This window comes from Lissotriton helveticus, chromosome 9, assembly GCF_964261635.1.
Source record: "Lissotriton helveticus chromosome 9, aLisHel1.1, whole genome shotgun sequence".
In the NCBI taxonomy this organism is placed as follows: Eukaryota; Metazoa; Chordata; class Amphibia; order Caudata; family Salamandridae; genus Lissotriton; species Lissotriton helveticus.
In genome coordinates, this window is record NC_136070.1 from 1217246161 (window position 1) to 1217822876 (window position 576716).

Here is a 576716-nt window from a genome sequence, read left to right on the forward strand (position 1 = left end):
CTGGGAGAGTGGAGGGGTTCCGCCCGGGGCTCGACCAGAGTGTCATTCAACGGGGTCTTGTCTGCTATCCCGCCTCCGGGTGAGGCATGTACCCCGAAAGGTTCCCCATGCGTTACTCCTTGTGCTTCTAGCCAATTTGTGATACTTCAGAGCACTTACTTGCCTCAGCGCTCGCCGCCCCAGCGAGGGGGTGTCTCTTTCTCTCTGGAGCACCGGCTCTCTTTCAGGGTGCTCGCGTTAATGCAGGTTTTTCTCCAATATGGCGTCCCACGGCAAGCTATGGCGCAGCCCGTCCCCGGACACTCGCACCAGGCCAGTCCTTCCGCGGGTCCGCAGCGCTGCCTCACAGCCCCCGGCGGCCGCCTCCACTCACTTTTGTCCCGTCGGGTTCTCAGGGAGTCCAAACCTCACTCTTCGAGGCGGGCCGCCAGGGGAGCGGCCGCCGAGACCAAGGTCAGGCCGGCCAGAGTGCACCTCCGCCGGGGGCAGCAAGTACGCAAGGCCGGTGCTTCCACGCAGTCACAGGCCCAATGACGCCGGAGCAGGACACTGCAGTATTCGGCTTACAATACTCGCCGGAGTTGGATCTAGCGATGCCGCTTGGGTTCCGGTGCCAGTTCCGCTACTTCGGGTGGGCGGTGTGTCGGATTCATGTGCCGGATTTCATTGAAGGCCGATATGCCTTGGGGAGCTCCCTCTTCACGCTGCCGCCATGCTCGGCTGCTAGCCACGCCCTCCTCCTAGTAGGTTGATTTTTTAACTGAATTTTATGGTGAGGAGAATCCTCATCCCATCCTACATAATTTTTATATAATGCAGGTGCTTGGGCCACTGCCCATTTTCTAGCATATGTGTATTTTTTATGAACTGGAATGTGATTTGAGAAGGCAGGCATAATCATTTCTTCGCCATGTGGGCACTCCCTGACAAACTCTGGTGGCCAGTCTTTCTCTGCTAGCAGGATATCATAGCCTTTAGATAGGTTCTCCCAAAAGAGACCTTTTATTTTCCTAGTTTTTTCCCCTTCTGTACGTAATGTTATTTCATATAATTTATGGGGCACACTAACTCTGGTTATTGCAGTTTCCACCTGAATGTATTCATTCGTGTCCACTGTCTCCAGAAGATTCATAAGGATCTTGCGAGCTATGGTCACTTCTGCTGCACTGTCTAGCATTGTCTGGGCCCATTCTCCGTTCTTGAGTTGTGTCCTCAGAATCCTCGGCATGTTTTATTTTAATACTGGCTACCTTCTTTTTTGGAAATTGTAATTTTTTACTTTGATGAGCAGGTTCCTTGTCTTTGGACTTGACACGCTCTTCTTTGTGTTCTGACCGTCCTCTTCTTTCCGATTTCTGTGAGGAAGTCTGAAAAGATCGAGAGGGACGTGTATCATTATCTTGACATCTGTCAGGTTTTCTTAAATCATCCCTATTTCTAAGGTTGTATCTTTTTTCAGAGGGCTTCTGTCCCCCCGTTCTGGAGATCTATTTCTCCGTTGGGGAGACCTTCCTCTGGACTGGAACTGTTTTTCTCTGGGAGTTGTTTGTTTATTACCCTCCCACTTCTTTTTTGGAGTAATGAGGTTATTCTTAATAAAGCTTGTTTCAAGATTTTCAGTTAGTTGTGGTTTTAGTGGTTTCCCACCCAAACTATCTCTGCCTAATTCTTCATAGGATTTTTCAATTATTCTGGCAAGTTCAAAAGGATGTTCTGCTATATCTATTTCTTTCAATTTGTGGCGGATCGCCACAGATGCTGCTTCTCCTCTTATGTTTGCTAATAGTATAGCCGAGACTTGCTTAAAGTCTTTCAGTAATTTCATACCTAGATTTAAAGCAGGCTCTGGACCGTATTCATTTTAAATCTGTCTTAGTACGTCTGGTATAACCGCCATAGACGGAACACCATGTGTTTTTGTGTATATCGAAGCAAAGACTGTGCCCCAAGTGTCACAGTCCTCCACATGTGGTGCGATCCCCATTGGTAGACAGATTGTCAGAATTCTGTGTTTTTTTTGAGCTACACAGAACGGAATTTGTTCCCGTTTTGTAGGTAATTTGCCAATGACTGATTGTATAGTCTGTGGTGTAATTTTATTGGTGTTCCCCTGGTGAGGGGTGTGCTGTGGAATTCTTATTGCTGGTTGGACTGTTAAAGTCCGCATGACATATTGGACCAATTGTCTATGTATTTTAATTAGTTGTTTTAGGTGAACTAAAAGTTCTCCGTTTGACATTTTTTCAATGTCAGGATGTGGTGTATAGCCGGCTAGAACCGGCCATGTGGCTCCTGGTCTACCTAGTGGACCGAGCCTGGTGAAGTGATTTTGATGTTACTGGCGACTTGCCTTCTCCCGTATATGTCAACACTGATACACCAAGACCAAGCGGGGTTCATTCCCACCAGGAACATGGCATTGAATGTCAGACAACTACTAAACGTGTTAGAAACCAGATCCCACTCAGAAGATGAGGCAACTGTATTTGCGGTGGATATTGAAAAGGCCTTTGATAGCCTTGAATGGACTTACCTCTTCGAGGTAATGAGGAAATTTGGACTGGGGCCTGAATTCATTAAATGGACGGCTCTTCTTTATGAAGACACCACTGCCCGGGTTAAGATGGGCAGATTGATTTCTGAAGCCTGCAGAATAAACGGGGAACGAGACAGGGATGTCCGTTGTCGCCCCTGTTGTTTGCCCTGGCCATGGAACTGATGGCGGCCAGGGTTTGCACAGGCCAATATTATCAAGGCCTAGAGGTGACTGTACAAATCCACCATATTGCTCTATAGGCAGATGACTTATTGTTATTCCTTGCAGATGCGGGAGAAGCGCTCAGAGGAGCTAAGGAACTCCTACACAGTCGGTGACGAATAGCGTGCCTGAAAGTGAACTGAGCAAAGTCATGCCTTTTCCCTGTCAGAGCGGATAGGGTGGGTCCACGGGAGATTGAAGATGTGAAGTGGGAGAATCACTGCTTGACGTATTTGGGCACCCTGATATATCACACTCAGGGAGATTTGTTGAAGGGAAACATGGGGAGAGCCCTGAGAGGAGTTAAGAGTAGTTTTTATTTCTGGGGGACCCTGCCTTTGTCAGTGGCGGGTAGAGTTGCCCTCCTGAAGATGGTTACGCTGCTGAGGCTATTGTATTACTACACAGTGTTGCCGGTTTGGATTCCGAGCTCAAATGTTTAACCAACTTAAATCATTGGTGGCCACGTTTATATGGGGAACCAATAGGTGGAGAGTAGCACTTACCACCCTTATGAGACCAAGAGCAGAGGGAGGACTAGCTGTCCCCGATTTTGAGAATTATTATCTAGCAGCATAATTACAGTTTTTTTTTTTTTAATAATTTTTATTTGCAGGATGACATATCTCATACATTACAGTACAACACAGTTCAAATTAGTATATGCTCTAGTGGTACATGGTAGCCATACTGTAAAGTTCTCAGATTTCCATTTCTTATTTTTATACTTTCACACTACCCCAACCTCTACCCGCCCAACTCCCCCCACCCAACTCCCCTCCCCAGGCACTTCTATAAAGGCTCAATACGTCATCTATACATGGTGGTAAACTTCGCTTCCATCTCCTAGTTGCTTCAAGTTACCGTCACAAATCCCTTTGGCGCCCTATAAGATATAAGCCAGCTTGGCCGAATGTTATCCTGATTTGTGCACCCGTGTCTTCGCTCGAGCAGCTATCCCTCAACATTTCGGGCGCGTTAGGAGGTCAAGTAAGTGGTATCTCCAAGGCATTCTATCCCTTCAGTCATCCACACACGAGCTCCCAGTGGTAGTGTCCACATCCGCCATCTCAAACGATATCATTATAGTGTTCCATTCAAGTGATATAGGCACCCTTCTCAAGCCCTTCCTCTCTTCAGTCTGCAATGCCATACCTTCAGCCTTTCCCCACCTCACTACTTCCGCTTTCCACATATCTGGGTCAGGCGGCCTGTTCGACTTCCACCTCATGGTGATGGTACGCTTGGCCATCAGCAGTGCGAGGTCAATAAACCTCGTGGCCACGCTTTTCTTACGTTCAGTGGGTCCCAGGCCCAGCAAGCTAGTGGGTAAGGTGTCGTACTGTCTGTTGGGGGACACTCTGTGTAGTGCAGCGTGTATTGTGGCCCAAAAATACCCCAGTCTCGGGCAATCCCATAACATGTGTATCAACCTCGCGTCTTCCACTCCACACCGAGGGCAGGAGTCTGGCGTGGCGGGGAACATCACATGTATTCGGTGAGGCGTGAGGTACGCGCGGTGTAGGATCATAAGTTGAATTAATTTAAACTTTGGATTCCTCGAAACTTTCTTGGGGAACTTAAGAACACGCTCCCACTCTGCATCTCGAAAAGCTCTGCCTACGTCCCTCTCCCACTCTTCGCGCAGCGGCTGCAGTGATACCGCCCTCCCAGTCCGGATACCGCTCGTGATCCATTTTGTTAAGTGGCGCCCTGCACCCATCAGGTATAGCATCGTGTGTAGCGGGTTGACATTTGGTTCGTTGCCTGCCAGCGCCCAAGTCCGAGTGATATAATCTCGCACCCCTCCGTAGAGCAAGAACATCCCTCTAGGTGCGTTGTGTGCTGCGCAGAAGTCCGCAAAGGGCATCAGTGAATAAATCGCCCACCTGCGTCACCCCGGCATCCGTCCACGTGGTGAGCGCCCTCTTAGATAGCAATCCCGTCCCCAGTGGGATCCCCAGCAATGGTATCGTGGGGGCATAGGAAGAGGTGGAGGACGTGTATTTCGCAGCCCTCCTCCAGCAGGCGATGGCCATCTTGAGCAAGGGGGGGAATGCCCAGGGACCGCCGCGTTGGGCAACAGAAGAGTGTGTATTGCACCCCTCCCCCTGTCTTCCTCGGACATGCCTATTTCATGCAGGTTGCGGCCCGCTAGCCAGTAAGCCAGCCACTGCAATTGGCACGCATAGTAATATGCCAATAAGTCCGGTACTCCCAACCCCCCAGCCGCCGTAGGCAGTTGCAATTTCGCCAGGCTTATGCGGCGTCTGCCCCTCCCCCAGATCAGCTCCGTTAGTATGGTATTCAGGGTTCGAAATACAGCAACTGGGACCTTAAAGGGCAAGTTCCTAAAATAGTATAGCAGCATAATTACAGTTGCTCACAAAGTGGGTTGCAGGTAAACTCAGAGGGACAGGAGATCAGAGAGAGGGGGCCCCTAGCCTAGGACTGTTATCGCGAGTAGTACTGACACTCCCTATACTGGAACGTGATATCCCCACCGAACTGAAAACAGCACGTAAGTGTTGAAATACGAGCCTGCGATGACACAAAATTAAATACCACTATGCACCAGAGATCCCACTAGTAATGTGTGAAGTGCTGCCTCATCTTCGGGAACAATAGGAAGTACATGGAGGAGACGTCTTTATACATACAGCCCTTACAGCAGCAATAAAGACACACTGGAGGGAGAGACTCGCAGAACCGCAGATTTCGACTGGGTGCCAATATCTGGTTACTGCGGCTGGCACCTTTAAGGCAGTCACCTGCATTTATACGCGACTTACATATGAAACACTCTCTCCTCTGAATAAGATACATCAGCAATGAGAGATGATCTGGGCAAACCTATAGCGGATAAGGTATGGGGAGAGGATGGAAAAAGCATGGAAAAGCACTGGGAATGCAAGATTTAAATTAGTAAATTTGTATGTGTTGCACATGGCTTACCTTACCCCTGGCAAGATTAACAAATATTTTAATATGCAAACACCGACCTGCTCACGCCGTAACATGATAGCAGCAGAATTTATACACATGTTTTGGAGTTGCCTGAGTTTTGGGAGGCGGTGACCACGGTTCTGGCAGATGTTACTGACAAATGCTAAATGCCGTGAAAACGGAAATTTTGCTATTTGGCAGGGCCAATAAAATCTAGACTGAAGAATGGTGGCCATCATCCCTAGGCCCTTGCCCAGCTCCAAAAAATTCAGCAAGGAATTTGGGAATCATCATCGATGATAAACTGACCCTGTCCCAACACATAAATAAAGTGGTTCATACCAGCATTGGGCTAATGAGAAGCCTTAGAAAAATCTTCAAGTGGATTCCACTCGCTTCCCGGAAACCCCTCATCCAAGGCCTCATAATCAGTCGCCTTGATTACGGGAACGCACTATTGGCTGATGTAAATGAAGTCCTCTTAACTAAACTTCAGACCCTGCAAAACTCTGCCGCTAGGCTGATTCTTGACCTCCCTCCCCGCACCCCTTCAGCTCCGTGCCTCAGGACTCTTCATTGGCTCCCAATAAGAAAGCGCATTACATTTAAGATCTACTGCCTAGTGCACAAGTCCATCAATGGACAGGGACCACAGTACCTTCAGAGAAAGCTCCAGGGCTACTGCACGGGAAGGACTTTACGTTCATCTAATAAACACCTTTTAAAAGTCCCAAAGGTCAGGACTGTCAGAAATGGGGACAGAAGTTTCTCCAAAATAGGCCCCACCACCTGGAATTCCTTACCATTATCTCTTAGAACAGATCCTAACCACAAAACTGAATCTTAAGACCTGGTTATTTTAAATCTGTTAACTGCCCCCTGTCTCTCTAACTTTTTAGATTCAGCAAGCGCTCTGAGACCGAACGGTGACATATGCGCTATACAGAAATAATTACATAACATAACAAAGAGATAGCAACTACTCCCGGGTTTTGCCTCTTACACTGGTTCCCCCACACAACCAGAAATAAAGTGACAAGTAAGTTCCAAGATCTTGACCTGGTATTGGCCAAAAGAGATATTACCAGTCACTGGAAATTGAGGGGTGGTCCTAACATACTCGGGTGTAATAAAGAATGTATAAAATGGGCAGACTGTGAGGGGTTGTCAAATTGCAAATAGCTAAGAAGACGGGGAGTGAAAAGACGCTGGAGACAGCTAGAGCATGGGCAGCGTTAGTAGAAGCGCTAAAATACTTGGAGAATGATAGAGATGAGGACCCAGTAGAGGGGGCCCCTGAGGACTACGGTTGAACCCTTTACCCTAGACTCTGCTAAATGGCAGGTAAAGAAGTTGACATGCAGCCGTTGTATCCCCTACATATGACAAGACACTAGTATTGATCAATAATAGTAGTTATTTGACCGAAGAATAGGATATAACCAAATCAGTTAGGTAGGGGGTTAGATATATGTGGCACGCCTGGGAGGGAGGTTCGGGTGGGTGGGGGAATAGTTCGGGTTACTTTACACTTTATAATAATGAGCAATGGGCATATGGTTTAAAAAGAAGCGATTCTGTTGCACTGCTTTCAAATTCGTTCGTAGCACCTTTTAAGGGATAAGGGAAACAGGGATGTTGGATTATTGTACAGTTGTACTAGATTACAGCATATATATATATCCGAAGTACACAATAGATCCTAATTCAATGTACGTAAAATATAATGTGATGTAAGCTTTTGAATATTTGAAACATGAATGAAATTTGTTTTTAAAAAAAAGAAAATAGAGCCTAACCTCCCTCCCCTTGCTAAGAAGCAGTATCATTATTTATTAGAAGATCTCTGGGCTTTGTCAGCAGATACGATGCCAGATACCTTAGCCTATAGATGGTAGATCTGCCTCATAGGTGCTGTCTCGCCCTTCTCCCTGGGTCCTCTCCAAGTGTGCTACCTATTTGTGTATTCCAATAAAACCAAAGTACGTTGTCCCAAACAATAGCTGCATCTGTATGTTTTGTCTAACGGCTAAGGCCTGGCCAGAACAAAATAACAAGGGGCATTCTTGTTCGACTTTGCTCACAATGTTCAGTCAAAATCTCAGAAACATGCAGAGAGTGAACACAGCGATGAGTTCTCATGTAAAAAGAGCCACAGAAGTTATTGGAAAATTGTGTAGTAATGTGCGCAAAGCAGCAGGCAAGCTGCAGCGTGCTCATGGTAGCTTAGTGTCAGGGGAAATGATTTCTCCTGATTTATTTTTCAAAGTCTCCCTCATTCCAATCTTCGGTGTTTATGGGGTAAAGTGTGTGTGTTATCATCCTCATTGCCCAGTTACTTAACGTGGACGGTCGCAGTACTTCTGGTAAAAAAGCTGTTTACAATTCCTACACTATCACCAGGACAGCACTGCTTGGAGACCACTCATAGAACGTAAAAGACAGAGAGGATATTACGTTTCTCTTCTATGTTTATGCCGTCACAATGGACGCGAGCATCTCCTTGCACGCGCGCGCTGCTGCTGAAGGCAGGCATTCACCCTATCCAAGATGGCGCCCTAGCGATGAGCGTCGTCGTTCAGGGCAGCTGCACCGCGGATGGGGCGGCGCCATGTAAATAAGGAAAGCCGGTTGACTGTTAGGAAGAACAGCAGCAGTCAGATCCCGGGCGTCGCTGCTGCCATGAGGGCCGTGCCCACCTGGATAGACAAGGTCCATGACCGGGACAAACAGGAACAGTGGTAAGTGATGCTCAGTCTCGGTGTGAGCGAGCACGAAGCGCTGGAGGGATGCCTGGGTAGCAACGGCCGTAACCAAGGTAAACTCCCGTCGTGCCTGGAGGAACCAGTGATATGAAGCTCGTTAAAACGGCTATAGTTTCTGGCTAGGCTTGCTACCTTTCCTAATGAAAAATACTGGCAATTTGTTATTGTTTTAAGTCTGCAAAGCTCTGGACGTGACAGTAAATAGGATTGTAAACAAACCCGTAGATATCCATTCGTAACATGACTTGTCTGTCTTTGTTTATTGTAATTATTCGCCATGGATCATTAACGTGGCTCCAGAACACATTTAAAAGTGCTTTCTGTTTATATTAGATGTTTTAAGTATGTACAGATAAAGGCTAAATATACCGGGTAGTCATGGTTTTGTTTATTTTTGTACTTGCCGGGACATCAAAATACCCGTGGTGCCAATAGAAAATCGGTCAGGTAGCTGTTTTATTTCTAGCTGATCCTTCAAGCCTGCTGTGGGAGGATAGGGGTGGCCAACCTATAAGGCTTTGGAGTTAACCTGGGGGTAAAGTCGGAGCACGGCCAGGCATAGTGAAGACGATAGCTAAGTGCAGTTTTCCTTTATTCGTTTTGACACCAAAGTACGTTTGATTTGTACAGTGCTCCTGTATAACCAACAAACCCCTCCCAAGAGGCAAGTTGTCCTCCCCCTCCCCTACTTCAACCGCGTCCATCTTACCTTTCAAATCACACCACTGACAACGTGCTTTGGTGCCTTAAAAGGTTGCAGTTTATTTAACATAATGAAATAATTCCAGTTATTAAAATTGAATGAAAGTAATTTAATAAAGATAATATTGCAGTACAACTGATTGCTTGGAAGCTAACATTCTAAAGCAGTGTTCTATGGAATGAGAATGGACAACAAAAGATAACAAATGATTACAATATGGATATAGAAAATATAACATAATTCCCTTGTATAAAAGAAATAAGACAAGTATGAAATAAAGTATAAACGTAAATGCAAAGAACCTATCTAACATAATCTACTAGTTTAACAGGTACACATCTTGAACGTGTAGAATCCTTGAACCTATTGGCCACAGAATCATTATGTACACATGTGGTATCAGAACCACTTGGTTGAACATCATGAGAAGTATTTGGAACAATCAAATTGCGATCCAAATGATCATTATTAGCATTTGGTGGTATAATCTTGGCCCTAACACCTTCAGGACACTTAGAAACACGTCTGATATTCCACAACTTACCATCTTGAGTTATGAGAGAGTTTTTGAAAATCTTAGTGATCTTAATGGGTCTAGAGAATTTACTCATACATTTACCAAGTAAACCTGGTTTCTTAATTCTCACCCATTCTCCTACTCTAAAGTTATGTTGCTTAGTGTTCCACTTCTTGTCATACCATACCTTGTACTTAATCTTTTCCTTTACTTTTAATCTGGTATCAAATCTATTATAATCATTCCTCATGTTATCTTTACATTTTTCTTTAAGCCACCATGGACGAATCTTTGAAGCTGGATCTCTGCCTTTCAAGAGACGGAATGGACTAACCTCTTGTCCCAGGGCCGGGGGATTACCTAAGCTGAGGTCTGTCTCTACTGGGCTGGTTAGGGGAGGGGACACTGAGAGAGAAACCGACTCCTTGAGTAATGATTTTAACAAGGGTTTTATTTTTATATAACACCGTCTTTGTCTGCTGGTTATGCGCTCTCTGGCAAACGCTGCGGGATCAAAGGGCGGCTTCCTCGTTGAATCCAGCTTGCTTCGAAGGGTACTTCACACGCGATGGCTCTCCGTCTCCCGTGCGTGGAAAGAAGGAAGAGAGAGACCTTGTCAGATCGCTGAAATGGAACCAAACAATTCAGAGGGCCGGGGGTGAGGGAAACCAGTGACTTGTGCGGTTTTATACACACTGTGAGGGGGGTGAGCGTGTAGTGATGGGATTCAAGGAAGGGAGCTATACAAGGGGGCTATACAGTCACTCCGAAGGATGGACTCGGCGTCCCACCCAACCCACCACTCGGCCCCGTACCTGTTGGAGCCACGCCCCTCCCGTGGGAGCGTGGCGGGGCGAATTGTGTAAACGGTGGCCTCCTGGCTTCTCGTCCTCTTCTCCAGCTCCGCTCTCCGACTCGATTCCGATCTCCGTCTCTCCGCTCCGTACTCGATACGCCTTCCTCCACCAGGGAAACGCCGTCCGCTGCTTCCGGGGTTGGATGCCTTTTTGAAGTCCCCTCCTGCCTGTAGAGGGGCGGGGTTACGGCCTCCCCTGCCTCAGAGTTAAAGGAGCCGCTGCACTCCGTCTCCGTCGGCCAGTAGGACTCCGGCTCTTCGATCCAGGGGGGGTCAGGCGGCTGTTGGAAAGCAAACGGAGCTGGTAACAGGGGAGTGTAAGACCACCAGTCAGTATGTCTTTGTCCAAACACCCCCGCCCCGTCACACCTCTGTAATAGAATGTGGCGTAATTCTGTACATCCACAATCTTTCTCTTAGCGAATTTTTCCAATCCTCTCCTTAATCACTTCAGAAATATACCCCTTCAATACTCGATTGAAACGTGACCCTTTTCATGTGGTGCATACAACGATGTGGTGAAATGTTTTATATTGTGACATTTAAGATATTCCTCCATATCATTAGAAATAAGTTGAACCCCATTATCAGTAACCATAATTTAGGGACAACCTTCCCTTGCAAAAACTTCCTTAAAACAATCCAACACTTTATCAGTGGTAGCTGATGGCACCAACTTAACTTCTGGCCATTTAGAGTGGTAATCCGCTAACACTAAAACATAGCGTGAATCCAATGGCAAATTCAGAAATGGACCAGATATATCAAATGCCAGCTTCTTCCAAGGTTCCTCTGGCCAATCCACACTCTTAAGAGGAGGAACATTGACTTTAAGCATTTTATCACTTGAACTGCAAACCTCACATTCTCTCACTAGACGATCTGCTATGTGATCCATTCCTGGCCACCAAAAGTAACTTCTTATTAAGCGTTTCATTGCAGACATGCCTGGATGGGAATTATGAGCTAACTTAAGAATTGTCTCTCGCACCCCAAAAGGCGGTACACATTTTCCACTCTTATAAATGAAATCCCCAACCAACTTTATCTCCTCTGACACCTTGAAAATGGGCATAAGTTCTTCAGGAATATTATTTTTCTTAGGGCAGCCTTCCACCATATACCTCTTGACCAATTGCCATAACAAATCATTTTTTTCACTGTCTTTCCATCTTTCCTCTGAAATATCTGAAAAAGCTCCAATTACCACATCCTGAATTGTGGTGACCATATCTAAATCATCATTTTTTAAAAATTTTTATAGATTGTAACTCACACGGATAACGTGACATAAAGTCAGCCGTTACGTTTTCTTTTCCTGGAACAAATTCAGTTTTGAAACAATATTCTTGTAATCTTGAAGTTAACCTGGCAATTCTTGCGGTAAAATTCCAACCTCCGCCGGGTGAAATAATATTCACCAAGGGTTTATGATCTGTCCTCAAGGTAAAACTGCTTCCTCAAATATAGTTTCTATAAGGCTCTATTGCCCAAACACATGCAAGTAACTCTTTCTCTATAACAGCATAACGCCTTTCAGTTTCATTTAAAGTTCTTGAAGCAAAACATACATTCCATTCTTCATTTCCATATTTTTGCGACAACACCCCACCATTTCCATATAGGCCGCCATCTACAGTGATAATACAATGTTTCTTCATGCAAAATGGTCTTAAAGTGGGCACGTTAAAAATATCCTGTTTGATGTCAGAAAATGTATGTTGTTGCTTTTCCGTCCATTCAAACACAGCATTCTGTCTTAACATCAAAGGCTCCATTTTTGTAGCAAAATTGGTCACAAACCTAGAATAATATTCACACATGCCTGCAAAAGATAGTAATTGCTCTTTGTTCTTAGGAGCAGGAGCATTCAGTATACCTTCAACATTATATTTCTTGGGTACAACCCCGTCACCTGTGAGAGTATGACCTAAATATTCTACACTTTTTCTTAAACATTTTGCATTTGTGAGCTTTCAGAGTCAAACCATTTTTTTAACCTGTAACCTACTTCTGACAAATGTTTGAGATGATCCTGATCATTTGCTGAAAATATTAAAATGTCGTCCTGAAAGCCTTTGACGATATTATCAATGTCACTGAAAATGTTGAACATGATTCTCTGAAATACTGATGCAGCTGAGGCCAAACCAAAGGGCATTCTTGTGTATTAATATAGCCCCTGTGGAGTTATAAATGCTGTTAACATTTTCGAATCCTCTGTCAATGGAACCTGATGGTACGCCGATCTCATGTCTAATGTAGAAAAAACCTTGGCATCCTCTAACATAGAAACTACCTCATTTATGTTGGGTAACAGGTGACGTTCCTCCCCTCGTCGGCATTGAAAGAATTCCAGTTATTAAAATTGAATTAAAGTAATTTAATGAAGATAATATTGCAGCACAGCAATAGGAACATCAGCCCTCCAGAGCAAGTCAGTACAACTGATTGCTTGGAAGCTAACATTCTAAAGCTGTGTTCTATGGAATGAGAATGGACAACAAAAGATAACAAATGAATACAATATGGATATAGAAAATATAACACACAACATGGTTATACATTTTGCAAATTCATGGTCATTTCAATTGTCATTTAGAACATCCATGTTAACATCCTTAATTGTCTTTGCAATTATCTCTGTACATTCTTGGTCATTAAGTGGTCTCAGTCAACTCAATTTCTAGGGAGGTTGGCTCACCTGTCTGGCCTCTGATTTCTGGGTTTAGGCTTCAACTTGCTACCGAGTTGGTGGGTGTCCTTCAGGACCTATCCAGGATGCAAGTGCCGTTCCGCTTGCCCTGGCCCCGTTCTTGGGCCATCCCTCTTCCTACAGGTCCCTACCGTGTGGCATCCCAAGGTCCCTGTGTGAGTATCTACTCTCTCCTGCCTGAGGCCGAGTCCTTACATCTCGCTCTCTAGGTAGCCCTGCCGTGAGGCAACCCAAGGGCCCTGCAAGAGCATCACATCTAATCTTTCTATGGCGGTATGCCGTCCTTGGCTCCCTCAGTGCCCCTGCTGTGAGGCACCCCATGTACACTGTGTGAGCCTTCCATCTACCTCCTAGTAATTTATCTTTTTCTACCTTTCTTGGTTTCCTTCTGCCACGCTTCCTACGGTTTCACGATCGGAGGTTGCTACCCCTGCCCTGCTACCCCCTTTGTCTTGTTATGCAAAACCCGTCTGTTCTACCACCCCTACAATGTTCAGTAGGACCATGTCCATCCCCACCCAGGTCCGGTGCACCCCGTCCTCCAAATAATAGCCTGGGGACCTCAAATTTATGAAACTGTGTCTTATGAAACCCCAGCCATTGGCCCTACATATCTTTGCCATGGTGATATTGAGTTTTCTTCTGGATTTTTCCACCGCCCCCAGATCCATGGCCCTTCTCCAGGTTCTCCGCACTATTATTTCTGAAAAAATTACTTCAGCTGGGCGGATCAGTTGTACCATAGCTGTTAAGCTTTCCTGCATATTTTCTAGGAGGCCCCTCCTCCCCAATGCTGCCAAGTCGTTACCTACCGGGTGGACCACCACCGCATCTGGTCTGCCACCTTGCCCCATTGCTTCCCGCACCACAAGGAGCAGTTGGTCCCATTTCATTCCCGAATGCCCCAGCCAAACTATGTTGGTGTCCCGCAGCCATATACAGCCAAATTCGCGCCTGGCCACTGCCCAGCGTTGCGCCCACTTCACGTAGGAATGACCCACGATCCATAACTTCTTGCGTTGCTCGATTGTACCTAGATGGAGGTGGGGGGAGGGAGAAACCAGACACAGTACATCGCTGGGTATATGTAACGTTAAAACGCGCCGGATGCCCAGCGTCCTATCGATTCCTTCTATCTTCTGCGAGGGGAAGGGTTTGTGTAATTCTCAGGCCTTGTGCCCCTTCTTATACCCCCTCGCTGCTCACTAGCTCATCCCCAAATTGGGGGAGCCGTAGCTTGCCATGGGGTGACCAACCCTGGTCACCCCATTTCGTGGGCTATGTAAATGGGCGGGGCCTCCGGGCGGCGTTAGTCCCGGGCCCCCATTGGGGTCTGGTTTTGCCTTCCCCGGCCCGGGCTCCAAATTGACGCCCCAAGCAGTAATTACATGAAACTACACACTTATATGTAAGTGAAGATCTACATCTGATGCAGATGAAACCCAAAAACATTTCCACTTAAGAGTGGTGCAGTTGGTCTCGTAGGTTGCTGAGCCGTAACATTTTTGTGGGCGAGAGTGAGGAGCTGCTCATTGACTCGTTATGAAATAATACATTTTCTTGTATAGCATCAGCTCTGTAAATTGGGAAAAAATACTGTAAAACCGACAGATTAAATAGTATGTAGTGGTAGCAGAAAAGGGGTTTCTTAGGCCCTTTTTGAGAGGAGGGATGAGGCTACTGGACCTCATATGCAAAAATAGTAGTGTCCTGTTCCACTTTGTGACCATGGGTAAGTCTGGAGTGGACCCTAGGAAACCATAAAATCACAGTGTTGGCATTCACCATCACAGAGTGTGGCATAGTGATGTCATGGCCTAGTAATGGAGACTGGACAATTCTCAAAGTCGAGGGACATGGAGGGTCATCGTGATGTCAGAGGCGGTATATGGTGGTGACCTCTCAGTATCTTTACCATTCCTGTTCGGGGGAAGTTTTTAAGGAGTACAAATGTCATTATTATATCATCTCGTGTGATGGTGCCAACATTGATAATGCAGTATCCTGTCCCGACCCACTCAAAAATGGTTTAAGCACTAGGGGTTATCTGCAACACCTCTTTAACATCACCACAAAAAATCCCTTCTGGCTTCGAGTCCTACGCAGTGTCGTCCCTCTACTGGAGTTCTTAATAACTTCACACTTTTGCTAATAAGGGACGGCTTAAGGGTATAGGCAAGTAGGGCTCTCTCATTTGGTCAAGCCCATTAGACTGGGCATTCACAGGCAACACTCTTATTTATCTTGACGTAAGTAACCAGGCCCAAATCTTGGCGTTGGCTCACCATCCTGTGATCTGGGCAATTCACTTGATTTACCGGTGCCTGTAAAAATTATAGTGATCTTGTGTAATCAGACTGGCACTCATGTCAAGTGCTTCAATGCCTTTGGTGCGAGCTATACAAAATAGGTGAAAATGCACAATGATGTAAAACATCAACATTATTTTTTGGGAGAAAAAAACCCTTCCCAAGCAAAAGGTGACCATTCAAGATGAACATGAAGAAATGAGAGAAATGAAAGTACAATTTTAGTGTCGGTGTTGACTTACCCACCCTGTGATTCTGGGCAAATCACTTAAAGTGAAATGCCGGCTCATGTAATGGGTACAAGCTGTAAGGGGCCACTGGCACGCTATTCCCTGGACAACTTTTGCTCTGAATTGAAGGGTGTTAACTGTTGATAAAGTTGTAGATCATAAGTCCTGACCGGGGTTAAGCTGTACTGATCATATGGATAGCTAGGACACAGGGACTCCCTCAGTCTGTACTCTGAATTACTGTACTAATGTCCGGATACCAAACAGCATAAAGGCAAAAAATAACCAGAAAGAGCCTCAATGTCCTCAAAGTCTCTTGAAATACAAATGTTTTTATCCTACAATGGCAAAGTTTTCAAGTGAATGTATTGTGTTTATTTAATTTGACTTATGTAAATATATCTAAACCTATAATGAGTTCAAATGTGCATTGTCTATTTAAATAAATGTGGAAAAATACTAACTGCAGCGTCTTCTTTTGCTTGCAACAAAACAAATGTGGATGAATACAGATAAAATGTCCAAAAAATAAATATATACAGATGGAAATGTAAAATAAAAGTAATACCATAAAACCCATGTGGTGGGTTAGAATGGAATCCAAGATACTTCTTATTCTCAAGTAGATTTTATTGAAAGTACTTCACCCACGAAAGGAGGGTCTCTCAGACTTGGAGTTCGGTAAGCAACTGAAGCAGCTCACCGAACTCCAACTCCAAGAAGATTCCCCACACTCAAAACAATACATTCTTATTATATAACAAACATTCCACATTACACGTGAAACATTCTCAAAACAATTACATCACCACTACAACCAGGAGCCCTAATTTTTAATATACTATAAACCTCACTACTACAAAAATTCAGGTAATTAGTTAATTAGTGTCAGCACATTACATCAGGATATTGTTGTAAACGAAAGATGCAGAGACGCGAAGTAGGAATAAACTCTCAATTTATTCCAAGTGACAATGTAGGAAAAACCCGACCAGCAGCGCCGGGAATCAAACTGCCTCTAACGGCTTTGTAAGAGAACGCTCAGCTTGGGGCACAGAACATGTGAGCACGAGCACAGCGCGAGCTACAAGCTTGAGCAGTAAATGTAGATAAAGTGCACATAACACATCTCCTTTCCTTTAACATTAAAATAACAAAAATAAACATAAAATATGTGTAAATACATACAATACAATAATTACTATCCACTCCTTTCCTAAACATTTAAACAACATCTTTTAAATATGCAGGTGAATTTCTTTTACGAATAGGTCTACTCTCCTTATTGTCAACAAACCTTTGAAGATCTGACTGTAACAAGTTAAAATTCGGTTGTTTATCTTTCTTTTGATATATTGCCACCCTGCGGAGATTCCAAGTTTGACCATTTTGTAACCTAACATAGTTAACAGTTGCTGATTTAACCTGAAAAGGCCCCCCGAATTTGTTAAACATTCTATGATTTCCACCAGGTTTCACTTTAACCAGGTCACCTTCAGATATGTTTGTTTTGCTATAGCTACTTATATTGTGATCCATCCCTACATCTGCCTTCTGCAACCATGTTGGAACCAACTTTGTACCAGCTGATCTCCATCTCATAAGTTCAAAGGGCGTCTGTCATTTTCTGATGTATTGTGGTTCGATAAGCCCAAAGCATTTCCTTTATTTCTTTTTGAACAGAGCGATTCGAAGCCAAAGCAAGTTGCATAGTACCCTTGACCAATCTATTCACCCTCTCACAAAGGCCATTGCTTTGTGGGTTGTATAATGAAGTACGCAAATGTTTTAAACCTACATGATCAAAATAATTTTCCATCTCCCTGGACGTAAGTTGTCTCCCATTATCTGATAAAATCATAGCGGGAATCCCTCCTCATCTGAAAATCTAGGTAAGTACTTTAACAGTGGATTGTGTATTAATACTTCTCATGAATGCAACTTCTACCCACTTTGAAGTCGAATCCACCAACACTATGGCAAACTTTTCACTGTCCTGTAGTTCATGAAATGGATCTATAAAATCAATGCAGACTTTTTTCCATACACCTTCCTCAGACACTACTCGTCCAAATGAGTGAGTACTTGTACCTACTTGTAACCTATTCCCTGCAAAGTTCACATTGCTCCACCCACGATTTAACCTGGGAATCTATGCCCGGCCACCAAAAATTCTCTTTGAGACGTCTGGCAGTGAGCGTTTGGCCCAAATGACCTTCATGAGCCAAGGCAATGATACGAGGTCTAAGAGATTCCGGTGGTATGTATTTTTCGCCTCTCACTAAAATGAAATCTCCTTGCATCGAGATTTCATCTTGCATTTGGACGTAAGCTCTAAGACTAGATGGCACTGTGCTTTGTCTAGACACACCCTCCTTACACATCTTAATTAAATTCCCCATGATTTGGTCTTTATTCATGGCCTCCATCCCATCTTCGTCGCCACAAAATGTTGTAAACGAAAGATGCAGAGACGTGAAGTAGGAATAAACTCTCAATTTATTCCAAGTGACAACGTAGGAAAAACCTGACCAGCAGCGACAGGAATCAAACTGCCTCTAACGGCTTTGTAAGAGAACGCTCAGCTCGGGGCACAGAACATGTGAGCACAAGTCCCAGCGCGAGCTACAAGCTTGAGCAGTAAATGTGGATAAAGTGAACATAACAGATATAGTCTGGAAGATTCACTGAGAAATTACCGGATCCCTGTTCTGGCTTGAGAATAACTGCTAGATGCGGATTTGAGTTGGTTCTCAATCTTTCAATGACTGTTTAGTTCCCCGGTAAACTGAATGGCCTCTACTACCAGGATATTGATAGGCAGGTTAAATTAATGACTGGGAAAACTACCCATTTGATAAATTAAGCAAGTGGTATTGAAATCTAGGTCTTATGTTACTGAAGTATGTAACTTAGTTGCTAAACTACTTCTCCCAAGTGACGCTAAGTATCCTTCCAAAGATGCCAACTCTGAACCTTTAGCGCTAATTATAGAAGTTTTATTTATTTGAAAAAAAAGAATTAGGAGGCACCATAAAAACGGATCTACTAGCACACTGGCTTTTCAACCACCATATTTCTTAAATGCTAGAGAGAATAGTTAACCTAATTTATATTTATAGTCTTCATAGTGTAGAATGCTGTACAAATATACAGAAATTCCACCAAAACAAGTCCAACTCAAACATGTTTTGCTGGTTAGAAGGATTCCTTGTCATTGTTTTCAATGTAATTGAATGTCAGGTCAAAGTAGGATGAGTAAACAGCTACCAATTTATGTAAAGCATATGACCCAATTTTCTAAGGTTAACTCTGGCATAGATATCTCAAAAGTTGGAAAGGATACACCAGACAGTCTCTCTCTCTCTCAAATTATTATAGCGTAATCAATTAGGATCAAGAATATTTAGAATAAAAAATATATGATATGTCTCCAAAGGGCAGAGGTTCCCCTCCAACAAGTTTGAAAAGCACATCATAGCATTTAATACATATGGTAGATGAAATAAGTCCTATGCTAATAAAATCTTTAATGGTGTCTGGCATTTTGGTGAATTGGGGAGATCGATGACACGAAAGAACTTTGCCTGTCCCATGGTACTTAGCATTTTGTTTATGTTTGGGACAGGGTACCTTTCGACCCAGATGCTTTCATTGAGACCCAGCAGGTCCACGCATAGAGAAATCCCTTCTCCGTTGGCCTAGGATGCGAACGCAATGGGTGCCAGACACTCGGACGTGTCATCGGGTTGTATGATAGCCATTCCGTATAACCTGTCCAATTCCTTTTCTAGCGGTTCCTTCATCAAATGTGGCACCGTGTGTAACTTGTGCACAGTGGGTCTGGCATTAGGTTTGAATTTGATCTTGTGCTGGAAATCATGAAGAAGGTGTAATTTTGCATCAAACAATTTGGGGAACTCCTTGCTTATGCTGGTCCCGGATAGGATGACATCCGTCAAAAGCAAGGTCTTGGTTGTTGGGATCAAGGATTTTCCCTAACTCTTTCTGATGTTGCCATCCCAATAGGTTAGACCCTGTTTACACAATGTAGACCTTCCCCACTGTGCTCCTCCCCTTGAACTCAATGTGCATTTCTATCATCCCAACCAGGGGTATGGGCTCCTTGATATAGCCTGTGGGTGAGCTATCTGGCTTCATGAATGTGATACTCCCCTGCCTGTCCATGCTCGCAAACTCAGTATGGTGAAGAACAGGAATCCTCATACATGGTGACAGCCTTACTATTGAGCAGTACTTCACGTTTGGGATAGATTAAGTCCCTTCATGTGTTTTACTTGGAAGACATATTTTTTTTCATCAGGAGTGACACATTTAACTTCTTTAACACAAATCCCTTCTTTACCACCCCCTCTCTGTTGTTGGGGTTCACTTCTTTGCACTCCCTAGCGAAATGCCCCCTTCTATTGCTCTTCTTACACGTCACACTCTTGTCTGGGCATTGGATATTGTTTGCTAAATGATTGCTGTTGCCACACCTGTAACATCTAAGTTTCCTTTCCATGTATTTGCATTTTGTTATGCATCCTTTCTTTCCCCTTTACTTTGCAAATTTCTCCTTCATCTTCACTCTCCTGTACCCTAGCTACTAGATCCATAGGCGCTTTCATCTCTTTTATGCACTTGGCAGTGTGCTCCTCAGACTGGGCAATGGCCACTGCCTCTCGAGGGTGGGGTTCTTAGCTAACAGTTTTTCCTGGATACGCATGTTGTTCGGGCAACGTACTAGCTGGTCCCTTATAAGAGAATCCGTGAGGTTACCAAAATTGCACAGTTTGCTTAGACCCCTCAAACCTGCAATGTAATTGGTTACTGTCTCTTGCTTCCCTTGCGACCTACAGAAGAACCTGTGGCGTTCTAACACCACATTTAGTTTGTCTCCAAAATGGGTCTCCAACTTGAGCATTTTACTGGCAAATATGTCCATGGCCTCAGCTTCCCCTCTTCCCCTCTTCCCTTCTTTCTCTGGTTCAGGCAATGTCTCATAAATGTTTCACCCATACACCCACAAATTGTGTAAAAGCATATGCTGTTTACGCAATGGGGAGAAACGTCCCCCCCCCCCATGGGAATCAAGTATGACTCTAACAACTTTACCCAGTCCTTCCAGTGTATTTCCGGCTCCCCAATTTCATTAGGAAATGATGGGGTTGACTTGTGCTTGCCGCAGCCATCATAGTGCTGTACAAAAAGAGATGGGCCCTGCCCAAGGTCCTTAATATGGCAAGAGCAAAACTAGTAGAGGAGGCCGGCTCAAAAGGTCGAATTGGAACCCTAACAGTTACTTTGGCCGACACTTCATCCAACCAACGCAGCTAGGACATAACCCAGGGTGCATCCAAAGAGAAAAGGGCTGGAAGATTGCACGCCAGTGCGCACAAGCAGCTAGTACGCCTGGGGTACTACGCACTGCTTACATGTCACTACACGAGGTAGCGATGAAATGCTCTGAGCAGATGGGCTTAAGCGCATAAGAACAGGAAGTCTCACCTCAAATATGTCCTGGAGGCGCTAACACACGGGGACTGCAGAAAGTGTCCCGAAGGCTCAGAATGTGTATTTCAGTGGTTGAGGATGCGAGGCCTTACTCCACCGAAGCTGTACACTGTAATTCTTCACCTTGGGCTGTATGGAACACTCTCTAACCATTGAATGGCCCGTGCCAGAATCCGTTACTCTCCGGCGTGAATAGCAGTAAATCGCCCACCCTAACTGCTAGGCGGGGACCTCAGGCTGGAAGCGACTCCGCCTGACACATGTGCATAGAGAAGAAATGCCCCAGTGTGCGCACATACGGGGAGCAGCGTCTTCAGCGCTCGCCGGCAGGAAACTCACGCTGAAGGGAACAGAAAAGTTCCTTGGAATGCGATGTAACTCGCTGAGGCACAACATCAGGGCAAAACTCGACGCCCAGTTTCACATAATCAAGGGACAGAGCTTACTCTGTAGATACTAAAATCAGTTTGTGTCCTGGAGTAATTTCCTACAATCAAGTTCCCTGATATGTATCCATATGACAGATAGGATTGTCTATTGTGTTCTCTCCTTTTTCTTCCCTCTGTATGATTTTCCATGTACTGTGGGTTTTTAATTTAAAGATTTTTATTGTATGTTGATAATGTGCATGTTGTTGCATTTATAATGTACTGTTTTTAACTTTGTGAAATGTTTTTAACAAAGAAATAAAGAAGAATGATATAATTCATTATTTAGTTTCGAAATTCCATTTCTAATATATTGGCTAAATGTATGTGATACGGTAGTTTGTGTCCCCATGGGATTATATTTTTTCACAAAACTCGACAGGAACATGCTGGTAGTACCAGATGTGGCTCGTAGGAGGAGTTCCAGTCAGCTGCTAATAACCTTCCACCAGGAACCTGTGGCAAAAGGAAGTGAGTCTGGCACTGGGGGAGTTCCAACGCACAGCTGCAAGGGACTGGCAGCCCAACAGGAACCACCCAAGTGCTACCAGCAGTTGGCCAAGGACTCCTCCAATAGTCCCAAAGGTGGAATCACCAGTCAAACACCACAGATGTCTGCTCTCCGTGACTGCTACGGAGCGAGGGTCCTTTAGAACGATCTTGGAAGCAGGAAACAAGGAGATCTCTGTAGAAATGAACTCTCGTCTGGACCCCTGATGTTAGCCCACCGAGACTGCTCCAGAGTGAAGATCCTGGCACACATTCAGAGGAGCAGGGAACACAGCATGAAAGTGAGAGACGGGTCCAGCACCAGTAAGTTCCAGTTCCCAGCTGCGAAGGAGCCAACGCGAGACAATTGGACTCTAAACACACACACCGTCCCCTCGGAAACACTCACAGGAGCAGGTGAACAAGAGGATCTTCAGGCAACACTTGTACTCTGTGTGTCCACTGCTTTTCCACTGTAACCACCTGCCACAGACTGAGAGAGAACACAAAGGGAAGATGGCTAAACTGCCCCCTATGCAGTGGATCGTCGCCAGTGTTGAAAAGTGATCACCAGACTCAAGAGCATCACCAACATTCTAAGGCAGACTCCAGGGGGAGAGTCCACTGGGCATAATAGGGAAGAGGTGGGCAGGGTTATATATACCAAGGGGGAAGGAAAGGGAAAGAGAGAGAGATTACAACAGATGGTTATATATTATTGAGGGCTTTTTCATTATTTGGAAGAGAAATAAAAAAGAGCTTCAGTTAACTATCTGGACTAGAACTTTAAATAATTGAACATCAATTTGACAGTGCCAGCCAGTCAAAGTGAAATAGATCAAATTAGGCATCAGTATTTACTAAAATATGCAGCAAATAAAGACAAATCATGCGACGTAATGCAGCATATTCTGTGGTCCTATTACCTCATTATTTTGGCTTTTGTTCACACATTAACACTTTCTGGGGAAAGGTTTCACCTCATTAGTACCACTGAGGACATGCTTGACAGTTAAAAAAGAAAAAGTGCTACGGTGTGGTCAGCATTGACCACATCATAGCTGATTTATTTTGTTTACTTTCAGTCAAGTTGCACAGTGGCTGCGCTGCTATGCAACATGGCTACAATAGTGTTAAAAGCCAATACATCTAGCATTGGCGAGACCGATTGGCTTGGCCAATGCTTAGTAATGTTTTTGAAAGGGGCGATTTTTTTATTTTTGGGGATTTTTTGTTTGTTTTACCCCAGTAGCCGCACCCTCACTGACTCCTTCCCTCTCCCCACCCCCATCGTGCAGGCCCATCTGAGCGCCCCTCGTCCACAAGCCAGACTGCAATTTTGCCCCCCCACCACTGAGAAAAGGTTTGTGGGTACCCATGACTTAGAGACTGAAATACAGAAATGAACAACAGGAAGGTGACCAGTCAACCTATGAGAAGGGCCTTCCACCACATGGCAACAGTAACTTTTGGTCCGTCTGAGCTCAAAACTATTTTTTGTTGTTGAAATTTGCAGATTATGCATGAAGACTGCAAACCTACGTAGAGTGCCTTTATTCTAGTTCCGTGACAATAATGCAACTAAAGTCTAACTTTTGGCCCTTGATTTAATTGATCGCTCCTCAAATACAACATCTTAGATGGAACTGCTACACTATAGGGTCGCAGAAATGATTTACATCTTGAACCAATTCTTCCCATGTTTATTTTGCTCAGAGTTCTTTTTAATAGAGTGCTACATGTTTCCTAATGGTTACTGCAGAGTGGTAGATGGAATATAGCGAATGAAATCCAAGAATCTGTAGGTGTGTGTTCCTGTGTTTAATTGTTTGAGTTGAAAGTTTGCTTCTCACACTGTATTATCATTCCACTTGAATTCTTTCTACTGTTTTTCAATTTTTAAATTTTTTTTAAATAGCATCTATGACCTGGCCTTTAAGCCTGATGGGACCCAACTGATTGTTGCGGCTGGAAACAGAGTGCTGGTAAGAACTCCACAGTGACCCTTTATTTACATTGGAGTACTTTGCTGTTACTTGTCTTACATTTGAGCACAATTTGTTGAATCCACCTCTATATTGCAGTACCTTTTATATATAAAGTTTAATTTGTGGATTGAGACAAAGTTACACCCTATTGTCAGATTAGTCACTTGCGGGACATATGTCGCAAATTTGCTACCAACTTTATTATTATTTTTTAAACGTGGGGGAAAAAAGCCTTACAGCTCTGCTGATTGTTGTAGGTATTTTTGGAACTGACTGGAAACTGGAGGTAGATTTTATTAGTAGTGCTATTGACCGACCTAACAAGTTATCACTTCATTACCCAAGTACCCTCACACAGCGGGTTGATGTGTGTATTTGTGTGATTACTCACACAATCCTTTACATTTCTGTGCATCAACAGGACTTGTAACCCATTGGCCATGACAATTATTGTCGAGGTAATCAGAATTATACCGCACTTAGTATGAGAAGATCAGATCCAGCTATTATCATACAAGATGGAGCCCTTTTGTTAAGGCTCCATGGCCCGGTATCGTAATACTTTATACATTCCCTGGTAAAAAGATCATTCAGGAGCAAAACTGTATCCACATTGGAGACTGACACATGGCACTTGATATGTGGATGTTCTTTTGCTCTTAGTCGTCCCCCATTTATTTACCAGCCCCTTAAAGTTCTCAGTACTACTATCCGGTATCCAGCTGTCTGAGAAGTCCTCTAACTTCCTTGGTACCGGTACTCTGCACTGCCTGCCAATGGTACCTGGATCTCACTGCCCACCTGGTGAGGTTCTGGTGTGGATAGTGAGGCTGCTATTTACTTCCCTCTGCTACATGGGGAACCATGCAATGCGATGGCTGTTGAAGTGGAGGCGAGTGTGGCCTACCCTCCGCCCCATGCTGTTCAGTACCCAATGACTTTATCGAAGGTGAGGACACATTTGCGTGATTATTTCACTCCCACCACAGCTGCTCCAGGCCTTAAGTGGACTTCCTACTACCCCAGAACCTGCTGATGTTGCTCAGACCCTTTTGACCCTGCTTGCCCCAGCCTATCACCGATGAGTGCCCCCTGAGCTGCTTACTCCTTCGTGTCACTACTGATCCCGACTAACCATGAACGCAATGATGGCACTGTAACCTTGTGCTCCTTGCTACCTAAGCTGCCATTGGGTAGAGACTTGGGGGCATACGTATGAAAATCCCCGTTGGCGATTCTCAAATAGCGTTTTTTTTTTTTGAGAATCGCTATTTGAGAATTGCAAAAAGGGATGTATGTAAAAAATCACAATTTTTTAGCGATTTCTTAGTTTTCCTCAATTGCGATTAGCAAATTGCAAAATCGCAATTAAGGAATACTTTACCATTCATTTCTATGGGCCAGGAGGCCCATAGGAATGAATGTGAAGTCATTCTTAATTTGCGATTCGCAATTTGAGAATCGCAAATTGAGAATAATTTCAAGGGTGTCATAAGGACACCCTGATGGACCCCTGAAATGAACATGTGTGCTCATATGGCGCACATACATGCCCTAAGGGCATGTATGTGCGCCATATGGCACCTTCACAAATGCCAAAAAGTGCATTTGTGAAAGAAATCGCAAATTACCATCAACTTGAAGTTGGTGGTAATTTGCGATTTCTTAAGGAGAAATCGCAAAAATGGAATGCTTGTTGCATAGCATTTAAGGAATTGCAATTTGCGATTCCTTAATTTTGCGATGCGATTCCCCTACTACATACCGTTTTGCGAATTTTTTGTCGCAAACGCTGCTTGTTTGCAAATTGCAGCGTTTGCGAGTAAAAATTCCGTTGATACATCTGCCCCTTACTGATGTAGCTGCGGCTGTGGATGGATGACTTCCTTTGTTGGGGATAGGTGAGTGATTCCGCTAATGTTTGCTTTGGGGATAATGCTTTTAGTGTGCAAATAGGACACTGATGGTGCTGGGTGACCGAGATGAGTGCTCATTCAATGATCCATAGTCTCCCTTAGGCTCTCTATTGATATCGCCATTTTTCACCTAACCTGGCATAAGAAACTGAAGTCTTCCACTGTCGACTCTCCCTGGCCTGACACCCATAGATAAAAGTCTTCTTGCAACACATGGCCTCTAGTAACTAAAATAACAAGCATTTGCAATGCAATAGGTCTCGCATTTACACGAGTTTGAGCTTTTGACATTGCAAATGACAATGCCTTTTATTTATGTTTTTCAACCAGATAAATAAAAGGCATTGCCATTTACAATGCCAATAGCTTAAACTCTCGTAAATGCGAGACCTATTCCATTGCAAATGCTTGTTAGAAAAAAGGTTTTAAAACTCCCAATAGAATTATATGGTTACTTCATTCAAGGTTTACTCTATTTACTTAAGTCAAACTAATCCAGTCTGCCACCTACAGTTATAAATATACCAACTCACTACGTGGAGAGGGCCGGCAACAATTATATGCCTGCTGTTGGATTTGTTCTGCGGCCTCAAAAAACACGGACATATTGTAACAATGAGGCTTTCTTCTATTTCTTTCGGACGTTTAAAAGTTGGTCTGGATAGGCAGGGTACAATACTCCACTTCACTATTGTAAGTCATTTTACCATTACCCTAATATGACTTCACGTGCATCACATGGGGTCGGCACCGTACTGGGGTTCTCCCCTTTCTTGCAAGTGTGCCAGGTGAAACACCAAGGGATTATTAACACCTGATAGTTAATGTTAAATGGAGATGGTGGGAAATGAAAGATGGAGAGACAGGTGAGGCAGAGGGAGAGAGAGTAAATGAAAAATCAATGCGAGCCTTAGAAATGGAACACATGCAATTAATATGACTGCATAGAGGGAAGAGAAGTGAGGCAAAGTAGGGGCAAAGAAAATGAGAAACAGAGAAATAAGAAAGAAGAACTAGTAGCAATTATTTGTAGGATAGCTCGAGATTAAGGCATGGATTGGAGAACCAGTGGGTCGGAAGAAGTCTGGTGTGATAGCTTCCTGCCCTAATGACAACATATACACACAGTAACACATATTTTCTAATTATTTTCTTTGGTACTAAAAGTGCAGGGCCGGTTGATGGCTTCATAAGTCAAGTGCTCATTATTGACATCGGGGGTAAATTGGAAGTTACAAGCTCAAATTATGGCAGGGCAAATTAGCCTTTCATTTTCATCAGGCCGACAATTTGAATACATTAAAAATGGAGAACAATGCCCTTTGCAGACTGATGAATCATGATACCAACTGCCCTCCCCCTGGGATATAAACATGTAGTTCCTGTGTGTGAAATTCCCACTGTGCTTTCTCTGAAACATTACACTTGTGACTTCCCCACAGCCGCCCCTTAAATGCAAATTGCTGTATTCCCAGGAAACAAGCACTCCCCCAGCGTAATCCTACTTGGGGTTACCTGCCCTTTGCTAGCACCAACTCTTAAACATGCGTGGCACTGCCCTCCCCCCAACTACAAACCCTGTACCGTGCATGGTCGTTTTAATCACTACCGAACGTAACAACCCGTCCACCCCGCCCATAATGCAGGGCAAGTCCAGAACACTGCACTGTGCATGACATACCCCCTGTCACCCCAGTCTTATCACTATAACCACGGCTAGAAAAACACAATACAAAATACTGATACATAGATGGAATCCAGAATCACAAAAGTGATAGAATACATTACGGTACAAAAAAGACTATGTGTGAATAGTAACCCGGACTTATCGCGGTTTCTATCCTCATAAATAAGCCTTATGAGTCGGAGTCGTACAATGAGGTATTCGATATGTCCCGCGGTAACCACGCCAACTGTCGAAAGATGCAACACACGTGGGATAGGAAGCCAGATGGTTCAGAGCAACCGCTGAGATTGGAAAAAGTTTAGAAATGGTCCGACCGAAGTCATGTGCCAGATCACATGTGTCCATCTGCCACTAGGGATCGTAGTTTGATTCCAAAGCTAGTTAGTCCACGTCTAGAAAAAAAGCGAAAATGCCCATAACCTCAGCCACAGACAGAAGATGTTGCAGTGTTCAGGGAGCACGTTGCACATAAATTGTCTTAGCTCTTTTTACCTTATGTGACGTTTAAAACTCGTCACCCCAATAAAACCCCCATCTACTCTTTTTACCTTATGTGTCGTTTAAAACTCGTCACCCCAATAAAACCCCCATTTACCACACCGCAGTCACAAATAATCAATGCATACAGCTTATGACTTTCCCAAAAACAGCTTCCACGAAAATGAGAGGTAACAACTCAAAACGTCCTAAGCTAATTACACCCCCAGGAATTCCACGGTATTATGAATTTTGCGCTAAAAAATCACCGTTTAGATACAATTCTAGATATCAGTGGCTTGCAATTGCATCAAACGCCATTTGTCGCTGGGTAACTGCAGTTCTGCAAAACCTCACTAACTCCAGCACAACACAGTTCTGCGCCCGGTGTGTCATTTTCTTCTGCATTGCAGCAATTGGCATTAACACCTCATTACAAAAAACCCCCTAAAAAAACGATGTCCGAGTGAAAACGGCGCCCCCCCCCCCCACCTCCCCCCGTGCCCGAGCCCCGCTCCCCTACCTGCAGGACGAGGATGCCGCCGGAGAGCTGCGCAGTCCATCCCAGGAGCCACGCTTTCTTCCCTCGCGGAGAGTCAACACACACGGGCTGGCAGCAGGAAGCAGTGTGTTTTCCAGCTGTTAATGGGTTTGGTCAGGTGATCAGTGACCTTGGCAGAACAGCAATTAGAGGACTTTTTTTTTACAGCAAAGTAGGCGAATGGGGACGGTTTAGGAAATCATTTTCTGCAAAACCGTGCTCCGCGTTCATCACACGCCTCTAAACAAGCTCTTTCCATTGCGCAAAGGAAGCCGCTTGTTTATATTTGCATAGTGCTTTCAGTTTAGCACGATGCACAACGAAATACGTGGCTGCCTTTGCCAAAGCCAAATGAAAACAAGGAAAACAAGCTGGAGGTGGGCTCGGGCGCAGCACGTCTTCCGGAGACATGCACTCTGGAGTTAACGCGCACAAGCTGTTCCACTGTGAAGCGCGTTCACAGACTACAATCGGCTCGTGCCCAGACCAGAATCGGCTCGTGCACAGCTCTGTCTCCCTTGGGAGTAAACACGGCGACTATAAGTCTCGTTGGCGGCAGAGCTTTGCGCTGCAACGCCAGCGAGACCTAAAAAGTGGCAAATAAGCTATAATTTCTACATTCTAGAAGATCAATCTTATCCCAGAAGCAAGATTGTCTCCTAAGGCCAAAGCAATGCTGCTGAAACTTTCCAAGACCCAGTGTTGATGTGCAGATCCTTACTGGTAAGGTACAACCCCTCCCTCCGCTCCTTCCTTGGAGGTTTATAGTGCTGCAATCAGCGATTTACTTTTACCTGACTCATGGCCTTTGACTGGTACCCAGTTGTGACCATAGCCAGCGCTAGGAGAATCTGCCTCATTCTGACTATGTTGCTCTTTGGATTACTTATGGGGCAAGGCCTCTCCCTGTCTCTCTTACACCATAAAATCCTTTCTTCCAGAAGTTTCTCTTAATCTGGACCCAATTGTTATGAAAACATTTACCCCCTGAACTTATTTAAGAAGGCACCTAGAGCCTTTAAACACGAGATCACGGTGGAATGCTGTGCATAGACCATAACCACCGCGCCAGAAATACCCTACTTCGTATGTTTTCCCCACTTAACTTGTCGAGCTGGATACATACCTTTGAAAGCACTGAAAATCAGATGCACTTCGAGGCTAACTACAGACAAAGACTCCCTGCCACTCCCTCAAACACTTAATCAAGACCTACTTCTCCATCTGTTTACTACAATGGAAAGTTCATGGTTCGAGCCTCTGACAGTAACTTGAAAAACTCTTCAAACCTTTCCTGTTGCTAGTCCAAGCTACTAGCCGTTCGCCTTCCCCTGCGGTCAGTCACAACTTTAACATTGAGGGAAAGTAAGCACCAAACTGCGTGACACGCCATGTCTGGGAACACATGGAGAGAAATATTGCCTTTCAGCGGGAAACGGTATAGTCCAAAGCTCTGTTTTTAATATAAAAGCAGGGCCTTCGGTGGTCATATCACTGAAAATCCAAGATTTGAAAAAAATATTATTGTCTACGGGTGCTCGTGGAAGACAATTTCTATGGACTGAAATCAAGAGAATGCTAAAGTGATTCTGGTATTTTACTGACCTCTTCTGGTCGTTTTCCATCAAGAAAGTCAAATAGAGGAAGTTGTCAGAAAAAAAAAAAGTCACTCGTCAGAAAGCAATTCTGGTATTTTACTGACCTCTGCTGGTCGTTTTCTATCGAGACAGTTAAATTGAGGCAGTTGAACAGAAAAAAAAGTCCCCAAGCGGCAGCAGACAAGTCCTAGGACTGATCTCCAGAGCCCACAAAGTACATTCACATATAAGTATATACTAAAGTATAAACAAGAGGTCTTGAATGCTCGACCTAAAACTGGTGCCCAAGTCCTTCAATTCACCAGTCTCTCATGCAGAGGTCAAATGGATTAACACTTCCCATGAGCCACAGAACATTCCTATTTGGATGGTTGGCCCTTGCATCAGTTTCCCTAGCAGTGGTGTACACTGTAGCAATCTTATTGAAATACCTCTAGATTACACTCTTTGCATATCTTTGTCTGCCACCAGCCTACTTTGCAAGCTCCACAGTTGCAGATCGACAGTGCCACACAGGACTGAGATGGCTGACTTTATCATAGATTTGTGTCCCCTCCTTCTTTCTAATGCCTTACACTAGACATTGCTTCTTCAGCCACTAAATCAATCCGAATCAACATCATCTACCACCTGCCCAATAATAACAAAACATTTCCTAAACACTGCATTGACTTTATCACTTCACAACTTAAGCTGTCCCCCATCTTTGTATATTCCTCAATGTCTTTTCCTCCACTGGGGTGACTCCATTGAGAAATTAACACTCTCCTCCTTCCTCACTGATGACAACTTAACTCTATATTCCTGACAGGTATGTATATCAAACGAGCTACTTTAGATCAGAAAGATCTCATCCACACCTCAAACTCTATACCTGTCAATTAGTCAGACAATTATCAAAGATTTTAAGCTGTCCTCTCCAAATATTTGATTAGTGGTCAACCTAAAAGACCTAAAATCTTGATCAGAGACTTGAAAATGGGGGCGTGGCTTGGACGGCAATGTGGATGGTTGCCTAAGTCCGGAGCTCCGCCACATCCCTGGGATACTAGCGAGTCAAACAGCGAATTAAGGAAGACATGAACGGAGAGAAAACCAACCAAGTGCGTTGGAAGATGTCGGGCGGGTACTGATAGAGGCGCGGGGAGCGCAGAGACAGCGATCGCCGAAAAAACCGAAGAAAGTGGCCAGTCGGATGAAAGAAAGCTGCAAAACCAAGATGGCTGTTCGGAGCTGAGCACCGCAAGTGCCACCATCTCCTCCGCAGATCTGGCGTGGAGTAACACAAAAGGTAATAGAAGCGGCACTGCGGAGACTACAACAGCGACCCCCGGTGTACCCCACCCCGCGCCTCGGCACACCATCCCTGAGACGATCATCCACGCCCAAATCGACTGCCCCGGGTAGGGAGCAACAGAAACCGAACCATAAGGGCGCCGCCATCTTAGCTGCCGAGATGGCTGATCGGAGCTGAGCACCGCAAGCGCCACCATCTGCCCCGCAGATCTGATGTGGAGTAACACAAAAGGTAATAGAAGCTGCACTGCGGAGACTACAACAGCGACCCCCGGTGTACCCCACCCCGCGCCCCGGCACATTATCCTCGATACCATCAACCACGCCCAAATCGACTGCCCTCGGAAGGGCGCATCAGAAACCAAAACCACAAGGGCACCGCCATCTTAGCTGCCGAGACAATAGCCACAGACTGGTCTAGCGGTAGGGTGCGAGCAGGCGAAAACAAGACTGGGAAAACCGTGGGTACCATCGCACTCTGCGAGGAAAGAGGTGCCGACCGGGGGAGAAAGGCGGCAAATTAGGCAGCACGGAACCGCAAAGATTAACTTGAGGACCCTGCAGACCCAGCGAGGCGTGGTGCCGTCGACAACAAGGCAAGGCAGCGAGACAAGCCCGGACAAACCTCCCCAACGGTGATGCCAAAAACTGTACAAAATACGGCGCACTTGTGCGGAGATACAACGAGAAGACAGCAGGAGAAAGGGCCACCGGCATAAAGGATTTGTGCGTCGGAGCCAACAGAGCAATAAGTTAACGACGAGAGAGATGGAGTAGGGGCAACAAGGGAAGGTGAACTGGTGTTACGTGGAGACCCCCCCCTGATCTAATCCCGGAAACTATTTGCGCTGCTGAGGCGCCGAGCACAGACCGTCCGGGTGATCGAGGACAGGGGAACGAAACTGGGAGAGTAAGTGGCCATCTTAACCAACGGTGTTGGATCTAGCCCTGATCTCTTGACTGGGTGAGAGTACTCTGCTTAATTCAGAGACTCTGTCCATCACCACCCCTTGTTGTAAATAATTTTGTCCACCCTAAGCGTGGAAGGGTATACTCAGATGTGAGTCCCTTGCTCATTGCACCATCAGGATTCAAGCAAGCCGGGTCGAAGACGGCTGTAATGCCAGAAACCGGTCCCCGGAAGCTTGTTTCCTTCCCAGTGTAAGAATTGGCTTTTGTAGTCTGGTCTGCCCTGTTCCCATGATGCACTGGGCCAGGGACAGACTAATTTGCATACAGCCAGGTTCTGAAACTGGGATGGTGCAATGAGCTAAAAAACGGTGTTGGATCTAGCCCTGATCTCTTGACTGGGTGAGAGTACTCTGCTTAATTCAGAGACTCTGTCCATCACCACCCCTTGTTGTAAATCATCTTAACCAACGTGGCGGCAAGATCCGAAACAGAAAGCCTTTCAGACTGAGAACACTGAGGCGGGACTCACGTGAGTGAGAGGGGACAGAAGCAGCCAGGGAAGCTGGGTCACAAGAGGAAGGAAACCTAGAGGACTATAAGGATCAGTCTGCAAAACAACCCATATTAAACGCCTACCCCCAATTTAGGTCGATAAGCTGAACACAAGGAGAACTGAAGAGCAGTGGAGAACAATTAAAGAGCAGAGGTGGGCCAGGTTAAAGTGAGGACGCAGCACGCGAGGATAACACCAGGTCCCTCACAGCGGCAGAGGCTCACTCCACAAAAATTCGGGCCCATAACTCAGACAACGGAGAGAGAAACTCAAGACAGGCTAACGCTACCCGCTATCTAAATAAAAAAGGGAAAAAAAGAAGAAAAGGTGGCCGATGTTAGAGCTACTAACAAGATACCCAAAATTGCAACGGGGACCACAGCGGTACCCCAAACGGAAGTTACCGAAGCACAAAGAAAGCCCTGTGCAGCAAACACCCAAGACCAAGCCCGATTCCTCACGCTCAGAGCAATCACAACCGCTCGGCCACCAGCCCACATCCAAAAACAGTAGTAGAAGATTCGAGCTCCTCCAACAGAAACGCGGGCTCGCAACAATGGCGGGCAATGAGGTAAAGATTGTGCAGCACCCAAAGAAAACCAAACCAGAGGTACACGCTGAATCGCCAAGCAAACATAAACCAGACATCAATAGCACACTGGACATGATACTCAAAAAGCTAGCGGAAGTCCACGACCTGGCTAGATCGACTAAGCAAACCACGGATGCAATTTAACTTGAACTGGCTGCCGTCAGAGCTGACATACACGCAGCAAACAACAAATTGACCCTAGTGTAACAACGGGTCAGCGATATAGAAGATGGAGACCTCCGCACAAACCAAACTGTCATGGCACTAACCAGGACTACAGAAAAACTCCTTAAGCACACAGCAGAGCTAGATGATCGCAATAGAAAAGGTAATATAAGGATTCTAGGAGTACCAGAGGGAGAGGAAGACAAAGTGGGCTCATGCCTGACTTTGATCCAGGACCTAATCCCGAAGCTCACGAATCTCAAGTTTGATAACCCGTTTGAACGGGACAAGGCTTACAGGGTACCTGCCATCAAAACAAGAAACCGATCAGGACTGAGACCAATAATATGCAAGCCTCTAAGGTCACATCATACGGAAGCCATCTTCGGTGTAGCAAGAAAAAGCCATAATCTGCAATGGAACGGCCACAAGATAGTACTCACACAGGACTACTAAAAACCTACTGTGGACACAAGAAGAGGCTTTCTGACACAACGAGATAAGCTAAGGAAGGAGGGCATCCTTTTCTCCTTCGTGGGGCCTAAAAGGTTCAAAATTGCAGACAAACACACTTCTTCGAAAATCCTGGAGATCTATCCAGATACCTAAACGGCCCAACACAGCAGGAAATGGTAACAACAAACTCAGTCAAGTAAAAGAAGGGCTTCGCCGAAGCAACAAGTGGAATAAAGACTCCATCACCATCGAATCAACCAGAATCAATGTATTATGCAATGCCAGATCCTATTCTACCTCAGACGGACCAAAGCTACCTCATGCACCCCAGTGCATCCTAACACAAGGGGTTACACCCAGAGAACTAATAGAACGAGCACAGTAAGACTTCATGAACAGAATATATACCCGCGGACAACAAGACTTACCTCACGAGACAGACAGGCCAAAGGATCTAACATAAGGGCACGTAAACCAGTGCAGCGGAATCAAATGGAGATCCAACCTAACCGGGCGGACAATGATGGGAAGCAGAACCAAGAGAGACTAAAAGACTTCCTTATATCCTTTCTAGATACGCCAAAGAGGGCAGGGGGAATAACCCGATGAGTAGACAATTAAGTACTTAATTCTATATGCAAAGTCTAATGTTAAAGCTACACTACTATAACGAAATAGTATATATAGCCCAGGGAGGGGGCAAGGGGATCTTGCCGTCGCACGTCCACAGTACGAGGGCTTAGGGCAGAGGGGGAGGGAAGGGAGGGGGGACGGGGAGGGGAGTCTATCTTGTTAGTAATGTATGTCTGTATGGTTTAGTCCACGTCAACGTCCATGTGAAGTCTTTGTGTAGTCCTTCCAGTGCAATTGGGTTAGATAGGTCAACTATTCTGACAAGCTCAACTAGACCCAAAGAGTCCTTGAAGCTCTACTACCAGCCTAACTCCCAATCTGAAACAAGGGAAACACAAGAAGGTTGAGGGGCGAGAAGGAAGGCGAGGCCCACACACTGTAAGCCATGACACAGTATAACAATACAGCCACTCAGCAGAATAACAACACACCCTTATCAGCAGACCTGAAGATAGTTTCCCTAAACGTAAAGGGCCTAAATGATCCCGTCCAGGGAAGGAAAGTACTAGATTACCTAGCGAAGACCAAAGGAGATGTTATATTACTACAGGAAACCAAACTCTCCACAGAAGACTCGACCAAACTTAGGGCAAGATGGATAGGAGAAGTAGCATGCTCCCCAGCAATAGGGAAGAAGCGAGGAGTTATCACACTGGTAAACAGAAACTCAAAGTTAACCATTGAAAACCAACAGCATGACGAAGAAGGGAGACTGCTAATAACACACTTGAGGGGGGATGGTACGATAATGGTAGCTAACATATACGCCCCAAACACAGACGACACAGCATACTGGGAGGGGGATCTCAAGGAGGCTGGAAGCAAACTCCCCAAATGATATGACAATACTGGCAGGAGACTTCAACTTAGCATTAGACTACACCCTGGACAGGCAGTCGCTAGCCATGCCCTGCCTCCAGCCTCACACAACACCCTAAAGAACATTTGCAATAGATTCAATCTAAAAGACCCATGGAGACTCCCAACACCCCGTCACCAGAGATTACACTTTCTACTCAACACCACATATCTCATACAGTAGAATAGACTACATTCTCATCTCAGGCTCACACACACACTTAATAGAGCACACTGATATAGCGGCAAGAACAATATCAGACCACTCGTGCATCAGCCTACAGCTAGCAGGGCGCCACAACGAAAACCCCACCCGCAGATGGCGGTTCAACAATGTAGTCACGACAAGAAGATAAAAATAAGATCGAGCAAGCCATCAAGGACTACATTATAGACAACGATACACCAGACATAGACCCCAGAACCCTATGGGACCCGCTCAAAGCGACAATTAGAGGGACACTTATAGATATCAAATCCAGGTGAGACAAGGCAGCAAAGGCACACCTAGACCAATTAGGATACATTAAGCGCCTAGAAGCAACACACATCAGCGATACCAAGAACACCAACGCCCTATATGAACTCGGAAGTAAAAAGTATCAATACAACAAAATCCTGAGTGAAAGAGCAGGTCTGTGGATTAAAAAAATACAAGCAAATCAATCTATGCAAGGCAAACAAGGCGGGGAAAAATCCTAGCGTCCTACCTTAAACACAAACCGAGACAACACACCATCTCCTCCATCACAGACTCGAGCAACAACACACACACACACCACAAAGACATACTACGCACGTTCAAGGACTTCTATCAAGGCCTTTACAAAAGAGACGAGACCCTAGACCAGGAGGGATGCGAGGCATACCTAGAAAAACTAAACCTACCCAAGATTTCAAGCGAGGAGGCACGATCACTAGGACAAGAAATAAAAGCCAAGGAGATAGAAATGGCGGTCAAGTCCCTTAAGGACAACAAAGCCCCAGGGCCAGACGGATACACGGCATCCTTCTATAAAACCTTCCAAACCCACCTACTCCCAAAAATGAAAAAAGTCTTTAACCACTGCGAGAAAGAGGGGGCGATAACACAATCCATGATGGAAGCAAATATAATAGTCATACCCAAGGAAGGCAAGGACGCACAGCGCCCCCAAAACTACAGACCCATCTCACTTATCAACACAGACTGCAAGATTTATGCCAAAATCCTAGCCACAAGACTAAACAACGTTCTAGCTCAGCTGATTAACAACACACAAGTAGGCTTTCTGAAATCACGCATGTCCCATGATCACACAAGACTCCTTTGCCACGTCCTAGATCTCCCAAATCTAACAACGCAGCGGTAGCAATCACGCTAGATGCAGAGAAAGCCTTTGACAGGGTATCCTGGCACTTCCTAGAACAGTCTATGCGAACATACAACGTGGGAGAAAGCTACATTAGGAAAGTAATGGCAATGTATAAATCACCCAAAGCACAGATAGCTATTAATGGTACAATCTCACATCAATTCAATCTCCTGCGGGGGACAAGGCAAGGTTGCCCGCTATCCTCCGCCCTGTTCCTCCTGGCACTCGAGCCCCTGATTAAAGATGTCATAACCAACAGGAGGATAATGGGAATTACCATAAATGAGACCACAGCCAAAATTGCAGCGTATGCAGATGACATACTCACAGTAACAGCATCCCGGAAAACACGATCACTGCCCTTATGGAAACTATAGCGCGTTACTCAGCCCACTCCGGATACAAGCTAAACAGGGACAAGTCTGAATGCATGCCACTCAACATACACACATCCAGAGAGGTAATAGGCGACTCGGGATTAGCCTGGCAACCCGGGCTCGTCAGATACCTGGGGATCCAATTCGGGAAGAACCTGAAAGTCACTCTCGAACACAACGAGAAACTAACCCTAGCGAAGATCAAAAAGCTACTAGAAACCTGGTCACCCAAATTCATCACGTGGTGGGGAAGAATAGACACTGTAAAAATGATGGTCACTCCAGTGGTCAATTACCTGGCCGGCATGCTCCCCCTCACACTCTCGGACGAGTTTCACCGCAAGATAGAACAAATGATAAACAAGTTCCTCTGGCGAGACAAGAAACCTAGAATAAGCCTACAAAAACTAAAACTAGAGAAGGGACTAGGAGGTCTAAACATGGCGGATTTCAGGACATTCCAGAAAGCTTTTATAGCTAGACAGGGGATGTACTGGATCCTCCCTAACCAGATATACACGCCAACCTGGCTCAACCTTGAGAAGGCCATCGTAACAATAGGGACCCAATACCTCTCCTGACCGCGAACAAACAAGCACAATTGAACAAACCCATACTTAAAAACACAAGAAATGCGCTACTCAAGGTAGACTAGAATCTCGAACACAGTATTAAAAACTCGAACTGGGAAACGCTATGGGGTAACGCCAAGATAAAATATAGAGGGAAACCCCTAGACATAGACTCCTGGAAAAGGATAGGATTCTCGATCCCAGCCCAACTGGAAGACGGGGGCAACCCTACTCTTTTAACACCCTAAAAACAAGACATAACCTACCGGACATAGAACTTTACAGCTTCCTCAAAATCAAAACAGCCCTAGCAAAATCAAAGATAACAAGACACAAACCCTTGATTATTCAATACATGGAGAACTTAAACAAAGTGGGCCACCTGGCATCCCAACTATACAAACCTCTCCGACCCAAGTCTTCAAAGCTTATCAACAAAACTAGCAAGTACTGGGAATCACAACTTGACTCCACACTCACCGAGCTGGAGATGCATACCCTCTGGGCCTCACCGTCGAAAAACATGATATCCCCGACGTTAGCACAGACAAAATTCTGGCTACTGCACAAGACATACTGGACTCCAGCGCGCTTAGCATTGATGGGATTGAGGGAGAACGACCGCTGCTGTAATTGTGATTTAGAGAAAGGTGATTTGGCGCATCTTATCTTTCACTGTGTTAAGGTTAAAAAATTCTGGAAAAGAGTATTTGCATTCATAAATGAGACACTAGGTTGCACGCTAAAAGAGGAGTTCGCCACACTCACCACTGCACTCATACTGGCGAACGTAAACACACAACAAAACAGATACCTCTTAGACTTTTTATTAACGGTAGCAGCCAAAACAGTGCTCTCCAAATGGAAAGACACAGCCAAAGTCACATTTAAAAACCGTCACCAACGCCCTCATCAGCAGCAGACTCGACTACGGCAACGCCCTAAATGCCGGTGCCCCGTCCAAGCTCGTCAGCAGACTTCAAAGAATCCAGAACACCTCTGCACACCTCATCCTCGACGTCCCCCGCCGAGACCACATCACCCCCCACCTGAGAGACCTGCACTGGCTCCCCGTCGACAGAAGAATCACCTTCAAACTCCTGACCCACGCACACAAGGCACTCCACAATACCGGCCCATAATACCTCAACAACCGACTATCATTCTACGTACCCAACACGAAACTCCGCTCCGCCGACCTCTCACTGGCCGCCGTCCCACGCATCCACAGAACCACCTCTGGGGGCAGGTCCTTCTCCCACCGCGCCGCCAAGACATGGAACTCCCTCCCCCTCCTCCTACGACTGACAGAAGACCCACAGACCTTCAGGAGACTACTCAAGACCTGGCTCTTCAATCACTAGCTGCAACCACCCCCCCTCCCCCCCCCCCAGCACCTTGAGACCCTCGCGGGTATGTAGTGCGCTTTATAAATTCTCTGATTGATTGATTTGCTTTAAAGGGTGGCTGAACTGGGTGACCTACCTTAGGGGAGCGGACATGACAGCGCTAAGAAACTCGCCTTGGAAGAACCCCAACAGAGGAATGTGGTCACCCCTGGACAAATTCCTAGGCACCTACGAACCCCCATGAACCAAAAAAGAGAAGTAAAGAAACAACTGGTATTACCCAAGGGACCCACAGAAAGAGCGGTTAAAACAGATCAGAGGAGTTGAATAGAAAGGGGGTGGGACAGACACCAAACCCGATCACCCATAACAGGCTGAAGTTCACCCCCAGAACGTATACTAGCACCTACATGTTCCGTGTTAATTGTCGCACTGCCGAAACCTAGAGCAAGCCATAGAAGCAAGGAAGCGTTGTAATGTGTAATGTGTAACAAAAATCTAAGTAACCCAGCGGCCTAGCACCAAAGGCTGGGGGCCTTGTAACATTAAAGACTGCGAAGTTTACATGTTATATGTCATATGATGTATATGTAAAAAAACGTCAATAACAATATTTAAAAAAAAAAAAGAGACTTAAAAACCATCAATTCCAACGGCTTGGAGGCATGCCTGACATATAGACCACCCCTTTCTATACAATATGAAGGCCTAAACCTAGCAACCTACTTTTTGAATACCCCTATAATGGGTATTTTGGATGATGTAGATCCCTGAATGTGAAGTGAGTCAGAAGTAAAAACTCACACTCCTGGTATTCGAAAGCTCTCAATAAAGAAAGTGCCACAGAATTATTGAATGTTCCTAGCGGCATAATGATTCTATGATTAAATTTGAAGTTGTTTGTTACTCTAGTTGCGCATACAAAAAACATGTCACCATATCGGACTCTATCAGGTCCCAAATGGATCTTGATAAAAGACGTTTTGAGGTTGTCTAAGCTGCCATAAAACCCAGAACTATGTAAAACCTGAGTCGGGTCGGGGACAATCGATATTTGCCCGGCGGTATTGCCTCTGTGACCCTCTAATTATTTAATCAATGAAGAGGCAGGCGCTGGAGACTGGAAAGCAGGAAACAAGGTTTTTATTCTCTCCGGAGGAGAACACGGCAAAACGGACAGCAGGTATCGTTCTGAGGTACTCTACCTTACGTCTGAGGCCTGGCCCCTTATATACAGGGTTTTGCGGTTTTTATTATAGTTTACATACTCATGACAAAGCTTTGATGTATGGAAAGACATTCCCGGAATCCCCCCTCCGGGCCCGTTCCCACACACATTTACAGTAGAGGTCCCCACCCTAGTCACAACAGGTGATGAGTATCGCGCAGCTGGATATTCCGTCAAATCATGGAATGCGGGGTTCGATCGGATCTCATGGGGTGGGGGCTTTGATCAACCCGGGGATCCTTTGATGGGGGAAGCTTTCTATTGTACGGGGAGGGGCAGGGAATAGTATCGGCAGAGCTGGGTGCCGGTCTGGGAACGAGGAAGACAAACGGGCACACGGGGAAAAAGGGGGTTTGCATCAAAGGGCCGGGGATCATGAAAGGGGAGAAGGGAGGTGTTGCGCTGGGAACAGGATGAGGGCCTGAGGCAGAGCAGCGCTGAAGAGGGGTTTATGATTCAGGGCAGGTGCAAGCAGGGGGTTGGTCAGCGTGCAGGCTTGGTGAGGGCGAAGGGCGATGTCAGCGGCATGCAAAAGGGTTTGTTCTGCTCAGGGCATCTTAAAATGGCGGGTGCGCCCGACAAAAGTGTGGCATCAGGGGAAGAGGCAAGATGGCGCAGATAATGTTCACCAAACCGTACTCATTTTCAACAGTCCTCCCTTTAACATATTCAAGACATCTTGCTGGTTCATTTTCTACTCGGTTCTATTGTGGTGGGCATGAGAAAGAAAGCAGTAGGAACCCTAGATGAAAGAGTTGTAAACAATACATTTTAAGATTTCTAGTTTTTGGAGGCGGACCTATTGATAAACTTTGATAAACTTGTTTAGCAGGAAAATCATAGAAATGCAATACAAAAACGATTCTGTAGCGAGAGCAGCGAGTACATTTCATAATGTGAACTGATAGGTTATTACATATATCAGATTCGGATTGGAGCATAATCAATACAATGGCGGCTGGGAGAGAAATGAGGCGCAGCAGAAACGGTGATTGAGGATGTCAAAATGTCCGCAGTTAACGAGTTCTCAGTATTCTTTGTTGTCTTTCGTTGGCGCTGTGGAGCACCGGCGGTGGAGCTACAGGTCCAGCTCTATTCTAGGTCTCGCGTTGCAGGGCACGACCTTTCCCTCGCACTCCTGGTCGGAAAAGTCCTTTTCGCCCTGTGTCCTTTGAGGTGATTGTCAAAAAGTTCAGATGGAAGAAGGGTGCATGTGAGCAGTCCTTTCGGGTAGGTTGGGGGAAAGAGGGGGATGGAGCAGGGCCAGATCGGGTACAGACTAGGGGGGACGGAGAATTTCAGATAGGCAGGCTCATGACCGAATTCAGAGAGCGGGGACTTGTCGGCAAACACTGGACATCGAGCAGGGGCATCAGGTCGGCCCCTTCTTCTCATTTTGTCGAAAACAGTGCCTTGTCCTGCAGCTCTTTTCTGTCGTGGTCTCGCCTTGGCCAATGACGCAGGTGTTCCATAGTCTGCAGTCAGGCCTCGTGCTCCCACATCCGGTCCTTCTCTCTCCCGACAGCCGTACCCTTAAATGAGTTTGAAAAGACAGTCTTTAGAGAATTTGCAGAGGAAGGTAATCACAAAAGTCTATTTCTCTCCCAGCAGAAATGAAAACGTCCGTTATATTAGGGTTCACAACTAACATATAAATGACCGATGACGGGCCTGTTGGATTTACTATGACTTTCCTTCACAATTACTTATTACAGTTACGACAGTTTATCTGATGGAGACCCACCTTCGTAAGACGAGCCTGACAAAGAAATGCCGTTCTCTAGGGTTTTATATTTACCAAGGGTACTGTGTGCTATCGACATGGTACTAAACAGGTATTATGCTGAGGGACGAACATAGGCTAAACATTTCTTTTTTTTTTTATCAATGCGTCCTGCTTTTCAACTAAACATTTTTCACTTTTGACAGGGTTTATTTCAACGATTTCTTCACTTTGGTCTAGTCCCTTAACCTTGTAAAACATCATTCTGGTTCCTAAGTAGCCTCCTACGGCCGGATTACTTAATTAGAAAAGACAGGGGTTTTATGGGAAACAACTAGGGACATAGAAAACTTGTGGTAAGGGCGTAAATCGACCCATCTCTCACAACCGGGAATGAGGGACAGTTTCATAACTCCCGTCCGGAGCAGCTGATATGGGGACAGGGGCGTTCATGGAACATGAGGATGTTTTGATCATTTTTACTGTTTGGGTATTGCGACAATTCGGGGCGGGGAAGGTCGCGTATTCTGAGGCCCTTTATTATAACACAGGAGCCGCTGACTTGTAGTTCCCTTATTGCGGGTCAGATTAGGGAACTTCAGTCGTCTTACCTGTCCTTTCCCTTACGGCCCAACCTCGGTTTCATCGACTTTTAGCAGGAAAGGAGAGGTAATGACACGGTCTCAGGGTGATGGTACTAAAGGCAGGTTTTTGTGCAAATACTGACGGTATTTGAAGCCAATTGGGTGGTGTGCTAGGGGTGGCTGTTTGCCAATTTCGGTGCTAGTCCTTTAGGAGAGTGAGAGTGAGAGTGAGAGTGAGAGTGAGAGTGAGAGTGAGAGTGAGAGTGAGAGTGAGAGTGAGAGTGAGAGTGAGAGTGAGTGTGTGTGTGTGTGTGTGTGTGTGTGTGTGGGGGGGGAGGAGGAGGGGGGCGGGGAGGGAGGGAGGGAGGGAGGGAGGGAGGGAGGGAGGGAGGGAGGGAGGGAGGGAGGGAGAGAGGGAGAGAGGGAGAGAGGGAGAGAGGGAGAGAGGGAGAGAGGGAGAGAGGGAGAGAGGGAGAGAGGGAGAGAGGGAGAGAGGGAGAGAGGGAGAGAGGGAGAGAGGGAGAGAGGGAGAGAGGGAGAGAGGGAGAGAGAGAGAGAGAGAGAGAGAGAGAGAGAGAGAGAGAGAGAGAGAGAGAGAGAGAGAGAGAGAGAGAGAGAGAGAGAGAGAGAGAGAGAAAAAGAAAGAAAGAAAGAAAATAGGCTCGACAGTACACGTGCAACGTAGGGAGCGGCCGTGTATTTAAGATAGGCTATTCAGCGCATTTCTCGGCACAAGGCATTGCGGGTCGGGGTTAGTATTTTGAATACATGCGGTTCGGGACGGACGAGCATTAGGTCGGGTACGGGGGGCATGCATTGACAAAGAGGAAAAGGGGGGCACCATCGTGTCGCCCTCCCGGCATTCTTGGTCCATTGACCAGTTGAGTCAGCGCTTCAGTCACACACAAACGTTCTCTCATAGTTTCATTCACACGCGACTTGTGTCCATTCACGCATCATGGATTAAGGGTGATCATTATTCATCGAGTCATCCTATTTGCTGGTTCGTCTGTTACATTAGTAGTTCGTGGGTGTGCTTAGGTGCCACCTTGCGACGCTAGTCTGCTTCGTGTAGTAGACATGGCAAGGCTTCAGATCTTTGCCACACCTCGGCTGCAATCTCTGATGTAACCTGCAGAGGGAGGAAAAAAAGGGGGGGGGGAACAGCATTCGCGCATATTCAAATACATGGATTCGAGAGTCCTTTACTTACCTCTTACTCGTCTTTCCTCCTCGGGGTAGAGTCCCCGGGGATATGGTTTCTGGAGTCGGGGGGGGCAGTGTGTCCATATAGGTCGCGCGCGGGGAAACGAAAAAGGAAACCAGAGGTGCCTAGTGCGAGGTATCTAGTCGAAAGATGTATCTCACTATCGGTATCCTTAAACCTCCTTCAGCGCTGTGACGGTCTAAGGTTCTTCGGTTCTTGGGTCAGCTCTGTTCCCTAATACCTTTGAACGTCGTACTTTGTGATATTTACATTGTTTTATTTTACCCTTCTTTTACATTCCCTCATTTATACCGTTCGTTTTACCCATCCTTGGAAGTCGAGGTCTTCCTCCATGCGAGAGTTCATGAGTCAGTCGCGTACTTTGAAGGCAGGGTGTCGTGTTGTCGATCCGATCCGTCCTCCAGGGCTGGGTAGCCATCTTCTTAATAACCTTAAAGAGAGAGCATAGTAGGGTGCACAGAAAAGAACTCTCCCACCGATCCCACATTTTCTTTAAAATAAAGCATGCAATACCCGTTCATAGTTTCGAAAACCTTTATTTTGCAAAATCATAGTACGTGGATTTATAAGGGTGCAGTCGTAATTGGCCGGACACGGCAATGGCTAAAGTGCGTACAATGGGGGGTGTTGTTTTGCAGAAATAAGAACATTAGAAAGTTTTTTTATCAATTCCTTTGTAGCAAACTAAAACGTCTATCAGTTGGCCGGGGGTTCGGGGGCGTTTATTTCATAACTTAGAAGCATAGTCGGACTAGTTGCAATCAGATTCCTACATGCATACCGTGTGCGTGCGTCATAAATGAGGTTATACATTAGTTATAAAAATATAATACATCGTACATTGGTAATCAACATTTTTAACGGGATCCTTTCACAATGTTCGTCGAGCGAGCTCTCCTTGTCTTTTCTAGCCAAGTGTACAAAGGATCATATAAGTCTCAGAACATCAAGTTTATATTGGTGCGAATGAACACCACGAGGTGTTCGTAAGTTCCTATTGATACCAGCGCCATTTTGGGCGGGGCCGGTTCAGTCCGGAAGTAGCATCAGGGGGAAATGTTTCCCATAACTGGCAGTTGGACCAGAGTCCTTTTTGGCAGTTCAAGAATTCATGCTAACAGAAGGAGTGGCAATGTCATGCCTGTTTCGTTAGTGATCAAGGCGGTCGTCCCTTACCGGAAGCCTGCAGGGGCCGAAGGCTCCGGCGGGGACCTTTGTAGAATCTTCAAGGCTGCGGAGATGCTGTCGGAGGTGGGGGCTCGTGCCCCAGTGGGCAAGTGTCCGAGTTATATTGCTGGTCAAAGTTACTCTAGCGGCCGAGGCCCGCCTTCCAGCGGACCCAGACGCCATTTTGAGGCCCTACAGGGGCCACTCTCGTCGAGTTTGCAAGAGTGGAAGAGACCCTTCGGAGTGAAAGGAAGAGAGCTCTGTTTTGTGAAAGCGGGACGTTCGGCTGGGGTGCAGCTGTGATGCCCCCACCTGGGGGGGCGAGGGAGACTCGTTCGCGCCGTCTCCTTCTCCCGGTGCACTCCATGCTGCTCTTTTTCATCAGCCCGCACGAAGGTCTCTCCACATCCGGTGTTCCCCAAGTCTTGTGCTCAATGCTGTGGGAGTATGGCCATCTGTGGCGCACACTCGGTGCCGCACAAGTATCGGTGCAGTCATTGCATATTCGGTGCTCCGAAAATATGGGCACCATTGCACGTTCGGTGCTGCGCAAGTATTGGGGCACCATCGCCTGGCTGGGGGTGTTCGGCGTTGGGCCGGGGGGCTGGGAGACCTCCTATCCGTGGAGGTGGGAGAGGCTCGTCCGCGTCGCCTCTCCCTCCCAGCCCGACTTGGACAAATTGTTGCGGAGGTACGTGCAGGGCATCCCGCCGTCCAGAGCTGCTGCGGCGGTTACGGAAGGGAAAAGAAAGAGGTGTCTCGTTCTTCTCTGGACATGTGGCGGGACTACCTAAGACTATCCAGGCCCGTTGCGGCTGGCCGAGGAGACATGTGGCGGGACTACCTGTAACTGCCCAGGCCGCTGGCCCCATCCTCTCCTCCGGCTCCCCAATACGTTAAGATTTCCTGACCAAGAGTTGGCAGCAGGGCCCGCCTTATATGGGTTGCCGCCGGTTGGGCGTGGCCGTAACCCTACCCTACTTTGGAAGGTTCCAGAAGGTGGGGGGGCCAATGTTCTATTGACTTTCATGTTCTACAGTTTACCGTTCTTGTTTTTCTAGCGTTATTGTGTTTTTCCTTGCTTGTTATGTTAAAATAAAAGTTCGTTTTTATCAGTGGCTTACTGATTTCGTTTCCCATTTCTTTCCTTCCAGGTTGTTTCATGCTAACATTTCTATTAACATAGTTGATGTAACATGGAAGCACGTGCAGGGGGATGACGCAGATTTACGTACACATAAACTCAGACGGGGGGTAGTAGAAAAGTATGACACACAAGAACCAAAGACAAACATAAAACAGTGATTATTTGGCCAAAATTATCTTTTTCCGTCTGTTAATTTAGAGCTAGGCTGGGTTCCCGTTTTTATATTGTCCGACCTAGGAAAACTCGAACATGTCGCTGAAATCGTTCTGGCGGAACCTGTGCCATCGGGCATAATCAAACGTGGTGGTTCTATCTGGTCTGTCCGTGCGAGTCGGATTTTTCTTTGTCTCGCGCTTTTTCTCATTCTGCCGGCCTGTCATTCCTGTCGGCCCTTTGCCCTTACTCACGCTCAGTAGAGTCGGGCAATGGGCTTTCCAGTGTCCGACATATCTACAAAAAGCGCATTGGTCTTGCCCTAAGTCTGGCCGTCTTTTGCGTAGTGCCGGGGGATAACTTTTGGGTCGTGGTGCCCCGGGGTTGTCCTGTCGGTATATTTCTCTACCTGGTTTGTCCTCGTCTTTTCTCTGTCGTTGCATAGCCTCTCTGCGCCACATACCGAGACTGTCGAGCATAATAGGCGTTGTCTTATTATTGCGAAGGGCTATTTCCAATGTTTCTATTTTATCAAGGTCAAAGGATCCTGCCAGTGGCCACTGTTTGTCTTGACTTTCTTTGGTATACCTGTGCCACAATTTATTATAGGCTATGGTAACTAATCCATAGTTTATGAACATGTCCTTATTAGGGGTGCCTTCTAGTGGAGCTATATGGTCCACCTCTAATACACGGTCCGGGCTGAACTAATTATCAATCAGTGGGGAGAAGACAGACATGACGGCTCGTAACGAGGGACAAAAGTCAGCACTGCCTATCTTATCACTGGGTGCAAAGACTAGACAGAATATTCCTATTCTACGTTGTTTGCAGGCAGTGAATACCTCATGAACAAAAAGTAACCAATAACGAGGAACAATCAAACAATCAATAAATAAATAAGATAGAGTAAGATCAATGGGGAGAGTAAGTAGGGCGCAAAAGTCTGCGTCCTCTACCCTTTCACTATCCGCAAAGAGGAATCTGTTGTTTCCGGTTTGCAGACAGAGAATCTCCAGAAGACAATCTGCGAACAGTAGTTCGGGGTCAAAGAACCCAGTTAATCAGTGAGGGAGAGGGAGTCTCCCAAAAACCGTTAGGAAATAATAGAGTCAGTGGGGGAGAAAAATAGGCGCGACGGTTGCGTTACCTATCCTTCACTGTTTGCAGAAGGGAAAGGGCCTACTGTTTCTCCGCGTGCAGACAGTGAATCTCCAAATAAGTTAACAAAGAGTAATACTAGTATTTTTTTTTTTGTAAACAATCAAGCAATCAATTATTTTCGCAATCCGTCGTGTTTACACGACCTTACCCGGACCGTATGGACAGTTTCTTGTCTTCCGAATCCAGCGCCCGTTCGTCCTCTTTTTCTCGTATTTCTCACGGCACTCCTAATGGTCCCCAGTCAGGACCGTAGATCACTCGAGAGAGGTCTGTTCGGAACTAGTGAAGTTCGGATGATCGGCTGCCAGACGAGGGTCTATTGGGCAAGAGCTCTCCCGATCGTTGCAGTCGTTCACTCTGTCGTCGGGACCTCTCCCACTGGATCCACGAGTCGCTGATGGGCCCCACGCTTGGGACGCCAATTGTAAAACCTGAGTCGGGTCGGGGACAATCGATATTTGCCCGGCGGTATTGCCTCTGTGACCCTCTAATTATTTAATCAATGAAGAGGCAGGCGCTGGAGACTGGAAAGCAGGAAACAAGGTTTTTATTCTCTCCGGAGGAGAACACGGCAAAACGGACAGCAGGTATCGTTCTGAGGTGCTCTACCTTACGTCTGAGGCCTGGCCCCTTATATACAGGGTTTTGCGGTTTTTATTATAGTTTACATACTCATGACAAAGCTTTGATGTACGGAAAGACATTCCCGGAATCCCCCCTCCGGGCCCGTTCCCACACACATTTACAGTAGAGGTCCCCACCCTAGTCACAACAGGTGATGAGTATCGCGCAGCTGGATATTCCGTCAAATCATGGAATGCGGGGTTCGATCGGATCTCATGGGGTGGGGGCTTTGATCAACCCGGGGATCCTTTGATGGGGGAAGCTTTCTATTGTACGGGGAGGGGCAGGGAATAGTATCGGCAGAGCTGGGTGCCGGTCTGGGAACGAGGAAGACAAACGGGCACACGGGGAAAAAGGGGGTTTGCATCAAAGGGCCGGGGATCATGAAAGGGGAGAAGGGAGGTGTTGCGCTGGGAACAGGATGAGGGCCTGAGGCAGAGCAGCGCTGAAGAGGGGTTTATGATTCAGGGCAGGTGCAAGCAGGGGGTTGGTCAGCGTGCAGGCTTGGTGAGGGCGAAGGGCGATGTCAGAGGTCAGCGGCATGCAAAAGGGTTTGTTCTGCTCAGGGCATCTTAAAATGGCGGGTGCGCCCGACAAAAGTGTGGCATCAGGGGAAGAGGCAAGATGGCGCAGATAATGTTCACCAAACCGTACTAATTTTCAACAACTACATTGAAAACTCCTGAACCAGATAAGTGCAAAGTTTGTGCCTGCTTCTTTGACTCCAGGATCAAAAACACTGAAGCACTACTTACCTCTGTGTCCACCAATCAATGCAGAACCCTCATCGGGACATCATAAAATAACTGGTCCGTATTCAGGGGCGTATCTCAGTCTGAGCATTGCAACATTATTACTAAGTTCAATCCTTCTAATCTCTCCTGTGACTCTATATCCACTTAAGTGACTAAATAGATGCAGGATGTTCTCTCACATAACTTGGTCAGCCTCAATAATCCATCCTTGCAAGAGAGCATTTTCTTGACTTTGACTGCCTGAAAATGTATCAAATAGTCCCATTTAAAAAAAAAAAAAGAAACTAACTGTGGGTGCTGAGGATCTCAACAATTGTTGGCCTATCTTCTCCCTTCCCTAACCAAAATCATTGAAAGCTGAGTCCATGTGCTACTAAACAAATTCTAGATGGATGACCAAGTGCTTGATGATTTCCAGTATGGTTGCAGTAACAGTCGGAGTATAGAGGCTTCCATCCTACAAATAACCAATGATACACTCTGAATCATGGATGGGGAAGAATCATCTGTTCTTATGCTTCTTGATCGCTCAGTGGCTTTCAATACCATCCACCACAAAATCTTCATACGCACCCTAAGAGACCACATAGGTTTTGGCGAACAGCACTGAATTTGTTCATTTCTTAAAAAGCACCACCTAGGTTTTGCCGAACAGTACTGAATTTGTTCATTTCTTAAAAAGCATTCACAACTGGTGAAAGAGCACCAACCCATGTCTCATATTGTTGCTTACTCCCAAGAGGTTTCCCCAACGCACTGCACTTGCTCCCATTTTAATCGGTCTCTACTGTGCGCCTCTGTGCACCCTCATAAACGGTTCTAGAATATCATACCACTAACACACGGATTACACTCAGCTTTACCTGAAAGTTTCATCCTCTGCTGTCATGTCCTATCCATTAAGTACAATTTTCAATTGTGGCTTACAACACACCATCTCAAACTTAATCCAACCCCCCCCCCCTTCCGCAAGTCGTTGTAACGACCTGCGGGGTAATGGTATTGCGTTGTTACAACGTGGTCGTTATAAAGACCGCGTTGTAACAACATGCGGGGTGACGGATGTCGGGTGACTGATGTTTACCCCATAATATACATTCTTAATAGGCCTCCACTCACAGGATGGTGGTCTACATTTCTTCAAACTTGACAATAACCATTTTTCCATGACACCTATAAAATGGGCAAAAAACAATCAAACATTTACAAAGCCTTTTCGACCTACTGGGCTACAACCATTTTTTATTGCTGATGAGCAGCATCAGCAAAAAACAGAAAGAAAAAGTGTGATGACAGATGCACGGGGACTCATCATGACAATTTGACCGCTGAGCGTGAAGACATGAAGTGATGCATGCACATGCGAATGGCATGCCTTGTGCACCATTTTCATTTATTTCTTTATATTTTTTGTTTCAAGATGGCGGACTTCAATTGGAGGGGTGGATTAAAAAACAAATATATTTAAAGGTGCACAAAGAACATTTGAAGAACGGGGAGGTCAATAACCATATTAAAAAAAAAAAGAGAGACTTGAAAACCATCAATTCGAACGGCTTGGAGGCGTGCCTGACATATAGACTACCCCTTTCTATACAATATGAAGACCTAAACCTAGCAACCTACTTTTTGAATACCCCTATAATGGGTATTTTTGATGATGTAGATCCCTGAATGTGAAGTGAGTCAGGAGTAAAAACTCACACTCCCGATATTCGAAAGCTCTCAATAAAGAAAGATAGTGCCACAGAATTATTGAATGTTCCTAGCGGCATAATGATTCTATTAATAAACTTGAAGTCGTTTGTTACTCTAGTTGCGCATACAAAAAACATGTCACCATATCGGACTCTATCAGGTCCCAAATTGATCTTGATAAAAGACGTTTTGAGGTTGTCTAAGCTGCCATAAAACCCAGAACTACTTGGAAAACTCCTAAACCAGATGATAAGTGCAAAGTTTGTGCCTGCTTCTTTGACTCCAGGATCAAAAACACTGAAGCACTACTTACCTCCTGTGTCCACCAATCAATGCAGTACCCTCATCAGGAAATCATAAAATAACTGGTCTGCATTCAGTATCTCAGTCTAAGCATTGCAACATCATTACTAAGTTCAATCCTTCTAATCTCTTCTGTGACTCTATATCCACTTAAGTGACTAAAGAGATACAGGATGTTCTCTCACATAACTTGGTCAGCCTCAATAATCCATCCTTGCAAGAGTATTTTCCTGAGTGCCTGAAAATGTATCAAATAGTCCCATTTAAAAAAAAAAAAGAAACTAACTGTGGGTGCTGAGGATCTCAACAATTGTTGGCCTATCTTCTCCCTTTCCTAACCAAAATCATTGAAAGCTGAGTCCATGTGCTACTAAACAAATTCTTGATGGACTACCAAGTGCTTGATGATTTCCAGTATGGTTGCAGTAACAGTCGGAGTATAGAGGCTTCCATCCTACAAATAACCAATGATACACTCGGAATCATGGATGGGGAAGAATCATCTGTTCTTATGCTTCTTGATCGCTCAGTGGCTTTCAATACCATCCACCACAAAATCCTCATACGCACCCTAAGAGACCACCTAGGTTTTGGCGAACAGTACTGAATTTGTTCATTTCTTAATAAGCATTCACAACTGGTGAAAGAGCACCAACCCATGTCTCATACTGTTGCTTACTCCCAAGAGGTTTCCCCAACGCACTGCACTTGCTCCCATTTTAATCGGTCTCTACTGTGCGCCTCTGTGCACCCTCATAAAAGGCTCTAGAATATCATACCACTAACACACGGATGACACTGAGCTTTACCTGAAAGTTTCATCCTCTGCTGTCATGTCCTATCCACTATGTACAATATTCAATTGTGGCTGACAACACACCATCTCAAAGCCAGCCGACACGTGTTTCGTCGCAAGAAATCACAATATTTCCGCGACTCATCAGGGCTGGGGAGGATACAAAAAATTGGATGGAGTATACAGTGATACTACATGACTTACTGTAATGGTGACTTTGAATAGTGTGATGGTGAAGGGTGAACCATAGCAGTGGGAAGTAAAATGATAATATATTCTGTGGATGCACACAACACCACCCTCAAGCCAAGACAAATTAAACATGCTGAGTGTGGACAGGATGGTGTGCCGTCAGTGTCTTGTAACGTGACATAAATAAATTAATTTAAAATTAAAAAAAATACTTCAAAGACACAACCTATTGGTGACGGATAGATGAATGAGTCATAGAAATTTAGTTGGATCCTAGAAGGTCGTAAGTAAAAAATGGGGTCAAATGGAAACCTTAGTTGGGAGTATGAAGAAGTGCATCCTACCTGTAGGTGGATGGTATACTACTACAGGTCTGTGTTTCCAAATTTGGAAGAAAGAAACAAAAAGGGGAGGGAAGGGGAAAGAGAGATAAAAAACCACATGAGTCACTGGATATTGTGACGTGAATTGTAGTGGGGATCAAAATTGCGTGAGAGTTAATGTCCCGGATGGGGGAAAAAAGGGAAAAAGAGAAAATCTCACTGCGGTGCCGGTGATAATTCCAACCCGGCTCCGCTCCAGACCGGGTAGTGATGGAGATACGAAAAGGATGTACCAGTATGAATCTTGAATGTTTTTTTTATCTCTCTTTCCCCTTCCCTCCCCTTTTTGTTTCTTTCTTCCAAATTTGGAAACACAGACCTGTAGTAGTATACCATCCACCTACAGGTAGGATGCACTTCTTCATACTCCCAACTAAGGTTTCCATTTGACCCCATTTTTTACTTACGACCTTCTAGGATCCAACTAAATTTCTATGACTCATTCATCTATCCGTCACCAATAGGTTGTGTCTTTGAAGTATTTTTTTAAATTTTAAATTAATTTATTTATGTCACGTTACAAGACACTGACGGCACACCATCCTGTCCACACTCAGCATGTTTAATTTGTCTTGGCTTGAGGGTGGTGTCGTGTGCATCCACAGAATATATTATCATTTTACTTCCCACTGCTATGGTTCACCCTTCACCATCACACTATTCAAAGTCACCATTACAGTAAGTCATGTAGTATCACTGTATACTCCATCCAATTTTTTGTATCCTCCCCAGCCCTGATGAGTCGCGGAAATATTGTGATTTCTTGCGACGAAACACGTGTCGGCTGGCTTTTGCATGAACAATAAAGAAGGAACTTTCCTATGATGGACTACTTCTCCGTTTATGAACTTTGAATCACATGTCCATTGAGACATCACCTGTTCTTGAATTTCTCTATAAGTGTGCAGCGGAACTTTGCTTTTTTGTTACTTAATGTGTCCTCCAAACACATTGTGAGGGGTTACAGGGATTTGCCTCTTATCTGTATGCACCAAGCATTCATTGTACGTTAACCGAGTAGTGCGCCCAGAATTTCCCTCACGTCTGAAACCCTGTTCTTTTGAATCAACACACCATCTCAAACTTAATCCAACACCTCCCCCCCTACCCCCCTTCTGCAAGTCGTTGTAACGACTTGCGGGGTAATGGTATTGCGTTTTTACAACGCGGTCGTTGTAAAGACCGCGCTGTAACAACATGCGGGGCGACGGATGTCGGTGACTGATGTTTACCCCATAATATACAATCATAATTGCCTCCACGCACAGGATGGTGGTCTACATTTCTTCAAACTTGACAATAACCATTTTTCCTTGGCACCTGTAAAATGGGCAAAAAACAATCAAATATTGACAAAGCCTTTTCGACCTACTGGGCTTTAACCATTTTTTATTGCTGATGAGCAGCATCAGCAAAAAACAGAAAGAAAAAAGTGTGATGACAGATGCACGCGGACTCATCATGACAATTTGACCGCTGAGTGTGAAGACATGAAGTGATGCATGCGAATGGCATGCCTTGTGCACCATTTTCCTTAATTTTTTTATATTTTTTGTTTCAAGATGGAGGGGTGGATTAAAAAAATATATATATTTAAAGGTGCACAAAGAACATTTGAAGAACGGGGTGGTCAAACCGCAAATGGCATCCGCTGGGTCCTCTAAAAAAAATAAGAAATATTTTTTTTTTAAGGACTGCAACGAGAGAGGTTTAGAGTTGGTGGGAGAGGAGTGAACATGAGCAAAGTGAGACAAAAATACATTACAACTTGCCACAACATTATTTTGTTGTAAAATCCCTATGCAAAATTGAATTCTTAATAATCCTAAAACGTCCAGTTTGGAATATTTGAGGTAAAAGTTCATTGTAGTCCTTTAATTCATTCATACAATAAGCATTTCCCATTTTTGATGACCGCAGTAAATTAATATCTCAATATTACGCCGGTCAAAATAGTTGTTCTTAAACTAACTTTTTTTTTTTTTACCACTGTAGTCGTTATTTCAGTTCTGTCCATAGACTATACAGTCCTAAACTTATAGTCGTGACATTTACAGTGACTCTTACATGTGAACCAATGGAAGTTTTAAGGCCTCCTCACAACCTGTTGTACCATCATATAAAGCTTTGTCCTTGAGTTTGGACCAAAGATGAATGCAAAAAAAAGGTTTTAAATCAGCATTTCTGTTTTTTCTGGTTACATTAGGTTCTGTCCTTTAAAATTACCAAAGTAGCAGATTTTGTCACTCCATGTAGCCACCAAATATAATTATTTTGGGTCATTATCAGTGAATTTAAAATTACCATACCTCGTAATTCAACACCATAAAGTCTACTTGTAACCACTTTTGCTTGACTCATGTTAGAATGGCAGAATGTAGGCCTGCTCCTAACATGCTGTTCTTTGAATCTAACACCAGTGACATTTTATGCTTTCTGCATTGGCAGAAAGTGCCTTGATGGCGGTTCCTCTCAATGGGTGAAATGTCCACTGGCCCTACAGACATTCTCAAAATTTTGGGCGTCAGGACCTCCACCAGGGTAAAGGAGTAATTTACTCAATTTCCCTGGAGGAGGATGACCCGACAACCAAATCCTGAATCAGGCCCTGAGACCCCACTCGATATTTTGATGTACTTTGTGACCTACAGTGAAATGTGAGAGTTAAAAAACACAAAATGCATGAAATTTGTTCAGTCTTGAAGACCAGCTTGGGATACAGAGCTCAGTCTAAGGACTACCACTTTGTGTTTTATTAGCTTTTACCAGATATCTATTGCCCCATTTACACCACTGGCCTCTCAAACAATTCATAGCCTTTACAAACTGTTATTTATATTATGAACTACCCATATCTTAGGAGAGAGGGGGACATGTGCATTTGATATTTTGATGTACCTTGTGAAGTAGTATGAAAGTTGTTCAGTCCTGAAGACCAGCTCATATTAAGGGCTGCCACTTTGTGTTTGCTTAGCTTTTACTACATATTTAATGTCCATTTACACCACTAGCATCTCAAACACTACATAACCTTTACTAGCTGTTATTTATGAACACCCTGCATTTTAGGAGAGTGTGTGAAAAGTGCATTTGTATATGATTCCTTTACACCCATGGCAATTCTTTTAACCTCGCCAACTCAGACTTTACCCGTGTCTTTTGATCCTCTTTTGTTTCAACAAACAAAACTCTTTTCAGTAAGCTTTTGGAAGGAAAGGTCTTTTACTGTATTGTCACCCCCAAATATTTTGACTGATGCTGCTGTTTTGCTCATTGCACTGAGGCCTGCCTACCAGACCTTAGTGTCCTCTCCCTAAACTGTGTATATTACATTGACCTACTCCCAATTGGCATAGACTAACTTACCAATTGGTCCCTAATTTATGGTACTCTGGGTACCCAGGGCATGAAAGGTTGATGGTCAGACCAGGGATTGTAGCATTAATTGTGCCACCATGGGTATGACAAAGGTAAACTGAGTCTCCTAGATTGCCTTTTCAGACTGGAAGAGCAGTTTCAAGTGGTGGCCTCGGCTTTGCCATCAAAAACAATGGTAAAGCCGAACCTTCCCTTGCAATAAGTGTAAGTCACCCTTGTGACAGGCTTACCGATTCCCAAGGCATGGTGCAGCGTATTTCATGGGCAGAACAAGTATTTTTTATGTTCTGTCAGTTAAAACATGAAACTGTCATTTTCCGCCCAATTGGCGAGTACAGAGTTATACTGGTCTGTGTTAACTCTTGAACGGAGCGACCAAAGTTGAAAATCTAAGGTATCAAATTACTAGTTACATTAAACCCGATTTGGTTCTCAAGCCGTAATTCATGTATCTTGTTGCAGTGTGCAACTTTAACAAAGTTGCCATTTTGTTGCTTTTAGTCTCCTCTGCCCTTAATGGTTGCAAACCTGGGAGTTTGTCTCCGAGACAGCCTTCTGTCCTCCTGGGTAGACATTCTAAGGACTCCCAGAAAAGCTTACAATAGAAGCCTGTACTGGAGAGAGGTATTATCTCCCTCATGCAGGAAGCCATGTAGGCGTTAGATCAAAAGGGAAGCTTTAAAGGAGAAGCTGCTTTTGAAGTGAAAATGGGAAACCCTTGGGAGAGAGGCTGCTCTATTGTCTAGGTAGGCAGGCTGACACTAGGGATAGGGAAGGGAAAACCAATTGCCAAGCTGGTTTTTCAATGGCTTGTAGCTCCTTTGGTAGGTACACCCTGTGGTTGGGTTAGGGAGTTCTGGATGCTGAGAGAGGTGTAATGCCGTATTGGAAGTGGGCAGAATAGTGCACCTTGGGATACCCAGATGCCACACTGTGCAGGAAGTGGTCATCAGAAGGGAGTGAACTTGGTAGCCCATTGGCTACCAACCGCATCCTATCTTGAGGGTATTTTCTGGGCATAAAAGGCAAGCCAAATGCAGCTCCCGACTGGACTGGAAGGACTGCCCTGCTGCATCGAGAAACCGGCAAAGAGAGGCTGCACCAAGGTGGGCTGCACCTGTTGCACCTGCTGGCAAGCAAAGGAGAAGGGACTGTGCCTGTTGTGTCCTACTTGTAGAGAAGCAATAACTTCAGGGGTCAGTTGGCTGACCTCCTGTTCATAGCACAGGCCACAACAGCTGAAGAAGCCTGCTTTGGGGAGTTGGTAGCCCAAATCTTCTAGCCGCCTTTTTTTTGTTGCTATGCAGCACCAAAGACGAGGACCCTACACTCAATGTTCCGCCCGAGTCCGCTGCAGCCAGGAGAGACGTTGGAGTGCAGCTTAGTCGCCCAGAAGTCGAGTTACCCTCCAAGAAAGAATTCCAGTGTGACTGCAATGCCAGGCAACATGTAACTCAGTGGCAACTGGACTTCTGCCACAACCAAGAGGACTTTGAGGGATATCGATCCCTATGGCCAGGACTGCCTCACCAAGTTCGTGGACCAAGGAGTAGTTGAAGAGAGACCCCCTTCGACCGCTTCGCATCCACGGCAGCCTTGAGCATATTCAGCATCCTTTATCCCATGCATCCGGATTGCTTCGATGGGAACCTACTGCAAGTTTATGAAAGTGCCTGGAACTCACCGAAGACTGCTCCTACCTTTGAGGTAACTGTTTCTGAAGACCTTGGAGGTCCACCTGCCAGAGTTGGTCACCTGAAGTGACTCAAAGCAACCACATTGATACTTATCTAAAGTTTTCTTTTAAAAAAATGTGTAAAATGTGTTGAATTTGACAATTCTTGTTCGCAGTTAAGTAAAAAGTGCATATTTACTATTCCTTCTAAATTCTGTATCCCCATAACCCTCCAGTGGATCTTTTTCTTTTTAGTGTAGAAAAATACATATAATATATTTGTATAAATTGGTTTTGGATTTCACGAGTGTCTCATGTAGTTCTTCTTCAGTTATTTTGGTGCTGTTTAAATGCTTAACATTTGTTCCTTTGTGTAAGCCTGACTGCTCAAAGACACAGCTATCCCGGGTTGAGCTAAGGGTTTGACAAGCGAAACCTACTGGTCCTAAAGGAGTTGCTATGTATATTACAAGGTGATGCAGCACAACAAAACCATATAATACTCCCCATTTCCTCATAGCTTTCTGCTGGCTCATCTTTGGACTCTTCCCGTTTGGGTTTAGGAAAGCTTTTGTTGTCTGTATAGATTTGCTCGTGTTCACCATGGTCTGTGATTCCCTAAATATCCAGTGATTACAGAGGCATTATAACTGCTGAGATAAAACCACTGTTAGAGACACTTTCCTTGGCTCCTTGATCTTTCCAGTAAGGGAATTTGCTGGCCAAGCTTAAATGGATTTTATGTGGCTAAGTTGCCTAACTATGCAGTGGTCGAACAGGTGCTAGATCTAGAATTTACAGGATAGAATGAATCCTTGTCATCATGGCTTTTCCTGGCAAAGCAACCTCTGTTAATCCTTACACATTCTAAATTAATATCCTGTGCCACGTGTACAGAGTAGGTAATGAACAGCCAAATATAAGCTAGGCTTTCAGGATGACCTCTAGTTTATTTGTATGCAAATGTATGTATGTGGAAATTATGAAAATCTGGTTTGGTACTAACACTCGTAGGTCAACGTTGAATGCTTTTTCCTTAAGACTTTATTAGTATTCACATCCTTACTTTTGAAGCACTGTTGGCTATTTCAGGGCTGTATGCTGGACTCCCGTAGATCTAGACTTCCACAGATTACTTACAAAAACTCCTTTCAGTTCCTCACTGGATCCTTTAAATGTTCTTACACCATCCTCCACCACTGGTGTCACGTAGTTGTGTTTGGCATTGGCAGTAATGCCTTTCGGCTCCACTGGAAATTAAAGGCTGACTTTATAAAAGGGTCACACAAAGTCCGTTCCTTTTTTCCCTGCGTCCGAAGGACGCAGATCTAGAACTGTTGGATTATCTTTAATCTTGGATTATCTGAAATGTTTGACAAAATGTAACCTCCAAAGTAGTTTAGTTTCAAACCCTGCCACACATGTAGAAGGCATATGCCGCTAATAGAACCTTGTTAGACCTGTCAGCCCTAGGGTGGTCTTTTCCTGTGTTTTTTTTGCCCTTGCCTCATTTTTCCCACCATCTTTTTGTTGGCCCGTAGGTCTTCGGGCACCTTTTTCATGGCTAATCCATGTTAGGGTGCAGGTGCTCTCTACTTCAAACATGGCTGCCACTGGCCCCTGCTACTGCAGCGTGGTCTTTTTAGTGTAGCACCCTAGTTGCCAGGAGCAGGCTGGATCCCCATACAATGTTGCAATGCCAGCCACCCATCCCCTGTCCATAGGTAGAGTGGGGAAGCTCCTGGAACCTTCCAGAAGAAAGGCGGAGCTGATTTTTGTCGCCTTAGAGAGGTGGTCACCTGACCTGGGCATATATAAGCAAGGGAGGGAACTTTTTCTAGTCAGTTGGGGCATCACTGACCTGGGGAACCCACGCAGGAGTTTTAGGCGGGAGGGCCTAGTTAGGAACCTATGCTACTGGGAGTGACAGGAATTAGGTGCTGCCTCTTAAGCTGGGTGAGGTGTCCTAGACTAGCCCCCTGATCTGGCCCAGCGTAGGGAACCCCAGGGTCCATCTGCAGTGACTGAGGAAAGTTCATCAAGCCTCTAACTCACCATCCCCCCTCTTCAACTTCAAGAAACAAACATCTAAGGGCGCAGAACCATCCAAGCGCCAAAAAGTCTACTTTTCTGTGACCAGAGACTGCTGGGGGATCGACCAGGTACTGGACTGTGCTGCCCTGCACACCCCCCTGCCTGCAGTGGGCCCTCCTTGCCCTACTTGTCTCCCCCTGACTGAATTGCTCTGCTGTCCCTGCTGGACTGTGAACACTAGCGCTATATTCAATTCCTCTTGCCAGCACTGTCTGCTGACTGACCAAGCGCTATACTCTGTGGCCCTGCCAGCGCTGAGAAGCCTCACCCCCAAGCGCTGGATTGCCCAAGACCACGCGCTCTCCTGTGCCACTTGATTTGATCCCCACGTGTAGCGCTGCGGCGCCTGGTTATTACCTCTACGACGCGCTATTGATACCCCCCACTCACCGCCGCAGCCCGGAGCTGTGTGAAGCCGTCTGAGGCACCTGAGGAGGCCTGGCGTTCATCGCGGCGTTCGCGCCGCCCACGCGACACCCCTGAGGCGCGGCTGCCCTGCCGTCGCGTGGTGACCTGCGCCAGCTTCTATTGCCCCCCTCGGCGGCCCCCATGTGTGAGGAGAGGGCCGCCGCGTCCCGCGCATCAGGCCGCCGTAGGCCCGAAGCCAAGCTGTCCCTTTCCACGTGACCGGGGAGCTCCTCCGCCCGGGCGCCGCGCTGCCATTGGCCCAGGCAGGCGCGCCCTCGAGGCGGGCTACGCGGTTGGATGGAGCCGCCCCCGCCCGATCTGCATTGGCCCCGACCGGAGCTCTATCTGTGGGCCCTGAGGCGGCCCGTAAACATCGCGGAGGGGGCCGTGGAGCCTAAGTGCCCCCTCCTTTCAGCCTGCACGTCGGTCTCGCCTCGGCCCCGGTGCCCAGTAGCCACACCTGCACCGCGCCGGGCCGAGGGAGGCCCTGGGAGGGTCAAACACCCCTCCCCTTTACCGGCGACTACGCAAGGGCCCCGGAGGGCCGAACAACACAAGGTAACCCCCGGGGAGGAGGGCGGTAGGCCGGAGAAGGCCCCGAGGTCGCCCCTTCCCCGGGGAGAACTGAGACTGGGCCCTGTTGGCCCCCGCCCTTCATGTGCCTCGATAATTGGGAGGTTTGAGGGGAACAGATACTTTCCCTACTGAATTGTTCTACCTGCCAGTTTAGGCCTGGAGCCTGTCCATGGAACTGTGGGCTTATACTTAGTGATCAGATCACCCTCCGCAGCGACTGTTGGTGTTTAATGGGCTGTCTTGTTCATGCCTATTAATGGAATGGTGATTTACTTCACTGTACTGAATTTCTTGCAGGGGCGGGCTTCTACAGTTCCTGATGGGGCAGAATTCTGATACTTGTTGATTCATTTCAGTACTATTTTGATGATCTGAGTTCTGGTGTTGAACTGTTGATATTTACAAGAGGAAATCTTTATGATTGCTTCCTACAGGTTAACCCATGGTTTATGAAACTACCTTCCAGCCTGCTGAATAGTTTTACGTGACAGGCTGTGTATTTGGAGTTTTCTGCTGTACTGAAAGTACTTAAGGAAATGTTTTACCCTTTTATAGGAAATGCATTTTGAAAGGCGTTCATGAAATGTTTTAATGTGGTATTTTAAAGTAATGCTGATGATTTGCTAATGCATTATTTGCTTGATCTAAAGCCTACATAAAAGATCTTGATTTTCAAACACAACTAATGGTGTGGTCTCCATTATTGCGCCCACTTCATGTCTCATTGGATGCGTGTGTTGAGTAGCTGCTTTACACGCAAGTCCCTGGCTGCCTTCCTGCTCGAGCCAAGCTACCCCCACGAAGAACTGGTGGTCCCAGTTCTTACAAACCTCATGCTTCTTGTCATTGTGACTGCGATTAGTTGCTTTTTGTTAGACTTGGTATGTTAGCTTAGTGTGGTGATGTCTGCATATGTGAACTTTTGGGGAGGAGTGGCAACCAAAGTGGGAACTTGCTAAGAAAAGAGGTGTTGACAGCAACTCTTGTAGACATAATTGGTAGATCACATGAAAACTATGGTAAATTGCAATCAAATTTTTTTTTTCCAGTTAAAATAGTGCCCAATATGAAGAGATGTTGCTTTGATTAAGATTTTGTTTTACCTTTTGTAACTTTCCAGGTCTATGACACTTCGGATGGAACCTTAATACAGCCACTTAAGGGCCATAAGGACACAGTTTACTGTGTGGCATATTCTAAAGATGGTAAGTGGCATGCTGCTTTTACAAGCAACTTTACTATGTATGTTTGAAGGATTACTTGAACTAGCCTTGGAGACTGGTGATTAGGCGTAAAGACGAACTAAATGTATATGGTTGCTTGGACGGGATGAGTGGGACTAATCTAATTGGCATTATATGAAAAGCATGATTAAACATGTGAAGGGAAGATGCAACTCATACTTTTACAATTCAGCGTCAAGGAGAGGAATGCCACAATTGGCTGTTTTCAGCTAGGCTCTCCCTTGCACCAACAACAGATTGTGGTCTTCTAATTTTTAGATTATAATGTTCACATCAACATTGATCATGAAAAGCAGACTGAGGCATCCTCAGATCTATTTTGCTTTTTAATTAGCGTGGTCAGTAGGGTTATTATAACATCCCTTAATTCTAGATAGTTTTTTTTCTTATTCAGCATTTAACTATGTACCTTTTAAAAGCGGTCACCTAAAAGTTATGAAATTCCTCATCAAATCCAGTTGAGATCATTTCCTCCTGGGGTTTTATCAATGCTATTCATTGCTCAATTTGCTTAATAATTTGGATGCCAAATGCGGCCTTTTCCTCAGTTGAACTTAATGGTGAAAATGTTCTTCACTAAAGTTGCTTGTTTGTACTTTCTGTACATCCTGATTTTATGTATGTGCAACACCTTAAAAAAATGTTTTACATTTCGGTTTGCAACTGCTTGATGATACGTGTGCAAAAGCCTTGATTTAAATTTAATGTTTTGACGTTTCTACTTCTTTCTCCTAGAGACAAGCATGGTCAGAATCTGTCATGTTTATCCCTGGTGTTCGTTTATAGTCTTTTGTCCCAATCCACCTAAAGCGTTTCTATGTCCCCTCTCTTGTCAGCCAATGTTATCTCTTTTTTTTTATACCTGACTGTCCACTTTTCCAGTTGACCAAATGTACTTGTCCTGGAGAGCAAACACCTCTTTTCCCTTCATTAGAGACTTTTCACACTATCTCTTTTTCATTAATCCCTTGTTTATCTGAAAGTCACGCTTTGCCACTTTGAATGATTGTATCCTTCTCCCAAATTTAAAAGTAACATGTTTAATAAGCAACCGTTTTATAATGATGATGCAGTTTATTAGCACAATGTTCTAGTTCTGAGGAAACTTTGCCAGACATTGCAGCTTCAAACGCATGCACCTAATGATCAATTTTAAATATGATTCTGCACCCCCACTTTCAGCCACTGAATCTCTTCGCATCAGGAGCATAGTTCTTGCCCCCAAGGCTGTTGACCAATAGCACTCCAGCATTTTAGGTAGTTTGGAGTTTGAGGATACATTTTATATTTTTGTAAGCCTCAAGCCTAAAGAATTGTCATAGAACATTTTTGACTTCACCATATATAAAACCATCATGGATTTTAATTGGATATGAAGGGGGAGATTACTTGCCTCAAAGAAAGAGATACAAAACATATTTCAGGGGCATAATCTGCTTGGAGGTTTCATAGAAGTTTTTATCCAAATGACCTCTTTCACTTTGTGTGGCTATGTGATACTTCAGCTTTCTTCCAGGAACAAATATAATTAATGTGTCAGTTGGAACCAACTGCTGTGCCTTCAAGCCTCAGTATCTTCCAAGCAAAATCATATATTTTCAGATGGACTGGTGGCTGCTCATAACATAAGTGATACAAGATCCATGATTGAACGATGCAAGGAAGATTTTGAATCAAGCTCCACAGTAGGTCTCTTGGTTTCAGTTTTCCAGAAGGTTTAGTAGGTATGTTTTTACACACAGGCATTCTCCATCTTTATTTACCTGAATGTAATGGAAGGGTCAGAGACAAGCCCTCTTTTGCCTCCTTGTAAACCTGTACCCTTTTCAATATATGGTTGGATGGTTAGCTGTGTGCTTGCTTATCGCAAGTGCTTGTGTGGGCAGCTCACTCTTTCAACAATCTTGATAGGTTCTCTAATTTATTTCTATATGTATGGTGGTGTCCATATCTCTCTAGCTCCCTGCTTTACTCTCTGCCGTTTTCTTCACTCATTTGCGTTTTCTTGTGGTGGCAGTTGTTGATTTTTTCTCCTTTGTGTCTTTGTTCCGCTGATATTGTGTCTTTGTTACTAAGACACCAAAGAAAGCTATTTTTTTTTTAGGTCAATACCTGTCCCAAAGCTAGCAATGCACTATCTGGACATTTTTCACCCATGTCTCCCTGCTTGACACTGCACTGAAAACGCGCAGTGCCAATGCATTACAGGACAATCCTGTGGTGACTTGTCCACAGTGAAGTCACGGGTGTGTTTCTAAATGCCATTATTCAATGTTTGACTTTTTAAAAAAAATCTAGTTTGCATACCTTTTAAGTCCTTTATGAAACTCAACTTCCCAACTTGTCCTCTGACCTGCCCCTGCGCACCCTCTTCCTGTGTTCCATCTGGGATAAGTCTGGTGGTGGAATCAGTACATGAAAATGCAAAACCTTTTGTAACGGATTTGCCTTAAGAGACATTTTCTTTTATTTCTATTTCAGTATCTTAGTCTTGAGTATACTCTGAATTTACAGCTGAGCATATTCTGGCATTGAGTGACGCATAGATTTATCCAATATAATTCAGGTTGGTGTTTAGGAATTCAGATTAGATGCTGTGTTTCCTGGACCCAAAGCCACTCTCTAGTCCCCGTGAAAGGGCTGCTACACAGCCTGTTGACTCTAGAAAGTGTATTTACATGTTACAACCATAAATCCATTTTCCAGACTAATGTTTCGCCTAGAGAATGGTTTCAGTTGCCTGTTGTCAAAAGACCTTTTGTGGACCATACCAACATGTTACAATGGGCGTAGAACATGCCCATCGGTTACTATTGGTTAGCTTTCTTGTCACTTTGATTTTTCTCACTTATCCAATATCTTTCATTCGGCTTGTCATTCTAGTGGAGCATTACCACTGTACCATCCTTTCATTGTTCATGAGAGTGCTTGTGTTTTCTAGCTGTCTCCCTCGTGTGCTGCTTCCCTCCCGCAAATACCACCCAGTGCTCTCAGTGTTGCTCCCCGTACCTCGCAGCCTGTCTGTCATAGCACAGCAACACATTTTTGTTTGGGTATGACTGAAGAGCAGATTTTAAGGGTTGTTTTTGTTTTATGTCATGCATTCCATGTATTGCATGAATGCATAGACCTTGGCATACCAAGGTTTTATGAATGAGAGTCTGGGTGCTACACTTACTCCATTAGCGTTTGAGGTAGATGGTATACTCTGCCTCTTCTCATGGATGCACATTAATCTGCTCCCTGGGCAACTGCAGAGAACCAAATGGATGGAGTATGATTCATTTCTAGGTCCTGGGTAAGTAAATTAGGTCTTGGCAAGCTTTTACCTTTAAATTCCAACATAGTATTTTAAAAAATAAAGTAGGGCATTTAAAAAGATTTCAAATATTGAATTCGATGTACAGTCTGGAAATACCTTAATGTATGTGTTTGCTCTTCCTCCAGTATTTTGAAGTATTTTTTCTTTAACTTTTTTAACCAGTGCTGTACAAAGAAGCATTGGAAAAGCTAATAACTTGTCACTCATAAATGTGAGACCTATTGACTTTACCAGTGCTTGTTCTTCTTGTGGTTGTAGGTTATTCTAGCCTTCATTTTCTTCTCTTGACTCTGACTTTGTTGCACGCCTCTGTACATGTCCATGTGATGTAAGCAAGTAGTCACTGGCATCTCAATGGCTGTCCTCATGTGCTGCCTGACATAATAATTAAGAGATTTTGAATATTCTTTTGGCTTTTTCAGGGAGGCGTTTTGCATCTGGCTCTGCTGATAAGAGTGTCATTATTTGGACTTCGCAGCTCGAGGGTATCCTGAAGTACACGTGAGTGACTTCTTTCTCTAGCATGACTATCATCCAGGAAGTGACTAGATTCTCACTTCGCAGGGGGCAGCGTTGTACAATGCATTTAGTATCAACGTTTACTAGGGGCAGGCTTGTGGTGATAATTTATACAATGAGTGATTATTGCAAGTCTTACCCTGAACACAATACTTTGTACTCTTGACAATGTGCTGATACATCTAGCAGAGATTAAAAAGAAAGAGCATCTTGTTTTTAAATGTCTGTGGTTATTCATATTGCCAGAGAAATGGCTACTATCAAATGCATGACATTATATTGAACACCTATAATTTAGCCATATAAAAAATAAAATAAAATATCAGGTCAAGGAAAATAAACCGAAGTAAAAGACATGGAAATAGGATATTTTGGCCGTCATTACAAATGGTAGTATTCTCTGGGTAGAAATAGATCACTCACCATCATAAGTAACCTAGAATTACTGGATCAGTGAATTCTGGACCCAATAATTCCGATCCTGGCGATACCGGACATGGTTTTGACCATATGCAAATGTAAATCTTGTAAAACCTCTGTTGGAGCAAGGCCTCTGGGTTGGAGCGCACCCTTTTGGCTTCATGACTCGTGCAGCACACCCAGAGATTTCATACTTCATTTACCCGAGTCTGGCTCAGCTGTTCCCCATACACCACCCGCCACTTAGTTTCCATCCCTCTAGCAACAATGCCAGGTGTGGTTAAACACCCGGCTGCATACAGTGATCTAAGCCAGTGGCTATTGGCCGGGTCAGACAAAGCCCTCACCCACTCCAACAAATTTGCAGGTAGAGTGTACTGCCTTCCTCCCCCAAAAGGACCATCCCTTCTCTGGAGATGCCCTCTTGCTCCCATCAGCTCTCTCCACCCAAAAAGACAGCCTCAGGCCAAAGGCAGCAACAGGGGCTCCGTGTAAACCCTCACCCACCACAGAGAGCACAACACAGTGGGGGCAGGATATAGGGCTCACTCCTTTGACCTTACTCAACCCTGCCAGGGGCATTTAACCCTCACCGTCTCGCCTCTCTGCTTCAAGCAAGAAAATGTACGCAGATGGGACCCTGAAATCAACACGGAGGAAAAACACCGGTAATCCCAGATCTGTACAGTTTTTCCCCATTGTGGGGATTTACGTGTGGGGATACCGTCTGGAATCGGAGATTCCAGCCTCCCTCTGTGACTGCACTACAATTTGAAATACTTATAATGTGGGCTTAAGGAGATAGCTTCAAAAGGATTACCGGAGTCTATAAAAAATATTTATCGGACTTTTCATTTTAGACATACTGAATAAAATTCAGGTTTAGCTATGCAGATCCTTTCAGTTCTCAGTAAAGTGTTCTCCTTCTGTAGCATATACTTTCTAGTGAGGCTTGCTTTTCAGCTCATTTGCCAGTTCACTGTCCCAGTGGTAGATGTACATTTTTCTTTCTTGCTTCTCCGGTTTCGAAGAATGTTTTTCTCCCACTGCTACAATTAATAGGATGCACACACACTGCAATGCTTACCCTGGACACACTACCCAGTGCTGTGATTTTTAATATGAAACTGAACAGATCACTCCTTCAATAAGCACAACACCCCCTGCTACAGTTTTTAACGATAAGGGCATCCCAACATGAAACTCATTGCACCGATTTTTTTAAAATTGTTTTGTTGGACAAAATTACCCCTACCTTTAATACTCTGAATATACACTGCTACAATTCATGTGTCTGAACTGTTAAGACTGTTAGAATTCCTACCTTTTTTATTGTTGGTATTTATAGAGTATATGATCCCTCGCCCTGGAAGCAGCAGGTCACTGTAAAGCACATTTGACTGTGTAGTATTGCAGAGAACAAAAGGTGATGGGTGAATTACCTAAATTGAATTCAGCAATTGATAATTACTGTAGGCGTCATCCCATTCTCTTTTTGCTCACTGTGCCAATACAGTGACCAAAAATATACAGATCAGCCCTCCCCAAAGTGGACAGTCCAGCCCAAACTACCAGGCCACGTCCCCCTTTCACAGAAATGCAAGCAACTGCTTGCCATTTTGGCCTTATGATGCCTCCTAAGTGACAAGCAGCTTGAGTCCTGTGACAAAATGATTTACAGGACCCACGTTTGGGCTTACCTTTCCAAATGGTGTAACTCACTGAAAATGATGGATGGAGTGCTTTAAATATTGTAGAGACTATTATGGTGACTTAGTATTAAATGTGAGCTGTCATTATAGATTGAAGAATACTAGAATTTGGGTTTGGATTATAGGTGTAGCATGCAGGGATAAACATAATGGCTAGGGAGATCAGGATGCATTTGCGACTTCCTGTACTCATTGTTTCTTGCACAACATGGTCTTGTTGTGGCTAGTCATCGGTTACCTGGTTTCTCTGTCAGTTTCAGGTGTCTCCCTGATCATCTATTGTTGTTTAGGTCCCCTTTAGTGGCACGTTTTCTGAAAGATCCGCTTTATCTGTTCCCTTCCGCTCTGTTGATTGCTCAGTGGAATTGGAATCTTGTGTTGCCATTATGGCATCTCTTTTTGAACCTATGCAGAGTTGTCTAATTCGAATTCTTATTTTGAAGAAAGTGTTGTTGGTAGCACTAACCTCAACTCATGGGGGTCTGATAACTTCAGGTCCTCTCAGTTAATCCCCTTTTTAAAGCTCTACCGTGACAAGTTGGTTTTGCAGATCTGCCCCACCTTTTTGCCATATGTAATTTCAGCCTTGCGTCTGGTCCATTCCCTGACTGCTCTGACTTTCCTCTCTCGTCCTTATCTTGTTAAGGGAGAGGAGCAGTTTCATAAACTGGATGCCAGGCATGTGGTTTTATACTACATCAACCATACTCAACAGGACAGGGTGGATGCTGAATTGTTGTTTGCTTTTGTCAGTCAAGGAAGGCAAGATGATGGTCAAATGCACCATTTTGTGCTGGGTCTTCCTATGTAGCAATATCTGCTATGCCTTGGCTAAGAAAGATCCCATGGGTGGCATTTATGCTCACTGCCCCAGGGCTCCAGCAGCTGCTTCCACTCGAACCACAGGCGTCCTGGTGGCTGGCATTTGCCAGGCAGCCATGTAGTCAATTGTGCATAAATTTGCTAAACATTACTACATCATTGCCCAAGTGGACAGTAACGGATACTTTATCGGGTTTCTCAGGGAGCTCGGAGCTCCATAATAAATCAAATAGACCCAATAAAGTAGATATTTTTATTTATTTATTTATTTATTTATTTTTATTTGTTTAGTTTGTATAGCGCAAACAGCTACCCAACAAAGGGTTTCCCGGCGCTTGTGATTCAGAGAGGGGAGTTTGGACAGCTGACTTAGATGTTGAACAGCCAGGTTTTAATGGCTTTTCTGAAACTGATATAATTAACCTCAGAGCGCAAAGCCTGTGGCATAGAGTTCCACAGGGAAGGGCCAAGGTAGGCAAAGGATCTGCCTCCCATGCGTGATAGTCTTATTTTAGGCACAGCAAATTTGTTCGCTGTTGCGGATCTCAGCGTCCTGGAAGGACGGTAGTGTTGTACCAGATTTAGCAGGTATTTAGGGGCTTTATTTGCTGAGATTTTATGCATAAAGCATAGTGATTTAAATTTAATTCTGCTCTCAATTTTCAACCAGTGCAAATCTCGTATGAGTTTGGTAGTAGGTGCATGGATAGGAATTTTACCTAACAATCTTGCAGCAACATTCTGCACGGTTTGTAGTTTGCGGACTGTGGCTTTGTTGGCTCCCAAGTAAAGTATATTGGCATAATCCAATCTGGATGTTATGAGGGCGTTAATGACAGTTCTTTTGGTGTGATCTGGTAGCATCCAGCAGATTTTCTTTAGCCACTTCAAGATGACAAAGCAGGTGGCTGATGTTTTGATGGCCTGCTGGTGCATGCTAAGAGTGTCATCTACCACAAAGCCAAGGTTACGGGCCTGGTTAGTTGGAATAGGAGGAGAGCCCATTTCTGGGGGCCAGTGTTGGGGTCCCCAGAGTTCTTTATTTTTTCCTAGGATTATGAGTTCGGTTTTTTCACCGTTTAATTTTAAGAAATTATTTTTCATCCATCCAGCAATTTTTGTAAGCCCAGTTCTCAAAATAGAGGGATCGTTATTGTCTGTTGGCGGAAGGGAAAAGAGAAGCTGAGAGTCATCAGCATAGGAGAACATTATCAGTCCAGTATCCTTAGCTATTTTAGCAAGAGGGCTCATGTATAAATTAAAAAGTAGTGGGCTTAGAATTGAACCCTGGGGGACACCATGTTTAAAGGTATAGGTATCTGAGTATGTAGAGTTTGAAAAGATTTGGAAAGTTCTATTTTCAGGGATGTGATCCAATTTAAAGCAGGGCCACAGATGCCCATTGAGCGAAGGGTTTTTATTAGTACCGCATGTGAAACAGTGTCAAATGCGGCACTGAGGTCTAAAAGCACCAGTGCCACTGTTTCACCCTTGTCTATCATTTGACGAATATTCTCAGTTACGCCTAGGAGAGTGGTTTCTGTTGAAAAACCTGCTCGGAAGCCAGATTGATGGGGAGGTAACAAGTCATGTGTTGTTATATAATTTGAGAGACAGCGGTGGACATGTTTCTCTAGAATTTTTGCAAATATAGGTAAGAGAGAAATTGGTCGAAAGTTTGCGGGTACCTTCGGGTCAGCATTAGCTTTTTTTAGGAGGGGATGGATCATGGCTTGTTTCCACTCGGGTGGAACACTTTCTTGCAAGGATTTATTTAGAAGGTCTGTGACAGTGGATAAGGCTTTCCTGCTAAGTAGTTTTAAGATGGAACATGGTAGCGGGTCTTTTGGCGAACCTGATTTAATCGTGCTTAGAAGTTCGGTGACAGTGTCAACGTTGAGTGTAGGCCAAACACTCAGAGAAGGGGTAGTGATTTTATCTGAAAGGGTGGCAGAATTGGTCTCTTCACTATCTGATCTATTAGCATCACTACCATCATAATGATTTTCCTCATGATTGTCCTGATTGAGTTGGATGGTCTGATAAATTTTATCAACTTTGTCGACAAAAAATGCGGCAAGTTGATTACATTGGGTTTTATTTAAATCAGGTGGGGTTGGTGAGGTATTAGAGCCAGCTAACTCTTTAACTGTTTTGAACAGTGTTTTAGCTTGATTTAAAGCAGCAGTAATTTTTGAGCAGACAAAGTTGGTTTTTGCTCTGCTGCACAGCTTTTGGTATTGATTTAGTTGATTTTTGTATTCATTCTTAGCTTCAACGGAGTAGGATTTTCTCCATTGACGCTCAGCATTCTTACATTTGGTTTTTTCATGCTTTAAAGCGTCATTAAACCACGGAGCAGGTGGACGTTGGTTAATGCCTTTTAGCTTAGTCTGAGGAAGACAGGAGTCAATGGCTGTTAAGAGCCATGATTGAATAGAGATGGATAAATGTTGAACTCCTGAAGTAGTGTATGGTATCGTATCTTCTAGCAGGGTATTAAGAATATTAATATCTAGTTTTTTCCATTTTCTCACCATGGTGGGCAGTGCCATAGGGGAGATATTGGATGTTGGCGTTTGAAAGGAAAATTTGATGGGAAAATGGTCGGACCAAGGAATGGGTAAGGCTGGGAAGGTGTTTAAATTCTGAATATTAGAAAAGATTGGGTCCAGTAAGTGACCTGCAGTGTGGGTTGGGCCAGAATTCTTAAGACTTAAATTGAGGGATAGGAGGTCATCAATAAGTTCCGTGGCCTTAGAGCAGTGCTCGTTATCCAAATGAAGATTTAGATCACCGATGACTGTAAAATTTGTAGTATTCATAATAAACGGGCCTAGAAGTTCCAAAATATTATTTAGCCAATTTGAAGCAGCACCAGGTGGACGGTAGATAAGCGCGCCGGAAAAGGTAAAATTGGGTGAGAGTATGATTTTAAAGGTGGCGCCTTCACATCCTGGACATGGGAAGTTTATAAACTCACAGGTATATACTTTTTTAAAAATAACAGCTATGCCTCCTCCAGTTTTATTAATTCTGTCAAGGCGTATAATCGCATATGAGTCCGGGAGGGCCATAGCCACGTCTGGTCCGGAGCTTGCATGAAGCCAAGTTTCAGTGATGAATAGTGCATCAGGGGCTTCATCCAATAGAAAATTGAAAATTTCTATTTTATGTCTTGGCAGAGAGCGACAGTTCAGACTGAAGAAGGTGAATACTTTAGAGTTAGATGTAACACATGTAGCATTGGTTAGGGTCTCAAGCCTTTTGATTTTAGTGGCATACGTAGTTAGTGAGCAGCCATAACAGATGTTATGGTGTCTATTTAAGTCGATCAGACAGCAGTCTGGTTGTCTAGGCGTTCTTAAGGCGAAAAGCTGTTTTGCACTATATTTTATATAAGGGGAAGCAATGGTATCGCTAATTGTCTGGCTACTAACACATACCGATAAAATTGGTTGGGAAGTGGGTGTCATGGCCGCTGGGCGCGTCCGAGGCGCGGACGGGCGCAGACGGGCTGACTCAGGCGTGACTCCGGCGCTGATGTAGGCGCGTCCACGAATCGCGTCCGCTATAGTGGAGAGTATACGTTTCCTTAAATAGTGGTGGCTAGAGCGCTGTTAGGCTCACGCCCCTACCCAAGATGTCCGCCGTATTTTTAAGAGCTTGCAGGTGAGATCGGTAATCAGCCCGAAAATCGGCTGTCACCGACTAAATGCAGGTTCACGCTATGTTTAGTGCAAAGGTTAAGCTAGTGCAAGTGGGAAAGTGAATTAAAACACGCCGTTTTAAAAATGCTCGTATTCAGCAATCAATCACAGTAAATGTGCAGTCTAGCTACCTCTCGGCTATTTCGCCTCAAGAGGGGTCCAAAAGGTTACAATATGCAAAGATATCCAAACTAATGCTTATTGTTTTAAGAAAGAAAGGACTTCAACCCTTTAACCACCCAAAGCTACTCAATACTACACAATACTATGGGGAAAAAAGAAATGTTGGTGCCTATGGGTGTTATGTTGGCATGTGCTGCGCCTACCCCACTCACACACTGGCCCTAGGTTCCGATGAGCAGCGCCGAATGCATAGGCAAGGCAGTGCCTGCGCAATCCGCAAGGAGCAGCGGTGCACCCGCAGGCAATTGCGGAGTACCTTCACCCTGGACGCCGGATTATGTTTGGTTTCGCACCCAGTCAGCTTGCTCCTCATGGTCACTTGAAACCAGCATTCCAGAGATGTAGTTGGTAAGTGCCGTCTTTCAGGGTCCTTACTTTTGGTAGTTCTAGCCCACGCCTGGGCCATTTGGACCACAGGTGTAGCCCCAAAAGTGCATTCAACACTTGGGCAGTTGCAACCCTGCACAGTCTCGTCCCAAAATTGTAGATGCAGCTTCCACATGGACCAACCAGTTTTTGGCAGATGCAGCTTGGCACGAGCCAGTCATTAATTCACGGATGCAGCCCCACACTGGCTGATCAGGATTGAGCAAATGCAGCCCTGTGAAGGCTGATCATGATTTGATAGATGCAGCCCAGCACTGGCCTAAAGACAGCATGCAGTCACATAGTTGCGAAGTCATGTTTCCTGCCTGTAACTGTTTCCAGCAGTCTCTTCTTCTGGGTGTCAAACAACCACTTGGTATGCACTGAACCTTGCTCAGTTTAGGATAGTGTCTGATTCTGCAAGTTAGGCAGGTTCCTTCCCTCTTTCATCAGGCAGGTAGGTGTCTAGACATTTCAGAGCAGGTACACCGCTTCTCCAGCAAGCGATCCAGACTTTGTGATGTCCTTTCTCTTCAGGGAGGCTAGTTGTTTAGTAACAACAGCTCTAGTTGCACAGCAGCCTTGTGAGTACTCTATGGAGCACTCACTTCTTTAACCTTAGAGGGCTTGGAACTGTAAGTGAAGTTATGGGCCCCAGTTATTTGGAATCGCACTTTTATAACCAAGTGGGAGACGGGAGTCGTAGATACCCTATCTCAAAACGTATAACCGGTTTACGGTGATTCTTCTTTCAAGTATCCTTTCCAGGTTGTTCTCCAGGCACGTAATTTGCTTAGAGAGATGTTTCTCACAGCACGGGGGTCTCTATCCTGGACCAAGTCACATAATTTTTTTTGTTTAAATCTGTTTTTATTGATTTAAAATTTTCCCATCTTCATCAAAGACAAAATGCATCATACAAAGCCGACCATACATTCAACCATTTAGCAATAGCAAATAAACATTTTGGCTGAATATAAATAGAACGAACGTACATGTTGATGACATTATTGACCTCGTTAGAAGCTGAACCTCGACAGTATAAAAGCCATCGTACATTAGTGACATGGTTCCATTAATGTAGTGTACAGAGTCTTCTCAGATCCTTCAGCGTATTTAAGTGCACAGATGTTACAGATAAAAACACGAAAGCAAAACTCAAAACCAGTAACAGCAGCATAGTCCGACTTTTGGATGTACACTCCTCACCATGTTCCCCCCGCTGGAACAACTCACGTCATAGGCACAAAGAGGAATTAGAACAGGTAAGTAATCATCTTTATTGCTCAGTTAATTAAAACCATTGCAATTGTTAGCAAGTAAAACCATTAGTTAAATACAGTTAATGTGTAAAAATATAAAATAGGAATGACTACATATAAAAGTAATAATTAGTACAGGAATTTGTATTTGTTTCGGTCTAAGCGTAGAAGAAAAAGGTGAGGCACTTATATACCGCCTTGCTATTTAGCCTTCAGGAGGCGGTCCAATACTTATAACGAGTGATTGATCCCTTGTCAATGTCCGTTTGGGTTTCACTTCGTAAGTTGGCGTCAGCTTGTTTCTGCCCTCTGTCATTTTTGTTTCTTTTCTGCTTTCTCCAAGAATTTGACAACGTGACTTGCTAGCTGGGTGTTCATCCCATCAAAGCAGGCCTTTACCGCCTGCCGGCGTGTTCTTATTCCCAGCCTGTTGAGGTGCTGTTTTAGATGGTATCTACGTTCTATGTCCAGTCCTTTGCATGTACATAGTAGATGCATGATGTCTTCTTTTTCCTTCCCACAGACTCGGCAATTGATTGTTTCTTGGGGCCTTTTCCATGGAGGGAGATGGTTTTGTACGGGAAGTTGGCCCAGCCGTAGGCGTAGAAACTTCTCCTTTGTGCGCCTGGTAAAGCCAACTCCTAAGTAGCTTTGGCAGAGGCTGCTTGTGTAGCTTTGAATAACTGTCCAACCGTGGGCCCGGGTTGCTAGACTTGCTTTGTCCTCAATTAATGACATAGATCTAACTGATTTGTTAACTAACTGTTTAAAGGTATTATGTGTTCCACCGATCTTCCAGGCTTCTTGTAGGCACAAGGAGTTTATGGAGTGCTTGAGATATATCGCAGCCGCACTGTTGCTCTTTCTTTCCATAGATGGTGATTTAGGCTTGTGGCATCTCCTCTCTGGATCTTGTGCCATCTTTTGGCGTAGGCACCCATTCGCTCAAATGTTTGATTTCTCAGGCCAAATTCCAGCCTGATTTGCGCCTGAGAGGTGTAATTGGGCAGGCTGAAAATTATTCTCATGGCCTTCGCGATGGTGCTGTTCAGTTGCTGGGCGTCCCTTCCTCTGAGGCATTCGCTACCGTAGGTTAGGGCCGGTGTTAATTTTGCCTGAAGTACTTGAAGCAGGGGGGTGAAGCTTCGGCCAACTGCCTTTGTTTTAAGGCTCCTTAGCGCGATCCCTACGCTAATTCCCCTCCGTTTTATTGCTTCCTTTTGCTGGTGGAATGAGCCCTTTCTGTCGAGGATTACCCCCAGGTACCTGTACTCCTCCACTGTTTCCAGTGTGGTCCCTCCCATGTGCCAGTGAAATCCAGCTGATGATGTTTTTGCATTGATCCTCATTGTTTTAGTTTTTAATAGGTTGATGCTTAAGCTATTATCTGATGAGTACTTATACGTAGTGGTAATCAGATGTTGTAACCCTATCGGTGTTCTACTAATTAGGACAATGTCGTCAGCGTACATTAAGTTAGAAAGAGTGAGACCGCCTATGATAGGAGCATGAGAGTTAGTTTTGTCCAGCTGCTGGGCAAGGTCGGACATAAAGATGTTAAATAATGTTGGCGCTAGGACGCAGCCTTGTTTTAGCCCTTTCGTGGTCTTTATTTTCCTTGAGAGGAGGTCACCTGGCCCTAGCTTGACTTGGACCCATGTGTCCGTGTGTAGTAAGATCAGCTGGGTGAGCAGGCCTGATGGAATGTTCCTTTTTTCCAGCTTTGACCATAGTAAGTTTCTGTTAACGGTGTCAAACGCTGAGGTGAAATCGATAAAGCATACATACAGGGGTAGATTTGCTGCTTTTGTGGCGTCGATAAGGAGTGAAAGAGCTAACATGTTTGATGTTGTACCCATTTGTTTACGGAATCCAGTCTGGGTGATAGGAATTACTGCATTTTCTTCCGTCCAATCTAGGAGATTCTCTAATAGGAGGCCGGTTCCATTAATGTAGTGTACAGAGTCTTCTCAGATCCTTCAGCGTAGTTAAGTGCACAGATGTTACAGATAAAAACACGAAAGCAAAACTCAAAACCAGTAACGGCAGCATAGTCCGACTTTTGGATGTACACTCCTCACCATGTTCCCCCCGCTGGAACAACTCACGTCATAGGCACAAAGAGGAATTAGATTTCTGCATGTGACTGCAATCTGCCTAAATTGAACGAGTACATCAAATAAAGGCTTCTTCACCTTTTACAACCTAGTCTGCTGTCCCACCCCTACCGGTAACCAAATGACAATGCAAGGGGGGACTAATTAGGAGCTCCTTGCTTACCAAAGGTTCATGTGCTATTATAGTTTTTATGCTCTGTCCCTGTCCGCAAGCTTTCATTGGGTGCGGAAAAGTATCAAGTACCGACGTGAAGATTGGCATCAATTGTACGCCTATCCTCTCTCCCTGGCAAAGTCACTGTTGGGCTTGCATGGCTCCACCTAGTGGCGCTGGATTGCTGCTGCTGTGGAAAAGCTTTTCCCTGACCAGTGTAAGATAAGGGGGATGTTCCCTGAGAGGAATCTCCGGTAAGATTAAGTATTTCAGGTCTTGAGTAATCTACGCGCCCACGCCCTATAGCGAGTCGGGGTTTTTCAGGACAAGCTATGTTCAGGGTCTATTTGCTCGGTCTGGGCAAATGGCTCGAGCTAGTAAAGAACAGTTGTTATCCAGTAATATGGGTGTCTTTCATAGATTCACATGCCTGAATCATTCCCCGTCGTCGAGACGGGAGTCCTTGGTACATAGAAAAGTAATGTCCTATAGACATACATAGAGAAAAGTAGGCCTAAGGCCCTTGCCTTAGTAGCCTATCTATGTCCTTTTGTAAAAAGGACCAAATTCCAGAAGGTAGCCAATCAGCTACCACCTCCCTCTAGAACCTTCCTGTCAGGAGCCTCAGTCTCTCAGATTTTCTACCAAACGTTGTGCTAGGGAGTCTTCACCTGAGTTCTCCTCAGGTTTCCTAGTTTTATCTCTTTTCCTCACAGAAATTGGATATTTCCTTCAAAACTCAACTATGGCTGATCGACAGAAGAAAGGTCTCTTCAGGGCTTGCTCATCTTGTGGTAAGAAGAGACTCCACGTCGATGACAAGCATGAAACTTGCCTATACTGTCTTTATCCAGATCATTCTCCCAAGGAATGTCGAATTTGTAGAACATTCTCTACAAAGACACTTGAAGACAGAGAAGGAAGGCTCCTCCTCTGGTTGAACAGACTGAAAACCAGAGACGACCTGGTATCTTCAGAGGACGGTGAGATGGCTTCAGTTTCCTCAAAATTATCCTTGAAGAGGCCAAGGGTTGCTTTCCCTATCCCTACAGACGTTCCTCCTAAAAAGGCTGCCATAAAGTCTTCAGAGGCAAGATCTACCACGTCTGACAAGGAGGCTCCTGCCTTCAGGAAGCCTGCGCAGTCGTCGACCACGATTTCGTCGACGCTTCCCTCAGCGCTGAGGAAAAACATCTCTACAGTCTATGTTTCTACATCGACGACGACGGTGTCGGCGTCGTCAGCCTCATCATCGACGACGACGACTACTCCATCATCGACGGCGGGTAAGCCTGTGTCGTCGATTATTCTCATAAAAAAGCACTCAACGTTGCTTAAGATTCCGTCGACGATGACGACGACAGCGTCGACGACTAAGCCAAAACCGTCGACGCCTGCACCGCCGACGAAGACCCCCTCGACGACCGGCGTGTCGTCGACGAAGACCTCGACGACGGTAAAACCATCGTCGTCGACGAAGACATCGTCGTCGGGCGTCCCATCGACGACGAAGACACCGTCGATGAGCGCACCGTCGACGACAAAGACACAGTCGACGGGACCGTCGACGAAGATACCGTCGACTAAGGTACCGCCGACGACCTCACCATCGGCAATCGGAATTCAGTCGACAACGACACCGTCGATGAAGCCATCGACGACAACACGGTCGACGCTATGGAAACAATCAGACTTGATTCCACCCAAAAAGAGTACAAAAAATCCAATTACACCGGATTTAACGTCTCCAAGCAGGGTTCAAAAGTTACCCCCATCTTGTCTACTGCAAGACGACGAATCGGACGATGACCAGTACGGTCAGGCCACCAGTCCCTCAGATCTCATAGTAAAGTGCCAAAGCACGGATGAAGATGGCGATGATGTAGTGTTTACAGAGGAGACTGTACATTCACAGGTACAGACGCAGGTCACGCCTATGGTATGCCTTCCAGTATCTATAGTCTCAGACCTACAGTACTTGATACAAGACTACAAGAAGCGATTTCCTGAATTGCCAACGGCCCCGTCAATGGAGAAATCTCCAGTGTCATCTGGGCCGACCTCATCTCCAAGCCTGAGACCGTCACCTTTGGTGATCCGTCGAGAGAGAGAAACAGTACAACCTATCCCGTCTTCTGACGACGAGGGCGAGGAACCAGAAGAAGGGGAAGTAAGGGACAACCTGTCCGACCACAGGGCTGATGAAGACTACATCGCTCCATCTCCAGCCACAGACATTCATTGGAATTCAATTCAATTCCCCGATAACTCCTCCTCGCAAGCTCCAACGAGCGCTTGGCACGTTAGTTTAAAAACCAGTCCTGAGCCCACTACTTCAGACTCGCCGCCGGCGGACATTGGCGGATTCCACAATTTAGTGGCGAGAGCGTACGATTACTCCTTCAAGAGATCGCTTCAATGTTAAAGAAAGGAGCAATAGAACGAGTACCACAATTCTGTGTCCTCCCATTCGGCCTCAAATCGGCACCTCGAATTTTCACCAAGTGCCTCTCCCCTGTGGCAGCTTTACTACGACAGCATGGACACCAAGTCTTACCCTACCTGGACGACTGGCTGGTGAAAGCACCATCTCTAACAGGCGCAGCAGAGTCTTCCAACGCCTGTCTCAAAATTTTCCAGCAACTGGGCTTGACGCTCAATCATGAGAAGTCTACCTTACAGACCTCCAGAGTTCTTACCTTTCTTGGGGCAACTTTGAATACGGAATGTTCAAAAGCATTCCCATCTCAAGAGAGGAAGCACAAGCTGATTACTCTGGCCACCGCAGTGGCTTCAAAGAAAACCCTACTGGTCCGTACTTCAAGTCCCTCCTGGGGATGATGTTCTTGTGTATCCTGCTTATCCCGCACTGTCGGCTCAGGATGCGCCCCCTGCAAGAGGCCTTGACTAGGCAGCGGACTCAGAGCACAGGCTCTTTCGAGGATCACATCGTGATTACTCAACAAATAACCAAGGCCTGCTCTGGTGGAGGACGCCCAGGAACCTTTCGCAAGGACTGCCATTCCTGCTACCTGCAACTCCACACGTAATAACTACAGATGCCTCTCTAGAGGGATGGGGAGCGGTCCTTCAAGAATTACAGATCAGCGGCAAGTGGACGGACCAGGAACGGCAGCTACATATCAACCTCCTAGAACTGAGGGCAGTTTTCCTATCTCTGCAGGCCTTCCTCCCTCGCATCACAAACTCCCCAGTGCTTGTCAGAACAGACAACACCACGACAATGCACTACTTGAACAAGCAGGGAGGGACGCGTTCGCTAACACGATCTCGCGAATCGCAGAAAAATTGGAACTGGCTAGTGCTCCACAATATCACACTGACAGCAGAGTATGTCCCAGGCAAGGACAACGTCATAGCAGATGCTCTAAGCAGACAGAGATCCCTGTCCCACGAATGGGAACTCGAACAGGAAGTGCTGAATCGCATATTCTCGGAATGGGGGAGTCCGCAGATCGACCTCTTTGCCACCAGGGAGAACGCCAAATGCCGCAACTTCGCAAGTTGGCATCCCCAGTTGCGGTCCCTCGGAAATGCATTTTCCATCGCCTGGCGCAACGTGTTTGCGTACGCATTTCCGCCATTTCCCCTCATACCAAGAGTCCTTCGGAAAATGAAAGCGGAGCGCTGCACCCTGATTCTGATTGCCCCGTTCTGGCCGAGGCAGCATTGGTTCACGGACCTCCATCGCCTCTCAGTCCAACCGCCAATCCGTTTGGGCCAACATCCATCCCTACTCACGATGTCCAAAGGCCAGGTACTGCACCCGAATCTGAAATCTCTCAGATTATCGGCATGGCTCCTGAGTACCGAGAATTCTACCAACTAGACATTCCACAGGACTGCAAAGATGTCCTCGCGAAAGCAAGAGCGGACAGCACAAACAAGACCTATTCCTTAAAATGGAAACGCTTTTGCATTTGGTGTAAGGACAAAGGTCTCCATCCTTTCCGGGTTACTCCAGAGCAGTTATTGCCATATCTGTTACACCTGGCACAATCGGGACTTGCGCATGCCTCTATCAGAGTTCATCTGGCAGCAATTTCCCGTTTTACGAGAACGTCAAAAGGGCCCGCTCTCTGGTCCCACCGGTTAATAAAGCAATTCCTTAAGGGGCTCTATAGATCCTTCCCTCGACCAAGAAGAGTTCCACCAACTTGGCATCTCAATGTGGTACTCAACCAATTGATGAAACACCCTTTCGAACCAATCCATAGGGCGGATCTCAAATATATCTCATGGAAGACGGCCCTTCTATTGGCTCTGACCTCAGCTAGAAGGGTCAGCGAACTACAGGCTCTTTCCATACAAGATCCATTCATGCAGTTCAAAGAAGATAGAGTGATTCTAAGAACGAATCCTCGATTTATTCCTACGGTCCCGTCGGACTTCCATTTAAATGAACCCTTAGTCCTCCGATCATTCTTCCCAAATCCCAGAACTGCAGCTGAAAGATCCCTGCATTCCTTGGACCTGAAGAGGTGTCTTAAGTTTTACCTTGACAAAACAAAACATTTCAGGAAAACGAATCGGCTTTTCATCGCTTTCAGCAGACCAAGAAAGGGCATGCCACTTTCCAAACAAAGCATTTCACGATGGATATCTTCTGCAATTGCCTTTTGCCATGACAAAGCCGGAAGGCCATTACAATCCAAAGTACGAGCTCATTCTACAAGAGCTGTGTCCACATCAGCCGCGCTATTTGCTGGCGTGCCAATACTGGACATTTGCAGGGCAGCGACCTGGAAGTCGCCACACACCTTTACCAGGCACTACTGCCTGGATACGGAACTGATGCAGGATGCAGCTGTGGGCCAGGCTGTGCTTCGCCACCTATTCCAGTGAGGTGAGCCTTCCTCCTTCCCACCATCCTTCTCTGGTCAATCAATCAATCAATCATAACACTTGTATAGCGCACTACTCACCCGGAAGGGTCTCAAGGCGCTTGGGGGAAGGGGTCCGCTACTGCTCGAACAGCCAGGTCTTGAGTTGTCTCCTGAAGGCGAGATGGTCCTGGGTCAGCCAAAGGTGGATGGGGAGGGAGTTCCATGTCTTGGCCGCCAGGTAGGAGAAGGATCTGCCTCCGGCGGTGGCTCTTCGGATGCGTGGTACGGCGGCGAGGGCGAGGCTAGTAGACCGTAGCTGGAGGGTGGGCGTGTAGAAGATCAGGCGGTCGTTGAGGTACTTGGGGCCCAGGTCGTGGAGAGACTTTTGTGCGTGGGTGAGGAGCCTGAACGTGATCCTCTTGTTGACGGGGAGCCTGTGCAGGTCCCTCAGGTGGCCGGAGATGTGGCTGCGTCGGGGGATGTCCAGGATGAGTCGGCGGAGGCGTTCTGGATTCGTTGGAGTCTTTTCTGTAGCTTGGCTGTGGTTCCGGCATAGAGGGTGTTTCCGTAGTCCAGTCGGCTGGTGACGTGGGCCTGGGTGACCGTCTTCCTGGTTTCGGTCGGGATCCATCGGAAGATCTTGCGAAGCATGCGTAGGGTGTGAAAGCATGATGAGGAGACGGCGTTGACTTGTCTGGTCATCGAGAGGGAGGAGTCCAGGAAGAAGCCCAGGTTGCGTGCGTGGTCTGTTGGCTTGGGAGTGATGCCCAGGGCTGGGGGCCTCCAGGAGTCGTCCCAGGCGGAGGGCGATGGTCCCAGGATGAGGACTTCCGTCTTGTCTGAGTTCAGTTTCAGGCGGCTGTTCTTCATCCACTCGGCGACGTCTTTTATCCCTTCGTGTAGGCTGGTTCTGGCGGTGTCGGGGTCTCTGGTGAGGGAGAGGATCAGCTGGGTGTCGTCAGCGTAGGAGATGATGTTGAGTTGGCGTGCGATGGCTGCGAGAGGTCTCATGTAGACGTTGAAGAGGGTGGGGCTGAGTGATGATCCTTGCGGTACGCCGCAGATGACTTCGGTGGCCTCGGATCGAAACGGGGGGAAGCGGGACTCTCTGTGTCCTTCCGGCGAGGAACGAGATGATCCACTCCAGTGCCTTCTCTTGGATGCCGATGTTGCTGAGGCGTTGAACTAGGGTGCGATGTGAACTAGGGTGCGATGGCAGACAGTGTCGAACGCTGCAGAGAGGTCCAGGAGGATGAGTGCCGCTGTTTCCCCGTTGTCGAGCAGGGCTCGGATGTCGTCGGTGGCTGCGATGAGGGCGGTCTCGGTGCTGTGGTTGGCTCTGAAACCGGACTGCGAGGGGTCGAGGGATCCGTTCGTCTCGAGGAAGGCGGCAAGCTGTCTGTTGACGATCTTCTCGATGACTTTGGCAGGAAAAGGGAGGAGCGAGATGGGGCGGAAGTTTTTGAGGTCGGTGGGGGTCCGCTGTTGGTTTCTTCAGTAGGGCGCTGAGCTCGGCATGCTTCCAGCTCTCCGGGAGGGTGGCGGTGTTGAAGGAGGTGTTGATGATGTTCCGGAGTTGGGGTGCGATGATGGAGTCGGCCTAGTTGAAGACGTGGTGAGGCCAGGGGTCGGTTGGAGATCCGGAGTGGATGGTGTTCATCGTGCGGGCTGTGTCTTCGGTGGTCACCGTGGTCCAGCTGCAGAGGGTGGCGGTGGGGGGCGTTGGTTCGACGGTTGGGTGCGTGGATGGTGCGCCGAAGCTGTTGTGGATGTCGGCGATCTTGCGGTGGAAGAACGAGGCGAGAGAGTCGCAGAGATCTTGTGAGGGAGTGATGTCGTTGTTGCCGGTGCTGGGGTTGGAGAACTCCTTGATGATGCTGAAGAGTTCCTTGCTGTTGTGGGCGTTGTTGTCCAGTCGTTCCTTCAGTGATTTCTTCTTGGTGGTGCGGATGAGCTGGTGGTGCTTGCGGGTGGCGTGTTTGAGGCGGTCATGTTGTCAGTGGTCTGGTCGAGGAGCCAGGCTTTCTCGAGGGTGCGGCAGGTTTTCTTGGAGTCCTTGAGTTCGTCGGTGAACCAGGAGGCCTTCTTGCTTCTGGGTCTACTGGGAGGGTTTTTCAGTGGTGCGAGGTCGTCAGGCGGTCAGCCACTTCGTAAAGATGCGGGCTGCTTCGTTGGGGTCTGTTGTGCTGGCGGGTGGGTTCTGGCTGAGGGAGGTGGTGAGCTTGGTCGGTGGTGATCTTGCTCCAGCTCCTGTGAGGAACCTGTTGCGGGTGGTGGTGGGTAGTGGTTCTTCTGAAGCTGAAATGGATGCAGCTGTGGTCGGTCCGGTGGAGTGGCCGAAGGTGATGTGCTTGCTGGATGAGAAGACGGGATCAAGCGTGTGGCCGGCGTAGTGGGTGGGGGTGTTGACCAGTTGCTTGAGTCCGAGGTTGTCCAGCAGGGCGGCGGTGTTGCGGTCCTTGTTGTTCTCCAGGTGGAAGTTGAGGTCCCCCTAGGAGGATGTAGTCTACGGAGCGGAGGGCGTGTGGGCTGATGAAGTCCGTGATGTCTTCGCTGAATTGTGTGCGTGGTCCCGGGGGGTCTGTAGATGAGGGTGCCTCCGAGGGTCGTCTTTGGGTCGGTGTGAATCTGGAAGTGGAGGTACTCTGTGGCGGCGAAGGTGTCGTTGGAGTCGGTCGTGATGGACGATGGCGATGCCTCCTCCGGTCTGGTTGACGCGGTCCCTCCTGATGATCTTGTACCCGTCCGGGTCCCGCACTGGTATGCACATTTATTCCCTTACTTCTTGTTACTTGTTGATGGTTCTTAGTCGCATGATATGTATTATCTCAGACTGCTTATGCTGTTCCATCAGAAATGTGCATAATGTAATGCTTGCTACTCTGATTCAGGCATGTGAATCTATGAAAGACACCCATAATACTGGATAAGAAATGTGTTACTTACCTGTAACAGCAGTTATCCAGTATTGGTTTCTTTCATAGATTCACATGCAACCCTCCCGCCTCCCCTGGAAGGTCTCACCTCTCTCGCTCTCTAACATGTATTACGCCTACCTAGCTTGGTGCGTACGAAAATCTGAGAGACTGAGGCTCCTGACAGGAAGGTTCTAGAGGGAGGTGGTAGCTGATTGGCTACCTTCTGGAATTTGGTCCTTTTTACAAAAGGACATAGATAGGCTACTAAGACAAGGCCCTTAGGCCTACTTTTCTCTATGTATGTCTATAGGACATTACTTTTCTATGTACCGGGGACTCCCGTCTCGACGACGGGGAATGATTCAGGCATGTGAATCTATGAAAGAGACCAATACTGGATAACTGCTGTTACACGTAAGTAACGCATTTCTTCCGTTCATTCAGAAAGAGAATGAGAAATAAAGATGCATTTACATCTTGTTTTTATGGTCTTATTTGCTGTGTGTTAGAAGACAGGGGTCAAATGTCAGCATTTGTTTTCTAATAAATTGCTGTTTATTTTATGCTGGTGACTGGTGTTTACTTTTCTTTCTCTGAATGCAAAGCTAGAGGATTTTGTAAAGTGAACTGTCTGACAATTGTGATCGGCACACAACATTTAAATAGCTTGTAAATAAATTGTACAAATAGTTCAAAATATATTCCAATAGTTAAGAAAGCATTTCTTTTGTAATCCTGAAGTGAGATGGAAACAAATCTTTTTATAGGATCAAAACAAATGGTGATATGCAATTATAAATATTTGCCAAATTTCAATTTCCACATATTTTCTGCGCTACATAGTATTATCAGTAAAACTGCAGGTGAGGAGGAAAGGTTGTGCCCATTTGAATGGAAAATGTCTGTCTGTAAATGACAGTGCGCTATCATATCATGCTTTCGTGATATGTTTTTAAAATGAGAGTTTTTAAATACGAACTGAGAAAAATCCCTGCCCTATAACAATTCTTTTAGTGAACTGAGAGGCAAGGCAGAGGTGTTGTGTATCCTGTATGTGTGTTAACCTTTATTATACATGAAGCAAATGTTTAGTCTAATAAATCAAAGAATAATTTGTTGTACAGCAGATATTCTGAACTCACATATTTGCAGATATTTTCATATGTCATAATAAAGAAATAAAATATTTACCTAGGATCGCACAATTTGAGACGAATTTATAGGTAAAGCGCACAACAGTTAGGGAGAGTAGATTATTCAAATCACTAAACCTGCAGGTCTGGTAACATTTCTCTGATTTTTCAAGGCCTGTATCTGCAGAAATATTGTTGCATAAGGTAAGTAACTTTTACATCACAAGTATTTTCTGTGCAATTGCTGTTAAACAACTTCGGTCTTCTTAAAAACACTGACGTAGTGTGTAGCTAGATTTCAGTCAGTTGTCATACACTATAACACTTTATTTCACTTACATTTTTCTGTTCGTAGTAAGATTCATTTAGGCTGTGTGTAACTGTGTGTTTTTACTACTCAGTCACAACGACTCCATACAGTGTGTCGCATACAATCCTGTATCCTTCCAGCTGGCTTCCTGCTCCAGCAGTGATTTTGGTAGGTATTTTTGCAATCTAGGTTTTCTTACTTTGTGCATTCAGAGGTGGTGTTTGCTAACTTGCCAGAATGTATTGTGTTTCTTTAATGTTTTTTCAGAGACACCTGATTGAAAAAGAAACATATTTTTTCATTCACACACAATGAAGCAGTTTTACAGGAACACTCAAATCCCCTAAGGGAATGTTGCATTTAAGCAGTGTATCTACTGACTCTTGTGTGACACATTGTGTTCTTATTGGTTGATAATGCAGAGATCTATGTGCCTGCCAACTATAGTGTTATGTAGTGAATGCATGCGAACCTTTGGTGCTACTGTGCATACATTGCTATGTGTTGTAATTGTGCCTACACAGAAAGATGGTTTCTTTTAACTTCAAGGACTTCATTTACTGTGGATTATGACCATGCCACAGGTAGTCAAAGAGATATCACAGGGTGCAAACCTTAGTAGTCTGACTTTAATCAAGTTTTCTATTATTTACTTCCAGCCATGGCTGATGATGGAAACGTGACATTGGCAAGATCAATAGGGCTGGATATGTTTGCGTATTTGTACCCGAGGACACTTTCTGTGCACCTCCGGAATCTGTGGCTCTGGGCTAGAAGACCTTTTCGGAGTTATTCCCCTACTTTAAGATCGGTGCTACTTGCAGGCGACATGGCACCTTTCCAATCCCCCCCCAACATTTACCAGTACTAGAGCAATTGAGAAACACTACGAGTTCCTGTAAATTACGAGAATGTACTGCTCGATGCAGGACACAGCACCTCTGGCTATACCCAAAGCTCAGGTGTACTGGAATGAGGAGCTTGATGGACAGGTGACAGACAAAAAGTGGAAATTCTGCTGCGGCCAGCTCCAGCTACTCTCGTCCAATTATAAACTAAGCTTGATCCACTTTAAATACTTGCACAGGTTCTTCAGAACCCCACCCAATTATGCCGCATGGGATTGAGACCAGATGAGGGATGCTGAAGGTGTGGCCAGGCCTCTGCTAGTTTTACACATATATCCTGGAACTGCTCATTGCTTCAATTTCGACTGCCATCTTTAAGACAATCCATGACATACTAGGGATACCCAGCGAACCTAAACCAGACATTGGTCTTTTGAGTTCTGTGTAAGACACTAAAGCCAAGCATCATAAGTTGCATGCTCTATTACTTTTGATGGCCAAACGCAGAGTATCCATTGATTGGGGGGGACAAAAAAGTCCCCATAGTTCAGGCTTGGATTCAGGACGTCACTTTCGCCCACACTCACCTCTCGACTTTCTGGGAACTAGTGCCCGCAGCCTCCTTGCCAAAAGATGCATGAGGCCCCTTACTGGATTGTCAAAAAACACTCCCGGCAGATACGCCACCCTCTCCTTATCGAGGTTCATCTCATACTTCCAAGTAACCGGAACAACATGCAGATAAACACCCCAACTGGGTTTACTCTATTTTAGGGTTGATGTACCTAGAGTCTGATCGGTCTATTACAGTAAGATTGAATGAACAGCTGCCAAGTAAGTATATTAATATGATGCACCTTCCATGAATACTAGTCAGCTGCCTACTGTCTTAAACTCGATAATGTGTGCTGGGTCCTAAGCCTCCTGTCTGTTTTCTTTGGCAGTTCTTCTTATTTTGCTTTTATTGTTTTTGTTTGATTGTTAACACATTTGAGTCACAGAAGCTGTATGATTCCCTAATCCTGATGCAGCACGCTGAATGTATATTGTTATTATAAATGCCAATAAACCAAATAAAAAAAAAAATGGTTTGATAATGTAGTTCTATAAATTAAATTCTCATTAACATGAGAAAAAATTATAAGGTATTTTAGCCTGAGTTTTGTTTTGCCTGAAAAATATTGCCCACCGCCTTTGTATGATTTGTAACCTTTGTGGTTATTTATCCACATGATCTGGTTGTTTTGAATATTCAGCCGGCCACTTAAATTGAGAGCCTTTTAACTCCTTATTATTATCACATTCTATTGCTTTGTGGCATGTCCGGGGGTGGGGGCTACTGTTCACAATTTGACAGTTTTGTGTGTACCATGTATGGAGCCTTGTCTCCTAATGTGACTTGTGCTGTGTGTGACGGTTTGTCCAAACCTACAAAAAGTAATAAAATGATTTTTTCCATTTGGAAAATTATCTCCATTACCTTTTGAATCACTGTTGCCAGTTGTTAAAAGATCTTGTTGTGTGGGAATATAACGTGTTTTCACCATGTATTTAGGTATTGATTTTTTTTTCCTGTGTGTCTTTTCATTTTGCTACTTTAGTACTTTTGCTCAAAGTCCTTTACTTGGGCACTTCAGAGTAAAATTTGCAGAATTTTAACTTTGACTGGTGGGTGGTGATGAGGCGTGTTGATTGGCAGGCAACTAAATGCTGTGCTATAAAGTTCATGTCACGAATGCCACTTACTTACACAGCTGATCATGAAATAGTTCTTTTTTGCGTACATGCTAAGCATTTGCAATGATAAAATATTGCAGAATCCTATTATTAGACTCACTCATTCACTGTATTTTCTCACCATTTCTTTTTATTCCACTCTTCCCCTAAAATGTCTGATAGTTGAGATGTACAGCTAGTGTAATGACAATGAATGTGATGGCAATCATATTAAATTGTGCAATATGTTATGCTTCTGCTGCTATCCAAAGCCCAAACTTTTTTTAAACCTGTAGTGCATTCAGTTTATAGATGTAACACGTTTTGTGTTTACGTTGCATATATGTTCATGCATACATTTTAGCAAGTACACAAAACTGCAAAGTCCCACAGTTACATATTTCTTTTTTGAAGTTCTCCCATAACTCTACAACAATGATTAACCAGTGCTGCAACATCTCCATCTGCACAACTGCTCCACATTCTCATGAGACTCCCGTGTTTTCCTGATCGACTGTTTTGTATGCTTCTCCGCAGCAGCACATCGGGTCGAAAGCTAATAATTATAGTACAGCTACAATGCAGCATTCCTAAGAGTCATCCCCCTGTTCAGCCCCCCAATCCTATTATGGTATAGGTCATTCTTCAGAGTTCATACCGTGATATTATAGTTTCATAAATCTAGCTGTCGTTGCAGGGCTGATTCGGACAATTTAATTAATTATTGTTATGTGTGTTGAAGTGCCAGCCCATGACAATTTGCCACGGGTGACTTATGGCACAGTATTCCATCTTTACATGGTGCTCTGTGTGATGTCCAGGTTGAGCACCCCTTTCATGGAGGAGGTTAGAGTCACCTGTGACTATTGTGTACCTAACTAGGTTATTTCTGGCAGTCTCGGTTTCTTAAAGAAGGCCTAATATTTTAATGGAATTCTGCATGGTACCATAGTACTTAAGAGGTCTTAAGGATTCTACGTTCTGCTATGCTTTTCCGGGTAAATGCAGCAATCCTATTAAAATATCTGAGCTCTGGCATACTCCACTACATAGGTCAATATAACCTTTTCAATTTACCCCTTTAAAAAAACAATACATTGAAAGGGCTCTATATTTTAATGTTTGTTTTTAAAAGTATTTTATTGACACTAAAGGAAAATGAGCATTGGCAGAGCCATTATGTCTGGCCCCGACAAACTAGTGCAGTAGTTGTTTTCTTGTTTTGCAAAAATAAAAAGTAAACAAGCAGCCACGTAAATCTTGCCACCACATGCTTATAAGAAACATTTTAAATTTAGAAAATACAAATGTGGGCATTTTCCTTGTGTTGTTGATTTTAAAAACAAAACGAAATGTTAAACCTTTCAATTGTGCAATGCATTTTATTTTCATTCATTGTGAAGGAGACAAGAATAAATCAACACCTAATGAAGCACTCAAAGCACAGCTAGCTACAGCCTCACATAACACTTTTAACAGCAACTTTAAACAGGAGACAGAAAATAAAACCCCCTCTAGCTGGGCTCCCGAGGCACAGGTAAAATAAATACCCATGATATAAAGATAATGTAAAAAATGAAAACACTTTGAACCAGCTTTTGTCACTGAAGAAAACAATTGTTAGGGTAATGTGAACAATTTGCCAATATTTTTTGTTTTTTAAAGATGCCTTGTGTAAATGTTTTAAAGAGAATTGACATACGAAGTATTAAGGTAATTCTTTTGCATTTCCAGGTTTATGGTCTCGAGAGCAAAAATCAGTCGTGAAACAAAAGACTAACAATAAAATCACATGCTGCAGGTAAGATTTTAGTTTGGATAGGTGTGATTGTATTCTGATCTTTCAGAAAAACAGACCGGCTTGTGACCTGTTTATAGACAATTGGTTCATTTGTTTGTTTGTATTTGGTGTTTTTATGTATAACTGTTTTGTCAACAGCTGTTCATTACAGTGCAATTTAATGCAACTTTGTTGGTCGAACCAAGGATGAAAAATAGATTAATAAAAAAGCAAAGAAATTACTCTTTAATATTATTTATTTCCACAAGTGCCAAAGCAAACACCTACCCCCTCTTTAGGACGCAGATTTGAAGACAGAAGAGAAAGATATATTTTGAAAGCATATTCTTTCATCCAAAAGATTTTAGGCTCAATATAGTAAAAGCATTTTATTGAAAACAAAGTTCACTAAAGTAAAAAATAAAATGGAATATTTCTATTGCAGATTATTTGTGGAATGCACTTCATTGGGTTGTCAAACTCTGTGATGTTAGAACCTAAGAAAAACAACCTGCCTGTAGCCTACTAGATTTTAGGTGCAATTAAAGGTATGTAATACCAGTGTAGAAAAAAAGGGCTTTATGATGATGCGCTATACTTGATTGGCATTTCTCTTCAAGCCACAGTCCAAAACCCTCAACCATAAGAGAGGTTGAACTAGAGAGATCAGGGGATCTGGGTTTGTGCCCTCCAAAATATGACAAGAAATGCCACAAGCGAACCCCGATCAATCAGTACTGTGCCTGAGGTAGGACTATGTGTCCATGGGTTGGGTACAGTATCTGTGTGTCCTGTGTGCTGGTTCAAGGTAAAGTTAACATCTCACAAAATAATTTGATGATACCTCAAACTCCTACTTCATCCTCGCGCTTCCTCATTAACCAAAATGGTTATAATGGTGAATGACCTTTCTTAACGAAAACAGTTTGTAGCTCTCCCTTGGATAGGAGAGAAATCAGGAATCCCAATAAGTGAGGTTTAAAAATCTCCGGGTATCTCTAAAAAAGTGTCTATTCCTTGAGTACCAAGAAGATGATTAAAAAAAGTTGTATAGTGTGCTGAAGGAGGACTAGTACTCCTGCACCACAGTGGTCAATATGTTTCTGCCAAGTGGCCCCAAATTGGGTCTGTGGTATTCATCAGGACCTGCATCTCTGCGGTGTATAGACCGTATCCATACTTCATACAACCCAATCATAAAGAATTCTTGCTGATGAAGGGCAATAATGCTTTCGATAGGGAACTCTAACTCTGGGGACAGAACTCCGTTGGAGGTAGTTCCAGAGACCCCCTTGTAGTCACATATTCGTCAAACAATGATCCCCTCCTTGTACCTATTGAAAAGTACATTCTCCAAATCTCTTTAAGCACCAGGACAAAGCAGGTCAATGGATATGTGGCAATCTTGACTGGACAATCCTTTTGTCGAGTAAAAGAACACACTGCATCTGTGACTTCCTTTAATCCCTTTATATTCGTGTATCAAGCAGCAAAATCTTCCAAATCGAAGCGCTCATTTCTGCTGGATACATCTACCGTAGATTCCTCACCTTTTGAATATTCCAGTGCATCAGCATTTCACGGAAACCCATCTTTACAGCTCTCTCACGTCGACGAGGATGTCATAATGCCACGACTCCGTACGCGACTGCATGTGACGTCATTGGAGCCATAAGAGGCCCTTATCGGTGTGCTGATGTCAGTTCTCTAATTTTCCACACCTTTGCTGTGTATGTTTTTTTCTGCTCCCCGTAGTTTAGGAGTTTTATCTTTTATAGGTTGCAGCGTTGATGTAAGGACAATGTCTCCGCTGAGAAAGTCTGGTTTCATGCCCTGCAGGAAATGTGAAGGTCAAATCACGATAACTGACCCTCACAACGACTGCCTTTGGTGTCTAAGTTCGGATGACAATGTTCACTCCTGTTCTTTATGCCAGAAGATGAACCCAAAGGCGTTGAAGGAGATGGAGGCAAAGCTCTTTATTGCCAAGGCAAGACATCACAAAAGAGGGGGCTCTGAAGTCTCGCCCTCTATCGGAGTCGCTGTCTCCCCACTCTTCGAAGTCGTCCAAAATAAAGCACAAGCAGTGTCCTAGTTTTCGACGTCGCTCTTGGAGGGATGTTTCCTTCAAGTCAGTGTCCCCAGCTACGAGGGTCCATGGTGAAAGAGGTGTGATTTTTCCTACTTCATCTCCAGTGGTGGCTCTAGCTTCGCCTTCGAGTCTGAGAGCGGTGACTCTGCCTGGCAGTCCTGAGCCGGAGCCCGTACCAGATCTCGTTCTTCCTCTGCCTGCACCTTGGTCTGTGCCTCCTAGACAGGAGCAGGATTATCCGGCATTCCAGATATGTCGACTTACCTGAATGCTATATATAGCATTTTTGCAAGGGCTGTGACTCCATCTGGTGTGCTTGTGGGCCCACTTGCTTATTCTTTGGGAGGTTTCCCAGTACACTACCAGCAAGTGACGTTCCTGCCATTTATGCCGATGACTCAGTTGAACTGGCCTCTACCAATGCCAAGAAAAGTGATGCTGTCACCAGTAGAAAGGTGCAACAGGAATCCCTGGCACCGGTTGTGCCCTCTTTCGGGTCGACTGGATCCGAGTCGGTGCTGCATGAATCTGTTCCAGTTCTTCAACCATCTGAGCCGGCTCTGTTGCCAATGTCGCCGGTGCCACTTTCACCGGCGCCAGTTTTGAAATTGAGGTCCAGAGACTTTTGAAGGAGGGGCACTACTTTTTTTTGGATGAAATCAGGATCTGGAGGAAGGAGAGAGAGTTTGAAGGCTTGGAGGTGGTAAGTTGCTTTAATACTTCTCCACAGTGGGAGTTGTTGTCCCCAAAAGTTGTTGCTCCACCAGAGGTCACGTCCTATCATTCTGTGATCAGAAAAGCAACAGTAATGCTGAAATTTCATTTGCCTTCTACAGAACTAAAATCAAATTTGTTGACAGAGGTGCTTCATTCTTCCACGTCGTCAACCGAGCCTTTGTGACCTTTTAATGAGGCCCTTACTGAGTTTATACTTGATATGTGGCAGAAGCCTGCGTCGCCAGCGGTAGTCTCTAGATCTATTGCAAAACGGTATAAGCATGCTTCAGTTGACTCGTTGTTCTTGTCCACGCATCCTACACCCGAGAGTTTGGTGGTACAAGCGTCCTGCTCTTCAAAGTTGACACCCGGTTCTTTTCCTATGACTTCGGATGACACAGTCTAAAAGGATGGAGCAATCCACAAAGAAGGTTTTCTCCTCTGGTAGCATGGCTCTGAAGTCTACCAGTTACATCCATGTATTGTTGTAGTCAGCCAAGGAGGTGGTTCAGAGATTGCAATGTGATCTTCAGGGACATTTTTCAGAGTTGCTGAATACACAGCCAGGCTGCTGCCTGCCAGGTAATTCAGTCTGGCCTGGACACGGTGGACTCTGTTACGAGGGCGATGAGGTCTTCTATTGCCATAAGGAGACATGCTTGTCTGTAGGGTCTGGCTTCTTGCCAGTTGTTCAAGCAACATTGTTTGGGTTTGCCGTTTGTTGGTTCACAGCTTTTTGGCGCTAAAGATGATTCTGCCACAGAGACGTTTAAGCACAGTAAAGTGACAGCAAGATCATTGGGCCCTCCGATTCAGCCTAAAGACTACAGATGTTTTTGCTGGTACCAGAGGTTTGGCCAGAACGTAGCCTTTTGTGGAAGAAGCCAGATTCAGCAGAAGCAACAGACTCCAACTCGCTGTATAGGAGTATAGGAGTTATAGAGGGTGGGGTAGGGGTAGACAACTTGGAGCTGCTCATCAACTGGCCTCCTCCTCTTCATCTTTTTGCTCCCCGGGCAATGTTGCAGGAAAGCAGCCCTAGCTTTACCATCTTGGAGCATGCTTGCCCAGTGGGAGGATGGTTGGCCTATTTTCCGCCTCAATGAAGATCTGTGACAACTGATCTCTGGGTTTTGGATATTGTAGAAAATTGGTACGCCCTACCCTTTAAAGAGTTTCCTCCACCCTTTTCCCTAACAAGATTTTTGTTCAGAAGGGCATCTTCTGCTGCTCCCACAGGAGGTACACAAATCTACTTCAAAAGGGCACAGTGGTTCCAGAGCAGGAACGGGGTCAGGTATGCTATTCCCAGTCCTTCCTGATTCCCAAAAAAGGATGTTGGTTTGCGTCCCATCCTCGACCTCCAGATTTTGAACTGCTTCTTCAAACAGGAAAAGTTCAAAATGCTGACCCTTGCACAGGTGCTTCTTGCGCTGAGGAAAGAGGACTAGATGGTTTTGTTTTATTTGCAGTATGTGTACTTTCACATACCCATTCTCAAATCGCACAGGTAGTACCTCAGTTTTACGGCGAGGTCTCAGCTTTATCAGTTTGCGGTCCTTCCGTTTGGTCTTCCTTCCGCACCTCGAGTCTTCACGAAGATGATGGCAGTGGTCGCACCGCATCCCAAAAGGTGGGGAATGTCGGTATTCCCTTACCTGAATGATTGACTGATCATAGCCAAGACCCCAGAGTTGGTTTTGCATCATTTGCAGGTGAAAATAAATGAAATGAAAAACGGCATTTGATAAAGCGCACAGCTACTCAAGCTAGAGTGTCCTGGCGCATGGATAGCGAGAGGAACAAGAGACGATGAGGCCAGTTATTGATTAAAAAGCCATGTTTTTAGATTCTTCCTAAAGGAAAGTAAGTGGCTGTTAAGCCTCAAAGTCTCAGGAAGGCTATTCCAAAGTCTAGCACCCAGAAAGCTGAAAGATCTACCACCAGTACATGCAAGATGTGTTTTGGGCACGATAGCCAGGTTTGTGTTAGAAGAAAGCAGGGCTCTGGAAGTAGAGTAATGATTGACTCGTTTAGTAAAGTACCCGGCTCCAACCTTGTGGAAGGCTTTGGAAAAGATAATTAAAGCCTTAAAGTCAATCCGCTCTTTAATGCGGAGCAAGTGTAAGAATTTGAGAATCAGGGTCATACTAGCTCTAGGTCTTGATCTCACAATGGCTCTGGCTGCAGTGATTTGCTCCACTTTTAAACGCTGGGTCAAGGATTTGGAAAGACCAAGGTACAGGCAGTTGACATAATCAAGCTTTGACGTTACAAGAGCCTGCACCACAATCCTTCTGCTCTCAACCGGTAGAGGCGGCAACATTCTTTTTTTACCAATCGGAGAGTACCGAAGCTAGCACCAGTTAGCTTTTGGATCTGAGAGTGCATCAACAATGTTTTGTCTATAATTATACCCAGGTTTTTTACATTCTCTTTCTCAGCGGACGGGGGCGGCAGATCCTTGGGCCACCAGGAAATCCAGTTAGGTGTTTCTAGATTACCAAAGAAGATAACTTCTGTTTTGTCCGGATTGCACTTTAGCTGATTAACCCTCAGCCAGGTGAAAACCTTTGAGAGGCAGGAATTGATCATTGCCCCATCAAAATGAGATCCTTTGTGGCCCCCTCTTCCTCTACCATGGTTACCAAAAGAGAAAGATAAATATTGAAGAGGGTAGGGCTGAGAATGGAACCCTGAGGGACACCAACATTTTTTTTTTTTTTTTTTTAAAACCTTTATTGAACAATGAAAGCTCACAAATACTGGCCTACAACCCCACGGGCTGGCCAGAACAGAATGGTCGAATAACCAGCATACAAAAAGAAGAACTGCACAGGATATAACATCAGGAGCACTGGTGAAGCAATAAAAACCATCGAGCGTTCAGCAAGAGCAGGATAATAAAGGTTAATTTTCTAGCACGGGGAGGGGACCAAAGGAATAACGGGCCGTCTATGAGAATACAAGGGAGGGACCGCGGCAAGCCGCCATTTTATAAACACAACGTAAGAAAATGACTCCATATAATCAAATCTAGCAAAGGACAGAAACAGAATCAGACCTTCAAATAGCGACAGTGGCAACAGTCAATCGCGCTCACTCACCTCCGCCCCTACCCGAACAAAGAAGACGTGATCAAAAAGCCCCATCACAAAGACTATGCAATACGCACCCCAACGGAAAAGGGGACCTCCATAAAGGAGGAAGGGAAAGAGGGAGAAAATGACAACAAAAGGAACACCCGCCAGACCATGCACCCCCAGGGGAAAAAACAGGACAATAAAACCGGCATGCGATGTAACAGAAACACGATACCAGAATAGGCAGCGAACCACAATCAGCCACGCACCGGAAGAAGGACAGAAAACCCCCGGGGGAGACACGAGGTGACAGAGTCCCGAAAAAGTGAATACACAAGAGCCATAGAACAAAAAAAGGGGAAAATAAGGGGGGAAAAAGACCCCCGACACAAACAGACCCCCCCCACCCACCCCTAAGCCCACCCTGCACCCCTGCAGAAGGCTACGGCCTACCCCCCCCGCAGCGTGCCTGTCGCCCTAAATAGAACCCGAAATACAGTGGAGCAAGAAAAGTTGGAATTAAAAGACAAAAAAAAAAAAGGGGGGGGGGGGAAGGAAGGGAAGGATAGAAGGGAGTAAAGACATACAAACATACACACGGGGAGGGCCAAAGACAGGAGTAAACGCACCCATCCACCCGCCCGGGTTAAAGGTCCAAGTCCTCGGGAAGCCAAAGAGTATCAGGCCAAAGTCCAGGAACACTAACCAATTACACAGAACCATATCAGGACACAGAGATCTTCCAAACCGTTCATGAGCTACCGCATATAAGAGTCAGTTTTCATCAGCCCTGACCCTTTTTATCCAAAGCAGTAAGGGTCCGATCCAACGAGGACCCTGCCAGAAAGAACAGAAGGCAGGCAGCAGGAGAGTACAACGGGAGTCCAAAAAAGTCACAGGAAGAAAAGCACGGAAGATCCAGGAAAAGCATAGAATGTAGCAAACGATGCAGGCACAGTTCCAAGGATATATCCATAAAAACCGACCCATCCGGGCCGGCACAGGAGACGTCATCGGGCAGTGGTGATTGAGAGGGACCAGGAGAATCATGAAAGTCCGGCAAAACAAAATCCAGCTCCCGGGCCAAGGGCAGAGGAGGCAGCACAGGAGGAGAAGGCGCCATCAGGTTGCGTACCTCCGGGGCGGCAGCCGGGGCCGAGTCCGCCAGGAGAGTACCAGCCACACCCCGCGATATCAATGCCTCATCCGGTCGTGGGGGCCCGGGAGGCCCGCAGTGAGGAACCGTCTCCAGAGCCAGGAGTGGCGCGGCCACCGAGAGCCGCCAGGATAGCAGGATGTTCAAGATCCCCTTAAGTGCAGGAAAACCTTCACAGTATCCGACACCCGGGCCTTGCGGCGGGCCCCCAGTGCTCGTCCGGGCCCGGCCCAAACAAATGGGGTTGGTCGCCATCTTGAGAGCCCGAACAGGCCGCGCGGCCAACAACCTCCGCCGGGGCGGCAGTCAAGCAGATGAAGTCCCGCCGACAGGCAGAAGAACACCCCGGACAGGAAGGGGGGCCATCAGAAGAAGGGGATTCACCGGCCCCCCAATGTCGCCAGTCCCGTTTTCCGAGTCCGGCGGCAAAGAACAAAATGGCCGGACCGGAGAACAAAGGGGGAGGAAGCTGAACACACGAGGAACCCCAATAAGGAAGGGCAGCGTCACCATCCAAGGCTGCCGCCACACAGGAGTTTCTCAGCCAGGAACCTCCGGCTCACACGAACAGCGGCCCTCCAATCACCTCCAGCGCGCCCCGAAGGGCAAGCCCGCAGGCTGCATCCGGCCCAGGAGCCGGGACGAAGAACCAGGCCAGTCCGCTCTCGAGTCCCGGGAATGGTCGGGGGCACTGCACCGGACCCACAGCAGCCAGGACAACCGGAACAAGTGGTAAGTGCCTGCAGTGCGTCGTAGCAGTACCACACAGCAAGGAGGGCTTCCCGGGGCAGGATAAATGCAGGATAAATGTGAAAAACACAGGCGGGCGAACGGAGCCGAGCTAAAGCGCGGCCATCTCGGTCGCGAGCTAGGCTCCTCCCCGACACCAACATTAATGGTGGGAACCGGAGAAGAGAACGGTGGAAGCCAGATGTCCTGGGATCTGTTTCCCGGATAGGAGGACAACCATTTGAGGGCAGTCCCACCCAGGCCAATATTTTTAAGTCTGTTTAAAAGCCTGTCATGTTGGACGGTATTGAAGGCTGTTGACAGATCAAGTAATATCAGAACGACCTTTCCTCCCTCATCTAGCTTGTCCCTAATGAATTCTGTCACTTCCAACAATGCAGACTCGGTCCTAAAATTTGCCCTAAAGCCAGACTGGAATTCATGAAGAAGCTTCCCGTCTTCAATGTGAGTTTGCAAAACTTTGTTTACATGCTTCTCAAGTGCTTTAGACAGGGACGGAAGCAAGGAAATCAGCCTATAATTGGCAGGATCCAATGGGTCAGCGTTCGTCTTCCTTATCCAAGGGTTAATCTTTGCGTGCTTCCACAGTTTAGGCATTATGCCTGTGGAAAGAGAAGTATTAAACAGCTGACGTACAGTCAGATTAATTGTAGAGACTACTAAAGACAGGATATTAGCTGGACAGGGGTCAGTAGGGGAACCTGACTTAATGCTTTGAAGGAGGAGCAGTTGACAACGCAGTTTTGCTGTCAACCATCCCAAATCGTACCTAGAGCGCTCTCAGTGCACACTGTTCGTAGGGGCAGTACTGGACACTGTGGTGAAACGGGCCTACACGCCCCCTCAGAGGATTCTGGACATGCTAGCTATGATTCCAAAGTTTCAGAAGGGAGCTATGGTTCCAGCCCTTAATGTCTTACGCCTGCTAGGTCTGATAGCCTCCTGTATTCTGTTGGTCACCCAAAAGTGCCCTCCAAGTACGCCCTACATGAGGGCCCACCAGTGGTGCCCACGCAGGCAGTGGTTTAAACACAACTGAGATGTCAAAGAGTCGGTCAAGATCTCCAGAGACGCTGCTGTGGCTATTCAGTAGAGGGGTGTATCTGGCAATCTGTCTAAAGGGAAGCAGTTTCACCCTCTACCACCGGTGGCCACAGTGATAATGGATGCCTCCACTTTAGGGTAGGGAGCTCGTCGTGGGTTCTGGAGATCAAAGGTCTTTGGTCTCCAGAGTAAAGATTGTTGCATATCAATCTCCTAGAACTGTGGGCGATACGTCTGGCTCTCAAGGCCTTTCTCCCTTACCTTGGTGGTCAGTCTGTTTGAGTCTTAAGACAGTACTACCTAGATGTAAGACATAAACAAACAGGGAGGAGTAGGATCCTATTATCTGTGCAGAGAGGCTCAGCAACTCTGGTTCTAGGCTCAGGACCACAGGATCTGCATCATGGCAAATCAGTTGGCCGGAGTTCTAAACAGGAGTGTGGACAGCCTCAGTCGGCACTTTTCTGCCGATCACGAGTAGCATTTCCATTTGAAAGTGGTAAAACACATTATCTGGGTATTGGGGGACCCTTCAGATAGACCAATTTGCCACTCAGGAGAACACACACTGCCTGTCATTCTGCAGCCTTCAGTGTCTGTTGCAGGGAGCTTTGGGGGATGCGTTTCAATTGGTCTGTGGCTCCCAGCTGTTTTATGCCCCCCCCCCATACCTTTGATTCCTCAGGTTCTGAGGAAGGTTTGCCAAGACCGGACCCAAGTTGTATTAATAGCTCTGGATTGGCTGCAAAGGGTATGGTATACAGACCTTCTTCACCTTTCTCTGTGTCCTATGCTCCATCTCCCTCACAGGGTAGACCTCCTCTTGCAGGGGCAGGTTCTACACCCTCACCTCCAGAGCTTGCACCAACATGTCTGAACTGAGTTATTTTTCCCTTCCTCCTGGTGTTAAGGTTAAGGTTAATGTTAATTGGGAATTGTAGAGCGCATAATCACCGGCAGGTCTCTAGGCGCTAAAAGAGTAGCTATGGCCCACCCCAGTGAGTGACTGTTGGTCCCAGGTCAAAGCGTGCGTTATGTCCAGGCCTCTGTAAAGAGGAGGGTCTTCAGTTTTTTTCTCAAGGGGAGAAGGGCTTTTTCTGTTCGAAGGTTTCCTGGTAGCTTATTCCACAACTGCAGGATCAAGACCGAGAAGGCTCGACCCCCTGCCTCGGATGACCGGAGGGTATGTCCTCGGACGTATCTCCCCAGGCGCTCTTTGATGTATCCTGGTGCCTGTCCATGAAGGGCCTTGTGGGCAATGCAGAGGCCCTTCAACCTGGCTCGCTCTTTGACTTGGAGCCAATGTAGCTGGTGCCACAGAGGTGTTGCCCGTGGCCGTCTAGGGAGCTTGAAGATCGGCCTGGCTGCATCATTCATCGCTACTTGCAGCCTATCTAACAGCTTTTCAGGTAGTCCAATATATAACACATTGCCATAATCTAGGCGGGACACAATCAGTTAGGTCACCACTGTCCGCAGGGTGGAAAATGAGAGGAGGGGTCATCATTTCCTCAACTGTCTCAGCAGGCCCACGCAGGTCCCAACCACGGAGGACACTTGATTAGACAATGTGAGTTTGTCGTCTATTTTAATGCCTAGGCTTTTTACGACTGGAGCTGGAGTAGGTGTGGCGCCCAGCTCCGGTGGCAAGAAGAGGCCGGTCCACGGGTTGCATGCTGTGGTGATGGGTAGGACCTCCGTTTTGTCCGGATTACCTTTAAGTGAGTTAGCTGTCATTCAGTTGACCACATATCTTAGGATATTTAGCACATGTGCATGGGTTTGTGAGGTATTGTCAGTTTGAAGAATTAGTTGTGTGTCATCTGCATAGTTGAAGACCTGGCAGTCCATACGGGTCAGGGCCCCCACCAAAGGTCTGAGATAGATATTGAACAGGAGCAGAGATAGTGCCGACCCACAGGTTAATATCCCTTTATTGGACACACGGTGACCCATCTGGATCCTTTGAGTCCGATCTATCAAGAAGGATCCATTGACATACCATCCCACTAATGCCCATGTCCCTGATTCGTGCCAGGAGTTGGCTGTGGTTTCCTTGTTGAACGCAGCAGAGAGGTCTAATAGGACCAAGGCACACAGCTTCTTGCGTGAGCCTGAGTTCATCCAGCACCAACAGAATCACCAGCTCTGTGCTGTGGTGGGCCCTGAATCCTGCCTGCGAACCTCGAGTAGCTGATGTTTCTCTATAAATAAGGACAGGATTTTAAGGACATGCTGTTCCACTATTTTAGCCAAGAACGGAAGTTGGGAAATGGGCCTATAGTTCTTCAGGTTAGGGGCGTCTGCCCCCGCCTTTTTCAATAGGGGGATTACTCTGGCTTTCTTGAACTTACTGGGGATCCTCCCAGTTTCCAGCGATAGATTGATCAGAACGAGGATCTCTTCCTCAATCACTGGTAGAGCCATCTTGAATATCCTTGGTAGGTATAGGTCCGCTGGTGAGCCTGACTTAATTCGAGCCGTAATGTGGGACACGGAGTCATGGGGTCAGTTTCTGCCCCCTAAGTTCCTCCGTGAACCAGAAGGTTCCCTTGCCCTTATTCTTCACTCTCGAGCCGTTGCCACCCTATTGATGGCTGCTCTCAACTGGTTGATTTTTTTTATTTTTATTTAGTGTATTTTATATAGCGCACGGCTACCCCAACGGGGTGTCCCGGCGCTTCTGAGAGTGTAAATAAATCTTACTCCTGAGGGGTTTAGCAAAAGAGGAATGTTTTTAGTGCCTTACGGAAAGGAAGCTCGTCCTGGATCATCCGGATGTCAAGAGGGAGTTTGTGGATTCACTCTTCTCCTCGAGACCCTCCGGCTGTAATCTCATCGGCGAGTTGCCTTGCAGAGCCTCCCCTAGGCTGCCTGCCTCAATTTTGCTCCATCTTCGTGTCATTCTCCTTTCTGGATTGGGTTGCATGGGGTGCCTATCTTGGGGGATCTGGAACCTGATCAGGTAGTGGTCCGACCAACTACATGACCTGCTATTCGTTGGTTTGGCCAGTGACTGAGGAGACCAAATGCGGTCTAGGGTGTGTCCCTTCTCATGGGAGGGGAATCCACGAGCTGCTTCAGCCCTAGTGTGGCCATGGTTACCCTAACTGCCTGGCCTGTGATTCTCTGGGTATCTGGTCCCAGTGACAGTTGAAGTCCCCCCCCACTACCAGGAGTTGCTGGTACTGGGAGTGTAAGTCGTGATTATTTCAGTGAGAAGGTCGTTAAACCGGGAGGTCGATCAAGGGGGACGATAAACCACCATTATTGCCAGGCATGAGGGCTTGGAGCATACTTTTGCCAATAAAATTTCGGTGCTCTCTAGGTTCTCTCCGGCAAGTTTTTCTATTGCTAGCTGTTTGTTATAGAGCAGGGCTACCCCCTTCCCCTTTTCCCATCCTGCCTAATATGCCATAGGGCATTGTACTCTTAAGGGTAGTCCTGCTACAATGTCTGGACCTGTGCCTTCATCAAGCCTGGTTTCTGTGACTACCAGGATGTCAGGGGCCTCCTCCTGAAGGATGTGGTGGATGTGGTATCTGCCAGAAGACTCTCCACCAAATCGGTTTATGCTGACAGATAGGCAAGGTTTGTAAAGTGGTGTGAAGAAACTTCTTTTGGCTCTATAAAAGCCCATTTATCTGTCATTTTATGCTTGGAACTGTCTCCAGCGCTGCAAGGTTGTGCGGTTGCAAGGTTTAAATGATATTTGTCTGCCTTTTGGCTTTCCTCTGCTTACTGAACCAACCTTCCATTTTTAAGTCCCCTATATTGTTAAGGTTTATTAAGGAACTTACTAACAAGTCCCCCCCCCCCCGCCACTCTGTTTATTATGCCTCAATGGGATCTTAATTTGGTGCCAACCTTCCTTAGGAGTACTCTGTTTGAACCCTTACATAGTTGTCCTTTATGGTTGCTTACTTTCAAAAAAAAATTCTGGTCTCCATAACATCGGCGAAACATGTTAATGAATTGCAGGCATTAACTGTGAAACCTCCTTTCACGACTTTCTATGCAGATAAGTTAGTACCAGGGCTCGTTTCATGCCAAAGGTGGTTACTCCATTTCACTTGAGTCTATCACCCTTCCTACCCTCCTACGCAACCATCTAAACAAGAGGAGAGACTTCATTGTTTGCACCCTAGAACGTCCGTGAGCTTTTATGTGGACAGAACTTGTGATCTCTGGCCGTTTGTTGGCTATGTGGGCAAGATGAGTGGTAAAACCAGGAACCACCTGATGGTATTAGAGATCATTTGACTAGAGCTAAATCTTCTACTTCCTTTGGCTAGAGGTGTCTCTGTGCTTGACATTTGTAAAGCTGCAATTTTGGCCTCCATCCACACTTTTGCGAAGTGCTATTGTTTAGACTCTGAAACGAAGAGGGACGGTCATTTTGTTCGCTCAGTATTGCAGTATTTTTTGGTAGAGGCAGACAGGCACCCACCTCCGAGTGCGGGGCTGCTTGGGGATTCTTTTAAAAAAGTGAGGAATCCACAGGCAGGTAGATGCATCCATCAGAAGAACAAGTTACTTACCTTCGGTAATGATTTTTCTGGTGCATACAGTGTCTGTGGATTCCTCACTGGCCCCCCTCCTCCTCATTGTTTGTCTGCATATGCCAAAAAACAAAGGTATTTGTATGTTGCTTATTCTGTATTTGTTTATATTTCTGAAAGTATACCGTGTGTGTGTGTGTGTGTGGTTGTTTGTGTCTACATATATGGTTTGTATATATTTAAGTCTTTTATTTGAGGCCCAAGGGTACTGTTGGTTTCACCCGTTTGCCTCGAAGGCACAAACAAAATGGGTGGAAACTGACATCAGCATGCTGATGAGGGATTCTTATGGCTCCAGTGACGCCATGCTGAGTTGCGTCTGGAGCTGTGGCATTATGATGTCCTCTTCAGCGTGGGGGGAGCTGTAAAGAAAAGTTGCTGACTCTTTGGGATATTCATAAGGTGAGGAATCCACAGGTAGACACTGTATCCACCAGAAAAAGCGTTACTGAAGGTAAGTAACTTGTTCTTTTGTGCCATAAAGTATTTTGTTAGTACTCCTGCATCTTCAGTTGCCAGGACCTAGAGGCGTTTGCATTGTACAAAGATGCCTACTCCTGCCAATGCCCGAAAGTAGGTGAGGTATTGTTTGATGTAGGCAGGGATTGGCAAAAGAGTAGGACAAAAACAGGCTCCATGTATCAATCACAAAATAAATGCGATGGTGAACATGGTAATGCTACACTGGGTAGCCAGTCCTATACTAGATATAGCCTTCATATCAAACCCAAATGGGAAATTCCTTACTGCAGTGTACCAATTAGATTGAATGAGGAAGCTCACCCACTGTTCATGGCATGCTTCATCTTAGACAACCTCACACCACCCTGGTAAGATGATACTACCAGGACGTACTGAACCTAAATTAAAGGGAGGTCTTGATAAATATAAATGAACAGGAATGGATCCATAATAACTAAAAATACCTTAACCCCTTCCCTGCCCTGCGAATTCCGCAGCGGTGCGGGTGGAGATGGGGGGTGGGCGTGGCGCTACGTTACTTATGAAGGCTCCACGCCGTCATGAGTCACCGGTGGCGTTTGCTCATGATGGCGTGGAGCCGTCATGACCCCGCCCACTCATTAATTCACCCGCACAGGCAGGGAATTAGTGCTGCGTGGGTGCAGCGGCATGATGGCTCCACGCTGTCATGAGTACATGCCGCCCGTGACTCATGACGGCGTCGAGCGGTCGTGAGCACCGAAAGGGTTAAGGTAAACCCAGGATAATACCTTTAATAATGGGTACCTCCGGTACAGTTAAAATGAAAAAAAGGGATGGGGCAGTGAAAAGGTATAATGACCCACCATCTGTACTAGGTCAACATATTTCTGCCTGCGCTCATGCAGATATCGGTCAGGGGCTTTTGGCATGGCTAAGGGGGTCTCTACCTGAACTCCTTACCCTAACTTGAGCAACGTTTAAGTGTATCTTTGTCAAAAGGTGGTTCCCTAACTTTGGAAACGAAAGCATCATGGTCTATTCACATATGGCACCCTCTGTAGTCAGACATTCGTCAAGAGGTATATCGGTAAAATACCTACTTGGCCTCCAGAGAACCAGTTGCTCGTGTCAAACACAGGCCACCGGAACTAATGCCCATTGCTCCTCCTCAAGGTGTATCCCAATTTTCAATATAGTAATGGAAATTATAAGTGACTTTAGTAAACCAAGCATATAGGCATGTATGGCAAAGGACACTGGTGGCATGATGTCACACTGAGTCAAGTCTTGTATAGAAGATTGGAGATTAATTCTCTGAGTTATACAGGTGATTCTTTTGTGACCAGCTTACAACCCTTCCATGGTCACCACAGGTGATCTACCCATGGATGGAAATCACAGTGGAGAAAGTTCAAAGGGACAGCGTAGACATTCCAAATCTCCTGCTAACCACAGAAATTGAAATTATTAAATGAAGGGCTCCTCTGGAAGGAAATTGTTAATTTCTAGTGAAACATGCAGTCTTTTATGTGATTTTGTATTCAGACGTCACAATGTTTTTTCCTATCAGCTGGACAAATGATGGACAGTATCTGGCGATGGGCATGTTCAATGGTGTCGTAAGCATCAGGAACAAAAATGGAGATGAAAAGGTGAGAATTGAACGACCCGGTGGAAACTTATCTCCGATCTGGTCCATAAGCTGGAACCCATCTAAGTGAGTATTATTAGTGTTCAGAATACCATTAATGAAGTTTACAAATACTTAGTACCCTGCATTACCCTGTCGGAATTTTAATTAGAATGGACAGTGGGAATGATAGTGTAATCATTTAGTATACAATAAACTGGAAAAAACAAATACTAAACTCACCCTTGTCTACGTTGTATACTTCTATCGCTGTTTATTTTGTGAAGGGGAAAACAAACATTCATAAACCTAGATTTTAAAAGCCATATATCTGATACACAACTAATTATAACTTGCAATTCGTATGCTGACCTGTATCATATTTATACTTGCCATGCTGAAAAATAAGGGTAATGATAAGCAATCATGAACACAATTAATAAAAGACAGTGATTTGATAAAGATTACTTATGAGCACTTTATTATTGATCAATATTAACAATACATTCTGAGTTGTTTGGAAAAAAAGTGTAAAACAAAATTATTATATGAATTAAAGTGGCATACACATAGCTTTGAGGCGAGCAAGTGCTATTTGAAGATTAGTACCTTTGAACCATACACCAGCAAATATTAGTTTAGCTGTATTAACTCATTCATTTGATATACAATTACCCATATTTTTCTTTTCAAATTTTGCAAATTCAAAAGTAATTGCGAAGGACTATTTTTTGGTGTGATTGTATAGAAATACAAAACACTAAGGAACACAAACAAAATAAGATTTATTTAGACCCATAACTATACATTTAGTGTAGAGAGAAATATACAAGCACATTTCAGTTATTCTTTACTTCTTTCCTCACTTTAATTTACTTAGTACCTGCGTTCCCTTAATCATGAAATCCGCTTTAAAAGCAAATCATTTGACAAAATTCGATTATTTGGAGCATGATTTCCCCTTTATTAAAATAGGTTTTGGGCCACCTTTGCTATAAGATGCAGAATCGAATGGTCAAATCATTTCAATAGCACCTTTAAAATACCATCTACAGCTCCTTTGCCAGCACAGCTCCTTTGCCAGCATCAATAACTCAACAAAAAACTTGGGCAAGTCCTTTGAAAAGCTGCCATCATACCACACTTCAAAATGTCCTGCCTTTAAGACTTGATCAACTTGTTACAATTACAGACCTCTGCCATTCTGTTGTAAATACACTGTTGTGTATAGTAATTCCCCGAATGTTTTACAGAGAGGTTAAAAAAACCGCCAGCCATGGTTCACAGGAGCTCCATTTCAAAGAAGAAGGGAATTAGACAACACCAAAATTGCCTGACAAGATTTACTCAACTTATACTCCTGCTTGCTAGGAGCCGAAGTATGACCATTGACCTGGAAAGCTTCTGAAGTGGAAAATTGGATAAAATATGTAAAAGAATGGGCACTTGCTAGAAAGGTTAAACTGGGATTAAGCAGGTTGAATGAAAAACTACCAGAAGATCTAGAGACCTGGCAAGAATTATCCAGAGAGAATATGAAGCCAAGTCCTGTGCACACGTATAGGGATAGTGGTTCAAGTGTACCAAGTAAATTCTAAATAAATGTCAAACATTCTTTGTCGCCGAAATTATAGAGGTCGACATCAGGTGTATCCTAACCAAGGAATTTTTTATGTTAATCCAGATCAATACAGAAAGAACAAACCAGCCGACACGTGTTTCGTCACAACGTGGTACAATTGTGATTCTTTAGGGCTGGGAAGGACACAAAAACAAAATAAAATAATAATAATGGTAATAGAAGCCACAACTGAGGCGCCTAACAGAAAACATAAGATTACTGCGCAATTATAACCGGAAAGTGAAACACCCGAGATCACGTGGAAACCCTACGCTGTGAAAAGTACACAATCTTGGTGACTTCACACTACATAGAGACCTCAATGGTTGTGTGGTAGTGGTGTGGACACTATAAAAGAAAAAAGGAAAACAACAAGACGTGTTTTGTGGAATGGTGTCCTAAGTTAGTTGGGATAGGAACAATGGAAACTGCATTCACACATGATCATTGTGCGGAAAATGGAACTAACAAAATTAATCTGTTCCCTTTTCAACCAGCTATTTGGATTATTGCAAAAAGATAAGCAAAACACAAACGGTCGGCTAGGTGAAAGCAGTGTTCTCTCCAGTAATAGAATTACATTTAGCATAGCATCAGCACCCCTTGGCCAACATGTGTTTCTGTATAGTATACTGCAGCTGGCAGTATGCAGCCACTTGTTCTAAAGTGTTTTACAGAGCACATCCCTTAGTGGTGTGCATCTTGGGGAGCATCCTACCTAATATTTATTAACTTATGTGGCAGACCCCATTTGGGGGTCCATAGAGTGATTAGGGGCTTCTGTGCAACAATCGTGTTGGTTCAAAATGTTTGCTACGGGTGCCCGTTGTCAATCCTGTGGCTTCACAAACTAGGCCAAGTACACCCTTTCCACACTCGACTGTCACTGTTGCAAGGGTGAGCAGTCAAAGGTTTCGGAGTAGGTAGTGTTGAGGACTAGAGTTCAGAATTCAGGAGTCAACCAACACACATAATAAATTATTGCCCAGCTGTGTACTTATTTTTTTGTTAAAAACAATACTTTAATCTCACAGCTAAACAAAGTACTACACACATCAATGGGGTTACAGTTGCAGGGGTCTGACCTCCCCTGTGTGTCCTGGTGAAGCAATTCTTCAACTACGGTGCCATCTCCGAGATATAGGAAGTGCTTCAATGTGAGGTGTAAACTTAGGCAAAAGCACTGGGATAGGCATGAATTGGGCACAGTTGCAGAGAGATTCAAGACAGACACTTACATACAAGTGATAAACAACTTCAGGATAAATGTATCTTGACGCAAAAAAACAGGTGAGTAATAAAAAATTCCCAAATATGAAAATAAAATGTATAAAATCCAGGGCTCAATAACCATAATAAATGTCCAGAGAATAGAAAACAGGCAAACAATATGCTCCAAATACAAATCAGCCTCTTCTTTTTTTGTGTCTAACTGCGGTCATTAAAAATCTAGCGACATTAAAACAGACAAATTAATTAGATAACATTTGTAGAAAAATAAAAGCGGGTCTAGCCTGAGTGAACTGTCTCCCTTTCAATAAAGGTAAAATAAATTGTCTTCGAGGGACACAATGAAGGTTGCAATACAGCACAAAGTGGAAAGTGTCCTGATCTGAAAAGTTGTCACAAATACATGGATTTAGGCTAATGACTATTCAACCCTATACGATGTGTGAAAAACCAGTGCAACTGGTTAAGCCTAAAATGAGTCAACATAAATCGATGCTGAGGGTTAGCAACGGAAGTAAAGTATAGTTCTGCATGCCCAAAAGTAGAAAGCATAACATGCGTGCGAACAGAAGGTTTTGCCAATTTTGTACACCCCCTAGTAACCTGCGCTCTAGCACAGAAACTTTTTTTGCCCAAAACCAAGTCCCCCTTGTAATGATCTCAGGGTGGGTATAAAATCAGGGCTGCCCATCTCTTGGCAAATAGAGCTAATGTAGTTAAGCCACAGTATAGATTTGGCCTTGTCCAATAGCATACAATCCCTTAGGATAATCCTATTGAGCTTCAGATTAGGATTGGACCATATCGAGAACCACCATAATAAAAGCCATATTGCCAATAAATCTGAAATGTAGCCCACTCCTAATTCTTCATGAACCACAAAGGAGGCAGTGGATTAGGGCACTGCCAAAAGGCATCTTAAAAACGTATACTCAATTATTTGCTAATAGTGCATTTTTTATAGGCACAGATGTCGCTCCCATATGAAGCCAAAGAGATGCATTTCGATTGCTAAATTTGGATAAGAGCCTTAATTGGTTTAGCCCCTAAGTGACTAGCAAAATAGAAGACTGAGGCCACTGACTTGGCAAAAACATTTCTTTTATTTTGTAAAAGTGGTGCCCATGAGCCCTTCTCATCAAAAAGAACCCCTAAGTAAGGGAAGGTGCTCACCGTGGTAATTTCAATTCCAGCCAGATTGTAAGCTCTCCTCCTCCTAACTCCTACCCACCACCAATATGTGTGATTTTTTAAAAATTGATGCGTAGATCCAGCTTATTCATAAATGAAACAAAAGCATTTAACAACCTTTTGGACCGCATTGTCAGCATACAGGAGAGTCTGAATATCAAAAGCAACTAAACGAAAAATATCCTGCCTGGCTGCACAGAAAGTCTCCCCAAATTAATATATATAAACGGTAAATAAAACAGGAGCCAAGATACAGCCCTGCCTTTCTCCACACTGCTCTTTAAAAGGGAATGTAGTCTTGGCATCTTGATCATATCTAATACTGGCCTCCAAGTCAAAGTGCAAATGAAACAAAAAAGAGCTTTCTTGATCTAAACCCATTTTTTCCACAATTGACCAAAGTTTCTTCCTGTTTACCATATCGAAGACCGAAGAAAGGTCCATTAAAGCCATATATAAATGTCGTTGTTTGGCATTGGTATATTTATCCATAACCAGCTGTAGATTAAGACATTGGTCCAAAGTACTTCTGTCTGTCCTAAAGCCGTATTGTAGGTCACTCCGGATCTGATTTTCCTCCAGCCAATCAAGTAGCCTTGTAAGAATGACTCGTCCCAAAATCGTAACTGTCAAGTCTACTAAAGAAATAGGATGATAACAACGCGGATCATTTCTTTCACCCTTCCTAAATATTGGTTTAATTGTGGATTTGGCCTGTGATTGAGGATACCATCCTTCACAGCGGCATTCAAAGCTTTAGTCAAGAGTTTAGCCCATTTGTCACTTCTGTAGTTCATTAAGCCCTAAGAGTTTGCATGATTAAGACATGATCTTTCAGTCTTTGTGAGTTCTGGAACAGCAATACCTGCTTAAAGGAGATGAGGCCTATATAGAGCTGGATGGTGTTGTCAAAGAACTTGCACCATCGACATCTGCTCCAGTGATGCAGGACAATGGGCATCAGTTTCACTCTTAATTTGGCCTCTGGAGTTGAACAACACAGCAGACCTGCTCAGCCGGTGCTAGCCTCTGGCAGCTGCAGTACGCAGCCACCACAGCTTCAAGTTAACAACCTAGGACATGGACAATTGGCCAATGTTAACAAAATGGGGGTGTAAACTTGGCTGGTAAAATGTCAGGATACCAGTTTAACATAAAGTTGTGTCACTCAGGGAAGAGGCAAATCCCCAGATACTATGCAGGGGACATTTGTGTACAAACCTTACGATTAGTGACATGATTGGCACCAATTATTATCATTATTTGCAAAATTATAGAAGAACAACGTTTACCATATGCACCACTTCAAGGTTTATTAGTACCACCTTTATCAGCAGAGGAGTCAAGCCCCTAAGGCACTTCAGAAGCCACAACAGAGACAGCCATACCAACAGTTTAGAATGACATGAGGTAGAGGCTGCTGCTGGACAACAAGTATGTGGAGGCTCAAAATGAATTAATTATTTCCCCTTCCACACTATGCTACTCTAGTAAGAGGTGGCATCGTACAATATATAAAAGACTGGCAGGAGATCCGAGAAGACAAACGGGTGCTAAATATATATTGACAAATTGGCCATACAGCTAAGTTCTAATAATCTCCCCCTGCTATTATACCAAAGAAGTTAGCTTTCTACCATTAGGCAAGGCTGTCAACATCTTTGTACAAACAAAAACCCCATTTTATGGTCTTGTTTTCCCTAAAAGGAAAGGGGATTCATTTTGTTCCTGGGCAAGCCCCCAATTGTCTTTGCTTTTATTGCCAGATATCGCCTTCTCCCATTTCAGGCAGGTGTTTATTCCCAGTTTTCTCTAACATAGCATGTAAGTCAGTACACATCTCATCTTGTTACGGTCAGCATTGTATTCAATGTATCTTGAGCAGGTGTTCACTTGCGCTTTACACAGGCCTTTTTTACACACCTCCGTGTAGATCATTCTAATAAAGCTCAGGTATCTCTTTGAAACTAGATCTTGCTTTTGTTAGCACCCAGAGCACTGTGTTTTAATTCCAAATGGCTGCACCCTGTATATATTTTCTTTATTGTGCCTTAGAAATTGCATATAAACTCTGGAGTGAATATGCTGAATTGACAGGGTTCGCGGTTTCTCCTCAAGACTATTTAGAAAAGCTAAGAACCTGGAGAAGTTAAATATATTTTTTCAAATAAACTGCCTAAAAACCTCATCGAGTACTCCTAGAATAACCCTACATTAATGCATCAACTACTTTGCCTCAGAATATCTGGCGCTCACCTCCTTGCTATTTCATGCTGGAAGGGGGTGGAGGCATATATTTATTTCTCTGCTTTATAGGATACATCTATTTCTCTCCTTTACACGGTTCAGAAACTCCGTGGCCTACTTGCAGTGATCAGAAATTAAACTACAGGGGGTACACCTCTGACAGCTACGCGGTTCTAAATTCATAACATTTTCTTCTGTCACTTAAGTCTGGTTCTTTTAGCTGATTTGAGTACTTGCTTTTCTTAATTCATGAGCTGGCGACCCACAGACAGGACAGTGCCCTCACAGTCTTTTCATTGTAGGTGATGACACTTTATCTTTCTATACAGTGTCCCTACACACAGAGTAGAAGGGGCAAGTGTCATTCATAAATCTATTACCTGAACTGGCACTAAGTCTAGGTAATATAAGGTGTCCTTTATCATGAGTATAAGGTGTTGGCATTACAAAGGGACTCAAAGGTGGACAATCTTGGGACCATGATGGGACTTTATCTTTGTCAGCAGACAAGAAGTAAAGTAACCTGGTACTAAGTGCATGTTTTTTTTTGCTGTAGATGTTCAGTTTTAACAATTGGGGGTAGAAAGAACGCATTTCTGGGCGTACATTTACATAACGTTTAATTCTCACATGTTTTCAGTTTTTCTAATTTTAAATGCTTGATTTTCCAGAGCAACTACTTGTATTTTTAATTTTCGTTATTGTAGAACAGCTACTGACACGTGGGCATCTAATGGAATGCTTCTGTTCTGTTTAAGTTTCTTCGATAAGGCCTACACATCAACATGTGTGAGAACAACATTTGTTACTCTTTTGTAGAGATGAACACAATGACATCTTGGCTGTGGCAGACTGGGGACAAAAGCTGTCCTTTTACCAGCTCAGTGGCAAGCAGGTATAAGTTAAAACCTAATGTTTTCATTGCATTATTAACAAATACATCATAACTTCAGTTTCTGAAGGTGCTAAGCATTAAAAAAAGACTTCAGATGTATAAAAAAAATCTTCAAACTGTTTTAGAGGGCAGCATCCACAGTATGTGATTTGTTTTCTATCTTTTAAAATTACTTTTTGGTCTGTTAGCTGCTTGTTTGTGTCAAGCCTTGGCTTGAAACCCGGCCCTTCGTATCTTACGCCTCATCTTACCATGATACCTAATATTTGGGGTGGGACTGTCACATAGAACAACTAATAAAACTACAGTATTGCTCTTTTGTTGAGAACAACTCTTAGCCATCAGTCCTGTGCCCTGACAAGAACACTGTGCAAAGTCAAATAAACTGTTACTTTGTTTCAGACATTTGTGCCGTTTTGTGAGGAATTTTAATAACTGTATCTGTAAAAAAGGGCAAGTCTACTGTTAACTTCCAATAAAGATGGATATTCCTTTTTAGGTGAATATGCGCCAGATGTGTGACCACCCAATTTGCGCCTCGCAAATTGCATTGCAAATTGTGATGTACAACAGTGTCAGAGACACTGTTAGTGATTCATAATTGGGTCACAAAATGCAAGGCTCATGAATAATAATGTGCCACTTGCAATTTGCAACCCCATTAGGAATGGTAGGCCTTCCCAGGTATGGTGGCCTGCTGGGCTCACCAGACCACCATGTCTGGGACTGCTTTTAGGTAAAGCAGTTTTTTTTGTTGCCGCCCATTTTCCTTAAAGAAAAATGGGATGCTTTAAAAAAAAAAAAAAATGAAACGTTTACATTTAATTTTTTTAAGGGCAGGTAGTGGTGCCTGGGACCACTGCCTGCCCTTAAAAAATATTTTCAGAGCCAGTCACAAAGGGGAAGGGGTTTCAGGACCACAGCAGGGGTTTCCATATAGAGGTTGAATCGGGCAAGAGACAGTATTGATCGATGATAAATATTTTTTCAGAGAATGGTGAGAATTCTTCGCTTAGTTGAGTCAATAATTGGGTGTTGAGGGAAAGAGATTTGTTTGATGATATTGAAAAAGTCTTCAGGTCTATTTCCTAGACCAGTCAATTTGGGCTTGGAAGAAGGAGGATTTTTCTTTGAAGATGCTTTTTTTTATATTTGGCTTTCAGCTTGGAGAATTGAGAGATTGGTTAATGGGAGCTGTTGCCTCCAGTTTCTTTCAGCCAATCAGAGTTCATCACTCTCTTTGTTAAGGTTTTTATTAAACCAGGATCTTGAAGGGATATTTCTTGATTTTTTTGAGTTGCAGAGGGTTGACTGTGTCAAGGAGCCCAGCTATTTTTGTGTTGTGGTGGTAAGGTCATTGGCAGAGGTGAGGTCGGCTGGAGGTGTAATTTGGGAACTGACTACTCCTTATAACTCTTCCTGGGGGATTTCGATGTATGATCCTCACCCATTGCTTGGGAGGGATAGTTTGGGGGTGAGCGTCTGGTTGGATGGCATTCAGATCTAAAATAATTAGCTGGTGATCTGTCCAGTCGGTGGGCAGGATAGAGTGGAGGGATATGGTGTTATGCCCAGAGATGATTGCTTCAAGGTTAGAACCCATATTGTGAGTTTGTGTATTTCAGTGTTGGGTAAGATCGTTCGCTTCGGAGGGTGGATAGGGCTTGTACGATAGGATCTTTGGCCTTATTCAGGTGCAGGTTTGGGTCTCCTAGAATAATGTCTGTGCTGCCGTTTAGGGAGTTTTGCATTATTAAGTCTGTTAAGTCTTCGAGGAATAATTGTTTTTCACCTGGAGAGTGAATGATGACATGAAATTTGATGGGATTTGGGCCTTTTTGGGCGAGCTGAATTCCTAAATATTGAAAGCTAGGATATTGGGTTGGTACTATGGAAGGGAGATAAGCACAGATCTTTTTAGTGCAGATGGCTAATCCCCGCCAATGCAATCCTTCAGGTCGCAACAAATGATTGAGAAGCCTGGAGGGGTGAGAAAATCGATGAAAGGGGATGAGTGGTTGTTCAGCCAGGTTTCGGTTAGAAAAGAGATGTCAATTTTGAATTGTAGAATAGTTGCAGCTATGTCAGTAGCATGCTTGACTGCTGATCAACAGTTTAGTAGCATGCAGCAAAGCTTAGGTAATGATCTCTGGCTGGGTTGGATGGTAGTTAGTTGGGCAGGCGGCATGGGAGGGTGAGTGGTGGTCAGAGTTCCTCTCATACCAAGGATAACCTAAATCTTGAGGTGGCAGGGGTGGCTAGGAGCATTGTCATATTTGTTGCTCTGCATTTTGGCTTCCCGCTGCGACATTCCAGTCATGGTGCGTCTAGATTTGAGGTGGCGATGAGTGTAGGGTATAGTTTGCTTGGGGTGGAGGATGGGGGGCAGAGTGTATATTTGTGGCACGATCAGTGCTTGCCATGGAAGCGTGATGTTGGGGCAAGGTGTCGCTAATCTTTTTGTGCAAACGTAGTAACACAATTTCATTCAGGATAGTGTTGATTTTGAGTTCTAGACGGGGTATTAAAGGGATTGGTGGAGAGGCAGTTGGGTCTGTGGTGGGAAGTGGCGTATGATGGGGCTCATCGGAGTCTGGGGTGGAGGCTAATGTAGTATCCAGCCTGCTGTGGATGGAGGACTGTGAGGATTCGGTGTGATAGATAAGTCAAACTGGGCAGGGGAGGTGTGCCATGGACAGGTGGAAAGTAATTCAGGAGGCGAAATTGAAGTTTCAGGGCGTCTGGTAATGGAAGAGGCTGTAGGGGGGTGGAGTGGAGACTGTTCTGGGGACTGGGAGTAGAAGATTCAGCTAGTGGAGGAGGTGGTGCAGGGTGAGTTCTCTGGGAGAGGGTAAGTGGTTGGGCGTGGGAGTGGGTGTAATGGAGACACAGAGAGCAGGGAAGTGTTGATCAAAAATGGATAGGTTTTGTTCAGAGGCTTGTATGTTCCCACTTGTGGGAATGGTTATGGACAGTTCTCTGCTAAAGTTCTGGGATGGGGAGATAGAGAGTTTAGATCCATAAGGGACGTTGGTAGTATTTGTTGCGTGCAGGTATGGTAGGAAGTTCTCTCTCCATTTTCTTGGTTTCTTAGTGTAGAAGATTAATTCCGTTTTATGGCCTATACCTGTTTGACTGTAAAATATGTCTGTCATTAGTGTCTCTGAAGGCTCTTTGAGGATTTTGTGTTGAAATTGATATGATACTCAGGAGTTTTTTCCGGGATAGCCAAAGTTAGGTTTTATGAGAAGCATTCAGAGTTGTGATTAGTGGTCAAGAGCTCCAACGACCGAGATGGCTGCCTGTTTCCGCAATGGCATGAATAGGGGAGGTCACCACTAAGGTCTGGTGGGAACCCTGTGAAGAAAAGGGGGCCCTGAAAATAGAAACATTCCGGTGGGCCTGTTGGTCTTTCGAGGTTCTTTGTGGTCACAGTATCTAGGAGCTGGGGGTTTATAGGCAAACCTGCCGGGGAGCCCTGTGAATTCAAGGGCATATACATGTACTGATCTTTATTCTCATCTTCCATGTCTAGATTGGGAAGGATCGTGTACTGAACTCTGATCCATGCTGCGTCAGTTACTTTTCCAAAGGCGAGTACATTATCATGGGTGGCTCAGATAAGCAGGTGTCCCTTTACACGAAGGATGGTGTACGCCTGGGAACCATTGGTGAGCAGAGCTCCTGGGTGTGGACATGCAAAGTCAAACCGGACTCCAACTATGTGGTAAGTGGAAATGCTGCATTCACAGGGCATTAAGTAGAAGATTCTCTTGAAGTGAAGAAGTCTCTAGTGACTACTTAGTGTGCATCACAGGCTGTTTGGTGTACATAACTTCGAGTAGCCTCACAAGACAGTGATTTGAAAGTGCAAATTTTATTTTAGTCCTGTAAAATCACAAAACATTTAGTATGCGCTGTTATACCCAACTTGCTGCTGATTTGCTAAGAACTTAAAAAAAATCTCTTGGGTGCTGAAGGTTATGAAGCTAGCCTCAAATCTTTTGTTAAGATCATTTAAGATACTTTGGCATTGATGCTATAGAGAGGTGAATTCATCTTCTGTTTAAAAAACATGCCCTGATAATGCAAACTGTTCTATTTTTTCTTCTAATGTTATAACCTATTCTGCTCTTGATCTCTCCCACATACTGCTAGTCCATGATTTGAACATCTGTTTTGAGTACCCTTGGATTACTAACCTCTCATTTCTATCTTCTCACAAGTTCTGTTTACCTGACCAGACTCCCCCCACATAACAAGGGCCCTCACCTAGATTTTGGATTTATTAGTGATATACATCTGCATGTAACCCAGACTTTTTCAGGCCACTGGTCTGATCACTCCTATACCTTCTATCCACTCCTTTCACTCTTATTTTTGTTCTTAAATTCAAGCTACCTTTTCAGAAACTTGCTGCACATTTCATCTAGTTAAAAAAGTTCCTCAGTCACTTTGGAGACTGGCTTTGTAGACCTATTTTCCATCGTTATGTAGCACTTTCCATGAAGGACTGAAGTCTGAAATTAACTGAAAGGTAGCATCTACCATCTATTACAGAAAATCTTTCTTGCTAAAAGAAGCATCTGTCTGAAGAGATTAGGTCCGTTATCAATGGGGCTAGTTTCGGTCTTCCAAAACATTCCCTTTCCCTTATTCCAAGACTCAAAAAGACTAAAGGATGTGCCACACCATTTACAACCCTGTAGATCTTGGAAATCCACAATTGTTGTTCCCATAAAGAACTAGGATCTTACCATCTCCCTTTTTGCTGTCCATATTCAAAATAAGGCTGCCCTGTTTAATATAACATTCCATGCCAGCATTTCCATCTAAAGAGCCCTCCATTGACTTAGCCTCAGTGATATCCGTGTTAGTCAAAAGCTTGCTTAGGTTCGCAATCTTTCCTTGTGACTTGAAATCTACCCTATTACCTCTCCTTTCCACCCTGAAGAAACTAAAGCTTGACTTCACCACTTTAACAACTATCGTTGCCTTTTTTGGTGCTCAATGTTTAAATACCAAGGGCAACCCTATCTGCCCACATGGCCCCGGGTAGGTATCTATTAATATAACAATTGTCCGATGAGACTCATTCAAAAGTGGTACCTTCTTATGTGTCTTAGAAGGAACGCAGAGGTACTCATCGGACCAAAACGTAAATTACAAAGAAAACAAAACACAGGAGTGATGTAGATTGCAGCTTGTAAGGTTTTGACGCCAATCAACTGTAACAATCAACAAAATAATTGATCATAGTGCAGACGATGCAATTCTCCAATGGTTATCTTGTATACAAAGAACATCGATAAAAGAAAATGTACATTTCCCAATGGTTATATGCATTGATTGATAACACTCATAACAGGCTTTGCATAGGTCAGTATGGAATCCTGTAGGAAGCTGGCTCTTTATGTGATATATCAAGAATCTGATATATCCTGTAAAGAGTCCAGGGATTCCCTTATGAGTGCACAGGGGCTTGACATGCAATCCCAAAGTGCTCTATTCCAGGGTAGTGAGGTCGAGCAGCCTTAGGCTTAACACAGAGGAGTGCAAGACATTTAAAAATACACACAATGATCAATAAATGACACACACGACTCAAGAAGGAGATCCACACCAATTTATAAAAATGGCAAGTATCTGTTAAATACGTGTAGGCATCGGAGAAAAATCATACAGGTAAGTACATTTTTAAATATAAATTCGTTTCACTTTAAAAAGTGGACACGCTGCAATCTCCGAGTTCTGCAATGTTATCCTATGGAAAGAAGAACAAGTTCTGCAAACAGGTATAGTACAACGACTTACAAGACCAATCTCCAGGATTTAAAGGGAGTTGTGGGCAAGGTCCAAGGCAGCACCAGCTGCACACCACCAGCCGGCTGGGTGCAAAACCGCTTCGGCAGCCCACTGTATTTCAAAGAAGATCGGTCACTGCAAAAAGTGTCTGCATGTTCTGCCTAGGAGGCAAGTCGGGCTAAACCAGCAAGTGGTCTCAGGCCTTGCGATGCTCGGGGATGGGGGACACCTTTGGTCCTCTTCTCCAAGGCCCAGGGGCGATGGGTGTAGGAGTGTCCTTAGGTGTTGGGTTTTTCCTTACTGAAGCAGTTGTGGTTGAGGGGTCCTGCGTACAGAGGCTGCAGGTGACATTGAGGAGTCCTGGAGGGGTAAAACCACGATTGACTCGAGCTTTGATGGATCTGGGGGACCTTGTTGACACCGGTGACCCACTTAAACTCGGGCTGTAGGTGATGATGCAGCGGTGGCTACGGGTGTCGTGCTTTGGCGATTCCGGAGGTCTCAGAGTCTTCTCTTTTGGAGTTTCTTCAGAACAGGTCTGCCATTCACAGGAGGTCTTGTGTCTTTTTCTAAGGCAGGCTGGCCTTCCCAGGTCTACAGCTGCAGGACGAGTCGACTTTGGCCAAGTTTTCGACAAGGAATTTAGACACGCCTGCAGAGCTGGTACCAGGTCACCTGCTTCTTCTTTCCTCTCTGCTTTTTTGGTTCTTCGGTGTCCTTTCTCTTCTTAGGTCATCAGGATCTGCTTCTCTGGTGCCAGGGGCTCCACTAAATACTGAATTTAGGGGTGTTAGAGGAGTATGGGATAGTAGCCAATGGGTCACTACGCCCCTATATGACCACTTCCTGTGGGACCTGGGCTAACCCTGACCCAGAATTCCTATTTATGCCATCACAAAGATGGCTACTTCTGGAAAATCATGTCCACCTCACAGTGGCCCACCTTAGGGGTGGTACTGTGCTGGAAGTGGCATGCCTACCTGACTAGCTAATTTTCCCACCTATTCAGGTGCCAAGGGAGCCCTAGACAAAAAGGTTGGCTTTCTCTCCTGCGAGGGGGAGCCCGATTCGCTTTACAAAGACGGCATACCTTTGAGGCTTGCCACTCAAGAAAGGCTAATCAGCAGGTTATCCTGTGGGAGGAGGTGTTCCATCCTCTTCCTGGACAGACTTTTGTTCTGGGTCTCCTGAGAGTAGAGGTTATCATCCTAGGAGGTCAGAACAGTAGCTCTGGTGGTAGGCTAGCAGAAACCAGTCAACAAGTACACTAAAGGCTGGTAGGTTTTCATGGGGCATCTCTAAGCTACCCTCTGGGTGTATGTATTGGTAAATCCAACATTGGCATGAATGTGGGTTTATCAGTATGAGATGTTTGATACCAAATATCCCTATTTTCAGTGAACCATCGTGTAGCTGGGAACTCGTTTTAACAAGTACCCAGCACATGTTTTAAAATGGTTTCCCGGTCCACTTGCACTGGCAGTAATAGAACTGACGAGCACAGGGGCATATCTGCTCATGCAGGTATGGCCTCACATGTAATACTCAGCACCCTGCCATACGGCTGTCAGGCCTGCTGTCAGGGTGACTTAAAAATATCACATGCAGTTTTTGGGGACATGGCACGCAGGGATGTGTGACATGTTGTGTTTTCACTTTTGTCTTTACCAAGACAATCAACCCGCTATAGCAGCCCCGCATGTGCTTGGTGAGGGGTCCCTTAGGGTTGCACAATTCATGCTGCTACCCTTAAGGACCTTCTTTAGTACCTCAGGACCTAGATATGGGGACCATTGATGTTTGTAAGCAGCCTTATCATAGTCCTGCGGCGTAGACCATGGTCCGATTGAAACGGCGTCACTCTCTTTTGAATCATGGAGGGATGGCTGCCCCTTGGATACTTACGCTTGTTTGATTACAGATTGGGGGCTCTGTTTGGACACTACGGTTTACCAAACGGTCACGCATTTGGAACTGAACTTTTCAGGTTGATGACTTTCGTATAGCATTATAGTGATCGGATACACATTTAGCCCTTAAAAAGTCAGGGTAGACGAAACACATGTCGGCTTCTTCTTGTTGGAATATAACATGTACAGAACCTGTCTATGAATTAAAGAGGAATAATTTATCATCATCTACGACTAAATTGGACTTCCTTATCAAGGACTAGAAAGAAACTGCAGTGTGTGTGCTTTGGTGCCACTGTTTGTTTATGAAAAATGTGCTTAAGTGTTGGGCCTTAGAGTTAATTGGGCTAAATCTTGTTTATTCCCTTTTTCGAAACCACTACACCAGACCCTGCTCAGCAGATCAGCCAGCTGGCTGGCCTAGCAGTCCATCAAATTCCGTTATCTGGGAATCTGAATTTATCACACATCAGTAGATCTTTTGGACTGGAACCTGGCCCACGCACAGACCACGCTACGTGCTCAAATGTTGTTCTGGCAGACTCTGTCACTGACAGCGTCCGCCTGAATAGTCTTTACAAAGATGGACATGTTGTCGCGCATGTTATACTATTATGCTAATTTACATTTATATGTCACGAAGCCCTATTTCCGCACTATGGACAGTTGGAGGGCGACCTCATATGTCATGCGACACGACGCAGGGTGGATCTCGCCAAGCTCTATCTACGAACAGATTAGGGAGGACTGTCAGGACCGAATTTTGAACAGTATTATCTGGCCTCACAGTTGCAATGGGTGGCCTCTTGGTTCACAGGTTGCCAACTGGAAGACACTGCCTGCAACTCCCCCTTGTGGGACCTTGAGTGCATCCTGCACCTATTCCACCCTATCTCCTGGGAGTCATTGCCTCACCCTCTACTAATGTGACTCATGCGTTGATGCTTCCGCAGGAGAATTCCTGCTTCAAGCTGATTCAGTATTTTATATTACACAGGGCTTACCCCACTCCCCACAAAATGAACAAATACTTCTACCGCACTGATGCCCTCTGCCCTTGCTGCCCTACCACAGATGCAGCCTTCCTACACATGTTCTGGATGTGCCTGTAACTCCCCCAATGCTGGCAAGGCATTACAACCCACCTGGCACACTGCTTGGGCCACACCCCTTTGCAAACCAAGGAGATCTGCTTACAGGGATTGATACTCAAAGCAAAGAAACACAAAGCAGTGATGCGCTTTATAGACCTGGCCCTCGTTCTGGCCAAACGCCTGATCACTCATAGGGTCAAGTTGTCTCAACCACCCCCTCTTTCTGCCTGGGCACTCTCAATTGAGGCCTGGGCTCAAGCTGAGAACACAGCCTTGCATAGAGCGGATACAAAAGGCCTACGTAAATACCCCCTCTCTGGTACTTGGGACATGTTGCTAGTGGAACTGCGTGCAGGTCTGAACATGGACAAACATCAACCCTAGCCTACCACCACTGCTTCTTCTCTGCCGAATACTGGTTATACCTTACAGACACAACTCACCAGGGGCACCCTGGACTAGATCTGCTCCCCGGATAATGCTTATCTACATGTTCAGTTGTCACATCGTTTCTCCTGATATGTACTACGGGTGCAGGCACGTTTTTAGTAACTTTAGCTTTGAATAGTTTATTGTTAAATTGTTATTGAGGCTTCAATTACATGTGGTGGCTATATTACAGCCAACCTGCCCAGATCGCACAGTAGCTAATTGCTAAGAGAGGATTATGCACAACGCACTGTGATCTGTCTGTCCGATGTAAATATGAGCCAGATGTTTTACGAATGTACAAACTGCAATGTATGCTGATCAATGTAACAATTTTTAAAAAGCCAAATGACGATAAAAAAATAAAATAAACAGCCTTCCTCCAATCGTTGTAGACTTTGACTTGCTTCTCTTGCACTCAGCTTTTCTGTGGCAGAGTAGCACAACCCCACCTGCCTTTTTTCTTGCTGTTTTTTTTAGGTTTCGCCCTGGGCGTTGCAACTGCGTAGCAGTTGCTCCGCCCACGGCGAAATCTCATGATCCTACATATGGGCTTTGGTTCCGCCTCTGTCTCCCATTGGCTAGCTCCATAAATGGAGGCTAGCCATTGGGAGACAGAGGCTGTCAATCACGCTTTCTTGTGAAAACGCGATTCGGGGGCGTTTCTGGGTCTTTTTTTAAACCCCGCCCCTTGTTGCCGTGTGTCCCGGGCCGCGCTGTGATTGGCTGCCGGCCCGGGACACCCCTGTGACGTCATTTCCCGGGCCGCGCTGTGATTGGTTGCCGGCCCGGGAAACCTCAATTCCATGACGGCGATAGCAAGTTCCTTCCTTCATCATAACTCTCTTTATTGTGTTAATGCCTTCTAATAAAGTTGGGCTGTCTTATAATTATACTACAAAGGATTTGGCCGCAAAGAAATGTAAAATTAGTTTCTAATGCTATATAATTTGAGCACAGTTTGCCCGTCATACTTCTTGTTCACCCTGTAGTCTTCGCTATTTTTTCGTGCTTTCTTCTTTCGATCTTCCTACCAGACAGAAAAAGGTCCCATGCCCGTGTTTTGTTCCTTTAGTCGTTATTCGTTTCCCTCTTGTTTTTTTACTGTGGTAACGGTAGTAGTAGTGGGAGGCGAACAACCTGCCCTGTCAGTGCGGTAAGCAGACTCGCCGACTCCCAGTTAAGGAGCTCTCGGCAAGCGCCTTGCAAACCAGCTACAACACCGGACTTTCCGGCTCCTTATCCGTACTCGGAGGATGGGGGACCGCACCCGCCTTGGCTGAGGAGGCCTCAGCGTTCCCTGTCAGGAGGATCGCACGCGAGCCCCGGGCCCGCGGTGAAACCGCCTTCGCAGCCCCAGGGCCCACCTACGCCGAGCCATGTCCTCAGCCCGCTTCGACTCGTCGGACCGCTCGAGCTGGTACTTCGGGCCGGTGTCCCGCAACGAGGCTCAGGCGCGGCTGCAGGGGCAGCGGCACGGCGTCTTCCTGGTGCGGGACTCGTCCACGTGCCCCGGAGACTATGTGCTGTCCGTGTCCGAGAACTCGCGCGTCTCCCACTACATCATCAACTCGCTGCTGCCTTCGAGGCGCTTCAAGATCGGCGACCAGGAGTTCGACAACCTGCCGGCGCTGCTCGAGTTCTACAAGATCCACTACCTGGACACCACCACGCTGACCGAGCCGGCCGCCAGGTAACACCCGGGCTGGGAGGGGGTGTGGGCAGGTAGCGTTTGGGTTCTGGAAAGGGCTGACATGTTGGCGGGGTCCGCACCAGGGCAGCCAGTCTTAATCGTGATGGCATTTAAATAGCACGTACTACCCCCTGACGAGGCGTTATCAGGTGACCCATTGTCACCAACGAAACAGTGTTCAACCACTGAGCGTTGGTTCGTTTGGATCAGTAGAACGGGCCCAGGACTACTGCTCCCAGAATGCATTGTGTAAGACAGTCCAGGGCAGGAGCTGTGTTCTCGGTGGCTGTCATCTGGTAGCCTTAGATAAGTTAGGTTTAAGTGTGTGCTAGGAGAGTGAGTCTGTTACCATGGCCCAATCAGATAGCCTGGCCATTGCAAGGAGGATCTCACGCCCTCCATTGCTTAGGTTAGAGGATTCGCAAAAGAACTTGGATTTACAAGTTCGGGCAGCCTTGGGAATCTATCACTTTTCGAGAGGTGCGCATTTGTTACTAAGTTGCTGTATACGCAGCGCTTGGAAGATATTGCCATAGACTGAACCATTGCTACAGTCTCAGAAGGCAAGCAGCACTATCCCATACGTAGTTACTTCGAGTCAGGTGATAAGCCATGTTTTACTGATCCGTAGTAGACCTGAAGGGTGTGTAGGCAGTCTCCCGAGCGCAGGGACGTGTCCTTCGACGAATCTGGCGTCAGGCCACGGCCGGTGTCTTTCTGTCAAGAGCTCAGAGCCAGCCAGTTTTTTTTTTCTTCAAATTTAAACATCACTCAAAGGAACAAGCCAACCCTACAGAGCTGTTCTTACATAAACTAGTCACTGGAAGAGATGGATGAATGCGAGCCACCAGTGTAGTGGGCAGAGGGCGTCTATCTAACCTGGGGGCTAACTCCACATGGACGGTTCTAGGATTCAAGGTGCTTTAAGTTCTAACACATCTAAAATGGACGGTGTCTACTAGCTTGCATTCCTTTCGAACCATTCACTGATGCAAAGTTTAAGATGATAACCTTTTTTAACTGTTATTGATTTTAACCTTGCTTTCACCTTGTTGATATCGCTTCGTGTGGGCTTCACTGGTCCAAGAGCAATTGCAATAAATTACACAATTTACTTATACGCTACCCGTCAATATCTGTTTAATTGTTTCATCCTATTTTTTAAAATAAATTATCGTCGTAATAACTCGCTTGATAAACGTCTGTTTATACTTGATGAAACTAAATGTCTTCCTCTCCGTGTTCATGGCGCACAATAGAGCGAGAGTGGCCTCCTCTGCAGCACTGCACACTGTCTCCTCCTCTGCAGCACTGCACACTGTCTCCTCCTCTGCAGCACTGCACATTGTGGCCTCCTCTGCAGCACTGCACAGTCTTCTCCTCTGCAGCACTGCACACTGTGGTCTCCTCTGCAGCACTGCATATTCACCCTCACTGCAGAAATGTGTGTGTGTGTGTGGCTGGCTCTGGGTGTGTGTGTGGCTGGCTCTGGGTGTGTGTGTGGCTGGCTCTGGGTGTGTTTGTGTGGTGTACTAGTAATTGCTGTCTGCTGATCTCGTCCGTAGGGTACAATAGGTCTCACATTTGCGAGAGATTAGGCTAATGGCAATGTAAATGACAATGCCATTTATTTATCGGTTTTCAAAACCAACACATAAATACAAATTTTGTCATTTACAATGCCAATAGCTCAAACGTTTCCAAAGGCGAAACCATTGCATTGTAAATGCTTGTTTCTTCTTTTTTTCTATCGTTGATTCCAGCATCAATAGATAATGCCAAAATTGCCTGATTCCAAGCCAGTCACATTATTGCATAGACAGTTAGTAGCATCTGATCCACACAAGAACTGGTTTCCCTGTTTGTGGAACAGCCAGCCAGTACACATCTGCTCCCTTTGTGCTACTATTGTGACTTAGTTACTCATGAAACGTTTATGCAGAGCTGTGATGGCGATATTCCACAGAACGTTTTGGATTATTTTATTGATTCTTTTGCACCATAAGAATGGAGAGGTATGTTGTCAGCTCAGTGACTGGGCTAGCCTCCAGCATCTTTGAACCTCATTGCTGTACTGTTCTGTCAAGGGATCCTCCTCTTTGGTATGGAAGTTATCTACTTGATGGATGTTCAATGTTTGCAAGTAACCTCTGGGAGGGTGAATGCACAGTCTCACATGACCATCTTTCTCCTGGTCCCAAATAACTTGTTTTATGCTCTGTGAATTGACAATTAACTCTTAGTTGTAGACCTTCTTTCTAGAGCAAATCCTCCTCTGTGGAGACTTTCACTATTGGGCATACTATGGCCAGATGGCTGTCTACCTTTAGTATGGTCTTTTTTTTTAAACTGGAACTTTATTGGATTTTCTGAAGGAAACAAAGAAAGAAAATAAGGAAAACGACACATAGACCAAGTGGCATCTAAGTGCAATCCGAACCCAAAGTTAGGAATACCAGATAAATTGTTATAAGGTATGTAGGAGTATCAATCCTTTTACATATAGATGAAGACATCATGTGTTACAGTGGTGGAAAATTTGGTCCAATGTTGCAGATAACTAAAGCACCAGTGCAGAAATCATATAACATGTGTAACTATTAGAGCGGTATATCAACAAACCCCCCACCAACCAACGGGTGCACTCCCAGTAGCAAACAGTAAAGAAAGAGAAAGGAGGGGGGAATTGTTATATTCTATATTGTGCATCAATGGTAGATGTCATGAGGTGTAGACACTAGTGTGTGATGTCTGGGAAATAGGCAGGTATGTTCGGATATTGCTACCTTTAGTGTGGTCTTGTAAAGTAACTTGACAAGTCTTGTTAAGCTAAGGCTGTCTGCCCTTTGTGTAGTCTTGTAGCACTGTCACACTCTGTCGGGGCACAATGCCCCAATCAATTATTACATAATAGCGAGGAACACTCTCACTGTGGGCATAGTGACTCCAGTTATGTTTTGTATAGTGGGGTAGAGCAAGCCTCACACTTTGGGTGTGCCTTTGGAGACCAATACCCCAATGTTGTCTGTATAGGTTTCATGGGAGGGAGCTGATTGCATCTTGTCATGAATTTGACAAACTATAGGGACCAGGAGTCTAGAATGTTTTCCCAGATTGCTCAGTCACCCTCCCATTTACAATTGAGAAATTAATACTTACTGTTATTTGAGCAATTACTAGCTTGGCCGTCAAAATTGAAGAAGAGTATGGCAACTGTTTTTGCTTTTCTGTACACCAGTGGCCAGTCAGCTCCAAAAAAGGTGCAAGTGGCTTTGTCTTCATCATAATGCCCAAGACTATTCCACTACTCTGCCATCAGATTTATCACTGCGTTACCCAGGACACCTCAAGAAGACTTTAGCTCATGCCCCATTTCCCCGCTACAGATCCTGTAGTCTTGAGAGTGGCTATTCCACCTCACCAGTAGTGCCCTCACACCCGAAAGCTGTTAAGTCACCTGGACCAGCAGGAGAGTTTTACTTACATACACTTCTGGTAATGTACACCTTTCAGGTAGCACAAAAACACTTGGCTGCACTATTGATGTTTATATACATCATGAAAGAGTGTCTGTACGACGCCCTTTTGATGTGCATATACATCATGGCTGCCAATAGGGTAAAATTCCCATGTGGCTTTTTTTTCTTTTTTGTTTGTCCCCCTTTCCCTGTGGAGGATAAACTCCTTTCTTTTGTGGAGGTGGTGAAGGAGAATTTGCAAGTGCTCAACCCTTTTTGAGTACCAACAGATTCCAAAATGAGCCTGCCCAGTGCTCGCTTCTGAGTCCTCTCTTAATATGTATGTGACATCTCTAGTATGTCAAACTCACATAGATGGCTCCAAAGACATTCCCCAGCCCTTCCCAGGTCACTCCAAGGATTGCGCCGGTGTGCTTGGTGGCCAGCACCTCCCTATCCATGCGGACTAGCTCAAGCCATTTTTTTCTAGAGGGGGGTGGATGTGAGAGCCAGAAAGGAGAAGCTTGTAAATTACTTCTCTTCCATTATCACCTACTCCAAGGTCAAGCTGAGATGCAGTAGAGAAGGAAACACCTACCTGCCTGGCCAAGACCGAAAAGTCTTAATGACTGGAGACTAAGATGGTCTATTTTTTCATCTCTACAGGCACACAGTGGTCTTAAAGCACTTGGGATTCATGAATGTAGTCATTGTTCACAAAGAATATGCTATAAAATTGCCACAGCTGTCACCAATGACACTTCCTGCTCCGTTGTGACCATCTCTATATGCTGTATGTGGTCCCTGGATATCTGTACGTTTTTTAGTACCCACAAAAGCTATTTGACTTGACTAGAAATTCTGGCAGATCTTTTGGGCTATATAAGTAATCCTGCCGCTTGAGAAGTTAAAGCTCTTTGCCTTCTGTTTGATTTTTTTTCCTTCAAGAATAGGGCCAGACACTGTCCCACTGTGGGATTTTCTGATCTGAAATAGTCATTCTTCGCCCTGAAAAATCTAAATGCAAACTATGGGTCCGAGACTTTCAGAAGTTCACCTCACTGGTTGTGTTTGGTGGACTTGTACTAAGGATGCTTTTGCATCCCTATGCACCACTGGTAATATTTTTGTTGGTATTGGAGATAAGCTTCACTAATATACAAGATGCCCTTAATTCTCCTCTCAGCCCGCTATTGCGGTATTATTATAGTCCATTGAGAACCTCTCAGGTCATTGCCTTGTCCATCCAAGTCCTTATCCTGCAGACCCTTTTCAGGCTGGTCTCCTCTGTGAACTTTTCAAAACCCTCATTGGTACTAACCAAAAGGATTAGGTCCTTTAGATCACCTTGAGCACAGGCGTAGCAAAAGATTACCTTTCACAGTAGCGCATAAAGACAATAGCAAAGACTGTTTCTTCCTTGAGCACATCACAATGAAGTCCTGGTCATTTCAGATGGTCCTAGACCTTTAGGCTCAATGCATTGTGTGGTTTTCCGTTGCATCTGCCCAGGTGCAATTGCTCTCTGCCTTCCTTTACCTCCTTTACCTTGTGGAGCTCTGGGGTCAGGAGCTCAGGCCATCTGTTTAGGAGCAGGATAATGGTGCCTTTATAGCGACCCTTTTGCTTATAGTCCTACTGTTACGCAAACACCTTAAACTAGTCCTTCTAAAACCAGTCAGCAGGTTATACAGTAAGACTCTTTTATGAGTTAACTAGAACGTGTGTGCATGTCGTTGGGGAAATTAAACATGTTCTACTATGTATGCACAAGCAGCATGGGCTGCTCTTCGATTTTTAGGAGCGGTTTGTGGTTCTGCCAAGTAAAGATAGTGCCTTCAGCTACAATTGTCACCATGATATCTTTATTTTTTGGTATGTATCAGTCTAAGAGTAAATGGGGACAAGAGCTAAGTTTAGCTCTTTATGGTACTCTGTCAGCCAAACTGGCTGTACATTTACAAAAACCTAGAGTACCTCCTATGGTACAGTTACGGTCTGAGCTATGACATATATCCTAATTTGTTTGCAGTGGGTTTGGGCTAATGGTAGGCTTTCACGTGGATAGAAACTCTAAAACAGTCTAGCAGAAGTAGGAATGTCAGGGGCTCTGCTTCAGTAACTAACAGAGAGAGGTGTACTCTACAGAGAGACCAGGGAATTTGGGAGAGGGAGTTTTAGTATGTGTAAGAGAGCACCTGGAAGGGGAAGGGCAGGCAGAAGCTAAAAACTGGAGTAGGTTGGAGCAGACTGGCGTCTTAATAGAGGAACTGAGGAATGCTTGCAAAAGAAAAAAATGAAACACTTATAAACACTGTACAACCAGCACTGGAAAGGCAATGGGAAAGTACAAAGCAGAAGAAAAATTGAGTCTTATTGATAGGTTGCATTCTCTATGGAAATTGTTCTGTATGTAGTACAAGCGAGATCACAAAACGGCTAGGAGCAGGTATTCTTCCAGTGTTTTGGGAGACACTCTGCTATTCTTATCGAAGAAGAGGATTTGGTGGATATCTGTACCTGGGCATTGCCCTCTCAGAACTCATTGTCACCCTCTGGTAACGCTAACTAAGATTTGAACTCAGACACAAAGGACGGCAAAGGAACCGAGCAAGAGGAAAAAGATTAGGAAAGAGGATCCAGCAAAAGAATGACTCTAGTAACATGGAATTGTGTGAAAGTAGCAATAAAGAAACACCAGACGGACCAGCCTAACTAGCTAATTGGGAAAACAATACAGACGCAGGAATCTATTAAAGGCGAGTAAAGAGCTGTAGCAAGAAACGCAGAACGAACCAGGACCTCTGCAATACAGAGTAAGGAATGTGGAATACAAAGAAGAACAAGATTAGATGTGTGCAGATCCAACAAGATCAAAGGGCTAAAGGACAAGGGATCTGCATACAAATAGGGCTGAAAGTACATAGAGTGAACAATGAATTCTGAAATACTAGGCTAAGAGTCTGCAATAAAAACAAACCGGGCAGCTAAAGCATCAAGGAACCGGGAACATGAATAAAATACTGGATGTCAAGAATATGCAATTCACATGGGAACAAGGAACACAGCCTTCAAATGGAGAAGCAGGTGTGTCCAGGACGTCAGTTGATAAGATGGTTGCAAGAACACTGCAAAAATATGACAGCTCAGGTAAAAGCACAGGTGCAGGTAGAGAGCCAGGAGCGAATAAGTAGCCAGGTGTTTGAAATTGGCTCTGCCAACAGAGCGAAGGTTGCACTGGGACTTGGACAGTCAATGACTACAGAATCCAGAAGGCAGAAGAAGGGAGACTGGGAAATGAGTAATTGGGTGTGAATCAGAGCTGAGACCGTGGAAAGTCCAGAAAGCATGCACTTGTGGTTCACTCAATCCATAGGGACTAGGAATCATTATAATAAACAAGTCTACCGATGAACCTACATGGACCAGAATGCATTTGTATGGAAACCAGGTTAGAGTGAAAAATGAAGGCAGATGTGAAGTTTGTCATGGAGTGTTCTATTGTAAACTGGCCAAGTGGCACTGTGGCAGGACCCTACAGGGTCCTTGAATGCCACCTGATATCAGGGTGGCAAAATCCTGATAGCTGGGCTGCAGGAATTGGCCTTCTGACAGCTGTCTGTACTCTACATTAGTATATATTTAAATTTCAGTGAGTGCATGATGGATGCCGAAGGGCTTGGGATAGTCTGAAATAGAGACTGTTTGTGGTGGGTTCTTATACGTTTTAATCTCACTGTTGTATCTTGGCTCCCTTTCTCTACCCCTGGATAGTATATTTGTTTTCACCTCTCACCCCTGCAATTTTCTTTGTGTTCTTTTCCTCCATATTTTAGCCTGGAAAAGTGGTAGTTTGCAAGCTTTGTTTTATCTTTGAATACTCACCATGCATGCGCCTTTTGAAATTGTGTGTGAGGTATGCTGTATGCAGAACCCTGAGTTCTTTCTTTTTCTGTTCACAGGTGGTTGGCTGTCAGGATGGGACGATCGCCTTTTATCAGCTGATTTTCAGCACTGTCCATGGCCTGTATAAGGATCGGTATGCCTACAGGGACAATATGACTGATGTCATTGTGCAGCACCTCATCACCGAGCAGAAAGGTAAGCGTGTTCCATTTAGACAGGCTCTCTCTCGTTCATGAGAAAATTCCAAATAAATTCTTGCAATACTTCTCTTTTTTTATCCAGTAAGGATCAAGTGTCGCGAGTTGGTGAAGAAGATAGCCATCTACAAGAACCGTCTGGCAATTCAGATGCCGGAGAAGATTCTGATCTATGAGCTGTACTCAGACGACACCTCTGACATGCACTACCGCATCAAAGAGAAGATCATGAAGAGGTTTGAGTGCAACCTGCTGGTTGTGTGTTCACAGAATATCATTCTCTGCCAGGTACTGCTCCCTGCCTCTGGAAAATGTAACCATGGTGTTGAAACAGACCTTTGTATGTTGGTAATGTGCAAACATGTCTGCAGAATATATGGCATGCACCCATACCTGCGCCTATGCTCATCCTTTTTGCCTTTGAATAATGCATTTTAGAAGTTGCTTCTTCAAGTGTCTCTTTTTTTCTCCCATGCTTTGACATCTTCAGGGGGTTCTGGGATTCAGGGAATGCACATCTTATGTGTCTTGTTTTCAGTAATGTCTGGGGTCACCTGGTTGGGGAATCAGGGAGAGGGTAATCTAGCACCAAGGATGAAACTCTTTCAATGTGATGTCGCTAATTTTATATGGTTGTGATGTCTTTCTATACAGCACAGAGGTGATACCAAACCAAAATGGTAGCCTGAACTGACCTTTTGCTTGCAGTTGCTTTCTGATTTTCAGAATGCACCATTCCCAGTTTATCACCTGTTGGTACCCTGAGCATGCAGAGATGCCATGCATGCCTAATACCCCCAGGCTCAGGAGACCCAGAGGAACAAAGCTGCAGATTAACCTTGGCAGTGATAAGTTACGGCATGATACAGATTGGAGGAAATGACTGTGTTTTGGAAAGAAATCACTAACAATCGGATAAAGGTTCAGCATGTGCTACTGATCAGCCAGTGAGGGCAAGGGAGGGGAGGCTTATACCATTAGAATCCTTGGGTATTACATAATTAGAAAAGATATGTTTTTCATGCATCTCAATGGAACCAAGTTTGATATCGGTCATCAAATGAACAGAACTCCATAAACAGTGATCCTGCCACAATTGAGCTAATATTACATAACTGATTATGCTGATTGTATTACTTAGGAAAACCCACACATATTTAGTATTGCCAGACTCTAACATTAAGGGTACAGCAACATTTGTTTTGTTATCAACCCTGGTTTTATGTTAGTCCTTTTGAGAAATGCAACAAAATATTGAGCCAATTTGTTACAAAAATGAAAATATCGCCACATTTTTTGTCCTATCGCCAGGCTGCAATAAGATTGTAAATGTTGATTTTCTTCCCCAACTCCCGACTTTTGATGCGTTTTTTGCATGAATACATAGTTTGTGTGGATTCACTAAGACATCACAGAGATACAGCTGTTTAAGAAACCTAACAAACATTTTTGACTAAAGCTCAAGCAGAAAGGTGTCCATACACTGGTAATGAAAGGATTCAGAGATATTTGAGAAATCCATTATACCCACTTGTTAGGAGTGCCTTTCCTGTGAATTTAATATGAGCTTTTCACATTTAATCAGCCAGCCTATTGAATTTATGAATTAGTTATACCTTAAACTTCTATTTTGAAGAAGGGTTTTCCTGATGGCTGTTACCTAGAATAGTGACTAAACTCCAGCTGTCATGTTTACACACATATATATTGCATTATTACTTTCTAATGAGATCCGAGGTTGAGAACTCGTCGTTTCTTCCTATGGAAAGTAATTCCTGATTTCCATACATCAATGTTTTTTATTGCTTTCTTGACACTGTGCCATAAATATGCCCTTTGTAACTTTTCCAGGAGAAGAGGCTGCAGTGCCTGTCGTTTAGTGGAGTGAAGGAAAGAGAGTGGATGATGGAGTCTCTTATTCGCTATATTAAGGTCATTGGAGGGCCAACCGGAAGAGAAGGCCTTTTGGTGGGCTTAAAGAATGGCCAGGTATCGTTTGTATCTTGGTGCTTCATTGTCTTAGCGATGAGACTGTATTAATTGGAAAGTACCTCTTAATATAATTGGTTTTATGGAGAACTGCTTACTGTCATTGCTTTTCACCTACAGTTTGTACATATATAGCCACTGTAGAAGAATGTTCTATTTGGTTGACAAGAATATTTTGAACAGAAATACAGTACACCCTGATGATATCAGTATATTTAAAATGGATGATTGAGAGTGAATGATGTCGGATGAGACCAACTGTACAACATGTAGAATTTTCAATATTAACAGTGCGAGCAGTTATGAATTGGGCGGGGGGGGGGGGCACTAGGGTCCGAGATGGTGGTAGACAGATATCATTTCATGACCCCATGAATGCAGATAGAGAAGCTGAATCTCTCCTGTTTAAGAGCTTACAGGTCCCAAAGCTGAGGACTTACTAGGTTGTTTTTTTTAAATCTCTTTATTGTGTTCAATAATAACAGCTCCAGTACAACATAACAGCAACTTTACAACATCGGCCAAAGAAAGCCCCCGCCACCCTTCTCAGGAGCCCCTCTAACACAGCTGTCATACTGATTAGGCATTACAATTTACATTCCCGCGATACCCCCAAATAAATCTAATGGTACATGAGGACTTACTAAGTAAAAGGAAAATAAATCAGGGCAGAGCAGGGAGTCTTAGGAATTACTGGAGATGTTGATTGGCAGACTGAAAATCTCTGGCCCAAGTGTAACCGGAGGCTGCCAGCAAATATGTGGACAGCTTTGAAGAAAAGTGAGAGAATATGTTATTACCCCCCACTACACCTCAGCCAATCAGTAGACATTTTCAAACTTCGCACAGCTCAGGAATCCCTCGATCCCTACAACACCTGACCTGTGGAGGGTTGTGACCACTGTGCTTGCCTCTGCACAAAGTGTTCTCAGCCCTGAGATTCCTCTTTGCCTCTTTTGGCTTCTAACCACAGCATGTAATCTCATGAACTATTGGCTTGTGAAATTTTCTTAACACTGTACTTTAACCTTGAGTCTCCAGACCTGAAGAGGTTTATGTAAGCTTTCCTTAAACTGATGTGACTTATCGCCTATAAAGGTTTTGAAAAGGTGTGCATATGCACTGTTACTCCTCATCTGTGCAGGTTTACAAATACTGTCCCTATTCTGCGGAATGCTGAAGTAGTGGGACTTCTGACCCGAGGAGGTTACAGATCATTGCTCTTTGTAGGAGTTGGGCAAGTAAAGAAAAACCAATCTCTGCCAGGGTCCTGAAGCATTACATAACTTCAACCGCTAAAGAAACACTATGAATTTTCAGTATAAGGCTTTAACATTAGAGTGGCAATTTGATGCACCTTATTTTGTTTTTTATATGTCCTCATTCGCCATCTAATTGGAGATGCTTTACACAGAACCTCTCTGTATACTTGTTCTGAGCGCCCTACAGAACCAGAGAGATAAAGTATAACAAGTGTAAAGGATTAATCATTGGACCAATGTCTCTATTGATCCAAATTACCAAGCCAAGCCTCACATGGACCCCAAAAATCTATTCTATTATCCCTATTGTTAATGAGTGTTTTTTCCCTCCAATTTAACTCTATCCAATGTCATCATATATTTAAAAATAACCCAGTCTAAAAAGGTTGGGGAGTATCCTTTATCCACTTTTTAGGTCTCGCCTGTCGATGCGCATGCGCATCGAGCTTGCGAGCCTATTGCGGCTCAAACAACCTTTAACTACGATGCAAGGAATCGTGGCGATTCCTTGCAGTGCCCGTGACTTTTAAGCTCAATGCGCATGTGCATTGAGCTTAAAAGCGCGTGCACAGCCGCCCGCATTCCTCCGACACCTTTGAAGTGAAGCTTAGCTTCACTTCAAAGGCCCGGCTTCTTCACACCCACATGCCGCTCTCGCTCTCCCCGCTCCGCCCCCTCCCCTGCCCTGCCCGGCCCGGCTTCTTCACACCCACATGCCGCTCTCGCTCTCCCCGCTCCGCCCCCTCCCCTGCCCGGCCCGGCTTCTTCACACCCACATGCCGCTCTCGCTCTCCCCGCTCCGCCCCCTCCCCTGCCCGCCGTGTGACCTCGGCTTACACTCACCCCTCCTTTCTCCCCTTTAGGCTCTCAAGAATGTCATCATATGGTGGTCGAAAAGGGGTATTCACGAGCGGTCATGAACCTTGGCCGCCCTGGCTGATCATTGCCCGCAGTCAGGCCTCCTCTGTTCTCTCTATCCAGCAGTCTGATTCCTTCAGTGCCGTCTGCTCTCGTCAGTGCTGTCTGCTCTCCCTGCTCGAACCTCCACCAGAGCCACTTCTGTTTCTTGCATGCAGAGTGTCACTTCAGTGGACTGTCTCCGATGCACGGTTGCAGGTAGCAGTGCTACTTTGCCCATCCCGCCTGTCTCTTTTACTGGCTCACGAGCTACACCACTCGCAGCAGAGCATCCTTGAGCCGACCCTTAGGACTGCACATGTCTCAGGCTAATGAAAAGCTACAAGAACCCCCTTAATCACCAGCACATGCCCTATGAGCAGTGTGATCCTGGTGCATCACTAGTGAGCGCTGCGCCACCAGTGCTTCACTCTTGCTCTTTAATTTACTGTGAGCCCAAGCACTTATGCTGATATCTTCTCTCTCTCTCGCTCTCCTGCCCCCCCACCCCCCCACCCCCTCCCGCGCCGCAGTTACGTGTTCTCTTCCCTCGCCACGTTGACTGTCTCCTTCGCCACTGGAGCCCTGGGCATGTGGATGCCACTTTCCCTGTACTGGGCACAGGTCGTGCAGAAGACCATTGAGCCGTGCCACCATGGGCCCTGCAGCATCAAGGACAGGTGAGTAGCTATTGAGTGCATTCACTCCTGGCCACAGAGCCAGGGTTATACCATCATCTCAGGGCGGGGGGTCTAGCCTCCACAGGGCCCACGCGGCATTCATCCTTGGGTGGTTGGTGTCATGAGGGCTCAAGGTAAAAGCTCTAGCCTTGAACAGGGTAAGAGGTTCTAGCCTCAACTGGACAGACGTGGCCTTTCATTTTTTTGGTGGCTAGTGATTCTAGTCTTGACCAGGTCGACACGGCCTTTCATCCTTTTGAGGTTGGGGACTGGAGGGCCTTCTGGTAATCTATAACTTTACAAAAAGTATTAATAAAGGACATGTTTAGTCTGTTCACTACCGTGCAAGTGGCCACGTCTTTCTTCACAAAATGCCCAATACTGCGACCAGAGAGTTTTAATATTCAATATGGTTTTACTTGTTCTTGTGAGAGATTTTGCAGTCAAAGTTAACAATCTGCACAAACCCGTCATTCATGTTAATTCCAGAGAATCCTATACTGATTTGTATTTTAAAAAGCAGTTAAATAAATAAAAACGTAAGTAAATATGTATTGAACTTAGTGCATCAAAACATTCAGCATTTGTATAAACCTGCTACGGCCTGCCAGTGTCTGCAGCGCAGACTACAGGATAAACAGTGTGGTATGAAAGTATGGTGCACAGCGTTGCACATTTTTCTCGACTTCGGAAGGATGAGTCCCAATCTCATTTGTGCAAAGTGTTGTAATGGGATTATTGGAGAGTTAGAGAAACGTGCTCACAAGTTAAATTTTTATGCAAATCATCTGAGTAAATAAACAATAGCATGGTGCCGTTTGCTTCCTTGACTTGATCTGGTTTTTATTTTTATTTTGCTATTATTCTCACAAAGGCTAAGGTCTGCCTACTTTAGTATTAAGTGCTATACGTCGCATAAGCAACAGCTAACCATTCACTCAACCACGCAACGCCACTCACCCACGCAACGCCACTCACCCACGCAACGCCACTCACCCACGCAACGCCACTCACCCACGCAACGCCACTCAGCCACGCAACGCCACTCACACACGCAACGCCACTCACACACGCAACGCCACTCACACACGCAACGCCACTCACACACGCAACGCCACTCACACACGCAACGCCACTCACACACGCAACGCCACTCACACACGCAACGCCACACACACATGCAACGCCACACACACATGCAACGCCACACACACATGCAACGCCACACACACATGCAACGCCACTCACACATGCAACGCCACTCACACATGCAACGCCACTCACACATGCAACGCCACTCACACATGCAACGCCACTCACACATGCAACGCCACTCACACATGCAACGCCACTCACACATGCAACGCCACTCACACATGCAACGCCACTCACACATGCAACGCCACTCACACATGCAACGCCACTCACACATGCAACGCCACTCACACATGCAACGCCACTCACACATGCAACGCCACTCAACAACGCAACGCCACTCAACCACGCAACGCCACTCAACCACGCAACGCCACTCAACCACGCAACGCCACTCAACCACGCAACGCCACTCAACCACGCAACGGCACTCAACCACGCAACGCCACTCAACCACGCAACGCCACTCAACAACGCCACTCAACCACGCAACGCCACACACACGCAACGCCACTCACCCACGCAATGCCACTCACCCACGCAACGCCACTCACCCACGCAACGCCACTCAGCCACGCAACGCCACTCAGCCACGCAACGCCACTCAGCCACGCAACGCCACTCAGCCATGCAACGCCACTCAGCCACGCAACGCCACTCATACACGCAACGCCACTCATCCACGCAACGCCACTCATCCACGCAACGCCACTCATCCACGCAACGCCACTCATCCACGCAACGCCACTCATCCACGCAACGCCACTCATCCATTTCCAAAACGAAAAATTTAAAACTCTTCTATTGCGAGACCTATTGCATTTTCAATGCTTGTTACAAATGTGTCTTCTTGCAAGCAAGATCAAATATAAACATAGTTTGTTTTCCCATCTGGAAAGCAGCTTATACTCTGGTAACAGACCAAAAAACACTAAGAGTGTGCTTACCTGAATATTTAGACCCAAAATGTCTTCCATACCTTTATTTATCTCTGGCCAAAAATGCCAAAGCTTGGGACAATTAAAAAACATATGAGTGTCATCCGCTTCAGCAAGGAGGCACTTTGGGCGCTTAGGCGCTGGACCCTTTGAGAACGTCTCGAGCTTATGGGGAGACAAGTACCAGTGAAGCTTTCTGATGAACTGGTGAAGAGATTAACTTGGGAGGGGGAAAGGCTGGTCTTACAGATACCTGTGGTTATGTGTCTTTTGCAACAAAAGGGATGTGGGTACCCCTGCTTCTTTGTCACCTCCAGAGGCTTACAAGCATGCTTCCTGTTTGGCGCTCTGATACTAGAGGTCACTAGAAGGTTGCACTGCAACCCGAGTGGCTTCTTAGTCCAGAGATAAGCGTTGTTGCAAATCTTCTACCCTGTAACATCATTAAGGCCCAATCCATCTTCCAAAGTAAGAAATAAAGCTGCACTTGCTGTTTCTTCTGTCTGCACATGTTCCAGTAGAGTTAGGCAAGACATCCTTCTTGATGCTGATATCCTTGAATCTTTAAAATTGGAGTTCTTTGGTCATTTCTGAACTCCGGTCATCGACCTGCTCCTGCAGTGACATCCTTCTTCTGAATGAAACTCTGTTATTTCCACTATTCACAAAAATAGTTTTGACTTTCCCTCAATTGTTTTCAGATCCTGAAGATCTTTGTGGATAATCTCTTTGCTATCACCCTGCTGAAGCAGGCTACGTCTGTGCGGTGCCTGGACATGAGTTCGTCTCGCAACAAACTGGCAGTGGTGGATGAACACAGTACTTGCCTGGTGTATGACATACGCACTAAGGACCTTCTTTTCCAGGTAAGGCATTTAACCTCCAGTTGACCCTCATCTCCCTTAGTATGAAAGTGATAAAGATACATGAGAGTAGTGCTTACAATTTAAACAAACTGCTCCTTGGGGCCTGCTTGATTTGACTGTGTGAGTGTGCTAGCTTTGACATCCGTCAGGTACCATGTGAGAGTCCTGTTTATGCAATTGGTTATACTGAGTGGGAGTGCTAGGTACGACTGTATACACTTGTGTGTGAGATTGCTGTGTGCGCCAGTACTCATGCTTTTATAGTTTTATTCACAACAGCAACAAAACATACCACCAGTCCATGTATTACATTTACAATATCAAATGAGTAGTTTGAAGGACAGGGTGTCAGGGTATTTCTGTTTCAGCAGCAGCGTCATGGCTTTGTGACCTAACTTCTCCCCGGACCCTCTCTTCTACAATCTGAGCGTTCCTCTGCCCCTGCGTGCTCATGCTTGATCATGGTGAAACTGGATTGGGTGTGATTGTGTTCATGCTGGATTCTGATCCTTTTGGAGATTGCTAAGCTTGGAGCAAGTCCAACTTGTAAGAGAGAGCTGGGTATAGAGTTCTGTGCTGGAGAAATGGCAGCACTACTCACTTCAGTGATATAACTATGATCACTTAAGTGAGTGATTCAGGAGTGATCTATGGAATATGTCCTGGTGGTCTTTAGAGTGTATGGAAGCTGAGCAAAATGATAATTTGACCATGAATGGTTGATTTATGAGATAGTTGGGCTCCAGATTCCTACGGTCCTAATAGTTTCTGTTCAGTGGCCTGAGGTGGTGTGCACTCCGCACACAGTCTGTTTCACCCCTTAACTTCCAGGCAGACTCTAAGACCTGTTTTGTTTACATTTTGCCTCATCCGGTTTAAAATATTTGGGAATTTGTACATGGTAAATACCTTGCATGTTGGACACGTTTATTTCTCCTGTCCTATGATCATAACCATTCAGTCTGCTGTAAAATTTGACTTTGAAGTCCAGTATACCTCCTAGTATAGGGGTACCCTCATTTTCAGATAGCCAATATTGCCATGTAGTTTACTTCATGCATTATTCTATATGTTCCCATTGTAAGTCATGAGTCTGCATTCTAAGTCCACAGGATTTGCACATGCATAATCGTGGGGTTTGCACACCAGATGAAATGAGGAGTTCACAAATACAGACAGGAGTTCTGCACATGCTCAAGCCCAGGGGTCTATGCAGGTGCAACTGCACAACAATATGTACACCCGGTCATGAGCATATATAAATATGTAATTGTAAATAAGGTGATTTTGTATTTAATCTATGCGATGTTTCCATATATTGAGGAAATTGCCTGTGGAAAACCCCTGACCAATTTTTAACCCACTGCGTGTTTTGCTGCAATTATCTAATTAACTGTTTACCGATGTATAGCATCAGTATAATATTGTAGACATTACTTGCATCACCAGTAAATGTAAGTGTTTGCGTTACTAAGTACTAGAAGTCTTATACCCTATAGTAAAATTAAAAATAGCAACGCTTTGAAGAGATATTTTTGATGTGACCAAGTACGCGGGTCAGTCTTTATCTAGTCCCAAGGAATTATGAGACTGCCCTGTAACTCCGCAACTTCAAACAATCCTTAGTATAATGGAAATAATAAGTGAGTGGGTAACCCCATTTCTTGTGTTTAATACTATTTTCCTTTCTTCTTTTTCTCTCACAATTAAATAATGCTGTGCCTATTAGGAGCCCAATGCAAACAGCGTTGCTTGGAACACTCAGTGCGAAGATATGCTGTGCTTCTCTGGCGGTGGTTACCTCAACATCAAGGCTAGCAATTTTCCTGTGCATCAGCAGAAGCTTCAAGGCTTTGTGGTGGGGTACAATGGCTCCAAGATCTTTTGTCTGCATGTTTACTCCATGTCCGCTGTTGAAGTGCCACAGGTAAACCCCTTTGTCAGATTTGTCTCCTAAGTACTTTCTCTTTTGTAATTCTTGCTTATCTTCATAATACACACCTGTGGTGGTAATTGACATAAATACTCACACACAGGTAACTTAAATAAAAAAAATTTTTTTCCATCTTGTCTTCTATGTGAATAAACGTTATTCTTTTAGATCCTATCCATTTTTTGAGACTGACCAAGATTTAGAGGGCCGGTTGGTATAGTACATCTTGAACATTAGTTGCAAGCAGTCTTATTTCTTTCAATATAATCCTTGTATGTGAACCCCTTCTACAGTGGCCCACAGCCTTCAGGTTTAAGACTCCCAGACAGAACATCAGTTCCCACAGGAAAAAAACTCAATCTAGAACCAATCTTTCTGTTATTATTCAAGTTCACAGTTAACCCTCCCAGCACTTGTTTTGTCTTTCTTTTTGATACCCCAAATTAGACTGTGCTCTTGATTTTGCATAGAAGCAGTTTATTTAAATGTGAGCAGTTGCTGCACAGAATGCTTCCCTTCCGTTTGTTGCCCATGCTACAGGTCTGCTTTTTATATTGAAGATGTGGGGGTTTATTGTACAGCCCTTTGCATCAGCATATGTCTCTCCATTAGGCTTGTGACCCTAGAATAAGAGGGCCCCTGCTTTAACCCACACTGCAGTGTAGTGATTTGTTCTTCAAGCGAATCTAATTTCTTGTTAAAGCACATAGAGGAAATTATTAGGATTTTGTAATTCTTCACAGGATTGCAGCGAATTCCACACCTTTATCAGAAAGCTGCTAGTTGTGGGCTATTGTTGTGGTTGAATGGGGATTTAAAGCCCCTCACTGTTATATGTAAAATCTTCAAATCTCTCAGAAAATTTACACTGATATGCAGCTAAGATACATTTATCTAACTTTATACTAGACCTGTATATGTCAAGTATGTCTTATACTTTCAATTACAATGCAAACAGAGCACTGTCCGCCCCACTGGAATGGCTGTCCATTCCCGCATCGCTTCCTGTCAGAGTCCCAGCAACTAGTCTTTCTGCTGCTTTCCCCAGTACTTCACCTACGTTCACTTTGTTTCTTTGCAGGAATGCCTCGGGATATGCACAATTTTTCTGTGCTACAGAGAACAATTGACTCCTGCCCTGGCCCCTGCTTTGGTAGACATCCCTGTGCACCATTTTAAAACATATCGGCGTGGTGTGCCAGAGGACATGTAGCTTCCTCTTCTTGAGAAGTGCATGAATCACTAGGTCTGCACTCCGCAGATGTTTCCTTAATTTCCTTCCAGTACGCCCTCCTTTGGCTGCCCTAGTAGCCTCAATCTCGGAGCCAATTCCAAAGTGCATTGTTTTTGGGACCTGCCTAGCTCTGCACCTCTCTGGTGTGCTTTTGTGCTTTAGTTTGCTGCATGCACTTTGTGCTCTGATATCTTCCCAACTTCAGCTACATACCCTGTTATCTTCTTGCATGTTGGCATTGGTTCTGATAGTCTCTTTTCTTCTCTTTGTCTTTTTTGGTTTTGATGTTCCACTATTTGCCATTTTCTGTTTTGATGTTCCTCTGCAGTCTACTTTATACTGTGATATTCCCATGTATTTGACTTTTGCTCTGATGTTTTCCTCTCTTACTCTTTCTTATCCCCTAGTGTTATTACTCTAATTTCTGGTGCTTTAGATTGCGAAGCCGCCTAGACTTCTGTCTGCCACATTGTGCTGCAATACTCTCTCATACAGACCAGACAACAGTGCTTAGAATATTATTAAACCCAAAATAACACTTCATGCATTTTCTTCGTTACACATTATATGTTCTGTAACTGCACAGTTTTGCACTGCACATTTATTGTAGAAATTGCTCCGGTTCTCGGTGTCCTCTTCATTTTAAATGTATATGCAATAGCTTGCATGTATGTGTTTGCATGAGCTGTGTACGAACTGTATCAGGCCAAAACGTGCTAATGGTACTTCATGCTGTGTTTCTCAGAGTTTAAAGAAATTAAAGAAAAATGCCACCGATGTAGTTGAAGACTACTACCATCATAGTGCCAAGCTTGATATTATTTCAAAAGAGGCAACTCCTGTGTAATCTCTATGGGACCCACTCTCTCAAAATGAGAAGCAAGATGAGTTCACAGGCTACATCTAAGAAGCTCTGCCCTTGGCTCCCATACCTAGAATACACTTTTACCTTCTTACCTAAATCTGGTTTTGAATCTACCGTTGTTTTCACAATGGCTTCCACCAGCTGACTACCTTCACTAAGTGAGACAGACCTGCTGAACGCCTTTTTTACCTTTATCATGCCATATGGCATGAAAGATTAGTTTACACTCTTAACTTCTGTAGGACATTCCCTGCACAACCTCAGGCCCCACTGTTGCCGCAAATCCCTGCACTACCCACAGCAGCCCAGTGCTACAACCATTACTGCCTTCACAAGCTAGTGATATGTGTTGTCCTTTGGAGATACGAGCTTCCTCTCTCTCTCCTTTGCCTTGCCGGCTGGAGAGTCTTGCACTGACTGATACAGACAAGGGACTTGGGAGAATGGCTGAGGTAAAGGTATGTTTGCTTCTGGAAAAAATAAACAAATCTATTAGTTCTCCCCTTCTAAGAAAGGAGTATTGGTGCTACCTTCTTGTGCCAGCCGTAGGTTTCCTCTTTCCACGGAGGACATCGCTCTGAAAGATGTGAAAATATGGCACACACCCCACTTTGTTCTGAGATGATCTCCATAAAGATGTGTAGCTAATAAAAAAAGTGTAACCTTGTTAAAATCAATGGTTCCCAATACAGGTCAGATCCCCTCTTGACCACTGGTCCCTTACATCTTCACTGGAAGGAAGCAGACTCCTTGGTACAGGTATCTTAAGTTAGGGGCTCCAAAGATCTTCCTTCTATGCAGTCATTGTGATCCCAATTTTTCCCATGATTAGCTTGAGCCAGTTCCATAACACTACCATGCAAAACAAGAAACAAGACACTGTGGCTCCCCGTTTCCTAGTAGATAGAGGATGCCTTGGTTGCCATTATTGTAAATGCCATTCTGCAAGACTGGAGACAGAATGAGAAATGTAGAAATCCATGCTATATGTTGCCAATGACTTTTGTTTGTTGGAGCTCTGTGGGCACTTGAGTAGAGACACTGAAAAATATTATTTTCCACTTTGCTTTGAGGCATTATGGCCTTCAGCACCTATGTGGGTTCTCTGGCCTGTCTGAAAATGAAATGTTTGAAGAACAATATGTCTCTTCTTTGGGACCATTTTTTAGTACTGCCTGTGAATAAAATATGTATAATAGACTCTAGGCTCTCTTGGTGAATTCAGAAATTGACCCTCCACTAGTGTCAATCCATCTGGCCATCATTCCACAGACTACGGTTACAAGACTCCTCTGTATTTGATTCGGTGCAGTGAGACCAGTTAATGAATCTCTACATAAATTGTCTGAAGTTCAAAAACAAGGTAAATGTTTAGACATCCTCACAGACATCAAGGTATCTTGGTCCACTTGAGTATACATAGAGGCACACAATACCATTTCCTGTGCCAGGTAGCTTTTCAACAATGAAAGTGGGTGCCACAAAATGAAATTTTTCCTCTGGAGGGGAAAAGGACTATACAAGTGGGCACCCCATATAGATTGTACCATGGTCTTATAAGTAGCAGATGAACGGGTTTGCTCTCCGGTCAGTCTCCCATCACATTGGGGTTTTCTCCAATAGACGTGTTTGCAACAAGGGACAGATTCCAATGCTCTCAGTATGCCCCTTGTCGGTGAGCATTCTCTAGTTAATGAGCTCCTGGATAGTTCCGGAAAATTACACTATGCCTGTCACCAACTCCAATGATTCAAAAACTCTCCAGAAACCTGAAGATTCCAACAGCTTAAAGATGATCCTCATAGTTCTTTTCTAGCCAAGAGAGATTTGGTTTTCGGATCTTAACTTGCTTTCCAATAAAAAATGATGTGGAACATTCGCAGGTTCTGCATCTCGCAGGTGTAAATGATTCATAGGTGAAAATGATTCATTAATTCTTCATCTCCAATTACCATTGCAGGCATCAAATGATTCATGAATCCTGGTAGACTCCTGTAAATATTGTCTCATCCATCGATGTTTGTTAGTAGACTCCGAATAATTATTTTCTCCATGACAATTTATGCACATATGATGCACTTGGTGGGTATTTGTATTCTTGAACTAAAGACTCTGCTCACTAGTGACTTACCAATTTAGTTTCTGTATCTTTAATGCACAAATAATTTGAAATGTTAGCATCTTCTGAAGATGATCTCATGACATTGAATACATTGTTTAGCTATGGTTACTTGGACAAATAATTGGAGATCTTCAAGATTTTTATTTAGGAGATAAGGTGGTTCTGAGACCAGGCAGATATATTTATTTCTGTGGTTTTGAAAGTTTTTCCTTATATAAAATCAAATAAAGAATTCTCTGTGCCTTTCATTTTTTTATTTAAAGAGTTTTATATAGCGCTGGCAAGACCAGGGGGTATCAGAGCGCTTTACAGACCTAACACTGTTAGAGAGCATAGATTACAAAATACAGGGTCAAGTCACAGTAGTTTTTGGGGAGGAACATACAGTAAATAATATAAAGAGTTTAGTTGTGAGCTATATGTTAGAGTCTGCAGGGTTGAAGTGAAGATCTTTTAATTGTCTTTTAAAGCTCATAAAGGATGGGTTTGTCCGATATGAACTGGGAGGAAGTTCCAGATTTTGGGGGCATTGCCCCAAAAAAGAGCACGCAGGGGCTTTTCTTTTTCCTTTACTTTGGTGGGATCAGAAGCTTTTTAGATGGTGCTTCTTAGATTTCTTGTCTGGCCTGCCTTTGATAGTTTAGATGCAAGGTAAGTTGGTTTCCTATGTGGAGGACTTTGTGTGAGGCATGCCGTTTTGAAACTGCAACGGGCTTTGATAGGAAGCCACCTAAGATTTTTCAGGGAGGGGGAGATGTGATTGTATCCTTTTTCTCTCGTGACCATCCTTGCTGCCGCTTTTAGTGTGGCTCTTAAGGGGGCTAGGTGCGACTTTGTGGTGCCACTGACGGTGTCGTTCCCACAGTCCAGTCTAGACAATGCCATTGCTTGCATGGCGGTTTTTAGATTGTTCGAGGGTCGGAAGGACTTGATTTTGTGTAGGACTTTTAGGTTGTAGGATGCACTCTTTGCTGTGTTCTTTGTGTTTGCTTATGCTCAGGCTTGGTTCTAGGGTGATCCGCAAAGATTTGATTGATTCATATAGCGTCCATTTGCAGTTCAGAGTGTGGATGGCGGTTATCCACTCTTGGACCTGGGAGGTCTGTCCATTGCTCAATGGAAGCAGGATTTCCCTCTTATCTCGGTTGAGTTTCAGGTGGTTGTGTGAGAGCCAGTTTTGGACTTTTATGAGAGTGGTATTTAATCGTGGTAAACTCTCCAGTGAGCATACTTTTAGGTACAGCTGGGTGTTGTCTGCATAGAGGTGGTAGAGGATGTTTGCTTGTTTGAGTTTGATGGTAAGTGGTTCCATGTATATGTTGGAAGAGTGTCAGTGAGAGGACTGAGCCTTGGGGGACACCCCTGGTTATGGAGGAAATATCTGAGGTCAGGTTGTTTCTTTTTATTTGTCGGGAGCGGTTATGAAGATATGGGGTGAACCGTTTTAAGACCGGGCCGTCCGCTCCAATTAGTTTTTAGAGGGATACTAGAAGCAGCTTGTGATCAACCATGTTGAAGGCTACTGATAGATGCAGCCTACTCACCCTCCTAGCCCTATCAGTTTACAGCAACTTGTGTATGTCATCTGCTATGTTCAGTAGTACTATTTCTGTGCTATATCCTTTTCTAAAGCCCGATTCCAGTGAGTCAAAAAGATTGTTCGAGTCAATGTGTTGGTTGAGTTGGGAGAAAACGCCTTTCTCCAGTATTTTAGCCAGGAAGGAAAAGTTGGAGACCCGTCTGAAGTTGTTGAGGTCAGCACGTGGTTTCTTTAGCAAGGGAGTGACTTGTCCTAGTTTAAGGGAGTTGGACATTAACCCATTGCTCAGGGAGCTGTTTTATCATTGTTCAGAGAGGTGCAAGGGCGTGGTTGAGGCTCTTTGCTAGGGAATTCGCATCATCTTTGAGATGTCCTCCTCCATGAACAAGTTGCACTTTCTTCAGCTCCTGTGAGTTGAGGAAGATCCTGGGTTTCTATTGCATCCAGAGGGCTCATGGTAATTGGGCACCCCTCAAGAGTTCAGCAAGGGTGAGTGGATCCCCTCCATTCTAAGTGGCAGGTTTCTGGTGGATGGCAGAGTAGTTGTCTAACGAGAGTTCGATTTTATCGTTGAAGAATTTTGCGACTTTGTCACAGTCTTCGGAGATATGGGGATTCTGTTTTGCTGGTTTCAAAGTTTGATGTTTAATGATGTTAAACAGTTCTTAGAGGTGGCTTTTTTTTTTTTTTTGCTTTATCTAGCTCTCTGAGGAAGAATACAGCTTTTTCTTTACCATGTGGTTTTTATATTTTCTGCATTCCACTCTGGAGCAGTTGAATGTGAGTTTAGCACGGTTTTGCTCTTCGGAGTCTTTCTGCCACTCTCAGTTGTCTTCTTTTCTGTGTTGAGGTATTTGTTGAACCAGGATCTCAAGGGAGTAACTCTAATTTTTAGGTCTCGTGGCGTTTACCGCGCGAAAGCGCGGTTTCGCCAGAGACCTATTGTCAGCGGCTCAGCTTCCCAGGAGACAAGAGCTGGCCACGCGCATGGGATCGAAGCTGTGGCCATCTCCTGTCTCCTGGGAAGCGCAAACATACACAGGCACACCTCCCCCTGCTTACGTATGCGCACACACAGAGACACACACACACGAGCGCACGTGCATGCACATATACAGACTCCCCCCCTCCCGACCCCCCGTCGTCGCACACAGAGACACACACACACACACGAGCGCACATACACGCACGCACACATACAGAGACACCCCCCCGCCGTCGCACACATACACATACACACACACAGACGCGCGCACACATACACACACGAGCGCACCGACACCCCCCCTGCCGCCCCCCTTACAACTAAGGCCCACTTACCGCCACTCCGGACTTCTGCAGCCTCCGCGGGGCTCTCCCTCAGGCATGGGAGCCCCGCGTCACCACTGCTCCTCGGGCCAGGCACCCCGTGGGCGCGGGCTTCGCGCACAAGACGGAAGTCCCGCCCCCACGATAGGTTTCGTTTTTATGAGTGCGCATGCACGTCTTGTTTTATAAGCAATTGGAATCAACTGAACAGGACACTGCTGTTTCCAGACACCTAAAGCAGGCAGCGCCACGCGCCCATCTAAAGGTTTGCGCCCTGGGCCTGCCCATAGCGCGCCCATTTGATAAACCACCCCCTATGCACAGGCACATGGTTACAGGATTACTTATACACGGGCACGTTTTCCTTCATGCAAAGGGCTGGACAGATCTTTGTGCTCAGACTACACAGATAACAAAGGTGATACCACTCTTAGAAACGGGGTGGGAGGGGTTACTTACTTCTGAAAGATGAAATATTGATAACCTGCAGGCTAAAATTACCCGGTGCCTGCAATGATTGTTCCACCCACTAAGCTCCTTGAGAATGAAGTAGCAAACTGCTAGAGACAATGAACATCTAATAATCTAATAAAATATTTTTGCGTGGCATGTTTTAGGTGGACCTTTCAGTATACTCCTGCGAACGCGATGCTGTGAAAAATCGTAAATGAATCTGAAAGGGGACGGAGAGTGCCATTTTTGGATGGCAGATGGTGTGAAACTTCGCTTTAGCGCTGATAACACTCCCTCTCCCGAAAGATGAAAGGCTGGGTCAGCTCTGTCAGTTAAACTTTGGCATATCTGTCTAGCAGGATCTCGGCTTCAGTGAGCTATTTATAGCACGAGTTTAGTGAGAGGGGGTACATTTCTGGTGGTGTATTAACTGACTACCACAGAGGAATATGTGCTATTTCTGAATGGCTGAGGTCTTTCCAGAGCGCCGCGAGTCCTGCAGGGCGCTGTAACCCCCTCCCCCTCCCGGAGGAGGTGTGCGTGCTCGCCAGGAAGGGCAGGCCCGGGACGCTCCTGGCGGACTCGGTACATCCACCGCCTAGTGCTCAGCCCTCAATTGTACAGGTGGACGAGCGGGGCCCGCTGCCAAATTCTTTCGGTTCTCAGGGAGTGGTGGGAGTGAATTCTTAACCGCTCCTAAAAAGGCTTAGCTTCCCTCACACACACACACAGCAGTGACAATCTGGGGATAGTCGAGTCGCCCTTCCACAACTTTACCGACGCGTCTTTTCCACACCAGGGAGGCTGCGTCGTGGTTCCGTCCCCTGTCCCTGGACCGCAGCGGGAGCAGAGGCGAGGACGCGCCCGGAAGCAGAGGCTGGTAGGCGCTCTTTGTATGCTCGCTGTCTGGGACGAGGCGCTCTTCCATCAGCAGGCTGGGGGTTCGGGGGACAATTTCATATTAAAAGCCTTTTGATTAATTGAGCAGCCGCGCAGCTATCCTAGGAATCGTACAGTCGGAACAGGTAAAATGTAAATACCTTCACAGCAGCGCCTCTGCGTTCTGAGGTCACCAACCTATAGTGTAGTGCACAATCTCTAAGCAGCACCTTGAAGCCCGTCGCCAAACGTTGTGGTGAAAATTCTAGTTGATAAAATACAAATAATGTTTATTGTTTTCAGTTGGCATTTTTATGTCACTTGTAGACATTATGATTTTTTACTTGTGGAACATATAGTGAAATGTCCAAAGAGACACATATAGTGAAAGGTGTTCTGGGAACAGTTTGGTACTGGTAGATCTACACAGGGAGATTTGTACACCGTATGGAGACCTTTAGCACTCCACTTCCCACAAAAACACCCCTATGCACTTTCAGGCTGTACAGAAGGTTTAGGTTGGACACATCACACACAGGCTCTCTGACATTTTGTAATTTGGACTATCGCTGTTTATATACCCTGAGTACATCACAGTGACTTCATTAGATGGGGCACATTTTACCTATTGCTCCTCATTAGTTTGGTTTCAAATTTGAAAACTATGTGTGGCATGAGTGACTATGAAGTATGTACAATAAAGTTGGGCGTGCTTAGAAATATTATGGGAAGTCATTAGTCCCTTTAAAGTCCAGGAAGATTCTGATCGGTTTTACCAGAACACAGTAGCCTTACAGACCCTTAATCTATGAAAAAGTATCAATGAAAATATCTATGAAAATATTTTTATGTCCTGAAGAAGGTTGACTACAACACAACTTTTAGTCTACCGAAACCTGTTGCAATGTGTTTTTGGAAAACTGAGCATTACTTTGTAAGACACAATGGTTTAATTTTGGACGCTGGATTAGGGATGTAACAGTAATATTAATGTTTTTAACTTTTATATTTGTACATTTGTGTGTGGGGGTGCACAGTTTTGCTAATTAAAAAATATATCATATTAAATGTGCGTTATTAATAAACAATTAATGCATTTTTTCTGTTGTGTGCTACAAATACTTTATGTTTAAGATGAATGTTCTACAGTTATGCAGGGTTTTTTAACACCTTGCGTGCGGCGCCGATTTCCCCCCGGTGCTGGACATTCCATAACTGGGTGTGGTCGTGACGGAACCATTCCGTCATCCGCACAGCTCAACCGTGAGGCATGACGGAATGGTTCCGTCACAAGCATAGAAGGGGTTAAGTTGATTATTTGTTACTTGAGTTTTGGTCCTTTAATTTAATTAAACATGGGCTCTCCTACAGTATTCATTTTATGGGTTGTTGACTTGACCACGTAAACATTTTTGTGGTAACTGTATTGAAAACTGTAGAAAGTATTGGTCAATTTACGTAAACACATTTGTGTTGGTGGTATTCGTAGTTGCCAGTAGTACATTGCACAGTCTTGAAGTTAGAAATCCATTGTAACATGTACTGTATTTTAATTTGCTGCATTTACAAACAGTGTGGTGAAGACCGTCACATCATCATTCACTGCACCCCATACTTCTTTTCCAGCTTTTAAAAAAGTTTTTAAAGAGGCAGGAAATGCACAGCACACAAGATGGTGATTTGCTCAGGATCACAGTGTTCTGGAGAAGTGGGGAAGCCAGGCCTAGATACGCCTAGATAGCATGTCTCAAAGTTCCAGAATCACAAATGTAGCCCATAAAAGACCATACTTCCTCCCACGCAGGTAGATTGGCATTGCGGTAAGGGCAGACTTTACAAAGGGGTCGCATTTTAAGTTGAGTAATTAGTATTATTTCTTGATAGAAGAGGGAGCTTTACTTTGGATGATAAGATTTCATTTCTATTAAAATCTGATCGGTTTTTGTTGCAGCGACAAACCTACAAAAAAATTATTTGCAATGAGGAAGGGGGTACACAATGGGTAGCTGTGTAATACAGTCCAATATTCCCATTAAGAAGTTCTGATGACATCATAAACTATGAGGCCAAAGGCCGAACCCTTTGTAAATGTCACCAGAAAAATGAAATGGTAATTCAGGACCATATTACACATATTACTTGTTACATATTTTTGCTATTACATGTTTAACTTAGGCCACGGTCTCAGCTTGAAAAAGCTGTTTTCTAAATACAGCTTTCCATGGTCTCTGACCAGAATCCTAATGTTTAGCTTTATTGATCTTTTATGAATACATTGTGAAAAAAAACATGGACAATGCGTAAGGTCAGTGGACTTATGTGATTCTGTGGTCAAAGCCCGTACTGTATAAGTATGAATATACCACATTTTCATATAATTTGCAAATTTCACAAAAATGTTCTTAGCTCCAATGGATACAAATACCAGAGAATGTGCAGCATAATTTGCTTCTTTTCTGCATAACTTGAAGAAGCTTGCCACCAAATTTGGTCCTCTATGCCATATACTCCTAGAAGACCTGGCAATTGATTTGGAGCTGTCACTTTGCTGTTGGAATCCATACTTTACACTGACCTGTTTAAAACTCCTCTTTTTTGTGTTGCTAATAACTTTGACGCCGTTTGGCAAAGCTTCTTTAAACTTTTCGAAAAAGTGCTTTTTAGGTCTCGCCTTAGCGAAAGCGCGTTCTCGCTGCGAGAACTATAGCTGTCGGCTCAGCCGACAACGAGTGGAGACAAGAGCTGGCCACGTGCGCAGCATTGTCTATGGCACAGTCGGATTCCGATGCGCGCCTTTGGATTGGGTCGCGCCCGTGAGCTCTTCTGTAGACAGCCGTGCGGCTGGTAAGTTTGGTTTTCGCTACTACAGCCGCGCGGCTGGTTTAGGTCTCGTCTTAGCGAAAGCGCGTTCTCGCTGCGAGAACTATAGCTGTCGGTTCAGCCGACAACGAGTGGAGACAAGAGCTGGCCACGCGTGCAGCATTGTCTATGGCACAGTCGGATTCCGACACGCGCCTTTGGATTGGGTCGCGCGCGTGAGCTTGTCTGTAGACAGCTGTGCGGCTGGTAAGTTTCGTTTTCGCTACTACAGCCGCACGGCTGGTAAGTTTCGTTTTTGCTACTGAGTCCAGTCATCTCTGGCACACAGCCGTCTCTGCCACAAAGGCACCTCAGCCACGGAGACACCGACCCTTCTGACCCACAGCCATGCGTGGCATGCATAGACGCTCTCTGAGATACAGACCCCTCTAGCGCACAGACCTCTGCCACGCAGCCTTCTCCCACATACAGTGCTTTGCAGTCCACAGCGAAGGCGCCCTATTAGCTGTGGACACCACACCACACTACAGTTATTCGTTATGTTTTACCCCCACCATTCACTGGCACTGGAAGTAAGCGCCTGAAAGCGGCGCACAGCAACTTAATTTACGTAAATTTTTTCCATTGACTTTCGTTACATGAAAGTGTGCCGTTTCATGAAATTGTGCCATTACACCACATGTATTGTGCGCCGTTTGCGGAACAAAAATGTACTGGAAATGCACAGTAACCACAGCGCAAACGACAGCTGTTGCGTTTTTTTTTTTTTGGCACAACCTTTTTTTTTTTTACCTCTACGCATTTTGCGTGAAAATTTCATGCTAAAATACTGGCGAAATGGCAGTTTTGTATTTGCACAACTATGCAAAAGCAAAATTATTTGAGGTTAGCTAAATTACAAGAATTTCGCGCACTCCTACTCTTCTGGTGTCCAGAAGCAGAGCGTGTCCAGGGTGCGCATAGACCACTCATCTTAAGTAGATTCCTTTTGCTAGTCGCTGCTGCCTGGAAGGAGTGAAGGGGTGCTCCTACGCATCCTATGGAGGGGAGGCTGGCTGCGCCGGTGGCGGCCGCAGGACGGGCGTGGTGAGCGGGTGCGCCGTCTCCGCCTCGTACAGGTGCCGTGTCCCCTGGTGTTCTCATACTTCACGCCGCTGTACTGAACCGAAGGAAAATGCACCGCCGCCCAAATTTGGCAGTTCTGGGGGCAATCACCACAGCTGGACCTCTACAATCCGATGGGCCCCTTCATCTTGCAACGCGGTCGCCTCTTTGGTCTTTAAATACGGGCTCCCACTACTCCACAGGGCCTACAGTCGCTGGCAGCTTTCCGCGATAATGACCTGTCATCAATAGCCGCCCGGAGCAGGGAAAATACGGCCCAGCGCCGGAGCAATGGACCCACATGTCCGACTCCATGCGCTGCTTGTCTCGCCCCGATACCCTCTATTTTGGGAATAATGTGATCTCCTGTATTTCTTGACGCCCCCTTATCCCTTCCCGGCAGTCCCAATATTGTGCCTCCTCCAGTTTATCCTATGGTGTTTGTTTGCCACCATGAAAGGCTCACCTAGCACAGAAGGATGAGAAGCTGACTCAACCCAGTCGGGATTAAAACTCGTGGCATGCAGTTGTGATAATCAGATGTTGAAAACGTGATGGTATTGACACCTTAGGATTTCCCCCATTTTTTAAATTCATTTCGTGTAAATACCCACAAAAAAGTCAGTTTATACTGATTTTTTTTTTTTTGCTGCACAAAAGTACACGAAAATGCCTGCGCACTCTCGCAGAAGATCTGAACAGCGTCTTTCAGCACACGGGTGACATTTTTACCAGATAGACAGATGTCAAGGAGGCAGGCCGTAGCCACAAAAGTGGTTCCCATTGCCCAATGTCGGAAATATGTTAAGAAAGCAGAAGGGGTCGTTGTTTTTAATTTTTTTATTTACATGCTTAATAATGGCTGCCGCGCTTAATGAGACTTGCAGCTCACCCAACTCGAAACAAGCATTTCCAATGCAATAGATCTCGCACTTATGCAAGTTTGATCTGTTGTCATTGTAAATGACAATGCCTTTTATTTATGTATTGGTTTTTACATTTTAAATAAAAAGCATGGACAATTACAATGCCAATAGCTTACATTTGTCATTCCTTTCCTCCACATATTGTTGTCACTTAGCGCCCCAAGGCGGATTTAGGACTTATGCACGCTATATTAGGACACCACGTAACATCATATTGTCCCTTCTCGCCATGCTATGCACCACCAAGCCCAGGTGTTCATTTATACACCAATTCAAAGTTTGAAAAAAATTGATGCAACGCATTGTCATACACAATGCCAATAACTCAAACTTTAATGCTGTGAGACCTATTGCATTGTAAATGCTTGTTTTAAGTTTCTGGGGAGCTAGTTGGTCTAGGATGGATGTAATTGTTGAGTTATAGTGGGATGTCAGATCGTCAGCTGAGAGGTTGTCTGTTGGGGGAGGGGTAGTAGAGACATCATTCTACCTTCCAGGCTAAACTGACTTATGTTGCGGGACCATTGTATGGGTTTCTGAGTGTAAATTGCGAATAGGAGGAATTTCCGTGTGGTTGACTTTAAAGCTGCAATGTCTTTAGGAGAAGCTTCCTCCAGTGCTGCTTTCTGTGCACACTTTGCTAGCGTGTTATAAAGTAAGTAAGACCTAAGGCTACCAGTATCGTAATAAAGATATTTTTCTTGTTTCCTCCTTTCTGTTCTGTATATCTGTTTTCGAATTTTCAACCCCACTGGACCTCTTCAGTCGGCCCCAATGTACCAGTACTTGGAGCGGAAAATGTTCAAAGAAGCCTATCAGATAGCTTGCCTGGGGGTCACGGACACAGACTGGAAAGAACTGGCAATGGAGGCATTGGAAGGTTTGGATTTTGAGACTGCAAAAAAGGTATAAACTTTATGAATGGATGTTTTAAATGTTGTCTGATACTGGTTCTAACCCAGGCCTACTGATGTTGCAATTAGTCATTATGTTAAAAAACATTTCATAGTCACATTTAGCTCTTTTTCATTTCTCTGACCTTTTGCATGTAAAAAAATAAATAGAATTGAGTTAATGTGTATGCATAAATTGAGAAACCAAATATTCTATGAAGTAACCCGCAATTCTGCCTCCTGTCCAGTGCTTCGGAATAGCTGGTGCGGCATCTGTCATTGAGCCTGATAGATTATAAATATGTCAGGCACTAGTCTGTTTATAATTCTCCCATTTTTCCTATTGATGGGTTTGTCTGTGTTTCCTTTTAAATCCACTCATCAGTAGTGACTGTTCTTTGTTTGGGTACCCACTGGTAAAGTGACATGGTATTTAATAAACAGCAGCAGTGATGGAAAAGCACTGGAAATGCAATGCAAATTGCTAGGAGAAATGAAAACTGATTTTAAGTGGGCTTTTTTTGTCTTGAAAATATGCTCGGCTTCCAAGATGGGGCTTTGTAAATCTAGCCCTAAGGGTTTCGTGGCTGCCAAACATACCATACCTCCACTGCAATTCCATGTGGCAATCTCTATGAATAACAATAGATTTATCATGATTGGTTGCATGGACTGCCCATACTTTGATGTACCCTCAAGCTGATATGGCTCAGGGGAATGAGTTAAGATGTAAGCTTGTCCCAAAGGCCATGGTTCCTATTTGGAATCTACTGAAGTTGACAATAGGTTTAGCAATCAAAGTAACCTCCCCAGAGATAATGAACAGGAGAATTTCATGTCTTGTAAATAGGTTGTTGGGACTGACATTGTTTGGCTGTGATAGGTCTCACTTAACCCACTGGTTCTCACAGACAATTGGGGGAAACATTGTTTTAGGGTTAGAATTCTGCCACCCCTTTGAAATTTGATATCTTTAGATGGTTGACTGTCTTTAGCCAGCAAGACACATCCCAAGGATCAGGCGAGGGTTGCAGGCCCGCAACATCAAGTGAGTCAGTGGACACTGAAGGCTCACCAAGAGGCACAGTCCTTCTTTGGCCCCAGTGGTTCGTCAAGCATATATCTGCTGTAACAAATGTAATTGGGTTAAGTCACAGCTATGTGACTTCAGGCTCAATTTCTTGACTCGTCATCTAGGTAGATCACATTTGGGCAGGTCCTATTCTTGACCTCTAGGTCAGGCTAACCATTATTATTTCATTCTGACGGATACGTCTGACCACTGACTTCTCACCTTTTAGACTATCCTAAGGTGCCAGACTGGATATGCAAAAAAACAAACAAAGTAATAATGGTTCTGTCCAAGTTGTGTCCTGATATCTCTTATTGGTGGAGCTTCTAAGTAGGAAGAAGCCACTTGATCTTTAATGTTTTTGGACCTCTTAAAGGCAAACATAGGTACTTCAGGTATGCCAATTTCTGGGCCCACCAAATCCCAATATTTTCTTATGATGTTGTTTATATCATTACTTTTTGTGTTGAATGTGGTCACACATATCATGCGCTCCTTTTGTGAATTTCTTTGCTGAATATCGAGGAGCGTTTCCCTGGGCCTGTACCATGCATTACTTTTTGTGTTGAATGTGGTCACACATATCATGCGCTCCTTTTGTGAATTTCTTTGCTGAATCCTCTACTTTGGCGTGAACAAACTATTCAAAATCCTGTAGGATCCAAGATTGAATTGATGTGTCTACAGGATGATTGTATATGTATAGTTGTTTAACCCAAAAGTATATGAAGTAACACATTTTACTTGTTGTTTTTAGTATTACTCTAGCACAAAGTTTTCGTGCCATATATGTTTTAAATGTTCGTTAGGGACAGTTATTGAAGTAATTTGTTTTCACATGTGAAAGTATTTGAGTAAAATTTGCTTTCATTTTTCTTTATGGTCAGTGTGTTTTGTTTGTGAATGTATTAGTACACCTGTCTTGATATCCTGGTTAGGTACGAGACTTAAGAAAGGAAACGTTGAAATACTAAATCAGTGTGTATTTCTGTCCGACAGAACCATTATTACTTTGTTTATTACCCACCCAGGTTCTGAGGGTTACAGGGTCACCCCATTACATGCATTGACTGGATATGCAAGCATTACTCCCTTGTGCCGGTAGGTGGTGGCCTTAGCAGGGACTGTCTCAAACAGATGTCTAAAACAGATTCCCATGAGGTCTGCCTCTGTTTTTTGGTCCGGCACTTGACTCCAAGTCATGTGAGGCAGGCACCGTTATGAACCTAGAGGTGACCCGGGAATGCAAAGCCGTGGACCAAGTCTTCCAATAAGCTGAAATTTAATTGGAAGCACAAGAAGACAAATTGAAGTTGAAGGAGGATTTGTACAAGTCCCGCCACTCTCAGCATAAGAAGTCGCAAGAATCTCAGGGGGCCTCCTGGTCTTGCTCTCGGTCCCCCGGTGAAGAGCTGATTCTGCAACTGATCCCAATGTATCCAAAGTTTTTGTGTTCATCGAATACATCACAACAGATTGAGGCCATGTGGTGAATTTTCAACACCCTCTGATTCCCTCTGGCGCACCTTTGGGCTCTAAGGATCCATGAAAGCCTCCAATTGAGATACCCCAGAGGGGTCAACCCTCAGTGCCTTCTGTGCATCCAGAATCTGTTTCAGGTTCCTCTCTGATGACAAAACTGACTTTTATTCAGGCACCAAAATTCAATCTGGTCCTTGTGACACTGACACTGATACCGATGCTGCTAGTGGCAAACAAGAGAGACTCCTTGGCAAGACCCCAAAAATCTCTTTAAGCTTCCCCATTGATCACACCAAAGACCACAAGGTGGATAATCACTTTATTGTGGGGTTCTCTGGGGGGGGGGGGGGGTAGAAAGGCAGTGCAGAATAGACTCTGTCAAGGCTGGATAGACCTCTGCATTAAGACCTGCTACACACTGCCCAAAAAACAGCCCTGGAGGATGTGAGAAACTATTCCGCCAGGGCTAAGGCTGCTAACTTTGCAATGGCATGCGGAGTACCTGTCCTGGACATCTATCATGCTTCGACGTAGGTGTCCGTGCACACATTCATGAACCACTACTGCCTTGACAGCTACGTCTGACATGAAGGACATTTTGGCTGTTTGATCCTGCAGCATTTGTTGGCCTGACCCCTCTCCACAGACCATCCACCTTCGAAGGTACTGCTTTGGTACCTGTTATAAAGGTGAGAAGTATCCATCAGGTGAACACGTTACTAACCCTCTGTAACACTCGTTATGGTGGATACGCTATCTAACCCCAGATTCTTCACTCCCTCCCACCTTCCCTTTCTGAGGAGAGGCCTCTTTTAACCTTTTTTAACCGTTTAAAAATTTCCTAATTTAGAGCCCTGCACTCTGATTACGACAATTGTTTTTTGCACTGCATCTGAGGGTGTGGAAAGAGTCAAACAAGAAATGGACGTTGGCACGCAGAGGTGGTACTTATATGCTGCTTGACTTTGTCACTTCCAGGGTAAAATTGAGCCAGCATGAAGCTACACTGCTGCAGGAGCACTGTTTAAGAAAATTCTGGATCCAGTCTGGTGTAGGGCTATTCTAAAGGTGAGGAATCTATGGTGTGGCGCAGCAGCCAGGGTGACTGACTCCGGACCACAGGGTTCACGGTTCGATCCTCTGCTCCAGCGGCAGGTTAGCCCAGCACCATGTGACTCTGGGCAATAGCTTGCTTAATCTTCCCGATGGCCCCCAGCGCCGGGACACCTCTCCGGAGGTAGCTGTGTGCTTTACAAATGCTGGCATTTTTTTTTTAGATGGGAGTATCCACCAGAAAGAGTATTACCGAAGGTAAGTAACTTTTTATTCGAGGCACTTCCACTGCTCATTGCACTAAAGTGAGCTTCATATATAAATGTTTTTATTTTTAAGAAGAAATAGCTCAAGAAGTACAAAGTGCCACTGATAATCAAAGGGTGGACTAGATCAGGACCTAGGCACAATTTGATCCTGACTGTGATGGAGTGCGGGTTGGATACAACAACCAGGTTTATCCTGGACAAATGATTTTACCTTGTAACATAGCCCTTTAAGTACCAATCCAACACAAGAGTACACTTCTAAAGCTCCCAAGGACCTTAGGGGACTCAAAGGGTTACAGGTAAAGACTAAACAGCAGCGTCAAGTCCATGTCCAGTTTCCACTGGTCAGATGGGCAGTTGCAGAAAAAGGTCTCTTGTAGCTTTAACAGGAGGTTAGCCTTTATAGCTTTAACAGGAGGTTCGCCTTTAGACCTTTGGAGTCTACGTCTTTGTCCTGTGTACAAGATGGAGAGTAGCTCCAGTCTTCTAGGCTCTTCTCTGGTCTCAGACAGCAGGTTCAGCCCTTTCCTTTTCTGGTCATTCAGAGGCCCAGGAGTGTTTTGAAGTGGGCACCTGAAAATGCCACATTTATGCCCGGCATGAGCTAGTGGGTGGGAATGACCCCTTGTGCTTGCCGTAGCCAATGTGGGCTAACCTAACACGTTGGTCTTTTTCAAGATAGTGAACTTCTCCAATCAAAAAACTTGGGCGCTGAGGGTGTTCGTGGGGAGTATACTATGATAATTCTAGTGTCCTCCCACATCCAACACCAAAACCCAGGTAGAGGCAGTCTTTTGAAAGAAACTCTGAGACAAAAGTCTGGTAGAACAAAGCTGAGTTTTCCAGTAGCCAATATATATCAATGCAAAGTGCTACAGTCTCCTTTGCCTCGCCGACTAAGACAGCTTCTTTATTGGAAAGACGGGGCTCTTCATTAGCTGCTCTTTCCCCGCTGAAGTTGCCTGAACAGCTACTGGACTCTGAAGAAGATGAAGAGCAATCAGATGTGGATGACAGATTCCGCGCTGCTAGAAGTCCATCTGAGCTGCTTATAAAATATCAGGACGAGGATCAGGAAGAAGAGCAGTTCCTTGAGCCTACAGGTCAGGCTCCTGCCATGGTGCCTACGGCACAGATGCCATTAGCTCTCCTCAACAACTTGCAGTATATGTTGGAGGACTACTATCGCCGATTTCCGCCATCTGAATCGGCAGTCGCTTCCTTCGACGCCCATGCCGCAAGTCTCTGTATCAACGCTCAGATCTCCAAGACAATCTTCTCCAACACCAGCATCCGAAATGCGATCTACAATTCCACCTTCTCCGGTGCCATCCCACCATTCCCAGGAGGCTGTCACCACTGATGAGGACTGGGAAGAAGGAGAAGTTGATAAGTCTGTACTGTCGGAGTGGGATGAATATCAAATACAAACCCCATCACCATCTGCTCCACCTGCTGCGGACTCTCCGCCTGTAGATATTGGAGGTTTCCATCTCACAATGGATGGATTCGCCTTTGGTGTGCCCGTGCTGTGGCCTCCATTAAGTAGGGCCTTGGAGAGTGGGAGGAGTGCGGGGAGGCGGTGGGAGGCGCACAGAAGGCGGTGGATGGGCTCAGCAAAAATTAGAACATTTGGTGAGGGGAGCAGGAAAGTCTGTCTGGAGCGGCAAGGTTCTCAGCTGAGCAAGTCGGGGGGCACAAACTGACAGAAGAGACCAAGCTGCAAAATGGAGCAGTACGAGGAGCCAAAGTTGCAAAGAGGGTCAGTTGCGAGGAACAAAGGATGCAAAAAGAGACAGGGACAGATAGAACAGATGGCATACAGACACACAGAGTAATGACAGAGTCCGGGGCAGAACGAGCAGCTTACAGGGAAAATGGCAGGAGACTGACACAAGTCAGAAGGGCAAGCTAAGTTCGCACTGAAGCAGAAGAGAGATGCTTGGCCACCTAATCCATCCATTTCTTGATAGATTTTGTGTTGTGTATCTCTTATCAATTCGCTAATAATCCTATACCAGGGAAACCCAGTACCCATTTCATTATGGATGCATTGCTGCCTGGCTAGGGAGCATTCCTTTATCAAACATACATGCCAGCCGCTTGGAAATCAGCGCACAATTATTGTCTGGAATCTGATACGAAAGCGGACTCTGGTATAGGTCAAACTACACTGAAAATCTTTTTGGTTAAGTCCTTAATGGCATTTACTCTAATTTGCCTTATGTTTTTAGAGTTTGTGCCCCTTATACCAAAGGGTTACGAGGGGAGAAGTTTGTTTTAGCTTGCTTTATCAGTACCAATAAAAATCCTAGGATGCAGAGGAAATGGTTGCTAACCTGTGATCCTAGTGCCAGTTTGTTGGAATCTTCGTTTATACCCTAAAGGACTCTCCCTCCTCCCTGCCTTTATATATTGGTCTACACCTCAGAAATGTTTGTAGTTCCCACTTATGGCTTTAAAAATAACTGATTATGTGAGGCTACAGTATGTATTGGTTCATCATGGGTACTGGAAGCCCTTTGAAACTTCTAGGGAAAGGATGCTTTTTAAACTCCTGTTGTAAGCCTCTCACACTGGACTTTTCCTCATTACGCAAACATGTTAGCTGCTAATTTTGTGGGAGCTGCATTGTAGTTTTGAGAGAGTTCATTGGCATTGCACACAGTGAAAAGTTTGGAAAATGTTTGCATTTTGTAGGCTTTTGAGAATGTGGGGTCTGTGAACGCAGCAGGGAATTATTGTAACGTTTACAAATTCACTCAAGATTTCTCTTTATGTAGAACAAGGACTATATCAACTAGATAGGTAGGAGAATTCCAAAGGATTCTCTCCTTTACTACTGTCAATCCCTTTTATGCAGCAAAAAGTAAGGAAAACTCTGTTATCCATAGATCGTCTGGAATGGACAAAAAAACAACCCTTGCTCATTCCTATTTTATGCATAAGCACACTGTGCAAAGCAATTTTGCACCCTCACCACTGTATTTTTTAGTATCATTCACATCTGTTATTCACAGCTCTTTGAAATGAAAAGAACAGTGGTATTAAATGCTACATAAAAACAAGTTATGTATGGAGTGGTATTTTAAAGTCAAACCTAGCTACAAAGCAACAGAACGCTCTACAGGAGGGTTCAAGCTAGATATATGTGGACACTGGGGGGGGGGGGGTGGTACTGGGTAGGGTTCAGATGAGACTGGCAAGGGTGTGGTGGGGTCTGTTAACGAGGTCCCATCATCTGGGGGAGTTACACCTGTGGATATTATTTTTTCTCACTTACATGCTATGCCCTTAGTGTTTTTCCTCCTTTTTGGCAATATAAACTGTGCAGATGTCTTCTTCAAAATTTCCAACGAGGAACACGGAATGCTCTATGTGGGAGCCAAATCGGATCTGTTGATCTTTGCTTAAATTAGGATTCTGCCTTAGATTTACTTCCTTTTCCGGTTTTCCCCACTTTCATTTTTTTGGGCAGAACCCCTTCGCCGCATGTAAAAAAGCTTTCACAATATACCAGCTTTGTTAAACCGCTCATTCGTAACCAAACAAGTAACGTTGCTTTACCAGCAAGGTCTACCACTCCATTCCTTTCAAATTAGTTTAAATGGATGGTCATGCAGTTGAAAGTTGCATTAGCGAAGTGTAAATGCAGTTTGCATATGCTGAAATAACTGATCATTTGATGTATTTTCGTTTTATGCCTCATTTCCCTCTGCTTTTAATAGTTGACGACGTGTAGTACATGTTTTTAATGGACTTTAAATGTCTAATGCTCTTTCTCTTCCTCCTTTGCAGGCTTTCACCCGAGTGCGAGATCTTCGGTACCTAGAACTGATCAATGCTACAGAGGTACAAGGGCACAATTAGCATATGGTTGTCAGACTTGAACGTGTGTGTTACCACTGGCCTTGGACGTCTCCCTGCTTGTACCATGCAACAATTTATTTCCTTTTGTTTGATTTCTGGGTGTCCAGTGGATGTTCAGGAGCACTTGATCGATACCAGAATGTAACAATAACCACTGACTATGTAAGAAAGATCCATTCAGTTGCATTTGTTGTACATTTCTGTTCATTGGATACCCTGAGATTCTGACAACAGACCAAGGCTTCTTGGACCTATTTTGTACTAGACCTCGATCTTACAGGCTCTTTCCTTATACTTTGTTCATCTCATTTTTTTTTTTTTACTTCTGTGTACTATATTATCTTAGTCTTAGTTGCAATTCCACTATCATGCATCCACTGGTTCTCTACAGGACTGTGGAGCAGGAGCACGTTTGTCTCTATTGATTGAGTTAGTCGGTCACTTGAATAGTTTTCACTGTAAATCAATTTGCCCCTTCGCCCCATCAACTGATATCAAAGTGCAGAAACACACTGGCCATAATCTGCAGAGATGGATTTAATTTAGAAGGTGTCTTAATTGAAAGGCCATTGTAATTCTCATGTAATGTAGTTCAGAACCAAAGAGGCAGGGATACATCTGTGTCTTCTATACAAACCTAGTTAATGGTTCAATGATTCATTTCTGACAAATGATCGGGACATTTGGTTGCTGATGAAAGATTCCGTTAACCATATGGTTCAACGCATTCTTATAAAGGTATTCTTACAGGGATGTCAGTTGAAAAGCATCCAAAACCCATTTTGTTTGTTCCTGTAAAAAGCTGTTTGCCAGAGATGTAGAAAATAAATCCAAAAGGCCCCTTGATGGCTTGACTACTGCCTGATCCTTAGGTCATTGTATAGCACACGTCTGACGTTGGTGTGCGATCTTAGTCCCTCATCATGAGAGACCCAGTGTTTGATGTAATATTTATCGCGCCTGAGAATTAACTATACTGTGAAGTTCATTAATTACTGGGTACAATAAATAACAGCAATTGTTAGTTTTACCCCATAAATGGTGAAAACTCTTGGATTTTACTGGTTTCCGCATCAACATCTACATGTCTGGTATGTAACAGGCTTCCCCTCGCCACTGATGAATGTCGTCTGGTTTGACCTGCTGAAGTTTATCCAGAGGATGTGGTTTTTATTCCACCTGATATTCACCGAGTGCATTAAAGTGTGCAGACCTCATTATTCTGATATGTGCGTTAACAGGACTTTACACACATATCAGATTTTTTTAGCCATTCATGATGAGGGCCTTAATGCCTGTGAACCGTTCCGGGTGGATCACTCTGCTTTGCTGGTCTGTGTGCGTTACTGCACATAAGTGGGCTGTCCTCTGGTGCGCGGCTGCCCAGCTATCGCAGGCTTAGGGACCAATCCTGTAGTGATGGAGTAAGCTCTGTGCAAACCTGATGACATGCAAGGAATGCTGTCACATGAGTGCAGTTGGACATGAGGTACATTCTCTAAAAGTGCGTAGTGCTGTTGTGGGTAAAGAAGGCCTAGGACAGGAGGGTGTGCTGATGGAAGTAGCATATTGCCAATTGTTCGCCCACAGGGTGCTTTTGGGAATGATTTGGAAAGAATGAAGAGTTTCGATCAGGATTTAGGACAAGCCATTTGCGCAGCAGCGTCTCCTTTCCTTCATAGCAGCATCTACTGATGCTTCCCGTATTTTTACTCCTTGATCCCTCTTCTCAGAAATAGCTTTATTTTCACTGTTGGAACCATACCGATAATCTGTGCTTCTTGTTGCTGGTGTCTTTCATGGAGGAGGCTTTAATCTCTGAGGGCTTCTTCTCTGGGTGGCATTATCTGGTGCTCCTTTACTCAAACTGACGGCTGGTGGAATAGCTTAGGCTTTATCCCATTTTTAGTGTACGGTGAGCTATCCAGTAATAACCGCATTCCCGTCCAACCCTTCATCCTGGTTTGAATTGAATTGTGTACTGCCCCCTTCCTCAAAAAGTCTTTCTTGTTCTTATTGTATATATTTATCCCCTTATATGTTATGAAACTGAAATGTTACTTCTTATGCCACCTGGTGTCTGTTTCCTTGGGATCCCAACCTGGGCACCAGGCAAAGTATGTGGAGGGTGATATCATGCAGGGACCTGTATTCCTGCATCTACAAGAACACAAGATCTTTCCTATTTGTCGATGGGAATATGAACATTCCTTAGCAATAAACACAACCTCCGGTACAAAACATAACCCAGTGCATTAAAACAGTGGTGCCCAGTGTGTAGCTGGTGAACAGCACATTGCTTTTGGTTTTAATGAATCTGTACGTGTTTTTCTGATGCTGCACAGCACATACATTTTTTGTATGTACTATTTATTTTGGAACCTTTCCAGGACCCTTTCAGTGGTTCTTCTAGCAACTGTTTTGCTCTGCTTTTTAAGGCGCAGATACAATAGGCCAGGTTCATGGGTCTCAACACAATGTGGCTGCAACCTCTGTAGTGGTGGGTTATGAGCTCTCAAAAGATGTGAGATGCGGGACACAGTAATACTATTTTTCTCTCTTGAGACAATCATGAATGTGTGATGGTTTAGCTAAAAGAGTACCACTTGTACAAACCTCTTGCATATTACCTTCAAGGTGTGTTACTCAATTATTTTTGGTTCCCTTTATTATGATCCACTGATTTAATATCTGAGGTGAATTCCATGTGAGGATCTAGTAAGCTTAGGCACAGTTAGCCCAAGTATATCAAGCATTCTGCTTACTGCAGCATTAGGAAATGTTCTAAGTGTGCATATTCGAAGCTTTATAGAAACTGCAGCATGTGCTAGATAGTGCAGTATGAATTAAAACAAATACTGAGTCTTGTGTTTTGTTTACTGATCCAACTTGGATTGGTAAGCAAAAAGAAAATAGAAACGCCTTTGTCATTTTGTAAAGGGTACATGCTTGGTTTGTGCGTCTACAAAATGAAACTGCCAGTAGGCCCCAAATGCAAGACTTTTGGCTTTGCCATTGCTCGTTTTAAAAAGAGCCTCTGGCTTTTAGAAGTGGTAGATTAACAATTTAGAAATTACCAGTATTTTTTCCTTGCAGGAGCGGAAGAAGCGAGGAGACACCAACAATGACCTCTTCCTGGCCGACGTGTATGCTTACCAGGGGAAGTTCCACGAGGCCGCCAAGCTTTACAAAAAGAGCGGGCATGAGAGCCGTGCCCTGGACATGTATACAGATCTGCGCATGTTTGAGTATGCCAAGGTACTATGCTCATGGACACTGTTGCTCAAAGTAGAGGGGAGAGAGTGAGTGAGAAGGAAACAGCTGGCAATAGTAATGAGGAAAGGCAAGAAAAGAGCACGAGAAAAAAAAGGCAGTGCAACAAGAGAAAGAAGTAAAAAAGAGATTGGGATGGGTGCATATAAGGGAGACCGGAAAAAGGAGGTAAGAGAGGAGACGGAATACGAAGAAAGAGGGACAGAGCAAGACCATGGGCACAAGAATAAGTGAGTAGGCACAGTGAAAAATACATAGTCTAGTAAAGAGTAACATTTAAAACCTTATTGAAATCGAAGTACTAATAAATAACTAGTTTTAGATAGGGAATGCCTCTGTGTTGAGGTGTTACTCAATGTACCTTCTGGATGCTCTGCACAATTTTCTTGACTCCTACCTTGTTTCCATGCAAAGAGGTGTGAAGGCATTTTCCAGCAGGTTTCATCATCAAATAAGCCATTTGTTTTACTTGGTGCAAACAAAGCTAGAGAGCAGAAGGTCGTCACACACATTGATCCAGGCAGAGACCAGATTAACCATAGATTAGGGACCCCGGTGGTTCTGTCGTTGGAGGGGTGAGATATTAATTGATGAGATGGGTTTTCCGCTCATTTTTGACATGCAGGCACATTGGAGTGAAGCATATCCAAGAATAATGTTGGGTTCAAGAGGTTTTTTTTCTGGTCTCTTCATTTTCTTTCTTGTTTGGTAACCTCAAGACTGCGTTGTTGAATTGACCACCATTCTGTTGATTTCTGCCAGATGAGGTCCTGTTTTAGAAGTTACTGCTTTGTAGATGACACAAAAGTTCTTCAAGGTCATCTGTGTGGGAAGAGAGAGCCAGTGAAGTATTTTTGAGGCAGAGATAGATGTCTACCCATAAAGGATTGGAATTGCTGCTTGTGATATGTGTGTACTAGAAAATGCAATTTGTGAATAGGACCCATTAGTTCGAACTATCATTTTACTTATTTCATCACCTTTTAAAACTCAATGTGTTTTCTTTTTTGCATATTCTTTTATTTACACCCTAGGGCCATCTTTAAACGCCTCCGTGAACCTTAAATGTGAAAATGCAGACAAAGTATGACAGAGGAAGTGTTGTTGCATATTCACAGATCCGGGAATAGTGGGATTTTATCCTTGTAAAAGGATATACTCCCAGAAATTTCACTAGTATGATGGAATAAGTGTGTGCAATTCTTCTCTAAGGGGTGTGTTTGTGGGTTTAGTAAGAAGGATCTCATTTGTCTAAATGCAAATCGTGGTAAACAACCTCAGATTCATAAAGGTACGGGAATTTACAAATTCTTTGTTTTTCTTGAATTGATTTGATTTGATTTGATTTATCCATTTGTAGAGCGCGCGAATGCCCAAGGACGTCTTGGCGCTGTGAGATACCTCTGGCTCTTGAAGATGTTGATTAGGGCTATGCGGAGAAAAGCCACGTTTTAACTTCCTTTCTGAAAGATTTCAAAGATGGGCTATTTTTTATATCTAGCGGTAGTTGGTTCCAGATTCTTGTCGTGTGCACCAGGAAACTTCTTCCACCGCAGTTAGCTCTCTTGAATCTTGGGACACTGATTGTTTTCTTTTGGCTGGACCTAAGAGTTCTATTTGGCTCATATAGTTTTAAATGGGATTTTAGAAATTGTGATCCAGTTCCATTAATTGCTTTATATGCTAAGCATAGTGATTTGAATTGTATTCTTTTTTCAATTGGCAGCCAATGTAGATTTTTTAGTTTGTGGCTGATTTTTTCAAATTTTGGTATCCCTAGTATCAGCCTGGCTGCTGCATTCTGCAGGCGTTGGAGTTTGAGTAGGATTTTCTTCCTGGCTCCGGCATATAGGCCGTTCCCGTAGTCCAGTCGGGACAAGGCTAATGCTGTCACCACTGTCTTACGTGAGTCATACGGTAGGTAAGGTAGGATTTTCTTAATCATTTTCAGGATGTACCAAAATGATGATGCCAGTTTACTGGCTTGGGCATCAAAGGAAAGATTGATATCTAGCGTGATTCCCAGGTTTTTCACCTTTTCTGTTGGTTCTGGACATCCTCCTAGTTCTTTTGGCCACCATGAATGGGACCATATTTTTGTGTCCCCTCCTAATATCATGACTTCACTTTTATCCCCATTTAATTTTAGGCAGTTTGTTCTCATCCATTGGCTGATTTGTACCATGCAGATATGAAATTTTTCTGCTGTGTTCTTTACGTCTTTATTTATTGAGACCACGATTTGGGTATCGTCAGCGTAGGATATTGGGGTGAAGCCACAGTTCCTTATTATTTGTGCAAGGGGAGTAACGTACAGATTAAAAAGGGTGGGGCTCATCGAGGAGCCCTGTGGGACTCCACATGGTAGGTTAAATTGATTGGATTTTGCTTCTCCCGATTCTACTGAGAAGGTTCTATTCTCTAAATAGGAGGCAGTGAGTGCACAAGCTAATTCATGTAATTGTACTGTTTTCAGGCGTGTTATGAGGATCTCATGGCAGACTGTATCGAAGGCCGCCGATAAATCAAGTAGTATCAAGGCGGCCTTCGATCCGTTGTCCAGTACTTGCCTGAGTTCTTCCACTGCTGTGAAAAGCGCAGTCTCTGTTCCGTGCCCTTCACGAAAACCGAACTGTGAGTGATCCAGCCAGTTGCCGTCCAGCAAGTATCGGGATAATTGTTTATTTAATAGTTTCGCTAAAACTTTAGCGGCAAAAGGGATCCTGGCTATTGGTCTATAGTTGTTCGGGTTTTCGCAGTCCAAGTTAGGTTTTTTTAGAAGTGGCCTGATCGATATCGTTTTCCATTCATCGGGAAAGATGTTGGTTTTAATAATTTGGGAAAAAAGGTTTTCTAGTACTATGTTCAGCTGTTTGGAGCAGATGTGCATTATTTTGGATGGACAGGGGTCCATTGGGCTACCTGAGTTAATATTGTGGATCTCTTTTTGGATCTGTTCTGCTGTCGGGGGAGTGAAAAGGAACAGTGTAGTTTGATCTGGGGCTTACTCACTGGGGTTGTTGTCTGTAAATTGTCCCTTTTAGATGTTTCAGTGCTATGGTTTTTAAAGGAGTCATATACTGATGAAACTTTGCTGACAAAAAATTCTCCTAGCACGTTGCAGAAGTCTGAAGATAATGCTTCTGGGTTATTGTTCTCAAATTTTGATAATTTTTTAACAGTGTCAAAAAGGGTTTTACTTGAATTTTTAGATTCGTTGATTTTATGGATAAAGTATTTACTTTTTTCTGTTATGATTAGTTTTTTATAACATGCTAATGTAGCTTTGTATTCTTGTTTGAGGTGAGTGTCATAATTAGTTCTCCACTTTTTTTCCGCTCTTCTACACGTCTGCTTCTGGATTTTTAGTGCTTCTGAGAACCATGGCTGTGAAGGGGTTTTTCTTTTCAGAGTGGCTTTCTTTCGTGGGACATTTAGCTCAACTGCATTCTCCAACCACTCGTTAAATTGTTTGCAGGCTGTATTACAATTTTCGTGAAATACGGGGTATGATGATTGGAGTGTTTCAATGAATTCCTGGTTATCCACATTAGACCATTCGTGGTAAGTTGTTTGTTTGATGTGTTCCATAGGTCTTCCAGTATCCTCTTTAATTTCTAAATAAAAACTGATTAATTTGTGGTCTGACCACGGAATAGGGATAGTATCTGTTTTTGTTAGACTTTCACATGATGTGAAAATACCGTCCAATGTGTGACCAGCATCATGGGTATCTGTGAGAAGTTGGCCTGATGTGCAGTGCTCACTATTCTAGTGATCACTATATATCAGTCCAAACAACCCTTATTGATGATTGGTTGTAAGTCAACCTTATAGACCAGCTATCCTAGTAGCATGGATACGAGCAGTCTAAGGCTAAGACTCTAGAGGGCGTGTTAAGCCAGCTGTTTTACCATCACATTACCCCTTGAACAACCAGTGAAAGGACACCACACAAGTTGTTATGAAAATAAACAGTGTATTTATTTATAACAAGACTACCCTGGCTCTTTATGAGACAGGGAGCTAAGCACACAACAAAACTCTTACGAAAATACTTAAGTTAGCACGTTATACACAAATGCCCGAGGGGCACGAAAAACCATATACTTTAAAAGTGGAATGCGAATTACTAGCAGGTAAGTAACAGTTCTAATAGGCTTTGGAATCGCTAGGACTGGACTAGGGAATCGTTAGATTACTACTAGGAGGCCCAGGGGACTCGGGTGCAAAGTGTGCACTCTCACGCGGGATGCGGGACAAAGTCTATGGAAGCTAGAATTCACAAAGTTAGTGTTCACGGGCGAACCCGACCTGGTAGGAAGAAAACGACAGTGGATCCTGACCCTTGGATAGTGAGGCTATGCTGGGACACCGGAGTGCCGAAGTTACCTAGCCCAGGGGCTGCAGCTGCATAGGTCTGAAAAGACGTCGGGGATCTCGTTGCCGGACCAGGAGCCTGGAAGGAAGAAGTTGCTGGCAGGCGACCAGTGAAGGAAAGTTCGATGGATCCAAGCCTGGATCAAGGAAGAAGAAAACCTGAAAGCAGAGGGGACCAAGTTCTTGAATCACTAGCCAGTGATTAAGTGGGCACCAGGATGGCACCGGGCGAAGTCACCGCAGTCAGGTGAGTGGGCGCTGCTGGGCTCTGCAGTCTCTCGGACCAGGAGGCGTTGTCGGCGACCAGGATGGAGGTGCGAGCTGTCCCACGAAGGTTCTTGCTGTCGACGTCGCTGGACCCAGGATTGGGCAACAAGTCTTGGCAAATGCAAGGCCCACGCGGTGGACCTAAAATGGCGTCTTGAGTGGACCAGGAGGGTCCAGGGTACTTCTCCGATGGAGGAAAGCAAGGGCCAGTCTGGAGCAACCAGACCAGCAGCAGAAATGTCGTCGGGCGTCGTCAGGAAGGCCACAAGCCAGCGGGCTAGTAGCCAAACAACGCGGTGAGCAGCAAAAAGCAGAAGGGCCCCACGCAGATCGTGGAGATGCTGGGGGGCTGCTCTTCGGTGCTGGAGCTGCTCAGGGTGGGGGCTTCTCGGACCCCAAAGCACTCACCAGGAATTCACTCGGCGGGCTTGCTGGAAAGAAGTCGTGCAGTCTTGAAGATGGCCGGTCCCTCGAGGTCTCGTCACACCCACGAATCTCAGCGTGACTGATGATGCAGGTAGAGGTCAGAGGTGCCAGGGAAGCCGGTTCTCGTCGAGCTGGGCAGTCGGATTCCGGAGGAAGGACTTGCAGCAGACCGCAGTGTTCTTAGATGGTGCCTGCGGGTGCAGGGTGACTACTCCTTAGTCACAAGGGAGAAATCTTAGGAAGAAGTCTTGAGTTCCTTTCGCAGAAAGTAGTTTCAGGATTCAAAGATGATCTGATTTGGAAGGGGGCCAGTCTCTACCTTTATCCTGTAAAAAGGGGCTGGCACGCGACTAAGTCCTGCCCTATGGGTGGGACTAGGAGGGGGGTGGTTACACCCACTTCCTTGGCGGGCTTTTCCCCAGCACAGGGTCTGGAGTGACCCTGGAACTGGTTCCAGCCAGCCTATGCACAGTGAGCACCGGGGTGCCACGTGCAGTCACCTTCCTCTAAAGCCCTGCCTACCTACAATACACAAAACCCTGTCTGGGACGGTGCTGGCACCGCCCCTGGCAGGAAACCCTTTGTCCTTATCTCCTGCTCTGGGAGGACTCCCAGCAGCAGGAGGGCAGACTTGTGTCTCGGTGGCAGCATCCATTTTGTGGATGCTAAGGCTCTGTCTGACTTTTAACCGGGTTATAGGTTACATGCATGTCGTGTCCCTCTAGAAGGGTGGAATGCTAACCCCGTCGCCAGAATTGGCGAGGGGTTAGTATTCCAATTCGTATGACACCTTACTCGACATGTTTTGATAAAGCGATACCAGAGTTGGCATATAACCGCGAGGATTATAATGCACTTAAGAGTATATGGTATGCGATATCATGGAAACGGCTAAGGGATAGATCCCGAAAGCCGCAGACAGGCTCAGCTCATGCCAGAGCATCATCTCACACGATTCCAAGCACTCTGCCTTCAGGATTGTTAAGGCCTGCCATAGGAGTGACTGATAGGAGATCTGTGTGTCCATTTTAGGGTTAGATATAGGTATACTATATCTAAAGCAAAGGGTGATTACACCACCTTGCCCCAGCTGTCGTGCAGCCAGTTGTGTCAGATTTGGATGGCCAGCCAGGGGTGGCATAATACATGCTGCAGCCCCTGGTAGGCCCTGGGTACACCTATGCCCTGGGTACCTAAGGTACACTGTACAGGGACTGATAAGGTGACTCAGTATCCAATTTAGATATGTACCTAAGGTACATGGAATCCATTTTACAGAGAGAGCAGTAGGCCTGGGGTCCTGAATAGCAGGGCCCCAGGTCAACTAAGTCAGAAAACCAGCAAAACACCAGGCAAAAAGTTGGGGGCAACCATAGTCAGGGATCAACCTTCCTACATAACCCCCCCCCAAACGAAAGGAGATAAGGCTATCCTTGTCCAGGTAAGCCTATATTGCCTAAGTGGCCATTTAAGGAAGTACCAGCACTGGCATGGTTACCCCCTATGTCATGGTCCACTAAGCAATCCCTCACCCTAAGGGTGTCTGAGGGTCTCCACCATAGGGAATCTCTACCTGTGGTGTGTTTTGTCAAAGAAAAAGGCTGGTGCTGAAATGGAGTACTGAAGTGAGGCTCCACTAATTTTGGGCTCAGCTTCCTCCAATCATTTTCCACCATAGAGGCCTTTCTTTCCAAGACTGAGTTGTTTTGGGCTCTCAGGGTCAACCTCTGGCTACCTACAGCTGGAGGTTGGGTCCCTCTGTGTGGCTTACTGGAGGGACAGGTCAGGTCTGGGGCCCTCAGGTCCCAAGTTTGGCTGTGCCCAACAGTGTCCATCTGTGGGAGGTCCCTACCTAATTTTAAGGGGGATCCCTCAGGAGTATGTTTTATTTTCACTTGGCTAGGACTACTAGCTTCAGTGCCCTTAATCTGCTGATTGGGGAATTCTTTTGGACAGGGGGCCCTTTGGGGTCCAACACTGGCCTCCCTGACCTCTACAGCCCTGGGCTGACTGAGGCAGGGTAGAGAGGGGCAGGTTACCTGCTCCAGACTGGGTCCCACCTTGGAAGGGTCCACTGGCATCAGGGGTTCTGCCAGGCTAGGCCTGACTACCTCTGTGGCAGTTTCTTCACAAGGGGTCAGATCAGTTCCCTGAGGAGGCTGATCCTTTCCTAAAGTCTGGTGGGAGGGAGATTTCTCTTCCTCCTCAATACTCTCTGTCTGAGTGGAGTGATCCATAGTTTCAGGCTTCACAACACTGTCATCTGTCTGAGTTTGAGCTGTGGCCATCACAACTCTCCCAACCTTTTCAGGAGGGGGCTCAGTTTGGGTGTGGGCTGTTACCATGACAGCCTTGACAACCTGTTCTGGGAAGGAAGTTGTCTTAGATTGGGTTGTGACTGGCACAACCCTCCTGACCTGTTCAGGGAGGATATCTTGGACTGGGGCTGTGGCTACCACTGCCCCACTAACCTTACCATGGATGTTTACCATTCTAGAATGGGTTTCTTGCTCTACTTCAGCCCAGGCTGAGAGCTCTAAATCATTCCCCAGTAGGCAATCTACAGGCAAGTTTGGTGACACTGCCACTCTCTTGTGGCCAGTGACACCTCCCCAGCTGAGATTGACCACTGCCATGGGATGATCTCTCTGTACTCCATCAATATTGGTCACCTGGTATGTGGCACCAGGTAAAAGTTGCCTTGAGGGGACTAGACTCTCAGTCACCATAGTGATGCTAGCCCCTGTGTCTCTATAGGCCTCAACTTTTATACCATTGATGAGGGGCTCCTGTCTGTACTTGCCCAAAGTGTTGGGACAAGTTGTGAAGTTGGCAAACCCCATGCCAGTCTCACAGACAAGAGTATCTAAGTCAGGGGACCTGGTTAGGCCAGAGTCCCCAGGAACTCCCAAAGTAAATGCACCCAAATTCTTGGGGGCACTCCCACCACCTGGGGGATTACTACTAGTAGTAACAGGAGGTTTGGGAATGTTACTTGGGGGTATGTTTTCCTTATTGTTATTCTTTGGGCAACTGCTGTCAGTTTTTAAATGACCCACCTGTTTACAGGGATAACAATAAGGTTTCTTCTGGTTGTTGGAAGGATTCTGGGACCCACCCCCCTCAGAGGATTTTTGGGGCCCTGATGTGGTTTGATCTGGAGATTTATTCCCACCCTTCTCTTGAGGCTTGGTTGATTCCTTTTTCTGGTCACCACCTTGGTTCTTGGGCCTAATCCTGGTTCTGACCCATTTGTCTGCCCTCTTACCCAATTCTTGTGGAGAGGTCAGATCAGAGTCTACCAGGTGCTGGTGTAATAACTGGTTCTGACAATTATTTAAGACTTGCTCTCTCATAATAAGATTATACAATCCTGTGAAGTCAGTAACCTTGCTACCCAGTAGCCAGCCTTCTAAAGCCTTAGTGGCACAATCAACAAAGTCAGACCAGTCCTGAGACTGAGTTTTCTGGGTGTCTCTGAACAGCAACCTGTACTGCTCAGTGGTTAAACCAAACCCATCAACCAGTGCATTTTTCAGGACCTGGTAATTGTTAGCATCCTCAACTCTAGTAGTGAGGAGCTTATCTCTACCTTTGCCATCAAAGGAGAGCCACAGTATAGCTGCCCACTGACTCTGGGGAATGCCCTGCACAGTGCAGGCCCTCTCCAAAGCAGCCATCCATTTCTGGATATCATCCCCTTGCTTAAAGGGGGGCACTATTTTAGTCAGGTGTTTAGTATCTAAACCCTTCTCTCTATCTCTTGGGAGATTGCTGCCACCAGTGGGTGCTAACCCACTTATCTGCTGCTCTCTAGCAAAGGCAAGCTTCTCTTTGGCCAGGGCAAGTTCTTCCCTTTCAATCCTCAGTTCAGCTTGTCTCATCCTAGCTTCATGCTCCCTTCTCTGAGGGGAAGTGAATCTCCTCTGTGGAGGATTCCTTCTCCCCTGAGAAGAGGCATTAGAGTGCAGAGATCTATTGGAGTCCCTAGAAAGAGATCTATCTCTCCTAACTCCAAGGTTAGGCCCACTTCGGGTTAGTACTGGGGGGCCCCCAGATCCTAGCCCAAGTAAGTCTAAGTTGGTCCTAGTTAGCCTTCTGACTACCTCAAGACCTTTGTCTACCTCATCCCCAGAGAGTACCTCTTGATCCTCCTCCTCAACTGCTGAATCAGTGTTGGGGAGGTCTGGATCCCCAGAGGTTCCCTCTAAGGCTGGCATGTTCTCATGTAACTGAGAAAGCTTTCTGGCATCATATGTCTCTAAGAGACCTATCAGAAAGGGAATGGTGGGGTTAGACCCCTGCTTCAGTTTCCTGGAGACACAGATTTGTCTCATCTCCTGGAAACTGAGAGCTGCATATCTTGAAGTGACCTGTGGAGGGTCAACACTGACCAGGGGAGTCTCAGTAGATTCTCCCTGGGTAGACATGCTTTTCTAGTGAGGTGTAAGTGGTGCACTTACCTACACTATATGTTTGCCTACTGATCCCTTGCTAGAGTTGTAGTTTAGGGTGTGCTAGGCCCTAGGAGCTACAACAGCTGGTTCAGTAGAACTCAGAGTATTCTAAGCTAAGTTATATGTACCTTTAGTACTTATGTGATCTTTCACAAGATATTCTTAGGATATGTGTGGTAAAAACAACAGCAAGCTCAAATCCCACCCGCTGCCACCAATGTGAGAAGTTGGCCTGATGTGCAGTGCTCACTATTCTAGTGATCACTATATATCAGTCCAAACAACCCTTATTGATGATTGGTTGTAAGTCAACCTTATAGACCAGCTATCCTAGTAGCATGGATACGAGCAGTCTAAGGCTAAGACTCTAGAGGGCGTGTTAAGCCAGCTGTTTTACCATCACATTACCCCTTGAACACCCAGTGAAAGGACACCACACAAGTTGTTATGAAAATAAACAGTGTATTTATTTATAACAAGACTACCCTGGCTCTTTATGAGACAGGGAGCTAAGCACACAACAAAACTCTTACGAAAATACTTAAGTTAGCACGTTATACACAAATGCCCGAGGGGCACGAAAAACCATATACTTTAAAAGTGGAATGCGAATTACTAGCAGGTAAGTAACAGTTCTAATAGGCTTTGGAATCGCTAGGACTGGACTAGGGAATCGTTAGATTACTACTAGGAGGCCCAGGGGACTCGGGTGCAAAGTGTGCACTCTCACGCGGGATGCGGGACAAAGTCTATGGAAGCTAGAATTCACAAAGTTAGTGTTCACGGGCGAACCCGACCTGGTAGGAAGAAAACGACAGTGGATCCTGACCCTTGGATAGTGAGGCTATGCTGGGACACCGGAGTGCCGAAGTTACCTAGCCCAGGGGCTGCAGCTGCATAGGTCTGAAAAGACGTCGGGGATCTCGTTGCCGGACCAGGAGCCTGGAAGGAAGAAGTTGCTGGCAGGCGACCAGTGAAGGAAAGTTCGATGGATCCAAGCCTGGATCAAGGAAGAAGAAAACCTGAAAGCAGAGGGGACCAAGTTCTTGAATCACTAGCCAGTGATTAAGTGGGCACCAGGATGGCACCGGGCGAAGTCACCGCAGTCAGGTGAGTGGGCGCTGCTGGGCTCTGCAGTCTCTCGGACCAGGAGGCGTTGTCGGCGACCAGGATGGAGGTGCGAGCTGTCCCACGAAGGTTCTTGCTGTCGACGTCGATGGACCCAGGATTGGGCAACAAGTCTTGGCAAATGCAAGGCCCACGCGGTGGACCTAAAATGGCGTCTTGAGTGGACCAGGAGGGTCCAGGGTACTTCTCCGATGGAGGAAAGCAAGGGCCAGTCTGGAGCAACCAGACCAGCAGCAGAAATGTCGTCGGGCGTCGTCAGGAAGGCCACAAGCCAGCGGGCTAGTAGCCAAACAACGCGGTGAGCAGCAAAAAGCAGAAGGGCCCCACGCAGATCGTGGAGATGCTGGGGGGCTGCTCTTCGGTGCTGGAGCTGCTCAGGGTGGGGGCTTCTCGGACCCCAAAGCACTCACCAGGAATTCACTCGGCGGGCTTGCTGGAAAGAAGTCGTGCAGTCTTGAAGATGGCCGGTCCCTCGAGGTCTCGTCACACCCACGAATCTCAGCGTGACTGATGATGCAGGTAGAGGTCAGAGGTGCCAGGGAAGCCGGTTCTCGTCGAGCTGGGCAGTCGGATTCCGGAGGAAGGACTTGCAGCAGACCGCAGTGTTCTTAGATGGTGCCTGCGGGTGCAGGGTGACTACTCCTTAGTCACAAGGGAGAAATCTTAGGAAGAAGTCTTGAGTTCCTTTCGCAGAAAGTAGTTTCAGGATTCAAAGATGATCTGATTTGGAAGGGGGCCAGTCTCTACCTTTATCCTGTAAAAAGGGGCTGGCACGCGACTAAGTCCTGCCCTATGGGTGGGACTAGGAGGGGGGTGGTTACACCCACTTCCTTGGCGGGCTTTTCCCCAGCACAGGGTCTGGAGTGACCCTGGAACTGGTTCCAGCCAGCCTATGCACAGTGAGCACCGGGGTGCCACGTGCAGTCACCTTCCTCTAAAGCCCTGCCTACCTACAATACACAAAACCCTGTCTGGGACGGTGCTGGCACCGCCCCTGGCAGGAAACCCTTTGTCCTTATCTCCTGCTCTGGGAGGACTCCCAGCAGCAGGAGGGCAGACTTGTGTCTCGGTGGCAGCATCCATTTTGTGGATGCTAAGGCTCTGTCTGACTTTTAACCGGGTTATAGGTTACATGCATGTCGTGTCCCTCTAGAAGGGTGGAATGCTAACCCCGTCGCCAGAATTGGCGAGGGGTTAGTATTCCAATTCGTATGACACCTTACTCGACATGTTTTGATAAAGCGATACCAGAGTTGGCATATAACCGCGAGGATTATAATGCACTTAAGAGTATATGGTATGCGATATCATGGAAACGGCTAAGGGATAGATCCCGAAAGCCGCAGACAGGCTCAGCTCATGCCAGAGCACCATCTCACACGATTCCAAGCACTCTGCCTTCAGGATTGTTAAGGCCTGCCATAGGAGTGACTGATAGGAGATCTGTGTGTCCATTTTAGGGTTAGATATAGGTATACTATATCTAAAGCAAAGGGTGATTACACCACCTTGCCCCAGCTGTCGTGCAGCCAGTTGTGTCAGATTTGGATGGCCAGCCAGGGGTGGCATAATACATGCTGCAGCCCCTGGTAGGCCCTGGGTACACCTATGCCCTGGGTACCTAAGGTACACTGTACAGGGACTGATAAGGTGACTCAGTATCCAATTTAGATATGTACCTAAGGTACATGGAATCCATTTTACAGAGAGAGCAGTAGGCCTGGGGTCCTGAATAGCAGGGCCCCAGGTCAACTAAGTCAGAAAACCAGCAAAACACCAGGCAAAAAGTTGGGGGCAACCATAGTCAGGGATCAACCTTCCTACAGTATCCATGTGTACTTTTTGTTTTAGATCAAAATTTGACATTGCATCAATAAATGGGGCTACCTTCGGGTCGGAGATTTTTTCTAAATGTAGGTTAAAATCTCCTAAGACTGTGTAGTCTGGACTAGTCACACTGGATTCGAGAAACGGGCTTAACAGCTCAATCAATGGCGTGTTTGCACTGGGTGGTCTATATATTAGTAGTCCATTGAATGTATATTTGTTAGTGATTTTTATTTGGAATGTTAAGGTTTCGCAGTCTAGGGTACTTCCTTTATCTGAAGTTTTAATTTTATAGTCTTTTTTTTGCTATAATTGCCAATCCTCCCCCGCGTTTTATTTTTCTATCAGCTCTGGAGAAGGAGTAACCCTACTGAATAGCCAGGGTCAGATCAGCATCTGAAGCTTCATCTGCCCATGTTTCGGTAACAAATAGTATATCAATATTATGATTATCTATTAATTCCGCTGTTTGTATGTTGTGTTTGACTAAGGACCTAACATTGAGCAAGGCGATTTTCAAACTGTAATTTCTGTATTTTGGTATTCTAGTGTTGGCCTTCTTGTCTAAGGGAGCAGGAAAGCGTTTTGCCGGGTGATTGGAGCACCTTCATAATTGATGTGGGTACAAGGGAAGGGGTTTCCCCAAGAGGCTAAATAGAAATTGATAATTGACATTAGCATTACTTTTTCTATACAGGAAAACCTCTACATTTCCGTGTGCATAAATAGATATGAATATGCATACCCATTGAGCTGTGCAAGAGTCATGGCTTTCCATTGGTAGCCCTGTAAAAAAATGTGCTTAAAACGTAGGCACAAAAGGGTCTGCGACTAAATGTCTAACTTTCAAAGGGTACCTTTGTGAATCTGACCCTTATTCATTTTGCCTTCTTCTGATCTTCTCTCTTGCGCTGCGTTAGGTCACTTCTCTTTTGCTTTTTGTCATCCGCTCCCTATTCTCAGTAGTTTCTCCTTAGTTGTGCACATTCTATCCTATATCTGTTTTTATTGAATGAAGCACAGCCTGTTTACTTGTGACCTCTATTCTTTGTATTACTGGATACTCACTGTTGGTTCTGCCAATGCATGGAAGAGTTCTAATGCTTCCCCTACTCTTCTGTGAGATTAGGAAATCGGAAAGATGAATGCCATTGCTCATACGATGTATTTGTCTGGTTTGTTGACACTTGGGATTAGTTAGAAATCAAGTCTGTTCTTGGCATGCTCTAATGTACTGACCATTTGCCAGAGGCAAAATATTTAAGTTGTTTGACTTGTGTTCAATGCACTCGCCATAGATCTTCAGGTTCGAGGCATGTGGGCTGCTAAATTCATATCTTAGCATTAGATCGCCGCCTAGTGTTGGGTCCGGATGATCGCACATTGTTGTCCTGGAAGAGTCTTCGAAGTATCCTGAGATAGGTGGCTCCTCCCCTGGACTACAGTGCGCATGGGCATCGGCTCCATCCCCAGATTGTTTTTTTCCGCCATTGGGTTCGGATGTGGTCTCGACGTCTCTCTGTCGAAACCGAGTAAAACTATCTTTTAGCGGCCAAAAGGCCTCGTTTTTTGCGTCGGTATTGTCTGCGCACGGTCTCGAGTCTTCCGTCTCATGGAGCCGGAATAAGCGGAGTCTTGTTTCGCTTTTCGAACTTTGAGGCCTTCTCATCGCGACTCGACTGCAAAACTTTTCAGACATGGAGCGGAGCCCGTTTAAATACTGCCCGCTTTGTGGGTCCAAGTACCCACACATCGATCTACACCCCGTTTGTAACAAATGCCTTTCGCCTGACCACGACGACGGCAAGTGCAAGGCCTGTGCACAGTTCCGGTCTAAGAAGACTCTCAAGCTTCGGCGCGCGGTGCGCATGGAAGCTAGACAAGCGGCCCCGGATCCGGAAAACATCTTCGGCGACCAAGATGAAGAGGACCAGGGTCATCATCTTCAGATCTCCCCACCCGAGACGGAGGTCGAGGCGGATCCGGTAGACGACGACGGTGTCGTGGGTCAAGGCCTTGAATACGTTGACGAGGTAGGAGACGACGATGAGATTTATGGGGCCGCGGCAGACAGCTCGATGGACGAGCTCTGCCCCGAAGGTTTCGAGGATACCGACCGGGTCACGGGATCGCCTGTAGGCCTTACCCACGACCCCATGCCGCAAGCCACAGCCCCGCCTTCTGGCCCGGCCACAGACTTACTTGCTGAGCAGACTGTATCGAAACCGAAAGCATCGGGATCGACTCCATCTAAAATGGCCGACCCGAAAACGAAACCGAAACTTAAGGACTCGAGCGTCCCTAAGATGGCTGCCGTGCCAGCGAAAACGACTGTACCCGCTAATCCATCGACTCCGTCGACCTCCGGTCCGCAGAAGTCGAAGAAGTCCGTCGATTCCGCTGCTGCTCGTTCGAAATCGACGCCTGAGGAGGGGTCCTCTACAAAAGATGGTCGGCACGGATCAGCATCGGCGCCGCCGTCCAAGCCCGCAAAGGCCGGCTCCACGGAGTCTACGCAAACGAAGACTGGCACGTCTGCGCACCGGTCCCAGGATTCGGGGTCGGTGACAGCGGGTTCCGCGTCGAAAGCCCACAAGGCCCACCAAGACGTCGGATCCGAAGGAAAGGTCAAGACATCCTCGTCGGCTCCAAAACCAACTGAGAGTGAGGCATCCCTCGTCGCCGCATCACTACAGCGAATTAGGGAGAAGGCCTCTGCTCCGTCGGCTCCGATTTCGTCGCCGAAGGCACAAACTGACAATCCAGCGAAGCCTTCTGGTAAACTTCTCTTTGTTTTGCCGCCAAAGGAGGCGCCGAAAGCCTTTTCCACAAAATCGGCACCGAAGAAGACGGTTTCTTCAACGGCTGGCCCACTTCCACGTCGGGTTCTCGAATCAGAGGATGATTCAGAGCAGTTCATCGACGCAGACACAGGCAAATTGACCCTCTATAAGAGGAAAATAACTTCAGAGTCAGTGGACTCATATGTCATCCCACTGAAAAAGAAAAGGGTGCCCCTTGATGCTTCAGGCCTCACAGAACCAATCCTGCCTCCTCCAAGACGGAGCCCTACTCCCTCACCAGAACACTCTGCAGGTGAGGGGTATGATGAGGATGAACAATACAATTTCCCTATCAATGAACCAGATGCACAACCGGATTCATATGATGACACTGGTGACCAGGGCACCCAAAGTGTGGGGCAGGACCCGCAGCTTTTTAATGCACGTGCATCCCCCACTGAGGATTCAGCAGGTTTTCATGCGCTACTTGAGAGGGCAGCGGCCAATCATGATGTGGACATGCATGCTGACCCGATAGAAGAAGACTTCCTTTTCGACACATTCTCAGTCTCTGAAAGGACAGTAAAAACGCTGCCTATGCTTAAGGGAGTCCTCAAGCATGCAGGGGATATCTTTAAGGAGCCTACCAGGGCACGAGTGGTCAATCCACGCATTGAGAAGAAGTACAGACCTGCACCTGCAGACCCCGCATACATTCGGGGACAGTTGCCACTGGACTCTCTTGTGGTCGCCAATGCCAGGAAACGTGCCAACTCCCAAACAACGGGTGAAGCTCCTCCCCCGGATAAGGAGTCCAAAGTGCTAGAGGCAGGGGGCAAAAGAGTAGCTGCGCAGGCCGCAAACTTTTGGCGCATTGCCAATACACAGGCACTCTTAGCACGTTACGATAGGGCGCATTACGACACCCTAGAACAGGTTATACAACACCTGCCTCCAAAGTTCCAAGAAGGCACCAAACTGCTTATTGAGGAAGGGAAGCTAATCTCAAACGCAGCCATCAAGTGTGCACTTGACGCCGCAGACACAGCTGCTAGAGCTATCAACACTAGCGTTATGCTGAGACGACAGGCGTGGCTCCGCATCTCGGGGTTTAAACCAGATATACAGACAACCATTCTTAATCAGCCAGTCAATCCTGATAGTCTGTTTGGTCCAGATGTTGACACCACCCTAGAAAAAATAAAAAAAGACACGGAAACTGCTAAGTCCATGGGGGCCCTCCAGTCGCAACAGTTTCGTGGCAACAATTTTCGTCGCTCAGGTACACGTGGAGTCACCAGAGGACAAATGGGTCAACAGTCTCAGTTCTCAAAAGGTGGAGCACAAACCTCGTTCCAAAAGCAGAACAAGGGAGGTTACAGAAATAACAGCAACAGAGGTCGCGGCAGAGGAAACAACAGCTCCCGCTCCTCTACCCCAAGCAAACAGTGACTCTCCGTCACTGCCCCCCGACCACTTAACACCTGTCGGGGGGAGACTGCAGCAGTTCCTGCCCGTCTGGAGACACATCACCACAGACAGGTGGGTGCGACAACTAGTCCAGTATGGTTATTGCCTAGAGTTGAAATCCACTCCACCCAACATCCCGCCAAGGCAAAGGCCTATGTCCGCAGAGCACTTGCTCTTATTGCAGCAGGAAGTGGTGGTGATGCTGCAAAAAGGAGCAATCGAGCTCGTGCCGGTGAGAGAGGAAGGCACAGGGGTGTACTCCCTGTACTTCCTTATTCCAAAAAAGGACGGATCTCTCAGACCCATTCTAGATCTACGCCCCCTCAACCTGTACATACTGTCAGAACATTTCCACATGCTCACACTGCAGCAGATTCTTCCCTTGCTAAACCAAGGGGACTTCTTAGCAACCTTAGATCTCAAGGATGCTTATTTCCACATTCCACTACACCCGTCCCACAGGAAATACCTCAGGTTCACTATTCAAGGCAAGCATTACCAGTTCAAGGTCTTACCCTTTGGAGTCACCACAGCCCCAAGGGTGTTTACCAAGTGTCTGGCGACGGTAGCAGCGCACCTCAGGAGGCAGAACATCCATGTCTACCCCAACCTCGACGACTGGCTCGTGCAAGCCAAGTCGGAACGACAGTGCGCCGCGGACATGTCAACTACAATTCACCTTCTTCACGATCTGGGTTTCTCGCTGAACTACCCAAAGTCGCATCTACAACCAGCACATGTCCGGCAGTTCCTAGGTGCGACGATCAACACCCTGACGGCCATGGCTCAGCCAAACCAGGTCAGGATAGACAGCATGCAGTCTCTGATCCAAAAGTTCAAACCACAACACTCGCTTCCGGCGAGAGTATTCATGCAGTTGATAGGCATGATGGCCTCCTGCATCTTCATAGTCCCTCACGCACGGTTACATATGCGCCCGCTTCAGGAGTGCTTAGCGAATCAGTGGACACAGGCTCAGGGGCAATTGACAGAACTAGTGTTGGTTACCAGTCGGGCATACGACTCTCTGCATTGGTGGAATCCACACAACCTTTGCAAGGGCCGACTGTTCCAAGAGCCTGTGCCGCAGATTATCCTGACAACGGACGCATCTCTCCAGGGATGGGGAGCTCATCTGCTCACTTACACAGTGCAGGGACTATGGACGACGCGGCAGCAAAAGTTGCACATCAACTATCTAGAACTGATGGCAATCTTCATGGCGATCAAGTCCTTCATTGTACATCTGTGCAACAAGGTAGTGTTAGTCCGGACGGACAACATGACTGCGATGTACTACATTCAAAAGCAGGGAGGCACCCACTCGCCACAGCTGTCTCATCTGGCTCAGAGCATGTGGAAGTGGGCCATTCAGAGGAACATTTTCCTCATGGCAGAACACCTCCCAAGGAAGGACAACCAGATGGCGGATCTGCTCAGCAGGTACAGCCATCAAATGCACGAGTGGGAGATACACCCATCTGTCCTCCACCCGTACTTCCAGCAGTGGGGTCATCCGGAGATAGACCTGTTTGCCACAAAAGAAAACGCAAAATGCCAACACTTTGCCGCCAGGTTCCCTCACCCACAGTCGCAGGGGAATGCGATATGGATGAACTGGTCAGGCAAATTTGCGTACGCTTTTCCGCCAGCCCCTCTGATACCGCTGGTCGCAAGAAAGCTAAGGCAACACGCGATGACTCTCATCCTAGTTGCTCCAACGTGGGCGCGCCAGGCTTGGTACACCACGTTCCTCGAACTCTCAGTGGTGCCGCATCAAAGACTGCGCCTCACGCCCAGTCTTTTGACGCAGAACCATGGAGAAATTCAGCATCCAGATCCGCAACAGCTCAACCTGGCGATCTGGCTCCTGAAGTCCTAGAGTTTGGATACCTTAACCTACCTCCAGAATGCATGAACATCATCAAGGAGGCAAGGAAGCCAACTACCAGAGCATGCTATGCTGCGAAATGGAAGCGTTTTGTCATTTACTGTACAGCCAATGACATCAACCCGCTAGATGCATCTATCCCCAACATCATTTGCTATCTGTTGCATCTTTACAAGTGCAATCTAGCGTACACTTCCATTCGGATACATCTATCCGCCATAGCGGCTTATCTTCAAAACAGGCAGCATCTCTCTGTCTTCAGAGTGCCCGCCATTAAAGCCTTCCTTGAAGGTCTGAAACGAGTCATTCCCCCAAGAACACCGCCAGCTCCGGTGTGGAACCTCAATGTCGTTCTCACCAGACTGATGGGACCGCCATTTGAGCCACTGCACTCGTGTGAACTCCAGTTCCTTACGTGGAAAGTGGCTTTCCTGGTAGCTATTACGTCTCTGAGGCGTGTCAGTGAGCTGCAGGCGCTCACAATCCAAGAGCCTTTCATTCAAATTCATCCAAATAGGGTACTGCTACGCACTAACCCCAAATTCCTTCCGAAGGTGGTGTCACAGTTTCATCTAAACCAAACTATTGACTTGCCAGCATTCTTTCAAAACCCGCAAACGGTGGCAGAAAGAATGCTCCATACCTTAGATGTACGGAGGGCGTTGATGTACTACATAGACAGAACACAACCCTTTAGAAAGACAAAACAACTTTTTGTTGCCTTCGCACCACAACACAAAGGCAACCCTATTTCCAAAGCAGGGATAGCCAGATGGATTGTTAAGTGCATCCAGATATGTTATCAAAAGGCCAAGCGCACTTTAACAATACCCCCAAGGGCGCACTCCACACGCAAACTGGGGGCATCCATGGCTTTCCTAGGGAACATTCCTTTAGAGGATATTTGCAGAGCAGCCACGTGGGTTACACCACACACCTTTACAAAACACTACTGTGTTGATGTGCATTCCAAGCAGCAAGCTGCTGTAGGACAGGCTGTTCTCAAAACACTTTTTCAGGTTTCTGCAGCTGGCACGGGCAACCGCCGCTGATGGAGGGACTGCTATGTATTCTATGCTAAGATATGAATTTAGCAGCCCACATGCCTCGAACTGAATATGCTACTTACCAGTATGCATCTGTTCTTGGCATGTAGGGCTGCTAACATTCATATCGCCCGCCCTCCTCCCCGGTGCCTGTCGCAGCTGCAGATATACTATTGTATTTATTCATTAGCATGGACATCCTTTACACTTTTCACTCCATCTCCTGCCACAATGGCGAAAAACAATCTGGGGATGGAGCCGATGCCCATGCGCACTGTAGTCCAGGGGAGGAGCCACCTATCTCAGGATACTTCGAAGACTCTTCCAGGACAACAATGTGCGATCATCCGGACCCAACACTAGGCGGCGATCTAATGCTAAGATATGAATGTTAGCAGCCCTACATGCCAAGAACAGATGCATACTGGTAAGTAGCATATTCATTTTTTAATTTTCGAATTTTCTTCAAGCTTTCTTGAGATTTTGCACCGTCAGGCTGCCACTCAAATTTTCAGGCTTTAAGCTTTATTGTCTGTTTAAGTGCACTATGTCTTTTTCGCATGCTCTTTATGCTGGAAATGATGCATGGAGCCTGCCCATGATTCTGGTGCCATCGTAGTCTTCTTTCCAGATAAACACATGCTACATTCGAGTCAAAGTATGAAGGTCATGCTTCTTCCTTCAGAAATCAGGTGAGAGATTTAATAGGAGATGATCACGTCCACGTGTGGATGACGCTGAAGCCTAACACGAGTTTGTTGATATCCTTCTCTTGTCCTCTTTGCCTCCTATCCAGCCCAGGAGGGCTCACCAAGGTATGGTGGTCATTGCAGTCAAGGTGTTCACATCTTCCATGCATCTTGGATTGGCTTATAAAGCCTGAGCCCCCTGAAAAAACAATGGCTCAGTACTGGATACAACTTCAGGAGAAAGTGTCAAGCGTTTTCCATGTACTGGCTATTCGCGGGCCCCAAGATAGTAATCTCTTGGTGCGAAGGACTTTTTTGGATTTTTTTGTTGTCTCTCACACTAGATAGCAAATTACATTATTTTAAAAGAGCCTTGGCTCTCCATGGAATCAATACTGAGTATCAATGTGAAGAGGTGGAGGTCCTCGTACAACCTCTTATAGGAGAACTTTTCATGCCGTCTTGGCCTGACACTACTGTAATCATATATGCATCCCTCCTTAGATGGGGCATCATTTGGAGGGTATATCCTTCCATGGACCGAGAACTGTGCAAGAGAAACATCACATCTTTTGTATAGTCCTTGCTGCATTCCTCGCAGTTCCAGAATGAACAGTGTATGCATACACAGTGGCTATGCATCATAGCTGCATTGGTTTGAATCCAATGAGCTTTCACCTGTGTATCAGCAGTGGAAGGTGAACACTGGTGAATGCGGTCAGCAAGTTGGCATTGTCCACTCAAAAATAGAAGCTGTGTCTTGAGGATCTGCACTTCATATTTATTCACTAGGGTACTCTGTGGAGAATTTCTTGTCTGTATTCTTGGAAGTGAAGCTGTGGCAACCTTTGGACCAACATGTTTGCCAAAATGCGTTCCCAATAACTCTTAGTTTGGCCTAGTATTCTTGTATTGAGGTATTATGCCAGGTGACGTTAGTATCATTAGTAGACCTTGTTCAGTGTATCCCCAAAAGGATCACTATGGTTCTGGTCAGACCTACCAGGGAAAGGCTTTAATAGATGTGTGTTTTCACTGAAGTCCGCATTAACATTTTGGTTGGGCAATATGCAGGTATAGTTTCTGACGAGCGTGGGGAATGCCTAGCCTGCATTCTAATCTTGGCCTAATCAGATTTGACCAGTTCCAAGCTGTTGAATTCCCCGTTGGCCCTCATTTTGATGCCAGCTAGAAAGTAGACGTCATTGTGCTCACAGTGTTAAGAGATTGGATATGGGTCGGCTTTCCTGTTTTGAGGATTGGGATTGTCTGAAGAACCCCTACTTGTGTTGTGGTTGGTGGCAGAATTTGTCAGTGCACCTCTGCTTCTTAAAGGTATATTGGCAGGTGTTTGTCTAAATGCTGCAGTATGGACGATTCTACTGGGTGCTGGGCAGCTGCTGTCAAGTTTAGTAAGACCAGAGAAAGGGGTTTGATGCTTGCAGAGGGCTTAAATTCTTAGCAATCCCCTCCCTGCAGCACCAATAGTTTGTGTTTCAAGAGTGCCACCCAGCAATCATTGAGCTTACTCATATGGGCCATATAGTAATGTGGAAGTCATGACTTTAGGAAGCTGGCTGTTTATATAGTGGACCAGAAAGAGGTACACTGTATAAAGAGGCACAAATGAGACCCCCAAATGCTCTCTTCAGTGATAGTGTGGGCGAGCAGTTGGGCATATCAGTGAATAGTGCAAAAGATGTATTGCATACACAAAGGCAGCACATTTAGACACACACTCAATAAAGAAATCAATTTATAAAAACAACGCATACTTGTATACAAATTTACCAAGATCATCGAAATTGGGTAAGTACTTTTCAAGTTATGAATTTTTACAGTCTTCAAAAATGAATACTGCATTTTCTAAATCTGTAATGTTCTCCTATGGAGGAAAAACATGTATTGCATTTGGGCACTTAGCAGTGCTCTACGGGACTGTTCTTCAGGACTTAACCTGTGTATGGGGCGAGGTCCAAGGCCACACCAACAGGTCCCCTCAAAAGGCTCTGGGGATGTAGAGGTGTCCCACGCCGTTGGGTGTCCTATTCACTTCAGTAGGAGAACGGTCCGGTTACAAAGAGATTGCAAGCAGGGACAGGGGTACCAGTCCGGGGGGTACCGCCAGGGGGACTCGACCCTTGATACCCTTCGACACTTCGGACACTGTTGGTCCACTTCTCCTCTGGCTGTGAGGCTTGGGTGCAGTGGTGCCTCTTGGCGTCGGGATTTTATGCTGGAGTCACTCGCGGTTGGAGGGGGCCTTCAGAAAGAGACTGCAGGCGGCGACTAGAAGTCCAGTCTGGGGAAACCGAAGGATGGACTTTGCTCTAGTGCTAATGGTGAACCTGTTGGCACTGCTGCCTCCCTTGAACTCGGGCTCTGTGGTGCGAGTTCAGAGGTGCTTTGAGGCATCGGATGGCGGCAGACTCACTCTTGGTCTTTGTTTCTGCTGCAGAGGGGCTAACAGAACAGCTGGGCCACTTTCGATGTGGGTCTCACTGTCCCTGAAGTCCCTCGACGTGCAGGTCAGAGTTCCTCTACTTTGGTGTCCTGACTGTACACAACAAGCCTTGGCTGCCCCAAGGAGTCAGATACCCCAGGTTTTGGTGTTGTGCTTCTCTGGTAGGCCCTGGTGTCCCCACACTTGCGGGGAGGATGGATCTGGCCTGTAGGAGTACTGTTACCTTTTCCAAGGGTGGCTGCTGCGTCAGTAGTCCCTGTAGGTGGCAGGTCAGTGTACCAGGGCTTGCTTCTTTGGTGCCTGCGGCTGCAGGGAAGTAGCTCCTCTACTCCTAGGTAGTCCCTGTGGCGATTTGTGAAGCACTGGCAGACCTCCAGGTTTCTTGAGAGCTGCACAGCGGCAGGACGAATCAGTTGCTCAATGAGGGTCAGTCTACAGCTGGCAGGCCGGCATGGTTGGCGCCAAGTCAGTCGTACTCTTCGGTTCTCGGGTCAGCAATCATCTTCTTTGTCCACTTCTTTGTGGTCTGTAGAAATCTGAAGTCCCCCTAAATACTCCATTCAGATAGATACATCTGCCGTGTGGATTCCTCACCTTGTGAATATCCCCCTTGCGTCAGCAACGTTCGGAATTTTTCTTCGTAGCACGCCGGCGTGGATGACGTCATAGGAGCACGGCATCGCGCACGACTCCGTCTGACGTCACCGACTCCTTATTAGACCCACGTCGGCGTGATGACGTCGTTCCCTTTTTTCCGCGTCGTCAACGCTAACGGTTTCTGGGATCTTCTGCGATACTTAGTATCTTCTTCTGTTTAGTGTTACTATTTCATCTGTTGAGTGTTCCTTCTTCGTCGAAAATGTCGTTGAGGAAGACAGGGTTCAAACAGTGTGGGTCATGCGCTCGCATGATGTCGATCACCGATCCACATGGTGATTGTTTATGGTGTCTTGGATCAGACCACGACGTTACGAACTGTCGATCCTGCTTTAAAATGAACCCTAAGGCTTTATGTGAACGTGAAGCTAAACTTCTTCTAGCGAAGGTAAAAGGAAGAGAAGCTGATAGATCTTCGAGGTCGACGTCCAGACGCTCGAAGTCGAGACAGAAGTCGCGATCGAAGTCGAGGTCTGCTTCGAGGTCGAAGTCCAGGGAAAGGTCAAGATCCGGATCCAAATCGGCTTCAGGTCATGCTTCTGGCTCTTCAAAAAAGAAGCACAAGAGAAGAAAACATAGCTCGAGACATCACTCTGGTAAAGATTCTTCAGATTCCAAGAAAAAGTCTCGAAGACATCATAAGGACTTTGTATCTCCTTCTCCTTTGCAATCTCTTCGAGGTTCCCCGACGCCGGAACAAGAACCTGATACGGAATCGCACCATTCTTCGGATCATGAGGTAGAAGAAGAAGTTCCTCAGACTCCGACTCCAGAAGTCCCTGTAAACCAGGATGAACCGATGTCGGAGCAACCTCCTTCGGAACAACCAACTGGTTTGTATCCTCCCTGTGAGAAGTTGGCCTGATGTGCAGTGCTCACTATTCTAGTGATCACTATATATCAGTCCAAACAACCCTTATTGATGATTGGTTGTAAGTCAACCTTATAGACCAGCTATCCTAGTAGCATGGATACGAGCAGTCTAAGGCTAAGACTCTAGAGGGCGTGTTAAGCCAGCTGTTTTACCATCACATTACCCCTTGAACACCCAGTGAAAGGACACCACACAAGTTGTTATGAAAATAAACAGTGTATTTATTTATAACAAGACTACCCTGGCTCTTTATGAGACAGGGAGCTAAGCACACAACAAAACTCTTACGAAAATACTTTTAAGTTAGCACGTTACACAAATGCCCGAGGGGCACGAAAAACCATATACGCTAAAAGTGGAATGCGAATTACTAGCAGGTAAGTAACAGTTCTAATAGGCTTTGGAATCGCTAGGACTGGACTAGGGAATCGTTAGATTACTACTAGGAGGCCCAGGGGACTCGGGTGCAGAGTGTGCACTCTCACGCGGGATGCGGGACAAAGTCTATGGAAGCTAGAATTCACAAAGTTAGTGTTCACGGGCGAACCCGACCTGGTAGGGAGAAAACGACAGTGGATCCTGACCCTTGGATAGTGAGGCTATGCTGGGACACCGGAGTGCCGAAGTTACCTAGCCCAGGGGCTGCAGCTGCATAGGTCTGAAAAGACGTCGGGGATCTCGTTGCCGGACCAGGAGCCTGGAAGGAAGAAGTTGCTGGCAGGCGACCAGTGAAGAAAAGTTCGATGGATCCAAGCCTGGATCAAGGAAGAAGAAAACCTGAAAGCAGAGGGGACCAAGTTCTTGAATCACTAGCCAGTGATTAAGTGGGCACCAGGATGGCACCGGGCGAAGTCACCGCAGTCAGGTGAGTGGGCGCTGCTGGGCTCTGCAGTCTCTCGGACCAGGAGGCGTTGTCGGCGACCAGGATGGAGGTGCGAGCTGTCCCACGATGGATGAAGTCGTTGGCGTCGAAGTTACCCAGGATTGGGCAACAAGCCTTGGCTAATTCAAGCCCACGCGGTGGACTCAAAATGGCGTCTTGAGTGGACCAGGAGGGTCCGGGGTGCTCCTCTTCTGGAAGGGAGCAAGGGCCAGTCTGGAGCAACCAGACCAGTAGCAGAAATGTCGTCGGGCGTCGTCAGGAAGGCCACAAGCCAGCGGGCTAGTAGCCAAACAACGCGGTGAGCAGCAAAAAGCAGAAGGGCCCCACGCAGATCGTGGAGATGCTGGGGGGCTGCTCTTCGGTGCTGGAGCTGCTCAGGGTGGGGGCTTCTCGGACCCCAAAGCACTCACCAGGAATTCACTCGGCGGGCTTGCTGGAAAGAAGTCGTGCAGTCTTGAAGATGGCCGGTCCCTCGAGGTCTCGTCACACCCACGAATCTCAGCGTGACTGATGATGCAGGTAGAGGTCAGAGGTGCCAGGGAAGCCGGTTCTCGTCGAGCTGGGCAGTCTTGATCCGGAGGAGAGACTTGCAGCAGACCGCAGTGTTCTTAAGATGGTGCCTGCGGATGCAGGGTGACTACTCCTTAGTCACAAGGGAGAAATCTTAGGAAGAAGTCTTGAGTTCCTTTCGTGGAAAGTAGTTTCAGGATTCAACGATGATCTCATCTGGAAGGGGGCCAGTCTCTACCTTTATCCTGTAAAAAGGGGCTGGCACGCGACTAAGTCCTGCCCTATGGGTGGGACTAGGAGGGGGGTGGTTACACCCACTTCCTTGGCGGGCTTTTCCCCAGCACAGGGTCTGGAGTGACCCTGGAACTGGTTCCAGCCAGCCTATGCACAGTGAGCACCGGGGTGCCACGTGCAGTCACCTTCCTCTAAAGCCCTGCCTACCTACAATACACAAAACCCTGTCTGGGACGGTGCTGGCACCGCCCCTGGCAGGAAACCCTTTGTCCTTATCTCCTGCTCTGGGAGGACTCCCAGCAGCAGGAGGGCAGACTTGTGTCTCGGTGGCAGCATCCATTTTGTGGATGCTAAGGCTCTGTCTGACTTTAACCGGGGTTAGGGGTTACATACATGTCGTGTCCCTCTAGAAGGGTGGAATGCTAACCCCGTCGCCAGAATTGGCGAGGGGTTAGTATTCCAATTCGTATGACACCTTACTCGACATGTTTTGATAAAGCGATACCAGAGTTGGCACATAACCGCGAGGATTATAATGCACTTAAGAGTATATGGTATGCGATATCATGGAAACGGCTAAGGGATGGATCCCGAAAGCCGCAGACAGGCTCAGCTCATGCCAGAGCACCATCTCACACGATTCCAAGCACTCTGCCTTCAGGATTGTTAAGGCCTGCCATAGGAGTGACTGATAGGAGATCTGTGTGTCCATTTTAGGGTTAGATATAGGTATACTATATCTAAAGCAAAGGGTGATTACACCACCTTGCCCCAGCTGTCAAGCAGCCAGTTGTGTCAGATTTGGATGGCCAGCCAGGGGTGGCATAATACATGCTGCAGCCCCTGGTAGGCCCTGGGTACACCTATGCCCTGGGTACCTAAGGTACACTGTACAGGGACTGGTAAGGTGACTCAGTATCCAATTTAGATATGTACCTAAGGTACATGGAATCCATTTTACAGAGAGAGCAGTAGGCCTGGGGTCCTGAATAGCAGGGCCCCAGGTCAACTAAGTCAGAAAACCAGCAAAACACCAGGCAAAAAGTTGGGGGCAACCATAGTCAGGGGTCAACCTTCCTACACTCCCTTTCCTGGTCCGGGACAAGACCCCTCGCATTTTCTTAATGCGATGTTTGGAGTCTATACTAGAGCAATGTATCCCACTGGTGCACCAGTTGGTCCCGTGGGTCCATTGTCTTTCAACTTGGGCATTCCTCAATCTTACGCCCCGGCTCCCTTTATGCCGTTTATGCCGACGCCTTTTACACCTTGGCTCGGTACGGCTCCACCGAGATCGTCGACTCCGCATACGGCTTCGCCGACTCCGGATCGACCTCGTGAGTCTAATCGAGGTACCACGCCGATTCGTGAATCTCGTCCTCCTGCTGCCCCGGCTCCTCGCTCGACGCCGGATCTGACTCCATCGGAGTCGTTACCGGATCCATCGACTTCGATTCGTATAGAATGGTCGAGGCGCAGAGCTCAACGCCTCTTGGAAGAAAAGGAGTTCGAAGATCCTGAAGTGGAGGAAGGTGAACTTCTGGATCAAGGAGACTGTTTTGAAGACCTTCATAGTGCCAGTGGCCTAGAACTTTCTCCGGAATGGGGTTTGCCATCAGTTTCTGACACACCGTCAAAGGACGTGGCACGTTACCACACCGTGATCAGAAAGGCTGCAGATCTACTTAATCTGACATTACCTACTGTTGAATACAAACCTAATATTCTTACAGAGGTTTTACATTCACCCTCATCCATTATAGAACCTACACTTCCATTCACTGAGGCTTTAACTGAGCCAATAATGGAAGTTTGGAAGAAACTTTTGACTGCTCCTGCGGTTTCCAGATCTGTGGTGAGACGTTACAGAGTGGCACCTGGTGACCCCGAGTTCCTCTCTTCACATCCTTCTCCTGAGAGCTTGGTGGTACAGGCCGCTTGTTCCAACAGATCGGCAGGTTCATTTCCTCAGGTACCAGCGGACAAGGACTCAAAGAAATTGGACCAATCTGCTAAAAAGATTTTCTCATCAAGTAGCATGGCTCTAAAATCTACTAATGCTACTTGTCTATTAGGGAGATATGTACATGCTTTGATGGACTCTGTGAAGCAACTGTCATCTAAGCTTCCTAAGGATGATAGGAAAAACTTTAATGAAGTGGTCTCCGACACTCAAGCTGCAGCCCGCTTAGTCATTCAGAGTGGCATGAACACGGCAGACTCTGTTGCCAGAATTATGGGTTCTACTGTTGCCACCAGAAGGGCTGCATGGCTAAAATCTTCTGAATTTTCAGCGGACGTTCAATCCACTTTAATGGACTTACCTTTTGATGGGACAGGCCTCTTTGGGAAGAAGGCGGATGTGGCTTTGGAGAGATTCAAAGATAGCCGGGCTACAGCAAGATCTTTGGGTCTTCAAGCTAGAGGTTCTGCCACTAGGAAGTTTAGAGGATTTGGTAGATCCACTTTTCGTTCCTTTAAGCAAGGCCAGCAACAACAACAACAGCAACAACAGAACCCTTTGTATAAATCTTAGAGGCAAACAAAGGGGACGTACTCGTGGACGCCAAGCTTCCTCCTCCTCAACTTCCTCCTCTAATTCCCACCCCCACCTACAACAGCAAAGCAGCCCCTAGATCCGCCAATCTGGATCATACGGGTCCAGTAGGGGGTCGGCTTACTCATTTTCTACGGGATTGGGAATCGGTTACATCAGATCTTTGGGTTCTCAATCTCGTAGAAAATGGGTATGCACTTCCTTTCCAGGAGTTCCCTACCAATTACCCTCCTTGTCAAGGTTATTGTTCGGAGGACCACCTGCTTCTCCTGCAGGAAGAAGTCCTGGCACTGTTCAGAAAGGGTGCGATAGAGGTGGTTCCGGAGCAGGAGAGGGGTCAGGGGTGCTACTCCCGGTATTTCCTGATACCCAAGAAGGATGGCAGGCTTCGGCCAATCCTGGACCTCAGGATTTTGAACCTCTATCTCAAACAGGAGAAGTTCAAAATGCTCACACTTGCACAGGTTCTTCAAGCGCTGATGGAAGAAGACTGGATGGTGTCGATCGACTTGCAGGATGCGTATTTTCACATCCCCATTCTGAAGTCGCACAGAAAGTATCTCCGTTTTACGGTGGGATCGCAACACTACCAGTTTGCGGTCCTTCCTTTTGGGCGTACTACTGCGCCTCGAGTTTTCACCAAGGTGATGGCAGTGGTGGCTGCGCATCTCAGGAGGTCGGGGATACCTGTATTCCCGTATCTGGGCGACTGGCTGATCAAAGCGAAGTCGCCAGAGAAGGTGCTCCATCATCTGCAAGAGACAACTCATTTGTTGCACAGGTTGGGTTTTTCGATAAATGTACCCAAGTCTCACCTGGTGCCCTCCCAGCGCAACCTGTTCATAGGTGAGGTACTGGACACTACTGTATGTCGTGCATTCCCTCCACCTCAAAGGATTCACGACATACAGGAAATGATTCCTTTATTTTACAATGGAGCGGCCGTTCCAGTCCTCAAGGTTCTTCGCCTGCTCAGTCTGATGGCTTCTTGCATTCTGTTGGTCAACCATGCACGCTGGCACATGAGGGCACTCCAGTGGTGCCTCCGCAGGCAGTGGTATCAGCACAACGGAGATCTCAGGGAGTCTGTGAGGAGCTCCAGAGAAGCTGCAGCGGATCTGTCTTGGTGGAATGTGGAAGGCAATCTGTCGCAAGGAAAGCCTTTTCAACTTCCTCCATCGGTGGCCACGGTAATAACGGATGCATCCACTCTCGGGTGGGGTGCTCATCTGGGGGACCTGGAGGTCAAGGGTCTTTGGTCTCCAGAGGAAAGGTTGCTTCACATCAACCTTTTGGAATTGCGGGCGATACGTCTGGCACTCAAGGCCTTCCTCCCTTCCCTTCGCGGTCAGTCGGTTCAGGTCCTGACGGACAACACGACCGCGATGTGGTACATCAACAAGCAGGGAGGGGTAGGGTCGCAGTGTCTCTGCAGAGAGGCTCTGCGTCTCTGGTCCTGGGTTCAGGACCATCAGATTTGTCTGATGGCAAATCATCTGGCCAGAGTCCTGAACGTTCGTGCAGACAGTCTCAGTCGGCAGTTCTCTGCCGACCACGAGTGGAGGCTTCACCCAGAGGTAGTTCACGACATCTTTCAGATGTGGGGGACTCCTCAGGTGGACCTGTTCGCCACTTGCGAGAATGCTCACTGCCTGTCATTCTGCAGTCTCCAGTATCCGATGCAAGGAGCCTTGGGGGACGCGTTTCAGTTGAGTTGGAACTCGCAACTCCTTTACGCGTTTCCTCTCATACCCTTGATTCCTCGGGTTCTGAGGAAGATTCGCCAAGACCGGGCCCAAGTCATATTGATCGCCCCGGATTGGCCAAGAAGGGTGTGGTACACGGACCTTCTCCATCTCTCCTCTCACCCGCCGCTCCGTCTCCCTCACAGGGCAGACCTCCTCTCTCAGATGGAGGGGCAGGTTCTACACCCCCACCTCCAGACATTACACCTTCATGCCTGGAGATTGAATGGGGCAACTTGAATTCTTTTTCTCTCCCTCACAATGTGGTGGATGTCATTCTTTCTGCCAGGCGTGACTCCACTAAGTCCATCTATTCGTATAGGTGGTCTAAATGTGTTTCTTGGTGTAGGGAGAGGGATGTTGACCCTTTGAAGGCTCATTTGTCTGATATTTTGCAGTTTGCTCTTTCTCTGGCGCAACAAGGTTTTGCTGTTGCCACGGTCAAGGGGTACCTTTCAGCCTTATCGGCATTTCTCTGTTTGCCGGATCAGCCCTCTCTTTTTAAGTCTCCTGTGGTTTTAAGATTTTTGAAGGGTCTCACTAATAAGTTCCCTCCTTCTCCGTTTGTTGTTTCTCATTGGGATTTGAATCTTGTGTTAACCTATTTGATGGGTTCTCCTTTCGAACCCTTGCACAAGTGTCCCATGAGGATTCTTTCTTTTAAAACGGTCTTCTTGGTTGCAATTACCTCGGCAAGGAGGGTAAGTGAGCTTCAGGCTCTTAGTTCCAAGCCCCCATTCTTGTCCATTCATGCTGAAAGAATGGTTCTCAGGACCAGGGCTGCTTTTCTGCCTAAGGTGGTAACTCCCTTCCATTTAGGACAATCCATTACCCTTCCTACTTTTTATCCTCCCCCCACCCTTCCAAGGAGGAGGAGAGACTTCATCGCTTGGACCCAAAGAGAGCAGTCAGTTTCTATTTCGATAGAACTAAAGACTATCGTGTTGATGATCAGCTCTTCGTGGGTTTTGCTGGCTGTAAGAAGGACAGAGCGGTGCACAAGCGCACACTTTCCAGGTGGATAATCCTGTGCATCAAGATTTGCTACTCCCTGGCGGGTAAGGACCCTCCTGAGGGTATTAGAGCACATTCAACTAGAGCAAAGTCTGCAACATCTGCTTTGTCTAGAGGTGTTCCTGTTGAGGACATTTGCAGAGCCGCGACTTGGGCCTCCCTCCACACTTTCGCGAAGCACTACTGCTTGGATACTGAGGTGAGGAGGGACGGCCACTTCGCGCGTTCTGTCCTCCAAGATTTCCTGGTATAGCGGAGTGGACACCCTCCTCCGGGAGTTGGGACTGCTGTGGGACTCTATTCACAAGGTGAGGAATCCACACGGCAGATGTATCTATCAGAAGAACAAGTTACTTACCTTCGGTAACGCTTTTTCTGGTAGATACAATATCTGCCTGTAGATTCCTCACATGCCCACCCACCTCCCCATTGTCCACTCTGCTATACCTGGTTTTATATATATTTTCTGATTTTGATTCTTTTGCTATGCACTTTGTGTGTGGTTTTGATTTGTATGTACTGTGTACATTGTATATGTATATTTACTGTCGTTGGTCCGTCCGGGTGCCTCGAAGGCACGGAAAAAAGGGCGGAACTGACGTCATCACGCCGACGTGGGTCTAATAAGGAGTCGGTGACGTCAGACAGAGTCGCGCGCAATGCCGTGCTCCTATGACGTCGTCCACGCCGGTGTGCTACGAAGAAAAATTCCGAACGTTGCTGACGCAAGGGGGATATTCACAAGGTGAGGAATCCACAGGCAGATATTGTATCTACCAGAAAAAGCGTTACCGAAGGTAAGTAACTTGTTCTTTAGGGGTGTTAAGAGGCGTGAGGGGTAGTAGCCAATGGTCTCCTTAACCCTGGGGTTACTACACCCCCTAGATGACTACTTCCTTTGGGGAGTGGTCATCACCCTATCCCAGAATTCCACCAGACACAATATGGTGGAATTACTAAAGTTGTGTTTACGTCAGACATGGTTCCTCTAGAGATGTTCCCAGCCTGATAGTGCAACACACCTCTTACATAACTAATTGGCTCAGGGCAGGGGGGGGATTAGCATCCGCTCCTGTGAAGAAAGCCAGATTCCCATACCAAAGGCGGGGGCTCTTTGGAGCTCCCTGCCTTTGGAATGTTAATTTTACCAGCCTTCCTGGAGGAGGCTGTGATAGCACCTCTCTCCAGAGCAAGCATAGTTCCTGACCTCCTGATCTAAGGCTTTCACCCCTAGGGTCACAAACTCATCTGTGGTGGTGGACTGGACTGAACCAGTCAGTGAGTACACTAGAGAGGTACCCTCTGGATGCATGTATTAATAAATCCATCACTGGAATCAGTTGGAGTTTATTAATACGAACTGTTTGATACCAAACATCATATGTTTCAGTGAAGCCATTATGTTGCTGGGGAACTCATTTTGACCAGTGCCCAGAAAATACCTTAAGATGGCTTTCCTGTTAATTTGTACTGACAGTAATAGAACTGGCCAGCACAGGGGCATATCTACTCATGCAGGGATGTCCTCACATGTAATATAATGCACCCTGCCTTAGGACTGTAAGGCCTGCTGTAGGGGTGACTTACAAATATTTCATGCAGTGTTTTGGGGGCCGTGGCACACAAGTGTGTGTCATGTTGTGTTTTCAATTTTTAGAGCAGCTTGTCAAGCAGCCTGCAGTGGCAGTTTGTATGGGTTTGGTGCTGGGTCCCTTGGAGTGGCACAACCTATGCTGCAGCTCCTAGGGACTCTCTCTCATACCTATGCCCTAGGTACTAAAGGTAACACTTACTAGGGACTTACAGAGGTGCTAGAGGTCTTGTCACTTGGGGATCAAGTGAACGGTTGTCGTGTTTTGGGGGAAGGAACACTGGCACTGGAGACCTGTTTAGAAGGAACCCAGTGCACTTCAGTCAAAATTGCATCAAATACCAGGCAAAAAGTAGGTGGACTACTGCAACAAAAACCCAGTTTCCTACTATGACCAAACATCCACCTAGTTATATTGGTTTATTGGTCAGAAAGTGCGTTCAGACACTGTAACTAACATGGATCGGCTCACCTGAGCCTAGTTGACATAAAACCAGCCTTGGGGAACTGAATAGATGCTCTGGCTCCATTACACAAACCTACTAAGAATTACTGATGTTACTTGCAGTCCTTTGTTAGCCTAGGTCCATGTTAAAAGGGTCTTGGCTGAAGGCTTCACTTATTAGAAGAGAGAAGCTTGTGGGACAGGCATTCCAACCCATGCCAGTGCTGATCGAAGTCCTGTCGGATAATTTGTTTGTTATCTAGTGTAAAATGGGGTGGTGGTTTGAGCCCATTTCAATGTATTTGGTAGCTACTGTGAAGTGAATAAATGAGTTTCCCATTATTGTTCATTTGGCAGCTTTTGTGAAATAAGTTGGTAGTTTGTGTGCATTTCAGTTTATCAGCCAGTGTGAAGCACCCAGTTTTCAGTTTATAGAGGTCTGCTCCACCGAAACCACCTGGGCATCCCATCAGAGAGCCAAGGTCTGAAAGAGCTTGCAGTCCTGAGCTTCCCTTCGCTCTGCAGGGTATCAGCTTGGCTGGGTCTCTCTTGTCACGCAGCAGCAGCACAAGGAGGGTTGTTCCATTGATAGAGATCGCAGGTCACCCGACCAATACTTCACCACTTAGGTTTCGGGCCCATATATTTCATTTCACCATATACATTGATCAGATGACCATACAATCTACTACCAATAATTGTGAGTCCCTTCCTGCTATTTCTAGTGTACCCGACTTACCATCCACCGATACGGGTACCTATGACCACGATGGGTCAGGGAGCTAGCTGTAAAAGGAAAGGCAGTAAAAATACAAAACCCAACATAAAAATGATTTCAATGTATTCTCAAATGACCACGGACAACTGGGAAGTTTTAAGATTCTTTATCTAAATTCAGTTTGGAAAATCATAACGTTTACAGAAAAACTCAGTCAATAATCAGAAATTTACTATGGAAACAGTTTTAATGAATATGAATGGGAAATTAGGAATCCTAAAAGCTATAGTAAGGGTGTAATGTGAAACACGATATAACTCTAGTAAAGTACTTCAGTTACCACATCAGGAAATTGCAAACTGCAATGTAGAAAATGATTTCTAAAAGGTAGGGTAACATAGGAACACGCTATGAAAGTAAATGCAAATAACTTTATGATATGCAATGGTTGCGGAAAAGCATGGAAAATTATCATATGCAAAGGTATGTCTTTATTGAAGCAAAGACAGAAAAATAGAAAGGTGCAGTTCAGAGTTTTCGGCAAGATATTTACCTAGACTGGTGTGAAAACCAACCCTGGCCACGGGTCAGTTAAGGACAGGAAATACCCCAAGGAATAGCAGTCATCAATGGGACAGCAGGTGCAGAAGGGACATCTCAGGACAGGACAGGAAACCCAGATTAGGATCAGGACAGGACCACCAGGATACGACCAGCACCCGCAGTTCGGAAGCAACGCCTGCGCTCCACCCTCTCTGCAGTTATCAGTCAGAACCCCGATTGGGTTAACGAACTCCCCAGCAAAGTGCTCCGCCAGCACTTAAGGTTTAGTAAACCTTAGTCTATGGTCAAATTCGGACAGAGTGCTCCGCAGCGCTCTGTATATTCAGTCACCTATTGAGTGCGTTGGGTCAGTGACAGGTCAGCTATTCGAACAAGTCGGACAATTTCTCTAGCTAAACCTAGGCTAGATATACTCTTTTGGGTCAGTGTACTACCCCCCAAATGTTGCAAAGTGTCAGAATCCCCAATTTCGATTGGTCCTAAGGTAGGATTTGGTTAACACACCAATCAGAACAGACTATTGTAAAACTTATTTTGCATGTTAAGGTACCGCCTAGCAAGATTGGGGTTCCCATGAGAAGTCGCACGGAATACAATAGGAAAAAATTTCATTGTATCAGTTTGAGGACAGTTTACTCCATCTTGCTGGGTCAGAGGTGGCGTTCACATGAGCATCTTGACTGTGGCTGCCAGCTGGCTGAGTTCCACCGTTCAAGGCTACGGCTGCCTGGGCTGCGCGGTCATGCGCAGAAAGGACCCTCAAGATGGCTCTCGACCCAGTTGGACCCCCCGTTTACCATGGTACATGAAAAGCAAGCAAAAACAAATTAAAACATAGAAATAAATGAATAAACTACATAACATGAGTGTGTACTTGTGAATTATCATTATAAAATATACTATGCAATTATTTATTAGTGCAACAGACAGAATCACAAAAGCAACGGTGCAAGCTTCACCTCGCTATTAGAAAGCGTGGCCATTTTATTGGCTGTTACGCATGCGCACCCTTTCCCTCCAAATGTGACTGCGTCGTGTCACATGATTATGCCTAACGCATGCGCAGAATAAAATTTCGAGCAGCTTCCATGTTTTAAAGACAAGGGTTATTCGTATTAGTGAAACACATAGGCAAGCATCACTATGATACACACGCACATTAAAAATACATAAATTTAGTAAAACAAACAATTGGAATTACGGGATTATAACAAATTTTCGAGGTTCTTGACTCGAGCAAGTCGCGATGCGAAATCTTGCTCTATCAATCCCCTCTTTGATGATATTTACTATCATCACAAAACAAATGGAACCAGATGCCAACTTTCTTTCACACCTTGTACATTTCTATCTCTTCCAACAGGCGATTCAGTTTCTCTTTCTCATTTTTGGTAGGGTGAGAATTTTTCACCTTTTTATAAATCTGATTATTCATTTCTTCCAATTCAAGCTCATCCGCACTCCGTTTCACTCCTCTCGCATTCACTTGGTATTTCTTTGTGTGTTTGCGACATTTGCAACAGACGAATATGAGAAATAGGATAAGACCTATCACTCCAATTGGCATCAGTACCTTAAACAATAAGCTTTTACCTAAGCTAGCAAACCAATGACCTACATTGGAGAGACCATCAACCAGTCTCTTCCATGCATTGTCAACCTCGAGTGGTTTGAGTTCCTTTTCCAAATTAGTAATGTTTTTCACATATCTTTTAAGCTGTACACTTTTGTCCGGAATGTAAGTGCAACAATGTTGCGCCTTCAACATCCGGCAGACTCCGCCCTCTTTTGCTAATAAGGTGTCAAGAGCAAGTCTGTTCTGCAAAACCATTGATCTGATCGCAACCATTTCAGTATTGACCAGCAGAAATCCATGAGCCGTGTCCGTAGACAACACATCCACTATTGTGGATAATTTGCAAATTCTGTGAGTGTTCAGAACCACTCCCACTCCAGGTATCAGTGCACTAAAAATACTACCCATTATTTCACCTACACTTTCTCTTTTACTACGCGCTAAGCCATTAGTGTTTTCGTTGCTTCCAGCAATTTCATTCACGTGGTATATTTTCGGGAAAACAATGCCAAAATAGCAGCTTCCATACCAGTGATCCGGCAATTTGAAATAAGCCTTGTTTCCACATACATAATAAATTCCGGGAAACACAGGTTCTGACCCATTTTTGAAACCCCAACCTCCAATTACCTTGTAATTGTGTTCACATTGACTGGAACCAATGAAAATATTATTATAATAACTAGTCTTCTCGCGATGAAGACAGAGTTTCCCTTTCTTTTCGAAATCCAGCAACAAAGCAGGCCCTGCCCCGCCATTTGAGGTGCTTTCCATGTCCTCAGCCCATTTTGGGGTTTTCTGTCTTTTGTCATTTGCCTTTCTTTGGAAACTCTCTCTTCTCTTCTCTGCCATGTTCAAAAATATTTTTTCTTGTTCATGTAATGAACAGGTCAAGTTGTCTCTGTGTGCTTCATTTAAGTCTATGGTACCTATAGTCAGAAAGTATTCTCCCATATAACGTGTAACGTCACTTTTAGTATGTACAGGGTTCAGGTTTCCATGTATAGGAAGTTCAGAAAAGATCACGTCATTGTTAGAGTAATAGTACTGTAACGGTCCTCTTTTGTAAAATAAGCTAGCTAAAATGCTACAGGAAATTTCATATGTCAGGGGTAAGTGATGATAAGTCACGCCCTCAGCTACAGAAGTAGGCAGCTTCATACAGACATAGCAGTCCTCTATCTCCATAGTTTCTACATAATGTACTAACAGGTTTGCGAACACATTTAAATGAGTCTGGTTTTTAACTCCGTGGTAATGTAGTCCTTCCTCATCTGGTGCTTCTAAGTCTCGTTTTGTTTGTCTGAGTGCTTTTTCACGTCTTTCTACACTTCGTGTTGTCAGTTCTTCAGTGTCAGTAATTTGGGTAGGGTCAATATTAGTATTTTTGCTTACCATAAAGGGAATGAAAACTGTTAGTCCTATCCAAACTAATATTACTATAACTAAACTACATATACATACCTTGCAGCATGTTTTGCAACAACTGCGGCTAGGTCTACCACTCACGTTTGAATCAGACATTTTGGCTCAGAAGAAGTTTTCAACCCCTCTTTGTGCCCTTGCCCAGGTACCTTTATGCTGAGCAATTTCACGGTGGTTTGTCCTCTTCCTCTGCAGAGTAATCAGTAATCAGTTCCCTGTCGCTTTCGTCAGTAATATCAAGATCCTCTACATTTTCCAGAATTGGATATGTCCATTCAGGATCCTGGTATTTCTCATTCAGTCTTTTTATTCGATCACTCCTTCTTTTGGAGCTTTCTCCAGCTTGCTCTGCTATTCGTATGCTTTTTCTTCTGTCAGCAAGTTTCTCTTCTACTGTTTTTATTCTCAATCTTAGTCTCTTAATGTATCTTGGTTCGATATTTTTCTTTTTCTTGAGTCTTTTAGTTGGCACTGTATTTTGGCTTTCTTCTAATGCTCTTTTATTTTCGTTTGTTTGTGGCACTTCTGTCTCTGTCTCTTCCCTTCCTGTCTTACTAGTCCCAGGTCTTGTATCTATTTCTTCTGCCTGGTTACTAAACTGGCCTGGTTCAGGTGAAATTGTGTTTTGGCTTTCAAACGTCTCTGTTTCTATGTCCTGAACACGTTCTTCTAGCTCTGCCTGATCCTGTTCGAGCACTTCGATCCCTTGATTTTCTTCTGCTCGAACTATTACACTATTTCTAGTCTGTCCCTTTTCAATTTCAGGAGTCAGTGGAGGAGTATCGATCACTTGTTCTGTCCCTGTCTGACCTCCTTCTTCGTCCTCGGATTTGATGTGAATCTCAATGATCTGAGGGTCTTCGCCTGTGCCTATCTCGACCTCTCTATTCCACTCTCTATCTTCGTAGATTCGCTCTCTTGTTCTGATTGGGTCTTCAATGTAATCGATTATAGGTATCCTATCATCTTGGCTGGTGCTCGGTTGCTCGTCATCAGCTACTTCCGGACCAACGTCTGCAGGACCCTCAGCTGGACTGGCGCTCGGCTGTTTGTCATCAGCTACTTCAGAACCGACATCTGCAGACCCCTCAGCTGGACAACCTTCAGCTCCAGGCTCCTTGTCTGGAATTACCTTTTGAGTATGGCTGGCATGGATCCACCTGGGAATGCCTGCACACTTCACTGCTGTCGTGGTCACCAGTATTACTTGGCGTTTTTCTCCCCACCTCGGTGCAAGGCAACTCGAACGAGTGTGCTTCTTTATTCTAACCCAGTCACCTGGAACCAATTTGTGAACTGGAGTTGTCGGGTTGGCGACTGCGTCTTCCCCAATCTGGCGAGAGATAGATTGCACTTGGTCACCCAGTTTCCTGCAGTACGCAAGTACCAAATCATCAGAAATGCTTAACAGTTTGTTTCCTGGTACCCATGCTTGTCTCATCACTCTTCCCATCAAAATTTCATGGGGGCTCAGACCTGTTCTCCGATCTGGAATACTTCGGAGTCCCATCAGAACAAGAGGCAAGGCAGTAATCCAATTCATTCCAGTTGAGTCACACATTTTGGCCAACCTCGATTTAATAGTGCCATTTATCTGCTCTACCACTCCAGAAGCTTCTGGACGATGTGCACAGTGCAACTTTTGTGTGATTCCAAACGCTTTACAGAGTTGGTCCATCACCTCATTCTGAAAATGTCCGCCTCTATCTGATTCAATAGTGACTGGCACCCCGAACCTAGGTATCAATTCTCGTAGTAACAATTTGGCTACTGTTAAGGCATCACTCTGTGGGACAGGGTAAGCTTCCACCCATTTTGAAAATAGGCAGACTACTACAAGGACATATCTTTTTCCCTCGCAGCGTGGCATGGTGATGAAGTCAATTTGTATCCTTACAAAGGGACCCCCTGACTTTCCAATTTTTCCCAGTTCAACTACTGTTCTCTTGCCAGCGTTGAACTGTTGACAAGTCATGCACCTCTGGCACAAGGATTCTGCTACCTTCCTGAATTTCGGGTTATACCAGGTCTGTTGAAATACCAGAACCATGGCATCCCTACCAATGTGTGATCCTTCATGTATCAGTCTGGCTATAGGGGCAAGCAGGTTCCTAGGTAACACAGGCATACCATCTGGGCCCACAATGACACCATCCTCACGTCTTGGTCGACAACCAAGTCCCTTCCACTTCTCTTTCTCTTCCCAGGGCACAGCATGCTGCCATTCTCTCACTTCATCCCAGGTAGGCACCTCTTCAAACACCATAAGTTGGCAGCTGTTTCCAGTCCCACCCAGTCTGATATTCATCGACATGCGATCCATAGCACATTGTTTTGCTACCCGATCAGCAAAATCATTACCCAATGACACGGGGTCAAGGCCCTTTTTATGAGCAACACATTTGACCACTGCCAATTCTTTTGGTAATTGGATTGCCTCTAGAAGGTCTTGGATAACTTTTCCATTTCGAATGGGGGTACCTGATGAAGTCAGGAATTCTCTTTGTAGCCATAATTGGCCAAAGTCATGCACAAACCCATAACAGTACTGGCTGTCAGTATACACTGTTATCCTTTTGTCTTTTCCCAATTTGCAAGCTCTTATCAAGGCAATTAGTTCGGCTACTTGTGCAGACTTTATTCCAAATAAACAGGATGCCTCTTTAACTTTGTCTAACGCAACCACAGCGTAGGCAGCACTTAGGCCTACAAGTTCGTGTCTCATGCATGAACCATCCACAAACCATTCCTCATCATGTACAGGCAAGGGTGTTTCTTTAATGTCTGGGCGGGGTTTAGTACTGAATTCTGTCAGGTCAATGCAGTCATGCTCGTTCTCTCCCTGGTCTTCTAAAACCATTGAGTCAGGGAGTAGAGTGGCTGGGTTCAGTATATTACACCGAGTGATGGCTACATTTGCAGCACCCACGAGAATCCTCTCGTATTTAGTCAGCCGACTAGGGGTGAGATACTGAGTCTTGGTTCTGGTTAGTAAAATCACAACTGCGTGTGGAACATACACAGTTACAGGATGTCCCATGACAATAGATTCACTCCGTTCTAAACTTGTGCATGTTGCAGCCACTGCTTTCAAACATCCAGGTAATCCAGCAGCCACTGGATCCAACGTGGCAGAGAAATATGCCACGGGGCGTCTAGTCAAGCCATGTTCCTGAGTTAGGACCGACAATGCACAATTGTCTCGTGTGTCACAGAATAAAGCAAACTCCTTGGAATAATCTGGCATTCCCAAAGCAGGGGCTGTACACAGTCAATCCCGTAATTTAGTAAATGCTGTTAAGCTTTCATCATCCCATTCCACATGGTCCGGTGCTCCTTTCTTTGTCATTTTTATTAAAGGCTTTGCATGGACTGCGAATCCCACAATCCATTGCCTGCAGTAACCTACAACTCCAAGGAACATTCTGATTTCTTTCTGAGTACGGGGTAACTGCATCTTTTGAATTATTCTGACTCTCTCTGAGGTGACTTTTCTGATTCCTTTTTCTATCTGGTGCCCCAGATATTTCACTGATTTTGAACAGAACTGCAATTTCTCAGGGGCCACTTTGTGTCCCTTTTCACTTAGGTGATTCAGTAGGGCAATAGTGTCAATCACGCAATCCCTATGACTTTTGGACGCCACCAATAGGTCGTCAATGTATTGTACCAAAACAGATTTTCTAGGTAAGACTAAAGATTCAAGGCATTTTTTCAAGATCTGATTAAAGATAGAGGGGCTCTCTGTGTACCCCTGGGGGACCCTGTTCCAAACGTACACGTGACTGTTGAAAGCAAATGAGAAAATAAATTTGCTATCTGGGTGCAGTGGGATCGAAAAGAATGCATGACATAGGTCAATCACAGTGAACCATTCAGCATCCCAGGGAATCTGATACAGAATCACAGCTGGGTTTGGGACAATAGGACAGCAAGGAACCACAATTTTGTTTACCTTTCTCAGGTCTTGCACTACTCTGTACTTGCCACTAGGTTTCTTGATTCCAATTATTGGGGAATTACACGGGCTACTCATCACTTCTTGTATGATGTTTGCTTCTAGCAATTTCTGTATTTCAATGGCAACTCCTGCTCTCACTTCGGCACTCATTCTGTAAGGCTTATTATTGGGTTAGGCTGCATTTTCTTTTATGGCTATTTGTATTGGGTCTACATTGGCCATTAATCCTACATCCTTTCCTGTAAAGTCCCATACTTCTGGCTTTACTGTCTGTTGGAGTTCTTCAGGTAAGTCTTGTATAGTCATTCGCTTAATTTCTGAGTCCGGTCTGACTAACATTAGCTTGTAAATACCATCTTCGTCTGGGGTTTGAATCTCAACGCCCTTTGGTGTGCAAAAGATAGTGCAGTTCATTTTGCACAGCAAATCACGTCCCAGTAAGTTCACTGGACTGGTATCACAGACGACAAATCTGTGCATTTCTTTGAAGTTCCCTATTGATATCTCCATGGGCTCGGTAACGGGGGTACTAATCAATTGATTAGATACACCCACTACTTGGATTGCTTCTCTCGAGAGGGGTAGGTTTGGAACGTCTGCTGTTCTCACAGTAGAACGGGTAGCACCAGTGTCCAATAGAAAGGTGACATCATTTCCATCAACCTTTCCTTCAATGTATGGCCCGGACTGGTCTACCGGCAAGGAGGCGCCAAGTACACACTCCTTGTCCTCCCCTCTCAGGCCCAGTCAGTACTCGTCGTCACAGAAAAAAGTGTCATTCAATAAATATTGCGAAGTTGCTGCATTTCTGTTCTCAGTGCCCCCCCAGATCTCTATATCATCTCCCTGCGGTGATTTTCCCTTAAAAGTTGGCTTTGGCGCTCGGGGTATTTGAATCGTTTTTACCTGCTGCTGGGTCTTTCTTGGCTTTTCATTCTGCGTCTGTGGAGTTAAATCAGGGGTTTGGGTATTATCGGACTGTAAATACGGACACTCGTCTCTCCAATGTCCAATTTCCCCGCACTGGTGGCAGGGAAATTTCTTTTTGGCTTCCTCTCTGCTCATTTTTGCTCTGGGCTTTCCTCCACCCCCACCCCCAGGGCCTTGGTTCTGAGTAGTTTTGTTTAACTTATTCAATTGTTTTTCCTGCTGTTCTGCAAGCTTTACTTGAGCCCACATCACTTTCTCCTTCAGGGCCTTTTTCTTTTCTGCCATTTCGTCCTCACAGTACTTTGCGTACCGTAGGACCTCGTCCATTTTCTTGGACTGCCAACAGATTTTGTTATCTTTTATCCACTGACAAATTTCTGGTCTTAAACCGTTTACAAACCTGTAAATGAAATGCGTCATGTCCTTCATTTCGATGTTATCTATACCACTGTACGTTTTGAACACCTGCAACAGCCTTTCATAAAAGGAATGCACAGTCTCGTCCCTTTCCTGCGTGGTTCTATCTATCTTGGTCCAATCAGTTTCCTTTGCGGGCACTTTTAGCTTCAGATGCTGAATTACCTGATCATATTTTTTCATCACTTCCTTAGAGGGTTCTCCTGTTGCTGAGTCCCTCGGGTATTCCTCACTAGGCCAACCTATGGCGATTTTACACTCAGACCACAGATCTACAGGGACCACTATGTCGAAGAACCCATCCAGGTCCTTCCACAAGCATTTTTGCACTTTTACAAATCTTTCTACTTGCCGGTACCAATCGACGGGCTTTTCTCGTAATTTCGGGAAGTCATTGGTAAAGGACACAATATCCTGTCTGGACCATGGAACATGTACATATTTTCCACCTGGCACTTCGCGCATAGGGCATAACTGTTCTGGTTTATCTACTTCCTTTAGAACGAATTCGGGAGTTACCTGCTTAGACCTGGCCTCATCTTTTTTCCTAGCCCATCTGGCTTTCCATCTTTCTACGTCTCCCCATTTCTGTAACACTGTCAATAGTTCCTTGACCTGTGCCTTTTTCCCTGATATATTCAGGTTTTCCAAATCTTTGTCTGAAAATTCTGCTCTGTATGGTTTCTGCAAGGGTTTCGATTTTGAAATATCTATTCCCATGCTAGCAGCAGTATCTGTCAATTTTTCATGAAGTACTCGGGCATTTCGGGTAAGACTTTTGCAAATAAACAACAGCTCTTCTTCAGAGTAGGTATTTAATCTGTCTAATCCTACATTTCCTGCCATAAGTTCTTCTATTTCTACTCTCAGTTTGTAGAGGTCTAAAGGTTTCGTCTGCGAAGTTTGTTTCTCTAATTCTTGGCTCCATCTTTCGATTTCCTCAGGTGTAACCAAAGTGACACTTCTAGTACCCGAAGTCGATTCCATTTGAATTTCCCTCGTATTGAAAGGATTATGTCTTTTCTGCATTCTTTTCCCTGTATTTCTTTTGGGCAGATCCATTAATGAGACTTCAGACTCGCCCTCGCTTGTCTGTTCATCTACTATTAAGGGTTCTGGTCTTGGCTGGGCTATGACTGGGGTAATGACTGGAGGGTTTGGACTCTCATGCCGATCCCCATACAATGGAACCACGGGTCCGATTGTTACTGGGATTGTCAATGCCTCAGGACTGGTATTTAACTGGGAAATTTTCTGAATTATCTCAGCTCTCTGCTTTGCTAGAATTTCTCGCTCCTTTTCTTCCAATAATCTCTCTACGGATTTGTCATGTAACACCTGCGGGGTCAGAGTGGGAGCATAACTCGGGGCAGTGGGATGAGTCTCACTAGGTCCTTCACCATAATTAGGTCTTGGGAACAAACTTCCTGTACCTAGGGACCTTGGTTCTCTTTCATATAAAGGCTGAAAAAACGGCATTCCTGAACCTGATGGTCTCGCCTCACCCTCGTAGGGAGGTCTCGGGGAAAAATCGCTTTCACAGGAGTATCTTGCTTCTCCACTAGCTGGTATACTTGGATAGATATCTCTGGTATCTACAGGACCTAAGCTCTCGGTATAAGGAGGTATGGGGCAACCCCCTCCTGCACTGGCCGATCGGGCCTCATCCTGAAGATGAAGTCTTCGGGAATTATCCCCCTCACTGGAAGGTCTATTTCTTTCATTATAAGGAGGCGGACTTCTCATAAACAGGTCATCTAATAATTCATCATCCGACTCTCCAATAGGTACCCAATGTTTGCACTTTTCTGTTTTCTTCTCCCCCCCAGGAGGACCACATGCTGGCAACATGGGAAACAGTCCTTCTACAATCATATTCTGTCTCCACTGTTTCATCTTTTTGGCTCGGGCTTCCAGCTTCAATTTTGGATAAAATTTGGTTAACCCTTTATCCATTCGGGGCTTATCTCTCTCAAAAGCCTCAATCTCCCATTCCTCTAGTGCTTCATACTGTGTTAACCTAGGTCTGGGATGTAAGTCATTCATTCGGGTTCTCAGATTGAATAGAATCCTACTGTTAAAGGTACCCTCTAACGGAAAAGCCAATACTCCGTCATCTTTCGTGTATTCCGCCCAATTCTCCAACCATACACATGTGTTGTACCCTTTATCGAACATCATGAAAGATGCGGGAGTGTTGGGTGGCGGTATGACAACACCTTCTCTAGTTTTAATCGGTTTGTCTCTTTTGAAATAATTTTTCACTTTGTTTACAAGAGACACTTTTCTCTTATTTCCGTACATAATGTCGTTTTTAACGCCTTTCCACTGATCGTTCTCAAATCCCATATGCCGTGGATCAGGTCTGGTATGCGGTCTATACGAATGCCACATACGATTTTTACGAGTGACTTTGTTTACAAAACCACTTCCAATCCAAGTGCGTCTATTAATTTCGTGCGGCCAATGAAATGCACAAATTCAAATAATTTCAACCAATGGGTGCGCGGCCTTTTCGTGAGACAGTTCTCACGCTCCGGCGCTCACCCCTCCTTTACAATTCCAGCTCCGCTACAAACCCGCTGTGACTACCAATCCCAGCGCGGCACAGAGTGACGTCAGAGCAGCTTCGTGCCTGACTCCCTCCTTTACAAGGTAACGGAAACTTTCTTTCTTTCTAAAGTGCTAGTGTTCGGTTATTTAACAACGAATACACATTCGCCACTGTGCTCAAGTGTCTAGACAGGAAAGAGTTTTGTTTCACTGCAAGTAAACTACTTCCATTTACTTTTCACACTCTACGGGTAGATCTCTTCCGCCTACCCTTCACACTAGCATTGGGGCACCTGCTACTTCCCTAGACTCATCCACTTTTCCGGGATATATCCAAGTCTAAAGTTTCACCAGCGAGCCCTTTTTGCTTTCACTCAAGCTCCGATGAACCTGCTACTTTTCCGGTGTGACCCTCACTAGGTTATGCCACAATAGGAATTTTGCCAATGAACCTCGTTACTAACATTTATTCAATCATACATTCAGAAAAAAACCCTAGTTAGTGCTTCCAGTTCTGCCTAACCTGCACCAACTTTCCTTGAAAGCCAGTGACCTCAAAGCAAGTGGATTCTATTCACCACTCGCTATTCAATTCCCCGGGGATTTCCGACAACATAGATAGCGTTTTACATACGAATGGATTAGCACATATAACAGTATAATAACAAGAACAACGATTTTAAAACATTTCATAATTTTTCAAAGCAAACACTTCAAGTGAGTGATCAAATCACTCGAATTTTCTACTCTCATTAGCAGCATCCAACTTAGTTAATCTTAACTAGTCCTACCTAGCCTTTAGCTATTCCCTAACCATCCTCGATGCTACCAGAAAATTACTGATAGAGATCGCAGGTCACCCGACCAATACTTCACCACTTAGGTTTCGGGCCCATATATTTCATTTCACCATATACATTGATCAGATGACCATACAATCTACTACCAATAATTGTGAGTCCCTTCCTGCTATTTCTAGTGTACCCGACTTACCATCCACCGATACGGGTACCTATGACCACGATGGGTCAGGGAGCTAGCTGTAAAAGGAAAGGCAGTAAAAATACAAAACCCAACATAAAAATGATTTCAATGTATTATCAAATGACCACGGACAACTGGGAAGTTTTAAGATTCTTTATCTAAATTCAGTTTGGAAAATCATAACGTTTACAGAAAAACTCAGTCAATAATCAGAAATTTACTATGGAAACAGTTTTAATGAATATGAATGGGAAATTAGGAATCCTAAAAGCTATAGTAAGGGTGTAATGTGAAACACGATATAACTCTAGTAAAGTACTTCAGTTACCACATCAGGAAATTGCAAACTGCAATGTAGAAAATGATTTCTAAAAGGTAGGGTAACATAGGAACACGCTATGAAAGTAAATGCAAATAACTTTATGATATGCAATGGTTGCGGAAAAGCATGGAAAATTATCATATGCAAAGGTATGTCTTTATTGAAGCAAAGACGGAAAAATAGAAAGGTGCAGTTCAGAGTTTTCAGCAAGATATTTACCTAGACTGGTGTGAAAACCAACCCTGGCCACGGGTCAGTTAAGGACAGGAAATACCCCAAGGAATAGCAGTCATCAATGGGACAGCAGGTGCAGAAGGGACACCTCAGGACAGGAAACCCAGATTAGGATCAGGACAGGACCACCAGGATACGACCAGCACCCGCAGTTCGGAAGCAACGCCTGCGCTCCACCCTCTCTGCAGTTATCAGTCAGAACCCCGATTGGGTTAACGAACTCCCCAGCAAAGTGCTCCGCCAGCACTTAAGGTTTAGTAAACCTTAGTCTATGGTCAAATTCGGACAGAGTGCTCCGCAGCGCTCTGTATATTCAGTCACCTATTGAGTGCGTTGGGTCAGTGACAGGTCAGCTATTCGGACAAGTCGGACAATTTCTCTAGCTAAACCTAGGCTAGATATACTCTTTTGGGTCAGTGTACCACCCCCCAAATGTTGCAAAGTGTCAGAATCCCCAATTTCGATTGGTCCTAAGGTAGGATTTGGTTAACACACCAATCAGAACAGACTATTGTAAGACTTATTTTGCATGTTAAGGTACCGCCTAGCAAGATTGGGGTTCCCATGAGAAGTCGCACGGAATACAATAGGAAAAAATGTCATTGTATCAGTTTGAGGACAGTTTACTCCAACTTGCTGGGTCAGAGGTGGCGTTCACATGAGCATCTTGACTGTGGCTGCCAGCTGGCTGAGTTCCACCGTTCAAGGCTACGGCTGCCTGGGCTGCGCGGTCATGCGCAGAAAGGACCCTCAAGATGGCTCCCGACCCAGTTGGACCCCCCGTTTACCATGGTACATGAAAAGCAAGCGAAAACAAATTAAAACATAGAAATAAATGAATAAACTACATAACATGAGTGTGTACTTGTGAATTATCATTATAAAATATACTATGCAATTATTTATTAGTGCAACAGACAGAATCACAAAAGCAACGGTGCAAGCTTCACCTCGCTATTAGAAAGCGCGGCCATTTTATTGGCTGTTACGCATGCGCACCCTTTCCCTCCAAATGTGACTGCCTCGTGTCACATGATTATGCCTAACGCATGCGCAGAATAAAATTTCGAGCAGCTTCCATATTTTAAAGACAAGGGTTATTCGTATTAGTGAAACACATAGGCAAGCATCACTATGATACACACGCACATTAAAAATACATAAATTTAGTAAAACAAACAATTGGAATTACGGGATTATAACAAATTTTCGAGGTTCTTGACTCGAGCAAGTCGCGATGCGAAATCTTGCTCTATCACCATTGCTGAAGATGTCACTCTCTAGAGTCTAGAATTGGTTAAGAAGCACGAGACACTTTGACGCGGGACCTTAGGGAGGGGACATCAGTATGTGGAATTGGGTAGCTGGGGGGTGTGAGAAGGAAGTTGTGTTGTCTGCACCAGGGTGGAGCCAGGGCTATCTGAGCAGGTCAGATAGCCCTGGCAACAAGGCGACAAGTTCTGTAGCCGAGCCTTTCCAGGGGAGTATGTGCCTCATGCAGTGTGCATATTTTTGAGATGAGCTCATGGTGCAGGTGGAAGGCAAACATCTGTCTTTGCGATATCCCATGAGCTATGCAGTAAAACACTGCAGTGCTGAGGCAGTGGTATTGTCCGTCATCATGAACCTAGCATCTTTCTGTCTGCGAAATGGTACAATGATAGACTACAGGCAATCGGAAGCACTGAGCACTCAATGCTGTTGTGTTATTTCCTTCCTCAGGAGTTCCTCAAGTCTGGAGACCCCAAGGATACAAAGATGCTGATCACCAAGCAGGCTGACTGGGCTAAGAACATAAAGGAGCCAAAGGCTGCGGCAGAGATGTACTTGTCTGCTGGGGAGCACATGAAAGCCATCGAGCTCAGCGGTGACCATGGATGGGTCGATATGTACGTATACCTTTGTAATGTATGTGATCTCAAATGTGTTCACATGTCATCCCCTAGTCTGTAAAGGCCCTCGCCTGCTAAACAAACTCTGAGGCAGATCTCAAAGCACTTGGGGCTTGTGCCACAAAACAACATCTGAAATCTGCACCTGTAGTTTTATAATTTGGCATGGGTGCAGATTTCTGGAGATAGGGAATTCACCAAGCTTTCCCAGAATATGCGGAGAAAACCTGTGGATCCCCAATTAAAACTATGTGGAGAACTTTTCTCATGCCCTATAGGCTATAGCACATAGTTTGCATTTATGCATGTGTAAGTCCATTTGAATTTGTGGAATTGCACTTTTTAAAAATATTATCCATGAGGATAAATATGTTCCCCAGTATCCTTATCTGATTTAAGTCTAGTGCCATTTTAAGGCCATTTCCCACCATGTAGTAAGGTTTACTCAAACATAATATCACAACAGTGTTGCAAATTAATTTACTAGTGCAAATTCAAGTTTAGTGAATTCCTTGCTCCTGAAAAGTGTGAATTAGGCCCTTAGACTCATGCAGGGTGCCTTGCTATGGATAGAGATGTGGTTTGAGAAGCTGAGCACAGTAAATGTTGCCCATGGTTAGGCATTTGGTGGTGGTTCATTGTCTTCACAATCCGCTCTATACTCTGACTTACAAATTAATACTTAATATTGAGGGCTTACAACTATCTTTGGTAACATTTGCATACAGAGCACAATTGGAATTTAAAATGAAAGCTTAGTAGCACAAGCTACATACAAGCATTAGGTCTCACCTTTCGGAATTATTGGCTTTGCTAACGATTTTGGTAATGCAGAATATCATCGCCAAAGCTATGGCGCATGGCTAGTGAATATTAAAATATCTTTTGCTGCCTCCGCCCATGTAATTTTGTAGACGTGCTAACCAGGCATGGGAGGCCTACAAAGGATGCATCTTAATTTTTTCCCTCCTTAGTTACCACCCTGCATTGGATCGGTAACTAAGGCTGTACTCACTTTACCCACTGTAAGATCACAATGTTTCGCAACAAATAGCACATGCGGTCTATTAGGATAGACTTTAAAAAATGGACAGCCGGGGTTGGCTAGCTAACTAGATTTAAATGTTTTGACTGGGTCCAAGTAGACAGTCTGTATGGTCTTAACATATGGAACCTTTAAACTAATAAGAATAAAGCAATTTGTTAGATCCTTTCTGATTGGATGCTAGCAGACATTCAAAACAGCTGCATGTGAACTGCCCTCAAATCCCGAAGTCTGGTCATTTTTCAGTGTTCCATGGAGCATTCGGACTTAGCTACTAAAGTTTTCCACATTTTAACCCATTTACTCCGATGCGTGACTGTGAAAATTACACCTTGTGCATATCACAGGCAAAGAAAGTGCACCCAACTTTATTTACGTATAGAAGTATATGGGTATTTCTGTAGAACTTTCTGGCTTGGTAACAATTGGGGAACTGTTCATAACATGTATAGATCTTGAATCACGGTAACCCTGCTATTCATAGTGTGGAGGAGAAAAAAAGTTCTACGCTGAGATGGTGCAGTCAGAATTACAAGATACTTTGATTAAGGACATATACAGGGTTGGATTTTCAGGGGTTATTACAGGTCAGGAAAGGGAAAGGTGACTGTGTTGCAATAACATACCTGCCAACACACACTATGCTGCATTGTGGCACGCGATATCATCTCTATTCAAACGGTCTCCCAATGTGGAACCAATATCACATTTATATAGAACGCGTATCTTTATCCGAAGGTGTCAGAGCGCTGTACTGTAGAACCAGTATCATTACATAAGGACTTTCGAGTAAATGAATTACATAACACATGCAAAACAGATACATGCATCTAAACAGAAAAAGAAAATGCTACAATGGTGTGTACAAGAGATTTGTAATTTAAACTAACAGCGTAGACATAATCTGCCACATTAGCAGGAAGTCAGCACTGGGAGTATGGAAATAGCATATTCAAATTATATAGCATTATATTAAGATATTGACAATATTATAATAAACCAGAGTACCGGTTAATGGTGCCTGTGTCATGTTGTTCACTGCATTGTCCTTTTTTAGGTTGAGCATTCGAGACCTCTGGTATATACTTTAGTATATACTTATATGTGTATGTACTTTGTGGGCTCCGTAGATCAGCCCTAGGACTTGTCTGCTTCCGCCTAGGGACTTTTTGTTCTGTTCAACTGCCTCTATTTAGCTGTCTTGATGGAAAACGACCAGTAGAGGTCTTTAAAATACCAGCATTGCTTTCTGTTTGTTCAACTGTCTCTATTTAACTGTCTTGATAGAAAACGACCAGTAGAGGTCATTGAAATACTAAAATCACTTTCTGCTGAAGGACTTTTTTTTCTGGCAACTGCCTCTATTTAGCTCTCTTGATAGAAAACGACAAACATAGGTCAGAAAATTACCAGAATCACTTTAGCATTCTCTAGATTCCAACCCATTGAAATTGTCTTCTACGAGCACACGTAGACAATAAGAGATCCACCTGTCCATTGCTCCCAGAAGTGCCACCTTTGAGTTGGGGTTCTGGGCGTCTGAAGTGCTTGCACGATGTGATTGTGGACAAGGTGCCAGTATATCGTTGCAATCCCACATTATATGGTAAAAGGAAGCCTCTCCATATCCAGCAGTTAGAGGGTCTCACTTTTCCATTTCCCATAGTCTAGTGGGACTAAAATAAGTCCTGTGTAGGTAATTAAATTGAATCGCCCTAAGATTTGATGGGGAGGCTAATCGTTGGGCGCAACCAGAGAGTCATAGTCATCCAGTTCCCCAAGATCACCCTCCCATGCTGTGGACACCCCACCCATCCGATCTGGAGCATTCCAAAGTAGGGACTTATTGAGCCTTGATCAATCCCTGGGCCTGAAGGCTCCAAGAATAGTTTAGTCTCCAATGGTTTGTAATGTGGAGAATTTTCCAATTTATCTTAATGAGATAATGCGTGGCATAGTTGAAGTTATTGGAAGAACTGAGATTTTTGTAGACAGAAGTCTGATTCCTGATGGATTTTTATGTAAACCAGGATCTTATTTTTCTGCTTGTCCTACAAAACCCTGTTACCGGAGCTTAAACTTTCTTAAACAATTCAGAATATTAACCTGTAACCTGTATTTTGAAGTGTGTGCTGTTGCATCTTTTGCCACTATGAGGATCCTTCTAGTCCTGACAATCAGTCATGTAATATTTCAGTTGCACAGTGTGTACTTTAGTTGGAGTGTTACACTTCCCATAGGATCAAATGCTACCATAGAGTGTGCCAAAGCGGTGTTGGTGAACTTCTAACATCATCACTTTGGCTAGAAGTCTGCAAAGCACCCGCTTGGCTCACTGTTCACTCTTTCTACAAATACTCATACATTGAAAGTAACTCTATATTGGTTGCTAAGTTTCGTCAGGCCTTGTAATTAATGAATGAATGAATTATACTCTTATAAAGCATGCTGCCACTCACAAGGATCGTCCTGGCGCTGCAAGTTTAAATCAGAAAACCCAAATAGTAGGGAAATAGCAGAAAGAGCGAATAAGGCTGGCTAGATGAGGGAGTGACCGAGTGCATTGGGGGCCAGGTGTTGAAATGCTTTTTGAAAAGGACTTCCGAGTCTGTGAAATGCAGACGAATGGGGAGCTGATGCCATGCCCTGGATCCTAGTACCGAGAAGCATTTGTCACCTCAGGTTTTAAGTCTGAAAGAGGGGGTTCTTTGAGTTGTAAAGTGCTTGAATCTGGCCGTCAAGTTTTTGGAACTGATCACTTTGAATGCTCTGAAGACAAGTAAAAGTATCTTAAAAAGCATTCTTTTATGTACCATGGCCAATGCAAAGTCTTTAGAGCAGCGGAAGCAGAACTTCGTCTAGGGAGTTTCAGCACAAGTCTGGCTAACACATGTTACACCATCTGAAGTTTGTGAAGTATATATTTTGAGGATCCTGCATATAAACTGTTACAGTAATCAAGTCTGTAGGTAATAAGAGCAAAAGCAATTGAATGTTTTTGCTAGGTCACTTGAACATTATCATTAGTCAGCAGCCTATCTAGAGACATAGGTACTTGGAAAATATCCCATTAGTGTAGAGCGTAGGAGACTGGACGCAGGAGTAGGTACAACTAACTTACCTTAGTGACTTTTGTGGCCTAACACAAAATGATGGGGCTTCCTGCAGAATGTGATGAGGGGCCCAGAGTCTCCCATATCTTACAGATATTCATTGATCGTGGGCTGAATGGGGACCCCATTGAAGGATTGGGGCTCTCAGGAGGATTGCCTCCCGCACCTCAGGGGCTGCAGGGGCCTTTATTACGCTCCTGCTTATAACCCTGAGCCCCTGTTCTAAACAACTAGATCACCATCCCCACTCTCTCTTAACCAAGTATTGGTTTAGACAGAGGGAAACTGGCCAATAAATAGACTTCTGCAGTGTTATTAGAGCGCGGTCTAGCGTAGCAACGTGGGGTGTGTAAATGAAATAGCTTCCTGTAGTGAATCTATGTACTTGCACTACCTAAGCTCATTGTGTACATAATGTATCGAAGTAAAGGTCACATCCCTCTGTCAGTGCACCAGGCCTATAGAAAACATTACCTGCCTCCGCTTTTCTGATATCCATACTAATATTATAAAGAGAGAGCTCAAACCTTTGAGGCGGGTAATCTCAGTAACCACAGCACCAATCACAACACCCAATACAGCGTTGGAAAGGGCAGCTGTAGCAGAAGGACATAGGCTATGCAGACGGCCACCATATATATTTTTCTTTTTGCAGAGTTTTATATAGCGCGAACTTGACCCGAACTGAATCAGGTATCAGAGCGCTTTATATAGCACCAGTTACGTTACATGAGGACACACGTTCATTTTTGTTAGGCACGGGGAGATTAAGTGATTTGCCCAGAATCACAGGATGTTTGGCGTCGTTACCAAGACTCGAACCCAGATTCCGAGGTCGAGCGCCTTAGCCGTTAGGTCAACTCCTCTATACATTTAAAAGGTAAAAGAACTGTGCCAGCAAAGTAGTCCCTTGTGGGCGTGTCTGCGTTGTGCTGTGGGCGTGGGCTGGGGGCGTGACTACTGCTGGGGGCGTGTGGTACGGCCATCACATCGTGGGCGTGTGCTGGGGGCGTAACATATGCTGGGGGCGTGTGTCCGCCCTTCATGCCATGTGAGTCCTACATATAAGCGCCAATTACGTTGCTGTGCAGCATCAAGGGGCACGCTGGGGCGTGAGAAACGCTGGGGGCGTGTGCTACGTTCCGCCCTTCATGCCATGTGGGTCGTACATTAATCAGAAGATCGTCTGCTGTGGCCGTGTGCTGGGGGCGTGACAACGCATTCACCTGGAGGCCTGGTAAGTAACGTTACTGTAGCCTCTCCTGCGTGCTGTTATTGAACTCTCTCATTCAACGAAATTACACGCACCTGCTACCATTAACCAGGGCTCTAGCCGAGCTCAGGCGGCGGATCAGTACACTAATTACAAGCGCCTGATAACATCAACCAGGGCTGCAGCTGGGCCTCAAGCGGGGGGAACATGCGCCTGCTAACATCAAACAGGCCTGCATCTGGGCCTCAAGCGCGGGAACACGCAAATGAGCGTGTCTGCGGGGACAATTACTGCAGCCTCTCCTACTCGCTGTCACTCAACTCTCTCATTAAACGGATTTACCCGCGGCTGATAACTCTCTCATTCAACGACATTACATGTGCCTACTAACATCAACCAGGGCTGTAGCCGGGCTCAGGCGGCGGATCACTACACCAATTACACGCGCCTGCTAACATCAACCAGGGCTGCAGCTGGGCCTTCTCCGTCCCTATTCTAATGAAACAAAAATTGTTGTCTACCGCGTGATTTTAAATACACACATTACACACATTCTATTTCATACCTGGACAACGTTGGGGTGGGCTGCTAGTATTGCATAAACAGCTGTACCCTATGTGCAAGGATTCAAAGCCTCATGTAACAGCAGCAGTACAACCTGCACAGTGTGTGGATACATTGCATGGCTGCAGCAGGACCTCTTGGACTAGGTGAATGGGCATCATGTGACGTCAGAAGGTCTACTGGAAGTATGCTGTCCTCTAGCTTCAGTTTATTTACCTGCTAGCCCGAAACCTGGGCCTGTTTTTACTCTTTCCGGAGTTAGTGTTATGATGAGCAAGACACAGAAGTGCAGGAGCAGTTTCCAGGCAATACGTGTGGGTCGCTGCTGCTTGCCGGGAGTTTGGCTGCTTTGTAAGTGGACGCCTACGCTGCAGTCATCACATTAGAAAGCAGCTCCGCCATGGACCAGTACGAACCCTGTGGTAACGAGGTGAAAAAGTGCCAGCTCTGAGTGACTCTAGCTGATGAGATTAGGGAAGTCTTGGACAGCGATGAAGCCATTGGATATCCAGACCCGAGGCGAACCAATTGGATGTCCAGAGACACGAGGCGAAGCCATTGGATAGCCAGAGACCAACCAACAGTGGGGATGAGATGATGCTTAAGAAACGCGGTTTTTGGAGAGCTCCTGGGCGGCCCATAGAAGAGCTCCCAGCTCAATCAGGGTTCCGGGCTGCCTACAGCACCGAGACTGCTCTGGTGGAGGTGTCGGAGGCGATTCGGGAGTGCCTTGATGGTGGCGGCAGAGCGGTTCTGATTTTACTAGACCTCTCTACCGCCTTCGATACGGTGTCCCATGGGCTTCTCCTTACCAGACTGTCTGCCATCGGCATTGCTGGACCGGCTCTTGACTGGCTGACGTCATTTTTGAATGAGAGGACGCAACAGGTCTGGATGCCACCGCATGCCTCTCTCCCTAGGAAACTTACTACTGGAGTTCCGCAGGGGTCTACCCTAAGTCCCTTGCTTTGTAATGTTTACCTGACTCCTCTGATCTACCTGGCCGAACATCTGGGAGCAAAAATTATGGCTTACGCCTATGATACGCAACTTTTGTTCACCTGGCCAGGGGGCAACTTGGATACATCGGCAGTGCAGCACTGCCTCACTTCGGTCTTTCGTTGGCTAGCACTTGCTCATCTCAAGTGCAACAAAGAGAAGTCCGAGGTTCTTTTTTATGGATCCTTCCCCGACAACTTTAAAGACCTTCTATGGCCACTGGACATTCCTTGCCCCAAGTCCATGGGTGGCCCAGCTAAGAATTTGGGGGTCGGGTTAGGAAGTGACCTGAAGTTTGAGGACCATATTAAGAGACTTGCGGGTGTTTGTTTTGGAACTCTCTAAACCTTGCGTAAATTCTTTCCCCTTCTCCCGAGAGCGGCCAAGGAGACAGTGTCGCGTGCCCTCATTCTCTCCAGGCTTGATTATGCGAACGCCCTGTTCAGTGGCTTACCATCTTATCTGATCAAACGGCTGCAGGTGATTCAGAACGCGGCTGTGAGACTTCTGTTCAATTTGCCCAGGAGGTCTAGCATCCGCCCTTACCTGCGCAGCCTCCACTGGCTTCCGGTGGCACAGCGGATCATGTTTAAAGTATAGGTTCTTTCTTTCCGAGCGGTCCATCAGCTCGGGCCACTGTACTTGAGTAAACAGTTTTCTTTGTATGTCCCCAATCGCTGTCTCCGATCTGCTAACCAATGCAGGATGGTTATGCCCAGATTTAAGCTCACTAGGCTGGGTGGCCAGGCTATCTCCGTGAAGGCTGCCAGAGCCTGGAATGCACTTCCTTTCCACCTCCGTGCAGCCCAGTCTATTACCTGTTTCAAGAAAGGTCTAAAAACCCATTTTTTCAATGTGACCTCTTAATCTTGCTGAATTCCCCTTCCCCTCTCTTCCCATCTGCTCACTGCTCATCTCTCCCTCGCGCCAGGATGCTAGTTAGTAACAGAGCGCGTTATAAAACAATTTATAACATATAACATAACTTATAACATAACAGAGACCAGTTTGTTAACGGGAGCAGGGTTCCGAATCCGAATCCTGAGGCATCCTAGAAGCATCTAGTAGCAGGATGCTACTAGGTTGTGGGATTAAGTGTGATCACTTCGAAAATTCCATGTGTGGCACAGACTTGTTTACAGACGTTTAGAGTGAGCTGCATCACCAGTATCATTTTCAGGTCGAGGACCGTAGGCTGCGCTTGCGCAGTCTCGGTCAGAGATTTTTAGGTCGAGGACCGTAGGCTGCGCTTGCGCAGTCTCGTCAGAGATTTAATGATTCTTAGTATGGGGGCTTGAACCCGCCCCTCTTCTCCATTGGCTGGCTTCCTAAACGGAGGCCAGCCATTGGAAGAGAGGGGCGTCACTCGGTTCAAGCCCCGTCTTTTTCAGATTCGGGGGCTTGTTTTTCTCTTCTTTCTTGTTTTCGTTCTCTCCTCTTCCCATTGGCTGGAATTTTACCTTCCAGCCAATTGGAAAAGGAGAGAAAGAAAACCACGCCCCCGAATCGGAAAATGACCGTGCTTTCTCTGAGGCATTTCTTCCTCGCCTCGGAGAAACATGGTCGTACTGCTTAGTTTCGTGCTGCTCTCACAGAGATTCTCCCTCCATACCAGCTGCTGCTACCATACTCCACCGCAGGCCCTTTGTGCTCCTCAGCTCCTGCTCAGGGCTTCCCGGATTCTTGCCCTTGGGACTTCAGCTTCTGCCATCTGTGTGTGGCCAGGAGCGAAGCGCGGCGGCCGCCATTGTCTCTCCGTCTCACCTAGCTGTTGCCGATTTTAATGCTTCGCCCCCTCAGGCTTCTAAGGGGTGGGGGGAGGGGCATAGTCTCGGCGCGGAACGGGCGCTCCTGCTGGCCCGACTGCCGAACCTTCTTCAGGGTCTGCCTGTGGTTGCAAGGAATTGCGGTGAAACAACGATATTATTTTTATGGTTTATATAGCGCCTAAACCCCGAAAGTGTAACTAAGCTTTAAAACCGGACAGAGTTGTGGTAGCTTGCATACGATCCAGAGCCTGTGGGTGGCCTGAACTGAAGAATGTCTCGGTGAAAGTGGGCCTGACATCAGGCCTGCCAGCACGCCCCTCCAAGGGCAGCAGCGCTCTGTGTGAAAGGCGTGCGTCTTGTGCACAGCAGGCATGTCCGGCTGCACCCCTAGGTGGGGAGGACACACCTTAGTCAGGGAGGGGCGACGGACTCCCTGTTACCGAGACAACACGGAGCAGAGTCACCAGTGAATAAAAGGTAACCAGCCTCTGCTCAAATTCAAGTCTAACTGTTTCTAGGGAGACTGGCGGCTACCTGGAAAGGCTCCCGGAACTGGTGCTCCACAGGACGCCCTCTGCCTGACTTCCTGCCCGCCACCCTGCGTTCGCGGATTGGCAGCTCGGCTGGGCACTGTGCACACCCACTCCCTGACACAATGCCTGCTGCTGTGCAGGTGTACTTTGTGTAGAGAGCATGTGCGTTGTTCACACTTACGGATTTGCTGCCTTGTGCCATGCAAGTCGTAGGTGTGAAGTAGTCGTTATCCCTCTGTCCTTTGAGCATTAACACATATGGATCAATTGTTAGAGATGTTTTTTTATGTAGGAACCTACTCCTTTTCTTAAGGGGACGATTTTTTTCATGTGAGATTGTTTACGTGTACTGATAAGGGCTATATAGTGAGGACTGGGCACTTTAACTTCCTCTGAGGAAAGTTTTTTTTTACATTTCTGGTGTTTATGGCAAGTGATCCCCTACTTTTGGCGTGCGCTCCGGCATCTCGGGGCATCCTCTGTGCGACTCTACGACCCCCGGGGTCTGCCTGCGACCAGTAGGTTCTAACCACTGCTGGTACCCCTCATGTACTTTTAATGTTAGTGGACCATGCTGAATTAATTTAGTGTGTGTATTTAGTTTTTCCCCCTCTAACAAACCTGCCCTGCTTCCCACTCACATTGGACTATTCAGTCTTGTGTTTGTTTAAACTTGCCTTCACATTTACCATGTTCCATAATTGCTGAGAATTGATTCGGTGATCTTCTTTAGTCACCCCGCACCCCCTAAGCTTTTATTTGATTTATTTTATGCGTTTTTATATAGTGCGGACTTCAGAGCGCTTCATTGGCCACTGCGCGCGTTAGCTATTCATAAATCTGACTTCCTTTCCATCCTCGTCGGGACTGTAATGCTTTTGTTGTGTTGTCGGGCCCCTATTGCCAGTTGTGTGCAGTCGAACTTTCCTTCAGTTAGTTGCTGCGCGGAGCTGTGCGCGATGCGGGGAATGTGCTGCCTGGGGATACAGGAAATGAGGCCAGAAGTTGCAAGGCATGGGAGTTTAGCTCCGCCCTCGAGGCTCTGCGGACAGTGCACGGCGAGGATTGTTTTAGCATGTGTTGTGTACATTAGGCTACAGCAGGCATAGCGCCGCAGTCTACTGGTGGGGAGCTTCTTGTGACACAATAACGCCGGGTGAGTGACCTATGGATGTACACGTCGTCTAGCTGGATGTTCAAGATGGCCGGTGAGTGGTCCCACTGCTAAGAGTCCGGCTTTCCCATAACCTGACAGGGGCTCACACCGGCCGAGGCGACTGAGGTATTTTGGGAGCATGGGTTAGAAAGGGACAGTGCGGGCTTTAACCTCTGTTAATTGCATGCCATTTGGACAGACAGTCCAGATCTGCGTTGGTTGTCCAGGGAAGAGACTTACATTGCTCCAGCAACATTAAGTGCACAAGAATGTTGCACACAGGACAGTGGCAATCAACAGCCTGAGAAGAAACAGTTCTTGGGGGTGGAGGCAACCGTAATATCACAAGAAAGGGACATGCACGACTGTAACCGGTTGTAACAGTATGAGCCACGGCAGCTATTATTGTAAACGGGTTCAGTAGCTCGAGAAAGAGGCAGGCATATCTGCAGCAGCTTTAATAGTCCGTTTAGATGAGCAGATGGGTATTTAGTGGCACAAGTAGAGAACAGCACACCAAAGCCCCGGGAGGTAGAAGAAAGCGTTTTTGGACTGGGAAAAACTCCTGTATGCTGAGATAAAAATAAATTCCAGGTGGGTGAAAAAGTAATCTCTAAGTGCGAAGATAACATTCGCCTGGTCTGGTTAAAGGGGCGCAGCATTGATCATACTTAAAAGCAAAGGTAGCAATTGTTTCAAGTGTTTTGGTTTGAAATGGCTGTTTGAATGAGTAAGACTTACATTTTTTAAAAATCCCAAATAAATCTGCTTCCTTAGTTTAGTGATACCGGGTTGCATGGTTTAGGGTCTGCAACTGAAAGGCTTGTCACTTTCGTTGTTGCGTTCTCGTGTTATTGTGTGTATCTTGTCTTATGTTTGCACATATGTATGCGTGGTTTGAATTTCTTTTATGCAAAAATGTGCACGTGCATTTTACATTTAACGCTTCTAAAGGCATTTCAGAAAACTGTTTCGATTGCTGTTTATTTTTGATTTGTTCTTTTATATTGTGACTTCAAATGTGTTGGAACATTTATTTCAGACAGTTGTTTCAGTTCGAATCTATGATCAATGTTTCCAATGAGGGCACATGCTACATATTTTCAAGGAAATTACTATGCCATTTTACAACTTTTTTGTGGTCCAAATCTATTCAGTAGCAGAGGGCTTTACATATGTCCAAATTACATGAAAGATACAGAAAAAGGTCATATGTACTGAATATAGACTTGCTTGAACTGCGAAACATCCAACGTGTACAGAATATACAAAAAAGGTCCAAAGATAGCGAAGCCCACCAAAAATGAAAATCTTTTGGTCTTGAAAGTTTATTGTTGTAGAAAGAAATGTTCTGTGGACAATGGAGGACACTCGGGAACTTAAAGCGACCCTGAGCGTAGGGCCTCCATAGGGCAAACCCACATCGGTGACCATAGAACAGCACCAAAAGCTAAGTCCCTGCTCAGTGGGGCATCGCCCTAAAGTTAACTGTTGTGCAGCACCTGCTTTAGAGATGGCTCCCGGTATGGCGCTGTGTGTGTGTGTGTGTGTGTGGCTCTGTGTGTGTGGCTCTGTGTGTGTGGCTCTGTGTGTGTGTGTGGATCTGTGTGTGTTGGGCTCTGTCTGTCTGTGTGTGTGGCTCTGTCTGTCTGTGTGTGTGGCTCTGTCTGTCTGTGTGTGTGGCTCTGTCTCTGTGTGTGTGGCTCTGTCTCTGTGTGTGTGGCTCTGTCTGTGTGTGGCTCTGTGTGTGTGTGTGTAGGTGGCTCTATGTGGGTGGCTCTGTGTGTGGGGGTGGCTCTATGTGAATGCCTCTGTGTGGGTGGCTCTGTATGTGTGTGTGGGTGGCTTTGTGTGTGTGGCTCTGTGTGGGTGCAAATGCAATAGGTCTCGGATTTGCATTAGAGATGGCTCCCGGTATGGCGCTGTGTGTGTGTGTGTGGCTCTGTGTGTGTGTGTGTGGCTCTGTGTGTGTGTGTGTGTGTGGCTCTGTGTGTGTGTGTGGCTCTGTGTGTGTGTGGCTCTGTGTGTGTGTGGCTCTGTGTGTGTGTGGCTCTGTGTGTGTGTGGCTCTGTGTGTGTGTGACTCTGTGTGTGTGTGGCTCTGTGTGTGTGTGTCTCTGTGTGTGTGTGTGTGTGTGTGTGTCTGTGTGTGTCTGTGTGGCTCTGTGTGTGTTGGGCTCTGTGTGTGTTGGGCTCTGTTTGTCTGTGTGTGTGGTTCTGTCTGTGTGTGTGGCTCTGTCTGTGTGTGTGGCTCTGTCTGTGTGTGTGGCTCTGTCTGTGTGTGTGGCTCTGTCTGTGTGTGTGGCTCTGTCTGTGTGTGTGGCTCTGTCTGTGTGTGTGGCTCTGTCTGTGTGTGTGGCTCTGTCTGTCTGTGTGGCTCTGTCTGTGTGTGTGTGGCTCTGTCTGTGTGTGTGTGTGTGTGTGGCTCTGTCTGTGTGTGTGTGTGTGTGTGTGGCTCTGTCTGTGTGTGTGTGTGTGGCTCTGTCTGTGTGTGTGTGTGTGTGGCTCTGTCTGTGTGTGTGTGTGTGTGGCTCTGTCTGTCTGTGTGTGTGTGTGTGTGGGTGTGGCTCTGTCTGTCTGTGTGTGTGTGTGTGGGTGTGGCTCTGTCTGTGTGTGTGTGTGTGTGGGTGTGGCTCTGTCTGTCAGTGTGTGGGTGTGGCTCTGTCTGTGTGTGTGTGGCTCTGTATGTGTGTGTGGCTCTGTGTGGGTGCAAATGCAATAGGTCTCGCATTTGCATTAGAGATGGCTCCCGGTATGGCTCTGTGTTTGTGTGTGGCTCTGTGTTTGTGTGTGGCTCTGTGTTTGTGTGTGGCTCTGTGTTTGTGTGTGGCTCTGTGTTTGTGTGTGGCTCTGTGTTTGTGTGTGGCTCTGTGTGTGTGTGGCTCTGTGTGTGTGGATCTGTGTGTGTTGGGCTCTGTTTGTGCGTGTGGCTCTGTCTGTCTGTGCGTGTGGCTCTGTCTGTGTGTGTGGCTCTGTCGGTGTGTGGCTCTGTCTGTGTGTGTGTGTGGCTCTGTCTGTCTGTCTGTGTGTGTGGCTCTGTCTGTCTGTGTGTGTGGCTCTGTCTGTGAGTCTGTGGCTCTGTCTGTGTGTGTGGCTCTGTCTGTGTGTGTGTGTGGCTCTGTGTGTGTGTGTGGCTCTGTGTGTGTGTGTGGCTGTCTGTGTGTGTGTGTGGCTCTGTATGTGTGTGTGGGTGGCTTTGTGTGTGTGGCTCTGTGTGGGTGCAAATGCAATAGGTCTCGCATTTGCGAGCGATTAAGCTATTGGCATTGTAAATGACAATGCCATTTATTTATGTTTTAAAAACCAAAACATAAATAGAAATACTGTCATGAGAAATTCCAATAGCTCTAACTTTAACAATGCAGAGACCATTGCATTGTACAGCCTTCTACCGCAACCACTCTACCACTCTCTCCACCAACACTCTACCACTCTCTCTGCCACCACTCTATCCGCCACCTCTATCCGCCACCACCCTATCTGCCACCACCCTATCCACCACTCTATGCACCACCACCCTATCCACCACTCTATGCACCACCACTCTATGCACCACCACTCTATGCACCACCACTCTATGCACCACCACTCTATGCACCACCACTCTAGCGCCACCACTCTAGCACCACCACTCCAACCCCACCCTCCAACCCCACCCTCCAACCCCACCCTCCAACCCCACCCTCCTAATCCACCCTCCTAATCCACCCTCCTTATCGACCCTCCAACTCCACACTCCAACTCCACCCTCAAAATCCACCATCCAAATCCACAATCCAAGTACTACTACACCCTCCAAATCCACCCTCCAACTACACTCTCCAACTCCACCCTCCAACTCCACCCTCCAACTCACTCTACTAAATAGCATCTAATGTATAGTACTTACTGTAATACTGTACTACACACTCTGCTACACTCTCTACTACTCAACATTACTCACTCATAATTAGTCACTATACTACTCACTCTTTACTACTGAAACTAAAAATACACTTTGTATTTGTAAGGGTGTGGCTGTGCATGTAAATGTGTGTGGCTCTAGGACTCTTTACTACTCACTCTCTCACTATTTAATACTCTTTCACTTTTTACTACTCGCTCTCTAACACTCTCTTTACTAATAACTCTCTCCTACTCACTATCAACTACTCACTCTACTACTCTACTACTTACTCTGTGTGTGGGTGCTAATGCAATAGGTCTCGCATATGCAAGCGATTAAGCTATTGGCAATATAAATGACAATGCCATTTATTTATGATTTTAAAAAAACAAATGTCATGAGCAATGCCAATAGCTCTACCTTTAATAATGCCGAGACCATTGCATTGTAAATGCTTGTTTTAGGGGGGTGGGGGGTTGTGAAAGGCTGGTAACTTTGGCCTATTGCTTTGTTTTAAAGGAAAGCCCATAGAGAAGAACAAGATGGAGGCGTGCTTGTCCTTCCTTTGTTTTGTCGGTACAAAGATGAGATTGTTGCCTTCGTGATTAACTTGAGTACATTACATAAGAAGAGATTTTCCATTCTCAATATTTAGATTGGAGGCGTTGAACTGCCCCACAAAGATATTTAAAGGGACAAAATGGTAATGCTTTCAGAGATGGTGAGGATCAAAGTGACCGAGTTCATCAGTGCGGAAACGCCTTTGGAGAGTGAGGGGACTATTTTTGTTGTTATATTGTCGGAGTTCCAAGAAATGTGGAACATGAGAGAGAAAGGGAGGGAGGCGTTGCAGGCCTCAGCTGTATGTGCTCCAGCGTTGAACATCAATTAGAGGACTGCTGGGATGAAAAAGCAATTAAGTATTTGTGAGGGCAAACTCTATGAAAGGCTGTGACAGTAAAAATAAATGTGGCTCAGTAAACCATGTTAGTTGAATCGAGCCTGCCAATAAACATTCATTACTTATTTATTGATACAGTACCACGGTCAAATGCCATATTATTACCTTAATACAGCCCAACTAACTGGCTAAATCCTTTTATCTACTTCTCTTATTCTGTGTTATGGTCAATTTACTAGGAAAAGAAGTTGATCCATTTTAATGAGGCCTTTTTAATGAGATGTGGTTCTGGTTAAATCCCTTTGCTTGTAACATTCTACACATTACAGGGCGCATGGCGTAAACCACATCTGCAGATCTGCTGTTGGTGATATGCTATTTATTACCATTATAAAGGGAGGGCGAGGCACATCAGGGCGCACTTGAGGTTCCGTCCACCATGGATACAACATCAGGCTGCAGTGACTTTTGGGGTGTTCAGTACTCCCACACATTTACAAGAACCCATGAGACTTCTGAAGTCCCTTCCCTGGGCCCTGAAGTCCTGGTTTATTGAAATAAGTTAGCTAGTTGCTGCCCGCTGCGCCACATATTTTCCTCTGAGCACTGATATGTTATTCCTCCCCCCTCCCCCCCCCCCCCCAAAGTTTAATTTCAGTGAATTCTGGTGACATGGTTTGTGGAACTCCATGAAGGGGCGAGCCATTGGGCGTTGCGACTTCGCACGACTGTAACCTGTATATATACTATGTATAGGTATAGTTAAGCCTCGTTAGGGACACCAAATCTCGTCACCAAACCCTGGAGGCCAAGATCACCACCCTTCCATACCAAAAAAAGAAAGTTGACACTCCCTGTATCACCTAATGCCTAAAGTTAGGAAGAAATCTTAAAATACATACATTTTCCACACTCATAGTAAGAGTCCTGCTCCTACCCCACATGTAATAAACATTGGAAACTTCTGCTTCACTAAAAAATCCTTTCATTCTTGTGTTCACCATTGCTTAGCTTCGCTGCTTCGACCAGTGTTTTGTAGGCCAAAGGACAACCAACCTCTTCTCAGCTATGCATTCCTAAGGGCAACCGGTGCACACTGGAGCGCTTCACAGGCACACAGGTGTAAGAAGCGCTATGTATGGAATGCAACCCACCCACATCCCAGAAGTGAGCTTTAAGCCTCGCAGGGAGCATTGAAAACGCTAAATAAAAATATATAATAATCTTCTCTTTGCTTTTGTTCCCTTGCTCAGGCTGATTGATGTGGCCCGGAAGCTGGACAAGGCCGAGCGCGAGCCGCTGTCCAAGTGCGCGCATTACTTTAAGAAGCTGGGGCACCATGGGTACGCGGCCGAGACGTACATGAAGATCGGGGACATGAAAGCGCTGGTGCAGCTGCACGTGGAAACACAGCACTGGGACGAGGTGAGTGCCGTCTTCATACACTGAGTCCAAGGCAGTCATTAGTATGTGCATTCAATGCGCCTGCGCAAGGCCGTCCGGCAGATGCGAATTTAGTACGCATGCGCAAGACCCTCAAAGTATGCATTCAGTGTGCCCCGGACCGGGGTAAAAGTTAACGAAATAATTCTGTGTATTTAAAACCATAATGTCAGGCTAAAGTAAACCTATCTGTAGCAGTTGTAATGATGAGCTGTATACTGCTGGTGAATTTACATGAACTGTTCTAGATCTAGCCACAAGGTGGCGGAATAAGGCAACGCATTTGAACATGAGAGCTAGAATGCCTAAACCAATGTTTGAGTTGTTAATTGTAACAAGCTTCAGGCGCATCACAATAGTAAGTATGCCTCTAAAATATAATTTTTGTCGGTGATATTCTTCCCTTGATCAACAAATGTAGCGCCTTCTGAAAATCCACAGGGAATCCAGGCCCCTTCACCTCCCTCGCCATGTTGAGTGTATATTGGCCCTCCTCTTCAGGGGTGGCCTGCAACTCCGGATATTTACTACTGTCAGTTGTCCACACCAACCCCAAATCAACTCTGAGGCAGAGCCAGCCAAGTTTTTAGATATCCCTATTCGTCCTTCTTTTCCATTGGAACGTTTTCCATGGCTCACCATGTATACCATTGCAAAGCCAAGAATAGATTATGATTATTTTCTTCTATGAAAAAAACTCTAAACCTGTGTAAATGCATTTTGTTAAATTGTATCAAAGTAACTCGCATAATTTACACAGTACACATTTGGCGCTATCACCGGTGTGTTTTTTTCTACTGTACATAAGCGCAGGGCTTGTGTCCACTGTAAAAAGAAAAAAAAAATCACATTTGGGTAGAATTTGGTAACCTGAGCTGCACTGGACGTTTGTTTTCTCTGTTTTGGAATGGCAAAGCGACGGGCTTTTTAAACCCCTCGTGGCATCACCACAGTATGACAGTCCCGATAGTGTCAGGAATAGCACTGTGCTGAATACCCTCAGCTGCAGGGCTTTAAGTGGGAATAAAACCTGGGGGTGCTCTAAAAGGGGCGTGACAAAATTCTTAAAGGGGTGTGGCCTATCTGAGTGGGGACGTGGTGTAAATCAAGATAACTAGCATTGTGTGCTTAAGAAAATCATGAAGTCGTATCCAGCAAAGGATACTAAAATAGGCAAAAAAAGTATATTTATTAAGTATAAGCCATAAAATACGAAACACTTTAAAGAAACATGTTCTATTTCCAAACTTAGAATTTAAAAACCATCTTCACCAAAGGAAATGTTATTAAATTCTGAGTTTCAGGCATAGGCGCAACTAGAGGCAAATTTCGGGGGGGGGGGGGGGGGGGCGCTAAGAAAAAATTTCTGGGGGGCTGAATCTTTAAGCAATAGTCAGAGTGGAGCAGTAGGGGCTCTTAGAAGGGTTGAGACAACAACAATTCTTCATTAATATGCAAATGGTCTTTCAAAGACCTGTGAAGTGCTCGGGTGCGACTGTGTGTGTGCCCGGGTAGCGTCTCATCCCGGGCTGCCACACACGACGGGGGGGGCTGAAGCCCTTTGAGTCCAATGGGTGTTGAGCGCCTGAGTTCAGGGATACCAGATTCCATGTGTCTATCTCGCCGTTATGGGAAGATATGCAGGTAAACATGTCACAAAGCATTCCCCATGTTATCCTATGGGCAAGATAGCCTTTCAATAGTGAAAAACGAAATTGGAAGTATTTCACTATCAAGACATGTTACCCACACTAGTAACACCAAACAAAAACCGGGACGTCTGCTCACCCTACTTTTGACCTTTGAGGCCCGAAAATAGAGCCCCCTAGAGCCCCCTTTCGAGGCCCTCAAAAAAAAACTTGGGGGGCTCAGCCCCCCACAGACCCCCCCACTTAAAGCCCTGCTCAGCTGGCCTCTCTACGTACCCTTCTTCGCGGACACTACTCACCGTCCCTGAATGTGCATAGCTCAGGTGTTATCTATGCACTTGAGTGGGCACACCTCATTCAACCCTCACACCTCCGTACCCTTTTTTTGAGTCTATGGAAAGGCTTGACCGACTGTCCTACGGACGATGGGCATAGACAGAACGGCATATGGATCGTGGATCTATTGATATAAGAGGCCTGCATCCGTGTGGGAGAACCACCCATATCCCGGATCTGGTGCTGCTGTTGAGTCAGATAGGAGATCCGGGCCGTCCTCTGTGCACGCTGCTGACATTGTACCAGTAAATGAGCCGGCACATCGCGAGCTGTGCGGCAAGGATTGTAAGGGATCGGCACGCACCACAAGGATAGCTGCAGCAAAGCAGCAACCCCCAGAGCTGTCTATACAATTTACAAACCTGTGACTTGCACTTTAGACACTGTGCTTTGCAGCAGGCACATTAACACTCTATGCTAGTTTTTGGTGGGTCATACCTGTGATTAGACTGGAGACATTTGTTTCCAGCAGGTGCATTAACCACCAGTTGTCCTACCGTTATTATACCTTGAAACTCCTTGGCTATAAAACGACCTGGGCAGAACGTGTCTTAACTTGTAAGATATTTTGAAATGCAATCTGTTTATGGTCAATTAGATAAGGAAGTCCAGATATACTATAGAATGTATCCTTGTTCTGAATTTTTTTGGGCAGAGCTTTTTTTTGCTTTTTAAATCTGCCATTTTACTTTCAGATTGCAACCCTGTTGCCTCCGACCCTCTATGCGTATCTTGCTGCTACCTCTAGACCACCAATTTGTGGGATTCCAGGGTATTTGTTTCCTTTTCCAGCACGAAGCCAATAAGCCTGGCTTCTCTTCGTTAGTCTGAGCTCAGACCTCCATTCCCCTTCCCATCTCGCAGTTGCCCCAGACACCACCAGAAGCACACTTGAGCCATTCTGTACCAAAATGTCAGTCAGTGCCATATTCTGATTGGCCACTGGGTGCCACTGTTTCGCCACACTGTGTCTAATAAATGCTTCTTAGTGCCAACACCACGGCGAAAAGTGCTTCTAGCGCCGGAACCCAGACTCGCAGCGCTAAATGGTGTGAAATGATATTGTTTTTATGGCCCTTTAGAAAGGAGTCGAGTGACGCGGCGTAGGTTGAGTGGAAGTTTGCACCACAGGTGCGGCGTAAGACTGCAGATCGACCACCCTGTGCGGGATACACATCCTCCGAGTGTTGAGCAAGTCACACCTCGATGTCCGACACTTAAGTTTAAAGTGGACGTTGGCCTCTACAGGCCATCAGTAGGGGGCAGCATCGGAGTGACAGAGGCGTCCCCGGCGCTGTGCACCTCCCACAGCAGCCGCATCTGGCGGCCTCCGGACGGACCTGTAACCCCCACCCCCACCCTCCTCATGACGCAAATGCAATGTTGTGAACATAAGCCCCACTGATCGTATTTGGGAATTAAGGCCGAGCTCTTACTCTCGGTAAACGACACGCCTTGTGCTGGTTTGTGTGCTAGGGTAGGGAAAGCAAACCCAGGAGGTTTGGGGGCCGAGGAGTCGGTGGTAGGGTGGTGTGTGCGGACGAAGGAGGGTCTTTCAGTTATAATCCCGTGGCAGTGGCCGAGCACCAGGGAGTCTGTCTCTACAGCATTAAGCATCAGCCCTCTTTCTCTGTTGACTACCCCTTCCTGAATGTCGCCGACATACAGATGAACCGAGCTTGTCTGCGATAGAGTAGATCCAATCAGCTTCCTTCATTACCCCATAGGCCAGTGGTTTCCAAACTTTTTTGACCCATGGCTCCCTTGACCAATTTGGCAGTTGACCGTGGCTCCCCGCCATTTTTTTACCGGTGGGTCAGGCAGCACACTATGCTAAGCACAGATGTTTAGCTTGTGTTTTAAGCCACGCCCTTTATTACATCGGCCACGCCCCCTTGAGATCCCCCCCAGTGTTTTTCATCCCACTTAAAGCCCTGCATTTACATTGATAGAGATCGTGGGTCACCCAACCAAAAATTTCACCATATAGATTTCGGGCCCATAGATTTCAAATCACCATATACATTAATCAGGCGACCTCACAAATCTACCATCAGCAACCCTGATTCCTTCTTATTTATTCTAGCGTACCCGACTTACCAATCCACCGTTACGGGTACCTATGACCACAATGGATCAGGGAGCTAGCTGTGAAAAAAAGTAGACAAAATACAAAACCCAACTTTAAATACCTTTGATATTCCTAAAATGACCACGGACAACTGAGAAGTTTTAAAGGTTTTATCTAGAAATCAGTTTCTGAGAGCATTAGGCTTACAGTTAAAAGGCAATCGATAATCACGATAACAAAAAGAACATAACCATACAAGGAAAGTGTAAGGGCAATCATTTAAATTTTTGTAAATAGTGCGACAGGGAACACGCTAAGTAGACTTAAAACTGAAGCTCAAGAATAGACATCAATAAATGAGCAAACTTATTGCATGTACTAGAATTATACTATTGGGACGTACTTCATGAAAATGAGTGGAAAATTAGGAATCCTATACATCTATCGGAAGGGTGAGAAGTGGAACACGCTATAATTCTAATATTATTATTTCAAGAATAGAATTCAGGAGAAACTATGAACCACATCTAAATTCATAAACAGTATGGAGAGAATTGTGCTCTAAAATTCAATTCAATTCAATTCTATTAATTTATATAGCGCGCTACATACCCAGAGGGTCTCAAGGCGCTTGAAGAGGGTGGGGAATTACTTGTCGAATATCCAGGTTTTAAGTTGCTTTCTGAATGCTAGGTGGTTCTGAGTGAGGCGAAGGTGAATGGGAAGTGAGTTCCAGGTTTTAGCCGCCAGGTAGGAGAAGGATCTTCCTCCCATGGTGGTTTTGTTGATGCGAGGGACAGCAGCAAGGGCTTGGTTGGAAGAGCGTAGCTGGCGGGAGGGGATGTAGAAGGAAAGTCGTGTGTTGAGGCATTCGGGTCCAAGTTCGTAAAGTGCTTTGTGTGCGTGGGTGAGGAGGCGGAATGTTATCCTCTTATTGACGGGGAGCCAGTGGAGGTTTTTCAGGTGACCAGAGATGTGGTCTTTACGCGGGATGTCTAGTATGAGTCTGGCTGATGCGTTCTGGATGCGTTGGAGTTTTTTCTGAAGTTTTGCGGTGGTACCGGCGTATAGGGTGTTTCCGTAGTCCAGGCGGCTTGTAACCAGTGCGTGGGTGACCGTTTTTCTAGTTTCGGTGGGGATCCAGCGAAATGTTTTTTTGAGCATGCGAAGAATGTTGAAGCAAGATGATGAAACGGCGTTGACTTGTTTGGTCATCGAAAGTGAGGAGTCCAGGATGACGCCCAGGTTCCGTGCGTGGTCCGTCGGGATGGGTGCTTTTCCAAGGGCCTCTGGCCACCAAGAGTCGTCCCAGGCGGAGGGGGAGGTACCTAAGATAAGGACTTCTGTTTTGTCTGAATTCAGTTTCAGACGGCTGTGCTTCATCCACTCGGCTACTTCTTTCATTCCTTCATGTAAGTTGGTTTTGGCGGTGTTAGGGTCTTTGGTGAGTGAGAGGATCAGTTGAGTGTCATCAGCGTAGGAGATGATGTTGAGGTTGTGTTGGCGTGCGATGGCCGCGAGGGGACTCATGTATACGTTGAAGAGGGTGGGGCTGAGTGAAGATCCTTGTGACACGCCGCAAATGACTTCAGCGGCCTCTGACTTGAATGGTGGGAGGCGGACTCTCTGAGTTCTTCCGGCAAGGAACGAGGTGATCCATTCCAGTGCATTTCCTTGGATTCCGATGTTTCTGAGGCGTTGTAGCAGGGTGCTATGACAGACTGTGTCGAATGCTGCGGAGAGGTCGAGGAGGATGAGGGCGACTGTGTCTCCATTGTCCAGTAGAGTTCGAATGTCGTCTGTTGCTGCGATGAGTGCAGTCTCAGTGCTGCGTTTGGCTCGGAAGCCGGACTGTGAGGAGTCGAGGGATTTGTTGGTTTCGAGGAAGGCGGCGAGCTGGTTGTTGACAGCTTTCTCGATGACTTTGGCCGGGAATGGAAGGAGCGAGATGGGGCGGTAGTTTTTGAGTACGGTGGGGTCAGTTGTGGGTTTTTTCAGAAGGGCGCTGAGTTCGGCGTGTTTCCAGCTTTCCGGGAAGGTGGCGGAGTTGAGGGAGCAGTTTGACGTCTCGGAGGTGTGGTGCTATGATGGAGTCTGCTTTGTTGAAGATGTGGTGAGGGCATGGGTCTGTGGGGGATCCTGAGTGGATGGAGTTCATCAGGCGGATGGTGTCCTCAGTGGAGATTGTGTTCCAGTCATTAAGGGTGTTCAAGGGGGGTGAAGGTACGGCAGAAGGTTGGGTGGGTTGGTCTCCGGGTTGGTTGTCGAAGCTGTTGTGGATGTCTGCGATTTTGTCGTGGAAGAACGAAGCTAGGGAGTCGCAAAGGGTTTGAGAGGCAGTGATGTCGTTGGAGTTGGCAGTGGGGTTGGTAAACTCTTTGATGATGTTGAATAATTCCTTGCTGTTGTGGGCGTTGTTGTCTAGTCGGTCTTTGAATGCAGCTTTCTTGGCAGTCCGGATCAGTTGGTGGTGTATGCGGGTGGCGTTTTTGAAGGCGTCCCTGGTGCTGGTGTTTGGGTCTTTTTTCCAGGCCTTCTCAAGGGAGCGACAGAGTTTCTTGGATTTCTTAAGATCGTCGTTGAACCAGGGGGGCGTTTTTGCTGCCTAGTTTGATTTGACGTTTTTTCAAAGGTGCTAGGTTGTCGGCGCTGTTGGTTAGCCATTGAGTGAGGTTAATGGCTGCTTGGTTGGGGTTCGATGAGTGAGCAGGGGGGTTTTGAAGAAGCGATGAGGAGATCTGGTCGATGGTGATTTTGTTCCAGTTTCTTCGCAGAGTAGGTTGAGGATGGTTGTGGGTTGTGGTCTTTTTGTAGACAAAGTGAACGCAGCTGTGGTCCGTCCAATGGAGAGCTGTGGTGTGACTGAAGGAGATATGTTTGCTGGAGGTGAAGATAGGGTCGAGTATGTGACCTGCGTAGTGTGTGGGGGTATTAACAAGTTGTTTGAGTCCGAGGTTGGCGAGATTGTCCAGAAGGGTGGTGGTGTTGCTGTCGTTGCTCTTTTCCAGGTGAAAATTGAGGTCGCCCAATAGAATGTAGTCCTCGGAGGGGAGGGCGTGTGGGGTGATAAAGTCAGTGATGTCTTCACTGAATTGTGCACGGGGTCCTGGTGGCCTGTAGAGGAGGGTGCCTCTGAGTGTGGTTTTGGGGTCGGTGTGGATCTGGAAGTGAAGGTGTTCGGCGCTAGCGAGGTTGACGTCTGAGCTGGTTGAGATGCGGATGGAATTCTTATGGACGATAGCGATGCCTCCTCCTGTTTGGTAGGTGCGGTCTTTTCGGATGATCTTGTAGCCTTCCGGGATGGCAATGGTGATGTCTGGGGCTGAGGAGGCGTTCATCCAAGTTTCTGTTAGGAAGGCGACGTCCGGAGAGATGGTGTCTAGTAGATTCCAAAGGTCGATGGCGTGTCTGTGGACCGAGCGGGTGTTGATTAGGATGCATTTTAGGTGGTTGGTGTCAGATCTCTGATTGGTGTTAGTGGATGAGGAGTTGGTCTTGGTGCCGTCATACTTGCAGGAGTTGCATGTGAATGGTCCATGGGTGTGTCCAGGTGCGGCTTGGGTGCAGTTGGGCAGTCGGCCGCGGTTTAGGGCTAAGAGGGTGGAGGCGTCGTATGTAATGCGGGTGGGGTAGGTGATACGGGGGCCAGGGGGTCTGGCGCTGGGCGCGGTCTTGGCGCGGACGGGTGTAGACGGGCTTACCTTTGGCGCACCTTCGGCGCGACCACAGCGCATTGGTTCGTCTGACTTAAGTGGAAAGTGGAGGGGGCGGAGCGTGGGAGGGGCAGCTGGGAGGCGGGAGCGAGGTGGGGGGAAGGTGTGTGTGGACGGCCAAACAAACGAGATCAAAATGGCAGCAACAAAACAAATGCTGCAGGGTAGGACAGGGTAATGCCGCTTGTGGGGTGGGAATAATGCAGCAGAGGTTTGCGAAAATAAAGCGCAATGGAGGGCTCACGAGCGCTAGGATGATTGGCACTATTTTCAAAGCTTTATTTTCAAATTTTAAAAGGTAGGGTAACATAGGAACATGCTATGAAAAATGCAATGGTCATTCATATAGTAGATTGCGAAAAACATGGAAATTATAACATGTGCAAAGGTATGTCTTTATTGAAGCAAAGACAGAAAATAGAAAGGTGCAGTATAGAGTTCTCAGCCCTATCTATATATTTACCTAGAATGGTGTGAAAACCAACCCTGGCCACTGATCAGTCAAGGACAGGAAATACCCCAAGGAATAGCAGTCATCAATGGGACAGCAGGTGCAGAATGGACACCCCAGGACAGGACAGGAAACCCAGATTAGGATCAGGACAGGACCACCAAGGCACGACCAGCACCCGCAGTTTGGAAGCAACGCCTGCGCTCCACCCTCTCTGCAGCTATCAGTCAGAACCCCGATTGGGTTAGCGAACTCCCCAGCAAAGTGCTCCGCCAGCACTTAAGGTTTAGTAAAACCCTTAAAGTCTATGGTCAATTTCGGACAGAGTGCTCCGCAGCACCCTGTAAATTCAGTCACCTATTGAGTGCGTTGGGTCAGTGACAGGTCAGCTATTCAGACAAGTCGGACAATTTCTCTAGCTGAACCTAGGCTAGATATACTGTTTTGGGGTCAGTGTACCACCCCCCAATGTTGCAAAGTGTCAGAATCCACAATTTCGATTGGTCCCAAAGTAGGCTAGGTTAACACACCAATCAGAACAGACTATTGTAAGCCCAAATTTACATTCTAGGGATCCGCCTAGCAGGATTGGGGTTCCCACGAAAAGTTTCACAGAATACAATGAAGAATTACAATTGTTACAAACGAAGAACAAATTCTGCTCCATCCTCCTAGGTCAGAGGTGGCTTTCGCAGGAGCATCTTGACTGTGGCTGCCAGCTGGCTGAGTTCCACTGTTCAAGGACATTTCTCCCTGGCTGCGTGTCATGCGCAGAAGGGACCGTCAGAATGGTTCTCGTCACAGTCAGACCCCCCAGTTATCGTGGTACATGAAAAGTAAGCGAAAACAAATTAAAACAGAGAAATAAATGAATATACTACACATCATGATTGTATACTTATGGTTTTATCACTATAAAAATATACTATGCGGGTTTATATTAGTGCAATACACAATAACACGAGAGCATCTGCACGAGCTTCACCAAGTTAATACATAAGCAGCCATCTTGTGGCTATTACGCATGCGAACCCTTTCCCTCCAGAATTACAACTACGTCACGTCACGTGAGTGTGACTAACGCATGCGCAGAAGCAATATTCCAAACGGCGGCCATTTTAAGGACACAGATTAATCGTATTAGTAAAACACATAGGCAAGCATCACTAAGATACACGCGCATTCAAAAATAATGGAAAATTAGTACAACATACAATTTTGTTACCGGGTTATAACAGATTCGAGGTTCATGACTCAAGCAAGTCGCGAAATATGCGAAATCTTGCTCTATCAATCCCCTCTTTGATGATATTTACTATCATCACAAATAAAAAATGGAACCAGATGCCAACTTTTCTCACACTTTATGCATCTCAATCTCTTCCAACAAGCGATTCAATTTCACTTTCACATCTTTGCTAGGGTGAGAAATTTTCACCTTTTTGTAAATTTGATTATTCATTTCTTCCAATTCAAGCTCATCCACACTCCGTTTCACACCCTTTCTATCCACCGTGTATTTCTTTGTGTTTTTGCGACATTTGCAACAGATGAATATGAGGAGAATGATGAGACCTATCACTCCAATTGGCATCAGCACCTTAAACAATAAACTTCTACCTAAATTAGCAAACCAATGACCTACATTGGAGAGACCATCAGCAAGTCTCTTCCAGGCACTGTCAACCTCCAGTGGTTTGAGTTCCTTTTCCAAATTAGTAATGTTTTTCACATATCTTTTAATCTGTACACTTTTGTCCGGTATGTAAGTGCAACAATGTTGCGCCTTCAGGATCCGGCAGACTCCGCCCTCTTTTGCTAATAAGGTGTCCAGCGCAAGTCTGTTCTGCAAAACCATTGATCTGATCGCAACCATTTCAGTGTTGACCAGCAAGAATCCATGAGCTGTGTCAGTAGACAGCACATCCACTATTGTGGACAATTTGCCAGTCAGTCAGTCAAAAGGCTTTATTTCGATAAAAAGAAATTATCATAAAAGCAACATAAAAACACAATACACATTTTAAAAAGAATCAATAAAACACACATAAGATACTTTCCAGATTTGGCTAGCAGTTCATAAAAAGAGTAAATTTTCTAAGAATGAATTAAACAGTTAATTTTAGCCTTTTAAGACGGATGGACCAAGCCCATGATAAAAATTTAGCTAAAACACAAGCATAGGTAGGACGGCTGTCAGACATTAAAATCCTGATTGCGGTCACATGGCTGGTAGTACCTAGCTGCCGACATAAATTTTTAAGCCAAACCCTCCTTGGAATTGCATACTCTGAGCATTCAAACAAGAAATGCGCCATTGTCTCTGGTTTTTTTGAGCACGCAGGGCAGAGCTCTATGGTTTGTGCGTGTGATTTCCAGCTTGAGGTAAAAGAATAGAGGGGAAGGGTTCCTGCTCTAAATTTGAAATATAGAGCCCTATCAAAGGGTTTTTCTATAATGTCAAGATACGCTTCCCGTTTAGGTTGGTCTTTGAATTTCAAGAAGTCCTCACTTAGCCTGCCAATGGTAGTACTGGTATTTCTTTTAGTGGAGATCCAATCCCAGTAAAGTTTCTTCAACGTAAACTTCGGCGGAGAAGATCTATTTATCCACGCTTCATTTAGGCCCAGGTTAGCTAGCAGCAACTTCATGTCTCTTAACCATTTGATTTTATGCCACCCAGGTAATGACATGATTTCTGCGAGGCCTTGGGCATATTTACTGAGTTCCTCCACACGCCACAGCCGCGCCCATAGCAAGAGTGGCCGAAATTTCGCGAGCTCATCAATTTGGCGACATCCTAGGTCCAACATTAGTGGGACCGTAGGAGTTCCCTGTGGTAGAGACATAATCGCTCTACAAATTTTTTTCTCAGATCTTGATAGAGCATCAGAGATGGATGACCCCCAGAGTTCGGCCCCATAAAGAGCAGAACTAACACCTTTAGCCGAGTAAATCTCTAGAACAGTAGCTATAGGTCTTATTTTACAGGAGCGTTGTTCTTTCAAAATAGCTCCTGTAATTCTCTTGTGGGTTAAAAGCATTTTATCCAGATGTGGTGTCCAGTCCATTTTGTGGGAGAGACGTATCCCAAGATAATCAAAGACTTCAACCCTTTCCAGCGGTTCAGCATTCAAGATAGGAGGGCGTACTGGTTTTTTAGGGGGATTCAATACCAAAAATTTTGTCTTACTTGTGTTGATTGTCAGGCCACGTTCTGCACAGAAAGATTGAAAATTATTAAGAAGTCTTTGGAGTCCAATTGGGGTCTTAGATATCAAAAGCGTATCGTCCGCGAAGAGGAGGGTTGGTATGCGTTCGCCAGCCAGGGATGGTTCATCTGAAGGTTGTTTTCGAAGATGCTCAACCACCCCATTGATATAAAGAGAAAAGAGGGTGGGAGCCAGGACACATCCCTGGCGCACACCTCTCTCAACCGGGATACTATCAGTTTTTTCCCCCATCTGGTCCCCACCTAATCTGGGCAAAGCTGTTTTCGTGTAGCCTAACAAGCAACACAAGCAAGTAATGGGGTAGCCCCATGTCGGCCAGTACAGTCCATAAGGTCTCCCTGGGTACAAGGTCAAAGGCAGTCTTTAAATCGATGAACGCGAGATAAAGACTGCCCTTGCCTACGACCACAACCTTCCAATAGACCATCATGAGCCTAAAGGCTTGCTCAATTGTCCCAGTTCCTACTCTAAAGCCCGCCTGGTAGTCTGTAAGGATTTTGTTTTCTTCTACCCAATTTAGGATTCTTAGCAGTAGAACCTTACCAGCTACTTTTTGGCTAACATCCAGCAGGCTAATTGGCCTATAATTTGACGGGTCATCCCTAGGGCCTTTTTTAAAAATAGGGACCACCTCCGCCCCTTTCCACGAGGAGGGGACAGGGGCGCCCCTACACATAGCAACAAGTAGGGAATGGATGAGTTTTCCCCACTTTGAGGTGTCAGATCTTAGCAGGTCACCAGGTATACCATCCTGGCCAGCCGCTTTCTGTGGAATGATGGTGCCAATTGCATATTCAACCTCCTTGATAGTAAAATCAAAATCACTAGGCTGAATATTCCAGGTTAGAGGGAGCAATGTTGTACCCATAGTCCCCCCTTGGGAAGCGCTTGACAGCAATTGGTCTTCTTGGCGGGTATATAGCTTAGAAAAATGTTTAACCCACACCTGACTGGGAATGTTACAGGTTATCAAGTCCCTATCAGGCCTGTTCCGAACTCTAATTGCATTCCAGAAGCATTTTGGGTCCTTCTTTAGACTAGCTTCTTTAAGAGTAAGCCAGTAGGCCTCGTCCCACTCCTTTTTGGCTAGACCCAGTATTCTCTTATATTCCTTCCTGGCTAGCTGTATTTGAAGTTGGGATTTGCCTTTAACGGCTTCAATTAGTCGGGACTTAGCTTTCCTGCAGGCTCCTGTGAACCAAGCATGCATTCCCTTGGATTTAATCTGAGGCCTACTCCTTCCATTGTTTCCCTTGGCCCAAAAGGCTTCCCCTATAGACTTAACTGTAGCCTCAAAAATAGATGTTACTCTACCTGATGCCACAGCCAAATCGATAGAGCCAAGTTCGGTTTGTGAGGCCACAAGAACCGCCTCTATGTTACCAAGTTTGTCAGGGTTATTAGCAACTTTATCCCACTTTAGGCGTCTTCCACAAGAGGATACAATGATCTTATGCAAGCTTTTCGGGGGTACTGGCAGTGCTACATTAGACCAGGGATTCTTAATAGTTAAAGAAAGCGAATTATGGTCGCTCTCGACAGTTGGTATGACTGTCATATCATCAACCCAATTCCAGGACCCCGAGTCCAATAGGATGTAGTCAATCCTTGAGGTATGACCAACCCTATTGAACGTCGGGGCACCCATCCGATCAGAAGATGTGCGGCCATTTACGGCTCTGAGTCCAAACTCTAAGGTCAGTGCATTTAACTGCACCGCACTGCGAGTCCAGCGTCTAATCGGAGGGATGGAGAGTGAAGGAATACCCCATCTACTATCTTCTTCGCTCAGTTCAGGGATACCATCTAAGGGGAGTGGCTCATAGGTGCAGTTGAGATCACCTGCTACTAGGGTATGATCAACTTCTTTGCAATCCCTAAGCTGGGCCTCAAGGTCCGATATTACGGTTGAGGTACTCCCATTTTTTATGCCTCTAACATAAACATTGTAGAGAGCTAGAGACAAAGTTTTACACGGATTACATAAAACAATCCCCAGAATATCAGGGTTGTTTGTCTGTGTAGATGTTATTCTACAATTTAGGGAAATGCTTACCCAAATGATGAGGCCCCCCGATGGTCGCCCCCTCCCATTTAAGGGTTTTACAGCTGGAATAAAAAAGGTGACAAACCCAACCCGGTGGAGTGGTTCTACACTCCAGGTCTCCTGAAACACACAAATCTTGTGTGCTTCAACCACGTCGCTCCACTCAGGTAGGTCTAATTTCCTTTGAATACCTGCAAGATTCCAGCTAAGGATTTTTATTCTCTCCTTGCTGGTTTCTCCTCTGTTACCACCAGTGTCTCCAGAGCTAAAAGATTCTATGCATTCTCTCTGGGGACTGGAGGATGGCGCCTTAGTCAAGCTATTAGTTGTCGCAATTGGAGAGTTAGGGCATGGTAAGTGTAGCTTAACATCTAAACCCTCCTCCTCACCCCTTTTGGTGGAAAAATACATGGGGAGAGCTTCATTAGGAGTATGTCAATCCACCCCTTCCAGCGCACTGAATCTATTCCAGTGGGCAAACTGGGATACAAAAGGATCAAAGGGAGGAGGTGGACCTTGCCATGAATGCTGCCACTGATGGGCAGTGTGATGTGGGGCGTGTGTATACCCTCTATTTATTGGGAAAGTAAATTGAGGGGGAAATTGCCTTGGGGGCATGGGAAGGAAGAAGGACATAGGAAGAGGGTGTATTTGAGAAGCCGGCCCACTGTTAGGTGAGTTGCAAATGTAGTTCACTACCTCAATATTCCTAAAATTGATGGTTATGACATCGCCTGCTATAGACTTGGTGTTTCTACCTACCCAGTCCCCTCTTCTAACTGCGTGTATTTCGCCACATAGATTATTGGGCAGAGGTTTGTGGATGTCAAGCCACTGGGCACATTTATTCTTCAATTCGGCCAGAGTTTCTTTTTTCCCCTCCTTTAGTGGTGGCACCCCCGTCAGTACGACCACAAAGGGTGAGACTTCCGGCGGCAAATTAATTGACTTGAAGCGAGGCGGTCTAGGCTTAGGGTCATCGGGCTTGCTGAGAGAAGTAGCTGGTGTCGTAGCGGCTGGTAGATTTTTAGGCCCATTGACAGGTTGGTTGGGCACTCTTTTAGAACCAGCGGGTGATTTGGACTTTGTAGTAGAGGCTGCACCCCTAGAAGTTGGTGGGGGTGCAGAAGCCTTTCCCTCCATATGGGCCAAATGGCGCGTTACTGATTCTACATTATCCGGTATGGTTTTAGCATTTGCATTTGGATCCTTTGGTGGGTTGCTATTAACAGTATTCGTTGAGGCTGGTTCTTTGGCATTTCCTTGCGGCAAAGTTGACACATTTCCACTTGCCTTATTAGACCATTTAGTATTGATAAAAGATGTTAGCCTATCAATTTTGGACATTAAAGGCTTGATTTGGGCCGATATTGAGGCTTCAAGGTCAGATTTTAAGTCTGCTACCATATTTTCGACCCAACATGGTATGCCTGATGTTGAGTTAGGAACTGAAGACACAAGATTGGGATTCCTGATGTTGGTTTTGGATTTTTTCTTGGTCTTGGACATATTCCTAGGTTCTGGCACTACACGAATGCGTCCTTTCCCTGAATCCCGAGGACAACTCCCTATAATAGACTCTGGCTTCTCAGGTGTTTGACAAGCTTCAAGGTCTGGGGTGGCCTCTAGATCAACAAATGATGAATCAGACTCCAGCTGAGAGACTGATAGATCTACTAAGTTTGGTACAGTAAGTGTACCAGCGGCCAGTTGAGGTAATGGAAGAGAACGATTAATTACAATTTGCTGGGGAGGCAAACTCACAGTTGATAAGGGACCCAGAGACGAGCGTTTAGCGTTCATAAGTTCCAATGACACTCTTCGCTCCAATAGAGTGATACTCTGGTCAATTGTCTCGTTGACTCGAGATATAAATTGGTCAATGGGCCCAGTAATTTGTGCTACAGCCAGCGCAGATTTAGTTTTGCTTCTGGTTCTTCCAGGCATTACGGACATATGTACGGACTTATAAGTTAGCTGTAAGTGTAGTGCAGAGGAACCAAGGGGGGTGGCCCGGTCCGGTCTCTGCCGGTCACTAACGGGCAACAACGGGCCCGCCCTTGGCCCGGGCTTCGCCCTGGGCTACGCCCCGCGCGCGTCCCGCGATGCGCGGTGGAATCCTTGCTTAAAAATGCGGGAGGTGAGAGGGGGCGGGCACTGGGAGGGGGCGCGGGCCACACGGGAAGAGGCAACAGCTGGTGGAATTAACGCTGTACCTCGCAGTCTCGGGGCCGCGCCTCTCGCCTCCTCTGCGGCCTCGCCGGTGTTGGTCTCTTCCTCTCCCTGGGCACAGCGGGTCAAAACGGTGAGAGCTACTCCTGTAGCGGACAGACAGCAAAGCGCTTGGCAAACTGGCAAACCTCTAGGCGAGCGGCACCCGCGAAGCGGGGGCCGCGAGAGGTTATGTGCTCCTTGCTGGGGGCGGGCACTGGGAAGGGGCGCGGCCCACACGGGAAGAGGCAACAGCTGGTGGAATTAACGCTGTACCTCGCAGTCCCGGGGCCGCGCCTCTCGCCTCCTCTGCGGCCTCGCCGGTGTTGGTCTCTTCCTCTCCCTGGGCACAGCGGGTCAAAACGGTGAGAGCTACTCCTGTAGCGGACAGACAGCAAAGCGCTTGGCAAACTGGAAAACCTCTAGGCGAGCGGCACCCCGGACAATTTGCAAATTCTGTGTGTGTTCAGAACCACTCCCACTCCAGGTATCAGTGCACTAAAAATACTACCCATTATTTCACCTACGCTTTCTCTTCTACTACGCACTAAGCCATTAGTGTTTTCATTGCTTCCAGCAATTTCTTTCTCATGGTATATTTTCGGGAAAACAATGCCAAAGTAGCAGCTTCCATACCAGTGATCCGGCAATTTGAAATAAGCCTTGTTTCCACATATATAATAGATTCCGGGAAACACAGGTTCTGACTCATTTTTGAAACCCCAACCTCCATTTACCTTGTAATTGTGTTCACATTGACTGGAACCAATGAAAATGTTATTATAATAACTAGTCTTCTCGCGATGAAGACAAAGTTTCCCTTTCCTTTCGAAATCCAGCAACAAAGCAGGACCACTCCCACCATTTGAGGTGCCTTCCATGTTTTCAGCCCATTTAGGAGTTTTCTGTCTTTTATCATTTGCCTTTCTTTGGAAACTCTCCCTTCTTTTCTCTGCCATGTTTAAAAACATTTTTTCTTATTCATGTAATGAACAGGTCAAGTTATCTCTGTGTGCTTCATTTAAGTCTATAGTACCTATTGTCAGAAAGTATTCTCCCATATAACGTGTAACGTCACTTTTAGTATGTACAGGATTCAAATTTCCACGTATGGGAAGTTCAGAAAATATCACGTCTGAGTTAGAATAATAGTACTGTAACGGTCCTCTTTTGTAAAATAAACTAGCTAAAATGCTACAGGAAATTCCATGGGTCAAAGGTAGGTGATAAGTCACGCCTTCAGCTACAGAAGTAGGTAGCTTCATGCAGACATAGCAGTCTTCTATTTCCATAGTTTCTACGTAGTGCACTAAAAGATTAGCGAAAACATTTAACTGTGTCTGGTTTCTAACTCCATGATAATGTAGTCCTTCCTCATCTGATGCTTCTAAGTCTTGTTTTGTTTGTCTGAGTGCCTTTTCACGTCTTTCTACACTTCGTGTTGTCAGTTCTTCAGTGTCAGTAGTCACAGTCTGAGTAGGGTCATATTAGTATTTTTGCTTACCATATAAGGAATGAAAACTGTTAGTCCTATCCAAATTATTATCACTATAACTATGCTACATATACATACTCGGCAGCATGTTTTGCAACAACTGCGTCTAGGCCTTCCATTCACATTTGAATCAGACATTTTAGTTCAGAACAAGATTTCTCAACCCCTCTTTGTAACTTTGCACAGTTAGCTTACTCTGCGCAACTTCAGGTTAATTCGTCTTCCTCTTCTGTAGACTGATCAGCAATCGGTTCTCCGCCACTTTCGTCAGTTATATCAAGATCCTCAAAATCTTCCAAAATGAAAAATGTCCATTCAGGATCTTGGTATTTTTCGTTCAGTCTTTTTATTCGATCACTCCTTCTTTTGGAGCTTTCTCCAGTTTGTTCTGCAATTCGAGGACTTTTCCTTCTTTCTGCAAGTTTTTCTTCTACTGTTTTTATTCTCAGTCTTTTAATGTATCTTGGTTCAATATGTTTCTTTTTCTTGAGTCTTTTAGTTGGCACTGTGATTTGGCTTCTAATACTCTTTTATTTTCATTTGTTTGTGGCACTTCTGTTTCTCTTTCTTCCCTTCCTGTCTGACTAGTTCCAGGTCTTGTATCTGTTTCTTCTGCCTGGTTACTAAGCTGGCCTGGTTCAGGTGAATTTTGGGTTTGGCTTTCGAGTGTCTCTGTTTCTGTGTCCTGAACACGTTCTTCTAATTCTATCTGATCCTGTTCAAGCACTTCGATCTCTTGATTTTCTTCTGCTCGAACGTTTACACTAGTTCTAGTCTGTCTCTTTTCAATTTCAGGAGTTAGTGGAGGAGTATCGATCACTTGTTCTCTCCCTGTCTGACCTTCCTCTTCTTCCTCAGATTTGACGTGAATCTCAATGATCTGAGGGTCTTCGCCTGTGCCTATCTCTTCCTCTCTATTCCACTCTCTATCCTCTTGGGTTCGCTCTCTTGTTCTAATTGGGTCTTCAGTTAGGTCGATTATGGGTATCCAATCATCTTGGCTGGTGCTCGGCTGTTCGTCATCAGCTACTTCAGGACCAGCGTCTGCAGACCCCTCAGCTGGACAACCTTCAGCTCCAGGTTACTCGTCTGGAACTACTTTCTGTGTATGGCTGGCATGGATCCACTTGGGAACGCCTGCACACTTCACTGCTGTCGTGGTCACCAGTATTATCTGGCGCTTTTCTCCCCACCTCGGTGCAAGGCAACTTGAATGAGTATGCTTCTTGATTCTAACCCAGTCACCAGGAACCAACTTGTGAACTGGAGTTGTCGGGTTGGCGACGGCGTCTTCCCCAATCTGGCGAGAGATAGAACGCACTTGGTCACCCAGTTGCTTGCAGTACTCAAGTACCAAATCATCAGTAATGCTTAACAGTTTGTATCCTGGTACCCATGCTTGTCTCATCTCTCTTCCCATCAGGATCTCATGGGGGCTTAGGCCTGTTTTTCGGTCTGGAATACTTCTGAGTCCCATCAGTACAAGAGGCAAGGCAGTTATCCAGTTCATGCCAGTAGAGTCACACATTTTTGCTAATCTCGATTTTATAGTGCCATTTATTTGCTCTACTACTCCAGAAGCCTCTGGACGATATGCACAGTGCAGATTTTGTGTGATTCCAAATGCTTTACAGAGCTGATCGATTACCTCATTCTGAAAATGTTTTCCTCTATCTGATTCAATAGTGACTGGAACCCCGAACCTAGGTATTAGTTCTCGTAGTAACATTTTGGCTACGGTTATGGCATCATTCTGTGTGTCAGGGTAAGCTTCCACCCATTTTGAAAACAGGCAGACAATGACAAGGACATACCTTTTGCCCTCACAACGAGGCATGGTAATGAAGTCAATCTGTATTCTCACAAAGGGACCCCCTGATTTTCCAATTTTCCCCAGTTCAACTACTGTTCTTTTACCAGCGTTGAACTGCTGACATGTTAAGCACCTCTGGCAGAGTGATTCTGCTACCTTCCTGAACTTCGGATTATACCAGGTCTGCTGAAACACCAGAACCATGGCATCCCTACCAGTGTGTGAATTTCCATGTATCAATCTGGCCATAGAGGCAAGCAGGTGTCTAGGTAACACAGGCATACCATTTGGGCCCACAATGACACCATCCTCACTTCTTGGTCGACAACCAAGTTTTCTCCACCTTTCTTGCTCTTTCAATGGCGTAGCATGCTGCCAATCTCTCACCTCATCCCAGGTAGGCACTTCTTCAAACACCATAAGTTGGCTGCTGTTTCCAGTCCCTCCCAGTTTGATATTTATGGACATGCGATCTTTAGCACACTGTTTTGCCACTTGATCAGCAAAATCATTTCCCAAAGATACAACGTCAAGGCCTTTTTTATGGGCAACACATTTGACCACTGCTAATTCTTTTGGTAATTGGATTGCTTCCAGTAAATTTTGTACAACCCTTCCATTCCGAATGGGGGTACCTGATGAAGTCAGGAATTCTCTTTGTAGCCATAATTGGCCAAAGTCATGCACAACCCCATAACAGTACTGACTGTCAGTATACACTGTTTTCTTTTGTCTTTTCCCAATTTGCAAGCTCTTATCAATGCTATCAATTTGGCTACTTGTGCAGACTTTACTCCAAATAAACATGATGCTTCTTTAATGCTGTCTAAAGAGACTACAGCATAAGCAGCGCTTAGGCCTACAAGTTCGTGTCTCATACATGAGCCATCCACAAAGAACTCCTCATCATGTACAGGCAAAGGTGTTTCCTTAATGTCTGGGCGGGGTTTAGTACTGAATTCTGTCAGGTCAATGCAGTCATGCTCGTTCTCTCCTTCATCTTCTACAATCATTGAGTCAGGGAGTAGGGTGGCTGGGTTCAGGATATTACACCGAGTAATAACTACATTTGCAGCACCCACGAGAATCCTCTCGTATTTAGTCAGCCGACTAGGGGTGAGATACTGAGTCTTGGTTCGGGTCAGTAAAATTACAACTGCATGTGGAACATACACAGTTACAGGATGTCCCATTACAATGGATTCACTCTGCTCTAAGCTCGTGCAAGTGGCAGCTACCGCTTTCAGACACCCAGGTAATCCAGCAGCCACTGGATACAAAGTGGCAGAAAAATATGCCACTGGGCGCCTAATCAACCCATGCTCCTGGGTTAAGACTGACAATGCACAATTGTCTTGTGTGTCACAGAACAGGGCAAACTCCTTAGAATAGTCAGGCATCCCTAAAGCAGGGGCTGTACACAGACAATCTCGTAATTTGGTAAATGCTGTTAAGCTTTCATAATCCATTCAACTGGGTCCTTTGCTCCTTTCTTTGTCATTTTTATCAAAGGCTTTGCTAGGACTGCGAATCCCACAATCCATTGCCTGCAGTAACCTACAACCCCAAGGAACATTCTGATCTCTTTCTGAGTACGGGGTAACTGCATCTTTTGAATTATTCTGACTCTCTCTGAAGTGACTTTTCTGATGCCTTTTTCTATCTGGTGCTCCAGATATTTTACTGATTTTGAACAGAACTGCAATTTTTCAGGGGCCACTTTATGTCCCTTTTCACCTAGGTGATTCAGTAAGGCAATGGTATCAATCACACACTCTCTATGACTTTTAGACGCCACCAAGAGGTCGTCAATATACTGCACCAAAACAGAGTTTCCAGGTAAAACTAAGGATTCAAGACACTTTTTCAGGATCTGATTAAAGATAGAGGGACTTTCGGTGTACCCTTGGGGGACCCTGTTCCAAACATACACATGACTATTGAAAGCAAATGAGAAAAGAAATTTGCTGTCTGGATGCAATGGGATCGAAAAGAATGCATGACATAGGTCTATCACAGTGAACCACTCAGCATCCCAAGGAATCTGATACAGGATCACTGCGGGGTTCGGGACAATAGGACAGCAAGGAACAACGATCTTGTTTACCTTTCTCAGGTCCTGTACTACTCTGTACTTGCCACTAGGTTTCTTGATTCCAACTATGGGGGAATTACACGGGCTGCTCATCACTTCTTGTATGATGTTTGCTTCTAGCAATTTCTGTATTTCAATGGCAACTCCTGCTCTCACTTCGGCACTCATTCTGTAAGGCTTGGTATTGGGGTAAACTGCATTTTCTTTCATGGCTATTTGTATGGGATCTACATTTGCCATTAATCCTACATCCTTTCCAGTAAAGTCCCATACTTCTGGTTTCACTGTCTGTTGAAGTTCTTCGGGTAAGTCTTGTATAGTCATTCGTTTAATTTCTGAGTCAGGTCTGATTAACATTAACTTGTAGATGCCATCTTCGTCTGGGGTCTGAATTTCGACGCCCTTTGGTGTGCAAAAGATAGTACAGTTCATTTTGCACAACAAATCACGTCCCAGTAAGTTTACTGGACTAGTGTCACAAACGACAAATCTATGCATTTCTTTAAAGTTCCCTATTGTGATCTCCATGGGCTCAGTAACTGGGGTACTAATCAATTGATTGAATACACCTACTACCTGGATCGCTTCTCCCGAGAGGGGTAGGTTTGGAACGTCCGCTGTTCTCACAGTAGAACGGGTAGCACCAGTGTCCAATAGAAAGGTGACATCATTTCCATCAACCTTTCCTTCAATGTATGGCCCTGACTGGTCTACCGGCAAGGAGGCGCCAAGTACACACTCCTCGTCCTCCCCTCTCAGGCCCCGTCAGTATTGGTCGTCACAGAGAAAAGTGTCATTTAATAAATACTGCGAAGTTGCTGCATTTCTGTTCTCATTGCCTCCCCAGATTTCTATGTCGTCACCCTGCGGTGATTTTCCCCTAATATTCGGTTTTGGCGCTCGGGGCACTTGGATTGTTTTTACCTTCTTGGTTTTTCATTCTGCGTCTGTGGAATTAAATCAGGGATTTGGGTATTATCATGCTGTAAATATGGACACTCATCTCGCCAATGTCCAATTTCCCCGCACTGGTGGCAGGGAAATTTCTTTTTAGCTTCTTCTCTGCTCATTTTTACTTTGGGCTTTCCCCCACCCCCAGGGCCTTGATTTTGGGTACTCTTACTCAATTTACTTAATTGCTTTTCCTGTTGTTCTGCGAGCTTTACTTGTGCCCACATCACCTTTTCCTTGAGTGCTTTTTTCTTATCTGCCATCTCGTCCTCACAGTATTTTGCATACAGTAGGACCTCATCTATTTTCTTAGACTGCCAACATATTTTATTATCTTTGATCCACTGACAAATTTCGGGTCTTAAACCGTTTACAAACCTGTAAATGAAGTGAGTCATATCCTTCATCTCGATGTTATCTATGCCGCTGTATGTTTTAAACACCTGTAACAGTCTTTCATAAAAGGAGTGCACAGTCTCGTCCCTTTCCTGCGTGGTTCTATCTATTTTTGTCCAATCAGTTTCCTTTGCGGGCACTTTTAGCTTCAAATGTTGAATTACTTGTTCATATTTTCTCATCACTTCTTTAGAGGGTTCCCCTGTTCTAGAGTCCCTCGGGTACTCCTCACTAGGCCAAGCTATGGCTATTTTACACTCGGTCCATAAGTCTACCGGAACCACAATATCAAAGAACCCATCCAAATCTTTCCACAGGCAATTTTGAACCTTTACAAACCTTTCCACCTGCCTGTACCAGTCTACAGGCTTCTCTCGTAATTTTGGGAAATAATTTGTAAAGGACACAATATCCTGTCTGGACCATGGAACATGTACGTATTTTCCACCTGGCACTTCACGCATAGGACATAACTGTTCTGGTTTATCAGCTTCCTTTAGAACGAATTGAGGAGTCACTTGTTTAGATCTAGCCTCCTCTTTCTTTTTGGCCCACCTGGCTTTCCACCTGTCCACCTCTCCCCATTTCTGTAATACTGTCAATAACTCTTTGATCTGTGCCTTCTTCCCTGACATGTTCAGGTTTTCCAGATCCTTGTCTGAGAAATCTGCTCTGTACAGTTTTTGTAAAGGTTTTGATTTCGAGATATCTATTCCCATACTAGCTGCAGTGTCAGTTAGTTTTTCATGGAGTACTCTGGCATTTCGAGTAAGGCTCTTGCAGATAAACAGCTCTTCTTCCGAGTAGGTATTTAGTCTGTCTAATCCTACATTTCCTGCCATAAGTTCCTCTATTTCTACTCTCAGTTTGTAGAGATCTAGAGGTTTCGACTGTGACACTCTTAGTGCCCGAAGTTGATTCCATTTGAATCTCCCTCGCATTGAAAGGATTATGTCTTTTCTGCATCCTTTTTCCTGGTTCCCTAATGGGCAGATCCATTAGTGAAACTTCAGACTCACATTCACTTGTTAAGTCATCTATAATTAAGGGCTCTGATCTCGGTTGGGCTACAACTGGGGTAATAACTGGAGTTCTTGGACTTCCCTGTCGATCTCCATACAATGGAACCACTGGTCCAATAGTAACCGGGATTGTTAAAGACTCAGGACTTGCATTTAACTGAGAAATCCTCTGAATTATTTCAGCTCTCTGCTTAACTAGTGCCTCTCGTTCTCTTTCCTCCAATATCCTTTCGACTGAATTGTCATGTAATACTTGTGGGGTTAAAGTTGGAGCACAACTCGGGGCAGTGGGAGGTGTCTCTCTGGGTCCTTCACCATAACTAGGTCTTGGGGGCAAAGTACCTGTGCCTAGGGATCTTGGTTCTTCCTCATATGGTGGGTTTAGGAACGGCATTCCTGAACTGGATGGTCTTGCCTCACCTTCGTAGGCAGATCTAGAGCAGAAGTCTCTTTCACGGGAGTATCTTGCGTCCCCACTAGCTGGCATTCTTGGATAAATATCCCTTGCATCTACGGGACCTAAACTCTCGGTATAGGGAGGTATGAAGCAACCCCCTCCCACACTGGCAGATCTGGCCTCTTCCTGGAGAGGAGGTCTTCGAGAATTATCCCCCTCACTGGAAGGTCTATTTCTTTCATTGTAAGGAGGCGGACTCCTCATAAACAGGTCATCTAATAATTCATCATCCGACTCTCCAATAGGCACCCAATATTTGCACTTTTCTGTCTTCTTTTCCCCCCCAGGAGGACCACCCACTGGCATCATTGGAAACAGTCCTTCTACTATCATATTCTGTCTCCACTGTTTCATCTTTTTGTCACGGGTCTCTTGTTTTAGTTTCGGATAAAATTTAGTCAACCATTTATCCATCCGGGGCTTATCCCTTTCAAAAGCTTTGATCTCCCATTCCTCTAAAGCTTCGTACTGCGTTAATCTAGGTCTGGGATGTAAGTCATTCATTCGGGTTCTCAAATTAAATAGAATTCTGCCATTAAATGTACCTTCTAAGGGAAAAGCCAATACTCCGTCATCTTTCGTGTACTCCACCCAATTTTCCAACCATACACACGAGTGGTACCCTTTATCAAACATCATGAAAGATGCAGGAGTATTCGGTGGCGGAATGACAACACCTTCTCTGGTTCTAATCGGTTTGTCCTTTTTGAAATAATTCTTTACTTTGTTTACAAGAGATAATTTTCTCTTGTTTCCGTACATAATGTCAGTTTTATGACCTTTCCACTGATCGTTTTCAAACCCTAAATGTCGCGGATCAGGTCTAGTATGCGGTCTGTACGAATGCCACATACGATTTCTTCGAGTGACTCTGTTTACAAAATCACCCCCAATCCAAGTGCGTCTCTTATTTTCGTGCGACCAATGAAATGCACGAATTCAAATAATTTCGACCAATGGGTGCGCGGCCTTTTTCGTGAGATAGTTTCTCACGCTTCGGCACTCACCCCTCCTTTACAATTCCAGCTCCGCTACTCACCCGCTGCGTCTACCAATCCCAGCGCGACACGGAGTGACGTCAGAGCAGCCTCGCAACTGACTCCCTCCTTCACAAGGTAACGGAAACTTTATTTCTTTCTAAAGTGCTAGTGCTTGGTTATTTAACAACGAATACACATTCGCCACTGTACTCAAGTGTCTAGACAGAAAAGATTTGTTTCACTGCAAGTAAACTACTTCCATTTACTTTTCACACACTACGGATAGATCTCTTCTGCCTACCCTTCACTCAAGCATTAGGGAACCCGTTACTTCCTTAGACTCATCCACTTTTCTGGGATATATTCTAAGTCCAACGTTTCACCAGCGAACCCCTTTGCTATCACTCAAGCTCCGACGAACCTGCTACTCCTTCCACTGTGACTCTTACTAGGTTAGATCACGAGAGAAGTTTTGCCAATGATCTCGTAGCAATCATTTATTCAAACATATATTCAGAAAAAACCCTAGTTAGTGCTTCCAGTTTTACCTAACCTGCACTAACCTTCCTGGAGTAAGTGACCTCAAAGCAAGCGGATTCTCTTCACCACTCGCTATTTAATTCCCCGGGGATTCCCAACAAACATGTAACAGTAACTTTACGAGTGGGTTAATACATATATCAGTACAATAATAAGAAAAACAATATAAAACATTTCATAATTTTCCAAAGCAAAGCATTTCACGTGAGTGATCAGTTCACCTAAAATCTTTACTCTTTTAGCAGCAAAAGTTCTTTCTCAACTAGCAGCATCCAACTTATCTAGCTTAACTAGTCCTACCTAACTTTAACTAGTCCCTAACCATAGCTCTGCTACCAGAAAATTACTGATAGAGATCGTGGGTCACCCGACCAAAAATTTCACCATATAGATTTCGGGCCCATAGATTTCAAATCACCATATACATTAATCAGGCGACCTCACAAATCTACCATCAGCAACCCTGATTCCTTCTTATTTATTCTAGCGTACCCGACTTACCAATCCACCGTTACGGGTACCTATGACCACAATGGATCAGGGAGCTAGCTGTGAAGAAAAGTAGACAAAATACAAAACCCAACTTTAAATACCTTTGATATTCATAAAATGACCACGGACAACTGAGAAGTTTTAAAGGTTTTATCTAGAAATCAGTTTCTGAGAGCATTAGGCTTACAGTTAAAAGGCAATCGATAATCACGATAACAAAAAGAACATAACCATACAAGGAAAGTGTAAAGGCAATCATTTAAATTTTTGTAAATAGTGCGACAGGGAACACGCTAAGTAGACTTAAAACGGAAACTCAAGAATAGACATCAATAAATGAGCAAACTTATTGCATGTACTAGAATTATACTATTGGGACGTACTTCATGAAAATGAGTGGAAAATTAGGAATCCTATACATCTACCGGAAGGGTGAGAAGTGGAACACGCTATAATTCTAATATTATTATTTCAAGAATAGAATTCAGGAGAAACTATGAACCACATCTAAATTCATAAACAGTATGGAGAGAATTGTGCTCTAAAAGGTAGGGTAACATAGGAACATGCTATGAAAAATGCAATGGTCATTCATATAGTAGATTGCGAAAAACATGGAAATTATAACATGTGCAAAGGTATGTCTTTATTGAAGCAAAGACAGAAAATAGAAAGGTGCAGTATAGAGTTCTCAGCCCTATCTATATATTTACCTAGAATGGTGTGAAAACCAACCCTGGCCACGGATCAGTCAAGGACAGGAAATACCCCAAGGAATAGCAGTCATCAATGGGACAGAAGGTGCAGAATGGACACCCCAGGACAGGACAGGAAACCCAGATTAGGATCAGGACAGGATCCCAAGGCACGACCAGCACCCGCAGTTTGGAAGCAACGCCTGCGCTCCACCCTCTCTGCAGCTATCAGTCAGAACCCCGATTGGGTTAGCGAACTCCCCAGCAAAGTGCTCCGCCAGCACTTAAGGTTTAGTAAAACCCTTAAAGTCTATGGTCAATTTCGGACAGAGTGCTCCGCAGCACCCTGTAAATTCAGTCACCTATTGAGTGCGTTGGGTCAGTGACAGGTCAGCTATTCAGACAAGTCGGACAATTTCTCTAGCTGAACCTAGGCTAGATATACTGTTTTGGGGTCAGTGTACCACCCCCCAATGTTGCAAAGTGTCAGAATCCACAATTTCGATTGGTCCCAAAGTAGGCTAGGTTAACACACCAATCAGAACAGACTATTGTAAGCCCAAATTTACATTCTAGGGATCCGCCTAGCAGGATTGGGGTTCCCACGAAAAGTTTCACAGAATACAATGAAGAATTACAATTGTTACAAACGAAAAATTCTGCTCCATCCTCCTAGGTCAGAGGTGGCTTTCGCAGGAGCATCTTGACTGTGGCTGCCAGCTGGCTGAGTTCCACTGTTCAAGGACATTTCTCCCTGGCTGCGTGTCATGCGCAGAAGGGACCGTCAGAATGGTTCTCGTCACAGTCAGACCCCCCAGTTATCGTGGTACATGAAAAGTAAGCGAAAACAAATTAAAACATAGAAATAAATGAATATACTACACATCATGATTGTATACTTATGGTTTTATCACTATAAAAATATACTATGCGGGTTTATATTAGTGCAATACACAATAACACGAGAGCATCTGCACGAGCTTCACCACGTTAATACATAAGCAGCCATCTTGTGGCTATTACGCATGCGCACCCTTTCCCTCCAGAATTACAACTACGTCACATCACGTGAGTGTGACTAACGCATGCGCAGAAGCAATATTCCAAACGGCGGCCATTTTAAGGACACAGATTAATCGTATTAGTAAAACACATAGGCAAGCATCACTAAGATACACGCGCATTCAAAAATAAAGGAAAATTAGTACAACATACAATTTTGTTACCGGGTTATAACAGATTCGAGGTTCATGACTCAAGCAAGTCGCGAAATATGCGAAATCTTGCTCTATCAACATAAATAATATAGGTGTAATGTGCATGCTCGTCTTGGAATCGGGGCACTCTATATTTCGTTAGTGAATACAAGAGCACTGAATTTTGAGCTGTTTTAGTTGTTCTTCTTTGTAAATTTAAAGATTTTTGTCTTTTTCCTCTAAATACTGTAAGGAATCACTGTTTACAAGTTACTAACAAACTCACTTTCGAAAACTTCACTTACTATTAAATGGACACACACAGCAGCACTCTACATTTCCTGAAATTGTTAATTATGAGTTTAACTTCCCCCGTCATTCTACATTTCTGTGGCCAAACATGCGTTTTTTTTTACCAATCCAAATATTGGAAAGTAGTATGAACCCCCAAACCTACAAAAGAATTCGTAATGCAAAATACAGACAGAGTCTAGCAGAGACACTCAGAGATGCGACCATGGCGTTGACGTGTTTGTACACCCTTTCGAGTTGTAGCAGCAAAAAGAGATCGTAAATCTATCTGTGAGGCAGGCATTAAGGTGGACAAATGTTTTAATTTCTCCTATTAAAACTTTACATTTGTGCTATATTGTAGAGCACCCGTCCCCTGTTTGAAAAGTTTAATGTGTTTTTAAGCGTTTTATTTTTACTGGATGGGTACGTTTCTAGTATAAAACATATGCTGTACATTATGCTGTACATCGTGCATGGGGTTTAGCGATTCTCAAACAGCGCCAGTGCTGGGAATGAGACCACAAGTGTGATATATTTTCAGATATGAAGCCCTGCTTTCTCCCCGAGCACAACACAGTGCTGCAACTATGTTTCTTGCACTGCATTGCGCTATAAAATAGCCTGCAGCGATCGATTTACAGGCACCACGGAGGGCCAGATTGTGAAGCGTGTTGAAGGTGGCATTTCTTTCAAACCCCCCACATTCTGTGCGGCGCCGCGGCGCCCTTGGCCTCGCATCACGGCGCACCGGGGTGCCGCGGCGCACACTTTGGGAACCACTGCCATAGGCCGAAGGGAGTGCTCAGGATGAGGGGTTAAAGTAGGACACCACATGGGAACAGAGCAGAAGTCCAGTTTCTGCTTCTGCAACCTCTCCTCCACAACCTAGGGTGTTTCACGGCCGTCCAGGGGACCTTGGCCGCGGGTTCAAGGCCACGGTGCCCTAGCAGTGTGGCTGTCTGTGCCTAAGTTCACAGACCGGTCTAGTATGATTAGAAGGGAAATGAATCCTCTCCCAGCCGGGAGCAGGGCATTGTCTCACTGTGTGGGTAGTTCAAGCCTCGTCTGAGCCTTTCCTTCGGTGGGTTGGCATCAGTGGCCCATAGGGTCCGACTGAGATACAAAATTGGCCTATGCACCAAAACTAAAGTGGCATAATTAGTGCATAAGATAGCTAAAAACAATGTGGCCCATGTCTTCAATTCGGGGCAGTTTTGAAGTTGTAAAAATAAGCTGTATAGGTGGTTTGCACGGTATTGGAGACTGCATCCTTTTGTGCTTGGTGTAGGCAATGTTTGTGGTAATATCAGGGAAATGAACCGTAAAAACCGACCCAGCAGACCATAAACCGGGCCCACAAACCGCCCAAAAAACAGCCCACACACTGACCTGTCAAACCAGCCCTGATTATCCTACAGCCCAGTGAAACCCTGTACTCAATGTCATAAATAAATCTCAGGAAATGATTTTTAAGAGGGGCACAAACTGGAAAGGGGTACAAAAGGGGGTGGTGATGGACGGAGCATCTGAATCAATCAAACACTCACACCCAGTCAAAAGATCTGGGTTAAATAATCCGTCACCGTTCTTTAGCCCACTCTGCCACCCCAGTTTAGACATGGCTATATGCAAATCAGTCTGACCCTGTGCCTCATGGGAACAGTTCAGCCCGAACTGCCAAGCCATGTCTTCCCTGGACCGGAAACAAGCTTCCGAGGACCGGTTTCTGGCATTCCAGCCGTCTTCAGCCCGGCTTGCTTGAATCCAGTGGCAAAGTGAGCAAGGGACTCGCGTCTGAGCATACCCTGCCACACTTATGGCGGCCAAAAGCGGTACAAAAGGGGCTGGCGATGGACGGAGCATCTGAATCAATCAAACACTCAGACCCAGTCAAAAGATCTGTGTTTAATCCATCACCGTTCTTTAGCCCACTCTGCCACCCCAGTTCAGACATGGCTATATGCAAATCAGTCTGACCCTGTGCCTCATGGGAACAGTCCAGCCCGAACTGCCAAGCCATGTCTTCTCTGGACCGGAAACAAGCTTCCGAGGACCGGTTTCTGGCATTCCAGCCGTCTTCAGCCCGGCTTGCTTGAATCCAGTGGCAAAGTGAGCAAGGGACTCACGTCTGAGCATACCCTGCCACACTTATGGCGGCCAAAAGCGGTACAAAAGGGGGTGATGATGGACGGAGCATCTGAATCAATCAAACACTCACACCCAGTCAAAAGATCTGGGTTAAATCCATCACCGTTCTTTAGCCCACTCTGCCACCCCAGTTCAGACATGGCTATAAGCAAATCAGTCTGACCCTGTGCCTCATGGGAACAGTCCAGCCCGAACTGCCAAGCCATGTCTTCCCTGGACCGGAAACAAGCTTCCGAGGACCGGTTTCTGGCATTCCAGCCGTCTTCAGCCCGGCTTGCTTGAATCCAGTGGGAAAGTGAGCAAGGGACCCACGTCTGAGCATACCCTGCCACACTTATGGCGGCCAAAAGCGGTACAAAAGGGGGTGATGATGGACGGAGCATCTGAATCAATCAAACACTCACACCCAGTCAAAAGATCTGGGTTAAATCCATCACCGTTCTTTAGCCCACTCTGCCACCCCAGTTCAGACATGGCTATATGGAAATCAGTCTGACCCTGTGCCTCATGGGAACAGTCCAGCCCGAACTGCCAAGCCATGTCTTCCCTGGACCGGAAACAAGCTTCCGAGGACCGGTTTCTGGCATTCCAGCCGTCTTCAGCCCGGCTTGCTTGAATCCAGTGGCAAAGTGAGCAAGGGACTCACGTCTGAGCATACCCTGCCACACTTATGGCGGCCAAAAGCGGTACAAAAGGGGGTGGTGATGAACGGAGCATCTGAATCAATCAAACACTCACACCCAGTCAAAAGATCTGGGTTAATTCCATCACCGTTCTTTAGCCCACTCTGCCACCCCAGTTCAGACACGGCTATATGCAAATCAGTCTGACCCTGTGCCTCATGGGAACAGTCCAGCCCGAACTGCCAAGCCATGTCTTCTCTGGACCGGAAACAAGCTTCCAAGGACTGGTTTCTGGCATTCCAGCCGTCTCAGCCCGGCTTGCTTGAATCCAGTGGCAAAGTGAGCAAGGGACTCACGTCTGAGCATACCCTGCCACACTTATGGCGGCCAAAAGCGGTACAAAAGGGGGTGGTGATGGACGGAGCATCTGAATCAATCAAACACTCACACCCAGTCAAAAGATCTGGGTTAAATCCATCACCGTTCTTTAGCCCACTCTGCCACCCCAGTTCAGACATGGCTATATGCAAATCGGTCTGACCCTGTGCCTCATGGGAACAGTCCAGCCCGAACTGCCAAGCCATGTTTTCCCTCGACCGGAAACAAGCTTCAGAGGACCGGTTTCTGGCATTCCAGCCGTCTTCAGCCCGGCTTGCTTGAATCCAGTGGCAAATTTAGCAAGGGACTCACGTCTGAGCATACCCTGCCACACTTATGGCGGCCAAAAGCGGTACAAAAGGGGGTGGTGATGGACTGAGCATCTGAATCAATCAAACACTCACACCCAGTCAAAAGATCTGGGTTAAATCCATCACCGTTCTTTAGCCCACTCTGCCACCCCAGTTCAGACATGGCTATATGGAAATCAGTCTGACCCTGTGCCTCATGGGAACAGTCCAGCCCGAACTGCCAAGCCATGTCTTCCCTGGACCGGAAACAAGCTTCCGAGGACCGGTTTCTGGCATTCCAGCCGTCTTCAGCCCGGCTTGCTTGAATCCAGTGGCAAATTTAGCAAGGGACTCACGTCTGAGCATACCCTGCCACACTTATGGCGGCCAAAAGCGGTACAAAAGGGGGTGGTGATGAACGGAGCATCTGAATCAATCAAACACTCACACCCAGTCAAAAGATCTGGGTTAAATCCATCACCGTTCTTTAGCCCACTCTGCCACCCCAGTTCAAACATGGCTATATGCAAATCAGTCTGACCCTGTGCCTCATGGGAACAGTCCAGCCCGAACTGCCAAGCCATGTCTTCCCTGGACCGGAAACAAGCTTCCGAGGACCGGTTTCTGGCATTCCAGCCGTCTGCTTGATTCCGGTCCAGGAAAGACATGGCTTGGACGTTCGGGCTGGACTGTTCCCATGAGGCACAGGGTCAAGGCTGATTTGCATATGGCTATGTCTGACCTGGGGTGGTGTGGAGTGCAAAAAAAACGATGCATTTAGGCCCAGATCTCTGTACTGGGGTGAATGTATGACATTGTTCAGCATTCTGTCCATCAATTGTTGTTTTTACAAACTGGAAAGTGACATGAAGGGGACAATAAAAATGAGTGCTAACAGGCATTGGTAAAGCCAATAGGCCCGCCTTGTTTTATGTGTATGTGTTTGTTGTTGATGTATTGGTGACAGGGTGCTCTGTGTCATGGCACCCAGACTCTGGAACAATGTTCCCCGTCCGCGTAGGAGTGAATCAGTATTGACTTTTTCTTCATTAAAACCAGTATTTGGATGAGTGGACCGATGAATGGCCTTTGAATTAGTTGCCTTAGACATGATATTCTTAGTGCCAAGGTATTCTTAGTGCCAAGGTAGCTTCCGGTGAGCACAGGCTTTGAAAATACCATAAATACCTACATGTGTTCGGATGCACGGACGCTCAAGCACAACATGCTACTTTGCTTGCTTTAGGCCACGCCCATAATTACATAGGACACACCTCTTCTAAAGGTTTCCCAGTTACATTTCCTTGGCCAAGCCCCATTTTGGGACCCCCAAGTTTTCTCATCCAACTTAAAGCAATGAGCTCACAATTTCTTCTGGTTTCTACCCTACAGCCCTTCCTCTTCCTGTAGACTTGAGAAGGCAGCCAAAGCCCCGTTTTCTTTTTTTCTGGTTTTAAAGTGTCCTTTGCTTTGCCTAACAGACATGGTGATGGAGCACAGGTGGGGCTGGAGAGGGTGGAAGGGGGATGGTCAGTTTAGGAATTCAGCTATAGTTGGGACTAAGTGGCCTCATCATGGTGACCCCACTGGCCGGCATCCAAGAGCCCCACTGGAGGTGGTTAATGTGCTTTCTGTATTGCACTAAAACTGGACTTCCTCATCCATGGTAGAATGCCTACTGCCTCCTCAACAGGCTGTGGGGAGAGTGCTGGTGTTTCGTAGGAGAGATACAAGCCTGGAGCCGGCCTTTGTTTCCATTCATAAGAAACCAAATCATCTAACCATCACCAGGTAGAATCCTCTCCCTTCCAAGCAAAATAAGTTCTTCTCTTCCACATAGGTATTTTTTAGTTGTTTGAGTTTACATTTGGGTTTTATGGAGACTGTGAGTCAGATGGTATCACTTGCAACACTCTATTGCATGCATTACAAAATGGCAGTTCCATTTACAGGGTAGGGTCATTGGAGGTGCCCCAGAGCTGCACCTCAGAGAACCTTTTACAGTTTAACTCTGTCTGGTTTCTGTCTAAAATACAGATTCACTCTAGAACCTTACCTGTATATAAAATATTGACACAAACTAATTGTTAGGAAGAACAGTGTCCTCCTCAAAATCAATAAGAATAGTGTTGGGGCCTGTGAAATGCACTCTTTTCATTCTGAATAGTTACCATAACCTATCACTTAGTTGAAAAGAACATGGATACACCGACCACCGAAGGCATCACTAGTTAGATGCTAATGGTAGCCTGATGACTGGTCCTGATGAGACCTCGATATTGGGTTTAAACGTCAAAATAAATCCATTGATTTCATGTGGTTGCCGCTCTAAAAGAATACCTGTGAATTGTCTTAAATACTCTATTGGAGTATCACTGTTAGGAAACCAGAGACAGTATTGTAATCTTCCCTTTGCATGTAATTTGTGTTGCCACATATATCTTGTACCTATGTAAGTATAATGAAAACACGAGCAACAGAGAAAACTGAGGCTGCAGTGAATCTTGTCTGCATCATTGATTGGTTCATAAATGCATGTTTTAACTTGACTTTGTTACCGTTGTACTCTAGGATACGGTCCCCAGTGAAAGAGTCCCACTAGACCATTGTCTTTACTAAGTGTCTATACCCTGGTCCTGGTGGGGTCTTTGTCCAGCATATATAAACGGTTTTTCCCATTGTCGTTTTGTACTTAAAGTTTGTTGTTTAGTAGTGCGTACCTTAACAAATAACTGTTACAGTCCCATAGTATCAAGAAAAGAAACTACATAAAGTTTCAGAGGCACAGATCTTAGCTAAGGACACATACTAGGGAGAGGACAATTTTGAGAACGCCTTTGCACCCTACTCATGCCACCAAAAACCTATGAATGATGTCACACTGAGCAGAGATACACTGAGTAATGGCCCATGGTCCTGTTGGACTGCTTCACCTGCATGTGTGTCCGTAAGACTAGGGAAGCCAGAGAAGAGTTTCCAAGGCTCGAGTGACATGATCGCGGAAACACACCCCAAAGATGAGGTGAGCAGTAGGGTGAACACTGATGAAGAACCTGGTCGGCAACACTGGAGAAGCAGCAAATGGAAGTAGAGTAGGCCATTGATAACACGAAGAGCATTTAATGAGACTTGCAAGACGAATATTCATGCAGCGAAATGCCTTTAGATCCTTAGAAAGCTTTTGAAGGTCAATTTCTTTTATACTGGTCTTCAAATAAATGTTCCTATACTGACCATGTATGTACTTTTGGAAAAATGACTACATCAGCTGTTAGTTCCAGATTGACTAAAATGTTTGTGTATTTGTTATTCTGTCAAGAGACACCCCCAATCCAGAGGAGGGCTACACTCTAACATCTCTAGGCAGGGTAGACTAATCTATTAATCTTCATGAAATGGTGTGTGTGTGTTATGTTGTAGTGGTTACATGATTACCACTAATATCTCCTCTTGCAGGCCTTCACCTTAGTGGAGAAGCATCCAGAGTTTAAAGATGATGTCTATGTGCCCTATGCGCAGTGGTTGGCGGAGAATGACCGGTTTGAGGAAGCCCAGAAAGGTGAGATGCTGTGTTTCTGGTCCATGTGCCATCTCCTTTCAAACTGAGTTTTTGAATTTGAAAACCGAATAATACGCCTGGGTGTTGTGTAAAATTGTTCTCACAGATAAGGGGGGCGTGGTATGTTATTAGTCAAGCGGGTGCAGTGGCACCAGGGCGTAGGGGAATGGGGAGACCGCTGCAGGTGCGATGTTTCAAAGAATGGATAAATGAAGTTGATACTTTTGATCACTGTACTTGTTTGGGAGTATGAATGTATGCATGATTTAAAGGCTGTGCCTACTGTGCTTTCAGTGACTGAATTGGTCTCCCTATGTGGGTGCGTAGTTAGGTCCTTGACATCTCCTTGTACCAGGACCACGGTTTTGGCCCCATTAAGGCAGAAGTGGCTTATTTCATGCAGTAGTAAATTTGTTCCAGGCAATCTTTAATGATGGCCACGATTCCTGTTTTAGTTTCCAGGTGGCAATGGATCGGAGCTCTCTCCCTTTACATCGGAAGTGGTACATGTGCTGCCTATTAACCCGCTACACAGCATCAAAAGTATATGTTGAATGACTAGGGTGAGGTGGATGAACCCTTGGGTATGCACCATAAAAACCTGTAGCCATTCATATCTCTTGTGTGAGTTTAGAGCAAATAATTGGTCTGCTGTAGTGCAGTGCCAGACATTTTGCTTGTTTGACCAGAATAATATTGTGTACCCTGTAATAACCTGCAGAGAGGTGAAGGAGCGTCAATGCAATGTTGTTGGGACTAGAACGTCCCTTGCAATGTTTGGCGAATGTCACTCCTGCTAATAGTTACCTATAGACTGATTGAGCAACATGAAAAAGCCAGCTGGGCTGGACATGGTCCCATGTCAGGAATGCATATGTGAAGTGTGCGCTCAATCTACCACTCCTCTATGGATATGCGCACGTTAGAGAATCTCCTATTTCCCTTTAGGCCATGACGCCTCTTCCTTTGGTCACTTCGATGGTGACTGTTATCTGACCTGCGTTCTAATCCAGGCTCCATAAGTCAGTACCTTCTTGCACATAGAATACACCTTCTTGCAAGAAGAAATACTTTATCTACCTAAACAAACAGTCTTTAAAAATGTTTGATTCTAAATGCTATGCAGCCAGGCTTGACACTCGCATCGTGTTCAGTGGTTACCTTTCTGACATCAAGGAGTTGTAGTCCACACAATTGTTGAGTGTCCTAACCATAGCCCTAAAAATACTGAGGTGGTGCACAAAGTACATGACTCATCTTGGTTCTCTGTAAGAGATCCTGTTCTCCGCTACTTTTCATTTGTCGCTTGCCCATCTGATTAGGCTCATGTGTCCTGTTGGCACCGATGGTGTGTTCCTGACATCAAGATCATGGTACCTTTTCATCCTTGTATGCAAGCCTGTGTTTATATGTTGTGATCATAACCGGACAGCAACAGAGTGATGCACATCAGTGGCAGTTAGTAGGTGAATCAAGTGTTGGTTTGCACCCTTACATTACATTTTGCTTTTATACAATTTTATGGCACATAAAAATCAAGTGATTTTTACCTAGAATAACATAATGTTTTGCTTATGTGTTAAAACTGGGATTAGAACTGAGGAGTATAGGTTTACAAAAAGTGACCTAGTCACTGGGCCATTGCCTTTAATTAAACTCTCCAGAGGTTGTACAATAAGTAAGTTTATACAGTCAATTTCTAAGAAATACGTGGATCAGTCTTCCAACTTATCAGCAACATTACAAGATGCTGTGGATGAAGCTGCTTGAAAAAACCTTAGACCTGTAAAATTCTTTGTGCATTTTCAGCTATGATAATTTCGTTGGTGTGGTATGTTGGCGATTGCAAATAAAAGAACTATTCAGATGACCCAGTCTGAGTTTATGCCTGCTGCGCGCTTAAGATTTGGCTAGGTCTTTATGACTGGCCGTGCTGCATAGCCTATACAGAGAGGAGGGATGATTAGAATATTTAGGGGTTGGACCGATAGTTATAAACTGTTGAGATGAACAATTTTTTGAAGAGGCGAGTTTGCAGCTGTAGGTGGTATCTTACATATGAATCACGTCTTCCCATATATTTTTCTTAAAGATTTTTATCCACAAGGCTGTTCTGTTGATGATGGTCTGCTTTCTGATCCAAAGCTTGACTTGATTTTTGGATTAGAGTAATCAGTGGAGGAACAAAATGTTGCTTTGCACATAACATCCTGATCTATAACCTTCTCTCCTTTCCTCAATATGTCCTCATTATTGTATCGCTCGCAAGATTGAATTTTGTTCTGAGGAGTGCATGGCAAAGTATGTTCACATGAGCATTTTTTACAGTACATAGGTGTGGGAAGCAATTGTTTATATATATATATGTTTTTTAGGATTTTATATAGCGCGAACTAGACCTGAAAATATTTGGTATCAGAGCGCTTTACATAGCACCAGTTTCTGTACTTGAGTACACATTCATTTTTGTTAGGCATAGGTGGATTAAGTGATTTGCCCAGAATCACAGGATGTTGAGCGTTGTTGCCGAGACTCGAACCCGGTTCCCCAGCTTCAACGTTGACTGCTTTAGCCATAAGGCAACATCCTCTCCCCTAGCCATGTCATAAGATTTTATTCACATTTTGATTTCACTTGACTAACAGCTTCAATGTTGACTCCTGAATGGGTTTTCTTTGCAGCTTTTCACAAGGCCGGTAGACAGGACGAAGCAGTCAAGGTTCTGGAGCAGCTCACTCACAACGCTGTCGTGGAAAGCAGATTCAATGATGCTGCCTATTACTATTGGATGTTGTCGATGCAGTGTCTTGACATAGCACAAGGTAGGCATGGTTAAGAGATGGGCCAGATCTGCAGGGCATGGAGGACTTCTTCCGTTCAATGTACATAACCCAACAAAAGTTTGACCACCAATTTAAAATTTCCTATTTTACAGTCATTTTTTTAAAATTGAGAATTTACATAAACCATACAATGTTTCCAGTTCAAGAACCAACAGTTGTAACGCTATTAAGATTATGCTTGGCATAGCTCTCGATGGATCAGCCAGTTTTCTGGGAGGGGGTGTGGAGTAGGAACATTAAAGGGCAAAGCTCCTAGTAGGGGCCGCAAGTGTTTGTAATGATGGATGGTAAATACAATTGATGGTAGCCTTTGAGAATATTACTTTGCACAAATATTGGTGAGAGGGTAAAATAAGGAGTCTGGTGTGTTTGAGAGAATGTCAGGAGCTTTGTGTACATGTCAACTTTTGTAGTGTCTTGGGTTTGTTGAGTACCAGATCAGTGAAACAGAGGAAAGGTCAAGAATCAAGATGGGGTAGTCATTCTGAATTCCTTGTAGCATTCAAGGGGTCCTGAAGAAACTGATCAGTAGTTTGGCAGATATTTGGCAATGCATTCATTGTAGTAGTGTGGTGTATTTTGGTTTGTCAGCCTACGTGAGAGCAGGTGCAGCGTATATGGTGTTTTTGTAATCTTTAGAAAGGGGCCAGATCAGATGAAATAATGTTATATGATCATTGATTTTCTATACCATTTGCACGCTGGATGTGACACGTGATGGCTCAGTCGTACATTCATCCAGTGTAAGGATGGTCTCACAGTGATATACCTTTTGAAATCCATTTCAGTCAATGCATTGGTGATCTTAATTCCTTTATTGTTCCAGCTGGGTGCTCCTCTGTGCAGGTAAAGTTTGATTGCCAATTGTTTGTGTGTCTGTTTCCAGAGTATTAGCATGGCCTTTATGACGTTGTTGTTAGATTGTACCGCCGAGGACAAAGTATATACCTTCTATTTGATCTGATAGTTAGGCTGCTGCAAAGAGTGGTGCAATTGCCAATACAAATTGCAGTAGCCACAGTAGACATCACTGAAATTTGCCTCTACTGCTTGGGAATATGCGTAAGAGAAGCCCTATGCAGTTTACTTGCGCAGTCGGGTTTTAATACAGCCATTTGACCTTGGCTTAGGCCCAACCTCCCCTTTGTTCTGAAGAGAAACCCTCACTCCACACAGAGGCTTTTTCCTCATCCAATGATACCATTCCTGCTTTGCTCGGGTAGTCGTGGGTCTGCCATATCAAATGGGTAAGCGTTTACAAGTCGTTACAGGAGGATAACACGGCACATATTCCACTTGTGAATCTATTTTAGTGGCTCATATATTAGGTAGGGGATAATCTTGCATAGTCTGATGGCTATAATTTTGGCTAAAATTTTGATATCTATATTAAAGAAATTGGGTGGTAGCTACTACATTCTAGATTATCTTTTCCCTCATTTGGTATAAGTGAGATAATCCCTTTATTGGAGTGTTGTAAGGAGCCCATGCATTCTGCTTTATTAAAAGCTGCATATAGTATGAGGACTAGATATTCCTTGCCAATCTCTTAGGATTCCTCTGGGAAGCCATCTTAACCAGGGATTTGGACATTGGTAGGAATGTGATTGTTTCTGATATTTTGTCTAGCATGATTTTACTTTCCCGGAGATGTCTGACTTTCGAGGATAAGGATGGAAGTTTCAAATATCTAAAGAAATAGTCTTCCATCGTGGCCTGATCGGATTTTTAGTACTGAATAGGGTTCCATAATATCTGTCAAACACCTCAGAAATTTTGAGTGAGTTCATTATTAACTTGACTGAGTTATATCGCATGCGTGGTCTGTATTAGGGTGAATTCTATTTTGGCACAAGGGTAAGAGTGTTGGATGTGCATTGTAGCTTCTGATTGGCATTTGAATGATGTCTTGAGGTTCAAGCTTTCTGCTTTGCACGGTTAAATGGTCTTAGCGGAATCAGCCATCATGTATCTCTCCTTACTGCTGGCCTACAGAACTGGCACTGATGAAACAGAGGCTTACTTGGCCATCCTGTGACTCCATATATGGGATTGTAATGATGTTTTAGCTTCAGGTTGTCGTTATTTTGTGACCTGCGTTCTCCATAAGACCAGTGGAAGGGTATATGAATTAAGAGTAGTCCCAATTGCATTATGTAGTGGTCTGACAGTTCCCCTTTTAGTTCCATATGCGATCACGTTTCTATTTTTAAAAAATCACTGACCTTGTGAATTATTTTATCACTCTGTTTGCCATATGATTGTTTCATACCACCTGTCATTTTTTGATGAGGACAATAATATATATTTTATATTGTTGATGGTTGCATTCAGCACTTAGTTTATTTAAGTGGGATTTTAACTTTGTATATGTCAATAGCTCTTCCCTCAGATGGCCCAGTTTTCGTTTGCAAGACATTTTGTTTACTTATAAGAGGCTTAGAGCCCACCGATTGCTTACCCTTTTAGTTCCATATGCGATCACGTTTCTATTTTTAAAAAATCACTGACCTTGTGAATTATTTTATCACTCTGTTTGCCATATGATTTTCATACCACCAGTCATTTTTTGATGAGGACAATAATATATATTTTATATTGTTGATGGTTGCATTCAGCACTTAGTTTATTTAAGTGAGATTTTAACTTTGTATATGTCAATAGCTCTTCCCTCAGATGGCCCAGTTTTCGTTTGCAAGACATTTTGTTTACTTATAAGAGGCTTAGAGCCCACCGATTGCTTACCATTGGTTGGCTATATTGTCAATCTAATTTTCTGGCTTCATTTTCTGTTCCAATGTTTTCCCCGGCCCTGTAGCATGGACCAAGTACTGCTTCCTCTTTTTTGGGAGTGTCCTTTCTCTGTTTTCGCTTTCTGTCTCGGCCTATTTTTTTCTTTTCTTCTAAATGTTCTGCTTACTCGTGTATGTGTTTTAGGTGTCTTGCTCCTGGTTTTCGCTCCACACTGTTTCTTTCACCGGATAATTTACCATGTTTATTCCCTTTTATTTTTCAACCTCTCCCCTTCTACTCTACACAGCAACGTCAGCAGGCCACAGGTTGTTGAGTAAAAATAGTTCAATGACTTTGTGGTCACATTATTAAGTAATTTCTCACTTAGTTTGTAACACAGTTTTTTTTGGTACACTTTTCATGATGCAAAAAAACCCAAAAACAGGGTATATTAGAAATTTGTTTGTTTGCAGTTTTACGGGTTGGATAGGATATTCTAGTGTAAAAAGAACATTATATTGGAAAGCACATTGTTGCTTGTTTCACTGCTCCTGTTGCACTTCTTCCCATTGCTTAATATGTGCTTTGTAACAAGGTGTACTATGCCATACTGTACAATGACAAGTCATGCCATACCATACAATGACAGGCCATACCATAACATAGTGGACAATGACCGGGCATACCATACAATGAAAGGACATACTATATTATACTGTTACAGACCATACCATACAGACCATACCATACAGACCATACCATACCATACCATACCATACAAAGACTGGCTATACCATGCTATACTATACAACGACAGGCCATACCATGCTATATCATATCTTAATATAAAACGACAGATGATGCCATAGGATACATAGACATGTTATACCATACTATTCAATTACAGCCCATACCATACCACACCTTACCATACCAAACTCCACAATCTATACAATCATGAGCAGTACCATACCATATTATATCATACAGGTCCATGCAGTGTCAACCTATACAGTAACAGGCCATACCGTTCCATTCTAAACAATGGAATGCCATATCTTTTCATATACTATATTACACAATGGCATACCATTCCATACAATATAATTACAGGCCATACCATAAAATGTTAGGCCATACCAAAACATACTATACAATGACAGGGTATACTATACCTTACTATACAATGGGAAATCAAACCATACTATACTATGATAAGCCATACCATATACACTGACAGGCCGTGCCATACTATAAAATGCCATCCCATACCAAACTATTTAATGGCACGCCATACTTTACAGTGACAGGCCTTACCATACAATCATGCACAAAGGCTGGCCATACCATACTATTCAATGACAGGCCTTCCCATACCACACCATATTATACAATGAAAGGCCATATCATAGTCCTACCAAACTATACTAGACTATGACAAGCCATACCATACCATACATTTACATGCCACGCTATATTGCACAATGCCAGGCCATACCAAACTGTACCATGACAGGCCATGCCATGCAATACTATACCGTAACAGGCCATACCACACTATACAATGACAAGCCATACTAAACCATACAATAACAGACCAAACCATACCATACAATGACAAACTATACCATACAATGAGAAACAATACCACACAAAACAGGCCATACTATACTATGCAATAGTATGCCATCCCATACCTTACTGTAGAATGCCAGGCCATTCCCTAGTTATACCATATCATACTACACAATGACAGACCATATAGTACTATACAATACTAGGCCTTACCATACTATATAGTGTCAAACCATAGCATACTATACAATGACAGGCTATACAATATTGCACTATACATTGACATACCATTCTAAACAATGAAAGGCCATGCCTTACCATACAATACTGAAGAATGACAGGCCATACTATAGCATTCCATACTGTACAACGACAGTCCATCCCAGGCCATAGCATTCAATGATGGGCCATGCTATACAATGACAGGCCATGTCATACTATACAAGGACAGGCCATACCATATCGTACAATACAATGAAATACAGTAACCAGCGCATACCATACTATTCAATGATAGGACATACCCTACCCTACCCTACCATACCATACCATAGTATAAAATGGCATGCTATACAGTACCATTTTATACTACAGTAGCTCTACCGTCCCATAAAATGAAAGGACATACCATACTGTACAGTGACGGGTGATCACATACTATGTCATACCATGCAATGGCAAACTACAATACAATGAGAGGCCATACGATACGCTACCATACTATAAAATGAAAGGCCACACCGTACCATACAAGGACATGCTGTACCAATTCATACTATGCAAAGACAGGCTATACCATACTATATTCCTTTCTCACCAGCTTTGGTATATTTGGTTCCTACAAAAAATGTGCACAAGTCATTAGAGTAACTAGAATGTGTACGCAGATTTCTAGATTGAAGCCACACCCCCTCCGGTTTGTGATTGGCATTTCAACCACTTGTATCTGACTTGAGAGAGACCTCTATTAATTAATTGTGCAACTACAGTTGAGGAATGTTTCTACACCCCTACTCAACATGTGAGAGAAAAGTCCAATGCCTGCCAACAGCATCAGCATGCAGAAACAACTAACCAACTAAATATAAACACTCAAATAAGTTATCTATATCTAAGCACACATGTAATTACCAGTGAATAAAAGTTCCTGTATATAGTAGGTAGGGTGTGATCACAAAAGGTAATGAAAATCGAGAAATTTATGGAAATTTGTCATTTTGACTCATTATAATGGACCAGCTTTGGAAAATAATTAGTCCTATGGAAAACAATTACGAATGATTTGATTTAAAAAAAGTGTGTGTGCAAATTTATATATTAAAGCCACACAGCCTCAGCTTGGTGCAGGTCTTTGAACAAGTTGCATCTGACTTGAGTGTGACACCTTACTTGAGTGTGACACCAGTAGAACTGCAGCTTTATAAAAATATTTCTGTGCTTTTGCATTTGACTTGAGAGGGGCACATAGTAACCATTAGTGAAATTGCGGCTTTATATAAGAATTTTAATGCTTTTGCATTTGACTCAAGAGGGACACCTAGTAGCAACTTTGGGAACAGCACCTTCATGAAAGAATATCTGTGCTTTTTTAGGTTTCGACTGCAAAAAGCTGCGCAAGCAGCTTTTGCGCAGGAGAAATCTAATGAGAACTGTAGTGTGGGTTTGGGTCGGCCCTCGTCATTCATTGGCTGGCTCCATAAATGGAGCATAGCCATTGGACGAGGGGCCTGTCCGTCAATGCCGGACCAGATTCGGGGGCGTTCCCGAGATTCTTTGGCTTTTGCCGACGTCACGCGACGTCAGCCGAAAGCCGGGAACGCCCCCGAATCTGGTCCGGCATTGCCGGCACCTGATTTTCGAGTATTTTGTCCCTGGCAGGTGCCCACCCTGCCAGGGACCTTGCCGCTGTTGTGGTACCCCGAGCGAGTGCCCACCTCGCTTAATATTTAGATTTAAGGCCGGTGCCCACCCGGCATTGCTCCGTGTATTCACCGCCGCGGCCCCGAGTGAGAAGAGGAAGCAGCGCCCGCCTTCAAGCCCGGGCCGCGCTGGGATTGGCCCAGCCGGTCGAGCCCCCTTCCGCGTCATCGCAGGAGGAGGAGGAGAGAGCCGGAAGGAGGAAGCAGCCTGCATCGACCGTCCCGAGGCTCCCGAGCACAGGAGGAGCCCCGGGGAAAGAGAACGTCCCTCCGCGGCCCCGGAGGGTCCCGAGGAGCGGGAGCTCTCCTCCAGCAGCCGCCGGACCCGGTGAGTGCCTGCAAGGGGAGAGGGGCGTCGGGACACATTGTCGGTGTCCGCCCCTCCCCCCGTAGTGCGATCTCGCACCCATTATACTGTAAGCTGCAGAGAGCTCAAACCAGAGACCCGGATGTACGCGTCGCTTCGCTTTTAATGCACCACTTCACTTCTGATGCACCGAGTCGCTTCTCCTGCACCACTGCCTCCCCGAGCACCACTTAATTTCTCATGCTCCTCTTCCGGGCACCCTTTCGCTTGTTTAAATAGCAGCCTAATAATGCTCCTTGAACAATTAACACCGGTTTTAAACAGCAGCCTAATAATGCTCCTTGAACAATTAACACCCGTCTGCCACGTTTCATGATATTCAAATGTGTGGTCCGCTCTTACCACCTCTGTGCCCAGCGTGTGTCATCGTCAGCACATACACACGCGTGTTAGACACCTGCTAGTGACACGGATCCTCAGAGGCACGTGAACGCCTATGAGACCTATAACTCCCCCTCCCCCCCCACACACTTCGGCCATAGTTTCTTACAGATCTGTCGAGGTAAATACGTAAATCCTCAAGAACAACAAATCGCCGACACTAGGGACATGTTTGGGAGGAAGGCACACTCTAAACACGTCAGCTGCGGTCACTGTCAGTTAATTCATGTGACATTCCTACGTGTGACTGCATTCGGGGATCTCCTTTCCCAAAGCCAGCCTCTGGGTAATTGGTTAATTAGAGGTCATAACGGTGAGGAAATGGCCTCCAGAGGGCATCTGATTGAATCTACGAGTTAATGAGCAGCTAATAACCCAGGAACAGCGAAGCAAAGAAAAGAAGGAAAACGGCCACCACAGTGGTGACGCGAGGCGTTTAAAGAGAGAGTGCACTGGCAGCCGGGACAGGAACTTGGGGAGTAGCTTGGCTTAGTAACGGCATCTCAAGTTGGTGATGGTGGGCTGGGGGTGGGCTGGGGGTGGGCTGGGGGCGGGTTGGGGGCGGGTTGGGGGGGGCAGGGGGGGTTAGCCCATTCTGCTGCCTCACCGCAGTCATTCCGCTGTGAAATAAAATGCCTGCAACCCGTGGGCATACTCCTGACTAGCTACACAGGTGCCTAGATCGTGCAGGGCAGGTGGGGTACACATTGCCATGCGCATCACTATTCCATGGTAAACGCTTCTTGCAAACTTTTTGTACCTCAATACAAACAAGCATTTACAATGCAACGGTTTCGACTTTGGAAAAGTTAGAGCTATTGGCAATGTAAAGGACAATGCCATTTATTTATCTGTTTTCAAAACCAACACATAAATACAAATGTTGTCATTTACCATGCCAATAGCTCAAACTTTTCCAAAGGCGAAACCGTTGCATTGTAAATGCTTGTCATTAGGTTTCGACTGCAAAAAGCTGCGCAAGCAGCTTTTGCGCAGGAGAAATCTAATGAGAACTGTAGTGTGGGTTTGGGTCGGCCCTCGTCATTCATTGGCTGGCTCCATAAATGGAGCATAGCCATTGGACGAGGGGCCTGTCCGTCAATGCCGGACCAGATTCGGGGGCGTTCCCGAGATTCTTTGGCTTTTGCCGACGTCACGTGACGTCAGCCGAAAGCCGGGAACGCCCCCGAATCTGGTCCGGCATTGCCGGCACCTGATTTTCGAGTATTTTGTCCGCTGGCAGGTGCCCACCCTGCCAGGGACCTTGCCGCTGTTGTGGTACCCCGAGCGAGTGCCCACCTCGCTTAATATTTAGATTTAAGGCCGGTGCCCACCCGGCATTGCTCCGTGTATTCACCGCCGCAGCCCCGAGTGAGAGGAGGAAGCAGCGCCCGCCTTCAAGCCCTGGCCGCGCTGGGATTGGCCCAGCCGGTCGAGCCCCCTTCCGCGTCATCGCAGGAGGAGGAGGAGAGAGCCGGAAGGAGGAAGCAGCCTGCATCGACCGTCCCGAGGCTCCCGAGCACAGGAGGAGCCCCGGGGAAAGAGAACGTCCCTCCGCGGCCCCGGAGAGTCCCGAGGAGCGGGAGCTCTCCTCCAGCAGCCGCCGGACCCGGTGAGTGCCTGCAAGGGGAGAGGGGCGTCGGGACACATTGTCGGTGTCCGCCCCTCCCCCCGTAGTGCGATCTCGCACCCAGAGAGCAGAGAGCTCAAACCAGAGACCCGGATGTACGCGTCGCTTCGCTTTTAATGCACCACTTCACTTCTGATGCACCGAGTCGCTTCTCCTGCACCACTGCCTCCCCGAGCACCACTTAATTTCTCATGCTCCCCTTCCGGGCACCCTTTCGCTTGTTTAAATAGCAGCCTAATAATGCTCCTTGAACAATTAACACCCGTCTGCCACGTTTCATGATATTCAAATGTGTGGTCCGCTCTTACCACCTCTGTGCCCAGCGTGTGTCATCGTCAGCACATACACACGCGTGTTAGACACCTGCTAGTGACACGGATCCTCAGAGGCACGTGAACGCCTATGAGACCTATAACTCCCCCTCCCCCCCCCCCACACTTCGGCCATAGTTTCTTACAGATCTGTCGAGGTAAATACGTAAATCCTCAAGAACAACAAATCGCCGACACTAGGGACATGTTTGGGAGGAAGGCACACTCTAAACACGTCAGCTGCGGTCACTGTCAGTTAATTCATGTGACATTCCTACGTGTGACTGCATTCGGGGATCTCCTTTCCCAAAGCCAGCCTCTGGGTAATTGGTTAATTAGAGGTCATAACGGTGAGGAAATGGCCTCCAGAGGGCATCTGATTGAATCTACGAGTTAATGAGCAGCTAATAACCCAGGAACAGCGAAGCAAAGAAAAGAAGGAAAACGGCCACCACAGTGGTGACGCGAGGCGTTTAAAGAGAGAGTGCACTGGCAGCCGGGACAGGAACTTGGGGAGTAGCTTGGCTTAGTAACGGCATCTCAAGTTGGTGATGGTGGGCTGGGGGTGGGCTGGGGGTGGGCTGGGGGCGGGTTGGGGGGGGGCAGGGGGGGTTAGCCCATTCTGCTGCCTCACCGCAGTCATTCCGCTGTGAAATAAAATGCCTGCAACCCGTGGGCATACTCCTGACTAGCTACACAGGTGCCTAGATCGTGCAGGGCAGGTGGGGTACACATTGCCATGCGCATCACTATTCCATGGTAAACGCTTCTTGCAAACTTTTTGTACCTCAATACAAACAAGCATTTACAATGCAACGGTTTCGACTTTGGAAAAGTTAGAGCTATTGGCAATGTAAAGGACAATGCCATTTATTTATCTGTTTTCAAAACCAACACATAAATACAAATGTTGTCATTTACCATGCCAATAGCTCAAACTTTTCCAAAGGCGAAACCGTTGCATTGTAAATGCTTGTTTGACTTGTTAGAGACTTCTAGTTATGACTAGTGGAATTGCAGCTTCATGAAGGAATTTTAATGCTTTTGTGTTTGACTTTTGAGGGTCACCTATGAACGACTAGTGGAACTGCATCTTCATGAAAGTATTTCAGTGCTTTTGCATCTGGCCCACGAGTGATCTCCTGTAAAGCCTTGAGAAACTGTAGCTTTGGAGAAGAGAAAGAAGAAAAGGACTTCACCAAATATCTTTACTGGCTTGCATTTTGCCTCTTCCTACCACAGCCCATAGCAGTGGCCATTTTACTGGGGCTTAAATCTAGTGCTTCGAAAAAATGTTTCCCAGCAATACAGTTGAATGATCTTCTAGTACCTAGGTTGTCTTCACAAAGTGTTTGATAGTATTCAAGACATTTATTGAACGTTGCTATATTGATTCATCAGCTTATACCAGCATTGGCATATTCACTTATCCTATTGAAATGAAGCACAATTTAGTAGAGTAACAAAAGTGGATATGTAAATTTTTATGTTGAAGCCACACCCCTCAACTCTGTGAAGGTCCTTTGAAGCAGTTGCATCTCTCTCAATCGAGTCACTTAGTAACAGTGTGAGTTACTGCAGCTTTGTGACAGACTTGTTAAGCAGTTGCTTCTTTCTTGAGAGGGACAGCTAGTAAAGATTCAAAGGGCTGCAGTCTTGTTGAAGAGTTTATCCTGTTTCTTCTGACTTAAGAAGGATATCTTGTAATTACTTGAGGTTTTGTACCTGTGTAAAAGGACAGACCGATTGGCTTTACACACGTTATTGTTGACCTCTTTTTCTGTGAGAAGGTTCCCCCTGCAAGTCCTTCCCTATTTTTCTTAGCCAAAGACCTGGATATTTGCAGTATTTCCATCCTTTTTTTATTAGGTCAAGCCTAGTGCAGGGCGCATGCACTGCTCTAGGAGAGGGCCCCTTGGAATCACTCCAGACTTTTCAGTAAACTTGTGCGTGTGGCTTTAGATTTTCCACACATTGTATTGGTCTTTGCGTGTGGCTTTAGAAAATGAAAGCACGCAATTGGCCAAAGGCGGGTGCATGCACCACCTTTTTCAGTGAATGTTTACTCCCACAGCTTTCGGGAGTGAGCAGCAGCGCGCAGGGTGTCAGCTGCATTCCTTTGTGGATCATTAAACACAGTGCGGTCACGCGCAGCTGGAACCGGACAACTTTTCTCCCATGCCCCCTTCCAGTTCCATATGTGACCCTCCAGTACTCTCCATGCCACCCCCCCACTCCTTCGTGATCTCTGTATGCACCGTTAACTTGCCTGTCCCTCTTATTTCATATATATTGTACCCCCTCCACACAAGCTTCCCCTTTGCTGCTCTTGACATGCACCCGTACGGTCCCTGCGCACCTCCCCACCTACTGTGCACGACTGCAGTCCTTGCTTTCGCTGCCCTCCATTCTGACTCCCCCGCAGCCCTCCGCCCGCTCTGCGCACAGCTGGCCCCTCTCAGCCTGAGAATGGCTGCATATATCACTTTTTAATTGAACATTATCACTCAGTGGCCTTCACAGTGGGTTTAAGTTTCAAGTGTACAATTTGTTTCCTCCATGGGACATGAAGGAGGCTGTTTCCCTCCGTCGGACCAGGCTGCTAAACGTGGACCAGCCAACAGCGACGTGTGCCGCCATGTATTGTGCCGTTTTTAATTCGCTTAATCTTTCCTTGACTGGAAGGAATTCAGAGCCGCAGTTCAGAGTATAAAAAGTCAATTGAATGTCGAAGAGCTGCTATCCTTGAATTAAACAATGAAAAGTAATACTTTGAATAGGTGTCTGTACGTCATTTGCCGCCTCCACTTCCAGAGTGTACAAAGGTCCCTTTACCTAGGGTTTGTAAACCCCTTCTTTTCAAATTTAAAGTGCATCATTAGAAAATCTAAATATTGAGGTAAAGATTTAAACCTTTTATGCAGTGTCACAGTATCTTTTCATGTTTCACAGAGGGACATAAATGATGCTCCCCAATCCTCTCAGAATAGGTTCTATCAAATGCTTACCTTTGTAATGTAAGAGTAGCAGTTTAAAACAGACATGCTGTGCATGATTCAATTAGTAATTATATTTTTAAACCTTTTTTATTATAGAGACCTAGCTCTCTGGTGATTGTAAACCCATTTTTTTGAATAACCTGTCCTTCCTAACTATGCATTTATTTTTGTTTTGTCAGGACCAGACAGCAAAGTATAACAATGGTGTAGCAGTAATGTATCAATGGGCATTATGATATGCCATAGCATTTGCAATCAGTTTAGTAGGGCAGATAGTCTGTGTGTAGAATTAGATAGATTGAAGCATGGTCTGTATCATTATCTACCTCACTCTGCGATTAACCATGGTTAGAAAAGCTAATTTCTGAGATCCAATTACATTCTTCCTAGTATTGTGTCTTGGGGACTCTAGTTATGGGGTAAGCACATTCAGAACGCTAATACCAAAGGATTACTCAATTCAATGTTCTCTGTAGAATTGATCAAGCTAGTCTTTAGATATGCACATAAAGTTGGCTACAGACAACCTCGTATTTACAAAGTCATGCTCGATTAATGGCTGTTTTCCACTTGAAATGTAGTGGGCTGACCATTCTTTTAATCCCTTTAAATTTCAAATGAAACCATGAACTGTAGTACTTAACTCAGTGTTGAAGATAGTTAATGCACATAATAGAGAATGGACGGTAAATAATATAGAAAAATGTACCAATCTTTTTGTGCTCTCATATGACGATGATTTCATTCATTGGAATAAATCAAAACCCACTGATCTGGGTGACCTTTTTTATAATCATCCAAAGACTTCTCTGGATTTCTTGTGCCCATTGAGATCTAAAAAATGTAACTTAAGCCATGCATATTGGGAATGGTATACCCCAGAATTGCAACAAGAAAAGTCTGTAATACGTAAGTTCGAAAAGAATTGGCGTAAATGCTGTGATCGCCAAACTAGAGCTATTTTTTGTCGCATGTTAAGTCGATGCAAATTGCTAATTGGAGCACTTGTTTGGAGCACCACCTCTCTCTGCTCTGGCGGTGTGAAAATGCCAGGATGCAGAAAGGCTCTGGATCCCACACAGCCACTCTGGGTCACGTCACCATGCTGCATCCACTCTGATGCACTTGGAGTGCAGTAAAGGAGAGAATATATTCTCCAGACTCTCCTTAGTTGATGTTCCAGCGGGGATCAAGGATGGCTCAGTTGACCATGTTGGACTTCGGGCCTTTACAGGGGTCCAATCAAGGCGTTCAAAGGTAGCTGTAATCCGTTCTCTGCTTCAAGAAATAAACACACACGAGAGTAGCCCCTGCTTTTAGCCAGTGATACGGTCCAGTTCACATCACCTCCAGGCCGCTAGTATAGATTTTCAGCCCGGATTTTGCCTTGGGAGCTTCTTTAGAGAGCGGCCATGTTTAGACTGGCCAAATCCCGCGTCAATGGTCCTGTTAAAAACACCTTTGCACAACTTAACAGACTAGTTTTTCTGAAAGTACCTATACTCTTGACCAGTAACACACACTAAATGTTTAGGACAAATCTGTAGTTGCAAGACAGGTTGGAGCGTACGTCTGGCTATCCGGCTCTGGATCTAACAAGTAGTTTGAAATACCCAGATCATACGGTTAGAAATAACTAAAATCTTGATGAGCAACTACTTAGGATTATGGAGAACTGTAGTAAAGGATGAATGCAAGTGAGTTCCTTGTGAAGATTAAGCTTCTCTTCCCACACTTTGCAGAGTGGAATCTGGTACGAAGAAGGAACTGTTTTTAACCTTCCAGTTAGTCTTCTAGGCCAGTCAAGCATCACTCAGCTGGGCAATTGTTGTGAGAGATTCCTTGCTTTTCACTAAAGCAAACCAGCCACAGTTCTTCTGGATTTGAGTTTTACAACAAATTGAATGTTTCACTCTTCAATTACGGTAGGTACAAGGATGTGATTTACTGGATTTGTGCTGCAGACCTACATCTGTCTAAAGAAAGTTACCTTGTTTTTAGAAAAAAAACCATAGTGCCTAATAAAGCCAGCTGACAAAAGTAATTCTAGGTGACCAGACATAATGGCTGATTTCTCTCCCCAGAAAAAGAGCAAAAGAAGACTGAAATGCTCCAGAAGTTTCACCACTTCCAGCACCTGGCAGAACTCTATCACGTTTATCATTCCATCCAGAGATACACGGTAAGATCTGCATGCATCCAACGTTCCCTTTCTCAAACTTGCTCTAAGCTAGTTTGTCTTCAGCTTCTAAAATATAAGTATACATGTGAAGATATGTGTGGTTATTATGGTAAATTAAAGTGGATAGTTTGTTACTAACTCTTTCGTCACGCCTTTACTCTTCTTGCGCAAAAAGGTTGTGGTTTATTTCAAATAATGTATGGCTTATAGGCTTAGTTGGCAGTTCTCAAGGTGCACCTAATTATATATAGAGTCATAGAAGACTGTGTTGTATTGAATATATTTTTTTTCCTTTTTGCTGCTGTACTATATCTCTAGAGGAAAGTGTGCACAAGTAGATTGTATCTGGATATATACAACTGAAATATAAAAAGGATCCTGACCTAACCTTTCAATTAATAATGAAAGTATGTTTCTGGCACACATTTTGATTGTAAAAGTATACCAAAGACACCAACAGCTGTGGGGCTGTCGAGAATGGTGAGTTTTATATAAGAAACCGACCCTGCAGCATATGTTGTTAGTTACTCTTTCAGAAGACCCTCAACCTCCATCTTGTCTATGCCCGATTCACAACCCAGGACACACCCTCGACCCCATCTTCACGGCGAGCAACAGATCACCTTCAGCCACCGCACTCCAGTCACGTGAACGGACCGCTCCATCATACATTTCCACATCGACGCACCCCAGTCCAGCAAACCGAAGCCAGCAAGCAACTTCACACGCAACTGGAATCAGATAAAATGTTCATGTAATGGATGGCAGGATTTGATAGGAGCCCTCTGTAGCAATGGAGATTATGCAGTCCTTTTTAACAATATCCCAGCACCTAGTATTACTGCAGTTTCAACCCTGCTTCGGCGTGTTCCTCATCTCCCCCAGTATCCAGCCCTGCAAGATATAATCTAGATACTCTTTTTTCAAAATATAAGAATAATAGAATGGTGTTGTATGACACTATCAATATTATTGACCAGAAGGTGGTTTAGAAAAAAGTTAAGGCTGTGGGAACTATCTGTTTATAGTCTATAAATATGTTGGCTGATGGAGGACTTTAGCAATAATGTACTCTGAGAGCTGAAATATTGTCATCAAGGAATATGCTGAGTTTAACTGTTGTAAATATGGATAACTGATCCAGCAGCTTTGCGTCGCCAGGTAATAACTTTTCATTGTATTGTAAAACCAATTATATATAGATAAGTGGGAATACTTATACACACACTAAATATATTCGAATTGATTTATGTCTGTGATTGTGCATGGAGGTCAATATTCAGAATTGATATGAAAAGTATTTTGTATGTATAATATGCTTTTTTAATAATAATAGAGATTAATGTATTTTGTGACTGTTACTATTTTGTAGTTTTGTAAAAGCAATACACATATATTGCAAAGACTCTCTTGGTTAGTGACTTCTGCAAGATTCATGAGTTACACCTGTGAAAACATAGGTTTATTGTGGCTAGGTTATTATTTTAAAGAATAAAATCAACAAGGTCTGTTAAATAACCCTTTACAAAATTAAGAAAATTTAAAGCAGGATAATAATCCGGATTCTGCACCAGCCACAGCACCGAACACACCCTGATTGCAGCCACAGACTACATCTGATCCCTCCTCGACCAAGGAGAAATGGTGGCCCTGATCCTCCTCAACCTCTCAGCAGTGTTCGACACAGTATCACACCATACCCTGATCAAAGGGCTTCACAACATTGGAATCTAAGGAGACGCCCTCAAGTGGATCACCTCTTTCATCACAGGTAGAACACTAAGAATCCACCTTCCGCCCTTCACCTCGGAACCCAATAACACCATCTGCGGCGTCCCTCAAGGTTCATCCTTTAGTCCTACCCTGTTCAACAAATACGTGACTCCCTTGGCCAGAGTCATCAGGTCGGATTGACTAACCATCATATCCTACGTTGACGATATCCAGCTCCTCCTCTCATTATCAGAAGACCCCTCCACCATGCTGACTAACTTCTGTAGGCTCATGATGAACATCACCAACTGGATGAGAGACAACTGCCTACAACTCAACACCGACAAGACAAGAGTGCTGATCTTCGGGAACAACACCTCCTCATGGAACGATGCCTAGTGCCCCCCGCCCCTGAACTAGAACCCTCACCCGCTCTGACTGAAAACACCCACAATCTCCAAAATTAGAGAGTCTCCCAGGGACCAGAAAGGACTGGGTAACAAGAACTATGTCAAAAAATTTCCTTTCTGTGTATTAATCTTTCAGTTGGTGACCATGAGGCCTACACACTTAAATCAATTATTATCACTTTTTGATTATAATTTTTGGTTACCAATAGTACGCCACACATGAATGTCATTCTTTATAACTCTCAAAGTTTTATTTTTTATAAAAGGTTTTTATGAAAAGAAAGAGAAACATATTACATCGGTAAACCTTGTGGATACACCTACAATTATAAAAAGTGTGCTCTGTTACAATCTTAACCACTTTCTAACAAATCCAAATTACGGTATCTAATGCAGAGTCACACCACAGTTAAAATCTTTATGTAATCAAATTAAATACATGATACAAACAATTTATACATAATAAAAAGTCCCATTGTCGACGCGTTTCGGTGCGTAGAAGTACATTTGTGGCACCTTCCTCAGGACAGACGAAATATTAAAAACCAATGATTTAAACTTCTTTCTAAAAAAGACAAAAATGAATATAATCAGTACTTTATTTCTATAGAGAGTTTTTAGACTAACTGTGGGCCAATCTAGTGGTGTTCATTATTGGTATATTGAATGCCCTTACTTGAAGTATAGGGTTTACGGTCCTTGTATTAACTTTTCAGGACTTCTTCGCTTTTCGTTTGGCGTTCGCATAAACTCGCTCACACCGTAAAATTTTTCTTTCAATGGCTTTCTATGGAGGGAAAGCATGGAATTATACACCATACTGGAACAAGGTATTGGCTAGTTTATCCCTATCTCGTATATTACTTACTCATAGGGTTTTAGATGACCCCTTAAAAAGGATGTCTTATCAAAGCAGAAGCCTTTTTCCAAATAGGGTCCGTATGTATTCTGTAATTTTACTGCGCCTATAAAGAGTGCACAGTTACTTGGGGTTTTTTTTATCATCATTTACAGATGCTTATTATGCATGGGATCAATCACACCTATACATACCGATAGCTTTTGTCACTATTGCCGGCACCCAGGCTGTTCTTGCTCGCACCCACTCACATAGTGTATTTATACCTGTGCTCAAGTGACATAGACTTATATTAGAGTTCAATGTCTTGTTTATTCCATTTATACCCTGACACAGGATGTGGTGTACATACCTAGTTGGGGTGAAGATTTCTTTAATCGCCCGAGATGCAGCTGTTAGTTTTCTTTGGCCGCTACTGGTTTAACCGTTTGGTGGAGATTTGTTTTCAATTCAATCTTTTCCAACCTGAACAGTAAATACAGCATATTTTAGTAGGGTACTAAATAAGTCGATTTATGTTGCTTTATCTCACTCGCATGATTGCACTATATCGCAGCAACCGATACAGGTCGCTACTGCTGGGGCTTTTACCAAGTCTAGGGCTCCTTTACATGGTACTCGTTTTTATCAAAGTTAAATGCTATATTAGCACTATTTGCCCAAAAACGCTTACTATTGTAATGGTCATACATTAGTCTAGGATCAGCGATCTACGTCCCAGGGGCAGAGGTTCACACTCCTTATTCAAACCCCACCGCTGCCTGACTCCCAGGGACAGAGTGCTCACCTTCTAATTACGGGCGTTCGGCGGACCTTCTTCCGACGGCTTCCTGCTTCCGGCTGCTTCTGATAGCATCGGTCAGAGGCGCCGGCCTTATATACCTATTCCTATGTTTAATTGGTCCCAATTATTCAATTATGGGGCATATCCGGCGCCATATTTGTAGTTTTCGCGACTATGGACATGATTGGAAACTACCGAACTCTCGGTTATTTATTTATCCGCATTTTATGGTTCGTTAACGGGACCCAAAATAAGGCATTCGTTTTCCTTAATTTGTATAAATCACAGAGTTAATAATACTCTCAAAGTGTGGCTCGCGCTTACTACTTGTTGTGTTCTAACATCCCGGCACCCGTGTGTCAGCGCCATTTTAGTCGTTTTTAGTGATTATTCTTTATGAACTACAGGGCTGCGTGTTCGAGCCCCCTATTCTCCTGAAATTTATTGCTATTATTCACTTCTTTACTTTTGCGTGCTAACTTCGCACTCGATGTTTATATTTATTTTCGGAGTTTAGCACGGGCCCTTGCCCTTGTATTGAGGCTGTTTTCTAAAGTAAGCATCGTCCTCTAGGGACTCCATGGTTACCGGTTCGAGTCGTGAGCTCGCTATGTTTCCCCAATCACCCTTTAGTTAATCATCCATATTTCAACATAATTGCACATTGTATGTGGGAAAAGTGGTAATAAACCTTTGTATGTACATTTAAACATTCCCTTTTCATTAAAGTTACCCAGATATCGATATTTTTAGAAACAAAAATTTTTTTCTTTTACACAGCCAGGTTTAATTACAGTGTTTCTAGCAACAATGTCTCATTTACTTGTAGTCCCGAATATGCATACACCCCACTACTGTCTTTCCAGGTCGAGATGATGGTAACTTGTATTCCAAAGTCAGTTTTTAATGTTTAACACAGACTTAATCCTGACCATATGGTTTCAAGAGACAGATCTACTTCAATTACCCAGTTCGTTAAAACAAATCCAGTGATCAATCCTGTTCAGACAAATAGTCAATACATAGAATATTACAGCATGTTTATCACATTCTACAGGTATTGCACAAATTTCATAGGGGAGGGATATGTCAACATATATCATATTATCTAATCATTCTATCCCACTCCTCCCGGCAGTTTAGTCCGTGATAGTATGACTTGAATTTAGACATATAAAATTGTTCCCTTTGTTTTCGTTTTTTATTGAGGTCTCCTCCTCTCGCTGAAATCTTAATCTTTTCCAAAATGAACCACTTAATTTCATCAAAGTTGTGTTTTTCCGCTATCCAGTGCTCTACCAATGGGGCGTTCTTTTTTTGATTTCTGATCGCGGAGCGATGTTCTGTGAGACGTAGGCGCATTTCGCGCCCTGTCTCACCAATATAACATTTGTTGCATGGACACAACAATAGGTACACTACATTTGTAGTGCGACAATTGACGTGTTCATTCATCCAGTGGGTTATTCCCTGCACCTCCAACTTGTCAGTCTTAATGATATTCTTGCAATGTGTGCAGGAACCACAGGGCAAATTTCCCCTAATGGGATTATTGGTCACAACGTCTCTTTGTCCTCCTCTTTTTGACTCTTTAAAAGTATGTACTAGGTGATTTCTTATGGTCTTGTTTCTCCTGTACGCATAAACTGGTTTTGTCATAGGTGTTATTCCTGCTTTGTTTAGTATGGTCCAGTTTTTGTTTATAAGATTCTTTACTTTATTGCTGAAACCATTATAGTCAGTAACCATAATATTTTTTTCTTCATTGCTGTGCTTTTGTTTAGATGATACCTCAAACAGACTGTCGCGGTTGTAGTACTTCGCACGCTTATATGCTTGTTTTATTAAGCGTTTGGGATAGCCTCTTTGGGCGAGCTTGGTTTTTAAGTTGGCAGCATGTTTTTCATAGCTCGTTCTATCACTACAATTCCGCCTTATTCTTAGGAACTGACTAAAAGGTATCCCATCTTTTTGACATCTAGGATGGTAGCTTTTATGGTGAAGGAGCGTGTTTCGGTCAGTTGGCTTTACAAACAAGTCCACATTGAGGACTCCTTCTTTTTCATGGATTTTAATATCAAGGAAGTCTACTGCCACTTGGCTTTTGTTTGAGGTAAACTTAAGGTTAGGATCCCCACAGTTTATCCATTCTAAAAAGGTGTCTAAATCCTTTTCCTCGCCCTCCCAAATAAAGAAAATGTCATCTATGAAACGTGACCAGCACTTCACATTCTCGTAAAACGGACACATTTCATTGTAGATATGTTGGGTCTCGAAATTACCTACATATAGGCATGCCAGGCTGGGAGCACATGTGGCTCCCATACTGGTGCCCTTGATCTGACAATAATAGTCCTGTTTAAATAAAAAGATATTGTTTTTTAAGATTATCTCTATACATTCTATTATGAATGTATTTTGCGAAGTTAAGTCACCATTTTCATCACTTAGAATGCCCTTCATCATCTTAACAGTATCTTCTTGCGGGATGTTTGTATACAACGCTTCGATATCAAGGCACACCAGCCATTGTGTGTCTTTATTGAACTCTCTCCCTTCTATTTTTGAGATCATGTGGGTAGTATCTTTTATATACGAGGGTAATTTCGTGACCAAAGGTTGAATGAAGTGGTCTACGTATTTACTGAGGGGCTCAGTCAAAGATTCTATTCCCGACACTATCGGGCGCATTGGAGGATCTTCCAAATTTTTATGCACCTTAGGCAACCCGTATAGTGCCGGGATTTTGGGATTTTCATTTATCAGGAATCTGTATTCCTCCTCACAAATGATATTGTCTTCTTTTGCAAAGTTTACCACATCATGAACTTTTTTCTTAAGATTGTTCCATTCCCTCACATTGCTAGATTTGTAATGTGACTCATTATTTAAAAGTATTAGCATTCTACTTTCATAATCTTCTGTGTCTAAAACCACTATGCTGCCCCCCTTATCTCCAGGTTTTATCGTTATTTCATCGCAGGAAGCTAGGGATTTTAATGCATCCCTTTCCTCTTTTGATAAGTTATTTTCAGTCCATGCCTGTGTGTCTAATAGCTTTTCTAGGCCAATGGTCACCGCTTTTTCGAAAGTATCTACCTCTGGTCCTACCATCCCGATATTGGGAGTCCATGTGGACAAAGGTTTTAGGCCAGATTTGTTGGTGGTTTCTCTATCTTCCTTGCCCATGAAAAACTTCCTGAGTCTAATTTTTCTAAATAAGTCCCTTACATCCCTTTCGATATTAAATCTACAGCCTATTGTGCTAGGGGCAAAACCCAAACCCTTTTCTAAGACACTAGTTTCATGTTTACTTAATACTTTATTTGAAAGGTTAATTATTGGGGCTTTTAAAACTTCACCCTCCATTTTCTGTTCCTGATTGGGGAATATGGGGTTTTCTCCTATTAGTCCCATTCCTTTTGGCTGCGAGTCCGCATGTATGGTCTCCTTGTCATTCCCCCTGCTTGTTGATTGCCCTGACGTCCCCTCCCCCGGGCTCTGAAGCCACGTTGTTGTCGCCTCTGTGGCTGACCTAAAAAAACTGGTTGGTATTCTCTGTTTGTCTGGCCTCCTTGTCTCTCCTCGGTTCTATTTCTAGGGTCCTGATGGTTTTCCCCTTCTGATTCAGAGCTGTTATAGGAGGTATCAGAGAATGTTACATTCTTTTTATGATACCGGTTCCTGTTGTAGTTAAAGTGTTTACCATTATATTCTGTGGGTGCTGGTTGCTCATAATAGTCTTTTTGGATATATGGGTACACAGTTTCGATTTTATAATTAGCTATATCTTTCCGCAGCTTATTTGTTTTTTTGTTTATCATGTACTCCTGGTATCCATTAATATCCTCCTTTATCTCGTCTAGTTTTTTCTTGGCGTCCTCCAACGCTGTACTATCATTTAGTTGTTTTTCAAGGGTCTCGATTTCCTCCCTCTCTATTATGATTATAGCTTGGGCGGTCTCTATTATGAGCAACATCTAGTCGCGACTGCATCTATTCGCGATTAGTGTCCAGCTCTCCTTGAACTTCTCATTATTAACGAACAATCCCGGTTCGTTCCTAATTTGAAGTCCTATTGGTATAATCCCTTTCCTACAATACTGAATTATAAACTCAGAATGTAATTCTGTTCTTATCATCTTTTTCTTTAGGTTCCAGAGTTTATTCCACCTCTCATCATCATTTTTAGTAAGTGTCATGGAATTTATTGTTTTAGATGAATCCCCTATCAGTTGTTTGAATTGGTCTTCTGAAAAACCAAACGTACGTAAAGTATCCATTTTTTATATTGCAGCGCCCACTCTCCAGCCGAAAGGCTGTAGAACAATCTCCAAAATTAGAGAGTCTCCCAGGGACCAGAAAGGACTGGGTAACAAGAACTATGTCAAAAAATTTCCTTTCTGTGTATTAATCTTTCAGTTGGTGACCATGACGCCTACACACTTAAATCAATTATTATCACTTTTTGATTATAATTTTTGGTTACCAATAGTACGCCACACATGAATGTCATTCTTTATAACTCTCAAAGTTTTATTTTTTATAAAAGGTTTTTATGAAAAGAAAGAGAAACATATTACATCGGTAAACCTTGTGGATACACCTACAATTATAAAAAGTGTGCTCTGTTACAATCTTAACCACTTTCTAACAAATCCAAATTACGGTATCTAATGCAGAGTCACACCACAGTTAAAATCTTTATGTAATCAAATTAAATACATGATACAAACAATTTATACATAATAAAAAGTCCCATTGTCGACGCGTTTCGGTGCGTAGAAGTACATTTGTGGCACCTTCCTCAGGACAGACGAAATATTAAAAACCAATGATTTAAACTTCTTTCTAAAAAAGACAAAAATGAATATAATCAGTACTTTATTTCTATAGAGAGTTTTTAGACTAACTGTGGGCCAATCTAGTGGTGTTCATTATTGGTATATTGAATGCCCTTACTTGAAGTATAGGGTTTACGGTCCTTGTATTAACTTTTCAGGACTTCTTCGCTTTTCGTTTGGCGTTCGCATAAACTCGCTCACACCGTAAAATTTTTCTTTCAATGGCTTTCTATGGAGGGAAAGCATGGAATTATACACCATACTGGAACAAGGTATTGGCTAGTTTATCCCTATCTCGTATATTACTTACTCATAGGGTTTTAGATGACCCCTTAAAAAGGATGTCTTATCAAAGCAGAAGCCTTTTTCCAAATAGGGTCCGTATGTATTCTGTAATTTTACTGCGCCTATAAAGAGTGCACAGTTACTTGGGGTTTTTTTTATCATCATTTACAGATGCTTATTATGCATGGGATCAATCACACCTATACATACCGATCGCTTTTGTCACTATTGCCGGCACCCAGGCTGTTCTTGCTCGCACCCACTCACATAGTGTATTTATACCTGTGCTCAAGTGACATAGACTTATATTAGAGTTCAATGTCTTGTTTATTCCATTTATACCCTGACACAGGATGTGGTGTACATACCTAGTTGGGGTGAAGATTTCTTTAATCGCCCGAGATGCAGCTGTTAGTTTTCTTTGGCCGCTACTGGTTTAACCGTTTGGTGGAGATTTTTTTCAATTCAATCTTTTCCAACCTGAACAGTAAGTACAGCATATTTTAGTAGGGTACTAAATAAGTCGATTTATGTTGCTTTATCTCACTCGCATGATTGCACTATATCGCAGCAACCGATACAGGTCGCTACTGCTGGGGCTTTTACCAAGTCTAGGGCTCCTTTACATGGTACTCGTTTTTATCAAAGTTAAATGCTATATTAGCACTATTTGCCCAAAAACGCTTACTATTGTAATGGTCATACATTAGTCTAGGATCAGCGATCTACGTCCCAGGGGCAGAGGTTCACACTCCTTATTCAAACCCCACCGCTGCCTGAGTCCCAGGGACAGAGTGCTCACCTTCTAATTACGGGCGTTCGGCGGACCTTCTTCCGACGGCTTCCTGCTTCCGGCTGCTTCTGATAGCATCGGTCAGAGGCGCCGGCCTTATATACCTATTCCTATGTTTAATTGGTCCCAATTATTCAATTATGGGGCATATCCGGCGCCATATTTGTAGTTTTCGCGACTATGGACATGATTGGAAACTACCGAACTCTCGGTTATTTATTTATCCGCATTTTATGGTTCGTTAACGGGACCCAAAATAAGGCATTCGTTTTCCTTAATTTGTATAAATCACAGAGTTAATAATACTCTCAAAGTGTGGCTCGCGCTTACTACTTGTTGTGTTCTAACATCGCGGCACCCGTGTGTCAGCGCCATTTTAGTAGTTTTTAGTGATTATTCTTTATGAACTACAGGGCTGCGTGTTCGAGCCCCCTATTCTCCTGAAATTTATTGCTATTATTCACTTCTTTACTTTTGCGTGCTAACTTCGCACTCGATGTTTATATTTATTTTTGGAGTTTAGCACGGGCCCTTGCCCTTGTATTGAGGCTGTTTTCTAAAGTAAGCATCGTCCTCTAGGGACTCCATGGTTACCGGTTCGAGTCGTGAGCTCGCTATGTTTCCCCAATCACCCTTTAGTTAATCATCCATATTTCAACATAATTGCACATTGTATGTGGGAAAAGTGGTAATAAACCTTTGTATGTACATTTAAACATTCCCTTTTCATTAAAGTTACCCAGATATCGATATTTTTAGAAACAAAAAATTTTTTCTTTTCTTTTACACAGCCAGGTTTAATTACAGTGTTTCTAGCAACAATGTCTCATTTACTTGTAGTCCCGAATATGCATACACCCCACTACTGTCTTTCCAGGTCTTTATTTGGGAGGGCGAGGAAAAGGATTTAGACACCTTTTTAGAATGGATAAACTGTGGGGATCCTAACCTTAAGTTTACCTCAAACAAAAGCCAAGTGGCAGTAGACTTCCTTGATATTAAAATCCATGAAAAAGAAGGAGTCCTCAATGTGGACTTGTTTGTAAAGCCAACTGACCGAAACACGCTCCTTCACCATAAAAGCTACCATCCTAGATGTCAAAAAGATGGGATACCTTTTAGTCAGTTCCTAAGAATAAGGCGGAATTGTAGTGATAGAACGAGCTATGAAAAACATGCTGCCAACTTAAAAACCAAGCTCGCCCAAAGAGGCTATCCCAAACGCTTAATAAAACAAGCATATAAGCGTGCGAAGTACTACAACCGCGACAGTCTGTTTGAGGTATCATCTAAACAAAAGCACAGCAATGAAGAAAACATTATTATGGTTACTGACTATAATGGTTTCAGCAATAAAGTAAAGAATCTTATAAACAAAAACTGGACCATACTAAACAAAGCAGGAATAACACCTATGACAAAACCAGTTTATGCGTACAGGAGAAACAAGACCATAAGAAATCACCTAGTACATACTTTTAAAGAGTCAAAAAGAGGAGGACAAAGAGACGTTGTGACCAATAATCCCATTAGGGGAAATTTGCCCTGTGGTTCCTGCACACATTGCAAGAATATCATTAAGACTGACAAGTTGGAGGTGCAGGGAATAACCCACTGGATGAATGAACACGTCAATTGTCGCACTACAAATGTAGTGTACCTATTGTTGTGTCCATGCAACAAATGTTATATTGGTGAGACAGGGCGCGAAATGCGCCTACGTCTCACAGAACATCGCTCCGCGATCAGAAATCAAAAAAAGAACGCCCCATTGGTAGAGCACTGGATAGCGGAAAAACACAACTTTGATGAAATTAAGTGGTTCATTTTGGAAAAGATTAAGATTTCAGCGAGAGGAGGTGACCTCAATAAAAAACGAAAACAAAGGGAACAATTTTATATGTCTAAATTCAAGTCATACTATCACAGACTAAACTGCCGGGAGGAGTGGGATAGAATGATTAGATAATATGATATATGTTGACATATCCCTCCCCTATGAAATTTGTGCAATACCTGTAGAATGTGATAAACATGCTGTAATATTCTATGTATTGACTATTTGTCTGAACAGGATTGATCACTGGATTTGTTTTAATGAACTGGGTAATTGAAGTAGATCTGTCTCTTGAAACCATATGGTCAGGATTAAGTCTGTGTTAAACATTAAAAACTGACTTTGGAATACAAGTTACCATCATCTCGACCTGGAAAGACAGTAGTGGGGTGTATGCATATTCGGGACTACAAGTAAATGAGACATTGTTGCTAGAAACACTGTAATTAAACCTGGCTGTGTAAAAGAAAAAAAATTTTGTTTCTAAAAATATCGATATCTGGGTAACTTTAATGAAAAGGGAATGTTTAAATGTACATACAAAGGTTTATTACCACTTTTCCCACATACAATGTGCAATTATGTTGAAATATGGATGATTAACTAAAGGGTGATTGGGGAAACATAGCGAGCTCACGACTCGAACCGGTAACCATGGAGTCCCTAGAGGACGATGCTTACTTTAGAAAACAGCCTCAATACAAGGGCAAGGGCCCGTGCTAAACTCCGAAAATAAATATAAACATCGAGTGCGAAGTTAGCACGCAAAAGTAAAGAAGTGAATAATAGCAATAAATTTCAGGATGATAGGGGGCTCGAACACGCAGCCCTGTAGTTCATAAAGAATAATCACTAAAAACTACTAAAATGGCGCTGACACACGGGTGCCGCGATGTTAGAACACAACAAGTAGTAAGCGCGAGCCACACTTTGAGAGTATTATTAACTCTGTGATTTATACAAATTAAGGAAAACGAATGCCTTATTTTGGGTCCCGTTAACGAACCATAAAATGCGGATAAATAAATAACCGAGAGTTCGGTAGTTTCCAATCATGTCCATAGTCGCGAAAACTACAAATATGGCGCCGGATATGCCCCATAATTGAATAATTGGGACCAATTAAACATAGGAATAGGTATATAAGGCCGGCGCCTCTGACCGATGCTATCAGAAGCAGCCGGAAGCAGGAAGCCGTCGGAAGAAGGTCCGCCGAACGCCCGTAATTAGAAGGTGAGCACTCTGTCCCTGGGAGTCAGGCAGCGGTGGGGTTTGAATAAGGAGTGTGAACCTCTGCCCCTGGGACGTAGATCGCTGATCCTAGACTAATGTATGACCATTACAATAGTAAGCGTTTTTGGGCAAATAGTGCTAATATAGCATTTAACTTTGATAAAAACGAGTACCATGTAAAGGAGCCCTAGACTTGGTAAAAGCCCCAGCAGTAGTGACCTGTATCGGTTGCTGCGATATAGTGCAATCATGCGAGTGAGATAAAGCAACATAAATCGACTTATTTAGTACCCTACTAAAATATGCTGTATTTACTGTTCAGGTTGGAAAAGATTGAATTGAAAACAAATCTCCACCAAACGGTTAAACCAGTAGCGGCCAAAGAAAACTAACAGCTGCATCTCGGGCGATTAAAGAAATCTTCACCCCAACTAGGTATGTACACCACATCCTGTGTCAGGGTATAAATGGAATAAACAAGACATTGAACTCTAATATAAGTCTATGTCACTTGAGCACAGGTATAAATACACTATGTGAGTGGGTGCGAGCAAGAACAGCCTGGGTGCCGGCAATAGTGACAAAAGCTATCGGTATGTATAGGTGTGATTGATCCCATGCATAATAAGCATCTGTAAATGATGATAAAAAAAAACCCAAGTAACTGTGCACTCTTTATAGGCGCAGTAAAATTACAGAATACATACGGACCCTATTTGGAAAAAGGCTTCTGCTTTGATAAGACATCCTTTTTAAGGGGCTTCATTTTTGACAACTCTTTGTCCGGAAATGCCCAAGTTAACAAAGTGGTAGGGGCCTGTTTCTCTAAACTTCGCATGATCAGAAAAATCTTCCCCTTCCTCCCTCTATCCTCACGCAAAACTGTAGTCCAGGCCCTTATCATCACCCATCTAGACTATGCTAATAGTCTATATGCAGGTGCCCCGCACTATCTTATTGATCGCCTGCAAATAGTCCAAAATGCGGCAGCCCGGCTCATCGGTAACATCCCTGCCCGTACTTCAGTCAGAGCCTACCGAGAAGAACTTCATTGGCTTCCCATTTCACGACGCATTGACTTTAAAATTCTGATCCTGACATTTCGGGCTATCCATGGTACTGGCCCACTTTATCTGAAAAAGCGTCTCAAGATCTCTGTTTCAGCCAGACATCTCAGATCCAATAACCTTCGTCTTCTGTTGGTTCCTAGATTCAGGCTTTCTCGGACTGGCGGCAGATCTTTCACCGTCACTGCCGCCAAACTCTGGAATAGCCTCCCCCTTGACCTCAGGTTCTGTGAATCTGAGCCAGCCTTTCGCCGCAAACTCAAGACCTGGCTGTTCACTAGGCGGTAGGACTTGGACTGTTAACTCCTCACCGTTTCCCATTTTCTCTGTGAGATATGATCTTGGTTACTCTTCATGGGGACAGTTATGTAATCTTAGCGCCGGGACACCTCCTTCGGAGGTAGCTGCGCGCTCTATAAGCTCCATAAATAAATAAGTAAGTAATATACGAGATAGGGATAAACTAGCCAATACCTTGTTCCAGTATGGTGTATAATTCCATGCTTTCCCTCCATAGAAAGCCATTGAAAGAAAAATTTTACGGTGTGAGCGAGTTTATGCGAACGCCAAACGAAAAGCGAAGAAGTCCTGAAAAGTTAATACAAGGACCGTAAACCCTATACTTCAAGTAAGGGCATTCAATATACCAATAATGAACACCACTAGATTGGCCCACAGTTAGTCTAAAAACTCTCTATAGAAATAAAGTACTGATTATATTCATTTTTGTCTTTTTTAGAAAGAAGTTTAAATCATTGGTTTTTAATATTTCGTCTGTCCTGAGGAAGGTGCCACAAATGTACTTCTACGCACCGAAACGCGTCGACAATGGGACTTTTTATTATGTATAAATTGTTTGTATCATGTATTTAATTTGATTACATAAAGATTTTAACTGTGGTGTGACTCTGCATTAGATACCGTAATTTGGATTTGTTAGAAAGTGGTTAAGATTGTAACAGAGCACACTTTTTATAATTGTAGGTGTATCCACAAGGTTTACCGATGTAATATGTTTCTCTTTCTTTTCATAAAAACCTTTTATAAAAAATAAAACTTTGAGAGTTATAAAGAATGACATTCATGTGTGGCGTACTATTGGTAACCAAAAATTATAATCAAAAAGTGATAATAATTGATTTAAGTGTGTAGGCCTCATGGTCACCAACTGAAAGATTAATACACAGAAAGGAAATTTTTTGAAAACACCCACAACCTTAGCATCATCCTAGACAGTAAGCTCACTATGAAAAGACAGGTCATTGTAGTCTCATCCACCTTTTTCCTCACCCTTCACATGCTCATCAAGATTTTTCAATTGGCTCCCCATCAACACCGGACGCACCGTCATGCAAGCCCTGGTCACTAGCTGACTGGACTATGGCATTACACTCAACCTAGGAATCACCTCGTACCTCCTCAAGAGACTGGAAACAGTACAGAACTCAGTGGACAGACTCATCCTAGAACCCCTAAATGGACCCACATCATCCCTCAACTCAAGAAGCTCCACTGGCTCTCCATTCAGAAGAGATGCCAGTTCAATATGCTGATCCTCACCTTCAAAGCCTTCCACAACCAGGGGCCAGCATACATCAACTACCGCTGAACTTCCACCTTCCGTCCAGACCCCTGCGCTCTGCCTCGCCCACACACCCCGCATCCGCCGAAGCAACAGTGGAGGATGCCCTTTCTCCTATCTCTTTGCGAAATCCTGTAATGTCCTCCCTCTTCACCTACATACCTCATAATTTCTGCTGAAATTCAGAAAAGGACTCGGGATCTGGATGTCAGCAGAGCTCTCTGCAGCAGTACTCTCAGCTACAGGATACCCCCATGGGTGATTAGCCCTGTTTACAAATCACGATTGATTGGTTTGTTGATTGATTGAATAATCAAGAGTCGTAGCACAAGCTATCCAGAACTACAGCTCCAGACGTAGCTTTCTAGGTAAGGTGTGGTTCCCACACCATACCAAGAGAGGGCAAGAAGGGAGGTTGTGTAGACATGAATAGATGACCACTGTTGAAGGCCTGAGTGCTAGGGAGCCTTTGGGGCCTACTGAAGTTGCTGAGTTGCCGCAGGGCATGGTGGACTCAGAAAAGGACACAGTAAAACAATTTAAATCCTACCCCTGCTGGACCAATGTCAGGGCACTATATAGCCTAATGAAGAAGAGCAGCCATTATGTTAAACTACCTGACCACAATGCATTTGTATAACATTCAGTGACCTCTTATTTACATTTTTGTTTATAAATGGCATCACTCTTGTGACATCAGTTTAGTCAGACTTGATCACTAGCATCAGTAACCTCCAGTATTTCTCTGCTCTGGTGTTTTTGCCTCCCTGTGGACCTAAGATGAAGGCTGAACCAATAGGATGGAATAACCCCCAATGGTGTGGAATTTAATAAATTATGCACTTGTCCATTGGACAGGTTGCTTCTTAAATCTACTTGTCCTGTAACAAAATCCACTTGTCCCTTTGGTGTCATGTAGTGCGGCGAGAAGTTATGGCAGCAATCTCATTATATAAGAGCTCTGATAATAGCTTGTCTGATTATGCCAGGGCTCATATTATAGTATGGTCCGAATTCTAGCAATTCCCTTATTATGCCACTTTTCCACAGATCTGCATACTGGGATTGAAGGCAGCGGCAAGCAATAGTTCCAGGGTTACTAACTTGCATGTTTTAGGGGTTTTAAACAGCTCTTCTCTAATCTTCTCCCATACTGATCATACTGAGAGAGGTTGGAAATGTACTCTTTGACAAGGGCAGAAGTAAAACTTTTTTCAGGGTTGGAAAAAAGGTGGTTGGAGGAAAAGTGAACTTGTAAACGCTTAATAGATTTTCGGATGAGCAAATCTACACATGCGTATTTGCTCGTGCTAAAATGGAGTTCACAAATATTTTGCAGGAGTAAGATTTTTCAGGCCTGCTTCCGTAAATACGTGTGAATTCATGAAAGCCATAAATCGGCACTAATACAAATGCATACAACATGGATGCACCTTTATGACTTTCATTAAGAACTGGGCATCGAATTAGGTCTGCTGCTTATCGAAAGTGTATCTCTTTCTCTATAGGCTGGCTTCACTGTGTCAGCATTCTGCTCTTTCTCAAACATATCAGCACACAAAGTGTTGTTCACTGACAGGAACTGCTGTTGTAATGTGTGCTTTTTGAGACCAAAAAATACTTTTTGTATTTTGCCATGTTTGTTACAAAGGCAAGCGCCCGGCAGCTCCTACACCAAAAAAGTTTAACAAAAACCATGTTTTGACAGAACCAAATGGTTGACCACAAATGTCAGACCACAAATGTCAGACCTATTTGGCTTTGACAATACTTGTTTATTTCCCTGTTTCGCATAATCTTGTAGAAACAGGTTACTCTGATTTTCATAATGAATAATTTTTGGGAAATGCTAGGATGTATTAACACATTTTAGTAACTGATGTTTCAAAGAAATGGTACCTAAAATTTCACAGTACTTTAGCAAAACATTTTTTTCTGAGTTGCATTTCTTTGTGAATATTTTATTTTGAAAGCAAAGAATCATCAGTCTTGCTTTCAAGCTTCTGCAAATATTTGCATATTACCAGAGAGCATTCTGGGAGCAAATGCGTAGCTTCATATTGTAAAACTTTGCAAACATGTGTATACATTTTTATACTGGAACCATCGTCCGTATTATAGTCCAAGCTTACAACATTTCCTCTGAGCGCTCACCCTAATAATAAAAGCTTTGTGTATATGGGTCATTGAAACAAGTTCAAATAGCATTGACATAGGGACATAAATATTACCTTAGCAGCAGACAATTTGCTTCCCTGATCCATAATGTGTTACTGTAAACTGGCAGCCAAAGGGCTTGGGCTGCAGGGGGTTGGGCCTACTTGTACTAAGGACAAAATAAACACAAAAACCTGTTGTCCTTGACCCCAAACAATATGTCCTGGGCATCGGGCTATTGGAATTCCACACCCGTGAACCCCTAACAGCACACAGTTTTGACCTGAGTGGCTATAAGGATGTGGAGCCAAGGGTGCTTTCTGATCTCGGTTGGATCCTGTCTTCTGGTCCCCCTTTATATACTGGCAAATCCATACTTGTGTTCCCCAGGGAGCCAAGTACTAGATTTCCAGTTTTAGACTACTTGGTATTACCTATTCTAAGCTTATGCTATATCCCACTCTCGTTCGACCATTGAAAGCTTCCCTCTAAACTGTATTCATTGTCTCCCCATAACTGAATTTCTGTGTTCTGGTATATCGCTTGAGCTTTCTTCAGTATTTTGAATAGCAGGCAAATGGTTATTGAGTTGTTCAAGGGCTACTTTCTTCACTGATGTCTGCAGCCTGGATCTCTTTCAAACAAGTATATTTGCAAAATCAGTTAACAGTGAAAGACAACATTCTACAAAGCAGAATGGATAAATGGAACACTACTTTTTCACGGTACATGCATATGGATGCTCATTCAGCTGTTATTTTCTCACCTGGCATGTACATTTCAAGTTCTTAGGAAAAATATAAATCTTTCAAACAACTAAACCAGTTCTTTTTCTCTTCTAGTCTTATTTTCCTTCTTTTTATATACTTGTTGTTAAGCTTTGAGGCTTAAATTTGATTACCTGATTACAGCTGTATTGAAAGCAAGGCTCCATTGTGAAGTTGGTTCATGTATTTTATTTTCTATTGACTACTGTTTTCTAAACCAGGCACAACTCCCCTACAGAATACACTAATCCTGATCTGGTCATTAGGAGCTCTCCAGATACCCTTTGGTAAACTCCTAGCCAATTTCTGGGCTGACCATTAAAATGTGCTTTTCTTTGATTTCTCTTTTGCCTGACTCTTAAGAGCAAGTTTTTTTGAAAACTCTTTTGCTGATGTTACTGTTGAAAGGGAAAAAAAGAGTGACTCCAAAGACTGAGCAAAGGTCTTTGTACCAATGCACTAAGCAAGATTTTTGACCACTGAGTTCTTTTTGCCTTAGGTTATGTCCAACCAATGTATCCTAATAGTGCTGTTTACTTGGTCTCCTGTATGGGTCTCATAAAGCTGTAAATTCTGCTGTATAACAGTGCAACTTTTATACTCTGTGCTTATACATTATTTTGGTCTCATCCGAATGTTTGGGATGTCACTGCTTTCAGTGTTAGAATGTGGGAGAATCTGTTATTCATTCTTACTGAGATATTACTGACATGCAGATGTTTGGAGTTCTACTTCAGTACATCATTATTCCACCAATACTACAGCTGGTTTGTTGTCTTATCTCTGAACACAGTAGCCATCTCCTTTTGTAAAGGGAATATGCTGTGGTGTTCACAATAATTATACAAAGCAACAGATATACTACTAGTTATCTAGTAAGTGCAGACTGTGTCTGATGAAATGTGATGCTGATAAAGTTGGTTTCAGTCGTGCACTATACTCCTCACACTCAATAACCATTCACTATCAAATAATTTGGGGAGAAAGTCCCTGGCCATACAGCAGACTAAACCATCTATTCTGCTTCCGAAGCTCGTGCGGGGAATGTTGTTCCATGGTCCAACTTATCTCCTTTAAGTAGCTTTCTACATTGAGGATCCATTTTATGAGCCAAGAGCTTTGTCAGTCTAGAAAAAAAATGCTTCATTCCAATAAACAAAGATTGCTTCTTCGCCTCTCCTATTTTTTAAAGGTAGAGTAGCTATGCGCATGTGTGAGATCCTAGATCTCACACATGGTTGGAGGCATTCTAACTTTTATGAATTCAGAGAGAATACCCATTGGTCAGAACTACAATTGCAATTAGGGAGCTTTTCCTTCATCTAAATTGTATCCTCTCTGATATTCATAAAAAGTGTAACATAGCAGCGCGTTTGCAAGATGCCGGATCTCACACCTGTTTTGAGATAGTCTACCCTTTTTAAACACAGGAATGCCCATGGTAAAGAACTAGGTTTACAAGTAAGTAACTTTTTCTGTTTTGTTTCCAGAGTCCCAATGCTGGTATTCTCATATTGGGTCAAATAAAAATGTAAATTACGTACTATTGCAACACTGTAAATGTGGTAGTCCGAAATCCAAGGTTATCATTGATATATTTGTCAGACTAACTAAAGCCTATACCAAATGTGTAGAATGGCGAACCTTACCCACTGGTATTTCTGTTTGCAGTTCTGAAGGTAATTTGAAAAAGTTACATTTTTAGTTTTTTATGATTGTCAAAATCATTTGGATTTAGAGACTCTGCTACCCTGAATGTTCACATCTATACTGAATATATGTACTGTAAAGAAAACTCTTATGAAACGGCCCTGCCAAAGTTATGTTTCATTTATGCACTTGCGATATATGAGAAGCCACTAAAGTTCTTTTGCTTGTGAAAAGAGCAGCTTTTTTGAATTCCTTCAATGCCAAATGTATAACATCCATTAAATTATTCCATATGAGAGAACATTTCAAACATTTTCATGTTTTTTTGTATTTCAGGATGAGCCTTTCAGTTCCCATTTGCCTGAAACACTTTTTAACATCTCTCGGTTTCTGCTGCACAGTCTGACCAAAGAAACGCCATTGGGGATCTCTAAAGTGTATCCTTTGTCCTGGGATGTTTGATGGGTCATGTATTAGGTGCTCATCAAATCTCTTTTGCTTGTTTTCTATGCAAACTACGTTATGGTCATCTATTCTAAAAGGCACTAAGCACCATAGAAGGCTGTCATCAATAGATTGTCTATTCCAGTCAACTAGCATTTATTTAAATTTGAACTTAACACACCCAGTGCACAATGAAAAGCCTTCATCAGTAATGATACTTTAGACATTCTCAATACAAAGAGCTAGCATGTATGCTAGTGTGCAATACATATTGTGCACCTCCCCAAAATCTGCTTAAATCATTGTCTACTTTTCTTAATAGTGATATTTAATACCTGTTCATGTTTCTACTTCAGTGTACAATACATAATGCACTTCTCCACAAACTGCATCACATACACTCTTCACAACATGCAGCACACCTAAATCTCTCTGTTCTCTTTTATAGAATGTTACCCTGGGATATAGGTTCTTGTAACTGATCATTGACAGCGGAAACATGTTGCTGCACTATCTCACCCAAACTTGCCCCTTGCCCCCCCTTTTTTTTAAGCGTATGAATGTATAAAAGGGGGGTCAAATATAGGCGAAATAGTGCTCTATTGAGTTTTCCTTTTGGTGGTGCGATCTCCATGGCATGACCATGCCGTTAAACACTGTCCAGCCACTCCCTCACTGGAAGAGAAGAGCCCTTGCCCTAACATATATATATATATATATATATATATGTAGATCGTAAGGGTTTGTTTATGGTTTAGGGTGGGTGTGAGTTATTTGGGTGGCAACTGTATTTTTAGGGTTTAGAGTGGGTGTGCGTTTTTGGGTGGCATGGGTATTTTTAGGTTTTTGGGCGGTGTGTTTTTGGGTGGTGGTAAGGGTATTCTTTGGGGTTTATGGTGTGTGTAGGTCTTTGGGTAGTGCAAGGGTATTTTTTAGGTTTAGGGTGGGTCTGGGTTTTTAGGTGGCAATGGTATTTTTAGGGTTTAGGGTGAATGTGGGGTTTTGGGTGGTGGCAATGGTATTTTTAGGATTTAAGGTGGGTATGGGTTTCTGGGCGGCAAGGGTATTTACACAGATTGCAACCAGCCAATCAAAGCATTCCTGCTGACACGCGCATTTGCGATTTGTCAAGACAGTTGTGGCCACCATTTTATGTAACTGGACACGGTCCCAGGGTTGTCAGAATGAATGAGGAAAGAAATAGAAGGGGTCAGTGTAGAAGTACCCTGACCCCATGGCTGGAATATAGGGTCTCCCGGGGAGCCATGTGTATAATATGGTGATTTTTGTTTTTTTTCTCATCCACAAGCGATATTCTTGAAGTCGTTGATGCTCAGCAGGCTCCCTTCCACGGTGTAACATTGCAACAAATTTTCAAATATCACCTAAAAATGGTTAAAAAAAATACATTTGTAGACTAACTCGGACACTAATGCACTTACTGAGAGACCCACTCAAACTCTTACACCCAATCACAGACCCACCAAGAGGCTCATGCATTCTCTTGCAGACCCACTGAGAGACTCACAGACCCATTCAGACCTTCATGCACTCTCTCATAGACCCACTGAGACACTCATGCACACACTCACAGACCCACTGAAACACTTGTGCAACCACCCACCCACTCACAGAGCTACTCAGACACTCACACACCTGCTCACAGACCCATTCTAACACTTATGCACCCAATCACTGACCCACTCACTCTCATGTACCCTCTCATGCACCCACTGACATACCCCCTGAGTCACCCAGATACCCACTCACAGACATATTTGGACACTTGCGCACTCACTCACAGACTGAGCCAGACACTCAGGCACTCATTCACAGACCCACACAGACATTTATGCATCCACTCACAGACCTATTTACACATTTATGCACCCACTCACAGACCAAGGGTACACACTCATGCACCCCCTCAGAGACCCACTCAGATACTCATTCACCCACTCAGAGACCTACTCAGAAGCGCATGGACCTAATCACATGCCCACTGAGACACGTGCACCCACTCGCAGACACACTCAGACTCATGCTCTCACTTACAGACCCACTCAGACACTCATGAACTCACTCGGAGATCCACTCTGACACAAACCACTCATAGACCCGCTCAGACACTCATGCACCCAGTTGCTCACCTACTCATTCTCACGCATCCACTCACAGACCCATTCAGACACTCACATACCCACTGAGACACTCACACACTCACTCACGGGCCCACTCAGACACTCGCACACCCAGTCACAGAATTATTCAGAAACACACATACCCACACAGACTCACCCACTCACAGACCCACTGACTCACTCACCCACAGACCCATTCAGACACTCGTGCACCCATCATAGACCCATTCAAACACTGACACAACCCCTCACAGTCACTCAGAGGCTCATGCATCTGCTTGCAGACCCACTCAGATACTTATTCACCCCCTCAGACACCCACACACCCACTCACAGACCCCCTGAGACACTCATGCACCCACACACTCACAGACCCACTCAGACACCCACGCACCCGCTTTCAGACCCATTCTAACACTTAACACCCAATCACAGACCCACTCACTCTCATGTACCCACTCAGACACTCATGCACCCAGTCATAGACCCACTGAGACACATTCACCCACTCACATACCAACTGAGACACTAGCACACCCACTGAGACACACACACCCACTCACAGACACATTCAGACACTCACAGACTGAGCCAAACAGTCATTCGCCCACACACAGACCAACTCAGACACTCACACACCTAGTCAATCACCCACTCAGAGACTCTAGAAACTTTAGAAAATCACTGAAGAAACAAAGGTTACTGGGATGTTATAGTTGGGAAATAGAATTTTAAAAAACGTAGAAATTCACTGAAAGAAACAAAGGTTACAGGGATGTCTTAGTTAGGCTTATGTTTCACTCATACAAAACCATTGAAATTCAGCAGTTCTAGTTACCTATGATAACTTTAACTTATGCCCCCACGATGCTCTGCTTATGACCTCACATATGACATCACTCATGACATGGTCAGTGACATCACTGTTGATATCTCAAATGACATCACTGATGACATCATCCACAGAACCCCTCACCTACCCACTAACACTCTCATACAATCTATCAAACACCCATATAACCACTCACATACTTATTCACAGACCATAGAACTACTTATACACTCGCTCACTCATACAGCCACTCATAGAACCAGTCACTCAGCCATACAGCCACTCACTCACCCATTCAGCTACTAACAGATCTACTCACTCACCCATACAGCCACTCACACATCCCTTCACTCATCCACAAAACAACTTACATACCCATTCACACATCCATACAAGCACTCACATGCCCACTCACTCACCTCTACAACCACGCATATACACATTGACTGTGCAATACAGGTACTCACACCCTCTCACTTACCCATACACCCACACAAACAGCTACTCACTCACCCATACACCCACTTGAACTCCTAGTCACTCACCCATAAAGCTACTCACACAGGCACTCAGTCACTGATACAGCCATTAACCCACCCATACAGCTACTCACATAACGCCTCACTCATCCATACAGCCACTCACAAAGCCACAAACTCACCCATGCAATAGCTGACACACCCACTCACTGATATAGCCACTCATACACCCACTTACTCAGCCATACATCCAGTCACACAGCCACTCACCCACCCATACAGCCACTCACACAGCCATTCACCCATGCATACAGCAACTAACACACTCACTCACCCATACAGCCACTCACACATCCCTTCACTCATCCACAAAACAACTTACATACCCATTCACACATCCATACAAGCACTCACATGCCCACTCACTCACCTCTACAACCACGCATATACACATTGACTGTGCAATACAGGTACTCACACCCTCTCACTTACCCATACACCCACACAAACGGCTACTCACTCACCCATACACTCACTTGAACTCCTAGTCACTCACCCATAAAGCTACTCACACAGGCACTCAGTCACTGATACAGCCATTAACCCACCCATACAGCTACTCACATAACGCCTCACTCATCCATACAGCCACTCACAAAGCCACAAACTCACCCATGCAATAGCTGACACACCCACTCACTGATATAGCCACTCATACACCCACTTACTCAGCCATACATCCAGTCACACAGCCACTCACCCACCCATACAGCCACTCACACAGCCATTCCCCCATGCATACAGCAACTAACACACTCACCAATACAGCCAATCACATAAGCACTCACTTATACAGGTACTTACACACCCACATATTTACCCATACAACCACTCACACACCTCTACAGCTACACATCTACTCACCCACCCATACAGCAACTCACACACTCGCTCAGCAATACAACCACTCACACAGGCACTCACTCTCCCATACATCTACTCACACCCACACTTATTCACCCATACATCCACTGAAACACACCTAATCACACACCCATACAGCCACTCATACACAGACATTTCCAAGCAAAGTGAGTTCTCAGGCCTCTCATACATACCTGACCGGACTGTAATCGAGTTGCGGTTTGCGCGGAATCCTCACATTTTGACCTTGCACGTTTTGTAAAGACATGCTTTGTTTATACCCCCCAACATTTTGCATTGTCTGACGCCACTCCACTTTTTGAAATAGCTGTTAAATCTTTCGCATATAGAGTATTCAGAGGAGGTGGTTGGGTTTGAAAATGTAGAAAAGTACCTTTGGTAACACTGGCTTTGGTGGATTCTCCCTTTCCTCCAGCAAATTATTTATGCCCTTCTCAGCTTTTGGATCTACTAAGTCAGTCTACTGCTGGACATGTATGGAAACAGGAGGGGCCATACACAGTGGTGTCAATTGTGCCTTTGCTTGATATCTTGCAAGTTCAATACCTTGAGATATGAGTTGCACACCCAGTAGGATGAGAACATGAAAATACTTCTCCCTGTCCCTGGTCAAATAGAAGATAAAGATGTGTTAGAAGGAACAAAGAATCCATCAGAACCAGTGGAATTGTTAATTCTTCTTCATCCTCTATTCTTTTAACCATTAATTCTTCCTATTTTTTCTCCACACCGTAGCTTTTTTTCCCATGCTTTGTGCTTTACAGCTTATCATTTACTTCTGCATGTCCATTATCTGATGTTTGTGCACCTCGTCTTCTGAATATCCCACAATGATCATTTTTTTACTAAGTAGCACTTCTGGATTGTCTCCTTCACTGTATCCCACACCAGTGCTGGCTTATCTTTTTCTTTGCTCCATTCCTTTTTTGTTACTTGTTCAGTTACTTCACTGTTGAGAAGTTAAACACTCATTCGCCACCTTTTCCTTGATACATTTGGCCTCTTTTCACTCTTTTCACTCATTTTCAGTTATCTTCTCTTTTTCAATAAAACACTTCAATAATAGTGCTCTATTATTCACTTTACTGCTTGGATACAGCGTGTAGAAGATGAAATATGTTGTTCTGTCAAATTTACTCTAAAGCATTAGTTCCTAACGTGCATTTAGCCTCCTATGTGCCTATTTCTGCCTTAACCTTATTTCAGGAATGCCCTCTATGCTCTAGCTAAGCAAAGCAAGGCTCTGGGTGCGTATAAACTCGCCCGACATGCCTACGAGAAGTTACAGGGTCTGCGGATGCCATCACGGTTCCAGGATTCCATCGAGCTTGGAAGCCTGACTATCCGATCCAAACCATTTCATGACAGTGAGGCAAGTATAACTTGATTTCTGACGTTCTCTTAACCCATAATTGCTTTTCAGGGCATTTGAAGAGCTAGATTACCCTATTTGACGGCCACATTTAAAGGTTGCTGCATTGGTAGTGGTCAAGCCACCTTATTGCCCATGCTTGCCGACAACATGTCTTGTCCTTGTGCTGGCAAGAGTTCATTCACAAAGTGGACGCTTTGAATCTTTTCACGCCAAGATTTCTCTAGCTGTGTAGGTATGAATTAACATTTATATATTGAGCTTTCCCAGGGAACAAATGAGTGCTGTAGAGAGGAGTAAAAAGACATAGGTGTTCTGCACAGACTGAAAAGGGAATAAGTTGAGATTGTGTGCAATAAAAGTGGATTTCTGTTCTTTAGCCCATAGCAGAAAGAGCTGGTAAGGGTTCTTATTAATGACGTATGAGCTATTCCTTGAAGAGATTGGTATTCAGTTCCTTTTTCATTTGAAAGAATGAAGATGTAAGCATGGTGCGAGGGAATGTTGCTCCAGATCCTTTCTGTGTAGAGGAATTTGACCTCTTGTCTGAACTTTTTCCATTTATTGGTTTTACGCCTGGTGTGATGAGATGTTACTGCAGATCATCGCTGCAAAGAGGAAGACTTATTGTCCTACAGATTTCTATTCCTTGGTTTCAGGTGTAGTGTGATGGGCTGTTGCTTCAGATCCTCACCGCATAGAGAAAGACAACTTCTTGTCTTACCTTTTTCACAATTTCGGGTTTCAGGCATATTGGTCCCATGTGTTTAGTTGGCCATCTTAGTTGTGTTTTATTATTCAGTGATATCCAAGAGTGACAATGCAACTTAAATTAGTTGTAGTAGTCAGAGAAAACATTGGAATGAAGTGTTGAATAAATCACAGAAACAGGTGTATATGCTTGTGTATGTTATATTGAAATTAAACATATATAAGAAATAAAGGGGTTAAAGGAATATTATTGCATAGTACATTCACAGTGTGTTTGTTTACAAGAGTATTAACCTGGACATGTTTAGACATTTGGCAATGTACTCCTAGCCGCCTAGATCCGAGCCTGAGGCTTATTCTCATGGGCTAGGCCTCGAGGAAGACTAGGAGGGGGCCACTAGACTCTTTAGAATATCAGCCCTATGAAGAAGAACAGAGTATGGAGCGGTGTGAGAAACTGGGTGAGGCCAGCAGCCTTGATACTTCTCCAGATGCTTTCTCGCCCTACTGTAGGAGGGAGCTTCCTTTCCGGTGATGATGCGGAGGGCGGCTGAGGTCCTTGGCCTTCAGTTTGTGATGTATTCCTATAGGTTCTGTATCGATCCCCCTATTCCTGACCCTATTCTGGTTAACAAGTTAACTAGCAGCCATCCCATGAGGCAGAAAACCCCCATGATGCAGGAACCGTTATCTGATAAAGCCACACTACGGCACAGGAACGTGTTATCTGATTAGGTCATAACGCTTGCCATCTAATTAGACAAGCGATATTCCTCCAGCCCCTGATAAGGCATACGGAGTTCTCAAAACAAATCAAACCTATGACAGACCTGGGAAAAACCCTGCGGCCATTGTTTTGATTTCACCGAGAACTTCAGCAAAAGAATGTGCTAACGACCAGGTCGTATGACATCCTTATTGACGTATCTATGTCCATCCTTACGTCAATCTCGGCACCTTAAAGGTATAAATATTACCGATATTGCCCTATGCAAACACACGCGGTGGTGACGAGATCGGAGCAGCCAGACTTGCCGAAGCCCAGAGCAGAGCAGACCCCGCTGGCGCAGCCCCGCCTTCCTGACGCGCTGAGAACGAGACACTGCTTTTCTCCTGCCGAGAAAATCCAGCTCCGGCGCTTCCGGGTAGCCCTCGCAGGCCGCCTGGAATATCGAGACCAGAGACGAGAGATACCATCCCTCATTCATCCTAGATTCCAGGTACAGAACTGAATAACCCCTCACAGAGAATTCTCTAGTCAGTCACTTGGCAAACCAAACTTAACTTAAACTGTAACTTTCTATTCCCGCCCACGTATTAGGCTTAGGTCAGGTACACGGGGTAGGCGTAGTTAGAAACACCAGTTGAGTACGATTAGTCAAATGTATATGTGTATGTATTCATTTTATTCATTTTAAACCATCATATGGCTTAGAAACCATATCAATGTTTTTACAGTATTATTTTATACTTCTGCTTTTATTGTATGCACTTTACTTAACCATAAGTATTGCAATAATATCGATCCATTTCTCTTGTATGAGAAAAGAGACTGATCAATAAATAACATCTTTTATTGAACACGCCCGTCTCTTCCTTTCTCTACAATCTGGTGAGACTAAGAATGCACGTACTGACTGAGTAAAACAAGTCGTCTTTTGTTTTCACACGACTCTAGAGATACACTCTTGATTAGGGGAGAGCAAAGTTGTCATGTTCTATGGTTGTCAGAAACTAAATCCCTTCTTGTCTATCCAGGGAGGTTCAACTCCTCCTTGCCTATTCGAGAAAGTTTCTAGTGAACTCTGAGCTAGCTGGCAAAACCCAAAACTTTAAGTCTAATATCGACAGTAGTAGACCTAGTTAACGTCTGGTCTAGGCCTATACTATTGAAGGTATTATTCCAATGCGCAGAGCCTATTGGGATAATAGGAACTACACTACATGGCGCCCAACGCGTTTGGAAGGGCGATAAAACTAACGTAAGACATTTAGAGTAACTCAGTCGTGCTTTTTCACTCAGACCCCCTTTTCCCATAATACTCCAAAGACGTCTGGAGTGGGTAAAAGGTAATATCCGCCAGACCTCGCAGGAGGAAACTCCTATGTATGGTTCTTGGTTTAGTCAACGTTGAAGGATACACTGTTCCAAAATATTGTGCATCTAATCTTTGTTTCCATAAGAAACCTGATCTGCAAACAAACTAAATAACCTTCCTGTCGGTAAAATGGGAGACAGTGATGAAGAAAGAGAGACAGGATAGCAACTGAACTCGCAGCAGCTGATAATGCACTGCAAGACACAGACCCGGATATAATACTCATCCCGGTCATCAAGAGGAAATCTATAACTTTAAAACTTATAGAAAATGGACTGACACCTAGAGGTGGCACAGTCATATTCGTGATTGAGGCACACGAATATCGGCAGACAGAGGTATATTATTCATGGATACATTTTCCAGCAGCAAATGCTGTAACAAAGTACTTCCACTATTACAAAACAGAGGACCCTCCTAATGAGTACACTCCTTTCGAGGAGGTGGAAGTACCACTTAAATTTCAAGAGCATCTGCTCTTATTTAATGGCGCCCTAAAACATAATAATCACATCACCAGGCTCGGTCCACTAGGTAGACCAGGAGCAACGTGGCCGGTCCTAGCCGGATACACACCACATCCAGACATCGAAAGAATGCCTGCACCAGAGCTTTTAATACAGCTAAAACAATGAATAAAATTACATAGACAATTAGTCCAATATGTGATGCGGACTTCAACAATTCAACCAGCAATTAAAATTCCACAGCTGACCCCTCACCAGGGGAACACAAATAAAATTACACCACAGAACATACAATCCTGCCTAGGTAAAGTACCAGCTAAACGGGAACAAATACCATTCTGGTTAGCACAAAAAATCACCCAAATAGAGGCGGTGTTTCCAGACACCACCCCGTTAGAAAAACACAGGATTCTGACTATCTGTCTTCCAATGGGAATCGCACCACACGTGGAGGACTGTGACACTTGGGGTACAGTCTTTGCGTCCATCTACACAAAAACGCACGGTGTTCCATCCATTTCGGTAATACCAGATGTGCTAAAACAAATTCAAGACGAATACGGTCCAGAACCCGCTTTAACTCTTGGTATGAAATTACTAAAAGACTTCAAGCAGGTCTCGGCTATATTATTAGCCAACATAAAGGGAGAAGCAGCAAACGTGGCGATCCGCCAGAGGTTAAAAGAGACAGATATAGCAGACCAACCAGCTGAAATTGCCAGAATTATAGAAAAATCCTATGAGGAACTAGGTAGAGATAGTTTAGGTGGAATACCAGTAAAACCGCAACTGATTGAAAGTCCTGAAAAAATATTTTTTAATAATAATTCAACATCACAAAAGAAGAGCTGGGATGGAAACAAACAATCCAATCCTAAAGAAAAGAAATTCCAGTCCAGAGGAAGGTCTCCTCGGCGAAGAGAAAAATCTCCGAACCAGGGACACAGGTCACCCCAAAGTGACCCCTCTGGGAAAAGATATAACCTTAGAAATAGGGATAATATAAAGAAGCCTGATAGATATCAAGATTTTGATACACGTCCCTCTCAATCTTTTCAGACTTCCTCGCAGAAATCGGAAAGAAGAGGACGATCAGAACAAAGAGAAGAGCACGCCAAGTCCAAAGACAAGGAACCTGCTCATCTAAAAAAGAAACTACAATTTCCAAAAAAGAAGGTAGCCAGTATCAAGGTAGTTAACAATGCCGAGAATACTGAGGACACAACTGAAAAACGGAGAATGGGCTCAGACAATGCTAGACAGCGCAGCAGAAGTGAGCATAGCTCGCAAAGTCCTTATGAATCTTCTGGAGACAGTGGACACGAATGAATATCTTCAAGTGGAAACTGCAGACACCAGAGTTAGCAAACCTCACAAAATATATGAAATAACTTTACGTATAGAAGGGGATAAGACTAGAAAAATAAGGGGACTATTTTGGGATAATCTCTCCAAGGGCTATGACATCCTTCTAGCTGAAAAAGACTGGCCACCAGAGTTTGCCAGGGAGTGCCCTCATGGCGAAGAAATAATTATGCCTGCCTTCTCAAATCATATCCCAATTCATAAAAAATACACACTTGCCAGAAAGTGGGCAGTAGCTCAAGCTCCTGCTTTATATAAAAATCATGTAGGATGGGATGAGGACTCTCCTCCTCACAAAATCCAGTTAAAATCACAACCTACTGCACAAAGGCAGTACCCAATTAAGCAAGAAGCTAAAAAACAGGTAAAAGAAATCCTAGATCAACTAGAATACCAGGGGGTGATTGAAACTTGCACCTCACAAATGAACAACCCTTTGTTTCCGGTCTCCAAACCAGACAATTCATATCGTCTAGTTTTGGATTACCGACACCTTAACTCATGTTGCAAAACCTTTGCAGTACAAAACTCGCACAGTGCTGCACTAATGAATAGCATAGTGCGCAAAAAATACAAAACAACATTAGACATCTCTAATGGATTCTTTTGTCAAAACATAGCACCAGAGAGCAGATATTTGTCTGCATTCTCAATAAATGGCACTCAAAAACAATTCTGTCAGTTAGCCCAGGGGTACAAGAATAGCCCAGGGGTATTCTCAGCGAGAGTAACAGAATTACTACAAACATATGATGACGAAGCATTATCTTATGTCGACGACATATACTTAACAGATGATGACTTGGATACTCACTTGAAGAGGGTGAACACCATAATACTTGGGTTCGCAGCAGAGGGTTACAAATTCAACTTTAAAAAATCTAGAATTGCCCATCTAACAGTCCTGTTCTTAGGATACGAATTATCAAGTGAAGGCAAAAGCCTGGCAGACAATTTTCTAGAGAAATGTGCCGTACTCCAAGCACCTAGAACACTAAAAAATCTACAGTCAATTCTAGGCTTCCTAAATTTCGGAAGAACATACATTGTAAATTACGCAGAAAGGGTCAAACGCCTTTATGATCTAATAAAACCAGATTTTAAAAGAACCAATTGGACTCAAATACACACAGAAATTTTGAGATCCTTACAAACAGACATGTTAATTAAAACAAAATTGGAAACACGTGATAACACACGCAATCTTGTGATTCGAGTCATCCCAGGAAGATGCGGATTCACATACCTGACCTCTAATGAGGGAGAAAAGGTACCAATTGCATTCAAATCACACTTGTACACAGAAGCTGAAAAGAAATTCAGCATTAAAGAAAACATTGTTCATGCAGTTGAAACCGCAATAGCTAGAGAAAAAGATCAAGCGGACGGTAGACACATCACAGTCAGAACAGCGGAATCAGCCTTTGAGGCATTAACAACACCGTGTAATTTACCAACAACAACATTGAATCCGGAATGGATACAATGGGTGAATTCAATTACAACGGACAAAGTATACTACTACTTTGATCCAGAACTAAAAGAATTGAAAAATCTAGAATACGAAAGAACATTCCCTCTGCCTATCGACATTCTGCCCTTACGACAATACGCTTGTGTAATCTATACAGACGGACATGCTCAACCCTCCGTTTGGGGAGAACAAGCATACAACCCCACATGTGAGATTACAAAAGAAGTGTGGCGCGGAGGTAAACTAAGACCTCTATTAACAAAAACACACTCAGTAGAAACTAATTCAGAACAACAGACTGAAATAATAGCATTGAAAATGGCGCTAGATAATGCAGATCGCGAATTCCCGACACTTATAGTGTCTGATTCGTATTACTGCGTCAAATCATATAACAACGATTTGCAGACATGGATTCAAAACGGTTACAAAGATGACACAGGTGCAACAATAAAGCAAAAACTGCTTTGGGAACAAATAGCTCTTTTACAAAAAGAACTACCAAAGACTCACGTGACACACTCACTGAGTCATCAGCGTGATGGCGTTCACGTTGCAGGGAATTCATTGGCTGAGACAGCCACAGTGGTAGCAACTAAATCGGCTTCCATAGCTCGAAATAAGCGTACAGTGAAGTATATTGACGGTGAAACAGTGCTGGCGGTGAAAACGTCATCAAAAGGCGACTGCTCAGCGCTACCGATCAACTATCCACTCAATTATACATACATAATCGATGCAAACTCCGTCCCTTTTGCTCGAATCCCTGGAGTGGGGGATAGAGTGATTCCAAACATGGACAGGAGAAACTTGTTAATAGCAGACGCACATATGGGCGAGGGTCTCAGACACCTCAAACTAAAAGATTCTCTGGAAGAATTACAATCAAGGTACTGGTGGCCAGGCATGAGCCTGCATCATACCATTTTTGTAAAGAACTGCCCAAACTGTAACAGAAATCGCAGTGGTGAGAGAAACGGTGTAATACCGTGTCGTTTCACTCCAGAAAAGATCAACAGTAAAAAGCAAAGCGTCCGATTAACATATACAGGCTAGTTTCCACTTATAATGTAGATCACCAGCACTCGGCTGACGTCTGGACTGTTATACAAAGATCTGCGAGTCTAAATGGCATATACGCTAAGAGCATGCTACGTTTGACCATTGTTTTCAATCTGGCCCTCCAGCCTGAGGGGAAACATGGCCAAATGAGCATAGCACAGCGGGACTCTTCTCACTTCCTTCCTGAGGGATACGGGATGGTGTAAAGAAAAAACCAAGGCATAAAGCTATCTATAACAGAAAGGATATTAGGTTCGGGAGCTGGGTGGGTCAAACATCTAATAAGTGTCCAACGTAGTCTAAATAACTTGCCAAGAAATTCTCTGAAGGGATTCAGTCCGTACGAATTATTGTTTGGAACTAGGATGTTAGTCTTAGATCTTGACAGTCAGACTTCAGTGGTGAAGGAAAAAAGCTTTGATATCAAAGATCGTTTGGCTATTTTACAGGACTTAAACAAAACAAGAAAAGACCTGAGCAACATAAAGTTGAAACAGCAGCCAACAACCACTGAAGAACCACCACCTGTCCCAGCAAGACCTGTCTGGATTCCAAAAGTCGGGGATCTAGTCAGAGAAAAGATCGCGGTAAAGAAGGAATTTGGGCCTTCTTACAGAAAAGCAGTTCCTGTCTTGTCTGTCAACGGGACAAGATCAGTTGTACTACCGCCGCTTGCTGGTAAAAAGGAGAACCGAGTTGTATCCATCGACCTGGTAAAACCACAACATGTGGCCGATAACAAATAGTAGGCCAAGTGGACTCCCGAGAAGTAGTAGAACACCAAGATTTACTACTAACACAGAGGTTCAATCTAAGAGGCTAATCACATTCGAAACGCCTACAGAACTTCAACAAGGACTATGCAACAATGCAATGGAACTTAGACCTCTGAAAACCCAAATAAAAACATTTAGCAGAGACACACCAATCTATAATGAAGTAACAAACGACTATGCAAGAAACAGTAGTCCTGAAGCAATTGGAACACTTGACAGACCTGCATCCGGCTACTTCATAAACTTCGATGATTCCTCTGAAGACCTAAGTGAATCAAAAACACAGCCATCAACAAAAACCTTTAAAGATAAAGTTAAAGTACTTTTGAAACAACTGAAAGAAACATATCTGATTTCTCCATGGGTTGAATTTTGGGTGGGATTTGGTGCATTTATCCTCATACTTTGGCTCATCATGATACTAACTTTGGGACGCTTTATTGAGGGAAAATATGCTAAAATGGACACAGCAAGTCAGAAAATCAACTTGATCCTCAAACCACACACATCTTCACACGTCGAGAAAAGAGAACTTTCTTCAGTCAACTTCACAGCCAATCCTATACCGGGTGGGGTAGCATGGGACAAAACTGACTACGAAATTTATGGTCCGGTTGAAATCCTGAAATATCCACACCAAATTAAGATCTCGTTGAGTGACTTTGTAAAACCAAGCTCATTTGCTGATGATTGGGACTTTGAAAGTATAAATAATATGATGTCTGACTTAGTAATGTCTGCTAAATTTACCAAACATGATTATTTGCAGGGTTCGACAAATTATGATAGTATGTACTGTTATAACCACTATGGTAACCATTTTCTACATAGATCAGCACAACCTAGAAATGTTTTAAATTATAATCAATGGGAACATTGTGCAACCCCTCCAAAAGGAAGCTCAAGAACCGTATATGACAAATATTCATACTTTTCAGGTTTTAACACAAGTAATGCCGAAACATTTTATTTCAAAATGTCAAATAAGACAGGGACAAAGACCATGATAACAAACACGAAATTGATATATTCAGACTCATTCTTTGAACAAATGAATACTTTTGGTTTTGATTATTGGGACAAAAATGTTGAAGTAAAAAGTGTTTGGGGTACAAAAGAATGGCAAGTACAGGGTATAGAATCTTTGTTTAGAGCCTGCATGATCCCAGAACAAATTATATTTTTAAATGACACTGTTCAACAAACTGCCTGCCTTGGCTTAGCCAAAATCAAAGACTTAAATAAACCGTCTATTCCAAAACCAACAATGAACAGCAATAGCTCCACAGATGAAGAGATAGACGTAAATTATGTATTAAACCAAAACAGAACACATCCTGATTGGAAACAGTGGTTGATCTGGCCCAAAGATACTAATAACTGTCAAAACAGATTCCTGAACAAAACACAGGGGTTCAAAATGACCAGGCCAGACCCTAGATATTCCCAAAGACAACACCCAGGAATAATAACCACCTACAGTGTGGGCAAATTATGCCTTCAGTGGCTACAAACTTCCACACTGGCAGAAATTAAGCAACACCTAACTTTACTTACTGATGGTGCTGACTTGCGTGATTTCATTATGGGATCGCGCAAACAGCGTCAGAAACCATTCATAGCAGCCTCTGTATATGCAGCATACAACGAGGCCTGGAAGGTGACTCAAATTGAGACAGCAGAAAGAATACGGGAAATTGACCGTATTAATTTGGAAAAATCACTTTCTGTAGTGGACAATGGGTTAATGACTCTGTCCTCCAGAATTTTTTCTCTGGACAGCATTGTGTCTTCAGCAATCGACATAATATCGCAAGACTTACTGTTGTTACAACACGGTCAGTCTCAATTGCGTTCTATTGTACAGCTTGGCTGGACGTTACAAAATCTGCGTTCAGGCTATGTGCCTTGGCGTTTAATCAACACAACGTCACTATTCAATATCTTTAACCTTACTGATAAACAAATCAGTATGGCCCAGAAGGGTGCTGATTATACAATCCTGAGCATTGAGAAACTTGAGAGATTACCAGTGACAATGTCAGAACGACCTGTCAGTGAATGGATAATACATGGGATAATTAATATTCCAATATCAACCTTCAGGTTTCAATACTGCCAAAAATATATACAGGCTGGCATGTACGAAAAATTGGGAAAGGGGTACATTAAAACAACATGGAACTTGCCCTATTCACATGCATGTGTCAGTAATAAAGGACAGAAAGTGTTTCTTAGTGGCAATAATTGTGCAATGTCACTAAGCGGTACACTTCTGTGTAATGGAATTAGTTTGCATGGAGCCTGTGAAGGGAACTCAAATAACCTTTCATGTCACCAGCTAGGCGCACCTGCAACAGAGATAGAACCATTCTTTCAAAGACTCTATAATGGGAGTTACATTCTAATTGTAGATCGCAGATGCTGTAGTCTTATGCCCGGGACTCCTTATCTCGTAACTACGACTGCGAAGGTCAAGTGCTGTGGACGCTTATTGTTCCCCAGCTCCCTTCCAGACAGGGAGGCAAGGGCATGGCCCAACTTGAAAATTACTTCTATTCGAATAGATACTTTGAGCAGAATGAAAACAGTGCTTCTTCAGACGCCGACCAGATTCACGTCATCAAAAGAAACGTATGATCTCCTAGTCGCAAGGACGACTGCAGAGATTCATTCCTTATTATCAACTAATTCCCCCATACATTTCGCAGAAATCCTGAATGAAATCTTAAATATTTCTGATACCAGTGGAGTCTCAAAAGTATTTAAGACAGTATTTTCGATGGCATTAACACCATTCAAAGCCATACTGGGTATTTTTCCAGATTTCGTCCATTCGATTTTTGGCGGACTTCCCCTCATTTTGGGACTAATTGCAGGAATCCTATTCTTAGTCCTCATATTTCGTTATGGCAAACCATGTCACAGACAAAACACCTGCGACAAGGGAAGAAACAATCCTAGCCATTGGATACCGGGACCGGATATCAAAAATCCTGGGACTATCCCGGCTTAGAGACCTGAACATGACTTGGTTTCTTTCATTTCGACCCATGTGGCATCGATGTGTTTTACCTGTATTGCGGTGCTTGCTATGCGGAGAAGAATGCGTGTTAGACACCTGTCTGACTCTACAATCGGATGCGCCAATGGATGCAGAAACATTGTTGAGTCCAATAAAGGCTCATACTTTGTGCTGCCCTCACTGGCTACCAATCCTGATGACGGCATTCGTGGAAGCTTCACCACTACGATTAAGGGGTAGTGAAGTTCAAGATGAAAGCAGCATTGATCAGGTACGACCTTCTGTCAGCAATTCTAATCAAAACGTCAATGGAGACAATCATGCGCACGAATGCATGGTTACACCTTTTTCCGAGTTAGTGGAACTCTCCCAGGAAGCTGTTGACAACTTTTTCGAGAGTCTAAATGATATGATGTTCTCACCAGAGCAGAAATAGAGACTTTTGAGCAAGCTCGCACACGGCGTTCCCTGAATTTGTCCTTCAACTAGAATAGCAAAATACCATGAACAATTTTCCCTCCAGTTCACGGACAGCAATTTTTTCAGCAGCCCCAAAATATTTTTTACATATTTTTCGGGACACTTATCTTCTGCTTAAAGTAAGAACTATTCTTAGAGAACTAAAATTTCTATTTTTAGATACTTTATAGACGTTAGCTGCCCGCTGGTATGTTCATAATTATTTTATTCTGTGATGGAATGGTCTCGAAACTTTTTTCTGTATTAAGAGCCATTTCATGTGTAAATTCTCATATACAAATTAGTGATAATGTATAGATATGCGTGATTACTTTAGCATTATTCTACAGCTTGAGTGCATATATTACATGTGACTGTTTTTTCCGTATATTTGATAAATTCAAAATGCATTTATGTATTTTGGGGTGGTAAGGTATACACGATACTCTACAGTATGTTTTACTATGCATAGATTCGTAAATATGTCCATAGTTAGCGTGGAGTGGGTGTGATGTATTCCTATAGGTTCTGTATCGATCCCCCTATTCCTGACCCTATTCTGGTTAACAAGTTAACTAGCAGCCATCCCATGAGGCAGAAACCCCCCATGATGCAGGAACCGTTATCTGATAAAGCCACACTACGGCACAGGAACGTGTTATCTGATTAGGTCATAACGCTTGCCATCTAATTAGACAAGCGATATTCCTCCAGCCCCTGATAAGGCATACGGAGTTCTCAAAACAAATCAAACCTATGACAGACCTGGGAAAAACCCTGCGGCCATTGTTTTGATTTCACCGAGAACTTCAGCAAAAGAATGTGCTAACGACCAGGTCGTATGACATCCTTATTGACGTATCTATGTCCATCCTTACGTCAATCTCGGCACCTTAAAGGTATAAATATTACCGATATTGCCCTATGCAAACACACGCGGTGGTGACGAGATCGGAGCAGCCAGACTTGCCGAAGCCCAGAGCAGAGCAGACCCCGCTGGCGCAGCCCCGCCTTCCTGACGCGCTGAGAACGAGACGCTGCTTTTCTCCTGCCGAGAAAATCCAGCTCCGGCGCTTCCGGGTAGCCCTCGCAGGCCGCCTGGAATATCGAGACCAGAGACGAGAGATACCATCCCTCATTCATCCTAGATTCCAGGTACAGAACTGAATAACCCCTCACAGAGAATTCTCTAGTCAGTCACTTGGCAAACCAAACTTAACTTAAACTGTAACTTTCTATTCCCGCCCACGTATTAGGCTTAGGTCAGGTACACGGGGTAGGCGTAGTTAGAAACACCAGTTGAGTACGATTAGTCAAATGTATATGTGTATGTATTCATTTTATTCATTTTAAACCATCATATGGCTTAGAAACCATATCAATGTTTTTACAGTATTATTTTATACTTCTGCTTTTATTGTATGCACTTTACTTAACTATAAGTATTGCAATAATATCGATCCATTTCTCTTGTATGAGAAAAGAGACTGATCAATAAATAACATCTTTTATTGAACACGCCCGTCTCTTCCTTTCTCTACAATCTGGTGAGACTAAGAATGCACGTACTGACTGAGTAAAACAAGTCGTCTTTTGTTTTCACACGACTCTAGAGATACACTCTTGATTAGGGGAGAGCAAAGTTGTCATGTTCTATGGTTGTCAGAAACTAAATCCCTTCTTGTCTATCCAGGGAGGTTCAACTCCTCCTTGCCTATTCGAGAAAGTTTCTAGTGAACTCTGAGCTAGCTGGCAAAACCCAAAACTTTAAGTCTAATATCGACAGTAGTAGACCTAGTTAACGTCTGGTCTAGGCCTATACTATTGAAGGTATTATTCCAATGCGCAGAGCCTATTGGGATAATAGGAACTACACTACAAGTTATCCTCAGTGGCTGGGAAGACTAATCTCTTGACTGATGTACTACAACTGGGAGTCTCCACATCGGAACCCTTACTCCCATTCGACGATGCCCTCACTGACATCCTTTCTGCGTACCTGGTCCAAACCCAGCACAGGGGCTCCTAAAAATGGGATGATTGCCCGCAGCCCTGCTCCTGGGGACCAAAACTTCATCACACAGCACCCTAACCCTGATGGCGTGGTAGTCCAAGCCGCCACCTTCCAATGCCTTTTTTCCTATCACTCTCCCGGATAAGTAATCCTAGAGGATGGATTTATTTGGGAAGAATCTTTTCTTCTGCCAGCCTGATATTGCGGTTTGTGAACACTCCATGCCGTTTGGGCTATTATTCCCACACTTTGTGGGATACGGTTGCACAAGTGCTGCCATAGGTCCCGGAGGAGGCCCAAGCTTTCACAGATGAGAGAGATGCAGCTAAGTTCATTATTTGATGTGGACTTGACACAACTGAGTCGCTAGTCAGAGCGATTTCCATGACAGTGGCCCTTTGGCACCATGCCTCGCTCATGACAAAAGGCTTTTTGGACATGCCCTCCGATGGCACCTGTCTCTTCGGAGACAAAGCCGATTCGGCTCTCAAATGTTTTAAGGATACTCATGCTACGACCAGGTTCTTAGGTCTCTCTGGGGTCCCACGTCCACCCCTATTTGCCTTTTGTCGCTAAAGAAGGGGCTTTCATCCATGCCAACTCCTGCCCAGCCACCACGCCGCACATTCTTCCCAGACTGTGTGGACAAGGGTGCGGTACCCACAGACCTCCTGGGTCAGGTGTTGAGCAGTCATGTCAGTCCGCCACTCCCCCGCTCGACTGCAACAACCTATAAATTCTCCAAATCTGCCCTTTGAGCACCATGGGCACCCAGTTGGCTTCAGGATTCACCATCACCTACCCCACTGGAAGCACATAACATGAGACAGGTGAGTTTTCAGATTGCCCGAAGGGGCTGCTCCCTCCCCTTCAAGAATATCCCTCCCACCTTGCCACTATCTCATGATCCCCCAGCCTAGGATCATCTGTTTGTTGTCAATGAGGAGGTCACAGCTCTCTTGGTGGTTCTGGTTGCAGAAGTAGGCTGTGTTTGTTATTCCTACTACTTTCTGGTTCCCAAAAAGGACAAGGGCCTTCATCCTATACTCTATCTCTGAACTCCCAATCTCTTCCTCAAAAAGGAGAAATTCAAAATGCTCATGTTGGCTCTGGTCTTGTCTGCCCTGGACCCAGAAGACTGGATGGTGGAGTTGGACTTGCAGGAGGCTTATTTTAATATTCCCATCATGCCTGCCCACCAGCACTATATGTGGTTTACGGTAGGCCATGAGCACTTTCAGTTCACTGTGCTTCCCTTTGGCCTTACCATCGCCCCTCGAGTGTTCACCAAGGTGATGACAGTGGTTACAGTACATCTGCGGACGTCAGAGATGCCAGTCTTCCCCCTACCTCGACAACTGGTTGTTGAAGGCGCGCTCCCCCCAGAATGTCGTCCCCCACCTCCAGATTACGGTGAAGCTTCTGCACTCGCTGGGATTCACCATCTTCGTGCCGAACTCACACCTGACTCCCTCTCAGATGCTCCCTTTCATCTGAGCTGTTCTGGACACAGTGCAGTTTTGGGCTTATCCTCCTGAGTAGTGAGTCTAGGATATTCAGGCTACGATTACGATATTTCAGCCTCTATCCTGGGTTTCTATGAAACTGAGTCTGAGGCTGCTGGGCGTCACGGCCTCTGCATCCTGCTGGTGACACATGCCACATGGCATATTTGGGCTATGCTGTGGGACGTGAAGTTCCAGTGGGTGCGCATCAGTGGAATCTCTCCGACATGGTCCAAATCTCAGAGGGAACTGCAGAGGATTTGCATTGGTGACTGATAAACTGCGATTGGGTCAGCTGCAGAACCCTCTCACTTCCCCAACCAGATCTCACAGTAGTAACCGATGCGTCAATCCTGGAATGGGGTGGCCATCTGGAAGAGGAGGAGATCAGAGGACTCTGATTTCCCGTGTAATCCGCACTTCACATCAACTTGCTGGAGCTCCGAACATTAAAAGCCTTTCTTCCTTCCATCAAGGGAAGGTTAGTACAAGTGTTCATGGACAACACCACTGCCATGTGGTACTGCAACAAACTGGGCAAGGTGGGGTTGTGGACCCTTTCAAGAGGCCCTTCGTCTCTGGACTTGGCTGGAACAGCAGGGCATATCCCTGGTGGTTCAACACCTGCCAGGTTCGCTGAATGCCAGGGTGGACAAACACAGCCGTCGATGCCTAGCGAAACACAAATTATGTCTCCATCCAAAGGTGGCGCAAGGTCTTTTTCAACAGTGGTGAGAATCTTGGTTAGATCTGTTTGCCACCGCCGAGAACATGCATTTTAAGTGGTTTTGCGTGCTGGAGTTTCCAAGGCGGTTCTAAGTCTGAGACTCTTCGTCTCGAGTGGAGCTCAGGCCACTTGTATACCATAACGCCTATACCACTAGTGTCAAGAGTTCACAAGAAGATCAGGAGCGACTGGGCTCAAGTCATTCTTGTGGCTTTGGACTGTGCACGGAGAGTCTAGTATCCTGAGCTTCTCCAACTGAGCATCGATCCTGCGATCAATCTGCCCTTTCGGGAGGATCTTCTGTCGCAGCAGCTGGGGAAGATCATCCACTTGAACCTGTCAACTCTACGCCTTCTTGCTTGGAGATAGAGAGGCGGCAGTTGACAGCATTTGACCTTCCTCCCGAAGTCTCTAATGTTATTTTGGCAGCCAGGCATCCTCTACTAGGTCGGCGTGCACCTGCCGATGGAACAAGTTTGTAATATATTGTACAGAAAAGTCTATTGACCCTCTTTCTGCCTCCCTTTCTTACATTTAACTTTTTATTTTGACCCTTGCCCAGCAGGGCTGTGTCCTGGACACTCTCAAAGTGTACCTTTCAACCCTGTCTGCCTTTCTGCAGCTGCCAGACCAAACCTTATTATTTAAATCTCCTATATTACATGGATTCCTCAAAATACTTGTACATAAGTTCCCACCTTCCCCCTTCATCCTGCCTCCGTGAGATCTTAATTTGGTTCTCACATTCCTGATATGGGCCTTTTTGCCCGTTCTGTCCTGTAGGACTTTCTGATCTAAACTTGTCTGCAGTCCCTCCTCCGGCGATGGTATTGCTTGGGTATCTATTCAAAGGTAAGGAATCTGCGGCTAGCTGTCTCTATTAAATGAACAAGTGACTTACCTTCAATAAAGCCTTGTCTGGTTGAGACATGATCTGCCCGCAGATTCCTTACTGTCTCACCCATCCTCCTCGCACTGCGGAAAGGTTTCTAGGTCAGGCCTGATCCCTTCCGGGACCTAGTTGTTCAAAACACACCAATGTCAGTTCACTTCATGGCTCTACACTTCTGGTGTGGAAAGTCGTGAAAAGTAACTGACATCAGCGCGCCGAGGTGGTGCCTATATAGGTAATGTAGGCGTCACTACAGCACAGAGGATGAGTGTCATATGGAGCCAACAGATGCTACCCAACAGTGTGCAGGGGTATTGCGCAAAAAAAATCTTCCAGATCCAGTGTGTTGCCTGGGAAATTTAAAGATAAGGAATCTGCAGCTAGATTATGTCTGTTCCATTTAAGGCATTACCAAAAGTAAGTTACTTGCTCATTACTGCCAAGTTGTGATGTCAGCCAGAGCAGTCTGTGTACCTGGCAGATCACTGAGCAGAACTGTAACTTCCACGTCAAGTGTGATAGCTGGGCAGGTGTAATTAATAAACTGCTGAAGCTCTTGGTAAATTAAGTTTCCACAAGTGTCTAACACCTGTGTGGGTACCGGGTGTCAATTCAGGTCACAAATACACTCCCCCTTGATTCAAGTCCTCCAGCTATGATGAGGGCCAGATATCCTGCCATAATGCTCTTAACCCTGTTCACTATTTGGCAGCTATATTGTTATGGCTGTCTACTCAGAGGAGACACCGCTCGGGCATGGTTGGGACAGTGTGGGTGTGGTGGGTTTACATTGCTGCTGCCATTGAGATATTGTATGTTATTGTACATTAATGTAAACAGTGCTTCCTACCCTTGACAGGATGCAGAAGTACAGTAAATGATAGGTAGCATACAGCAGGAGACTACTTAGTTTGACTAGTTTTCTTTTGCAGCATGGCCTGGATGGAAAGTGTTTTGGTTTGTGCAGAGGGGTGATCTGGTCCTGTCATAGGTCAACGCCCCTGCGTGTGTGAAGGTAGGAAGGTGGGTGAGATTTAAACTGAGGTACTTCACATGAATCGATGGTAGAGAATGAGTGAGCAGGTCTATAGGGTCCACTCAGGAGTGACAAGTGGTAACCCACAGGCCTGCAGAGGGGAAGCGCAGCCGTCGTGAATGCTCTTTATAGGGTCTGTGACCGGTTACAGGCAGCCCGGGTAAATCTCTATAGGATACACCCATGAGTAAGAAAACCTAGGCAATGACTGGATAGTCAGGAAAGTGCCTGAAAGGGTCAGTCCAGAAGTGAACTGAGGAACAGTACCCATACATTGGTTACAGGCGGCCCTATAAATGCCCTTTGCCATCCTCCCAGGAGTGAAAGAAGAGGCATCCCACGGCATGTGGTGGATGCAGGTAGTAGTCGCAAATGATCTACAGTCCGAATAAGCCAAGAGAAGGAGAAGTAATAATTTTGCCCCACTGTAGGCTCCGAGGGCCAATTTTCTAAGATACAGGAGTTGTGTATCAAGAATGCAATCCTGCCTGTACCTAATTATTAAAGTTCCCAAAATAATAGTACTTCTTTTAGCGATTAACGTCGAAGGGTGTGCAGTGGTTCACGCCCCTAAAAATTGTTACAGAAAAAGAAAGTTGCATTATCAACCCTATAAAGAAAGTATATCTATGCTTCTTGTAGCCCCATTTACGTGCATTGTAATTGTTTCACTGCATAAATTAATGAGCTCTATACAGAGAATTTCTTCAATGTTGGTTGCCCACTGGATGGTACTCAATGATAGTCGTGGTACTTCTGTTGCTAAATTGCAGCTTCTTGTTTGTGATTTTTTTCCTGCAGGAGCTTGTTCCCATGTGTTACAGGTGCTCCACCAACAACCCTCTGCTCAACAACCTAGGGAACGTCTGCATTAACTGCAGGCAACCATTCGTCTTCTCCGCTTCTTCATATGGTGAGTACAAGGGGCTGATGATTAAACTTCCTAAAGGCAAGTGATTGGCATTATATATGACCATTTGTACACCCGCTATCCTCTTCAAGCCCAGAAGTGGTGTCTCTAGAGGAGTGCCAGATAGGACCCGACACATAGGTCTATTTGTCTCGCCTCTCCCCCACAGCTGCTGAACACTGCACCTTACGTTAGCTTGTCCAACTACCTTTTATTACAAAGCAGTGTTGTTTTTCTTATAATCTTTAAATCTGACTTTGTATGCATATGTGTATATATCTGTATCTTAAAATCTAAAGAGCAGGGAAGCATGGGTAGTTATCCAAGTATAGGTTGAGAGCAGCTCTTCCTACAGCACGACCAACACTCCGAATCTGCTCACCTCAGATGTCTGGTTTTCTAGCAGAGTTTTCAAGCAAAGAACCAGCCCAGTGCCATCACGCTGAGCAAATGTTTAAATCTGACACTGTAGCTGTGAATGTGTGTGGATATATAATATATACATATATATATGATATAAGGAAAAGCAGATTCCTGTCTGCCGGAACAAGCTCAGAATTAGGAATAGACTGCTTCAATCCTCCATTCTACTACACGCAAGGTTATGTCCCGGAGCTATGACAGATTTTCAGGCTATCCTTTAAACATGCATTTAAATACAGTTAATTCAAACGAAACTTATTTACATAGTCAGTGGTTACCCTAAAAATATGCCCAGATCTGCATTGAAAACCCCTACAGCTATAATTTTTAATAACTGGGACTCTGTGTTGTAGTTTCTAAAGACAGGATGTCTGAATGGTGTGAGTTCTGCATTTTTGTGGCAGCATTTCTATTTCTGATTCTTCTGAATATATTTTCAGAAGTAGTGCATTTTGAACCACCTTTTCAGGATATGCTGGTATAGAATGTACTTGTTGCTTTCACTGAACTTACAACCCTTACCTTTAGCGTTGGGTCTCTTGGCATAGTTTCCTAAGTTCTTTGATTGGCTAGTTTGCTATACAGTTTCCAACATGACAGAGTAAAGGCTCACTTCAGGGTGTTACTGAAGCCAGATTAGCTGCATTTTTATAAGCTCATTATAAGCTTAACAGTAACATTATAGGACATAGGCTGTAACATTGAGACACCAAGGTTTCTTCATGCGTTTCAGAGTTTAGTAAAAGCATTTAGAGGAAAAAAGAAATTACTTCCAATTTTTCTTTTGATATTGGTTCTTTATGAATGTAGTCTTCCAGGCGTGCCTTAGTCTTCCAGGTGATCTATTCTTAGCCTGGAAGATTCACAGCACATGAGGCTCTCCTGCCAATGGACACTTGGAGCAATTCGGAAGCCTACTTGAGTTTTTTTCTTGTAGTGCAGTCAAGAATATTAGTATGCAAAATATACACATGATATTCTGGAACAATTTGTATTCCACTCATTCTACCATTAGTATGACCTTGTAGTACTAACAGCGTGTGACTTGATTTACTTATCCTTTTAAGTTATCTATATGTGGTTCTTATAATGTTCCCAATATGCATCTCTTAATTGCTAACCTGTCAGAGAGCTACAGATTTCAATGTGTGTGTCCAGAGGTGTTTCCATATGAGTTTGGTACTACCTGGGTTATTTTGCATGAAGATTGTTCAGCATATAGAACATAAGTGATGTAACTGTAGGTAGATAGAAAGGTTGATGGAGGCATGGGAGCTTTTCTCAGGCCTATGTGTGCAATGTGTTCGATGGGTTTTAGGAGTTAGGTTTAATGTGCTATATTTAATATGTTCTTTTGTGAAGGGGTGTTGTGGCTTGTCACGGGAAAGGGTGAATACTATGGTAGACAAATATTTGGCATAGATGTGCTTAATGTATATGTGGTGTTCTGTCAAAGGTGTTCATTTGGACGCTGTGTGTGTTGTTTCCTAAAGGTTAGCAATGTTGCGAACCTGTTGATACCCTGCTGTGTGGTATGTCTGTGCTGTGTTGTATGTCTGTGCTGTGTTGTATTTATATGTGGTGTTCTTTCTAAAATGTTATATTCAATGTTTTGGATCTTTTTTTCTTAGTTGGAATCGCTGCTGTGAGCATGTCATAAAGTTGGTTATTAATTTGGGAATGGGTACTTCTCTTCCAGGGGATCCTCATCAATAGTCATAAGCACTGAATATTCCCGCCCATGTGCGGGACCCCGGAAACAATATAAAAATATATATGTAAAAAACACATATATCTCGCTCCACATATATGTATGTACATATATTATTTTTCTCACACCAATGCAGCTCCATAACTGAGGCTAAAACAATGTAAACACATATACATGCACTGCAATTAGCAAGGAAGCAAAAGAAAAAACACATCAGGTCAAATAACCTTTGAACTTTGTGTTTTAATGAGTAGACCACTCATAAATCCTGAAAATTGCTTGTAAATAGACATTGTTAGCCCTCAGGCTGCATTGCAAAACAATAGCATAGAAAATGAAACCATTTTCAACAAAAACTGGCACCGTGCCTTTAAGGCAGCCATGACCCCAGGCTTCCCATCATGCCTCAGGGGTGACAGTTAGGTCAGTTGTTCTTTCCGGTTCCTTCAGTCAGGACCCTGGTGAAACAGCTCCCTTTCTTTTTGGCTTTTTGGCAAAAAATATTCTTGTTATCTACAATTTTTTGCTTTCACTCGACGTCTTTTTGACTTAGAGTGTTACTGCTACCTTTTTTAGGCTTAAAAAAGGTGATTTTTCTGTCAGAGATGCCTTCACTCTTTGACAAGTGCCCTTCATGTGGAAGGAAGATGGCCAAGACCGACACTCATTCAGTGTGTATCCTGTGCCTACCAGACTCTCATTCCTCGAAAACCTGTGAACACTGCCAGGTTTTATCATCCAGAACTCTTAAAGAACGTGAGAGAATTCGTGTTTTTGGGCTTTCTGAGAGAGGAAGATCTCCCAAGAAGCAGAAAAGTCGGAAGGCGCGGTCGACGTCGAAAGAAGCCCCGACTGGTTCAATTCGGCGTCGAGATCGGCGTTGGAGAAGCAGTCGACGGCGACGAAGAAGATGTCTTCAGCGTCAACTTCCAAGATACCTCCGCTACAGACCGCGTCGAGGGATAGGTCACCGTCGAAGCGGAAGAGTTCGACGGCGAGCCACCTGACGTCGAAGCAGCATCGTCATGCTGTGACGTCGAGGCTTTCTCCGTCGACGCCTGGCCACCGGCGTTCGGCGTCGAGTCATCCTCCGTCGACGACTAGTCATGGTCGTTCGGCGTCGAGGGAGCATTCATCGACACATAGTCGATCGACGTCGAAGCAGCCCACGTCGGCGCTCGATCAATGGCGTTCGACGGCGAGGCAGCCTCCGTCGCATTCAGACAAGCGGCATTCGGCCTCGAGGCACACCCCGTCGCCGACAGAGCACCGGCGATCGGCGTCGAAGCAGCCTCAGTCGTCGTCGAGTGGACAGCCTTCAACGGCGAGATGCTCTATGCCGAAGGACAGTCTTCACCACCCGAGGTCGACGTCGAGGAAACCACGGTCGACGTCGAGAGAGCGTCTATCTGCTCGGCGCTCGGCGTCGATACAGCCACCGTCTATGGATCAGCGGAGATCCAGGGAACGGAGCGTTTCGCAGCCAGTGAACATTGCTCCTGCAAGATCACAGGAGAGGTCGTCTTTGAAGCAGGTGCTGCAGGAGAAGGAGGGTGAACCATTGGACCAGTCTCAAGTCCTAAGGCCTCAATTGCGTTCTCCAGGATCAGCATCGGCTGCGGAGGTGGGACAATCTCCAGTACATGAGCCTCCTGCCAAGAGAAGGAGGGTCGCAGAAGAGAGATCTCGGTCGAGGTCTTCCTCTGGATCTCTAGAGAGCCTATCCTCGTCGTCCTCATCATCTCGCAGTGGCGGACCCTCGGATGGACGAAACAGCGATTCGCATAGGGAGAGATCCAAGTCCCCTGCAGGATCGCAACAGGATCAAGTGGATCAGCCTCCACGGTCACGTTCACCAGTGAAGGATCCCACTCACAAATCTCCTCCTGTTCGTCTTTCCCCAAGGTGGTATAGACCCCTTCACCACTGGGCCAAGGACAAGGAGACTGCAGATCGGCTGAAGGCGTATCGAGACCAGGCTCCTCCCCGCAAGGAACGGTCTAGTTCTAGGCATTCAAGTAAGAGAAGATCTCATCACAGAGATAGATCTCCTTCTAGAACGCGTTCAAGTAGAAGATCTAGGTCCATGAGGACCCGTAGCTCTTCAAGTTCTTCGAGGACCCGCTCTCACAGGGATTACTCTCCGACCTTGACGAACAGTCCACGCTCGAGGATATCTCCAACTGAGGATATCTTCTCGTTCCAGGACATCTTGGGCAGGGGAGCCCTGAAGCTAGGAGTGCTTATGACTGCTCCGCAGATCAAGACGATGGTCATATTTGAAACCCTACAGCACAGAACGACACCCAAACCTTTGTTGCCATTGGTCCCGGGTATAATGGACCCAGTGAATGAAGTCTTCCTGACTCCGGCAACGGTGAAGTCAGTCCCAGCTAGGATTCTCAAGAAGTATCGTCCTCCTGATGAGGATCCTTTGTTCCTCAAGTCTGATCCCCCGCCTGATTCAGTAATCATTGCGGCAGCTAGAAAATCCAATGCGGTAGCTTCCTCATCCACAGTACCGCGTACCGCCGGATAAGGACAGCAAGGTGCAAGACTCATGGGGGAGAAGAGTTTGTAATACCTCGGCTTCTTTCCTTAAGGTCTCCAATGCGGAAGCGCTGCTCGGCAGATACGATAGATCTCTGTGGGACTCACTTCAGAGATTTTCTGATAAACTTCCTCAGGAAGATAGAAAGGACTTTGAGGAAATTCTGTTGGAGGGTGGTCAAGTCTCCAATCAGATTATAGGAGCGGCGGCAGATGGAGCAACGCTGGCTGCGCATGGTTATGCGCATGGAATCACAGCGAGGAGATCCTCATGGTTGCGTCTTACAGCATTGAAACCTGAGGCTCAAGCCAGGATTCTGAATCTTCCTTTTTCAGGCAAGTCTCTCTTTGGAGCGAGTGCTGATGAGGAGATGCAGCGGATGAAGACTGAGTTAGACACCCTCAAAGCCGTGGGGCTTGAAAAGAAAAAGGAATTCCGTAAGAAATTCCGTTCGGACAACAAGGGCTCTTCGAAGCAGAGGGTTCAAACCCCTCACTGGCAGAAGGGCCAGAACCAGCAAGGTCAACAAAAGTCGCAATACAAAGGCAAGCGCAATTCCAAAGGAAATGGGAATCAGCGGCAAGGCAACAACTTCAATAAATCTCAGCAGAAGCAATAAGTCTTCACTTCCCCCAGCGCCGTTGTCCACTCCAGTGGGGGGAAGCGTTGCACATCACAGGACAGAGTGGCAGACCATTACAAAAGATCAATGGGTGTTGTCTACGCTGCAGAATGGGTACTGTCTTCGTTTCCATCGGCTACCTCCACCCGTTCCTCCGATGTCAACGTCAAGCCTCCAGCTACAAAGGTTAAAGAAAGAAGTAGCGACACTCCTCGAGAAATCAGCCATCGAGAGAGTGCCGGTGGCTCAAAGGGGGAAAGGAGTATACTCGAGGTATTTTCTGGTCAGAAAAAAGGGCCAGAAGGCGGAATACAGGCCCATTCTGGACTTGAGAACGCTCAATCTACATGTACGAAAAGAAAAATTTTGCATGTTGGCGCTTCACCAGATATATCCACATCTCAGGAAGGGGGATTGGATGTGTTCGGTGGACCTTCAAGACGCATATTTTCATGTCCCGATACGACCAGATCACAGAAGATTCCTTCGATTTCGGGTGGGGACCTCTCACTACCAGTTCAAAGTCCTCCCGTTTGGGTTGAAGTCGGCCCCCAGAGTGTTCACGAAGTGTGTCGCAGTGGTAGCGGCAGCTCTACGCCGCAGGGGAGTCTTCGTATACCCATACTTAGACGATTGGCTGTAGAAAGGTCCAACTCCAGACAGCGTAAGGAATCAATTCCAGACATGCATAGAGCTTTGTCAACGTCTCGGCCTGCATGTCAACTACAAGAAGTCGGTCTCCCATCCCACTCAGAAGATTCACTTCCTAGGAGCTCTGCTAGACTCCGAGTTAGGAAAAGTGTTTCCTTCGGAGGAGAGACAGTTTTCAATAGCACTCAAGTGCCAGCAAGTGCTTCGCAACAGGACTCAGAAAGTGCGAAAGATAGCCTCCCTCTTAGGATCGATGGCTTCCTGCATATTCTTGGTACCAAACACCAGACTTCGGATGCGTCCTCTTCAGCAGGATCTGGAGGACAAATGGGACCAGCAATCAGATCGCTGGGACGATCAGATCACTTTGTCGGAGGTAGCACGGTCCTCCATTCAGTGGTGGATGAAGAAGCAGAACATGCAAGTGGGAGTTCTCTTCCATCAACCTCCTCCTACACAAACGATCATCACAGACACGTCATTACAAGGCTGGGGGGCGCACATGGGCCCTCTTCAGGTGCAGGGTCTGTGGTCTTCCAAAGAAAGCACCTACCACATCAACTTGCTGGAGTTGAGAGCAGTCCACCTGGCTCTCAAAGCGTTCCTTCCCTCGCTTCAGGAAGAGGTGGTTCTAGTACAAACAGACAACACCACCACTATGTACTATTTAAACAAGCAGGGAGGGACACGCTCAAGGACCCTGTCACTAGAAGCTCAGGGCATCTGGCATTGGCTTCTGGCTCGCAAGTTGTCTGTTCAAGCAGTCCACCTCCCAGGAGAGCAGAACGTGAGGGCGGACGCACTAAGTCGGCACTTCGAAGACAGAGAAGACTGGGTGCTCAACGACGAAGTGCTAGACGACGTTTTCCAGTCTTGGGGTCGTCCTTCCATAGATCTCTTCGCGGACGATGTAAACAGCAAATGCCCAAGCTTCGCCTCAAGGTTTTACCGACCAGGAACGAGAGGGAATGCTCTTTTGATCAACTGGTATGGGGAATTTGTGTACGCCTTTCCACCCCTTCCTCTGATCACGAAGGTGGTGAGCAAGCTGAACCACTCGTGCACAACAATGATCCTGATTGCCCCCGACTGGCTGAGGCAATGGTGGTACACGGACCTACTTCACCTGTCAGTGTCTCCTCACAAGAGGCTTCCATGCAGGCCGGACCTATTATCGAAGATGAACGGGAGGATTCACCATCCCAACCTTCCGTCACTGAACTTGGCAGCATGGCTCCTGAGGTCATTCAGTACGGCCATCTAGGACTGCCGCAAGACTGCATGTCCATTCTGAGAGAAGCACGACGTCCTTCCACGAGACATTCTTACGCATGCAAGTGGAAGAGGTTCTATATGTGGTGCGTGCAGAATGGTCACAATCCGGTGAAGAGTCAGGAAGAAGCAGTTCTTCCATACTTGTTGTACCTGGCTAAAGCAGGTTTGAAGTTTAACTCCATTAAGGTGCATCTAGCTGCTATAACTGCTTATAGGCGATCACCTTCACAAACCTCTTTTTTTCCAGTTGCCAGCAGTAAAAGATTTCCTGCAAGGTCTGAAAAAGGTGTACCCTCCTGTACGGCCTCCTTCTCCTCCCTGGGAGCTGAACCTAGTACTATCAAAGTTGATGGGCCCACCCTTTGAGCCCATTCATAAAGCTACTTTACAGCATATTTCCTGGAAAGCGGCTTTTTTGGTAGCGATTACGTCAGCCCGTAGGGTGAGCGAAATTCAGGCCCTATGTACTAAAGAACCGTATACAGTGTTTCATTTGAATAGAGTGGTGCTCAGGACGCACCCCTCTTTCCTGCCGAAAGTGGTGTCAGATTTTCATGTCAATCAGTCTATCTCTTTACCCACTTTCTTTCCTAATCCCTCTACTCCAGCTGAGAGGGCTTTACACTCTTTGGACCTGAAAAGGGTTTTAAAGTTCTATCTGGACAGGTCCAAGTCTATTCGACATTCTGATCAATTGTTTATTAACTACGGATCGATCAGAACTGGCCATGCAGCATCGAAACGTTCCATTTCCAGGTGGATCGTTTCGTGTATCAAACTTGCTTACCAGTTGGCGCAGAAACCTCTGGGGTTTGCGCCTAAAGCGCATTCTACTAGAGGTAGAGCGGCCACGGCGGCTTACCTACATGGTGTGCCCATGTCTGAGATTTGTAAAGCGGCGACCTGGAGGTCTGTCCATACATTTACCAGACATTACTGTCTAGATTCTGACACGAGAGCAGATACCCAGGTGGGCCAGGCCTCCCTGAGGAATCTGTTTAACAGCTGAGTTATTCGGCTGTTCTGGCTTGGTTGGGTCATGTACTTCTCATTTACCTGCAGGTGGTTGATGGGCTTGCTATTCTATTCAGTGCTTATGACTATTGATGAGGATCCCCTGGAAGAGAAGGATAAGTTACTTACCTGTAATCCTAGTTCTCTTCCAGGGGTATCCTCATCAAAGTCATAAGCAACCCACCCGCCTCCCCAGGTAAATGAGATTTGGCACTATGTCACTCTTGTGGTTGAGCCCTGTCTTCAGGGTTATGCAAAGAACAACTGACCTAACTGTCACCCCTGAGGCATGATGGGAACCCTGGGGTCATGGCTGCCTTAAAGGCACGGTGCAAGTTGTTGTTGAAAATGGTTTCATTTTCTATGCTATTGTTTTGCAATGCAGCCTGAGGGCTAACAATGTCTATTTACAAGCAATTTTCAGGATTTATGAGTGGTCTACTCATTAAAACACAAAGTTCAAAGGTTATTTGACCTGATGTGTTTTTTCTTTTGCTTCCTTGCTAATTGCAGTGCATGTATATGTGTTTACATTGTTTTAGCCTCAGTTATGGAGCTGCATTGGTGTGAGAAAAATAATATATGTACATACATATATGTGGAGCGAGATATATGTGTTTTTTACATATATATTTTTATATTGTTTCCGGGGTCCCGCACATGGGCGGGAATATTCAGTGCTTATGACTTTGATGAGGATACCCCTGGAAGAGAACTAGGATTACAGGTAAGTAACTTATCCTTTTACCAACCTAAGAAACACACCCTAGTTAGGTCGCAACAAAGTTCTAAGAGAATTGGTGATCAGCCCTGATAGAAGTGGCACAAGCTCATGGAATTCCCCATAAGAAGTGCATATTAGGTTTGTTGCAACTGGGCAGCATTACATTTAAGAGTGCTGCCAGCAATGCACTTCCTAAACTAGTTTAGAGCAATAAAGAGACAATGAATCTGCAAAAAGACCGAAAAATGGTTAAAACTGGATGAGGGCAGCACGAGATATGGGTAAAACATTTTAAGGCAGAATGGTTTAGATTTTAAGGTAGTATCTGACCTCTTTTTCACGACATATTGATTTACTACACCCCTTTCTGAATGCCCCAAAAAGAGATGGCTCCCACCATCTCCAAAATAAAAGCTTTTCTTGATTTATTGAACCAATTTCTAGAAGCCCTGAAACAAGATGGCTGCCACCATCCTCTACCTGAGGGAGCTTTGGCCCTGGCAATGAATTAGATTTTTTTAAATGAGTGAAAATAACTTTTGATCATCTCATTAGCATTTTCCTGTGCTTAGATAGAGAAAAATGATTTTTGTACGTATCTAGGCATGATCCTGGAAAATGCAGCTTTACCCACATAATGTAAACAGTTTTTGAATAATTGTTTAGTTTGAAGGCATACTATTCTTAATATGTAGAGTGCCACATTTGTATATATTGACCATCTACAGATAGGATCAGTTAAAACCATCTTCTACCAAATGAGCAAGTTCAGGTTTGAGCTTCATGCTCGAAACTTGATAATATCTTGTATATGCAATTCTTGTCTGAAAAGTATGTGCTTGGTAGACACTTGACATTATAGTTAGCATTTGTTGATTTTGTTTATGAACAAGTGGATCATCCTATGTTATAGCAAAAAATCACAAATGTAAAGGCAATGATACATTTGCACTCAGACAGTTGACTATGTATCCTGATTGAAATCAGTTCTGAACTAATGTCCAGAATCTCTGTAGCTAATGACCCAAAACATGGTTGCAAATTTTCCAAAGCAAATGTGTAAACTTTGTAATCCTTTTCCAACCAATCAAGGGACAGTAGAATCATCCGCAAACATTTTAGGAATGGCTTAGTATTCATCAATTTTATGCCGGTAGGATTACAGCATAGGTTGAATGCTCTTGCTATTTATTCAAGCTCCACTAGTTTATAAAAAAGAAAAAAAAATGTAATTTGCAGTATCCTCTCGAAATTACAAGTACCTATCCTTATTTGGGTTCCATAGTGTCAAATAGTCTGTCATGGGCATCACAGTTGAGGTTGCAGTTATCAAAAGCTAGCTGTGTTGGATATGGCCTACTCCAAATTTTAAAGCTTTGGGTAAAAGAGGCTTGTCATCTTCATTAAGAGTCTGCATCACTAAAATTCCAGTTATTGCCAAATTTGCTGTTCAAGGCTCTCCTTCAAATACCATCAAAAAAATAGATTTGGTTGAATCTCAATTCTGGAAGGCTTATCTTTGTGCACTCCGTTGTACCCCGATCAAGAGCTTGCAGCTTGGTTTAAACTAAGTGAGACATTGTGCTTTTTCCCAAGTGGCACACTGTTTCTATCACTTATCTAAGGCTCCTTCCTCTCTTATAAAACTGGTAGTTTGGTATTGGAAAAGCCAAATGATCGTACTGTGAAGTATTCCTTCACCAAGCTATTAATTATTTATGTGGAAGCTTTGGGAATAAATAAGCCTGAGATCATGAATCAATATGAACATATGAAATTATGGCTAAAAAGATTGGTAGGAGAAAAAGGTTTTATTATGATATGGACCACTGCTTATACAAGAAACTATTGGGTTGTCCTTTAGTAAAACTGGGCAAAATTCAGTTTTATTTTAAGGCTATGTTAGAGCCTTACATAAGAAGGTTCTACATGAATTTTATATTGGAGAACATGCAAATAGGTGAAAATATTTGGCTTCAATTTGCTAGTGGTGCAAACACCAGAATGTCCCTACTGTAACTGCGAGACTCTGATTTAAACTACTTACATTTTTGCTCAGGTCTGCAGTCCATGCAGTATATATATTTGGAGCTGAGCTATACAAATTACAACCCTCATACATTTTCAGATGGTCTGCCTCTTTTCTATTAATTATCAACAGTGTGTGTTTCCTATTGATTGTATATTTTTTTAGATGTTTTCTTATTCTGAAATTGCAAAGTTATTTGATCATTTCTTGTTTGTTGTAACACCTGAATTTATTCTGCATTAATTGTTCTTTTATTTAAGAATAAAAAACAATACACCTATCACCAGTTAGCTGTTCCCCTTTCTGTGTTCTCCTGGGTAGTTAGCTAGACAAACCCCAGCCTACACTGTTCACATCTAGTCTGCCACAGATCTGTTCCCACAAATCATCTATCCCCCAGTGGCTGATGCTCACATTCTCTGTCATTCAGCCTCACACTATTTTGTCAGCTCATTATGCTCCAACTTGCATCACCTGCCACAAGATATTTGAGGGCTTAATGCCTTTGAAGCGTATGCCACAGATGCCTCTGATTCTCACCTAAGCATTACACTTGTCTTACCTATGAAGAACTTTCTCAATCATTACCTTGTGCTGAGTTTTTTAGTGTGTTTCTTACTGTGTCCTATGTGTTCAATGCCTGGTTTCTGTGCTACATATACTTTAGAGATATCGATGTGCGTGTTTGTGGATTGCTAGTCTGTGTCTTTTGCTGGCCACGTGGAAGCAAATTAACTGTTGCATGTTCTAGGATTGCCCGGACCATGTTTTACATATTAGTGAAAATATACTATATACTATTGAGTTGATTCAAGGAAACGAGCGTTGGTTAGGAGATTAAAAAGACAGTAAGCTTATCTGAGATTAGTTGTGTTGTTATTTTGTGTTCATTGTTCTGAGTATTTTTACTTCAACATTGAACTATTTTGTTGTGTCAGTAGCCGTAGGTTGAATGGCAGGCTCATTGTGGTGAGTTATGGCCTCCATGTCTGGTTTGGGTTGTATTTACAAAGGTCATTGTGTGAGTTTGACCATCAGAGTACAATGATTACCAAGTCCTGTTAGGGGCTGTGCTTGGATGTGATGCAATTGGGTATCAACAAGTGCTTCTGCTCTGGTTTTAAAGTTGCGGGTTAGAGAAGAGACATGATTTAAGAATTTTTTCCAAATGGCAGATGATCCTGGGTAGTGCATGTATGCTTAGGAAGAGCTTTCCATAATTAATGCAGTGCACTGAAAACATTTGTCCTAATGAAGATCTGGGAATAGGCATTAGGCGATCAGGAGATGATCTTAGTGGATGGATTGTCTGACATCTGGTGGATTTGCTTGTAGGAATTTCACCCTACTTAGTTTATTGCCTTGTGTGTTATACTGATTTGAAAGCTACTGTGTGGTTAAATGACACCAATTTATATCTGGGAATACCCAACATAAATGTTTCAGAGAAGCATAAAGATCCTTGGTAGTCGTTGGGAGTGATCCCATCTCCTTACCTGATCCCATCTCCCTACCCCCATTAGAAGTCGGGCAGTGATATCCTAAACAAGCTGTAGATAATGCAGGAGTTTGTCCGGAAGGCCTAGATTAATAAAGTTCCTTAGTCTACGCAGGTCTTATGAGAGCTTAGTCATTCACACCTTTCATGCTATATCAATCCCAGATTTAATTATTAATAAGGTGTATGTTGCTTTCAAAGATTTATGATATAAAAGCGGAGCTCTGAAAACCTTCAGGGAAAGGTGACCTATTTTTAGTCAGCTTGAGGTTTATAGTGTAATATATTCCTCTTCACTTAGTCACACGCATGAACTGTTTTGTGAAATTACATCCTAGTTAAGATCATGCCATGAAAGGTTTCTGGTTATAGCACAAGACTATGGCAGTGTGTGTATTTTGAGAACCAAAAAGTATTTATTTTTGCCAAATCTTTTTTTTTTTTTTTTAATACTGACAAGTGCCTGGCAGCTCCCATTATAATGCTGTAGGACAATATGTGGTAAAACAAAACAAGCATTGGCAAAACCAAAAGGCTGGCCGCCAACTCAAACCGATTAGCTTCGTCAATGCTTGTTCTACATTGTATTCATTTTCAGCTCATCTTGAAGTACATATTTCATGCTCGATATCTGCAGGCCATGTTATGGGGAAGTGAGAGAAGTTGCATTCCTTGCCTTGAGAAAGGCCATTGTGGACTAGAACGACTAGACCGTTTACTCGACATGTTAAAATCATGCTCAACTGTGCACTAAGGTATACTTCATTGTTATACAATATGTGGGAGCAGTTATTTTACTAAAATCAAACCGGGACAGCTTACCCTGTTTTTTTTAATACACACACACACACACACACACACACACACACACACACACGTCCCTCTCTCTGACTCTTTCTCTCCTTTTGTTTTTAGAAGTCTTACCTCTGGTGGAGTTCTATTTAGAGGAGGGGATCTCAGATGAAGAAGCAGTTTCCCTGATAAACCTCGAAGCTCCAAAACCTGAACAGGGTCATGGCAAGTGGCAAGAATCATTGACCAACGGTATCCTCAATGGGGAGGGATTTTGCCTTGCAGGATATTGTTCCACAGATGTGCGCGTCTTCATTTTTGTCTTGTTAGAAACAACTTCTTTTCTTTACCATCAGCCATCTGTATGGTGGACTCCTGGTTTGCGACTGCGCTCTGTATAAAGTATATAATTCAGCACTGACTGGAAAAGACATATTCTCCTCTTCTGTGGCCTCTTCATATTAGGGGTGATATATTAGGGGTGAAGGATACATTTGGGGTGAGATAATTGTGCTACTTGGCTGCCTTTTTTGTATGCTGTGGATTAGTACATGTATGCGTGCATACTTATTATGTGTCTGCCAAAGAAAGGGTGAATCTTTCAAAGGTAATAGTGTTGGAGCATTGCACTTCTATGTCATAATGTACTATTGTATTGTGGACTTTCTTGAATTTAAGGTCCTTTTAGTGCTTCCGATAAGCACCTTACTGATGACACTTGAAACTCAGGCCCTCACAGCACTGGAGGCTTTCTCGCATTTTTAGCCAGGTAATACCTAATTGGCTTGATAGAGAATAATTATTTAAAACTCAATCGGCTATACATTTCTGGTCTTTATAATCTGATCCCCACCATGGATATATGCCTATTCCTACATTACTTTTTGTGAATTGCACAATCAATCAATCAGAACATTTGCAAAGCGCACTACTTACCCATGAGAGTCTCGACACGCTGGGGGGGGGGGGACAGGGACAGGGGGAGGGGGGATGCTGCTACTGCTCAAAGAACCAGGTCTTGAGGAGTCTTTTGAAGGCCATCAGGTCTCGGCTCTGGTGTAGGTGGGTGGGGAGGGTGTTCCAGGTCTTGGCGGCGAGGTGGGAGAACTATCTGCCGCTGGTGGTCGCTCTTCGGATGCGGGGGACTGTGGCAAGGTCGGCGGAGCGAAGCTGGCGGGTGGGGGTGAAGAAGCTGAGTCGTCTGTTGAGGTACGCTGGTGCGGTGTTGTGGAGTGCCTTGTGAGCATGGGTGAGGAGCTTGAAGGTTATCCTTTTGTTGCTGGAGAGCCAGTGCAGGTCTCTCAGGTGGGGTGTGATGTGGCTGCGGCAGGGGATGTCGAGGATCAAGCGTGCAGAGGCGTTCTAGATGCGTTGAAGTCGTTTCAGGAGCTTGGCCAGGGCGCCTGCATAGAGGGCGTTTCCATAGTCCAGCCTGCTGCTGACGAGGGCCTGGTGACCGTTCTTCTTGTTTCGGTTGGGATCCACGTGTAGATCTTGCGGAGCCTGTGGAGGATGTTGAAGCAGGAGGAAGAGACGGCGTTGACCTGCTTTGTCATGGAGAGGGTGGAGTCGAGGATGACCCCTATGTTCCATGCGTGGTCGGTGGGTGTTGGAGCTGTTCCAAGTGCTGTCGGCCACCAGGAGTCGTCCCAGGCCGAGGGGGTGGTTCCGAGGATGAGGACTTCCGTCTTGTCCGAGTTCAGCTTCAGTCGGCTGTTCTTCATCTACTCGGCGACAGCTTTTATTCCTTCCTGGAGGTTGGTTTTGGCAGCGTGGGGGGTCCTTGGTGAGGGAGAGGATCAGCTGGGTGTCATCGGCGTAAGAGATGATGTTGAGGTCGCGCAGTCAGGTGACGTGGGCGAGCGGTGCTATGTAGATGTTAAACAGCTTTGGGCTGAGGGATGAGCCCTGGGGTACGCCGCATATGATCTCGGTGGCTTCAGAGGGGAAGGGGGAGAGACGGACGCTCTGTGTTCTGCCGGAGATGAAGGAGGTGGTCCAGTCCAGGTCCTTCTCTTGGATCCCGGCGTCATGGAGGCATGTGCGTAGTGTGCGGTGGCAGTCTGTGTCGAAGGCGGCTGACAGGTCCAGGAGGATGAGGGTCGCGGTTTCTCCGTTGTCAAGCAGGGCCCTGATGTTATCGGTGGGGGCGATGAGGGCAGTGTGGTTGCTGTGGAATTCAGACTGGGACGGGTCCAGGATGCTGTTCTACTTGAGGTAGCGGATCAGTTGTTTGTTGACTGTCTTCTCGATGACCTTCGCCAGGAACGGGAGCAGGGAGATGGGCCGGGAATTCTTGAGGTCCTTGGGGTCTACCTTGGATTTCTTGAGTAAGGCGTTGATCTCGGCGTGCTTCCAGCTCTCCGGGAAGGTTGCAGTCTCGAAGAAGATGTTGATGGCTTTCCGGTGTGTGATGGTGGTGCTGGCTTTGTTGCAGATGTGGTGTGGGCATGGGTCTGACTCAGTTCCGGAGTGGATGGTGTTCATGTTTTTGATGGTGTCGTCGTCGTTTATGTTGGTCCAGGAGAGCAGGCAGTCAGTGCGGATGGTGGCCGTGGGGGCGGGGGTCTCAGTGGTTGTCTGGATGGTCGTGGCGTTGAAGCTGTCGTGGATGTCTGCGATCTTGCGATGGAAGAAGGTGGCAAGTGCGTCGCAGGTCTTGCGAAGGTGGGATGTCATTGGTGTTGGAGCTGGGGTTGGAGAGTTCCTTTACAATGTTGAAAAGCTCTTTGCTGTTGTGCGCGTTGTTGTCTAGGCGGTCTTTGAAGTAGGCCCTTTTGGCGAATCTGATGAGGTGATGGTGTCTGCGGGTGGCGATCTTGTGGGATGCGTAGCTGTCCAGTGTTCGTTCACGGTGCCATTTCTTCTCAAGCTTTCGGCAGGTTTGATTGGAGGCCTGGAGGTCTTCAGTGAACCAGCTGGCTTTCTTGCTGGTGTGGCTGTTGGAGGGTTTCTTGAGCGGTGCGAGGGTGTTGGCGCAGTCGTCGATCCACTGTCTGAGGTTGTGGGCGGCGGTGTCAGGTCGGTGGGGTCGGCGGGTGGGCTCCGGGCGAAGGTGGTGGTTAGCTGGTCTTCGGTGACTTAGTAGCAGGGAGGGGTCTGTTGGGTGCGATGGTGCGTGATGGGTTTCCGGAAGGTGAAGTGGATGCAGCGGTGGTCGGTCCAGTGGAGTTTGGTGTTGTGGTTGAAGGAGACGTGGGAGCTTGCGGAGAAGATGGGGTAGAGTGTGTGGCCGGCGGAGTGGGTGGGTGTTGTGATGAGTTGTCTGAGTCCGAGTTTGGCGATCAGGGTGGTGTCATTGGTGTCAATGTTGTTCTCGAGGTGGAAGTTCAGGTCCCCGAGGAGGATGCAGTCCGTGGAGGCGAGGGCGTGTGTGTTGACCAAGTCGGGGATGCAGACGCTGAACTGTGGCCAGGGTCCGGGGGGTCTGTAGACGAGGGTTCCTCTGAGGGTGGTGTTGGGATCAGTGTGGATCTGGAAGTGCAGGTGTTCGGCGGTGCGGAGGGTGTCGTCGGTGTTGGTCGAGATCTGAGAGTGTTCCTGTGGACAATGGCGATTCCTCCTCCTACTCCGTTGTTGCGGTCCCTGCGGACGATCTCGTATCTGGGATGGCTATGGCGATGTCGAGTGCCGAGAAGGGGTTCAGCCAGGTCTCCGTCAGGAAGGCGACATCTGGGGAGGTTGAGTCGAGTAGGTCCCAGACTTCAACTGCATGTTTGCGGGCGGTGCGTGTGTTGAGAAGGATGCATCTGAGATGGTTGGGTTCTTTCCCGGTGGGTGGGTTGGCGAGTCGGATGCTGGTGAAGCTGCAGTTCCGGCAGGAGAAGGGTCCTTGGGTGTGCTTTGGGGCGACCAGGCAGCAGGTGCCTGATCGTCCGGCGTTGAGTGCGTGGAGGGTGCTGGAGTCGTAGCAGACAGGCGACACGGCATTCGTGGAGACCAGGGCTACTGGCACTGGGCGCGATCCAGGCGCGGACGGGCGCCCACTATGAACTGGACTCTGATCACCACATTGGTTTTCAAGACCTATTCTGAGGAAGGGTGGCTAAGATATGCTTCTGTAATCATTTAGCCAGTCTGTTGAGCCATATAGATTTGAGCAATCATGCCTTCTAAATGTATTCTTTGTGATACCGTCTGTCCTGAGAAAGTGATGGCCAAACTCTATCCTGAACTTTTGTCAAAGATTCTCACACAGTTAGTATTTTAACATTAAAATTGAAAATAGAATCACAAGTCTTGTTACCCACACTCTATAACTAAACATAAAAAATTGAGAATAGGACCACATGCTATCTAAACCTAAAAACGAAAAATGATCTAATGGTCCGCCATGTTAGTGATAATAAAGACCCGGCACCACTCGCACATATAGCTAATACCAGGGCAGGTCGACGGAACAGTGAAAAGACATACAAATTAATGATATGCATTTACAAGGCTAGGTCTAATAAATGTGTTGAGAGATAAATAATGTTTCTATTCCTTGTAGTATTTGAGAAGTGCCCACTCTCAGGAATTTGACCTTCACCCTACAAGGCGGGAGATCTAAATTTTTCAGCTGTCGTTTTCCCTGCACTATTAGTTTGAGACAGCCTACGTAACATGCTAAAGCTATGAATATATGTATAATGATTCCAGCTGCTAAACACTTCCCAGTGCAGCCATCTCCCAGAAAATGTACAAATTCAGTTTCTGGATCGGAAATGTGCATGATTCTTCAACTAAATGCATGTCTATCTTTATGAATTCTTGTTATTGTTTGATGCTTGGGAAGACAAATTTTAAACCTTCCTTCTTTTTCTATATGTTTGTTTGAACCATAGTTGCTTCTGTTCCTTCGTGGTAAAGATTTAGTAAAGTTGTAAATGGAAGAATTCTTGCTGAAAAGGAATATAAATGGATACTGTGTTCTTCTCCAGCATTGAATCTTTTGAAGGTCCCCCTACTTGAATCATTCCGCGTCATCAGACTGAGAATCTTCAGTACAGTTAGAATATTATTGAACCGCGTTAAAATTGCAGTGGGCAAGACACATGTTTTTGTAGTAGGAGAGACCCCTCATTTGTGAGCTCTTAACCCCATATAAGTCACATTAACTCCGATTTCTACCACGCGTGAGTGATGAGAGTCCTTTGAAAGAGCCCTGCTCTTTGATATCTTTTTTTGTTCTTTTTTTTTTTTTTTTTTTTGAAAACCTTTATTGTGCACAAACAGAGAACAAATACTGGCCTACAACCTCCAGGCCGGCCACAAAAAGTTTCGGAGCACAATAGAAAGCAATACAGTTTCCAGGCGGCACCAGGAGACATCCCCAATCAAGTAACATTACACTGAACAGAATCGTGCCGCCAGTAACAGGAGCATTGAAGGTTACATTTTAAATTTTACCCTAAAATAAAAGTGAAGAATAGAAATCAAGGAGAACCGAGTCCGTACAACAGCCGCACTAACAGGAGCAGGTAACATCATCACATGAAACCACAGTGGAAGGTAAAACTCCAAACAGCATGGCGGTACAAAATAAAACGACAAGTCCAGTAGCCAGCAGTTACGCACCATGCACAGCGCCACCCACTCCCCACTAACCCCAATAGCGGACCCAGAACAGAAATAGGTTAAGAAAAGTGCAAAGAAATAGAGAAAAATAAGGCCCATAGAAACTAAAAGCAAAAAACAAATCCCTCCCCCCACCCTACATCATGCAGAGGCTACGGCCTACCCCCCCCTGGCAATGTGTCTGTCGCCCACTAAAGAACCCGAAATATAGATCTAGAAAAGGAGGAAAAGAAAAAGAAATTTATAACACCCGAGGAGGGCCACTTTCAAGTCCCCGGAGCTCCCCGGCCATAAAAATCTCCACCCCACACTTAATGACCAAATCAGGACCTTCATAGACTCAATAAAACAGGGGGAGACATCACATGGCAGCACGCATCAAGGAAGCGTCCCATCCCGGGTCCCCACCCGCCCCTCAATTACAGTACATAGATTAGGGCCCCTTAACCCTGGCCAGATCTCAAGCGTCTCCCTGAACACGCATACGGAAAAGGACCCGCCCCAACTAGAACAAAGGGATAAGATGGCCGCCTTCGGCGAAGAGAAAGTCCCCAAACACAAAATGGACACCCACAAACACTTGCAATGAAAGCGATCCAGAAGAAGTCCATCCACAGTTCCATCCGTCGTCGTATCGAACAAGAAATTGCTGTCCCAGTGTACATGGCAGATACAGTCAAACAAAGTAGCTGCAGCGCCAGCGGAGCCATGAACAAAAATAAAGAACCAGTATCAGGGAATTGTGGCAGGATAGGATACAATGTAGCATCGATAGGACGATCTGGCAGCAGTCCGCTAAAGCCATCACTGACAAAAAGTTGCTCCATCGCACATTCACGGGGCAACACTGTACCTCTAGCGATGTAGGGAGGGGATCGATCGATGCAGCAAGGGGAGCCAGAAGGCAAAGCACTCTCCGATCTAAGAGCGACACCGTCCATTTTTGCACAGAGTGCGCGAAAACACTCACGCCATTCCGCCCTCAAGTCGGCAATCGCGGCAATCACGGAGGCACGGGTGAAGACAGGCGGGCGATACAAGGTGTCCGTAAGCCGAGGTGCGCCACGACAGTCCACACACTTCCCGGTGCCAGGCAGGGTGACCCCGTCGGGAGACAAGATGTAATCCACCATGACCGCGGAGGGGGCGGCCGCCATGTTGAAGCAACAGTGGGAACACTGACCGCGTAGGTGAATCAGACAGTGGGCCACGGGAGTACAACCACAGGGCAAAAGCCGGGCTCGCCACTATCGTGCGACAGGCATCCAAGCCGCCGTCGTGCAGGATAAAGCCGGAAGAAGCACCCGGGCGAGCCCACGCAACCAGGTCCGCGGCAACAAAGAAAGGAACGGCGCGGTACCCCTCAGCGTCGCACAAAAAGGAGCAGCAAAGAAGACCCACTGTCGGTCGAAACACACAGTACACTGGTGGGGTCAGTACAGGCGCCGTCACAGCCCACAGATTGGCAGGGGAAAGGCAGTCACATCGCTCATAGGTCGGCCCTCAGGAGCTCCAGCCGTCTCCAGCGGTGCGCGGCGATACGGGGACCAGTCCCAGGGTCGGCAATGGCCGTCGGGTCAACACGCCAACAGGACCAGCGAGCGGGCAGGTAGGGACTCCGGACAAACACCCCCGGCATCAGCGCGCTTTCTACTTCCGTCCACTGCCGCGTTGTAGCAGGATCAGGGTCAGGATAATGTAGCAGGGAACACAGGCTCGGGGAGCCGGGCGACTACTCGTCCGTCTCCGTCGCCATCTTGGCTCCTCAGTGGCTCTTTGATATCTTAATCCTTATTGTTTACTGGGTTTTTGCTTGTACCTGGTCTCTAGTCTTCAGGCAGCCCAGCTTCAGCTCCAATCCACTGTCAGTTGTTTAATGTTTGTTTACTTCTGTATACTGTGGCCAAGGTGGGCATCTTCACTGCCTCCATGGCAGAGTAACAGAATAGATCGCTCTTCAAATTCTGCCTGGAGTAGACTAAAGAAAATGTATGCAGATGATTTGCATAATCCGTGCATTTACTGTCTGTTTCTATTCCAATGATCGTTTCACAAGACATACCTTTGAAAAATGTTAAGACAGGAAACATAAGCTGTCCTTATGTGCTCTTAAGAAGATCTTTTCCCCCTCTAAAGGGGATGCTTCTTCATCTGGAGCTGATTCTGTGCTAAGTGCTCTTCCAAGCACTTCAATGAAGACTGTGCATGAAAGTAAACATGAGCAGCTCCTCCAGTTGGAGTTTGACTCTGAAGCACCTGCATCTACCTCCACGAAGGGCTAAACAATGTCTTCATCTGGAAAGACATCCAAAAATGCTGAGGACCAGCCTGCACACAAATTGGTGTGAAATTCCTGCTCTGCTGACACTGTCAGTACTGGCACTTAAACCCTACTTGATGTGGACCTTACAATTGATGACAAAGTAAAAGCCATTGTTGATGGTCTCTCTGTCTCTGCTGCTTCGCTGGTGAAGACCTCGACTATATCACCAAAGACCATCCCATCAGTCGCAAAGAAGATCTCATCACCAAAGACCTTAAAAACTCCAAACACCACTGCAAACAGTTGGAGAGAAAATTTAGAACCAGACGGACAGCACTGCAATAAACACTTACTTGTCTGCTCTCAGAAAATACCACACCCAACCCAACGAGGCAAGAAAAACAGCCCCTGCTCTGAGACTGGAAAACAACTCCAACTGCAAATAGCTCTTCAACATCGTCAAAGAGTTCTTCAATCCACTAGCCATCATCAACTCAATCGCCCCTTTGCCGGACCTCTGCGACAACCTCTCTTATTTCTTTCACAACAAAATCCTCAGGATCTACAGCAACTTCGACCCCCCCATTGTAAGACACAAGAAATCATCAACCAGTTGCCCACCATTACTAAATCGGACCTCCAGATCACAAACTGATAATCCCTGACCCTAGAAGACACCCACTGAAATCATGTGCACTCCGGGGCCTCCATCAACCCTTGCCTCCACAATATCTACAACTTAGGAGGAACTCTGATCAGCTCCCACCTCACCACCATCATCAACACCTCCATCCAAAGTGAAACCTTCCCGGACAACTGGAAACATGTGACAATCACAGCTCTCCTGAAAAAAACACGGCAGACCCAAAAGAGCTCAGCAGCTGCAGACCCATTTCATTCCTGCCCTTCCCATCCAAAGTCATGGAGAAAGCTATCAACAAACAACTCTCTAACCATCTTGAACAACAACACCTACTGCACTTTTCTCGGGATCTAGATTTCACAGCACGGAAACCGCTCTCATGATAGCTACTAAGGACATCCGGACCATCATGGACAAAGAGGAAACCATACTACTCATACTACTCGACCTCCTTGCAGCGTTCAACACGGTCTCCCACAGCACCCTCATCTGAAGACTTCACAACTCCAGAGTAGCCCTGAGATGGCTGGCCTCTTTTCTCTCCTACAGGACCCAGTGAGTCAGGCTGCCATCCTATACTTCCGAACCCAAGAATCTCATCGGCTGAGTACCTCAAGGATCAACCTGAGCCCTACCCTCTTCAACGTCAACAATGCACCACTCGCTAATGTCATAAGATCCCACAGATTCAACATTGTCTCCTATGCAGATGACACCCAGCTCATCCTCTCCCTCACAGACAACAACGACCCACCATGATGAACTTAATCACCTGCATGTCAAATGTAGCAAACTGTATGAAACAGAACTGCCTAAAACTCAACACTGATAAAACAGAAGTCCTGAACTTCTGGAACAAGAGCTCTCCATGGGACTCCTCCTGGTGGCCAACAGACCTGGGGCACGCACACTCCCACTGACCATGCCAAAAACCTCTGCATCATATTGGACGACAGACTCATGATGGCCAAACCAGTTAACACCATCACCTCCTCCTGCTTCTTCATCCCACGTATGCTCTGCAAAATATTATGATGACTCTTCCCTGACAGCATACGCATGGTCGCCCAGGCCCTCATCGCCAGCAGACTAGACTACGGCAACGCACTCTACGCCAGCATTGTGAATCAACTCATACAAAGACTCAAGACCATCCAGAACACCGTCACCAGACTCATCCTCAACATCTCTCTCAGTGCACACATCACACCACACCTCAGAGAGCTACACTGGCTACCAATCCAGAAGTGATGCCAAATCAAACTGCTCATCCACACATACAAAGCCCTCCAGAACGTTGGACCTTCCGACCTCAGCAATGACTCAACTTCCACCAACCCAACAGGCAACTGCGCTAAGCCACACAGCAAATCAATAGTACGCTCCTTCTCCTACATCGCTGCCAAATCCTTGAACAGCCTTCCACCAACACATCAGGACCTTTCCATCCCTACTCTAGTTTCACCAAAAAAACTGAAGACCTGGCTATTAAACTAGGAACCCGATCGGCCTATTCATCTACTCCAGTGCTCGGATACTCCTCGGGTGATAAGCTTGATATACAAATCCTCATAACAACATAACAAAGAGCTTTACATTTGTTAGATGATGCAGGTTCATTATTTGGTACTGTGCATTTTCTAATGTTCATATGCTGAGAGGCGAGCTTTGTTTTCCTGTTTATCTCGGAATCCTGTGGTTTCCCTCTCAGTGCTGTTGTCACTTCATTCTGCCTAGCCAGTTCTGACATTCTGCTTCTAGCAGAGTATGCAAGATGGCTGCCTGGTGTCTAGGTCGCTGCTGCACTTAAACTGTCTGCGCACCGCGCATTCCGCTTCATACTGAGAACAGGTCGTCGTCTATTTATTAACTGAGAGGGTTGCAGCTCTGGTATCCAGTGCTGCTTGGCAAGGCTGAAGCACCTGTTCTATCTAGGTAAGCATGCAGCTCATGAGGAGGTATTCTCCATGTGCTATGCAGGAGGACAATGTTGCAGATAACACAAACATTTGGCTAAAATATGTAATACTGGCTGATTCAATTAAATATCTAAGCATCAGATTTAGTGGGATAAAGAAAATTATTTTGTTTTCTTCAGAACGTGGATGCCCTCCCCTTTCCCTTGGACATTCACAGCATGCATGCATCTCTTTGGAAACCCACACTTGGTTTCCCTCCCTTGGAGATCCATGAGGGTCCTGTCTAGAGTTTGTGAAGTTTTAAAGCACAGATAATTTGATGGACCTTGAGAAATCTTTCATTTATATTTACTTTGTAGCTATACTCATTCTGGAGGTGAAAGAAGGTATGATAAGATGCAAGGACGGACAATCAACAATGAATGGATTAAATTAACCGACATTTTAAGTGTAAACTATTGGGCAGTACATTATTGCTGTTCAGTTCCATGTTTTTCTATGGTTTGTGTGCTTCATTGCCTGATGGTCTGGAGATGATGTCTGATATGTTTTAGTCCTTACCCATTTGTGCCTTGTGTGGAAAAACGTTTCTTGTCCAGTTTGTTCTCAAACAGTGTACGCAGTACAGTTAATATCCTTAACAACTACACCAAGATGCTCAGACGTTGAGGCTGGATGACAGCACTGACAGTTTGGAAGATGATCCCTTCACAGCCAAACTCAGCTTTGAGGTTGGTGGATCTTTGTGTCTTTATCCTTTTAACTAACTGTTTTGTTTTGTGAGAATTGAGGCCTATTCGGCATGACCACACTGTTCCTAAAATTGAATACAAATCATTCTACAGTGTATTGAATGCAGATTTGTCTTGCTACGATGTCTCTGAATATCCTTCTTGAACAGATCGATGTGGTTGTTAAAGAACTCGGTGTGCTGCTGAACTGGAGCCCTCAGTATGGTAAAGCTGAGTATTCAAAAGACGCCTTCTCAGATAGGGCAGTATGAGTTTGAGGGATAGGTAGGGAAGCTTGGACGAGTGTTCATGAGTGGGAATGGGCAGATTTGATGGCTATAGATTAGTTCTCTCTTGCAACTATATAAAGCTTAGGACAATGGGACTGAGCCTTGGGTACCCACTAAGCATGCTTAATAAGTCACTGCTCTGCCTGTTTCCTACTTTATGCACAAACTGAGTGAACTGCTATTGTTTTCTCAATTTAGTTATTTGTATTTCTGTATGTTGACCATATATCAACGTACCAAGTGGTTATAATTCAGTATTTATACTTTGAAACAAAGCAAATAGGTAACATTAAAGAGTGCTATGTCACTGCCGATTGTACCAGTGGTAGTCTTATGATAGTTTCAGTACTAATAAAAATTATTTAAAAAATAAATGAATAAAGATTTCTATTTTCAAAAGACATTCTTTTGTCATGGCCTGGACCATGGTATTGAGCAAGGCTGATGGTTTGTAAGCACAAAATGTGGACAGTATCGACAGCCCATAACTACAAAAATGAAATGTGTATTTTCTCATATATCTGTAGTTAGATAAAGGTTGTACATCCTGATCGTTTCAGTCCACTTGATCAGACTCCGGTACTTTGAAGTAACTTTTGTTAAACAGTGCAACCAGTCGCAATATCTGTAACTAATAAATTCATTCCAGTCCTGTGGAATTCTTCTACCTTAACCCAACACCAAATGTATTGGACCTGGTTTAGATCCAACTCTTGCAGCGAAATCCCTGAGAAGTCTAATAAGTGATGCTGAATCCATTTCACCAGATGTTGATATTGGTTCGCTCCCTGGTAGCCTCAGCAAGCAACTTTAAAAAGTTCAAAACTGTTGGAGGCACATTGAAGTCACACCTTAAGGTTCTTCTAAAACATGCATTGCTCGTGGTACTAGGCCATTTTTGGAAGTACTTTTTTTCAGTACCATAAAAACCACAACCGTGAAAGGAAAGTATAAAATAAAGCACATAATCTTGGCTACTAGTGGGTTCCGCTTTGTACCGGAAGGTGAATCTTGCCATCACACTGCTTTCATTGAGCCTCTCAGTACATCTTCATATGACACTAGTTTGAAGATTGATTTTGGGTCCTTTTGATATTTACCATTTCTCCTGATGAGTTCCTTTTCTCTTGGTAAGAGTTCTATATCCATACATTCGGAGGATATCAATTCTTCTGGATGTTCTTTGAGGCTGGGCTGCCTCTTCCCCTTTGTCACTGCTTTAGTTTATTCAGCAATACTCTCACTGCCCAGTCTCTTCCCTCTTTTCCATAATTTCTATAAGGGACTTTATAACATGTCCAAGAGCAATGGAGTAGAACACCAGGCCTCCTGTTGGTACTGAATCTGACCTGTTACAGGAAATAAGTGATTTAGGAGCTTTTATAAGGGTTGATTGGTGGCCCACTGGTTAACCTGCTTGAAACGGTCTTAAATATATCCTTCACCCCCAAAGCAGCAGGTAACCACCATGTTGCTGCGGCCCACTTTGAATTATTTTTTGCTTTTCAGACACCCACAACAAACCACCAAATTAGGGTTATCATTTTTAAGAAGAAAAATACCCAACACTGGTAGTGTGCTGTAAGTTTTCTCTCTGCACGTGCTACAGTTGTTGGTTTTTCTTGCCTGGATCTAAATCTGGTTTATTAAGTATTGACGTGTAAGGTTTCCAAACTTTTGGCCTCCAGTGGTGTCAAACTGGACACATTGAAGATGGTCTTGCTTGTTCACATCATGGTGGACTGGTTTCCACTCCTGTAATAGCAACAGAAAACAAGTATGTCTTTTGCTACTGTGATTAGGAGGTCTGCTAAGGTGCATGACCTTCAACCCCCTTCAACTCCCTATTATGGATATAATAATAAATGTACTGACTGAGGTCCTGCAGTCTGGCCAGGCACTAAGAGAACCTTCTTTGCCTTTTAGTGAGGTGCTCACTGACATGCTATTGGGCATTTGGACTAAACGATGCTATGGCCAGCGAGTCAAACGACAAATCACCTTTTGCCATAGACCTGCTCTGTGTGACCCGTATTTCTTAACCCAACATGCAATCCTTGAAAGCTTGGTGTTGCTGGTTTTCACCAGAAAGGTAAGCCCCAACTCCTTCCTAATCATTCCTCCTGACATGGAATCAAAATGTGCTGCGACGTTCAGGAAGCAGATGTTCTTCTCGGCCAGCTTTGCCTTGAGGTTGGTCACTGCAAGCATTTTATTTGGACGCTACATTCATGCACTTTAGGGATATGGCTGGTGAGCTCTTACCCACTGTCCCTGACAACTTGTGTGCTTCTTTAGCCCAAACCATTCTATATGGTCAGGATGCAGATAAATGACTTATCCGATTTGGCCTAGACCCCATGGATTGTCTAGGTAGGGCCACGGGAACAAACATGGTGCTAAGATCCCATGCCTGGATGAGATCCAGAGGCTTCTCCGGGGACATCCAGGTGTCCATAATGGACATGTCTTTCGAAGGCGCCTGCCTATTTGCTGTAAAGCTGGACTCCGCCATAGAGCATTTTAAGGAAATCTGAGCAACCGCACACCCTTTGGGTCTCTCAGCTCCAGTCCAGCAATCCATACATCAGTTTCTCCCTTTAAGCGATATGCCAGGGGCTTGGCATATAGCCCGCATCAGGCCCCAGTGCACTCCCCGGTAAGAGGGAGGATCCGCCACTTATGTAGGAATGGCAACCTATCACATCTAACAAATGGGTTCTGTAGATTGTTCAGTGGGGCTTCGCCCTGCTATTACTGTTCGACCCCCACCCCACCTGCCACTTACACAGAAAACTTTTCAGAGAGCCATCAGTTTGTCTTATGACAAACAGTGCAGGCTCTTTTGGTCAAATAAGCTATTTGGTACCTGGCCTAGGAAGCGGGACTGTGTGTTATTCCTGCTACTTCCTTGTGCTGAAGAAAGACAAATGCATCCAGGCTAGATCTTCACCTTCTTGGGACTTCCTAGGCAAAGAAACATTGGAGATGCCTCCCTGGTCCAGGTTCTGCCTGCCCTGGATCCGGAGACTGGATTGTAGCGTTGGACCTGCAGGATGCTTATTTTCACACCCCATTCTGCAGACCAACCAGCGGATCAAGGTGAGCCACAACCATTTTCAGTTTGCTGTGCTCCCTTTCAGACTCACCAGTGCCCTGCGGTTGTTCACCAAGGTAATGTCAGTGGTCGCTGCCCATCTGTGGATTTTGGAGGTTCCATTCTTCCCCTGCCTTAATGAGTGGCTGTTGAAGGCGGGCCACAGTCTCACTATGCACATCCAGGCGCCAGCGAACCTTTTCCCTTCTTTGGAGTTCTCAATCAACCTGCCGAAGTCACAACTGACTCCTTTGAAGTTTTACCTTTGTCTGAGCCATCCTGGATATTGTACGTTTTCAAGCCTTTCCTCTAACAATTCCAGAAGAATCAGGCTACAATCCTGATGTTTCAGCCCCTTGGACGATGGCTCGGAGTCTTCTTGGCCTACTAGACTCATTCCCCTTGCTCGCCAACCATGCCAGATGACACATGTAAGGTTTCCAGTGGGATCTGCAACCTCAGTGGGCCCAGCACTAGGAAAACCTGTTTGGATTCCATCCAAGTGTTGGAGAAGATTGAAAAAGATCTGCAGTGGTGGCTGCTGGACTGCATTTAGACCATTGGTAGACCTGACCTCCTGCCCCTCCCATGGTTGGCTGAGGTGTTGAGCGTGTTACTGCTAGGTTGGGGATGTAATTTGGGAGAGGAGGAGATCAAAGGACTCTGGTCTTTGGCAGAGACCCGCCTGAACAGCAACTTGCTGGCAATTTACAATTTACCTTCTAGCCATCCATCAAAGGGAGACTGATGCAGGTTCTCACAGACAACACCACGGCCATGGTGTACTGCAACAAGCAGGTCAGGGTGGGGTCAAGGTCCTGTGCCAGGAAGCACCACACCTCTGGAAGTGGCTGGATCATCAGGGCATTTAGCTGATTGTACATCACCTGGCGGTATCTGTAAACCCCATGACGGATGAAATTAGCCAACAATGCCTAGCAGATCACGCATGACAGTTACACTCGTAGATGGTGAAGGGCGTCTTCGAACAATGGGGAGAACCCTGTTGTGAACTTTTCTCTACTTCGAGAAGGTGTACGGTCTATATTTTGGCATGTTAAAGTTGCAAAAAGGTTCACCCTTAAAGATGCATTCCACATCGAATCGAACTTGGGACTCCTGTGCACCTTTCAACCTCTGCCTCTCCTGCCCCGAGCACTCGAGAACATCAGGATGAGGCCAGAAAAGTGTGATACCAGAGCTACGGGGCTTGATCACCTAACTCCTAATCAGGCTGTCACTTTTGGAGGATATTTGGTGACAGCAGCAAGGCAGGGTCTTGCACATGAGTTTTCCCAAACTGCTCCTCCAGGCATGGAGATTGAGCTGCAGCAGTTCATTTCCTTTGGTTTCCCTCCCAGAGTTGTTGTTATCCTAGCAGCCAGGTGCCCTTCTACGAAATTAGTTTTTGGGGGTTTCGGGTATAAGTTTGTGGCGTGGTATGGTACTCTCCAGACAAACCATTGCATGTTAAGCTGTCAGTTGTATTGTTTGTTTTATCTTTGGCACAGCAAGATCTTACTCTGGGCACTGTTAAAGGATGCTTGTCAGCCTTTTCAACCTTTTTACGTTTACCTGACAAGCCATCCTTGTTCAAATCACTCTTGTGATTCGTTTTTTTTAAAAGGGTTACAACATATGTTTCCACCAAAGCCCTTTGCGATGCCATGGTGGGACGTAAACTTGGCCCTCACATTCCTCACCTTGAAACTGTCTTTCTAGTTATGATACAATTGGCACACCACTTCAGGCCCTTTTGGTCCAGCCTCCTTATACCACTTTTTTCCAGACAAGCTGGTGTGATGTACTGAAGAAGTGTTCCTACCAAAGGTGGTGAACCTTTTCATGCCAGACCGGCTTCTTCCAACCTTCTTTGCGCCGCCTGATCCCTTGAAAGAGAAATAGAGACTCCATTGCTTGGATCCCAAAAGTGCATTGAGCCTTTAATTTATTACATGTCTTCATGTTGCTTACTGGCAATTGATGCACATGGTCATGGAACACTACCGCCTTCGCAGCAAGAACCTAAGGAAAGGTCATTTTCCCTGTTGGTTCCTGCAGAAGTTTTTGATCTAAGGCATTCCACAAACTTACCACCTTGGAGGTACTGCTTTGGTATCTGTACACAAGGGGAGAAATCTGTGATTAGGAGTTTAAATCAGAAGAACAAGTTAGTTACCTTCGATACCGTTCTTTTGGGTGGATTACTCACTGTGTTCCCACCTTTGCGTTTGCAAAATGGCCTCTTTCCATCTAAAAAAGTCCTGCACTCTGGGTCTCTCAATTCATTATAGGCTCTGCATCTTAGGGTGTGGACAGAATTATGCGAAGAATCTGACGGTTCAAATGGTAGGTTTGTGCTTATATGCAGCTCAGTGCGTCACTTCCGAAGTAAAACAGAGCAGTCATGGAATTTCATAACTCCAGCTACTGGCATGCAGGAGCACTGCTTTTTGAGTTTTACGGATCCAACCTGGCACCTGGGGATATTCACAAAGCTTGGTATCTGGGGTTAGACTGAGTGTCAGTGAGAAAAAGCGTTATCGAAGGTAAGTAACTTGTACATCTTGAGGCAGTGGAGAAAGAACTGATGAAGAAACTGCAACTTAATTATTGTAAAAAAAACGTGGTTTGCAAAATTCAGTAGAGGAAAGTAAAGTGAAATATGCATATAGCCTCTTAGAACTGATGAGTCTTCGTTAGTTTATAGATTAATTAAACAATAAAGAGAGCTTTACAATAAAACAAGGTGCAATCATACCATGAAGTTAGACAAGGCTGCGTCAATTGTAGCATTTTTTTCAGCAATTAAGCAATGTACTATATCCTTAAGCCATGAAAGAATGTATTAATCTGACTTTGCTTAATTTCAACTGTGCTTTATGTAGCAAGGGGGCTCGGAGTTTGTGCCCGTGGTGGTGAATCGCAGTGTTCTCCGGACAATGAGCAGGAGGGATGTGATGATTAAACGCTGGCCAAAGCCCTTGCAGTGGCAGTACTACCGCTCGCTGCTCCCAGATGTCTCCATCACCATGTGCCTCTCCTGTTTTCAGGTAAGACTTCCCCTTGAGAAGAGAAAGTGTTGTTAACAGATCAACTAGAATGTGACCTTTGTAAAGGTAGCACAAGTGTTACTTTAAAAAAAGGTGCACAGTTTTAGTTCTCCAATATTAGGGGTGTCTTTCATAGATTCACATGCCTGAATCATTCCCCGTCGTCCCACGGTACATAAAAAAGCAATAAAATGCCATAATAACATAGGAAAAAAACAGTAATTCCCAACCAGGAAGTAAAGTAGCAAAAGCTACAGGAGAAAAAACTTCCACACTCATGACTATCCTAGTCATTTTGAATAGTCCAAACTACAGCCAATCAGGCGAAAGCACCCACCAGAATGTTCTCCCCGGAGGCAGAGGCTCAGGCTCCCAGATTTTCTACCGCACGTCGTTTGAAGGGAGTCTCCCTGAGCTCTGCTCAGTTTCTTCTCTTATTTCAGTTGGATTCTACTTTTCAAGAATATCTTCTAAGAAATCTTTATTTAGAGCATGTGACTCTTGTGGTAAGCTCCCGCTTTTTAAAGAGGATCCCCACAAAAAGTGCATATATTGTCATTATCCTGATCACCAGGTCAAGGACTGTAAAATTTGTAGAACCTTCCCTCAAAAGACCCTCGGGGACAGAGAAGGTCGCCTGCTTTTGTGGCTACAAAAGCTCAAGGATTCCGATAATCCTGTGTCTGAGGTAGGCAGTATTGCCTCTGGTTCTATTTCAACCTCTAAGAAGAGGCCTGCGACTGAGGTGTTAATATCTCCTGAGGCTAAGGTGGCTAGGAAACGTCTGCCATCTAAGGGGTCTGACAAGCCTTCTACTCTCAAGGCTACTCCCCCAGTCAAGGAGAAGGAGGGACCATCTACACCCCCTAGAAAAACTTCAAAGAAATTGCCTCTGACTTCTGAGAAGAATTTGCCTCAGATTCCACCACTGTCGTCGACGGCACCATCTTCAACTCCTTCGTCGACGAGGATCTCCATCGACGCTACATCTACGTCGACGGTAACATTTTCTTCTCCTAAGCCTCATATGATCATGTCGACGGCGGCTTCTTCGCCTACTATGGTCTATGTTTCTGTCAGACCTCTCTCGTCGACGGCGCAGCTTTCATCTGCCGTCGTTGGCGCATCGTCGTCGACTCCTCTGAAGAAAATCCGGTCGACGAGAGTGTCGACGACATCTTCGTCGACGCCTTCTCTTCCGTCGACGAAGAAGCTACCATCGGCAGGCTCGTCGACGAGTTCCACTCCGTCGACGACGATTCCATCGTCGACGAAAATAATTCCGTCTACGAAGTCCATCCCGTCGACGAAGACCGTCCCGTCGACGAAGACCGTCCCGTCGACGAAGTCTGTTCCGTCGACGAAGTCTGTTCCGTCGACGAAGTCTGTTCCGTCGACGAAGTCTGTTCCGTCGACGAAGTCTGGCCTGTGTACGAAGTCTATATCGTCGACGACACCAACACCTTCGACGGACCCTTCATTGTCCACGTCGACGACGACCTCGTCTAAAGCTAAATCTACTGCAATGAATCCTTCAGTGGAACCAACGTCGACGCCACAACTATCCTCTTGTACTGCTTTACAGGTCTGGTCACCTTCTACGGTTTTCCTGACGCCCAAACAATCTTTGCTTCAGAGACGTGGGTCGACCGTGGAGCTCTCACCCCTGCATATTTCTCCACAAAGGATACCCCTGCAGGTGCCTGATAAATTTCTGGATTCTGAACACAGTGAAGAAGACTCAGACATTGGGGAAACCTTTGGCACAGCTACTAGTCCATCCGAGTTAAATATCAAGTATCAAGAGGACGAACAGGATGATCAGCAGTCACCTGAACATATGCTGTCCCCTGTAACAGATGTCCCTGCCACGCAGGTGCCGATCGCATTGCTCACCAACCTTCAATACATGTTGGATGACTACTACAAAAGGTTCCCACCATCAGAATCTACAAGCTCGGTGCCTCCTACACCTGCTACGGAAGCACCTATACCAGACTTTCAACCACTAAAGTCTCCTCCACCTCGGCCGTCCACTCAGCCTGAGGATCAACAGCTTTCAGATGAAGAAGACCAGAGAGAGGAAGGCGAAGTGGATGATATGTCGGAGTGGGATGAATATCAGGTGCAAACTCCCTCTCCATCACCTCAGGCTACCTCGGACTCACCACCAGTAGATGTGGGTGGTTTCCACCTCTTGATGGAACGGGCTACTAAGCGTTTCCATATTGATATGGAGCAAACAGAGCAAGAATGTTTTCTTTACGACTTTAAAGACCAGCCTAGAAAACAAGTCAAATCCATACCGATCATTGACTTTATCTGGAAGGAGGGTATAAAAGTAATGTCTACTCCAGCATCCATTCCTCCGGTCTTGCCACGCATTGAGAAGAAGTACAAGGCACCTGGAAAGTCGCCTGCGTGCCTTATAGGACAGCCGAAACTGAACTCAGTTATCATCCAGGCGGCGCAAAAGAGAGCTAGAAACCCTTCATCTCAAGTTGCAGCCCCACCGGACAGAGATGGCAGGCGCCTGGATGCCATTGGAAAACGCGTTTCAACTATGGCAGCTACCACAGTCCCGGCTGCTAATTCTTTGGCCACCCTGGGCAGGTATGACCAGCAGATGTGGTCGGACATAGCTCCGTACATAGACCTCCTTCCTGAGTCATCTAAATCGGAAGCGATGAAGATCTTGCAGGAAGGACAAAGAATCTCAGAGGAGATTATTGATTTGGCGGTTGACGTCGCCTCAACTGGTTTCCGGCAGCTAGCTGGTGCTGCTGTCTTGCGTAGGCATGGGTGGCTACGATCTACTTCTTTCCGTCAGGAGGTACAATCTAAGGTATTAGATATGCCTTATGATGGTGAATTTCTGTTTGGCCCGCAAGTTGAAGAAGCTCAACAAACAATAAAGAAAGATACAGAAACAGCAAAATCCTTGGGTACACTTCAATTTCGCAAGCCGCCCTTTCGAGGAGCGAGAGGACGTGGATCGTTCTCAAACAGAGGTGGATACACTCAACAGTCTTCCTACAGACAAGGGAATCAGCGCTACCAGACCCAGCGCTATCAAACCTACGGCCAGAGGAGAACTAATTATTCCCAGAACAGGGGAAAAACTACCTACCGCGGAAAGGATAAGCGCCGATGAGACCCGTCACCTGCCACCACTACTACCCCATTCTCGAGAAAAAGTTGGAGGACAGATATCAAAGTTTTACTCAAATTGGCTATCGATAACATCAGACAGGTGGGTCCTGGATATTGTAGCCAAGGGCCATGCCTTAGAATTCGACCATTTTCCTCCGAATGTCCCCTCAAAAGGCCCACCTCCAGCTCACCTGGAGGAGCTATTTGCCCAGATCAATTTGATGCTAAAGAAAGGAGCAATCGAGAGAGTACCTCAAAATATGAGGGGAATGGGATTTTACTCCAGATTTTTCCTAATAAAGAAGAATTCCGGAGAATGGAATCCGATTCTGGATCTCCGTGCCCTAAACAAATATTTGAAAAAGTTAACATTCAGGATGTTGTCACTTCAGGAAATACTGCATCTTCTAGCAGCGGGAGACTACATGACCACCTTGGATCTCCAAGATGCATATTTCCATATCCCCTTCTTACCTCGCCACAGAAAATTCCTGCGATTCAGAGTGACTGGCAGGGATTACCAGTTCAAAGTACTTCCCTTCGGTCTACGCTCGGCGCCAAGGGTGTTTACAAGGGTCTTAGCCCCAGTGGCTGCTTACCTCCGGCTGGAGGGGATTCAAATATTTCCATATTTGGACAACTGACTTATCAAGGCCAGTTCTTACGAGGAAGCAGACAATCATCTACAACGGTGTCTGAACCTTTTTCAGTCCCTGGGTCTCTCCATCCACTTCAGCAAATCCCAGTTGATACCATCACAAAGACGGGCTTTCCTGGGAGGAACCTTGGACACCCAGTTGCTCCAAGCCTTCGTCTTGGACGAGAGACAAATCAAGATACAAAATATGGCTGGAGGTCTACTTTCAAAAAAGTCAGTTTCAGTTCGACAGTACAAGTCCTTTCTGGGGATGGTATCGTCTTGCATTCCATTGATACCAAATTGCCGATTCAGGATGAGGCCTCTGCAGGAAGAACTGAGCTTACAATGGCTACAGGTCTCCGGCTCTTTCGAGGATCTCATCCAGATCACACCTCACATGCGGAGTTCCCTCCTCTGGTGGATGCAAAGAAAACATCTGCGGCACGGTTGCGCTTTCCTCCAGAATGCGCCAAGCTTTACGATCACCACGGATGCATCCCTCGAGGGCTGGGGAGCTCATCTTCAGGGCCTAACTATCAGCGGCAAGTGGAACCCTCAACAAAGATGTTGGCACATCAACCGGCTAGAACTGAGAGCCATTGTCCTTGCACTCAAAGCATTTTGTGCAATCATCCAGGATGCCAACGTGTTGGTACGCACAGACAACACAACGAGCATGCATTACATAAACAAGCTGGGAGGAACAAGATCACTTCTCCTTTCTCAGGAAGCCCAAAGGCTATGGACATGGTCAATACAACACAACATCAATCTTCAAGCGGTGCATGTTCCTGGAACGGAGAACGTCTTGGCAGACGCACTCAGCAGGACAACCGTGTCCACTCACGAGTGGGAACTTCATCAGCAGACCGTGGATCGGATTTTTCATCTATGGGGTCATCCAGACCTAGACCTCTTTGCAACCAAGACCAACAGCAAATGCCGATTCTTCACAAGCTGGCATCCCCACAAGGACTCTCAGGAGAATGCGTTTTCGATCGACTGGTCTCTGACATATGCGTATGCTTTTCCACCAATTCCGCTAATTCCCAGAGTCCTGCGGAAGATGAAGAAGGAGCCATGTCGGCTGATTCTAATTGCTCCCAGATGGCCTCACCAGTACTGGTTCACAGAGGTCCTTCTCCTATCGGAGTGTAAACCGATTTAGCTGAGTCCAATTCCGGATTTACTCTCCACTCAGAACGGCCAGATTTACCATCCGGATCCAACATCGCTGAAATTTGCGGCCTGGCGCCTGAATACCATGAGTTTGCCCATCTAAACATCCCCACGGATTGCAAGGAAGTTCTGGCCAAGGCAAGGGCACCTGCTACCATAAAGACGTACAGTCTTAAATGGAAACGTTTTTGTGTCTGGTGTCGTTCAGCTGGAATTCACCCCTTTTCAGCTAAACCAGAGGAGATCCTGCCTTTTTTCCTACATCTGGCTTGTTCAGGATTAGCTCATGCTACCCTAAAAGTTTTCCTGGCAGCGATTTCACGGTATCGACAAGATGGGACTAATTCTCTTTACTCTGCGAGAATTATACAGCAATTCTTTAAAGGCCTTTTTAGAATGTTCCCTCCGGTACGTTGTCCACCTCCATCGTGGCATCTCAATGTAGTGTTGGCACAACTCATGCGACACCCATTGGAACCTATCCACAGAGCAGATCTGAAATTTCTTACGTGGAAGGTGTCACTTCTACTGGCTCTAACTCCTCTAGGAGATCAGCGATATGCAGGTTTTTACTGTTCTTCATCCTTTCTTACAGTTCACAAATGACTCTGTGGTGCTCCGCACCAATCCGAAATTCATTTCAAAAGTACCTTCGGATTTCCATCTGAATGAACCGGTGCTTTTAAAGACATTTTTTCCTAACCCTCAGACACCTGCGGAAAAGGCATTGCATACTCTGGACATTAAAAGATGTCTAAAATTTTATTTGCAAAGAACATCTACATTGCGCAGGTCTGATCAACTATTTGTCACTTATGGAACAATTCGTAAGGGACAGGCAGTTTCTAAACAAACAATTGCAAGATGGATATCTGCAGCAATTGCATTTTGTCATGCTCAAGCAGGAAGACCTCTGCAAGCAGCTCCTAGAGTGCATTCTACAAGAGCAGTGTCTTCCTCTACGGCATTATTTGCTGGAGTTCCTCTTCAGCACATCTGCAGAGCGGCAACCTGGGCCAGTCGCCATACTTTCACCAAACACTATTGTTTGGATGCAGCCAGCGAGACTGATACTTCAGTGGGTCGAGCAGTTCTACGAAATCTTATCATCTAAGGTGAGCCTCTGTATCCCACCTCCTATTCCTGCTGTCAGACGCTTGTTATGCTTCTGTTATGCACATGATCAAGTGATTGCATTCTACTATGCTTTTACTGATGTTCTTTTACATATTGCATTGTTATGTGCTTCTAATATTGACAAGCTTATGCTACCATTAGCGTCTGCCAAGCACAGATATGTACTGCTTTCTACTCTGATTCAGGCATGTGAATCTATGAAAGACACCCCTAATACTGGAGAAGAACAATAGTTACTTACCTGTAATCTGTGGTTCTCCAGTATTGGTGTCTTTCATAGATTCACATACAACCCGCCCACCTCCCCTCAGAGGCTCTTGGGCTACATTGGTTTACCATCACTCCTTGCGAGAAAATCTGAGAGCCTGAGCCTCTGGGGAGAACATTCTGGTGGGTGCTGTCGCCTGATTGGCTGTAGTTTGGACTATACAAAATGACTAGGATAGTCATGAGTGTGGAAGTTTTTTCTCCTGTAGCTTTTGCTACTTTACTTCCTGGTTGGGAATTACTGCTTTTTAGGGCTCGGACTCCTCCCCACTGAAAGTGGGAGGAGTTTGAGAACTAATGTTAAAGAAGAAAAAAAAGAAGTATCTCCTAGGGCTTTGGCCGAGACAAATTCCACACATTCCTTAGCGTGTTCTGTCATCTGGCCAGTGATTCGTCTTCGTTGTGTTGTCGTTTTAATAGGCTTCAAGTGATAGGGTAAATGTAGTTTTGTTCCGCCATTTTGGGCATATTTCGTTCGTGCTCGCGCAAAGAAGTACATTAATTATAATTAGGAGCTGTCAGGGTGGCCGTGTAATGCATTCCAGATGGTGTGCGCGCGTTCACCATCTAGCAGTGTGTTTGTCTGGCGCGCGTCCTCCTCACGTGCACACAGGCATAGACGCCGTGTGCGGCTCCTTCCTGCCGGCCCGGGGAGCTGCTCTGCAGCTCTCTGGCTCACCCCCCGCTATGCGACAGCACTGTGTTGCATGTATGTGAGTAAATCCAGCCCGTGTTTCAGAAGTGTAGGGAACCACAGACGGGTGGGTATAGAATGTAATCCGTATATTCTTGACTACTTTAAAACTCAGTAACTATCTACTTTTACAGCACCAAAAGGCCGTGCTCAGGTGTCAGCACACTCGACGCAGTTGTTTTTCACTGCTCGGAACTGCATTTTAGAAATCTGAGGTGAACGAGGGCCCCGGCATCAGTGTGATGTGGGGACCAGTGTGGTTAGAGCTTGGGCACGCGCTGTTCCTTGTTCTTACCTTTTCCCAGGGTCTCAGATACGGACCACTAGGGGGCAGTAGATTCATGGGTGCAAACCCAGGCGTATTATGTTAAACGTAGCTTTCGTGATTATAGGCAGTACGACGCACCCAGTCTTATCAGCCTTGGGCTCGGCTGCGGATCCGGGAGCGAGCATTGCAGCCTCCGTCGGGTTTTAGGACTGGAAGCGACAAGAGTGATAAATACCGTGACTCCTCGGCATGTGAGTCTCAGCTGAGGCGCTCCTGGCGGCTTCTTCTCTGCCCGCGCCCCTGTCAAAGCGCCACTTGGAAATCTAAACACGCTCATCTCTGCCCCTGAAACGTGTAAACATTTAACGAAACGCGGCTTTATAGATGAGGGCCGATGCCAGCGACCGGCTGGGGAGGCCCCAGAGGCGGGAGGCATCTGCTGAGCGAGCCGCAGCGGCGAGTGACAAGGGTCAAAGGACCTGAATTTTAGTGTGTCATTCACCAGCAGTGCAAACCGATTTGCCACACCCTAGAAGGTGAAGAAAAATGCAGTGATACCTGAAGTTCACTCGTAGGTAAACCCCATGACATAGTAAAACGGAACCCTTCTTAATTCCAACATGGATGCACATCTAGAAAACAATATAATTTGGTGGTTTGTTTAATATTGATACACCTACACGTGCTCTTGATTGTGCGCACAGGCCCTGCAGGTTATTAGCCTTACACTTGTGAACTCAGTGCTCCTGTCACCTGGTTTCTAGCCACGTTCATCGCCATTGACTATAGAACGCTGGTGAGCAGTGACTTGAGCTGAAAACCGGCTGCATAATGTAAAACACGAATGTCACCTGAACAAAGCATGTTTGGGAAGCTGCGTCAGCAGGCAGGGTGATAACCGTTGTTATGTTATCGCTCTTAGCATGTGTTCGGCACACAAGAGCTCTCTGCACCAATTAATCTGGCACACGACATCCCTTGCAGGTGGGGACGAAAGAAGTGGCACACAGCTGTGCGTTTATCACGGTGTCATTTATGCCTGTCAGAATCGTGGACAGGTATACATGAAATATTACTGGGAATCCACTTTTCAGTATTTTAAGCAGCTAATATTTAGACACACGTTTGTAACGGAGGAGCATACTGCCTGCGAATTGTGAGACATGCGGCTAAATTATAGCAGATTAGCCCCGAGGCTCTCGCGCATGCGCAGAAATCCATTCCACTTCCTATGGCTCTTAATATTTAGGAATCTTAGAAGCTTTGACCTTGTGTACACGATACACTTATATCAATCCTCACTGAGGATCATTTACGAACGTGTATAGCATGCAAACTTCATCACTTTAAAAGGTGGAAAAAGTTGGAAACAAACTTCTTGTAGAGGGTTTGAGACACCATTGCAAAGACAGTCAATGTTCTGTGAGTGACAGAAAGCCCAGGAGAATCACGTCGAATGGCTTGTGCACCTGGGGTACCAAGGACACAGTAGTTTCCAAGCAGCAGCTGTGTTTTCAGACCTATGAAACGAAGGCAGGCTTTCATTCACTCAGGCCAGAGGCCACCTGCCCAGCTCAGTGATGGGTGAACCCCTCCATCTTTCCCGAGTATGTGATCTCATTCAGGTCCAGGCTGTTTTCCTGGGTCTATAAATGTATTCCAAAGCGCTGAGGACTGATTGCTAAGCTGTGTTACATTGGTTTGATTGTGCTCTCTTGACATGCTGGTGGGGACTAGGCGTGCCTCTGTTTTTATTTATGGTGTTAGTTTAAAAATGTCTTTTAGTAACTGTCATTTTGTGTTTTGGCCTGTTGTTTGCATTAGCATTATAAGGGTCAGAGGCTATGCCTTGCTCTAGTAGTGAGTACTGAGTAGACTAGTGAGTAGAGTAGTCAGTAGAGTAGTGAGTAGAGTAGTGAGTAGTGAGTAGAGTAGTCAGTAGAGTAGTGAGTGCAGAGTAGTGACTAGAGTAGTGAGTAGAGTAGTGAGTAGTGAGTGCAGAGTAGTGAGTAGTGAGTGCAGAGTAGTGAGTAGAGTAGAGTAGTGAGTAGTACATCACAGGCAGCAGCTGTGCAAGCATCTTACACTCACAAGGAGACCACAGGCAGCTGAGGTGCAAGCTTGTCCCACTCACAAGAAGGACATCACAAGCAGCAGCGGTGCAAGCTTCTCACACTCACAAGAACGACATCACAGGCAGCAGCAGTGCAAGCTTCTTACACTCACAAGGAGACCACAAGCAGCAGAGGTACAAGCTTCTCACACTCGCAAGAAATACATCACAAGCAGCAGTGGTGCAAGCTTCCCTTACACACTGACAGCAGGTACTGTGCCAAGGCAGCAGCAGCAACAGAGCAAGAGTCCCTTACAAAGAACAGGAACAGCACAGAGATGCACAATGCAATCTTCTCATACTCACAGGCAGCAGCGGTGCAAGTTTCTCACACTCACAAGAAGGACATCACAGGCAGCAGCTGTGCAAGCTTCTTACACTCACAAGGAGACCACAGGCAGCTGAGGTGCAAGCTTCTCCCACTCACAAGAAGGACATCACAAGCAGCAGCGGTGCAAGCTTCTCACACTCACAAGAACGACATCACAGGCAGCAGCAGTGCAAGCTTCTTACACTCACAAGGAGACCACAGGCAGCAGAGGTGCAAGCTTCTCACACTCGCAAGAACGACATCACAAGCAGCAGTGGTGCAAGCTTCCCTTACACACTCACAGCAGGTACTGTGCCAAGGCAGCAGCAGCAACAGAGCAAGAGTCCCTTACAAAGAACAGGCACAGCACAGAGATGCTCAATGCAATCTTCTCATACTCACAGGCAGCAGCGGTGCAAGCTTCTCACACTCGCACGAAGGACATCACAGGCAGCAGCTGTGCAAGCTTCTTACACTCACAAGGAGACCACAGGCAGCTGAGGTGCAAGCTTCTCCCACTCACAAGGACATCACAAGCAGCAGTGGTGCAAGCTTCTCACACTCACAAGAACGACATCACAGGCAGCAGCAGTGCAATCTTCTTGCACTCACAAGGAGACCACAGGCAGCAGAGGTGCAAGCTCCTCACACTCACAAGAAGGACATCACAGGCAGTAACGGTGCAATATTCTCACACTCACAAGGAGATCACTGGCAGTACACACCACATGAACACACTCCATAACACATAGCAACAATACATTGGCATTTACAATGCCATTAGCTCAAACTCAAAAAATCCGAGCCCGATTGCATTTCTAATGCTTGTTTATTTCTTATATTCATATGTTCATAACCCACTTAGCTGGTTACTGCACTGGCTTGTCCATTCAAAGATATTTTGTTTAAGATTTATGGTCTTGAGCAGGCATAGGTTAAAAGATAGAAATAGTAGAAAGATCTGCTGGCATGGACTTTTTTTAAATTTCATTTAAAATCTGATTGTCATTGTGAGATGCCAAGAAGTGGCCGTAATATGTAGCGAGTTGGAACCTGCAGGGAAGAACTAAATTAGAGTCCTCCATTGGCCAGCCGCATGTGGTAGATCTCTCTTCAGTTATTCCATGCCTGATCAGATGTTAATGGTGGGTTTATTGCTGTGGACCAGTACACTACTGGGTGAGGGACACAACCCTTAGCAGTTTTATCATATGTGAGTGTAAAAGTGTCAACCAGTAAGGGAATCATTAGGCTGCCTGCATGAACTACCATTGACTGTCTGACTGCTGAATGTCATTGCATTTGTTTTAGGGTAGATTATATATTGTATTGTAATTGAATTTATATATCGCTTACTACCACTGGCCGGGCATTTTTGTTGTTTAATCCGGGCAGCAGGCTGCTCCTTGTCCAAGGGTTAGCGCTTTGTAAATTTCTGTTTGTTATTGGGATCCGTCTGGTGCTCTAGGGGACCTGTTCCATTCCTTTGCTCCAGTTTCTATGTGGTAGATTACATAAGTAGGAAATTAGGTGTGATCTTTAGTGGGAGAGAGTGGGTATGAGAATTTCATGCATTAGTTGGCTGCATTTATATATGAGCTACAGGAGATCAGGTATTGTAGGTTGCAAGAGTATGATATTTAAAGGCGAAGTTGTGATCTTTGAAATAAGGCATGGGCAAGTTGCAGATGTAGAATAATAGGGATTAAGGCAAATATACATGTGTCTTGGAGTAGGATGTACTCAGTGAATGCAGTCATGTAGAGGATGGAAAGGAAGGAGAGAGTCATTTGAAAGAACATTTTAGTCGACAATTGGAACAGGAATGTTGCATTTTACGTTTTTTTTGCTCCATACGCTCCTCTGTTTTCCCTCTGCTGATCAGGGTGGGATGAAAGAAAACAGAGACATACAGCCTGATTCATGTACATGCCGTTTTGCGTGGCCCTAATAGCGAATCATAGCGACTCGCTATTGAGGACACGCAAAACGGCATTCATGTAGGAATTGCTAATAAAATAGCGATTCCTACATGTTCTTTATTTGCGAGTAGCAATTTGCTACTCGCAAAAACTCCCCATTCATTCCTATGGGCCAAGAGGCCCATAGGAATGAATGGGGAGTATCCCTTATTTGCGAGTAGCAATTTGCTACTCGCAAATAAGATAGCGATTTTAAGGGTGCCAGGGGTGTCCAAAGGACGCCCTGTAGCACCCCTAAAATGCACTTTTGAACAGGTGTTGCGCACACACATGTCCAAAGGACATGTGTGTGTGCAACATGCAACTTAGAAAAATGCTTTTAAAAGCATTTTTCTGAGTTTTTGCTATTTACCGACAGGTCTGACCTCTCGGTAAATAGCAGCCCCAAAAGTGCAAAATCGCAATTTCTTGATGTGTCATGAATAGCATTTGAGGAATCTCTATTAGAGATTCCTTAAATGCCATTCCTCGCAAATATGCGAATTCTTAAATAGCGATTTTTGCATTTGGGATTGTGAATACCAAATGCAAAAATCACACTCGCAAAGGGCCAGATTCTCAGAATCTGGCCCTTTTGCGAGCGCTATTGCCTACATGAATCAGGCTGTAAGTGAATTTGTGTAAAAGGAATGCTTCTCAGGGTAGATCGCACTGGGCCGTTTTCAGTCTAGAGCACCCACAACATAGGCACAATGAAGTGTGAGTTCCTGTAGCAGTAATCAGTCACACATTAGGAAAGGCCCTGCCTAGAAACATCCTCACCTGAGCAAATGAAACTGAGGCCTGACCCATCATACTTCCCATCTCCCAAACAGCAGTAGTCAGGAAGAACAAGTAATCACTAGCCTATCCCCAACCTAGTAGCTTCCATTGGACAATTATGCTTTGGGGTGGACTGACAAACAACCCAAAACAGCGATGTTCTGGCATCACTTGTAATATATGCCATGTCTACAAAAGAGAAAAAGACTATGATGGGCCAGTTTCCTGAGTAGCGACGATCACACCTCATGATGAAACACATGTGCTGCTACTATGACCAAGGCTTTCTTGAAGACACGAATAAGCACATTCACTTCAGAATACAAAACTTAACATGGGCTAAAAAGTGTCTGTCTTTCACTGTTGGCATTTAATTACAGAGTATCTAGACCTGGGCTTTTGCCCTAATTATGCCTAGGGGTTCAGCCAGGGCTTGTCAGGAGGCCACTGCAAATTTGCACCACCCATTGCCCCTGCCTGCGCTGGCAATAACAGCTACTAACCATGACACTTCTACAAGGGTGACAATTTGGACTATTCCAGGCCGCCCAAAGCTATAAGAATGGCTTGAGCGCTGGTATTAACCTCATAAGTGCTGCGCACGACCAACGGCCGACGGCACCACTACCTCCGTAGTGCTGCCGTCGGCCGTTGAACGTTCCAACTGCACCTGCGCAATGGAACGTCCAGCACTGGAGCTGGACGTTCCATCGCAGCTAAGGTGTTAAGTCATTTTTTATGTATTAAACACCTGTTGTTGTGTTCATTAGACAGACAGTGCCACCATGTGGATGATTGCTATAAGTACTGGTGCCGACACTTAACTGCAGGTACCTAGCACCAGAAACCACCAGCTAAAATTAAGCACTAGACTCAACCCACAAAACACTGACAGAGCTAAAAGTAGACAACTCGTGCCTGGGGTGCTTTCAGTTCTGAGGGCCAATGCCCCAGCAATGGGGGTGGACTGCTCCATTTGGAATGGTGCCTGACTGCCTTGCAAGCAGTTGATCTTTTATTCATGAGGTGCTCAGGAGCACAAAGTACATGGGATGAAATTCTGCACACTGGGTGGATCCTGCCTATAGACAGCAATTTTTTTTGTTCTAATCTGAACAGTTTAGAAAGTCCTTCCTGCTCTACCAAAGGTGCTAGAAGACCATACTAATAGCAGGCTGTGTGTTACATAAATGTCAAATAACTAACAACAATATAAGTGCTATGTCTACATCTAGATAATTTCTAGTTGTCAGCATTCCCAACACAGTCTTTGGATTTCAGCTGAAAAGGTTACGGATATCTGCAATAGACAGACCCTCCAGCTTTTCGCGATTTCGCGATTTGCAAAATAATCGCGAAATCAGCTGAAGGGCGCGATGACCGCGAAATTGACCTTTTTGGCCGCGAAAAAGGTCTTCGGCATGCAGCAAAAAAGATGGTGACATCTTATTGGCTGAACGTACCTACGTCACCACAGCCATAATAGCTTCCTGCTTACTCCTCCGGCTTCTATGAGCGTGGCTGCGTGCGATTTAGATGGACTGGCATGCCTCCGAGAAAACCGAGCAATAGCCATTTCTTCATTTGACTGCGCACGCATCAAGATTCCCTCAAGACACAGAGGGTTCTTTCTTCTTCGTGAAGCAAGACACGACACCAACATTCTCACCTAGTATCCCAGTACTCCCACAACATTCCTGTACCTAACACTCCGCTTTTCATTCCTCTCACCAAAAGCCACTGCGCATCTTCCGTTTCATGACATGCTGTCAAAACTGCATTTGCATCGCCTTTTGTCTTAAAATGACTGCGACGTCATAATGGAACCTTAGGATTAAACAGGCGGGCAACTAGAGCCAAATTTCGGGGGGGAGGGGGCAGAAAATATTTCGGGGGGGGGGGCTAATTCTTCCAACCACGGACAAAGTGGCTGTGAGAAGGGGCGACCACACAACAAAAGCCTCATTTACAACTAAATTGTCTTTTAAAGACCTGTTAAGTAATCGGGTGCGGCTGCAATTACATGCTCGCCAGCCCGCGAAGCTGTGTCAGCCCGGGCTGACAGGCACGACGGGGGGGGGGGGGGGGCTCAATGGGTGTTGCGTGCCTGGGATCAAAGTAATAATGTATTTCTCCTTCAGTGCTAAACCACAAATCATCTGATCATGGGCAAACAATTGTATTTTGCCATACCTAAAACTGCAATGTATGCACTAGAAAAGCACTGGTCCCCTGTTAGATGGAGTGAGTACGTCTGCCATTGACGCCTCTCAGAGGGTTTATTGTTACAGAAAGCAGAACTAAGAATACCAGAGCTTGGTCTCATGGAGAAGGATGGGGCAGCTTTACCCAGGAGTCTCTGGGCTGCCTGTGATTGTAATATAAAACACGTTTCCCCAGAGCCCATTCCTCCCTTACCCGTCAAACAACAGGAGGCAGGAAAAATTAAAATAAAAAAACGGGCGCCGTGACAAAATATGAAGCGCAGCGCCAGTGCATATTCAAGTTATATGCATGTTGGCCGTGAAGCGGACATCATGGTGCCTCCTCCGATAGGAAAAAAAAACAGTTTAGATTTCTTATTTTCCAAGAAGCCGGTAAGAGCAGCTACCGGCCCAAACAGGATTAAGAGAGCCAATGGAAATCTTCTGATTGGTTTATGTTGGCGGCTGAATACACTTGAAGCCTTTAGTTTAATTACGCCAGTCTGCGTAGAGCAATATTTAACATGCTTACATTAGCCATGGCAATGCATTTCCACCCACTACGATCCTGTCCCCTAGGGTACCTGAGGAAGCGGAATCATGCCTCATGGGTCCAGGAGGCAGTGGTGCCCGGCAGGGGTTCGTACATGGGTGCTAGAATATCCCAGGGAGAAATAGGATCCCCTCTCATGAGGTTAGGGTTGTAGCTGTGCTTCCAATGAGCTGAAGACACTTTAAACATGCCTATTTAAAAGTGGAGTACTCTGCTAAAACAGTTTCCATCGAATTAAGGCTGAAAACGAGTGATATGAGGAAAATAAAGTGCCGCAAAAATGCCGCTAAATTTCCATATTTGTGCCGCTAAATTTCCATATTAGTGCAGCTAAATTTGCTAATCCATGCCGCTATATCCTGGGGGGTCTGAATAGATGACTGGAACATTTTTACTATGAAAAACACACAGACTCTCAAAAACTGTTATTTATGAGAACTATGGGCCCAATTCACGAAAGTAATCTGAGACAAAATCCTAACTTTACGACTAGGATTTTGTCTCAGTTCAACTTAAGTTTGCCTTAAATTTAACTTAAGACCAAAACTTAAGATTGACTGAGAGAAAATCCCAACTTTAGCACTCCTAAATGCCTTCTGTGAATACCGAAAGTCGGAAAGTTAGGATTTTGTCTCAGATTACTTTGGTGAATCAGGCCCTAAGTGGCTATATTTCCTTAAAGGAAATCCAGGCATTCCCTCACTAAATCACATTCATTCCTCTTATGAGGAAGCCAATGATAGTGGGAGAAACAGAACAATAAAAAAATAGTTGACGAAGCAAATAAGCCTCACCCACGAGTGCCACCAACTCCGACAAAGCCTCTCCTGGCGTGTTGTACAGCAGCGCTTTCCATGCATAAGGAATGGTACAGTAGCATGTGCAGTAAGTCCTGATATCATCAGGGGGCCAGTGCTGTAATGAATGAAGCCAGATCATGGATGCAGCAGCTATTATTGAAGCGCACCCGTCTTGCTCCCGTGAAATGTGCTGAATTTCTCCTGGTGTAATTTGCCAACACCGGTACACAATTCAGCAGCACCGCATGTTGTCTGTTTTCTGGTCACAGCAGCAATGTGCAGGCATGGGTGGGGTGGGGAGCTTTCTTATTTTACATTCCAACTGGACCCAAAACAAAGGCCAAATTTAAAGAACCATCAGATCTCCTTTTCTTAGGCTCCAGTTAGCTCCCAGCCAGAGTCAAGCTCTAACACCTAGATGCCCACAATGGAGTGGAAACAAAGGCACACAGCTCATCACTTCACAAGTACTTTGATTTGGAGGCAAGCTTTTGACTTTCTTTGACTTTTCTTAATCCCTGTATATGAACTGGTCATTTACTCTTCACACCCAGTAAGAATGTCAGATGTAGCTTTCTATACAAGTATTTAAATGAATAACAATTTAAATAACACCTACTAATTTTTTTATTTAATTCTTTCATAGCGCTACGCACCCCAGTGTTGGATGTCAGAGTGCATTACTTAGCACACACGCATTTTACATTGAAAGTAAATCATACAAGTGTGTAAATTATAATACAGGATGCTACTTAGGGCAATGAGGGTTTTAAAGTGTAGGAGTCACACATCAGCTTTAAAAGTAGAGATTATATGTTAAGGGTGCATGGCTGGGAGAAACACAACGTCAGGATTTAAAATGTAACACCGTGCTTGTGGTTGCCTGTACTAATAAGACTTTACTACTACCAACCCTTGTTAGAAGACTTATAATAACAACAGATTGAGAAAACACAATAAGGTTCTAAACCCATACATTTCGGTTTGCATGCAGGTCATTGATGCCGGTTCATAGCTCACTGTGCTATATTACAAGGAGAGCAATTTATGAATGGCAAGTAACAAAAGGATTTCTGCATTAAAAGCAGTAACCCACTTACCTATCTAAGTATAATAAAAATCTGTCATATGCATGTTACACAATGTCCTTTGCAGCATACAAATTAATTAACCGTTCAATTCAATTAAATTAATTTATATAGCGCGCTACATACCCAGAGGGTCTCAAGGCGCTTGGAGAAGGGTGGGGAATTACTTGTCGAATATCCAGGTTTTAAGTTGCTTTCTGAATGCTAGGTGGTTCTGAGTGAGGCGAAGGTGAATGGGAAGTGAGTTCCAGGTTTTGGCTGCCAGGTAGGAGAAGGATCTTCCTCCCATGGTGGTTTTGTTGATGCGAGGTACAGCAGCAAGGGCTTGGTGGGAGGAGCGTAGCTGGCGGGAGGGGGTATAGAAGGAAAGTCGTGTGTTGAGGCATTCGGGTCCAAGTTCGTAAAGTGCTTTGTGTGCGTGGGTTAGGAGGCGGAATGTTATCCTCTTATTGACGGGGAGCCAGTGGAGGTTTTTCAGGTGACCAGAAATGTGGTCTTTACGCGGAATGTCTAGTATGAGTCTGGCTGATGCGTTCTGGATGCGTTGGAGTTTTTTCTGGAGTTTTGCGGTGGTACCGGCGTATAGGGTGTTTCCGTAGTCCAAGCGGTTTGTAACCAGTGCGTGGGTGACCGTTTTTCTAGTTTCGGTGGGGATCCAGTGAAATGTTTTTTTGAGCATGCGAAGGATGTTGAAGCAAGATGATGAAACGGCGTTGACCTGTCTGGTCATCGAGAGTGAGGAGTCCAGGATGACACCCAGGTTCCGTGCGTGGTCCGTCGGGATGGGTGCTTTTCCAAGAGACTCTGGCCACCATGAGTCGTCCCAGGCGGAGGGGGAGGTACCTAGGATAAGGACCTCCGTCTTGTCTGAATTGAGTTTCAGACGGCTGTGCTTCATCCACTCGGCTACTTCTCTCATTCCTTTATGTAAGTTTGTTTTGGCGGTGTTAGGGTCTTTGGTGAGTGAGAGGATCAGTTGAGTGTCGTCAGCATAGGAGATGATGTTGAGGTTGTGTTGGCGTGCGATGGCCGCGAGGGGGCTCATGTATACGTTGAAGAGGGTGGGGCTGAGTGAAGATCCTTGTGGCACGCCGCAGATGACTTCAGTGGCCTCTGACTTGAATGGTGGGAGGCGGACTCTCTGGGTTCTTCCGGCAAGAAACGAGGTGATCCATTCCAGTGCTTTTCTTTGGATTCCTATGTTTCTGAGGCGTTGTAACAGGGTGCTATGACAGACTGTGTCGAAGGCTGCGGAGATGTCGAGGAGGATGAGGGCGACTGTGTCTCCATTGTCCAGTAGAGTTCGAATGTCGTCTGTTGCTGCGATGAGTGCGGTCTCCGTGCTGTGTTTGGCTCGGAAGCCAGACTGTGAGGAGTCTAGGGATTTGTTGGTTTCGAGGAAGGCGGCGAGCTGGTTGTTGATAGCTTTCTCGATAACTTTGGCCGGGAATGGAAGGAGCGAGATGGGGCAGTAGTTTTTGAGTTTGGTGGGGTCAGCTGTGGGTTTTTTCAGAAGGGCGCTGAGTTCGGCGTGTTTCCAGCTATCCGGGAAGGTGGCGGAGTTAAGGGAGCAGTTGATGACATCTCGGAGGTGGGGTGCGATGACGGAGTCAGCTTTGTTGAAGATGTGGTGAGGGCATGGGTCTGTGGGGGATCCTGAGTGGATGGAGTTCATCAGGCGGATGGTGTCCTCGGTGGAGATTGGGTCCCAGTCATTAAGGATGTTCAAGGGGGTGAGGGTACGGCAGAAGGTAGGGTTGGATGGTCTCCGGGTTGGTTGTCAAAGCTGTTGTGGATGTCTGCTATTTTGTCGTGGGAGAACGAAGCTAGGGAGTCGCAAAGGGCTTGAGAGGGAGTGATGTCGTTGGAGTTGGCAGTGGGGTTGGTAAAGTCTTTGACGATGTTGAATAATTCCTTGCTGTTGTGGGCGTTGTTGTCAAGTCGGTCTTTGAAAGCGGCTTTCTTGGCGGTCCGGATCAGTTGGTGGTGTATGCGGATGGCGTTTTTGAAGGCGTCCCTGGTGCTGGTGTTTGGGTCTTTTTTCCATGCCTTCTCAAGGGAGCGACAGAGTTTCTTGGATTTCTTAAGATCATCGTTGAACCAGGGGGCGTTTTTGCTGCCTGGTTTAATTTGACGTTTTTTCAGGGGTGCTAGGCTGTCGGCGCTGTTGGTTAGCCATTGAGTGAAGTTAATGGCTGCTTGGTTGGGGTTCGAAGAGTGGGCAGGGGGGTTTTGAAGAAGCGATGAGGAGATCTGGTCGATGGTGATTTTGTTCCAGTTTCTTCGCAGAGTAGGTTGAGGATGGTTGTGGTCTTTTTGTAGATAAAGTGAACGCAGCTGTGGTCTGTCCAATGGAGAGTTGTGGTGTGACTGAAGGAGATATGTTTGCTGGAGGTGAAGATGGGGGTCGAGTGTGTGACCTGCGTGGTGAGTGGGGGTATTAACAAGTTGTTTGAGTCCGAGGTTGGCGAGATTGTCCAGCAGGGTGGTGGTGTTGCTGTTGTTGCTTTTTTCCAGGTGAAAATTGAGGTCTCCTGTTGGACTTGGGCCTTAGGGCAGGTTCACCCCTAGACTTTTTTGCTTGAAATGGTGACCTGGCAATGGTGATTTTTGGGATTCTGCGCACTTTCACTGTGTCCCAGTGGAAAGTGCGTGCGCACTCTGAGTGCATGTGCTGAGCTAGGCCTGCCCGCCCATAGGAATGCATGGGGAATGTATGTGTCCCTGGTAGTTCATGATGCATGGGGTGTACAGGCTTGAGTCTGGTATGTGTGAACTCGTGAGAGTGAATGCTGCGAGATGGTGTATGCAGCATGTATGTGTCTAGAAGGGAAGTGCTACTTCTGGACATTGAGATACGTGTGCAGTGAGGGTGCTGGAGCGTGATTGGCTGGAGCTGGCTGGCATGCCAGGCTCCAGGAAGTCTGGATGGGTCTGCCCGGTGGTGAGTGTGAGATTAGCATGAGTGATGTGTGGGAGGAGTGTACCTGTGTCCTGGATGGGCTGGGTTTTCCCCACACAATGCTGGCTCCGCCCCCCTGTGGTGTGTCTAATGACCCAAGCCCGGCCAGTGAATAGAGAGGGTGGTTGAGGTAAACAGAGTACTCAAGAACCAGCTGCGACTGGTTCCGCCCCCACCCTGCACCTTCAGACAAAGGAATGTACTGTATAAAAATGGGGCTGTGTCCCCACAGAAGTTGTTCTTTCCTGATCCTACTTGAGGGGGCTGCTGCTGCTGCTGGGGCCAGGAGGAACCGCCACTTGGACTGCCTCCCTGCCTGGAGGGCCAGTGAGCTGGCCCCTGGCCCAGCCTTGCCCCCTGCCTACCTGGAGGACTTTTGCTGGACTTTGGGCTGTCCTCTAGCGCTGGGAGCGCTGGAATTGCCTCTAGCGCTTGGAAGCGCTTTGTTTTTGATTATAGCGCTTGGAGCGCTGTGATTGTCTGCCTAGCGCCTGGGAGCGCTTTGTTTTCCTGATTGCGCTTGTGAGCGCTTTGGTTGCAGAGGCCGGTGCCCACCCGGCATTGTCCGCCCCAAGCGAGTGCCACCTCGCTTATTTTTGAGGGTTTTGTCGCCTGGCAGGTGCCCACCCTGCCAGGGACCTTGCCGCCCGTTTTCACTTTTGCCTCGAGGGTGCCGACCCCTCGGTAACTTCATCCCCCGCCTACGAGTGCCTGGACCGGGCCGCCGCGCTGCCCGCGACGACCCGGAAGTGGTTGGCCGGCCGGCCAATCAGGGAGCTTGCCGACGGTAGTCCCGCCCCCGCAGCCGCGACCCGGAAGTCAGGCAGGCCGGGGGCAGGACAGAGAGTGAAGCCGGAAGCTGCTGCCTGCCGGGGCTCCCATGTGAAGGGAGAGCCCCGGACCTTCCGCCAGCCCAGGAGAGAGGGAAGAAGTCTGCTGCGAGCCCCGAGGAGCGGGAGCTCTCGTGAAGCAGCCGCCTGCCAGACCGGTGAGTGGGGCTCTGAGTGAGGCGGTTGGGGGGTGTGTCGGGCACGCTTTCGGTGCCGCCCCCGTGACCTGGGCCCCCTTCTCCCTTCCGGCGAGGAATTGTTGGTGAGCCCTGAGAGGCTCAGGGGCCCAAATGCCATTTCGAGTCCCCTGGGAGGGACTCCAACGCTAGTGACGGGCCCAGAGAGGCTCGTGGGGGCATTGTTGGTTCGGAGCGCTGTGAGGCTCGCCAGAGGGCCGCCCCTGCCACAGTTATTCTTAGAGCCCAGTGAGGCTCTGGAGGGCCACGTTTATTTCTTAGGGCCCGGAGAGAGGCTCCAGGCGCCAAAGTTGTTGTGAAGGAGCCCAGAGAGGCCCCACCCTGGCCCATTCAGTTTAAGAGCCCAGAGAGGCTCTAGGGGGCATTTTGTTTCTGCAGAGCCTGTGGGGCTCCCACATCGTGTTCGCCCCACCAGTGTTTTGAGAGCCCAGCGAGGTTCCCACATTGGCCCCATTGTTGTTCTTGAGCCCTGGCAGGCTCAAACATTGTTGCGCCAGTTGCCCAGCACTTTGTGGGCAACTGCCACGTTTAGGACCCTGACACTTTGGACACAGGGCGTCCTAGCCCCAACAAGGCCAGAGGGCCTAGGGACAGTCACAGGTGGTGACTTACGTGAGTTTGGCGCAATTGTACTTTCTATGCACCTCTGAATGTGTTGTTGATGCATCATGTGTTTCCCTCTTTACACCTCTGAATGAATGTTATGCATTGCATCATGTGTTATGTTCTTACACCCCTACAGGTATTGTGATGTGTAGGTGGTTGTTTTCTCCCTAGTACAGGTGGTGCTAGTGAGATCCTGGTTACCAGTAGTTACTGGTTGTGTGCTAAAAGTGCTTTTACATTCTATGTTTTACATTCTAAGTGCTATTTCTGACAGTGTTACTTCTGATTCCTGACAGTGGTCCAGGTGGCCCTGTCTTGTAAATAATCCCTTGTAAATTCTGCCCGTGCCTCTGGCACATTGTAAAGTGTGTGTTTTATCTAATGTGTTTTGGTGTAATACAAAGGCTATTTTCATATAACCTTGTGTGGAGTTTCCATTGTGGTGGGCCTTTGGGTGTTGTTGCTGGGGTGCGTGCGCAAATACTTAACTTACATCGCCTCCAAGTTTAGCCTTGCTGCTCGCGCCACGTTACCTAGAGGGTGAGCAGGGGTTATCTTGGCGTGTAACTCCCTTGCCCTGACTTGGGAGTGGTGGTCTCTGACTGACTTTGGCGAAAGCCCAGGCCAGCCGGGGATCCCATTTCCAACATTGGCGGCAAGCGGTGAGGATAAGGATTTGTGTTTGCGTTGTACCACAGTAGCGGCTGGCTGCACCACAAAACTCTGCATTTTAGATGACCACATTTTAGGGGATTGTTTTTGAAGTTCCATTATTTTCTTCTCCTGAAGGTATCCATTGTGTAATTGTGCCAGTACATTTGTCCCCCGCCCTGCGCCCAGAGTTGATACCGGTGTCACTTGTGGTCAGGTTGAGGAATCAGGGGTGGTAGAAACTGCCTTACCAGTCCGAGGGGAGGGTTGTGTGTGGATGAATGGTGTGTGGCACTAGGCAAGTGAGTGTCAGTTCTCTGGGGTAGAGAGCTCCCAATAGAATGTAATCCTCAGAGGGGAGGGCATGTGGGGTGATGAAGTCAGTGATGTCTTCACTGAATTGAGCACGGGGTCCTGGTGGCCTGTAGAGGAGGGTGCCTCTGAGTGTGGTCTTGGGGTCGGTGTGGATCTGGAAGTGGAGGTGCTCGGCGCTCGCGAGGTTGACGTCTGAGCTGGTTGAGATGCGGATGGAGTTCTTATGGACGATAGCGATGCCTCCTCCTGTTTGCTTGTTGCGGTCTTTTCGGATGATCTTGTAGCCTTCCGGGATGGCAATGGTGATGTCTGGGGCTGAGGAGGCGTTCATCCATGTTTCTGTTAGGAAGGCGACGTCCGTTTATGCTACTTTATGAGCAAATCATGACTAGACAAAACACAGATCTCTACAGCATGTGGATTAACCACCAGAGTTATCTTACCACTATTATTATTCTCTGAGAGTTACTGGGCACACAAAGCTATTTGTAACAGGTGCCATAACCCCATGTCCCATTTTTCCTTGTTGCCAATTTCTTTGTGCCTGAGTTTTTGGATAAGTTGACCTGTCCGATTGCTTTTCATGACCCTGCCCACGATCGGACTAGCCATACCGGGCATTGGGAGTTTCCACATAAAGCTAGAATGGTGGTGGCGAGGTGGTGTTGGTACGGGGGGGGCGGTTTTGTAGCAGCGCAGCAGTTTTAAAGCCCTGCAGAGTTACTTATATATCCATCAGTTTTCAGGCAACAATAAAAGTGCCTAGATTACTCTGGTGATTAATGCACCTGCTGGAGAGAGATATGGGTTTTGTCTAGTGGGAGGTTTGACTCATCTAGGCAGGTAGTGTAGAGGGCTAATATGCCTGCAGCAGAGAGTGTGTACTATGTAGGTCACATAACAGTATTTTATGGGCATAGCACAGTGGGTTACTGCTTTTTTTTTTTTACAGAGATCCTTTTGATACTGTGCAGTTCATAAATTACAATTGTAATCTAGGTTGGAAATGTATGTCTTTTTCAAAGTCTTTCATTATCCTAATTTTGCTAAAAAGAATTTGTTTGGGTAGAAATAAATTCTTATTAGTAAAGTCAACCCTAACCACTGTACTACGTTCTGAATCCTAAATCTGTGCTTCCCTAGACCAAGCACTCTTAAAGAATGCCTACCAGTATGGATGACTTGTGAATCCTACACCTTGTGGTCTTCTTTGTCTTATGTAACTTTTTCTATACACTGATTTACACGAGAGAGATGTACACTGCATCAACACTCTACACTGGTATGAGAGGTTTCTGGGTAACACCCTTCATTAGCCAGGCTAGCTTGAATCCAGTGAAACCTGAGGTGGCAAAGAGAGCTAAAGCACGATGATGGATTCAACCGAGATCTGTGACTGGGGGGTGAGTGTCTGAAAAGTTTCAGCACTCCGTCCATCATCTCCTTGTGTTTGCTTTGCTTGCCCTATGTGGCAGGGTATGCCCAGACGTGGGTCCCTTGCACACTTTACCACTGGATTCAAGCTAGCCTGCCTGATGAAGGGTGTTACCAAGAAACCGGCCCCAGGGTGCTTGTTTTTGGTTCAGGGAAGACGTGGCTTGGCAGATCGAGCTGGACTGTTCCAATGAGGCACAGGGTCAAGACTGATTTGCATATACCTGGGTCTGAACTGAGGTGGCGAAGTGAGCTAAAGAATGATGAAGGATTCAACCCAGATCTGTGACTGGGGTGAGTGTCAGAAAAGTTTCAGTGCTCCGTCCATCATCTCCTTGTGTTTACTTGTACTGCCAGACCTAGGCTAATTGTACTTCTTAATGTCTTGTTCCATGGGATAACCTGACTTGTGCTCTGTATCTGGAGATCTCCATTTTGCTGGGGGGGGGGGTGGCTTATGCTGTTGCATGCATTATGTGTAAGGCTCCCTGTTTTCCGTTTTTATGGATTTTTACAGATAAATACAGACAGAAAACAATGTGTTTTCTGTCTGCATTTATTTTTAAAAGTGGATAAATACATAATATTGTGCTCCTTTTAAGTGACTCTCCATGCTGTCTTTGAGGAATTATAGGCCAGCAGCGGAGCATATGGGCAGCATGGGAAATTAAAACAAGCATTTTCAATGCAATAGGTCTCGCATTAGGAAAGTTTGAGCTATTGGTATTGTAAATGACAATTTTTTTATTTATGTTTTGTTTTTGAAAATAGTGAAATTATTAGCTTTGTCATTTACAATGCCAATAGTTATAACTTTCGCAAATGTGACACCTATAGCATTTGTAATGCAATATGTGTTGTATTTACGTGACTTACATGTATTGATATTACAAATAACAATGGCTTAATTTTTTTCAATAATTGATAATTAAATAAAAGTTATTGTAATTTATAATGGCAATAGCTTAAAGTTTTGTAAATAACTTTTGTGAAGATTATGTTCAGTGTATTTTATTGTGACGAAAATCCAAGAACAGAAGTGAAATATTAACATCTTTTTGTTACATTTGTAATAAAGCTTGAAACATTGAGAGAACATATTTGAACCAGGTGTTGTTCAATGGTTGCACAGATTGATGCTGTGGTGGCGCTGAGTGATGTTGTGGTGGTGACGAGTGTTGCTGTGGCGTTCAGTGATGCTGTGGTAGCACATAGTGATGTTGTGGTGCCCCTGGGTGATGTTGTGGTGGTGCGGAGTGATGCTGTATGCTATGTTTTGTTTTGCTATCCTATGTTTTGTTTTGTTATGTTATGCTATGCTATGTTTTGCTATCCTATGCTTTGATTTATGTTATGCTATGCTGTTATGCTATGTTTTGTTATGCTATGTTATGTTTTGTTATGCTATGTTTTGTGTTTTATTATGCTATGTTTTGCTATGCTATGTTTTGTTATGCTATTCTATGTTTTGTTGTGTTTGGTATACTAGGTTTTGCTATGCTATTATATGTTTGTTTTGCTATGCTGTTTTGTTGTGTTTTGTTTTGCTATGTTTTGTTATGCTAGGTTTTGTTTTGCTATCCTATGCTCTGTTTTGTTATGCTATGCTATGCTGTTTAGTTTTGGTATCCTACGCTTTTTGTTATGCTATGCTTTGGTGTGTGTTATGCTATGTTTTGTTGCGTTTTGCTATGCTATGCTTTTTTATGCTATGTTTTGTTATGCTATGTTTTGGTGTGTTTTATTATGCTATGCTTTGTTTTGCTATTCTGTTTTGTTATGCTAGGCTATGCTTTGTTATGCTATGTTTTGTTATGCTAAGCTTTGTTTTGTTGTGCTATTCTTTGTTGTGTTTTGTTTTGTTATGCTGTGCTATGCTTTGCAATGCTATGTTTAGTTATGTATGCTATGTTTTGTTGTGTTTTGTTATGCTGTTTTGTTGTGTTTTTCTATGTTTTGTTATGCTATGCTTTGTTTTATGTTATGCTATGGTTTGTTCAGCTATGTTTTGTTGTGTTTTGCTATGCTGTTTTGTTCTGCTATGCTATGTTTTGTTTTGCTATGCTTGGTTATGTTATGCTATGCTTTGCTTTGTTATGTTATGCTATGCTATGTTTTCTTCTGTTTTGTTATTCTATGCTTTGTTGTGTTTTGCTATGCTATGTTTTGTTTTGCTATCCTATGCTTTGTTTTGTTATGCTGTGAGGGTGAGTGAGGGGTGTGAGGGTGAGGGGATGTGAGGGGGTGAGGTTGTGAGGATGAGGAGGGCGAGGGTGGGCAAGGGGTGTGAGGGTGGGCGAGGGGGTGTGAGGGGGTGTGAGGGTGGGTGAGGGTGGGTGAGGATGAGGGGGTGTGAGGGTGAGAATGCCAGGGTGTGAGGGTGATGGAGGGTGAGGGTGGGCAAGGGGTGTGAGGGTGGGCGAGGGGGTGTGATGGTGTGTGAGGGGGCGTGAGATTGATGGGGCGTGAGAGTGATGGGGTGTGAGAGTGATGGGGTGTGGCCTGGACACCTGAGAAGCTCACTGCAACCTGGTTATTGCTGTCTTTTATAATTCCAACATTGGCCAGGGGGGTCCACTCCTTCCTTGCACTGGGGCCCATTACTCCATTGGCTGTGCTATGGCATTTATTGGTCATGCTTGCTGGCTGAGGCATCCCGCCCTGGCCTGCTGAGCTGCAAGTAGTCCTGGCACATGATGCACTCCATCTTTTCTGGTGAAAGCATCACCCATGCATAAACCTTTGCATAAGCCCCACAGGCTATCGCCCAGATTGTATCGGTTTGTAAAGTGCACACCATACCCTTGGTGTGGCCTGGCAGCACCTTCGATAAACTGTGGTGACTTCTCAAACAGTTCCAGGATTTCCATCGCGGGCCACTGTTTGGATTCAGATTATGAATCTTTCCTACCAGACTGCCAGGTCTGATGGCAGAGATGACTTATGCATCTATGGCAGGAATCTACATATGATTCAGATGGACACAGGTTCAAACCACAAATTCTCCTATGAGCGGTCAATCCTTTCGAGGATTTTTTTTCGGGCAGTTTTAAATATAGTGTGAACATAGCAGGCGTGCAACACCCATTAGGCTCACCAGGCTTCAGCACCCACTATCTGTCATATCTGTCAGCCTCGATGAGAGAGCTTTGCGGGCTGGTGACCCTCTGATTGCAGCCACACCCTAGTACTTCACTTGCTAATGAGACTTTTGTTATGTTTTCACCCCTTCTTAGAGCCACTCTGCCTATGGCTGGAAGAATTAGATCCCCCCTCTCTCTCTAAATAAGGCCCTAAGTGATTTGCCCAAAATCATAGGATGTTGAGCCAACACTGGGATTGGAACCTGGTTCCTCAGTTCCAAAGTCAGCAGCTCTGGCCTATGGGCCCCTTCCCTTAGACCAAATGCATATCATGAGCTGTGTAACACCAATAATCTGACATTAGCACCTAAACAACTTTTCATGGTGAATGTGCGCTTTACAAATACACAAGTTCGATTAATAGTACGTATGGATGTGTTCCTAAGGCAGATGAACGCAGTGGTGTTGGGAAAGTTTTCAGAGTGGGGTGCTGCCATCAATTTACATCACTGAAATCATAGGGATTGTGAAAAATGCAAGCATCACACAAAAGCCACGCCCATTCAGCAAGAAAGTGGTAAGGTTGTAGCATGTAGCTGGCAGTGCATTTTGACGCAAATATAGTATTAAAGCATGGTGGGGTTGCACACGGTCATTTACAACCAGTTTGTTTTGGTCACTAAACTTGCATAGACATGCAGTTTTACTGATACAACTACATAGTGCACAAACAATGTGTGAATATCAGGTTTCTGTGAATATTTATCATTTGCACAATTAGTCTTGATTTGAAAATCTTAGTTTCCATCGCACTTCAGAATTACACAAAAATGTGCCTCATGTTGTTTTCTAACACATTTATATATAATTGTGCAGTTAATTTACAGGTACTTAAATGTTGTGCAATAGAATACAATTGACATCCTGCAACCTTTCCTTTCACACAGCCTCTAACCCACAAAGATTATCTCATAGCTCGCTTTAGAAAATCCTCTCACCTTGCAGACCGAGAAAGAACAGTAAACACCAATCTGTGTAAAATGAAAAAGCAGCAATCAGTCAGAAGACAGACGGGCATTTAACTTTTGTGTTTGAAGGCACAGCAAATGTGACGAGATTAAAACATGTAAAGGCCTCTTTATTGCCCATTCATCTTCTAAACTCCAGCATGGTCACGTTGGGGTCCTGCAAGACCTTCTACACCCCTACTCCCAGCGCCGATGGGTGAATGCATCATCTTCAGTGACCTTTGATTAGTGATCAATGGACCTTTCACTGTATGTGATTTTTAGGTCTCACTTGGGTGTGGCAGCAAAGCTGCCCCGCCCTCGGAGCGATCTTGTAAACAAAAAGGGAGCCTAAGCCCCGCCCCTCCGTTCTATTGGATAGCAGCGTTCATGGTAAACGCTGGCTTCCCATTAGAAAGGAGGGTTTTCTGCTGCCGCCCAGTCCGCTTTTGGAACGGCCCCTCCGGACATGGTAGCCTGCATTAACGCCGTTGTGACGAAGTTTCTTATCTGAAGCTTCGTCATGCTGCCTTGTTATGTCTCGCTAGTTTAAGTAGGAAGCAGCTGCAAAGTGCTGCATGGCCACTCGCTACCGTTATTGCATTTCATATGCATTTTTAAAAACTTTTTAATTCTCCATTAGGAACGTGTATTGTAACACTTGCATGGTCCACGTTTATTTAGGTGCCGGGTCTATTTACTGTCCCAGTCCGACCACGGGTGCCGCCGTATTGGAGGGTTGGCCCCTGTGAGTTAGCGCCACATCCAGCAGGTCACATGACTGGCAGTCTGTGCCCAGCGCAGCCACAGACCATGGAAGACAGCAGGTGTGTCTGTCTGAGGGAGTTACAGCAGCTTTTATTTATTTTATGTATTTAGTTTATGCATTTTTATAGCGGACTTTACCCGAAGGTGTCAGAGCGCTTCACAATAGGAACTGTGTGAGAGAGCGAGACAGCAGCCTCCGTTTGTGTATGGGTAACGGAGAGAGGCAGCTGTGTATGCCTGAGGGAGTGTGTGTGCAAGGGAGAGATAAGTGTATGAGACATTGCTGTTTATCTCAGGGAGAGCGACAGCAGAGGGAGAGCGACAGCAGAGTGAGAGAGACAGCAGAGTGAGAGAGACAGCAGAGTGAGAGAGACAGCAGAGTGAGAGAGACAGCAGAGTGAGAGAGACAGCAGAGTGAGAGTGTTCCAAAGAGAGCAGGGTATGCTTGTGCGCTTACAGGGTGCACTGACACACAGGAGCTAAAACAAAGTACAGCTGAACACATGTCTTGGGAGCTTCATGGAGGCAGCCGGCCCTCTGTGAAGGGAGCAGCAAGGAGAGGACGCCCCAACCAATCAAGCGCAACTACTCACATGTGATGGTCTCAAGGGGCGGGTAGGGGGCAGATCCTCCAAGTGCTGGGGTCACTGTAAGACCCAGGTCTTGAGGTCCTTGACACCCCGGGAGCTGACAGGTAGCCTGTGGAAAGCAAGACCTCTCCCCCCCCCCCCCCCCCCCCCCAATCGAAGCACCCCAACCCCAGAACTGACAGGGAGCCCTCCCTCCGTCGGCCTCGATGTCTAGTGCACGACAAATAGGTTCAAAAATGAACTGGTGTGAACTCAGAGAACCCGAATACATAAAAAAAACAGCTGTGAACATTTAAGCCACACAACGCTATATTTACTGTAAATCACACTTGAAAAGGTTAATCTAAATAAAAGGGCTTGACCTCAACATAGTGTGAGGCATTTAAAACCAGCAACAAAAGATGAGAAAGGTAAGATCACACCACGTGCTCCCTTACATGGAAACACAAGATGAAAAGATGCGTGTTGTTAGGTCTCAGCACTTTCATGAACACCTTACAGAGCATCAGAGGTAGCGCCTCATTTCATGAATCAGCCTGAATATTGTATGCTGTTCAAACCCGCACTCACCCCAAGCTAGAGGAGCAGGCTAGTGAGGTAAAAGTTCTGCAATGACATCCTTTATCTGTTGACCTTGCCAAGGTTGTACGGTCAGGGTAAACAAATGATAGGCCCATGCACACCTGCTCGCAGAAGCCTGGAACATGTGAGAACTCGTGGTTGCCATAGCAAACCTTCATCCACTTTGCATCCTTCTTACAAAGAGGGATTTCGGGCTTGTGGGTCCCGCCATTCCATGTTCCCGGATGCATTTTATTTAATGAATATACCTTGATGGTACAAGGAGTAAAACTAAAAAAACCAATGTAATAGGTTTAGCAGTTATGTGAGTTAACAATGCCTTTTATTTTTGTTTTCTTTTTACAAACTTAAATAAAAGCCATTGTTATTTACAATGCCAATAGCTTAAACGTGCGTAACTGCGAGACCTATTGCATTGCAAATGCTTGTTTCCTATGTTATTATGGCATTTTATTGCTTTTTTATGTACCGTGGGACTCCAACTCCGACGACGGGGAATGATTCAGGCATGTGAATCTATGAAAGACACCAATACTGGAGAACTACAGATTACAGGTAAGTAACTATTGTTCATCTTTGATAATATATGTTGTAGTGTAGTTCCTATTATCCCAATAGGCTCTGCGCATTGGAATAATATCTTCAATAGTATAGACCTAGGGCAGAGGTTAACTAGGTCTTCTACTGACGATATTAGATTTAAAGTTTTTGGTTTTGCCAGCTAGCTCAGAGTTCACTAGAAACTTTCTCGAATAGGCAAGGAGGAGTTTAACCTCCCTGGATAGACAAGAAGGGATTTAGTTTCTGACAACCATAGAACATGACAACTTTGCTCTCCCCTAATCAAGAGTGTATCTCTAGAGTCGTGTGAAAACAAAAGACAACTTATTTCACTCAGTCAGTACGTGCATTCTTAGTTTCACCAGATTGTAGAGAAAAGGAAGAGACGGGCGTGTTCAATAAAAGATGGTATTTATTGATCAGTCTCTTTTCTCGTACAAGAGAAATGAATCGATATTATTGCGATACTTATGGTTAAGTAAAGTGCATACAATAAAAGCAGGAGTATAAAATAATACTGCAGAAGCATTGATATGGTTTCTAAGCCATATGATATTTAAAACTGATAAAATAGATACATACATATATACATTTGACTAATCGTACTCAACTGGTGCTTCTAACCACGCCTACCCCAGTGTACCTGACCTAAGCCTAATACGTGGGCGGGAGTAGATAAGTAGCAGTTTAAGTTAAGTTTGTTTTGCCAAGGGACTGACTCAAGAATTCTCTGCAAGGGGTTGTTCAGTTCTGTACCTGAGGTCTAGAATGATTGAGGGCTGGTATCGCTCGTCTCTGGTCTTGATATTCCAGCTGCCTGCGAGGGCTGCTTGGAAGCGCCGAAGCTGGATTTCTCGGTAGGAGAAAAGCAGCGTCTCGTTCTCAGCGCGTCAGGAAGGCGGGGCAGCGCGTGTGGGCTTCGCTCTCTGCTGGGCTCCTCAGCACGTCTCGCTGCTCCGATCTCGTCACCACCGCGTGTGTTTGCTTAAGGCAATGTCGGTAATATTTATACCTGTGAGGTGCCGAGATTGACGTAAGGATGGACATGGATACGTCAATAAGGATGTCATACGAACGGGCTTGTTCGCACATTCTTTTGCTGAAGTTCTCGGTGAAATCAAAACAATGGCCGCAGGGATTTTCCCAGGTTGTCATAGGTTTGATTTGTTTTGAGAACTCCGTATGCCTTATCAGGGGCTGGAGGAATAGTGCTTGCCTAATTAGATGGCAAGCGTTATGACCTAATCAGATAACGCGTTCCTGTGCCGTGGTGTGGCTTAATCAGATAACGGTTTTTTGTACCGTGGGATGGCTGCTAGTTAATTATTAACCAGAACAGGGTCAGGAATAGGGGGATCGATACAGAACCTATAGGAATACATCACACCCACTCCACGCAGACTATGTCCATATTTACAAATCTAGGCATAGTAAATATACTAGTAGAGCATGTGTATACCGTACCACCCCAAAATACATTCATATGCATTTTGAAACCATGAAGTATACTAAAAGATAAATATACGCATTATATGCACTCAAGCAGTAGAAAATGCTAAATTAATCACGCATATTCATACATCATTATTAATAAAATATTGAAAAATAACACATGAAATGGCTCTTAATACAGAAGAGAGAAAAAAAAAATGCGAGACCATTTCATCACAAAATAAAATATTTATGAACATGCCAGAGGGCAGCTAATGTCTCTAAAGTTCCTAAAATAGAAATTTAGTTCCCTAAGAATAGTTTCTACTTTAAGCAGAAGATAAGTGTCCCGAAAAACTGCAAAATATTTTGGGGCCGCTGAAAAAATTATGTTCCGCTGTCCGTAAACTGGAAAAAATTGTTCATGATACTTTATTATCAGAGTTGAAGGCCAAATTCAGGGTGTTGGGAACGCCGTGTGCTAGCCTGCTCAAAAGTCATTATTTCTGCTCTGGTGAGAACATCATATCATTTAGACTCTCGAAAAAACTGTCAACAGCTTCCTGCGAAAGTCCCATTAACTCGGAAAAAGATGTTACCATGCATTCATGAGCATGATTGCCTTCATTGATGTTTTGATCAGCATAACTGACAGAAGGTCGTACCTGATCGATGCTGCTTTCATCTTGAACCTCACTACCCCTCAATCGTAGTGGTGAAGTCTCCACGAATGCCGTCATCAGGATTGGTAGCCGCAGGGGACAGCACAATGCATGAGCCGTGACCGGACCCAACAAAGTTTCTGCATCCATTGGCGCATCCGATTGTAGCGTCAGACAGGTGTCTAACACGCATTCTTCTCCGCATAGCAAGCACCTTAATACAGGTAAAACACAGCTTTGCCACATTGGTCTAAATGAAAGAAACCAAGTCATGTTTAGGTCTCTAAGCCGGGACATTCCAAGGATTTTAGATATCCGGTCCCGGTATCCAATGGCTAGGATTGTTTCTTCCCTTGTCGCAGGTGTTTTGTCTGTGACACGGTTTGCCATAGCGAAATAACAGAATCAAAAATAGGATTCCTGCCACTAGTCCCAAAAGGAGAGGAAGTCCACCAAAGATGGAATGGACAAAGTCCGGAAAAATACCCAGAATGGCTTTAAATGGTGTTCAAGCCCCCGAAAACACTGTCTTAAATACATTTGAGACTCCACTGGTATCAGAAATATTTAAGATTTCGTTCAGGATTTCTGCGAAATGTATGGGGGAATTAGTTGATAACAATGAATGAATCTCTGCCGTTGTCCTTGCAACTTGGAGATCATACGTTTCTTTTGATGACGTGAGCCTGGTCGGCGTCTGAAGGAGCACTGTTTTCATTCTGCTTAAAGTATCAACTCGAATGGAAGCAATTTTCAAATTCGGCCATAACCTTGCCTCCCTGTCTGGCATTGCGCTGGGGAACAATACTCGTTCACAGCACATAACCTTCGCAGTCGTAGTTATGAGATAAGCTATTCCGGGCACCAAGCTACAACATCTGCGGTCTACGATTATAATGTAACTCCCGTTCGATAGTCTCCTAAAGAATGGTTCTATTTGTGTCGCAGGTGTGCCTAGCTGGTGACATGAAAGGTTATTTGAGGACCCTTCACAGGCTCCGTGTAAACTAATACCATTACACAGAAGTGTACCGCTTAGTGACATGGCACAATTATTGCCACTAAGAAACACTTTCCGGCCTTTATTACTGACACAAGCATGTGAATAGGGCAAGTTCCATGTTGACTTAATGTACCCTTTACCCAATTTTTCGTACATGCCAGCCTGTATATATTTTTGGCAATATTGAAACCTGAAAGTAGATATTGGAATATTAATTATTCCATGTATTATCCATTCACTGACAGGTCGTTCTGACATTGTCAATGGTAATCTCTCCAGTTTCTCAATGCTCAGGATTGTATAATCAGCACCCTTCTGTGCCATACTGATTTGTTTATCAGTAAGGCTAAAGATATTGAACAGTGACGTTGTGTTGATTAAACGCCAAGGCACATAGCCTGAACGCAGATTTTGTAACGTCCAGCCAAGTTGTACAATAGAACGCAATTGAGACTGACCGTGTTGTAACAACAGTAAGTCTTGCAATATTATGTCGATTGCTGAAGACACAATGCTGTCCAAAGAGTATATTCTGGAGGACAGAGTCATTAACCCATTGTCCACTACAGAAAGTGATTTTTCCAAATTAATACGGTCAATTTCCCGTATTCTCTCTGATGTTTCAATTTGAGTTATTTTCCAGGCTTCGTTATAAGCTGCATATACAGAGGCTGCTATGAAGCGTTTTTGACGCTGTTTGCGCGGTCCCATAATGAAATCACGCAAGTCAGCACCATCAGTAAGTAAAGTCAGGTGTTGCTTAATTTATGCCAGTGTGGATGTTTGTAGCCATTGAAGGCAGAGCTTGCCCACACTGTACGTGGTAATTATCCCTGGGTGTTGTCTTTGGGAATATCTAGGGTCTGGCCTGGTCAATGTGAACCCTTGGATTTTGTTCAGGAATCTGTCTTGACAGTTATTTGTATCTGTGGGCCAGATCAACCACTTTTTCCAATCAGGATGTGTTCTGTTTTGGCTTAATATATGGTTTACGTCTATCTCAACATCTATAGAGCTATTACTGTTCATTGATGGCTTTGGAATAGACGGTTTGTTTAAGTCTTTGATTTTGGCTAGGCCAAGACAGGTAGTTTGTTGAACAGTGTCATTCAAAAATATAATTTGTTCTGGGATCATGCAGGCTCTAAACAATGATTCTATACCTTGTACTTGCCATTCCTTTGTACCCCAAACACTTTTTACTTCAACATTTTTGTCCCAGTAATCAAAACCAAATGTACTCATTTGCTCAAAAAACGAGTCTGAATATATCAATTTAGTGTTTGTAAGCATGGTCTTTGTACCTGTCTTATTTGATAATTTGAAATAAAATGTTTCTGCATTGCTTGTGTTGAACCCTGAAAAATATGAATATTTGTCATAAAAAGTTCTTGAGCTACCTTTTGGAGGGGTTGCACAGTGTTCCCATTGATTATAATTCAAAACATTTCTAGGTTGTGCAGATTTATGCAGATAATGATTACTATAGTGATTATAGCAGAACATTTTATCATAATTAGACGAACCCTGCAAATAATCATGTTTTGTAAATTTAGCAGACATCACTAGGTCAGACATCATATTATTAATGTTTTCAACGTCCCAATCATCAGCAACTGAGCTTGGTTTTACAAAGTCACTCAATGAGATCTTGATTTGATGTGGATACTTCTGGATTTCAACCGGACCATAGATTTCATAATCAGTATTGTCCCATGCTACCCCACCGGGTATAGGATTGGCTGTGAAGTTGACTGAAGAAAGTTCTCTTTTCTCGACGTGTGAAGACGTGTGTGGTTTGAGGACCAGGTTGATTTTCTGGCTTGCTGTGTCCATTTTAGCATATTTTCCCTCAATGAAGTGTCCCAAACATAGTACCACGATGAGCCAAAGTATGAGGATTATTGCACCTAAGGCCACCCAGAATTCAATCCATGGAGAAATCAGATAGGTTTCTTTCAGATGTTGAAAAAGTTCCTTAGCTTTATCTTTAAAGGTTTTTGTTGATGTGTGTTCCTTTGATTCACTCAGGTCTTCAGATGAATCACTGAAGTTGATGAAGTAACCGGATGCCGTTCTGTCTATTGTTCCTATTGTTTCAGGATTGCTGTTTGCTTTATTAGTGTGTTTTGTTGCAGCAGCATAGTCATTTGTTACTTCATTGTAGATTCGTGTGTCTCTGCTAAATGTTTTTATTTGGGTTTTTAGAGGTTTAAGTTCCATAGCATTGTTGCATAGTCCTTGTTGTTGTTCTGTTGGCATTTCAAATGTGAGTAGCCTCTTAGATTGAACCTCTATGTTTGTAGCAAACCTTGGTATTCTGCTACTTATCGGGAGTCCACTTGGCCTACTGTTTGTTATCGGCCACATGACTGTGGTTTTATCAGGTCGATTGATACAACCCTGTTCTCCTTTTTACCAGCAAGGGGCGGTAGTACTACTGATCTTGTCCCGTTGATAGACAAGACAGGAACTGCTTTTCTGTAAGAAGGCCCAAATTCCTTCTTTACTGCGATCTTTTCTCTGACTAGATCCCCGACTTTTGGAACCCAGACAGTTCTTGCTGGGACAGGTGGTTTTTCTTCAGTGGTCGTTGGCTGTTGTTTCAACTTTATGTTGCTCAGGTCTTTCCTTGTTTCGTTTAAGTCCTGTAAAATAGCCAAACGATCTTTGATATCAAAGCTTTTTTCTTTAACCACTGAAGTCTGACTGTCAAGATCTAAGATCATCATTCTAGTTCCAAACAATAATTCGTACGGACTGAATCCCCTCAGAGAATTTCTTGGCAGGTTATTTAGACTACGTTGGACACTTATTATATGTTTGACCCAACCAGCTCCCGAACCTAATACCTTCGCTGTTATAGATTGCTTTATGTCACGGTTTTTTCTTTCTACGATTCCGTTTCCCTCGGGATGAAATGGACAAGAGTACCGCAATGCAATGCCCATGCTGGTCATGGCCTCCTTATAAGCTCTAGAGCTAAAAGCAGGACCCTGGTCAGAATGCAGCATGCCAATTGCGTATGTGCCGATAAAGACTCGCAAATCTTTTATAACAGTTCTGGCGTCAGCCGATCGCTGGGGCCACATCCATATGAATCTCGTGCATGAATCCACTGCAACCAAGATATATTTATAGTTACCATCCCTTTGTAAGGGACCGCAGTGGTCCAGGTAAACACAGGCTAATGGTTTATCCGAGATTAGAAGGGGCGTCTGCGCTGGTCGTCTCACTGTTGATACTTTCATTTTTTGACATATTTCACATTCTAGAACATAGTTCCGTGTTTGGCTTCTCATTTGTGGCCACCAGTATCTCTGTTTTAATAACGATACTGTGTGTGAGACGCCAGCATGTACAGAAGCAAGTCCTTCGTGTGCCGCTATTATTAGTCCTAACCTATGTTCCATGTTTGGAATTGCCCTATCCCCCACTCCAGGGATTCGAGCAAACGGAACATTGTTTGTGTCAGTTATATATGAGTACTTCACTGGAAAGCCTTTCGGGAGTGTTTCTATCAAATCTTTTTCTGTAGCGCTGACAGCTTGCAATATATCGCTGTCTATTTTTGTTTTTGACCGTGGGATGGCAGCTACGGAAGCCGTTTGCACAGCTGCCTTCGCGGCCTCATCAGCCAATAAATTCCCTGCAACGTGAACGCCATCACGTTGATGACTCAGTGTATGTATCACGTGAGTCTTTGGTAGTTCTTTTTGCAAATGAACTACTTGTTCCCAAAGCATTTTATGCTTGATTGCGCCTCCTTTTGCATCCTTAAAACCATTCTGAAGCCAGATCTGCAAGTATTCATTGTAAGACTGAACGCAATAATACGAATCGCACACTATGAGTGTGGGGAATTCTCGATCCGTATTTTCAAGCGCCATCTTGAATGCCAGTAGTTCAGCTCGCTGAGCTGTACAATCTCCTAGAGATTGTGTTTTAGTGACCGCTGGTTTAAATTTCCCTTCGTGCCAGCGACCTTTAACAATCGCGCACGCAGCACTGTAAGCTTGTTTACCCCCTACTGCGGGTTGTGCCGACCCGTCTGTATATATTATACAGCCGTAATGTTCTAGAGGCAGAATTTCGATTGGCGGAGGACATTCAAATTCTTTTTATTTGCTAAAGTTATTTTTTGCACTTTTCCCCGGTTTTTAAATATCTGGCCACGCACACCCCCACCTCTGTCATCTCACCTGCAACATAATTGTAAACTCACCGCATTTCGCGGGTCCTTTCCACAGTCTCGACGGCGGCCATACCGGGGAGGGGCAGATTTTGCGCGTCCCAGTCCGCTCTCTGTGTCTAAAGGCGAGTATATATGCAGGTAAACTGCATGGCGCGCTCTTAGTTGCTCCCGCGCTTCACTGGTTGCAGTGCCCTCATTCGTAGCGCTTGTTTATTTTAAAATACCCGTTTTGGTCTTTTTATTTGCTAAAGTAATTTTTTGCACTTTTCCCCTGTTTTTAAATATCTGGCCACGCACACCCCCACCTCTGTCATCTCACCTGCAACATAATTGTAAACTCACCGCATTTCGCGGGTCCTTTCCACAGTCTCGACGGCGGCCATACTGGGAAGGGGCAGATTTTGCGCGTCCCAGTCCGCTCTCTGTGTCTAAAGGCGAGTATATAGGCAGCCATGTCTGCGCGCAGCGGTAACGCGCAGCGGGGATGCCGTACTGAAGTCGGAGTTACGCCAGAGTTCAGCCCGTCTGCGCCCGTCCGCGCTGAGGACGGGCTGCAGGTCGGGCTGGACTCTGTTTCTACTCCTTCCCCTCCTGACAGGATAACTAGGCGATATTCAAGATCTGATTTTCTGTCACTTAGACCTGTATCCCAGCCCTGTCTACATCGTTATTCGCCTGAGGGGATCCTGCACTATTATAGGTGCAGGGCCTGTACGGCCCCTTTTGCTTTTTCCGGCACTGGTTGTGTAACATCTTCTCTTCCGCTTAAAAAACCTGATGCTCCCTCTAGATCTGGCTTTCTGATTAATGCCCGTTCGCTTATTAAGCACAACGTCGCCTTTCACGATTTCGTGGATGAGCGACAGCCGGATTGGGTGTTTATCACGGAGACTTGGGCCTCCGATACCTCAGGACATGACCTGATTCTGGCCATTCCTGATGGTTATTCTCTTTATAGACAGGACAGATCCCTTCGCAGAGGAGGTGGCATTGCCATCCTTCTTAAATCCTCTCTTTATTGCTGCACTAAATCTCTATCGACGCCGTCAGATCGATTCGAAGCCCTATATTTTTGTATTACCCTCTCTCCATCAGCCTCTTTCACTGGTATTTTGATTTATAGGCCTCCCGGTCCCAGAGCTAGTTTCCCTTCTGAACTATTGACACTCTTGGAACCTTACTTTGGGAAAACGGCTTTCACTATTTTGGGTGACTTTAATTTTCACTTGGATGAGGTCTACTCAAAGGATACAATATCGCTGGTTGATTCTCTAGGTGCATGTGACCTAGCCCAACTTGTGAGTAGTCCCACCCATAAGGCTGGGCACATACTCGACGGAGTATTTTCCAACGACGTCAGGATTTCGACTGGCCCTCCGTTACCACTGGTTTGGTCTGATCACTGTACCGTGCCATTAGAACTTTCCCTTCCTGCCCTAAGGATTATTAATATGGGAACTTCCCCATTTATCCTTAGGAGAAACCTCAGGACGATATCGGATGAGGCCCTTATCCCGCTTGTCTCCACCCCCGAATCTCTATCATCTAAAGACGTAGCGGTGGCAGCTCAACACCTGACGGATTCTATATCTAGGGCAGTGGAACAACTTGCTCCTCCTTCTCTGCGCTATGTCGCACGTCGAAAGCCTACAGCACCTTGGTTTACTGATCAGCTGCGTCTCATGAGGCAGAGATGTAGGAGTAGTGAGAGAAATTGGAGGAAATCTTGGGACGCCAATGATCGGGAGGCTCACAAGTCCGCACTGCGGGAGTATAAACGGAGTGTTGTGATAGTGAAGCAGGACTATTTTTCCAACCTTACCAGCTCACTCTCCTCCTCCAGGGAGCTTTTTAAAATTGCTGACACCTTATGCTCCCTGCAACTCCCAGACCCCGTAGTCAGTTCGCAAGAACTCTGCGACAATATCTCTGACTTCTTCCACAATAAAATTCTTGGCATTCACTTATCCTTGGAAGCTCACTGTCATGACCTGGATCAAAGCGTATGTTCTGCTATTTCTAGTCTTGATTCCTTAGGTACAGTTCCCTCCTGCTTTCTTATGGATTTTCCATCTTTATCCCTGGAAGGACTGAACCTGTTGCTTGACAGGACTAAATCTGCTTCCCCTCTGGACCCCCTATCTCTGAAAAAACTTAAAGAGTGTAGGAATAGCCTTCTTCCTCCTATGCTTGAGGTAATGAACATGGCTATTACTCAGGGTTCCTTCCCTGCTGTGTGGAAGAAGGCGATTGTAAAACCGCTCCTCAAGAAGCCGTCCCTAGATCCGGCCTTATTGAAGAACTTTAGGCCTATCTCCCTCCTCCCTGCCCCTGCTAAGATGCTTGAGGCGCATCTGAATTTTCATCTGTCCTCCTTCCTTGAATCATCCAAATACCTTGACAACACGCAACATGGCTTCAGAAAGCACCACAGCACTGAGTCCGCTCTCACTTGTGTGGTCAATAACATCCGACTTAAAGTGGACTCAGGTCAAACCACGGTCCTGGTTTTGTTGGACCTCACGGCCGCGTTCGACACCCTCTCCCCGGCCATTCTGACATCTCGGCTTAGGGAAGTTGGTGTCAGGGGAACGGCCTTGAGTCTCCTCAACTCTTTTCTGTTGGACAGGGAGCAGAGAGTGATGCTGGGGAACCACCTCTCCCCTGCCAAGTCATTGCAGTGTGGGGTGCCACAAGGGTCGGCTTTAAGTCCGACCCTATTCAACATCTATGTGGCTCCCTTGGCAAGACTAGTAAGATCGCAGGGGATGGAGGTGGTATCCTATGCAGATGACACTCAGATCATGGTGTCACTGGCTCACTCTTCTGTTAGGACATCTGCCGCCTGTTTCAGGGTATGCATGCAGTATGTGGCAGACTGGATGACTATAAATTCCCTGAAACTGAATGGCGAAAAGACGGAGGTGTTGATTTTTGGGAAGGACCAAGATGTTTGGTCAAGTGAGTGGTGGCCATCTTCTCTTGGCATCTGCCCCACCCCCTCCCAATCTGCCAGAAACCTTGGCGTAATTTTCGACACCTCGCTTTCCCTTTCCCTCCAAGTCAACAGGACCGTGGCCACTTGCTGGGGTGTGATTAGGATACTCAATAAAATCCGTGGGTATCTTTCCCTTCAGGCTCGTAAGCAGGTTGCAGTTGCCTTGGTAGGATCGAGATTGGATTATTGCAATTCCCTTTATACGGAAGTCAATAAAAGCCTTTTGCATCGATTGCAGGTTGTGCAGAACGCTGCAGCTCGTTTTGTCTTGGCCCTTCCTAAAACCTCCTCTGCCACTGCAGCTAGGAAAGAACTCCACTGGCTACCGGTGCAGCACAGAATCTCTTTTAAAATTCTGTGCTTAGCCTACAGAGCTGTGACGGAAGGTTCCTCCAGTGCCATTGGCTCTCTCCTTACGCGCTACGTCCCTACAAGAGGCCTTCGGTCTGCGGGACTCTGTCAATTGGTTGTTCCGCGTTTCAAACTAGCCAGATGGGGAGCCAGAGCGTTTTCCGTGGTTGCCCCTCAGCTTTGGAATTCTATCCCTCTTGATATAAAAACCCTTCCCACAATTGAGCTATTTAAAAAAGCTCTTAAAACCTGTCTCTTTAAGAGGGCCTACCAATGAGAGCATGCTGCTGAGTGTTACTGTAGGGGGCTTAGCTGATATATTTGATTTAGGCGCCTTGACGCCCTTGGGGCTAAGTCTGCGCAAGATAAGATCCTTTTCATTCATTCATTCATTCATATTGGAGAAATTCTTGTGTTTTTAAGTTGGGATCAAATTCGTATACCACGTCTGTTGCAGCAAGAGAATTAGCCCACTGTATCCACCTTGGATGGAGTGCTTTAGCATTCGGAATGCTTGCCTTTGTTACCGCCTCCAGGGCTGGTATCGGTGTCACGATGATTATTCGTTTACCTTGTGCTAGGGCCCGCTCCTTTGCTACTGCAGTCTGTACCGCGGTCAGAATTTTGTCCGTTGGACTAAATTTCATTTCAGCCTTTGTGTACAAGTGTGATTTGTATGCAATTGGTACCTTTTCTCCCTCATTAGAGGTCAGGTATGTGAATCCGCATCTTCCTGGGATGACTCGAATCACAAGATTGCGTGTGTTGTCACGTGTTTCTAATTTTGTTTTAATTAACATGTCTGTTTGTAAAGATCTCAAAATTTCTGTGTGTTTTTGAGTCCAATCGATTCTTTTAAAATCTGGTTTTATTAGATCATAAAGGGGTTTAACCCTTTCTGCGTAATTTGCAATGTATGTTCTTCCGAAGTTTAGGAAGCCTAGAATTGATTGTACATTTTTTAGTGTTCTAGGAGCTTGGAGTACAGCACATTTCTCTAGGAAATTGTCAGCCAGGCTTTTGCCTTCACTTGATAATTCATATCCTAAAAACAGGACTGTTAGAAGGGCAATTCTTGATTTTTTAAAGTTGTATTTGTAACCCTCTGCTGCGAACCCAAGTATTATGGAGTTCACTCTCTTCAAGTGAGTATCCAAGTCATCATCTGTTAGGTAAATGTCGTCGACATATGATAATGCCTCGTCATCGTATGTTTGTAGTAATTCTGTTACTCTCTTTGAGAATAATCCTGGGCTGTTCTTGTGCCCCTGGGGTAAACGGCAGAAACTTTTTTTGCGAGCCATTTACCGAGAACGCAGTCAAATATCTGCTCTCTGGTGCTATATTTTGACAAAAGAATCCATTAGAGATGTCTAATGTTGTTTTGTATTTTTTGCGCACTATGTTATTCATTAGTGCAGCACTATGCGAGTTTTGCACTGCAAAGGTTTTGCAACATGAGTTAAGGTGTCTGTAATCCAAAACTAGACGATATGAGTTGTCTGGTTTGGAGACAGGAAACCAAGGATTGTTCATTTGTGAGGTGCAAGTTTCAATCACCCCCTGGTATTCAAGTTGATCTAGGATCTCTTTTACCTGTTTTTTAGCTTCTTGCTTAATTGGGTTCTGCCTCTGTGCAGTAGGTTGTGGTTTTAACTGGATTTTGTGAGGAGAGTCCTCATCCCATCCTACATGATTTTTATATAAAGCAGGAGCTTGAGCTACTGCCCACTTTCTAGCAAGTGTATATTTTTTATGAATTGGAATATGATTTGAGAAGGCAGGCATAATTATTTCTTCGCCATGAGGACACTCCCTGACAAACTCTGGTGGCCAGCCTTTCTCAGCTAGAAGGATGTCATAGCCCTGGGAGAGATTATCCCAAAATAGTCCCCTTATTTTTCTAGTCTTATCCCCTTCTATACGTAATGTTATTTCATATATTTTATGAGGTTTGCTAACTCTGGTATCTGCAGTTTCCACCTGAATGTATTCATTCGTGTCCACTGTCTCCAGATGATTCGTAAGGACTTTGCGAGCTATGCTCACTTCTGCTGCGCTGTCTAGCATTGTCTGAGCCCATTCTCCGTTTTTCAGCTGTGTTCTCAGTATTCTCGGCATCTTTGATTACTTTAATACTGGCTACCTTCTTTTTTGGAAATTGTAACTTTTTATTTGGATGAGCAGGTTCCTTGTCTTTGGACTTGACGTGCTCTTCCCTGTGTTCTGATCGTCCTCTTCTTTCCGATTTCTGCGAGGAAGTCTTAAAAGATTGAGAGGGACGTGTATCATTATCTTGATATCTATCAGGTTTCTTCAGATTATCCCTATTTCTAAGGTTGTATTTTTTCCCAGAGGGCTCACTTTGGGGAGACCTGCGTCCTTGGTTCGGAGATCTTTCTCTCCGCCGAGGAGACCTTCCTCTGGACTGGAATCTTTTTTCTTTAGGATTGGATTGTTTGTTTCCATCCCAGCTCTTTTTTTGAGTGTTTAAATTATTTTTAATAAATGCCTTTTCAGGACTTTCAATCAGTTGAGGTTTTACCGGTATTCCACCCAGACTATCCCTTCCTAGTTCTTCATAGGATTTCTCTATGATTCTGGCAATTTCAGTTGGTTGGTCTGCTATGTCTGTCTCTTTTAACCTTTGGCGGATCGCCACGTTTGCTGCTTCTCCCTTTATGTTGGCTAATAATATAGCCGAGACCTGCTTGAAGTCTTTCAGTAATTTCATACCAAGAGTTAAAGCGGGTTCTGGACCATATTCATCTTGAATCTGTTTTAGCACATCTGGTATTACTGACATGGATGGTACACCATGTGTTTTTGTGTATATGGAAGCAAAGACTGTACCCCAAGTGTCACAGTCCTCCACGTGTGGTGCGATTCCCATTGGAAAACAGATAGTCAGAATCCTGTGTTTTTCTACCGGGGTGGTGTCTGGAAACACCGCCTCTATTTGAGTGATTTTTTGTGCTAGCCAGAAGGGTATTTGTTCCCGTTTTGCGGGTACTTTACCCAGACAGGACTGTATGTTCTGTGGTGTAATTTTATTTGTGTTACCCTGATGAGGGTTCAGCTGTGGAATTTTACTTGCTGGTTGGACTGTTAAAGTCCGCATTACATATTGAACTAATTGTCTATGTATTTTGATTAGTTGTTTTAGCTGTATTAAAAGATCTGGTGCAGGCATTTCTTCAATGTCTGGATGTGGTGTATATCCGGCTAGGACCGGCCACGTTGCTCCTGGTCTACCTAGTGGACCGAGCCTGGTGATGTGATTATTATGTTTTAGGGCTCCTTTAAACAAGAGCAGGTGCTCTTGGAATTTGAGTGGTACTTCCACCTCCTCGAAAGGAGTGTAGGTATCCGGTGGTTCCTCTATTTTATAATAGTGGAACTCTTTTGTTACAGCGTTTGCTGCTGGAAAGTTTATCCATGAATAGAATACCTCTGTCTGCCGATATTCGTGTGCCTCAATTACGAATATGACTGTACCACCTCTCGATGTCAGTCCATTTTCTATAAGTTTTAAGGTTATAGATTTCCTTATGTTGACCGGGATGAGTATTGCATTTGGGTCATTTTCCAGCAGAGTATTGTCTGCTACTAGGAGTTCAGCTGCTAGTCTAACTGTCTCCCTTTCTTCATCACTGTCTATCATTTTACCGACAGGAAGGTTATTCTGTTTGTTTGCAGATCAGGTTTCTATGGAAACAAAGATTAGATGCACAATATTTTGGAACAGTGTATCCTTCAACGTTGACTAAACCAAGAACCATACATAGGAGTCTCCTCCTGCGAGGTTTGGCGGATATGACCTTTCACCCACTCCAGACGTCTTTGGAGTATTATGGGAAAAAAGGGGTTCTGTGTGAAAAAGCACGACTGAGTTACTCTAATGTCTTGCGTTAGTTTTATCGCCTATCCAAACGTTTGGGCGCCATGTAGTGTAGTTCCTATTATCCCAATAGGCTCTGCGCATTGGAATAATATCTTCAATAGTATAGACCTAGGGCAGAGGTTAACTAGGTCTTCTACTGACGATATTAGACTTAAAGTTTTTGGTTTTGCCAGCTAGCTCAGAGTTCACTAGAAACTTTCTCGAATAGGCAAGGAGGAGTTTAACCTCCCTGGATAGACAAGAAGGGATTTAGTTTCTTACAACCATAGAACATGACAACTTTGCTCTCCCCTAATCAAGAGTGTATCTCTAGAGTCGTGTGAAAACAAAAGACAACTTATTTCACTCAGTCAGTACGTGCATTCTTAGTTTCACCAGATTGTACAGAAAAGGAAGAGACGGGCGTGTTCAATAAAAGATGGTATTTATTGATCAGTCTCTTTTCTCGTACAAGAGAAATGAATCGATATTATTGCGATACTTATGGTTAAGTAAAGTGCATACAATAAAAGCAGGAGTATAAAATAATACTGCAGAAGCATTGATATGGTTTCTAAGCCATATGATATTTAAAACTGATAAAATAGATACATACATATATACATTTGACTAATCGTACTCAACTGGTGCTTCTAACCACGCCTACCCCAGTGTACCTGACCTAAGCCTAATACGTGGGCGGGAGTAGATAAGTAGCAGTTTAAGTTAAGTTTGTTTTGCCAAGGGACTGACTCAAGAATTCTCTGCAAGGGGTTGTTCAGTTCTGTACCTGAGGTCTAGAATGATTGAGGGCTGGTATCTCTCGTCTCTGGTCTTGATATTCCAGCTGCCTGCGAGGGCTGCTTGGAAGCGCCGGAGCTGGATTTCTCGGTAGGAGAAAAGCAGCGTCTCGTTCTCAGCGCGTCAGGAAGGCGGGGCAGCGCGTGTGGGCTTCGCTCTCTGCTGGGCTCCTCAGCACGTCTCGCTGCTCCGATCTCGTCACCACCGCGTGTGTTTGCTTAAGGCAATGTCGGTAATATTTATACCTGTGAGGTGCCGAGATTGACGTAAGGATGGACATGGATACGTCAATAAGGATGTCATACGAACGGGCTTGTTCGCACATTCTTTTGCTGAAGTTCTCGGTGAAATCAAAACAATGGCCGCAGGGATTTTCCCAGGTTGTCATAGGTTTGATTTGTTTTGAGAACTCCGTATGCCTTATCAGGGGCTGGAGGAATAGTGCTTGCCTAATTAGATGGCAAGCGTTATGACCTAATCAGATAACGCGTTCCTGTGCCGTGGTGTGGCTTAATCAGATAACGGTTTTTTGTACCGTGGGATGGCTGCTAGTTAATTATTAACCAGAACAGGGTCAGGAATAGGGGGATCGATACAGAACCTATAGGAATACATCACAATGTTTAAATGGTTATTTATCAGGTCAGTTTAGAATCCGTATCCCATTCCGAATTGACGCCACCTCTAGACACAGTACTCCGACACACGATTGATAATGGGCATTATCCCAGGGATTGCCCTCAGGTTGGGACCCCATTTCCCAACTCCCCCCGCCTGTTGAGGGGAACCTGTACTTCTCCCTGACACAAAAAGGTGGATTTTCTTTCAAAGGAAAGAAACCCTCAGAAAGCAGGGAAGAACTAATCAGTCAGAGAAGATTTGGATACGTTCTCATGGAATGTGAAACTTCAAAACAATAATTCCAAGACAAGTATCAGACTTGTTCCAAATAATCCTGCAGTGTGACACATGTAACTTGCATGCCCACTCTTGCACTCACGTCTTTGGGGGAAGTTACTTTTTCGCATCCCACCTGCTCTCCCTCTCCACTAATAAAGAATACTTTTGGAGGGATTTTATCTTTAAACGTTACACCCCCACTCACAATATCTTCATCAATGCTCCCTGAAATAGGGTTGAGCCCACCCCGTCCTTTAGGAGTTAGGGTGAGCCTCATGATGAAGCATGTCACTATTAGAGTGAGTGAGGGCTATATTAAGAAAAGGGTCTCTTTCCACCCACAACAGTGGGTCGGGTTAAGACTGGCGTAGAAACTCTTAGTACGGTGTCATCTAAAAGGAATTTGACCCCCCCTTCACCTCTTCTTGACATGCCCTTCCATGGACACTCATTTGGCAATTATGCAGATCCCTTGCAAAGCATTAAAAAAGATTGATACAACATGTTTCCTAAGGGTCCTGCAGTACAGACGTGTTCCTTCCACATCCTTTCATAGTTCCAGACATGCAAAGGTGGCCACAACCAATATGGCGGACAAGATCTCCAGTACTTCCTTCAACACAGTCTTAGCTACTGCTAAGGTTACTGTTCAGGCAGGGGCCTAGGCTGTAAACGTTAAAAAAAAAATGACTGAGAAGATGAGGGGCACCTCTCAATCTCACTCCCTTGATACCACAAATTGAACCTGAGTTGTCATTGGTACCTTCTGTCTAAACAGGGCATTGCCCACTGGTTTTTGGCCTGCATCACTTTATGCCACACAAAAGCTATGCGTTCACTTCAGGTCGTGTTTGGGTGCACTCCATGAGAAGCGTGGCATCAGCTGCTGCCCAGCACCTCCACTTCATTCTGCAATTGTTTACTATCACATCCACCTCTTTTGAAACAACCCAAACGTCTGCCAGTGAGGTGGAAATGCTCGGCTCTCTTCTTCCTACCATAGTTCAGATTTTGTAGCACAAAGAATACACAAAATAAGTAGTGAGCTTCTGACAAGGGAGGAGGGATGGTCGCTTCTGACAAGGGAGGAGGGATGGTCGCTTCTGACAAGGGAGGAGTGATGGTCGCAGGCTCATTTTAACACATTTTACTGCTATTTAAAGTTACTAGGTATTTCCAGCCTGAGCATAGGAAATGATTCAAGCATTTGAATCTATAAATGATACCGAAGCTGAAGAACTTAAGTTACAGCAAGTAGCTTCTTTCTCACTCCTCCAAGACCATGTTTATAATACTGCATACTCACTGGAGACATCTGTCATCTACATTCCGGCAACCGTGTTACAGGTTTTTTTTTTTTTTTTTTTTTAATTGTTGGTTTTGGGATTTCACAAACCAAACTGTACTGCCCTGGAAATATACTGTTAGTAATAGGTGATGTTGGGCCCTGGAGCCAGAAGTGGTTACTGGGCATTATTTGGATTCTGTTGCACTGAATATGTTTAGTCAAGGCTCCCTTTGTACATTTGAATATCTAAGTGTAGCAAAGGTGAGCAATCAAGGCTCACGCATAGGAGGGGTAAGGGTATGGAACCCCTTACAGTATGCCACAAATCAATGCACGTGATAAATGTCAATGCTGTATCGGAGACCCATCTTCTACAAACAGAATGTGTTTCTTGACTGTTGGAGATGCGAGACAGTTGAACTGATGATCAAACTAATAAACCCATAGGTTTCTATAACCTTACTTGGTCAATATACACCCCAAAATAGTTTTTCAGTTTTTCTACTAAAAGACCCTGTAACCATTTACCTTGTAGTTTACTTCAGAGTTATCCTATGATCAGGGGTTTGTTGATTTCGGAAACGCTGAAGGGATCTCACTATGCGTATTCCTAATCCCCCCAGAGGGACTCACCAGGTAATGAATCTAAGATACATCTGTGGCAAGTACAGTCTGATTTTTAATCTCCATGATCATCCCTTCCTATCTACTTTGGCAGGGGGGTTGCAGCAGGATAGGTCGTTCTGTGGTGTTCTTATATACTGCAAACCCACGACCCACCATTCAAACTGGAAATGGGAATCCAACCAAACAGTGACTGGCCAAGGAGCTGCTTCATTGAAGTTTAAATGAGGCTGTCTGTACAACAACTCTAGTTTTCGCCTGGCAGTTGGCGGAGTTCAAGGTTCAGGGGTGTCATTGGGGTGAGATAAACTAGACACAGACAAGCTTAATAGTGCCAGGAGACTGGATAGCACCAAAGGTTGCCACTCAGGGGTTTTTACAAATCTTCAAGGAAGCACGTCGGGTAACAACTAGGATTTAACTGTGTCAAAGGAACCCAGGGTGCAGAGGGCACCTTTTAAACAAGGAAGCATTCAACAGGAATGGGGTTGACGGAGTTTAGAGTTTGGTAACATCAAACAGTTTCAGCAGCTTGAACTTGGTAAATGTAGGTCGTAAATGGTTGGTTCAAATATTCCTGATTAAGCATAACCAGGCCTGCGTTATACACAACACCACAATGGTGTTTAGCTCCAGGGAGGAAACGGGAGCTAGTGGTATGTCAGAAATTTCATGAAGGCTTCATTCGATGCCAATGAACGTAGGCATGATACAGAAGGGAGCGGTAAAACGTTTTCCCCTAGATAGCTTCCTCTTCAATATTGAGTCACAATCCCAGGTGCGCAATGGTGTTCAGGGAGCAGGTTCAAGGAAGCAACACAGGAGTGGAGTGCATGAGGCAAACATTGCCCTCGTAACTTCTGTTCAGTCCTTAATCTTCACGTGATGTTGATGGCCCTGCTGTTTGGCTGTCAATTCAGGTGGGATGGACTGCTGATCATTGTGGCTCCTCAAGTAGGCTGTGTCCTTAAGTTGCCTCTCATGAAAAGTTTTTAGCCAGCTGTGCTTTGTTCTAGTTTCTCTTTATCAGGGTAACTTTTCTCCTTGTCTTCTAAGCAGGGTCAGTATCGGTGGCCATGTCTACTCTTCTTAGGCTTCCTTCTACAACATATTCTGTACCCCTGGTTGCTGCATTCATTCTACAGTATACTGTCTGATTAACTTAGTTGTTTGAACTGCACACTGCTTACATATTCTTATCTTTTAAACACAACCGCCACCCACACTCCATGTTATTTTCCTACCCCTGTGCATTATTGAGTCTTAACAAACACTGTATTAAATGTGGACTACAGCTATACACTAAATGCCTTCTTTCAGTTGCTGCAGACTTGCCCCTCTTCCCACTCTGGAAAGCTTCACTTGCCTAGCCAATGCAGTTTTATGATGCTGTTCTCAGGAAAGCCTTAACATGCTCGTGTAGTGCCACATATGAGTAGTGATACCACCAGATGTGATTTTAGGTACCAGAGACCATCTTGTGAATTCTATTAAAAGTGTGAACTCTTTTTTTCTTACAGATGTTCCACACTGAGGATTACGAGCTCTTGGTGCTGCAGCACAACTGTTGTCCTTATTGCCGGAGGCCCATTGATGAGTCCAACCTATGAAAAAGCAAAGCATTTATCCCAGCTGTGCCAGTATTGGCATTCTGTCATTCCTTGGAAGACTTCCTGGCAATTACATTGCTTCAGTACTACAAACCAGGCTTCCCCATTGCACTGGGTGGCATGGTGTTCAACGTACCTTGGCAGAATGAGAAGACAAAGCATTTCACACCGCGCAACGCATGATCTACAAGTGCCAAGTCCTTTATTGCTGTGTCACAGCACAGGAATAGTGTTGTTGCACTCCAAGTCAATAAGTTTCAGGGTGCCTGTGTGTAAAATATGATGTTACAGACACAGAAAGACATTGAAGACATTGAGAGATGGCTGGTTCCACAGGGTGGATGTTAGACTATAAAATCAGGATGCCTCCAACTGTTTTCATTAGGAGGTAAAAGGGAAGGTAATTTAGGGACATTTGTTTCAATTTTAACACTAATTATAATTCAAAGACCTGTATTTATATTATTTTCTTATTGTGTATATTTATATGAAAAAACTGGACCAAAATTAGTTTGTACATATATTTTGAGATACATTTCTTATGCAATGAAATTTTGGAGTTGTACTTTATAACCTGTCAGCATTTTATCTATCAATTATTAATGAGCAAATGGAAGTCTGTTTTCAACAGATTGAAGCACTGCAGAAATGCTTTATTAAAGGCTATTTACATGTGAACGTGTGTGTTTATTACTCCGAAGGGCTGAATTGAATGTGTGAATATATGTCAAATTTATTGTGCCAACTTTTGATATAAACTGGTAATGCAGGCTTGCTGGCATTTTATGAAAACTGGTAATGTGTGAGCACTGGGCATACTGGGAAATGTGTTTACTGTAGCAATTGAAAACTGATGCGGTAGGGTTACTGGGCTATGCTGGCATCTGAAAGAGACACGTTAGTATTAGATTCCTTACCTTAGAATATCCCCAGGCGTCAGACTGGATCCGGATTTTTTTTGCGTTACCCTTGCGCGTCGGTAGGCGTCGTCTGCGGCTCCGCGTCCGTCGTCGGCGTCGTGGGCGCCGTGATGACGTCGTCGGAGTACTTAGACGCCCCCTCCGCGTGCTGACGTCAGTTCTTCTTTTTTCCGCGCCAGTAGCGCAGATCTGAAAAAGTGGTACCTTAGTCACTTTTTGACTAACTCTCTTTTTGACCTTTTTCGAGTCTTCGACTCCTAATCGGTGCCGGTAGGGATGCCTGGTTTCAAGCCCTGTGAGGATTGCGACCGACTGATGTTGGTGACGGACCCTCACCGTCGGCCTGCAACCTTGCAATTACACTTCGATTCTTTTGAAAAGCGCACCCGCTTTCAAGAAAACTGCATTAACCATGATGCTCTTGGGGTATACACGCTGGAATGGTGGAGTAGCGTGCGACCTACGGACCCCTTACTTAACACGACTCCCTTGAGCCTTTCAGCTGACGAGCTGAGGTAACGCCCTACGCGCCTGGAGAGGTACCATACCTGAGAACACTTTGGCAGCCTGCACAGCAACCCCTGAAAACTGCCCTACACTCTGCTGATGAAGGACAATAATCCTGAAACACCGGTGTCCAGAGTTGGCCTGCAACCTTGCAATTACACTTCGATTCTTTTGAAAAGCGCACCCGCTTTCAAGAAAATTACATTAACCATGATGCTCTTGGGGTATACACGCTGGAATGGTGGAGTAGCGTGCGACCTACGGACCCCTTATTTATTACTCCGAAGGGCTGAATTGAATGTGTGAATATATGTCAAATTTATTGTGCCAACTTTTGATATAAACTGGTAATGCAGGCTTGCTGGCATTTTATGAAAACTGGTAATGTGTGAGCACTGGGCATACTGGGAAATGTGTTTACTGTAGCAATTGAAAACTGATGCGGTAGGGTTACTGGGATATGCTGGCATCTGAAAGAGACACGTTAGTATTAGATTCCTTACCTTAGAATATCCCCAGGCGTCAGACTGGATCCGGAATTTTTTGCGTTACCCTTGCGCGTCGGTAGGCGTCGTCTGCAGCTCCGTGTCCGTCGTCGGTGCCGTGATGACGTCGTCAGAGTACTTAGACGCCCCCTCCGCGTGCTGACGTCAGTTCTTCTTTTTTCCGCGCCAGCAGCGCAGATCTGGAAAAAGTGGTACCTTAGTCACTTTTTGACTAACTCTCTTTTTGATCTTTTTCGAGTCTTCGACTCCTAATCGGTGCCGGTAGGGATGCCTGGTTTCAAGCCCTGTGAGGATTGCGACCGACTGATTTCGGTGACGGACCCTCACCGTCGGTGTCTCCACTGTCTCGGCGTCGACCACGACGACAAGGCCTGTTCCGACTGCCGGGCCCTGACTTCGAAGGCTAGACGGGAGCGGTCCCGTAAGCGGCTCGAACTCCGGCAGTCGGCCCCGCGCCAAGAGAGGTCCCGGTCCGGACGGAGGTCGAGGGACCGGTCGCAGGAGCGTAGCCATCATAGCTCCGGGAGTCGACATCACTCCTCTGGATCGAAGTAGTCAGATAAGCACAAGAAGTCGAAGAGACGTCATCGCTCTTCCGACCCCCCCCCGACGCTCGCGTGACGCGGCCGGGGGTTCAGGTGGCACCGCCCACGCGGCTCCGTCGGAGTCGCAGGTGCCGCGTCTGGCTTCATACCCTTCGGTCCCTGGGCCTAACGCGACGCCAGAGGAGATTGAGCGGTTCCTCATGGCCATGAGGGCCCTCTCTCCTCCGACAGTCTCCGCGGCGCCTTCGGGCCCAGCGGTCCCGTCTGGGGGTCCTAGCGGGTCGGCGGCTCCGGCCCTGACGCCGTCGGGTGCTTCGGCTCCGACGCAGCCGGCCCCACTGGATCCGGGTTGTGGATTTAACAACCTCCCCGGCGCCGTCCCCTCGGGTGTCACCACCGGCGCCGTCCTCGGGCGGCGCCGTCCACGATACCTCACTCGACCCGGTTCCGGCACCGAAGCGGCGCCGCCCGGCGCCGATTATGACGCCGTTCGGAGAGTTTACTTTCCATGAACCGGACCCATCCTTTGTTGAACCGGACTACCAGGAGATGGGTGATGAGGAGGATTGGGAGGGGTCTGAGGACCCTCTGGCACGTGAATGCCAGTCTCATGAGGACTGGGCAGGTGAACTTGGGGAGGCCAGTGGTATAGACACTTCGCCTGACACTGGCTTTGTCTCGCCTCCTACCGTGGCTACGGAGGAGGGGGCAACCTATAGTGTGGTGTTGATGAGGGCAGCCAAGGCCTTGGGCCTTGAGCTCCCCGTCGCGGCCGTGAGGACTAACCTCCTCACTGAGCCTCTGCTGCCGTTTAATGAGGCCTTAACCGACGTTCTTTTGGGCACTTGGTCCAAGCCCGCTACGGGTTCACCCGTAGATAGGAACGTTGCCAGACGCCACCGCCCAGCCCCGGGCGACCCATGTTTCCTGTCCGCCCACCCCACCCCCGAGAGTCTGGTCATCCAGGCCTCCAATTCCCAGACCGCATTCCCGTCGGCACCGCCGGACAGGGAATCCAAGAGGTACGAGCAGTACGGTAAAAAGATCTTCTCGTCCCTTAGTTTGGGATTGCGGTCTTCCAATACCGCATGCCTCTTGGGCCGTTACACCCACTCTCTGTGGGATACGGTTGCGGAAGTGCTGCCAGAGTGTTCGTTGGAGGTACGGGCCAAACTCGGCCAAGCCCTTGTGGAGGGCCGGGATGCAGCCAAATATTCTATCCGGTGTGGGCTGGATACCACCGACTCACTAGGTAGAGCGATGGCACCGACGGTGGCGGTCAGACGCCACGCCTGGTTGAGGTCCGCCAACTTTTTGGCCGATGTCCAAAACACACTGATGGACATGCCGTTTGATGGCCGTCGCCTCTTTGGCGACAAGGCAGACCATGCGCTTGAGCGCTTTAAGGACTCCAGGGCTACGGCCAAGTCCTTGGGCCTCACGGCCCCGCGCCAGCAATCGGCTGCCTTTCACTCCTTTCGTGGCCACGGAAGGGGTGTACCCACATGTGCTGCCAGCCACGCTCCGCAAGGTAATACCCAACGCGGTGGCGGCCGTGGGAACCGCCGTCCCGGCGGTCGGGGACAACAGCGAGGTCAGTCCACACCTTCCCCCGCAGCATCCGCCTCAAAACCCTCCTAGTCCGTGCTTTCAGGCCCATGTGACACCAGTGGGGGGCAGGGTTCGCCATCACCACCTCCACTGACGCACTGTCACATCGGACAGGTGGGTGCTGCAAATCGTCCGAAGGGGCTACTCCCTCCCCTTCGAGGTGGCTCCTCCAGCCATGCCACCGCAGAACCACCGTGTATCGGGGGATCATTTGCGACTTCTGCAGGAGGAAGTTACGGCCATCTTGGCCAAGGGGGCCATCGAGCGCGTTCCTGGGCCAGAAGTAAGGTGTGGTTGTTACTCCCACTACTTTCTGGTACCCAAGAAGGGCAAAGGGGGCCTACGCCCTATCTTGGACCTATGGAACGTCAACGGCTTCCTCCGGAAGGAGAAGTTCAAAATGCTGACACAGGCTCAGGTCCTAGCTGCCCTGGACCCAGGAGACTGGATGGTAGCGTTGGACTTGCAGGACGCTTATTTCCACATCCCCGTCCTGCCGGCCCACCGACGCTACCTGCGGTTCACAATTGGCCACGAGCAGTTTCAGTATACCGTGCTCCCCTTCAGCCTTACCAGCGCCCCACGGGTGTTCACAAAGGTGATGGCGGTGGTCGCAGCTCATCTGCGCAGGTTAGGGGTTTCAGTCTTACCCTACCTCGACTGGTTGTTGAAGGCGGGCTCGCCCCAGACAGTCGTCAGCCACCTCCAGACTACGGCAGATCTCCTGCACCGGCTGGGGTTCTCCATCAATGTGCCAAAGTCACACCTGTGCCCCTCTCAGAAGCTCCTTTTCATCGGAGCGGTTCTCGACTCGGCGCGGTTTCGGGTTTATCCACCCGAACAGCGGGTCCGGGATATTCAGGCTCTGATTCCCATCTTTCAGCCGTTATCCCGGGTCTCGGTCAGGTTGACGCTGCGGCTTCTGGGGCTGATGGCCTCCTGCATCCTACTGGTGCATCACGCCAGGTGGCGGATGCGGGCTCTGCAGTGGGACCTGAAGTTTCAGTGGGCCCAGCATCAGGGCAACCTGTCCGACCACGTCCTGATCTCGGAGTTCACTGCGAGACAGCTGTAGTGGTGGCTCACGGACCGCGATTGGGTCAGCGGCAGATCCCTCTCCCTTCCCCAACCGGAGCACGTAGTTGTGACGGACGCGTCCCTCCAGGGCTGGGGTGGCCACATGGGAGAGGCAGAGATCAGAGGCCTCTGGTCTCCGGCGGAGGCCCGGCTCCACATCAACCTGTTGGAGTTACGGGCGATTCGTCTAGCACTGAAGGCATTCCTCCCCTCTGTACAACACCACCGCCACTTGCTACTGCAACAAACAGGGCGGGGTGGGGTCGTGGACCCTTTGCCAGGAGGCTCTGCGCCTCTGGCAATGGCTGGAACGCCACGGCGTGACCCTGGTGGCTCAACACCTGGCAGGTTCTCTGAACGCCAGGGCGGACGAGCTCAGCCGTCGGTGCATGATCGATCACGAATGGCGTCTGAACTCGGACGTGGCGCAAGGCCTCTTTCGGCAATGGGGAGAGCGTTGGTTAGATCTATCGCCACCGAAGAGAACGCGCAATGTCATCAGTTCTGCGCGTTGGAATTTCCAAGGCGGCACTCGCTCGGCGACGCGTTCCGTCACGTGTACAGTTGAGGTCTGTTATACGCCTTTCCGCCTATACCACTTCTGCCCAGAGTGCTGAAGAAGATCAAGCGCAACCGGGCCCAAGTTATCCTTGTGGCTCCGGACTGGGCACGAAGGTACTGGTATCCAGAGCTACTCAGTATGTCAGTCGATCCCCCGGTTCGTCTGCCTCTTCAGGAGGACCTTCTGTCGCAGCAACAGGGGACGGTCCTCCACCCGAACCTGTCCAGTCTCCACCTCCATGATTGGAGATTGAGCAGCGACAGTTGAGGCCATTTGACTTGCCTCCTGAAGTCTGTAACGTCATTCTGGCAGCCAGGCATCCCTCCACAAAGTCGGTATACGCCTGCAGGTGGAACAGATTTGTGGCATGGATCCTCTTGCTGCCCCTCTCTCTGAGGTTCTTCTCTTCCTTCTTTCTCTTGCCCAGCAGGGCTATGCTCTGGGCACTATCAAGGGCTAACTTTCTGCCCTTTCAGCCTTTCTGATGCTGCCTGATCAACCTTCTTTGTTCAAGTCCCCTATTGTAAATAGATTTCTAAAGGGCATCACACACCCGTTTCCTCCTGTTCCGTTTGTGATGCCTCAGTGGGACTTGAACCTGGTTCTTACATTTCTGATTTGCGCTCCCTTTGAGCCACTTCACAACTGTCCTCTCCGCCTTCTAACTCTGAAGACTGCTTTCCTGGTTGCCATCACCTCTGCCAGGAGAGTGAGTGAGCTCCAGGCTCTTTCTTGTACTCCTCCTTTCCTTTCTGTCCATCCGGACAAGGTTGTGTTGCGTACTAAGCCATCTTTCCTGCCCAAGGTTGTCACGGCCTTCCACATCGGGCAGTCTATCACCTTGCCCACCTTCTTTCCGCCTCCCTCTAAAGAGGAAGAGCGGCTCCACCGTCTGGACCCAAAACGTGCGCTCTCGTTCTACTTAGATCGCACACGCCAGTTCCGGGTGGATGACCAACTCTTTGTTGGTTACGTGGGCGCTAAGAAGGGGAAAGCGGTGCACAAGAGGACCATCTCCCGGTGGATCATCTTGTGTTACTCCTTGGCTAAAAAGGAGCCTCCTGTTGGATTGCGGGCTCATTCCACCCGAGCCACGGCAACTACAACTGCCCTGGGCCAGGAGTGCCCTTACAAGACATCTGTCAGGCAGCTACGTGGGCATCGCTGCACACGTTTGCAAGACACTACTGCCTGGACAGCCAAGTCCGGAGGGATGCTTCTTTGGCCGTTCTGTCCTCCAGGACTTTCTGGTGTGATTATTTTGTTTGCAGACCCACCACCGGGGTTGGTATTGCTGGGGTATCTATTCTAAGGTAAGGAATCTAATACTACGGTGTCTCTTTCAGATGCACAAGTTACTACTTGTGTAACGATATATCTGTAAGAGACATTAGTTAGTATTAGATTCCTTACCGACCCACCCATCCTCCCTGTTCTGCGAACCGATATCTAGGGTTAGGGTTATCCCCTTTCAGGGCCCTAGTTTCTATGGCACCAGTGTTGGTTTTTAACATGGCTCAGCGCTTCTGGCGCGGAAAAGCTGTCTAAGAACTGACGTCAGCACGTGGAGGCGGCGTCTAAGTACTCCGACGACGTCATCACGGTGCCCACGACGCCGACGACGGACGCGGAGCCGCAGACGACGCCTACCGACGCGCAAGGGTACTGCTACGCAAAAAAATTGCGGATCCAGTCTGATGCCTGGGGATATTCTAAGGTAAGGAATCTAATACTAACTAATGTCTCTTACAGATATATCGTTACACAAGTAGTAACTTGTGGACGCTAAGTGTCGGCTACTTGGGGATTGTGTAGGGCCAGGCCCATGAGAAACCGACAAGCCACCAGGAAGCGACCAGAGGACAACACTGTCAGGAACCCCTCGTTTGTTTAGAGTCCTGGTCCCCTTGAGGGCTCTTCCTTCAAGATGCAAACAATTAATATTTTGGTCTGCAGCACCAGGTATACAAAACAAATCTACTGTGAGTAAGAGAATAAAAAAACTTGCAAGTTCGCAGCAAGTTTTCCTGAACCTCATACTGCCTCGATGGAAGAATCCAGCTTTTCGGTCTGTTTAAACAGATGGACTAGACCTCACTTCAAAGCTACCTCGGCTGTTAAAAATACAGTCACCCTAGCAGGTTTCTCACCCTCCAGGAAATTCCAGCACATCAGATATCTAGAACGAGCTCCTCAGAAGACTGGACTTGCTCACTAGAACAAATGCACTCCTAGTGTTAAACCTGAGACGGGTCGGGGACAATCGGTATTTGCCCGGCGGTATTGCCTCTGTGACCCTCTAGTTATTTAATCAATGAAGAGGCAGGCGCTGGAGACTGGAAGGCAGGAAACAAGGTTTTTTTATTCTCTCCGGAGGAGAACACAACAAAACGGGCAGAAGGTATCGTTCTGAGGTGCTCTAGCTACATTTCTGAGGCCTGGCCTCTTATACACTGTTTTATGACTTTATTGCAGATTACATATTCATGTTAAAGCTTTGATGTATGGAAAAGACATTCCCGGAACTCCCCTTTGGGCCCGTTCCCACACACATTTACAGTTGAAGTCCCCACCCTAGTCACAACAGGTGATGAGTATCGCGCAGCTGGATATTCCGCCGATTCACGGAATGTGGGGGGGTTTGATCGGATCTCATGGAGTGGGGGCTTTGATCAACCCGGGGATCCTTTGGTGGGGGAAGCTTTCTATTGTACGGGGAGGGGCAAGGAATGGTATCGGCAGTGCTGGGTGTCGGCCTGGGAACGGGGAAGACAAACGGGCACACGGGGAAAAAGGGGGTTTGCATCTAAGGGCCGGGGATCGTGAAAGGGAAGAAGGGAGGTGTCGCGCTGGGAACAGGATGAGGGCCTGGGGCAGAGCAGCGCCGAAGAGGGGTTTATGATTCAAGGCAGGTGCAAGCAGGGGGTTGGTCAGCGTGCAGGCTTAGTGAGGGCGAAGGGCTATATCAGGGGCCAGCGGCATGCAAAAGGGTTCGCTCTGATCAGGGCATCTTAAAATGGCGGGTGCGCACGACAAAAGTGTGGCATCAGGGGAAGAGGCAAGATGGCGCAGATAATGTTCACCAAACCGTACTAATTTTCAACAGTCCTCCCTTTAACATATTCAAGACATCTTGCTGGTTCATTTTCTACTCGGTTCTATTGTGGTGGGCATGAGAAAGAAAACGGTAGGAACCCTAGATGAAAAGAGTTGTAAACAATACATTTTAACATTTCTAGTTTTAGGAGGTGGACCTATTTGATAAACTTTGATCAATTTGTTTTAGCAGGAAAGTCATAGAAATGTAATACAAAAACGATTCTGTAGCGAGAGCAGCAAGTACATTTCATAACGTGGACTGGTAGGTTATTACATATATCAGATTCGGGTTGGAGCATGATCAATACAATGGTGACTGGGAGAGAAATGAGTATAGCAGAAACGGTGATTGAGGATGTCAAATGTTCGAAGTTAACGAGTTCTCATTGTTCTTTGTTGTCTTTCGTTGGCGCTGTGGAGCACCGGCGGTGGAGCTACAAGTCCAGCTCTATTCTAAGTTCTGCGTTGCAGGGCACGACCCTTTCCTCGCGTTTCTGGTCGGAAAGGTCCTTTTCGCCCTGTGTCCTTTGAGGTGATTGTCAGAAAGTTCAGATGGAAGAAGAGCGTACAAAACAGTCCATAGGGTAGGTCGGAGAAAAAGGGGGATGGAGCAAGGCCAAATTAGGAACAAACTAGGGGAACGAGAGACTTCAGATGGGCGGGCTCATGACCGAGTCTGGAGAGCGGGGACCTTTCGGCACACATTCGAACATAGAGCGGGGGCATCAGTTTAGCCCTTTCTTCTCACTTTGCTGGAGGTAGTGCCTCGTCCTGTAGCTCTGTTCTGTCGCGGTCTCGCCTTGGCCCATGTCGTAGGTGTTCCATAGTCTGCAGTCAGGCCTCGTGCTCCCACATCCGGTCCTTCTCTCTCCTGACAGCCGTACCCTTAAACGAGTTTGAAAAGACAGTCTTTAGAGAATTTGCAGAGGAAGGAAATCACAAAAGTCTATTTCTCTCCCAGCTTCAGATAGAAATGAAAACGTCCGTTATTTTAGGGTTCACAACTAACATATAAATGACCGATGACGGGCCTGTTGGAGGTACTATGGCTTTCCTTCATAATTATTTATTACAGTTTCGACAGCTTATCTGATGGAGACCCACCTTCGTAAGACGGGCTTGACAAAGTTATGCCGTTCTCTAGGGCTTTATATTTACCAAGGGTACTGTGTGCTATCGACATGGTACTAAACAGATATTTTGCTGAGGGACGAACATAGGCTAAACAGTTCTTTTTATCAATGCGTCCTGTTTTTCAACTAAACATTTTTTTACTTTCGGCAGGGTTCATTTCAACGACTTCTTCACTTTGGTCTAGTCTTTTAACCTTGTAAAACATCATTCTGGTTCCTACGTAGCTTCCTACGGCCTGAGTACTTAATCAGAAAAGACAGGGGTTTTATGGGAGACAACTAGGGACATAGAAACTTGTGGTAAGGGCGTAAATCGACCCATTCCTCACAACCGGGAATGAGGGGTAGTTTCATAACTCCAGTTTGGAGCGGCTGATACAGGGGATGTAACAGGGGTGATCATTTTTCCTGTTTGGGTATTGCGACAATTCGGGGCGGGGAGGGTCACGTATTCTGAGGTCCTTGTTTTATACCATAGGAGCCGTTGACATGTAGTTCCCTTATTACGGGCCAGATTAGGGAACCTCTGTCGTCTTACCTGTCCTTTCCCTTACGGCCCAACCTCGGTTCATTGACTTCTAGCGGAAAAGGAGAGGTAATGACACGGTCTCAGGGTGATTGTATTAAAGACAAGTTTTTGTGCAAATACTGACGGTATTTGAAGCCAATTAGGTGGTGCGCTAGGGGTGGCAGTCTGCCAATTTCGGGGCTAATCGCTCGGAAGAGTGGGAGTGCAAAAATAGAGGGAGAGAGAGAGAGAGAGAGAGAGAGAGTGCAACGGCAGGCTAAATAGTACACGTGCAACAGAGAGGGTGGCAGTGTATTCAAGAAAGGCTATTTAGTGCATTACACAGTAAAGGACATTCACAGGTCTGCGTTAGGATCTTGTAATCATGCAGTTTGAGTATTAGACAGGGTAGAGGGGACGTGCCTTGAGAAAAGGAAAGAAGAAAGGAGGTACCATTTTGTCGCACTTTCTCGCATTCTCGGTCCTTCGACCAGTTGGGTCAGCGCCTCGGTCACACACACACATTCTCTCATAGTTTCGCATCATACGTGACATGGGTTCATTCGTCCGGTCTGGTTTAAGGGTGATCACTTTTTATCAGGTCGTGCTAATTTTTCGGGTTTGTTCGATACGTGAGTAGTTTGCAGGCGTGCTTAGGCACCACCTTGCGGCGCTAGTCTGCTTCGTGTATTAGACATGGCAAGGCTTCAGATCTTCGCCACACCTCGGCTGTAATTTCTGATGTAACCTGCAGAGGGAGGAAAAAAGGGGGGGGGGGGAGGGGACAGCATTCGCGCATATTTAAATACATGTATTCAAGAGTCCTTTACTCACCTCTTACTCGTCTTCCCTCCTCGGGGCAGAGTCCCCGGGGATATGGTTTCTGGAGTCGGGGGGGGGGGGCAGTGTGTCCATATAGGTCGTGTGCGGGGAACGTGAAAAGGAAACCAGAGGTGCCTAGTGCGAGGTATCTAGTCAAAGGACGTATCTCACTATCGGGATCCTTAAACCTCCTTCAACGCTGTGGCGTTCTAAGGTTCTTCGGTTCTTGGGTCAGCTCCGTTCCCTGATACCTTGGAACGTTGTACTTTATAACGTTTACATCATTTCATTTCACCCTCCTTTTACATTCCCTCATTTACACCGTTCGTTTTACCCATCCTTGGAAGTCAAGGTCTTCCTCCACGCGAGAGTTCATGAGTCAGTCGCGTACTTTGAAGGCAGAGTGTCGTGTTGTCGATCCGATCCGTCCTCCAGGGCTGGGCAACCATCTTCTTTCAACCTTAAAGAGAGAGCAGAGTAGGGTGCACAGAAAAGAACTTTCCCACCGATCCCACATTTTTAAAATAAAGCATGCAATACCCGTCCATAGTTTCGAAAACCTTTATTTCTCGGAATCATTTCAGTACGTGGATGATGAGGGTGCAGTCGTATTTGGTCGGACATGGCAATGGTTAAAGCGCGTACAGTGGGAGTGTCGTCTTGCGGAAATAAATACATTGGAAAGTTTTATTCATTCATTTGTAAGAAACTAAAACGTCTATTAATTGGCTGGGGATTCGGGGGCATTTATTTCATAATTTAGAAGCATAATCATAATAGTTGCAATCAGATTTCCTATATGCATACTGTATGTGTGCGTCGTAGATGAGGTTATACATCAGCTATAAAAATATAATACATTGTACATTTGTAATCAACATTTTTAACGGGATCCTTTCATACTGTTCGTCGAGTGAGCTCTCCTTGTCTTTTCTAGCCAAGTGTACAAAGGATCATATAAAGTCTCAGAACATCAAGTTTATATTAGTGCGAAGGAACACCACGAGGTGTTCGCAAGTCCCTCTTGATACCGGCGCCATTTTGGGCGGGGCCGGCTCAGTCCGGAAGTAGCATCAGGGGGAAATGTTTCCCATTACTGGCAGTTTGGACCAGAGTCCTTTTCGGCAGTTCTAGAATTCATGCTAACAGAAGGAGTGGCAATGTCATGTTTATTTCGTTGGCGGTCAAGGCAGCCGTCCCTTACCGGAAACCTGCAGAGGCCGAAGGTTCCGCCGGGGACTTTTGTAGGATCTTCAAGGCTGCGGAGATGCTGTCGGAGATGGGGGCTCGTGCCCCAGTGGGCAAATGTCTGAGTTATATTGCTGGTCAAAGTTACTCTAGTGGCCGGGGCCCGCCTTCCAGCGGACCCAGACGCCATTTTGAGGCCCTACAGGGGCCACTCTCGTCGAGTTTGCAAGAGTGGAAGAGATCCTTCGGAGTGAAAGGAAGAGGTCCCTGTTGTGTGAAGGCGGGACGTTCGGCTGGGGTGCAGCTGTGATGCCCCCACCTGGGGGGGCGAGGGAGACTCGTTCGCGCCGTCTCCTTCTCCCGGTGCACTCCATGCTGCTCTTTTTCATCGCCCCGCATGAAGGTCTCTCCACATCCGGTGTTCCCCAAGTCTTGTGCTCAGTGCTGTGGGAGTATGGCCACCTGTGGCGCGCATTCGGCGCGGCACGAGTATCGGTGCAGTCATTGCAGGTTCGGTGTTCCGAAAATATGGCCACCATTGCACGTTCGGTGCTGCGCAAATACTGGGGTGCCACCATGGTGTGTTCGGTGCTGTGCAAGTATGGGCACCATCGCCTGACTGGGGGTGTTCGGCGTTGGGCCGGGGGCTGGGAGACCTCCTATCGGTGGAGGTGGGAGAGGCTCGTCCGCGTCGCCTCTCCCTCCCAGCCCGACCTGGACGCATTCCTGCAGGGGTATGGACAGGGCATCCGCCGCCCAGAGCTGCTGCGGCTGTTGCGGAGGAGAAAAGGAAGAGGTGCCTCGCTCTTCTCTGGACATGTGGCGGGACTACTTAAGTCTATCCAGGCCCGTTGCGGCTGGGCCGAGGAGGCATGTGGCGGGACTACCGGCAACTACCTAGGGCCGTTGCGGCTGGACTCCGCTGGCCCCTGCCTCTCCTCCGGCTTCCCCATATGTTAAGATTTCCTGACCAAGAGTTGGCAGCGGGGCCCGCCTTATATGGGTTGCCGCTGGTTGGGCGTAGCCGTAACCCTGCCCTACTTTGGAAGGTTCCAGAATGGGGGGGGGGGGCGAATGTTCTGTTTGACTTTCATTTTCTACAGTTTACCGTTATTATTTCTTGTTTGCTGTGTTAAATTAAAAGTTCAAGTTCATCAATGGTCTACGGATTTTGTTGTACCATTTCTTTCTTTCCAGGTTGCTTTTATGCTAAGTTTCTGCTTAACAGAGGTTGAGTAACACGGAAACACGTGTAGAGGGATGACGCAGATTCGTACATTACATACACACAAACTCAGACGGGGGGGGACAGTACAAGTACGACATACAAAGACCCAAGACGAATATAAAAACAGTTATTGGTCATAATTATCTCTTTCCGTTTGTGAATCTTAAAGCGTGGCTGGGTTCCCGTCTTGACGTTGCCCGACCTAGGAGAACTTGAGCATGCCGCTGAAATTGTCCTGGCGAAATCTGTGCCATCGGGCATAATCAAACGTGGTGGTTCTATCTGGTCTGTCTATGTAAGTTGGGTTCTTCTTTGTCTCGCGCTTTTTCTCATACTGCCGATCTGTCGTTCCTGTCGGCCCTTTGCCTTTACTCACGCTCAGTAGAGTCGGGCATTGGGCTTTCCAGTGTCCGACATATCTACAAAAAGCGCATTGGTCTGGCCCTAAGTCTGGTCGTCTTTTGCGTAGTGTCGGGGGATAACTTGTGGGTAGCGGTGTCCTGGGGTTGTCCTGTCGGTATATTTCTCTACTTGGTTTGTCCTCGTCTTTTCTCTGTCGTTGCATAGCCTCTCTGTGCCACATACCGAGACTGTCGAGCATAATAGGCGTTGTCTTATTATTTCGAAGGGCTATTTCTAACGTTTCTATTTTATCAAGGTCAAAGGATCCTGCCAGTGGCCACTGTTTGTCTTGACTTTCTTTGGTATACCTGTGCCACAATTTATTATAGGCTATGGTAACTAATCCATAGTTTATGAACATGTCCTTATTAGGGGTGCCTTCTAGTGGAGCTATATGGTCCACCTCTAATACACGGTCCGGGCTGAACCAATTATCAATCAATGGGGAGAAGACAGACATGACGGCTCGTAACGAGGGACTAATAAGTCAGCAGTGCCTATCTTATCACTAGGTGCAAAGACTAGACAGAATATTCCTATTCTACGTTGTTTGCAGGCAGTGAATACCTCATGAACAAAAATAAAAAAGAGTAACCAAGAACGCGGAACAATCAAGCAATTAATAAATAAATAAATAGGATAGAAAAAGGACAATGGGGAGAGTAAGTAGGGCGCAAAAGTCTGCGTCCTCTACCCTTTCACTAACCGCAAAGAGGAAGCTGTTGTTTCCGGTTTGCAGACAGAGAATCTCCAGAAGACAATCTGTGAACAGTAGTTCGGGGTTAAAGAACCCAGTTTAATCAGTGAGGGAGAGGGGAGTCTCCCAAAAACCGTTAAGAAATAATAGAGTCAGTGGGGGAGAAAGATAGGCGCGACGGTTACGTTACCTATCCTTCACCGTTTGCAAAAGAGAAGGAGCCTACTGTTTCTCCGTGTGCAGACAGTGAATCTCCAAATAGGTCAAACAAAGAGTAATACTAGTATTTTATAAATAATCAAGCAATCAAACAATCAAGCAATCATTTCGCAACTTGTCGTGATTACACGACCTTACCCGGACCATGTGGACAGTTTCTTGTCTTCCGAGTCCAGCGCCCGTTCGTCCTCTTTTTCTCGTCTTTCTCACGGCACTCCTAATGGTTCCCAGTCAGGACCGTAGATCACTCGAGAGAGGTCTGTTCGGAACTAGTGAAGTTCGGATGATCGGCTGCCAGACGAGGGTCTATTGGGCAAGAGCTCTCCCGATCGTTGCAGTCGTTCACTCTGTCGTCGGGACCTCTCCCACTGGATCCACGAGTCGCTGATGGGCCCCACGCTTGGGACGCCAATTGTTAAACCTGAGACGGGTCGGGGACAATCGGTATTTGCCCGGCGGTATTGCCTCTGTGACCCTCTAGTTATTTAATCAATGAAGAGGCAGGCGCTGGAGACTGGAAGGCAGGAAACAAGGTTTTTTTATTCTCTCCGGAGGAGAACACAACAAAACGGGCAGAAGGTATCGTTCTGAGGTGCTCTAGCTACATTTCTGAGGCCTGGCCACTTATACACTGTTTTATGACTTTATTGCAGATTACATATTCATGTTAAAGCTTTGATGTATGGAAAAGACATTCCCGGAACTCCCCTTTGGGCCCGTTCCCACACACATTTACAGTTGAAGTCCCCACCCTAGTCACAACAGGTGATGAGTATCGCGCAGCTGGATATTCCGCCGATTCACGGAATGTGGGGGGTTTTGATCGGATCTCATGGAGTGGGGGCTTTGATCAACCCGGGGATCCTTTGGTGGGGGAAGCTTTCTATTGTACGGGGAGGGGCAAGGAATGGTATCGGCAGTGCTGGGTGTCGGCCTGGGAACGGGGAAGACAAACGGGCACACGGGGAAAAAGGGGGTTTGCATCTAAGGGCCGGGGATCGTGAAAGGGAAGAAGGGAGGTGTCGCGCTGGGAACAGGATGAGGGCCTGGGGCAGAGCAGCGCCGAAGAGGGGTTTATGATTCAAGGCAGGTGCAAGCAGGGGGTTGGTCAGCGTGCAGGCTTAGTGAGGGCGAAGGGCTATATCAGGGGCCAGCGGCATGCAAAAGGGTTCGCTCTGATCAGGGCATCTTAAAATGGCGGGTGCGCACGACAAAAGTGTGGCATCAGGGGAAGAGGCAAGATGGCGCAGATAATGTTCACCAAACCGTACTAATTTTCAACACTAGGCATTCCCCTTTTTATGGGTCCAGACTGGAGGCTAATCGGTTTAACAGTGCATGTGTTGTAGGAAGGTATACTGGGCGTAGCACTCCTTACCAGCCACAACATTACAGTGCAGCCTCAAAATTCCAGTAAACAAACTGACATACTTCTGTAACTTGACAGTATTACATTGGTACGTCATTCTAATAGCTCTGGATTGGGATTGGCGAATATGGTCCTCTGAACTTCTTTTTTTTTTTTTTTGTCCTCATAAATGCCACCAGAAATTGTCAACTCTAGATGGGCTTTTCTCCTGGCCACTAACACGGGCTAACTGTTCCCGCCCTGGATCCCGTGGATAGCCAACGGAGATCACCCAGAGGTAGGTCATTTCTTTGTCCCACTCCCATTCATGATGTATCGTGCCCCTTTGGGAGGACAGGACCACTAAACCTCTGGCATAATCATTGGACATTTTGTGTACCTTGTCCGTTATCTCTCAGACCATGCCGTTAATTAGGACCAGATCTTAACAGCACTTTCTCCACACAGTAGGTCTAAACGACTAACAGCCATAATATTCTTAAGACAGTTTACAAATCAAGGAGGACTTACAGAATTTCACTCCCTACAGATCTCCCTTCTGGCTATAACAATAACATAGAAGATAAACTGTGATATGCTATTACTAACATTATAGTCCAGGAGGAGACCAAAAAATATCAATCTGGGGGAACAAGTGATTGGTTTTGATAGAACCTCTTCTAGCAACCCACAGACCTGGTCCCAGTAACTGATGATTTCAGGGCAGTCAACAAACATGTGTCTATCATCTGCACCTGGAGACCTGCATCTTGAACAGACATATTCTTCTGCCGAAATCCTTGACAATTTCGCAGGAATCCAGTAAACCCTATATGCTGTGAATAAATGGTTCCTTCTAAGGTTAGATGGTTTTATGATTTTTTGGGAAATTGTGAATGAGTCTGTCCAAACCTTCAGCATCTCTTCAGAATCTTGAGTTACGAGGTTATCCCAAAGCTTGATGGTTTCAGCTCCTAGTTCCTCTTTCGCCCCCACCAATGCATTATACCAAAGTGACACCTCTCCTTTCCTTCCTGTCCCCCTATTAATAAGTTCCAAAATCGGGATCTCGTCCTCATTAGCCCAACACTGGCTACCCCACCAGGAAGACAACTGATAGAATTTGAACCTGGAAATGGACCCCCCTGTTAAATTTGAAAGAGATTCCCAACTTAATAGTTTGGAATTATTACACAGGTCCCCCCACTTGGTTAAACCTGCAGCTCTCAAAGGAAGAGCCAGCCGATCTAATAGGCAATCTGGTGTACCTGGGGAGTCCCATATGGGGGCTTGCGAATGATAATAGGGTATGTCCAACATTCTACGGATTGCCTTCCAGATGTTAAGTGCTGTCTTAAGAAGCTTCAGGCGAACCTTCTTAAAAAACTTCTGGTCCCCAAATTTGTAAAGAAAAAACTCTAAACCTTGTGGCAAGTCTATAACATGGCCTGAAAAAGTCTTCCATGTGAGGAAGAGTGTAGTTTGTTTGCCAGGAGTCTAAAATTATTAAATTGAAAAGCATAACAATAAAAAAGTAAATCAGGAAGAGCCAATCCGCCCAGTTTCAGCCCCCTTCTTAATTTCCGCCAGGCAATTCTAGGGGACTTGGTCGCCCAGATAAAAGAACCAATCCTTCCTTGAAGGTTAGAAATATCTTTTTTATTAAAGTGTAAAGGAATAGAGTTAAATAAGAAAGTAACTTTTGGCAAAATAATCATCTTGACTAGGTTAACTCTACCATAGATGTTAAGAGGTAGAGTATTCCATCTAGTCAAGAGCTTCCTTATATCCTTAACCACCGTCTGCCAGCTGGTTTTAGTGACATCATCTAGATTATGAGTAAGCTGAATTCCCAGGTATCTGATTTTTGATTTGGCTTCCGGTATCGGGGCCAGGTTATTCCAGCTCATTATATCGGTCTTATCCTTATTGATCCTATATCCCGAGACCGTGCCAAAGTCCTCAGCCAATTCAAATAACCTAGGGATAGCCCGCTCAGGATTAGATGTGTTGAGAAGCAGATCATCAGCATAAAGTGCTGTCTTAAGAACCAATTCCCCAGTTTTGAAAGGTAAGATCACTGGGTCAGATCTCAGGGAGCAAACAAAGGGCTCGATATAAATATCAACAAGCATTAGGAATGCATTAGGGCTCGGGTTTGTTTTAAGTTAGAGATAATGGCATTGTAAATGGCAATGTGTTTTAGGCACTCTGCACTCTGCACTACTAATCTGCACTCTGCACTCTCAATCTGCACTCTGCACTCTCAATCTGCACTCTGCACTACCAATCTGCACTCTGCACTACCACTCTGCACTCTGCACTACCACTCTACACTCTGCACTACCACTCTACACTCTGCACTACCACTCTACACTCTGCACTACCACTCTGCACTCTGCACTACTAATCTGCACTCTGCACTCTCAATCTGCACTCTGCACTCTCAATCTGCACTCTGCACTACCAATCTGCACTCTGCACTACCAGTCTGCACTCTGCACTACCAATCTGCACTCTGCACTACCAATCTGCACTCTGCACTACCACTCGCACTCTCAATCTGCACTCTCGCTCTGCACTACCACTCTGCGCTCTGCACTACCACTCTGCGCTCTGCACTACCACTCTGCGCTCTGCACTACCAATCTGCACTCTGCACTACCACTCTGCACTCTGCACTACCACTCTGCACTCTGTACTACCACTCTGCACTACCACTCTGCACTTTGCACTACCACTCTGCACTTTGCACTACCACTCTGCACTACCAATCTGCACTCTGCACTACCAATCTCCACTCTGCACTACCAATCTGCACTCTGCACTACCAATCTGCACTCTGCACTACCAATCTGCACTCTGCACTACCAATCTGCACTCTGCACTACCAATCTGCACTCAGCACTACCACTCTCACTCTGCACTACCACTCTGCACTCTGCACTACCTCTGCACTACCACTCTGCACTCTGCACTACCACTCTGCACTACCACTCTGCACTCTGCACTACCACTCTGCGCTCTGCACTACCACTCTACACTACCACTCTGCACTCTGCACTACCACTCTGCACTACCACTCTGCACTACCACTCTGCACTCTGCACTACCACTCTGCACTACCACTCTGCACTCTGCACTACCACTCTGCACTACCACTCTGCACTACCAATTCTGCACTACCACTCTGCACTACCACTCTGCACTCTGCAATACCACTCTGCACTCTGCAATGCCACTCTGCACTCTGCACTACCAATCTGCACTCTGCACTACCAAACTGCACTCTGCACTCTCACTCTGCACTACCACTCACACTCTCACTCTGCACTACCACTCTGCACTACCACTCTGCACTACCACTCTGCACTCTGCACTACCACTCTGCACTACCTCTCTGCACTACCAATCTGCACTACCAATCTGCACTCTGCACTCTCAATCTGCACTACCACTACCACTCGCACTCTCAAACTGCACTCTTGCTCTGCACTACCGCTCTGCACTCTGCACTACCACTCTGCACTACCACTCTGCACTCTGCACTACCACTCTGCACTACCACTCTGCACTCTGCACTACCACTCTGCACTACCACTCTGCACTACCACTCTGCACTACCACTCTGCACTCTGCACTACCACTCTGCACTCTGCACTACCACTCTGCACTACCAATCTGCACTACCACTCTGCACTACCACTCTGCACTACCGCTCTGCACTACCACTCTGCACTCTGCACTACCACTCTGCACTCTGCACTACCAAACTGCACTACCACTCTGCACTACCACTCTGCACTACCACTCTGCACTACCACTCTGCACTCTGCACTACCACTCTGCACTCTGCACTACCAATCTGCACTCTGCACTACCAATCTGCACTCGCCACCAGACACGGCGGACTCGTGGAAAATTAATGAAGTGACCTAGTGGGTGAGGATGGGATACTCCGCTACCATCGAGTTCGTAGAAGAACAAGATTACATACGAAAAACAAGCAGCACAGAAAGCATCACTTTCGCGATCGCAATTGTTTAAACAAGCAGCACAGAAAGCATCACTTTTGCAATCGCAATTGTTTAAACAAGCAGCACAGAAAGAGATCACTTTCGTGATCGCAATTGTTTAAAAAAACGAGATCTGATGCATGTGATTCTCTACATTGCTGGCCGGCTGTTCATGCGCGCACACAGAGCTGAAGGGAAAAAAAATACAGCAGTGCACACGCTCCCAGCACCATCTGCCTTCAATTACCGGCACCTCGGACAGCTGGTAATTGAGGATTTATGTATTCTTCTGCGCGTGTCCGAACACTTTATGCAGGAAGTGGACATTGACAAATTCCTAAGTCCTATGGCGTGCTGCCTTACTTAAACACAGCCTTGCCTGGACCAATTACCATGCACATGGCAAAATACCACACGCAAAAAACACGCGCTTTCTGGAATGTGGCAGCCCGGACCCCTTTCAGAATTCTTTTTTTTTCTAATACATAAGAGCTCGGAAACTCCGCCCCCACTTCGTGGTGACGTAGGCCCGAGCCCTAAAAAGGAGAGGGGACAGGGGACATCCCTGCCTCGTTCCCCTCAAAATATCCAACCATTCAGTCAGGCTACCATTGACTAATACCTTGGCTCGGGGGCCCCTATACAACGTCTCAATCCCTCTAATAAATATATCTGGAAATCCAAACTTTGCCATGGTTTTCCATAAAAAGAGCCAATTAACCTGATCGAATGCTTTTGCAGCGTCAATCGCAACAATAGCTAGCGGCAGCCCCCTCTCCATTGCCATATCCATTGCTCCTACAACTTGAAAAGTAAATTCGTTCAGTTGACGCCCTGGTATGAACCCCCGCTGATCAGGGTGAATGATAGACTTAATTATTTTTGCCAGTCTAGACGTTAGGATACCTGAATAGATTTTTAAATCCGAATTAAGGAGTGAAATGGGTCTGTACGATTCTATATTTTTGGGGTCTTTATTGGGCTTTGCTATCAGAGTAATGGTTGCTTCTGACCAAGAAGCCGGGGTGCCCTCCCCCTGTATAAAAATTTTATTAAGTAGTGACAATAATGGAGCTAGGATTTCTTCCACGTTGTCCTTATACAGCTCCGTCGGCAATCCATCCGGGCCCGGGGCCTTATTCCTAGCCATCTTTTTCAATTGGGCCCGTACCTCTCCCTCAGTAATCTCTGTAGATAAATATTCTTTATCCGATTCACTCAACTGGGGTAACTCTCTCATAGCCCACCAATGTTCTAGCTCATCCGCCCCCAGACTATTCTGCTCCTGGTATAATTCTTCCATAAACCCTCTGGCCTCTCTCCTGATCTCAGCATCTTCTATTAAGGGCAAACCTGAACCCCGCTGAATTAGTGTACTAATATTATTCCTACTCCGCTCCGTTCTAACTTTCCAGGCGAGAAGAGAGCCGCACTTCTCTCCATATTCAAAATTTCGGAATTGACTCACTTCCCACCTATCCTTGTTTATTTTATCAGCACGTGCCTTAAAACCTATCTGTAATTCAAACAGCTCTTTTTCGAGTTGTGGGATCCTACATCTATCTTCCAATACAGCTAACTGTAATTGTTGTTCTTTTGTTTTGATCAATTCAAGGTCAGATCTGTCTTTTTCTTTCATAAGTTTTCTCTTTAAAGCCATATGCGACCCAAGAATGCCCCTTAAAAAGGACTTAAGCGTATCCCAGACTATTTGTTCTGGAGCTGTACTCGCATTGAATAAGAAGAATTCCAACAGGTTTCCCTTAATTTTACTTTTAATTTCATCATCTAAGAGGATCGTTCTATCCAAAGTCCATCTATATGATGAGGGAATGACTTTGAAATGAATTTTTAGCTCCACGACCGAATGATCAGACAGACCTACAGGAATGTAGGATACTGAAACAATATCTGACAGAAAGGCTTGATCTAAAAGAAAGAGATCGATTCTAGAGTATTGTTTATATTTCTTACTGTAGAACGAGTATTCCCTAAGATTCCCTTGCTTAACTCTCCAAACATCCTGTAGGTTAAAGTTTTTCATAATATTCTTCAGGGCTGACAGGGATTTGTTAGGGGAATTGTATTTTGCCTTAGAGGTGCGATCCAGATGGAGATCCAATATGAGGTTGAAGTCACCTCCCAAAATAACTGGAACTGTGTACTGTATCATATACTCTTCCAGTTTTTGAAGAAACCCGGGGTTGTCTTCATTGGGACCATAGTAAACAGCACTTAAGAAGGTGAAGCTGCCAATAGAAAGGACTGCCACCAGCCATCGCCCAGACTGATCAGTTCCCCAGCTTTGTACCCTGATACCCTTATTTGCCTGCACAATAATAGCTACTCCTCTCGTGGATCCCTTCTGCTTAGAACACAGTATTTCCTGAACCCACCTAAGTTTAGAGAAAACTTGACCACACGCTTCAGCTTCAAGGTGGGTTTCTTGTAAGAGATATATATGCGCATCAGTGTTTTTTAAAAATTCGCATACTCTTTGCTGTTTCTTCCGATTCCCTATCCCATTTAAATTCCAGGATAATATTTTATTACTAGCTGCCATAGCGAAACCTGTTATCTAGTGTAACTATAACTCGTTGTGACCTGCGTTGGCTTTCTAACCTATCAAAATAGAAACTTCTGGCATATGAGGAAATTTTTAAATGTTTTACCCCCTCCCCCCTGAAACCCCTCCCCCCCACCCCCCGAGGAACCCTCCCTCCTTGTTCTTATTCGGCGTGTCCATGCCCTAAAGAGCCCCCCCGCCCTTGGAACACCACACCTAACTGAAAATTTTTACTTTCCCGTGCTCTATATTTTTAACCTTAACTATTTAGATCCCCCAACCACCCGTATGCAGCATCATCATTTTTTTATTTTTTTTACCTTTCCTCCTTTTCCTCTTTTCTTCTCCTTCTTTCTTCCCGCTCTTTTCCCCTTCTGGAGGAGCGGGTGCAGAATCTTTGACATCAGGAGGGACATGGCGGCGGCAGGCTAACGGCTGCTGCGGAGCTCCTCGCCTGAACACCACAACTTGTTTTACGATGGATTTTCCCCAGTTCAGAGGCTGATTTCTAGAGTTGTAAACGGTGAGGTCAGAAAAACATTTGGTTTGCCTTTGATTTCGCAAACACTGAGTTTGTTTTTCTTCGATCTGGTGTCTTGTGTCTCCCGGCAAAAAAAGCGCTCCAGGGCACTAGGACCCGGACCCGGACCCGGACCCTGAGGAATGCAGCCACGGCATCACGTTCTGCGCTATGCTCAGCTGGTGACAGGAGAACAGAGTCACGCTGGAGGCAGCCGCTGTTCGTTGAAGGCTGTTGCACGTTCACCGTTTGTCGATTCCAAAAGCACACAAGGAGGGCTATTTTTCAGCAGGAATCACTGGCAGCGCTCGAGAGGAGCACTCATCTTTCGTGTGAAAGGTCCTGTCTGTTGGGGCTCTTACTCATTCTCGAAAACACAGAAGAGTGAAGCTGCCGGTAAGGAAGTTTCAAGAGGGGGGGCCTGCATGGCGGCAGATGCTCTGAAAGAAGCTGCAAGTCGATCCTGCCGAACCGGTGCTAGCTTGGTAGCCTCTGTTACAGAGAACACAGAGGGGGGGTCCTACTAACGGGTCAAAACAGCCTGAGGGGCTAGCATCCGGTGTTAGAGCTGTGGGCACAAGGAATCGGTATCAGTTAAGGTCAAAACAGGACCTGAGGAGGCAGGGGGTCTGGGACTCAGGGGAGACAGCTGTAAGAGAGGGGCCAATACCGTTATCCCCTTATAAACAAAAGAAGAAGGGGGGAGCTAAGAGAGGGGGGACTGTTAAGAGTAACAAGCAGCCTCTAGCTCATAGAAGCACCCCCTCGCTCAAAAGTTTCTTCAAGATTATGGAGCAGGCAGTTAACTCGAAGGAAGACCCTTGTGAAAAATCAGGTGTAGGGACAGGAGTAAGAGCGTCAGATACCAACATAGAGCCAGCTGAAGAAGAGGGCGAAGTTTCAGATGGAGTGGTGGAGGTAGGAGAGGGGTCTAACCAATCGGACATGGTGTCTGTCCCCCCCACCCTGTCTATTCTACCTCTGAAAAATAGGTATGCAGTATTGGAGCTGACTACAAATATGGAAGGATTAAAATCTACTGTATCTACTGGCCCAGAACGTGATCCTGTCTCGAACATTGTTTCGTTGGGCAGGCAAGGGTCTCCCACCCCAAACACAACATTAGTCTCAGCAAATTCGGCCCCTGTTCCGCCTACAGCATTATCCATAGTCCAGACTTTACCGGATTCAGGGAGCCGTACTACTTCTCAAACCCCCCATACAGCCCCACCTGATCCTCTATCTTGCCCCCTTCTTTCCTCTATTAGTACTACTAGTACTATTAGTATTGCACATGACTCTATCCTAAACACCAGAGGTAGGCTTGAGGAAGCTGTAGGTGGGGAGGAGAGGGACAGACTGGGTTGCTTATTTCAATCTCTCAGGGAGGACCTGATGGATAAGTTTGCAACCTCTGAGAGTAACCAGAGAGGGCGGTATGATAGATTTGATAATCTAGAGGCCAAAATGGAGGGGATAGCAGCTCGAACCAGTGTGTTAGAAAGTAAAGTAACCTCGATTTCAGAAACATCGCTGGAAAATTCTAAGGACATTGATGTTCTAAAGGCACAGAACCGTAAACTCACAATGGACATGGAGAGATTGGAAATGCAGAGTCGCCGAAACAACTTAAGAATACTTAAGATCCCAGAAGGGGCAGAAGTGGAGGATATTAAGGGTTTGTGTGCAGGCTACTACGGGAGGACATATTAAAGGACCGGCCAGATATAGACTTAGAAGCTGAGATCCAGCGTGTGCACAGAGACCCTTTTAGGTTACATCCGGACCGTAAAGCCCCCAGAAAAATGTTGGTTTATTTCCAGACATATACGGTTAAAGAACTAATCCTCAATAGGTGTCTCGCACGATCTTCTCTTAATTTCCGTGCCAATACCTATCAAATTAGATCTGACATAGGGGGGAAAACGGCTCAGAGGCAATGGGAGTTGGGCTCCAGGATGCCTGAACTTCGTTCCCTGAGAGCTCAAGTTCAAATGAAATTTCCTGCCTTATTAAAAATAATGTGGAACAATAAAATGCATAACTGTAACTACCCTGAGGAAGTAGATGAATTGCTAGATAAAATGAGAAAATAGTTAAGAGTTATTAACTTGGGCACATAGTCATCAGCTGTATATAATGAGTAAAACAGGGATGGGGGGGGTTGGTACACTTTTTTTTTTTTTTTACACGGTAAAGCACTAAACTAGAGGGAGTAAAGAAAAGGAGGGGGGAAGAAAAGAAGAAAAAACAACAACAAAGGAAAGGAGAAAAAAAGAAAAGAAAAGAAAGAAAGAAATAAGGTCCTCTGAACTTCTTGGCTTGAGCATCTGTCCTCCAATCAGTCTGCAGCTTCGGAATGATCTTCTGTACCAACAACAGGACAGGGTCTTGCACCTTGACCTGCTCAACCTGTATCTCCATACGTAGATATTGAGAAGCAACAGTTAGGCTCCTTAGACCTCCCTTCCAAAGTCATTAATGTCATCCTAGCAGTCAGGCCCCCGTCCACAAAATCTGTGAATGCCGTGCGCTTGGATAAGTTTGTGGCTTGGTGCCGTACCTGGCAGATGGACCTATTGGAGGCAAAACTGTTGGATGCATTGTTGTTTCTTTTATCTTTGGCCGAGCAAGGACTTGCTGTGGGCACTATTAAAGGTTGTTTGTCTGTCTTGGGTTTGCCGATCTGCCGTCATTTTTCAAATCACTGATTGTGATGCATTTCCTTAAAAGTTAACAATTTATGTTTTTGCCTAAGCCCTTTGTGAGGCCACTGTGGAACTTACATTTGGTTCTTACTTTTTTCATGTGTACCACTGAACTAATGCACAGTTGCCATTGTGTCTCCCTGCCTTAATACAGTCTTTCTGGTTGTGATAACATCCACGCGTCATCTGAGTGTGCTTCAGGCCCTCTCAATCCAGCCTCCTTATACCACCCTTTTCTAGACAAAATGTGTCAAGGACACAAGCAGCTTTCCTACTGAAGTTGTTGACACCTTTTTGCATAGGACAAGCCATCACTCTTCTGATCTTTGCTCCACTTCATCAATTGGACCCCAAAAGAGCACAAAGCTTTTTAATTGATCATACCAAGGAACATCAGGTGGACGATGAGCTGTTTGTGGGGTTCTCTGATGCAAAGATGGGCAAGGCCGTGCAGAAACGGACCATTTCAAGTTGAGTAGTCCCCTGTATTACGGTTTGCTTCCTATTGGCTAAGAAGCAGCTTCCAGGTCTGAAGTCTCATTCCACCATAGCTGAGGCTGCAACCACTGCATTGCCATGTGCAGTGCCTGTCCTGGGTATCTGTCAAGTTGCTACATGGGAAGCAGTGCACACATTCACAAAACACTATTACCTCAACAGTCAGGCCTGTCGAGGTGGGCATTTTGCCCGCTTGGTTCTGCAGGAATTTTTGATCAGAGCCATTCCATAAAACCAGCACCTTGGGAGGTACTGGTTGGGTAGTTGTTCACAAGTTGAGGAATCTATGATTAGAAATATTCATCAGAAGTTACTTACCTTGAGTAGTGCTCTTTCTGGTGGATACACTCTCCAACCAGTTGAAGAAATAGAAACCTTCTAAGGGGTTCACTGATACCCCTGGTCCTCTAAACCAACAAAGAAGAAATTGGCACGGAAGCTGTAATATAGAAACAATTAATTTATTAAGCTCACATGAGCTAGACTGCGTTATACGGTACCCTCAGGCCACTGTAGGAGCCAGTCTAAGGAGTACAGAGAACAGGGGGCCTTATGTATGATAGGTTACATAGTCCGCATAAAACCAAGGGGATGTCCTGGCACATACAAGCATGGTTTTTCACTAATATGGGTATCCAACATTTGCTTGCTCAACAAAGTGGGAGGGGAGACTAAACTGAACACATCAGTAAGAATAGCCTGACCGTTCTATACTAGGAGCAGGTGCATTCTACTAGCTAGGCCTTTCAGAGCATGTGCAAGGCTCTGGGAGAAAGCACATGGCTAACTAAGTTGGCTGCCAAGTACAAAATGGCTCTCCGCTCATGCTGACAGCGATTCCTGCAATCTTTAACAGATGGTCCTTTTAGCATGAGCTAAAGACATTCCTATTGTTGGACCCGGTCCTTTGGGCAGGTTTACCCCGTGACTTTTTGCTTTTTCCTAGCCTGTTTTTGGAACCTGGATTGGTAATTTTAGGCCTCTGCGCACTTTTTCACTGTGGTACAGTGTAAAGTGCGTGTGCTCTCTGTGTATGGATGGTGAGCGACCTGCCCTCCCATAGGAATGAATGGGGAATATGTGTGCCCATGGTAGATTCCTGATGCGTGGGGAGTGCAGGGGCGAGTTTGATATGTATGAACTCGTGAGAATGAATGCTGCAGAATGGTGTATGCGGCATGGCTGTGTCTAGTCTAGAAGCGCCACTTTTAGAAGTTGGCATAATTGTGTAGTGCGTCTGCTGGCACGTGATTGGCTGATGAGTCTGGGCCTGCTGGTGGATGGACTGTCTGTTTGAGTAGGATGGGGTCTGCCAGGCCCTGGAGGAGGGGGTCTGAGTCAGCCGTAGATGAAAGGCCCCCATCTGCTGTTAGGGAGGAGTGGAAAGAGCGTCTGGTGGAGCCAGGCTGTGCCTGTGGGCCCACCCTTGATGGCTCTCCCTCCTGATAACCCACTGTCACCTCTGACCTGAGGCTGACAGGAGAGGGAAACCAGATACACCCAGGGCTTAGGGCTCGCTTACACAAAGACTTCAAAAGTCTTCAAAGCCTTTTCTGTGTATAAGAAGGGACTGTGTTCCCTTCCAATTTGTTCTTGTTCTCTGGACTTGAATCTAGCAGGGGTGGGCGCTGCCCAGCCCCTGGATGCCTGGACTCCTGGGGGACCCCTCTGCCCTGCCTGGGCTGAGGGGGGGGACTTGGCTTTACCCCTGGGAAGCTCTGGGACCCTTGGCAGCATGGAGAAGCTGCATCTTCCTGGGGAGGAGCGCTGGAGCTGTACTACTAGCGCCTGGAAGCGCTCTGCCTGTTGTCTAGCACTTTGGAGCGCTTCAATTTTCCCCTGAGCGCCTGGGAGCGCTCTGCCTGCTGTGCTAGCGCTGGGAGCGCTGTGGACTGTGCTCCAGCGCTAAAGAGCGCTTTATGTTGGTCCTAGCGCTGCATTTGGATTCTAAGCGCTGGTAGCGCTTTGGGTGTACTTTTTGGCGCGTGGTTGCCCCCCGGCGCTTGAGAGCGCTGTTTAATGGTGACCGTAGAAGAAATCCGCCCCCGCCTGCCTGCCTAAGGAGAAGGGCCGCTGCGCTGCCCGCAGCAACCCGGAAGCGGTTGGCCGGCCGGCCAATGCGGTCGCGGCCGGCCGGAAGTCCCGCCCCCCGCAGTCGGCGGGAAGAAGGAGGAAGAGGGGCGAGACATGGCGGTCGTTCGTGGGGCTCCTCTCAGCTGAGGGAGCCCCGAGGAGAAGATGGCGGCTGCTGCGGGGCTCCCGTGACCGGGAGGGAGCCCCGAGAGAAAGAAGCAGGTTGTCGTTGCCGGTCTCCCATGCTGTGGAGGGAGACCGGAGATGTGCCCGAGAGGACGCGGCAGGAAGAAGGAGCCACGGAGAGGGAGGAGTCCGGCCGCAGCATGGGAGAGTCCCGAGGAGCGGGAGCTCTCCGTCCCGCCACCGCACAAGAGAACTGGTGAGTGCAGCTCGGAGGGGCCCCATGTAAACCAAAAGGCAACATTCTAAATTGGTACAACCCGTCGGGTGTGGAATAGGCTGTTTTTTCCTTGTCTTCTTCTTTCAAAGGTATCTGCCAGTAACCTTTACACAGATCCAGGGTGCTGATATATTTGGCTTTCCCTATTCTTTCTACCATTTCATCCACTCGAGGGAGTGGATAAGTGTCGAACCCTGAAATCTTGTTCACCTCTCTAAGGTCAATGCAGAATCTAATTGACCCATCCGGCTTAGGCACGAGCACACTGGGAGAATTCCATTCGCTCTTAGATGGTTCTATAATTCCCATCTGTAACATCTTTTGTACTTCCTCTCTTATTGTTTGTCGCCTCGCTTCAGGTATACGATAGGGTCTTAGTCTAACCCGCTTACCAGGTGGTGTTCTTATGGCGTGCTCAATGAGGTTGGTCACTCCTGGGGTAGTGGAAAAGACAAATTCAAGAGGTTGTAATTCTTCGAGTAACCTGTCGTGTAATGGTTTAGGTAATTCTGGATCGATACATTGTTGAGACAGGGGTCCCGGGGTTTCTACGCTGTGAACAGCTACTGGTGCCGGTCCCTCCCATTTCTTTAGCAGATTCACATGATAAATCTGCGAGATTCTTTTGTTGCTGTCTGCTTCTATGCGGTAAGTTACAGGGTGACTTGTTGGAGTACTGTGTAGGGTCCCTGCCACTGTCCTAACAGTTTCTGGTCGGATGATGACATCATAAGTAATACAAGATCTCCCACCTGGAAAGTTCTTAGTTTGGCCCCTTTGTCATACTGAATCTTTTGTGCGTTCTGTGCATCTTCTAAGTTGTTTCTGACTATTTCTCGTATTTGTCCTAAATGTGTTTTTAGATTTGACACGTACTCTGGTAAGGGTTTGGTGTTATCTCGTTCAGTCTCCCACTGTTCTCGGGCCATATCTAAGAGGGTGCGGGGTTTATGTCCATAGAGTAACTCGAAGGGAGAATAACCTGTACTTTTTTGTTCTTTACATCTGATGGCAAAGAGGGCCAAGGGAAGAATGTCTTCCCACCTTCTAGTTTCTAGGTCCAGCAGCTTCTTAAGAGTGGCTTTGATAGTGGCATTATATCCTTCCACCAATCCATCCGTCTGTGGATGATATGCGGATGTTCTGATTTGTTTTATCCCCAACTGTTTACATATATCTTTCATCAGTTTGGAGACAAAAGGAGTTCCCTGATCAGTTAGGATCTCATTGGGAAATCCTACCCTGGAAAAGACTCCAATCATAGCTTTGGCTATATTGGTAGTGTCAGGACGACGGAGTGGTATAGCCTCGGGGAATCTAGTGGCGTAATCAACCATAACCAGTACATATCTGTATCCACTTCGAGAAGGCAATAGGGGACCAATTATATCCATACCCACTCGACTAAAAGGGTCATTGATAATGGGAAGTGGTAGCAACGGGGTTCGGGGGGGATGATACCGACTGTGTCGCTGACAAATAGGACATTCTCTACAGTATTTCTTCACTTGCTGGTATATCCCTGGCCAGTAGAAGTTTTCTATAATGGTTTTTTCAGTTTTATCCGCCCCAAAATGACCCCCTAAAAGCTGACTATGTGCAAGATACAATACTTTTTCTCGAAAGGGTTCAGGTACTAACAATTGGGCTTTTTGGTCGTGGCCTCCTTTCCGATACAACAATCCATTCCTAGTAAAAAAAATATGGACCTACATGTTGTGGGTCTTCTTCTTCGAGTGCATTTTTCCATGCCTCTTGAAGCACAGGGTCCTCTCGCTGGGCAGCATGAAAATTGCGGTCTATTTCCCAAGGATTTTCTATCGGAAGGACTGGCATTACCAAGGGTTTTATTCCTTTTTCAGCCCTTCTCTGATTTCGGCTTTTCCGAGGTTTGGAAGGCGGCCATTCTTTTTCTGTATCTTTAGAAAAAGGCGCTGTAGCTAGCAATTCGTTCACTTCCTCTGATCCTGATTCTTGCAGCAACTGGGGTAGCTTGGCGTAATCATTACCAAGAATAGCTTGTTCTGGTAGTCGGGGTATTAAACCTACAGTCAGGGATGTGCCCTGATCCTGAGGATGTTGAATTAAGACTTTGGCGGTAGGATACGGTTTGGTGTCTCCATGTACACATTTAATGGCTACCATACCGTCAATAGGTCCTATATTGTTACCTAAGTCTTGAGGCCGGACTACGCTATGTAGACACCCTGTGTCAGCTAAGGCTGTGACTGGTTGTCCATTCACAGAGACAGTGCATTTGTAAGGAGGAAGTTTCTTGGGGGGAGAGCATTAGTAATTCCGAGCCATTCCTATTTCCATAGGCTCCTCTCGTTGCGGGCAAAATCGGGCTATATGTCCCAGTCCCCCGCATTGGAATTACTGGGGTCCAGTTACAGGAGGTCTGGTAAACGGGATACTGGGCATAGGAGCACTAGGGACAAGAGCAAGTGGTTCAGGTTTCTTGGCTATAGGAGGTCTTGTCGGCCTATGAAGTGGATGCCCCCAGGTTTTCCCTACATTTTCTTCTTTACCCTTTTGAAAGTCTTGGGCCCTACTATAAGCACTAGCTATTTCTACTGCAGTCTCTAGGGTGAGGTTTGCCTGTTGTCGAACCCAATGTTGAATGGGGGGATGCAAGAAGGTTAGGTATTGTTCCAGATAAATCTTTGCCATGATTCCGTCCTTGTCTGTAGTGGCAGGTTTTAGCCAACGGTCCGCCATGTCCTTTACCCTAAAGTACAGAGCACGAGGTGTCTCTTGTGGGCCTTCCTTCATTTGTCTTAGCTTAATTCTATAGGTTTCATCATCAATTCCCAGTCTCTCTAGGATGCATTTTTTTATCTCTGTATAGGGAACTGTTCCCTGGAGGGTGGCAGCTTGGTACGCGGCCTGCAGGTCTCCTGATAACAGTGGCCCCAAATACTGTCCCCATTTATCTGCGGGCCACGAGCCTGCACTTGCCATGCGTTCGAAATTACTGAAGAAAAAGTCTGGATCTTCTCCAGCTACATATCGTTGTAGCACTACTGAGGGCAAGGTTGTAGGACCTCTTTGTTGGCCAAGAGCCGTGGTCAGTTTGTCCATAACGGCCCTTTGTGTTTGTTCTTGCCCGGCGAGTACTTGATGCAATTTTCCTCGGTCTTCCTCAACAACAGTCAAAAAGCGTCCCAGAACCTTTCCCAACTGTTCTTGGTTTTCAGCCATCTTTGCTAGAGCAGCCTCCATTTTGCCTTTGTATCCCACTTCTGACACCACTTGTGGGAGGGCAGGCTTGATGAACAGGCGAGGAGGCTTAAGTATAGGTTGTAAAGAGGGTTTACTAACAAAAGTAGCAGATACAGGCTGTTGTGATATAGTTATTGGATGTTTTTCCTCTTCATCCGATGTATCCCTTGAACTGGAATGGTCTGACGAGGATAATGTCCTGCTTTCGGGTTGTCCTTGACCGTGATGTTCTCCCCGGAGGCTCATAGGAGGATAAAGAAATGGAAAAAAGGAGCCGTCAGAATTGTATGGCACTGTCTTAGAAGTGTACTACCATCACCACACCTTGGTGCACTAAGTTGGTTACGGTGCCTCGAGAATAGTTCCAACAGCCAAGGATAAGGCAGGGCAAGGACATAGAAAGGAAGAGGAAGAGCGGAAAATCATATGTGTAAGAGTTCCTTTAGTAAAGGTAAAGTCCGTGCTCAACTAGAAAAGGAAATGGTGCATTCACCAGTGTTTAACTATGGCGTATGTAATCACAAAAGGGTATTAACGCTATGCTTGTCCCTCTGTTATACGCTTCTACCTACATTCCACCCACTCTTTTCCTACCCCCTCCCAGCTATTCTCGAGTCACGAACACTAACCTGGCTCCGCCGTAACTCTCCTGAGTCACGGCCGCTCCCCAGCCACCTCCGGACACCACCAGTCCTCGGACCAGGTTTCTTCACCGTCCTCAATAGTCTCTGATGTCCAGGTCTTCTCTGTGTCGGGTCCCGCGTCTTCTCTTTGCCAGCCGGGTCCCGCGTCTTCTCTTTGCCAACCGGGTCCCGCGTCTTCTCCTTTCCTCAGGTCGGGTCCCGCGTCTTCTTTCGTTGGTCGGGTCCCGCGTCTTCGTACTTCAAACCGGGTCCCGCGTCTTCCTTCCTGTTTGACTCTTCTCTGCCTTCTTCCTCCTCTCCGTCCTCTATTATTGGTCCTGAGTGTCCACTTCCGGGTCGCGAAGGCGGGACTTCCGGGTGGCAGTGCCGATCGCGTCCCTGTGAAAACAGAGGAAAGGAGTCTGGAACTTGGGGTCTTAGAGATTGGTAAGGGACCTCACTCCGCTTGGGTGCTTTCTTACAATACTATTCATCTGAAGAACCTCAAGAAAAAAGGAAATGTTCTACACTTTTACTCATAGACTTTACATTACTGGTACAGGACTGCAGACACTTCTAAAATCATTTCTCTTAATAAAAGCACCTACATTGTACGCTTAGGACCATGCTCTCATGTTATAGGTGCAGCAGGAAAATCTAAAACTGCTAATTTAACAGGAATTCTTATTACATAAAGAACTAAAAACTTCAACATAGTGGGTACATACATTTCTCCAGCAGAATTTGTTGTGACAAACAAACTCCTATAAAACAATATTTCCTTTTCAAAAATGTTTGCTGAGGATCACATGGGCGTCTTTCCTACATTCTACTTTTCACGATCCAAACTATGCAACATCATTTTCAAAAAACCCCTATTCACCAGCTCTAATAAAGGCTGTCAGCTTATTTACACAGACTAGCTAAAAAAACGAGCAATGCCCTTGCAGAACTATATGTAGCATGAGAATAACCTAAACAATAATGGTGTTTTCACCTAAGATTTTAGAACAAAAACTACCCACATCTAGTTTCCCTTAAAGGTTAAGTAAGGGAACAGCAATCTAGACTACTCATCCTTTCATAATTTCATCAGACAGGATGGGCAGTAACATAGCATATTTATTTATTCATTTTATTAATGCTAACAATTTTTAAAACAGTATTACTGAATAGCCAATTAAATGTCCCATAGCTGTTTCCCAGACAGCTTAGACAGTCTCAAAAGAGAGTGAGAAAAAGAGAGAGAAAACATAAATTTGCCTACCCTTAATTTGCAGAGGAGCTAACCTCCTTCCCCCATTTCGACAGTAGGAAAACCTGAAACAGGTTTTCTTCTGTCTACACTATCTACCCCTATTTGTGGCAGCTGCGCACAAATAAACTTGTAGGAGGTAAATAGCACATTGAGCTAGCTTAGAAAACATTAATAACAAACAACCAATTCCTTTAGCAATTGTACTAGTTGTAACATGAGGGCGAATGAATACAAATTGAATCCCATTGCCTCCTTATCTCAACCTTTGCACAGTAATCTTTAAGCTAAAACTATTATTTTTATATACATGGCAGATCCATGCTATACACAGGGCCCACATACACCACTATCTTTCCTTCTGATCATATGAGTGCATAAAACTTGCTTTTGCCAAGATTAGTAAGCAAAACTTCTCTTTCTCTCCCTGCACTGTCATCTCGTCTTTCAAAAAGTTTCAGAGGTCGACGTGTCAAAGCAAACCTTTGCCTTTAGCCTTGCTATGCCGCTAAATGCAGAACTCGACCTTTAACCCTTACCAGCTGTCCTATTTTTGTGCAAGTCTTTCCATGCGGCTTTTCCAATTCAAAGCAACTTATGGAGACTCACAGCTGAAAAGCAGTCCTATTCCGTTTCTGTTTGCCAGTAATTTAGAGGAAGGATAATAACTTCTGCTGTTTTTTATACTTGGTTTCATTTGTGTGCAGTGTGCGGTGTGCTTTTCTAGCAGTATAGAGGCCAGCTGTTCATTCTATACTTACATGTGTGCATTTACTGAAGCCTAAGATAAGTTTGAAATTTACTCTCAGTGGCAAAACTGCTTTTAAACAGTACATTTTGCCCAAATTCGACTTTGGTGTTAGGGGCACTAAAAAATGAATAACCTACAATGTTTTGGTATATAGGGATCCCCAGGGTGTCCTCTACATATCCCAGAGATGGGGGATCAGAATTGTATAAGGTACACACTTAAAAAATTAGTTTTGCACGGCTGGGTAAAATGACATTTTCCATTTTAGTTCCCCCATTGCGGTAAAGTGCTGCTTAAATTCAACTTTGATGCTAGGAGTTCACAGTATGATTATTAGGCATTATAGAGATTAAAAAACGTTATTAGTGCACTTATAAACATTTTTTTTCATATCGTCAAAATTCCCCTTTTTAAAAAAATTAATTAATAACACCAACCCTTTTGATGGTTCCACATATGAAAAGCAAGTCTCATTCCTTCCCTTTTGCCATTAAATGCATTAACTTATAACCCTAATCCCAGAAGCCTTACTTGAAACGTGAAAAGTCTGCGCCACTTTTAAAGGACAGTTATTATTGAACATCAGAACCACAGATGTGCGTATGTAAAAAGGCATTAAGAAAGAAAATCCCTACTTTCAATCTTTTCTCTGTTATCCAAAATAATGAAACTGTCTTTTGTAACTTTTAAAATCAGCAGTATGTAATGCAGGCCTTTATACCTTGTTTACACTAACTTAAAATCTAGTTGACTCAGCAGTTTCCTTGTGGCTTGGGACCAAGAATAGCCATGTATTATTGTTGCAGCTGTTGCTCTGACCAGCAGGCTTCGAATTCTGCACCTTACTCAGGAGGAAAAAAAACTTTTTTCTATATTTGTAATGTCCTGACAAAGTTTAATCTCCGTTTGTTATGTCAGACAGCTTCTTCTCAGTGAGACAGCTTAAACACAGCTGTTTGAAAGCTTTTTCCTAGTGTTGAAATGTAAGCACGTCACAGTCTATTTAAAAGTCAGGCATTTCAAGGCAGTCAAAATCTATCGTTTTGATAATGTCGTGTTTATTTCAGCAACAAACCAATTCACTCAGATGATGTGAATGCCTTTTAATATCTAATACAATGTATCTAAGGAAAATGCTGAAACATTTTGTATCTTAGTCCCAGTTATTGCATAACACACAATTTCGTTTTTTTCCCTTCCTATTTGGCCTATTTTATTCCTATTGAATGTGAATTCTAATTTTATCTGTAGCATTGCGGCAATTTGCACACATGTATAGTTTCTTACTTTGTCAATGTAATAGTAGCATGCAGCTATTTAGCATATGTTATATAATTCATTTCTGGATTTTTTATTTAATATGTAATTAATTAAATGACATTTTGCATAACAGAATCATGACAAAAAAAACAAACATTGAGCTTATTCTAGACATTTTCAGAAGGGGGTCATACACTCAGAAAACACAATACAGCGCGCTTAAGGCTAGCCATTCTTACACAAAGAGCGCAATCGCTACTCACTCACACAAGTATCACTGGTGTCAAACCACAAATCATAGACATTTAAACACATAATTAACCCACAAATCAACACTTAAGACAGAAACAAAAGACAGCCCACAGACTGTACTGAAACCAAACCATTTGTAAATATTAGTTGTAAGTCATATTTACAAGAAAAGCTCTCAAAAGTAGCCTAAAAGACTGCACAAAAAGCAGCCCAAAGACTGTTCCATGTTCAAGAAGCCAAAATACACCAAATCCGCTAGTTTTGGCTGGCAGTTTACCCCCAAAAAAACGCTCTGCATATCACCACTTATGAAAGTTAAAGTGCACAGATCAGGATCCTTTTTTATGTACATATTTAATTCCATGGGGTACTTAGTCACCAAGGAAGAAATACGTTTTTTTTATACCTAAACCTATTCAGGTATCCCCTCTAAGGGGGCTGGCTGATTCCGTTCTAGTTCCATATTGGTACCTCCAAGACAGCAACACATTCTACGAAGTGTCCTAAGAACAGGGATGCCAAGAATATTGCAGCATATACAATAGTATTCGCAAAGTATCACTTAACTCAATGTGTGCCGTTCAAGTTTAAAAAAAGTTAGAAAAAAATCTCCTCATTACCTGTCTATATTCATTGCAATTCATATATATCCAAGCAAGTTCCAAGATTTTTGGCCAAAACTAACAAGAAAATGTTGACGACCTTACCAAGCACAAATCTCCAACCTCCCACTACCAAGTTCTAAATGACCTAACAGTCGTTTTTAGAATACTCACGGCAAAAAGGTTCTCAGTCGGGAGTGACTACCTCCTGGAGCGCCAGATCACAGAAGACCAAAAATATACTGGGCTGGAAAGACAAACAATCTCCGTGCGCAGGGTACCTCCTTAGTAGATTCCTGCCCTAGTCCTCCTCAGTAGATTCCTGTCTCCTGTCAAGATCTCTCCCTTGGGTAGCCGCTTCTCGGATGAGGTCCACGGTTCGGGTTCCATTTGAAGAAATAGAAACCTTCTAAGGGGTTCACTGATACACCTAGTCCTTTAAACCAACAAGGAAGAAATTGACACGGAAGCTGTAATATAAAAATAATGCATTTATTAACCTCACATGAGGGAGACTGCATCATATGGTACCCTCAGACCACTGTAGGAGCCAGTCTAAGGAGTACATAGAACAGGAGCCTTATATATGCATAGGTTACATAGTCAGCATAAAACCAAGGGGAGGTACTGGCACATACAAGCATGGTTTTTCACTAATATGGGTATACAAAATTTGCTTGCTCAACAAAGTGTACTGTAGAATGGTCTCTTTCCACCTAAAAAGGTCCCAGTTTAGGAATCTGCACACTTGTTCTCCCAATTGTCGGATGGACTCTGTGTCTTAGTGTGCAGACAGGCCTATGAAAAGAAACTGATGTCCGCACATGCATGGGTGAAGCTTATATGAGGCTCTGCTCATTGCTTGTGGAGTGGAACTGAGTTGACACGGAGTCGCAGGAGCACTGCTTTTTTTTTGTTTTATGGATCCAGTCTAGTGCCTGGGTATATTCTCAAAGTGGCAGGGTGAAGAATCTGCTGTTAGAGTATCCAGCAGAAAGAGTGTTACCTAAGGTAAATAACTGGTTCCTGTCAAAAAAGCTAAGAAGCTGCCATCTTTGCAGTTGCCATTGCTGCTTCATCGGCTGAGCTTTTGCTGACAACATATTTGCTCCAATGTCTTCCTTATCATCTGAGGTGAAACAGACAATGTTATCTTAATCAGCAGCTCCTTCAGCTTCAAGTATGCATGTAAAGACCATCACATTGGTTCATTCATCAGGTCTTTCATTCAATAATGCTGTGCTCTCCTTCAAACAAAAGACACACAATTGATGGATGGAATGCAGAACTAATCAAAACATTCACCCCCAGTCAAGAGATCTGGGTTAAATCGCTCATTCTTTTGCTCACCATGCCACCCCCGTTTGGACCTGGCCATATGCAAATCAGCCTTCACCCTGTGCCTCATGGGAACAGTCCAGCCCGAACTGCCAAGCCAGGTCCTCCCTGAACCGGAAACAAGCACCCTAAGACCGGTGTCCGGGTTTCACCCCTCATCAGCCAGGATAGCTTGAATCCAGTGGCACAATGAGCCCGGGACCCACTTCTGGGCATAACCGGTGCACGTAGGGCTAGGAAGCAAAAGAAACACAGTTCGGTCTGGACTGTTCCCACAAGGAATAGGGTCAAGTCTGATTTGCATATGGCTGGGTCCAAACTGGGGTGGTGTGGTGAGCCAAAGAATGATTGTTTAAACCCAGATCCTTGTTTGCATTGTCCAGCATTCAGTCCATCAATTGTTTCTTTTGCATATGTCGCCCTAAATGGGAAGGGTGCTCACTCCATCACTGGTTTCAAGCTAGCCTGGCTGATGAAGGGTGATGCCCTGAAACTGGTCCCAGGATGCTTGTTTCCGGTCCAGGGAGGACCTGGCTTGGCAGTTCGGGATGGACTGTTCCCACAAGGAACAGGGTCAAGTCTGATTTGAATATATGGCTGGGTCCAAACTGGGCTGGTGTGGTGAGCAAAAGAATGATGGATTAAACCCAGATCCTTGTGACGGGGGTGAATATTTCCATTGCCCAGCATTCAGTCCGCCAATTGTTTCTTTTGCATACTCCTTCAAACAAGGCATGATTTGTGGCATTGACTACAACCGGTCATTCAGTTCCACCATCTGCTCTCTCAATTCTAGGTTCCGGCTCACCCATCAGTTACTCCCTCAGTTGCTCCATCACTGACAATGTAATTGTAAGTTGCTACTGTTTAATTTATGTCTATTTCTCCAATTTCATCTACAATTCCAGTGCAGATACTGATGGTTTCACCAATCACATTTGCTGTTCAACTCACTGAAAAGTTGTTCAGTATTCATCTTCAGGAGTGGATCATGCAGTGTAAATGACAAGCAGAAGCTATCAAGAATTTCCTCTACATTCTGAGTTAGAAGTATTTTTTAGTGATTATATTAAAGATGGTTGCACAGAGATCAAGAAAAGGTGGCCTCTACCCCTGGAGGCATGCATAGAAAATACATAAATATAGCTTTAGATGATCATGAAGAAGAGGTTTCATTGTAATAAGTTGCAGAGCGAGCCACCTCTTTTCCCTCACGCTAGAGGACACAGTTATCATAATGCTCAAAATATATTGAGGTTAATGTACCTCTAAGATGCTTGCAATGCTGCAGAGGTTGGTTTAAGATGTTTATCAAAGACGTCCAAGCCCTTCAGGATCAGGTGCCTCTTTACATGTGCCTCCAGGTTCAACTCATCAGCCTCTGGTTTTGAAGGTAGAATAGCTTTTTTCTGGTCTATCTAAAAAAAATGAGTCAATCTATCAAAATTGCCACCCCTGCCACCTACTCTTCATTGTCTCATCTGCCACCAAACCCACCCTACGGGCAGGATCTGGAGGACAAACTTAAAAAGTAGGTTGTTAATGATCGGGAGATGAAGGCTCCCAGGATGACCTTAGTGATGATGATGATGTCAGCCAATGGAAATCACAGGAGAAGGATGAGTTTGTGTCCATCTGCAGCCAAAGTTTCAGACACTTGATCATCTGCCTTTAGAAGGAGTTATGGGCAAGTAGAAAGTCAAACTTGGAGACGAGGCAACCTTTTCTTATTACAAGTCTGTAAAAGGAGGTAGCGCAAGGAAACATTCTCACAAGAATGGAAAGAGGCATAGGTCTGAGGAATCTCACCTCAAAGTGTCTGGTCCCAAAAGCTGGCTATCTTCAGCGTCCAGGTTTGTCAGTTTACCCTTACCTGGACGAGTGGCTTATCAGTGCTCCATCTTTTATCCAGGCATTCAAGAAATCTGAAACCACAGTATCTTTGCTGTCGCTACTAGGATTGGCTCTGAATGTAAGGAAATAATTTCTTCTTCCACAAAGGGATTTTGTTTACTTTGGGGTGAGGGTCCTCACCAATCAATAGAAGATCTTTCTCTGTTGAAATAAGTTACAAACTTATTCAGGTTGGTTCTCACATTCAAATTCAGAAATTGAATGCTTTACTATGTTGCATGCCCCTATGTATTCTGCTCATTCCACAGTGCCCTCTATGGATGTGACCTACCTATATCCAGCTGTGTCTATATCCAGAGCCCAAACTACTCACCTTCCGCAAACTCCTAAAAACCCTGCTTTTTAATAAACCAGAATAGCCTGAACTGTAGTGTACTCAGCACATTGTCTGCAGCGCTAGGACGCCTGAGGGTAGCTACCGTGCTATACAAATGTTCTTTTCATTTCATGTCAAGAAAGAGTGTTTGGGACGGCAATCAAGGTTACACGTCAGATGAAAAGATTGCATCAGTAATTACTGGATGAAGAAAATGTAAACTCTGATAGATATTTCTAACCACAGTATCCTCAGAATATATGTATTGAAAGGTGCTGAAAGACTGAAACTAATGGCAATGCATAAAGGTGGCGTTTATGTGCAACTCTGACCGGTCACTTCTAGGGCGGTATGGAACCAACGCGGAACTGCTCAGTGCCACCTAATGGTGCTTGGAAGCACTGCTATTTAAAATCTCAGTAGGTGCGTGGGCAAAAAGAGTCATGGTAGATGCATAATCAAGTAACTCCCACCACAGACCTCCCTTTATCTACTGAATTTCAGCTGCGTCCACGCTCCGGGATTCCCATCTAAGGTGGAGTAAAGCATAGGATGCACAAGAGTGGCACGTGCCCTTACTGTTCAAATGTACCAGCAACCTAAATCCCTCATTTAAGCTTCGCAATGTCGAAGCAGCCACTTTACGGGGACCTGGCCAGGCCCTGACTATGGAGAGAACTCTTATCGACATGCCTCCCGTCCCTGGTTTGTATGGTTGTACAACGGTACAATGCATGCCTATACCACCCGTTGTTTTTAGATTTAAAAACAATGCATTTGTGGGGAAAGACCCCCCCAATGTACCTTAACTGCGTGGTATTGGCATGCATTGTAAACGCATATTCGCAGTAAAAATATGCGTGCTAAAAAATGTGTGGTAAAGGTACTACGAGGTAAAAACCTCATTGTAAAGGCTGTTTCTCGTTTGTATCCTGATGCTGTGGCAGTGGGATGCAACCTGTGGGTATTGCTCTGGTGGCAGTGACTGCAGAAGATCTTACATCTCCAGAGAGATGGCCTGGTGCCTGGACCCTGGGGCCCTCGTGGGGTGCTTGGGTTGCCTTATGGTCAAGGCCTAAGGAATATCCGTCTGAGCTGCAAAGCGAGAGAGGACAGGTCGGGCCTGCTTCTGGTCTCTAGTCGGATCCCGGAGCCAGGGCGGTGAGACTTGATTTAAGAGAGGGCAGTCTGAGGGCTGTGATCGCAGAGGGCCCTGCATCTATGAAAAAGTGACCCGGCTCCACCCTCCGGAGGACCTATCATGGGGCCAAGCAGTGGACTTGCTGTGGCACCCCGTGGCAGACCCCTGACCAGAGCGAAGAGGTAGAGTAGAAATAGCAATCCAAGAGGTACAGCAAGAAGAGGGAGGCAACAGAAGTTTAGTGATCAAGAACTGGAACTACGGAGAAGTGTTTAGTCAACCAAAACCAGCTGTTTTGAAAGGGGCCATTGACTGTGCCAGAGGCCACCAAGAGATTCCAAGAATCATAGATGTTTTGGTGCCCCTACTAGTAGTAGCTAAGAGATACACAAAAGGTAGCATGATCTGTGCTCCAGAAGTGAAGCTAGCCAGCAGGAGAAAGGAAGCAGCTATCACTGGAAAAGGACCATCCACTCTGCCCAACCTGATAGAAGAGTCTATAGAGATGACTGCCATGATACTGTCAATAGAAAGTAAAATTGGCACATTTGCAAACTATCCAGCCACCACCAGATTAATGCCAATTTAACAAAACACGTAATTTCACCCCCACTTTCTCACCATCCTTGTTTGAGGTGTGATTGTGTACTAAACAGACACATGCCACATGAGCCATAGATCTAGCCAAACACATATTCAAGCCATATTTGTCCGTGCCCAGAGAAATACATTATGGAGCTTGTCGTACTTTTCCATATGAGCCTAGTGGTCAGCAAGTACTTGTGTGGTGAACAAACTCCTGTCCCACGCCCATCCATCCATTCATTCATCCGTCCATCCAACTATCCAAAAGTAGTTTTCAACACCCTCAACATCAATGTCCGTCAAAACAACCATGACAATATAGTCAGCTTGAACCTACAGGTTCTGTGTTGCCATATCGTATCCCCTTTCCAAACATGCAAGCAGATAGAGGAGGCTGGAGATGTAGAGGAGAAGGGCAGGGCCACAATTCACCAGCCTACTGCACAAACACCTGAAAGGCGAATAGCACTTAAAGCACATTCTCAAATACAGCTTCAAAGATTCATAATGCAGGGTAGAATTGACATTAAACCTAGGGCAGCAATTACTCTTGAGGAGAGGGGAGAGGTGTTCCTGCCAAAGGGGAGTTTAGGGCTCTTGAAGGACCAATGTTGGCTGTACAGAGCCAACAGATGCAGTCTGTGGATGCACTGGGATCTGTGGTGGACATGATGGGGCCCTGGAGAATCCAAGCCATGCCCTGCTGCACAACTTTGCTCACTGAACTTGTAACAGCATTGTATGGTGCTCTCCACAATGGAAGTCTGACCCAAATACTTCGCAAATGTAATTGCTCAATAGATTACTAGTATTGAAAAAACAAGGGGACCCACTTTGCGAATGGTCAGGGACCTTGGGTGAGTTGACTATTTCTAAAGACAGTGGTCCCTAGACAATAATCTAGAAAGTAGTGGTAGTCTTTAGAAACAATAGATTACTAGGCCATGGAAGGGCTGAAGAGAAATTGGCTACTACCGCTGGTATCCTTTCAAGGCGGACTGACAGTGGCGGTTCCTTACTAGGGTCTTTAGGGTGCAGCTCTGCCTCCTGTGAGGCACCACTTACTGCTCCTTGCCTCTGCTGCTAATTAATTATTTTATCAGATCAGCCCTGTTCACCTCATCTCCAGTCTCGTCATGGCAGGAGAAGGAGAGTAGCTGAGGCACAATCGAGCTACAGTGTTTTTTTTTAAAACACTGCACTCTGTATGTGTATGTCTGGATTACATATGTGATGGGCATAGTTCAACTAGGATCTCCTCACACAGGCGCAATCCATTTAATTTAGCAGACATACTGCGCACACCTCAGGCAGCACAGTAGATCTGCTAAAAATGGCTGACTGGGCACACATCTGTACATCCCTGATGCCAATGGGAATCCACACAGAGCAGCAGGGGCAGGACCCCTATGAAGATTAGAGCAGAAGGGCTCAGGAACCACAATGGGGTCATTGCGACAAAGAGTCCCGTCCGCAATGGAGGCTCTGCGATCAGAGACAAAGACGCGCGGAAACAATGCCCCATCACTTTCTGGCCGAAGGTACCCTACCCATGAGTAACTCTGTTTATTTTCACACCGTGGTGATTATTTGAGTACATTCTGCATACTGTAAGACACAGCTTGCCTAAGGGGTTGACTTTTTCTGCTCACCAGTCCCTTAGGCAAATTCCAAGTCCCCAAGGGACCCTTGTGTTCTGTAAAGGGTGTAAACGTCATCAACACTTAGTACAAACAAACTGCTTGCCATTTCATGATTCACATGTACACAGGCAACTATAGGCCTGTTCTAATGGATTAACTAACATGCAGTTTTTTGTATACTAAAGTACCTTTCAGCTTTTCTTCACTGCTTATTCGCAATTTTGGTTGTGGTTTCCTCACACGGGGATCACTTTGCACTTATGCCTTTGGAATACTCAGTTGAAAATGTGGTTTAAGATATAAATAAATCAGTTCTTGTAAAACTGGAACTTGCTGTTCATATGTGTTTATGCATTTTTTTAAATCACATTAGCAACAGTAATTTCTGCTTTCTTAATTGAATATCTTTCTTTGAATGAGTTCTGTGTGAACGACTGTGACTTTGTTTATTTAATCAACAGTAGAGTAGGGTTTAGATCACAGCTGTGCTTCGGAATGCATTTGGGGCATTAGAATAGCAGCTAGCCCCCATCAAGACAAATGTTCTGACTGAAATTCTCCAGCCTGGGCCAGTGCCTTCTGATCCCTTACTTCCTTTTAACACTACCTTCAGACACTTTGGGCCATATGTATCAAGATACCCATTTGCGATTCTCGAATAACGACTTTTAAGAAATCGCTATTTGAGAATCGCAAATGGGTATGTATGTACAAAATCACTTTTTTTGCGATTCCTTAGAATTCCTTAATTGCGATTAGCAAATTGCGAATCACAATTAAGGAATACTTTCCCATTCATTTCTATAGGCCAGGAGGCCCATAGGAATGAATGGGAAGTTATTCTCAATTTGCGATTCGCAATTTGCTAATCGCAAATTGAGAATCATTTCAAGGGTGCTGGGGTGTCCAAAGGACACCCTGTTGCACCCCTGAAATATGCATGGGTGCACATGTGGCGCACATAAGGGCATGTATGTGCGTCACATGGCACTTTAAAAAATGCAAAAATGTGCATTTTTTCAGGAATTCGCAACTTACCACCAACTAGAAGTTGGTGGTAATTTGCGATTCCTTAAGGGCATTTTGCTAATTTTTTTTGCTACATACATTGCATTTAAGGAATCTGGGCCTAGATGTATCAAGCCTTTTGCGAATCGCTTTGCGAATCGCAAACGGTCTATTTGTATGTTTTGGCATGCATCAAAAATTCGCAAATTAAGGAATAGCAAAAATTTGCGATTCCTTATTTTGCCATAGCATTTAAGGAATGACAATTTTGCGATTCCTTAAATGCTATGTATGTAGCATTTTTGAATTGCGAATTTTGGTTAAGAAATCGCAAATTACCACCAACTTGAAGTTGATGGTAATTTGTGAATTCTTTAAAAAATGCACAATTTAGCATTTTTGATGGTGGCATGTGACGCACACACATGCCCAAAGGGCATGTATGTGCGCCATATGCACACACATGTACATTTCAGGGGTGCAGCAGGGTGTCCTTTTGACACCCCTGTATCCTTGAAATTATTCTCATTTTGCGATTAGCAAATTGCGAATCGCAAATTGAGATTCATTACACAATCATTCCTATGGGCCTCCTGTCCCATAGGAATGAATGGGAAATTATTCCTTAATTGCGAATTCGCAAATTGCGAATTTGCAAATAAGGAAGATTAAGAAATCGCTAAAAAATAGCGATTTTTTTACATACATCCCATTTTGCGATTTCTAAATAGCGATTCCTTAAAAATCGCTATTTAGAAATCGCAAATGGGTATGTTGATACATCTACCCCTTGTTCCTTAAATGCAAAATAAGGAATCGCAAATTTTGCGATTCCTTATTTTGCACCAGTTTTGCTTCATACATTCCGTTTAGCAAATTGCATTCGCAAAGGCCGAAATTCTGCGAATTTCGACCTTTGTAAATGTGGGATATGTAAATGTGGGATACTTGTAAAGCGCACTGTTACTCTACCCGAGTGTCCTGGCGCTGTAGACCGCTGGAAAACCCGTCCTGGTTTTCCCTGTGAGATGGTCCCTTTCTGGGTATCTCCAGGGTGAAACCAGGCATCCCCAGCGTCTGTGGGGGGCCGTTGTAGAGATGAGGCAAGCTTAATGCCCAGAGTTACCGTGTGTGTTCCCTGGTTAGAGTAGGTACTGAGGCGAGAATTATCGAGTCCGTTGACCCTGGTCCAAGACCCTGCCGCGTCGGGAATTGAACCCTGGTCCTGGGCCGTTCTCTGCTTACAGGTCTGCCGCCTCTAACCAGTGAGCCACACCTCTCCACTTTGCGATTTTGCATGATACATATGGCCCTTTGACTGCTACCTAGTTGAAACCTTGATTTTCATTGCCAAGTAGCCAGACTGGTAATACTTAGTTTCTCACTAAACACTGTACCCCAGAAACCCTTCTTGTCCAAGCTTCCCTCACTAAAGTAAAGCCATGCACATTTACAGCCACTCCTTCGGATTGAGAATCCAAGAGGATTGGTGCTTTTAGCAACTGTATGTTTTCTTCCACCAATCTTGCATTGTGGTCCGTGAGCGCTGAGCTGCTACACACATGTTCTTGGGTCACTCACGGCCAAGGAAGTCTCGCCAGGAGTCCTGAAAAATCACATAGGCTCTTTGGCCCAGGCAATACATGATGGACAGAATGCTGCCTAATAGGTTATCCGTGCAGGTGTTAGAGCAAGAATGTACCTCTGCGGTGAGTCAAGCATACCAGAACAAGCAAGGATGCAATCTCCAAGACATCAGCAAGACAGAGCTCAGCTCAGGGGGGGAGATGAACACAATGCAGCAAGCCTAAGGGAGGTATTTTGTTTTATTTTATTAGGCTGGAAGCACGTGCAGCAGCGTTTCACTTATCAATCCTGCTCAGGCATTTCAGTTTCAGGAGTGTGCTACCTAAACCTCCCTGAAGATCTACTCTGACACCCCCTATTCCTCTTTCAAAATATCCCCTAACCCCACTCTCTGACTCATCCCAAACCTCTTCTACTACAACGAACTCCCAAACAAACCTTTCCAAAGTCTTCCTTCCTTCATCCATCCTTTATTTTTATTTATTTTAATTTTATTTTAAAGGTTTTATATAGCGCTGGCTAGACCTGGAGGTATCAGAGCGCTTTACATGAGCATCAGAACATAGTTACAGCGTTACAAAGGTTACACAGTTATTAGGGCATGGCAACATAGTTACTTGTAAGGTCAAGATAAACAATAAGCACAAATACGAAAGAGGAAAAGCAGGCAAGGGGAAGGTTCAGAGGAGGGGGCAGGAGCTGGGGAAGTAGACGGATAATGAAGGCGGGAAAGAGGAGGGGAGGATGAAGGACATCGCGTGGAAAGAGGAGGGGAAGGGTGATGGGGACACAAACCGGTAGACAAGTCAAAGCAACGTCCAAAGTCCAGTAAGCTGTGATCCCAGGGGAAGTGGTATCCCTTTCCTATCTCTGTTGCGGGAGGCTCCCTTAACGCAGTGGACTCTCTCAGAGAGGTCTCTGAGACTCCAAGGCCTACATACTGGATCCTTCCCCCAAAAGGGGAGAGGGAGTGCTTTGGCAAGGGGTGCCATACCATACCTCAAGTGTGAGTGGCTTCCTTGGCGCAGTGGACTCTCTCAGCGGGTACGCTGAGACTCCAGAGAATAAATATTGGATCTTTCCCCAACAAGGGGAGAAGGAGTGCTTAGTCAAAGGGCACAAGGACAGGGGGCTAGGCAGACTAGCAGGTAAGGTGAGAGATTCAGGGGAGAGTGGGTAGGAGTTAGGGATCCTTTATCCTATTCATCCAACCAACAGACTCTCTGACTTGTCCCAAACCTCTTTTACTAATACAAATACTAAATAACCTTTTCTATACTCTTACCTTCTCTCTCCATACTTTATCCTAATCATCCAACAAGCAGGCTGACTTGTCCACCAATCCCAATAACAATTTATATTTCCCTGTACGAATCGACCTTGAGTTCCAAAGTAGCATGCTACTCATTGAAAAGCACGCCAATGCCCCGTCAGGCATAGTAAGCGCTATATAAATACAATTACCCCTGGGCACGACTGCTGTCTTCTCCACCATGCACACATACAACTCAAACGTAAACAAACCACTGCCATTTTATGGTCTGCCAACCTTCCTAAATCTTCTTGTAGCTTTAACGTGGCTGTAGCGCTGCGCATCCATCAGAAGGCAGGCAATGGCTGATGCCCCAGGACAACTACCTGCGTCCATCTCCACAGTACACACTGTGCTTGAGAGTGGAGAAAAAGGGTTAACTATCCATACTGATCTGTGCTGTCTCCGAATGCACTAGTGCAGTAAAAGGCACCAACCTAACACTGCCTAGCCTATACCCAGGTGAAGTCCTTGGTCTGCGGAACGTGTGCTGTTCATCCCTCTCTAGCCCATTGTCACTGTGACTTTGAGAAGTAGGAAGTTAGAGGTGGGCACTTTATTCTGTAGTGTCCCGTCTGCATGGACTCTCAGGACACAACTCCTTTCTACAAGGAAAAGACAGTTTTCACCACTAAACTGTGCCAGTGATTTTTACAGATTTTGTTCTGCGTCTGCAGAAAGAGGAAAAAATGGTGCAAAAAAAAAAGCAATGTATAAGCATGCATCATCACACTTGTGGATGTATGCATCATGACACTGTGGCATCATCACACTTGTGCATGTACACATCATGACATCATCACACTTGTGCATGTACGCATCATGATACTGTGGCATCATCACACTTGTGCATGTACGCATCATGACATCATCACACTTGTGCATGTACGCATCGTGATACTGTGGCATCATCACACTTGTGCATGTACGCATCATGATACTGTGGCATCATCACACTTGTACATGTATGCATCATGATGCTGGGGCATCATCACGCTGGGGCATCATCACACTTCTGCATGTACGCATCATGATACAGTGGCATCATCACACTTGTGCATGTACGCATCATGATGCTGTGGCATTTTCGTGTATGTACATGTCATGATGCAGTGGCATCATGGCACATGTGCATGTACATGTCATGATGCCGTGGCATCATCACACTTGTGCATGTACGCATCATGATGCTGTTGCATCTTCGTGTATGTACATGTCCTGATGCAGTGGCATCATCGCACATGTGCATGTACATGTCATGATGCTATGGCATCATCACACTTGTGCCTGTACGCATCATGATACTGTAGCATCATCGGGCATGTACACGTCATGATGCTGTGGCATCATCACACTGGTGCATGCACTCATCATGATGCTGTTGCATGATCGCACATGTACGCATCATGATGCTATGGCATGATGGCACAGTACTCATCATGTGCATGTACCTGTCATGATGCTGTGGCATCATTACACTTGTGCGTGTACACTTCATAATGCTGTGGCATAATCACACTTGTGCATGTACGCATCATGATGCTGTGGCATCATCTAGCATGTGCAGGTACACGTCATAAAGCTGTAGCATCATCACACTGGTGCATGTACTCATGATGCTGTGGCATCATTACACTGGTGCATGTACGCATCATGATGCTGTGGCATCATCACACATGCACTCATCATGATGCTATGGCATCATCGCACTTGTACTCATCATGATGCTGTTGCATCATCACACGTGTGCATGTACGCATCATGATGCTGTGACATCATCGCACATGTGCATGTATACGTCATGATGCTGTCGCATCATTGCACGTGTGCATGTACGCATCATGATGCAGTGGCATCATCGCACATGTGCATGTACATGTCATGATGCCCTGGCATCATCACACTTGTGCATGTACGCATCTTGATGCTGTGGCATCATCACACTTGTGCATGTACGCATCATGATGCTATGGCATCATCGCACATGTACTCATCATGATACTGTGGCATCATCACAGTTGTGCATGCAGTCATCAGGATGCTGTGGCATCATCACACTAGTGCATGTGCGCATCATATGCTGTGGCATCCTCGCACATGTACTCATCATGATGCTGTGGCATCATCACACTTGTGCATGCACTCATCATGATGCTGTGGCATCATTGCATATGTACTCATTATGATGCTGTGGCGTCATCACACTTGTGCAAGTACTCATCATGATGCTGTGTCATCATCACATGATCATCATGATGCTGTGCATCATCACACTTGTGCATGTACTCATCATGATGCTGTGTCATCATCACATGATCATCATGATGCTGTGCATCATCACACTTGTGCATGTACTCATCATGATGCTGTGACATCATCACAGTTGTGCATGCAGTCATCAGGATGCTGTGGCATCATCACACTAGTGCATGTGCGCATCATATGCCGTGGCATCCTCGCACATGTACTCATCATGATGCTGTGGCATCATCGCACTTGTGCATGTACTCATCATGATGCTGTGGCATCATCACACTTGTGCATGCACTCATCATGATGCTGTGGCATCATCACACTTGTGCATGTACGCATCATGGCATCATCGCACTTGTGCATGTACTCATTATGAGGCTGTGGCATCATCGCACTTGTGCATGCACTCATCATGATGCTGTGGCATCATCGCACTTGTGCATGTACTCATCATGATGCTGTGGCATCATCACACTTGTGCATGTACTCATCATGATGCTGTGGCATCATCACACTTGTGCATGTACTCATCATGATGCTGTGGCATCATCGCACTTGTGCATGTACTCATCATGATGCTGTGGCATCATCACACTTGTGCATGTACTCATCATGATGCTGTGGCATCATCACACTTGTGCATGTACTCATCATGATGCTGTGGCATCATCACACTTGAGCATGTACTCATCATGATGCTGTGGCATCATCGCACTTGTGCATGTACTCATCATGATGCTGTGGCATCATCGCACTTGTGCATGTACTCATCATGATGCTGTGGCATCATCACACTTGTGCATGCACTCATCATGATGCTGTGGCATCATCACACTTGTGCATGTACGCATCATGGCATCATCGCACTTGTGCATGTACTCATTATGAGGCTGTGGCATCATCGCACTTGTGCATGCAGTCATCAGGATGCTGTGGCATCATCACACTAGTGCATGTGCTCATCATATGCCGTGGCATTCTCGCACATGTACTCATCATGATGCTGTGGCATCATCGCACTTGTGCATGTACTCATCATGATGCTGTGGCATCATCACACTTGTGCATGTACTCATCATGATGCTGTGGCATCATCACACTTGTGCATGTACTCATCATGATGCTGTGGCATCATCACACTTGTGCATGTACTCATCATGATGCTGTGGCATCATCACACTTGAGCATGTACTCATCATGATGCTGTGGCATCATCGCACTTGTGCATGTACTCATCATGATGCTGTGGCATCATCGCACTTGTGCATGTACTCATCATGATGCTGTGGCATCATCACACTTGTGCATGCACTCATCATGATGCTGTGGCATCATCACACTTGTGCATGTACGCATCATGGCATCATCGCACTTGTGCATGTACTCATTATGAGGCTGTGGCATCATCGCACTTGTGCATGCACTCATCATGATGCTGTGGCATCATCGCACTTGTGCATGTACTCATCATGATGCTGTGGCATCATCACACTTGAGCATGTACTCATCATGATGCTGTGGCATCATCGCACTTGTGCATGTACTCATCATGATGCTGTGGCATCATCACACTTGTGCATGCACTCATCATGATGCTGTGGCATCATCGCACTTGTGCATGTACTCATCATGATGCTGTTGCATCATCACACTTGAGCATGTACTCATCATGATGCTGTGGCATCATCACACTTGTGCATGTACGCATCATGGCATCATCGCACTTGTGCATGTACTCATTATGAGGCTGTGGCATCATCGCACTTGTGCATGCACTCATCATGATGCTGTGGCATCATCGCACTTGTGCATGTACTCATCATGATGCTGTTGCATCATCACACTTGAGCATGTACTCATCATGATGCTGTGGCATCATCACACTTGTGCATGTACTCATCATGATGCTGTGGCATCATCACACTTGAGCATGTACTCATCATGATGCTGTGGCATCATCGCACTTGTGCATGTACTCATCATGATGCTGTGGCATCATCGCACTTGTGCATGTACTCATCATGATGCTGTGGCATCATCACACTTGTGCATGCACTCATCATGATGCTGTGGCATCATCACACTTGTGCATGTACGCATCATGGCATCATCGCACTTGTGCATGTACTCATTATGAGGCTGTGGCATCATCGCACTTGTGCATGTACTCATCATGATGCTGTGGCATCATCACACTTGAGCATGTACTCATCATGATGCTGTGGCATCATCGCACTTGTGCATGCACTCATCATGATGCTGTGGCATCATCGCACTTGTGCATGTACGCATCATGATGCTGTGGCATCATCACACTTGAGCATGTACTCATCATGATGCTGTGGCATCATCACACTTGAGCATGTACTCATCATGATGCTGTGGCATCATCGCACTTGTGCATGCACTCATCATGATGCTGTGGCATCATCGCACTTGTGCATGTACGCATCATGATGCTGTGGCATCATCGCACTTGTGCATGTACTCATCATGATGCTGTTGCATCATCACACTTGTGCATGTACTCATCATGATGCTGTGGCATCATCGCACTTGTGCATGCACTCATCATGATGCTGTGGCATCATCGCACTTGTGCATGTACGCATCATGGCATCATCGCACTTGTGCATGCACTCATCATGATGCTGTGGCATCATCGCACTTGTGCATGCACTCATCATGATGCTGTGGCATCATCGCACTTGTGCATGTACTCATCATGATGCTGTGGCATCATCACATGATCATCATGGCGTCTCCTCTCTGCCTCACACGCTTCCACCGCGCGCTTGTTTAAGAGACATGCACGCGTCTGGTGCACGGCGTAATCACATGTCCTGCTCGCTTGTTTAATACTGCCTGCGAAATCGTTCTTTCTCAGCTCATCCCTCCCTCGACTGAGGCGCGCGCCCGCTCTTCAGTGCTCCGATTGCATCGGATGGGTGTCTGAGTCCGCGTTGCGCCAGGCGCGCGATATTTAGCAGCGAATGGGGCGGGGTGTTGAAATTAAAGGACAGGAGACAAGGATGGATGACAGAGGCTTGGAAAGGAATTTCCGCCTTAGCCAAGTCTTTCCAAGTTCTGATTCAAACAGCGGTATGAAGAAGTTTTGTTGGCTGTGAAAGCCATTTGGAGCGCTATAGAAGTCGGAGTAGAAAATGTAGACTGAAAGGAGCCACCCTCGTAGTAAGTGCCCCCTCGCCCCAATTCCAGTCAGACAGATCATCATTTTTGTCTAGAAGATGGACCAATGGAAAGACAACTGTCTTACTAGGCAAAGTGACATTTTGCTGTCCACTTAATAGTCAATGCCATGCTAGGAGTTTTTGGAGCTTTGGTCAAGCAATATTTTGGGGCTTTTGATAATGATAACTTTGTACGTTTTCCCCATTTTCATCTGATTCAAATCCTGGTGATGCCAAAGCTTGTGAATAATATGCTAAATGTTCAGGAACAGGGGTATGCACAAATGACGTAAAGCTCCAGCTGTCCAGCGCTTGCCACTTAAAAAGCATATATAAACAAGCATTGAAAATGCAATAGGTCTTGCCTTTGATTAAGTTAAAGCCATTTGCTTTGCTGATGGTATTGTGTAACAAAGCAAATGGCTTTAACTTAATAAAAGGCGAGACCTACTGCATTTTAAATGCTTGTTTAATTTACTGTTCAAAGATAATAGTCTGGTCCTTCCAGCTTTAAATTAAAAAAGATGTGCTAAAGCATGGGTTTACAGAAGACGGCTTGGCAGCAAGTTGTTTTTTACAAAAAAATTATAAGAAAAAAACAACAAACAGGAGGGGGGGCAAAGGGTCAGTGGGAGTGCAGGTGGTACAACATTGGTGGCAGTAAACTGAGAGGCGTGGGAGCTTGAATAGGTGACGGAGTTGTGAAAAAAACAAGCGGAGGGGGATGAAAGCAGAAGGAGCTTGGGTGGAGAGTGACTCGGAGAGCACATGGGAAGGTGGGGGGGGGTGTAAATGGGGAACCAGCACCCAAGGGAGAAGACAATAGCACCAGAAAAAATGCACTCTCATGAAGTTTTGAAAAAAATGATAGAAAAAAGTAGTTCCCTAAATTTAAACAGCAGAAGGAGCAAGTCATCCACTCAAAATATGGCAAAGAAGAAATGTTCCAGAGGTGGAACAAATTAAGAAAAGAGGAAAGCCATTAAATAAGAAGCAGAAAAATTAGATAGACAAGAACGCCATCCAATTTGAGAGCAAGGTAGCCCAAAGCTCACCACATGTTTATATCTTAATGTACTGTAGACAAGGTCTTTGACACCAGACAACTAAATCTGTCTATAGGTGAGTCCTAAAAACTGTCTTATCATAGCAAGCTGCCAGAAAGAGCAAAGAAGGCAACAAAATAAGCCGATGGCGTTACAAAACGTAAGAGGTCCCCCCTGCAAAGCACATGGAGGGTCCACCCTCTGGACTCAATCAGTAGCTCTCAGGCCAAGGTACTGTCCTGATGGAGCCCCCCTGCTGCTCGGGCCCCCTGCATCACTGGGGCTGCGGGAGCCTATGTTACGCCACTTAAATACACCCCTGCATGCCCACTAAAAGACCTTGGAGAAAAAACCCTTCAGAATGGGTTGGACGAGTGCTTCCCAATCTGTTTAGAACCACAACCCAATTTTTAGAACAAACTTACATGACTCACCTAGCTTTAATAGACATGAGGCGCTTTGATTTTTTTTTAATGTAATAGCAATTGTTTGGAAACGTCATGGCCTTGACTGTGCCCTTTGATATAGGACTGTGGCCAAAATATTGATCTTACCAAAAAAGCAGCAAGTAGTGAACTGCACTGATGTCGGACTACTTTACAGTGTTGGGTGCTGGCCTATGGCATCCATTCACTAAAATCACAAGGAACCTTGGTGTTGATACCAGTATATTCAGCAAATTCAGAAACCCCTTCTGCAGCAGATTATGTGTCCCAAGGACATGAAACCACCTTACAAGAGTACCAGATTACATACACAAAGTCCGATTCATTTCATTATGAGCACAGGAGTTTAAGTGATTTTGCCCAGTATCAAAGGATGTTGAGCCAAGTCTGGGACTCTAATTTGGTTCTCTAGATCCAAAGTCGGCAGTTCTGGCTGTTAGACCGCCTTCGTATTTCTTCATTTGTATGTTAAACTCATACACATGTGTGGTGATTATGTAGGAGCGCGTATAACGAGCACATTCACTGTTGAAATGGCTTTGTGAAGTAAAAACTACTGCAGATGCTTACCCACGCACACAAGGCTCTACACAACCAAGGACCTGCCTACATTAACCACCCCCTGAATTTCCACCAACCATTGAGCAGACTATGCTCCGTCCCCCTCTCACTTGCCCATACTCTCTGGTTCTACCGAAGCAGAAGTGGAGGACGCTCATTCTCCCACATTGCAGCAAAGACTTGGAACAGCCTCCCCATGCTCCTCTGGTCCATCACCCCAGTTCTAGAATTCCGAATGGCCCTCTAGACCTGATGTTCCAATAAGCCTCCGGGCCTGCAAGCGCCTGGATACCCTATCGGGTGATTAGCCACGCTTTATAAATCCTGATTGAGTGATTGATTGAGCAACAAATACTGTAAGGTTCACCCGCAATCTTACTTGGGAATACTTGCAAGGCTTTGTTTTTAAACTGGGCTTAGGGAGATTGTTCAGCAGTACATTTGTACTGGTGCACAAACAGGGCTGAGCATTTTAAATATTACTTACATATACACCTGGGCATACGCGACCCAACAAAAACGGGATCCTGGCGACCCAACAAAAATGGGATCCTGGCTCGTAGTTTGGGAAAAGCTGAACTAGACATTGAAAACACCACTACTGGATAGACAGTAATATTCAGTTTATTTTATGTTTGCTTTGGTGATATTTGTCTGATTTGTCAAGCCAATAAAGTAGAATGTGTTGGACTGACACTGGGGGTGGGTTCTCTCAATGACAAGTACGAGGTTAGGTTGATAGCCCTTCATAAGCTGGGATAGCTTTAATTGGTTAATGCACCGACTGCAGAACATTTGGGCCGAGATTTACTTAGGCCTTGTACTAGTGCTAGGCGTGATGTAAGCGGTGCAAAACAGTGCATAATTACTTTCATATTTTGCTTTAATAATTCAACACTAATCCTTTATGGGTTCCCGGAGTAGCATGCTACTTGCCGAAAAAAGTGCTTTGGTGCCTCGTATGGGGTACTAAGCTCTATATAAATGCAATTACAATACAATACTATTTACTATTAACCACAAAATTATGTGCTGGAAATGTGTCCTTTTCCCAGCACAAAAAACTGCTTTGCAACACTTTGCATCAAAGGGGTGCCACTGGTTCGGATGGGCACAAACACTTCTAGGTTTTGACAAAAAGCCTGTACTGGGTGTCCCCCCCTGTACAATGCAGTGCCACAGATTTGGATGGTGGTCTGCAGTGCATGAACAATTAATACATTAGGACCTTTCTCTCTTGGTTGTAGACCGAAATCTGTGCTGATGTAGCCCCTGATTAACCTAAATTCAATAAATGTATCAAGATTTCAATTGGGAAATAAAACGTGAAAATTAACTTTTAAATGAATCCTGCAAACCATTTTAAATTAAGTTACTTCATAAAATAGGTTTCTAATATTGAGTAATTAATTCTTTCATTAAATCCATAATCGATGCAAGCTTATTTTTTTTTTTTAACCATTGCACCATGTTCCCCACCCACTGGACATGCATCACCACATCACATGGTACATTTGAGTGTTGCTGTAGCTCAGCTGCTGAACAGGTCGCCTGCTTGTGGATCTAAGGTAATGCAATGCAGATTGCATCACGAATCCTTGCAATAATCTGAAGATTACCCACCACTGCCCTGAGGCTTGTGATCAAAAGACTTTTCTGTTCCCTTGTTGAAACTACATCATGCTTTGCATTTGAAAATGCATAAGGTTGCTGTCTGTAAAAGGAACCCAGGATTACTTTGGATTTTGGGATGTGCGAGGAGCAGAAGGAATGCCATGAATCTGAGCCTCTAGGGGGAGAGCTGTTCATAACCCATGCCCAGGAAGACTGTGGGAAGTTCATGTTTGTTGGCTGGGCAGCCCCACTCATGTCAAAGTGCTGCTACTAGCAAACTAGGGGGCATATTATCAAGCATGACGTTATAATAAAACTGCTGCTAAAGCGGCGATAATGGGCTTGATAATATGCCGTAGAGCAGTGGTTCCCAAATTTTGACTCCTGAGGACCCCCATTGAGTCACCACTGGAATCCAGGGACCCCTAAGCAATTTGTATGAGCTACATTTCAAATATTAAAACAGTAATTCGAAAAAAAAACATGTGTGCACACAAAACAAATACTCAAAGTACTAAGGGCCTTATTTATGAAGGCCTTGCGCCGCCGGTGCGTCACTTTTAACATGGGAAAACGTGACGCACCGGTGGCGCAAGGCTTTCATAAATGAGGCCCCAAGGATTTTGGGGCCAGATGTACGACCATTTCATTTAGCGCCTCACAATTGGCGACACATTACGAGTCTCTAAATGAAATGTACAACAGTGTGTTTAACACCATTTGGGATTCCCAAGGGGGTGGCAAATTGCGAGGCTCATTAATATTAATGAGCCTCTCACAATTTGCGAGCCCATTGGGAATGCCAGCCCTCCCAAGGATGGTGGCCTGCTGGGCTCAGCAGACCACCATGTCTGGGACTGCTTTTAAATAAAGCAGTTGTAAAAAAAAAAAATGCAGCCCATTCCATGCATTTAAAAAACCGAAAATGAAACGTTTTTGTTTCATTTTTTAAGGGCAAGCAGTGGTCACGGGGACCACTGCCTGCCCTTAAAAAATAATTTTGCATGCATTTGCAAAGGGGAAGGGGTCCCCTGGGGATACCTTCCCATTTGCGAATGCATTACCATCTACTTGAAGTAGGTGGTAATTGCGAGTGTTTTGCTACCGCAATTGCAGTCGCAAAACATTTGTACATGGTTTTGAGACTCTCTATTTGGAAGGGAATGCCCCTTTCAAAACCTATTTAGCAAGTCCCAAAAAAATTGTGACTCGCGGAATAGGATATGTACATGGCCCAATAGGTTTTTGAATGCGCAAACGCATATAAAAACGAACCTCTGGCCCTTAGTATTTTATATTGAAGGAATAGTCTCTCTGTCACATGTATTTAATTTGTTTTATAGCATCTCTCATACCATTGTAGAATGCCAGAGCACTTTACATCACAGACAATGAATCATACATGTAAAGCAGTGTATAGAAAATGTTACATAAGGTAAAGGGGACTACAAGGTGTAGTATTCACATGTCGTTCATACTGGTAGGCATTTTTAAAGAGTGCTTGGTCTGGAAAAGCACAAACTCAGGATTCAGAACATAACACAGTGGCTAGCACTGACTTTAAAATTTAAAATGTATTTCCACCCAAATAAATCTTTTTAGCAGCATCAGGATAATGAATGACTGGGAAAAAACATAAGTTACTAACTGGTACTATGCAGTTTGCAAGCAGCTCTTTGATGACAGTTTATCGGTCCCTCTGATAGATTGCGATGGGCACTTATGAAGTGCACATTAACAAAAGAATCTCTCTGACAAAAGCAGTAACCACGGACCTATGCACATAAAAAACTGCTTTTTAAAATGCATGTTACACGCAGTAGGCACATTAACCCTCTCTGCTACATTAGTTAAGTCAAAGCTGCCACTGAACAAAACTCTCATCTCTCTCCAGCAGGTACATTAATCACTGGCATTATCTTGACCCTTTTATTGTTGCTCGAAAGCTGCTAATTATACAAGAAATTTTGCTGTGCTTTTAAAACTGCTGCCTACGGAACCTCTGGGAATGTGTCACGGACCCCTGGGGGTCCGCAGACCCCAGTTTGGGAAACACTGCCGTAGAGAATTCCCATAGAAGCCCATGTTCACACCAGAACATGGGCTTCTATGGGAATTCACAAGGGCATATTATCAAGTCCATTATTGCCGCTTTAGCGGCAGTTTTCTGCCACTAAAGCGGCGATAATTATAACGCTTTTGCTTGATAATATGCCCCCAGTTTTCTCCAAATTTGTTCTGTAATGTTAACTGATCTCAAAGCAGTTATAGTGTTTCTTACACTCTTTGAAATAAATTACTTTGTTTTGTATGGCTTCCATTGGATGTCTGTGTCATGTACAACTGTATCAAAATCTGGTTATTCACTGCTGTGACGTAAATACAGTGGGTAACAAAAATGTTTACCCACTGTGTTGATGTCAGCGGGTGAAGAGTTTGCTTCCCCTGTGTTCTGCCGCATTGCCCTGGTCTCAACCCCTGCGCATGAAGGTGGTTGTCTGTCTGCCCCGCTTCTTCTGCATCTCTCAGATCTTCACAGGCCTGAGGGAGGCAGATGAAGGCTGGTGGTAGTGGGCTTCCACCATCTACCTTCTCTCCTCTCTGCAGATCATTGCTGACAAAAGAAAACAAACCACGTTGAGCCATTGGCAGTCCACAGCCATCTTTTTTGGATAGGGAATGGGCAGTAAGGCACAGAGTGTGGTAGAAGAGGGTGGCTGGAGGACAGGCAGTGCTTAATTTGTAAAACATTAAATGCCAGGGCTCTGACTAAGAGGCCACTGCGGCTTGCACCACCCATCACCCCTGCCATCACTGCCAAAACAACTACTAACCATCTCTCTCGCATGTAAATGCGACTGTTCAGATTATTCCAGGTCCCCAAAGCTAAAGGAATGGCTGGGGAGGCAAGTTTTGGTAATTTTTCAATATATATTGTTTTCCTAAACAACTATTAGACTGCTCATCTCTAAATTACATGAGCAGCGCCACCTTGTGGCAGACTGCCCTAAGTGTGGTGTTGACAATTAGGTGCTGGTGCCGAGCACCGGAAACCACTTAAGTGCCGGTGCTCAGCACCGGAAAGCTCTGGCTCAAATTAAGCACTGAGGAAGGTCTTTATTTTTATAATTAGGTTTGGGTGTGAGAGGGTTGATTTCAGAGAGTGCTGAGGGTGGATGACAAAAGGTCTAGGTAGTAATCTTTCGGTTGCAGCCTACCAGACAGTATTTGTCTGGTTTGCTAAAGACATCTTGGGGATAGTCAGAAAGCTGACCTAGGGATGCATTCCACCCGTTGCTTACCAGTGGCTTTGTGGTTTGTATCTCACATTTTCTTGCTTGTATTTGCTGGCTTTATTTGCTTTAGGCTCTCCAGCTTGAGTCCATCCCTCTCGTTGCCAAAATCTTGTTTACTGTAGTCTTCCATGAACTCACTTTCTGTAAACAGGCCTTTAAATCTTCTTATCTTGTCACATTTGCTGTGCATTCATAGACCGAGGTCAAATGTCAGGTTGTGTCTTCCAGAGAGCTTGGTTTTTATTTTTATTTCTCTGGCTTCAAAGTGAGAAGATTTATGCTGGCTCTGGAGAAGTGCCTGTGGAATGCTGTATGATGTTATTTTGGTTTTAGCACACTGCAAAATGTAAATGTCTGTGATTAGGATCAAACCAATGCAGTAGGTGATGACCTTTCCACATATTGTTTGAGCGCTGTATACTTCTTATCAGTAAAACTATATGTGAGTGCAAATGTAATGGTCATTTCAATTGAAGATGTGTTGTCTGTAAAGGCAGTGCGCTACCATACTATGCATTCTCCATGCCACTTCACTCTACTCTGCACCACTTCATGCCAAGGCACTCTTCTCTTCACAACTCCACACTACGCCACTCCTGTCCACTCCACACTGCGTCACTGCACTCTTCTCTGCACCCTTCTCTGCACCACTCCACTCTACTCTATGCCAATGCACACTAACCCACACTACTCTACTATGGACCACTGTACTTCTCATCACTGCACTTTACACTATTCTGCGCCACTCCACTCTATGTCACCCTACTCTGCAACACTGTACTCTATGCCACTGCACTCCATCCCAATGCACTCTACTCTGTACCACTCCACTGTATGCCAGTACACTCAACACCAATCCCCTCTATGCCACTCTAATCTACTCTGTACCACTGCACTCCAATCTAAAACAATCTACTGTACGCCACTGCGCTCAGCACCACTCCACTCTGCACCACTCTACGCCACTGCATTCTATGCCAATGCACTTTTAGGCACTTTGCTCAAAATCAGTACTCTGCACCACTGCACTATATGCCATTGTACTCTGTCACTGCACTGTAAGCCACTTCATTCTACTCTGTGTCACTGCACTCTATGCAACTCTACTCCGGGCCACTGCACTCTATGCCGCTGTAGTCTGTACGACTGCTCTCTACACTAATGCACTCCACGCCACTCTACTATACACGACTGCAATCTACAACAATATACTGTGCAACACTGCACTCTCTGCCACTCCTCATTATGCCACTCCACGACACTGAGCTCTACACCACTGAACTCGGCATCACTCCACTCTACGCTAATTCAGCCTCTCTAATCTCCTCTGCACCACTTCACTCTACTAAACTCTATTCTATACTACTGCACTCTACGCCACTTCACTCTACTCTGAAACAATCTACTCTTTGCCTCTGCAGTCTAGCCACTACACCCTGCACCACTTTACTCAAAACCAATACACTCTACACCATTGTACTCTATGCCAATCTACTCTGTAGCACTGCACTGTATGCCACTATTCTCTACGCCACTGCACTCTACACCACTCTGCTCTACATCACGTTACTCTGCACCACTGTATGCCACTGCACTCTACACCAATACATTCTTTGGCATTCTACTTTACACCACTGCACTATGCAGCACTGACCTCTGCTCCACTCTGCGCCACTATAGTCTGTGCCACTCTATGCCACTGCACTCTACTCTGCACCACTTCATACCAAAGCACGCTACATCACTTTAATTGACTGTGCACCACTGCACTCTGACACTGCACTCTACACCACTCCAGTCAAGGCAACTCCACTTCTTTACAACACTTCACTTTGCAACACTGCACTTTATGCCAGTGATAGAGATCGCAGGTCACCCGGCCAATGAATTTTTCACCATACACGTACCAGGCCCATATTTTTCCAATACATCACCTACATTAATCGGGTGACCTACCAATTCTACTAACAGTAACCCTGGTTCCTACCTATTTATTTCTATTGTACCTGACTTACCAATCCACCGTTGCAGGTACCTAAGATCCACAATGGATCAGGGAGCTAGCTGTAAAAGAAAGGCAGGCAAAAATACAAAACCCAACTTATTTCTATTCCGCATTAAATGATCACAGACAACTGGGAAGTTTTAAAAGTTTATCTAGAAATCAGATTCGGAAATTAGCAAGTTTACAGTCAAAAGGCAATCAATAATCAAGATAACAAAAAGAACATAACCGTAGAGGAACAGTGACAGGGCAACCATTTATAAGTCTATAAGAAAGTTATAATAATGCGATCTACTAAATGGATTTAAAATTTTTGGATCACGAACTTGACTTTTACTGTTTGGGAAAAATACTGCAAGGTAAGGATTAGAAATCCTATACATCTATAGGAGGGGGAAAAATGGAACACGCTATAGTTCTGGTATCTTTACGTAAAATCAGATTTCAGGAGAAATTTATATACCACAGTTATGTTTCATAAACAGTATGGAGAGAATGTGTTCTAAAAGGTAGGGAAACATAGGAACATGCTAAGGAAAAATATACTGTATGACTTTATAATAGGTTGCGGAAAGATTGGAAAATTAACATATGCAAAGAAATGTCTTTATTAAAGCAAAGACAGAAATATAGAAGATGCAGTGAAGAGTTTTCGCACTATATTTACCTAGAAAGGTGTGCAGACCAACCCTGGCCACGGATCAGTCAAGGACAGGAAATACCCCAAGGAAGGACAGTCATCTATGGGACAGCAGGTGCAGATTGGACACCCCAGGACAGGACAGGAAAACCAGATTAGGATCAGGACAGGACCACCAAGGCACGACCAGCACCCGCAGTTTGGAAGCAACGCCTGCGCTCCACCCTCTCTGCAGCTATCAGTCAGAACCCCGATTGGGTTAGCGAACTCCCCAGCAAAGTGCTCCGCCAGCACTTAAGGTTTAGTAAAACCTTTAAAGTCTAAGGTCAAATTCGGACAGAGTGCTCCGCAGCGCTCTGTATTCAGTCACCTATTGAGTGCGTTGGGTCAGTGACAGGTCAGCTATTCAGACAAGTCGGACAATTTCTCTAGCTGAACCTAGGCTAGATATACTGTTTTCGGGTCAGTGTACCACCCCCCAATGTTGCAAAGTGTCAGAATCCCCAATTTCGATTGGTCCCCAAGTAGGATAGGTTAACACACCAATCAGAACAAACTTCTGCAAGCCTAAATTATCATTTTAGGGAACCGCCTAGCAGGTTTGGGGTTCTCACAGAAAGTTTCACAGAATACAATAGAGAATTACAAACGTAACAAGTGAAGAACATTTCTGCTCCATCCTCCTGGGTCAGAGGCGGCGTTCACAAGAGCATCTTGACTGTGGCTGCCAGCTGGCTGAGTTCCACTGTTCAAGGCTAACTTCTCCCTGGCTGCGTGACATGCGCAGAAGGGACCTTCAAAATGGTTCTCGTCTCATTCAGACCCCCCAGTTATCGCGGTACATGAAAAGTAAGCGAAAACAAATTAAAACATAGAAATAAATGAATTTACTACATATCATGATTTTGTACTTTAGGTTTCTCACTGTAAAAATATACTATGCGATTATAGATTAGTGCAACACACAATAACACGAGAGCATCTGCGCAAGCTTCACCATGTGAGTATTTCAGACAGCCATATTAGCGGCAAATACGCATGCGCACATTTTCCCACCACAACTGCGACTACGTCACGTCACGTGAGTGTGACTAACGCATGCGCAGTAGTAAATTCCCAAGCGATGGCCATTTTAACACAAGGATTAATCGTATTAGTAAAACACATAAGCAAGCATCACTAAGATACATGTATACCCAAAAATAAAAGAAATTAGTAAGACATACAATTTGGATTACAGAGTTATACATAAATCGAGGTTCTTGATCTCAGCAAGTTGCGTAATGTGCGAAATCTTGCTTCATCACCAGTACACTCTATGCCACTACTTTCTGCAGCTCCACTTTGCACCACTCAACTCTATGCTACTTCACTTTACTCTGAAGCAATCTACTCTATGCCACTGCAGTCGATGCTGCACCACTCTACATTGCACCACTCTACTCCACTGTGCTCTATGCCACTGTTGAGAAGTGTGGCTCAATGGTTAGAGCGGCTGACCCTGATGCAGTAGTCTGGCCGGGACCAGGGTTCAATTCCCGCCTCGGCAGGTCTCGGGCTCAATTTCCTCGGTCCTGATAATTCTCGCCTCAGTGCCTATTCTAATCATGAGTCCCACTCTGCACCTCTGGGCAATAGCTTGCTTAATCTCTACAACGGCCCCAACAACGCTGAGGATGCCTGACTTCACCTTGGGGGTGCCCAGGAGTGAGCTCCTCACAGGGAAAGGCCAGAAGGGTTTCGTACAAGCGCCGAGATGCCTACGGGTAGTCGTGCGCTATACAAGTGCATAATCATTTCACTACTCTATGCCACTGCACTCTACCATACACCACTAAAATCTACCCTGCACCACTCCACTCCAGTTCACTCTACTCTGAAACAATCTACTCTACGCAACTGCACTCTATGCCACTGCACTCTACGCCACTCTGCACCACTTCACTCTATGCCACTTCAACCTATGCTGCGCCACTCTACGCAACTGCAGTCTACGCCACTCTCTTCTAAACCACTGCACTCTACGCCAATTCACTCTACACCCCTATACTCAAAACCAATGCACCCTACACCACGGTACCTATGCCATTTACTTTGCACCACTGCACTTTATGCCACTATACTCTATGCCACTGCAGTCTACACCTCTGCACTCTATTACACTCTACACCATTGCACTCTACGTCACTAAGCTAAACCCTACTCTATGCTACTCTGCACCACTGTACTCTAAGTCACCACTCTCTGCACAACTCTATGCCACTGCACTCTACACCACTGCATTCTATGCCACTGCATTCTACATCACTGTACTCTACATCACTGTACTCTGCATGACTGCACTCTTTGCCACTGCACTCTATGTCACTCTACTGCACTCCATGCCACTGCATTCTACACTGCTCTACTGTGTACCATTCTAATCTACTGTGCACCAGTGCACTCTGACTTTCTACACCACTTCACTCTACTCCTCTCTACTGTTCTTCGCGCCACTCTACTCCATACCAATGCACATTGCCCCACTCTACTATGCACCACTGCAGTCTCTACCACTGCACTCTACACCACTTCAGTCTTGGCCGCTCCACTCTGCATCACTCCACTCTACACCACTCCACTCTGTGCCATTGTACTATACGCCAATACTCTGGACCACTTCACTCTACCCTGCACCACTCCACTCTACCCTGCACCACTCCACTCTAAAACAATGGCACTGCACTTTATGCCACTGCACTCTACGCCACTCTACTCTGCAGTCAATGCTGCGCCACTCTAATCTACTCCACTCTACGCCACTGCGCTCTATTCTACACCAATGTTGGAACTGGGTTCGTCAGATCCCCGAGGGTAGCCTGGCACGAGCAAGTAGGCACCCGAAAGCTTAGGTGTTAAGCAACTGTACAACACACGCATCCACTGAGACAGCAAATGCACGCAAAGACTGAGACCACACCAGGATGTTTGATTCAAATAAATACGTTTTATCTAAGAGCAAGATCAGGGCAATCAAAAACCACAGTAGTGATAACTCATTACCTTTTCTCAAAAGCACATATTCTGCATTGCTCAGCCATAAATACATACATAGATAAATATTAAATAGTAAAAAACTGTAGGCTTGGCATTAGGCTTGCTCCCAGTCAGCACCTGCAAGGAATTCCTCATAGAGACATTCGCATAACATTTCTTGACTGAGCAATAAACATTTCATCACAGGAGCAACCTAGGAGATAACTGTGGGCATTCATAAAACATTGTAGTAGGCCAGAATAACCATTTCAGTAGGTGAGCAGACCATGCATTAGGCAGGAATAACCATCACATCAGGCATGAGTAAACCACCTATCCGGCCTAAAAGAAGCAGTTCAGATCTCCAGAATGGACCACTCATAAAGCCACAGGGTCCGATGTTCAACTTTACCCCAGACAGGGGTTACCTTAACTAGCCCCGGATCCAGGGGTCTACCAAAGTCTTGGCCCAGTTCAGGGGGCTCTCTTTGGACTAACAAGGGCCAACGGGGCCCATCAACAATGTGCCCCAGGGGAGGGGCGAACTTGGGGCCTCCTTTGGCCTCCCCAGGGGTTACCTGGACTCTTCGGCTCCCAACAGAGCCCTTGCATTGGTTCTGGTAGGAAGGGATGGCTCCCCTGCCCTCCGGTGGGCCTTCCGATGGTTTCCAGGCCCTTCGGTGGCCCGAGCTGGCAGGTGGGGGCTCTCTGGCTCCTCCGGAGCGTTCGTGCCGGCTCCTCTCCCGGTCTCGGGCCTAGGGCCTAGGGAGGTTTCCTCGGCCCAGGACCAATCAGGCGGCGGCACGGAGGAGGTGCGCCCGCAGTCGCCAATAGCAGTGCGGCCTGCGGGGGCGCGTCGTCAGCGGCCAATAGGAGCGTGGCGGGGGCGGAATCTCTTCCGACGCCCCCGTCACATGAGGCAGGTCGGCAGAAGCTTCAGGCCTAGCGAGGCCTGACTGAAATACGCGGCAGCCTTCCCTCAGAATCGGGCCAGGCCGCGGTGATCGGCAGCAAGCGCTCCAGCCACAGCGCTCGGAGGGAAAGAGGCGGCTCTTCAAAGGACCCTCAGGAGAGCCTGGGCTGCAGCGGCCAGTCCGGGGATACCGCGCGACAGAGTCACAGCGCTTGGGCGGCACGGCGCTTGAGGGACAGCAGTGCCTCAGGTGTCACAGCGCTCAAGGGACAGCAGCGCCTCAGGGATCACAGCGCTCGAGGGCAAGCAGGCAAGTCCCACGCAGCTCAGCGCTTTTCCGGCACAGCCATTCTTGAACAGTCCAGCGCTTGGAGGCAGATCACAGCGCTTTCAAAGGGGCACAGTAGAGGGGCGCTGGGTAGGCAGGGCAAGCAGTACCACATGAGGGGCGCAGAAGGGACACAGTCCGGTACCTGTTTAATCCCCAGTAGTCCTGGCAGTTGGATTTGTTCCTGGCGCTTGATGGTTACTGCGCCCTTGATAGGTTACAGTCTCTTGGTTTCTTGAGGAGGGGGGGTTGAGTTGAAGGCTTTCCTCAGCAGGTCACTTCAGGTGGTCCCTGGGTTCCCCTCACACCGGGCCAGATCAGTGGGCTAGTTCAGTGTTCCTTACTCCGTTTGGTGGGCAGCGCCTAAACCCTGTCACCCCCAGTGGTATAGGTTCCTGACTAGGCCCTACCGCCTAAGTCTCCTGCGTAGGGTCCCCCAGGTCAGTGATGCCCCAACTGACTAGAAAGTTTCCCTCTCTTTTCTTTTATAGTGGCAGTTGGCATTTGGTGACCACTCCCCCATTCCGGAAGGTTCCAGGAGCTTCCCTAGTCTAGCTATGGGCACGCAAGGCAGGCTGGCATTGCTACAATGTTTATGGGTTCCAGCCAGCTCCTGGTAACTAGAGTGCGCCTGAAAAGACCACACCGCAGTAGCAGGGGTCAGTGGCAGCCATGTTGGGGGAAGAGAGCACCTGCACCTTAGCATTGATTAGCAATGGGAAGGTGCCCAGAGACCTAAGGCCAACAAAAAGAAGGTGGGAAAAAATGAGGCAAGGGCGAAAAGAATAGGGAAAGACCACCCTAGGGCTGACAGGTCTCACAACCACTATACTCTATCCTGCACCAATTCCACACCAATCTCTGAAACAATGTGACTGCACTCCACACCACTGCACACTATGTCACTCTATACCATTGGACTCTACATCCCTGCACTCTAAGCCACTCTGCATCACTTTACTCTACGTCACTGCTCTCCGCACCAGTCTACTCTGAGCCACTCTATGACCCTGCATTCTGCGACCTTTCACTCTACGATCCTACACTATTGACACTCTACTCTGCATGACTCCAACTGTATTCCACTGCACTCTGCTCTGCACCACTTAACTCTACATCACATCACTCTATCCCACTTATCCCACTGCACTCTATCCCACTGCGCTCTATGCCACTGAACTCCACACCTCTGCACTTAACCCTGCACTACTCCACTCTACCCTGCATCACTTCACTCTATGCCACATCATGCCACACTACTCGACTCTGTGCCACTCCACTCTATGCCACTGCACTTTAGGCAACTGCAATCCACTCCACTCTGCTCTTCGCTACTGCGCTTCGCTACTGCACTCTATGCTACTCTACGTCACTGCACTCTGTCAATGCACTCTAGACCACTTTACTCAAAACCAATGCACTCTACGCCAATCTACTCTGCACTACTGTGCTTTATGCCTCTTCATTCTAGGCTACTCTACCCCACTCTACCACACTGCACTCCAAGATACTCCACTCTAAGAGACTTTACTCTATTAAGCTCTGCTCCACTGACACTCTCTTCCACTCTATACCACTCCACTCTACAGTACTCTACTCCACTCTACGCAGCTCCCTCTATGCCACTCCATGGCACTTTACTCCACTCTATTCTATGACATACCCCTCCACTCTATGACAATCTACTCCACTCTGCGCCACTCTACTCTACAACTCTCTACGCAACACTCTCTACATCACTCCAATCTGCTCTACACTACTCCACAAAACTCTATATCACTCCATTCTATGCCACTCTAATCACCCTGACACTGCGCTCCACTCTACGTTTCTCAACTCTACGGCCTTCCACTCTACAGCCGGAACTCTACATTGCGCTAATAAGGTGTCAAGCGCAAGTCTGTTTTGCAAAACCATTGATCTGATCGCAACCATTTCGGTATTGACCAGCAGGAATCCATGAGCTGTGTCAGTAGACAACACATCCACTATTGTGGATAATTTGCAAATTCTGTGTGTGTTCAGAACCACTCCCACTCCAGGTATCAGTGCACAAAAAATACTACCCATTATTTCACCTACGCTTTCTCTTTTACTACGCACTAAGCCATTAGTGTTTTCATTGCTTCCAGCAATTTCCTTCACATGGCATATTTTCGGGAAGACAATGCCAAAGTAGCAGCTTCCATACCAGTGATCCGGCAATTTGAAATAAGCCTTGTTTCCACATATATAATAAATTCCGGGAAACACAGGTTCTGACCCATTTTTGAAACCCCAACCTCCAATTACCTTGTAATTGTGTTCACATTGACTGGAACCAATGAAAATGTTATTATAATAACTAGTCTTTTCGCGATGAAGACAGAGTTTCCCTTTTCTTTCGAAATCCAGCAACAAAGCAGGACCACTCCCACCATTTGAGGTGCTTTCCATGGTTTCAGCCCATTTAGGAGTTTTCTGTCTCTTATCATTTGCCTTTCTTTGGAAACTCTCCCTTCTTTTCTCTGCCATGTTTAAAAACATTTTTTCTTGTTCATGTAATGAACAGGTCAAGTTATCTCTGTGTGCTTCATTCAAATCTATAGTACCTATAGTCAGAAAGTACTCTCCCATATAACGTGTAACGTCACTTTTAGTATGTACAGGATTCAAATTTCCACGTATGGGAAGTTCAGAAAATATCACGTCTGAGTTAGAATAATAGTACTGTAACGGTCCTCTTTTGTAAAATAAACTAGCTAAAATGCTACAGGAAATTCCATAGGTCAAAGGTAGGTGATGGTAAGTCACGCCTTCAGCTACAGAAGTAGGTAGATTCATGCAGACATAGCAGTCTTCTATTTCCATAGTTTCTACATAGTGCACTAAAAGATTAGCGAAAACATTTAACTGTGTCTGGTTTTTAACTCCATGATAATGTAGTCCTTCCTCATCTGATGCTTCTAAGTCTCGTTTTGATTGTCTGAGTGCTTTTTCACGTCTTTCTACACTTCGTGTTGTCAGTTCTTCAGTGTCAGTGGTCACAGTCTGAGTAGGGTCAATATTAGTATTTTTGCTCACCATATAAGGAATGAAAACTGTTAGTCCTATCCAAATTATTAACACTATAGCTATGCTACATATACATACTCTGCAGCATGTTTTGCAACAACTGCGTCTAGGCCTTCCATTCACGTTTGAATCAGACATTTTTGTTCAGAAGAAGATTTCTCAACCCTCTTTGTAACTCTGCACAGGTAGCTTACCCTGCACAACTTCAGGTTGGGTCGTCTTCCTCGGCAGAATAATCAGCTGTCTGTTCTTCGTCACTTTCGTCAGTAATATCAAGATCTTCGAATTCTTCTAATACTAGATATGTCCATTCAGGATCTTGATATTTTTCGTTCAGTCTTTTTATTCGGTCACTCCGTCTTTTGGAGCTTTCTCCAGCTTGATCGGTAATACGGGGACTTTTCCTTCTTTCTGCAAGTTTTTCTTCTACTGTTTTTATTCTCAGTCTCAGTTTCTTAATATATCCTGGTTCAATATTTTTCTTTTTCTTGAGTCTTTTAGCTGGCACTGTGATTTGGCTTTCTTCTAATACTCTTTTATTTTCGTTTGTTTGTGGCACTTCTGTCTCTGTCTCTTCCCTTCCTGTCTGACTAGTTCCAGGTCTTGTATCTATTTCTTCTGCCTGGTTACTAAGCTGGCCTGGTTCAGGGGAATTTTTGTTTTGGCTTTCGAATGTCTCTATTTCTGAGTCCTGAACACGTTCTTCTATTTCTATCTGATCCTGTTCAAGCACTTCGATCTCTTGATTTTCTTCTGCTCGAACTTTTGTACTAGTTCTAGTCTGTCCTTTTTCAGTTTCAGGAGTTTGTGGAGGTGTGTCAATCACCTGTTCTGTCCCTGTCTGACCTTCCTCTTCTTCCTCAGATTTGACGTGAATCTCAATGATCTGAGGGTCTTCGCCTGTGCCTATCTTTTCCTCTCTATTCCACTCTCTATCTTCTTGGGTTCGCTATCTTGTTCTGATTGGGTCTTCGGTCAGGTCGATTAAGGGTATCCAATCATCTTGACTGGTGCTCGGTTGTTCGTCATCAGCTACTTCAGGACCAACGTCTGCAGACCCCTCAGTTGGACAACCTTCAGCGCCCTTTTTCTCATCTGGAATCACCTTCTGTGTATGGCTGGCATGGATCCACTTGGGAACGCCTGCACACTTCACCGCTGTCGTGGTCACCAGTATTATTTGGCGTTTTTCTCCCCACCTCGGTGCAAGGCAACTCGAACGAGTATGTTTCTTTATTCTGACCCAATCGCCAGGGACCAATTTGTGGACTGGAGTCGTTGGATTGGCGACGGCGTCTTCTCCAATCTGGCGAGAGATAGAACGCACTTGGTCACCCAGTTGCTTGCAGTACTCAAGTACCAAATCATCAGAAATGTTTAACAGTTTGTATCCTGGTACCCATGCTTGTCTCATCACTCTTCCCATCAGGATTTCATGAGGACTCAGGCCTGTTTTTCGGTATGGAATACTTCTGAGTCCCATCAGAACAAGAGGCAAGGCATTTATCCAGTTCATGCCAGTAGAATCACACATTTTTGCTAATCTCGATTTTATAGTGCCGTTTATTTGCTCTACTACTCCAGAAGCCTCTGGACGATATGCACAGTGCAGTTTTTGTGTGATTCCGAATGCTTTACAGAGCTGATCGATTACTTCATTCTGAAAATGTTTTCCTCTATCTGATTCAATAGTGACTGGAACCCCGAACCTAGGTATCAATTCTCGTAGTAACAATTTGGCTACTGTTATGGCGTCACTCTGTTTGGCAGGGTAGGCTTCCACCCATTTTGAAAACAGGCAGACAATGACAAGGATATATATTTTTCCCTCACAACGAGGCATGGTGATGAAGTCAATCTGTATTCTCACAAAGAGACCCCCTGATTTTCCAATTTTCCCCAGTTCAACTACTGTTCTTTTGTCAGCGTTGAACTTCTGACATGTCAAGCACCTTTGGCAGAGTGATTCTGCTACTTTCCTGAACCTCGGATTGTACCATGTTTGTTGGAAAACCAGAACCATTGCATCCCTACCAGTGTGTGAATCTCCATGTATTAGTCTGGCCATAGAAGCAAGCAGATGTCTAGGCAACACAGGCATACCATTTGGGCCCACAATGACACCATCCTCACTTCTTGGTCGACAACCAAGTTTCCTCCACTTCTCTTTCTCTTCCGCTGGCACAGCATGCTACCAATCTCTCACCTCATCCCATGTAGGCACCTCTTCAAACACCATAAGTTGGCAGCTGTTTCCAGGTCCTCCCAGTTTAACATTCACAGCCATGCGATTTATTGCACAATGTCTGGCCACTTCATCAGCAAAATTATTTCCCAATGATACATGGTCAAGGCCCTTTTTATGAGCAGCACATTTGACCACTGCCAATTCTTTTGGTAACTGGATGGCCTCCAGTAAATCTTGTACAACTTTCCCATTTCGAATGGGTGTACCTGATGAAGTCAAAAATTCCCTTTGTAGCCACAACTGGCCAAAGTCATGCACAACCCCATAACAGTACTGACTATCAGTATATACTGTTATTCTTTTGTTTTTCCCAATTTTGCAAGCTCTTATCAACCCAATTAATTCGGCTACTTGTGCAGACTTTATTCCATATAAACAGGATGCTTCTTTAATGCAGTTTAAAGTGACTACAGCATAGGCAGCACTTAGGCCCACTAGTTCGTGTCTTATACATGAGCCATCTACATACATCTCTTCATCGTTAACAGGCAAAGGAGTTTCCTTAATGTCTGGGCGTGGTTTAGTACTGAATTCTGTCAGGTAAATGCAATCATGCTCGTTTTCTCCCTCGTCTTCTACAACCATTGAGTCAGGGAGTAAGGTGGCTGGATTCAGGATATTACACCTAGTAATGACTACATTTGCAGCACCCACGAGAATCCTCTCGTATTTAGTCAGCCGACTAGGGGTGAGATACTGAGTTTTCGTTCGGGTCAACAAAATCACAACTGCATGTGGAACATACACAGTTACAGGATGTCCCATTACAATGGATTCACTCTGTTCTAAACTCGTGCAGGTTGCAGCTACTGCTTTCAGACATCCAGGTAATCCAGCAGCTACTGGATCCAAAGTGGCAGAGAAATATGCCATCGGGCGTCTAGTCAACCCATGCTCCTGAGTTAAAACTGACAATGCACAGTTGTCACGTGTGTCACAGAACAGTGCAAACTCCTTAGTATAGTCAGGCATCCCTAAAGCAGGGGCTGTACACAGACAATCTCGTAATTTAGTGAATGCTGTTAAGCCTTCATCATCCCATTCAACTGGGTCCTTTGCTCCTTTCTTTGTCATTTTTATCAAAGGCTTTGCCAGGACTGCGAATCCCACAATCCATTGCCTGCAGTAACCTACAACCCCAAGGAACATTCTGATCTCTTTCTGAGTACGGGGTAACTACATCTTTTGAAGTATTCTGACTCTCTCTGAAGTGACTTTTCTGATGCCTTTTTCTATCTGGTGCCCCAGATATTTCACTGACTTTGAACAGAACTGCAATTTTTCAGGGGCCACTTTATGTCCCTTTTCACCTAGGTGATTCAGCAAGGCAATGGTGTCAATCACACAATCTCTATGACTTTTAGATGCCACCAAAAGGTCGTCTATATATTGCACCAAAACAGACTTTCCAGTTAAGACTAAGGATTCGAGGCACTTTTTCAGGATCTGATTAAAGATAGAGGGACTTTCGGTGTACCCTTGGGGAACCCTATTCCAAACGTACATGTGACTGTCGAAAGCAAATGAGAAAAGAAATTTGCTATCTGGATGCAATGGGATCGAAAAGAATGCATGACATAGGTCTATCACAGTGAACCACTCAGCATCCCAGGGAATCTGATACAGGATCACTGCTGGGTTCGGGACAATGGGACAGCAAGGAACAACAATTTTGTTTACCTTTCTCAGGTCCTGCACTACTCTGTATTTGCCACTAGGCTTCTTGATTCCAATTATGGGTGAGTTACATGGACTACTCATTACTTCTTGTATGATGTCTGCTTCTAGCAATTTTTGTATTTCAATCGCAACTCCTGCTCTCACTTCGGCACTCATTTTGTATGGCTTGGTATTGGGGTAAACTGCATTTTCTTTCATGGCTATTTGTATGGGGTCTACATTTGCCATCAATCCTACATCCTTTCCAGTAAAGTCCCATAATTCTGATTTCACTGTCTTTTGAAGTTCTTCGGGTAAGTCTTGTACAGTCATTCGTTTAATTTCTGAGTCAGGTCTGATTAACATTAATTTATATATGCCATCCTCGTCTGGTGTTTGAATTTCGACGCCTTTTGGTGAGCAAAAGATGGTGCAGTTCATTTTGCACAACAAATCACGTCCCAGTAAGTTTACTGGACTGGTATCACACACTACAAACCTATGCATTTCTTTAAAATTCCCTATTGTGATCTCCATGGGCTCGGTAACTGGGGTACTAATCAATTGATTAGACACACCCACTACTTGGATTGCTTCTCCCGAGAGGGGTAGGTTTGGAATGTCCGCTGTTCTCACAGTAGACCGGGTAGCACCAGTGTCCAATAGAAAGGTGACATCATTTCCATCAACCTTTCCCTCAATGTATGGCCCTGACTGGTCTACCGGCAAGGAGGCGCCAAGAACACACTCCTTGTCCTCCCCTCTCAGGCCCCGTCAGTATTGATCGTCACAGAAAAAGGTATCATTCAACAAAAACTGCGAAGTTGCTGCATTTCTATTTTCATCGCCTCCCCAGATCTCTATGTCATCACCCTGTGGTGATTTTCCCTTATAATTTGGCTTTGGCGCTCGGGGCAATTGACTTGCCTTTACCTGATGCTGAGTCTTTCTTGGTTTTTCATTCTGCGTCTGTGGAGTCAAATCAGGGGTTTGAGTATTATCATGCTGTAAATATGGACACTAATCTCTCCAGTGCCTGATTTCTCCGCACTGGTGACAGGGAAATTTCTTTTTAGCTTCTTCTCTGCTCATTTTTCCCTTTGGCTTCCCTCCACCCCCAGCTCCTTGATTTTGGGTATTTGTAACGGCGTAGACCCATCACAAGTTCAGGGGTATGTACACGGGTCACTTCCTCAGATGTCCACTATCTCCTCTCCTTCTTTACACTTCCCACAGAACGTCGATATTGACTTGGAAGACCAGGAGAAGGATGCAATACAGTGGCCCTTTAATTCAGACTGGAACTACGAGTGGGAGGAGTCACGGCCCGACGTGGAGACGTCATATACGGAGAACGAGAAAGCAACAGTGTGTTTGTTCACCCGGAGGGAGAGAGGTATCGATCAGAGCGAGGATAGCGGGAGAAGCAGAGCGGAGGAGAGAGCGGGAGTATTCGAAGAAGAGGAAGCGAGAGGCGACGAAAGGAAAACGGAGAAGGATAAGCCAGGAGGCCACCGACACCACGAGCCGCCCAGCCATACACCCGGGGGAGGTGTATGGCTCACACAGGTACGAAACAAAATCAAGGGCTGGGTCAGTAGTAGGAGTGTCTCTACCGCATAGCCTGGGCGTCCACAAGTCCCCGGTTCTATGTCCCCGACCCTGAGCACACATCCCTCACTGCGACGTTGTATATAGTTGTGTGGCACGGTTTGAGACTCCCTCACTCCTTTTCCCCTGAGAGTGGTAAAATAAGAGAACAGTTGACTTACCCCATCTTGTCTCACTCTGTTTGTACCGAGTGGCACGACGGAATCAGACGAGGCTGCAACACGACGGAATCCGGAGAGAAACCGTCCACAGGAAACTACAGAGCGCGGAAACAGAAGAGCCGAACGAAGCCGTTCACCGCGTCGGACTACGCATTCTAAGAAGAAGAGTTCTGACATGTTGTATCATAAAATAATGCCCATAAAGACTAAAACCCATGTGTTACCCTTTCATCCTGCGCCCGTCACAGTGGTGGAGAATGAGGGCACTACAACCATCTCTGGAGAAAAGATGGAAATAGTCGTGGATCAACTCGTGAAAGGCCAGGAAAGACTTGAATGGGTAATAGAACAACATCTAGTATCTGCACAAGCCGACAGAGAAATAATAAAAAAAGCAATAGAAGAAAAAACCGGCGCAGTCCTGGGCTGATCCCTCATCAAGGGGAGGAAATACCGAAAGACCCGTGTCTCATGGAGCACCAGCCGTGTCTCTCCAAAAATATAGAACGGGGGAAGACCCCGACGCCTTTTTACTAAATTTTGAAAGGGCGGCTAGAGCTTGTGGCTGGCCCGTAACAAAGTGGCCTTTCTTCTTAGCACCCTTACTGGGAGGGGAGGCTCAGGCCGCCTACCAAGTGGCAAATCCAAATGGGGATACCACTTATGCAGAAATAAAAAGAATAATACTGGACCATTTGGGATTAGATCCAGAAGCTTATAGACTACGATTTAGGAAGGAGCGAGGGACCATCGGAGAGAACCCTAAAACTTTATTCGTAAGATTAAAAATGGCCGCCGACAAATGGCTTTCCCCTTCCACTAGTAGCAAAGAAGAAATACTTGATCGCATATATTTAGAGCAATTTCTCGAGGCTCTCCCTTATGCCACCCAAAAGTGGCTTAGACAACATCACAATTTGACCACTACTCAAGCCGTAGAAATGGCATCCTCGTTTTCACGAGCACAACCGAAAAATCCCAATTATGACTTTGAAAGGGAGAAGAAAATGGTGGTACGTCCGGAAAGAAATTTTTCTAGAATCAAGGAAGCACCAAGACCACGTACATGAAGAACGGAAAACAGTGGACTGTCAGGGCCGCAGTGTTTTGATTGCGGACACTGGGGCCATATAGCACGCTCATGTCCTAAAAAGAGAGGTGAGGAGGAGCCTATGGAGGTCGGATACCTTCCCAAAACAGTCCTCTACTCGGCCGAAATGAGTGGCGCTTTCCGAGTAAGTGTAAAAGTTAATGGGTATGATCTGCAAGCCTTGTTAGACTCCGGCTGTCGCCAGTCGGTCATTCAATCGCAATATGTAACCTCGTCCCAATACGTTCCCAGGGGGTCCGTTAACATTAAGTGCGTGCACGGGGATATCAAACCATACCCGATAGCCAACATTTCCATTGACCCAACAGCAGGTACTCCACATGTGGTAAAAGTAGGCGTGATGTCCTCTTTGCCCGAAGATTTAATCATCGGAACTGATAACCCCGGCTTCCTGCAAATGTTTAAAAAAACATTAGATCCTATTGATAGCATAAAAATTGCCAGCTACGGTAGGTCGGAACCTGATGTCAACAAGGGGTCTGTCCGCCCTGAGGTGATTACACTAAACTTTGCAAAATTATCGAAGCATGCAACGTCACCCACCCGCGATTCCACAAAGGCAGCGGGATATGACTTATATAGTGCCTATGACTATGAAATACCCGCCAGGGAAAAGGCTTTGATAAAAACTGACATTCAAATCGCAATTCCCCCCGGCTGTTATGGCAGGATTGCACCCCGCTCCGGTCTTGCTGCAAAGCACTTTATAGACGTCGGAGCCGGAGTGATTGATGAGGACTATAGAGGAAATGTGATGATTCTCCTCTTTAATTTGGGAACAGAGAAATTTGTGGTCCGGAAAGGGGACCGAGTGGCACAGTTGCTCTGTGAACAAATAGCCACACCCACGTTACGGGAACTAGATGAGTTAGATCACACTGACCGTGGGGTTGGGGGTTTTGGGTCTACTGACCGACATGAAAAGCCGATACCGGCTCTCCTCTCGCCTGATCCGTGGGTTCTGGATAGGAGTTTTAGATTTGCTCAAACTAGTGACCCCACTCTTTTTAATGCATGGGAACAAGCCAACCAGAGGCCAGAGGGATCCGATGGTTATCCCAAATTCTTGATTCAGGATGAGTTGCTTTACAGAATTGGAAAAGTGGGAGATTCACCCCAACTAATAGTGCCCACCTCTTTCCGAGATCAGGTACTTTTTTTTGGTCATAGCCACCTGGTTGCTGGTTATGCAGGGGCCGAAAAAACGACTCAAAATATCATCAAACACTTTTTCTGGCCAGGAATATATAAGGACACGGAGACTTACTGTAGTAGGTGCGATATATGCCAGAGGTTGAACATGGTTCGACCGCCGGCTGTTCCGCTTCAACCTTTGCCCATTATTGGGAAACCCTTCGAAAGAGTAGGCATGGACCTTATTGGCCCCTTGCCCAAAACTCGTAAAGGGTTTCAACATATATTGGTCGTGGTCGACTATGCCACGAGATTCCCTGAGGCATTTCCGTTATCTGCGGCAAATTCGAAACAGGTTGGGGATAAAATGGTGGAACTCTTTAGTAGGGTCGGATTTCCAAAAGAAATTTTGACCGACCAAGGTACACCATTCATTTCAAAATTGATGAAAGACATATGCCGGACATTGGACATTCACCAGATCCGTACCTCTGTCTACCATCCGCAGACGGACGGTCTGGTGGAGAGATATAACCGCACTCTCAAATCTACCCTTCGCAAAATGATGGAAGTTAGTGGGGCCGATTGGGATAGGATGTTGCCACTTGCTTTATACGCCATTAGAGCTCAAAAACAGAGCAGCACGGGAGTATCAGCCTTCGAATTGCTCTACGGGCGTCAACCCCGATCCCTTTTAGAAATGACTAGGGACGCATGGGTTAATGAAAAACCGGAGGAAACTGCGGCGACTCTGGACTATGCTAACAACCTCAAATCGAAAATTGGAAAGCTGAGAGATTTGGCCTTAACTCACCTTACAGTTAGCCAAGACAGACAAAAACTTGCTTATGATCGAGGAAAGAAATGGAGGCAGCTACAAATCAATGACTGGGCTTTGGTTCTCCTGCCCTCCTCCACGCACAAATTCAAAGCGGAATGGATGGGTCCCTATAGAGTGGTCGGGACGATAGGTCGAACCAGTTACAAATTACAAGTTTCTCCCCTCAAACAGCAATCTTACCATATCAATCTTTTAAAAAAATGGTTGGGTCCTCCTCCATCCGAGATTCATTTGACTGATGCGACACGATCGACACTGTCTACATGGGACCAGCTTGTCCATAATGATGAACTAACTGCGCTACAACAAAGTGAACTTATGAAAATGCTAGAAAAGCATGGAGATGTCTTTTCTAACCTGCCAGGGAGAACCTCGATGGCCGAGCCTTGTATTGTGACTCCACCGGGAAAGAAGGTTAGGATTAGACCATATCGAGTTCCGGAAGCTCGAAGATCAGCCATTAACTGTGAAATTCACGAGATGCTCCGCCTTGGTGTTATACAACCTTCCAAAAGCGATTGGTCTAGCCCCATAGTCATGGTTCCTAAACCTGATGGCAGCAGACGTTTCTGCATGGACTTTCGAGCACTAAATGACATCTCGCTTTTTGATGCGTACCCTATACCCAGAGTGGACGAGCTCATTGAAAGACTGGGAAACTCAAAATATATCACTACCCTTGACTTGACCAAAGGGTATTGGCAGGTTCCTCTTCGGCCTGAAGATATGAAAAAGACTGCTTTTTCTACAGATGAGGGACATTTTGAATTTACTGTACTTCCTTTTGGGCTGCATGGGGCACCTGCAACGTTCCAGCGCCTAATGAACACTGTACTAGCCGGTTTGTCTGATTTCACGTCGGCTTATCTAGACGACATCGTAATATACAGTCCGGATTGGCAGATTCATCTCTGTCATCTACGAAAAGTGCTGGAGACACTCCGACATGCTGGACTTACGGTTAACGCAAAAAAATGTAAGGTTGCCTTCCAGAAGGTCAAATACTTGGGGTACATATTGGGTCACGGATTAATTGAACCTCAGATTGAGAAAGTACGGGCTATCGCTGACACTCGATTCCCATCTACTAGAAAGGAAATGAGATCCTTCTTAGGACTTGTTGGTTATTACCGACGTTTTATTCCACAATTTGCTGATTTGGCTGCCCCTCTGACGGATGCCTTGAGAAACGTAGGAAAATCCTCCACGCCTGTGTTTCCTACTGAACAAATGCTCGAGGCCTTTCGAATATTGAAGTCTGTTATTACTTCAACGCCAGTACTCTCATCCCCAGACTTCTCTCGCCCATTTTCGTTACATTCTGATGCATCGGATTATGGCATTGGGGCTGTGCTGTCTCAAGTGGACATTGATGGACATGACCATCCCATACTATATGTTAGCAGGAAGTTGTTCCCACGCGAGCTAAAATATGCTACGGTTGAGAAAGAATGCCTCGCCATCAAATGGGCTGTTGAAAAGTTGGCATACTATCTTGAGGGCCGTCGGTTTGACCTGTTCACTGATCATGCTCCACTACTGTGGATGGCTCGCAACAAGGCAAATAACGCTAGAGTCCTACGATGGTTCCTATCTCTACAGCCCTACTCCTTCTCTATTCATCACCGAAAGGGCGTTGAGAATATCGGGGCTGACTTTCTGTCACGTCACCGACTCCCCGATCGTGAGTGTCCTGAGGGGGAGGTGTGTAACGGCGTAGACCCATCACAAGTTCAGGGGTATGTACAGGGGTCACTTCCTCAGATGTCCACTATCTTCTCTCCTTCTTTACACTTCCCACAGAACGTCGATATTGACTTGGAAGACCAGGAGAAGGATACAATACAGTGGCCCTTTAATTCAGACTGGAACTACGAGTGGGAGGAGTCACGGCCCGACGTGGAGACGTCATATACGGAGAACGAGAAAGCAACAGTGTGTTTGTTCACCCGGAGGGAGAGAGGTATCGATCAGAGCGAGGATAGCGGGAGAAGCAGAGCGGAGGAGAGAGCGGGAGTATTCGAAGAAGAGGAAGCGAGAGGCGACGAAAGGAAAACGGAGAAGGATAAGCCAGGAGGCCACCGACACCACGAGCCGCCCAGCCATACACCCGGGGGAAGTGTATGGCTCACACAGGTACGAAACAAAATCAAGGGCAGGGTCAGTAGTAGGAGTGTCTCTACCGCATAGCCTGGCCGTCCACAAGTCCCCGGTTCTATGTCCCCGACCCTGAGCACACATCCCTCACTGCGACGTTATATATAGTTGTGTGGCACGGTTTGAGACTCCCTCACTCCTCTTCCCCTGAGAGTGGTAAAATAAGAGAACAGTTGACTTACCCCATCATGTCTCACAATATCCTGTCTGGACCATGGAACATGCACGTATTTTCCACCTGGTACTTCACGCATAGGACATAACTGTTCTGGTTTATCAGCTTCTTTTAGAACGAACTGAGGAGTCACTTGTTTGGATCTAGCCTCATCTTTCTTTTTGGCCCACCTGGCTTTCCATCTGTCCACATCTCCCCATTTCTGTAATACTGTCAATAACTCTTTGACCTGTGCCTTCTTCCCTGACATGTTCAGGTTTTCCAGATCCTTGTCTGAGAAATCTGCTCTGTACGGTTTTTGCAAAGGTTTTGATTTTGAGATATCTATTCCCATACTAGCTGCAGTGTCAGTTAGTTTTTCATGGAGTACTCTGGTATTTCGGGTAAGGCTCTTGCAGATAAACAACAGCTCTTCTTCCGAGTAGGTATTTAATCGGTCTAATCCTACATTTCCTGCCATAAGTTCTTCTATTTCTACTCTCAGTTTGTAGAGATCTAGAGGTTTCGACTGAAGAGTTTGTTTTTTCTAGTTCTCGACTCCATCTTTCAATTTCTTCGGGAGTTACTACCGTGACGCTCTTAGTACCCGAAGTTGATTCCATTTGAATCTCCCTCGTATTGAAAGGATTATGTCTTTTCTGCATCCTTTTTCCTGTTTCCCTAATGGGCAGATCCATTAGCGAAACTTCAGACTCACATTCACTTGTTAAGTCATCTATAATTAAGGGCTCTGATCTCGGTTGGGCTACAACTGGGGTAATAACTGGAGTTCTTGGACTTCCCTGTCGGTCCCCATACAATGGAACCACTGGTCCAATAGTAACCGGGATTGTTAAGGATTCAGGACTTGCATTTAACTGGGAAATCTTCTGAATTATTTCAGCTCTCTGCTTAGCTAGTGCCTCTCGTTCTCTGTCCTCCAATATCCTTTCGACTGAATTGTCATGTAATATTTGTGGGGTTAAAGTTGGAGCACAACTCGGGGCAGTGGGATGTGTCTCTCTGGGTCCTTCACCATAACTAGGTCTTGGATGCAAAGTACCTGTGCCTAGGGATCTTGGTTCTTCCTCATATAGAGGGTTTAGGAACGGCATTCCTGAACTGGATGGTCTTGCCTCACCTTCGTAGGGAGATCTGGGAAAAAAGTCTCTTTCGCGTGTGTATCTCATTTCTCCACCAGCGGGTATTCTAGGATAAATATCTTGTGCATCTATGGGCGGAGGTCTTCGAGAATTATCCCCTTCACTAGAAGGTCGGTGTCCTTCATTATAAGGAGGAGGACTTCTCATAAACATGTCATCTAACAACTCATCATCCGACTCTCCAATGGGCACCCAGTGTTTGCATTTTTCTGTTCTCTTCTCTCCTGCAGGAGGACCACCCACTGGCATCATTGGAAACAATCCTTCCACAATCATATTCTGTCTCCACTGTTTCATCTTTTTGTCACGGGTCTCTTGTTTCAGTTTTGGATAAAATTTAGTTAACCCTTTATCCATCCGGGGCTTATCCCTTTCAAAAGCTTCGATTTCCCATTCCTCTAGAGCTTCGTACTGCGTTAGTCTAGGTCTAGGATGTAAATCATTCATTCGGGTTCTCAAATTAAATAAAATTCTGCCATTGAATGTACCCTCTAACGGGAAAGCCAAAATTCCGTCATCCTTGGTGTATTCCGCCCAATTTTCTAACCATACACACAAGTGGTACCCTTTATCAAACATCATGAACGATGCGGGAGTATTAGGCGGCGGAATGACAACACCTTCTCTGGTTTTAATTGGTTTGTCCTTTTTGAAATAATTTTTCACCTTATTTACAAGGGATATTTTCCTCTTATTTCCGTACATAATGTCGGTCTTATGCCCTTTCCACTGATCGTTCTCAAACCCTAAATATCGAGGATCAGGTCTAGTATGCGGTCTATACGAGTGCCACATACGATTTCTACTAGTGACTCTGTTTACAATTTCACTTCCAATCCAAGTGCGTCTTTTATTTTTTGTGTGACCAATGAAATGCACAAATTCAAATAATCTCGACCAATGGGTGCGCGGCCTTTCGTGAGACAGATTCTCACGCTTCGGCACTCACCCCTCCTTTACAATTCCAGCTCCGCTACACACCCGCTGCGTCTACCAATCCCAGCGCGGCACAGAGTGACGTCAGAGCAGCTCCGCAACTGACTCCCTCCTTCACAAGGTAACGGAAACTTAATTTCTCTCTAAAGTGCTTGTGCTTGGTTATTTAACAACGAATACACATTCGCCACTGTACTCAAGTGTCTAGACAGGAAAGATTTGTTTCACTGCAAGTAAACTCCTTCTGTCTACTTTTCACACGCTACGGACAGATCTCTTCTGCCTACCCTTCACTCAAGCATTAGGGAACCTGCTACTTCTTTGACTCATCCACTTCTTTTCGGGATATATTCTAAGCCCAAAGTTTCACCAGCGAACCCTTTTGCTATCACTCAAGCCCCAACGAACCTGCTACTCCTTCCGCTGTGACCCCTACTAGGTTATATCACGATAGAAGTTTTTCCAGTGATCTCATAGCTATCATTTATTCAAACACACATTCAGAAAAAAACCCTAGTTAGTGCTTCCAGTTCTGCCTAACCTGCACCAACTTTCCTGGAGTCAGTGACCTCAAAGCAAGTGGATTCTCTTCACCACTCGCTATTCAATTCCCCGGGGATTCCCAACAACATGAAACGCTTAACTTACAAATGTGTTAATACATATATCAGTACAATAATAGGAAAAACAATTTAAAACATTTCATAATTTTTCAAAACAAACAATTTACGTGAGTGATCAAGTCATGCAAATTGTTTTACTTCCGTAGCAGCATAAACACAACCAAAAAAAAACTTTTAGCAGCATCCAACTTATCTAGCTTAACTAGTCCTTCCTAACTTTAACTAGTCCCTAACCATCACCTCTGCTACCAGAAAATTACTGATAGAGATCGCAGGTCACCCGGCCAATGAATTTTTCACCATACACGTACCAGGCCCATATTTTTCCAATACATCACCTACATTAATCGGGTGACCTACCAATTCTACTAAGAGTAACCCTGGTTCCTACCTATTTATTTCTATTGTACCTGACTTACCAATCCACCGTTGCAGGTACCTAAGATCCACAATGGATCAGGGAGCTAGCTGTAAAAGAAAGGCAGGCAAAAATACAAAACCCAACTTATTTCTATTCCGCATTAAATGATTACAGACAACTGGGAAGTTTTAAAAGTTTATCTAGAAATCAGATTCGGAAATTAGCAAGTTTACAGTCAAAAGGCAATCAATAATCAAGATAACAAAAAGAACATAACCGTAGAGGAACAGTGACAGGGCAACCATAAGTCTATAAGAAAGTTATAATAATGCGATCTAATAAATGGATTTAAAATTTTTGGATCACAAACTTGACTTTTACTGTTTGGGAAAAATACTGCAAGGTAAGGATTAGAAATCCTATACATCTATAGGAGAGGGAAAAATGGAACACGCTATAGTTCTGGTATCTTTATGTAAAATCACATTTCAGGAGAAATTTATATACCACAGTTATGTTTCATAAACAGTATGGAGAGAATGTGTTCTAAAAGGTAGGGAAACATAGGAACATGCTAAGGAAAAATATTTTGTATGACTTTATAATAGGTTGCGGAAAGATTGGAAAATTAACATATGCAAAGAAATGTCTTTATTAAAGCAAAGATAGAAATATAGAAGATGCAGTGAAGAGTTTTCGCACTATATTTACCTAGAAAGGTGTGCAGACCAACCCTGGCCACGGATCAGTCAAGGACAGGAAATACCCCAAGGAAGGACAGTCATCTATGGGACAGCAGGCGCAGATTGGACACCCCAGGACAGGACAGGAAAACCAGATTAGGATCAGGACAGGACCACCAAGGCACGACCAGCACCCGCAGTTTGGAAGCAACGCCTGCGCTCCACCCTCTCTGCAGCTATCAGTCAGAACCCCGATTGGGTTAGCGAACTCCCCAGCAAAGTGCTCCGCCAGCACTTAAGGTTTAGTAAAACCTTAAAAGTCTAAGGTCAAATTCGGACAGAGTGCTCCGCAGCGCTCTGTATTCAGTCACCTATTGAGTGCGTTGGGTCAGTGACAGGTCAGCTATTCAGACAAGTCTGACAATTTCTCTAGCTGAACCTAGGCTAGATATACTGTTTTCGGGTCAGTGTACCACCCCCCAATGTTGCAAAGTGTCAGAATCCCCAATTTCGATTGGTCCCCAAGTAGGATAGGTTAACACACCAATCAGAACAAACTTCTGCAAGCCTAAATTATCATTTTAGGGAACCGCCTAGCAGGTTTGGGGTCTCACGGAAAGTTTCACAGAATACAATAGAGAATTACAAATGTAACAAGTGAAGAACATTTCTGCTCCATCCTCCTGGGTCAGAGGTGGCATTCACAAGAGCAACTTGACTGTGGCTGCCAGCTGGCTGAGTTCCACTGTTCAAGGCTAACTTCTCCCTGGCTGCGTGACATGCGCAGAAGGGACCTTCAAAATGGTTCTCGTCTCATTCAGACCCCCCAGTTATCGCGGTACATGAAAAGTAAGCGAAAACAAATTAAAACATAGAAATAAATGAATTTACTACATATCATGATTTTGTACTTTAGGTTTCTCACTGTAAAAATATACTATGCGATTATAGATTAGTGCAACACACAATAACACGAGAGCATCTGCGCAAGCTTCACCATGTGAGTATTTCAGACAGCCATATTAGCGGCAAATACGCATGCGCACATTTTCCCACCACAACTGCGTCTACGTCACGTCACGTGAGTGTGACTAACGCATGCGCAGTAGTAAATTCCCAAGCGACGGCCATTTTAACACAAGGATTAATCGTATTAGTAAAACACATAAGCAAGCATTACTAAGATACATGTATACCCAAAAATAAAAGAAATTAGTAAGACATACAATTTGGATTACAGAGTTATACATAAATCGAGGTTCTTGATCTCAGCAAGTTGCGTAATGTGCGAAATCTTGCTTCATCACCAGTACACTCTATGCCACTACTTTCTGCAGCTCCACTTTGCACCACTCAACTCTATGCTACTTCACTTTACTCTGAAGCAATCTACTCTATGCCACTGCAGTCGATGCTGCACCACTCTACATTGCACCACTCTACTCCACTGTGCTCTACGCCACTGTAGAGAAGTGTGGCTCAATGGTTAGAGCGGCTGACCCTGATGCAGTAGTCTGGCCGGGACCAGGGTTCAATTCCCACCTCGGCAGGTCTCGGGCTCAATTTCCTCAGTCCTGATAATTCTCGCCTCGGTGCCTATTCTAATCATGAGTCCCACTCTGCACCTCTGGGCAATAGCTTGCTTAATCTCTACAATGGCCCCAACAACGCTGAGGATGCCTGACTTCACCTTGGGGGTGCCCAGGAGTGAGCTCCTCACAGGGAAAGGCCAGGAAGGGTTTCGTACAAGCGCCGAGATGCCTACGGGTAGTCGTGCGCTATACAAGTGCATAATCATTTCACTACTCTATGCTACTACCATACACCACTAAAATCTACCCTGCACCACTCCACTCCAGTTCATTCTACTCTGAAACAATCTACTCTACGCAACTGCACTCTATGCCACTGCACTCTACGCCACTCTGCACCACTTCACTCTATGCCACTTCAACCTATGCTGCGCCACTCTACGCCACTGCAGTCTACGCCACTCTCTTCTAAACCACTGCACTCTACGCCAATTCACTCTACACCCCTATACTCAAAACCAATGCACCCTACACCACTGTACCAATGCCATTTACTTTGCACCACTGCACTTTATGCCACTATACTCTATGCCACTGCAGTCTACACCTCTGCACTCTATTACACTCTACACCATTGCACTCTACGTCACTAAGCTAAACCCTACTCTATGCTACTCTGCATCACTGTACTCTAAGTCACCACTCTCTGCACCACTCTACGCCACTGCACTCTACACCACTGCATTCTATGCCACTGCATTCTACATCACTGTACTCTGCATGACTGCACTCTTTGCCACTGCACTCTATGTCACTCTACTGCACTCCATGCCACTGCATTCTACACTGCTCTACTGTGTACCACTCTAATCTACTGTGCACCAGTGCACTTTGACTTTCAACACCACTTCACTCTACTCCTCTCTACTGTTCTTCGCGCCACTCTACTCCATACCAATGCACATTGCCCCACTCTACTATGCACCACTGCAGTCTCTACCACTGCACTCTACACCACTTCAGTCTTGGCCGCTCCACTCTGCATCACTCCACTCTACACCACTCCACTCTGTGCCATTGTACTATACGCCAATACTCTGGACCACTTCACTCTACCCTGCACCACTCCACTCTACCCTGCACCACTCCACTCTAAAACAATGGCACTGCACTTTATGCCACTGCACTCTACGCCACTCTACTCTGCAGTCAATGCTGTGCCACTCTAATCTACTCCACTCTACGCCACTGCGCTCTATTCTACACCAATGTTGGAACTGGGTTAATCAGATCCCCGAGGGTAGCCTGGCACGAGCAAGTAGGCACCCGAAAGCTTAGGTGTTAAGCAACTGTACAACACACGCATCCACTGTGACAGCAAATGCACGCAAAGACTGAGACCACAACCAGGATGTTTGATTCAAATAAATACGTTTTATCTAAGAGCAAGATCAGGGCAATCAAAAACCACAGTAGTGATAACTCATTACCTTTTCTCAAAAGCACATATTCTGCATTGCTCAGCCAGAAATACATACATAGATAAATATTAAATAGTAAAAAACTGTAGGCTTGGCATTAGGCTTGCTCCCAGTCAGCACCTGCAAGGAATTCCTCATAGAGACATTTGCATAACATTTCTTGACTGAGCAATAAACATTTCATCACAGGAGCAACCTAGGAGATAACTGTGGGCATTCATAAAACATTGTAGTAGGCCAGAATAACCATTTCAGTAGGTGAGCAGACCATGCATTATGCAGGAATAACCATCACATCAGGCATGAGTAAACCACCTATCCGGCCTAAAAGAAGCAGTTCAGATCTCCAGAATGGACCACTCATAAAGCCACAGGGTCCGATGTTCAACTTTACCCCAGACAGGGGTTACCTTAACTAGCCCCGGATCCAGGGGTCTACCAAAGTCTTGGCCCAGTTCAGGGGGCTCTCTTTGGGCTAACAAGGGCCAACGGGGCCCATCAACAAAGTGCCCCTGGGGAGGGGCGAACTCGGGGCCTCCTTTGGCCTCCCCAGGGGTTACCTGGACTCTTCGGCTCCCAACAGAGCCCTTGCATTGGTTCTTGTAGGAAGGGATGGCTCCCCTGCCCTCCGGTGGGCCTTCCGATGGTTTCCAGGCCCTTCGGTGGCCTGAGCTGGCAGGTGGGGGCTCTCTGGCTCCTCCGGAGCGTTCGTGCCGGCTCCTCTCCCGGTCTCGGGCCTAGGGAGGTTTCCTCGGCCCAGGACCAATCAGGCGGCGGCACGGAGGAGGTGCGCCCGCAGTCGCCAATAGCAGTGCGGCCTGTGGGGGCGCGTCGTCAGCGGCCAATAGGAGCGTGGCGGGGCGGAATCTCTTCCGACGCCCCCGTCACATGAGGCAGGTCGGCAGAAGCTTCAGGCCTAGCGAGGCCTGACTGAAATACGCAGCAGCCTTCCCTCAGAATCGGGCCAGGCCGCGGTGATCAGCAGCAAGCGCTCCAGCCACAGCGCTCGGAGGGAAAGAGGCGGCTCTTCAAAGGACCCTCAGGAGAGCCCGGGCTGCAGCGGCCAGTCCGGGGATACCGCGCGACAGAGTCACAGCGCTTAGGCGGCACGGCACCGGGGCACAGGGCAGCACAGCGCTTGAGGGACAGCAGTGCCTCAGGTGTCACAGCGCTCAAGGGACAGCAGCGCCTCAGGGATCACAGCGCTCGAGGGCAAGCAGGCAAGTCCCACGCAGCTCAGCGCTTTTCCGGCACAGCCATTCTTGAACAGTCTAGCGCTTGGAGGCAGATCACAGTGCTTTCAAAGGGGCACAGTAGAGGGGCGCTGGGTAGGCAGGGCAAGCAGCACCACATGAGGGGCGCAGAAGGGACACAGTCCGGTACCTGTTTAATCCCCAGTAGTCCTGGCAGTTGAATTTGTTCCTGGCGCTTGATGGTTCCTGCGCCCTTGATAGGTTACAGTCTCTTGGTTTCTTGAGGAGGGGGGGTTGAGTTGAAGGCTTTCCTCAGCAGGTCACTTCAGGTGGTCCCTGGGTTCCCCTCACACCGGGCCAGATCAGTGGGCTAGTTCAGTGTTCCTTACTCCGTTTGGTGGGCAGCGCCTAAACCCTGTCACCCCCAGTGGTATAGGTTCCTGACTAGGCCCTACCGCCTAAGTCTCCTGCGTAGGGTCCCCCAGGTCAGTGATGCCCCAACTGACTAGAAAGTTTCCCTCTCTTTTCTTTTATAGTGGCAGTTGGCATTTGGTGACCACTCCCCCATTCCGGAAGGTTCCAGGAGCTTCCCTAGTCTAGCTATGGGCAGGCAAGGCAGGCTGGCATTGCTACAATGTTTAGGGGTTCCAGCCAGCTCCTGGTAACTAGAGTGCGCCTGAAAAGACCACACCGCAGTAGCAGGGGTCAGTGGCAGCCATGTTGGGGGAAGAGAGCACCTGCACCTTAGCATTGATTAGCAATGGGAAGGTGCCCAGAGACCTAAGGCCAACAAAAAGAAGGTGGGAAAAAATGAGGCAAGGGCGAAAAGAATAGGGAAAGACCACCCTAGGGCTGACAGGTCTCACAACCACTATACTCTATCCTGCACCAATTCCACACCAATCTCTGAAACAATGTGACTGCACTCCACACCACTGCACACTATGTCACTCTATACCATTGGACTCTACATCCCTGCACTCTAAGCCACTCTGCATCACTTTACTCTACGTCACTGCACCAGTCTACTCTGAGCCACTCTATGACCCTGCATTCTGCGACCTTTCACTCTACGATCCTACACTATTGACACTCTACTCTGCATGACTGCAACTGTATTCCACTGCACTCTGCTCTGCACCACTTAACTCTACATCACATCACTCTATCCCACTTACCCCACTGCACTCTATCCCACTGCGCTCTATGCCACTGAACTCCACACCTCTGCACTTAACCCTGCACTACTCCACTCTACCCTGCATCACTTCACTCTATGCCACATCATGCCACACTACTCGACTCTGTGCCACTCCACTCTATGCCACTGCACTTTAGGCAACTGCAATCCACTCCACTCTGCTCTTCGCTACTGCACTTCGCTACTGCACTCTATGCTACTCTACGTCACTGCACTCTGTCAATGCACTCTAGACCACTTTACTCAAAACCACTGCACTCTACGCCAATCTACTCTGCACTACTGTGCTTTATGCCTCTTCATTCTAGGCTACTCTACCCCACTCTACCACACTGCACTCCAAGATACTCCACTCTAAGAGACTTTACTCTATTAAGCTCTGCTCCACTGACACTCTCTTCCACTCTATACCACTCCACTCTACAGTACTCTACTCCACTCTACGCAGCTCCCTCTATGCCACTCCATGGCACTTTACTCCACTCTATTCTATGACATACCCCTCCACTCCACTCTATGACAATCTACTCCACTCTGCGCCACTCTACTCTACAACTCTCTACGCAACACTCTCTACGTCACTCCACTCTGCTCTACACTACTCCACCAAACTCTATATCACTCCATTCTATGCCACTCTAATCACCCTGACACTGCGCTCCACTCTACGTTTCTCAACTCTACGGCCTTCCACTCTACAGCCTCCATGGCACTCCACAACACTGAACGCTACTCCATTTAAGTTTTAAAAGTGAGTTTACTGAGCTTGAAATGACATACATTAGAATAGTACAAAACAAAAAATACTGGAGGTAAGGGAGGAAAGAAAGACAAGGAAAGAGGCATTCAACGCATGAAAATTACAGTCTGATTATTATCAAATATACATATACAAATAAGTAACGAAGTAAATAGAAGAGAAAAAAATCCAAATTATTAGAATAAGAAAGTCAGTGAGGTTGTAGAACTTCTTGGAGGTGAGGTGGCGGGGTGGAGTTTGCAATAGCAGAATAATCAAGGAATTGAGTAACAGGTGTCCAAAGGTCTTTTCGTTTTAAAACAAGAGATAAAGGGTGCATATATGGGGTATCCAGTTGTTGATTGTGATAAACTGCATACCACCACACTTTAGATGAAAATGTTGTAGAATCTTTCCAATTGCGAGTTATTTGCTCAAATGTAAGTGCTAATAACAGATCAAGTATCTGCATATTAAATGAAGCATTGACGCAAACTTCCGCTATGCTTCCCAAAAATATCTGGGATGTCTTGATTGATCTTGTGAAGGGCTTCTGGTAGTCTATTGTATATGAAAAAATGTGTTTGCTTGTGTTGGCTGCACTGGAAGACTTTCTATTTTAATTCAGATTTATTTCCAAGTAGATATGGGTGAATTTATGGAGAGTTCCTGCACCTATACAAGTACTGTCTGAGACTTAGGCCTAATAATAGGAGCATCCAGTTGGTGGGAATAGATAGTGGAAGCCTTAGGGTGTGTAGGTAGAAGAGTAGCTAATGGCGTAGGTGATAAAGGACTAGAGGAAGGAAAGGATTTGAAGTGATTGTAAGCTTGAGACATAATGATGCACAGAAGAAGATATTTGTTACGAAAAGTGGATGAAAGACGTAAAAGTTCCTGACCTTGTGGAAAAGCATGAAGTGAGTCCTGATCAAACAATTTGATTAACCCAAATCAGCCCTTTAGTTCTCCAGGAATTCCAATAAATAAAACGGTTCATTACTTTTATGTATTGGTTATGCCAAATAGCAGAATTGAGAAACGAGCGTAAATGCATGGGAGAATAGGAACTGGTAAAAGTTAATAATTTTTGATAATAGGAGTGGACAAAAATGCCAGTACAAAATCAACCGACAACAGAGTGTATAGCGAGGAAAGATCTATCCATTGGGAGGTTTGTCTAATATTTAGGGAAATCGGGGAAGTTTACTCCACCCTCAGCTTTAGGCCTCTTTAACTTGATTAAGGACTTACAAGGCTTTTTAGGTTTCGTCCTGGCGTTGCAACTGCGTAGCATTGGCTCCGCCCAGGTGAAATCTAATGTTAACTCTCTAACGGGGACTTGAAACCGCCCCTTCTTCCATTGGCTAGCTCCATAAATGGAGGCTAGCCATTGGAAGAGATTGCCTGTCAATCACGTTTTCCTGTTAAAACGCGATTCAGGGGCGTTTCTGGGTCTTTTTTTAAGCCCCGCCCCTTTTGCCGTGTGTCCCGGGCCGCGCTGTGATTGGCTGCAGCCCGGGACACCCCCGTGACGTCATTTCCCGGGCCGCGCTGTGATTGGCTGCCGGCCCGGGACACCCCCGTGACGTCAGCCAATCACAGCACGGCCCGGGACCTGACTTGTTTTTTTCGTAGCCTGAATACAGCCCATTGTAATTTGGCACAATAATTCATAAGTAAAGTGGCTCGGATTCCCACGTTGGACTTAATTAAATGAAATCCCTGGACGGGAAACTTGGTAAGTGGTGCTATCCACATATAGGCAACGTCCACTGTCACACTATGAACCAGCGTCCATTCATACCAGTTAAACATCGCATCACATTCTTAACCCCAAATCCACCCCTATTTCCTTCTTTTCTCTTCTGAGTATCGATGAGTTGATTGATCAGGCGGTTCCTGCCAGCATCCGCCTGGGGAGGCCACTGAAGTTGGATGACCCCGTCTGTGAGTGCATTTTTGTTTTCTTTTTTGTTGAGATGCAATCCATTCTTTTCAATTATGCACTGCCCCCACTTTTTAAAAAAGAAAGATACTGAATCCCCCCCCACCCCCCAATCCTTCAAGAGTTTTCACTTCAGAATAGACGCATGCAGTGAACATTCTGTTCTCATGTGAGCATCCACTTGGCGCTGTAAACAATAAAAATACTCTATAGCAAACCTCGCTGCATAAAGGAGTATAAACAAACACGATGCACCTGCTCTGTGGCACGCTAGTACTCTTATGTCCTCAGACTGAAATAGAAAACAAGACTTTCCAGGTACTTGCTGTTGCTTTTTTATTTTCTGTTTAAGGCGCCAGGCTGGCTGTCAAATTATCAAAACATCTAGTGACTAAATGAACTGTCAGAGTGACTCTTAAAATGCCAACACCCCTTCCAATAAGGGCTGTGATTTGATTCTAAACTTCAGACCCCGCAGCTCCTGCGAGGTCCAAGGCCAGTTTAATCTGGTTAGGTCGAGATGACGTCAGACTCTGCGGTACCAACAGAAGCGAATAGCAGACATGAGGGGGAATAGTTCGCGCTCTGCAAAACCGGGGGTGGTGCGGGAGATTAGTTGTGGATTTCAGGCATGTGGGGATTGCATTTCGTGTGTTTGCGCTTTTACGGTGAGATTATAGTGGAAAACAAGCAGCAAACCGTATTTTTAACTTCCTCTGGGATTGTAAATTAATTCAGCAGCAATTGAAACACGATTCGGCAGTTTTTTTCCTCATACATGACACCAGGGCTGGCTTTAGGGTGGTACGACCGGTGTTGGGGCGCTGTGTTTAGCAATAACTTACAATTTGAAAAGCAACTGCTGCAGAGTTCCTTGTGCCTCCAGCTTTCAGGCAGTAATAAAGATGTCAAGATAACTGTTGTGATTGTTACTGCTGGAGAGTGAGATGCGGTTTGTCTAGTGGCAGTTTTGACTTGTCATGAAGCAGATCAGAGGGTTAATATGCCTGCTGCAAAGAACAGATCTGTATATTTTATGTGGATAGCAGAGTGGCTTAGTAAAGCCTGCCTTTACCAGCCCTTTAAAACAAACTGTATGTGAGAGGGACTAAGGAGAGATATGGGACCCTTTTTTTAAAATATATTTATAGGAGCTCTGTGTGGGGAGGGCTCTGTGTGGGGGGCTCTCTGTGGGTGTCTGTGTGTGGCATTTGCGAGAGATTAAGCTATTGGCATTGTAAATGACAATGCCATTTATTTATCTGTTTTTAAAACCAACACATAAATAAAAATGTTGTCATTTACAATGCCAATAGCTCTAACTTTTGCAAAGGCGAAACCGTTGCATTGTAAATGCTTGTTATTATTCTAAAGAAAGGAAGATATTCTTGAATGCATTCTCCTGACGGACTTAAGAGAGACATACAAGGGTATATTAGAAAATGTAAAAATTATTATAGGATCTAACATCATCTTAATGGTGTCAAGTCGACCCCACCAAGACATGTGTAGAGGATGCCATTTACTGGTTAGGGAGGACATTTCCTGAATGCAAGTGCCAATATTAATAGAAATGAAAGAGGTGAGGGATGAAGTGGATTGGAGACCAAGCTATTTAAGTTGTTTGGATTGCCATTATGTCACTTTTTGTGACGTTCAGTGGCGCTGAAGACTGTGTGATATTTATCAGGCAGCACTAAGCCACTTTTTTGGGCTTAATGCTGCCTGATAAATATCAGTCCCTTTAACGCAGTGTTCTGCGTTAAAGGGGCGTGCATTGGGTGTTGTTGGGGGTGTTCCCAGCAACATCAATGACCTTTTGACACTGCCCCAGATTTACGATAAATCGTAAATCTGAGGCAGGGCCAAAAGCTTGCACCTCCCCAGGGGAGACATAAGAGAAGCACAACGAGGAGAAATATCTTTCTTTCTCTTTTATTTCTCTTTCTGCAGCACACATCGAAAGAGGAAAAAGCCTCTTGTGATTAATTTTGTACAGAACGATTTCCCTTCCTGTTTAAAAATAATCATCCCCGCAATGCAGGCACCCTTGCACCATGGTGTAAAGGTGCCTGCGTTGGCACACAATATCCCAAAAGGTATGAATAAACAGACAATTTATATTGCATGCACAAGGCATTACAACAGTCAGGAAAAGGAGACGCTTATACACAGGGATTCAAATTACAAAAATGATCTTTAGTCGCTTAATATTCAATTCATATCAAGACAATTTCATGCCACAGAACATATGTACAGCACATAAATGGACAATTCAAATGACAACCGATAAAACTTGGTGCTCAATATATACAAGTGATAAGTGGCGACGCAAGTGAAGTAGGTGAACAGCGATGAACGGCGCAAAGTGAGCAAAGTGAAATATATACACAGTGATTAGCTCAACAAGTGACCAACAGTCAATAACTTTATATAATGTAATTCACAATTTTTTTGTTAAAGTCATAGTAGGATGCGCCTATAAATTGCGCTGTGGAGTCGACAACGTTTCGGTCCATATCAAATGTAGACCATCATCAGGACTGGGTTGTCTCGTTTGAAGTGCCACGACTCGGACGCCAACTGCTGGTTCCCTTGCTCCCGGCTGATTGAATACACGTATTTACTACGTGACAGGCGCCTGCATTTACTCGGGTTCCCTGGTCCCTTGGATTTTCCGGCCCACCTAATTGTTTGAGATCGCCTTAGAAGATTAAGTACCCATAGGTGTATCCCTTGCCATGTCTGATCCTCGGAGGAGGACTCCAGCACTTTCAGCCTACAGCACTTCAAACGAGACAACCCAGTCCTGATGATGGTCTACATTTGATATGGACCGAAACGTCGTCGACTCCACAGCGCAATTTATAGGGTTACCCCCTCATTTTCCACAGGCACCTTTCATGCTCTTTATGCTGGTGACTCCAGTTAGTTGGCCTCCACCGGCGTCGAGGCTGCCGACGCCGTTGCATTTTCAAGAGGGTCGATTCCCTTTGGATGGTTCATCTCCACCGCTGTACAATAATTTATGGTGTTTTCCTCCTTCTATGTGTGCTGCAGATAATACGGGTATTTCTCCATGGTGCCCCACTTTAACGCCTCCCCTGGGAAGGCATTAGAATCTTACGCATTCCCAGGTTTATGAAACCTTGTAAATCTGTAAATGCGTCAGAATCAATAGGTGTTGCTTGGAAACACCCACAGCAACACCCATGGAACGCCTCTTTAACGCAGAGCAATGCGTGAAAGGGAGGTCATATTTACAAGGCCATGAAAAGCCACGCTGGGTGACTTTGCGTGGCCTTGTACATATGGCTCAGCATTGTGTGCCACCAAAGCGTCAAAAAAGTGACCCTCCAGTGGCACAGAGGCCTTGTAAATATGCCCCTAGTTGTCTACTTTCTGGCAGGTGTTATTTGCCTTCATCACACGTTCATAATTGTTTTAATGTGCCAAGTAAATAGAAATAACACTAAAATACAGAGGAGATAATTACTACTCGATAGTAAAATCCACTCTGACGAAAATAAGGAAATCCACATTACATAAATAAATACTTCCTGAAACTGATGTTACTTTTACATGACATTAGCACAATTACTGTTTCTAGAAGAGAAACTATTTAAGTCCTGAGAACCTAACGAGCATATCATTGTATCATCTTGCTTTAAAGTGAGTGGATAATCTTCTAATGCCTTAGTGCAGTTTACAGTTCAGGTATTCGATGCTGCTTAGAGCAGAGCAAAGTCGGAGAGAGAGAATTAACTTTCCTTTATCTTGCTTTAGAGGCAACCCATGCTGGTTCGTCCTCTGAATTCGAGATTTGATTCACTTTAAATTTCATATTATTCAAAGCATACGAATTTTGATTATTAATTGATACTAATCTGATTTGTGCTTTGTGTAAATCATTACCCTTTAATAAACCTTCATGGTTTGAAAACTAAAATACTCTCTGTCTTATGCTTCACATTTATTGACTTGTTGACCAGGCACAGTTGTGAAACTCGATCCAGCTGATAGTGCTTTATAGACCACAGATTTGCACCAAGAAAAGTACTAACGCTCTAAGGGGCATATTACCAACGATTAGCGATATTTATCGCTAACTAGGCTTAGCAACAAATTTTTTTATCGCTAAGCATCGCCGGAAATTATCGCTGAGATAACGTGCTATTAGCAACGTTTATCTCCAAAGCAATACATTTTCCGGCGATAGCGTGAATATCGCTGAGAATACAGCGATCTTCACGCATTAGCAACAAACTGCTCTTAGCCATGTTATCCACCTCCCAATGGATAACATGACTAAGAACTGGTCAGAGCAGGCGTTAGTTTTAGGCGATAGCGGGAATATTTCCATCGCTACGCCTGCCTTGCTAATAGGCGATAGCGAGGTTAGAGACTGCTTTCAGTCGCTAACATGTTGGGTACGCCCACTTTGCATGTCATTAGTGATAAATATCGCTGACATGCAAAGCGGGACCCAAACCGCTCGCTATCGCCTAAAGCTGTCTCTAACTGCTGTTAGCGACAGCTTGCTAATAGAGCGATAGAATTATCGCCGCTTAGCGGCCGAAAACGGCCGCTAAAGCGGCGATAATTGCCTATCGCCCTGCTTGGTGATATGCCCCTAATTTCTTCCGTTTTTTCGATTGATTAATTTGTTTCATGTTTTAAATTGTCTTCACTGTTAAGAACTAACTGTAACACTATTTATTGCCATAAATAATTTTGCCATACTTCTGTCATGCCCACTTTTTCACTCTCATTTTCTTTCTCTTTTACTCCTTTCTTTTTTTCCTCTTTCTTGTGACAAAATTCGTTCTAACATTCTACTTATTACTGTCATATTTTTCATGCTTCACTAACACTTTTCATAATTTGCTTTCTTTTGAATGGTCATGTTTCTGATCTTATGAGGATGATGTAAAGTTCTCTTAAAGACAATCTCTAGTACTCTATGACCTTTCCTTAATAAGACATTTGCAACTTAAAATGAAAGTGCTGTTACTTTCTACCAAAAGGAGAATCAAAGCTGAACTCCTTTGATGAAAATGCCAAAACTAGAAGTGTTTGTTTCTGTTTGAAGCGTGGGTTGTGTGCTACCACCAAAGACGTGGGTAATGGCAACAGATTTGTGCTCATGGGAACCAAAACGTGTCCTTGCAGTTTGCGTCTGTTATTGTAATCTGGTAATTTTTTTACAGGTGGCAGGACGTTTTTCTTACATTGGTGGTATTGTATTTTGCTCCTGTAAAGTACCTGGAAATTATATTTTCAGTGTGCTCTACAGTTTGCCACCAGCTCCAGATAATTGCACCTGGCCCATTATGATGGTTTTTTTTCTCAGAAAATTGCAATTAACCATTAGTAATGGCCTCCAAATGCTAAGTTGTGCTGACTCATATCTGTGGACTTGGACTCTTTTTTATCAACAGTCTTTGGCCAAGATCATCAGAGAAAAGGGCTGGAAACGGAGAAAGGAAGCAGATGAAATGGGAAAACACTGTCAAAGGGTCAAAGGGAGAAAGCAGGGATGGCAAAGAATTTGCAAGAGTGAGAGGAAGAGACAGGAAGTGTAGTGTGGCAGAAAAAAGAAGCATGAGGTGGAATCAAGATGAGGCTGCCTTGGTATTTGGCAACCCTGGTTTTTGCAGCACTTGCAGTGGACTCCTAAGAAAAGCTTTGAGCTCCTTAACTTATTATTTTCACTAATTAGAACATTGGAACGTTGAGTGCTCCATTGAAGGTAATGGAGTGCTCTGGGCTTCTAATGGCCGAGAGAAGCCCCGAGCATCAACATTCCAATGTTTTCCTTTCACAGCTGTTGCTGTGAACAAAGGACTCACAGAGCCCGAGGGGATTTCAACCCCCTCGGGCTCCGTGAGGCCTTTATTTTTACAAGGTAGAACATTCTGACCTCTAGCGGCGGAATGCTCTAATAGTCTTCTAGCCCTCCGTAGTGGGCTATACCAGCCATTTACGGCCCACTCCTTGTTAAAGGGACTCGTCTTCGGCTAGGACCTTTAACGCTGGAGCGGGCCTTTAATGGCCGTTATAGCCCACTACGGCAGGCTATAGCAGAACACTAGAATGCTGGGAGATCCACCGAAGACAATGAAGTGGTGTAGGGCTACAGGGCCAGACTGGCCGTAACGGGCACCGGGCAATCCCCTGGTGCGTCGCACGAGAGGCGGGCCGGTTTTGGGCCCCTGGGGGCCGTTGTTGTTACAGGGCCGTTTTTGCAGCAAAGAGCTCGGCGGCCCCCCAAACCCCCGGGGGGTAGGGGGAGGGGGGCGGCCAAGCACTTTGCCAGGGCCGGTTTTCATTCCCAGTCCGGCCCTGTATGGCTAATACTGGCTAGTATAGGCCTTCTACACCAACATTTCCGTGCTCGTCTTTCTGTTTCTCCCTTTCTTAATTGAGGACATTCTACCCTCAGTGAATGGAATGTTCTAATAGCCTTAAAGCCCTTCTACCAGGGCTATACTGGCTGTTAAAGACCCCCTCAATTGTTATAAATCGCTTCAAGGCTTTTAACAACCACTATAGCCCTTGGCAGCAGACTCTTAACCGTAATAAATTAATATTGCAGCCTGATGTGGTGCAATTAAAAATAGTCTCACAATTGATCAATTAATGAGTGCCGGGTCCCCTCACATGTAAAATGGCCGTGGTTAATATCCATAAATACAAGAATAACTGTGAAATCAAGCACTTCTGAGGGCACTTTCCCCTCCTGCCGGATTTCCCACACCTCACCTTGTGACGCGGATTCATCTTCTTGACACCTCCAGCCCTTTCTCCTTGGCTCGCCAGGAGGGCTCTTGTGTTTGTGATACACTTTGAGCCCTTAAGCTCCCGGTAGCAGTTGCTTCCTCAGCAGTCTGCCCTACATCCAGGCTTAATGTAAGACATCTGTTTACCGACTCTGAGCGATAAACCCCTAATCTCCCCCACCGCGAGGTGCGCTCAGGCGCGGTTTGACGCTCCATAATCTCGGGACAGAGTGAAAGTGCCGCTCCGGCAGTGTCTGCCAGGAGAGATAGCGAGACAGAAACACTGAAATAACAAACCTCTGCCGCCATCTGGAAAGTGTAACCGGCTGACGGCTGGCTATCTGTCGAGCCCAAGCGGTTCCCGCCAATTTTCATATCTTTTTTCGAAATGCGCAGTTACCTGACGTTCCGGTGCGTGCCTGGCCTTCAGTGTCAGTGAAGGATCGGGGGTGCTCGAGCCTGAACCCCTACATGGAAGGGCACACTCCTTCCCACATAGTAACCAAGGTTTCACATTGCCATGTGTGACATTTTCATCATTTCAGTGTTATTTATGAGTGACATTTCAACGAGTGTGAGTGACACTCTCACGCGAGAAAAATGAAACAAAGAAGACAAGGGAAAGATATATAAATATCAGAAATTACAACCAGTTGCGGAATGGAAAACACTACTACAACTTAATGCAGACACACAGGCAACACACACCAAAACGTTGGGACACATAAATGGGGCATAAAGGTGTAGGTCAATTGGCACTGACCACTACAAACATCGGGCAGAAAGACAGAAACTGAAACTTAGAGAAACCGACAACGGGGTAAATAGCTTAAAAAATAAATGTATTGTGATCGTGTGTAATGTAACTTGTGTCCAGCGACTCTCCCACTGTCTGTCCAAGTGCCACAAGTTACTCACACTGTCCCTGTGCCTCAAAGGCCTCCCACTGTCCCATGTCCCTCAAGCTCCTCACACTGTCCATGTGCCTCAAAGGCCTCTCACTGTCCCATGTCCTTCAAGCTCCTCACACTGTCCATGTGCCTCAAAGGCCTCTCACTGTCCATGTCCTTCAAGCTCCTCACACTGTCCATGTGCCTCAACGGCCTCTCACTGTCCCATGTCCTTCAAGCTCCTCACACTGTCCATGTGCCTCAAAGGCCTCTCACTGTCCCATGTCCTTCAAGCTCCTCACACTGTCCATTTGCCTCAAAGGCCTCTCACTGTCCCATGTCCTTCAAGCTCCTCACACTGTCCATGTGCCTCAAAGGCCTCTCACTGTCCCATGTCCTTCAAGCTCCTCACACTGTCCATGTGCCTCAAAGGCCTCTCACTGTCCCATGTCCTTCAAGCTCCTCACACTGTCCATGTGCCTCAAAGGCCTCTCACTGTCCATGTCCATCAAGCTCCTCACACTGTCCATGTGCCTCAAAGGCCTCTCACTGTCCCATGTCCTTCAAGCTCCTCACACTGTCCATGTGCCTCAAAGGTCTCTCACTGTCCCATGTCCTTCAAGCTCCTCACACTGTCCATTTGCCTCAAAGGCCTCTCACTGTCCCATGTCCTTCAAGCTCCTCATACTGTCCATGTGCCTCAAAGGCCTCTCACTGTCCATGTCCTTCAAGCTCCTCACACTGTCCATGTGCCTCAAAGGCCTCTCACTGTCCCATGTCCTTCAAGCTCCTCACACTGTCCATGTGCCTCAAAGGCCTCTCACTGTCCATGTCATTCAACCTCCTCACACTGTCCATGTGCCTCAAAGGCCTCTCACTGTCCCATGTCCTTCAAGCTCCTCACACTGTCCATGTGCCTCAAAGGCCTCTCACTGTCCCATGTTCTTCAAGCTCCTCACACTGTCCATTTGCCTCAAAGGCCTCTCACTGTCCCATGTCCCTCAAGCTCCTCACAGTCTTGCCTGTGTGCTACGAGCTACTCACTGTCCATGTGCCTCAAAGGCCTCCCACTGTCCCATGTCCCTCAAGCTCCTCACACTGTCCATTTGCCTCAAAGGCCTCTCACTGTCCCATGTCCCTCAAGCTCCTCACAGTCTTGCCTGTGTGCTACGAGCTACTCACTGTCCATGTGCCTCAAAGGCCTCTCACTGTCCCATGTCCTTCAAGCTCCTCACACTGTCCATTTGCCTCAAAGGCCTCTCACTGTCCCATGTCCCTCAAGCTCTCACAGTCTTGCCTGTGTGCTACGAGCTACTCACTGTCCATGTGCCTCAAAGGCCTCTCACTGTCCCATGTCCCTCAAGCTCCTCACACTGTCCATTTGCCTCAAAGGCCTCTCACTGTCCCATGTCCCTCAAGCTCCTCACAGTCTTGCCTGTGTGCTACGAGCTACTCACTGTCCATGTGCCTCAAAGGCCTCTCACTGTCCCATGTCCCTCAAGCTCCTCACACTGTCCATGTGCCTCAAAGGCCTCTCACTGTCCCATGTCCTTCAAGCTCCTCACACTGTCCATGTTCCTCAAAGGCCTCTCACTGTCCATGTCCTTCAAGCTCCTCACACTGTCCATGTGCCTCAAAGGCCTCTCACTGTCCCATGTCCTTCAAGCTCCTCACACTGTCCATGTGCCTCAAAGGCCTCTCACTGTCCCATGTCCTTAAAGCTCCTCACACTGTCCATTTGCCTCAAAGGCCTCTCACTGTCCCATGTCCTTCAAGCTCCTCACACTGTCCATGTGCCTCAAAGGCCTCTCACTGTCCCATGTCCTTCAAGCTCCTCACACTGTCCATGTGCCTCAAAGGCCTCTCACTGTCCCATGTCCTTCAAGCTCCTCACACTGTCCATGTGCCTCAAAGGCCTCTCACTGTCCATGTCCTTCAAGCTCCTCACACTGTCCATGTGCCTCAAAGGCCTCTCACTGTCCCATGTCCTTCAAGCTCCTCACACTGTCCATGTGCCTCAAAGGTCTCTCACTGTCCCATGTCCTTCAAGCTCCTCACACTGTCCATTTGCCTCAAAGGCCTCTCACTGTCCCATGTCCTTCAAGCTCCTCATACTGTCCATGTGCCTCAAAGTCCTCTCACTGTCCATGTCCTTCAAGCTCCTCACACTGTCCATGTGCCTCAAAGGCCTCTCACTGTCCCATGTCCTTCAAGCTCCTCACACTGTCCATGTGCCTCAAAGGCCTCTCACTGTCCATGTCCTTCAACCTCCTCACACTGTCCATGTGCCTCAAAGGCCTCTCACTGTCCCATGTTCTTCAAGCTCCTCACACTGTCCATTTGCCTCAAAGGCCTCTCACTGTCCCATGTCCCTCAAGGTCCTCACAGTCTTGCCTGTGTGCTACGAGCTACTCACTGTCCATGTGCCTCAAAGGCCTCTCACTGTCCCATGTCCTTCAAGCTCCTCACACTGTCCATTTGCCTCAAAGGCCTCTCACTGTCCCATGTCCCTCAAGCTCTCACAGTCTTGCCTGTGTGCTACGAGCTACTCACTGTCCATGTGCCTCAAAGGCCTCTCACTGTCCCATGTCCCTCAAGCTCCTCACACTGTCCATTTGCCTCAAAGGCCTCTCACTGTCCCATGTCCCTCAAGCTCCTCACAGTCTTGCCTGTGTGCTACGAGCTACTCACTGTCCATGTGCCTCAAATACCTCTCACTGTCCCATGTCCCTCAAGTGCCTCACACTGTCCCCGTGCACCCCGAGCTACTGTCACTGTCCATGCGCCTCAAATACCTCTCACTGTCCCATGTCCCTCAAGCTCCTCACACTGTCCCCGTGCACCCCGAGCTACTGTCACTGTCCATGTGCCTCAAACGCCTCTTAATGCCCATGAGCCTCAAGCTCCTCACAGTCTTGCCTGTGTGCTACGAGCTACTCACTGTCCATGTGCCTCAAAGGCCTCTTACTGTCCCATATCCCTCAAGCTCCTCACACTGTCCCTGTGTGCCCCGAGCTACTGTTACTGTCCATGTGCCTCAAATACCTCTCACTGTCCATGAGCCCCAAGCTCCTCAGACTGTCCATGTGCCTCATATGCCTCTCACTGACCCTCAAGCTCCTCACACTCTGTGCCTGTGTGCCCCGAGCTCCTCACACTGTCCCTGCCTCAAAGGCCTCTCACTGTCCATGAGCCCCAAGCTCCTCACACAGTGTACCCGTGCGCCGCGATCTCAACGCACCTGTCAGTCCATGTGGCTCAAACTCCCTCCCGTTGTCGGTCGACAGACCTTAAGCTCCTCAAAATGTATGCTCGTTTGCTGCCGGCTCATCAGTCTGTCAGTCCGTGTGGCTCAAACCCTTCACCTCCTGTCCAGGTAGCTCAGACCCTTCACCTCCTTCTGTATGCACTGTGGTGCCCGAGCAACCTTTGGCCGATGCCCGGTGGAGCCGTCCTATGCAGCTATAGAGGAGTTTGGCTCTGGTTCACCCCTCAGCCGTCACCTACCCAGCCGGACATCAGACACTGTTTTTCCTCGTCTCCCCATTGTATTTCCTAGCCCCTTCCTCCTATGTTTATGCTATGCTTTTGTAACTCATGTAACTATGCTCTAGCAACTGATGTAACTTTGTAACTATGTTCTGAAACTATGTTCTTCCTCATGTAAAGCGCTCTGAAACCTTCGGGTCTAGCCGGCGCTATATAAAACTTTTCAAATAAATAAACCTCCTGTCCATGTAGCTCAAACCCTTCACCTCCAGTCTACGTGGCTCAAACCCTTCACCTCCAGTCTACGTGGCTCAATACCGTCACCTCCAGTCTATGGGCCCGATTCACAGAACTAACTTAAGACAAAATCCTAAACTTACTAACGTTTTCGTATTTACAGAAGGCACGTACTCATTTTGGTATTCACAGAAGACACTTACTCATTTCGGTATTCACAGAAGTTAGGACTCCTAACTTTAGGACTCCTAAATGCCTTCTGTGAATAGCGAAAGTCTTAAAATTAGGATTTATCTCAATTTAGTAGTAGTAAAGTTAGGACTCCTAACTTTAGGACTCCTCAATGCCTTCTGTGAATACCAAAAGTCTTAAAATTAGTTTTTTTCTCAGTTTAGGAGTCCTAAAGTTAGGACAACTTTAGGACTCCTAAACTGAGAAAAATCCTAATTTTAAGACTTTCGGTATTCACAGAAGGCATTTAGGAGTCTTAAACTTAGGACTCCTAACTTCTGTGAATACCGAAATGAGTAAGTGCCTTCTGTGAATACCAAAATGAGTAAGTACCTCTGTGACTACGAAAATGGTAGTAAGTTTAGGATTTTGTCTTAAGTTAGTTCTGTAAATTGGGGCCTATGTGGCTTAAACCCTTCACACTGTGTGCTCACTCGTCTGTCCTTGTGCCCAAGCTAATCAACCTGTCAGTCCATGTGACGCAAACTCCTGCATTATCTGTCCACGTGCCTTGAGCTCCTCGCGCTGCCTGTACGTGTGACACGAGCTCATCACACCTGTGTGTCCATATCCCTCGCAACCGTTGCACAGTCTGATTATGTAGCAGAAAAAAACTCGACACTCTCTGCAAGGTGTTCACAGTGCGCCCCGTCCCAAGCGTCTTACAGTGGCTGCCTTTGGGTGTCCATAGCTCCTCGCAAGCCTTTCTATGTGCCATAAGCGCCATACCCTCTTCCTGTCCTTTAAGGTTCTAGGTGTTCACAAGACCCTTCTGCACCCTCCCATTGTCCTCTTCATCCCTCAACACTCATGTTTGATAAATGGGAAGGGATGAGGACACCTCACAAATGAGGTTGATTCTGAATGGGGCCTTTCAATTAAAAAAAACCCTGTCCCTAGGACGTTGATAATTGGTATATTTTTTCACAATAGAAAAGCCAAATATCAGTTTCTACTACTGCGCCACCAGACTTTTCCAATTTTAATCTTCAGGTATGCTCACATATATCGTCCAAAATTGTTAAAAATGTGGCCTGCTTGTGAGTAGATACTAATGTGTGTTAATCAATGCACTAAGGGGGATATTATGATATGTGTACTTACTGGTCATGTTTCATTGTGGATATAGCTGTTTTTGGCTTCTCACATAAATTTTTAAATTACCAGCTAAGTGTAATGATGTGCATCTTGGACCTTCGATCCACCTGAAAATAGCTTGCATGATGCATAAGGCCTTACATCATTATGCACCCAGCTATCTCACACAAAAACTCACAATATCCGGTGGGATAAGATCAACAAGAATTGCGGAAAACCTCCTTTTGAAACCACAAAAATTCAACAAGAAACAAACTTATAATCGATCCTTCTCAGGTATGGCACCCAGGATATGGAATACCCTACCTCCGGAAATAAGACTGAACCCCTCCACCTCATCCTTCAAACCGGAAGTAAAAGGCATCCTTATGGCAAAATTCACGTAAACACAGCCTGATGTGTCTGTGAGAACCTCCATTCCCTTCATCAAACTTATCAACCAAATCAATATATTTGCCATTACCATGTTTCATCTGTTCGCCCTTGCTCTGCACTTTACTGCTTTGCTTTTTGTATGCTCAGTGTTGTTCTATATATTTGACGTTCTTACCATTATTGTACTACCATGACTCATCAGGCCGCTCCTGTTCTGCATCATGTTGATTTGTCTTTTTTGTATGTTATGCTTTCTGATGCTATATATTATGGTCCTGCTTATCTTTAATGTATGATATAACTAAACACATTGACTGTAAAGTGCTCTGATACCCGCAAGGGTCTTGTCCGCGCTCTATAAAACTTTCAAATAGATAAGTAAATTCCCAGGGGCCACTTCCTGTGGGCATGACGGGAACTCATATACTTGGTTTAGAGTACACTGAGTCTTGTATAGAGCCAGGAGACAGAGCACATGTAGAAATGAAAATAAATCAGTATTGCAGGTCATCTGGACTTAGATGCAGTAGTTCCTTTCCTACCAGTCTTCATTTAGCATTAGTATTTAGTTTATTTCGGGTAAGATTACTGAGAAAACCGGTCACAGTAACAAAACCATCACCTGATCCAGGAAATAAAATAATTGACTAATTCATGATTCACCTGTCCGGATAAATATTGCTACTGGGACCTTGGACAACCCAGAAGTATTGGAATAGTTCCTAAATAATTGTTTAGAAGTGCCTTAAACTATCCATGGCTATAGAACCACTGGCTGAAATATTCCCTACGCAGGGGTTGGATTGGGGCATTCCGCAGGAGGGATTCACCCACATTATCTCGCTATACGCAGATGATCTGCTTATTTACCCCAGAAACAGGATATTTTCTGGGAATTGCAATTGCTTGGGGACTTTGGCCAGTGCTAGGGCATTCGGGCGAAGGTCGGCAAGACTTATGTGTTCCCAGCGGTCGCTGGGACGGACTGCCACAAGTCTTGCCCAAAGGATATAATCCGGGCTCTCCATACCTTTAACTACCTAGGGGCAGATTTACAAGAAAGTGACGCATCTGTAGAGATGTGTCTCTTTCTCTGCGCCACCCTGCAGAACCCTTGCGTCACCATGGATGCGGCATATTTACAATACGGCGCACCATGGCGCAAGGATTGACAGATGCATCAGAAATTGTGACGCATCTGTTGACCCAAAAGTGACGCATTGCCGGAGTTGCTCATGAAAGTGACACAACTCCAGCAATGCGTCACAACAGAAAGGTGAGTCCCATTTAAAAAGACATGCGTCATTCCTGACGCCTGGTCTGAGCAGGTGTAGGGATTTTGACGCAGTGAAGGCGTAGACATACCATGGCACTCATCATGCTGGACCTCAGTGCCGCGTTTCAGACTGTAGCACACTCCATCTTGCTACAGTGCCTAAACAAAGCCGGGGTCACTGAGTCGGCACTAGGCTGGCTGAAAGCGTTTCTCACCGACCGTAGCTTTCAGGTACAGCGGGGAACTTTCTCCTCAGACAGCATAGCCTTAGAACAAGGAGTGCCTCAGGGCTCTGCCCTGAGCCCCACCTTGTTCAACCTATACATGGCTCCTTTAGCAGACGTGGTGCAATCGTACGGTGTGGAATTAGTTTCTTACGCCGACGATACCCAACTGCTGATCTCTCTATCAGAGGCTCCTACCACGGCAGCTGCTAACTTTAAGGCCTGTATGCAGGATCTAGCAGGATGGATGAATCTGCACTCCCTGAAGCTCAACGGCTCCAAAACGGAGGTTCTGGTGATAGGAGGGAACGACGCAAGTTGGACAAGAGACTGGTGGCCAACCTGTCTTGGCCCACTGCCTACTCCCTGTAATGAAGCTAAGAACCTGGGCATTTGGGTGGATCCCAAACTATCTTATGATGGTCATATCCATAGGCTAGTGGGGAAATGTTTCGGGGTATTAAAAACCCTCAATCGCACCCTAGACCTACTTCCCTTAGAGGCCAGACGAACCATGACCCAGGCGTTAGTGACCTCCCGTATTGATTATGGCAATGTGCTATTCCTGGGAACCACCGTAAAAAACCTTAGGCGCCTGCAGGTACTTCAAAACACTGCAGCACGCCTGGTTTTGAGACTACCTAAAAGAGCAGCATCCTCTCCATCTCTGGCTGCTCTACACTGGCTACCCATAAAAAAAAGGATCCTATTCAAAGCACTCTTAATGTGCTATAGGATCATACGGCACAAAGCTCCCCAGTATCTTACGGATCTAGCCCTCACCTATGAGCCAAGTAGAGCACTTCGCTCTAAAGGAACTGGCCTACTTAAAATCCCCCGTGTCCAAAGAGCTAGATTGGGAGGCCGCTCTTTTAGAGTGCTAGCGGCCAGCAAATGGAATCTACTCCCAGTGAATATTAGGTTGGCAGAAACGGAAACTAAGTTCAGAAAGCTTCTAAAGACCTATCTTTACACTTTATAGACCCAGTCAGGTCTCGGCTCTGTCTCTTCCTCCACTAGCACGGGGACACGCCGAGATGGCGTCACCATGCGCTCTATAAACTCATTTAATATTATATTATTATTATTATTATTATAGAGTGACGCTGTGAAATATTGTACAATTTACTGCGTCAGTTCTACATAGCTTTTTGCGTGGGAACGCCCACCCTGCATACATTATACCTGAAGCAGGTATAATGTGATGCAGTGCTTTACAATGTGACACATCTCCCTAGATGGGCCGCAACGTTTACGACGCCGCTGCGTTTCAAAAAGTGACACAACGGCGGTGCAAAAGTGACGCAAGGGGCTTGTAAATCTGCCCCCTAGAGTCTAGGTATTTCATGACTCGGCGGATCTCCAAGAGGGGAACTGGGGGAAGGTCCTCTGGTCCCTGAAGTCCTGTGTCTTCTTCTGGCGCTCTCTTAGGTTGCCCACCATGGCTCGAATTACACTTTTGAATGCATCATGCTCCCAAGACACCTTTACTTCTTTGTAAACTTCCAGGTGAGTATTCCTGTGACTTGGTTTCGGGGACTTGATGCACTTCTCCGGGAGCTGATCTGGAATGGCGGACGCCAGAGGGTTACATTAGTGACTCCCTGCCATCCCCTCCTGGAGGGAGGGTTGGGGACACTGGATTTCTAGTTATACTTCTTTGCTGCCCAACTCCAGTGGATCGCGAGGTGGCTTGATGGCATAGGCCTCTAAAAAATTGGACAGATGGGTGCTGAGCCTAACCAGGGCTATTAAAACCTTTCTGTTCCCATCACCATAAATTTTCCCCCCTTGAAGTTTTCTGGAGAGCCTCCGTTTTTGTCTCTGGATCTGGCAGCGCCGGGACGCCCCTTTGCTGGGGCAGCTGTTGCGCTTAAAAAATCTCATAACATAACATAACATTGCTGGCGAAGCTGTTACGCCCAGCGATATGAGTTTCACGCCCGGGTATCTTGCTGTCCTCTACTCTGACCTGCTGGAGACGAGTGCTGTGTCGCATTAGGGTTGCGACTCCGTACTCACCCAAGCTCCAGTTGGACCTCCCCCATGGTGAGCCTCTGAACTTCTTTACTGCAAGGCTATTTGATTCATGGACGAAGGCCATTCTGGTGACCCTGGGAGACTGATTCCAGGTGAATGCCCTAGTCCAGTTCTGTGAGCTGGTGGAATAGATTAGCCTGCCACCGGTCCAATTTATTACGTATGAATTCCTTGTCTGCACCTTAGTAGGTCTGTGGGGTGCTGTGGAAGTGGAACCACTCACGCATGTGGTCCTCCAGCTCCTCTTGACGAAGGGAGCAGGCACCCATATGGTCACATGGTTTTTTAGGGCGCTCAATGGACTGGTCTTGCAACTACTAGACATCGTCTGGATGATTGCACTAGGTAGGGACATGTCTTAAGCTGACTGGAAGAGGGTACTTGCTTATCCACAGAAAGTCTCTTGCAACTCGCGTCTTATATGTATACAATATATATATATACCCATAGGACTTACCTTACCCCTCACAGGATGAGGATGGCATATGGTGGGGACCCTAGGAGTTGTCTTCATTGCGCGGCACTGGACTCAGACTTTGACCACATGACCTGGGGATGCCCTGGACTCACGGGGTTCTGGGGAGAGATTGTGACAAGACTTAATAGAACACTGAATTGATCACTCGACAATACACCTGCAATCTGCCTCCTGTGTCTCTTCCACAGACCGGCCCCCAAGAAGGTGGGGAATAGATTTATAGACTTGGTTCTGCCTTGCCCAGGCGACTAGTAGCCATGGCTTGGAAATCGTCCAGAGGCCCTTGTCTGGAAACCTGGGTGGAAGATGTCACACATTGGGCTCGGTCTGAGGAATGAGCACTGCAAACAGAGAAAGTGCAAGGGGTTCAGCTTCGACCTATCACGGCGCTCTGGACGGAGGTGGTAGACGAGTAGGAATTCCCTGGGTGGGCTGATGACCCAGTAGAGGATGGTGCAGAAAGTGTGGACTCAGGAGTCTTGAGTCGGTTGTGTCAGGGAGCTTGACACTGCAGGGGATACATGCACTAAGACACCGGGGCTGTATGTGGGGCAAATTGGGGAAGGATTGAAGTCATAGGTGGGGCATTATGCGACCTCCCTTGCCGAGACTGTTGGTTATCTCGCCATGTCCGTACCCCCCACCGGGCCTGGTCTTTCCTCCTTCCATGGGGCTTTTTTTTCTTTCACCCTCTCCATAGCTCCACATATATGGGTAGCGCACTCCTCCGCTGGATTCAGAAATGCATGGACATGGTTATGAGTTACACGTAATGTGGAATGTGTTTTGTATGACATAAGGTTCTCCTACGTATGTGGCCGCACCCCTACCCCTTATGAATAGTGAGTACTACCAAATGACAGATGAGCCCTCAATTTTTGTTGTTGTCAATGTGAGAAGTTAGCCTGGCATATGATGTCCACTAGTTCTAGTGGGCACCTTGCACCAGTCTAATCAACCCTTATTGATGGTGGTTGTAAAGTCAACCTTATAGAAAGCTATCCTAGTAGTAGCATGGACCAGCAGTCAATAGGCTAAGACTTCAGAGAGCATGTGAAGCTAGTTGTTTTACCAATTATAATCCCTTGAATATCAAATGAAAGGACACCACACAAGGTATATATCAAATATATATGTATTTATTCTAATCACAACCCCTCTGCACTTTTTATGAGGTCAGAGGTAAAAGCACAATACAAGTTACTCAATTAGCATACAATAAGTTGCACAAATACAGTTATGCCCTAGGGGCCTCACAAACCATATACTAAAATAGTGGTATAAGAACCACGTCTGGAATAGAAAGTAGGCCTAGTGCCTAGGGAATCGCTGGGGCTACTCTGAACAACCAAAGGTTAGGAAGTAGGAGGCCCACGGGAGACGCATGCAGTGTCTATACACAGCCGTGAGTTACCATTGACTTTCTATGTGAAACGAAGAAGTTACAAAGTTACTGTTTAAGGGCACTTCCGGATGGACTACGACAAAACCCCTTAAGACAAGGACACTTCGAGAGTCAAGACCCACAGGAGCACCGGAGTACTCGTGTTACCTCACCCAGGGAAGCCAGGTGCATAGGTGCCTTTTGGTGTCTGGTTTCGTCGTCGTTTTCAATGGAGATCTGCAAAGAAGTGCTGCAGGCGACCAGAGGAAAAGTGTCCGGGTGGATCCAAGGGTGGATCGAAGATCTGAAGAACCTGAAAGCAGAGGGAACAGAGTCTGGGTCACTAGCCAGTGACCAGGAAGGAACCAGGCGATGTCGGGTGCTTTAAGGTGAAGAAAGTGAGTTTGTCTCCACAGCCACGAGGTCCAGGAGGCATCAACGATGACCAGGCGCTGGATTCGATCTAGTTGACTGCGGTGTTGGTATCCGGATTGGACCCAAGAAGCCTTGGCAAACGCAACCCACACAGGATGTCAAGATTGGCTCTGTTGAAGACCAGCAGGGCCTGTGGCGCTTCTCCTTTGGAGGAAAGCTGGAGCAAGCCAGGAGCAACCAGAAAATAAAGATTTCTTTAAAGAAAGATCTTCAGGAGGCTCACTAACTAATGGGCAAGGACTTGGGAAGATGCGTCAAGCACAAATGCAAAAGCGGGGCCCACGGGACACTCGCGGAGTGTGAGGGCCTGTGCTTTGATGCAAAAGGTGCTCGGGGCTGGGGCTTCTCATACCCCAATGCACAACTGCGAGGGTACCTCGGGAGTTGAGCAGTTAGCAAAATGCAGGATGTCCAGGGTGTCTGGGCCCATGTCTCTCGTGTCCGCCACGGGTCTCAGCTTTGCTGTGGATGTGGGTCGGAGTCAGAGAAGTCTGGAAGTCTAGTTCCTGTGTCGCAGATTCTTTGGGATCCGGCGGGAGCCTTGAAAATGCAGACTGGTAAAGTTGCTGATGGTGCCTGTTTGCACAGGGTGGTCACTCCTTGACCACAAGGGAGATGTCTTCCATCTTCCAGTCGAAATTGAATGTCGAAGGTGCGGGATATGTCTTGTGAAGATTCGTCGAGGATAATCTGAAGTCCTGGGGACACAGCTCCTATACTTATACCAAGTTAAGGGGTGGGATTACCTAGGAGGTCCCTCCTATGGGTGGACCTGAAAAGGGGGTGGTTACACCCCTTTCCCTTTGTCCAGTTTCGCGCCAGAGCGGGGCTGGAGTGCCCCAGCAACTGGTTTGAACCGGGCTATGCATGGAGCACCTTGTGTGCCCCAGGCAGTGTCTGGAAAATGCATTCTGAATGCAGCCCTCCCTGCCCCAATACACTACAGCCTGTCTGGAGAGGTGCTGGCACCTCCCTGGACAGGAAACCGATTGTCCAGGCCTCCCCTGTGGAGTTTCATCCAGCAGCAGGAGGTCAGACTCATGTCTGTGGCAACAGCATCCATTTTGTGATGCTGAGGCTTTGTTTAACTTTAACCGGGTTTACCAGTAACTACATGTCTTCTCCCTCTGGAAGGGTGGAATGCTCCCCCCGCCGCCAGGACTGGCGGGGGTAGTATTCTAAAGTGTTTGAGACCTTACACAACATGTTTTGATAAAGCCAAACCAAAGTTAGCATTAACCGTGAGGATTATAATGCACTTAAGAGTATATAGTATGGCTATATCATAGAACAGCTATAAGGAGATGGTTCCGAAAGCTGCAGAGGGGCTCAGCTCATGCTAGGGCACCCTTTCACATAAAACCAAGCACTCTGCCTCCAGGATTGTCGAGGCCTGCCATATGAGTGACTTATAGGTTAATATGTGTCTATATATAAAGTAGATATAGGTATACTATATCTAAGTAAGGAGTGATTACACCACCTTACCCAGGCTGTGTGAACAGACCTGTGGTGTCAGTTTGGAGGGCCAGCCAGGGGTGGCATAATACACGCTGCAGCCCATGGTAGGCCTTGGATGCACCTATGCCCTGGGTACCTATGGTACACTATACAGGGTCTCACAAAGGTGACCCAATACCTAATCCGGTATGTACCTAAAGTACATGGAGTCCATTTTATAGAGAAAGCAGATAGACTGGGGCCCTGATTAGCAGGGCCCCAGTCCAACTAAGTCGAAAACCAGCAAAACACCGGGTAAACAAGTGGGGGCAACCATATAGTCAGATATCCACCTCCTACAGTCAACCTGTATGCTAGGATAAAACCTTTACGGCTGAGGCTACTAAGCATCCTACCACAGTATTGGTTTCTTCTATCAAGTATGTTGTGTTGCTATAATTGTCAAAATGCCAATAAACAAAAGTGTTAAAAAAGTGCCTTATACTATAGTGTGCCATAAAATGCACTATTTAGGCCCAATTTACAAATAAACATATTTCTCCAAACACCTCTCCAGAAGGTGGGCTGGCTTGGTGTTTTCACTGACAGGTGTAAAGTGGGGCAGGAGGAGCATTTTTTCTATATTTGATATCGTTTCCCAGCCCTGATTTGGACTCCATGTGTGAGGCATTTTTTGGGGTCTCCTGTGGCTATTGTCGCTTGTTCCCTGGTCCTCTGAGGTCATCAGTACCTCAGGACTAAAGGTGAATTATCAGGACCCTCACTTCAGGCAGTTGATCCTCTAGGAGTAGAAAAGGTGACTTTATGCTGAGTTGGTGTAAGTAAGAGTCAGATGGTGCAAGACACAGTAAGTAATACACAGTTGTACAGTCAATGCATTAATATAGCGCTTACTACCCCATACGAGGGGGTGAAATGCTTTACACCGGGCAGCACGCTGTTCTGCAATCCAAGGTAAGAGTTTAATCCAGTGTCAGTGGTTATTGTTGGTCATTGAAATGAATCTTGTGCTCTCAAGCAAATCATTCCTTGCACTCAATCCAGTTTACTTGTTGTAGCATAAATGAATATGAGTTAGGTGTGATCATCAGTGGGGCATGAGGGGAGGGAGTGAGGTCTATGTGAGTTCATGCAGATGATTACTGGGGTTAATAACAGGGGTGGCTGCTACTTAACGGGGTTAGGGGAGGGTTGTGAAGGAGCCGGGTTCCCTCTCCTATGTGTACTCTGGAACCCTCGCCCGATGAACCTTTGGTGCCTGCTTTATAAGGGTATAGGGGAGAAATAACTCATTAGGTCTGACTCACGGGCTCAAAGAATCAGAACTCTGAAGAATCACAGACTCCAGGTTTCCAAATTTAGTGGGTTTGTTACAAAGCCAAAAATAACTGAACATACAGTTAAACACGCTCTTTAGGTATCATCCGATCACCTCATTCCGCTGGCTGCCTCCTCATAGGTAGTTTTCCATTTAGTTTCGATACTTCCTGCTCCTGGCCTGATGACCGTGATTCCCAGACCTTCTCCAGTGAGGAAGAACACCGTCTCATATTATCAGCATTCCTTGAAGGAATGCAGCCTCTCATCCCGAGCCTAACTCCTAAAACAAAAGCGTTATTCTAACTACCAAAGATGAATTACTCCAACTGCAACAGAAACGAGAGAAAGAAAAGATTCAACATGCAAGTGGATATTACGAACAAACCCCTTACTGGAGAGCCAGGGAAAATACATTTCAGGCCTACAGAAATCGGGCAACATAAGAGTGAGGCACATAGGCCTTATGCAAATCATGCCCAAATGAACATTTTACTAAGCATTTCTAAATCAAACGTTACATGGGCACGTTGACCTTTAAAGCCCTCCATGATATTGGCCCCAGCTACATCAGGAAACGTCTGGTCCTTTACAAACCCAATAGAGCTCTACGGTCCGCCTCCTTGTCTAAAATGGTAGTTCCGACCATTAAACGCGTTAGACAGGGCGGCCGATCCTTTCATCACTTGGCTCCTCGTGCTTGGAACGAGCTTCCTCTTTCCCTTAGACAGATTTCCAGCCTTCTGTCTTTCAGAAAGGCCTTAAAAACTTGGCTCTTTACCAGATAGGCTTGCCGCATTCCCTTACTGTTGTGTTGTGTTGTCGCCCTTGAAGGTTTTCTTCGCCAAAGCGCCGGGACACTCCTTTTGGAGTAGCTGTTGCGCTATAGAAGAACCAAAATAACATAACATAACATAACATCAAATACTTAAGGATTGTAAGCCTCTCACATGAATTCTACACATTAATGTTTTTAGCTAAGCATGTTTGTATTGCAGCATTAATTTCTTCACGTTTACATGAAAAATATACCTAACACATCACCTTTCACATTATTACAGTACACATTCTACTGTCCCATGTTAATACCACAAAAGAATAAATGCAGGTGCGAACTACTCATGATTATGATACACCCCACAATTTAAAGAGCACAATCACGATCTATCAGTTGCGAGGTGGGGGAGAGGAGGGAATGAAAAAACATTTTAAAAAATCACTTACCTGCCGGCTAGTCGCCGGTCCTCTTTGGCTGCTTCCAGGACTATAGGGGCTGGAGGCACCCAGACTACCCTAGCCAATCATGACAATGCTTTACAGCAGCGTTGTGATTGGTCTGAGCACCGTGGTTCGGCACTCAGATGAAGATTGGGAGGCTGTGCATGTTCTCCACCCAGGCTGTGCAATACAACAAGTTGGAGAACATGCTAAGTGTGCATGACTGTTAGCCGGCCCAAGACGGCCGATTAACCGTCATGCGCACTTAAGAGAGTGCCACCACCAAATTGTCTTTTTACCGGGGGCTACGAATATTCTTGCAGCTGGAGCTGCCCAACAGGGTTCTTTCAATGGTTTAATCATACGCAGTGTTCTGACCTTGAGCTCGAACCAGTGTCCTGGCTACGTCCTGGCTACGATTGGGTGCTTCCTGGTGGAAAATCCAATCGCCCAGTTACAAATGGCTTCTTTGGGATTTGGTTGCCTTAGATAGGTTTTCTACGAAGATTGCTCTGCATATGTCCAGCAAAAAGAACAAGTTAGACAAATTCTAATATTGAAAAGAACATACTCAATGCACCCCATTGACGCCATTAGACATCAAAAGTCAGTTCCATGTCACTGTAATTTTCTCTGAAGCAGAATATGCAGAAACCTGCAAGGTCAGGGACCTCAATTGCATCCATTCTAAACCACATGTAGCTGGTGAACTGGCGTTCCCATCAGGTCGGGCACCTGCAGTGCACACACATCCATTTATCGTACCCATCTGCGTATGAATCAGCTTCAGGCACTCAGAGGGGCTTAGCCACGTTTCTGCTGAGTGTATGCACAGGCTTTGCTAACGCTAATATGGACATAAGAGCAGAGGGCTTGTCAGGGAGTAGATTAGCAGGGCCTGCTCAGCTTCACTCACTCCTTCACAGGGAGGATGAGACAGTCCAGGCTCCATCCCCTCTGTCAGGACATGCAAGAAGCAGCTAAAAGCCTGCCAGTGGCATGTGTGCACAGGGTGGAGCAGGCCGTTGAGGTGGGGAGCACTCTTGTGAGATGCACTCTAGGGGGGTGGGAGGGCATGCCCGGGCCTTTCAACATAAAAGCAAGCCTGGGGATGCTCTGTAAGAAGAGTCCTTAAAGCTGTTGCTTCATGGATATTCCTAACTCTCCAAAAATGTTAAACTACAACTCAATGCACAAGCAAAGATAACCAAAAACCACACACAGACACAGCTGACGGGTGGGAATCCAAGCACTAGACGAAAAAGGGCATCCAGAGTAGGAAAGTGCTTTGATGCTGTAGTAATACTTCTGGGCGCTGTGCAAATGCTGAGGTCATACATTCCTTTCGTGGTAACTAGGGGGACTTGTTACCCATAGACTGCGGCTTGCAGTCTTTGAGTACAGCTGTCTAGCCCCCCTGTAAATTGTAGTCAACTTCAATGTTTGAAAAAGGTGGCACACCTTTAGCGTTAAATAGTTGTGTCAAGCGAGTGTATTTGCTTGAGTTTTCAAGAGACTGTTTCAAAAAACTGTAGACTGGCCTATCATCTGGGTCAGAGGATGTGCGTTTTTACTTCCTCTGACGTCATCGGTCTCAAAGGCCCTATGAAGTCACTTCTCCCACGTCTCCCTGATCCTGGTAAAAGAAATTCTGCCACTGGTCCTAACAGCTCCTCATTTTTACAGATATGGGAACTGGGGCTAAAGTTTTGCTTTGTAAGTTCACCCAAATCCAAAGAGCTGCATAGACCCACTAATTCGGGGATTAAGCAAAGCTTGAGTGGCCATCCAGGCAACCTGTAATACACGTGGGTTGGCGCTGTCAAGGGGATAGTTATATTCAGTGCTTTAAATGGAAAAAAAATAAGTGCAGGTACTCATGAAATTGAGTTAGGGGCGTGGCTAGTGGGCGGGGTTAGAGGCGGGATGAGACATAATGATAGAAACACATCTCTTGAGTATTCATTTTGCCCATGCATTGCCCTTGACAGCTGTCTCAAACTTTCCATATGTGCAGATTAACAGGTACATATGTAAATAAAGGGTGGTGTGAAGTACTTCTGGGAGCAATGCAATGAGCTTCTAAACCCTGAATGCAGCCAAGCCATCAACAGGACTGTTAGCCCTTCCAGGCTAAGAATCAATGTGCACCAGGACGAGAGAGTCCGGCGTAGCATTATTAATAAGAAGTATTAGACGCATTTCTTTTCAAATACCTCCTGGGTGTCCTGATTGCCCTTCCTCTTCCCTCGACAGAAGGTCACATGGCCGGAGACCTTGCATGTGGCAGGCAGTGAGCACTGCAGGGTCGAGAGCATGTACAGAGTCCAGTAGGGCAGAGGCAGAATACTGGCCTCTGATGAGCAGGTCAGTACACCTCCTCCCACCTCATCTGGGCTCCAGGCCGGCCGCGTAGGCCATCTCCACCACCTCATCCCTGTCAATGTCCCGGCAGGTGGGCAGGGGTTGGGTCGAATTACAGGAGCAAGTGAGTCAGGCCTCAGTGGGAGGCCAAGCGTTTAATGGCACGGTCACTGCAGGCTCTCTTCCCTCCCACCCATTCAGGCTGCACACATCACTGTGCCCCTGGCAGCCAATGTCCAATCCCTAACAAGACGACCCAGCATGGAGGCCCGGCAGGGGTTGGGTGAGGACAATGAGAACTTCTGGAGCAGAGGTCCACTTTCCCCTGCGGCAGGCCTCCAGCAGGCGCCAAAACGGCAAACATGCTGCCAAATAAACGGGCCATTGCTGGCCCTCAGGCATCGGCCCAGTTTCCATCTGATCAAGCCGAGTACCAGTACTCTCCTTGGCACTGGAAAAGTGCCGGTACTCAGCTTGGTAAAAACAAGAAGTGCCGGTACTCAGTACCTGTGAGTACCAGCCCATTTAAAGCACTGGTTATATTGCCTGGATGGGGCGTACATTCAACGACTGGTTCTAAAAGCACGTAGAGCCAGATGTTCGTACAATGCATTTAGTAAAAGTGGTGTTACATAAGACCATTGTAATTGCAACAAATTATATGGTATTTTACCTGGACACTAAGGGGCAGATTTACAAGCCCCCTGCGCCACTTTTGCGTCACTTTTCCCATGCTAAAAGTGACGCAAAAGTGGCGCAAGGGGCTTGTAAATCTGCCCCATATTATGTTGCAAAAGCGTTATCAATTCAGTATTTTACACAACATGCTGGGAATGGTAGTATTTGAACTTCAGGCTAAATTTTATAAAAGCATGTGATTACTAACCTCGGTAATCTGTTCAACCTGTGATCAAGGCTCGAGTTGGGAGCTGAAACGCGTTAGGGAAATTCTGTGAACATGTACTTTTGCCGCTGGTATTTGTTTGAGTTTAAACAGAGTGAAGCCAAGGATTTTGCCTCAGCGCTCGTTGAAATTCATTATGGGCACTTTGTTTCTACTTTTTGAGGCTGCCATAACGGGGAACTTGCTTTGATATAAATATAAAATATATATATATATATATATATATATATATATATATATATATATATATATATATATATATATATTGTTGAAGCAAATGCCCTGAAGCATAGGAACACACTCGAAGTCACTCTGCCATCCGGCTTTGTAAACATGCAGCCTGCCTTAATGTTCCATTAATCATTTAATTGCCAACGCGTTTCAGGGTTCCGTGACCCCTTCTTCATGGGCTGAACAAACAGAGCATCGAAAACTTTCATGCCTGCATTTCCGGTTTTATTCATTTGCATTACATCCTGTTATGGGCGTGTGCTGAAAGCAATGTTCATTACAATGCATGCTGGGACACAGTGTTCCTTTCATAAGTTAAAGTGCACAGTTTATTTCATTTTTCATTATTTTCCAAGCTCCTGGGCGTTTGCTTTTCACATTTATACACGGCCGCCCCGGCCGTGGGGAAAGGAACCATCGATACCTGGAAAAAACGCCAGTTGCCAGCTATCTGAGGCTGTAGTCAGATACAAATCTGAACATTCACAGCACCACGCTCAAACATGCGAACGACAGCCTGTCTGCTTTTTATCGTACCTCACTCAGAGTAATGAACATTTGTACAATTGGAAATTGATGACAGAACTTACTAAAAGGAGATTTTATCTGTTTTGCAGGACCCCATCTCCCACAATGCACCAAGGGACAATGCAATCGAGACACGCCCCTGTAGGGCGGAGATGGGAATAAAACCACTTGAATGAAAATGCAAACAGGAATCTGTTGTGAATTTTACACTGCCCAAGAAGAAGGGGCTGTTGACCCTGAAACGCGTAGGCACCTTGAACCACAACACGACAAAAGCAAACAGGTTGCATGAAAAGGCCGGAGGGCAGAGCGAGGTCGTGTTCTTTCCCAAGCTCCTGGGTGTTTGCTTTTCACATTTATACACGGCCGCCCCGGCCGTGGGGAAAGGAACCATCGATACCTGGAAAAAACGCCAGTTGCCAGCTATCTGAGGCTGTAGTCAGATACAAATCTGAACATTCACAGCACCACGCTCAAACATGCGAACGACAGCCTGTCTGCTTTTTATCGTAACTCACTCAGAGTAATGAACATTTGTACAATTGGAAATTGATGACAGAACTTACTAAAAGGAGATTTTATCTGTTTTGCAGGACCCCATCTCCCACAATGCACCAAGGGACAATGCAATTGAGACACGCCCCTGTAGGGCGGAGATGGGAATAAAACCACTTGAATGAAAATGCAAACAGGAATCTGTTGTGAATTTTACACTGCCCAAGAAGAAGGGGCTGTTGACCCTGAAAGGCGTAGGCACCTTGAACCACAACACGACAAAAGCAAACAGGTTGCATGAAAAGGCCGGAGGGCAGAGAGAGGTCGTGTTCTTTCCCAAGCTCCTGGGCGTTTGCTTTTCACACACATATATATATATATATATATATATATATATATATATATATATATATTTTGGGGGGGGATAGCCTACAGGTATTTGTTTCATCATTAGTTCTTTTCTCTACGGAAAGACTGCTTCTATGCTAATAGTTGCTATTGTTGTCTTCAACTTGTTCGTTATTTTTTCTCCACTGGAGATTGATTTTTCTCTGTGTCATTTGTGGGTCAGTCCTAGGATGGAACTTTATATGGCATAAAAGTATTGCTCAGTGACATGGCCTGCTGCTTTGTGTTCCACAGGTTTGAACACGTGGTTCGGGCCTGGATATAAAACCAAATGGGTTTATTTTCATAGGGTCATTTGACAACGTTGCCTTATTGTAAGAGGTAATGCTACCCCATTTAAAAATATTTTTATGAGGTGAGAATGCATGGTTCGGATCCCAGTAGGGGAGCGAATAGTTTTATATTCATATAGTTGGTTGGCTTCTGACAAAGATTTGTCATGCTAACATGGGTATTTTTTCCCCAGTGTTAAATGTCTTTTGACTTTACTTACCTGTGGTTCCGTCCATCATCCCCTTTGGTTTTGCTTTGTTCACCCTAAGTTGGCAGGGTATGCCCAGACGTGGGTCCCTTGCTCACTTTGCCACTGGATTCAAGATAGCCTGGCTGATGAGGATTATGAATCCGAAACCGGTCCCAGGATGCTTGTTTCCGGTCCAGGGAAGACATGGCTTGGCAGTTCGGGCTGGACTGTTCCCATGAGGCACAGGGTCAGACTGATTTGCATATGGCCATGTCTGAACTGGGGTGGCGGAGTGAGCTAATGAATGATGATGGATTAAACCCAGATCAGTTGACTGGGGGTGAGTGCTTGCAATGTTCAACACTCCTTCCATCATCCCCTTTGCTTTTGCTTAGAGTATGTTATTGCTCACCTAAAATATTATGAATGACCCATCTTTTCTCTTGTTCTGGACCGGGTTTGTTCTAGTAAAAGACTTTCATGGTCTCAGTTCGCAGACCCTCCTCCGGGGATTGCATGGCTTTGGCATTTGATTCAAAAGTAAGGAATCTGCAGCTAAATGTCTCTGTCAGATGAACAAGTTACTTACCTTTGGTAACGCATTATCTGGTAGAGACAGAATCTAGCCGCAGATTCCTTAACGACCCTCCCATCCTCCCCACTCCGCAAACTGAGTCTTCTTTTGTCTCCAAGATTTTACTATGGTCATTCACATCCTAAAGAAGAAAAAAAAGGAAGAATCCAGTGATTATTTCACACAAGGGTGTTTTTTTATTTTAGCACACTGTTTCAATTGGCAGTTTCTATCTGTGGCTCCATGTTTTGATGCTGAAAATAGTCATGGAAGAAACTGACATCGGCGAGTGAGTTATATGGACTCCTTCGACGTCACATCTGGTAAACAACGTTGATAGGAGTCACGTGACACCCTCTACCGACACGAGGACGTGCATTGAGGAAAAAATTCCAGATCCAGTCTCACGCCTGGGGAAGATTCTAAAGCAAGGAATCTGTGGCTAGATCCTGTCTCTACCAGATAAGGCCTTACCGGCAGAAAGTAACTTGTTTGTTTCTATGTTTTCTTCCCATATGGTTAGCGCCATTATTCAGCATCTTTAAAGCATTTACTAGCAATGGTGCTTCACATTCTGGAGTTCTAAAGAGTACATCGCAGCCCTGCATGAAAGTAAGTAGCGTTGCATTGAGTGAGTAATTACAACTAATACGGCACCGTATTTACAGAACACTGTGTTGATGATGTCATCAACCTTACATACACATGAATAACTGTGCTCACATGCAGTGGTGGTTTGCAACATTAATTAATGGTGCGGCACGCACCATAAATGCTGCTGGCTGCCGGGCACTCCAAACAGATGCTCCTCTCCCGCTCCAATCCTGGGGTGACGAGGAGCAGAAAGGAAAGGGAGGGACTTCCTCTCTTTTGCCATGCTGGACTATGGCAAAGCTCTCTACGCCGGAATCAACAGAACCCTCTTACACAAGCTCCAAACCATCCAGAACGCCGCAGCCAGACTCATCCTCGGGACACCACAGCATGAACACATGACCCTTCACCTACAAGACCTCAATTGGCTCTCTGTCAAGAAGAAAGTGACCTTCAAAGTTCTCACCCAGACCAACAAATCCCTCCACAACATTAGTCACATGTACCTCAACAATAGAGTCTCCTTCCACGTACCCAAAAGAAACCTCCGCTCCACCGATCTTGCCCTGGCAGGGGGCCCACGCATCCGCAGAACCAGAGCAAGCGGGAGATCCTTCTCCTACATCGCAGCCAAGACCTGGAACGGGCTCCCAGTCGACATCAGGCGCTCCCTGACCCTGCACACCTTCAGGAAGAGCCTAAAGACCTGGCTCTTCAACTGAACCGGAGCTTCCCCTCCCCCCCCACCCCCCCCCCCCAGCGCCTTGAGACACTCACGGGTGAGTAGCCGCTTACAAACCCCTGATTGATTGTTTGATTGATGCAAATCCAACCAATCGGATTGGTTGGAGCAGGCTAACCCAGCACCCTCAAAATGGGTGCTGGGTTAGCCTGCTCCAACCAATTCGGGCCTGTGCCTCCAATTTACAGCACTGGGATTGCTGTCTTTGAAGTGCGCATGTCAGACTGGCTGGCTGTAGGCAGTCAGCCAATCTGACATGCGTACTTGAACACCTAAAACGTCACCCTGCAAACTGCAGGAATCTGCCCCGCCTCCACCATATATCCACTTGCTAAAGCCAGCGGCACATAGAATAATAAAATGCTGTTCAGCCCAAGAAGAGAAACTGCCCCTGCAGTCACATGGCTCTAGTGGAATTTCTCACTGTGAGAGAGGCTAGTTAATATCGAGCCAAAAGTTTTGTGTCTTTTGGACTGCTTGCTACAGATATCTTCATGCAGAGGATCGCCCAAGGTCAAACTTTATAACATGTGTAACATAGGGGAAAATTACAGGTGTTACTCATGGAAAAATCACTCTATTTTCAATTGCACATTGTGCTTAGCTTTATTCTGTGAAGGCAACAACAACAAATAAGGCAACTAAGCCCCAAGACGTGTGAAAGAGGGACCCCCCTTTTTAGGCAGAGTCTCCCTTGCAATCTTCCTCAAGGTCAAGCCTGTCCAAGTTTGGGTCTTAAACAAGCTAAATATACCAAACATTGGTTCTGTTCGGGCTTGCATAATAGATCCCCAAGTATGGACATTAAAATGATATTTTTCAAGGAGGATGATTGGAAAGCCAACCCGCAAGCAATGAGTTGTGTTAACATTTTCTGTAAGAGTGTACATGGCGCAAAAGTCACAGGGGCCTATTTATGAGCCTTTGCGTCAGTTTTGCGCCACCAGTGCGTCACTATTTGTGACGCACCAGCAGCGTAAAAAATTTGCCATGTTGCGTCATATTTACAAAGTGACGCATCTAGGTAGATGCGTCACTTTGTAAACCCCTGCGCCACATTATACCGGCGGCAGGTATAATGTATGCAGGGTGGGCGTTCTGACGCAAGTAAGCCTCGTAGAAGTGACGCAGTGAAATCTATGAGATTTCACTGCGCCACTTCTAGGACGGAAATGCGTCAATATCTTACGCCTGCTTCACAGCAGGTGTAAGACTGACACAGGAACATTCGAAAAGGGACTTGCCCCATGTGAAATGACCCATTGCTGGAGTTACGTCACTTTTGTGACACACCCCAGCAATGCGTCATTTTTGCGCCTACTGATACGTCAGAAATACTGACGTATCTGTAACTCCTTGCGACATGATGCGTCATTATGTAAATATAACGCATCATTTGTGTCGCAGGGAGGGTGCAATGAAAAGTGACGCATCGCTGTTTTCACGCAACGATGCGTCACTTTTCATAAATGAGGCCCACAGTTTGGTGAAATGAACATAGCAAAGTGAGTGGTGCCTTTGTAATAGCTGAGTTGATAAACTAAGATATAGCGCCTTGAAGACTCTGGGCCTGATTCACAGAACTAACTTAAGACAAAATCCTAAACTTACTACTTTTGGTATTCACAGAAGTTAGGATTTTGTCTTAAGTTTGTCTTAAGACATACTTAAGACAGACTTAAGTTAGGATTTTGTCTCAAGTCTGTCTTAAGTCTGTCTTAAGTCTGTCTTAAGACAAACTTAAGACAAAATCCTAACTTCTGTGAATACCAAAAGTAGTAAGTTTTGGATTTTGTCTTAAATTAGTTCTGTGAATCGGGCCCACAATGTTTTGTGTAAAGTTTGCTAATACTTTCCTGATACAGAAGCGCTGTAGAAAACCATTAAATAAAATAAATACATAATAATATGTTGACAATGCCTGAAGTCTGAGTGACTTAATACATCAGTTTGCTCCATTTTGAATGCCGCAAAAGGTAAAAAAAAATCAATATATTAATTTTAATTGTCCTAATTCTATAATTCCTTGCACTGCTACTTCTCTAACGTTGAAGGTTTGCAGATCTGGAATAAAGGTGAACTCCTATATGCATTTCTCATACCCAACAAAATATACCTTATAAAAAAAGCATTGGTCAAGACCGGAAAATTGTGTCAAATGGTGACTGATGGCAAGGACAGAGACCATGCCTGGTAGAACGACCAGAACCCTTCTGGTTTCCTTTTATTGGCGCTCTCCGTTTTGCAGATATGCTCTGCAGTTCCCACAATAGTACGTATAAAATGTCCTGGAACTGGCTTTTCCTGCGCGTAGGCAGGTGTAGCCTTAATACCTTCAATGGAAGCCAATTAACACTTGCAACCTTAGTTGGATTACTGTGATTATCGCTGTCCTAAATCCGTTAGTGCTGACACTGGCCTGGAAAGCTTACTCAAGGTGGCACGCTATAAAGACAGTAGAGGTCGCCGCCCAGTAGAAGCCAGCTTGCGCGCAGGGCCAAGAAGGAGGTTTGGGGCCAGAACTGGGGGAAGAACCAGCAGGGGGTAAATTTTAGGGGAAAGACTTTTGTTTGGGTCGCCGCAACCATGAACGGAACAGAGGGTCCAAATTTCTATGTCCCCTTCTCCAACAAGACTGGAGTGGTGCGGAATCCCTTCGAGTACCCCCAGTATTACCTGGCCGAGCCATGGAAGTACTCCGCGCTGGCGGCCTACATGTTCTTGTTGATCCTGCTGGGCTTCCCCGTCAACTTTCTGACTCTGTATGTCACCATCCAACACAAGAAGCTGCGAACACCCCTGAACTATATCCTTCTGAACCTGGCGTTCGCCAACCACTTCATGGTCTTTGGAGGGTTCCCCGTGACCATGTACTCTTCAATGAATGGCTACTTCGTCTTCGGGGTGACGGGTTGCAACGTTGAGGGCTTCTTCGCTACTCTTGGTGGTAAGTGTTTGTGGTATGAAGAAAGTGTTGGAAACGTCAACTGGTTGAAGGCTAGGACCCCATTGAGTACTTCTGGAAATATTCTATTCAACGCCTTCAGACCTCTGTGTCGAACTGACCCTTGGAAATCACAGATTTTAGGAATATTTCTTTTATCCTTTCTGCTGCAAAAGATGAATGATTTTTAATATTATTATATAAATGTATCAAAAATATCCACAGAACGAAAAATGTTGGGCAAATTGCAAGCAATGCAGGAAGCAGGGGCCCTATAGTATAATTATGGAAGGTGCCTACACTTTAGTAGTTACTAGCGCCACTATAAAGTGAAAAATGTGCAGAAGTAGAGAGAGTTAGGAAAAACAGATGTGTAATTCAGAATTATACTTCTGAAAATCAACACCAACAATATTGTGATACAAGAATATTGAGTACAGAATACCGAGGGACAAAATATCGAAATGTGTGTGCATATAGGGAATGAATGATTTAATATTCCTAACTTCACATCTAGGTACCTTAAAGATATATGTACCACATAGGTACATATATGTGGAGTTAGTTACAGAAAATCTAGACTTAATTACTGTTATTTTATTATATTCTGTCCTTGACATTGTGTCCCAACTATATTCTGGTTTCTATATTCCCGGGCCCACTGTAGTTCAGATTATATTTAACTGTTGCATACTTAATGCTTAATTTGAGCCGGTGGTTTCCGGTGCTCAGCACCGGCACTCCATCATCAGCACCAGCTCTTTTTATGAGCTCCAGTTAAGGACACATTGCTTTACAGTGGGCACGGAGAGATTAAGTGATTTGCCTAGAATCACAGGATATTGAGCCAATGTTGAGACTCAAACCTGGTACCCCAGCTCTGAAGTCGGCAGCTCTGGCCATTATGCCACATCCTCTCCCCACTTTCGTGGTTAGTAGTCAGTTCTGTTTTAGGCGGCGCTAACAGGAGAATTGGGCTGGTGCAAGCTGCCTCCTGATGAGAGCCCCAGCACTTACGTTTTTCACAAATTAACCCCTGCGTATACTGACTCTGCAAACTGGCGTGATTACAGGTTGTTGAATGGCAGGTGAAAGAAGAGCATCCAATGTTGTGTTTTTCTTTGCATTCTGGGTCTTGGAGTTCTGCTTGTAATAGAGGAACAGCAAAATAATAGCACGTATAGACAAGCATTGGAAATGCAATAGGTCTCGCAGCATTAGAGTTAGTGCTTTTAGAATTGTTTATGGGTTTTTTTGTAAATCTTTAGCATTTTTGTTTCCTGTAGCCAATGCTAAAGAATTTAAAAAAAAAAGCCATAAACATTTCTAAAAGCTCTAACTCAAATGCTCCGAGACCTATTGCACTGTGTGAGGGTGAGGGGTTGAGGGTGAGTGAGGGTGAGTGAGGGGTTGAGGGTGGGTGAGTGAGGGGTTGAGGGTGAGTGAGGGTGAGGGGTTGAGGGTGAGTGAGAGTGAGTGAGAGTGAGTGAGAGTGAGGGTGAGTGAGGGTGAGTGAGGGTGAGTGAGGGTGAGTGAGGGTGAGTGAGGGTGAGTGAGGGTGAGTGAGGGTGAGTGAGGGTGAGTGAGGGCGATAGATAGATAGAGTGAGGGCGATAGAGAGATAGAGTGAGGGAGATAGATAGATAGATAGATAGATAGATAGATAGATAGATAGATAGATAGATAGATAGATAGATAGATAGATAGATAGATAGATAGATAGATAGAGTGAGGGCACCTAGAAAAAACGGGGCAAAAAAGTCCCTTTGTTCACCAGACACAATATCTTTGTATTCTCAATGTCGGCCATTTATTGACAATCATTTATGGTGGCTGGAAACCATTGATATAAAGTGTAGAAGTGAGTTTTTAATCACACTTATTTACGTTTTTGATTACTATGGGAGGATAAGTGCAAAGTCTGCTGAAATGGAATATTTCGATATAGTGCACTGGCCCAAAAAAAAGTTTGTAGAAAATGGCCAGAAAATGTGGGCTTGGCCAGCGGTGCTGATTTTAGAAGTGGTGAGATAGGCTCGATTCTCCGCAGCTCAACATCCTGTGATTCTGGGCAAATCACTTAAAGTCTCGATACTTAACAAAAAAAACACATGAATGTGTGCCCTTGTGTAATGTAACTGGTGCTCCTGTACACTGCTCCAGTGCATTCGGGTCAAGTTCACGCTAAAAAAAATGTGTAGAAAATCATAAACACTCTGTTGAAAGAGTTAATTTGAAAGCGGTCTGCATGCAAATCCCTCTGTATGTTTTTGTAATTTCGGTCAAATTCTTGTCAACGGACATGACAATGTGTAAACCGAAAAAATATATATGCCACTATGTTGGCGAAGTGCGCTGTAGTACACATTAATCCATTGCCGTTTTCGACATTTCTGTTTCAGCCATTAAACACAAAATAACGAAATCACAATATTGCACCCATTTTAAAGTTGATACCGAGAAGAAGGCGAGGCGCTACAGTCACCAAAGCTCTGCTTCATATGTGAAAGAACACACGCACGTGCATTTCCATATAGCTTCCGGTTGAGCATAGTGACATGAGTGGACAGGTACTGTCCGGTACTCAGTGCCTGCGACTCTAGAACTCATAAGGGAGAGTACCTTAATTTCTCAGTAGAGGTGTAATAATACTTTGAATGGAAGCTTACCAGCACTCAACATGGCTGGTGGCATGGGAGAGAGGAGTGGCAGAATGCAGGGGTGGATGGGAAAAGGAAAGTGAATAAAGAGGGGGAAAAATAAAGAGTGCACGGGAACGGAGAAGAGAGAGATGGTAAGAGAGGAAAATGAGAGAGAGTGGAAGGGCAGTGAAAGAGAGCGAGAGGGGAAGATAGGAAGAAAGATAATGGTAAAATTGGAGCTGGAGGGAAAGAGGGTGGGAAAGACTGGGAAGAAGCGAAGGGAGAGAAGACGAGACAGGGAGGGAGAACAGTGGCAGAAGCAGCGTTAGTGGAGAGGTGGGGAGAGAGAGAGGGGGTGGAAGGGCGGCACGAGGGAACGCAAGAGAGGGGATGAAAAGAGAAATACTGAAAGGGAATAGGGGGGCAGGAAGGGGAGGAAAGGTAGATGTGGAGCGGAATCGGACCGGAAGTGTGGGGTCCATGGGGAAGATGCTGCGGGGACGATGAAAGGGAGAGACGGGGAGAAGCTGGGAAGGGACCGGAGGGGTGGGAGGGATGGGGTGAGAGGCTGACAGGCGAGAGACGCTGATTCAACCGGGTCTCACCCGGCCGGTCTCACTCCGCGGGTAACAACCTGTGACATAACGGAGGGGAGAAAGAGAAGAGAGAGCGGCGTGAAAAGAGGCAGTGGGGAGGGCAGGGGGGGGCAGGGGAGGACTCGGTGGAGAAGAAGAGAGGGGGTGAGACAGGGAGGGAGAGAGCGAGAAAGATCGCGGAGGGAGGTAGATGGTGAGTGGAAAGAGAGAGGTGATAAAAAATGCAAGCAAAAAGAAGAAAAAAAAAAAGAAAAAAGGTGTGCACAAAAAAAGAGAAGTGGCAGCTCTGGGCAACGCGGCCGTGAATAATTAGGGGGGAGTAGAAAAAAAAGTACGGCCGGGAATAGAAATGCCTTCGTTATATATCACAGTATATACACCAAACCCCTCCTTCCTATTACAAACAAATGAGGCAGATTGGCATGGCCAAATCATGTTAGAAAGATAGGAGCCACGATAGGATGGGAGCTTGCCGAGGCAGTCAGAAAAAGCAAAGCTGCAATGAAAGACAAGCATACTTTCTGGTCCGGTAAAGTTCAGTGTCAGATTACACACGACAATGCCACGGGACTATCACTAAAACTGTTTTCATTGTCAACAAGCTCTCGGCATTGCGTGGCGGGAGGGGGCGGGGGGAACGTCGAGTCAAAAAAACAAGTGAAAGCGGGATGTAAGTAGGGGGGAGGAGAAGTCTGGGCAGGCAGGATGACTCAGGGGAGGGGGCGGAGCGGGGCAGAGCGGCATGTGGGTGTGAAGAAGCCGGGCCTTTGAAGTGAAGCTAAGCTTCACTTCAAAGGTGTCGGAGGAATGCGGGCGGCTGTGCACGCGCTTTTAAGCTCAATGCACATGCGCATTGAGCTTAAAAGTCACGGGCACTGCAAGGAATCGCCACGATTCCTTGCAAGTTAGATAAAGAGTCGATGAGCCCCTATAGTCTCGCTTGCTCGATGCGCATGCGCATCGACAGGCGAGACCTAAAAAATGATTTCAGAAGATGACCCATGATGACTTGAGATATCAGAATCTGATTGGTCTGGCAGGAAACACATTAGCAACCATAATCGGGTGATTCACTTGGTCAGCTGTGCTGTGGAGCAGCACTGGTAGGTAAGATCTGGCCCGCATGAACGAGGCCTTCACAAACATACTGTTACGGGCGGGCAAGGTTGAGCAGCATAATATGGAGTCCTTGTTGTAGCACCTTGAGTGTTGGCCTAATGTTGCTCAGCTGTCGACTTTATTTGGGAGCTTTGTATTCAAAGGCCCTGTATTCATAAAACGTAGGAGGAAGATGGCTGAATGAATGCAGGGCAGGAGATATAAAGATGAAGGGGCATATTTTATGAGTTCACGCAGCTCAGCATGTGAAGATGCTGCACTGTGTTGCATGAATGGGAGAGAGCAAAATAACCCTGGGCGAAGTACTACGCTACGCTCGCGAAGTTTGCCAAGTTTGCGCTACTACGCACTACGCGTATTGCACATACCACAGTGCAAACACGCGTAGCGGTACTTTTTTGCTTGCTCGCAGTCCTCAGCGTCAAGTTGGCGACAGCGTGGGAGCAAAATGACATCCCAGCGAGACTTTTACCTCGTTCGCAATCAGCAACATCAAATTGCTGGTCGCGAGCGTGGAAAATATACCTCCCGGCGAGATTCTCAACGCGGGGAAATAAGGTTTCTCATTGCGAGTTGTCGCGTATGCTCGCGACCGCTCCTGATGAGAAACTACCAGTTCGCGTTGAGAAAGCTGCTGCTCGAGTAGAAATCTACTCGAGCGGCAGAAAACGACTGCTTGCATTGTGCAAGATGCAGTTTGCACTGATTGCACAGTGCGGACAAGCATCCGGCACTGTGCAATCAGTGCGAACAGCATTTTGCACAGTGCACTATGCAGTTCGCGTAGCTACGCATAGCTCGCGTAGCGCACTTCGCGTAGCTACGCGTAGTGCTACTAAGCGAACTACGCCCAGGGTTAGAGCAAACTACACCTAATTTTCAAAGAAATGGGGCAGTTCTGCTCTCTCCATGCGCTGACACACTTGTGGTTGCCTGGGAAGACATGGCTTGGCAGTTCGGGATGGACTGTTCCCATGAGGCACAGGGTCATACTGATTTGCATATGGCCATGTCTGAACTAGGGTGGTGGAGTGAGCTAAAGAATGGTGATGGATTAAACCCAGATCAGTTGACTGGGGGTGAGTGTTTGATTTGCTCAAATGCTCCGTCCATCATCCCCTTTGGTATCGCTTTATTCACCCTAAGTTGGCAGGGTATGCCCAGACATGGGTCCCTTGCTCACTCTACCACTGGATTCAAGATGGCCTGGCTGATGAGGATTATGAATCTGAAACCGGTCCCAGGATGCTTGTTTCCGGTCCAGGGAAGACATGGCTTCGCAGTTCGGGATGGACTGTTCCCATGAGGCACAGGGTCAGACTGATTTGAACTGGGGTGGTGGTGAGCTAAAGAATGGTGATGGATTAAACCCAGATCAGTTGACTGGGGATGAGTGTTTGATTTGCTCAAATGCGCCGTCCATCATCCCCTTTGGTATCGCTTTATTCTTCACTTCACATCCCGGTAAATGAGTGTCAAGGTAGGTGTATGTGGAGTTATGGTATAGTAAAATTAAACTTACCTACAAGTACTTACCTCAGGATATTTTGGGTAGTTGATTTTCAGGTCAAGGTATTTTTGTAGGGCAATGTTTCGTTCATATGATTCTGAGACTGGACTTATACCTGTAATGAATTCTCCAGAGATACACTCAAAATCTATCATACAAATACTCCAGGGTAGATTTCCCACAGCGCATTATCGGCCCTATAGTAATGGGTTTAAATGGAATCTGCACCTGTGGTAACCTGTTGTTAAGAGAATATATGTATTAATATCTTGGAGGGCCGGTTTGTGTCCTTTAATATTTAGATTTATTTTGGTTTTGCATCTTTGCTACTTAGAACTTAACCCCTTCACTGCGGCGGCTATTCCGCCGCAGTGCTAAGGGGGTGGGGCGGCCGCGCGGCGGGCGCATGCTGGTGACGGAACCGCTCCGTCACCAGCCGCGGTTGAGCTGTGCTCATGACGGAGCGGTTCCGGCATGGCCCCGCCCGCTCAATAGAACGCGCCGCGCAGGCGCGGCGGCCGGGCCATGACGGAACCGCTCCGTCATCAGCACAGCGCCACCGCGGCTGATGACGGAGCGGTTCCGTCATCAGCATGGATAGGGTTAAAGAGATCGGTGTCCCCCTGCCCTTCCGCTGTGGTTTAATTCTACCAATAGGCAGTGTACCTGGTTTCTGCAAGTGGGCTCCTTTCAATTACATCATGGCGCTGACACGACCCCACACTCAGAACTTACCCACACTGATCGGGCAGAGAAAAAAAATAATGCAATCCCATAGGGACGCCTAAGTTATCCTAAGTACTTCTCCTCTGCCTTAAAAGCCCAGCATTGATTACTGGTTGCCAGAAGATCCACGTTCAAGCTGCTTTGCATCCCCCGCAAAGCAATACATAGAACAGGACCGTTCTGCATCTGGAATAAAATCACGAAATACATTCAACAAAGGAACCTCTGCCCTAGAGTGGCACCTTGCCTTAAAATCCCACCATAAAAGAAAAAAAACATGGGTGGCACCCCAGTTCAGACATGGCTATATGCAAATCAGTCTGACCCTGTGCCTCATGGGAACAGTCCAGCCCGAACTGCCAAGCCATGTCTTCCCTGGACCGGAAACAAGCTCCTGAGAACCGGTTTCTGGCATTCCAGCCGTCTTCCGCCCGGCTTGCTTGAATCCAGTGGCAAAGTGAGCAAGGGACTCACGTCTGAGCATACCCTGCCACACTTATGGCGGCCAAAAGCGGTACAAAAGGGGGTGGTGATGGACGGAGCATCTGAACCAATCAAACACTCACACCCAGTCAAAAGATCTGGGTTTAATCCATCACCGTTCTTTAGCCCACTCTGCCACCCCAGTTCAGACATGGCTACCATAAGTGTGGCAGGGTATGCTCAGACGTGAGTCCCTTGCTCACTTTGCCACTGGATTCAAGCAGACTGATTTGCACAAAGCCATGTCTGAACTGGGGTGGCAGAGTGGGCTAAAGAACGGTGATGGATTAAACCCAGATCTTTTGACTGGGTGTGAGTGTTTGATTGATTCAGATGCTCCGTCCATCACCACCCCCTTTTGTACCACAGTGCCCTTTTGAAGCACCTAGTAAGCATGAGTTGAACATTTTTATTATACCTGAATTATTATTACTTTTTGGGAGGTGCCGTGTTCTACCTGCCAGAGCTGCCGGATTTGATCCTGGGGATCCAGGTTTGAGTCCCGCTGTCGGTTTACCACCCTGTGAATATGGGCAAATCACTTAATCTATCTGTGTCTAAAAAAAAAAAACACCTAACCATGTGTAATGTAATCTGGTGCTCATGTAAAAGCACTTTAATACCCGTGGGTCAAGTTCACGCTATATAAAACTGCAAAAAATGAACAATATATTGTGAAAGGTGTCTGAATGCCGACCTCAGAGAGCGATGGAAGATGGACTGAAAATCAGTCCAACTGTCATTTAAAAAAATGGTTTTGCTGTACATAATCATAAATTACTGCATTAAAGTACAAAACTCCCTGAGATGGCACTACGTATACTTCCCCCAGGCAGCACTGTACTTCATTGCAGTGGCGGCTCCTTCGCTAAGGCAGAGGAAGGTCGCCCCACTGAACAAAAGGAAAAATAACATGATAATAACTATTTTTCTATAGCTGTCAGTGGCTTCCGGGTGGGGCGGGGCTGGCCAGAGCAGGGGAGGAGTGCTGCGCACTCCCAAAGTGCGCATGAACTGTTTGTCCTGCCCTCTTGGGCCGATCAAATAATCCATGGGTACTTTGCATGTTCCTACCAGGCTGCCTTACACAGCCTGGTCAGGAGCATGCACAGGTTCCCAGTTGAAGTCTGAGCGCCGATCCACGGCGCTCAGACCAATCACAATGCTGCATTGCAGCGTTGTGATTGGCTCAGTGGAGCCTGTCTGCCGAGTGCTTCCTGTTGCCGGGAGTCTGCAGGAAGTTGACTTAGAGGACACAGGAGAGGCGGCAGTCAGACCGCCGGTATGCCGGCCGTTCCAAGTAAGTGTTTTTTTTGTTCCGTCCTTTGTCCCCCCCCGCCACACCACCCATGACCTGTAGCAGCCACTACTGCTTCACTGACCCAAAGGCAGGGCCCCTGGTGTTAATACCTTTGATGTTTACTATGATAGACCTGAACAGGGGTGTGCAACGTTGCCCGAACAGGCTTGATCATTGGTATATTATCAAAATGTGCATGTGTGAAAGTCACATCTAAAGAATATTTTACATAGTGAGTGGTAGTGGTTATACCTGAGAACAAAGCAAGGACCCAGCCCTCTTTGACCTATGCTGGACACCGTTTGTTTAAGTCGAGCAGGTGCATTTTAAACAGCTCAGCACAATTCAGGCACCTACTCTAGAAGCCAACATGTTTCACTGGCACTCCTGTTAAAGCATGTTATTCATTGGGCCTTCAAATTAAATATGAAATGGCCACAAAGTAAATCCGCTCAGGATCACACTGATGGAAAAACAATGCAGCAACACGTTTTCTGCCAACACCAACCCCCCCTAGTGATGTCAGAACATATCTGCGAATTTCCTCGTTCTGTCCGAATTGCTCTTATTTGTTGCCCTGCGTGTTCTCACTCTGCCCATTTTCTGTAGGATAAAAATAATGGGTTTTTAATGCACATCAAAGAAAGGTGAAGATTTGCCCATAATGCATCCTTCTAGACTCCATGAAAGGAGCTTGTGATTAGAGGAACATATGGTGTCCTGAATTATTTAACTCTTGGCAGATGTAACACTGTGCTCCAGAAGGTGCCCTTTGAGGCGGATTTCTCAGCCAGACCTGTTTTTGGTCTTTCATCATCAGTTCTAACTTTTTGCTCAACTTCTTCTCTTCTTTCCCTGACAGGTGAAATTGGACTCTGGTCCCTAGTGGTCCTGGCCATTGAAAGATACGTGGTCGTCTGCAAGCCCATGAGCAACTTCAGATTTGGAGAAAACCATGCCATCATGGGCGTCATGTTCACCTGGATCATGGCTCTGGCCTGTGCCATGCCTCCCCTCCTTGGGTGGTCCAGGTAGGTCTTGGACTCTATGACCCTGATTACAATATAGGGCAGTCGGACCGCTGACCGCTATTGCGGTGGTCAGGAGACCACCTGACAAACAGTCTGCGGTCCGACTGCCCAACTACATTAGGATTGCCATGCTGGTGGTCAGAAAGTGCTCTTTAACACTGTGGCTTGTGGGTCGCCGCCATGAAAAGTCTGTTGGAAGGGGCATCGTAATCTCAATGGCAGTGCCTGCCTTGGCACCCCCTCTTGTCGGGACTACTATTCCGACTGCTGCCCCTGTCAGGATCTGAGATCCTGTTGTAGGTGGCGGTGTTCCTCCACGACTGCTGACGGTTCGACAGCATATATCGAAATGCGGCAGTCGGACCGAAGGGCTGTCTGTCGGGCGGACCGCCACCAAAGGTTTGTTAGTGGCAGTCCACCTGACATCGTAACCCGGCCCTACGTTTTGATGGTTGGACAGGCCATTGGTTTGATGGTCAGATTCGGTAGAATGTGTCTAATCAATGACAAGAGCCTTTCTCTTGATCTCAGATCCACGCACAAGGTTCTGCAAAGCCAACTTTGGTCCTGTGCTTACTGTGACTATCTTTAACAGAGAAAAAAAATTCTAATGACAAACTAAACGAGTACAATATAGAGGACAAATAATAAAATGATTAGCCACTTTAAAGATGTTCATCCTAGTTGTAAAAGAAGACACCTTGGGGTAGAAAGGGGCCAGGGAAAGAGAATGCAATAGCACCAAAGGTGAATCTAGAGTTCTGTTTCCACAGTGAACACAGTGTTTGTAATAGTCTTACATAATTCTGTATAAATGGGCACTGCGGTTGGGTTTGATCTTGGTGGCGTGGTCTTTGGGCTTCTCTGGTGTTTGTCCAACATTCAGGCACTTTCTTGCATGACAATTGCTCTAGTCTAGGGCCCTAAAATCAGAAACGTTTTGAAAATGCCATTAATCTAAACCATTGCCCCATCACTGCATGAGGCGGAACCAATCTTACTTAGGTGAAGCCAGGGCAGGCTATATGAAACTCCTATGTTACTAACTAGGTCCTCCCCGTGGAGACTGAATTGACTGTTGCATTATCCACTGCACAATGACATCATCTCTCCATCCACAGGTACATCCCAGAAGGCATGCAGTGCTCATGCGGAGTGGACTACTACACCTTGAAGCCTGAGGTCAACAATGAGTCCTTTGTCATCTACATGTTCGTTGTCCACTTCCTTATCCCTCTGATCATCATTTTCTTCTGTTATGGGCGCCTGGTCTGCACTGTCAAGGAGGTTGGTGCTTAGATTGTCTCAGTAGCACTTGTGATGCACTCTCACCTGCTCCAGCCACCATCACTTACCCTACTAACATGATCTTCTTCTTCTCCAGGCTGCAGCTCAGCAACAGGAGTCTGCCACCACCCAGAAGGCCGAGAGAGAGGTCACCCGCATGGTCATCATCATGGTAATAGGTTTCCTGATTTGTTGGGTACCCTACGCCAGCGTGGCTTTCTACATCTTCTGCAACCAGGGATCAGAGTTTGGACCTGTCTTCATGACAGTCCCTGCTTTCTTTGCCAAGAGTTCTTCCATCTACAACCCAGTCATCTATATTTTATTGAACAAACAGGTAAGGTTTGTGCCAATGTGTCCGATAATTGATTGTGTGACCCAACATGGTTCTTTTCTATGTCACAGTGATATTTGCTATTCTGACTGGAGAAATTCGATGCCCTGAACTAGGAACGGGTGGAATATTTCTTTCCGCCGGTGGACTCTTGGAATTTTGGGCAACTCTGTGTTACTCTCTAGTCAAATTCCGTCAATCGATACATGGCGAAATTTTTCTCGCATGCGTGCCAAACGATAAATTGGCGAGGGCACGCGAGATTTGGCGTCACCACAGCATAATTTCGGTCACTGTGAGGATAATCTGGCATGAATTTTCCAACACCGGCGCTTGCAACTGTTCACAGTCAGAAGGCTGCCGCTCAAGTAGAAAATTACTCGGCCTGCAGCAAGATCAACTCAAGTAGCTGCGCCCTCGTGCATAGTGCTGTTTGCACTGATTTTTCTGTACAGAATGCGCTAAATTGCAGCACGAGCAGCAACTTGCCTATTTCCGCCCATTATCGAACCTCTGCGGAATCTCACGGAGTATTTTTGTAACTCCGTGGAATTTTGCAGAGCCAAACTCCACGAGTTCTGTCCACTCCTGCCCTGAACCTACTATGAGACTCAGGAATGCTGTTCTGCTCATGTTCTAGTCACTTGGACAGGAATCCATTTAAAATTGAATGGCCTGTCCAACATCAAGAGATGGGTGGGCTGCTAATATAATTTGCCGCCCTGTTGATTGGCATAGGATTTTTACATACCATCCCATGCATACACAGAACCAGTTCAGTAGGATGCATGTTCTCTTACTTTTCTCCTAAAGCATGGAACAACCTCCCACTCCATATCAGAGCTTTCTCCTCTCTTCTTGAATTCTGTAAGAAGTTGTAAGAAGCTTTTCAATTGGCTAACCTGCTCTAGACAGGGCTAGGCACACACACCAGCTCAGTGCCAGGATACCCTTGCTGGGTACACATAACATACCAACATAACATCTGCTACCAGCGACTGATGGATACAGACTGTCCTAACTGACTATTACTAGCCAAGTTACCATTAGAACAAAGGCATTAGGAGTTAGGCATGCTGGGGGAGGGTGGGCAGACTCCTTTCTCTTTGTTTGAGTCTCGCCCCCCCCCCACCCCCAGCAGATTTGATTATGAATAGGACGGGTGAGTCAGCACCTGATTGTTGGCATTCCTTGTCATCAATCCACCACCTTGTATGGTTACTAGTCCCTGTCACATGAAGGCGATTCGGTGCACATTGTGTGATGCATCTAAAGTACACCCTATACAATAGGTTGATTGTGGCTGGTGGTGCAGAAGCAAAATCACAGAGGTCACAGATCGGTATGGCAAGCAGGATTGATTACCCTTAACCCCTCCTATGCTCATGACGAGGTCAGCTCGTCATGAGCCACGGTGCTCGTGTGCTCCTGACGAGCTGAGCTCGTCATGACCGTTGGAACGCTCGCACGCTGGGCTAATTCCCCTGCTGTGCGAGCGTTCCACACAAATGGGTGTGGTCATGACGAGTACCGCGGCTCATGACGAGCTGACCTCGTCATGAGCACGGGGGTGCTGTGCACGCCCCCGCCCCCCAGCACAGCGGGGGAGACAGCCCCGCAGCCAAGGGGCTAAAGTCCTAGGGCATGGGGAAGCAGACCGCCCCTTCTGTAGAGTGAGTGAGGAGGAGTGGGTAGTGTTTTGGAGAAGAGTTGAGATTTTCAGAGGTCAGGGCTGCCCTATTTGGGAGGTAATAGGCCCACAGAAGCAGCAGACAATTACCCGGTTAAAGATGCAACAGTTGTTAGCTTGCTGTATGCTTGAAATGCGAGCAGGTAATGAATGTTCTCGAATAAAAGGTATGCACAAGACAGGGGCAAAGATATAGAGGGGAAGAGGAGGGATGGTATGATAAACAGAGGTTTGGCATATGAGGTCCTTGTAGTTGCTTATTCTAAGAAAAAGTCTACAGGGGATATTTACAACACAAATTCAGAGCACAGAGTTACAGCAAAATTGGTAACGCTGCGCTCCGACATTTTTAAAACGCAGGGATACGCCGAATTTACAAAAATAAGGTGCACTGCCTGTGTTTCCCCTACTGTTGGTGCTAATGAAGCTGCCTAGCACCAGCTCAGGCACCATTGCACCATTGCAAAGGTGCATGCACTATAGGGATTCCGGCACATAAACAATCGTGAAAGGTGATCTGCACTTCCATTTGTGCTGCAGCACACTTGGAAAGAGCAAAATCAGAGAAGAAATTAATTTCTCCTCGTATCGCTAGTCTAAGACCTTGTATTCCCTGGTCTCAGTTTTTGGCGCTTCCCCAGCCTTGTAAATATGGAGCAGTGTCAAAAAGCAAACAGTGTTGTGGCGGAACGCCCACTGAAACACCCTTTGCATGCCTCTTTCATGCAAAGTGAGGGTGAAAGGGGACCTTATTTACAAGGTAGGGTTAAGCCACTAGAGATTGAAATTACCAAGACCACGCTAACCTTAGGCTTCACCTGTAAACTTGCACTGAAAACTTGAACTGTTTCTTAATTTTGCAAACGCACAGTTTTTAATCAAAAAGTCGGAGGTAGATATTGAAACAATTTATGTTTTGAAATTTGAACGTCTACTAATTGAATTTGAATTTGAATAAGGGAGTGGGAAATATAGAAGGTTGCTTACCTCTTTCCCTCCTTTTTCCGCGTTGGTCTACCGGAACCGCTCGAGGGCCACCATTTTGGTCTAGCTGTTCCAGGTTTGGGAACAGGAAAGGGGTATTTAGAGCATAAGCTGGTGCATTTGCTCAGCAGGCGCACAGAAAACGGGCCAAAGGCATGTCATTTTGCGCCTGTCAGCGTCTAGGAAGCGGCCAGTGGCAGCCATGCTGCTGGATTGAAATCAGAATCCCCATTACAAAACTGAAGACTCTTTTATACGGGTATGGAACTGTGGGATCTAAACCCTAAAGCCTGTGTACTAAAATCCAGAAAACATTCAAAGCAATTCACCAAGTCATGGGATTTAGAGGAGAGATGGGGCAGCAGGGTAAGGGAAAGGAGAATATAGGAATAGAGGGGAGCCTTAAATGTGGCCTCAATAACGCGTGTTCTCTAGTGAAGCACACGCAAGAGCTCTACCTGCTGGTAGACTCATCGGAGTGGGATATACTATTCATAACAGAGACCTGGATACTCAACAGGGCTGAGATAGATCTGGGCCTTACCTGCCCACCAGGTTACAAAGCGATGAATACACCTAGAACCCACAAAAGAGGGGGGGGGAGCTAAAAATCATTTTAAAGCGAAAATGGGAACTTGAAATACTCCCAGTTGAGGATATTAAGGGAATGGAAATTATGGGCTTCTCCCTGAAAGGGAGAGGGGAAATCCTACTAACAGTGGTTCCATATTATAGATCCTAGTATAATCCCCTAGATGACCTCCAAAACCTATTAAACCTAACCTACAATTTAGCTCTAACTAACTCCAAACTACTAATACTCAGAAATTTCAACATCTGGGCAGAAAATAGAACTAACACCTAAACTAATGATGTTCTCACATCATGTGAAACATTAGGATTAGAGCAATTTGTTAAAGGCCCTACACACGAGGCAGGACACACCTTGGACCAAATATTGGTGCCTCATAACAGGGTGATTATAGAGGATGTAGCCTCCATCAGCTGGTCATAATATTTTCTGATTCGAGCTAACAGGGCTTAACCAAAAACAACACCCAAAATCTGCTAGACCGAAGATACAGGGAAGAGCCTGGGGAAATTAAAGAACCTGGATAGAAGGAATATTTTTAACACTACACACTGCTTCCATGCAGAAGAATCAGTAGACGAAAATTATAATCACCTTCAGAATGAAATCACTACCTCAGTAAACAAACTTATTTCAATAAAATGACTAACTCCTTAACAAAAACCTTCAGCCCCATGGCATACGGAAGACCTGAAGGTATTAAAGACGAGGATAGAAAACACGAAACACAATGGCGAAAATCATACACAGAGGAAGACAAGGTACAATTGAAAGAAGCATTAAAAGGCTATAACATTTAAATCAGGAAAGCTAAGGAAAACTATTACACTAGCACCATCACCAATGCAGTTAAGAAAACAAAAGAGATTTTCGAGATTGTTAAAGAACTCGCCCACCCAGACTGCAAAAAACAGTTAGTAGAACCAATGCAGGAATCATGTACCAAACTACCAGGCTTTTTCCACAATAAAGTAGACCTAATCATAAAGGATATTAGTAAAGAAAACCTGACAAATCAGGGGGAAAACCCTAAAATTATGGAGAAAACCTGACAAAACAGGGGGTACCCTAAAATTATGGAGCCACTCCAGCAGCCCCAAGATAACCAGGCAGAGCCAGATATGAAGCTTACTGAAATTGACCTATTAAATGAGAAAGATTTCAAGGTGCTAGTGTTATCAATCTCATCCGGCTCTATTTTAGACCCCATACCACACAAAAGTTGGGAAGGGGTGGCCTGAATTATAGCCGGCCTTACAGAATATCTGCAACCAATTATTAATGGTAGGATCAGTGCCAGCAGTATGGAAGAAAGCACTTGTTACCCCCCTATTAAAAAAGCCACAGGCAGATATACAAGATCCTAGCAACTTTCAACCAATTTTTGCAGCTCCCCTCCCCGGTTAAGATTGTAGAGAAGCACACCAGAAAAATACTGGCAAATTTTCTGGAATCTAATCAACTGCTCGAACCTGAACAGATGGGCTTTAGACCACCCCACGGCCCGGGATCAGCCCTAATAATGGCAACTGCCAATCTGAGGAGGCGAGTTGACGGGGGACAATCAAGAGTCCTGATCTTATTACACCTGTCAGCAGCGTCTAACACCATCAACCACCAAATATTAATCAACAGATTAAAAGAGATTGGAGTGGAAGGCACCTTCCTAAAATGGGTTGAATCCTATGTGTCAGAAAGATGGCAAGGCATCTCTCTCCCTCATTTCAGATCAGAAGTCAAGGGGCTACTACACGGAGTGCCACAGGGGTCTGCCCTAAGTCCCTTCCGATTTAACGTATATTTACGCCCCTTACTAACCTTAATAAAATTGTTTGGTATATCTTTCATAAACTATGCAGAAGACACCCAGATAATTATATCTTTGGAGAATGATGACCCGAACGAGTTGAATGACCTCCACAGTTGCCTATCAGAAATCTCAAACTGGCTCAGCAACAATACCCTAAAATCTAACAGGAGAAACATAGAACTACTTTGCTGCCCCCCAAAAAAGGTGCCCTGCCGACTCCCAGATAATTTACGTCCGTGGACCAAAAACACAGACTTAATCGCGGCTGAATCGGTGCGAAACCTTGGAGTACAGATAGATATTGAGTTCTCGATGGAAACTCAGGTCAACTCAACAGTGGCTACTTGCCATGGTCTGATGAGAAACCTGAGAAAAATCACCCCCTGCTTCCTCAACCAGCAAGAAATCTGGTAGTACAATGTACAATCCTAAGCAGGATTGACTACTGTAATGCCCTCTTACTGGGAATTCCAGACTACCTGCTAATAAGACTCTATAGAATTCAGGTACTGGCAACTAAATTAGCTCTGACTAAATCAAATACATTAAAAGAACTACACGGGGTACTAGTAAAAGAGAGAGGCATCTTTCAAGCAATGTGTATAGTCCCGAGGGCTTGAATGGATCTGGACTCAGACTCCTATAGAATAAATTCTACTACTGTCAACCAACAAGGAGGTTGAGATCATCCTCAACTAACCAAGTACATGTACCCAGGTTTAAAAAACCAAGGTAAGAGGCGAACTTTCCAAGTCCAGGCAGCAAAAGCCTGGAATAGGCTAAGAAGAAATAGAAACTTACTCAGTTTCAGGAAGGGCCTAAAAACGTGGCTCTACCCTAAATAAACTAAGGATGGAGTCAATATTGGTTACTCCGGTCCACTCTAGATGAATCTTTGATAGCACCAAGATGCCTGCCAGGTGAACGTTTGTACTTAATGAATGAACTATAATAATAAAAATAATGAAAAGAGCAAAATACGAGGAGAAAATGATTTCTCCTCGTATCGCCAGTCTAAGACCAGGTATTCCCTGGTCTTTGTTTTTGGCGCTGCCCAAGCCTTGTAAATGTGGGGCAGCATCAAAAAGCAATGGGTGTTGCGGCGGAACTCCCACTGCAACACCCATTGCACACCCCTTTCACACTAAGTGAAGCATGAAAAGGGGCCTTATTAACAAGGTGGCGCTAAGCCAGATTAAGTGGGTTAACAATGCTTTGTAAATAAGGGGAAGGGGATATAGCCACCAGAATGTCACTAAAGGGGATGCTCTGGTGGCGATATCCCCTTGTACATATGCCCCTACCTTTCTTAGTGATTGCAGCTAGTACGCACACTCCTCTTGTATTCAATGTTATAGATATATATTTTGAAAATATTTATTTTAATTGTTTTGTTTTTTTGCATGTTAGTAGACAAAATCATAACAGTAACAGTGATGTTACAAATGTACCTCCTATACACAATCCATTCTGTCAGATAGCAGTCCCTCCCCTCCCATGTAATACATTAGTTGTTATTGAATATTAAGCAGCTTGCGGTGAACCACTTGTCTTCCTGCAGACCAGGGGAAAAGTTATTTAGTAATTAGTTCAATAATATTTAGGATACTCACTAGAATCATTTATTTTAATCAATTTGTATTACACTTTAACTAGCAGCCGGCACATGTTTTGCCTTAGAGTTCCCATTCAAGGCTTCAAATCAAGTCACGGAATGATAGTTTTCACTGGGTTAGGTGACCTACTGAGTGAGGGAACTCCCAACCTGGTGCCTAAATTAGAGAAAACTCTGAATTAAGTAACGAAGGCCCCTACCTTTTTTGTGCTGATTATGTTTTCCACTAGAGCTACTAGAAAAAATTACAATAAAAGAGAGGAGGTGAATGAAAACACACTTTACTTTGGTGCAGCTTGAAGGTTTTCTGTTTAGTAACCTGTGCTGTGAAGAATATTAATAGTAAAACATTTATGAAAGGAAAAAGTAGGGGATGTCTAGATAAAAGGTGCTAGCCCATGGACTGTCCAATGACAGACCACGAGGGTCAGATCCAAGGCAGTCTTTTGGAAAGTATGGATAAGTTGTAGTTCCATAAAGTTGATCTAAATGAGAAAATCTTGAAAATGTGGCATGGATCCAGCTCTCCGGACCAACACTGGGCACCTCTAAACTAATTTATGATTCATGTTCTTGAAAATGCTGGACAGTGTTAGATGCGTTAAGTAAAATGGACTGACATTTCGGTAGACCATCCGAAAAAAAGGCAAAGAAGTGTTGGCTGTGTCAATGAGTAATAATTATCATCTTTGTGTTTCCCCCCTACTTCCAGTTCCGAAATTGCATGATCACTACTCTCTGCTGTGGGAAGAATCCCTTTGGCGAGGATGAGACCACCTCTGCGGCCACCTCCAAGACCGAGGCTTCTTCTGTGTCTTCCAGCCAAGTTTCTCCTGCATAAAATCTTGAGTTTGCTTAATACCAGGGCTGGCACTGTTACCAAGGTTGTATGACTCCCACCCAGCCCTGCCCTGTGCCCTGAGCGTGAATGATCGACATAACCTCTACCCCCACTCAGCAAGATGGACAATTTTTCAACATTCATTATATTGTGGTTGCTTGTGCAAGGCTGTATATATTTCAAGTATTTATGCAAATACCTTTAGATCTCTAAAAAAAATATCCTTACTACCCCAGAAAGAGATTTTCTGCTATGTTTTCAGAGCTACAAAGATGATATATTTTCATAGCGTCACTCTGTATTCTTTCCTGGGTTTGAATCCACTTGCATATTAATGTAATCACAGTATTTTTTGTAAAATATGCTCCAGTTTCAAATCAAATGCAGCTTTTATAAGGTTTTGATAGAGAAGGTATAGAAACAGTGCATGTTAAACCTGTAATAAAGAGCAATTTGCAAGTACAAGATGTCTATAGTTATTCAAGCCTCTGAGCAGTGAGGCAGGGACTTTCTGAAATGCTCACCAGCTCCTAGAAAGTAATGCTTCCAGGGGTTGTCCCATTTGCTTGGCCAATCAACTGATATCTTCATAATCCTTTGATTTGCCGTAGTGCAAATTTGGCTTAAACATCGACTGAACCTATCAAAGAAAGATATGGCAATGACAGGTAATGGCGAAGGGGGGTATATGACAGTGCTTGCTCAAATGTATGCCATTTAGTAGCCTTTACACTAAAATGTCAGTCCCACTCTCAAGACTTCAAGGCTGCAGCGTTTTTAAACCAGCAACATTATTAGAGGAACCGTTATGGGGGCTAAGTTCATGCCCGAGGTGGCTAAGCTCTGAAGGGCTTCTAGGTCTGGTAAACACACAAAGTACTGTTTTGGGGCCTGGGTTCTGGCCACTTTCACTAGTTGACACCCTTGCTTGGCCAAGAACCAATCTGTACATGTTAATCAATATAAATTGAGAACCTTTACGAGAAACATTTTTCTTCATCAAGTTCATTTTAAAACCAACAATTGAGTTTTAAAGTAATTATTGTGTGTGAATAGATTGCACACAGCAGCAAGGTGTCCATGGGAAGGGAGTGTTCCCATCCCTGCTTTGTACCTTTTTAGCTTTATCCAGCCAATTAGGTTACTTGCTACCTCAACAGACAGGGTGGGGACTAGAACCCTGATTTAACTTGAAATATGTGCCCACTGTTGATAACCACTTATACCCAAGTGGTTTAGTTACGATCACCCCCAGGCATTTTCCGAAAGTCTATGAACAGTGATTCCCTGGCAGTGTTCGGTGCTTTGGGCTGAGGTGGAGGGCGCTCCATGCTAATGTGGGGGACTTGAGTGCTGCTCTTTATATTGTTGTTATGACTTGACTTTGTAAGATATAGCAAAGCTTTAAATAATTGGAATATCCAAATGTAGGACTGTAGTTGAGAGTTTTTGACCTTTCTAAAGAATCACACATAAAGAGTTATTTTGGTGTTGGGTCACTTGAAAGGATCGGTGTACTATCCAGTTGGTAGGGGTGGAGACTATTATGACGCTTTGTTTTGTGTTTCAGCCTTCCTCATAGTGGAATATAAAAGCCAGGTATTACACTGGCTCTGAAGTTCTCTTTTTGACAAATAAACTTCATTCACACCTACGTTTTGGTTTCTTCTGAGGTTTGACAGTTTGGAAAAGATCACATACGGCTTCAAGTTGGAGGTTTCTTCAAAAACAAGTGCAATATTTGACAAATATGTTCTTAGACATTTGCAATCCCACGCTAACACACATATGCATGTGGTGAAATGCAATACTGTGGAAGTGTCTGCTGTATCTCCAATGCACAAACATTAATATTCTTGTATGTACAGAGCGCTCTTCAGGCACCACAGATGGAAATGTGATTTTCATGCAGAATTTTCATGTTCTGAGAATGTACGATAAGCCTGTGTTGCAATATCACCATTACAATTTCTGTACAATAATTGTAGCTCATCTATCGACATAAAACACATTTCCTGCTTCAAAATGTGAGTGTCTGTATCTGTTCAACTAGAAGATGTTGTCCTTCTTAGTGCTATGAATGTGGGTACATGGGGAGGTGTGGCTTCTAATAGGGAAGGAGTTGCCTGCAAAAGTTAAAGCTACTTCGACCAATCATTAGAGAGGTACATCAAAAAAGGGATTATTTGTGGTGCAGGTCCATTCAGATGATCACTGGTGTTGCTTCTAAGAGATGACATCACTCCGTCATGTACACAAACAGCTCCTTTATTTCAGTAACTCTTACGTCATGTGTAAAACACATCCCCCTGGGGTCAGGATGTCCTTCCTGTTCAGCGCCTGTGCCTGACTCTGAATACCCATCATTGTAACCAGGACTGGGCAGGCCTTATATTCCAATGTACACTTCCCTTGTGGGGATGTGTCCAATTTAATTTGAGGCCAGTTGGCACTGCTGCAAAACTTGCCCCCAGTACCAGAAGAATCTGCCCCCTCCTTCTGGCCCACCGGGAAAATGCCTGGTGCCCGCTACGGCCAGTCCGGCCATGCCCATGGCTGTTCATGATGTTTTACCACTTGTCCCACCTCCATGAAATTAATTGCAGCGGCGCAGGTGGTGTCATGAGAGACAGGGTGGGAGGGAACGTAAGAGATCAGAGAGGGGAAGAGAGAGAGATGAGAGAAGGAGAGAGAATGGCTGGATGGAAAGAGAGAGATAGAGCGAGGAGGCCAGGGAAGCAGGGATGGTTTGACTTTTTTCCCAGGGCTACTTCTGGTTCCACAGCCCACCCCTGATTTCGTAGCCATGGAACTCGGGCCACATCACGTATTTTATGCCAAAAAATGGACACCCACTTGTAATGTCGTCTATATTGCCAGGAACAATCACCAGAGAGGCTTGAGGTGTTTAAATATAATTTTTATTAATTATGAGGCAGCAGGAGAGCGCTGAGCGTCCGGCGTTCTCCGATAACTATCGCTTTTGGTGTGTATGCGCAGACGCTCTCAAAATGGCGTCCTCGCTTGCTACGTCACGACGTAGTCCGCGAGAACTAGAGCGCGACTCTACATATCGCCCTCTTTTTATTAACAACAGAAACATTTGTCATTCAACATTCCACAGGATGCTTCGTTCCCCCCCAGTTCAAAGTCTCGGAAGCGGGTGGGCCTTACCACCACTCTGCCTGCTCGTGTGCGTCTTACTGGAGTGGAGAGGGCTTCCTCTGTACAGTTCTCTGCAGGGTTCACCACCTTGTCTCTCGGGCTACCCGGCTCTTCTCTCCTCGGGGTCACACTCTTCCCTCCTAGTTGTTCCTCCGTCTCGGGCATTCCCTGGTCTCCCGACTCCGCACCGTTTCCTTCCGCTCCCAGGTCCTCTCCTTCTGCAGGTGTACTTCGTTCATTCTCTCTTTGTCTTTGGTCTTGTTGTGTCCTCCCGTTCTCCTCCGGGGACCATTGTAGGATCTTGTTGCATTTAGACATGCGGTCTAGGGACCACACATTCCCGTCACTGAGCAGTGCTGCTCTATTGTACACTTCTTTCACTTGTAGTGGTGGACTGTATGTGCTGTCTCCTTTTCTTCTTAGTACCGCTAATTTGATTCTCACCCATTCCCCTCTCTCAAGGGCTGTTTCCTTCACATGTCTCCTCTGATTGTAGTGCTCGGTATATATCCTCTGGGCCTTCTCTAGGTTGTGCTGCACCACCGCAGGGGACCACTTGCTAGTGATTGTCTTTTTCCTCCAGGCTACGTTGTCCTTGGTGAAGGGGTATCTTCCTCTCAGGATTTGGAAAGGGCTATACCCTGTGCTGGTGGGGGTGATACGGTAGGCCCACATCATACTTTGGACTTCTTTCTCCCAATCTTTACCCATCGTGATGGCTGCTTGGATGGGCCCCATTATGACTCTATTGAACCGCTCCACCTGTCAATTACTCGACGCATGGTATACGGAGGTGTGTTTGATTTTGATCCAGTTCCTCTCCGCGTACTTGTACCACTTCTCCGAGGTGAATTGCGGTCCTTTGTCGCTCAGAATGGTTCTTGGGATACCTTCCTGAGGAAGATAGAAGTTAGGAACTTCTGCACTGTCTCAGCGTCCATCTCTTCTTGTATGTGCACCTCCGGCCATTTTGAGTACTTGTCGACGAGGACGCACAGATATTTAGGCATTCCTTGGGTGTCAAGCACGGGTCCCAGAATGTCTACAGACACTTCTTCCCAGGGGTTACTCGGTTGGGCAAACTTCCCCAAGGCCGGTCTTAAGGGTTTCAGAGTTTTGTCCACTCTTTGGCATTGATCGCACTCCCTCATGTGTCTCTCCACTTGGATGTCCACTCCTGGCCACCAGTACATTTGCTTTGCCCTCATCTTGGCTTTCACGATTCCTAGATGTCCTTTGTGCAATAACGCTAACAGATGAGTGACCAGCGTTGTCGGGGGGACTACTTTATCACCTCTGCACAAGAATATTCCATTGTCACCCACTGACAGTTCCCCTCTGACTTCATAGAATTTCCGGAGCGCTTCTCGCAACCGTTTCTTCTCTGGCCATCCGTGTATTATGCACTCTTTGACCTCGCAGATGTCCTTGTCTTCTTCATACGCTTGGGTCCACTCCTGGTTGCTTATCACCCATTCTTGGTCTTCCATCATAGCTACCATCTCCTCGTTTTCTGCGGTTATGTTGGGAGCTTCTTCCATAGCTGAAGCTCTACTGAGGTAGTCTGCCACTTTGTTTCGTGTTCCCGGTATGTATTCCACATCATACCGATATTCTAGCAATTTCAATGTCATCTTGGCAATGCGTGGTGTGGGGCTCGCATGCCCACTCGAGGTGAGCACTTTGACTAACGGCTTGTGGTCTGTCTTGAGTTGGAATCTCGTGCCCCATAGAAATTGGCGGAATTTCCCCATGGCCAACACCACCGCCAGCATCTCTTTCTCGATCACACTAAACTTCTGTTCTGTGGGCGATAGGGATCTCGAGGCGAAACTGAGGGTCTCCATCGTTCTATCCTTCCTCTCCTACATGAGGCCTGCTCCCAGTCCTTTCTCGCTGGCGTCCATCGTCAATATCGACTGTCCGAGGGGGTCATATCCTTGTAGTGGCACGGCTTGACTGATGTCATTCTTTAGGGCCTCAAATTCTTTTTGTGTCTCTTCTGTCTATTTGAACACGGTTTTGTCCCTTATTAGCTGCCTCAGGTAGTGCGTCTTTGTGGCAAAGTGTTGTACAAACTTACTTTAATATTCAGCCATTCCTAAGAAGGATCTAACCTCTTCTTTGTTGGTTGGGGCCATAGCGTCGCAGATTGCCTTCACATTTGCTCGTTTGGGAGTGATGCCGTGTCCTCCGATCTCATTTCCTAAGTAGGTGACCGACTTCATTCCGAGTCTGCACTTCTCCCATTCTGCCGTCAGGCCATTGCTCTCTAGCACTTGAAGCACCTTGTTCAGCTTCTTATTATGATCCTTCCGGTCTGTCCCCATCACCAGTATGTCGTCCTGGAAGTACTGGATACCCTCAATGTCCTTAAAGAGACGGTGCATCAATTTGTGAAACACCGCAGCTGCCGAAGCAAGGCCAAAGGGCATTCTGCGGAATTGATAGCATCCGAAGGGTGTTATGAAGGATGTCAGTTTCCGGCTTGTAGGATGTAGATCTATCTGGTGATATGCGGAAGTGAGGTCAATGGTGGAGAACCACTTTACTCCCTTTGTCTTGGCCAGCATTTCTTCTATGCGAGGCAGTGGGAATTTCTCCACGATTAGGCACTTGTTCAGTTCCCGAAGGTCTACACAGAGACGGGCCTTGCCATTAGGCTTCACTGCCACCACCAGGGGTGCCAGCCACTCCGAGCTATCTATTGACTCGATGATTCCATTTTCTTCTAATCAGCGCAGTTCCTGCTGTACCGCTTCTCTTACGGCTAGGGGCACGTTCCTGACCTTGTGGGATACAGGCTTGGAGTTCTCTTTGAGTACGATCCTATGTGTGAACTTCTCCAGCTTGCGACCTTCCCGCCAAACACTTTCGGGAACTCGCTCTTCATCTTCTCCAGGTCCGGCCAGCTCTCTGGGGCTGTCATCAGCACTTGTGTGTCCCCTCCTGGGTCTAATTCTATCCCCTGGTCACCCTGGTCCATCCATACAAGGACTGATGACCCCTTCTCAGCCACATACAATTTGCACTCCGCACTCCTCCCTCTGAACTCTAAGGTTAGAGTTCTGTATCCGACCATAGGAATGGGTTCGCCCGTGTACGTCAACGGTCGTATATCGGGTGGTTCTAATCTTGGGCCCAAGCTGGGTTTGAATTCTTCATTCCACACTGCTCCTTAGAAAATGGTGAACGGGGATCCCGAGTCTAACACAATCTTGATCTTCACTCCTCCTATCACCATGTCGCATTGTGGCTTGCGGGATCGCTTGCAGTCAATGCCCAGCACTTATCCTTCCAAACATAGCACATTGTCTTCCTCGTCCAGTTCTTCTTCTTCCTCCTGTTGATCCTGCGCTACGTACTTCACTGTGGGTCTCCTCATTTTTCTGCGACATACCTTTTCGTAGTGGCATACTATGCCGCAGAACATGCATTTTTCTCTGAACACCGGACGTTTGTCCTGGGATGCATGGGCCTGGCTTACGCACCTGTAGCACGTGGACTTACTTTCTTTGTTCTGTTTCCACTGTTGTCAAGGTTTCTTCACTTCTTCTGCCCTTTTCCTTCTGTCATCGTGGCTTTACTCCTTCCCGGTAATTCTGCATCATCCACCTTGTTCACCATGGTCCTCTGGACAGCATCCCTTTTAGCCGCGTCTGCATATCGTTTTGACAACTCTGCCTTTTTTACCATGGCTATTACTTCTTTAAGCGATGCTTCACCATTCACCCACAATTTGTCTTGTAGGTCGTGTGCATAACTATCGGATCTTTTATGAATTTGTCGTGCAGAGCCCCATACTTGCACGTTACCGCCAATTTCCTCAACGCTGCGATGTAGTCATCTATGGATTCGCTGGCTTCTTGTTTCCTATGTTGGAAATTGTAACGGTCGATAGAAGTGCACACCGCCGGACGGTAGTGGTTGTTGAGATCTTCTATGGCGTGCTTAAACACATCGGCGTCTACATTTGGTCTGGGTGTGGGCACCAGATTCTGAAAGTCCCTTATACCCTCTGGGCCTAGGTTGTGCAGGAGTATCCTTCTCTTCCTCGCACTGGGGAAGGCCTCCCCATTTTCGTCTTCTAGGGCTACAATATAGTTCGTGAAGTACTCTCTCCAGTCCTCCCACTTCATTTGAGGTTCTCCGGGCTTCGGCAGAAATGGGATTGGCGTCGTGAGTGAAGACGCCTGCGCACTCATTGTGGCGGGTCTTTCTGGTTCCGCCCCATGACCTCTCGGGCTGCCTGGCTTGGTTCGGTCGGGGCTCTTCTGTTCCCCCTTCTCTGTGCCTTGCTAGGTCCGCCAGGGCCTCTGCGGGTTGTTGCTACTTCTCGCCGTACCTTCTTACTGCTTTTTTTTTGCCGCTATTTCCGGTACCTCGACTTGTGGGTGGTGTTCTCCTCCTTCCTGAGTGCTTCTGCCACGCTCCCCCGCTGTTCTGCGTTGCCGTGGTGACTGCTCACCTTCCTGCAGCTCCTCATGGTGGACCTCTGACCGGGGCTATGCCTTCCTGTGCTGTTGCTGGGTCCTGATGGCCTCCCTTGCCACTCGTTTATTTTGTTCTGGTATCCCAGCCCTCGTCGCCACTGTAATGTCGTCTATATTGCCAGGAACAATCACCAGAGAGGCTTGAGGTGTTTAAATATAATTATTTATTAATTATAAAGCAGCAGGAGAGAGTCGAGCGTCCGGCGTTCTCAGATAACTATCGCTTTCTGCGCGCATGCGCAGACGCTCTCAAAATGGTGTCCTCGTGTGCTACGTCACGACGTAGCCCGCGAGAACTAGAGCGCAACTCTACACCACTAACATTACTCTCATCATATTTGCAACCACCTCCAATTGGTTATCTGGGTCCAGGATCCTTCTTTTAAATAAATGAAACTCTCCGATCCAATAGTAACTTGTCACATTTCTGGCTGAGTGCTAGTCCCTGAAATGTTTATATGCAGCAAACATCGTGCTGCTGATGCAGAAGAACCAAGGCCCAGATTTACTATGATTTTGTGTCAGGTTTGCAGCACTTTTGTGGCACACCACCTACGCAAAATCTGTTTTGCATTTGTGGCTCTGTGTGGTTTAGTAAATATAACGTAACTCAACACAGAGCTTATCGCCGCTCTGCAGTACTTTGCATAGGGTAGGCATTACGTGGGTGGAGCATGAGCATTCCAATTCTTCCACCCATGGATTGTGATGCAAACCCAGATTTACAAAGACTTGTAAACCTGGGTTTGCACGAAAATAGTGTGGCTACTCGACAAAGTCATAAGGAGGAGCAATATCTTTATTTCTCTTTGTTGTTTCCTCTTTCCATGTGTGCTGCATTCTGCAGCACACGTGGAAAAAGGAATGTTCATCTACGGATTGTTTTTGTGCAGGAAGGGGTCCCTTCCAGCACAAAAACAATGCTTCCCGTATCGCAGGCATCTTTTCACTATGGTGCAAGGGTGCCTGTCTTGGTGCTAGGAAGCACACAGCATGCTAGTGCAAGGAGAGAGCAGAAATGCCCCATATCTTTGTGAACATGAAGCATTTTTGCTCACTCCCTTTCACACAACGCAGTGCTGCAAGCTCCCTTCTGCGTCTCGCCTGATAGAATAGTAAATTTGCCCCCAAATACCCTCCTCATTATCTGGACCTGCCAGAGAAACATACATGCATATCAGTTTCATAATTAGAAAAAATATACCATCCCATCATTTGTGACTGATTCTCATACATGAGGCACAATTACAGATCTTCTGGCTGATTCTCATACCTGAGGCACAAGTACGGATCTCATGGTTGGTTTTCATACATGAGGTAGAATTACGGATCTTGTGACCAGCGGCGGCCAGCACAGGTAAACACGGTGTGGTGGGAGTGGGCGTAAGTCAACAAACGACGGAATAAGTATCATTAAATAAATAAAGGATTCCTATCCTGTCGTCTGTCGGCTTACCCCCTGCCGCTGCTGCTTGTGACTAATTCTCATACTTGAGGTACAATTACGGATCTTGTGACTGATTCTCATACTTGCGGTACAATTACAGATCTTATGACTGATTTTCATACATGAGGCACAATTACAGATGTTGGGGCTGATTCTCATTTACGAGGCACAATTAGAGATCTTGTGACTGATTCTCATACTTGAGGTACGATTACGGATCTTGTGACTGATTCTCATACCTAAGGCACAATTACAGATCTGATGACTGATTCTCATACATGAGGCACAATTAGAGATATTGTGACTGATTCTCATACAAGAGGTACAATTGCGGATCTTGTGACTGATTCTCATACCTAAGGCACAATTATGGATCTGATGACTGATTCTCATACATGAGGCACAATTAGAGATATTGTGACTGATTCTCATACAAGAGGTACAATTACGGATCTTGTGACTGATTCTCATACCTGAGGTACAATTACAGATCTTGTGGTTTATTCTCATACCTGAGGTACAATTACAGATCATTTGGGTGATTCTCATCATACCTGAGATACATTTACAGATCTTGTGACTGATTCTCATACTTAAGGCACAATTACAGATCTTATGACTGATTCTCATACATGAGGCACACTTACAGATGTTGGGGCTGATTCTCATACATGAGGCACAATAAGAGATCTTGTGGTTGGTTTTCATACATGAGGTACAATTACAGATCTTGTGACCAGTGGCGGCCAGCACAGGTAAACACGGCGTTGCAGGCGGGGTGGGAGTGGGGGTAAGTCAACAAACGACGGAATAGGTATCATTAAATAAATAAATAATTCCTATTCCGTCATCTGTCGGCTTACCCCTTGCTGCCCCCTGCCCCGCCTCACCACGCTTACCTGAACCGATCACACCTGAGATACAATTACAGATCTTGTGGCTGATTCTCATCACACCTGAGATACAATTACAGATCTTGTGGCTGATTCTCATACATATGATTCAATTACAGATCTTGTGGCTGATTCTCATACATTAGGTACAACTACGGATCTGGTGGCTGATTCTCATACATTAGGTACAATTACGGATCTAGTGGCTGATTCTTATACATGAGTTACAATTACAGATATTGTGGTTGATTCTCATACATGAGGTACAATCAGTGACTTGTGGCTGATTCTCATCATACATGCGGTACAATTACAGCTCTTGTGGTTGATTCTCATACTTGAGGTACAATTACGGTTCTAGTGGCTGATTCTCACACATAAAGTCCCATTACAGATCTTCCTCTTCTATCACCTGGGGGTGAGGTATAGTCTTCCTCCCTTACTCCCTTACCATAAAAATTAGATATTAAAAAGTTTGTTTAATTCAATATCATGTCACAAAAGATAATAAAGGTAGATATTTGGAACACACAGGGCAATCCAGGAAATAGCACCTTAGGCCCGATTGCAAATATGGGTAAAAACTAAATTTCCCGTGCGAAGTCTACTTTGTGCAGGGAAGGAAATTCCTGTCTCTGTGGTGTTTTCTGCCTAAGGGTATTGTCAGGTGTGATATAATATTCCCACATCCAGTTTAGGTAGGTCATACCTGCTGAAATATACCATAGGAAAACTCCCAGTAATTACTGGGAAATGCAGAATTTAGTGAGCAGGGCCCCAAATACTGCATGTTAAGCTCATTTCAGAGTGAACAGGAAGGGCCTCATTTATGAGAAGTGGCGCATCGCTGTGTGAAAGCAGCGATGCGCCACTTCTCAGTGAGCCCTCCTTGCGACACCAATGATGCGTCATATTTACAATGTGAGACATCATGTCGCAAGGAAGGACAGATACGTCAGTATAACTGACGTTTCTGTAAGCGCAAAAAAGTGGCGCATTGCTGGAGTTGTGTCGGAAGCCTGACGCAACTCCAGCAATGTTCCTTTCACATGGGGCAAGCCCCATGTGAAAGGGCCTGCGTCACCCTTACGCCTGCCATGAGGCAGGCGTAAGGTTTTGACGCATTGGCGTCCTAGAAGTGGCGATTTCGCTACACCACTTCTACGACCCTTTCTTGCGGGGGTACACCCACCCTGCATACATTATACCTGGCGCAAGTATGATGTAGCGCAGGGGTTTGTGGACGGAGGACGAATCTACCTAGATGCGTCACTTCATAAATATGGCGCAACATGGCGCATTTGTTACGCCACTGGTGCGTCACAAAAAGTGACGCACCAGAGGCGCAAAAGTGATGCAGGGGCTCATAAATAAGCCCCGAAGTGTTTATCTCATCTAGTAAATTCCTCTCCCAACAGCATCAGTTTTCACGAGGTTCGGTAAACACCTCAAGGCCATTTGGGGCACTAGTAATCTGGGCCTGAGCTGTTCTCAGGGCTGGACTGGCTGTAACTGGCATCGGGCATTTACCTGGGAGGCTGGAAGGGTGGGCACCTGTTTTACAGCAGTGGGTGCCGCTTTTGAGACTGGGGTCCGGTTTTGCAGTGATGCTGAAATATCGGCCCCCAGTAACAAAAGCAGCAAGCACGCGTTTCTAGCCTCTCAAAGCCAGGCAGTGCTTCCCCAGGGGCTGGTCTGAGAACATTGCAAGGGCTGCTTTGGGTTCCCATTCCGGCCCAGGCTGTTCTTCAAAGGGCACTGTTCAACACAGGGGAGTCGGGGCACTCTGTGCTTCTGCTAATATCACGGGCTTCCCCTGACTTAAAAAACACTTCAGGAGGGGCCCAGCACCCCACTAAAGGCAATGCAAAAGCTTCCAAAACAGAGAGAAAGACATCACTAAGATGCCAGTTTGCTCTCTGGTTGCAAGTCTTCAATAGGGTATGTGCAAAGAGAAGAACAACACAAGAGTGGCACCTACAGGTTCTGCACTTCAACTCCACTGTGATTGCTCATGCTCGTGATGGACAAGTGCCAGCTGTCCTTCGTTTGTTTTATTGATTTTGGTCTTTTAAAAACTGCATTAGGGAGGGAAAGGGGGAGTGCCTCAGATGCTAGCCTCAGGGCTATTATGGTCAGTCGGTGTCAGGGGTCAAAGGCAGGATCAGAGTCAGAGATTCAACCTGAGCCATGACTGGCTCATACTTGGCTCACCAACTTGTAGGAAATGTAGATCCAGTTATCATGGATAACAATGCCAGATTCTGAGAGCCTTCCTGGGTCTCATGGGTTGCTAGGAGCTTTATTTACTTACCATTAAAAAGGCTTGTGGGCGTGCTGGGAGATTGTGCAGGAAAGTGCAAACGCCCCTCCAGCCCTTAGTAAATCTAGGCACAAGGGACGCCTACGACATCTGTAAGATTCTCGTGGATGTCACATGCCCTGCAGGACAAGCAACCATAGGACCTTAGTTGATGAGATTTTAATGTTTGTCATCATGTACTTAATATAATTGTTCCAGTGAACCCACTCCAAAATATCCTACAAAATATACATGCATAGAAGGCCTTTTGGGCAGCAGGTTTCAGCCACTGGTCTGTTGAATTGTCAATCACATTTTACTTACACCCACTACAACATACAGCGTGGGGCGATGGGTCAACCCACTTTACCTACAGGATCCCTTCACTGAGTCACTGCAGAAAACATGTGCACATTATTCACATCTGCTTAAAAATAGTTCTTATCTCTTCAGCGGCTGGCTCTTTGAAAGGGTGCTTTTTAATTTTATATTTTTATATTTTCTTTAAAACATGGTTACATACTTTGCCTGCACTTAAGATGCCCAGTTAGAAGGTTTCATTTTCAAAGTTGCTGTTAGAAAGTGTTTACAAATTGTGGCTGTCTACCATTTGCATACTTGTATGTTCTTGCCCCTTTAACAAACAAAATAATAGTAAAATGCATGGCACAACAGAAAGACTTATTAAAAAAACATTATTATTATTATAACAGCCACATAAGTCAATGTTTTTTTAGATAAAAAATGCTATGGCAAGCATACAGTGTCCAGGTTTAGGTGGTTGTCTTTTTTCTATTTTTTTTCTTTTTTCTTTTTGTTCCGTATGCCTGCAATAAGAATTGCCATTGCTTGTTTAGCACTGCATTCTGTTTTCTTCCATATTAATTTTTTGGGTAGGTGAAAAAAATGAAGCTGTAAGTCCACAGTAATTTAAGTAATGAATGTGGAAATATATTTTTACAACTTCCTTTTTTTACCTAATTAAAAACCAGGCTTTCTCTGGCTTTGTCTGTGCTTTTTAGGTCTCGCCTGGAATTAGCATCCGAAGGATGCGTCCAGGCTGGAGACTTAATGTTGCCTGTCTCGGGGGAATGAGGGACAAAAGGGTGTTACGAGCTTTTCTACCAGATTTGGGTGCGCGAACGCGCACGTCGGCTCCGTCCACGCGTGCGCACACAGACTGAAACACACGCGCGCTGGTTACTTTCACTTTCCATTCCCCCACCAGTCATCGGCTCTTTTTACACACGCACGCACTTGCTCACACACACACCCTCCCCCCCAGTCACACACACACGCATACACACAGACTCCAAGACACATACACACACGCACGCTCACACACATACACAGCCCCCCGCCGCCGCACGCGCGCACACACACATGCCCCCCGCCCTCGCAGCTCAGCAACAAGGCGAAGCCCCACTCACCGGCTTCCTTCGTGCGGCGGCTCTCCTCTCATCGGCAGCTGTAGGGCCCGGCAGCAGGACTCTTCCTCCCTCCTTCGGCACCGGGGCGCAGGGTAGGCTCCTGCCTGCTCCGGTGCTCAAAACAGCCGCGGCTCTTCCGTGGGAGGCGGGGTAGGCTCCCGCCCTCCTACTTCCTGTTTCCGGTTGTCGCGCCCGGCCTGCCTGACTTCCTGGTCGCAGGCCGGCGGCGATGTTCAGTTTGTACCGGGCTGCGGCGGTGATGCGGGGGGACACACGAGGGGTAGGCTCCCTCCAGAATTTAATTACTTAAGGCGCCCGCAAATTATGGGGCAGTGGCGCTTTTGCTCGCACGTGATGGCCCGGCCACACACTGCTCAGTGCTGTAGGCCATTATAATCAGGCCGCCGCAATAGAAAGGTATGTGCACTGATTTATTTATTAGTGAAAGGTGCACTGTTATGTGCAGCAATTCAAATGAAGTTGCACTGATCTGTTAATGGAATGTTTGCTGCGCAGTTTTTTTCACATTGCTGCCACGCCCCAACCTAACCACTGAGGCGCGCAGCCGGCAGCTCCGCACGACCACAACGAGAGTATATCTTCGCATCAAGTGGGCCTGCCCTGCTGCGCCCGACCCGACCCAGTGTGGCATTGAGGCGGGCATCGATCATCAGCAACAGTTCTGTGTCTGACTGGTAATATAATTTATTAAGCAGCACGCACCAGGCAGGCCTAATCAGTAAAGAAAAAAAAGGCCGTACAACTGCGTGCAGATGAAGCCGGTGCGAGTGTGCCCTGCCTTCCTCGCTTCCCGCTGTTCCGAGTGAGTCCCTGCCGGCCGGCCCACCACAGGTAACGGTTACGGTAAGTTTAGTTAAGTACTAACCTACTTTAGTAGTAGTACTGTACAGTACTTGTGGCTGCTACTGCTACTAGCGATATCAATAGGCCATCATTCATTGCCATAAAAACCAACGCTGCTTTTAATTTTGGAGTGCGGGTGGTGGGGCTCACGTTGGCGCGATGGCCGTGACGACCCGACTGACGGTCACCTGCTGATCACCATGGTGCAGGGTAGGGGGTGGCGTGGCCTCAGGCCTGGCAGGTACTGGCGGGCGGCTGGCCGGCAGGTCAGCTAGCCGCCGCTGGCCCCACATTATAGATATGATTACTACTAGTACTACGCGATCCAGATTCACCGAGTGCCAGCCAGTCCTGCCCAGCCAGTGCCTGCCTGCCTGCCCTGGCCTAGTAGCCACCACGGCGCCCGCAGTAGTGTAAAGCCAAGGGCGGGGCAGGCAGCCGGTGTTGTACTTGTAGTAGTATAGTCCAAAATGGCGCGCGGTGCCGCGCACAAATTACTTCACTTGACTCTTCACTTCTCGGGGCTGTTCCCCATGACGAAACGCAGTTTGGATTCCAGCCCCGTGTGTGTGGATTTTGCTTCAAATCATCACGTTGTGTGGAGGCCAGGGTGCTGCAGTGCAGCCCTGTGTGTGTGTTTTTTGATGTAGTAGTAGACTGGTGTGTGGAGGACGCTGCAGCCTGGTCTGTGGTGGGTGCTGCAGCCTGGTCTGTGGAGGGTGTTCTAGCCGGTGCTGCATTCCAGGTTTTGCAGTCAAGTGTGGGAACTGGGCTACACTGTCGGTGTGTGGAGAGTGCTGCAGTCTATTGTGGGTTGCTTTTGGTTTTTGTTTCTGCGTGGTGGTCTGGTCTCACTCAGTCACTCAACAAATGGCTGGCTAGAAAAGTAGGTGTGGCCTCCGACAAACATTTGAGCACCTGCACTTCATATTTTACAAATTAAGCGGTGCAGCAGCCCAATTGCAGTGCGAGTCACCGACGTGCCAATCACGCTTCTGGGTGAAAACCATCACTGTAAGTAGACAGTAGTTTCAGCCACTTACCACCCTGTTTGTCGGTGTTAACCACCAGTGTCACACACTTCGCAGATTGGCCTCAGATAGACAGAATGACGCCAGGCGGCATGTTTGTTTTTCATTGCAGCGCCACCATAGATTACCAGCTGAATTTTATTAGATGCTACTAAAAGATTTTACAGGAAGGTATGGTATGGTTGGAAAGGGTCGGGGCAACTTCACAAATCACGTCAGGTGTGAGTGGTGTATTTAATCCAGGTACCACACTGCACTTACTAAAAAAATGTTTTTTCGTTTTGTACCATACATTTTCTTAAACCACTGCTCTTTATAAGGTATCACTAAAGGTGTTGCACAGGATATGTGAACATCACTTATACCTGTCTTGAAAACATAGAAATGTTACTCGTGTGTACTAAAAACTTGGCAGCTATGTTTGGGCCGTGCTGGTGATAGTCGGGTGACACTAGTCAGTAGGGACAGAGATAGTGTCACTCACAGTCATTAAAATGTCACTCATAATTACACTGAAATTATGAATATGTCACACATAGCAATCTGAAACCTTGGCAGCTATGGCGCTAGGCAGGTGAATACAGCGCTCCCAAGCGCTATAAAACTTGTCGCTTCAGAGCCCCCACATCCTAAAAAGCTCACCACACACTGGAAGGGAGCAGGCTCTGGGGTCATCGGTCTAAAGCACTTTTCTAGTAAAAAGATTATTCCACACAAATTGTCATCCAGAGACCCAGTACCCCTGATACTCTCCTGCAGCACTCTCACCACAGTGAGACTCGTGTGAAACCAATGACGTGTCAGAGGGAGAATGACACCAAAGGATGAAAGGCAGAGGCTACCCAGCAGAGATGTGAACCTATAATCTGCAGAGAAACGCACACACACACACACACATACATGCATACATACACACATACATACACACACATACATACACACACACATACGCACACATACACACATACAAACACACACAAACAAACGCAAACACATAAACACACGCACACACACATACATATATGCACACGCACGCATGCACACAAAGTCACTGAAAAAAAGGACAAATTAACACTAGGTATCAATTACATTAAACAATGTTACATGTGTAGCGCTTAACACAAAAACAAATGAATAGCCCCTGACAACTATCCAACACTGCCAGCTCTTTCCTGTATACCCGAGCATATTGTATAATGCTATTAAAACAGAGACTTTTTTGGTCAATCCTGAGCAGCGCATGTGCTGATCTTCGAAGCACGCTGTATTCAGGTATGGACTTGCTAAATGTGTAGCGCTTAACACAAAAACGAATAAAAAGCCCCTGACAACTATCTAACACTGCCAGCTCTTTCCTGTATACCCGAGCATATTGTATAATGCTATTAAAACAAATACAAATTTAGTTCGATCCTAAGCAGCGCATGTGCTGCTCTTCCAAGCACGCTGTATTCAGGTATGGACTTGCTAAGATAAGCTTGCAGTTTTGTCCTATCGCTGAAGGTTGGTAGGTTGGGGAAGAAGTGTCTGGGGCGTCCTTTAAACAAGCATTTGCAATGCAATAGGTCTCACTTTTGCGAAAGTTTAAGCTATTAGCATTGAAAATGACAATGCCTTTTATTTATGTTTTAAAAGCAAAAACATAAATAAAAGGCATTGCCATTTACAATGCCAATAGCTCTAACTTTAATAATGCGAGACCTATTGCATTGCAAATGCTTGTTTTAACTGTCCATGCGGCTGATTCACATAGCTATTTGCCTGTAATGACTGAAAGCCTGGAGAGGAATTTAAAAGAAGACTTAGGCCTAGCTCTACTCAGGAAAGTACAATGATGCAATGTTACTCTCTGTATTTATGTTTAAAAATCAGTATAAACACAAAAATGGGAGCCTCAACTCACATTTCTGGACAAAGTGCTAAATCGCAAGGAGAAGCTTTTGTAAATAATGTAAATTCTATACATTCCGTGATCTTCATAATTTATGACATGTTGTGAATTTTACTTAACTGCAACAGTGATGTAACCGGCTACTCCTCTACGTTTGTAGATATTTGCCCATGCTCTTATAACCTGCAGGCATTAACCCGCAGTGCCCAGCTTTCTTTAAAAGTCTGCAGCAACTCCCATCCTTGGAGTTAAAGTCATTTAAAAGACCCTGGAATTAAAATAAATAAATAAAATAAATCAGAGGATTTTCCATAATCTCTTAGACCCAAAACAGGCTTCTAGGCTGCACCACACTGGGCCATGATTTACCATAGTTTGACCTTTTTTTGACTCCACATTTGACTGTATCCATTGGCTGTCCGCCCATTCACATAAAGCGCTTTGACACCCAAGCGGGGCTGTTTCTTGCTTTATGTAAGAAATAAAACTGAAGAACGTTCCCCATTACAAAGATACCGAGGGAGTTAAAGGGAACTGAAACAGGCCCAACTGGTAGAGTCCATAAATATGGGACTATCTTTGATATATGGGACATGACTCACTGAAGAATGCTGCTCACCCTACCAGGGCTTACACGTCAGCCCTGGAGGCAGGCACACTTAGTGCAGCAACAGCTGATGTATTGTTGTGCTAACACCCAGCACACACACAGCCTCCATCAATCACACGGTTCATAAGAGCCACACACAAACACTCCTGTCCTGGAGCCACCGAAAACAGCTTTTATCACCCAGAACAGGGCTCCTTGACAGTCTCTTCACTTCTACATCCCCTCCCTGCCGCCCCCACACTCTCAGTAATGTGTCTGAATCCCATGCTTTTAAGTTGTGAAAGCAGCTGTCTTGAAAAGTGAAGTAATGGGGCCTGCGTTAGGGAGGCTGCTCTGTCAGAGCCACAGCGTCATCTGTAGGTGTCCTGAAAGATAATGTACATCACCATCTGTGTTTTATACAAACCAACTTAAAATGCACACATTTAATTTAACGATTGTTTAAGAGAAGACAGGGGCATATTACCAACAACTAGCGATAATTATCGCTATGTTGGCTTAGCGGCAATATTTTTTTCGCCGTGCTGCGGCGATTTTTATCGCTTAGGAACCTTGGGGCATATTATCAAGGGGGTTTATCTCTGCTTTTTTGGCTTTAAAAGCCAAGAATGCGGAGATAAAATTATCTCCCTATTACCTAGCTGTCGCTAACACCAGTTAGCGACAGCTAGTAGGAGATAGCGACCATCTTGGGCCCCGCTTTGCATTTCAGTGATATTTATCACTAATGACATGCAAAGTGGGTGTGCCAAGATGTTAGCAACTGGAAACAGTCGCTAACATCGCTATCTCCTATTACCAACTTTTGGAGATATTCGCGCTAAGCGCGAATATCTCCAAAAGCTAACATCTGCCCCTGAGCAGTTCTTAGCCATGTTATCCAATGGGAGGTGGATAACATGGCTAAGAGCATTAGCTCGGTAATGCATGAATATCGCTGAGTTTTGAGCGATATACATGCATTTCTGCCGATTTTTATCGCTTAGGAGATAAACCTTGATAATAGCAAGGTTCCTAAGCGATAAAAATCGCCGCAGCACGGCGATAAAAATATTGCCGCTAAGCCAACATAGCGATAATTATCGCTAGTTGTTGGTAATATGCCCCCTTGCTATTATCAAGGTTTATCTCCTAAGCGATAAAAATCGGCAGAAATGCATGAATATCGCTGAAAAGTCAGCGATATTCATGCATTACCGAGCTAATGCTCTTAGCCATGTTATCCACCTCCCATTGCATAACATAGCTAAGAACTGCTCAGGGGCAGGTGTTAGCTTTTGGAGATATTCGCGCTTAGCGCGAATATCTCCAAAAGTTGGTAATAGGACATAGCGATGTTAGCGACTGTTTCCAGTTGCTAACATCTTGGCACGCCCACTTTGCATGTCATTAGTGATAAATATCACTGACATGCAAAGCGGGGCCCAAGATGGTCGCTATCTCCTACTAGCTGTCGCTAACTGGTGTTAGCGACAGCTAGGTAATAGGGAGATACTTTTATCTCCGCTTTCTTGGCTTTTAAAGCCAAAAAAGCGGAGATAAACCCCCTTGATAATATGCCCCACAGTTCTTTACTCAGATCACAAAACAGGAAGTGTTACAAAAACACAAAAATTTAATAAAAAACTTTTGTTGAAATGTATCACATATGGTTAGGTATCCACCCCCTAACTCACTGCTCATGAACTTACATATGACATCACAAATGACATCATTGGTGACTTCAGTAGTGACTGCACATACCAAATACCTGTTGGCATCACTGATAATATCACATTAGGTGCAAATTATTTATTTTTGTCGTATGGAGGTGTTTGGAGGTGTTTTCAGAGCCCACTGCCCATGGCCTTGAGCAGTGGGAATTGGCACAGATCATAGCTTTTGGCAGCGCCTTGTACCCAACTCTCAGTACCAGTGGGCACAGGACAAGCCTTCGACCACACCCTGGACATACTGTTCCCACCCAAGTACCTGCTCGCCATGTCCTTCAGGCTTGTCCAGCAAGTATTGGCCAGATAGCTTGTCTTTCAGCCATGCCCTGCAGTCAATACCCCGCCCCATTGGGCGTTGAGCAATCCTCCAACCCCAGTGCTCATGAGACAGGGCCTTCTGCAGTGTCCAACTGCTGGTGGGCACAGGGAAGGAACTTCAGCCATGGGCTGCACCCGCTTCCCCCACTTTCATTGCCCAGCAGGCACTGGCGACATCTCTTAGTCATTCTCCTGCCCTCAGTACAAAGCACTGGCTCCCAGCAGCCAAACGCATCCAATTAAAATCAATGGTCTGGTCTTTAGATCACTACAGAGTACAGGCCCGGCCTACCAGAGAGCTCGGCTTAAACATGCATAGTCTAACCGGGCTCTTAGTTCCAACCACCTGCGCCTCCTCATTAGCCCCCCGCTTTCGCTGCACTAGAATGGGCGACAGAGCTTTTGCGGTGTTCTCTACCAAAATTTGGAGCAGCTTGCCTCTGCAACTGCGAGTGACCAATTCTGAACCTATCTTCTGCCGTGACCTTAAGACTTGGCTTTTCTCGAACGCTTAAACCACTCAGAGTACTCCCATACTTCGCCTGTCCACGCGCTGGGACACCCCCGTTGGGGGTAGCTCTGCTCTCTATAAGTTCCTAAATAAAATTAATTTTTTTTAAAAGCATGCAAACTATCACTAAGAATGTTTGCAATATTGCTTATCAATAATTTCTTGCGAGTATTTTATTGGACTGTTTCCAGGGGGCACAGGGTCAGTACTGATTTGCATTAAGTGGGCCACTGTCCAGAGTGGCACAAGGATTGGAAAACAATGGTTTGGAGTGCCACCAAGTGATTGCCAGTGGTTAGACTATTTTCAAACATTCATCACATCACCTTTTGCATGTTTGATTACCAGTAGTATGCTTTGAAACTTGAGACTGGAGCAGCTTTCCAAGCCTACTTCTGACAATGTTTGTGAATTCCTAAAAGCAGTAAATTTGCACCCATTCAAGGAGTACTTCTCTGGGTGCCGATTTTCTATTGATTTTGTACACCGGTGTCTATATATACATATTTAAGCTTCCGCTATCAAATATTAACAAGTTAAAAGCCCTTAGTAAAACGAGACTGTAAAGAAAAACCAGCACAGACATAGCAGACCCAGCGTGGGGCCCCCATACCCAACTTTCAAGCCAAGAAGGCATTTGGGGGATGTCACAGCCGAAACACTCCTCCGAAACTACGCCTGCGCCCGTCCCAACGGGCATGGTTGTTCTCTCTGGGAACTCATGGCTATGGTCTCATACACCACAATGGCTTACAGTCTCTCCCCTGGCATCATTTAAATGTATATTCACTGCCCAAACTCTTCTCTGTCTCAGCTACAAGAAGCCTTGATGGTAGAGTTGTCAAATCGGTGCAAGTAGGCAGAGCTCCATGTTTGCATCCTTATCTTTTACAAATCAATGTATCAATCAAGTCACTAACAGAGTCATGAGTTGCAATTAGAGAAGCACACACAGGCAAATTAAATGGGCGAGCCTAGCCGTGGTTCTGGTTTGGCTCTAATTGACCGTGCACGAGTCAGGCTATGAAACCGTTCGGCAGGTTTATAGTGCAACAAACACAATTTAAAATAATTAAAAATTTGAAACACCTTCTTCACATTTCAAAAAAGTGTATTTCTTTAACATGCAGAAG

General features: G+C 45.5%; 2 protein-coding genes across 2 annotated transcripts; both read left to right on the top strand.

Annotated features, from left to right (window-relative positions):
* The first annotated feature begins 8257 nt into the window (after positions 1-8257).
* Positions 8258-410586, top strand: IFT122 (intraflagellar transport 122). Its single transcript, XM_078661691.1, has 29 exons — positions 8258-8445; positions 24153-24219; positions 61956-62040; positions 65824-65902; positions 85966-86042; positions 90173-90239; positions 105637-105783; positions 112805-112880; positions 116416-116607; positions 131232-131370; positions 131458-131660; positions 133224-133361; positions 138995-139159; positions 140889-141086; positions 155109-155249; positions 162911-162964; positions 166079-166240; positions 215000-215166; positions 231601-231772; positions 266823-266925; positions 269607-269747; positions 283768-283865; positions 304183-304283; positions 309894-310059; positions 328473-328584; positions 341995-342123; positions 352910-352986; positions 359262-359426; positions 409819-410586. Exons 1-29 carry the CDS (start codon positions 8303-8305, stop codon positions 409906-409908), a joined length of 3654 nt encoding a protein of 1217 aa, XP_078517817.1. The 5' UTR covers positions 8258-8302; the 3' UTR covers positions 409909-410586.
* A 125326-nt stretch (positions 410587-535912) lies between these two features.
* On the top strand, positions 535913-555381 carry RHO (rhodopsin). Its single transcript, XM_078661692.1, has 5 exons — positions 535913-536359; positions 545595-545763; positions 546885-547050; positions 547148-547387; positions 554788-555381. The coding sequence occupies exons 1-5, from the start codon at positions 535999-536001 to the stop codon at positions 554914-554916; spliced, it is 1065 nt and encodes a 354-aa protein (XP_078517818.1). The 5' UTR covers positions 535913-535998; the 3' UTR covers positions 554917-555381.
* The last annotated feature ends 21335 nt before the right edge of the window (positions 555382-576716 follow it).

Coding starts and splice junctions, on each gene's coding strand:
- IFT122 (XM_078661691.1), top strand. CDS start 8,303: ATGGGGCGGCGCCATGTAAATAAGGAAAGCCGGTTGACTGTTAGGAAG. Junction 231,773..266,822: donor AAACACAGCACTGGGACGAG/GTGAGTGCCGTC, acceptor CTCCTCTTGCAG/GCCTTCACCTTAGTGGAGAA. Junction 266,926..269,606: donor GTTTGAGGAAGCCCAGAAAG/GTGAGATGCTGT, acceptor TTTTCTTTGCAG/CTTTTCACAAGGCCGGTAGA.
- RHO (XM_078661692.1), top strand. CDS start 535,999: ATGAACGGAACAGAGGGTCCAAATTTCTATGTCCCCTTCTCCAACAAG. Junction 545,764..546,884: donor CCCCTCCTTGGGTGGTCCAG/GTAGGTCTTGGA, acceptor CTCCATCCACAG/GTACATCCCAGAAGGCATGC. Junction 547,051..547,147: donor TGGTCTGCACTGTCAAGGAG/GTTGGTGCTTAG, acceptor CTTCTTCTCCAG/GCTGCAGCTCAGCAACAGGA.